At 45.5% G+C, this 551,199-nt stretch overlaps 12 protein-coding genes and 1 non-coding gene across 25 annotated transcripts; 7 read left to right on the top strand and 6 right to left on the bottom strand.

Annotated features, from left to right (window-relative positions):
* The first annotated feature begins 31,789 nt into the window (after positions 1-31,789).
* LOC119650826 (vitamin K-dependent protein C-like) lies at positions 31,790-51,319 on the top strand. Its single transcript, XM_038053962.1, has 6 exons — positions 31,790-32,254; positions 32,505-32,574; positions 45,416-45,581; positions 45,642-45,847; positions 45,909-46,105; positions 51,116-51,319. The coding sequence occupies exons 1-6, from the start codon at positions 32,168-32,170 to the stop codon at positions 51,317-51,319; spliced, it is 930 nt and encodes a 309-aa protein (XP_037909890.1). The 5' UTR covers positions 31,790-32,167.
* Positions 51,320-123,218: 71,899 nt separating this feature from the next.
* Positions 123,219-177,435, top strand: LOC119652780 (acyl-CoA desaturase 1-like). The gene is made up of 7 exons (XM_038057092.1): positions 123,219-123,545; positions 164,018-164,445; positions 164,794-164,924; positions 165,009-165,143; positions 176,148-176,218; positions 176,290-176,475; positions 176,651-177,435. Exons 2-7 carry the CDS (start codon positions 164,037-164,039, stop codon positions 177,147-177,149), a joined length of 1,431 nt encoding a protein of 476 aa, XP_037913020.1. The 5' UTR covers positions 123,219-123,545; positions 164,018-164,036; the 3' UTR covers positions 177,150-177,435.
* A 9,530-nt stretch (positions 177,436-186,965) lies between these two features.
* LOC119652581 (plasma kallikrein-like) lies at positions 186,966-188,253 on the top strand. Its single transcript, XM_038056797.1, has 6 exons — positions 186,966-187,088; positions 187,146-187,293; positions 187,348-187,547; positions 187,603-187,706; positions 187,856-187,951; positions 188,012-188,253. Exons 1-6 carry the CDS (start codon positions 186,980-186,982, stop codon positions 188,186-188,188), a joined length of 834 nt encoding a protein of 277 aa, XP_037912725.1. The 5' UTR covers positions 186,966-186,979; the 3' UTR covers positions 188,189-188,253.
* An 11,349-nt stretch (positions 188,254-199,602) lies between these two features.
* LOC119650823 (trypsin 3A1-like) lies at positions 199,603-200,849 on the bottom strand. Its single transcript, XM_038053959.1, has 6 exons — positions 200,652-200,849; positions 200,439-200,580; positions 200,183-200,370; positions 200,032-200,117; positions 199,858-199,971; positions 199,603-199,788 (listed from the first exon to the last, which is right to left on the bottom strand). The coding sequence occupies exons 1-6, from the start codon at positions 200,800-200,802 to the stop codon at positions 199,603-199,605; spliced, it is 867 nt and encodes a 288-aa protein (XP_037909887.1). The 5' UTR covers positions 200,803-200,849.
* Positions 200,850-213,145: 12,296 nt separating this feature from the next.
* On the bottom strand, positions 213,146-220,097 carry LOC119652507 (serine protease 48-like). Its single transcript, XM_038056695.1, has 6 exons — positions 219,987-220,097; positions 214,301-214,337; positions 214,075-214,243; positions 213,801-214,015; positions 213,535-213,728; positions 213,146-213,474 (listed from the first exon to the last, which is right to left on the bottom strand). The coding sequence occupies exons 1-6, from the start codon at positions 220,032-220,034 to the stop codon at positions 213,283-213,285; spliced, it is 855 nt and encodes a 284-aa protein (XP_037912623.1). The 5' UTR covers positions 220,035-220,097; the 3' UTR covers positions 213,146-213,282.
* A 6,158-nt stretch (positions 220,098-226,255) lies between these two features.
* Positions 226,256-234,668, bottom strand: LOC119652666 (transmembrane protease serine 11D-like). The gene is made up of 6 exons (XM_038056932.1): positions 234,560-234,668; positions 227,282-227,324; positions 227,059-227,227; positions 226,771-226,985; positions 226,508-226,701; positions 226,256-226,449 (listed from the first exon to the last, which is right to left on the bottom strand). Exons 1-6 carry the CDS (start codon positions 234,605-234,607, stop codon positions 226,261-226,263), a joined length of 858 nt encoding a protein of 285 aa, XP_037912860.1. The 5' UTR covers positions 234,608-234,668; the 3' UTR covers positions 226,256-226,260.
* An 8,191-nt stretch (positions 234,669-242,859) lies between these two features.
* On the bottom strand, positions 242,860-262,850 carry LOC119652451 (serine protease hepsin-like). The gene is made up of 6 exons (XM_038056596.1): positions 262,745-262,850; positions 243,976-244,018; positions 243,747-243,915; positions 243,464-243,681; positions 243,209-243,402; positions 242,860-243,150 (listed from the first exon to the last, which is right to left on the bottom strand). The coding sequence occupies exons 1-6, from the start codon at positions 262,790-262,792 to the stop codon at positions 242,965-242,967; spliced, it is 858 nt and encodes a 285-aa protein (XP_037912524.1). The 5' UTR covers positions 262,793-262,850; the 3' UTR covers positions 242,860-242,964.
* Positions 262,851-273,950: 11,100 nt separating this feature from the next.
* On the bottom strand, positions 273,951-275,320 carry LOC119652704 (serine protease 44-like). Of its 2 annotated transcripts, none has more exons than XM_038056984.1 (6): positions 275,243-275,320; positions 274,989-275,031; positions 274,755-274,923; positions 274,480-274,685; positions 274,230-274,423; positions 273,951-274,165 (listed from the first exon to the last, which is right to left on the bottom strand). In XM_038056984.1, the coding sequence occupies exons 1-6, from the start codon at positions 275,288-275,290 to the stop codon at positions 273,983-273,985; spliced, it is 843 nt and encodes a 280-aa protein (XP_037912912.1). In that variant the 5' UTR covers positions 275,291-275,320; the 3' UTR covers positions 273,951-273,982. The 2 variants fall into 2 exon arrangements, with proteins under 2 accessions (XP_037912912.1, XP_037912913.1); XM_038056985.1 differs by having other exon boundaries at positions 274,755-274,884.
* A 7,431-nt stretch (positions 275,321-282,751) lies between these two features.
* LOC119652875 (nuclear pore complex protein Nup98-Nup96-like) lies at positions 282,752-291,419 on the top strand. Its single transcript, XM_038057235.1, has 5 exons — positions 282,752-282,937; positions 283,022-283,250; positions 289,463-290,812; positions 290,877-290,977; positions 291,032-291,419. Exons 2-5 carry the CDS (start codon positions 283,052-283,054, stop codon positions 291,197-291,199), a joined length of 1,818 nt encoding a protein of 605 aa, XP_037913163.1. The 5' UTR covers positions 282,752-282,937; positions 283,022-283,051; the 3' UTR covers positions 291,200-291,419.
* Positions 291,420-297,256: 5,837 nt separating this feature from the next.
* Positions 297,257-330,658, top strand: LOC119652949 (nuclear pore complex protein Nup98-Nup96). The gene is made up of 15 exons (XM_038057340.1): positions 297,257-297,598; positions 297,663-298,041; positions 308,367-309,681; positions 309,756-310,017; positions 317,085-317,889; positions 317,948-318,048; positions 318,110-318,524; positions 318,818-319,045; positions 319,130-319,353; positions 326,491-326,734; positions 326,802-327,553; positions 327,611-327,870; positions 327,931-328,340; positions 329,657-329,769; positions 329,838-330,658. Exons 2-15 carry the CDS (start codon positions 297,783-297,785, stop codon positions 330,177-330,179), a joined length of 5,730 nt encoding a protein of 1,909 aa, XP_037913268.1. The 5' UTR covers positions 297,257-297,598; positions 297,663-297,782; the 3' UTR covers positions 330,180-330,658.
* A 12,809-nt stretch (positions 330,659-343,467) lies between these two features.
* On the top strand, positions 343,468-530,766 carry LOC119652234 (dedicator of cytokinesis protein 1). Of its 10 annotated transcripts, none has more exons than XM_038056199.1 (26): positions 343,468-343,874; positions 434,703-434,814; positions 456,222-456,378; positions 456,681-456,834; positions 456,896-457,011; positions 461,993-462,223; positions 462,341-462,627; positions 462,700-462,817; positions 462,890-463,195; positions 463,253-463,601; positions 463,666-463,802; positions 481,169-481,320; positions 481,401-481,627; positions 481,686-481,815; positions 481,890-482,064; positions 497,093-497,206; positions 509,308-511,191; positions 511,258-511,531; positions 511,598-511,710; positions 511,780-511,898; positions 511,974-512,069; positions 512,531-512,606; positions 518,777-518,938; positions 519,397-519,402; positions 529,756-529,912; positions 529,986-530,766. In XM_038056199.1, exons 1-26 carry the CDS (start codon positions 343,829-343,831, stop codon positions 530,327-530,329), a joined length of 6,042 nt encoding a protein of 2,013 aa, XP_037912127.1. In that variant the 5' UTR covers positions 343,468-343,828; the 3' UTR covers positions 530,330-530,766. The 10 variants fall into 10 exon arrangements, 8 of the variants coding, with proteins under 8 accessions (XP_037912127.1, XP_037912132.1, XP_037912131.1 ...); XR_005249521.1 differs by lacking the exon at positions 529,986-530,766 and adding an exon at positions 528,629-528,744 and having other exon boundaries at positions 343,469-343,874; positions 511,971-512,069; positions 529,756-529,881; XM_038056201.1 differs by having other exon boundaries at positions 343,469-343,874; positions 511,971-512,069; positions 529,998-530,766.
* Trnap-agg lies at positions 394,390-394,461 on the top strand. The gene has a single exon. It is a non-coding gene; the product is annotated as a tRNA-Pro (tRNA).
* LOC119652236 lies at positions 518,958-532,903 on the bottom strand. 3 transcript variants are annotated; one of them, XM_038056209.1, is made up of 2 exons: positions 532,590-532,903; positions 518,958-519,544 (listed from the first exon to the last, which is right to left on the bottom strand). In XM_038056209.1, the coding sequence occupies exons 1-2, from the start codon at positions 532,633-532,635 to the stop codon at positions 519,411-519,413; spliced, it is 180 nt and encodes a 59-aa protein (XP_037912137.1). In that variant the 5' UTR covers positions 532,636-532,903; the 3' UTR covers positions 518,958-519,410. The 3 variants fall into 3 exon arrangements, with proteins under 3 accessions (XP_037912137.1, XP_037912135.1, XP_037912136.1); XM_038056207.1 differs by lacking the exon at positions 532,590-532,903 and adding an exon at positions 526,771-527,574; XM_038056208.1 differs by lacking the exon at positions 532,590-532,903 and adding an exon at positions 526,771-527,574 and having other exon boundaries at positions 518,958-519,539.
* Between the last annotated feature and the right edge of the window lie 18,296 nt (positions 532,904-551,199).

Below are 551,199 nucleotides of genomic sequence, written 5' to 3'. Positions count from 1 at the left end.
CTGACGTACAACTCAGCCTTTCCCTACTTTGGATTGCATTACGAACCAACGCTTCTGATGGCTAATAGAGTCATTTTCCCAGAATCGCTACCTAGTACTGAAAATTGGAGCGTTTTTTTAAATTGCTGCCGTAAGTTGTCAAGGACAAATTCTTTTGTTTCTTCATATTGTTATGGCGCTGGGGAAGAAATTCAATATTTTCACCACCACCAGAAATAAATATTACCCTTTTTTCCAATAATTAGCATGAAAATGCTATGTACTTGCCCATGTCAGTTGGCAATTAAATGCACTTTTCTTCGTTTCGCATGATGATGGGAAACCAATAAAATGTAAAAAAAAAGGTCTTTTTGTTTTGCCTTTTGATTCAGGCAACCGGGCAATCACTTGATCGCTGTAGAAAGGGGATTGAGACCTTGCTATCGCCTGATGGTAAGAAAATCGTGCTTGGATTCCATTGACTTGGAGCTTTATTCTGACTTTGGTTAAGCTAGAAACGCCGGCAGAATCTGCAAATGTTTTCAAAGCTTATCAAAATAGCAGTCTGCAAAACCAATAACCATAATAACATAATAATACAAAGGCCGCACCTCATTGAAATTTGAGGCAAGAAAAACATCGGTTGAGGATGCAATCCGTCGTAGTCCTTTCCTCGCGTTTACGACACGCCGATCGAGAGTTTTCCTGATTCATATGCGCAGTCGAACCCGTATTTTTTCCCCCACTAGTTTAGCGTGCGTTTTTCGAAAAGAAAAGTCCTGGCCAGATGCTATCCTAAGTTCCTTGCTAAGCGGCTATCCTGAAGAAAATTAAGTCCAATCTCAAATTCATCATCAACAGCGCAACAACCGGTATCCGGTCTAGGCCTGCCTTAATAAGGAACTCCAGACATCCCGGTTTTGTGCCGAGGTCCACCAATTCGATATCCCTAAAAGCTGTCTGGCGTCCTGGCCTTCGCCATCGCTCCATCTTAGGCAGGGTCTGCCTCGTCTTCTTTTCCTGCCATAGATAGTGCCCTTATAGACTTTCCGGGTGGGACCATCCTCATCCATACGGATTAAGTGACCCACCCACCGTAACCTATTGAGCCGGATTTTATCCACAACCGGACGGTCATGGTATCGCTCATAGATTTCGTCATTGTGTAGGCTACGGAATTGTCCATCCTCACGTAGGGGGCCACAAATTCTTCGGAGGGTTCTTCTCTCGAACGCGCCCAAGAGTTCGCAATTTTTCTTGCTAAGAACCCAAGTCTCCGAGGAATACATGATAACTGAAAAGATCATAGTCTTGTACAGTAAGAGCTTTGATCCTTTGGTGAGACGTTTCGAGCGGAACAGTCTTTGTAAGCTGAAATAGGCTCTTTTGGCTGACAACAACCGTGCGCGGATTTCATCATCGTAGCTGTTATCGGTTGTGATTTTCGACCCTAGATAAGAGAAATTGTCCACGGTCTCAAAGTTGTATTCTCCTATCCTTATTCTTCCTGTTTGACCAGTGCGGTTTGATGTAGTTGGTTGATTCGTCTTCGGTGCTGACGTTGCCACCATATATCTCCCGCCGCCTGCTCGATCTGGATGAAGGCAGTTTGTACGTCTCGGCTGGTTCTTCCCATGATGTCGATATCGTTAGCATAGGCTAGTAGTTGGGTGAACTTAAAGAGGATCGTACCTCTTGCATTTACCTCAGCATCACGGATTACTTTCTCAAGGGCCAGGTTAAAGAGGATGCATGATAGGGCATTCCCTTGCCGTAGACCGTTGTTGATGTTAAATGGTCTTGAGAGTGATCCTGCTGCTTTTATCTGGCCTCGCACATTGATCAGGGTCAGCCTAGTCAGTCTTATTAACTTAGTCGGGATACCGAATTCTTTCATGGCCGTGTACAGTTTTACACTGGCTATGCTATCATAGGCGGCTTTAAAGTCGATGAACAGATGGTGCAACTGTTGTCCATATTCCAACAGTTTTTCCATCGCTTGCCGCAGAGAGAAAATCTGATCTGTTGCTGATTTGCCTGGAGTGAAGCCTCTTTGGTATGGGCTAATGATGTTCTGGGCGTATGGGGCTATCCGGCCTAGCAAGATAGTGGAGAATATCTTATAGAAGGTACTCAGCAACGTGATACCTCTATAATTGCTGCACTGTGTGATATCTCCCTTTTTATGTATGAGACAGATAATGCCTCGTTGCCAATCGTCAAGCATTGATTCGCTGTCCCATACTTTGAGCACAAGTTGATGAACCACTTGGTGTAACTGGTCGCCTCCATATTTAACCAATTCGGCTGTAATTCCATCGGCTCCTGGCGACTTATGATTTTTTTGGTCGATGAATTGCACGGACTGTTTCTCCTAAACTTGGTGGTGGCAGTATTTGTCCGTCGTCTTCAGTTGGCGGGACCTCCAACTCGCCGATGTTCTGGTTGTTCAGTAGCTCATCAAAGTACTCAACCCATCGCTCCAATATGCCCATTCTGTCGGAAATCAGATTTCCCTCTTTGTCTCGGCAGGATGAGCATCGAGGTGTATAAGGCTTCATCCTGCTGACTTGTTGGTAAAACTTGCGCGCCTGGTGCGGTTGCTCCCTGTACTTTTCTAGTTCACAGACTTGTTGGTTCTCCCAGGCTTACTTTTTCCGTCTGTGAAGTCGCTTCTCCGCTCGACGGAGTTCGTGATAAGTCTCTGCGTGTGCCCGCGTTCTTTGAGAATGCAACATTACTCGGTATGCGGTATTCTTCCGTTCCGTTGCTAGCTTACATTCATCGTCAAACCAACCGTTCCGACTCCTTTTGCGGCTTGGGCCAAGTATGTTTGTGGCCGTATCCATGATAACGTTCTTCAGGTGATTGTGAAGATCATTTGTTGATGCTTCATCTCCAGGTCCTCTGTTGACTGCGGTTATTGCGGCATCCATTTCCCTCTTATAGGTGTCGCGGAGGACTGTGTTGTGGATGGCTTCATTGTTCACTCTCACCTGATTGTCAGAGGGGATTCTAGGTGGTATTTTTATTCTGTTTTTGCTCCTTTGTGAAGGAACAGAAAAACTACAACACACTACTTTTTTGCCTTCTTACGGTATTAAAATATTTTTCCAACCGCTAACATTAGCCTTTTCCGTTCATTATAGTATACTTGAAGTGTCTTTGGCACACCCCTAATAAATACTATTAACTTTGTGCGAGTAATCCCTTCCACTTCCACTACACCCGAAAATCTGAAGCTCCAAGCCGGTAGTCTATTCGATTAACCATGGATAATCAGACATTCCAAAATGAAAAGAATACCATAAAATGTTGCGAAGGTCCTTTTTGAGTTGCCAGTATATTAAATACCATATAGGCTTAAGGGGCCAATCAGATACATGGAAAGGAATGGAAACAACATCAGTTTTTGAAGTCGTTAATTAGATATCCTTAATAATTCCGGTTTCGCTAGCTTGGCGACCCAGAATATTTTCGAGGATACTCAAAATTAAGGATGCAAAAGAGAAATATATAATAATTCGTTTCAGGGAAAAACAAGCAGCTAAACCTAAAATGACAATTTGAATCCCCCCCCCCCCAAATACACCATCGTCCACCTCTTATTTAATAATGATATCATCAAATACATTTCAAATCAGAACATTATTAAGCCCTTTTTTCTAACGCTATGTACATGCCTATGCCAGCGTGCAGTTGGGTGCGTTTTATTTAACGAATTGATGTTTTCTATGCAGAGACTTTTGAATATGTAGCATCCTGATGGAATGTGAGCGACCACTTTTTTCTTTGCTTTTTTACTTAAGTGACTAGTTATTAATTTCAGCGGAAAAAATTTATATCCGTCAGACCTCAAAGATTCTTGAATTACTCTCTTGGGTGAGAAAACGAACGAAGAAGTGAAAATCTCTTGCAAACAGCGCGTGTTCTCGTAATCTCAGGTCAGGCATACAAGATTTTAGTGTTTGGTTTTGACAATAATTATATTTTTCGCTAGGCGTAGCATAGTCTTCGCGAAAACTTTAGCACTCTGCAGGGTGTAATTCCATTAGAGGCGAATTTAAAGTGCGTTTAATGTCATCTGAAACCAAGGCGATCGAGGCGAAGTCAAAACTTTACCCCAAAACTCCAAGCAAAATTTTCCCGGACCGAACTTTGTCTCTCTGGACTAGTATCGATTTGAAGCCGTATATTGTGTCAATATTGTGCGTTTCTAAAAAGATAAAAAGACCTTGATTGTTTCGATTTGTTGTTGCCCTTGAAGAATCTTAACATCTTCATCAACGGCGCAACAACCGGTATCCGGTTTAGGCCTGCCTTAATAAGGAACTCCAGACATCCCAGTTTTGCGCCGAGGTCCACCAATTCAATATCCCTAAAAGCTGTCTGGCGTCCTGGCCTACTCCATTGTTTCATCACAGGCAGGGTCTGCTTCTTCTTTTTCTACCATAGATATTGCCCTTATTGACTTTTCGGGTTGGATCATCCTCATCCATATGGATTAAGTGACGCGCCCACTGCAACCTATTGAGCTGGTTTTTATCGATACCTGACGGTTATGTTGTCGCTCATAGATTTCATTGCTATGTAGTCTACGGAATCGTTCATCCCCATGTAGGGGGCCGAAAATTCTTCCAAGGATTCTTCTCTCGAACGCGGTCAAAGGTTCGCGATTTTTCTTGCTAAGAACCCAAGTCGCCGAGAAATACATGAGGACTGACACCTTGAGTATTATTTGATGAATCGCTTACTGTACTTGTTCGCCTCTATATTTATCCAATTCGGCTGTAATTCCATCGGCTCCTGGCGACTTATGGTTTTAGGCCGGTGAATTTCTGCGGATTGTTCCTTCTATGCTTGGGGGTGGCAGCGTTTGTTCGTTGTCTTTAGTTGGCGGGCTGACCATACACCATTTTTGCTGCAGTTGCGCCGAAATCCTCCTTCCAACCTGTACGAATGCCTAGTAGCACGATAGGCAATGCTTCCTTCCAGGGGTTATTGTGACATCTTATTACTACTTGGAGCTGATGGTAAAACATTGGACCATATCATTAGCTACCAGATGGTATGCTGTAGTTCTGATGTGGTTTGCACAGGTCAGGTTGCTGAGTTCTCGAAAGAACCTCCATTCAAACTTCCTTGATCTGTGGTGATCCGAAGTGATACCCCGAAGGTGGAGATTTATGTGCCAAGAAACGCTCTGGCAACTGTGATAGCTTCTTAATCGGGGATTGGTGCTACTTCCAGTCAACGCGAGAAACGGTATGCCATGATCAGGCAGTAGCGTTACCCCTCGCAATAAAGCATAACGATAGAATCCAGATAAACGTGATCGAATATAGATGATGGTTGCGCAGAGGTCCCACCTAATGCAGACACATGATGAGTCACTTTCACGACCAATTCCTGCAATCGATTTTGATAACTTCTGTGTTACCAGTTTAACGGTGGCGTTTGGGGTGGAGTACGTAGGTTAAACTGTCGAAAACAATTTTTTGGGTTGGGTAACTGATCCGACCTTACAGATGATACCAATGGATACATCACACCATAGCTTGCAGCTGACTCCCGGAAGCTGGAATTGCTTTAGTCGAAGCCTGTGTTTCCTTGTTGTAGCATTTTGAGCTTTTCGTCCCGAGATTGAGACACTGCAAGCTTTACATAATCCATAATTGATAGCAACTCCTCAATGAGCGATAATGCGTCCGCAACAACGTCGTGCGCTCCGTGCTTAGGTACTGCTGAGTCGAGCTTATTAAAGAAAGCCAATGGTTGCCAGCAACAATTAATCCGCTGTTGGAGAACTGCGCCAATCGCGACGTTAGATACATCGCAGAAAATGGGAAAAGGTGCGTCAGATTTTGGATGCACAAGCAACGTTGTTTGTTCCAGTGCAATTTAGGAAGCGTTAAAAGGTGTGGTAGATTCGCTGGACCAGTTGATTGGTAAATTTTCTTTAATTTTACCGTGATGAACCTCGTTGAGTGGTGCCTATACTGTTGCTGCTCTGGGTGTGAATCTTCTCTAGGAATTGAACATACCCAAGAGTGCTCTAAGCTGTTTCAGGTTGGTTGGTTGCGGCTATGATTGGTTCGCTTGACTTTGATGGGCAAGCGATATGTTCCCTTTTTTGAGACGAGGTATCCTGAGAAACTGACCTCGTGCTGACCAAAAACACGTTTGCTTGGATTGTCAGCTACTCCATATTGCTTCAACCTTTGGAACAGAGTTCTTAAGTGGCTGGCGTGTTTTTCACGAAAAGATGAAGCGACTAATATTTCCTCGATGTAGGCATAGCAGAAGCCCAAACCTCTTAAAGCCTCGTCCTTGAATTGTTAGAACGTATGGGTCGCATTCCGTAGGCCAAATGCCATAATCGGAAACTCGTAAAAGCCGAACGGTATTGTTATGCAGTCTTTGGTATGTCTTCTTCAGCTTCCGGGATCTGGTCAAATGCTCTTACCAGGTCTATTGTTGAAAAGACTTTTTTACCATAGCGGAATTTTGAATGTTCCGAGCAGGGTGCTTGTCGGCGGAAGGTCGGACGTTGAGTGCGCGATAATCTCCGCACAGTCACCACTCGCTATTCTTTTAAGGACCCATAGGCAAGAGTGCAGCCCATGGACTATTAGATAGACGCATCAATCCCAGCTGGATCACGGTATTGAATTCCCTTTTCGTGCAGTTCAGCTTGTCCGCCGCTAATCGTCTGGATTTTAAGGCAACTAGTGGTCCTGGCGTTGTGACTATATGATACCTACTTCGGCCGCATGCTATTTTTCCAGTTCCATCTGGACAAGCTATTTCCAGAAACCCATGTAAGATATCGTGATAAGGGGTTTCTTCAGCACTTGTTTTGATAGTCGGGATTGTACAGTCTGCTGTTTCTCCTTGCCAGGTAAGGTTAGTTGTTGAATTGCGAAGACAACCGTGCTGATGATGCTGCTCCAAGTGCGGGTTTAGAAATGTCCATGGGAAACCCCGTCGAAGGCCGAGGTTGAGTGTAAGGTTAGCAATCCCGTTTGTGGCAATTGGTGCTCCGTTGGCCGAAAACTCGAACCGTGCTTTTCTACATAGTCCTTGGAATTTTAAGCGCGAAAAAAACCCAGACCTGTATCTATGAATAACCGCCTTCTCGTGTTATTGTCGAACATAAACAGGCGGTATGAAGACGATGAAATAGGACCGTTTACCAACTTTAACGGTTCCTGATGGCATTTCCCGAAGTCCAATTACTCGGTTTCACGCATTCGATGGCTTCGGCATTAAATCTTCAGTGATACCAGCATATACCTTGGAGACGAAGACTTTTTGATCTGGGTTGTGGATCCGATCGAGAATGAGAGCGTCGACGTTTACGTCCGGAAGAATTCGCGGGTTTGGACTCCTGTTTGACCATTTGTATCTCCGTTCGCAGCTCTGCAAACTGACTGCTGGACTAGCTGCGTTAAACTGTGATCCGTTGCTGAAGGTAAGGATGTTGTTTCTGCGATACTTGACGGGAGTGTGGCGTGGACCTTATCAGCTATGCCGGTTGCAGTTTATAGTGACTCACTATCCATCATTGCCATAATCCGTTGAAGAGCAGAAGACCGGCGTCTTAACCATAGACTTCTCGTCAACGGCTCCGGAACTGTAGTACGGCCGAAGCACTGCAGGCGGGGGAGGAATTGGAAGGGTTTCTCGTCACGCATGTCCGTCATGAACTGTGTCATTTTCTCCTCCTGGCTGGCAGACAACTATTTTATGAATTCCTTGTGTAAGCGGTTATATGAGCTGTCTGCCACGTACTTCGCGGGCACGATTTTAAACCAAATCACAGGGCCGTGGGGATTGAAGTCTGGAAAACTTGGTAGCCAGTTTTCCGACCGCGGTATATTGGCACTCGGCAGGCCTGTTCCGTGTTCTCGGTATTCTCCTTGTCACTGCTTTTACGTTTACCTTGAACCCGGAAATGGGCCTTTCTTTAAATTCGGGGTCAAGGAGGGGGAAGGTGGTTGATAAGAAATGAAAATAATAGAGAACCCAGTTTGGAGAAAGGTCCCTGATGATTTACAATAGTAAAGTAGTTGTAGTTTTCTATAGTTATTGGCGAACACTCTCACAGGACACAGTTGCTCTCGCAGTTAGTATTAGCGCCACTCCGAATTAGGTAATTCAACGAGCCCCAAAATCAGCGCACACACAAGATTCCAAGATTCAACGTGAAGAAAAGTTGACTGACTTGTGGTTTTAATTTTAGGCCCCTCTTCAAGTAGATCATTTCGCAGAAGACAAAATAGCCAGAACAGTTCAGAACAATTAGAACTGAGGCTTCATTTATGGGTGCACACATTAGTATTTCACGGGCATTGAATTAGATAGTTGTAGACACGTTCGCATCTGACTTCATGCTTCTAACATCAAAAGTTTCGATTCGTAGATATTTATGGTATCTATTCTCGAATGTCTATTTGATCAATTAGTAATGCGATTAGAAAACAGAGATAATGATGGGAGATCTAACGTTCTTGAAATCGGATTGAATTGTAATGCCTCTTTGCATCTTACCCAGTACTTGAGCGAAAACAATGAATGTACTTCCGTTCCAAAACAAACATTACAAACAATATCTAATTAGACTGAACTGCTTAACTGAACCTATCCACCTAATATGTAGGCAATTTACTTAACAGTTCTCTCTTGAAAAAATGTTATCTATTTGACCGGAACAAGTATTTCAAACTGTGCGTTGCGTTGCTTTCAAAGAAACGTGGTCATGGCTGTTATCGAACGCATCCAGAGCCTCAACAACTTCTTCCCGACAGAACCAAGTGGCAGATACTATAACCGTAACTCCAAGATTGTTCTTCTTCGAATGATATTAGCTAAACACGCATGTCCACGGTTAGTCCAGCGGCCGGAGTCAGTCAGTCAGTCGATGACTTAACAATTAGCATACTGGTTATGGTCACTCTTCGGAGCAACTGGATTTCTGCTGGACGAGTTCCCGCTTGGGATATTGTTGTCATACCGCCAACAAGTACCTGTGACCAAGAGGAGCAAAAGAACCGACTCCAAGAACAACACCAGCCCAGTGGTAACGCGAATGTCTGCAAACAGTTCTTCCAGCACAAGCGTCCCACAAGGCTACCATCGTAGACCCTACACAATCGCGTCTGAGACCATCAGAGCTCCCAGTCATAACTAGACCAGCGTTTTCGTTTGCACCCAATGCCAATGCCTGTGGTGGGCCGATATCTTCTCGGTTTCCTCTTAAAACGTACTTTAGTTTGTTCAAATTGTATTCACAGTTATAATAGTAGCAAATGGTTTGTTGCCGCTTGGTACAATGGAACTGATACAAAGTGGGTCTGCGGAAGCATGGACAGCGAGAATTCCAGCTACAAAGCCTTCTTGCATTCATAATTTACTTAGGTACCGGGTGGAAATTCGCTTCTATGTTATGTTGGTCAGTAAGTGTCAATATGGCTGGAAAATGCGCTGCAACTAGTGCATGCATATTTCAGGTGCAATTTCTTCGTGATACACTCATTAGGAGGTAATTGACTTGAGTCTTCTTCGCCTCCTGATCCTTCTATCTTAGACTTTGAGGAATTTATATTATTTTTTAACGAAGCATATTTGTGAAGACGATGTTGGGTGGATATTGTGGGATGCAAATTAGTACATGGTACCGGGGCCACATTCATTCGGTACAGATATGCAAGTACCGTTGAGATAACCAACTATTAAGTGGCTAATTGAATGAGTAAAGTAGAAATGCGGTAGTTTACCAGCTCAAGGTTTGGTGCTTCATCTGAAACATTTTTTTTTTAAATTAAAAGAGGGACGAAGACGGCTACGGTTTCTTACCAGGGCAGAGGCAACTCTTCAGACGCTACCTCACCTCTGCCTTGGGAGCATCGTGACCGAAGCGGCTCGCAGCATAACATCTGCGGAGGCCTCACCACATTCATACTTCCCTATAGATAAATCTGTAGAAGGTATGCTTTCCAACTCAGTGGAAAGCTTGCATTTAATGCCTATGGCAAACTTAGCCAGAAAGGAAAGTATGGTAACTCTCAACCGGGGAGAAACTGGAAATCCAGCTAAGGCCGGCCCGTCCACAGTACTACAGCCCAAATCTACCCGCGAACGGAAGAGGAAAGCTCGGCGGAAAGGAACTTCGGCCACTAAGGAGGGAGAAGTATAGGTTGAATCCTACCTGTCAGAACTCTCTCCTCCACCCTTACCGGGAAGAGCGGAAGAAAGGGAAGCTGGTGACGTGGTTTAACGCTAGTATGTGGAAATTGATCCAAGTGGGCCAGACACCGAGAACCTGGAAAGGCCCCAAGCTGACCGCAGAAGAGGGCACTGCGAAGGAAGACGAAGCACCTTGGGAATGAGGTCATAGACATGCTGTACCACTAGGTACGGTAACGTGCAGAGAAATCGGACGCAAGGAAGTGGAATCTCCGGCGGAAGGTGAGAATAAACTGGAAACCTCGGTGAAATTCACACTGGACGCACTAGACTCTTCTGTCAGCGGTAATGCGCGCAAAAATTGTAAGACTAACACAACAACTTTGTGACCAACCCCGTATTGTGCTCTGCACCAGGGCTTACATCTACGAGTCCCGCGGGGATTAGGACCGGTATACCGGGAGGTGATCAAAGCAACGAAAAAGATCTCACTGAACCAGGTCCTCCCATAGGAATACGAACACGAAGGCGGGAAGGAAGAAGACGTATGCGCAAGCTGCAACTTCTGTTCTGACTGCTGCCGTGGGAGTTTCGTCCAAGGATGGCAAAATGTCAGAGGGTCAATTTACCATCCTCCGGGAATGCCTGTAGAAAAAAATCCTGGAGCCTGGAACGAAGCGACGATTTAACAATCAAGTCGCTGGCTTTTCTGCTTCTTTGCAGCTGGTTGCCGGTTACTCACTCCGCCCTTCCTGTACAATTCCAGTTGTGCCTTACTCCGGCTAACGTCTGCAATTAGCCCTACCATCACCTTCTGCATTCTCTCAATTTCCCAGAGAATTGTCGCCCTGGCAGTTTTGCTCATTTTGTGTCGCTCCTCCAGGCACACTTCGCTAATCTTTTTAATCGCATCGAACAAGATTTAAGCGGCATCTCCCTTCTCCTCCTTCTTTCGTTCCCCCATATTTTCCTTTCCTTTCTCCTTTTTCTCCTTCTCGACTTTGTCTTTACTTAGCGCCCACGCTGTTCCCTTGTTTGCCTCCCTCTCTGGCTCCCTGTCACTCCCACTTTTGGTGAAAATATCTATGATGGGTAGCGCTGGTGCAACGCTGCCGCCTCTTCCTCCCAATCCTCGCCTTGCTAAAAGGGCTGCGCTTCAGATTCCGCCTCAATGTCGATCAGCCTTGGTGACGACGGTGACACTTTTTCCTTCTTCAAGTCACTCTCCTCCGCATGTTCACGCATCGCTTCCCCAATCGTCTTCGCCCTTGGCCTAACTATTTTCTTCGTTTTCAAACGAAGCTAACGAATGAAGTCAATTTTAGCTGTCAATTCAATCCCCTTATATTTCCTGAGAATCAAGATCCAGATCAAGATTTTATATTGAAGGAAAGTAAAATGGTGATGGGCTTCTCCGTTTGGAGTGCACTGACGAGGCTGCCTTAAACTGGCTCCAGGAGGCAATCCCGGCTCTGAGTTCCGGCGGTTGGCCCAAGTTCATTGTTGTGAGCACTGAGCTACGCAGGGCAGAACATGTCGGTTGTTGGTTACCGGGCCCTCGAAGGAAGGCAGAGGACATCATCCGCATGCTGGGTTACCAGAACCTGGGCATGGACTTTGGACAATGGAAGGTAAAGTTCATGAATGTCAGGGAGAACAAATCTACAAACATGGAGGGTTTCAACTTGGTATTCGAACTGGTCCAAAAGAGTCTGAATGTACTCAGGGGAAGTTACGATATGGTGCTCCACTTTTTCCTAGATAGACTGAAATTCAGTCATATCAGGACTGGATTCAGTACACACCCTCCTGGAAGTATACCACCCGAGAGAACGGGTTAGAGAAGTGGCAGGGGGAGAGTTGACGGTTCTTTCAACCCCTTCAACACGCAAGTGATGCAAGGGGAACTAGAACACTGCGAAAGCGGTTGTCACCCATGAAAAGGTGAGAGCTGCCATACTATTCTTTGAACATTTCAAAGCACCTGGCCTGGATGGCACCTATCCAGCAATGCTAAAGGAGGATGGAGGACTTAGAGCAAGCTCTGAGAAATATTTTTCGGTTCGTGCCTTCCTCTTGGCAAGAGTTTAAAGTAGTCTTTATACCGAAACCTGGGAAAGGTGACTATTTTAATTCAAAGAACTTCAGACAGATTGGAGAGACTGGTGGACTCTGCCTGCCTGAGATGAGGAGTACTACCCTTCAACTCTCCGAAGAAGTGAAATATCTGGGAGTCACTCTCGATAAAAAACTTCTTTGGAACAAACGTGAAGAGGTAAAGATGAAACAACCTCTCACAGCTTATGGACTGTGCAGACAGACCTTTGCCTCGACATGGGGACTCAGGCCTCAGTCTGAATATACGTTGCTATCATTAGGGCAATGTTCGTTTATACATCCGTAGTGTGGTGGATTAAGGTGAGACAAAAAGGCTTTCACCGGAAACTACCCGCTTTGCAGAGAACTGTGTGTCTAGGTATCACTGGTGCCATGAGCACGACATCCCGCGCAGCTCTAAGTGAGCTTTTCCCTTAGGACAATACACAACGGTCTTTCAGGCTGAAGTGTATGAGATCCTAAGGGCGACAACCTGGATGATTGACAAACGAGTGAAGGGCAGGCGCATCGCAATCTGCAGCGATAGTCAAGCTGTATTGAGGGCATTGAGTAGTACTTTGATCACTTCAAAAATCATTCAGGAATGTAGAAACTCTGTTTCTAAATTCAATCTGCAGGAATTATTTGGGTATCTGTGGTGTAAAGGGATATGAAATCTCAGATACTTTAGCAAAAGAGGGTTCAATTTCAATTGGGGTGTCAGTAGCATTGGCCGATGCTCCTATCAAAAACTGGGAACAAGCTTCCCATAATGACAGGTGGCTGAGCCTTAATGCTGCTAAACACGCCAAACTTTTTCTGTCAGAACCAACCAAACGTACTGCAAAATTGATCCTGTCGAAAAGCAGGAAGACTAACAGAAGTATTGTGGGTAATCTGACAGGCCATAATCACTATGTGAGCATATGTTCAGAATACGAATTCTCTAAGATGATACGTGTCCATCCTGTAATGAGGAAGCGAAACGTTTTCTATGTGAGTCCCCGAAATTCTCGAAAACGTTTGTGTGATTGCTTGGCGTTTGCTTGATTCACTGCGTTGGGAAGAGATTTCTTGGCCTGGGCTGGTCAAATTCTGTGAAAGTTAAGTCACTGTTTGTTTGACAGGTTTTGGCAGCTTCCCGTCTGGCTACCATCTCTTTCTCGTGCAAAGCCTTCAGCTGTTTCTATCGCCATTGAATACAGCGGCAGAGGCGAATTCACAATGATGCTTTGGTTCGCCACCATAGTTTAGCGTTCAAACTGGGCACCTTAGTTTGGCTGCAGTTGCAGCAGTCTGGAACTTCCGACGTGGGGCTTGAGCATTCCCCACGTCAATGGATCTTTCCGCATTTAACGCATCCGTGCACTATCGATGAGTATTTCGGCGATCTACCCGAAGTTTTGACAGTTGTAGCACTGCACTTCCTCCGCTAGTTTGACCTTCTCAAAGGTAATCTTTTGATGAAGGATATAATTCACCTTGAAAACTTCACCTCTTGGAAGGGGTCAAAGTTGGGTCTTAGCACATTGAGATTTTATAGGGAGCGACGGATTCTCCCTGTGGCGGGCCTTATTTTGTTTGGTTACAAAATTTGCAACTGAGCGAACTCTCAGAAGTTTGGTACTCTGAAGTGAGTTCGACACAAATTTTTTCAAGGTCAGTTTCCCTGTGGAGACTACGGATGACTATGGACTGAGTTCTAAGGGATGGACGCGTTCTTGTGGTGGCTCTAAGCGCTTGCTATTTAATGAGCGAAAAAATGTCGGTATGTGTAATGAACCTAAGGCAAATAGGAGGATCAGATGATCATCCTAAGTGGCCGAAAACAACCTAGAGGAAAGAGCTATCCCAGAAGCCTAAAATGTCGAAATTGACCGTGGAGGTCCACCCGCAAAGACTGAAGCTCCATCAAAGTGCTCGGTTGATATGTTTTTGGACGCCTCTGTGCAAACCAGACGGGAATGAGAGGGGGTCCTTTCAGCGCCTTGATCCCTTACTTGTCATTAGTACAAAATTAGCGAGTCTATACCGACGCGTGCATCCTCACCGGATTTAAAAAAAAGAAATTCGCGACGGCCTAACGATAAAAACCAGAATGCAAGCTAGAAAATGAAAAAAACGGCTCGACCGTGCGCGTGGAACCGTAAGTCTCCGGACCCGAGTGCCGCGATCGAGAGGGAAGATCCATAACCAATCACAATCCCGATCGTGGTTTCTTCTGCCTCAGATCGTGATTGAGACGCGGCCCCTCAGGTTCCCTCCGATCCTTGACATCGTCAGGCCATTATTTACAGGATTTTCCTCGAGACACCAACACTCAACCGAATTTGCCCTCCAAAATCACTTTAAGAGCTAGTGGTTTCTTCTGGGGCTGGTTTTGGATGTGTCGCGTCACATACGGTTGTACAACGCCCTTGGTACCAACGAGAATTTTCGCTTTTGATTTCACTTTATGAAAATTTTCCCAACTTTTCTATTTTCGATTCTTCACAATCAAAAAAACGCTATTTTTCTGTCGAAATTTTCGCAATTAATTTTCCTTCTTTGAAAACTTTTTGATTTATTTTTATTGGCTTTTGGCAGACACACAGCACGACAAGAACCCTGCGAACTCGGGATTTTCAAATTTTTCTTGTTCCGAATCAAAGAGCGGACGAGGTTCACGTATTCACAACAATTTACTCAACAGAACTTTTGGAAACGTTTCAAAAAGAACAATTCATCTTCCCGGGATGCTTAGCATTTTTGGCTCAAGGGAAATTGGGAGATCGTTCTCCATAGTCTTGTTTTCACGGATGTTCGAGGTGCCACACAAAACCTTCCTCCCAATCCCACCGGCCGTTGATCTGCTGTCCACCCGCGAACCGGTTCCCATGCCGCTACGGTCGCTCTGAACTCAGTTGAACTCCGTTCATGTTGCAGCAACATACGCGTGCGCCTACAGATGCGGCAAATCATTCCCCTCTGTCAGGATCAATTCGCCCGAATGCATTCAATAATGTGCCATCTGCGGCGAACATTAGGGTGATCGCATGTTATGGAATGCATTATTTGAGCAAATTAATTCAGAAAGAGGCGAATGAGATTCCGAAGTTGCGGTCACTACACATGGTCCCCTGTGGACTCTTCAAAAATTAGGGATCTATCACTCCTCGTGTTTTTTAGGGTCGTCTTTAGGCCTTTGCCTTAATTGGTGGAATTTATCCTTTTTGGGCTTTAGGGCACTACCAGAGAAGGCACTGACATTTGGGACTTAGAGGGAGTACTTACAATTTTATTACTCAGCTGTTGCTTTTTGGGCTTTTTCCGCCAACAGACGAAATTAAAAGGGTTTTCTTGTTGCTTTTCTTCTTTGACCTCAAGGCACATCTGTTCTCCTTCGGATCCTTCCTTTGGCTCACTTGCAGGCTCCTTCTGCGTTGGACAGAATTATGAAGTCGCGGTTTGACATGGCTCTCGCAGTGGAGGATAGTCAGCTGGTACTTCCGTTGGCTTGGCCAGGGAAGAAGCAAGCTTTCCCACGTTCATAGCGGGGAAAATTGTCGCCAGCATAGATTGCAGGGATTTCACTGTGTTTCTAAGTTCGCTGATCGTTTTCATAAGCAGCTCGATTTGAGTACGCTAATACTCATTTTGCCGCAACATATCATCCTACATTTCGTAGGCATTTTTCTGCTGTTTTTCGAAGTCATTGTCATCGGACAACATGGGTAACTCCTCCCTCCTCGCAGGGTATCGTTGGTAGTTTTGCGGCCCTTAAGGCCACTTTTCTCCGTACTCATTACCGAGAATTGCTCAAATCTAGTTTTAGAAAAGGTTCTCTTAGTTCCTGAAAGAAAAATAAACTGAATTTTCAAAACTGATCGGCACAGAGGGCCTAAAACTTGGTTGACGGGTCACGACATCCGGTGGCTGGCAGTTGATAGCAGCAGTGAGAATTTTCCCTGGGTATTCATGGGTGGAGACTGGTAGCAATCCACTTTCTTTGAGCCTGCAAAAAAAGTGTCTCTTGTTCATGGCAATCAGATGCAGAGTCACTGAACCACTGAAAAATTTTTTTGAAAAGGAGGAGATCGATCTAAACTTTTCTTGGCAATAACAGATAAACTTACAGAGTCCCAGATATTCCGTGAAAAAGCAGGCCATTGCGAATTTCCCTTTCGATTCCCTAATGAGAGCAAGCACCGTAAATATGGACTCAAATATTCAGGCATTTATTACTTCATTTACCTACTAAGCGAGAGCCATCAATTTATCTGTCTTTCTACAAAACCGCTCCTAAATTGCATAGTCAGCTTAATGTGTTTTTAATTCCAATAAATTTCTCTTTGTGTGTTTTTATCCAAAATCTTCTACTGGACCATCCACAAAAACTAACACTATCCCCAGGTTTCCATAACACTTTTCAACCTCACCCTGAAAACAATCATAAATTGATAGAAATTAATTATGATCAGTTTCAGATCTGAAAGGCTCATTAGTCGCTGGTCATAAGATACATTAGCAGAGAAAGATAAAGGAGTTGAAAGCAAACAGAAACTCCCCAGATAATTTGCTCATTACCTTTATTGAGGCTAGGCTTCGACCAAATAACCGCTGAAAGTCAGCGGGAGCGCCGGAAGAAATGGGATTTGATGACTCTGTTAAAATTGATTCTTTCACTATTGTCGATTGTAATCTATCTTAAAATTGAATGAAGGTCAAACCGCTTCATTTGGAACTATTACTTAAAGCTCAATGACGAAAAAATCTGAAAATAGAAAGTGAACAATGCTCAGAACAATAGGCTATGGTAGAGTGTATTTGGCACAGTTTTTGACCCGATAACTGAGGCACATGTTGACAAAGAACGCCGCCTGATTATCTTAAGCAGATAAGATCAATCACAGAAGTCATTCCCCAGAGTTACGGGCTCAGACGTGGATCGACTCAACCGACTGATTCCGCAGATAATCCCAAAATTCCCCCTAAAAAGAAACCAATCTTGAGAGTCGATAATGACGGAGTGCTTCCATTTAATTTATACTTCGACTCCCCTAATGAGCTTGGAATGAACTGAACATTTTTGCTTAACATATTTGGAACATTTTAATGAAGTAGAGTTTCTGGAGTGAATGTAAATGGTATGGAAATTTGCAAGCTTCCAAACAGATATTTTTGTTTCCACTAATGTGGGTCACTAGTGCAAGAAAATCGGTTCCGTATTGCAATAAAAGGAACATTGATCGTCATCGCGAGGTTCCTTTCATTTGTCTTCTAAATACTCGAACATTCTCAATGGCCGTTTCTCTGGTTCACTATCTTTTTCCCACTGATCCTAACAATGGAAACACACTTCCGACTTCTATTCACCAACATCTTTTTGTCCCCCAAAGTGGTCCAAAGCAGCTACCACTCCACAACAAAGAACTGCTTTAAACGTCTCAAACCACAAGAAAATGATATCGAAAAGTAAACTATTATTAGCCAAAGACCCAACTGAAAAATACAACCACAGATTTGTTGATGACTCTCATAATTGGATTTTCTAACAAGTTAAGATCTATTTTGCCATTTCTTGGAGATATTCTTATCTATACTCGTGCACAGATACATGTATCTATCTCCATATGTGACATGTATTCACGTTGACTAGTAAGCCATTCAGAAATGAAAGAATCAGAAGAAAGCTCAACAACTGGTTTCCGTTATTAGCCCTCAACTGCTATTGCAAGGTCTTCGTGGTCAAACTAATTTCTCCGATAACAATTGTGCAAGTCTGAGCACCTCTTAACGGAGAATAAGATGGGCTCAGTGTCGCAGTTTACTAGGTCAGAACCAGTGGCTATAATTCTACTTTATCTGAAGATTGGATTCTTTGATCTGATCGGGATTTCACACTTTAATTATGGTATTGGTTACACGTTTAATATGTTTTGGAAAAGATCAAGAAGCGCGAAAAGAACACCAAATGAAGTGTGTCGCGATAGTCATAGGTGCGATTGCTGTGATAAATTTACAGATTGGTATCTATGGTATATGGTTAAAAATGTGCTTCTGAAGAGTATTTTTTTGTTGATGTTAGGTGTAGGGATGATCTCCATCTTTTCATTTGATGACCTGCTTAATATCTGCTTAATACCATCATGGTCAAGTTTGAGTTTTCAACCTAGCCTCGTGAAGGGGACAAATATCTAGAAGAAAGAGGAAGAGCGACAGTCGCACCTCTTGGCTCAAAATGGGGCTATTTTCATGTCTAAACGGCCGAGTTTAATTTTCAATTCTGTTTCCACAAGCGGATGGTCCTCTCTCTTAAATCCCGTTGAAAAATCGTGGTGGTTACCCTCTCCCTAAATATGTCGCTTCAAATGAGGAGTATTTTGATATCATCATGATAAAATTGGGTTTGTCACCGTCACCCTCATATGTGGAAAAGGTAGTTCTTTGGGGCGTCATAAACTCTCCACAGAAGAGAACTGTCACAATTTTTCCGCGGGGTTAGCAAGGGAGAACTTTCTTCTTCCCGCTACGTACCTGCATTTTCCCCTTCGTTCTCCGGGGAAGGACTCGTTAGTCAACCCTTGCCATAATGATATCAAAATACACAACTCTCCCCCCATTTGAAGCATTATGATTTTTTAAGGAGAAGTGACCGGCGAAGTATTCCGCTTCTCCCTTCGTATATGAAGGTGGGTTTCAAAGTCAAACTCTACGATTTCAACATGAAAATAGCTCCCTTTTTAGGCAATATTGTTTATTATTCTATTAAGGGGAAGTTTTACTGTGCCTTAAAGAACTATTGTGCCCCTTTTACTGGCAATAGTATCTCTAGAAAGCCTATAATCGTTAGAAATTCTATTATATTCCCTCCCCTCCCAAGTGCCTCTACCTATTTTGCACAAGTGCCGGACACTGTCCCAGAACGTCTATAGAGGTCTTTAACAAACTCCGCACTGAACCTTCTGACAGTGCCCGTAGATATCCCTAGCTTCCTTACGTGATAGCTTCGTCGGCAGTGATCAGTGAGAATTCCTTAGAATTCTCACTATGATTTGGAGGTTTTTAATGGTGTATCCCCCAAAAAGTATCCTGGACTGCTCCATTCCTGGCAGGCTTGCCCAGTGTAGTTCACTGAGCCGTTCCTCTTCGTTTTTTAATGTCATAGCCATGAACCCGTTTCCGCTTCCGCAGAAGGGTCCTGACCTTTCAGGGTTGCTTCCACTGGCTCTACACCCCTAATCCAGCGGCCCCCATGCGACGAGTTACGGTCCACAGAGCCTCCGATCCTGTCTCGCTCCATCGCGCCTACGAGGGGACAATATCCGCAGCCTCCTCAGCAAGTTTTGAATCGGAACACAACCGCCCCACTTTCTGACATCGTTCCAGTCGCCAACGAAGCTCTGCTTCCCGCTACCGCCATATATCCTGGCACTTCAACCAGCCATACCAGTGGCCCCAAGTTAAAGGTGGCGTCCCCACCTAAACAGCTCTTCATCTCCAGGCTAGCGTTCACAACGTTTACGGACGATGTTCTGGAGTATATAAGAAGCAAAGTTGGTTTACTTTCTCCTCTGTCCTGCATTAAACTCACAAAAGACGACAACACCGACCGGGTCATTGCATCTTTCAAGGTTACTTACCCACACGAAGTTGATGTCCTCGGCAACCCTTCTTTCTGGCCTGAAGGTGTATTCATAAAGCCGTATAAGCGCCCCAATTCGCGGGTAAATTTCAGGGCAACCCGCCTGCCTCGCCGAGCTATATAACTGGATCCATGTTCACTGCCCGTATGTTTTATCAGAACGTCAGGGGCTTAAGAACCAAGCTGGGGGCCTTCAATTTATCCGCGCTGGCTCAGCAACACCATGCCATCTGTATCTCCGAAACCTGGCTAGACGATGCCATATTATACTCCGAGCTCCCCGAAGGGTACTCCACTTTCCGTTGTGACAGGGACCGGGATGCTTCTCGTAAGTCCACTGGCGGTGGAGTCCTAATTGCTATAAAAGATTCACTCCCCGCTGAACTCGTCTTCTCCTCCTCAGGCTTTCCTTTTGATTGTGTTGCTCTTCGTGTCTCCCCGCCCAACTTCCTCCCGTTCATTGTTTCTTGTGTTTATGTCCCCTGTGCTAGCCCTTCTCACCTGTATGAAGAATTGTTTGACAGTTTGTCTGAACTCCTTACCGTCAGATTCCCTTCCCTCCCTTTCTTCCTTTTTGGAGATTTCAACCTCCCCATGCTCAACTGGCCTAATCATCCTAGTCTTCCAATTCCTTCCAACAACCTCTCCCATTCTTCCCTCCCACTTTCTTCCTTTATGTATACTTGCTCTGCCCTGAATTTCAACACCACCAAAAACTCCTTGGGCCGCACTCTCGATCTCGTCCTTTCCAACCTCCCCGAGCGCCACCTCTCTTTATTTCCTGGCACATCCCCGTATGTAAAAACCGACGCTCACCATCCCGCGGTTGAATTTGAAGCGGAGCTCCCTCGTTCAAAACCCAAAACCAAGCGTAAACCCACTAAGTTCAACTTCCGCAAAGCCAATTTTGACGGTCTGAACTCAGCTTTAGCGTCTTTCAACTGGGTTCATTTATTAAGTAATTCATCGTGTGATCAAGCTCTTAACACCTTCTCCAATATCCTCTCTGATCTCCTCTCCTGTTATGTCCCTTCTTCCCCTCCCTGCCTACGTTCTTTCCCAACTTGGTTCACAACGGAACTTCATATTAACATGCGCTTGAAACATACACTGAGGAAGAAGTTTCGGGCTTCTAAAAATGACGCCGACCTTGCTCACTTTAAAGCTATACGATCCACTGTGAAGTCAATGGTCAGAAAGGCGCGTAAAAGGTACCTATTGAGCGTCGAAGCCGCCCTTGCCCGCGGTAACTTAAAACTCTTTTGGTCTCACGCTCGCAACTCTCGTAATCCAACTCATTCTGTCCCTTCTTCTATTAGCTTCGCTGACTCCACTGCCAACTCCCCACAACAATCCTGCGACCTTTTCTGCACCTACTTCTCTTCAGTGTTTTCTCCCTCGAGCCCTTCACCCTCTACACCTTTCATAACCACAGACTCCTCCGAATCACTAGCCATTCCTCTCCTTACGCCTTCCTTGGTTGAGTTCCTCATTGGTAACCTTGACCCCAATGTCGGACCTGCCCCCGATGGGCTTCCTAATCTCTTCCTCCTTAACTGTAGAAAACACATTTCCCTCCCCCTGTGTATAATCTACAATAAAAGTCTGGACGAATGCTACTTTCCCCGTCTCTGGAAAGAGGCCTTTATCATTCCTATCCTCAAGAGCGGAGACCCTTCCCTTGCTGTGAACTACCGCCCCATTTCCCTTCTCTCCTCTTGCTCCAAAATCCTAGAAAGATACGTCAACGACTGGTTGACCGCGCACTTCGGTCACCTCATTGTCAAAGAGCAGCATGGTTTCGTGAAACATAGATCAACGGCTTCAAATCTTCTGGTCTTTACCAACTTTGTTGCTAAACGCTTGAATTCACGACAGGAGGTACATGCTGTTTATACTGATTTCTCCAAAGCCTTTGACACCGTTGACCATAACATTCTCCTCTCTAAACTTTCTTCGCTAGAGTTCCCTCCCTCAGTCATCTCCTGGCTTTCCTCCTATCTCTTATACCGTTCCTGCAAAGTTGCCTTTCATGGTCACTCATCTCGTTCCTTCTCTCCTTCCTCTGGTGTTCCCCAAGGCTCTATACTTGGCCCGCTACTCTTCCTGTTTTTTATCAATGACCCCGCCTCCATCCTCACCTGTCCGTATTTGCTTTACGCAGACGACCTTAAATTGTTTGCCTCTGTTTCCTCTCCATTGGACTGTGCTCTCTTGCAATCCAACCTTGATAATTTAGCCCGTTGGTGTTCGGTCAACAAGCTAACACTGAGTGTCAACAAATGCCACTGGATGCGCTATTCCCTGAAACCCTCCCCATCATCCTTTTCCTATTCTCTCAGTGGTCAACCCCTTTCACTACTGACCTCCTTCAAAGACCAGGGTGTAATATTCGACGATAAACTTCGTTTCAATTCCCACTTCGTTGACATCATCAATAGAGCTTCCAAAATGTCTGGTTTTATCTTACGTTCCTCGTCCGACTTTACCTCAATCCAGCCCTCCTTAACACTCTTCAATTCCCTTGTCAAAAACATCCTTGAATACTGCTCTGTAGTCTGGTCCCCCTACCACATCCCTGACGGCCGCGCTCTTGAAGCTGTACAACGCAAATTCACCCGGACCCTCTTTTACAAAAAGAACCTTCCACGGGTTGATTATCCGTCACGACTCCGCACCCTCAATCTCCCCTCCCTACAGCAACGCCGTATTTTCCTTGATATGTGTACTCTTTTCAAACTCTGCAATGGTCTGATGGACTGCTCCGCCAACTCGGATATTACTCTCCGTATCGCCTCGTCTCATGACACACGTAATGCGGACATTTTTGATGTGCCCTTCGCGGAGCTCGAGATTTACTTTCACTCTCCGATCCCGAGGTTTTGCCGGTCGTACAATGCCCTACAGCTTGGTTCATTTGACTCTATGTCCCTCTCTAGCTTTAAGCGCAAAATATGTCATTTACTTGCTCCTCCCTCTGAGGACAATATGTAATAAGAAATTTGCTTTCTGTGTATTGTCCTCATTAAATAAATAAATAAATAAATAAATAAGTTGTCCTTGCTCCCTTCTTGGCTCAATATGTTCTGGATCCCAAATCTTATTGAGCAATCCGAGCGTATTCGGTGTCTCAAGGGATTCCCATCTCAGTTTAGAGTTCACTTAGTTGGACCTAAGGGCCTTGAGCGTTGTTTGGCTGTCAGTCAGAATACCAATGTTCTGCTCCCTGTAGTTACTTTGGAGATTGAATGAGGCAGATTTGTCTATTGCGTGTATTTCCACATAGAATCTGCTAGTGTGCTTACCCGTTGGCACCCATATTTTGCTTGGGCCAATGACTCCGGCACCTGCTCCCTCTGTTGTGAGGGTTCGTCAGTGTACTAAGTTATCAGTTGTTGGTTTAAGCCGTATATCACAGTCATATTCTCCCAGTTAACCTTGTTACTCCAACATGTTTCAAATTTATCGTTGTCATGTCTTTCCTTGGTAATTCCGGGTACCGCCTAGAAAGAATATCAATCTTCCTTTGATTTAGATGGCTCTCTGCCTCAGTGATACGCGATCGTGAAGATTGCCCTCCTTACCTGCATCTGTATGTGCAGATGGAGAGGGGTTAATCCCAGAAGAACCTCCAGGTTGGGCATTTCCTCAACTCCCTGGCATGTGTATTGAGTTCAGTTCTCTTTGCCCACATTACTGCCTCTTAGGTAATCATTGGCCTTACTATTGCAGTGTATATCCAAAGCAGTATCTTCGGGCCGCAACCCCATTTTTTCCTGCTATGAACCTGCAAGTCATTAGAGCCCTTCTAGCTTTCCGACAAGTGTTTCTGACATGCGTCTTCCAGAATAATTTTTGGTCTAGCGTAATTCCCAAATATTTCATCTCTGTTTTTTGTTTCACCCCATTTTATGTTACCTTAAGGCTCTCAGGTGATTAAGCTTCCGTTTCCTAATGATATGCAGCCCCGCTTTGCTACACTAGGCTTTCGGAATAAAGACTAATTTTACCCGCCTCCATGCCCTTGGTATGTACCCCAAGGCTATGTTGCCCCTTGTCATCCTTTAAAGATACTCTAACATTACCTCTAGGCTTCTCTAGAGTACTTCTGTGAAGATGCCATCTACCCCCGGTGATTTCAGTGATTTAAGTACCTCTTGTCTAGTGAAGGTCACGAATGTTGGGGTGTTCCTCATGTTATATACTTCTTACTTATTGCTAAGAATAAATTCAAGAAGGTACTCATCTCTTCGATTGGTTTCGCTGCTTCCCCAGACTTCGGGACGAGTGTTGGCATTCCAACCGAAGAGAAGTGGTAACGTCCTCCTCTCACAATACTTCATCAGTTTAACGACTAGCTCCGGTGGGGTCTAGATGTCGTCTCCTGGGAAGTATCTCAATGTCACGACTCTAACGAGACTTGGATAGCCACAAGGTCCCTTATCTCTGTCCCTCTCTCTCTATTTATATTGCAAATTACGTTCAAGAATGATGTAAACTCTTGGTTTTATGCAAGAGGAGTCACAAATTACCTGCATGCTTCCTCCTTGCACCCACGGTTCTTGAGCCAGTATCCAATGTTATCCCTGGAACTTGATTTTGCATGGCGGAGGTTTTTCTGGGCTATCTTAGTGCTAGCCATTGGTTCCACTAGGGTTCAGAGTTCTCTTTCATTGCCGGAGTATCACCCTCCTTCTCGGACATGGCGCTTTCCTGCACGTCGCTGTCCGCCCTAAGCCCAAGAAGGTCTAGGTCGTCCAGCTTCTCCTCTTCACTGGGCAGTAGGTCTGCTTCCCTGCGTGGTCCAGTTCTTTCCGCCTCTATAGCCTCCAAAATTCCTTCAGGGGCCTCAGTACGTTTTCTACCCGATGCTTCCTCCAGAATGTCTTTCCCCGGTTTCCCCCCGTGCACTTGCACGGATATATTTCCAAATCTACAGGTGATATGACAACTTTGACATTTGATCGCTTCCAAAGATCGGTCATCCACCCCGGTCGTGAGGAGTCTACCTTGCTTTTGGAATCTATCCATAATCTTATATGGAGATAGTCATCCGAAGCAATTAGGAAATGCATGAAATCTTCCATATCTATTATTGCAGCTTTCGGAAGAAGCACTGTCACCATGTGTGCTCCTGGTATATCATCCCCAGCACATGTCGACAGTTCTGCTCCATCCAAGCCTATGATGGAACTATGGTTCTAAGCCACTCGGCAGTGTCTTCCGTTGCGCAGCCCACCAGTATGTGACCTGGTCGAAAGCGTATCTCGGTGAACACAAGTTTCTCAGTCCATCCCTTGAACAACAAGGTATTCGATAGTTTCCTGCTCCTCACGAGGGTGTGGAAAAGTTTTTGGCAGTATGAACAGTCGAATGCCCCTGACCGCAGTAGCATAGCCAATGGCGGGCTTCCTAATTCCTGCATTCACCCCTGACCTCTCCGGGTTTTATCCCCTCTTGGGTTCAGGTTTGGGTTTTTTTGCGAGCATTCCCCATATGTGGGCTAATATCAGCTGCTCCCCGCTCTTTTGGTTCCAATAAAAACAGCTTAGTTCTGTCCTGAGCCTTCTTAAGGGTCTCTTCTGGTTTCAGGCCTTCCTTTAGATAACGCAGGAACGATTTAGCACCTGCGACACTGAGACGTGTATCCTTCCTAGCGTCTAATATATTTATCTTAGACATGCTTTTGCTGGTCCCTGCTTTTTGAGCAGTGATCTTTGTTAATTGTTGTCCTCACAGTACACCAATGTTCACCGTAGATCTACTGCCTGGCTTCCCAAATTCTCCCTTTTCGGGTGTAATCAATATTTCGAAGATGTGCCTCCATGATGTGCGCGATCAACCAGTCGTTGACGTATCTTTCCAGGATTTTCGAACAAGAGGAGAGAAGAGAGAAGGGGCGGTAGTTCACAGCAAGAGAAGGGTCTCCGCTCTAGAAGATAGGGATTCTTCTAAACTTTTGTTGTAGGTCCTACATAGGGGAAGGGAAATGTGTTTTATACAGTTAAAAAGGAAAAGGTTAGGAAGCCCATCGGGACCAGTTTCGACATTGGGGTTAAGATTACCAATGAGGAACTCAACAAAGGAAGGCATAAGGAGAGGAATGGCCAGAGATTCGGAGATTCGGGATCTTTTAAATAAGCAGTCTGCAGTTACAAGAGGCGTAGAGGATGGAGTGGTCGAGATAGAAAACACGGAAGATAGGTAAGTGCAGAGAAGGTAGCAGGATTGTTGCGGAGAGTTGGCAGTAGAGTCAGCAAAACTGATAGAAGGAGGGACAATTTTGGTGGGATTCCGAAAATAGCGAGTGTGGAACCAAAAAAGGTTTCAAGTTAACGCGGGCAAGGACGCTCAGCAATTACCTTTCTTGCACTTTTCTAATCATCGACTTCACAACATAGTGCATAGTCTTAACTTGAGCAAGGTCAGCGTCACTCTTTGAAGTCCGAAACTTCTTCCGCAGTGCATCTTCCAGGCGAATGTTATTAAGCATTTCCGTTGTGGACCAAGTTGGGTACGAACACAGGCAAGCAGGGGATGAAAGCACATAACAGGAGAGGAGATCGGACAGAATATTGTGAAAGGTGCTTAGAGCTTGATCACACGTCACACAGTTGATAGACGCTAAAACTGAGTTGAGACCGTCAAAGTTGGCCTTGCAGAAATTGAACTTAGTAGATTAGTAGAAATTTTGGATTTTGAACGAGGAAGTTCGCCTCCAGATTCAAGTTGGGGTGATCCACGTCAGTTTTCACATACGGGGATGTGGAAGGAAATAAAAGGAGCTGGCGCTCGAGGATGTTGGAAAAGAAGAAATCGAAAGTGCGGTCCAAGAAATCCAGAGCAGAGCAAGTGTTCATAAAAGAAGAAAGTAGAAGGGAAGAATGGGAGAGATTGTTGGAAAGAATTGGAAAGCTAACATGAAGCATGAGGAGTTTAAAATCTCCGCAAAGGAAGAAAGGAAGCGAAGGGAATCTGACAGTAAGGAGTCCAGACAGACTGTTAAACAATTCTTCATACAGGAGAGAAGGGAAAACACAGGCTACATATACAATGAACGGGAGGGAGTTGGGCGGGACAAACGCAGAGCAACACAGTTAAAAAGAAAGCCAGAGGGGAGGACGAGTTCATCGGGGAGCATATATTTTATTGCAATTAGGTCCCCGTTGGTGGACTTACGAGATGCATGCCCGGTCCCTGGAGTAGCCTTCGGAGAGCTCGGAGTTTAATATAGTATCGTCCAGCTAACTTTCGAAGATACAGATGGCATAGTGTTGCTGAGTCAGCGCGGATAAATTGAAAGCCCCTAGCTTGGTTCTTAAATCCCTAGGACGGACTGTAAACACGGATCCAGTTACATTGCTCGGCGAGACAGGCTGGTTGTCCTGAAATATTCCACGAGTTGGTGCGCTTGTGTAGCTTGATGAATACACTTTCAGGCCAGAAAGAAGGGTTTCCGAGGATGTCGAATTCTTGAGGATAAGTGATCTTGAAAGACCGGCTCGGTTGGGTTTTTGTCTTTTGTCAGTTTGACATCGGACAGAGGAGAAAATAAACCAACTTTGCTCTTTATGTACCCCAGTACATTGTCCGTAAAAGTTGCGAACGCTAGCCTAGAGATAAATAGCTGTTTAGGTGAGAACCCTGATGTAGGAAGGTATTGCAGAGGAAAACAACTCAGATCGAGAGGCCTGGTGCGCAGACTCCTGAGAAGATGGTGAGGCTACACTGTTAGGAAGAGTAGGAATTGCATTTTCAGAAACCAGAGTATCATCAAACGATTTCCTAAGCCGCCGGGAACACATAGACAACTTAGTAGATCGTGGCATTTTTGGCACTACACCAGTGTTGTGATTCACGTTTGGCTCTATAACCTAATCCCCTCGAGGCACTTTTGAAAAACTTGCATCCTAGTGGTTTTACAAGAGTACCCGTCGTTTAGACCCATGATTTTTTTGAGGCAAGGATTGATTTTGTGATCGCAACCAAAGCCTACTTAACTCTCTATGGAACTAACGAGTACGAAACCCAAGTTGTAAATGTGACTCCACGTTTAAGGCCTGATGGTCTTTTGTTCACTTTACCCAACCACAGCCCCCATGAAACTTCCATTAGGGGAGCAACCGCAAATAATGGTGTTAAGAACAGATGCCCTAGGAATTCTCCCGATACATATGAACTCAGAAGGCTATCCCGGTTCTTGTGGTACCAGATAAATGTTGTTGAGCTTTCAAGGCTGAAGCCAGATGAGTCCCTGTGCAGAGTCGGGTCTGATCGCTCTAATTAGACCTTGGAAGATTCGCCTACTACATCACCATCAGCAAGCCAAAGTGAGTACAGCGTTTCCCGATGCCACCACGTGAAGCTTCACCTCGGTCGGTTTTGATTCGGCCGACAAAGTTGCCGCTCCTCCCCCACCTCAGAACATCGGGCTTTTGGAACAGTAGTAATACCTTGAGCTAAAATATTTTGATATTTATTCAATTTAACGGACAACAAACAGAGTAAATTCCAACTAATTATTATCCTCAGGAGGAGGAGAAAGCAAAAAACTTATCCTACGTTTAAAACTACTTAAAGTAGGGAAGTTAAAAGGACCAAGCTGTTTTGCATTATAATTCCGGCAAAGCCTAGGAATCGGGGAATGAAAGTAGACTTCGAGCTCGGGGAAGGGCACGTTGAAAATGTCTGCGGTACCTGTATTATAAGACGCAGGACGGCAGGTGATCTCGTCAGCGGTGGAGCAGTCTATCAGACCCGAGGAAAGTTTAAAGAATGTGCATAGATCCAGATAGGATCTACGCTGTTGTAGGAAGGGAAGGTTTAGAAAGCGGAGACGGGAGGGGTGATCCACGCGAGGGAAAGTTTTCATAAAGAAGAGGGAACGGGTGAATTTACGTGGCATATTTTCAAGGGCAAGACAATCACAGTTACGGGAGGGTGACCAAATCACGGAGCAATACTCGAGGGCATTCCTTACGAGGGAATTGAAGAGAGCTATGGAGGGTTGGATGGAGTCAAAATCAGAGGAGGAGCGAAGTATAAAGCCTGACAATTTTGCTGCTCGATTGATGACATCGACATGGGTGTCAAAGCGGAGCTAATTGTCGAAAGTGACTCCGAGGTCTTGAGTGGAATTTAAGCAGGATAAGGAATGTCCGTTAAGCGAGTAGGAGAAAGAAGTGTGACACTTTCAGACGTTTAGCGCTAAACCATTAGTCGAGCACCAACGAACCAGAGTGTCCAGGTTAGATTGAAGGGAAACACAGTCCATAGGCGACGATATAGCGGAAAACAGCTTAAGGTCGTCTGCGTCGAGCAAACAGGGACAAGTAAGGAGGGGAGGAAGGTCGTTAATAAAAAATAAAAATAACAAAGGACCCAGAATAGATCCCTGTGGACGCCAGAAGAGGGAGAGAAGGAGCGGGAAGTACAGTCGTCAAAAGAGACGCGGCAGGATCGGTTTGGAAGGTAAGAGGCAAGCCAAATACAAGTGGTATGAGAACGTTTAGGGACGAGAGTTTGGATAGAAATATCTTGTGATTTACAGTGTCGAAGGCTTTCGCGAAATCAGTATAAATGGTATGCACTTCTTGTGGTGAATTTAGGCATTTGGCGACAAAGTTGGTAAAGTTAAGCAGGTTGGAGGCAGTGGACCTACGTTTAACGAAGCCGTGTTGCTCTTTCACTATGTGTTGGCCAAAGTGGGCGGACAACCAGTCGCTGACATATCTTTCCAGGATTTTGGAACAAGAGGAGAGGAGGTAAATAGGACGGTAATTCTCGGCAAGCAAACGATCGCCACTTTTGTGAATGGGGATAATGAGAGCCTCTTTACACAAGCCGGGAAAATGATTCTCTTCGAGGCTTTTGTTGAAAATAAGAGATAAGGGAAGGGAGATGGGCTTACCAGTTTTGAACAAAAAGAGGTTTGGAAGACCATCGTAGCCAGGTCTAACATTGGCATCAAGTTTGCCAATGAGGTATTCGACAAGGATAAGGGTAAGAAGGGGAATGTTAGGCGATGCGGGGCAGGCTACATCCACTATCGAGAGGGATTCGGAGGAAAGAGGGGGAACATAGACTGACGAAAAGTAGCGGCAGAGTAAATCACAGGATAGTTGGGGGGAGTTAGCTGAGAAGCCAGAGAATTTAATGGACGGAGGGGATAACTGGGCAGGGCAGCGGGAGTTGCGAATGTGGGACCAGAAAGGTTTGAGGTTTCCACGCTTTAGTGAGTCTTCCACGCTGGACAAATATTCATTTCTAGACATACGTATTAAGGATTTGACCGATGAACGAAGGAATTTGAACAAAACTAAGTCAGCAACGTTTCTAGAAGACAGGAACTTCTTTCTCGCAGTCTGCTTTTGACGTAGTTTTTTGTGAATTTCAATGGTGAACCAGACGGGGTAAGAACGTAAGCACTTAGGAGAGGAGGGAACGTAACAAGGAAGAAGATCAAATAAAATGGTATAGAAAGTGTTGAGTGCTTGGTCATACGTAAATGGAGAGAGGAGGGGGACCCAGTTAATTGACGGGCTAAGTTCAGACTTTCGAAGTTCGCCTTACGAAAGTTGCACTTGGTAGGTTGGTTGCGAGCGACAGGAGAGTGGAGTCGGGATATCTGAACATTGAACTCGAGAGCAGGGCATGATGCGCGCCAGGGGCAACGTAAGACGGAGCATGAAGGGATTGGGAAAGGTAACGTACAGAAAGGTTAGAGAGGACAAGGTCAAGAGTGCGATCTAAGTGGTTTCTAGAAAGGTTAAATTGGAGGGCGCCACAGGTGTACATGAAAGTGGATGGAGGAAGGGAAGAGTGGGCCGAGTTATTAGGGAGGGAGGGAAGGCCAGGAGTAATGGGTCAGGAGAGCATAGGGAGATTAAAGTCGCCACAGAGGATGAAAGGAAGTTAGGGAAACAAAGCGATTAGGGCCTCTGATCTCTCTGATCTGTCGAAGAAATCCTCGTACAGAGAAGGCGGGCTTAGGCAGGGAAGGTATACACAGGATATGATAAAAGGACATACGTTTGGCGGAAGGACACGTATGGTGACAGAATCGTAGGAGGAGGAGGAGGAGGAGGAAAAGATGATTTCGGCACGAAGAGGGGACTTAACAGCTATCCTGTCATCCAGCCAAGTTTCAGAAATGCAGGTGACATGATGTTGGAATGCTGAGGCAGACAGTTTGAAATCCGACAGCTTGGTCCTTAGACCCCTTACATTTTGATAAAATAGCGTATAGTTATTGGAATCATTCAAGTTCGGCGAGGCAGGCGGGCGGGCCGGAAATTTTCACGAAGCTTAGACCTCTGATAAGGCTTGACGAAGACCCCCTGTGGCCAAAAGGAAAATTGGACGATAGTAGTCGGATATACCGACATGGTGCACTACAAATGCATAGGACAGTAGTAAGTGATATGGTGCCATCGCGATTTCTTAAAGAAGGGTTTCATCTCATTATGAGCCACCAAGAGCAAATGGCTTTCTTAGCTCTGGAATGGCATCTCAAAACATCAATAACTGCAAACCTCGAACTAGCCGATCTTCTCGATAGTGATAAGTATCGTATACGAAAGAAATAAAGATTGTATCTAACAATTTTTCAAAGCAACATGGGAAACAGTAGCAGGAACACATCAATGGGTGAGAGCCTCCACAATTGTAAAATTAACAAATTACAAACCCATAATGACAACTTCATGACTCTTTTGCGACATTTACCCGCATAATATATTTGATTTACACTTGACGGCACAGATTACATGGTACCTCGGTCAATTGACTCATTCAACACTACCGCCTTGCGGGACCCCAGCCATCTCAGTAAACTATTTAAACCTAAGCCTCATACTGAGAACTCTCCAGTAATGTAAACAGAAAGTTAGCACCAATGGGTTGTGTTCAATGTCAATAAAATCACATAAAAGACCCCAAATTCATAAATAAAAAATTTAATACGATAAAAGGAAGAAGCAAAAAAAGATCGTCATCGCCGCGAGGAAAAGATACAGATTCAATAAAAAAGATATTTAGTAATAAATGGATTTCGATCTTGGGTCTTGGGAATGTATCGAAGGTTAACCGAGAACGATATATCGAAAATAAATTGGATAGTTCTTGTGGTTGTGTTATTGTCGCGTGTGACTCATTTTCTCATATTATAAATCGGTTAATGATCCCCCGAGATTTTTACGAATCTGAAATCTTTTGCGCGTTCTTCAGGAATTTGATATCAAGACGAGATTTTTTGCTGCTCCTCGAGCCATTCGGCCAATGAAATCGTTTTTGTTTTTCATATTCCACGTCCAGCTCGCGATGGTGACTGGCGAGCCCGTTTTCAGGCAATTCACAGAGACAAAAGTAGGATATTGCGAAGAAAAAGCTTTTTATCTGGTCACGTTTTGTATCTCCAAAGCGGAATTTCAGATATTTTTATTTTATTTTATTTTTTCGGCTGTCATCCTGAATATCCAAAAATTCAAGAAAAATTTCCATTAAAATGTTGATGCAAGTCTGCTGTTTTGATATCTTCGGCGCTTTTTTTTTTGTCTCCGCTGCATTTCCTCCAAAGATTTCTTTTTCTTCAAGACCAACTTAATGAAATTTTCAGTTTAGCATCTTCAAGATTCTTTTTGGACTCGAAGCAGCCGCAAGCGACACGCCAAGGTGTCCCAATTGTTGTGAGTATGTCCCTCCACACATGTACGAATGTTACTTAAATCTTTTTTGCATTATCTGACTTTTTTTTTGAATCAAAGTTGGATGTAGGATGGAGTCTTGTCACGTCACGTAGAGAAAGTAACGTGTTGCATTTAAAAAGTTGTTTTCGGAGATAATAAAAATGTTTTTTAAGTGAATATCTTGAGTACTGGCGCAATGCGAATGAAAGTAAAATTATTTGGCAGAGCTGTTGGGTCTGCCTCTGGGTGATGCAGGGAGTGCAGAGGCTGAAGTGCAAATCCGAGAAAACATTGGCAAACACGGAGAAGAAAAGCACAAGGTGCAATAATAAAAGCTGTTAAATGTTCAAATGATGTTAGAGCAACATTTGAATGCACATTTTTTATCTTTTTTTTTTTTGTTGGCGCCGTCGTGTTTCTCGATTATAAAACAAAAGCCGGCCCCGTCACTTTTCATTAGAATGAGACATACGTGACTACGTAAAATGTTATGTAGCTGAAAAGAAAATGAAGTGCAAGTGCTTTCGTAACTTGAGAAATTATGTATGTCTCAGTGGTCGCTCGTTAAGTTCCAGTGGTCTGCAAACGCTTGTCTACATGATGTAGGCTGAAATCCAACTCAACAAGGTAATAGTTCATGGATGAGTTCCGATTAGTAGCTGACAGCAACACTTGTGAAGCCTGTTCAAGGGGACCTCACAAAAGTTTTGCAAACATAGACCTCAATTGCAAATCGACGAGCCACAATGCGTCCAAACAGGGCCTAATTTTAAGCTATGTTATATGAGGCGAATAGTGGTAGGTCCCCTCACACTGTAGTATTCGCAGCTTTTCAACAGGTGCATCATTTCGTCAATCCCATTTACTTATTACAAATGGCGCCCAATGTGGGGTCCTACCTGTGGAAGATAGCCATTTACAGACCCCAACTTCGTTTTGGTGTGTCAGGTGTGCCATGGAATCCCTGGAATCAAGTAAGCCTTATTTTCCCATCCCACCTTGTAGAACAGCATTTCGTATCCTTTCCTTGGTAGCATAACTAAAGAGCCTGTCTTTTCTTGTGGTTAGGACTTAACATCTCGTAGGTGATTGCCTTCCAGAAATCTCTGGATCTACGAGCCTTTGCGACCATATGTTGAAAGGCACTGCTGTCTGAACCTTTGGCGAATGTCTTTCCCTACCTTTATGTGAGATCAAGCTTTAATGGAACACGGAGACAATTGGGCAAAGCTGTGCCATTTCATCTTCAAAGCTTCATTCTCACTTTGCTCCTGGTTGCCGAAAGAGGGAAATCGAATTCTCCCTATTCCTTTTGTTTGATTTGTTATAAAATACTTAGCGACGAGGAGGTTGCCTTTCTGGATCTAGAGAAAGCATTTGACAGTGTGCCACACGAACTTATCTGGTATGCTTTTCGACAACACTTCGTGCCAGAAGAACTCGTGCGCTGGGTTCAATTGCTCTACCACGATCCGAAAAGTAAAGTCCGAAGCATGGCGGGTGTATCAAAACTGCTTCGTGTCTCTGTTGATGTTCATCAAGGAAGGGCCCTCTCACCACTCCTCTTTGCTCTTGTTGTGGACACCGTCACACGGGATATCCAACGTCCAGCGCCCTGTACACTGCTTTATGCAGATCTGATCAGATCTAGTATCTGATAGCAAAAATGATCTCGAGCAACTTGCTCAAAAATGGAATGATCCCCTCATGCAACACGGTCTCAGATTGAATGACTCACCAGGGTCTGACTTTTTTCTGTGAGGGTACCTCAAGAGGCGTATCTATAGCCACAGACCGCAAGATTTGGATGAGTTAAAAAACGCAATCCTTCAAGAAATCGTCCAAAAATGGAGTGATCTCAGATTGAATCTAAACAAAACTGAATTTTTGACGACCGATCCCCATGAAACAGGGACAATCACTGTCAGCGGCAGTGATCTGCTCAGAACTGAGCGATTTAAATACCTCGGCTCAACGCTATCAGCCAATGGAGAACTGCGATATGAAATTGCTTCACGCATTAACGCAAGCTGGATGAAGTGGCGTTCCACAACTGGTGTTCTTTGTGATCGACGTATCAACGAACGTCTCAAATCGAAAATTTACCGTAAAGTTGTCCGTTCTGTCGCTCTATATCGTTCTGAGTGTTGGCCAACTATAAAGGACAATGAACGGCGTCTTGCGGTAATGGAAACGAAGATGTTACGTTGAACTAGTGGCGTGGCACGTTTTGATCACATCCGAAATGAGGATATCCGCGATCTTTATGGGGTCGCACCATCAGGAGTATCAAATCACGTTTCACCCTGGGACCTATACTACCCTTTGACCGCCTCCAAAGGCCTATATCCTCTATAATATATCCTTTAAACGAACTGATTCGGGTCATTTGGCTTCGACCCAGTTAAGTGTGGTATTGTAATAAAAATTTAGTATGACTATCCTTCAATTGTAGCAGAGGTTGCAGATGAACCATGCGACCTCTGAAACTTTGAAACTCTGATTGAGAAAGGACAACACGACGGCTATGAGTGCCATAACATACCAAATTCACAATAGCTTTAACCGGGCCCACCTTTGACTACAGACAGTTTGGTAGCTCTAGATATTTCAATACACACCCGAATCAATTAATTGAATGAATTGCAAATTATCTGGTTACCCGACAGTCTTTCACAAAGTTTAGATGCAATCAGTTTAAACTTCAGAGAACGCAACCACCATGTTCAACTTATGTCTATCAGTGCTCTTTGCACAACATAAGGAACCTTAAGTCTTCAACTATTTATGATTCCCACTGACCCCTTCGTGGAATATGGCGCGTCAACCACATCTACGCACCAGCGTTCGCGCTTCAGCTCCTCCCACGATTTCCTGAGATCCCTATAATCCTTCTCTACTGTTCTGCGGCAAATACCCTTGGAGCGATCCACTCATCGGCCATCTTGGGAGAGTGGATTCTGCTACATGGCATAGCCCGCAATGCAATAGTCGTCTCTCGTTAGTGTATGACCTATCTGCTGCCACTTCCACTTTTCAGTCACGGTCCATATGAGTGCCAGGCAAGTTCATTGTTTGTAATTTCATCAGGCTAATGTAGCCCGATGATACAATGCACACAGGTGTTGACGAAGGCTTGGGGCTTTTGAGAAACTGTGGAGTTGACTTTCCAAATGTTTTTCCCATATAGCAACACACAAAAAGAGCACTACACTACACTACGCTCTGTAGCACAGGATAGTCTCAATTTGATTTTGTTGTCGAGGTACCCATATTTCTAAATTTAAGACAAGTCAACGAAAGCGGATCTAGCCCTGTAAATGTGTCAAACAACATCCAGTTTCGTGCCACCGTCAGCAGGAACTGCACTCCCTAAATATACAAATTGATCGACGCCTCCGATGCTCTACAGTAACTGCAGCGATTAATAACTCTGCGGGGAGACCATCAAACCCAGTGGCTCTATTCCGCTTGAATGCGTTAATAACCGAAGTTCCGGAGTAGCCTGTCCAAAACCATGTTTGAGAAAAGAAAAGAGAGGGATAACTGCAGCCTGAATGGCTGAGTTACACGTAAGTGTCTCACGTGAGTAAGGTATCACAAACCTCATAGCCAGTCCTGCTACATAGTTGTATGAACTCTGGCACGTTTCCAACCACCTGAACTAGCTATCACCAATGCCAACCCTGGATAAGGTTTTATGATGGGCCGACAACTCATCCATGTAAAAACTACTCCACGTCAAGAAACCTGGAACATTTTCCCCGGATTGGACGAATAAACGACGATGACCAAGCAAACGACTAGCGGACTATTCTTTCGTATCCTGGAATGTACCCTCTCTGAACAAACCAAGGGTCGTCAAGGCCCTCATTGAACAGGTCAAAATTTACAAATCGAGCATGATTTCAGTCCAGGAAACAAATTGGATTGGTAGCGGAACAAGCGATATGAATTCGTACACAATTTTCCAACTTGACCAACCATCGAGTCAGATCAAGGTTGGTTGCGGGCCATTCGCGTCAGGACTCGTTTTTCCGCCTCTGGCTCATCAACGTACACGCCTCGACAGAAGTCAAGGAAAATGTAGTGAAAGACAGGTTTTGATGAATACCTGAAGACGCTATTTGACTCACTCCCAACAAACGATGACAAAATACTGTGCGAAAATCGGGGAACCACTGAAGGACACGGCCTCCATGTGGAATGTTATCAAAACGGTCAATGGTTAATTGACTTCACCAGCAGTAAAAAGAAGCTCCACACGCTGCCCGGACCGGCGCATTCACCGTCAACCAAATTGACCACGTGCTCGTTGGTAAAAGTAGGCGTCCAGTGTATTGGATATACGACCCTATCGAGGAGCAAATTGCGATTCAGACCATCACTTGGTGACGGCAACATATCGGTACAAAATCTCCTCAGCACACTAGTGGGGTATCAGCTCTACCAGAAATTGAAGTGATAAAACTTGTTTTTCCTATTCGCTAGTGTTGACTTTTATTTTGCAAAAACCGACATTTCGGGAACCATTTGCTGCCTTTATCAGTGCTAACAAGTCTGTTTGTCAATGGGTTTATTAGCTATATTTATACTAATCTGAATCTATAATATCATTCTAATTTTTGCTAGGACGAAACCCACAGCAATCACCAAGCAATCTTGTTTGAACCATGGTTAGATAGAGCAAAGAACCGAAAAAGACTTTCCTGACCAACTTTGAATGAGCAGACCTTCATTAAGATGTGGCTAGACAGGGCCACTAAAGCAGACGAATCTATGGAAAGAGAGCTGCATGTTCCATCATCATCAAAGGATGCGACGCGTCCATGGCTGAAAGACATGCACATTCCAGAGTGGACGACCAAACTCTTCTTCTTTTTCTTCAGCCTTTGTCCCGTTCACAAGCGGGGTCGGCTCGTCGTGATTGGCTTCGCCATTTGGCTCTATCGAATGCCTGATCTGGGTGCAACCTCGAGGCTTTTAAATCCCCATCTAGCGTATCAAGCCACCGTTGCTTAGGTCTGCCTTTTGGTCGTTTACCATCGACTTCGATGTTCAGACCAATCTTGGCAAGTGAATTCTTGTTTGCACGAATTGCGTGACCATACCATCGAAGACGCCTCTCTCGCAACTTTTCCACGATCGGTGCAACCCCATAACGATCGCGGATATCCTCATTTCGGATGTGATCTAAACGTGTGACGCCACTAGTCCAACGTAGCATCTTCGTCTCCATTACCGCAAGACGCCGTTCATTGTCTTTTATGGTCGGCCAACACTCAGAACCATAGAGAGCGACTGGACGGACGACATTGCGGTAAATTTTAGATTTGAGACGTTCGTTGATACATCGATCACAAAGAACTCCAGTTGTGGAACGCCACTTCATCCAGGTTGCGTTAATGCCTGAAGCAATTTCATAACGCAGTTTTCCATTGGCTGATTGCGTTGACCCGAGGTATTTAAATCGCTCAGTTCTGGGCAGATCACTGCCGCTGACAGTGACTGTGCCTGTTTCATGGGGATCAGTCGTCAAAAATTCAGTTTGTTTAAATTCAATCTGAGACCGTGTTGCATGAGGCGATCATTCCATTTTTGAACAAGTTGCTCGAGATCATTTTTGCTATCAGATGCTAGGAAAACATCATCTGCATAAAGCAGTGTGTAGGGCGCTGGACGTTGGATATCCCGTGTGACGGTGTCCCTAACAAGAACAAAGAGGAGTGGTGAAAGGGCGCTTCCTTGATGAACACCAACGGAGACACGAAGCGGTTTTGATACACCCGCCATACTACTTTTCGGATCGTGGTAGAACAATTGAACCCAGCGAACGACTTCTTCTGGTACTAAGTGTTGTCGTAAAGCACACCAGATGAGTTCGTGTGGTACACGGTCAAACGCTTTCTCTAGATCGAGAAAGGCAATGTAAAGAGGGCGATGCTTCTCACGGTGTTTCTCCATGAGTAACCGCGCAGTATGTATTGCGTCAGTAGTTCCGCAGTTCTTGACAAATCCGGCTTGATTCACGGTTATTTCAACGATTTCGCGAATACGGTTGTGAAGAATGCGTTCAAAAATCTTCATGGTATGGGAAAGTAACCGGATCGGACGGTAATTTGAACATTCTGCTGGGCTACCTTTCTTTTTCCATATTGGAACAGTGGTACTTTCTTGCCAGTCAGATGGTGTTCTTCCTTCCTGAATAACCCGGTTAAAGAATTCACTGAGCCATAATGTTGGATCCCAGCTCTTCGCTTTCCAGAGCTCAGATGCGATGTCGTCAGGTTCTGTTGCTTTCCCCGATTTCATTTGTTTTATTGCCTCCTCGACTTCAGTTGCGCTGACTGGTGGAACTGCTCCAAATGTCGGCAATGATTGTGGAAGTGGAGGATGAGCAAATTCTTCAGTTGAAATCTGCTCGAAGTATTCTCGCCATCTATCCGTCGCGGCTCGACGGTTGGTAAGCAAAGTACCGTTCTTGTCATTAACACAACAAAAGTGTGCGGTCATCACGGCTTTTAGCAAATCGATACAGATCTCTCTCGCCATCCCGAGTGTCCAGTTTATCGTAAAGATTTTTGAGATGGTTCGCTCGGGTGACAACGACCGCTTTCTTTGCTTCACGGTTGCAATCTTATAAATTTGCCAGTTAGTAGGCGTTTTATCGTCGAGAAATTTGTGGTAGAGGCGTTTCTTTTCATGGACCTTCATTTCAACATCATCATTCCAAAGCCAAGTATCTCGGTTGATGTATAGCTTACCCGGCTTGGTGACCCCGAGGGTTGCAGAGGCCGCTTTGTGGATCATGTCTTTCATTTGGTTCCATGATTCTTCAACATTCGTAATGGTCGGCAATCGTATGAGTGAGACCGTTTCTTCTTTCTTCTCACCAAATCGCCACCATTTAATGCGCGGCGGGCCAGTGCGTTCCTCACGCTTTTTTATCGGTGGCTTAATTCGCAGGACGGCAATCAACGGTCGATGTTGAGGTGCGATGGTCTCATAGGGAACGACTTTGCAATCAGTGACAGTGGTAAAATGTTGGCGCCTTATGAGAATATAGTCGATTTGCGTTTTACTGTTCCCACTATAAAGTGTGGGAAGATGAGACAATCGTTTGATGAACCATGTATTCATAAGAACAAGGTCATGTGTGTCCGCAAAATCGATTATACGCTCGCCACCCTCATTGCGCGCTCCGAACCCCTTTCACCTACGGCACCTGTTACCGTCTGCCTTTTCACCCACATGACCATTAAGGTCGCCGGCAATGATTATATAGTCGTCAGCAGGCCCGTGACAAGTCTTTTCATCGAGAAGTTGCCAAAAGGCGTCTTTCTCGGCATCAGGTCGACCTGTCTGTGGTGCATACGCGGTGAAGAAGTGAATAGTGCGATCAGCTAATATAATGGTGATCTTCATCAGCCGATCGTTAAATCGTTCGACTTCTTTAATGGCATCACGGAAACCCTCTGAGATGGTAATGCCAACACCATATTGAATGTGTGGGTTACCACAATAGAGAAATTTATAGCCATTTTTACCGTGTTCGCGTTCAATGTCGCAGCTTTTGGCACCAGACCATCGGGTTTCTTGCAGAGCGCAGATATCAATGCGCCTTTTCCGAAGGGCTCTTGCGAGTTCCTCGGTGTTTCCAGTTAGGGTACCAACATTTAGCGTGCAGACACGTATTTGTTTTGTTCGTTGTGTTCGGACTAACTTGCTTACGTCCTGACGCCGTCCATGCGTCAAGAACCCTTGCCCATTTCTCGACAGGACCGGTGCCCGTCCTGCCGCGTCGACTGAGATGGACGCCCTAGCATTTCTCCGAGACTTGTGACTCAGTCCTTTGAGCACTTTGATCCCTCACGCTTCATTACTACAAAATTAACTTGTTTATTCCGATGCGTGGGTCTACACCGGATTCCAAAATAGACAACACAAGGGAATTCGCGACGGCCTAACGAGTAACGACCAGAACGCGAGCTAAAATTGAAAAATAAGAAAAAAACAGCTCGACTGCGCGCGTGGAGCCGTAAGCCTCCGGACCCGAGTGCCTCAATCAAGGAGGGGAAGATCCACGACCGATCACAGTCCGGATTTGTGCCTCTCCCGCCTTAGATCTTGAATGAGGCGCGGCCCCTGAGGCTCCCACCCTTCCTTGACATCCTTAGGCCAGTTTGTTCTTTTGAGGATGTCCCTGAACAGGCTCTGAGGGAGCAAGGAGGAAAAGAGAGGGAGGAAGTCCTCAAATTACTCAAGAGTTAATTAGAATTCATAATGTAATTATTCAAAAAAAATTAAATATATAAAAAAAAATAATCAAAAATCAGAAAAAAAATAAAACAAAATTAAATCAAATTAAAAATCAACAAAAAAAAAAAGAAATTTGAAAGAAAAAACTTTAGACTTACTTTTGCTATTAAACACTCCGAGCTCGGCGTGGTAGCTGCTTCTGTGGTGAGAAGAAATTAAGCACATTAGAAATTCCTAAACAAAATTTACAATTATTTATATATTTCTCTTTTTTTTCTATAATAAAACAGAAAACCTCTTTGGGTTCGGTGACTTGAACTGCTATACGCGAGAATTTTCCCGGCTAGATGAATGGCTTGTCGCGGGCAAGCCTCCCCGAAAATTTTACATCAATTGCAGCCGCCTCTTTGCCTTTCTTCCGCTGTTGTCTGTTATAACAATTTATTTCCACGAATGTTATAATTTTCTACTGTCAATATTAATCTAAACCACAACACGGCTAGTTTTCGAGGTAGTCCCGGAGGTTTGTTTTGTCTGGAACGGGGACCACAAAGGGTTCGCACTGTTAACGTCCCTTGACAATCCACTTCGATTTCTTTCACTAAACCACCTCCTCGTCACTAATTCGAGTTTTAAAAACAATCGTCATCATCATCAACGGCGCAATAATCGGTATCCGGTCTAGGCCTGTCTTAATAAGGAACTCCAGACATCCCGATTTTGCGCCGAGGTCCACCAATTCGATATCCCTAAAAGCTGTCTGGCGTCCTGACCTACGCCATCGCTCCATCTTAGGCAGGGTCTGCCTCGTCTTCTTTTTCTAACATAGATATTGCCCTTATAGACTTTCCGGGTGGGATCATCCTCATCCATACGGATTAAGTGACCCGCCCACCGTAACTTATTGAGCCGGATTTTATCCACAACCGGACGGTCATGGTATCGCTCATAGATTTCGTCGTTGTGTAGGCTACGGAATCGTCCATCCTCATGTATTCCAAGAGCCAAGAGTTCGCAATTTTTCTTGCTAAGAACCCAAGTTTCCGAGGATTACATGAGGACCGGCAAGATCATAGTCTTGTACAGTAAGAGCTTTGACCGTATGGTGAGACGTTTCGAGCGGGATAGTTTTTGTAAGCTGAAATAGGCTCTGTTGGCTGACAACAACCGTGCGCGGATTTCATCATCGTAGATGTTATCGGTTTTGATTTTCGACCCTAGATAGGAGAAATTGTCAACGGTCTCAAAGTTGTATTCTCCTATCCTTATTCTTCCTGTTTGACCAGTGCGGTTTGATGTTGTTGGTTGGTTCGTCTTCAGTGCTCACGTTGCCACCATATATTTTGTCTTGCCTTCATTGGTGCGCAGCCCAAGATCTCGCGCCAATCGCCGCCTGCTCGATCTGGATGAAGGCAGTTTGTACGTCTCGGGTGATTCTTCCCATGATGTCGATATCGTCAGGTGGACCTCTTGCATTTACCTCAGCATCGCGGATCACTTTCTCGAGGGCCAGGTTAAAGAGGACGCATGATAGCGCATCCCCTTGTCGTAGACCGTTGTTGATATCGAATGGTCTTGAGAGTGATCCTGCTGCTTTTATCTGGCCTCGCACATTGGTCAGGGTCAGCCTTGTCAGCCTCATTATTTCGTTGGGATACCGAATTCTCTCATGGCCATGTACAGTTTTACCCTGGCTATGCTATCATAGGCGGCTTTAAAGTCGATGAATAGATGGTGCAACTGTTGTCCTTATTCCAACAGTTTTTCCATCGCTTGCCGCAGAGAGAAAGTCTGATCTGTTGCTGATTTGCCTGGAGTGAAGCCTCTTTCTGGGCGTATGGGGCTATCCGGCCTAGCAAGATAGTGGAGAATATCTTATAGATGGTACTCAGCAATGTGATACCTCTATAATTGCTCCACTGTGTGATATCTCCCTTTTTATGTATGAGACAGATAATGCCTCTTATCCAGTCGTCAGACAGTGATTCGCTGTCCCATACCATGAGTACAAGTTGATGAGCCACTTGGTGTGATTGGTCGCCGGCTGTAATTCCATCGGTATCCTGGCAACTTATAGTTTTTAAACCGATGAATTACACGGACTGTTTTTTCTATGGTTGATGGTGGCAGCATTTGTCCGTCGTGATCAGTTGGTGTGACCTCCAACTCGCCGATATTTTGGTTTTTGAGCAGTTAATCAAAATACTCAACCCATCGCTCCAGTATGCCCATTCTGTCGGAAATCAGATTTCCCTCTTTGTCTCGGCAGGATGAGCATCGATGTGTGTAAGACTTCATCCTGCTGTTGATAAAACTTGCGCGTCTGGTGCGGTTGATTCCTGTGCCTTTCGAGTTCATAGATCTGTTGGTTCTACAGGCTGCCTTTTTCCATCTGTGAAGTCGCTTTTCCGCTCGCCGGAGTTCGTGATAAGTCTCTGCGCGTGCCCGCGTTCTTTGCGAATGCAGAATTACTTGGAATTCAGCATTCCTCCGTCCCGTTGTAAATTCATCGTCGAATCAGCTGTTCCGACTTTTCTTGTGGCTGGGGCCAAGTATGTTTCTGGCCGTATGAATAATAACGTTCTTCAGGTGGTCGTGAAGATCATTTCTTGATACTCCAGGACATCTGTTAGCTGCGGATATTGGATTGCGTTGTGAATGGCTTCAGTATTCACTCTCATCAGATTGCCAGAAAGGATTGTAGACGGTGTTTTAATTCGAGCCTGGAGCACTATGCCAACGTGATAGTGATCCAAGTCTATATATGCCTCTCCGTGTGTGGTTAGGCTCTGAGGTATTGATACTGATAAGGGGGTATCCCACCCTTCCATAACTGTCACCAGAAAATTTGTTAGTTTCGGATCAATGCGATACAGACGTAGGACATCGTTTAGCCAGGTATACGGGACGCTGTAAAAAGCGGATATAGCGACTAAAGAGGTTTTTTGCTTTTCCTGCAACTACCGAGTCAATAATAAGTCGCTCTTTGCAACCCCTTAACCCGACTCGGCAGCATTTCTGCTCCTCGAAGAGTGTGTCCTTTTTAGGGACAAAGTATGTAATTCCCGCAGTGAGAAAGAGTGAAAATTCCTCTGACCGACTGTGTATCCTGGGAATTTTTTATCCCAGTACTTCTCCCCCGATCAAGACGAAGACCCCTCTAGCTCTTCGAGCAGTTTATGGCTCATCCAATCTCTTTGATCCGCAAAATTCATGCCAGGCGTTTTGGCAAGGCGAGTGCCTTCGGCGGTGATCCACTTAGCATACTCAGCATGCTGGGTCAGTAACCCCCAAAGTCCACCCCAATACTCTTTCGCTTCCGTCACCGAGAACTGTATTGTCTGGGCGCTCTGTTGGGATCCGTTGAGTGATCTTAAAAAGCTTCCCTGGTTCTTCGCGTACGTTGCATTCGGGGCACGTCTGAAGCAACTACATTTCCTCATCTACTCCCTGAGACGCTGCAGTGGCGGATAGCCATTTCAATTCATGAAATTATAATAAGAAGTAGGTATAAATCTTTGATTTGGAGACTTTCACATCACTAACTGAAGATAATCTTCCATTTTGCGGCCTAAGGATAACAAAGCATGGTGGCTTCAAGGTCGACAATCACGAACATCTCAGGCAGGACAAGTATCGATTAAGGATATGCCCCGTCGTGGATCAAGCCATCTTTTCATATTCCAGTTTTAGCAAGCATGTTTTTCTTCCTTTAGTTTGGCGTGTTATTGCCAGATTAGAAGGAAACGTGGAATTCAGTATAATGACACGTAAGGACTGGAGTGTTCAAAAGAACCCCCCCCCCCCCCTTCCTCATCCTCGCTAACACAAAAGTATGCAAATCTCGTGCTGACAGGACACTTCAGTGGAGATTTAGTATTTGCAGGTAGGTCAATTTCGCCAAAGTTTAGGGTTTTGGGGTAGTTTTCCCTTCCTCTTCGTTTTTCAGTTTCGTAGCCATGGACTCCTTTCCGATTTCACTGAAGGGTTCCGGTCCATGTGGTAGCGACCTGCACCTTTCCTGGCCAGAACACGGGCTGTCTAGTTACCTTCAAACCCAATGTAGCTTTGAACCCAGAGTATCTAAATGTTATTGAGGAAGCCGTTTAGATTTCACCTGGCTGGACTAGTTTGGAGTTTACCCAGCTGTATTTAAGTGCCTTAGTAGCCAAGGCCAAGGCCAGCTAAGGCTGACTGCCTGTCAAAATAACAATATTCTGCTTCCTATAGTGTGCTTACCCATTTGTTCGAATTATGTAAGCCTTTCAGGGGCCAATGACTTCGCCGCCAACTCCCTCTTCTGCGATTGATAGGTCAGTACACCAGGTAATCAGTTGCAAGTTCACTTCTTTGGTCATTGTCACGCACTCCCAGTCTGTCCTGTTACTTCAACGCGTTTCAAACTTCTCGTCGAAATGAAACCTCATTGTCATGTTATCCCTTGGCATCAGCAAACCTAGACACCGCCGATAGAAAGAATGTCAATTTTCCTTCGAATTAGGTAGCTTTTCGCCTCGTTGATATTCCCATTTGAACTCAATGGATTATTCTGTAATATTTTTGAAATACCATTTAATTTCAGATTGCGGAATTTCAAATTATGGACGCAGCCCACGCTTAGACGATGGTGACTATGTACGCCCCGCTGAGTATCCTTGGATTGTTTTCATCAACACCAAAACACAGTTGAAAGCAGGAACTCTAATCAACGACCTTTATGTAATAACTTCAGCGAGTAATGTTTACCGGTGAAAAATTCATTACAACCTAATCCTTCCCACATTTTTAATTTATTCCTCAAATTTCAGGGAAATCCAATATAAAATAAAAATTTACCTCGGAAAATACCAAAAATGTGATTCGGAAAAAATCCAATTGATTTCTGGGGTTTCAAACGTGATCATCCACCCTGGCTTCATCCACCAGATCAACATTCAAGACATTGCTTTGCTTCAATTGACGACGCGCGTTGAATTCAACTCGCACATTTCGCCGATCTGCTTACCCAGCCCTGGTACCAATAATGCCTAAAATGGAAAGTGAACATATTCAACCAATTTTTTGCATACTTACAGGTGCTTCATATGTGGGTAAATTGGGTGTTGTTATTGGTTTCATCCAAGACCCGAGCGAAACGGTTACCGGAAAAATTAACACTTGCTTGCCGCGGAAGACAATTCTACCGATTGTGGGTCAGGCGGATTGCAATCGTCCAATTTACAGTTTCGAACTGTGTTTGGGTGTTGTTGGCGCGGATAACATCGTATGTGCGGTATGTAAAAAAATTGTAATTAATTTAATTTAATGCATAATAATATCAACTGATGCATTCCATATGAGCCATACCATGACCGTCCGGTTGTGGATAAAATCCGGCTCAATAGGTTACGGTGGGCGGGTCATTTAATCCGTATGGATGAGGCTGATCCCACCCGGAAAGTCTATAAGGGCAATATCTATGGTAGAAAAAGAAGACGAGGCAGACCCTGCCTAAGATGGAGCGATGGCGTAGGTCAGGACGCCAGACAGGTTTTGGGGATATCGAATTGGTGGACCTCATCGCAAAACCGGGATGTCTGGAGTTCCTTATTAAGGCAGGCCTAGACCGGATACCGGTTGTTGCGCCTTTGATGATGATGACGATGCATTCCATGATAATGATGGTGACTATAAACTGTTTGATGGCACTTGCTTCTAATTTGGTCAATCAAATTTTGCTGATGAATTGGAAGGCGATTGCCCATCTTTTTAGCTACTTATTATACATGCTCCTAAAAAGGAAGTAATTTTCTCCCCCTCTTCTGACCAGCTTTAACTATTGTTTCTTCTTTGCTTTTCATTGTGAAACGGAATCGGTCAGGAATTTATAGTTCACTAACCAATTGAATTTAATAAAACTTTTATTTTAATTATTAGGTAATGACATGTAGACAGTTATGCAGAAAATTGAACGGAAGTCCGACCGAAATGATGTATGGCAACTGAGTGATTCGAGCCCGGTTGCTACGCCAGCCTCTCGGCTCTCATCCTGATACCGACAAGCAGGCACTCAGGCGGGTGTGTTCCGAGCCGCTCATTCGTGGTGAGTTGTGTGCTAATCCGCCCATACTTCAACGCCTCCACACTTCCCCACTCCCAGCTGATACTAGGTTTCAGCTCCTGGCTCGCCAGTTTTAGGGGTGCAAATCGAAGCTCACGCGCCGTGCACCTCTTTTCCCCGAGATCTCAGCTCTGGGAACAAAAAGCTTTAGCCTGGTCACAGAGACATTCTAAAGAAGCTTGGCCACGGTGTTCCGGAGCAAACGCAAAAGACTAGTGGTTAAAAGGGCTGACCTAGTATCGAGCACGGGGTCGCTAGGAAGTCTCAAGTTCTCCCTGTATACCAGTTTGGCCGAGTTGGCCGCAAACTCTTCACAATGGGCTGTACGGAAACAAAGTAGAACGAAAGGCAGGGCTTGCGACCACGAAGAGCCATCATGTCCCATTATAGGTTGGAGAGTTCCGTCCCCACGTACTCGAGGAGGGCGATCAGACCCGAGTCTGCAAGGGACTCATCTGAAGTGGCTTTGCCACGAAGCTTCACCGGAGGTTATCTGGTACAATGGGAACCGGGACGGCCCTCTGAGAGCATATGCTCCAGGAGAATTCCTTAGTTGCGCATCCACTGGTATGAATGCTGAGCCTGTACTCAGTATAAACCAGGACCGCTGTGCTTGCATGGCGGGGCTCTGATTGTGGTCCCAAAATCAATCCGTGTCCGAAGAGGACCGTGGGATTATGCCTACATGGCAGGTACTCACGTTAAACCCCCAGGACTTTATAGGGACCTTCAGTGTCCAATCCCAGCGTTCCAGCATTCCATAGGATTGCGGGTACCACGCAGTCATACGATGGCGTTTAAACTCTAGAAGTTTGCCCAACTCCGAGAACAGAGTAAACTCGAAGGGCATTTCCTGATCAGTAATGACTTTGGCTAGAACTCCAAAGCGTGAGATCTATTCCAGACAAAGGGCCCCGACGCTCGATTATGTGGAAATGTCGGCCGGAGGTATTGCTTCAGGCCAACGCGTGACCCTATCGATGATTGTGGGGCAATACTTCAAGCCATGCGAATCTTGCAAGGCGCCTATGATGTCGATGTGGATCGTATGAAAACGCTTTGTAGACCGAAGGAATACGTGTACGTGCTTGGTGACTTTACACTTCTGACACGCGATGCACTGTCTGGCCGAGGAATTAACATCCTTATTCATTGAGGACCGAAAATATTTGCTAGTGACCAACCGATTCGTTGTCCGAATGCTTTGGTGTGGAAGATAGTATACTGCACGGAATACTTCCTTGCGAAAAGTGACCGAAATATGGCGTAGGTCCCTTAACCTGAAGGGAGGAAACTCCCGTAAGTTGTATATGGGGTTCTCTGAGGCTTTGAAACACTGCGTCATCCTTCTGTGCTTCGGCGATTGGCAGGGACTGTGACTTCTGAATTACATGATAAAGCATCTGAAACTACACAGTCTTTGCCGGACACGTGCTGGATGTCTGAAGTAAACTGGCTTATAAAGTTCAGGTGCCGAATTTGGCGAAGGGACGCTTTGTCGGGCTTCTGCTTAAAAGCGAAGGTTAGAGGCTTATGGTCTGTCAACACTGTAAACGGCCTGCCTTCTAAGGAATATCGAAAGTATTTAATTGCCATGTACGAGGCTAATAGCTCACGATCGTAGGTGCTGCATTTCCGTTGAGTTGTATTCAATTTTTTGAAAAAGAACCTCAACGGCTGTCAGATTTGGTTTACCTTTTGGGAAAGAGCAGCACCTACTGCGATGTCTGAAGCATCTGGTTGAGGAAATGCCAGGAGTGTAGCGTCCCTCAGCTGTCGTTTGGCTGGTTCAAATGCCTGGACGGCCTCTGTAGACCACGCAATCACACGCCAGTCTTTGGTCTTGGCGATGTGGGCAAGAAACGATGGTAACTGTTCAACATGCCCAAAAACCTTTGCAGATCCTTGACTGTTGACTGAAGTCTGCGAAGGTCTGAAGTTTACCTGGCTCCCGATGGATTGCCTCAGTAGAAATCGTGGGGCATAAAAACTTCACCTGCTGTTTGAGGAATTTGAATTTTCCAACGTTAAGTACAAGACCGGCCTCAAGGAGACACTGAGAAATGCATTCAAGATGTTCCAAATGCTCAGATTCGGAAGAAGAGGCGACCAACACATCACCCTAGTACACGAAACAAAAGTTAAGGTTTCGGAGGACAGAGTGGATGAACCTCTGAAAAGTTTACACCACATTGTACAGACCAAAAGTCATCCATTTGAACTCGAAAAGTCCGAAAGGTGTACATAGTGCCGTTTTCGGAATGTCTTCTGGAGCTGCAGGAATTTCATGATACCTCTTGGCCAAATCCCAAGCCAAGTAACACGGGAGTTAACGAGGTTTTACGGAAAGTCGTGGATGAGCGGTATGAGGTAGCGGTCTGGAATGGTCTAATCATTCAAACGTCTGTAATCGCCACATGGTCTCCATTTGCCGTTTTGCTTTGGGACTATGTATAAAGGAGAAGATCAGCAGCTATTTGATGGTCAGCAAATACCCTATTTTAAAAGAATGTAAGCAACGAGCTTCTGGTGTGGTTATGGACGAGAAGACTGGGGGGCCAACAGTGCGGATGTGGTGCTGAACATCATGTTTATCTGGCTGCAGGAGGCTAGTTATGTTGCTGTATTTTTGAAGGATCGCGCGAATGAGGCTACTTCTTCAAAAATGATATAAAGGATGAAGGTTAAGCAGGTGGCAAGTTTACCCGAAGACCTGAGCGAAGTTCTGGGATCTATAAGAGACTTGTTCTGCAGATCTACCAGCAATCCATAGTGGCCTAGGAAGTCTGCGCCTCATATGGAGCTGCTGATCTCCGCTATTATAAAACGCCATGAAAACGTTAGCCGTTGTCCTAGATTTATGTACGTTCACTTGCCTGTAACCATAAGTACGTATGGTAGAGGAGTTTGCTGTTACTAGTTTGAGTTGTTGCAGGATCAACTTGTAATTCCGGAATATCGGGAGGATCGAGACGTTTGCGCTTGTGTCGATTAGGTAACGAGTTTAATTTTTGGTGTTGTGAATGTGAACGGCTGGTACACTTCTTTGCCTTCTCAGCAAAGATGCGGTGGGACCAGCAAACTGCAAGACTCGTTGAGGTCCCCGACGCGTGGCTTTTCGATCGCCCATTTTGGTTGGCGGACCGCAAACGGGTTTTGGAACTACCTCCCGAACGCAGAGCTCTTACTATCGCTACTAGTTTAGAGACGGTAGGTGCAAGGATGGCCACTGTCTCGTGCAGCTCAGTAATTCGGCCCGTGGCCTCCCGCAACACTTCACTGACCACGGGGCCCGCATGCACTTCATGGATCTTATTAGCGGTAGTTGTCGAGCTGGTACTGTCTGCTAGTGTTTGAACTGTTATTGTGTTCCTAGCAGCAAGTATTGCCTTCGGATTTTCTTTGGAGACTGACTTGAGGACCTATATCTAACGATAAGGCGCTTCTGCAGAGTATCCCATTCAAAGAAGTGCCCGGTCTGGTAAATGATTCGTTCCATGAACAACAAAGTGGCCCACAATGTAAAGGCAAAGTAGGCAACCCTCTCCCTCAGTCCATCGGCAAAACCTTTCCGACCAATCCCGCAACAGAATTAAATTTGGCGAGTGTGATGCCAATATTTTGGAAGAGGTATGTAGATGATATCTGCACCACTTTCAGAAAAGACGACTGTGAAAATGCGCACAATTTTCTCAATGGATTACATGGAAATAACGAGTTTTACCTTTTGATGGAAAGAGAAAGGACAATAACAATTCTTTTATCTGTTATTGAGGAGGAAGCACAAGACATTACCCCTGAAGATTTGCAGGAAGTCGGTGAATACAAATTAAGCTAGGATCACGTCCATCAGCACAAGGTCTTCTCCTTCATATATTCACATATGAAATGGAGGCGAGCGAATTACGATGAATCAACCTTTCTTTAGGCAAACCCATCATAGAACTACTTTCACTCCCTTCCTCGCTTCCCATTACTAAGGGATGACGGTCTTTGAACATCGATAATTGGAAGCCCTTTTGCTCACTTTCAAAAACCGCCAGTACCAGGTTTCCGAAGCTGTGCCCAGTAACTTTTTCGCTCTTTTCTCCTACATATAAGACTATATTTTTGAGAATTCTTCTCATAGCCGGTTATTTTCCACCAACATTTTAATAAAAGTTTTCTTTTAATGTGTTTCAGCAAGATAACGGTGCTGGAGTCATACACAAATCGGAAACAGGATCGCATGAAATTGCCGGGGTCATTTCCGACAAGCAAAGTTGTCCCCCAAATGAGAACGTTTACTACTCCGTCAAGGACTTAGCCGTCATGACATCTTTAGAGCCTCATCTAAACTGGATTTTAGATAACACCAAGGACGCCTGTTATTGCACCAAATTCTGAAAATTGTATTTCGGTATCAGGATTGTACTTTCTTGCAAAATTATAAATGAATACTGGAAATGAAATTATTTTATTTCTGACAATATAAAGAGATAATCGTGAAAGGTTACTCAAGGAAACAGAGCTACACTAAATTCAAAAAATTGTCAAGCTTATTATATTTAGATATATGGTTGCCATTCACCCCTTGATGTGGTATAGCGCGACAACCACACCTACGCGCCATCGCTCGCGGTTATTCGAAATGCACTTCAGCTTTCTCCACGACTTCCCGAGACACTCGCACTTCCCCTCTACTGTCCTATGCCAGGTGCTCTTAGGGCGACCCACTCGTCGCCTGGATGAGGAGGCCATTGAGCTTGTCCCCAACGTCCTCGAGGACTGCTTTAAAAAAGCAGCTCATAAAACGCCTCTCAATGAGCGAGATGACTAAACTTAACCCTTGCTAACAGAGCTAACCCTGGATGACCGTGCGCCAAACCAGCTGCTGCGTGAAATGAAACAGTTGGGTGGTGACAAAGTCGGCACCGAGCTGCTACTGTCTTTGGGGCTCCAGACGATTCGAGGTCTCTGGATATGTTAGCCGTCATGGTGCACAACATTCATGAAGTCCACCTGCGACCCATGGTTGGTGAGGTGTCTGGTGACAACTTTGGTCAGGTTGCTCAGTTGCAGCAGATGACGGGAGCATTAACTGCCACCGTCTCTAACGCGTTCAGGGAGTGGACTAGATTAAAGTCTAGATCCGCCTCCCGAAATGGGCGATCGGTTAATAGGCCGTCCGGACCTTCGACAAGTACCGGGGCATGCTGGTACCATCGTAGGTTCACTGGAGAGACTCAAAAATGTACCAGCCCCTGCAATTTCTCACCAAACAAATTAAACTTGCCCCGAGTTCTGGCCACTGCTACCCGAAATGCTGCACCACCCTTGCCTCACAATCTACGACCCCTTGAGTCGGTGCAACTACCTGGTCGATACAGGCTCTGAAGTTTCGGTTCTTTCGTCTTCGTCGATCCACACGTATGGCTACAGACAGGTAGACTTGAGTTTCGGAATTCGAGGAGCGTTTTATCGGCACTTCATTACCGCGGACATAAGCATACCTATCTTAGGTACGGATTTCCTATGCCAATATGATCTGCTAGTGGATATTCATAATAGGTCCCTCATTGACTCCACAACTTCCCTTTACATCATCAAGAAAAATCTCACACTGCTCACCCAGCGCTCTTTTCATCGTTTTGAAGACGTTGCCGACGTGCGCATTGACGCACTTCTTGAAAAATATCACAACATCTCTACCGAGCGTAGTCTCTCTGAGCCCGTTAACCGTGATGTTCAGCACCACATCAAAACTACTGGCTCGCCATTTTTCGCTAAGGTGCGCCCATTACTACCGTAGAAGCTTGTAGTTGAGTGGAAATAGTTCGAAGAATTTCTTAAGAAGAAAAAATTAGGCAATGACGGCTTTACGGTTTCTTACCAGGGCAGAGGCAAATCGTCAGACGCTGCCTCACCTCTGCCCTGGGAGCAGCGTGATCGAAGCGACTCGCAGACGTGCTCCTTTATATAATTCGCAGAACACAACATCACTACGAATTATATTGAACGCAAATCCGCCTTATTGACCAGAGCTTGGCCAGAGCTGAAAATATTTTTTTTGAGAATTGTGGGGTCCTAAGACCGCATCAACTTAATGCTGGACCGTACCAAATGGGGACCTCCCGTTTAGGGGTTAGCATCCAAACTTTCTAAAAATTAGGCAATGACCGCTCTTAAGAAGAGTATTTGCAGACCTTCAGACAATTGTTGGTCTTCGCCACTTCACATAGTCCCTAAATCCAATGATGAATGAAGGCTTTGTGGCAACAACAGACGTCTAAGGTTCAGACGATTCAACACCGTTACCCTATCCGGCTCATCCACGATTTTGTGTACTCTATCGCAGACTGCTGTATTTTCTCGACCTTTGACTTAGTCAAGGCCTGGCATCAAATCCCTGTAGCTCCCGAAAACATTCAGAAAACTGCAATATGCACACCTTTCGGATTCTTCGAGTTCACTGGGTTGACTTTTGGACTGTGCAACACGGTGCAAACCCTTCAAATATTCATCAATTCTGTGCTGCGAAACCTCCACTTCTGTTTCGTGTATTTGGATGATGTTCTGCTCGCGTCTTCCTCTGAGTCTCCTTGAGACTGATATAGTACCTAACGTTGAACATTGCAAATTCCTACAATCGCTGGTGAGATTCCCCGCCACCTGATTACCCCCGAAAACATCCAACGGTACCCAGTCAAGATGCAAGCGATTTCCAACTTCCCACTACCAAAAACTGTGAAGGATTTGAGAAGGTTCTTGGGCATGTTATACTTCTATCGTCATTTCTTGCCCAAGGACGTCCACCATCAATCGATCCTTAATGCATTCTTGCCTGGGCCGAAAAACAAAGACTCCCGTCTGATTGTGTGGTTAAATTAAAATTAAAAAAAAATTCCCTTGAAGGCAGACCTTCCATGTTGTTCATGGACCATAAGCCACTCACATTTGCTTTAAAACAAAAGCCTGACAAAGCGTCCCCTCGCTAACGTCAGGACGTGTCTGGAAAAGATAACGTAATTGCTGACGCTTTATCACATGTTGAAGAGGTCAAGATCCCCGCTACCGTCGATTTTTCGTCAATCGCCGAGGCGCGGAAGGACAACGCCGTTCATCAGAGGTTGAAGACCAACTCCAAAAACACATTTAAGGAATTTCGTATCTTCGGCTCAGCATCCAGTATATAATCAAGAGCTCAAACAAGGAACCAAGGCCATATATTCCGACCATTCTCCGAAAGGAAGTATTTCATGCTGTTCATGATTTAGCGTACCCAGACGTTCAGACAACAAATCAGTTAGTCACCGCAAAGTATTTCTAGCCGTCCATGAACAAGGACATTAATTCCTGGGTCTGGCCCAGGTATCGCATGCCGGAAGTGGAAAACTACAAAGCATGTGAGGAAAGAGGTGGGAATGTTCCCTTGGTCCACCAAGCGTTTCCACATAATCCACCTCGACATCCCTTTTGCGAGACTCGCGCGGTTTCAGGTATTGTCTGACAATCATGAATAGGCTCACGCAGTGGCCTGAGGCAATACCTCTGAAAGACATTACTGCACGATGTTGAGCAGAGGCCCTCTGTCGAGAATGAATTCCACGCTTTGGTGTGCCGGCAATTATAATCACCGACCAGGGAATGCAGTTTTAGTCCGCGGTTTTCTCAGAGTTGCGTAAATTCCTCGGCTTTCAACGCCACCGAACAACCGCGTACCACTAGCAATCCAATGGGATGCTCGAAAGGTGGCGCTATGATGGCCCGAAGCTACCATTATTGGTCGGCCTTTGGCCAAACTGCCTTCCAGCAAACCACCTCCGGGCAAATCACAACCCAAAGGCTGTGCCACGGTTGAGAGGCAAGGATCGTTCGGGGCATCTGCGGTTAAGGGGAAACCGAAGCGGCAGCCATCCTCGGATGATCCTAACTCTTCGCCACAAAAGGCAGCAAAGAGGGCTCGGCCAGGAACGGCTAGGCTTTCGTTTACAGCCAAGACTATCGAAGCCGATGGATGGGTCTTGTGTAACGACTCTAATCCATCCGGTTACAATACTGAGCAGTGCGAACAGCTTAGGAGGAAACTCCTCCTAACTGTAAAGACTCCATCCTCGCAAGGCATTAAGCTTTGCTTTGAGTCGGAAGGTGTATACCGTAAAATGTTACGGCTAAATTTTGCCGACGAAGACACGAACAAGTGACTCAGGCTGTACTGCTCGTCCCTCAACGAACTGTGGGAGGGTGCGCGACTAATCCTGAAAAGGGTCTCTGAGCTGCCACTGTTATAAAAGTGCTTCCTCTGGCTTCCCGAAGAAGAACGGAATGGTGCTGCGGTTGTTCAACAATTTGGTGTGCAACAATACTTTCACTTGGATGCTGCTAGGCAGCAAAACAGGAAAGATAGCCGATAGGGCGGAAACTTTTCTCACTATCGGCATTCCCGAACCCGATGCTAAAAACGTTCGGGAAAATTCGGGCTGTCGGCTCTACTACGGCTTAGAGACCGTCACGTTACAAGTATCGGCTCCTAAAACCATTGAAGGAAGCTTGCAGTCTTCGGCATCTCCATCCATCCGCCATATTTCCCGAATAAATTTGCAGCATTGTAAAGCGGCGACTGCGTTTATCAGTCGTCGGATCAATAGCTGCAAGACATTTACATACCTCATACAAGAACCATGAGTTTTTGGTGGGGTAGTTAGGGGCCTAAAATTCCAACATGCTGACCTGTTGTATGTCAATGGAAATGATCTACCCCGCTCCTGCATGTTAATCCCAAAAGACTTCCAGGCTAATTTGGTTAAGGACCTATGTGATGGCGACACCACATCGGCTACTGGAACCCGGATTTGGCAAAACAGAGAAGAACGACAAGGATGCTCCTCAATCGTGCTATGAAGTGTGATTTAGCCGCTGGCTGGAATGGCTACAAAGACACACAGAAGGCTCTAAAGGCCAAAGTATCATCATGGGGACGCTTTCACGAAGAGGCTAACTCTCTTGAGGCATCCTCAAAGCTGAAGCGGATTCTTGTTAAATAGTTACACAGAAAGCGTTGAAGAAAAGACAAACCATTTGCTTGTAGTACACTTCCCAGGCAGCATCCAAAATCGAAATGTGCTTCGGCTCCCCCTAACTAACTTCTTGGTAGCAGGTCCTGCCAATGGTTCTTTTTGGCCTCCGAACAGACAATCGCGAAGAATTTGCTGCCAACCACCCAAAAACTGTGGCTGACGTGGCCAGGACTCTCGAATCCTGTACCCTGTCCTGATTAGGACGGACGCTCCTCGGAAGCCGCTGCAGCCACCTTATGAGGACCCTTTCGAAGTTCTCGAGTGAGGCTGGCATCATTATAGCCTACACGCCGAGGGCACTGTTGAACTAGTCTCCTTGGTTCCACTAAAGCCCTTCTTCCAGAAAGAAAACGCGACTATGGCGAGAGGCGCACGGCGCGTCCGTTTTGACTTGCGGCAGCCGAGTTGAGTGAGTCGTGCGTCTGATTCCTCGTTAAAACCCGCCTTTGGTTTCAGCTGGCGGTGGGGTGTTCTGGCGGAACGAACAACTTGCGTGCCGGAGTGTGAATCGTGGCCTCCATGATGTCGGAAGACAATTTTCGACAGCGAAAAAGTCTGCTATGCACGTGTTCAACAATGCGTCTTCTCTGGCATGTCGAGTCTTAACAGACTATCGTAAGAGGCATTCCAGAGGTCCGGCCCTAGGATGGATCCCTGTGCTACTCCTGACGGGATCTCCATCCTCCTCTGGCCCTCTAGCATCTCAACAGGGAGCGGTCTTTCAGATAATCCCTCAATATTCCTAAGAAAATTTAAAATTTAAACGAGTGGAGAAATGAGGATGATGTAACTGAGCTATTGCATCCTCATTTGGAATTCATAGTAATATGCATAAAATCGTTGAAAATATTCTGAACTTAACGCTGGGCATGAGCACCCACAAATTAAAATATGAATTCCCGGTGACAATAAAAGACACCAGCAATTTCGCTGGAATTTATGGTTTCTGCCTGCGTGTGGCACCTCCAAAGTCATTACGAAACTGTGCCACCGCTGATAACTATTTATTCACATGTTCATTTCTAAACCACTACAAAACCCATAATTTGCATGATGACAACAACATAAAATTGCAATTTTCCTGTGGACGCCATAAGAATTGCAGATCATCCATCCAACCCAGAGATTAGCGCAGTCGCACTCAAAAATCCACGGTGGAGTTGGGAAATCCGCGAGGAAGATCAATGGCATTCAGAGCGTTGGGTTTACGAGGAGTGCTCGGAACAATGCAAACAAATATTGCGTCCAAAAGCAATTACTATGAACCTTGTCGATATTTTGCAACAACAGATAGATACGTGTAAACTTCCTCTCCTGAGATATCAGCAATGGAGATAGACACTAAATGGATTGCTTTAAACAAAAACCCTCTTGAGGTGAAGTTTTATTTTACCACGTTTACTTAGAAGTGTGAATATCGGTTAACATTGAACTGTATTGACCGCAAGCATCATTGATGGTATCCGGCCAACTTAGTCCCACATTATACGACTTCACGGAAATCATTCTGAAAAGATATCGGAGGAAATCGGCTCTATATGGGCCTCTAGATACAAGTATCTAAATTTCTACAACAGATAGTAGTATCTCAATTTTACGACAAAATTTGGCACTGAAAATTCAGTTTCCCAATGGGCGCTACTGACCCACCAAGGTATCGCATGGTTTAGTGTATTTAATCCAAAAATGTGGAAAAGAATCTTCTAAAATCAACTTCTAGGCCCTACTACCAGTCGCCAAAAGGCTTCCGCAAGAGTATCTAATTAGATTTAGGCAGAACATCATCGAAACCGCTATAAATAGATAGAGACTATCACTGGCTTCGAGATTATCTTTATTACATCATTTTAGATGTATTTATTCAAATTTATGCGTGAAAAATTACAAAACTAGTTGAAAGCATGGTCACGAGCTGGCCATTTCAGAAATTCAGGTTTCAATTAAGATGATGTATGGCCAACATTTTTAAAGAAAAAGTTCTTTCAAGCCACGCGAATGGATATGTGTATCTCTATTTGGAAGAAACACTCAGAGTTGTCTTCTATTCTCGTATGAATAAAACAAGCGTTAGTCTGTAATATCCAAGGGACAGAATACTTGTTTTCCGTAAGGGTGAAATATTCTTTTGATTACATTTCAAAAATCTGGTGAAAACTTTCCCCAAACTCAAGACGAGATAATTCTTTAACCCAGATACACTAGTGTGTGGGATTTTTACCCACTAAATCCACCCCCGGCTTCCCCCTGCCCAGCGGAACCACCATAAGGTATTACATCACTAGGCGGAGTCAAGTGACTCTAGCATGGTCACGTGTCTTCTATACGCGGCTTGTGTAACCGCGCTTTTTTCTTCTCCCCTGCCTTTTCGAGTTTGTTTTGGAATTGACCGCATCCCAATCCTCGGTACCAGATTTTCTTGTATCAGCACTCTCCGAGAATCTCCTCTAGACTCCTCCTTTCTTTCACAAATATTGAACAGTGGAATCGCAAATTGGACGGTCGGGTGGTATGTCCAGTTTGTGCAGATACTGGGGATATCCTCCGTAACCCGTGAGAAACTGGGTGAGATTATAATTAGTATCACCGAGTTGTCTTTCTAATCACTCCTTCATGGCAGGTATGAGCCTTTGAGTCCACTGACCCTTTGCCGAGCGTTTCCACTGCTCTTGCCACATATTTACTGATTCCCCTCCCTCTTTGCTTTCGTCGTTTACGACAAGGGAATGATTGGCTTTGCATTGTATATGTTCACCATATCATCTGCCAAGATGTCATCCGACATCATTCTGGAGATGACGAGCGCTGGATCATCGGAGACAGTCTTGAAGACAAAGCATACCTTTAGGGCTGTGCTTCTGTAGACTGCACTCAGTTTGTTAGTGTTAACTGACAACCGCAACGCCTTCCTCCAAACTGGAGTTGCATAGACAATTATTGAAGTCACCACCTAAGCAACCTAGAGGTGCACCATGGTACTCCCACGTTCGGCATCATTTTTGACAAAACTATACCTGTGGTGGAAGAGTTGTCGCAAACATACTGCACGGGTTGCCTATAACTGAGCTCCCTGTCTATCACCACTCCCAGGTATTTAATGGTCGGCTTGGAAGTGACGATATGATTCCCGATTCTAATACAGGCGTAATTTCTCCGTGATGCTGGGGTAAATGCGAGAGCTACGACTCTCTTTAAGTCCACCCAACTACTGACCTATGCTGACGATATCGACTTCAAACCGTGCAGGCGGTGAAAGGAATTCCCTGACTTGAAGGCTCCCAAAGCCGGGAGAGCGGGAGGGCTAGCCCGAAGTAATGTGTCAAACGGTTCCAGGCTAGTTCTCTGATGACAGGGAGGTGTTTAGTTGGTAGTCCGCCAGCGTGCTGTTGCGGGAGTCCAACACTCTGTGCGTAAAAGCATTCACCTACCCTAATCCCCCAAAAAAAAACAAAAAAAAATCGTGCAGGCGAACTCTTGGCCGCGTTCGAGAGAAGAAACCTCCGAAGAATTTTTGGCCCCCTATGTGAGGATGGACGATTCCGTAGCCTACACAATGACGAAATCTATGAGCGATACCATGACCGTCCGGTTGTGGATACAATCCGGCTCAATAGGTTACGGTGGGCGGGTCACTTAATCCGTATGGATGAGGATGATCCTACCCGGAAAGTCTATAAGGGCAATACCTATGGTAGAAGAAGAAGACGAGGCAGACCCTGCCTAAGCTGAAGCGATGGCGTAGGTCAGGACGCCAGACAGCTTTTAGGGATATCGAATTGGTGGACCTCGGCGCAAAGCCGAGATGTCTGGAGTTCCTTATTAAGGCAGTCCTAGACCGGATACCGGTTGTTGCGCCGTTGATGATGATGATGATGAAGCTGGAGTATCCGAATTATGTCCCTAGCATTCTTTTCAAATCTTGCCAACATAAGCGTTTTGCTGTTGTTTTGCTGTTATAGATTTGTACCTACCTTTAATAAGGAGAAGCATCTGTCCTGGAGAGAATTAGTGACTCTTGAGTTCTTGACCCTCGAACGCAAACGGGATGTGGCTTTAGCGCAAATGATAACAACGATGAAAGATGGTTGCTTTTGAACACAACATGACGTTGGCTCCAACCTGCCAAAAGCGAATAAAAAAAAGGACTATCGTTGAGTAAGCCCAAGAAGACTAGACAGAAGGTACACTTCTCGATTCAAGGTTCTTTTTTTGTATCGGCCAAAAACCGTATAACACATCAGGTCATACGCAGAAAATATCTTCGCGGGTCGATGCTCACAGGGCACCTCCCCTCCTCCCATGAAATGTTTTGTCACCTACCCTTAATCTCGAATCAACTCCCCTGATTACACTCTTTTTCGGCAATCGAAATACACTACCAGAATACACCACAAAATAACATTAATTTAGGAATACATTTGACTCTAGCAACGGCCGTGTTCAACAGGCCACCTAAATAGCCGAGATGACCTCGACGAACAGGGGAGGCGTAAGTTCGGATAAGTAATGCAGGAAGGTAAGAAAAGCGTTTCACCTCCGACCATATTGCAAAGTTCGAAAACTAGATCTCAGCGGTTATATAACAAAAAGATTTCGTCCAGGGCAGAGGAATCAGCCGTTAAACCTAAGCCGACCGAAGTCAATCTAGATTTTGTTTAAGAATTGGGAGAGTCTTGAGTCCCCCGTCCACTTAATGGTAGACCAGACCAGTTGGTGAGTTGCTGTGGTCCAAGGATCCCTGTCCAAGATTAACATACAATTTGTAAAATATATGGCTTGCAGTTTCGTCCAGGGTGAAATGATTAACATTTTATATTCCGAATTATGATCAAAGCTACACCATGATGGCAACAGTCACGATCTACACCAGGTCTAAGCCCAGTCTTCCCAGTGGAAGCTCTAACTCCACTGCAAACCATAACCACTATGAAATGCCCACAAGAAGTGTCACCGCAAAGTCGAGTCCTTTTTAGAGCATAGGGCCTCTGTGGTATATCTCTATTACTAAATAATCCATTTTACACAACAGCTTCGTTGCGATCAATCCAGTGCAAAAGAAAGATAGAATACATTACTTAGAACGTCCTGAAAAATGCTAATATGAAGCGAATGAAAATGGTGACCATGTTCTCCGCCCATATCCTCGCGGGACCACCGCGAAGTATTGCTTCGCGAGGCTCTGCTTTACACCACCACAACTAAGTCACGCGTCCGTCGCGCTTTCCGAACTCGTTCCAGTTCCTTCAGCTTCTCCTGTTTCGCAGTTAATATTCCTTCTTTCATTCGCGAATCTCGGACAGGGGACATAACATGCTGCGGGTCCTCGGGTGTAGCGGCGCATTCGGGACAACCTGGAGACTCCTTCCTGTATCCACCGTGTCTCGCTTGCGCTCGACCCTTCTCTCAATACACGGGATCAGTGTATGGGTCCAACGCCCCTTTTCGGAATTATCCCACCGTTGCTGCCATCTCCTATACAGCTATTGGCCCTCCAATATTAGGAATAATCCTTTCTGGAGATAAAATAGCCTTTGCTTCCTTTTCATGAGCATAGTCTAGGTGTTCCTTAAAGCTCAACTTGGCATCGATCATTACCTCTAGTTATCTAATAATCGATTTTGAAACCACCTCGTTATTACCAACGCGGATTTTGACGTGTTGCTTTTCCTGCGATTGGTAACAAGGATCGCCTCCATCTTATCTTCCGCCAGGTTCAGTTTCACATTTGGGGTCATGCGTTGAAAGTATGAATGGTTTCACTTGCAGTTGGACACCACGTCCTGGTGGTCTTTCGCAACTGCTACCACTGCCAGATCGTCTGCAAAACGAATTAATGTTGCCTCCTTTGGCACGCAAAGTTTGAGCAGTCCGTTATACATTATGTTCCACAGCAGGTCCCCAGTACGGACACCTGATGTCACAACATATTCCTTCGGTCCGTCGTCCGTCTCGTGCCAAAGAAGTCTCTTCGAGAGGTAAATCTTGATTATCCGAACAAAGTAACCAGGGACACCCAGTTTGACCAGGTTGCTCTTAATCCAACCCCAGTTGGCCGAGTCAAAGGCATTCCAGACATCCAGCGTTACCACCGCGCAGCACTTACAAGCAGCCACTGCCTCCCGGGCCAGGCCCACTACCGTTGCAATCAACCGTGGACCGCGCTCTATGAAACCCATACTGTCGCCCCGATAGACCACCCGCTAGCTCGACGAACAGGAGCAGCCTGTTGTATATCAACCTCTCCAACATCTTCAATATAGTGTCTAAAAGACAGATATGGCGATACGAAGAGGGTGCGCCAGGTGGTTTTTGGGATTTCGGTAGCAGAACCAACCTCTGTCTCTTATACTGAGTGGGAAATACTCCTTCAACCATGCATGATTCAAATGTACTTATGAACCGGGCCTGATTTTAGCAGCCAACTTCAGGGCTTCCCAGGAATCCCGTCCAGTCCCGAAGCCTTATTGTCTCCAATTCGTCCACAGATCTCCGGTAGTTCCTCTTCGGTCACCCCGGGGATTGTGAAGATATCATGTTGAACCATTGGATGAGGTACGCTTTCTTCATGTTGTGTGGAAAGGATTGCGATTATTTTGAACAAGAGTCGCGGACACGTTATTCAGGTGATTTTTATCCATGAATCTTGTTCATTCGTATTTGCCTCAAGACACAACTGCCTGTAGCAATTCCGCTTTAGAGTGGCAGGCCTCAGTTATCCATTGACATAACTGGCCAGCGCTGTTCCCTTCGGATCGTAACGCCAGGAATGTCTTTTCCTCGAAAGCTCCAGTGGACCACCCAGCTATTCTGGTTTTTCCGCTTTTGATGCTCATTCTACTGTCGCCTCCCCCGTTTCTGATGCCGAGAAAGATGGCCTGTGGGTATAGTGCTCATTCACCCGCCAGACCATCGCTTTCGTCAACGAGGTACTGCAGTACGTTAGATCGATGATTGAGCTTAGTCCTCTGCCTCGGAAGATGGGCCTGCATCCAATGTTGGCGAGTACGATGCCCCGCTCCGCGAAACGTTCAAGCAAGATTTGGCCCTTGGTGCTCGTCACTCGCTTTTTGCCGCCCACCTTTGCCCATTCTGCTGCAGTGGAGTCACTGCAGTCGCTATCCAGCTTACGTTGTTGTGGCTGTATGTTCGACGTTGATTGGTTCGTTTGTTTACCACTTGGGGGAATTCTCTTTGTTACCTCCTTGGCAAGAGATCCACGCTGTTTTAACTTCGTCTCCTTTTATCAACTGTCGGCTCCCCATCTGGCGGGTTAGAGGCATTGAGTTTTATGCAACTGGAGACTGAGCGCGAAGAGATTTGCTCTTCCTTCAGTTCCTTATCGGGAACCTTCCAGGAATTTCGCTGGTGTGTAATAGTTCCTCCATCTCTATTATGCTATTTTTGATATCCGTACAAATGTTTCGCTGGAAAATGGTAAGCAGCTTTCTTTTTTAGATAAGGTCCCCTCTCTCTGATGAGATGGCTTGCACTTCTCCCTGGTTAGCAAGCTCATCAATCTCTTCTCCAGACAAGAAAGTTTCACGCAGCTTGGAGCCTATTTCCGACGAACTCGATGAACCACCAGAACTTGGATGGTATCCCCAACCGAGCTTTGAAACTGGCAGTGCAGGCTAGGCCCGACCTGTTCGCCGTAATATTCCCTGCCCAGTGGAAAAAGCAAAAGTTTGTCTTGCTTCCGAAACCTGGCGTACCACCTGCAAAACCAGCGTCGTATCGTCCTATCTGCCTGCTGGATACAATGGGGAAGATGATGGAGTGAGTCATCTACAACAGACTCCTGCCCATCGTCGAAGCCAGCAATGATTTGTCGGAACTCAAGTTTGGTTTTCGACGGACCTGCTCTACGGTGGACGCAATTAACATGGTGGTAAATCTGGCAAAATGTGCACTGATTTCTGGCGGCTGCTGTGCCGTGTTGGCGCTGGATGTCAAAAATGCATTCAACTCGGCTAACTGGAACAGAATTAAAGAAGCGTTGGCTGACATAGGTGTCCCCGGATACTTAGCGAATTTGGTGGAAAACAACCTCTCAGAGAGGACTTTCTGATACGGGACGGGTGAAAGCCCCAAAGAATACATTGTCACAGCCGGGATACCGCAGGGACCGGTACTTGGTCCCCTGTTATGGAATATCATGTATAATGGGGTGCTTGCTCTTTCCGTTCCAGAGAGGACTACGATTGTCCGCTTTGCTGATGACCTAGCTGTGGTTGTTGCAGCCAAACACCCAGAAGATGTGGAGGTCCACGCGACGGAAACGGTAAGAGCGGTAAAGGCCTGATTAGAAAGGGCCGGGCTTACCTTGGCGGACACGAAAACGGAAGCGGTCTTAATAATCAACCGCAGGAAGAATAACACTGTAAGTGAAAGCCGGTAATAAAGCCCGGAGGGGATATTTGACACCAAATTGAGATGTTGCCGGAATATTCATGGGCCGAAACACTGTCGGAGGTGTTAGCCGGAGTGGTGCGCTCCCTCCTGCTCTACTCGTATCCGTGTGGGCAGAGGTGCTTGCAAAGTCTCAGAGACGGAGGCAGGTGAACTCTGTTTACCGGCTGATGGCTTTGAGGGTATGCAGTTCTTTTAGAACCACATCAGATGAGACAGTATTGGTGGTGTCAGGCATGATTCCTGTCGACATTCTGGCTAAAGAAATGATTGTGCTGTACTATTCAAGATGTATGAAGGGACACACAGAGCATAGAAATGCGGCAAACATGGGGAGACCAACTACCACATTACCCAGCTCCTCACGGGACACGGTGTTTGCTACAGGCAGTATCTGCACCGCTTTGGGTTGGATGATTCTCTGAATTGTCCCAAATGTGATGACATACCGGAAGATCCAGAGCATATGATCTTTCACTGCCCAAGATTGACAATGGAGAGGACGAGCTTAAACTAGGTGCTGGGTAAGAGCATGACCCCGGAGAGCTTGGTTGGGGACATACTGAAGTCCGAGGAGAACTGGCTTACGGTTTTCTCCTGCAAATGCAAGGAACAGAGAAGGAGGAAAGCCGCAAATAGGAGAAGGATAAGTGCCTAAGAGCAAACCTACCCCGTGAAGTAACACCTAAATGGTGGTACCGCGGGGCTGGGGCTGGAGGGACCGGGGGTGATTTTTAGTTGGTGTGAATCCCACACGCGTGCTGTACCTCTGGCGTTTGGAGCTGGGGCAGACATGTCTGTCTAAGATTTTCCACCTCCATGCACGAACAAAAGAAAATATTTATTATGATGCCAAGATATTTCACCGCTAGCTTCGACAAGACCATGGTTTCATCAAACTAAATAAGGAGAAATGTGGAAATTTGCTCGTAGATCCAAAAATTAAAACAACAGATTGGAACTGCACTTCGCCTTCTCCTGCAATGAAGAAGTTGACTAGTTGTCTTCTCAGGGACCGTGACAGTGGCCAATTTTTCACCTTTCGAGTTGACTGATATAACTATCATCTTGAGGTTACTCACATCTGGATAGTCCCCTTTTATCGCTTCTTCTCTTACATGTCCGCGAAACAATATAGATGCCTTATTTTGAAGGTACTCATGGGTTGTGGGCTGGAAACTACTGATTACGTGCCTAGCACCTTGGTCCCACCAGTAGTCCGGAAAGAATGTCTACCTTGGCCAGGTTGACCACCAGGGTAAGGGTCTTATTTGAAACTGAAGGTGCCCAATGTATTCAGAGTTCGCATAGTAAAGACTAATCTCGCTATTGCGAACGCAGTCTTCGGCGTATGTGGTCCGTCTGTTAGCACCTTCTCCAGTGCAGGGAGGACTATCTCCGGGTTGTTGCTTCGGTTCATCACCTCACTAGATCCAAATGCCCCTAGCACATTATCAGCAGGCAAGCAAGTCCTCGTCAGTTGGATGAGCCCATTCATAGCCCGGGACTATACACTCATGGCCCGTCCGAAAACGGTTTCCAGCGGCTACCAGTAAGTGAGCACTTATCGAACTATGCAACCTTAGCCTGAAGCATAATCAGACCAGACCGCCCCTTTTATTGTGCTCCAGTACCACGTCCTTAGAATAACTGAACACTATTCTGGAGACAAACAGCTGATTTGATAGGGAGGTCACCTTCAACGCGGTGCCACTGCCACGGATGTATTACCAGGATATGAAGCAGTGGCGGATCGGCAGGATCGGAAATTTGGTAGACCGTAACTCGTTAGTTCGACACAAGCCACCTTGATGGTTACCGGGGCTACCAATTGGTTCGGAAATAAATAAGGATCATGGCCATTCAGCAACTTTGCCTCTGCCTTTCCATTCAGATTTTCAGATTTTCTGAGTTTTCAGCTCTTTTTGGGAATACCTGCTCCCTTAAAAATTCAAATCAAATACGTGTCCTGATTATCTGTACAGTATCTGCAGCCAGAATGTATCACTCAAAAATTCGAAGTCTTCGAGAAGTTTAACCTATTAAACCACCAATGTCAGACATTCAGATAATCAGTAAAATTCATTGCCACTGTCACTGCCATTTGCCTCGAAATAGCATCCTTTCTCGTTTACTAAAAATAAACCAAGTGTAACATTCTACTCCTTCCTGATGATATTTACATTGAAAATACCTCGTCCTTGATTGACTTTGGAATTGCAACCTTTTTACGGCATTAACTATTGCCCACGCTCACCACGAAACATTGATACTCTATTTGCCATTTTCCAGGGTCACCTTTTTATCGGAAACTCATACTTTTCACCACCTATTTCCGTAAGCGTCGCGGATATTGACAATAAAACATTTTCAAAGTCAAATTTTCAAAACCCGAATTATTCCCAAAGTATTGAATGACATGTTGCCAGTCGTTGGGATTTACTTCAATTCGCAATCAGAGTTTAAGGTTTCGTTATCCTTGTGTCTGTTTTAATCAGTCGTTTGGGGCTGATCAATCTTTTTCTATAGATCTAAATATCTTCTGTAGGTGTTTTTGTTGAATAAGCATTTTCGTGAGGTTTTTTCGGTTTTTTCCATCTGAAACACGTTTGTCAACAGTTGTTATAAGAATTGCATCGAAACCGGCATCTTAAGATATTACTAACCCAATTTTTTTAAATAAAGTTTGTTTCAGCTCAGAGAGCTATCGGGCAAAAACCGTGTGAATTCGCTCGGTATTTTGAATGAATCGGACATGCCATAATCGCAGTATAAACTATGCAAATTAGATAGACCACATGTCGGATCAGATAGGCGACATGCAAATGGCTATTTCGTCAACTTCTCCTTCTTTTTGCGAATTCTGTAGGAAACTAAACCGGAACGCTGCATTGACGAGTTCGTTCAACTTATCTGGCAGATCGGTCGTCAATAAAAACAGGAAGACCAGCTCTAATGACTTAGTGGCTAGAAGTGCTTTCGTGAGGTTTTGCCTTGATCGACGCATGACTCACCGTGCGGAAAAAAAGATACTTTTGATCTGGCCCAATGGTCATTTGGTGAGTAATTCATGTGTTTACGCAGCGCTTGGTCATACCATTGTTTATTGGTAAACACTAATCAAAGCAGGAAGAGTTCTTGGACCGAACCAAACATGTTTCGATTCGGTTAACCACCGATATTGCTAATCCAAGATCAGTCTGACTAAAAGATACTCGTATATCAGTGTTAGTAGAATAGTCGTGGTATCAACATTTTTGAACCAGACAGCATTGCTCGCATACTATCAACTTGCAAATTAGACGCCAGCAGGAAGGTGTTTTAATCAAAGGTCAAGATCCAATTAAGTTATCAACCTACTTGTCCGAACGATTGTTATCCGACAATCTCTGGTAAATCCAGTCTTTTCGCAGTCAAGGCCGCAATCACCGCCACACTGGAAGTTACACACAAAGCCCAACCGATGAAGTGCATCTTTCACTTTTTCATTATCATGTTCGATCAGATACTCGTATCGAACCTAGGCGCAGACATTTAATAGATACATTCATCATGAGGTGGCACTCTTAGCCAGGTCGACACTCATGATCTCGTGAAATCCAACGAGTAATTACTACTTGGAGCTTTCCAGCCTCAGTACCTTGGGGGTAAAAGCACACGACGTTGTAGGTACTCGCTCCGGCAGTTTGGAGCACATATGTACGTTTACCGTGGGATACCTTGACCTAGTACACTTGTGATGAGGTAAAGGTGATGAACTGAATTACAGCTTCATGGTATGCCCCGGAAATTAGATACGTAGCACTCACTCGGCTGTGAATGTCTGACGATGTTTTCAGACATTTGTTTATTTTCATTCGGGAGTGTGTCAAGTTCAGTACAAGCATTCATAAAATCTCGGATTAATCTTGGAAGGTACTAATAGGAAAAAAAATAGGGAAAAGGTTTCCCATGCGATGTTGATTGATCAGCGCACATATGGGAAATTAAGTACACTTCTGAACATTAGGCCTAATTGTATCACTGTTGGTGGGGTCAAGCAGTGCACTGCAGGATAGACTGATGCGGAACATAGCTCCCTGAGGCCAACCTATCTCTCTCTAGGGATGAGCTGTCTCTCCTCTGGGACGGTGTGTGCCTTTTCAGGGGCCAAGCCACTAGTCTTTTTTTTTTTTAATGGATGGAGGTGGAAATCTTAGAAAGACACTGCCGCGCCAGGTTGCAGCAGCGTGTGGCATTCTCACCCACTAAAACCACCCCCACTTTCTCATTTTTCCTTCCCCGCGGGACCGCCGCAAAGCATTACTTCGCGGGGTGGACTGCGCTTTACGCGACCACGCCTTCCGTTCTTCGCGTCCTCCTTGCGCGCTCCGCTCTTCCCAGTTCCTTTTGTATTCGTTTGATTGCGGTGTTCACCGCACACCAGTTTCCCTCCGATTTCAACATTTCCCCGACAATGTTCTGCGGGCTTAGAGTGGTTTTCAGCGAGTCTTCCAGACTTCTCCTTTCTGAGAGAAATCGTGGACTGTGGAACATAACATGCTCCGGGTCCTCAGGTGTGCAACCATATTCAGGACACAAGGGAGAATCATCCAGCCTGAATCGGTGCAGGTACTTCCTGTAACCGCCATGTCCTGACAGGAATTGCGTCAGATGGTAGTTAATCTCACCGTGTCGTCGCTGGATCCACTCCTCAATACGGGGAATCAAAGTGTGGGTCCGGCGACCCCTCTGCGAGTCATCCCACCGTTTCTGCCACTTCTCCAGCGACTCTCGCCTTGCCGCCTTTCGGCATTCTGCGTCCTTTTCAAGAGGATTCATTTTCCTTGTCTCGTACAGGCTGCGTGTCTCACTTGCCAGAATGTCTATCGGGATCATTCCCGCAATAAAACACGCTTCCTCGCCTGATATTGTTCTGAAGGCGCTGCACACCCTTAGCGCCGCTAAGCGGTAAGTCATATTCACTCTCCTACGATTACTCTCACACGCTAATGCTTCCTCCCAGACTGGTGCCGCGTATAATAGTGTGGAGCGAACCACTCCGGCCACAAGTAATCTGCGACTGTACCTTGGACCTCCAATGTTAGGCATCATCCGCGCTAATGATACGCTGGTATTTGCCGCTTTCTCACAGGCATAGTCCAGATGTCCTTTGAAATTGATTTTAGCGTCAATCATCACCCCTAGGCATTTGATAACCGGTTTCGAAGTGATGACGTGCCCACCAACGCGAATATTAACCGTATTCCTCTTCCTACGATTGGTAATCAAGACCGCCTCCGTCTTTTGTTCCGCAAGGTCAAGCTGAACCATCTCCAGCCACGCTTTTATGGCGCTAATGGTGTCATTTGCGTACATTTCAACGTCTTCAGGCTCTTTCGCGACGACAACCACAGCTAGATCATCTGCGAAACCGAGATTATCGTGGCCTCCTTTGGCACGGGAAGGACAAGGACCCCATTGTACATGACGTTCCACAGGACAGGACCCAACACTGAGCCCTGTGGTACTCCTGCGGTGACGGTGTACTGCTTGGATCCCTCATCCGTGTCGTACCAAAGTGTCCTCTCCGAAAGGTAACTGTTGAGGAGCTTAGTCAAGTAACTAGGGACACCCGTTTTAGCCAGTGAACTTTCTATCCACTCCCAGCTTGCGGAATTGAACGCATTTTTGATGTCCAATGCATTTTTTAGACGACATCGCGTCTCGAGCCAGCTTCAAAACAACGTCTACGGCGTCGATCGTTGAGTGGGCCTGACGAAATCCAAATTGTCGCTCCGATAGTCCATCCTTATATTTGATGATAGGGAGCAGTCTGTTGTAGATAACCCTTTCGAGCATCTTTCCTGCCGTGTCGATAAGGCAAATCGGTAGGTATGATGATGGGTGTCCTGGGTGTTTATTCGGCTTCGGGAGCAAAACTAGTTTTTGCCTCTTCCACCGATCGGGGAAAATTCCTTCTATCATGCATGTTTCAAACACGCTGATAAACCAGTCGGGTCTGGTCTTAACAGCGAGTTTAAGGGCTCTATTGGGAACAGCATCCAGACCGGGTGCTTTATTATCACCAATTCTCCGGCAAATTTGCATAAGTTCCTCCTCAGTTACCGCAGGTATGGTGTAGGCGTCCAGTGCTCGCTTGTGTTGTTTGCGCTCCCCTTTATCCAGGGGGGAGAGCGCTGTCACGATATCGAGCAGAAGATGCGGGCAGATCAATTGTGGTGTTCGCCCTCTCATCTTCTTCATAACTATCCTGTACGCTGTTCCCCAGGGGCTTTGGTCTGCCTCTGTGCAAAGCTCCTTGAAGCATTCTCGCTTGCTGGTCCGTATAGCCTGCTTAAGCCTACCTCGAAGGTTCATAAATGCTAGCCGTTTCCCGTCGAAGTCTGGTCTTGCTCTAGATCGTTGGCAGATCCTTCTAGCACGAAAACATGCATCGCGTAACACCGCGATCTTTTCATTCCACCAATAGTTTGAGCGCCTTTTTGCGAGAACTCGTCGCCTCGGCATAGCAGCGTCGCATGCTCTTGTTATGCGTCCCACCATTTGCTCTACCTTTTCCGTAGCCGCACCACCGGGACTTTGGCCTCCCAATAGCATCTCTATGAATGCATCCTCCTCAAGCCCTTTCACGGACCAACCCCGGTTTCCAGCCTCACGGGAACACGCATCGACGCGTGGCCCATATTCGATCTGGAGGAAAATCGCCTGGTGGTCGCTGTGAGTATAATGCTCACTGACAAGCCATGTCATTCTCCTCGCCAATGTGATACTCACATATGTCAGATCGACTATTGAGCCCGACCCTGTCCCACGAAAAGTGGAAACGTTTCCCGTGTTGGCAAGCACCAAATCTAGCTCCGCGAAAGCCTCGAGCAGGATGCGGCCCCTTGGTGTTCGTAGTGCGACTGCCCCAATCCACGGCCCACGCGTTGAAATCACCCGCTATGATCTTGGGGTTTCGACTTCTTGCATCCGAGACTAGCATACCGAGCATTCCTTCGAATTCTGTTATCGTCGCGCTTGATGGAGCATAGCAACTATATATATAGATACCAGCTATTTTGGCCCTGACGAATCCAACTTCTGGAAACTCCATCACTTCTTGAATGGCCTGATTTCCACACGCCCATATTGCCGCCTTGCCAATTTCATCTGCAGTCCAGGGACCGCTCTTATTGTTGCGATAAGGCTTGCTGATTATGGCAGCTTCGATTCCCTTCTCATAGATGGTCTGCGAGAGAAGGTCTTGCGCTGCTTCGCAGTGGTTGAGGTTGATTTGTATCAACCTCATTTTTTTACTGCATTCAAGGCTCGCCTAAACACTGGGCATCTACTGCTGCCTGCAACGTGCCGACAGTCGACGCCCTCTTTTTCCTTGCAGAGCATGCATTCAGGCTCAGCCTTGCACTCCCTGAACATATGGCCTTCTCCCCCACACTTTCTGCAACATTTTGACCTGTCACAGTCACCGGTGCATTTCGCCGCTATGTGGCCAAATTCCAGGCATCTAAAGCAGCGCTTAAGGGATACCTGCTCCCTGAGTCGGCAAACGACCCAACCTATTTTTACTTTCCCAGCCGCCAGCAGTTTGAACGCTGCTTCAGTTGGTAAGCTTATGGTTGCTTTTTGCGTGCCTCCGTATGCCTTCCTCAGTCCCCTGATTGCGGAATCTTGCAAGCCAAGTGGTCTGAACTGCTTTTCTAAGGCGTCACGGATATCCTCCTTGGTCGTGATTTCGTCAATGTCCTTACATTCTATGACAAGCTCCTGCTTTCTGGCCCGTACTTGAGCTTCTTCTCCTAAGGACTTCTCCACCTTGCCGAGGAAATTTTCCACCGTTTTGCCCGGAGACTTATTCAGCTCCAGCATCAAGTCTCCTTTCTGAGAGCGTCTGATTCGGCTGACGTTTTCTCCAAGGTCCATCAGCTCAGGATCGGATTTGACCTTCCTAAGGATATCGGCGTAAGTCATATCCCCTTTTTTGGAGATGATGATTATTTCGGGCCGTAATCTTCTTTTCTGTGTCGTATTTTTCCTTCCGCCAACCTTGGTCCATGCTTCCTTGGTCCCTTATTGAGGCTTTGCCTCCCTTGGGTCAATTGGAGCCGGCGCCGCAGTTTCCACGATGTTGGTAACTTTGTTTCAATTGCCTTTTGCCGGTGAGAGGCCTTTTTGCCTTTTCGCGTCCTGTGAGGATCCGAAAGAATCGTTCGCGCACTCTCTACTCCTCTTTTCAAGTTTACCGCCCTTTGGATTTTGAGGGGGTGCCACTTGTGTTGCCTGGGTGACGCTTGATTTCTTCGAGGCGTTTTTTTCTTCCTTGGCACCATTGTATAGTACCCGAATGGTATGGACCATGTTTTTGATGGCCTGGTGCACGTTGTGTTTGTCCTTAATAAATTCAGACAACTCTACTATTTTACCTCCGAGTAGGGCAAACGATGATTCTTCCGGACTCTGACATAGCTCCTCCGCTTGGTTTTCACATTGGGCGCTAATGTACTTATTAGCCTTCCGGGAGCATCCCTGATTTCTTTCCTTCATCAAGGTTGATTTCGGAGGAGATCGCACTATCGTCGAGCTTCTCTTAAATGGATCAACCACTAAGTCCTGCGACATGTTTCGACCAGCTGTAGTTACCCCGCTATGGGCTAATAACTGACCAGTTTGTGCCCCATCTTTTCTTGCGTTTTGAACAGGCGTTCTCGGGAGTGATGTACTCCTTTTAAATGCCTCTTTCTCCAGGCTACTTGTAGTATTTGATGCAACGGTGGCGAAGTAATCCACCACCGAGGCACTGCAGTCGAGGGATATCGACGGCCGGGAGCCTGCTTGCCCACTCCCAAAAGCCGCCGGTACTGGGTTTCCGAAGCCCTGCACCGTAACTTTATTCTCCTTCTGCTCCTCCATGTTTGGTTTTATTTCTGGATATCCTTCCCATAGCCAATTTTTATCCACGGGTGGGTGTTTACTTCCCACCTACCCGGCCTGCGCATAAGCATGCCCATGCACGCACACCTCCAAATGCGTATATGTGCATATTCCTACGCATCCGCCGAGCATTCCCTTATCCGCACGAAGGGACGCGCCTGATGGGAGATTTGGCAACTGCGCACAGGCAAGCCTCTCGTCTACCAAGACCGTTAGTGAGTGGTGGTAGCCACACCCTGTACGAGGTGACCCTACTATTAACAAAACGCTACGGATCTAGACTGGGGAGTCGAAAAACACCACCCCCAATCCAGGGTGTCATGCGAACCGTGCTCATTGGATAGTTTGCAGTCGGGGGTAGCTGACTGTGTTCGAACGGAGCCTCATTGATACCTGGTCGCCTCAGTGAGTAAGTTAGACCTTACCGTGCTACGGGGGGCTATGGCACGGCGTATCTCTTAACCCCCATACTCGTGGGAATCAAATGAGTACAAAACTAGAAAAGAAAACAAAAACCAAAAATGCGCGGCCCCGTACCGCACCAAAACTGGTTAATCAGGCGGAGGCACGTCTCCGAATTACTGAGAGCCAGGTGACTACACCCAAGAAGGGAGAAGTTGGGACGTCAAGCAATGGATCCAAGGTGAGTATCGGTATACTATGTGGACTACAGCCAACGAACACCACTGCTCAAAGAGCAGGGACCAGCAAAAGCACGTCTGAGATAAATATAACAGACGTCAGGAAGGAGACAGGTATCAGTAGCGCCGGAGTTAAATGGTACCTGCGTTATCTGAAGGAAGGCCTGAAACCAGAAGAGGCCCTTAAGAAGGCTCAGGACAGACCTAAGCCATCTCTACCGGAGCCGAGAAAGCGGGGAGCAGCAGAGATGGAGCCCGCATGAAGGCAATGCTCCCAAAAAATCCAAACCTGAACCCAAGGGAGGAGAAAACCCAGACAGGTCAGGAGTGAAGGCAGGACCCAGGAAGCCCGGCATTAGCTATGCTATTGCGATCAATTGCATTCGACTGGCCATACTGCCAAAAAGGTTTCCCGAGCAAATACTCACTCGGGAGGAGCAGGAAATCATTGAGGAACTTGTCGTCAAGCAAATGATCAAGGACTGGACGTCGAAACTGGTGTTCACCGGGATACGCTTTCGACCAGGCCTTATACTGGTGGACTGCGCGACGGAAGGCACCGCAGAATGGGTTAGAACCATAGTTTGCCTCCTAGATTGCCAGGCTGGGAAGGGGTAGAACTGTCAACATGTGCTGGGGATGATATACCAGGAGCCCACATGGTGACAGTTTTTCTGCCAAAGGCCGCGGCAATAGAAACGGAAGACCTTATGAGACTCCTAATTGCGCAGAATGAAGATCTCCATACTCGACTATGGAGAGTCTTCAGAAGCAAGGTGGAGGGCAAGGGTAAACTCCTCACGATCGGGGTAGATGACCGATCCCTGGAGGCAATTAAACGTCGGAGTTGTCATATCAACTACCGATTTGGCAACATCCTCGTGCATGTGCACAAGGAAAAGCTGAGGAAAGATACCACGGAGGAGGCATCGGGTGAAAAACTTACCGAGGTCCCTGAAGAAGTCGCGGAAGCCATAGAGGCGGAAAGAACTGGATCAACCAGGAAAATAGACCTGTTGCCCAGTGAAGAGCAGAAGCTGGACGACCTAGACCTAGGACTCCTAGGGCTCGGGGTGGACAGCGACGCGCAGGAAAGCGCCATGTCGGAGGAGGAGCGTGACACTCCGACAGTGGAGAAGAGCTCCAAACAATAACGGAGCCAATGGCCAGCACTAAGATAGTCCAGATAAACCTCCACCATGCGAGAGCTGCATCTGCAGTGATTGCAAGGGCAAATTCCAAGGAGAACATTGGAATGGTGCTGGCTCAGGAGCCCTGGGTGTACCGGGGGCAGATTCGCGGTCTGCAAGGAGGAGACATACAGGTAATTTGGGACTCCTCTTGTGAAAAACCAACAGCTTGCATAATTCTCAAACGTAATTTAAAATACATATGTCTTTCAGAGTTCTTAACCGGGGACCTTGTGGCTATCCAAGTCTCATTGGAAGCCGGGAGGAGCACTCGAGAGGCAGTTGTAGCATCGGGATACTTCCCAGGAGACGAGAGCCGGGCTCCACCGGAACAAGTCGCAAAGCTGACGAAATATTGCGAGGGGAAGGCGTTACCACTTATTCTCGGCTGCAATGCCAACGCCCACCACGAAGTGTGGGGAAGCAGCGACACTAATCGTAGAGGTGAGTACCTTCTCGAATTTATTCTTAGCAATAAGTTAGAAATATACAACGTAGGGAACACTCCAACATTTGTGACCAGCACCAGACAAGAGGTATTAGATATAACTCTAGGAAATACCCTAATTGGAGGGTGCCGGATGAATCCTCAATGTCTGATCACAGGATAATCAGATTCGACATTGAGGGTAACTCCGAAATAAAAAGAATAATAAGGAATCCCAAGAGAACGGATTGGGAATCCTACACAACACACTTGAGCAACAACATTGCCCACCTTCAAGGGGGTGGTGACATCAGGAGCGAACTGGAATTAGAAACGGTGGTGGAAAACCTCAACACAATCGTCATTGACGCATATGAGGCCAGCTGTCCGGCCAAGACAGTCAAGTCATCGAGGGATGCACCATGGTGGAACAGGAACCTAGCCAGAATGAGAACGGAGGTACGAAAACTCTTTAACCAAGCAAAACACACTGGGGACTGGCGGAGGTATAAAAATGCACTGACTGCGTATAGCAACGCGATCAGGGAAGCGAAACGGAACAGCTTTAGGGAATTCTGTGAAGGGATCGAACAGATCACAGAAGCAACCAGGCTGTACAAGGCTGTAGCCAAAGACGGGGGAATAGCCTCTGTCTGCTTGAAAAAGGAAGATGGGACATTCACCGAGAATGAGGAGGACAGGGTACACCTGCTTCTCAGAACTCATTTCCCGGGGTCCTACCCCTCGGCGGCAGGCGACAACAATCTGCCTGACACCCCAACAACGAATAAAAGGGGAAGGAAAGATAGCTGGAAACTAGCAAAAGAGGAATGCTCAGAAGCTAGGCTAAGATGGGCAGTGGGAACTTTTAAACCAATGAAATCTCCCGGAGTAGATGGCATTTTCCCAGCACTTATCCAGAGAGGCCTAGGAATTATCTTAGAGTCTCTTCTGAGGGTGGTAAGGGGGAGCATAGCACTGGGTTACATACCAAGGGCATGGAGACGGGCAAAAGTGGTCTTTATTCCGAAAGCGGGTAAAAAGGATCCTTTTCATCCTAAATCTTTCAGACAAATCTGCCCAACATCGTTCGTACTCAAAACGGTGGAGAAGGTCATAGACAACTATATCAGAACTAACGTTCTAAAGTGTAATCCCCTACATCACTGTCAACACGCTCACCGGGCAGGACGGTCAACTGAAACTGCTGTGTATCAGCTGACAGAGGTACTACGGGACGCCACAGAAACAAAAGAAATTGCACTGTGCGCGTTTTTGGATATCGAAGGAGCATTCGACAACACATCGCACATAGAGATACAGGATGCCCTGAGCCGCAAAGGAGTGGGAAACACCCTGGCACTCTGGATGGGCAAAATGCTAGAAAGCAGACAAATAGAGGTACAAACAGGTACAAATTCTATTATCATGAACACCACTCAAGGCTGTCCACAGGGTGGAGTACTATTGCCGCTGATGTGGAGTATGGTAGTGGATGAACTCCTGGACGTGTTAACTAATACTGGAATACAAGTCCAGGGCTACGCGGACGACATTGTTCTAATCTGAAAATGCCCTATGTGATAGAATCCAAACTGGATTAAGGGTTACTAGTGCCTGGTGCAGGAAGGTGGGACTGCGGATCAACCCAACCAAAACCACCATAGTACCATTCACTAGGAGGCGTAAGCTGGATCACCTGAAAACCATAACATTAGATGATATGGAGGTGAAACGAGAAACAGAGGTCAAATATTTGGGAATTACGCTAGACCAAAACGTACTCTGGAAGACACATGTCGGAAACACTTGTCGGAAAGCCACGAGGGCTCTGATGACTTGCAGATCCATAGCAGAAAAAAATGGGGTTGCAGCCCGAAGATACTACTTAGGATATATAGTGCAATAGTAAGACCAATGATTACCTATGGAGCGGTAATCTGGGCAGAAAGAACCCAACTCAGCACACAAGCCAGGGAATTACATAAGCTCCAAAGGCTGGCTTGCGTGTGTATCAGTGGGGCAATGAGGACATGCCCAACGGCATCCCTGTAGGTCCTTCTGGGATTAACCCCTCTCCATCTCCACATACAGATGCAGACAAGGAGATCAATATTCAGGATGGCTGGTAGTATGAGTGAGGCGGGGAGCTGCCTAAATCGAAGGAAGATTGATATCCTTTCTAGGCGGTTTCCCGAATTACTGATACCGAAGGACAACATGACAACGAGATTTCACTTCGATAAGAAGTTTGAAACGCGTTAGAGTAACAAGGCAAACTGGGAGAGCATGGTTGCGACATACGACTTAAACCAGCAACTGATTACTTGGTACACTGACGGATCCCTCACAGCAGAGGGAGCGGGTCATTGGTCCAAGGAAAATGTACTTTGAGCCAATGGCCAGGTACACTAGCATATTCCAGGCGGAAATTTACGCCATAGACAAATGTGCCTCCTTTAGTCTGCAAAGGAACTACAGGGGGCAGAACATAGCTATTCTCACCGATAGCCAAGCAGCGATCAAGGCACTTAGGTCCAACCAGGTGAACTCTAAACTGGTATGGGAATGCCTTGAGAGACTGAATACACTCGGCTCGTCCAACAAGCAATGAGGCAGCGGATGAACTAGCCAAGAAGGGGAGCAGGGATGCTTTTACACGGGTCAGGACCCCTCTGGGGAACCGGAAACGGTTTCATGGCTATGAATCTAAGAAACGAAGAGAAACGGTTGAGGGAACTATATTGGGCGAGCCTACCAGGGATGGAGCAGTCCAGGGTGCTTATTGGGGGATACGAACCCATGCGTACAAAGGATTGGATAGGGATAGGGAAGCTAGGGATATCTACGGACACTGCCTGCAGGTTTTGTGAGGAGGAGGACGAAACCTCTATACACGTCCTGGGACAGTGTGCGGCACTTGTGCAAAGTAGGTCGATACATCTGGGAGAACACTTAATACCAGATGCAAAGCTGAAACATCTGAAAGTGGGGAACATACTAAAGTTCCTAACGGTTACAGGCCTGCTTGAGATACTATGATCAACAGGTACACTATAACCTTAATAGAATAATAGTAATCACTGTGGGTACTCATAGCGTGGTTTTGGACAGAGATCCTAGTATTTAGCATAGGGGGGTTACCAGTCAATTGACCAATGGAAATGAAATTCACCTCAGCTCCATTTGATTTAAGGGCTAACTACCTTCAGCAATCAAGAGGTGGCTATCATAGTTACTCATATGAGCATCCATCGAGCGCCCACATGAGCTTTCCCAGCGTTTTTGTCATACGGCCCCTGGCTCTTTTGGATGCACATTCCTCCAATATGCAAGAATGCAAAAATCCCCACATTATCTCAATTCAAATGCAATCGCCAACGAGGAAGATCCCACGTACATCCACCATCTAAATCGACTCATGGGCCCATGAATAAATCAATTCGACTGACCAATGGTAGTGTCAAGGTGAAACGTTTCTGCATAGTTCACTCACAGTGGACGCATCCACCATAGCTTAGCCAGTCTTGACATTGGTTCACTTTCGATTTTATGGCAGCTGCGAGCTGTACATACATTCATATGTGAAATTATTGATGACGGTACGGATAAAGTTGGAGCAAAAACCAGAAGAAAGTCGGTGGACCTGATGGCTAACTGCTGCCAGAGTCAGTTGCTGGGGATTAGGTACACATTATCGAAGTTGCTTGCCTGAGCCGGCTAATAGGCTTGGCTTGCGTAACTTCTCCTGAACTACGCTTGGACCAGGTCAATGCCTCCATACTGGAACGATGTACAATCTATTCAGTTCCTTGAGTTACTGAGTTGACCAGTGGATCGATCAGCTGCGGATGGTTATTAAATGCTTCAGATTTGTTTGAGAAACGATAACTGGATGACCTTACGGAGACACTGAAGTTTAATGAATGAATGAACCAACGAGCTGAAGAGTATTGAACCACTTAACCTTTTTACTTGCTTATCGGCGCCTAATTTCCATATGAAATCTGAATTCTTGCATAATTAGAAGAGTTTTGTGATAGAATACCAAAGATGGCAATGAAAGTGAGATTGCAGCTAATGCACTTTTTTAAACGGTGGCAGTACCTAGGAAAAACGCAGTTTATCTGCACAATTTGATCACATTTACTGAAGTCTGAAGTTTTTGTACATCTTATGTTTGATTAGGAGATGGAGATACATAGCCGGAAAAATTATGTATGTTTTTATGAGCCTATAAGCATTTGAAGGTGACCTCAAAACTGCTCATAAACATGCGTCTGAAGTAAGCTTGATTTATTTGAAATCAAGATCAAGTTCAAGGTGTAGTTGTGGTAGTTCCTTAAGAGCCCAAAAAAATACTTGTATATCTCCAACTCAATGCTTTGTCGAGTATAAATCACTCATTGTTCTTCTCGTTGTTCCTTTGTTTTTTATTTGACAGTGCCATGGGCGAGTTTGTTCAACGTTCGCCTCCCAATCTCGTTACTTCGGACTCGAATTCCTCAAGGATGTTAACAACAAAATATCGCAGCACAGTCCCAAATCCGATTGTGAAAGGGAGGGGATGGATACGGGATGGATAGTAGTCCGAGTAGCTGAAGGACACAACAGCGTCTCTGAGGTGGGGGAGAAACAGGAATGACATTTACTGACTTTCAGGATACTCACTGATGAAGCTATCACCGCACCTGATTGTCAGGTATAAAATGCATCACCTACTAATGAAAGGAAGAAAAATTTAAGGTCGAGTAGGGACAACCGACAGGAGACGTTTAACTTGAACTGAAACTGAACTGAAACTTGAAACCTGATCAAGTCGCTCTTGTTGCGAAGGCTCCCGGAGGGCACCCAGGCGATCCTCGCTTGCGTCTCTGGTTCCTTGGAGGAACTGGCAGCGACGGCCGACCAGGTGCAGGAGGTGAACGTACGCCCAACCATAGCGGCCGTTCAACCACCGTGGGACGAGGTGAGCGACTTAAGGCGCGAAATAGCCGCCTTAACAGCCAGTGTGGCCGAGATGCGGGCGACGTTGGACGCTCAGCGTTCGGGCACCAGATCGCGAGCTCGCTCACGGTTTGCCACTCGAAAAGGGCGTTCGGGTAGCAGGTCGTTAAGACAGCCTGCGGACAAAAGCATTTGCTGGTACCATCGTAGATTCGGTGATAAATCGACCAGATGTACGCTTCCGTGTAAATTCGCACCGTGTAAATTCGCAAAAAACTAGGTCCGCGGGGGGTCTTGGCGACGGCCACCCAATGTGCAGCGCCACGTCGCCTAACTATTTTCGACCCCCTCAGCAGGCGCAACTACCTTGTCGATACTGGTGCGGAGGTTTCGGTTCCTCCCGTACCCCGGCACCATCGACTTTTTCCACAACTGCTCAAACTGGCGGCAGCAAATTCCCCCCGCATCAACACATACGGGTATATGCAAGTGGACGTGAGTCTTGGCTTGCGTAGGACGTTTTCGTGGCGTTTCATTCTGGCGGATGTCAGCTTCCCCATATTAGGCGCAGACTTCTTGTGTCACTATGGGTTGCTGGTGGGGTTGCAAAATAAGTCCCTTATAGACCCCATGACCAATCTTAATTCGTCGGGCCAAATGGTATCTCATACAGACAATAACCTTTCCGTGCTATTAGAAGACATCACCGATTCTCGTGTTCGGACACTTCTCCAAAAGTTCAGCCAGATTACTACCGAGTGTAGTCTCTCAAAACCAGTGAAGCACAATGTGGAGTACCACATTAACACTACTGGTTCCCCGATCTTCTCGAAGGTGCATCCTCTACCACCCCAGAAACTGGCTATTGCGCGGAAAGAATTCGAACAACTTGTTCAACAGGGTATCTGCAGGCCCTCAAACAGCTGTTGGTCTTCGCCACTGCATATGGTCCCTAAGCCAAATGGCGAATGGCGCCCCCGTGGGGATTACAGAAGGCTAAATGCACAGACTGTTCCTGACCGATATCCAATTCCACTCATTCACGATTTTGCGCATCACCTTGCCGCATCTTTTCGACCTTGGACTTAGCCAAGGCTTATCACCAAATCCCTGTAGCTCCTGAAGACATTCCAAAGACGGCAATATGTACACCCTTTGGACTCTTCGAGTTCACCCGAATGACTTTCGGATTGTGCAATGCGGCGCAAACCTTTCAAAGGTTCATTCACTCAGTCCTGCGAAACCTCGATTTCTGTTTCGTAAATCTGGATGATGTTTTGGTCGCTTCTTCCACTGAGTCTGAGCACTTAGCCCATTTCGAATGCATTTTTCAACGTCTCCTTGAGGCCGGTTTAATCCTAAACGTTGAGAAATGCAAGTTCCTTCAAGAACAGGTGAGATTCCTCGGCCACTCTATTTCCCCTAAAGGAATACAGCCCGACCCATACAAGGTGCAAGCGATAACAAGCTTTGCGCGTCCTAAGACAGTGAAGGAGTTGAAGAGGTTCTTGGGCATGTTAAACTTTTACCGTCGTTTCCTGCCCAAGGCCGCCCATCACCAGTCCGTTTTGAACGCGTACTTGTCTGGCCCCAAAACTAAGGACACACGAGAGATCGTGTGGTCTGAAGAGGCTATCCGCGCGTTTGACAAATCCCGTTAACAACTGGCCGACGCGACATTCTTGGCATTTCCTCTGCAAGATGCACCCCTAGCCGTTTTTGTTGATGCCTCTGACATCGCAGTAGGTGCTGGCCTTCACCAAAAGGTGGATCAAGTCTGGCAGCCGTTGAACTTCTTCTCGAAACAGTTGAATCCCGCTCAACGGAACTACAGTACTTACGATCACGAACTTCTCGCCGCGTACTTGAGCATCAAATACTTCCGTTTCTCCCTAGAAGGCAGGCCGTTCACAGTGTTCACGGAGCATAAGCCTCTCACGTATGCTTTGAAACAAAAGCCCGACAAAGCGTTCCCTCGTCGGCTTCGACACCTGAGCTTTATAAGCCAGTTTACGTTAGACATCCAGCACATGTCCGGCAAGGATAACATAGTCGCTGACGCTTTGTCTCGTGTCTCCGAGGTTAACATCGCCGCCTCACTCGATTTCTCGGCTATTGCCAAGGCGCAGGAGGATAACGCAGCACTTCAGAGCCTCAAATTCAACCCCAAATACAAATTTCGGGAGTTGGCCAACTTCGGCTCAAACCTCTCTCTCTGCTGCGAAGACTCGGAAAAGGGACCTCGGCCATACATTCCGGCCACCGTTCGCAAGGAAGTGTTCCACGCAGTTCACGACTTAACGCATCCAGGCATCAGGACGACAAATCAGCTAGTCACCGAGAAATACTTCTGGCCCTCCATGAACAAGGATGTCAATTCCTGGGCCAGAGGAAGGAAGTGGGCTCATTCCCCCGCACTACCAAGCGTTTCCACACAATACACCTCGACATAGTAGGGTCTTTGCGAGACTCGCACGGTTACAAGTATTGCCTCACAATCATCGACAGATTCACGCGGTGGCCTGAGGCAATACCTCTGAAAGACATTACGGCACAATCTTGTGCCGAAGCCCTCTGCCGAGAGTGGATTCCTCGCTTTGGCGTCCCTGCAGTGGTCATCACTGATCAGGGAATGCAATTTGAGTCCACCCTTTTCTCGGGGTTGGGCAAACTCCTGGGCTTAAACGCCAACGGACTACTGCATACCACCCGCAATCCAATGGGATGATAGAACGTTGGCACCGGACGCTGAAAGCCGCCATTATAGCACACGACGATCCGTCCTGGACTCAAGTTGTCCACAGTACAAAATTCGGCAGACACAGATATAATTACTTACTTTCAACCGTCTACAAATTCATAACGTCCATTATGAGTGGAAGGATTACTGCGCACCTCTCGACTAATAACACTCTGTCCGAAGGGCTCGGTAGTTTTAGAATCCTTCCTCCCTTAGAATCCTTCTGCATACGGAGAGGTGTTTTTCAGGGGGTGCATTAAGTCTCCTCCTCGTGCTAGTGCGTGACAAACGCAAACTTGATGCACTTATAATAGACTACATCAAGTTAAACAATCTTAGAAGGCTATGATGATGATAGTCATGCAGTAGGCGAATGCTCCAAAGGGCTAATCAGGAGGATCAGACCTGAGGCTGCACGGGAACTCATCTGAAGTGCCATTAGATCATGAAACCTTATCAGGTGTATACCCGTACGATGGGAATCGGGGAAGCCTCTGAATTCACATGTCTAAGAAGGATTTCAGTTTCATGGGCAATCAGCTCGATTATAGCGGTTGGCGTCCTAGTGGTAGTTTCATGGGGGTTCTGGTTACGATCTACCGAACAGAGGCCTTTGAGCCTCACATGTGGTGTTGCGTTTCAACACAGGTCATGTGCTCCAAAGTTCGGTTCGGTTCGGATTTAGAGTGGTCTTGCATCCACCAGTATAAATAAACTAAGCCATGCCTTTAATATGGAGAAGCGCTGTTGCGGTTGTTTCAGCGGGACTTTACCTGTGGTCACAAAATCAATCCGTGCCTCAAAAAGACCGTAGAGTTAAATCAACTGGACTGGTACTTACGTGAAACAACCAAGGAACTAACTGTTTTCATGCTCATGCTGGTACATACAGCATTATGCTTGTTCATTTATGACATCGGGGCCATGATAGTGCAGTCAGAAATCAGATGGTCCCACGTTTCTAACGCCGAACTTTACTGGTCGTTCTAAGCACGAGTGGAGGCCACTCTAACTTGGATCACACCTACAAACCAATCAGCCTCAGCAAACAGATCTCCAACACGTAACCATCTGTTCGAAAAATCCACATATAGATCCAATCCTGATCCGATTGCATCTCGCTCATAGGGCTGAAACATCGATCTTTCAATTTGTATATCAGAGCATTAAATCACCAAAACAGGCATGGGTTTACTGTAGAATTTCTAGGTGGTTATAAAGGTATGTTTCGATCATAGCTTGGATGAAGAGACCACCCATTATGGTACCTTTGTGGAAAACTTGAATTCGACTGTTCCTGAAACCAACGCCCCCAGTTGATTGACGAGTCCACTATGCGCAGTAGCCTTCTAAGATGGTTACAGCATTTATCGGGGTCACCACGTGGACAGGGTTGCTGCCCCGTCTTCCTCGCTACCACCTTAGATCATGGAAACATGTCCGATTTACCAATATGTTGGGATAGTATTGGGACTACCTCAGGCAGGCTGTGGCTATTACCAATGGTCCTGTTAGACGAGAAGCTTGGCCCCTCGCCCACCCGGCTCCCAGAGAATTATTTCCGCATCAGTCTACCTGCAGTTAATTGCTCAACCGTTAAAAAAATCAATATTTCTTTCTTGTCCTTTTTTCTTTTTGGGCTCCAATAAAACCTTAAGAACCGATGTTAACCTTCTTACAAATGCCTATCATTGTTCAACCCGGTACAAATTGGGTTTATTCTATCGATGGTATGGCCACGCAATTCGTGCAAACGAGAATTCACTTGCCAAGAATGGTCTGAACATCGAAGTCGATGGTAAACGACCAAAAGGCAGACCTAAGCAACGGTGGCTTGGTACGCTGGATGGTGATTTGAAAGCCTCGAGATTGCACCCAGATCAGGCCTTCGATAGAGCCAAATGGCGAAGCCGATCACGACGAGCCGACTCCGCTTGTGAACGGGACAAAGGCTGAAGAAAAAGAAGAAGATATATATATATATACCTGGCGTACCAGATTTATCCTCACCTGAGTTGCAAACGCAGAGCTGCATGCGACCAGGCACGTGTCATGGGTTGCGGATAATGACATGACCCACCGGGTCAGCTACGAATATCGCAAGTTAATCTTGTAAATAAGTAGCCGCGGACAAGCAGAACGTTTCCCTTTGTGTTCGTCCTCCCTTACCAATTCTTCCCGTTCAGGGGGAGTAAACCTCCTTACAAATCCGTAATCCGGGGTGAAGTGATCGACGCGCCTATCGGATGAATTGCAGTGACGTTACACTGTATTTCAGCGGCTCCCTTCCAAATACCTTCCCTACCTTTGGAGGTAACCATGGGGCAACATTGGGGCTCTGTTGCAGGGTTGACTGCCTCCCCAATACTCGTGGGAACAAAATTGGGGAAAACAATTCAAATTCTTTTAATGGGATCCCAGGGACACGAAGACAGTACCCAACACGGTAAAGGGTCGTTCAACAACATCAGAGCGGCTCTTCGCCCTTGGATGTTTTGGCGGTTATGCCGTCAACCACCAGGGACGGGAGACCTAGGCGTCGTATGGTTTGGACGAACCAACTCAATGAATTTATCGTCCGCGCCTATTACGTGTCACGGATTTGGAACGGAATCCATCAGGGTACAGACATCGACTAAATGACGCGTTCATAACCCGATTTCCGGAGCTAAGTCATGTTCCGGAACAGAACGTCGTCAAACAGTACCGGGTGGTCGTGAATAACAACCGAGTTGCCTTACCAACTAGGCAACAAATCTTCCAAGAGGTTTCACTTGAACTCGGGCTGGAGTCATCAAATTACCGGACTAGTCAAAAGAGTAACACATGTACTCCACCTGTAAGCCACTCCATGAATCCAGTAGTCAGGAGAAGCTTAGTAACTGGGGATGTCGACCCAATTTATAATGAGGCTTTGACCGCATTCCAGGCCGGATTCACAGAGTATGCTGAGATTCTCCCAGACGCTAGGCCAAAGATCCCAAAACTGAAGTTTACTTCGGCAACTACTAACATCATTGCTGCCGTTGACAGAATTTTGGCTGATCATTTGGCTAGCGAGATTACTGCTACAGAGGTTCACAGCCGGATCTACGTTGCAGCTACCACGGTTATTCGTCTCCATAACCAACATCTTAGAGCGAATAACAGAGGTATGCGCAGAAGGACTTTACCGTTCTGGCTGTTTCGACTTAACAAAAGAGTTGAAAAGTTGAGAAAGGAGATTGGTCGTGTAACGCAAGCACTTCTTGGAAATCCATCACCAAGAGTGCACAGATGCGTTGCGAACATCATTGGAAACTACCATCTGTCCAATGATATGCAATCGAAGAAATCCTCGAGGTGCTGAAGCAGAAACTTGCGGTATGCTCCAATCGCATCCGTAGGTATCAGAAAAGCTTTCAGCGAAGGACAGACAACACCTTGTTCTTCCAGAACCAACGGGGATTCTACGAAAATCTCACCAACTCAGATAGGGAAAGTAACCTCGATCTGGATCAGGCAGAAGACTTCTGGAGAAGTGTTTGGAGCGAATTCAGCCGTTGCAATTTAGAAGCAGCGTGGCTCCCACACCTTATGCGTTCATGCGAGACCCTCCCTGAAATGACCATGCCTGACGTAACTGAAGTCGACGTTGAAGCAGCCCTTGACAAGGCAGGTAACTGGAAGGCGCCAGGAGTTGACAAGATTGACAACTTCTGGCTGAACCGGTTCAAGAGCACTCACAGGATATATCATATATCACATTCGTGGTTACCACAAGTTTTACGCTTGTATAAAATCAACCCGAATGTCGTTCTTCTTCTGAGAACAGTAATGAAGAATTGGAGCACGAAGCTATCGGTATCCTCACAAACATCAGGAGAGATACCAATCAGGCGTGGCATTTTCCAAGGCGACTCTCTAAGCCCACTGTGGTTTTGTTTGGCTTTGAATTCGCTATCCCATCTTTTGCATGAAAGCAAATATGGATTCCAAGTCAAGCATGACATATTGTCGAAATGTACATTAAGTCATTTGATGTACATTGACGACATCAAATTGTATGCCAAAGACGAGAACCAACTTCGCTCCTTGCTGGACATCACCATCCAGTTTAGCAGGGATATCGGCATGCAGTTGGGTTTGGAGAAATGTCGCATAAAAACCATTGTTCGGGGAAAATACACCGACAACGAAGGATACAGCCAAAATAACATCCGAATTGAGGGTATGGATTCGGACGACGTCTACAGATACCTCGGCATATTGCAAGCAACAACACCTGCTGTGGCAATAATCAAATCTCAGTTGCTGGGGGAATTTGAACTGCGTCTGGATCTTGTCCTTAAAACTGAGCTGTACGGGAAAAATAAGATCATGGCAATCAACACCTTCGCCATTCCCGTCCTTCTATACACTTTCGGTGTGATACAGTGGAGTAATACTGATTTAGAAGCTGTCAATAGACGGGTAAGGGTAGTTCTTGCAAACAACAACATGCACAGTAGAGCTGCCGAAAAATTGAGGATCACTATCCCACGTCATCAGGGAGGAAGGGGGGTACTTGATTTAAAAACGTTGCACTACAATCAAGTGCATTCTCTTCGTGAGTTTTTCTATGAGAAACAATCCTCTAGCCAAATACATCAGGCTACCGTCATGGCAGATAATAAATTATCTCCTTTGAACTTGAGAAGCAGAGAATGGGATCCCATGTCGAATGTTACTTCAGTCCAACAGAAGATCAACATGTGGAAAGAGAAACCCATTCACGGAGGTCATATTAAAAATTTGTTGTTGTCAGGCATTGACATCGAAGCCTCCAACAAATGGTTGACAAATGGTGTACTTTTCTATGGGACCGAAGCATTCCTAACTTCAATTTAGGATGCTTCGCTCCAAACAAAAAATTATAAACGGTACATTCTTCACGACTCCTCAATCACCAACTCCAGTTGCAGGTTATGCAACTGTGAAGAGGAGACCATCCAACACATAACATCTGCGTGCAGGATGTTGAGCAGTACCGAGTACACCAATCGTCATAACTCCGTCTGCAAGATTCTCCATCAAAACCTTGCGTTGAAGTATAACTTAGTGGCAACCTACCATCCTTACTATAAGTATACTCCGCAGAGAATCTTGGAAAATGATCGGGTCAAACTACTGTGGGATCACACTATTGCCACCGACCACAGTGTTAATCATAACAGACCTGATCTAGTTCTGCTTCTGAAGGAAGAACGAGCGTGCTTTATAATCGATGTAGCCGTACCGTTGGACCGGAACACTGTTGAAAAACAGTACGAAAAAATCCGGAACTACGGCCCATTGGCAGACGATATGAAGCAGACTTGGAGACTACAAAAGATGGAAGTAGTCCCAGTAGTAATTTCAGCGACTGGATTAGTCCCGCAGAACTTACATAAAGCGCTGAAAACGCTCGATCTTAGGGCTGGACTATACATGGAGATGCAAAAAGCGGTTATCCTTGCAACCTGTGCTATAGTCCGAAGAGTCCTGTCCGGTGACAATCTGACCTAATGGGTTTCAATCTTGATCCGCACTGTCTTCAATATAACATCCATGTCTCTGTCGTGTAGAACCTCCGCGCCATTGGCTGAAGTGCTTGCGACAATCGGGATGTAGTAATACATTTTTGCATGGTCACACACACTTTGCGTTAAAACGCATCATCGCTGTGATGCGGGCCTTTGGATGTTGCTTTCAACCCATCCTTAGGTTGGTCGCCCCTCGGTCCGGTTGGGCGGGAAGAGGGTCCGTGGGCCTTTTTAACTATATATGTATTCTATTGTGCTATAATATATAAAAGTTGGTTGATTTATTTTCACAGATTTAATTATCTTAATTGATTGTTCTCAGTAGTTAATTACAGGAAAAGCGCTTAACAAACAAATTAATGGATTGTTTTTTATAGCACACTTATGGAAAATCGAGCTGTCTAGCTACACAAACAACGAGGCAAACAATTATATTGGATTTAAATCTTTTTTCTTACTTTTAGTACTTCCTAAAGATAAAAAAATTCAAAGGTGAATATTCTCAGTAAGACAAACGTTGAACAAAATGCTGACAGTATACATATGCAATAGATTTTTATTACCTTTATCTAGCGCATGATCGTATTGATGGAGATACAAAAAAAATGATGTTTCCCTTCGGAATACCATCAGACCGAGTACTCAGACCGTAATGGTCCAATTTACCAACTCGTCCAAAGGAATATCACAGATTCGTTTACTTGCCACAGAATTTTCGTTAGTACATGTGAAACATGAGGTTTTCCTAGTGTTTCAGAGCAAAGCTGATCTCGAGCAACTCGTCCAAAGATGAAATGATTTTTGTTTGAGATTTGATAGATCTTAAGTCCACATCCACTTGATTTTGGACCGGACCAAATGTAGTAACTTACTACCACTTACTGCCACTTACGACCCCTCGGTCGGGGAATAGCACCCAAGCATACAAAAAGAAAAAGACTAACGATTTCATCCAGGGCAGAGGCAACTCATCAGACGCTGTCTCACCTCCGCCCTAGGAGCGGATGTGGACTTAGGATTCCTCATATCCCAAACAAAAATTTACCTTTAGTCTAACTTGGAAATAATTCGCGCCCTTGCTCTGTTTTTGCGAGCGTTTTCAACCTGTTGCCACTTTCAGCCACGCTGCGGCAAGGGTAGAGATGAGGCAGCTTCTGATGAGTTACCTCTGCCCTGGACGAAATCGTTAGTCTTTTTCTTTATGAAATTGTTGTACTGAATAGCAATTAGAGAGAATAGACGGTGCAAACTGTATTGGGCACTATAATTCAAATAGAGAAACAGAGAAATTTCTTCTACACAATTCGGAAGTTTTCACACAACTTACTAGAAATTCATGTACTTTTGTCAATTCGAACCACAAAACAAAGGCAAGAGAAAAAAACGTCTGCATTCGGCGCAGCTTCCCGCTAGATCCAACGAACTTTTCCTCACCGTACCGGGCGCTTTGAGTGTGCGCCGATCTAGTACTCCTATGCAGTAGATTTTATTACAGTGGCGGTTTCCACAACACTCTACCCGCAGCTGAAACCAGGGGGTTTCACTGACAGTCCAAGGTGTAACTCCCTCAGCTAGGCAAGTCGATCCACTCGCGCTTTCCCCTAGAAGGATTTGTACTCCGGAAGAAAGGTTTCAGGCAAGCTATCGAGACCTTCTTGAGTGCGTCTCCGACGTCGAGGGTAAAGTGGTGTGGACCTCTCTCAAGGACTTCTTGAGATCTATCGTATGGTGGCTGCATCAGCCTCCGAAAGGCGACGGTCCTTACCAAGTCGTGTGCGCAGGACTCAAGATCCCTGAACACGCTGGCGAGGTTTTTGCATTGTTGGTCAGTGGCGAGCATACGCAACAAGTCGATTGGATTTATGTATGCCCACCCGTCGAGAACTAGGTCGCTGGGGAATCTCAGGTTCATCCCATATACAAGTTGCGCGGGGCTTACAGCAAACTCCTCGTTTGCCAATTAGGACTTGCGAACAGGAAGGGTCGTCTTGCACCATTATAGTGCCTTTGAGTACCCTGTGCCATCTTTCGAGCATCTCGTCTCACTGAGGGTGGTTGGCAGTTGTCCGGTGGTGTTTGAAACCTAGCCTAACTCCGAGGAAAGAGAGGATTCAAACTGCATTCCTTTGTCAATGATGATGATCACCGAAACACCAAAGTTTAGAATCTACTCACGATAGAGGGCCTCGACACATGATAGTGCCATAATGTCGTTTAGGGTAATCGCCTCAGGCCACTGCGTAAACCTATCGATGATTAAGGGGTTAGATATTGTCTTCTATTTGTAGTTAAGCCTAAAATTGATAGACCAGTAGCTTACTCCAAACTACAATTTTTATTTGACAGTGCATATATATTTCGGGAGCAACTTACCCCCTTCATCAGTACAAAGTTAACTTCTTTTCTCACATGCTTCAAAGTTTTACATTTCTGACGTGCGATACACTGTCTGGCCCAAGAATTGATGTCCTTGTTCGTTGATTTACAGTCAGAAATATTTTGCAGTGACTAATCGGTTCGTTGTCCGAATGCCTAGGTGCGCCAGCTCGTGAATGCCGTAAGATACTCGCTTGCGACTTGCGGCCTTTGCCCCTTTTCTGATGTCTGATAGTATAATGTAGAGGTCGAGCCGAAAATGGGGAATTCCCTAAAAGTGCACTTGGAGTTATACCTCAAGCCTTGGAGAACTGCATCGTCCTTCATAGTTATAATATTTTAATTCCGTTGGGTGAGGTTCAACTGTTTCGACAAAGCTCAACGGCTGCCAGCTTTTGTTCAACTTTTTGGTGAAGAGCAGCACCTATGGCGACGTCTGAGCCATCAACGAAAACGACTAGGTGCGCATCTTATTGAGGAAATGCCAAAAGCGTGGCGTCCACCAGCTATTGCATAGTTGACTCAAGTTCCTAGATAACCGCTGTGGACCACTCAATCAGTGGGGTGTCTTTGGTTTTCGGCCCGGACAGATAGCTGTTAATGATCGATTCATGTTGGGGGGCCCTGGCCAGGAAACGACGTTGAGAACAAGACCGGTCACAAGGAGCCAGTAAAAAATGCATTCAGGATGCGCTATATGATCAGAGTCTTGCAGAGAATGCGTCCAGAACATTATCGATGTAAACGAATCAAAAGTTTAGGTTTCGTAGAGCAGAATGAGTGAATCTCTGAATCAGTCCAAAAGTCATCCTAGTGAACTCGAAGGGTCCGAAAGGCGTGCATAGGGCTATTTTCGGAATGTCTTTAGGAGTTACAGGGACTTGGTGGTAGGCCTTGGCTAGATCTAAGGTAGAAAAAATGCAGCTACTAAGAAGAAAGCACGCAAAATCATGGATGAGCAGCTTGGGGTATCGGTCCAGAATGGTCTGAGCGTTTAGACGTCTATAGCCGTCATAAGGTCTTCATTCGCCGTTAGTTTTAAGGACCGCGCCGAGCGGCAATGACTAACAGCTATCCAGGGGTCTGGATATACTCTGTTTGAGGAGCTCTTTTTCTTCGGCGCAACAACGAGCTTCGATGGTGGCAGTGAGCACATCTTATAAAATAAAGGAGAGCCGGTGGTGTTGAGGTGGTGCTGACTACGTTTGGTAGCTATATTGCGATATTTTTGAGGAAGTGCACAAACGCGGGTGTCGACAACGTCTTCGAAAATGGTGGATAGAGTGTCGAATGAACAAGTGGAGATCGTCCCTTATGACGTAAAGTTGGTTGTGGGATCAATGAATCAATGAATCAATTTACAAACCACAATGGCAGGAAGTCTGCGTCCAAAATGGGAGTGCTAACGTCCGCTATAATGAAACACCACGAATAAGTGCGTCGAAGTCCCAAACTCAAGTCTCCTTACCTATAGCAATAAGTGCGGATTGACGATAAATTCGCTGCTGTCAAATTTAAAGTCTGAAACGTTAATCGATGGTACTTGGATAAAGGGAGAACCGAAACTTCAGAACCTGTATGCGTCTGCTCAGGGAGTCATTTTTAATAGGAAAAGCGACGCAGTGTTGTGATTCGGGTAGCTGTCACCGGGGCTACCAACAGGTTTAGTATATTGTTTCCAAGGCGCAAGGGCTGGTTCATTTTGTGGCCTTTCCCGTGAACGTTCAGTGATACCAGCATAGCCCGGTACCTGTCGAGGATGCTGACGACCCACTAAATGAGTGTCTATTTCGAGGAGTGGATGGAGAGCGAAAACGGTGTCGACTAGTTTTGCTACGGTGGTTGCCAATGCGGCCATTGAATGTTGTAGTTGCACGAGTTTATTCGGTGCGTTGCTCGGCATCTCACCAACCATGGCTGCCAGTGCACTCCATGGATTTTGGTCCTACCGTGTCCTCAGACCCCCAGCTACTTCATTTCACTAAGCAGCTGACCCAGTCCGATCGTCCAGCGTGAGTTCTGTCAGGAAGTGATTCAGCTTGGTTGCCTGTTGTTTCTGAACAACACATCAAATATATTGAACAATATGCCAAAATTAGGATACGTACCGCAATCCTGGAGGCGCACACGAGTGGTTTTCATACCGAAAGCGGGCAGGCGAGGTCATGAGCCCGCGAAGGACTTTCGGCCAATCAGCCTGACCTGTTTCATGCTAAAGACCCTAGAACGCGTCCTGGACATTCATTTAAGCACAATTATGGAGAGAACGCCTTTCTCGAAGTCCCAGCATGCCTACCTCAAAGGAAAATCCACAGAAACCGCCCTCCACGAGGTAATTGGCACGGTTGAGCGGTCGCTGCAATACAACCAGTATACTCTTGCTGCCTTCTTGGATATAGAAGGAGCTTTCAACAACGTCAGTACCAACGCCATCAAGGAAGCCTTGACCGGTATTGGGTTGGAGGGGTATCTCACGCATTGGATTATATCCATGCTGAGTACCAGGATAATCCAGTCGGATCTGGGAGGCAACCACTTGACCAGAGCTGTGAACAGAGGCACGCTCCAGGGTGGTGCCATCTCACCGGTGCTCTGGTTAATAGTAATGGACAAAATTTTACGTACATTGGACAGCAGGGAGGTGCAGGTGGTGGCGTATGCCGACGACTTGATGATATTAGTATCAGGGATGTTTCTGTCCATTATGAGCGACATCATGGAAGGAGCGTTGCGAAAGGTGTGCCTGTGGGCCGCCAGATACGGACTCAGCATAAACCCAACCAAAACGCAACTGATGCTATTCACCACCAAGACAAGGATACCTGAGTTCCATCTACCACGACTAAATGAACAAATATTGGTTCTTTCCTCTAATGTAAAGTATCTGGGTGTAATCCTGGATCCTAAGCTAAATTGGAGGTTGAACATAGAACTGAGGGTTAAGAAGGCCTGTATAGCCTTCTATGCCAGTAAGAGAACCTTTGCAAAGAAATAGGGTCTCCGGCCGAGGATGGTTCTCTGGATGTACACCGCTATAGTGCGTCCGATCCTGACGTACGGATCTATTGTATGGTGGCAGGCTTTGAAGAAGAAATACAATAGAACGAAGCTTAATAGGATTTAAAGAACCGCGTGTGCAGGTGCTACGGGGGCTCTGCAGTCCTGCCCGGTAGATGCTCTCAATGTACTCCTGCATCTCCTCCCCCTAGACCTCCACATCAAATATGTTGCAGCATGCAGTGCCGTCAGACTACGTGAGTCCGGATGCTGGGCAGCGAAGTCCTACGGCCACAGCAACATCCTAGATGAAATAACTCGAAAAATCTGGGCATCCCCCACGGACTATGTCACACGCAAGCTGAACTTCACGAGAAACTTTGCTGTGGACCTTCCAACCAGTGCAAAGTGGAAGACCGGCGGCGTGTTGCAAGACTATGACACGGTATTCTTTACGGACGGATCAAAGATGGCCTATGGAGTCGGCGCGGGGGTTTTCTCGAATACACACGGTGTATCCAAGTCGTATGGTCTCCCAGGTTTCACCAGTGTATTCCAGGCGGAAGTACTGGCGATATTGGAAGTCTGTCGATGGCTGGAGTGTGATTCGAGCCCCAAGCGCAACATAGCCATTCGGACCGACAGCCAAGCGGTCATCAAGGCCTTGTACTCAACGACGACATCTTCCCGGCTGGTGGGGCAGTGCAGAGACGCGCTCAACCATCTGGTCGGCAAGCTCAAGGTCACCCTCCTCTGGGTTCCCGGGCATAGGAACATAGAGGAGAATGAGCGGGCTGACGGATTGACCAGGCAAGGCTCAGCTCTTGGCAGTCCCTCGGCGAATACAGTCGGTGTTCCGCTGGCGGCTGTCGGGGGCTAAGTCTACTCGCACTACCTAGCAGCCGCGGCCCTGAGATGGCGATGGTTTACAAGCTGTGCCAGGAGAATTTGACCCGCTTATAACATAGCCCAATCACGAGAGCTCCTGTACCAGACGCGTGCAAATGCATTCAAGATTACGGCGGTCTGCACGGGGCACTGGCCCATACGGGACCATGCCGCTAGGCTCGGCTTACTCTACAATTCGCATTGCCGAAGCTGCGGAGAAGGAAGGGAAACCCTCAGTCACGCTGCGGACACTGGGTAAACCATTTTTTGGGAACCTCAGAGAGATTTCTAGCTGCAGGGTCGGAGAGCTGCTTTCCTTCGTGAATGCTACGGGCTGGCTCTGAAGATCCAAGCTGGCTGGACTCTGCCTCCCTGCTCCCATAACAACAGTCACGGACTTAGGAGTTTGTAGCATAAAACGACGCACCAAAGCGCTAATTGGGCTAATCGGAGCGGCCACTGATACTTACCTACCCTACCCATGCCAAAATTGATAATTGATGAGCTGGCCTCTGTCCACATATTCTCTCCTATTTCTTTAGAAGCAAAAGAAAATGTATATTAGAATTCAAATATGAAATATTCAAGTTCATCAAGACGCTAACTATGAAAGATATTCTCAAAATTCTCGATACTAACTCGCACCTCTTGACGTAAATATAGATACAAGACTAGAATATGTCTTTATCAAGGTTGCATAAAAAAAGATATATCAGGTAGTCTAGGAAAACCACCAAAAAGAGGGTCCAATCTGATTTTAATCAAGGACCCATGGGCTCGAAAAAAGTACTTTTCAGTCACGTACACCAGTACCTATGTTTTCATACCCATGATGGAAACTGATAAACTGCTTCCTTTAATATAACCAAGTCCAATAGTGAACTTTCGATTTTTCTAAATCTTCAAATTAGATTCATTACGCACCGTAATGATTTACCATAATTCAGATAGGAGAACTACACTAAAATTGGAGCCCATGAAAATAAAATTGGTTTACCTTCACCAATTAATTGAACAGAATTGAATCTATTTTATTGGCATAAATTAATTTCCATGGTAATTTTACGCCTTTCGAATGTGTAACCGTTATTTGGTAGTTAAAATTAACAATCTTTAAAATTAGCACTAAAAACAGTAAACTGCGGAAAGGTAAATCGTCGTCCTTATTCGTCATATGAATACCACCTGAAAAGTAAATTCTTCTAGTGTTAAAAGTATCGAATATCGATTTATTTAATATTAATTATAGATACACTGAAAAGTGAAGTCTTTGTACAGGTCTACTTGACAACGCTAAATTTTATCTAAAAGGTTTAGAAATTTTTGAGTAGATAGATGTGATGTGATTATACGAAGTTGGTCCCAAACTGCTGCTGCAACATAAATCTAACCCTACTTATGTTTCCTATTATACAAATGTATCTTATTGGTAAATTTATCTATCTACATTTACCATATACTCGTAGGATGGTTCGAGCATCTTTCTTTGTTCAAAGACTTTTTTTCAGATATAGTAACATCTCCGGCAAGCCCCGAATCATTTAAAACCAGAAAAAAGCAATTAATTAATTATTCTATTTCGCAAGCAATTAAGCCGTAACACTCCTCGACACGTCCTTAACTTTTACAGAAATCATTTCCGATCATTAACAAATTAATCGTGTACTACGTTTGCTACCGTCTCGACCCGGTGATGAAGGGAAGCCCTTAAAACTGACACTAACCCGCTTCGGATTGGGCAACTCATTTTCAATACTTGGTAAATTACTTAAAAGTGAGCCAAGGCAATTAGACTTTGTTTTTTAATTATCGGAAGACAGTTGACCGCTTGATTGGAATTTTTAATTTATTCAAGTTTCTATAAGAAACGATAAAAAGTATGATCTTCGGTTTCAGATATTCTCTACGGAAATCGTTGCTAGTGGTTAAGAAAACGAAGTGGAAAATTACCCATTTTCCTTTGGGTAACGGCATTCGACTTAGGAGCAGATAATCTTGTAATAATTATCTTCGGGGGCTCTATGGTCAGGTAAACATCAAGGCATATGTACATATGTTTGTGCTCGATTCTGGATTAGACGCAGGTTTCGTGACTTTGAAATGGACGTCTTCCATTATTTCGAAATAATTTTCTATGATTACATTGCCTGTTGTGAATAGTTGTTAAATTGGGCAATCAGTTAAGTTGTCTATTGCTGGGTTAAGTGGGCGTGCATGGGTGCAATCGGATGGGGGACACGGAAGCACTCTCAGACCTGGAAGTATAAACTTTCAATATATTTTGAGGATAAATTTGACTTCTATACAAGGACTTATATATGAAGTAGCAACGTTTACTTTTGCTATAATAGATATAAGACTCAGATGCCTCATCTGCTATTTAAGCAGATACAATAAGCTTTCAGTCATCTCTTTCCTGTTATGTTTCACTTTCAACTGTTGTATTGCTTGGCAAAAAACTCAGAACCCTTCTATGATTACCAGTCCTAGGACATTGGAAGAATAGGTGTCGCAATTTGGACAATTATGATAGTTGAGGTGCCCAATTTAAACCGGTACACGGTATCCTCCATGGCCGGTGAGAAACTGGATGAGATTACAATTGATCTCCAAATGGTTTCCCTCCACTCTCCGATGGAAGGGATCAACCTGTAATTCGAACGACCCTTTTCTGACTGATCCCATTGTTGTTGCCATCTGCTTATGGATCTCTTCCTTTCGACTTTTTTCATCTGCGATAAAGGAAAAATGAACCTGGTGCTATATATGTTCATCGCCTCGGTTGCTAGGCTGTCGATCGGTATCATTCCCGAGAAGAACAACGCTACATCATCTGAGACGGTCCTGAAAGCAGAGCATACCATTAACGAAACGAGGAGATAGTGGAAATGGAGAGTGAGCTGGCAGCGTTTATTCGCAGCACGAAAATGCGCCGTTCGCCCCAGCGCCCAGCGAAGGACGCAACAAGGGCTGAAATACCCGACGAGACATCGGGACGCGCAGACGGAGAGAAAGACTCGGAAAGTGATGCGGCACCTGCAACACAGATAGGAACCCAGACCATGCCGCACAGTGCTGTAATTGGGGAAAGAGGCACAGTGGAAACTGCTGAAACTAATAAAATGGTTTTGAATATAAGCCGAGTGGAAAGACTGTCGATTACTCTGGCGCAAGCGAAAGAGGAAAGACTTATTAAAAAATGCACGGCAGTTGTGAAGCACATGCGATCTTCGACGTTCCTTCAGAAAAACGTCGGTAAGGGGGTGAAAAACGGGCTAATGGAACTGGAAGAGCTCCTGGACAGGATTTCATACTATAGGCGAACATGGAAAGTAAGACAAAATCCGCAGGAAGCAGAAACAACCGCGCTTCCCGAGGAGAACACCACGAGTACCAAACGGACCGCTGACAGTCCATTGCAGAGCGAACTTGGTAAAAAACGAAAGGAGGAAGGAACATCTGAAGGAGACTTCACTCAGGTACTCTCCAGGGCTGAAAAGAAGAAGGCAAAGAGGGTCAAAAGACAACAACACGTCGCACCATCAGAAAAACCTCTGCCTAAAACTAAGGCGGACACGAAGGACAGAGTGCCAAAAGAAAAGGTGGGGAGACGAAGGAGGACTAGACCGCCAGCTTCGCTTATTAAGCTAACGGAAGGCAAGACTTTTGCGGAAGTCCTCAGCGAAATCCGTTACAAAGTCAAACCCGAAGACAACGGAGCGGAGGTGTCTTCCATACGTAAAACGAAGGGTGGTGGAGTCTTAGTCGAACTAGGCCCGAAGACTATAAATAAAGTCACGTTCTGTGAAGCAATCAAGAGGCTTCTAGGAGAAAAAGCTTTGGTTTCTAGCCTGGAACCCACGTGTGCTTTAGAAATCCGAGACCTTGACTGTCTCACGGAAAAGAACGAGGTAGAAGAGGCCATCAATCGCGAATGCCCGGAGGTGACCAATGTACGGATTGGTGTCACCTCCGCAAACTCCTGAGGCCAAAAACTCGCTGTGGCGAAAGTTGCCGAGCAATACGCGAGGAAGCTTCTAAACAGCGGGAAAATACGAATTGGTTGGGTAGTGTGTAGGATACGAATTCGGGCCACCCCAACCAAATGTTACAGATGTTTGGATTATGGGCACACATCTGCAAACTGTCGGGGACCTGACAGAAGGGCAACATGCCGTAAATGTGGTCAGGCAGGCCATAAACGAACAGCTGCAATGAAAAGGAAAGCTGCGTCCTATGCAGGGACCGTGGCGCGACTGATGAGAGCATTGCGCACACTGCGGGATCGGGGCGGTGTCCAGTTTTCAGAGCAGAACTGGAAAGAGCTAGGATACGGTCAACATGATTCGCATCCTACAAATCAATATGCACCGGAGTGCAACCGCTCACGAGTTGCTAGCGCAGTTCGCTGCGGAGACCAAAGCTGATTTAGTACTCATCAGTGAGCAGTACCGAAACAAGGGCGCAGTTTCATGGCACCCAGACATATCAGGTACCGCTGCCATCTGGGTTCGGGACAGTTCTTGCCCAAGGCCGAGGGGACGGCTTTGTCTGGATTCGGTGTTCAGGGATAACGTTTTTTAGTGTCTATCTTACGTCGAATGAGACGATGCCGGACTTTCGTCGGAGGCTTGAGGCTTTGGAGGACGCTATCTTAAGCACGGATGGGCGGATCCTGGTCGGGGATGACTTCAATGCTAGGGCACTTGAATGGGGCATGCCTCACACAGATTCCACAGGGAAACGAATTCTGGAAATGGCGGCGAGAACAGGACTGGTATTATAATTCTAAACAACGGATCGCCCCAACGTTCCGGCGCCCTGGCTGCGAAGAAAGCATTCCAGATGTAACCTTCGCATCGGAATCACTGGTGTCGCTGGTGGACGGGTGGCGAGTTCTCAAAGACTTTTCGGCAAGTGACCACTAATACATTGCTTTCGAAGTGGTGGACACAAACTCTCGATGTGCGCCACCCCAGCGAGCTTTCTGTGTATGGAACGTCGCGAAAGTGAACACCGGGAAGTTTGTCGAAACTCTGGGAACAGGTGGGGCCACGCTGAAGGGTACTCCTGGGGGCGGTGCCATGCCCAGGAAGACATCGAGGCGCGGCAAACCTTCCATGTATTGGTGGACAGTGGAAATCGCAGAGCTCCGGAAGGAGTGTCACAGGCTCCGCCGCTTAACACAACGTCTAGGCGACCGGGAGGAGGCATGTACCATCATGATGGAGTACAAATCAGCCAAAAGGAGACTCCGCAGCGCTATAAACAAGAGCAAAGCTCGCTGCTGGCAAGATCTGATCGACGAGGTGAATGGGGATCCGTGGGGACTCGGTTACAAACTTGTAACCCGAAAAATCGGGGCTCTGCGGAAACCCTGTTCACTCAAGGCCGAGCAGATGGACCGCATTGTGAGGGCACTCTTCCCTGCACACCCCGTATGGGATGGTGACGTCGGCGCGGAGAGCGCAGAGGACTGTCCACTTTTCTCTGTAAAAGAGTTGGAACAGGCAGTCCTCTCTATGAAAAACAAGAAGGCGCCAGGACCCGATGGTATTCCAGCAGAGGTGTACAAACTGGTATTCCAACACCGGCCAGACCTACTGCTCGGCGCATTCAACGCTTGCCTGAAAGAGGGCATTTTCCCTGCTCGTTGGAAAGTTGCGAAGCTTCCGCTGATCCATAAAGGGAAAGGCGACCCAGAATTGCCGCCCTCATACCGCCCACTATGTATGCTTGATACTGCTGGGAAAGTGCTCGAAAAGCTCATCAGAAGTAGACTCGCTGAAGCGATACGCGCTGCCGGAGATTTATCTGGTCGGCTACGCAGATGATGTCGCAGCGCTTGTTGCTGGACGCACTGTCGAACAGGCGCAAAGCAGACTCGGCATATTGATGCGACGGGTAAGCGGATGGATGACTACTCAAAAAACCAAAGTAGTCATCCTGACTAAGAAGAGAATTCCGACTCTGCGTCCCATATCGTTCGGCGAGTCGATAATCGAGTCAAAATCAGTGGAAAAGTACCTCGGGTTGACTCTTGACTCAAAGATGAGCTTTTCTGAGCAAATCCAAGCAGCAGCGAACAAGGCTGCGGTTGGAGTTTCGGCGTTAAGTAGGCTAATGGCAAACATTGGGGGTCCTACGTCTAGTAGGCGACGTCTCCTGATGAGCTCAACGCAGTCTGCCCTGCTCTACGGCGCAGAGGTATGGGCTGGCGCTCTTAACAAGGAGGTATATCGTAGATGCCTCGCGCAAGTACAGAGACGGGGAGCTTTACGGGTGGCGTCTGCGTACCGCACAGTCTCTGAACCGGCCGTGATGGTGATCACGGGAGTTATCCCCGTTGCCCTTCTTGCTAGGGAGCGTCAGGCCATATACAAGCGCAAGGGAGATGAGCCAAGGGAGGTGGTTGCTCGTGAAGAACGGCAACACACTCTAGACGAGTGGCAGCTCTCTTGACAAAATGAAACTAGAGGCAGATGGACTGCGCGGCTCATCGGCAACTTAGGTGCGTGGCTGAATCGGAAGCATGGTGAGACTGACTATTTCCTTACCCAATTTTTTAGTGGGCATGGAAATTTTCAGTCTTACCTGCACAAGATTGGAAAGGCGCGTTCTCCGGATTGTGTGTTTTGCAATGGAGTTGTGGACGATGCCCACCACACTTTTTTTTCTTGTGGAAGGCGGGATGGGGTTCGTCAGCAGCTCTATTTAAACACAGGGGATCTCTCTCCAGACAACATTGTGGAAGAGATGCTGAGGACTGCTGACAGCTGGAACCGTGTTGCTCATTACGTTCGGGCCCTTCTCGTTGCTAAGAAGATAGAACTCGACCGGTGGAGGAGCCAGATGGCAGGGGGTTCCTTGAACTGACAGTTCCCTTCCTCCTCTCCCCTCCCGTTGGTGAAAGATTTGAAGGCTCCGCAAGGCGGGAAAGTTCGGGGACTAGCCCGAAGTAATATGACAAACGGTTCCAGGCGACGATGGGGAGGTGTTTAGTTGGTAGTCCGACGACGTACCGAATCGGGAGTCCAACACTGGGTGCGTAAATACATTCACCTACCCTACCCCCCCAAAAAAAAAAAAAAGGCTGTTCTTCTGTAGACCGCCCTCAGTTTGTGTGCATTGCCTAAAACATGCAGCGTTTTTCCCCAAACTGGGAATGAATACACCAAGGCAGAACTCACCACCCTGACTATGAGCCGTCAGCAAGTTTGCCGTGGTCCTCCTACGTTTGGCATCATCCTTGCCAGAGCCATACTCATGGTGATTGTTTTTCGCAAGTATGCTGTGCTGTTTAAAATTGAGTTGTCTGTCTATCATCACTCCCAAGTATTAGATGGCTGGCTTGGAAGTGATGATACGATTGCCAGTTCTAATGCACGTGTAATTTCTCTTGCGGCGCCTAGTGATGAGGACCGCTTCCGTCAATCCAGCACTCTCGTACTAAGTCTTAACAACACTGATTGCTTCACTTGAGTACAACTCAGCATCTTCAAGATGCTTGGCGACTACAACCAGTGCTATATCGTCGGCTATAATCCACCACCGTGGCTTCTTCCGGAACCGGAAGGTTAAATACATCATTACACATGATGTTCCACAGTACTGAACAGTACCACAGTACAGAACCCTGTGGGACACCCGGACATCATCCGTATTATACCAGAGCGTTCGCTCTTGCAAGTAGCTATCAACAATAGCAGCGAAGTAGGTGGGAGCAACAATCATCGTCAGAGACTTTCGCATAAGGTTGAATGCATTGGCCGAGTTGAATGCATTTCTCACATCCAGAGTCACCAGGTTGCAAGATTTGCTGGTACAACCCCTTCCGTGAAATGCATTTTCGGCCAAACCAGTAACCATTTTGATGGCATCAACGGTTGATCTAGCTTTACGGAACCTATACTGTTGATCTGAAAGGCCCCCTTGGCTCTCAAAAACCGGGAGTAATTTATTATAAATAGTATGTAGAAGACATATGGGTCTACAGGACGACTTCTCCCCTGGAGGTTTGCCAGCCTTAGGCAGCAGCACCAGCTTCAACCGCTTCCATGGCGCAGAAAAGATATCCTCGAAGATACACGTTTCGAATAAGTTCGCGAACAAATCCGGTCTACATTTGACGGGAAAGTTTGAAGGCGTTATTCGGTATACCGTCCAGACTCGGGGCTTTGCTGTCGCCTATTCGACTGCAGATCTCCAGCAGCTTGTCCCTGGTGGCTGATGCAATCGGCGTGCGTCACAGTCTCACAGTCAGGGTGCGCTGGAAGGTGTCGGTGCCCCCCTCTTGCTAGGGAAATTACACCTGGATTATTTTCAACAAGAGCATAGGGGATGTGATCTCTGGGGATGAAAGGTCTCGGAGTCGTTCTGTCACTATTTTATAGGCACTACCCCACGGATTTATGTCCGCTTCCGAACAGAGCTCCTTAAAACATTCTCTCTGACCCTGCTAGTTGGCGAACTTTTTGGTTCTGGCGGACTTGCCTGTAGTCATACTCATGCTCTCCTGGGCATCGACGCGTTACATGGCGTGCTTTGCTAAGCAGGTTTAAGCACACTTCTATGAATGTTTGCTCATCCCATATTCAAAAAGGGGGTGTGCATTTTTTTCATCAAATATAGTCATGTGGGGTATCAAATGAAAGATCTTGGCTAGTACTTTCCGAAACCGGCCTTAGTTTTGATAATTGCTGGAGGTGGAGAGTTCAGTGGGTTGAAAGTGATCATTTCTTTCATATACCCATTCTCAGAAACTACCCAACCGAAAAATCGAACAAAAAGTCAGGAAACTGCCACTATATGGTGCCTAGGTTCCGAAATATCCTCCATACCGATATCTTTGAAATAATGACAAATAATGAACCAAAGAATTTTAGAATTTTACAGCAATGTAAGCTAATATACAGCATCATCCTACCAAGTTTGATGGAAATCACACTATTATTAACCAAGTTATAATAGACCAAAGTTGTCGCATCTGTGGAAATTCCAGAGTTTGAATGTCAGCATCAAGCGAAAGTGGATATTCTCAATACACAAAACCTTTCAAAGCGCCCAACTTCCGGTTTCCCGACTTGTTTCATATGGCTACCACCAAGCCTACAAATTAACATACACCAGAGTGCAACCACTCACAATCGATCTAGTGGTAATCTGCGAACAGTACCAGAACAATACTCAGCTTCATGACATCTCGACTAATAGGGTACCACTGCTATCTTGATTCGGGTCAGCATCAGGCTTCAGGCCATTGCTCGACACCGAAGGGATGGCTTCGTCTGGATTCGTTATTTAAGGATAGCTGTTTCTAATACTTATCTAACGCAGAATGAGACGATGTCGGAATTTTGGTGCCGACTTGATGCCCTGAAGGAGGCCATTTTGGACACGGAGGGACGAACCCTAGTAGAAAGTGACTTCAATCCCATGGCCCTTGCCTAACATCAAATCGAGACGGAAGCAAATCCTGGAAATGGCAGCGAGAACCGGGCTCGTAGTCTTAAACACCGTATCCATTGCAATGTCCCGGCGACCAAGCTACGAAGGAAGCATACCTAACATAACCTTTGCACCTGAATCACTGTCGATCTCGGTGGACGGAAGGCCTATCAGCAAGTGATACCCATACATTGAGTTCGAAGTGGTTAACGCTATTTGGCAGTGCGCACCAGCCTTGCGCTTGGTACGTGGAACCACAAACCACACGCAAACGCCTTTAAACCACCATGAGTAGGGTTTGTAAATTAGGACTGGGAGTAATTACCAGTATAAAAGGTTACTCTCCCTTGGGGGTGGAAGAAGCAGTGTTTTGATTTTAGAAATAAGAGGAGTTGAAGGGTGACAAGGGGATTAGAGTGTGTTTGATATTTGGTTAGGAAGTTAATTGTGTGACGGACAAGGACAGCACAGATGCAGGGAGTTTGGCAACAATAATCTAGATTTGTGGGGAATAGGTTTCATCCTTGTAGATCTTAAAGCACTCGCGGAGGATCATCCGTTCTCTCAAGTGGAGTTATTGGAATTATTAGATCAGCAGATGAAGCCAAAATTGGAAAGAGGTCTGATAAGCATACATGGTTTACCCAAAACACAGGAGCTTAACTTTCTGAAGTGGTGGGGCGCTATATTTTAGGATGAGATACGGGGATTTGAGAGGGACCCTTTGCATATCTCAATGTCCGCGGAATGGCGCAACAACCCAATTGGATCAGGGCCTTAAAGTGTATTAGAGCACTTTATTCAAGTCTGTAATGGTACACTACAGGATTATAGTACCCTATAAGAGGCAATGTGGTCAGCATTCCGCTCGCCTGAAATGATTACCCTGATTTGACTCAGGTATTACTAAAGAATAATTTAAAACGGATAAAGTATCGGTAAAGCTCGTGCAAATAGATATTCAGATGGGCTCCGCCGAGGGAGAATCTTTATTGAAAGTGTAAAAGATGGGGTCATCCGCATATTGGAGAATTTCGATGGGAGTAGGGCTAGGACTTGGTTTAAGAAGATCAGCAACAGAGAGGGAAAACAAGGCAGGTGGCAGGATTGAACCTTGAGGACTGCCTGCTAAACATATGCATTTCGACGGAAGGTTTCGTTATATATTAATTTAGGATTCCCTCCAAGCGTACCAGAGTTTAACTCCATATTAGAGAAGCGTTTGTGAAGGTAATCTGTGGAGTCTATGGTAGTATATAGGGTTGAAATTCGTTGGTGAGTTGATTTACAAACCCAGAGAATATTTATTCCTAAATAGTCTCCTTGGGAAGGTCTTCATCATCGAGGATATCATTGGGGAGACAAATGAGGTTATGGTAGTTACGAAGACGGGCTGTAATTTGTTCGTTGCATATTTACTGAATTACCTCAGTGTATAGACGAACTATCCGTTCAATAATGTCGTTGATATCATGCTGTCGGAAGGGAGCAGGAATGGATAACTTTCGGACTTAATAATCTGGTTAATGAGTATTCTGTCTCCCTTCTAGACATCCGGAATTGAGGAAAGTGAGAACGCATTGATTCTTCAGGAAGTTCACTATCGCGGATTACAGCATCATTTTCATTAATGCCAGGGATGGTTTCGAGGATTTTGGTTCGACCTCCACCATTCTTAGCTGCGAGAAAAAATGAACCTGAGTCAAGGATATCGAAACTGGTCGAAAAAGTTAATGGCGGCAACGAAAACTCAGAACGATTAGGTTTCAAAGAAAATGAAAGTAACTTTGAGTGGCTTCGAATGGATTTTGGGAGGTCAGTATGGGAGTGGCCGGAATTGTAAAAGCAGAGTTTATACTTATATATAGTCTGATCATTTTTCGCACAGAAGCACTGTGTGTCGCTTGTATTCGTCAAGGGATGAATCGATCTCGTACTTGCAAGCTCAGTCGATTATGGTGATGATCCGTACGCCCACTGGTGCAAGTCAATATACCAGCCGTGTCGTTGGACATGTGCAGGAATTCTTCCGATTTTTTCCGAATTCTAGGAAATCAGGATTGGATACGTTGATAGCGTTTGCTGGATGGAACTGAGCGGATGGTGTAGGGCCGTTTCGTATGGCGTCCGTCAATGACAGCGACGAAATTATGAAAGCCGCATATGATGACGCCGCCCGAGGGGTTTAGATTGGAGTAGGATGAGTAGTGGAGTAGTGCTCACTTTTGAGTATTTCTCCTCCCCACGACCCTAACAAAAGTTTGGCAGTTTCGGTAGTTTGCAAGACAGTTGTTCTGTGGACCATGAACCTGGTCACACCTAATGCATTGCAACACCTGCTTGTTTCAAAGATGTTGAAAGCAGCAATGTATATTCTCGTCGAGTCAAATCTGAGCAACTAAATTAACACTAATGATGCTTGACGTTCCCTGCACCTTTAGTTTTTCAGCGATTGACTGAGCGGAGAAAGGGAAACCAAAATATCAGAGGATAAAACTAATTATTTTTTTCACAGGGAAGATTGTAGGTGTGGAGTGGAGTGGTTTCCGGGGGAGTGGAGTGGTTTCCGGGGGTTTTACTGAATGAGGTGAAATAGTGTATTACACATCGGTATATATATGTGCTGTCATCCATAAAAAAAAAGATTCAAAAGCTTCGGCGGGCAGGTTATATAGAACGTTTGGACAACAGGGGAAATGCCAGGCGCCTAACCAAATTCAGAAGGAAAGGTATATTACCACCTGGCAAACCCCAAAAACAAATGGGAGGACTCAGTGGACAATGCAAATTACAGGTTGTTCCATTTCTAAAAGTGGAGGAAACAGTCGCCCGACCGAAAAGAATGAAGACGCAGAATTCGGTACGACAAGGACCGACATCGGGTTGTAATGCCATAGAAGAAGAAGGAGTAATTCGAAGCGTCCATTAGAAATCTGCTACCTTAAAGAGGAAATTTGTAGCCATTCCAACTACAAATTTAATTTTCAAACTCCTCGCCTTTTGATAATTATAAAATGTCTCTACTTTAGAATGAGAGTTCCAAAACTAGTCGCACTCTAGAAAGACAGCACAGCCCCCACATATTCTAATCAAACATCCTCGCAGACACAAATTGCATTCCGTACCGGTACGTCACCGAGGTTTCTCACAAAGGCAAGGATTCTCAAACGATCTGTTGGTCCTGGGGAACCTTTAATACATTAAACATTACTTTGGCTTTCTAATTGAAAATTGCTGAAAGATAGCAGGGATCAACCTGAATTATTTTTTTTTTTTTTAGGAGTAGGGTAGGTGAATGCGTTTACGCACAGAGTGTTGGACTCCCGCAACAGCACGCTGGCGGACTACCAACTAAACACCTCCCTGTCATCAGAAAACTAGCCTGGAACCGTTTGACACATTACTTCGGGCTAGCCCTCCCGCTCTCCCGACTTTGGGAGCCTTCAAGTCAGGGAATTCCTTTCACCAACGGGAGGGGAGGGGAGGAAGGGAGTTGTTGTTAGTTCAGGGAACCTCTTACTGTCCGATCCCTCTGCCGGTCGAGTTTAATCTTCTTCGTAGTAAGAAGAGCCCGAACATAATGCGCAATACGATTCCAGCTGCCAGCGCTCTTCAGCATCTCTCTGACAATGTTGTCTGGAGAGACCTCCCCTGTGTCTGCATAAAACTGCTGGCGGAGGCCGTCCCACCTCTCGCAAGAGAAAAAGGTGTGTTCAGCGTCGTCCGCCACTCTATTGCAGAACACACAATCAGGAGATCGCGCCTTCCCAACCCTGTGCAGGCAAGACTGAAAACCTTAATGCCCACTTAGAAGTTGGGTAAGGAAGTAATCAATCTCACCGTGCTTTCTGTTCAACCATGGGTCCAATTTGTCGATGAGTCGCGCAGTCCACCTGCCCCTTGGCTCATTTTGCCAAGAAAGTTGCCACTCGCTAAGGGTGCGTTCCTTCACGGGCAACCACTTCTCTTAAGTTTTCGCCCTTAGGGCGATAGATAGCTTTGCGCTTCTTGGCAAGGAGGGCAACGGGGATCACTCCCGCAACCACCATCACAGCCGGTTCGGAGAAGGTGCGATAAGCAGACGCCACTCGCAAAGCTCCCCGCCTCTGCACTTGAGCGAGGCGTTTACGATGCACCTCCTTGTCAAGGGCATCAGCCCATACGTCCGCACCATAGAGAAGGACGGACTGCGTTGCTCCCATGAGGAGACGTCTCCTAGTTGATATAGGGCCGCTGACATTCGCCATTAGCCGACTCAAGCCCGCGACTCCTGCTGCAGCCCTGTCCACGGCTGCTTTGATTTGCTCGAAGAAGCTCATCTTCGAGGTGAGCATTAAACCTGGCGGTCAAAGGGTAGTATAGGTCCCGGGGCGAAACGTGGATTGGTACCCACGATGGAGCATAAAACCTGGGAAATGCCTGCTGAACCAACACCAACAGGTCTACTACCAAACCCTATCTCCACCTCCACGTGGTGACCGCTGGGAGCTCTTTCTTGACGAAAAGCTGCAGACGGAGAAGGATGAAGGCGAGTCTCCCGCGCCTAAAAACGGGACAAATTGTACCAACTGGTCCTCCAGGTTGGGGGTTGGGTAGGGCTGACAACCCTACACGAAAAACAACCGTTACGAAGCCACAACAGGAGCCTCGGATAGGACGGATATTAAAACGACGGACCCGGCAACGACAAAGGAACAACGATTTGCGCATTTTCTCATGGAACGTGCGCTCCCTGTACAGAGATGAAGCTGATAAGCAGCTAGCCGATACCCTGTCCCAATATAGGGCTGATGTAACTGCGTTGCAAGAGATGCGATGGACAGGGACCGGTTTCCTGGAGAAGAGCCACTACACCATATATTATAGCGGCCATCCAGTAAACCATGTGCTCGGAGTAGGTTTCTTAGTCAGCCAAAAAATGAAACCTGCTGTTATCGGCTTTGAAAGTATAAGCGAACGGCTATGCACTCTGCGCTTGCGAGGCAAGTTTAGAAATATAAGCCTCATAAACGTTCACGCCCCTACAGAGGAGACTGCAGAGTCGGAGAAGGATACCTTCTACGAGGCAGTAGAAAGAACCCTCGAAGCCTGTCCCAGATATGATATCAAAATCATACTTGGGGATTTTAACAGCCAAGTAGGGAAGGAGCCCGTATTCAGGCGATACGTTGGCTCCCATAGCTTACACGAAAAAACAAATGATAACGGACTGCGGACTATTCAATTAGCAGGGTCACACGAAATGGTTGTTGGAAGTACCTGGTTTGCGCGGAAAGCGGTCCACAAACATACGTGGGCCTCTCCAGACGGGACCACTTTCAACCAAATTGACCACGTGTTGATCGAACGCCGCCACCTCTCAGCCTTGATGAATGTCAGAACATATAGGGGGGCCAATATAGACTCGGATCACTATCTCGTTGGCATGGTGCTCCGAGCTCGAATAACAATACCACCTAGAATCCCCTCTGACAATCAGGTGAGAGTGAACACTGAAGCCATCCACAACACAACCCTCCGCGACACCTATAAGAGGGAAATGGATGCCGCAATAACCGCAGTCAATAGAGGACCTGGAGATGAAGCATCAACTAATGATCTTCACAACCACCTGAAGAACGTTATCATGGATACGGCCACAAATATACTTGGCCCCAGCCGCAAAATGAGTCGGAACGGCTGGTTTGACGATGAATGTAAGCTAGCAACGGAACGGAAGAATGCCGCATACCGAGTAATGTTGCATTCTCAAAGAACGCGGGCACGCGCAGAGACTTATCACGAACTCCGTCGAGCGGAGAAGCGACTTCACAGACGGAAAAAGGAAGCCTGGGAGAACCAACAAGTCTGTGAACTAGAAAAGTACAGGGACCAACCGCACCAGGCGCGCAAGTTTTACCAACAAGTCAGCAGGATGAAGCCTTATACACCTCGATGCTCATCCTGCCGAGACAAAGAGGGAAATCTGATTTCCGACAGAATGGGCATATTAGAGCGATGGGTTGAGTACTTTGATGAGCTATTGAACAACCAGAACATCGGCGAGTTCGAGGTCCCGCCAACTGAAGACGACGGACAAATACTGCCACCACCAAGTTTAGGAGAAACAGTCCGTGCAATTCATCGGCTAAAAAATCATAAGTCGCCAGGAGCCGATGGAATTACAGCCGAATTGGTTAAATATGGAGGCGACCAGTTACACCAAGTGGTTCATCAACTTGTGCTCAAGGTATGGGACAGCGAATCAATGCCTGACGATTGGCAGCGAGGCATAATCTGTCTCATACATAAAAAGGGAGATATCACACAGTGCAGCAATTATAGAGGTATCACGTTGCTGAGTACCATCTATAAGATATTCTCCACTATCTTGCTAGCCCGGATAGCCCCATACGCCCAGAACATCATTGGCCCATACCAAAGAGGCTTCACTGCAGGCAAATCAGCAACAGATCAGATTTTCTCTCTGCGGCAGGCGATGGAAAAACTGTTGGAATATGGACAACAGTTGCACCATCTGTTCATCGACTTTAAAGCCGCCTATGATAGCATAGCCAGGGTAAAACTGTACACGGCCATGAGGGAATTCGGTATCCCGACGAAATTAATAAGACTGACTAGGCTGACCCTGACCAATGTGCGAGGCCAGATAAAAGCAGCAGGATCACTCTCAAGACCATTCGACATCAACAACGGTCTACGACAAGGGGATGCGCTATCATGCGTCCTCTTTAACCTGGCCCTCGAGAAGGTGATCCGTGATGCTGAGGTGAATGCAAGAGGTACGATCCTCTTCAAGTCCACCCAACTACTGGCCTATGCTGACGATATCGACATCATGGGAAGAACCACCCGAGACGTTCAAACTGCCTTCATCCAGATCGAGCAGGCGGCAATGGGCGCGAGATCTTGGGCTGCACATCAATGAAGGCAAGACAAAATACATGGTGGCAACGTCAGCACCGAAGACGAATCAACCAACAACATCAAACCGCACTGGTCAAACACAAACACGAACAAGAATAAGGATAGGGGAATACAACTTTGAGACCGTTGACAATTTCTCCTATCTAGGGTCGAAAATCACAACCGATAACAACTACGATGATGAAATCCGCGCACGGTTGTTGTCAGCCAACAGAGCCTACTTCAGCTTACAAAGACTGTTCCGCTCGAAACGTCTCACCATAGGGTCAAAGCTCTTACTGTACAAGACTATGATCTTGCCAGTCCTCATGTATTCCTCGGAAACTTGGGTTCTTAGCAAGAAAAATTGCGAACTCTTGGCCGCGTTCGAGAGAAGAATCCTCCGAAGAATTTTTGGCCCCCTACATGAGGATGGACGATTCCGTAGCCTACACAATGATGAAATCTATGAGCGATACCATGACCGTCCGGCTGTGGATAAAATCCGGCTCAATAGGTTACGGTGGGCGGGTCACTTAATCCGTATGGATGAAGATGATATCACCCGGAAAGTCTATAAGGGCAATATCTATGGTAGGAAAAGAAGACGAGGCAGACCCTGCCTAAGATGGAGCGATGGCGTGGGCCAGGACGCCAGACAGCTTTTAGGGATATCGAATTGGTGGACCTCGGCACAAAACCGGGATGTCTGGAGTTCCTTATTAAGGCAGGCCTAGACCGGATACCGGTTGTTGCGCCGTTGATGATGATGATGATGATTTAATCGCTGGTTTTGACTCTATAGTCAACTCGCCGATCAATATGGGACACAAGGTCGGGATTCTCCTTCTGGTCAGGATGACTACTTCGGTTTTTTCCAGAGCAAGGTTGAAACCGTGAGCAGTCATCCATCCGCTTACCCGTCGCATCAATATGCCAATTCTGCTTTGCGCCTGTTCAACAGTGCGTCCGGCAACAAGTGCCGCAACGTCGTCTGCATAACCGACCAGGCGCGACTCTTCGGGCATATCGAGTCTCAGCAGACTATCGTAGGAAGCGTTCCATATGTCCGGCCCTAGGATGGATCCCTGCGCTACTCACGACGTGATTTCCATCCTCCTCTGGCCCTCTAGCGTCTCATAGAGCAGGGAGCGGTCTTTCAGATAATCCCTCAATATCCGCAAGAGATCGCTTGGCACGTAAAAGGAGTTCCCTAATGTGCCTAGCATATCTGTCCATCTTACGGAATTGAAGGCATTTCTGACATCAAGCGTTATGAGGAGCGTGTGTGTGTGTGTGTGTGTGTGGTGGGGAGAAGCTACAGCTTCTGAGCACTCAGGCCGTGTTGGCCCATTGTACTCGCGTCCCCCGTCTAACGGAATATTCCGGATTCGTTAACGTATCGTAGGATTTCCGTTAGTGGATGTGATGCTACCCGTCGTAATTGGAGAACATCGGCACCAAAGATTTGATGCCTGATACGTCCATAGGCGGGGCATTCACATAGGAAATGCTCCGTGGATTCCGCTTCCTCATTACAGGAGGGACACGTATCATCTTCGGTAATTCCTATTCTGAACATATGCCCAGCTAGTGAATTATGGCCTGTCAGAATGCCCACAATACACCTGCAAGTCCTCCTGCTTTTCGACAGGATAAACTTTGCGGTACGTATGTTGGGTTCTGGCAGGAAAAGTTTGGTGTGTCGAGCAGCATTAAGGCTCTGCCACCTGTCATTATGGGAAACCTGTTCCCAGTTTTTGAAAGCAGATTTAGCCAATGCTACTGATACCCCAATTGCTGGCTCCGGTCCCGGCATAGGGGAGATTGACCCCTCTTTCGCTAAAGCGTCCGAGATTTCATTTCCTTCTATGCCACAGTGACCAGGTACCCAGAGTAGTTCCACCGTATTGAATCTAGACATAGAATTCAAACGGTTTCTGCATTCCTGAACGATTTTCGAGGTGATCAAAGGACTGCTCAATGCCCTCAGTGCAGCTTGACTGTCACTGCAGATTGCGATGCGCCTGCCCTTCAACCGCTCGTCAATCACCCAGTTTGCCACCCTTAGGATCGCATAAACTTCGGCTTGAAAAACCGTTGCATATTGCCCCAAAGGAAAAGCCCACTTCTCGTTTTTATTCGAGAGGTAGACTCCGGCTCCAGAACCCTCTTCTGTTTTTGAGCCATCCGTGTAGAAGACTTCCGTATATCCCGCCACGCATTCCTCTGGGTCTTCCCAGTCCTCTCTACGCTTCAGGGTAACTACATATCTTCTACCAAACAGATGTATGGGGACACGAGAATCGGAAGGCATTGTAAGAACTGGATTCAGTCCTCCCAGTAACTCTTCCAATGCTCTGTGCCCCCCACATCCGTTGTTTTCCCATAGATCTAATCGAATTAGCCTATGGGCTGCTCTCATTGCAGTGCTTTGAATAAATATATCCAGGGGCTGCAAATTGAGTAGTGCATTCAGAGCTGCGCCGGATGTCGTGCTCATGGCACCAGTGATACCCAGACAAACAGTTCTTTGCAGTGCAGCTAGTTTACGGTGAAAACCTTTTTGTCTCACTTTAACCCACCACACTACGGATGCATATACGAACATCGGCCTAATGATGGCAACGTATATCCACATTACCACATGAGGTCTGAGTCCCCATGTCGAGGCAAAGGTCCGTCTGCACAGCCCATAAGCTGTGAGAGCTCGTTTCATCTTTACCTCTACATGTTTGTTCCAAAGAAGTTTTTTATCTAGAGTAACCCCCAGGTATTTCACTTCTTCGGAGAGTTGAAGGGTAGTACCCCTCATCTCAGGGAGGCAAAGTCCATCCAGTTTTCTCCTTTTTGTGAATAAAACCATTGTGGTTTTATTTGGATTAACTGACAAACCATGTCTAAGGCACCAGCTGTCTATCAAATCAACGGCACGCTGTATATTCCTACACACCGTTCCAAGATCCCGATCAACAGCAAGTACAGCCACGTCATCAGCATAAGCTTGAGCGTGTATTGGCAAATTTTGCAGTTCGCATAGCAGTGAGTCGATCAGCATACTCCACAGAAGCGGCGAAAGCACACCTCCTTGGGGGCAGCCCTTCGTTGCCTCCGTAGTCAGGTAGCGATCGACCCCTACCTCAGCGCACAGCAATCTTTGCGTTAGCATAGCATGGATCCACTTAATTAAAGCATCATCAACACCATGCGCTCTGGCGGCATCACAAAGTTTTTGAAAAGGCGCACAGTCAAAAGCCCCTTCAATGTCCACAAACACCCCCATCGCGTACTCACCATTCAAAGTTGCATCCTCTATCTTTGTGACCAAAGAATGAAGAGCAGACTCACAGGACTTTCCACGTTGGTAAGCATGTTGGTTTTCACTAAGTGGGTGTGACCTAAGTGCCTTTCCACGAATGTGACGCTCCACCAGTCTCTCCAAACCTTTCAGCAAGAATGAAGTCAAGCTGATCTGTCTGAAGTTCTTTGGATTAGAATAGTTATCTTTCCCAGGTTTTGGTATGAAAACTACCTTAACCTGTTGCCAAGAAGAAGGCACGTAGCCCAGAGCAAGACATCCTCGAAAAATATTTGTTAGAGGTCGCTCTAAATGCTCCATACCCTCCTTTAGCATTGCCGGATAGATGCCATCCATGCCAGGTGCTTTGAAATGTTCAAAGGACAGTATCGCAGCTCTCACCTTTTCAAGGGTAACAACCGCTTTCGCAGTGTTCCAGTTCCTCTTGCAACACTTGCGTGTTGAAGGGGTTGCAAGAACCGTCAACTCTTCCCCTACCACTTCTCTCACCCGTTCCCCCGGGTGGTGTACTTCCAGGAGGGTCTGTACTGAGTCCAGTCTGGAGTTCGTGAAAGTACCGTCGGGTTTTCTAAGAGAATCCAACTTGGCCGACTCATCCGTTTTGAGGACTCTGCACAGCCTTGAAGTCTCCCTTTCGCCTTCCAGTTCCTCACAGTACGCTCTAAAGGAGTCTCGTTTCGAGCACCTCACGAGCCTCTTATATTCACGTTGTGAGTTCCTGAAATTTAACCAGTCTTCGTTCTTGTTACTTTTGCAAGCACGATTTAGAAGTCGCCTGGTTGATTTCCTGAGTTTTTGCAGTTCTCGGTTCCACCAAGGAACTGTTTTACCGCTTTGGCCTCGGGAAATAGGACAAGCCTCTTCATAACACTCTAAAAGTGTGTAGTTCAGAGTTTTCAATTCATCTTCCAGCACCAAAGGAGTCCTTAGTCGCCTAGGGAACTGTACTTTATTGCCAAGAAGTTCATTGAACTTTGCCCAATCCGTTTTCCTAGGGTTCCGCCTTTGTACTGCAGACTGTTCGCCCGCAATAGTCAGATTGAATTCTAGATATCGGTGATCTGACAGTGAGACCTCGTCTAGCACTCGCCAGTGTGTAATCAACTCTAACAATTTTGGGGTACAGATTGTTAGGTCAATTACTTCGCTTCTTCTCGGTCCCACGAACGTAGGGGCGCACCCCACGTTTGCAGTCATAAGACCAGCTGAAGTGATGAAATCAAATAGCTTCTCTCCTCTTGGATTGCATTTGCTACTGCCCCAACAAATATGTTGAGCATTCGCATCGCAACCTATTAAGAGTTCGAGACCACTTGATTCTGCATACGCCACCAGATCCCTAAGTTCTTGCGTCGGTGGAGGATACAAAGAATCATAGGGTAAATAAGCGGAGGCAACTATGATGTTTTTCCTCTCGCCATTTATCTGGTATTGTATGATGACCGTAGCTAAGTCCTGGGAACAATATTGTCTCAGCATAGTTGCCTCTAACCGTCTTGACATCAGGACGCAAGCTCTCGGTCTTATGGATCTTTCGTCGTAGAAGATCCTAGCCCCTTTTACTGATCCAATACCACAGATTCTGTTAAATCGAACCCACGGTTCTTGCACCAGAAAGATATAGGGGAAATCCTGTAGCTTTGTCATTCTCGCTGCCAACAGGTAGGAGGGAGCTTTGGCATGCTGCAGGTTGATTTGACCAATCTTTATGTTTTTCGACATAAACTTAGTCTATTGTCTTATAGAAAACAGTTAGAAGCGTATGCGGCAGTCCGCGTATGACGGGGTTTCCCCCACACCGTACCGCCAGAGACTCGATCCCCTCGTGATTGATTTCTCTGAGAAAAGCCGTACTTGGGAGTACCGCAATTCCCATGTTCTCATCCACGAAAGATCTCACCTCATCCCGCAGAGCATTCGTCTGTTTTCTACTTAGCACCTTACTTGGTTTGCGGTGTCCGGGTTGCATAGATTCGATCACTCGAACTGGCATCAAGTCAGTTTCGTTCACGTCTCTGGCTACCCTTCCTTCCGCCTGTTCCTTGGAAGGTGTAGGAGAAGTTACTAGCAGGTAGGATTCACTCTGTAGTCCCTTCCCCAGTGCGAGCCCCCATACGGGGGTTCCGCCCCTGTATGCACTATCCTCCGCGCACGTCTCCATTGTGGGAGAGCGCACCGAAGATGCTGCAATTTGCTCTATGTTGTGTAAGTCGAAGACCATCATTGTTCTTCGCTCTCAAAAATGGAGATGATGCCCTACAGTCTCCTGATATGACTGAATTTCAGTCTATATAGGAAAAAGTGGAGCACCATATGGTGACTTCCCCTGAGCACATTTAGACTCTGTTGGTCCAGTTCGAATACCAAGTTGAAGCCCTCCACGTTTGTAGATTGGTCCTTCCTGGCATTCATGAACTTCACCCTCCAGTGCCCAAAGTCCATGCCCGGGTTCTGTTCACCCAGCAAGCGGATGATGTCCTCTGCCTTCCTTCGAGGGCCCGGTAGCCAACATCCGACATGTTCTGTCCTGCGTAGCTCAGTGTTCACAATAGTGAACTTGGGCCGACCGCCGGAACTCAAAGTTGGGATTACCTGCTGGAGCCACTTTAAGGCAGCCTCGTCAGCGCACTCTAAATGTAGAAGCCCATCACGAAAACCTTGATCGTTAAATCGTGGCTTCGTTCCAGGCTCCATCATTTTCTTCCACAGGCATTCCTGGAGGATGGTAAATTGTCCCTCTGACATTTTGCCATCCTTGGAGGAAACTCCCACGGCAGCAGTCAGAACAGAGGCCGCAGCTTGCGCATACGTCCTCTTCCTTCCCGCCTTCGTGTTCGTATTCCTGTGGGAGGGACCAGCTTCATTGAGATCTCTCTCGCTGATTTGATCACCTCCCGGCACACCGGTCCTAATCCCCGCGAGACGCGTGGATGTAAGCCCTGGTGCGGAGCACAATAAAGCGTCGGCCACAGCAGATGTGTTGGTCTTACGCTTCTTGCACGCATTACCGCTGACTGAAGAGTCTGGTGCGTCCAGTGTGGATCTTACCGGGGTTTCCAGTTTATCCCCACCTTCCGCCGGAGATTCCGCTACCTTGCGTCCGATTTCTCTGGGCGTTACCGCGCCTAGTGGTACAGCCACGTCCATGTCCTCATTCCCAAGGTGCTTCATCTTCCTTCGCAGTGCTCTCTTCTGCCGTCGGCTTAGGGCCTTTCCAGGTTCACGGTGTTCGGACCGCTTGGATCCATTTCCACATACTGGCGTTGAACCAGTAGCGTCCACGTCACCAGCTTCCCGTTCTTCCGCTCTTCCCAGTAAGGATGGCGGAGAAGGTTCTGACAGGCAGGATTCAGCCTGTAGTCCCCCCTCCTTAGTGGCCGAAGTTCCCTTCTGCCAGGCCTTTCTCTTCCGCTTGCGGGTAGATTTGGGCTGTAGTACCGCGGACGGGCCGGCCGTAGTCGGATTTCCAGTTTCTCCCAATTTGAGAGTTTCCGTACTTTCCTTTCTGGCTAACTTCGCCGTAGGCACTAAATGCAAACTTTCCACTGAGTCGGAAAGCATGCCTTCTACAGATTGCTCTATAGGCAAATATGAACGTGGTGAGGCCTCCAAAATCCGCGCCTCGGCCGCGACATGATTGCTCATGGTCGCGGGTGGATTCGAAGTCTGTGACTTCTTACCACTTGGAGAGTTTATATCCATTGTTTCCATATTCATATTTTGGACACCCTTAGTGTAGCAGTAAACTACTACAGGCTCCCCCACCACGACAAGGTGGTGTCCGAGGGGGAGGTTATGAGGAGCACTATCCGTCGAGATCGGCTGGTCGGTGCTCAATATGCAGGGCTTCCGCAGAGCCCCGATTTTCCGATTGGCACGGGTCATCATTCACCTCATTAACAAGATTTTGCCAGCCGCGAGCTTTGCTTTTATTTATAGCACTGCGGAGTCTCCTTTTTACTGATCTATATTGTGCCTTTATGGCACATGCCTCCTCGTTGGTGTACACTCCTTCCGTAGGTCGGCAATTTCTGCCGTCCACCAGTACATAGAAGGCTTGTTGCGCCTGGGGCCTCTCCGGGACATGGAAGCCTCACACGCCGTCGTTATCAGATTCATCACTGAATTTACGACGGTGTCAGCTGCGACACCACCACCCCACGAAGTGCCCCCCAGCGCGGCCCTACCTGCTCCAAGAGCTTCGACGAACTTTCCGATGTTCACCCTCGCGACATTCCACACGCAAGGGGAACGTCGTGTTGGTGGTCGCCGGCAAGTAGCGTCAAACACTTCGAACGCAATGTACTGATGATCACTTGCCGAGAAGTCTTCTAGGACTCGCCACCCTTCCACCGATGATGCCAGAGATTCCGACGCAAAAGTGATGTCAGGAATGCTTCCTTCACAACCTGGGCGCCGAAACGTTGGCGTGGATCCGGTGTTTAAAATTACGAGCCCGGTTCTCGCCGCCATTTCCAGAATCCGTTTCCCTCTGGTGTCTGATTGAGGCATGCCCCATTCAAGAGCCCTGGCATTAAAATCACCGCCAACCAGAATTCGTCCCTCCGTGCTCGAAACGGCGTCCTCCAGAGCATCAAGCCGGCGCCGAAAGTCCGGAATCGACTCATTCGGCGTCAGGTAAACGCTAAAAAACGTTATCCCCAAAACACCGGATCCAGGCAAATCCGTTCCCCCGACCTTCGGCAAGAACACGAAGTCGAACGTCGTCCCGAACCCAGATGGCAGCGGTGCCCGTTAAGTCAAGATACCATGAGGACGGATTCTTGTTTCGGTATTGCTCGCTAATCAGCACTAGGTCAGCATTTACTTCCGCAGCGAACTGTGCTAGCAGCAGGTGAGCGGTTGCACTCTGGTGCATGTTAATTTGCAAAATGTGGATTATGGCGTTCGCACCCTAGCCCTCTCCAATTCCGCCCTGAAGATCGGACACCGTCCCGAGCCCGCAGTATGTGCGTCTTCGCTTGATAACCCACTTAGCCGCATCTCCAGCATACTGTCCTCCTGTCCGGATACTTGCAAGCTGCTGACGTGTGTCCATAGTCCAGACACCTGTAACACTTGGTGGGGACTATCCGCATTCGTACCCTGCATACTACTCATCCGATTTTGATTCTCCCGCTGTTAAGGAGTTTCCTCGCATATTGCTCGGGGACTTCCACCACGGCGGGCTTTTGGCCTCGAGCATTTACAGAGGTAATACCTACCCGGGCATTGGTTACCTCTGGACATTCACGCTTTAGCGCCTCCTCTACTTCGGCCTTTTCTGTGAGGCAGTGAAGATCCCGTATTTCTAGAGAGCACATGGGTTCTAGGCTGGAAACAAGAACCTTCTCCCCCAATAGCCCCTTGACTGCTTCGCAGAACGTGCTCTTGTTGGTCGTCTTTGTGCCCAGTTCGACGAGAACTCCGCCACTCCTCGTTTTCCGTATCGAAGACACCTCTGCTTCGTTCTCCTCGGGTTTCATCCTGTAGCGGATTTCACTAAGGACTTCCGCAAATGTCTTGCCTTCCGTCGGCTTAATGAGCAGAGCCGACGGTCTAGTCCTTCTTCGTTTCCTCGTTTTTTTTCCGCTACTGGCTTTTGGTTGGCAGCTTCCTTGTTTTTGGACACACGTGTCTCTGGCGACGGAATCCGTTGTTTCTTTTTATCCTTTTTCGCCTTCCTTTTTTGGGCCTTGGAGACTACTTCCATAAAGTCTCCTTCAGGCACGTCGTCCTCTTTCCGCTTTTTCCCCAGTTCACTTTGCAGAGGGCTGTCTGCGGTCCGTTTGACGCAAGCAGCATTCTCAGCAGGGAGTGTGACTGTTTCTGCTCTACAATCGTCTTCCGCTGCTCTCCACGTGCGTCTATAAAAGGAACGGCGGTCCAGTAGTTCCTCCAGTTCCATCAGCCCGTTTTTGACGCCTTTGCTGACGTTCCTCGGAAGGAACGTTGCCGACCGCATACGTTTCACCACTGCTGCGCACTTTCTGATGAGCCTTTCCTCTTCGGCTCTAGCGAGGACGGTCGAATGATGCACTTCCACTCGATTTGTGTCCAAATCCATCTGCTCAGGACTAGCGTTTCTCACTGAGCTTACTTCTAGAACAGGAGCACTGCAAGGTAATGATGTTGCCATCTCAGCACGGTCAGTCGCGCCACTTGATGAGGCTTCCTCTTTATTTGGGCGCCCCGGTATCTCATCGGGTATGTCAGCCCTCGTTGCCTCTTTCACTGATCGCTGCGGTGAAAGACACATTTTTGTGCTCCGCCCAAACGCACCCAGCTCTTCCTCCTTGTCTGTTGTTTCGTCGTTTTTTTTTATAAGTTTCTGAATATTCTCCATGAAAAGTAACCAGCGCATCGTGTGCAAGGGAGCGGGCCGCAATAGTCAAGAACGGGTATACCCTCGGGGACACAGCCCCTACCCCAGTTCCCTGAGGCCTGACCTACGCTTAGCTGATCCCAGAATTCACGGACGGATCAGCGCTCGCTCGGGGCAACGCGATCTACTAACACCGGTTCAATGCACACTTCCCGACCAGGGTCCCGAAGGGACTGGCTCTTGATACACGTCGCAACTACCACCTTGGCAGAGCTACGCTCACATCACCCCGTCGACGCCGACAGAGAGTTTGCGAAGGCTCCGGAGACTTCCAGTGTGTCCCGACGTGTACCGGTCATTCGCGGTTCGCTCTTCACCGAGAAGCTTTCTCGAGGTTACTACCTAGGACGCAGGTATGCTGCCAGCTAGGGGGCAGAACTACTTACTCGGGCACCTCGGGGACATCACACCACGTATCGTAAGCGACCCGTTAAAAGTCGCCAACGACCCCAGGGATCAACCTGAATAACCGGCCCTAAACGGGTATGTCTCTCTAGTCTACCTCGTATTCGGGGAGATCACGCCTGGCTAGTACTGTTTTGAACTAGCTAACTGCTTTACCACCTTATTTGATTTTCCTTTTAAAATGGTAATAGTGTCTATAGATTAACGATCTTTTGGCATCAATTTTGCGGGCAATGCTTGACCATGGTGACGTCATCCTTTCGAAGTGACCTTCGGCCCATCGTTTGGTTGATTTGACCTATAAGGATGCACTGAAAACATAGATTGATCGTTTCACCTACAACTGTGTAGCCGGCATCCACGAATTGGGTTTTTATTTCTAGGTTGAAGCGTGTCAACTTCTTTTCGATGGTTCACGTAATACTTAGAATTATTCTCTAATTGGATATTTCCCTGAATATACAATAAAGATAAAGCACATACAATTTAACCAATTTGGGGGATGTATTAAAAATTATAAATTGTATGATTGCATCTGAGCCGACAATTTATTAACAATTCATTATAAACAAGTTTCATTTTCTTAATTGAAATATGCGACACAAAATTACAAGAAAATCATTTTATTATAAAAAAAAAATATAAATAACTGCACAAAATCACCAAACAAAATTGCACTTCAATCTTATCTAACTTAAATGACAAAAATGAAAAAAGCGCGACCCAAGCAATTTCAAATCACAAAACAACTAAGCGCGGTTAACTCACGCAAATGCCAACCGTTTTATTAATTAAAAAAAGAAAAAAAAACAATAATTGCAATAGCTCCACTGATTGAACCGAAGAAAATGTTAGACTTGGCTCACAATAGTCTAAGCTTTGGTCCAGCACTACTCACCTGGTTGCTAGCACGTATGCTCACCGGCTTAGATAGTGAGAAAAATTTCAGATGGCGGGGGTCAAATTTCCACTCATCTTCCACAAGTTGAACGGGTGGAAATGGAAGTTGCTGTAAACGACTCAATGGCTATCTTTATCGGAAGAACATAAAAAACTGTTAAACTACTCGACGAAGATAGGACAAAAAAAGAAACCTCTCAACAATGCCGCTCGATCGTAGTACGTTTTAGATATGATTATCTGCATTGAGTGTTTGAGATTTTTTGTTTTTTGTTGGGGGCTCTCGTTCGAAAAGAAATGTCGGTTGAGGTCTCAACTCATTTTTTGGCGGGCAGTTTAAGATTTTTAGTAATATTATGTATGAATGAAGGTAAAATCAGAGTATTGATAGGTTGGATGCTAGATCGTGCCGGATTGTAACTACCAATAGACTTTAGGGTCATAAATTTGCGATAGTATTCATAGTAATGGGGATATATGGTATGCTTAGGACTAGCAGATTGGTAGACATGCTGGTGTGCAATCGTGTTCCGCTGTGCTCTTCATTTACTATTCATGTTCGTGCAATAGTTCGGAAGTAGTCACTAAATGGGGGAGATGGGGTCTATTAGCAATATAAGTTAGACAATGAGTACTAATACTATTCAAAAAATTTTAAAATAATAGTAAATGTTCCCTATGAGTATCCAATACAGATAAATATCTTTCAAATAGTAAAGATGTGTGTGGAAACTTCAACATGATTCTTGTTACATTTTCAAGGAGTTAAAAACAAATAACGTAGTTGAACTAACTTGAGTATTCCGTCAACAGTCAAACAGTTCGGATCTTCGAATTCAATCTACTAGTGATAATCCACAAACAAAAACAAAAAAAGGACATTTATCCCGTCGTGAAATATCCCGCAATTGAGGAATTAATCGGAATTTTAATAATCAACTAAAGTGCATTATAATTTTTTAAAAAAATGTGCATAAGTGACTCAAACTGAAAAAAATAATTAAATTTATTTAAGAAATAAGTGTGCAATATTTAGATATTTCTAAATATTTTGTGTGCATTATATTTGAAAAGGATTTTTTGTAAAAGGATAACATAAAGAATTGTAAGTATTAATTCTTTCATGGAATAAGAATTGTAAATTTGTGTTAATAGTGATATTAAATAAGAAAATTAAAACAATTTTGGATTTCCTTTGAAATCCCATAAAATGCCACCTGATTTAATTAACTAAATAATTAATATTCCAATAAATAAAATAATTTATGAAATTTAAATAGCAATAAATTTATAGATATAACTTTTTTTTCGTATTTAATTTAGTTAATTCACTCTAAAACTGAAGTCAAATGTGAAACAAAGCCGGAAATCCAAAGATACAAACCAACCTATTGAACTATTTCTTATACATATACAATCTGCAACCATATACAAATTTTAGATACAATTATAGGTATCCTCCCAGGAACGAATTAGTATTCTGAATATAAAATGGTTGAAATTATCATTCATTTAACATTCAGACGCGTGGCAACTAAAGATACTCATATACAATACTTTTCTCAAACTGCCCATCTAATAACAAGTATTTGCTCTCGTAGATTTCCTTTTAAATAAATAAAAACTTTCGAATATATTTAAAAAGAGATTCTCAAGCAAGAAACAATTAAAGATAATATACATTCTCAAGAGATATATACTTGGAAACACTAAAATAGATAGACTCTCCGAAAAAATGTTCATTTTAAGATTGAATTGGTCTCATATCACTACGAATACTTCTTCTCTCATAATTAAGTTTTCTGTTTCCCTTCACAAATATATATTTCAAATTAAAATTATCTACTCACCAATCTTCCGCAATTTAAAGATATTTCTATGAAGATATTGTCAATGTTCCATGTATTGCTCGTGTAATACAGGTTTCTAAGCCCACCCAATTCAAGATTTACAGCAGCCTCTCTCAACAGAATAGTTGTCCCTTGCCTTAGCAACACTATCTGCCAGATATTGCGAAATCTTTAAAGGGTTCTAATCTTCAGATGGATTGTTAGCGACGAGTTATGTATTACTAGCTGCATATATTATACTATTGACAGCACAGTGACCAGATCTTTTCATGAGAACTTTTGATGTAAAAATCACAAATTTACAAATAAAAAGCATTATAGGTGCCCTTCCGGGACAGCAAAATCACAAATTCAGTATCTTTTAAAAGAATTAATTCTCCAAAGACATAAACATTATGCAAAATGGATGTTATTGTCAATTCAAAATTTCAATCGAGTTACTCGCTTAAGTCTTTTGTTTTTCATTATTACATTTATGTCTGCTGTAATAACTTTGATGGTGTGTAGAATTGAATTTAGATAAAATATTATTTGATTTATTTAGAAGTAAAGGTTGTTTATGGCATTTTTTCAAAATAAAAATAAAAAACTCTTTCAAAGTAGTCACTTTGAAGGCTGAATTCTTGATTTTTTTTATAACACTCTCAGTGCAATTTTACTCAACTACTAACGAATCTAAATCTTGATATTCATATAATCATGGATTTCCGCTCTACTTAATTGAACAAAATCAAAATGCAAAATGGATTTTTTATATTAAATTTGTTTCAAGTTGATCGTGTCTGCTTAAATAAACTTTGGAAACATTCGATGAATTTGGTTAAGATCACGCTTAAGTTCGACATTTTTAATATAATTTTCAGATAAAACTTACTTTTATCACTTCTTGATGCATGACGTGATTGGCATTTCAATGCATTCAGATTATATTGTCATGTCCAAAGATGTAAATTTAAACCTTATTGAAACTGTTAATTCTCTAAAACATGATTTGCATCCAAACTTAACTGAAGGACTTGAAAATTTTTCTTAATTCATTAAAACTTGTTCAACACAAGACATTTAATTTTTTGAATGAAATGCATTCCACTATTTAGCGAATCTGATTAAAACGCTCATGCGATCTTCTATTCTTCACAGTAGGCAATATTTCAGGGATTTAAAATGCCAAGTTCAAATCGATAAAGTACAAAAAAAAACTCAAACTCGATCTCGAAAAAGCCTTCGAAACCTTCTATAGTTTTTCCTTAGCTATTAATTTTGCACAAGGTTTCTACATGGTTGAACACCAGTTAATTTCTATACCGTCTCTATCTAAGATACTACCATGTACGATTTTAATATATAATTTCAATTAGTTTGATTTAACCCTGATCGATAGTGTACTATCGACTGACCGTACTTCAAGTACATTTTTAGATACTTAACAAAAAATTGGTTGAGTTAAGAAAAAAAAAATGATAGTTTTCAGGGATTTAAAATGAAGGGTGAATATTTAAATTTAATTCAGAACAAATTAATCTAAAACCATTCATTGTACTACTTCAAAAATGACAAAAAGATTGAAACTATAATCAACAGATACGTTTCTTCATCCAAAGTACCAGTGTCCTACCCGGAAGCATTTTCAAACTAAAAATAGAATTTTCTATTCAACAGAAGGTTCAAATGATTCTAAAGATACTACAAACCTTAAGTCAATAAAAAAAAGATATATCGGAAGTTAAAAATTGCAAAGAAGGTTATCATTTGAAATTTCATGGTTGATTTTGTGTTAAGTTACGATTTATCATTGAATACAATTTGTTATAGGTCGTATATTTGAGACATTGATCCGACAACTTAAACAAAAAAAGATAATCGATTCGGTATTTCCCAAAAATAAAACCTTTCGAAAATCTGGCCTGAAGGTGTTCGCTGCCAGTATATTTATTTATGGGTTGAATTCTGGTTGATAGTATTGACAAAGACATTTTGATAGAAGTAAAAGAATTTGCATAATATTTTTTTTCTATAATAGATATTTCATATCAAAGTTTTGTAGTATAGATTCTTGTATCTTATTGGCAATTTGACTGTAATTTAGGCTTTTTTCTTATGCAAAACGCTCATTGAAATCTAAAAATTGTTTGAGACGTTGTTGTCTGTTTCAAAATGATCGAAATTCATTCTCACTCACTCACATCAATCTAAACAGACGCATTAATAAAAATTGGTGCAACAAGGGACGGTAAGATGTTGTACCTGCCCCCGCTGTTATTTCGTAAAAGAGCGGATGATAAAGAGGTCCATTTCCTCAGTCCACTTCATCCGCTGCTTACGCAAATCCGCTGAAGTGGTCGCCACAGGTTGTGGCGAAACCCCTGCAACAGGTGGAGCAATGCTCCTGGCCATCGTGGCGCCGTGCTGTCCATTACGGGACCCCAACCCCGTCAATAAGTCAGACGACTCCCTCCGGTTATCCGTACCAGACTTCAACTTTCTGGTTCTTCTAATTAGATGGATTTGCATTTTATCCCTAACTGCGAGGTGTGATGATAGCTTCCTCAGTGAGTAATCTGCACGACTGAAAAGTTCCTGCACTTTCCTCACCTACCCCTTGAGAGGCTGCGGTGGTGTACAGCCATTCAAACTGAAGCCATCCATCCCTCCTCCTTTCACAACCGAGCTTGCGACCGACTATGGCTATTTTTATTTCCGAGTTGTAACAATCTCGGCAGATGCCGGATTTTACCTAATACTAGCACTAAGTGCCGAAAATTTAGGCTCGGACGATTCTACCTACTTAAAACCTAAGGGGGCGCTGTTGGTGGTGGCCAGTGGAAGGTCAATGAGACAATCCGTCAGGAACTCCTGGCAACATCGAGCACGTATGCAGAATGGTGTACTTCTGCAGGGTTTGAACCAGACTCTGCGAAACTCTCAGGTCATCAAGGGAAGCCTTGAGGGATTTAGGTACAATACCTGTAGCTGACAATGTTATGGGAACTACAACCACCCACTCGAGATGCCAAATTTCATTAATTCCCCGAGTCAGTGGCTCATAGTTCACCTTCTCCGCCACGTATTTTCGTTCGATGTTGCTGTTATGGGGACAGCAACATCAATTATATAAGCGGAGCGTCTCGTCAACTAACAGTACGTCAGGGTTGTTATGTGGAGTATGGCGATCAGTCAGAATTTGCCGCTCCCAATACATGCTCTAAGCAGAACTATCAAGTATTGCTTGCGGCTCGTATTGGTAAACCGGACTTGTTCCCGTGATCAACCCATGCTTGAATGCAAGGTTTTGATGGATAACCTTACATGCACCATTATGCCTGGTGATGTATTGCATCGGTGTCATAACAGTCCAGCCAGAAATGAGATGGTCCAGAGTCTCTAACGCCGAACCACACATTCTGCACTGGTCGTTCTCCATCCGTTTTCTTCTCTTTCATGATGAGTTTTTTATAAGCTCGGGTAGCGATCACGTCATCCTGAATGGCACACATGAATCCCTTTCTCTCAGCAGAGAGCTATCCAGTACACAACCATCTGTTCGACGAATGCAAATGGACAAATGGCTGCCAAAGACGATTGACGTGTTTACTGTGCATTGCCTTCGACTCCCATTCATCAATCCGCTCTTGGTCCGACTTCACCCCACTCAGAGGATTGAAATATCGATCCTTCAAGTTGAGTGGAATCTGTCCACAGTCTGCCTTACAGACAGCCACATGCAAGGGACTCGCCTGTTCCTTGCTATAAAAATAAGCGCGCAGCGAGTCGGCTTAGCGATTATGTTGTGGCATCACGTCAACCACGCCCCTACCTCCCATGTCACGAGGCAGGTTCATCCGCTCCACGGCAGAGTTTGGATGATATATTCGGAATTTCGACATAGTAGTCCGTATCCGCCGTTGGACGTTTTCCAGATCGGCCTTCGTCCACGGCAATATTCCGAATGCATAAGCCAGTGAAAGAATAGCGAATACATTCAACGCGCTTACCTTATTCTTCCCCGAGAGATGTGATTTAAGTGCCAGCTTTACACGAGCATGGGTTCCTTGCAGAATTCCAGAATTCTTTATAGATGACCTTTGCGAAAGGCTCGGATTCGCCACTTGTCTAATCCAAACTCCATCCGAATATCACAGCTGAACATGTCTACCATTCGCAATAGACTTCTAAGGTCGTCGTCAGTACCAGCACACAGCTTGATGTCATCTAAGTACATCAAGTGTGTCAGTTCGCACTTAGCACGTAGGCTATACTTTATTGCAAAACCATGCCCTCTAGCATCATTCAGTAGCCATGAAAGGGGGTTCAGTGCCATACAAAACCAAATGGGACTCAACGAATCCCCCTGTAAGATGTCCCTCCGTATACGGATGGGCTCTGAGGTATTAGTACCCTCACTGATAAGGTGATATGCCACTCTTCCATCACTGTCGCCAAAAACTTTACTAGTTTCGGATCAATGCGATGCAGATGTAGGACATCGATTAGCTAGGTATGTGGAACGCTATTGAAAACCTTGACATAATCGAAATAGCTACTAAAGAAGTTTCTTTGGCCTCTAATTACTTGTCCTACAACTACCGAGTCGATAATGAGTTACTCTTTGCAACTCCTTGACCCAACTCGGCAGCCCTTTTCCTCCTCAGACAGAATATTGTTGGTCTCGAGGTGCGCATTGACCCTTCCACTAATAGTGGACGTTATGAATTTGTAGAGGGTTGGTAAGCAAGTAATCGGTCTTGTGTCTGCGGGGTCCGGCACCATGTCCTTCTTAGGGATGAGGTAGGTAATCCCCGCAGTGAGGAAAGGTGGAAATTCCTCCGGCCGACTCATGGCCTCATTTATACTGCGTGCCAATCGACTGTGTACGCTGGTAAATTTCTTATACCAGAAATTCTGCTCCCTAACCAGACCTGAGCCCTTCCAGTTCTTCGAGCTGTTTATGGCTCGTCGAACTTCCTCTTCGGTAACATCCGCAAAATTCATGTCAGGCGTATTGGTATGGCGGGTGCCTTCGGCGGTGATCCACTCAGCATGCTGGGCAAGTAATCCCCAAAGTCCACCCCAAAACTCTTTCGCTTCCATCACCGAAAGTTGCACTGTGTGGGCGCTCTGTTGGGATTCGTTGAGAGATCTGAAAAAGCTTCGGTGGTTCCTCGCGTATGTTGCATTCTGGACACGTCTGGAATGACTTTCGCCATATCATCGTAACCGACTGCATATGACGGAAAGTTTCTGCTTTAGTGTATCCAGAATTGCAACTACGGGTGTTTCATTGGGGATGGCATAGTTCCTGTAAACCCTCTGCACTTTATTCTTCACCCATCTGTCTGTCTCCAGTGCTGATTTGAATCAGTCTGGCAATGTCGTGCCTTAGTGAGTCCCGCCAACGTTCCAGACGAATTTTCCACGGTGGATCTCTTTGATCACTCAAACCAATACCGCGAAAGTGAATCTCCTGACCGTGCAACCTGACCGCCGTAACTGCACCACAATGCACAATTGATTGTATGATAGTTGCAGAAGCGACATATATACTCGAGATGCAGTCTCATCATTGATTTGAGATAGAATTCTCGAAGTTGCTGGAGATGCATAGAACCTGGGAATACTTGGTCTATGCAAAGGATCTATTTCCGAGAATTCTATACACGCTCTTTGGAATTCGTCCCGAACCTCAGCAGGACGGTGGAGAAGAGTGCTTTGGCGAGTACTGAAGCTGTTGCCTGCAGTGCGGCGTGGTGTTATGATGCCGCCGCTTGTGCCCCCAGCGACTTTTGGTCACCAGTTTTCGCGATGACAGCAGGTCGAACACGCTCCCTGATAATGGCCGGGATTGTGTCGCTGCGAGTAATAAAGCGGTACTGGTCTACAACTCGCTACATAGTCGCGTGCGCGAATTGCGGGAAACGCTCGACGAATCTCTGGTGCAACAAGAGGCGGTAAGATATTGTACCTTCGCCCGCTGTTATTCCGTAAAAGGGCGGATGATAAAGAGGTCCACTTTCTCAATCCACTTCATCCACTGCTTACGTAAACCAGCTGAAGTGGCCGCCACAGATTGTGGCCATAATTTTCCTTGCTTTCTCGTCCGTATAGCTCAAGTGTTCCTTGGAGGTCAATCGATGATCCAACATAACGCCGAGGTATTTGATGAAAAGCTTGGACTCTATCACATGCTGTCCCACACAAAACCATAGAACTTCTTTCAGTGTGGGACTGCTGACCAATACAGTCTCAGCTTTGTGCCAAAGCAGGCATTAACAGTGGAAATGAACCACCCCGGTCTTGCTTTTATCGTCGCCTTGAACACCATGTTCGGTATTCCGTTCAGTCCGGGTGCTTTTTTATACCCTATCTTTTCGTAAGCAAATGCTATACTTTGAACATCCTTTAGGGGATGCTCACCCGCAATAGTGAATTTTCTTTGCTGTGGATATAGAGTGGTCAGTATTCTTTGCAATAAAACTGAGCACTTGATCTGCGGGGTACTGTTACCTTTCAACTTAGCCATTACATTTCTCTACGCTTCTCCCCACGGGATGATGTCGGCCTCTTCGCAGGAGAGTTCTTTCAAGGAGTTCCGTTTTCTTTCACCGATCGGCTTCCGCAGCTCGCTCCGACTAATTTTGCACCTTGCCTTTCTCTGTACAATCTCCGGCTCATCATTCGTGCCTTGGTAATTTCTCCATGCCTGCAGGCATATGGCATGCAGTCACCTAATTTCGTCATTCCACCACGATGTCGGTAATCTGTGCGTGTTATTTATGCGCCTTGCCATAGGTGCATCATAGGCTGCGACCACGTTTCTGGCAATTTGCTCAGATTTCTCTCTCTATACCTGTTGGTGTGGAACTATCCTTAAATATTTCAGCGAACATTTCTGCGTCAAACATCTTTGAACTCTACTGCTTCATCTGGCAAGACCTTATGTCTATCGGATGCCTCATCCTTCTGCTCTCCATTACAGTAAACAGGATAGCTTGTTAAGGATGCTGGGAGTCCTGAGTTCGGACCCACTTGATGACGGACCAAACCACTTAGGAACCAACTTACGGAACGGACTCCTCTTTTCTGGGTTGGGTTGGACGAAACCGTCCGTCAACTTTTTTGGAAAACTTGAGTGTTCAACCCAAAAAAGAGAAGTCCGTAAACCACAAGAGAGGAAGTAAGTGGCTTCTCAAGTGGTCCGGTCCGCCATCAAGTAGTCATCAACTGCTGACTCAGGTCTTCCAGTATCCTCAACAAAAAATTTCGAAATATATTTATGCACCATTATTAACTTTATTTGAGCAGACACAGAGGGGGACTATTTTGAGGTTTAGATGTCATGTGGATATGTTAGGGTGATCTTTCCCAGATTTTTTTTTTGGAGTTTCTTAGAGTTTGCAGTGATCGGTGAATATAATAACAGGATACGCTGCAAAAATATTCAGTATTTTAGAAATTTATTCACTTAGTTAGTTGGTTAGTATATCAAAACCATGACGTATCTCCATCGGTGTTCACCTATTCATCCAAGAAATGACCGTCCTCACGCATTTCGCATTTCGCTCTCAGTATTGTGGAAATAATAAAGACCAGGAACGCAGCCTCTACATATGAAGACGAAGACATTGTACTGGATCGAAGACATAACTTGCTATGTTCACTTCCTGTTCTTCTGCTTCCTTGAACTGTAGCGGGGTCGATTTCTCCAGATCTTGCTCGCCAGTTTTCTCGGTCAAAGGCTTAGTCCGGGTGAGTTCCGGAGGTTCTTACATCGCCTCTCTACATTTGGCCGTTAATGAACCCACCTAAACGCTGCCAATTTTTTTCACTTTCAGTCTTATAACTTATATATGTGATAATGCACCCCGCCCACCATATTTGATGAAAATGATTCAGTAGTTCTGAATATTGAGTCCGCTGATTTCAAAGAATTAGCTAAGAAGAAGGGGGGGGGGAGGGTAATCAGCCAAAAATAAACCAATTTTTAGGTTTTTTTTTCTATTTAAAAAGCTTTATATTTTAAGGGCCACAACTAGTGTGTAATTTTTTTTAAAATCGGATCTTTTTCTTTTACATTTTTTGGCCGTTTTTACCATTGGAAATAACATAAAATTTTCAAGATCCAACCTCAAAGAGTTTTTCAGTTACAGCCTTCTAAGAGTAGCTGCTCGACGATTATAAATGTGCATTTTCTTTTTTTTTAATTGGCAAAAACTACCTGATTTTAGGTAAAACACACAAGTTGACCCCCTTAAATATTTAAAATAATACAACAAAATTGATTTTTTCAAGGTCCTTTCGGTGATTATAACAAAAACCCCTCCAAAAAGATTGCAGATAATGACCAACATTTGAAATGAAAACAAAAAATCTAATTTGTTCGAACTAATTACAGGCATCCCCCCTTAATGGTGTTCGTTGTTGACTTCTTCCCAGGGATTTAGAAAGAAAAGGGACCCGACAATGTCCCCGGTTTCTATAAGAATCAGATACGCTTGCATAGTTTCAAATTGAAGTTACAGTAAGGCCAATGTCTTTTGAGTTATGAAAACCAAGGGGAATCGATTCACCTGGAAACTTTCTATAAGGGTAGCACTGACCTCATTCAATTAAATGCTCGGATAATATATTGCTTAAACCACAATTGAACTATTGTAATAACATTTTTCAATTTATCCTTGAGCACCCTAGAATGAGCAATTACAAGGACCATAACATAATCATAACTTAGAAAACATCTGGCGAAGCAAGTGTGATTTTATATTACTAAATAGCAGTTGCGGTAGAATAAAACCATTACAGAATAGCAACAGTGTCATCTCTGAAAAACCGCAAATAAAAAACTTTCAAAATTGACAACAGTATATTCTGGACTAAGAAACCTAAACAGTCAACGTGCACAAGGGAGAAATTACACAACCTCATTGTCTGCATTCAAACAAATGTCATGGCTCACATGCAAAGCCACATACATAGATGTCTCCTAATTCAATTTAACTGGCAATAACTCATCAGTTGCTTGCTGAAAATTACGCGCCCGCACTTAATGTCTTGCGGTCACTGGTAATACCTATTTAGTTCCACCATTAGAAAACTGCCACTGCTTCTTCACCTTGAAATTCTTAGAAATTGTTGGCCGTAATTTAAAATGAAATTTACTATCTATAGTGAATCGTTCACAGAGAAAATTACTAACAATAAATTTATAGTTATTTTCCCCATTCTATTTTCAGTTAAGTTCCGAGTCAAAGTACGTCTTAGTTGCAGGAAGTTACGCTGATGGTTTACTAATGAAAATATCTTTAAATATTGCAAAATGCATCTATCTATCTATAACCTTTGTATTGTTGTGGTTATTGTGCACCCTTTTGTACTTAGTTAAATCTCAATTACTATAGAAAGTGACCCAACTGCTTATTCAGATACTCGTTAAGATAATTTGTTCCTGGAAACGCAATCTTTAAAAAAAAATAGAAACTATCTTGCAAACTATTCATTTCCGGGAGTATGTGCAGTATTCGTTCATGGTTTGGATCATGTGTACTGCATTTAATTGACCAGAATCGAATATTCTGAGCTGCCACCATTAATATCAATTTTAATGATAGAAATATAAGGAAATGTGCATTTAGTATCTAACCATCTTTAACTCTTCAGATTTAAAAAAAATATATTTAAAAAGTAAAGATAAGATTTTGAATTGTCATCTAAATATGTGTTATCTTATGCCACATTTGAAGTATGCATGTGATTGCAAGCTGTTTTCGACACTAGCATAGCCATTGTGTGCCCCTAACACATGATCAATACGGTTAACCCAAAGCCCACCTCATCTCGAGAAAACACACCTTGTCAGACTATACATTCGGCATAATGATTACTTGGTTCGGTTCGGTGGGATATGTCAAACTCAGAATCATCTAACCATTTCGAATCTGCTGAAATAATCATTTTAGTCCGCTGTGGGTTTCACGTTTGGTGCAATTTTTTTTTAATTTTTAGGTTGTTTAGCAAAAGACCCATCCAAGAATCGGGCAAGCCCATTTTTATATGGAGAATTAGTTATAAGCTTCTGATGTCCTTCAACTACTCTCTCTAATAGTTGGTGCTGGTAAACTCTCCAATAGATTGATTTGATAAGTGCACTCAATTTATGTAAACTTAAAAGAAATATTTATTTTGTGCATATGTTAGTCATCTTTCAACGTAGTCGCCATCCATTTCGATGCTGATGGTGAGACGGAAGATCAATAAGGCTGACAACCTGCAAATCTCGAATCTTCTTTATGCTTCAGAAACGGCTATTATGACTCGGAAGTGGAAGGATTTTTTGACTACGAACTTTTGCTTTCATCAACAGTTTATTATCGGATTCTGGAATATACGAACGCTCCTCAACGAGAGTATTGGGTTGCCCGGTTTCTTCAACTGCAAAGGAAATTCCAGGGGCAAGGGGTGGCAATTGTCTCGCATTAATGCTTACTGACATCCCCAATGTCTTCATGCCCTGAAAATCGGTAACAGACAAAACATTGACAGCGAGACTCCCGTCCAAAATGAGGAGCATCTCAAAAGAGTGTTATGTACGAAAGATACACAGCAGCATGAGGCCTCCTATGAGCAGCTGATTATTACTTGAAGATTGCTAGCGTTTACTTGAATATTGCAAGAACGGAAAACTTTAACCTCTAAACTGCTCACCGCTTTTCCCTTCCTAATGCAACTATCATTCACTATTGGGAGAGCTACCCTCTGACCAAACAACACAGAGTTATTTTGAACAGCCGAAGAATACTGATCAGCATTGAATCGTCAGAAATGTTCTTTTCTCTGGCCCAAAAAGGAGTCATAAGATCTAGTTGGAAGCGGATTGACATAGGTCGTTAATATAAACGCGAAATAAAGAGTCAACAAAATTGCGAATTCGCTCAGAGACAATTGTTGTCTTCACTAAGGGCAATTTGTCGATGGTGTATGGGTCACTCACTCGGAGCAGCGATATGACTACCCGGTTGCCAAGATATGCTCCCTGACTCAGCCGGTGAGAATTTAGGAAATTAGGGAACAAAACAGCTTTCCACATCATAATGTACTGCTCTGCCCTCTTCCGGTGGAAATATATTTTATGGGGTACGACAAATTCTGAAGAAAGAGCTGGATCGAGCCACCCTAGTAGATCATTATCAGGACTAATACCTTAAGTGGCGCAGAATGTGTCTGTAACTGTGAAGGGGGTGGTCTCAATATTTGATTTCACTTAAAACCTTTACCTTGACAGCTAGGCTAACCAGGAAGGACTTTTCGCCTGTAAAACTCTTGTAACCGCATGTGGAATCTCTTCTTGGAACAAAAATGGTTTTAGGTGCAGAGAAAGTAGTCCCTGGTGGATCACTCGAAGGCGAGTTGCTTGCCTTCAATTAGTAGACATGCACGCACCCCTGAACTGAAACTAATTGTGTGAATGGGAATGAAATAAGGACTATCGGTTTTTAGAGACTTGTGCTGCCAAAATGGCTGTAGCTGTAGTAAACCTATTCTGGAACTTTTGGTATTGGATTTCCTAGATTACGAACAAGGAAAAGGAAGGAAAGTTATCGCGATCAAAAACCGCAGAAGAGATGGAACTTCTTCCTTTTGCAAGGTAGCCAGGAATTACTTACAGGTAGTGCTGGTAGTTGCTTGCATGACTAGTGACAAACTGCAGCCGAACATATGGAATAGTGAAATGGAAATGGTCATAGAGTACTTCTTTGACAACGTGTACCACTTTTTAGTATGAGCGGGTTCGTTCTTTTGGAGACTTATCGCTTGGGTTTGGTTGCGGAAGCGCCATGTTTGACAAGGATAATGACAGTGCTTTCGCATCCTCCGAACCTTATGGAGAATTGGTTCGGTTTAAAGGGGGAAGAACTTAAAAAAATAGCTGACTGTTTCTACTCTTCAGCGGTCTTACAGTGGTTAATCTGGAATGTGGGGCATTAGAAGATTTGTATCTTTGCTCGTCTTACATGATTCATGACCGATTGGCACTAAACTACGTAAAGCACATGCATGAGCAATGTCGAAACAGAGATTTCTCTTGAATTGCAGCTAGATGTCCTTCAATTTGAATTTCATGGTAGAGGTTCCTAAATCGCACAGAAATTCTGGTTTGAGCAGGTTCGTAAAACTACACTTTCTAGTGTTTCGAATGTTGCCATTCACACCCCAGATGAACTAGAGTCAAATGTTCAGGCTTGGGAAAGAGGAATGAAAGTTTCCTTTAGATTTCTCTGCCCAAAGTAAAAAGATCCCACTATGGGAATGGTAGAATGAATATCTGTCTAGTTTCAAGAAGAGGACTAGGGAGGTCTTCAACATCTACTGTAAGCATAAATATTGATAGTTGTATAAAGGCTGCCTAAATATGTACTGGTTGAAATCCCGCCAAGATATTGAGAGCATCAGTAACTCAAAAAAATTGTCTTTCTTTAAGCGTTCCTGGATCGATTTTTCTTGGCTGTTTCTGGAAATGGTAGCTAGAAGGACTGTAAGCTAGAACCCTATTCACTCCGTGAATGACGGGGGCCTATCTGAGGTGTATTTCGTTTAGCTAAGTACCAAATACGTCTAAGGGTTGTTTTTATACCAAAGTTGAACATGTGTGGCCGTGAATCCGTGAAGAATCTTAGGTCAACCAGTCTTGCCTCCTATGTATTGAAACCACTGTTCGTCTCTATCCGAATCTCAACAACTAAAACCTCTTATGGAAATCTTCGGAAATTCCTTTCTGAGGTAAATAGTGTGTGAAAATTGTACCACAAGCACTACACCCTAGTTGTCCTTCTCGACATAAAAGGATCATCCACTAATGTTAGAGTCAAAGCCTGAAGGAGGAGGAATAGGATATCCATCTAGAAGCCAGGAGAATTTAATCAGATCTGGCGGGCAGCCCCGAGGAAAACTGAAGAGAGGCGGGACGAAAATCCTGGTGTATGCCGGTGATGATGTATTGGCATCAAGCATGTACCCATTATTACCATCAATATTTTTGAGGGTGAGTTTCAAAAAGGATGCTTCTGGGCGTAGGATGGACCCTCAGCATGAATTCTACCAAAGTGATTCGTTGTTATTCACCACGAAGAAAAGTTACCTGGCTTCTATTTCCCGCGGTTGAACGTACATAGTCAAAGGGGTAGCTTTCTATACTTGCAAAAAGACCAAAGAAAAAATGGCAGGGGTCCGGGGCGGAAAACTTTAATTACCCCGTTCCTATCTCAAATCCACGGTATGTTACGAATCGGATAGATAAATTTCCCCACAACTAAGATTCTCAGTTAGAGGTTCATTGCACTCTTCATGTCAACGTTTCTGCTGATGGTCACGCCGAACTCGATATCACTCGACGAATTTACAGCACTAGATCCGCCTCCGCTGCTTTGCCCAAGGTTTGAAAATGTAGATACTTCAATACCAATAGCAAATTGATACTACTCTGCACGCCGTACACGTAGACATGCTGGTTAAAAGGTGAAAGTAACAGTAGTCGCACACTTTAAGAAAGGTTAACAAATCCACTGCTGGCTATGCCACGTCCCAAGTGAGACACCTTAGGAACGCGTGCCAGAAAACAACAAAGAAAGAGTGTAGGCTTTTCAGGGAGACCTAGCAGTAGCTAGGTATGGAATTATTCCAAAGAAGAAACAGAGACCTGCATCACATTTTCGGCATTGAAGATTTTCATTCCTCTCCAGCACGCCGTCTTCTTTTCTTTCCTCCATTGAATACTATTAAGTGTTCATTGCAGTAGAATCTTATCCCATCAATCACTCTTAATGAGAGTGACGACCTAGAAACCGATAAGCCTTATCCCATCAAGCACTCTTGATAAAAGTGACGCCCTAGAACCCGATAATCCTTATCCCATGAAGCACTCCTGATAAAAGTGGCGCCCTAGAACCCGATAAGCCTCCAGGAGACTTCGCCAGCACTCCATACTTCGTTAAATAAACTTGAACTGTGTGTCTCCTAAATTCAAGTTTTGTGATAAGCCACGACCATTTTTTCCACACATTCCCACACGAAGTGCAGAAATGTCTTCATTCATCCGGTCAGTATCCCCCATATCTTGTTTTATAATTTCGGGATTCTGCCAATTTTTAAAAGCGGCGTATTTTCCTGATTCCTCGATATTCGTCATCAAAAAAAAAAAAAAAACTTAAAGTTCATATTTTCAGATGAAATGGCTCAAAATTTGTCGTAATTTATGTTTTTAAATTGCTCGATCCTTGGATAGACCAAGTCCCCGCAATTCAATCCCTGTTACGAGAACTCTCCAATAACTCACGTCCAGGATCAACTCCTGATATTCTGATTTGAACAGTAGCTGTCAGCTGACGTCCACATAAACTATCGGCTAAACCACCGGTATCCTCGTCTGCACTGTTCTCATCAGTGAGGGCACTCGGCTCAGGTTGTGCTATGTACACGGATGGCCTAATAATTGGAATATCTTCATCATGAACTGTTTCCTGTAGCTGAATGGCTTCTTCAACAGTCAAATTATTTAATTCGAATTGCGCAATATCTTTCATTATTGTGTCAAATTATTTAATTTGACAATATTCCTGAAATAATTAAGGTTTCCTCCTGTGAAACTACCATCTACGAAAATAAATGGTCCTTTGAGGGCTTTAATCTCTCATGTGTTATTTGTACAAAATTAACGAGTCATACTGATACCTAGACCGCACCGAATCTAAGAATGAGACAAGAACAAAGGAATTTGCGACGACCTAACGCAATAAACCAGAACGCGAACTAAACCTGGCAAATAAAAAAAAATGTCTCCGGACCTAAGTGCCACTATCGAGAGGGAAGATCCATGACGGATCACAGTCTCGATCCTTACTTCTACCTTCTACTTGCCTCAGATGGTTATTAAGGCGCGGCGCCTGAGGTCCCTCCCATCCTTGAGATCTTCAGGCCGTTATTTGGAGGATGCCTCTAAATTTTCACTTCTTTAATCAACTGTCGCGAAACTCTCAGATGGCAAAAATACCATCCCAACCTCAGCAGATGTGTTGTATGTGTATAGAAAAATTTCCGCACACGGTACTTGTTAACGCAGAAACAACCATCGAGTTGCTCCCCGTCGCAAAGTATTAAAGAAAAAAAAACAAACAAAAGGGAGCGCGAGAATTCAATCTTCCTCGTCTGAAGTCAGAGAACAAACTGAAAATGAGTCATTGAGGACGAAACGGCGCAGCATATAGCCCACCACCTCCGTATTCCATGATGGATTCATCTCATCCGTCACTTCATCCCTACGAAGAAAGAATATTTAGTTTTTCAAATTCTGAAACGAAGAGATAGCAATTTCACATAAATGTAAGGAAGGACACTCATCAGAAGCTCGGACAACAATACCTTTCAGCACATAGCCGCAAAGGCCCATGGAAGCAGAGACTGCTGGAAGGCAATCAGCTACGAGACGTTAAGTCTCAAAGATAAACACAACAAACGACTAGCTCTTGTGGTATCCTACTAAGGATAGGGCAGGAAATTCTACGTTACAAGGTGGTAAACGAAATTGAAGCTTAGGAACACTTGCTTCCGGGGAAAAAGGTGGAAAACCTAAAGCTAGAAATGTGGAGGCAGGTGTACATGGGGACTAGCCGAGAACAATGTTGAGAATCTATTGATTCTCTATCCGACGCCACCAAACGAAGTTATGAGCAGGAATAAGCTATCTTCCTCTGATTCAGAAAAGCTGTAAATAAGAAATTAGGCCTGAATCCAGGAAATATTGGGCCCAACGTTGGACGCCATTTATAATAATTCCATTAGAGACATCATCCAAATAATGGCCTGAAGATATCAAGAATGGGAGGTAGCCTCAGAGGCCTCGCCTCAATAACCATCTGAGGCAGGAGAAGTAAAGATCGAGATGTGTGAAAAAGGGTCCTCAACAGGCACAGATTAATTCGGGGTCCATAATCAGAACCCCACCTTGAATAGTATAGCAGTATTTGTCTATACTGAGTACAGGCTTATCTGATATCTCTGCTGTAATTAAGGGGTATGACTCTCGAATTGTAAAAGAACTCCGCCTGTGAGATTGGTTTAACACCAGACACTGTGTAACCCCGAACATTGAGACTAACCGCAAATAAGCCAGCCTAGACACCTCTTTCAGAAATTCGCCTGGAGCCTACGTTCTCAGAGACGACCTCCCCCCACCCTCGCCCCCCGGGTTCCCATGATTCCACATAAATTTCAGTGAGGTTTCTTGGTAAGTGCCATTTTGGATGAGTACTTGTGGATGATGCTACATATCACAAAGAAATCTATTAAATGATTACAAGCAATCAATACTCTGTGACTCAGTGCGATCACATATGCTAAATGTTGTCGGCCTACAGTGCAAAATGTTATAAAATGCAATGGTGCAGAATTTGTCATCTGAAATTAATTAACATTTAATTTTTGACTAAATCACTCAATCAAATGATATAAAAACTAAAAATATAAAATGAACAAAAACGTTAATATCCGCAAGATTCTAATTAGTTTGCAGCGCAACCAAGGATCACGGGATCCTTCAACAAACCTAGTCTGAACTGAGGTCACTAACGCACATACCTTGAATATCAAATACGAGCGAACTAACTTGTCCAAAAATAGATCTAATATCAACAAATTAAAAGCAAGTGCCATTCATTAAAACACCTTCCTTCCAATGATAATTAATCAAGCTCCTTAGTATCTCGAATCTAAAACCTTGAATCAAATCAAATCAAAGTCCAATGTATCTAAATGCATTGCCAAAAAACGTACCAAAATTCATCTAACTCACTTCCACTTCAGATAAACCCGGTCTCCTAAAAAAAAACCTATAAAATCTTCATTAAACATTGCATAATTCATTTCCACAAAACATGTTACCGGAACACACAATCGGTTGCATTACAGGTTTTTAATCTGCATCAATGAAACTCTTGAGCTAAATCTATAAATTTCCTACATAGATAGATAGATTCAAGTCTAAATCACTCAGTTCCCTCGATGAGTAACCGCATTTCACTCTCACCCAAGATACAATTGTATCTGTGTTTCGAACTCAAGAGCTCCAAGATTAGCACCTTGACAAACCTCAAGGTTGCTTCAAGACCCATGTGCGGAAAGAGACCCTAATACTCGGTACCAAAATTTCATGTAGTACCAGAAATAATATGTATCTCGTCCGTCTTGATCAATTGCATTCGAAAAGAGAGGAAAAAAGATTGGGAAGGTTGACTGAGTTTATTAATGGTTTGTATCTGATGAACTCGTTCGTAACAACTGCATTTGATGCAGGTAAGCTTCAAGTTACATATGTTTTACTTTCAAGTTCACAATCAATCGATTTGGGGGTCAATCAAATGATTCGCGGTCAATCGTGCGAGGCTGGAAGACCTATGGATATCGAAAATTTAAAGATTCGACCCGACCATGGCACCATGAACACGCGGAAGATTAAATTTAATGGGCTCTCTTTGCTTGTTTTTTCCTTTCAACGCTATCTAAGATATTATTTATGTAAATAAATTAGTGATATCAATGTATCTTTTATTGACCAAAATGGTAATGAGAAAACCATATCATGTGGTCTATGTGAAAAGGGAAATCTGAGAGAGACAGTAAGAAAGGGTCCTTGGGACTCAGTTTAATCTGACTATCTTATAGAACCTCCCTTTGAATGAATACTACGAAGACAGGCCTACATGGAAACAAACTTGTTTGCTTATTTACTGTTCAAGATACACGTGCCGATTTAGTCATAATTATTCAGATTATCGGAAGTAAATGAAAAGATTAGTCTCCACGATTCTGAAGAAACCACGAGTTTTCTGAAAGCGAAAACCCCTGCTATTTTGGCCTAAGTATTTACATATCTTCGTCTCAGTGGAACCCCCGTAAACACGTTGTAAGATATAGATAGTATAAATGAAAGATAGACCTTACACGTGAGAAGATATTTCATCTCTAGTCTGTATAGAGCAACCTCGGCGATTTAAAAGGAATCCATAAATTTTCAGTTAGCGTTTTCAATCATACTTTCAAAGGATTTTTCAATTTTAGATAACAGATACAAGGATTATAGCGGTTTTGCAATTTTTCGATATCATTTTTATAGTACGATTTATCTTATGCCTCAAAATAGGCCTCTTGCCTCTTCATCGGCGTTAAATTTGTTTCCAGCGAACACTCCCTTGAGGTCTAAAAACAGGAAAAAGTCACTGGAAGACCAAATCTGGAGAATACAATGGATGCGGAAGCAATTCCAGGACAAATTCATACAACTTTGCCATCGTTTTCATTGATTTGTGATACGGTGCATTGTCTTGATGAAAGAGGACTTTCTTTTTCCGCAAAAGAAGAAGAAGAATTGTCAACTCGTTGTTATTTTCAGTCAATAGTCGATTTTTGTTGCATCCTCTTAGAACAAAGCTTTCGCATACCCAAAAATTCATGTACGATATGTCCAACCTTTGATATCTATAGTCCCTCCACTATCTTTTCGACGGTAATGACTTCCTTGGGGCATCCACTGCATGCATCATCCTTGGTGCCTCATCTAAACTTAGCAAACCACTTCAGAACGGTTGATTTTCTTGGTACAAAGTCCGAATAGTGTTTATTAAGCCAAGCCTTGACTTCAATAGTATTTTTTTCGCCAAAAAGCAATGCTTTATTAACACACGAAATACTTTTTTTTATCCATTTTCTTCAAACTAACAAAAGCTGCTTTACTCAAAATGCTCTATCCCAGTTTGACAGCTGTCAAATTTATACACGTGTCTTTTGAAGTTCAGGGTTAACTAAAAATCATATGGATTTAACACTAGTACCGCCATCTGTATCCTAGTCTAAATGATGGAGCATATAAGAGGGCGACCCCTCCCCTCCCCCCGGATTAGAAATTCTCAAATTTTAATTCAACTCAAATTTTTTTTTTTTATTTTTGAACGTAATCCACTTCTCTCAATTTCCCTGCCATTTTTTGAACCCCTCAGAAAAATATGATTTGTTAAACGCTCCAAAATATGCCTCTGTTGTGGCGGTGACTTCCTCACCTTTTTTCCCGCGAGCCATTTCCTCTTATTATGTCGCAGGGAGCTAGATCGGGTGAATACAGGGGGTGCGGTAGCAATTCATAACCCATTATTGTGGTAAAACAGTAGCTTCTTTTTCGACAAATGCGGCGGTGTTTCCTTCAATTTTTCATCGAAGCGTTCCAATAGTTCACTGTAATATTGTCCAGAGATCGTTGTTCATTTTTCTGACGAATCCACGAGGATGACGCCATTGGCATCCCGAAAAAGTCGTCGTTATGACCTTTCTCGCCGATGGGACCGTCTTCGCCTTCTTTAGAGTAGATTCAGCGGGACAAAATCCATTGATTTGATTGTTCCTTAGCTTCTAGTGTATAATGATGATTATCGACGGTGACAGCTCGATGAGAAGACTCCATCAGATGTCACATTGCTTCAAAGTAAACAGCCCCATCCACTTGTCGACCACCGTGAGCAATCGCGGCACCCATCGGGTCGACAATTTTTTCATCGCCAACTTACCATGTAAAATTTTAATTGCCGTTCCTGTCGACACCCCTACGGCCTCTTCTACTTCACATACTTTCGTTCGTCGAACAGCGAGAATCATGTCATGGACTTGAAACCCTGATTTCCACGTGTATATGGCCAACACGAACCACAAAAACTCCTCCCCGTTGGTTGCGAAGACGGATTTTGAAACGTTCATGGCCAGTCCGTAATCCGTCAGACGTTGGAAAATCGTTCGCAAATGTTCAATGTGTTGTTCCGGAGACGTGGCCAGGACATCGTCGATGTAACAGACACAGGAATTCAGACCTCGCAGTCCATGAAACGCTGGAAGGCCTGCGGAGCATTCCAGGGGCCGAACGTCATTACAGCGAACTCGTACAAACTGAACGGTGTCGTAACAGCAGTTTTAGGAAAGTCTTATTCCGCAATCGGCATTTGACAGAACGCTCTGTGAAGGTCTATCTTCGAGAGTCGGCAGCGATAACCCATCCCCCCCCCCCTGTTTCTAACCGATCAGGTTTGAGTTGGCGGGGTCTCGTTGTAACGAACGGTCCTTGAGTAATAAGGTGGTGCTGGATGCTATGTAGGCAGCCAGTTTGGGCGGAGAGGTTTGTTAAGCTTGGGAACTCTTTGAGTAGTTGGTGATATGCCAAGTCGACTGTCACGATAAAAACGGATCCGTAATCCATGCAGGACAAAAACCCGGGTGATGACAGCTTGATGTATGGACCCACAATTCGCCGATTCCTTATGTCAATTACCAAGCCATACTGCTCGTTAAAGTCAGCGCCGATGATTGGTCGCTGGACGTCCGCTACACAGCCCAGGGGAATTGCCTACGCAGGCCGAGGTTCACCTTCAAAACCTGCTGTCCATACGTGTTGATATACCATCCGTTGGCATCAAAAAGTTTGTCGTCATCGAGTTTTTGTTTGCGGCCGTATCTATTAGGATCTTGTATCTCGTGTGTCCGTCGGATATGTGGAGATGGTTTTGTCTGGCAGCGCTTTCATCCGCCGAATCTGAAACTAGTTTTCTAACTGCTGGCCTCTAGAAACCCAGCCGCATTTTTTCTTGCATTTCCGTGCATGTTGCTGAAATTTCCTGTGAAAGTAGCACACCTGGTCGGATTCCGATTCCCAGCACTTCCTGGACCATGCGTGCTTACCCCTGCTGGGGTCGAGATGCTTCAGGGATTGAGTCATATCAATCCGTTCGAGGTAACTGCGGATGATTCTATGAGTCGGAATCTCACTGCAGTCCACCTGCAATTCTGAAAATTAGGTTAAAATACCTATAGACGACTAAATTCCAAATGCCAGGGCACTCCAACATCACTGTTAATGAGGAAGCTGACAGGCTAGCTCGTCAAGGATCTGGATCTACAATGGTGAGGTCAGAACCAGCTTTTGGCATCTGGCCATTTGGATATCTGACTTCCTGCAGTCATATCACTTGACGTTGCTTCTTTTTCTTTTTCTATCGTCTGTTTTGTATCATCTCCTGTCCACCAGGATTATATTATATTATAAACTGTAGCTGAAGAAGCACATAGTATTCGGATTCCTCATAGTAGAGACCGAGCTCCCTCTTTACCCACCCCTTGTCCTGTACTATTCCACCTTTGCTTGGACTACTATTAGCACTTTTTGCAGCTTAAAGAGGACAGCCCAAAAACTCTACAATGCTATTTACATAGCATGGTGGTCCCAAGCCCATGGTGGTCCCAAGCCCAGGTAAAGTAGGAGTGTTTGAGGCAACGTACTTTGGACGATCCTCAGTAAAACAAAAATAAAATGCTAATATCAGGAAAAGATATAAATAAAGTATACTCGGAATTATTCCACTATACTAAATTTTAACTAATTTCTCTAGGTGACAATGTCCTAAGCCTCGGAAGTATGCTAGGGAGTTCACCTCAATTGAGGCGACAGCACGTGCCTTGATTCTGTCGAGATATGGTCAAGGGATCTTGTTGCATGGACGGTACCCTCACGAGAAAAACTGGCAAACAGCAGCCCTGTAATGACAGAAATGTGATTTTCGATCGTCTAAAAAACCGTCCTAAGTAGCCGATGACGACCAAAACGAGAGGAGTATCCCAAAAACCTAAAAATATGGCGAAATTGTCAAGCTCTGCCAGTAAATATTGAAGCTCCATCAAAGTGCTCCGACGATACGTACTTACATGCCTCTGTGCTAACCAAGCTCGGGAATGTGGGGTCGTTCGAAAATTTCGATCCCTCAAGTGTCATTGTACAAAAACCCACGGGTCCTTTGCGATGAGTGGGTCCTGAATCCTGGAAAAAAACAAACAGGGTGATTCGCGCGAACCTATGGACAGATCATCACACGAGCTAAAATGGAAAGATGAAAGTAAGCTTGGCATTTGCATAGAAATTTTCTCTTAGTTCCTCCCTCTTGTGGCTCTGATGACCGAGACCTTTTCCGGGCTTTCTAGCAGATTTGAGCCAAATACCCTACGACACTAACAGAGAGCAACTCAATTTCTTCAGAGCCAACGTAACGTTTTTTAAGAATATCTGCTCCCCACCCTATAACCAGAGGTTTCTTTGATATCCCTTAAATATTTATTTACCAAGTTTTCGCAGCCTGGCGGTCTCTCACTCCCCTCCGCAACTTCGGAAATACGAATCGTATTATATGCCCAGATTGGCTTTATGGTCCCCTAAAGAAGAATGTCCGTCTAAACCTCCGAAATTCTGTACTTATTTCCGCATATTTGACCCAAAAGTTCTCATGATCGGGTTTTGTTTGTAGAAGGGGCAGACCTCCCTCGATTTAGCGCCTTCACCAACTGGAGTCAGGGACTATCAAGTAGTGAGAGTAGAATCCATTCTTCACAGTCACAAGTGGGGCGGAGACTCCATCCACTGAGGGACTGTCAACAGCCCGACCTATCCAATCCATCGACCTGTTCATTCCGCAGACCATCTTTGATACGTCGGTAAAAAATATTGTGTCATAACCTCGCAAATATTTTTCTTCAGAGCATTGAACGGTCCTAAGTCTGCAACCTCTTGATGTCATACCGGACTAGATGGAGAGCAGCTTTCTCCTACTTTTTTCGTCCATCGGGCACCTCTTTTCAGGTTTAATACCAAGGTATCAAAAATCATCAGGCGACAAATGCTGCCTCACAAAAAATTTGTACCTCGGAGCTGGCCCGAAATATAAACGGATTTACATCATCATCAACGGCGAAACAACCAGTAGGCCTGGCTTAGTAAGGAGCTTCACACACCCCGGTATTGTGAGCGGCGGATTTACGCTCAATATAATTCGAAACTCACATCGTTTTGGTCACGCTACTTCCAAGGTAAAAGTGAGGTAGCGTCTGATAAGTCGCCTCTGTCCTGGTACAAAACCCTAAGCTATTTTCGTCGCCTCTTGATTCCCTAAATAGAGAACCACGAAACTGGTCAATTCAAAAGGAAAATTTATCAGGCAAAGTTCGTCTGATGATTCAAAGACGTCTCTCAAAGACACCAGGGTGGAGTTTTCCTGTTCAAGAAGATCTTTTTGCAGAGCCTTCATCTGAAGTCTTAGAAAGTATATCAGGTGCATATGAAATACAAAGTGTCGGACTCCTGTCTCAAACAGAATAATGGTTACAACATCTTCCAGTTGCGTCGAGTACTCTACCCCGGAACCATTTAATACATTACTTTAGGCCAAACCTATTCAGTGTAGGAGCAGAACCCCTATCTATCTCCCTCATTTTCGGGGTAAAAATGCCTTGAATGTAGCGTACCACTCTGTTCCATCTCCCCTCGCCCTGCAGCTTAACCTTAATTATAGTGTCCGTCAGACGATAGCAATCGCCATCCCACCTTCTGTAGAAGGAAAAGGTGTGGCATGGATTCACCGCATCCTTGCAATAAATGCAGTTGGGTAACCGTGATTTGCTGATCGTCAGCAGGTAAAACTGGAAATACCGAGTCAACTGAGCAGCAGTATTCCTCGGTACTCTCTCCAGCGATCGCTGTCATGCGGTGAGAGTGCGAGCTATTTTTTCACAAACGAGGGTTTCCTTACTTCCGCTCTCTTTTTCTGAAATATATGGACCTTCGCTCAGCAGTATGGAGAGCAATCGAAATAAGTCCTGCTGTCACCACTACTGCTGACTCCGAGACGGTATGATAGGCGGAGGCAATTCGCCATGCCCCCATCTCTTTACCAAGGGCATCAGCCGATATCTCCAAACCGTAAAGAAGAACGTCCTAAAGAGTAGTCATCAGCAAACTACCCCTACTGGATAAGGAACCTCCACCAGAATCAGCCAGAAACTCGCAATTATTCCAACTGCAGCCTTTTCTGCGGTGTTATGAATGTGTTCGAAGAAGCTCATCTCCTTGCCTATCACAATGTTGAGGCGTTTCACTACCGACTTCCCCTTTGAGATATTATGAGGATTATGAGGATATTTGGGTCTATATGATTCCCAACATTTCTTTTGGGTTGTACATAAACAAATGAAAATAAATCAGCATAAACTTAAGGGGGGTCTCCAAAAAATCCAAACTATAATACTATACTTTCATGGCCTTTTTATGAGCAGATATCGAAATAGAGAGCAACCTCAGGCGTTGGAATTATCATCATTTTTTCAGTTTTTTGGGCGAGGGTATGTTTTGAAAATACCCCCTTAATTTAAGTAACCTTTTTCTGACTTTTGGCAGAATTTCGTAACTGTTGCCAAAACTAAAACTTTCTCTCGAAAGTACTATTCGAATCCTTTCTCCCCCATACCAATATTTGATCCCCCACATACCAATATTTGATGAAGAAAAATGTACAACCCCCTTCAGGGGAAAATCAAATCTGCAACTTTCCAAAACAACTTTTTGAGCTCTAATAAATATGGAAAATTTGGTGTCTCACTGATGAAATTCATTATAAACAACGTCCAAATTTAATGATTACAGGGTCTGATTTTTGCATCATGGGTCTTTTTCTCCCACCATTAGATGGTGCACGCGGTATCGCCTTTGAATAAGGACGAATTGATTCAAGGGTCCATTCAAAGTCAGTTTCTTCTTCTTCAGTGATTGAGAATCGGTTGAAACTGTCAAAATCCTTGTTGGACCTGGTGTCTCCTCTTCCTCGTTTGTTCAATCGCTTTTCTTCAGATGGTCCTTGCTGGTTCCTCCAAGCCGTAGATGAGGTTTCTTCAACAGGATGCACATCAAGGAGGGTCGAGGCCGGGGCCGGCTGGTCAATTACTTCAGAAGGCATGAAGTCAGTGTCGCCAAAAATATAGTGTTTGATCGAGCGGTTGATGCCGATGGCTGCAGTGAGCTGGGAGAGAGAGGACCAGAATGCCAATGTCAATGCAAAATTTAAAATTGGCAATGGAAAAGTGCGATTCGTGGCTGTCGAGTATGAGTAGAACTGGGTTGTCTTTGGTTGATCCTGAATGTCTTGAAAATGTTTCGAAAATTCCAAAAAGTATTCAGCATTCAAGTACTCATAAATTTCAGGACGAACAATATCTGCGAAACAAATGTTAGACTTAATTGTTTCAATTTTCCAGAAGGATTTGTAGCTCCTGTGGAACCTTGGGGACTACCGTTCAAAAAATGAGCCTTGAATTGGACCCGTGGAAAAATGGTGGTGCTTGCACTTATTGCCAGTGTCCTCGTGACCAGAGTGCCACACCCACTTGATGTGATCCGTTCAACTTGCCTCTGCCGTTTAGGACTTATGACTCGGTTAGGGTTTTGGACAGCCGAAACACCGGTCTCGTCAACATTCCAAATTTTTGCAGGTTCAAAGTGATGGCTCTCATACAGTGTTTTCAAATGATTGAAAAACTTTCCAACATTAGTTCGGTTGAACGCTGTCACTCGTTGAAGGCTCGTTGCTTCCGGTTTCCGTATGGTGAGCAAAGGATGACGCTTCATAAAGTACCGGAACCCGGAAAAGCCAGCCACCTCACATCCCTCGAAGCAAGTCGACAATAAAGATCGGAAGGTCTAAGCAAGGATACCATTGAAGCCAGGTCCTGTCCTTGGAAAATATCGTTATGCCCGCAGCGGACATCAACGTGACTGGGGTACCAGTGGAAGGAATGGGTGAAGTGGAATTTGTATCTTCTTCCGGGGCTATAACGCTCTGATAATACTTCCTCACAGTCATATGAGGAAGGTCGAACTTTTTTGCACCTTTGAACATCAACTGAACTTCTTCTGAACTGCGTGAATAGGTCGGCCAAGTTTTTCACGGTCTATGGAGCCCCTCCCTTTTTTGCTTATATTCACGGAACATTTGCTTGAAAAATATTGAAAAAAATTTAATTTTTGACAAATTTAAGATTTTTTAATAAGTTGAATGACTGAAGTCTCAAAAAAGCCATCAATATTTTCACTCCTCCTGGTCGCTCGAGCCTAAGGTTGTACTCGATTATCGCTCAGTTCTAGGTCCATTTAACCTAGAGGAACGCGAATTTCGCTTCGAAATTTCTACAGCGTATTTTGGGGTAGTTAACGATTTATCCAATAAAAAAAATTGGTTTCCCCCCTTAAGTTCAACCGTGTCACTTGTTGCATGTGCGTGCGTGCGCGGTTTTTCTAGTAAATTTGTTTCAGCAGATATGCTTGGCTATGAGAAAAGTGCTTGTGACAGACAGACAGATATAGAACCGAATTAAATAGGGTTTTGTTTCACGCAAAACTGTGACTACGACACATTGTATATTAGTACTAACCTAAAAGTAAGCAGCTTGGGATAGGTTAAGTGTAATTTGATAGTGGATTTATAGAAGCTTCCCAGCAATGATAAGTCAAAAACTGGGGACTCACCACTTCAAGTATAAAAGGTTTTGTGTGTTTCTCATATGAGAATATTTGAACGAGCAACTGTACCATTTGTAGATAGCTCGTAATGTATATGCAGTTAGCATTTCAGACTAATCACTGTGGTGTGATAGTGATATTTATAATTTAATTACTTTGATCAATTATAAAATTACTAATTTGACTGAAGTAAATTGATAAGCATGAATTAGTCGTGCCTTTTTAGAAAATTTAAAAGATGCGTCTATACCTTTTGAATTCTATAATAAGACACGACTAATTCATGCTTATCAATTTACTCCAGTCTAATTAGTCGCTTCATGATTGATCAAAATAATTATAGAATAGCGACCCAAAAATTACTAGACGACTCAAAGCAACCCTGAAGAAAAAGATGATCTCACTAATCCCATGAAGTTTGTATGAATTCAAATGCAAAAAAAAGACCATAAAAATATTCAACAGAATAATATAAATTTGATGTCAAGGTGCACAAAGGTGAAATACTATCAATAGTCATAGAATAAGCACATCATAGACATGAGATAATTTTATCCAAGAAGACAAACCAGAAAAGAAGAAAGAAACAAAGTAAAAAAGACATAATTTTACATGGAGTCCACTCCAAAGTATCTCCACATACAATGACGGTCATGTAGACCTTCAAAACATACACAATCTACTAACAATATCTTAATTGATACTCCAAGATGTTTCCCTCCAACTATGCAGATAATAATAATAGATGGGCACGCTCGCAACGATCCGATCTTGTACTCTATTATTTGTACTATCATAACCTTCCTAGTTATCTTTTTTTGCTAATCTTAACCTGTAAGAAATCACACATACTCGTATATCACTTGTAAGATTTTTTATTAAAGATAAAGTTTTTTTCTGCACTATCCATTCCATTGATAAAACCACAATGAGTGACTCACTCAACACAGATACTATTCAAAATGAATCTGAATGCATGATTGAAATGCACTTAACATTAATTTTCATTAACATTCTTCATAAATTAGATGCAATTGCAATGGTTTGCACCATGAGGGTCAATACCACTTCGTATCTATAGAAAAATTATAAATTGCACGTGGGTATATTGCGTGGTATGTGCTTTATGAATCGGAATAAAAAAAAATGAATTAAAGATTCATATTTAACGGTTTTGTTATTGAACTTTTTCGATGGTTACTGAATTAGCAAATTGAATTTTGCCAATAATTATAATTTTTCGGGGTAAAGATATGTTGTTTCCGGGTATAGTATGATTTATTGCAAATTATAGTTTACTATTATCTTTAAGGTTGCTTCCAATGTTAGTATCTTTTTTGCTATATTCTTTCTATTTTTGATGGAAAGAAATTGAATAATGATGAAACTTTCCTTTCTATATTTTCATTATTGAAGCAAGTTTAGATCATATTTGACCTTAAAATTTTTTTTGTTAATTATTCTTTGAAATGAAGAATCAATTTTTCGCAAGGATACCATTCACAATATTTTTTTGAAGGTCATTGAAGTTTGATTGTAAGTGAAGGTCTCTTTGAAGAAAGATCCATTCATTTTCCTCTTGTTTTTGTGAATGATTTATAATTATCTAATTCATTGAGCTTCAAATATAGGCTTAAAATTTAGGGAGATATGAGTATGACTCACAGCCAAATTAGTATTGTAATTGTCTTTTGATTATTTAAAATCATGTCATTTTTCTGAGATCCTGACCTTATCTGTCACTTCTTAGTTAGTTAAGTGAAGACCAACCATTTTGGGAATCTAATCTAACCCGAAACAATCATTATTGTGTAAGGATATTGATCAATTTCTTTTTTTTTATTTTTTCGCTATTTATTTAATTGTTATATTTTTCATCTAATTTAATTTTATTTATTTATTTTTTTTTTAATTTAATAATTTATTCATTTTGAAGTGAATAGTAAACTGTGGAAAGCTTTAATAGAATTTATGATTTTTATGCAAAAAAACATTCCCTTTTTCTATTTTCTTTTATTTTTACAATTCACAACTAGTTTAAAAGGAAACCATTTTAAGAAAATTAAATTTCTATTTTTGCATAACAAAGAAAAACCAATTCCCAAATTTTAAGCTGCTTTTTAAAATTCAAACTATTTTTACTCATTTATTTTTTAAAAGACATTTTCCAGTTGAAATGTACTAAAATATTAGTTTTATCATTCAAAAAGAATTGTTACTATTTCTTATAATTTGTGAAGAAAAAAACTATATTTAGCTTTGAGAAAAAATAAGTTAATATGGGCCGGGGTTTCTAAATATTTATAATTTACCCTTATTCCTCCAGTTTTTTCAATACTTACTAGAGGCATGATTTACTCATTTGTTACATTCTTATCAGGTCTGCCTTTTATAACCATAGAACTACCTGACTAACACTTTTCACTTTTTCCTATTCCCTACTTCGGGAACCATATTGGACCATAAGTTGCCAATTAAAAACAAAACTCATCGGAACAATCGAAACGAAATAATATTACTAAAAGTATAAATAATACTTGCCTAAAATAGTAATAGTATTATAAATAATAAAAATAAAAGGAAAAAAATGTTATTTACATTTCTAAATATAATTAAATAAAGGATAGTCGAGATAATAGAAAAAGTGGTGATACAAAGGAATAATAGATCTATTAATAATGGTAAACTAAAGACCATAAAAACAAAGATAAATAGAATAGAAAATAATAGTATAAAAGAACGCTAAAGGACGAATCCAAAAATTAACATAAATAGAAATTAAGAATATACAATAATAGTACAACAGAACATTACAACCCAAAAAAACAGTAAAACTAATAAAATAAAGAAATAAAAATCGAGTTATTATTCTCAGCGGAGATGGTTTCCATTTAAAAAAAGTTCTATTCTTGATTTTTATCCAAAAAAAAACGATTTCTTAAGTTATTGATCATTTTGACATTCCAAAGAGCAGAAGTGGTCTAGTTTTTTTCAATTACACCTTAATTAGTAATAATAAGTTGCTCAGAACTGTCTGACAAAAGGGAAAACCATAATAATAATAATACACTCACCTTAGAAGTCTGTTGTGAATAGTAGACATATTCAGCCGTGATATTCAGATGGAATTTGTTGTCGAATCCAAGCCATCCGCAAAGTTCAGCTTGAGAATATTTCGAGTAGATTTCAACGGAAGAATTTCTTCTTCCTCCACTACCACAATCATTTTAGGCATTTGGAGTAGTTCCACCTGTCAGCGCAACTCAAGGGGGTGTAACGGGGTGGAATATGTTGCTCGTATGGAAGCTTGCTAACTATCCGGCGCTCTCCCCTCACTGTGTTTGTGCTCTTGTCTATGGATTAAAACTAAAATATTGAATGAGTGGATGTGTAGCGTCAATAATAGCATGCTTACGAAGCCCGAACGGAGGGCTCGAAAACGTGTCACTTGGTTGACAAATGCTCTTCGTATTAAGCGGAGGGAAGTTTGTCGCCTGGAGAAAAGATTCCAAAGGACGCGCCATCTAAGTGTTGTCAATCCTTATGTTGATGTTGACCAACTTAGGCTCACCTATAGGCAAGGTGTCTCGTCTCATAAAGATCTGTTGCGACAGCCTACAGAAGAAGATTGGTTGATGACCCTTGGCTTAGGGTCTACCGGATATGAAGAGGGAAACGTAGTCGCAATATAACTGTCATCAAGGTGAACGATGAACCTATGCTGACTTGGCGTGATAGTGTTTGTGCTATGCTGGATGAACTACTTCCGATATCTGAGCCTTCGGTGTCTCCTGGCGATCGCACTGAAGGAGGGAAAGAAATTTCTCCCCTGAGGTATTGTGAGATCGAGGAGAGTCTGGCGAGGCTCAGGTTTCGGAATTCTGGCTGGGATGGGATGACAGGCGAGATGTGCAAAGCCATCTCATGTTTAGTGTCTATTTGAATGTTGCTTATGGGAGGGTTATTTCCATACATTCTGGAAGACCGCCAGGGTGGTTGTGCTCCTGAAATCACCAGAGAGTAATCCTCGGTCGCACAGGGCCATATCTCTTCTCTCGGCCCTTGGCAAGGTCCTAGAGAGGATTATGATTCAGCGACATCTCGTGTCTGAGAGACAGTATAGCTTCTGTACTGGCACTTGTTTTCCGTTGCCATAGCAAGTACGTCCTAGAAATCTTTGTAGGTTTCAAAGGCGCATTTGATTACCTAAATTGATCGTCCGTGTTGTTGAAACTTTTCGAGTGTAACCACCAGGAATTAGCTCTACGGAAGAGCTATTTCCATAGTGAGAAAGCATTCGTCCAGGGTGTCAACGAGCGTGTGTAGGTGAATATAAAGCGCAGCTGCCCACAGGGATCTATCGCAGGTCCATTTATATGGAACCTGTTGATGGACGAACTGTTCGGTGAGCTTTCTACTGTTCCCGAATGTGTTGCCTACCCAGAAGATCTCATCATTTTTGTCGAGGGAAATAGTCGACTTGAGCTCGAGCAACGGAATACAAGTACATGTGCATCGTTAACAAGTGGTCTCTTAAAGCCAGTGTCGCGGTCTCAACGAATAAAATCCTCATGAAGATGCTGAAAGGCTGCGTCCACCCTTGGTTAAATCGAATGGAGTTTCTTTGAAATCCTTGGGTCCGCACCTGCATGAGTTCAAGCGACGGTTGATTAAATCGGTGTATATGTTGAGGCGTTTGGTGAGGTATGAGTGGGGTCTAATCAAGAGAGCTGCTAGATCCATATATGTGGGACTCTTCCTTCATATTCTACGTACGGGTCCCCTATGTTGTATAACCTTGCCATGACGGCACAGGGCAGGAAACTGTTCTACCCTTATCAGCAAGTGGCGTTGGTAGCGTGTCTTCCTACTACTATTAGCTTTTCACCTGGGTGCTAATATTGTAGGTTTCTATTTCGAACCTAATACCTTGCTATGGGCTTCGCAAAAATGTGTTCCGAGATGTCATTGTTTGACAATATTCGGAGAGTTTCGGCTTTTCACACTAAACAAATCTACCTTCTACCATAGGCCGCATGTCGGGTATCAATCGACTCAGTTTTGAATCAGTGCCTGAGACATACTAAAGTAATAACCCCAGAGAAGCGCAGTACAGACCACATTGACCCCAAGGGTACGGTTATTTCCTCGGAATGAAGTGCTTTACCACGCTTCAAAACAGGAGGCAATTAGATAATTACAGGAATTTCTGTTTGTAGGATAACACCTTAAAGGCTTACCAAACAACTGTAGTTGACTTAGGCAAACTGATGACACTTTCACTCGTAGACGTAATCCTGACAAGAGTATAATAATAATCGTTGGCGCAAGAATTCATATTGGATCAGGGCCTTGAAGCCTCCATAGCACACTGTGAGGGCAATGTGATCAGCATTGCGCTCGCCCGAGATTAGTACCCTGATTTGACTCAGGTGCTCATTCACGGCTGTGTCAACTGGTATCCGACATCTGTCACGGTAACAGATTCCTCTACCCCAGGGAGATTTGGACCGCGACCTTCCCCTACGACAGCCCAGCGCTCTAACCACTTGAGCCATCCGGACAAGAGTATGGGCTTCAAAAAATGCTTCTTCTAACGTCGTTAAATTTTTCTGTCCAAGTGTGATAAGGATTATGGATTCTACTACGCCGACTGCGGCACTTGAAGTTATCCTAAATTTACCCCCCATCCACTTGGAGGTGAAACGGAAAGCAACCAATGACGCATATAGGCTCGATACCATTGGGGCGTGGAAAGGCGGCCAATCAAACGGGCATGCGTCTATATGGAAATTCCTTGAAAAACATCCGGTAGCCCCGATGCCGACCGATCATATGGTTTCCAGATTCGTCTTTGAAAAGACATACACTGTCGTAATCACCGAAAGAGAAGAATGGTCGACAAGTGGCCATGAGTCTTTTCAGATTACAGACCTAATAATCTTCACCGACGGGTCAGTCACGGAGGATGGATCGGGTGCAGGCGTGTTCTCGGAGAATCCGATTATAGAACTGGTCCGACCCCTCGCAAAAATGACGACCATATTCCAGGCGGAGATATATGCCATTTCATTGGCAGCAGAAGAATGTCTGCGACAAAAATGAAGGGTCGCACCATTCGAATCTGTTCCGACAGTCGGGCGGCATTATCAGCACTAGATGGCAACAACATATCAAGCCAGTTGGTGTGGAGTTGTCATCAGGTGCTGCTGAAACTTGGCCGACTAAACGAAACATTCCTGATGTGGGTGCCGGGGCACTCTAACATCGCCGGTAATGAGGGGGCTGGCTCGCCGAGGGTCTGGATCCACAATGGTGGGACCAGAACCAGCTCTTGGAATCCGACCATCTACTGTCAAGTCTACTCTGAAGGGCGAAATTGCAAGGATTCACGCAACCGAGTGGAGAAATTTGGACTCTTGCCGGCAAGCAAATCCTTGTGAAGGAGCTTAGGGCCACTAGAGCGGCATTTTTGTTGTCCCTTAAGAAGTGGGACATGAAAACCCTAGTAGGGCTTTTGACGGGACACTGCTCCTTAAACTACCATATGGAAAAGATTGGGGTAGTGGTTTCGGCTGTGTGCAGCCAATGTGAGAAGGAGGAGGAGACAGCCCTGCACTTTTTATGCAGCTGCCCGGCATCCTCAGATCTCAGACGAAGACACCTTGGCAATGTTTTCTTCAATGAAGAATCTGCACACTCTCTGCCTCTGGAGAATGTTCTCAGATTCGCTAAAGCCTCCGAACACCGTAGGTGGGAAGCCATTGAATAGGCAACTTACGGGGATAGTACAATGGGCCTAATAATGGCCTGAGTGCTCGGAGCTGCGGCTCCCCCCATTTAACTAAACTAACTAAAACTAACTAAGCCACCCTGCTTTGGTTCTCTCCACATCGAACTGTGTGTTTCCTAACGAAACTATTCTCACACTGATGGTGGACTCAAAGAGTATTGCCCGCACAAGTATCCCCTTTTTTGGCACGTCATGGACAATGATGTACTTGACGTTCAACAATTGGATAACGCCAAAAACAGCGTTAGTTGCGGTGACAAAACATCTTGAGGATGTCGAGTTGTGCTCAAGTAAAGATGAAGAAATACGCGGGACAAAAATTTTAAATATCGAATAGCAGACGCAGGCGATTTGCAGAATACTTGCAAGTAGATTCCTCAGACAGGAAAGGGGAAGAAAGGAAAGTGGTTATCATCGGCCCCGGAATAGAGACACAAAAAGAAGGAACGAACACTGAAAGGATAATGATAATAATTTCTGGTATAAGAAATTTACCAGCGTGCACAGTCGGTTGGCACGCAGTATAGATGAGGTCATGAGTCGGCCGGAGGAATTTCCACCTTTCCTCACTGCGGGGATTACCTACCTTATCCCTAAGAAGGACACAGTGCAGGACCCCGCAGACACAAGACCGATCACTTGCTTACCAACCCTCTACAAATTCATCACGTCCATTATTAGTGGAAGGATCAATGCGCACCTCGAGACCAACAACATTCTGTCCGAGGAGCAGAAGGGCTGCCGAGTTGGGTCAAGGGGTTGCAAAGAGCAACTCATTATCGACTCAGTAGTTGTAGGACAAGCAACTAGAGGCCAAAGAAACATCTTCAGTTGCTATATCGATTATGCCAAGGCTTTTGATAACGTTCCGCATACCTGGCTAATCGACATCCTATATCTGTATCGCATTGATCCGAAACTAATAAAGTTTTTGGCGACAGTCATGGAAGGGTGGCATACCACCTTATCGGTGCGTACATCTGAGGGTGCTAATACCTCAGAGCCCATCCGTATACGGAGGTGCATCTTCCAGGGGGATTCATTGAGTCCTCTTTGGTTTTGTATGGCACTGAACCCCCTTTCATGGCTACTGAATGATGCTAGAGGGCATGGTTTTGCAATAAAATATGGCTTACGTGCTAAGTGCGAACTGACACACTTGATGTACCTAGATGACATCAAGCTGTATGCTGGTACTGACAACCATCTTAGAAGTCTGTTACGAATAATAGACATGTTCAGCCGTGATATTCGGATGGAGTTTGGATTAGACAAGTGTCGAATCCAAGCCATCCGCAAAGGTCATCACGAGCCACATGCCGGACATAGCATTGGTGACCTCCACATCGAAGCTATGACCGAGACAGACTTCTACAAGTACCTAGGAATTCTGCAAGGAACCCATGCTCGAGTTGGTGATCTGAAGGATGCTCTGCTGTCCGAATTCCTGCGACGTGTTAAGCTGGTGCTGAAATCGCATCTCTCGGGGAAGAATAAAATAAGCGCGTTGAATGTATTCGCTATCCCTTCACTGGCTTATGCATTCGGAATATTGCTGTGGACGAAGACCGATCTGGAAAACGTCCAGCGGCGGATACGGACAACTATGTCCAAATTCCGAATGCATCACCCAAAGTCTGCCGTGGAGCGGATGAACCTGCCTCGTGACATCGAAAGTAGGGGCGTGGTTGACGTGGCGGCACAACATCATCGCCAAGTCGACTCGCTGCGCGCTTATTTTTACAGCAAAGAGCAGGCGAGTCCCTTGCATGCGGCTGTCTGTAAGGCAGACTGTGGACTGACTCCACTTAACTTGAAGGATCGATCTTTCAATCCTCTGAGTGGGGTGAAGTCGGACCAAGAGCGGATCGATGAATGGAAGTCGAAGGCAATGCACGGTAAACACGTGAGTTGTCTTTGGCAGCCATTTGTCGATTTGCATTTGTCGAACAGATGGCTGTGTGCTGGGGAGCTCTTTGCTGAGACGGAGGGGTTCATGTGTGCCATTCAGGATGGCGTGGTCGCCACCCGAGCTTATAAAAAGCTCATCCTGAAAGAACGGGTGGAGAACGACCAGTGCAGAATGTGTGGTTTGGCGTTAGAGACGTTGGACCATCTCATTTCTGGCTCTACTGTTATGGCACCGGTGCAATACATCACCAGGCATAATGCTGTATGTAAGGTTATCCATCAAAACGTTGCATATAAGCATGGGCTGATCACGGGAACATGTCCGGTTTACCGATATGAGCCGCAAGCGGTACTTGATAGTTCTGCTTACAGCATGTATTAGGACCGGCAAGTTCTGACTGATCGCCATACCGCAAACAATAAGCCTGACGTACTGTTAGTTGACAAGACGGGTCGCTCCGCGTATATTATTGATGTTGCTATCCCCCATAATAGCAACATTGAACGGAAATACGTGGAGAAGAAGGTGAACTATGAGCCATTGGCTCGGGAAATCAAAGAAATTTGGCGTCTCGAGCGGGTGGTTGTAGTTCCCATAATATTGTCAGCTATAGGTATTGTACCTGAATCCCTGACGGCTTCCCTTGATGTCCTGGGACTTTCGCACAGTCTGGTTCAAACCATGCAGAAGTACACCATTCTGCATACGTGCTCGATGTTGCGGGGAGTACTCTCTCTCACTAACCTACCACCGGCCACCACCACCAGCGCCCCTTTAGTTTTTAAGTAGGTAGGATCGTCCGAGCCTAAATGCTTGGCACTTAGTGCTAGTATTAGGTAAAATCCGGTATCTGCCGAGATTGTGATAACTCGGAAATAATATACTCACCTTAGAAGTCTATTGTGAATAGTAGACATGTTCAGCCGTGATATTCAGATGGGGTTTAGATTAGACAAGTGTCGAATCCAAGCCTTCCGCAAAGTTCATCACGAGAATATTTCAAGTAGATTTCAACTGAAGAATTTCTTCTTCCTCCACTACCACAATCATTTCTGGCATTTGGAGCAACTCCACCCGTCAGCGCAACTCGGGGGTGTAACTGAGTGGAATATGTTATTCGGATGGAACCTGGCGCCCCCCTCTCTGAGTTTGTGGTCTTGTCTATGGTTCCAATGGGCGCTCCGCCTAAGTGTTGTCAATCCTTATGTTCATGTTGACCAACTTAGGCTCACCTATAGGCGAGGAGTCTCGTCTCATAAAGATCTGTTGAGGCAGTCTAAAGAAGAAAATTGGGAGCGATTCGTTGTTAAGCGTAGTAATGACCCTTGGGGTGGGCTCTATCGGATATGTAGAGGGAAACGTAGTCGCGATATAGCCGACATCAAGGTGAACGATGAACCTATTCTGACTTGACATGATAGTGTTTGTGCTATGCTGGATGAACAATTTCCGAGATCTGAGCCTTCGGTGTCTCCTGACGGTCGTGCTGAATTCCTCCCCTGAGGTATTGTGAGATCGAAGAGAGAATGGCGAGGCTCAAGTTTTGGAAGTCTGGCTGGGATAGGATGCCTGGCGAGATGTGCAAAGCCATCTCATGTCTAGTGTCTGTTTGAATGTTACTTATGGCAGGGTTATTTCCCTGCATTCTGGAAGACTGCCAGGGTCGTTGTGCTCTTGAAGTCACCAGAGGGTAATCTCCGGTCGTACAGGACCATATCTCTTCTCTCGGTCCTTGGCAAGGTCATGGAGAAGATTATAGTTCAGCGACTGGGGGTGAAAACATCCCATCCGGTACTGGCAGATCCACCGACGACGCTTTAATGTATATGAAGAACTTTGTTTTCCGTTGTCATAGCTAGTACGTCTTTGGAATCTTTGTAAGTTTCAAAGGCGCATTTGATTACTTAATTTGATCGTCCGTGTTGTCGAAACTTTTTGAGTGTGATTCCCAGGAATTGGATCTGTGGAAGAGCTACTTCTATGGTAAAAAAGCATTCATCCAAGGTGTCAACGAGCGTGTGTGGTTGAGTGTGGAGCGCGCCTGCCCACAGGGTCAGATAACAGATCCAGTGACGTCGTTAGCCTGTCTTCCTGTATGTCGTACGGTCTCGACCTACCCCATGCAGGTCTTGTTGGGTGTTCCTCTTCTTGATCTAGAGGTAGTCCGGCGTGGAATCAGTTACACCTGTTCCATCGACTACCAGTAGCGAAGAAGGAACATGACTCCCTGCGATGCTACTCATGCCCAGTGAAAGAGCCAGTGAAGCTAATCCAGCAAGGCCAACCATAAAGACTCTAGTAGTCAAAGGGAGCCCATACTATGGACCGATGCTGTTACACAACCAAAGTTAAGGTAAATAACGTATCCTCGGGATTAACGGCACTTAGAGCACTTGTCGATTTTGATTTACAACGGCCTTTACAGGCCCTACATTTCCGCATACTTTCATATCATAAAATTACTTCGTATATCAGTGTAACCAGGATGAAGGCATATCGAGAAGTTGGGATAAGGTTAAGCCAATAGAACTGATCATAACATCTGCTGGTCACTACTATCTGGTATCTATTGTCCCCCCGTACCGCTTACTCTCGTTAGGATCATGTTTGCAAAGGCATTAAGGAGGCCCTCATTGGCCTAACTAAGTTTCTACGCTCTCTTCGGAATGAGCGAGTAATTGGAATTGAAAAAGTATGAAGGTGACACTGACGCTAACTCCCCAATCCTTAAACAGAAGATGACACTGGTTTCTTCGTTACAAAACTCAGTTTGAGAAGATATGCTTGATCTCTTTTATTTGGTGAACCCTATACAGGTTTTGTATTTAGCTACTCATTCGATTTACTTTTCTTGTACCTTCTGTCGCCTATACTCACCATTGCTGATAGCTCCGGATACTAACGTTCCTAAAGCCACTATTATTCCGAACTAGCGTTTCATCTACGTATGAATAACATAGTAGTTATTTGAAGTCTTGTGGTACAAGGATTACAGGGAATATCTTTTCCCAGGAGCTAACTTAAGAAAAAGAAAGTTATCTTAGCCAAGGCGACGAAAACTTAAGTCGTGATTCTAATCCTACTAGCCTTTCACCTGGGTGCTAATATTGTAAATTTCTATTCCTAACGTCAATACCTTGCTATGGGTCTCGCCAAAAATGTGTCCCGAGATCGTTTGGCAATATTCAGAGAGCAAATCGCGGCCCAAACTTCATTTCTGGCAAAACGATTTCTACCATAGGCCGGATGTCGGATATCAAACGACTCAGTTTTGAATGAATGCCTGAGTCAAACTGAAGTAATAATCCCAGACAAGCGCAGTACAGACCACATTGGCCCCAAGGGTACGGTGATTTCCTCAAAATGAAGCGCTTTAACACGCTTCAAGGCAGTAGGCAATTTGATAATTTCAGGAATTTCCGTTTGTAGGATAACACCTTAAAGGCTTATCAAACGACTATAGTAGACTTAGGTAAACTTAGGTAGACACTTTCACTCGTATGCGTAATCCTGACAACAGTATGGGCTTCAAAAAATGCTTCCCCTAACATCGTTAAAGATTTCAGTCCATTGACACCTGTAAACTCTAATAAGGATTATGGACTCTAAGGCACCTTGCTTTGGTTCTCTCCACATCGAACTATGTGTTTCCGAACGACGGTTGATATTTCCGTCTCTCTTTAGTTTTCTCGGCAGCCACCCAGAGGTAACACGGCTTTGGTATGACAAAGATGGTGGACTCAAAGATTATTGCCACCACAAGTATCTCTCTGTTTTGGAAAATGATGTACTTGACGTTCAACTAGTGGATAACGCCAAAAACAGCGTAAGCTGCGGTGACAAAACATCTTGAGGATGTCGAGTTGTGCTTAAGTGAAGATGAGGGAATACGCGGGACAAGAATTATAAATACCGAATAGCAAACGCAGGCAATATGCAGAATACTTGCAAGTAGATTCTCCAGGCCTGGTGAAAGGGGGAGAAAGGAAAATGGTTATCATCGGCCCCAGAATAGAGACACAAAAAAAAGGAACGAACACTGAAAGGATAATGATGATAATAATTTTCACCCCAGGCCCGAATTTTCTCCCCAGACCGGGGACTACATCGACCTTTGTAAAACAAAATCATAATGTATTCTTTCACTTTATGAGGCTAACTCGGTCACTTATTCAGGTTCATTCTTACCCAATGTGTGTTCACTGAAGGCACTTTTCAATTTTCATTATCACGGAATAAAAAATTTAATTATTTAATTAATTAATTTAATTTTTTAATTAAATAATTTAATTTAATTTTTAAGCACATAAACTGGAGAAAAATTCTATATCTAAAAAGTGCAACTGCAAAGTATACAGGCTAACAATTTAGAAAAGAAAAAATGCTATTCCGTCGGAGGAACAACTGGATGTACATTCTCAGCAATACGAGCATAGGCCGAAGCTGGCTATAGGCTTTGGAGACGCCGGCAATGCCATTTGTTTCAGTTTTCTGCCCTTCCATTCTACAATACCCTTTAGATATAGTCATAAAATATTTAGATTTATTTTAAAAATCAAAAATCTCAATCGATTATTTCAATGAACAAATTTTTAATAAAATTAATTTTTATCTTTTCCAGAAATTTCAAAACATCCAAAATGGGAGCCGAAGCAGAATCTCTATTAGTCAATCGACATCGTACAAAACTCGATACAGATGTCATAATCAAGAAGAATTTCTCTGATGAGGAAACTGATCACAAAAAACATTCATCTGTTGATTATCTTCAAGAACGGATAGCAATTGAACGTGTTCCAGATACAGATAATAATGGCAATGATGACAATGGAAACCATTCGAATAATTCAACAAATGATACGACAAACAAAACAAAAGTTATCCTTGATAAAAGCAATCTATTACCCGCTGATATAGGAACAGATTTCAATTTCAAAAGAAAGATAGTCTGGAAAAATGCTATTGGATTTCTTTTTTTACATTTACTAGCTGTGTATGGTTTGATAATACAACTTTTAGGATATGCTGATTTTCGAACTATTTTGTATAGTAAGTGGTTTTTTTTTAAATTTGTATCTGTATCTAAAAATATTTAGACTTATTAATTCATTTTTAAGACAATATTTGTCCAGAATATTCACTTTTCAAAGGTTATTTTTAAACAAAAACCATTAAAAGATTTTTCCTTTTTTTGCGAATTTTGTTTTCCTCTGATATAGATACGATACCTCGGGAACCATTCCCCGAAAAAAAAAACAGAAAATTTTGCCAAAAAATGGATTAATCTTAATCTCCACCCCAATTGCCCCCCTTAACATTTTTTTTAATTTTTTCTCTCTCCATAACAAATAATTAAAAAAATAAATAAAATTTTTTTCTTTTCTATTTTATCTTTAGCTACTTTTTTGATTATTGCAAGCGGTATGGGTGTTACAATGGGAGCGCATAGATTATTTACACATCGGTCATTCAAAGCAAAGACCTGGGTTCGAGTTCTTCTATTGTGGATGCATACTATGGCCGGCCAGGTAATTTGCATATTCATTTGTATCTTAATTTGCCTTTACTGATTTCATTTTCTTATCTATCTTTTCTTTTTCGCCACTATGAAGAACTGCATGTACGTTTGGGTACGTGACCATAGACAACATCATAAATATTCAGACACTGATGCCGATCCACATAATGCTTCGCGTGGATTCTTCTTTTCTCATGTTGGGTGGTTGATGTCCAAGAAACATCCATTGGTAAGTTTTTTAGAAAATTTCGTTATTAATATTTATAGTGAAAGATTTGAAAAGGACCTATCCAATGATCTACGTCAACTTCAGTTAAAATGTCCCATCAAATCATAGCTAGGCTCGTTGGCGAAAAAAGGGGGCGGGGGGACTAAAGAGCTTTCTCATATAATAGATACTGTATCTCGGGAACCAGTTGTGCCCTTATCAATACTGAAATGGGAGGAGAACTCGCGCACTACTAACAGTACGGTGCAAGGGATTTCTCGGATGCAAGCATCGAAGCCATTCTAATGGACAGTAACGCGGCCATTAGGACTTTGTACTCAATGGCGATATTCTCCAGACTAATGAACCAACACAGGGGTACATTGAACAGTCTGGGCGGAACGCTTGAAGTCCTTCTTTGAGTTCCCGCTTCTAGGAACATAGAGGGGAGTGAACGAGTTGGCGAACAGACCAAGCGTGAGATGTGATTGCAGGAGGCATATACAAATGCGTTAACACGGACCCTGACCTATAGGGGGTTGACAAAGCTGCAAAGAGGAGGGTATTCCCTCTGCAAAGAGGAGGGTGTTCCCTCGCTCCCGCCTTCAGAGACCTCCTCTTCCATTGCTCAGCACTAGCTTGAACCAGGCTGCAGACACTAGTTAAACGGATCTCAAACCGACCTCTAGTTGCAGAGTGGGAGAACCTAGTCGGCTGGCTCTATTCCCCTTGCTCTTATCACAGCAGTCATGGTCTTAGGAGTTTCTGGTAGTGCTAATATTGTCTGCAGAAGCCTCCTTTCTCCTGTAAGATACTACATCATATCGTACTTAGCTTTCTCGTGTCTTTACTCAAGTCGTTCCCTGATATTAGAGATGAGTTTGTGCTTGCATCAGCTCTTCGGATTGTTGTCTGATTCATTCTCTTTGATACAATAATTACGTTTACATCGATTGTCATCAAGTACCGTCTAATTAACATTAAGTAATAGACCGAGTCTATCTTCTTCCGACTTCGCGAACTTTTCCGCGTTTCTGCTTACACCGCTTCAACTGGGAACCGTGGAACCACCAAAAGGTATTACTTCAGGACGGAGTCAGCTCACTCTAGTTTAGTCACCTTTCTTCTCTACGCGGCGTAGGTAACCGCGCTTTTCTTCTCTCTTCTGGCTTTCGCAGTTTATTTTGAATAGAGGTGATCATGGAATTGACCACAACTCAATCCTCTTCACGTGCTACCATCCTTAGTACCAGATTTTCTGGTACCAGCACCTCTCCTAGTTTCATCTAGATTCCTCCTTTCTTCCACAAATCTTGGACAGTGGAAGAATACATGCTCTGGGTCCTCTGGGACTCCCTCGCAATTTGGACAGTCGGGTGAGGTCTCCAATTTAAACCTGTGAAGGTATTGGAGATATCCTCCATGTCTCTCCATGGGTGAGATTATAATTAATCTCACCGTGTCGTCTCTCCAACCACTCAATTTAGACAGTCGGGTGACGTCTTCGATCAGCTTGCCACCGAGCCAGAAGAGCGGCTCAGAGGGCGGTAGGTAAAGTCGATCAGGGGCAGAAAAAGTGCGACTATAAGGCAGCCCGCAAAATCCTCAAGCTCGCCATCCAGCGTAGCAAGAGGAAATGCTTTAAGGACCCTGCTCAGAAGCGGACGTAAACCAGTGGGGAAGAGCTTATGGAATCGTGATGGGACGATTCAGAGGCCGTTCATCTCCGCAGATCACGTGTCCCACCCTCTTGCTAAAAATCATCCAGGGGTTATTCCCGCAGCAAGAGGAGAGCACTGACACATTCCAACCATCTCTGAATGTGACGGTAATCCCGCCAGTCACCAGAGACGAACTACTGGAGATCTACAGCAGAATAGGAGACAATAAAGCGTCAGGCCTAGACGGAGTACCGAATAAGGCCCTTAAGCTTGCCGTGAAATCCAGGCCGGACATGTTCGCTGAGTTGTTCGAAGCGTGCATATCCGAAGGAATATTTCCAGCGGCTTGGAAACGACAGAAGTTGGTACTTCTACCTAAGCCTGGTAAACCTCCAGGTGAACCATCGTCATACCGATCCATATGTCTTTTGGACACGGTGGGGAAAATGTTAGAGCGGATAATCTATAATAGATTATTCCCGGTTGTTGTATGGGTTCCGAAAAGCCAGATCAACCATTGATGCCATCAAATTGGTTACTGGCTTGGCCGAAGATGCAATTCATGGAAAGGGTAGTACCAGCAAATATTGCGTGGTAGTAACCCTGGACGTGAAAAATGCATTCAATTCGGCCAATTGGAATCTAATACGCAAATCCCTATCGAAGGTAGGTATTCCCGCCTATCTCGCTGCTATCGTCAATAGTTACTTAACTGAAAGGAGGCTCTGGTATGACACTGATGACGGACCGCAGGAGTATGTTGTTTCCGTGGGTGTCCCACAGGGCTCCGTATTGGGCCCACTATTGTGGAACATCATGTACAATGATGTACTTAATCTTCCCCTTCCGGAGGGAGCCACAGTGGTGGGTTACGCTGACGACATAGCGCTGGTTGTTGTCGCAAAGCATCTCGAAGATGCTGAGTTATACTCAAGCGAGGCAATCAGTGCTGTCAAATGCTGGTTGGAGAGCTCTGGTCTGACGCTTGCGGAGGAAAAAACAGAAGCGGTCCTCACCACGAAGCGCCGGCAGAGAAATTACGCCTGTGTTAGAATCGGGAATAATATCATCACTTCCACGCCGACCATCAAATACTTGGGGGTGGTGATAGACAGGAAGCTCAGCTATAAGCAACACGTACAGTATGTGTGTGATAAATCATCCACTGCCAGTATGGCCCTGGCGAGGATGATGCCGAACGTGGGAGGGCCACGGCATACCTCTAGGTTGCTTATAGCCAGGGTGGTGACCTCAATGATGCTCTATGCGACACCAATTTGGAGCGAGGCATTACGGATGTCAGTTAATAATAGCAAATTGAATGCAGTCTACAGGAGGACAGCTCTGAGGGTATGCTCTACCTTCAGGACTGTCTCAGATAACGCAGCATTCGTCATCTCTGGAATGATGCCGATTGACATCTTGGCAGATGAGATGGCGAATATATACAATGCGAAGCCAATCTCTCCCTTATTGCAGACGAAGAACACTGAGAGGGAGAGATCCATAAATAGATGACAAGAGAGGTGGGAACGCTCGGGAAAGGGTCGGTGGACTTACAGGCTCATTCCTGCCATCAAGGAGTGGTTGGAGAGACGACACGGCGAGATTAATTATAATCTCACCCAGTTTCTCACGGGACATGGAGGATATCTCCAATACCTTCACAGGTTTAAATTGGAGACCTTACCCGACTGTCCAAATTGCGATGGAGTCCCAGAGAACCCAGAGCATGTATTCTTCCACTGTCCGCGATTTTTGGAAGAAAGGAGGAATCTAGAGGAGACTCTAGAAGAGGTGCTGGTACCAGAAAATCTGGTGCCGAAAATGCTAGCACATCAAGAGAATTGGGATGCGGTCAACTGCATGATCGCATCTATTCAAGATAAATTGCAAAAGGCAGAGGAAAGGAGAAAAGCGCGGTCACGTGCGGGGGGGATTAAGCTAGAGTGAGCTAACTCCGCCCCGTGATGTAGTACCTTATGGTGGTTCCGCGGGGCAGGGAGGGAGTCGGGGGTGGTTTTAGTGGGTAAAAATCCCACACGCTGGTGTGTCCAGACCAGTGTCTTTTGAAGATTTCCACCTCCTCAAAAAAAAAGACAGTCGGGTGAGGTGTTCAGTTTAAATCTGTGCCCCGTGAGAGATTGGATGAGATTATAACTAATCCTACCTTTCGCCTCTACAAACGCTTCTTGTTGGCAGTGGTAAGCCTGTGAGTGAAGCACTCAGATGGCTCTCATCATGTTCTTAATTGCTTTGTGCACACTGCATAAAAGGTAGTTCTTATGGGTTAGGGCTATGTTCTTGGGGAGTCAATTGCTAAGCAACCATGAGTTTTCTCTTTTGCCGGCTTTGGTATTAGAGGAGATCGTAAAATTGATGAGCTTCTCCTGAATGGATCTATTTCCTGCAGCTGAAGTACCTACCTCTCGAGCGGATGCGATGGGTGCCGAAACCGCGTTAGTCGGACAGCGATCACTTTTCAACCCGTCATTTTTTGCCTTCGTATTTGATGTTCTTGGCAAAGTCTTACTTCGCTTGAACACCTCCTTCTCCGACTCTAAATCACTTGTAGCATTAGATGCCACGGTGGCCAAGTCGTGCACCACCGAAGCACTGGGGGGGTTTGCTCACTCCCAAAAGCCATGTATGTGGGTTTTACTTTCTAGGTATCCTTCTCATAGCCTTGGTCCATGCACCAAAACCGGGGTCACATCTGATGGGAGATCTGGCCACTCCTCAACAGCTCGGTCTGTCCATCTGTCTTTTTTTTTGTGTCGTTGAAAGGGGTGAAGAGTGGCTCCTGCCAAACGGTCATGTGATGCTTTTACTCACTAAAACTACTTCCTTCTCCTTACGAGACTGCCATTTCGGCAGTATAGGAAATTGTCTCGCCAAAGCGGTAAAGGTATGCGCGATACCCTCCATGTCTTATGAAGTGGATTACGTCGTAGCGTCGTAGTTAACCTCTCCATAGCGCCGGTTTAATCCTCCTTGCGACATCTGGGATAATTCTGTTAGTGCAGCGTCCTTTAAAAAAACCATCCCTTCTCTTTTGCCACTCCAGTATTGCCTCAGTTCATGCCAGTCGCCGATGGGTATAGGATTTGACGATTGCGTATGTTGGGTCATCGAGGTGTCGATCCTCCTTCGCCAAAATGTTGATCGGAACCATGTCTACTATCAGAAGTGCTGTTTCGTCAGAGGTTGTACTGTAGTCGGACGAGCTCCACAGTGTGCTTCTTGCTTCAACGCTAAGGTCCAGACGGTAAGGTCAAGACAAGAAGCCAAGAAATTTTGCTTGGGTCATCTTACATTCAGTAATATTTTCGGAAACAATGTAGGAATCTCGGAAGCCTTTTCTGTGAACTCTTAGGAGTTGGCTTAAAGTTTAATTTTTAGTCAGTCATGACTCGTTTGGTCTTTCATGACTTTTAGGTCAATCATGGCTCTTAAGTATTTGAGCGCTGGTTGCGAATGGACGGTTTGTTCGCCAATCCTAAACTTTATCAATGCTTGCCTTCTTCGCTTGGTAATCAGAACTACCTTGTTTTTTATGATCTCCGAGCGCCAGACCAGCGTCTTCTGGCCAAGATCTGATTTCCTAAATTATGTTGTTTGTCAGAATCTCAACCACTACCTTGTGCCACAATAGTCACTCCGATGTCATCTCCAAGGCCGATAGCAATCACGCCTTTGGGGTGCTGTTACGGCAAAATTTCGTCGTATATTATTATCCAAAGATGGGGTCGGAGGAGTGATCCTTATGGAACCCCACAGGTTGTCCAATGTGTCTTAGGTCCATCGTCCGAATCGTAACACAATTGCCCGTTCCGGAGGAATTATTTGACGATGGGCACCGGGTGTTTGGAAGTGCCTAATTTGGCTACAATCGCAATTATTTTGCCCCATCTCGCAGAGTAAGGCTTTCATTGCTGGCTCAGCAATTTTCACTACCATACTGATCGCACTGACAGTAGATTTCGCCTTTCGGAGTCCGAACTCTCCATTTGAGAAACCGACCCCCCCCCCTTCCCTTTTCTATGATCGGAATAAGGCTATTGGAGACGACCCGGTCGAATAGTTTGCTGGGGATGCTGTCTAAGCCTGGAGCTTTATTTTCAGCAATCTCCTTCGCGACCTCAAGGACCTTTTCTGTTTTTACCTCGGGAAGATCAACGGAGGATCTATCTGAGCAGTGGGTGGGTTCGATTCACTCGCGACTTATGGGAAATGGATACCAATTGTACCCCACAGCAAATCAAAGTTGGTGACCGACGGTGATGACATGGCGCCTCATATGTACATTCCCATGGCTTGGAATTCACTTCCTTGCATAACTTCCTAAAGTGTTCCCTTTTACTTATCGAAATGGCTGATTATTGTTACTTCTTCACCTGCACAACTTTTCAAACTCGAATCGATTCCTGCTTGCCTTTGAACCAAAAGGAGGAACGTCGCCGAATACGATACGGTTACGAACCATGGTGAAGTGAACATCTCTTCAGCTACTCGTCATCGTGGTTAACATCCCTCTCAGGACTATGGAAATATTTGTGACCACATGCAAGTCCTTTGGTAATGCGGTATACACTTCAGAAATCATTGCTTTCTGTGGCTTCGTTGACCAGCGCAAAAAAAAAAATTCCCTTTCATCGCGACGCTCACTACATTGAACTTCTGGGGATTTCGCTCAGTATCGAAGTTCGAGCACGTCACTCTCGCCTTCAACAGCAGGCACTAGAGAGCCTTTTATTCCTTCCGTTCATTGATCCGCTTCCATGATTCCGCAGTCAGCCAGATTTTACGATGTCCCTTCGGTAGGTTGCCAACGATGTGCGTAGCACTCGAGAAAAGATCATTTTTAATGGCAACCAAATCGATATTCTCAGCAGATTCGTTCAGGGTATCTGCCGCCCGATCTGCAAAATAACTATTCCACCGTTGAACGACAGCTGGATCATACTAGCGATCGTTATTGAACTCCAACCCTGCGGAGGCAACGCCCAACCGAACTTAGCAACCATCAGATGGTGTTGCCTTTTCGAGGCTGATGACAGTGCTTTTATTGAGAGAGACAAAGAGAGAGATGAGACAACTCCTAAATTTACTACTGATCGCGAAGTGGTCGATCTAGTTGGACATACCGTATCGGTCAGTTGAAACCCAACTGACCTCATGACAGGCTCTTTGCTTGAAAGAAGTGCTACCAATGACAAGAGACCTAAAAACCTCCCACCATTATCGTTACGAGCACCAAGACCATGCTTCCGCATCACATGTCCGAGCAAGGTGTTTTCAGAGCCCATTTTGGCATTCACATCACCTGGCAAGATCACAATTTCACCTCTAAGAAGGCTTAGCGCAGCATTGCAACTGAATATTTAAATGCTGCTTACTAAAGCTCGTGTGAATTCGTCTTCTGGGCTATTGACCGTGTTTTTGATTGCTCGGTTTCCTCGGACCTACATTGCTGTTCGTTTTGAGGATCGCTCTGTGTCTGTCTGTCAGATTGTCACACACAGTTGCCTTACAAACATTTATACCAGTTGATACCAAATTTGGTACAGTCAGTAACATCGTTCTACATTGAGTTTAAGGGGGGTGGCACGTGGGATACCATGGATGAATACTACATTAAGTAGAACGGGAAGCTGGTGACGTGGACGCTACTGGTTTAACGCCGGTGTGTGGAAATGGATCCAAGCGGTCCGGACACCGTGAACTTGGAAAGGCCCGAAGCCGATGGCAGAAGAGAGCACTCCGAAGGAAGATGAAGCACCTTGGGAATGAGGACATGGACGTGGCTGTATCACTAGGGGCGGTTACGCCCAGAGAAATCGGACACAAGGAAGCGGAATCTCCGGCGGAAGGTGGGGATAAACTGGAAACCCCGGTAAGATCCACACTGGACGCACCAGACTCTTCTGTCAGCGACAATAGACTAAGTTTATGTCGAAAAACATAAAGATTGGTCAAATCAACCTGCAGCATGCCAAAGCTCCCTCCTACCTGTTGGCAGCGAGAGTGACAAAGCTGCAGGATTTCCCCTATATCTTTCTGGTGCAAGAACCGTGGCTTCGATTTAACAGAATCGGTGGCATTGGATCAGTAAGGGGGGCTAGGATCTTCTACGACGAAAGATCCATAAGACCGAGAGCTTGCGTCCTGATGTCAAGACGGACTATGCTGAGCCAATATTGTTCCCAGGACTTAGCTACGGTCATCATATAATACCAAATAAATGGCGAGAGGAAAAACATCATAGTTGCCTCCGCTTATTTACCCTATGATTCTTTGTATCCTCCACCGACGCAGGAACTTAGGGATCTGGTGGCGTATGCAGAATCAAGTGGTCTCGAACTCTTAATAGGTTGCGATGCGAATGCTCAACATATTTGTTGGGGCAGTAGCAAATGCAATCCAAGAGGAGAGAAGCTATTTGATTTCAGCTGGTCTTATGACTGCAAACATAGGGTACGCCCCTACGTTCCTGGGACCGAGAAGAAGCAAAGTAATTGACCTAACAATCTGTACCCCAAAATTGTTAGAGTTGATTACACACTGGCGAGTGCTAGACGAGGTCTTACTGTCAGATCACCGATATCTTGAATTCTAGATTCTAGATCTGACTACTGCGGGCGAACAGTCTGCAGTACAAAGACGGAACCCTAGGAAAACGGATTGAGCAAAGTTCAATGAACTTCTTGGCAATAAAGTACAGTTCCCTAGGCGACTAAGGACTCCTTTGATGCTGGAAGATGGAACTCACAACGTGAATATAAGAGGCTCGTTAGGTGGTCGAAATGAGACTCCTTTAGAGCGTACTGTGAGGAACTGGAAGGCGAAAGGGAGACTTCAAGGCTGTGCAGAGTCCTCAAAAGGGATGAGTCGGCCAAGTTGGATTCTCTTAGAAAACCCGACGGTACTTTCACGAGCTCCAGACTGGACTCAGTACAGACCCTCCTGGAAGTACACCACCCGGGAGAACGGGTGAGAGAAGTGGTAGGGAGAGAGTTGACGGTTCTTGCAACCCCTTCAACACGCGAGCGTTGCAAGAGGAACTGGAACACTGCGAAAACGGTTGTTACCCATGAAAAGGTGAGAGCTGCCATACTGTCCTTTGAACATTTCAAAGCACCTGACATGGATGGCATCTATCCGGCAATGCTAAAGGAGGGTATGGAGCATTTAGAGCGATCTCTAAGAAATATTTTTCGAGGATGTCTTGCTCTGGGCTACGTGCCTTCTTCTTGGCAACAGGTTAAGGTAGTTTTCATACTGAAACCTGGGAAAGATGACTATTTTAATCCAAAGAACCTCAGACAGATCAGTTTGACTTCATTCTTGCTGAAAGGTTTGGAGAGACTGGTGGAGCGTCACATTTGTGGAAACGCACTTAGGTCACACCCACTTAGTGAAAACCAACATGCTTACCAGCGTGGAAAGTCCTGTGAGTCTGCTCTTCATTCTTTGGTCACAAAGATAGAGGATGCAACTTTGAATGGTGAGTACGCGATGGGGGTGTTCGTGGACATTGAAGGGGCTTTTGACTGTGCGCATTTTCAAAAACTTTGTGATGCCGCCAGAGCGCATGGTGTTGATGATGCTTTAATTAAGTGGATCCATGCTATGCTAACGCAAAGATTGTTGTGCGCTGAGGTAGGGGTCGATCGCTACCTGACTACAGAAGCGACGAAGGGCTGCCCCCAAGGAGGTGCGCTTTCGCCGCTTCTGTAGAGTATGCTGATCGACTCACTGCTATGCGAACTGCAAAATTTGCCAATACACGCTCAAGCTTATGCTGATGACGTGGCTGTACTTGCTGTTGATCAGGATCTTGGAACGGTGTGTAGGAATATACAACGTGTCGTTGATTTGATAGACAGCAGGTGCCTTAGACATGGTTTGTCGGTTAATCCAAATAAAACCACAATGGTTTTATTCACAAAAAGGAGAAAACTGGATGGACTTTGTCTCTCTGAGATGAGGGTACTACCCTACAACTCTCCGAAGAAGTGAAATATCTGGGGGTCACTCTAGATAAAAAACTTCTTTGGAACATGTAGAGGTGAAGATGAAACGAGCTCTCACAGCTTATGGGCTGTGCAGACGGACCTTTGCCTCGGCATGGGGACTCAGGCCTCATGTGGTAATGTGGATATACGTTGCCATCATTAGGCCGATGTTCGTATATGCATCCGTAGTGTGGTGGGTTAAGGTGAGACAAAAAGGTTTTCACCGTAAACTAGACGCACTGCAAAGAACTGTTTGTCTGGGTATCACTGGTGCCATGAGCACGACATCCGGCGCAGCTGTGAATGCACTACTCAATTTTCAGCCCCTGGATATACTTATTCAAAGCACTGCATTGAGAGCAGCTCATAGACTAATTCGATTAGATCTATGGGAAAACAACGGATGTGGGGGGCACAGAGCATTGGAAGAGTTACTGGGAGGACTGAATCCAGTTCTTACAGTGCCTTTCGATTCTCGTGTCCCCATACATCTGTTTGGTAGAAGATATGTAGTTACCCTGAAGCGTAAAGAGGACTGGGAAGACCCAGAGGAATGCGTGGCGGGATATACGGAAGTCTTCTACACCGATGGCTCAAAAACAGAAGAGGGTTCTGGAGCCAGAGTCTACCTCTCGAATAAAAACGAGAAGTGGGCTTTTCCTTTGGGACAATATGCAACCAAGTTTATGCGATCCTAAGGGTGGCAAACTGGGTGATTGACGAGCGGTTGAAGGGCAGGCGCATCGCAATCTGCAGTGACAGTCAAGCTGCACTGAGGGCATTTAGCAGTCCTTTGATCACCTCGAAAATCGTTCAGGAATGCAGAAACCGTTTGAACTCTATGTCTAGATTCAATACGGTGGAACTACTCTGGGTACCTGGTCACTGCGGCATAGAGGGAAATGAAATCTCGGACGCTTTAGCGAAAGAGAGGGTCAAACTCCCCTATGCCGGGACCGGAGCCAGCAATTGGGGTATCAGTAGCATTGGCTAAATCTGTTTTCAAAAACTGGGAACAAGTTTCCCATAATGACAGGTGGCAGAGCTTAAGTGCTGCTCGACACACCAAATTTTTCCTGTCAGAACCCAACATACGTATCCTGTCGAAAAGCAGGAGGACTTCCAGGCACTTCAATGAAATGCCAATTTTTCACCTTTTGAGAAAACTCCGTCAACGGATTCATGGCGTCAGTTTTCTCCAGAGCAATGCCCACTTTCCCAGGCACTCCTCTAAGCCTAAAAGGGATGTCAATCAATCAACCATAACTCTCTTTAGTCGCAACGTTAAAGAAGATTGCCTCAGCATAGTCATAGTCCTTCTAACCATTTATTTTTATCAATTACAGGTTATTGAGTACGGAAAGAAAATCGATATGTCAGACATGGAAGCTGATCCCTGGATTATGTTCCAAAAAAAGTTAGTATTATAATTTGACACTATCATGAACTTCCGCATTTATTCTCACCATTATGCAACCCTTCTTCCAGATACTACAAAACCATGTATTTGATTTTCACCGTTCTCATCCCGACCTCGATTCCGATTATATTCTGGAATGAAAGCTACCTCGTGTCCCTATTCACAACTTACTTCTACCGAACTGTTGTCCAATTGAACTTCACCTGGTGCGTCAACAGCGTTGCCCATATTTTCGGGAATAAGCCATATGATAAGTAAGTATCTGAAAATGCACTAGTTCTTACTTTGGGATTTCAGTTTAGAGGACAAGGAGCAACAAGTTAGCTGCTCCATGTTGACTGTTCAGAGCTAAAGTAAGACTTCAGAGTTAAAATTGATAAATATCTGGAAAAATGTTTATTAAATTTAATTATAATTTCCCCCCACCAGAAACATGCTTCCAGTTGAATCCCGAGCTGTAGCCATTATGGCAGCTGGCGAAGGATGGCACAACTTCCATCACTCCTTCCCATGGGACTACCGTGCAGCTGAATTGGGAATGCCCCACAATTTGACCACGACCCTTATCGATCTGCTTGCCAAATATGGACAAATCTACGACCGTAAATTCGTGAGTGATGAAGTCATCCGTAAACGTTGCCTGCGAACTGGCGATGGATCTCATCATAAACACGGTAGAATGCCAGAGGAGATTCCCGAAGGAGAGCTGATCCTGCGCAAGTACATTGTTGAGAAGCAAAAGCTCGATCAGTTCCGTAATCATTTGGAGAACTACGCGAAGGAAGATGATCTCAATAATAACAATAATAATAATGGCAAGGATAAGCTACAGGTGAAGCAACCTTGCGCCGATAGTAACAATAGTTGTAATAAGGACTTAGTGTGTAAGTTGAAGGATAAACAGGCGCTGAATGCCTGCAGTGCCTAAGTCACACGCGTACCTGTACTGAACGATGGGGTTTGTTCTGCTGTAGTTCCATTGTCTCATTTTGTACAATATTTAGGGATTAATATTATTATTGTAGTTTTATTCCAAGTGATTGTTTAATAGTAGGCCTAGAAAACTATTATTATTATTAATATAATTAAATTGTTTGTGGTTGTTGATTGCGCTTTATATCACTATGTAGATATGGCTAGTGTTCGTATTTACGAGCATATTTTATAAAAATCATATAAAATAAACAAAAATAATATTTGAATGGTATGGAAAACTTTTCAATTTTTAACTATCTGTATCTGAATTCCAACAGGTGAAAGGGACGAAAATTAGTTAATCTTCTTGAGACGTCTTACGACTTGACAATGAATCCAACCGCTTCCTACTATCATCTATATTTTTTGCGACTCTAGGATAAACTTAAGGGCGGTTTCTAGTCAATTTCCTCAAAAACATAGTATACTACTATTAGCTTAATTTTACAGAAGTTATCAGTGTGAAGAGTATTTAGAGGTCTGAACACCGTTTCATAACTTTTTTCAGATTTTTCTGAGAATGGCTCCCTTAAAGAAATCGTCTCTCTTGACCCCCGCACTCCCCGCCTTTCCAACATATGTCAAAACTAAGACTGACTTCAGAAAGTACTAATCGAGACCTTTCATTTGATATCCAACACGGCTATATTCGGTAGGAAAAAAAATTGTCACCCCCTTTTTACATGTATGAGCCCCCCCCCCCCCCCTCCTTAAATTTAACGTAGAAAGGTGTAATTTACATGTGTGGGCGTTCACAGTTCCCATCATCTCACCAAATTTTGTGTCAATTAATATGGCCCCCTCGGACACCACCTTGTCATGGTGGGGGAGCTTGTGGTAATTTATTACTACACTAAGGGTTCCAAAAACACATGAAGATGGAAACAAAGGATTGTAACTCTCCAAGTGGTCACAGACTTCGAATCCACTCGCGACTATGAAAAATCAGGCCGTGGCCGAGGCACGGATTTTGGAGACCTCACCTAATTCATGTTCCCCCACTGGAAAATCTGTGGAAGACAGGCTCTCCACTTCAGTGGAAAACCCACACCCGGTGTCTACGGCGCGGTCAGCCAGAAAGGATAGTACAGCAACTCCTTTAATGAGAGGAACTGGAAATCTGACTACGGCCGTCCTGTCGGTGACACTGTTGCCTAACTGTTCTAAAATACGGGGAAGGAAGGCTCAGCAGAAAGAAACTTTAACCACAAAGCAGAAAGGACTACAGGCTTGCCTGTCAGAACCTTCTCCTCCGCCTGTACCCAGAAAAACGGAAGAAAGGGAATCTGTTAATGTAGACCCAACTGGTCTAATGCGAGTATGTGTATCCATGCAGCCCGGACTCCTGGTAACCCCGGTGAGATCCACAATGAACGCAGCAGACTTTTCAATTAGCAGCGGTTTTCACATTATACTGCACTTATAGCTACAAACATAAGAGTCAGTGAAATCAACCTGAAGCATGTCAATGCTTCTTCCTATCTACTAGCGGTAAAGCTGGCAAAATATGCAGGACTGTCCTTATATATTTCTGGTTCAAGAGCCATGGGTTCCTTTGAAAAGAATCTGTAGTATTGGATCAGTCAAGTAGTCCCCTTGATCTTCTTCGATGAAAGATCCGCGAGACCAAGGGATCCTGATGTCAAAATTATTAGAGGCAACCATGCTGAGACAATTCTGTGAAAATAAGCAGAGCACCATAGTATCTCTTTATCTCCATGTTGAGTTTTTATGGTAAATTTAGACGATATAGTGTCGCCATCACATAGGACATTAACCAAATCAGTCTAGAAGTCTTTTGACACTACCATTCTAGAGCGGGTCGACCACTTACAGGTCAGTATGTTGGAAGTTTAGGCCACTGACTATCCCACCAACAACCCACGGTTCTTGTATGAGGTATATAAATGTCTTGCAGCTATTGATCCGACGACTGATAAGTGTAGTTACCACTTTACAATGCTGGAAATTTATTTGGGAAATATGGCACCCCATCTACGCTTCAGACAAAGATGCCGAATGCCGTTTTAGGAGCCGACACTTTTAATGTGAGGGTCTCAAGCCCGTAGTAGAGCCGGCACCCCAATTGTTCCCGAACCTTCCTAACATCGGGTTCGGGAACCCCGATAATAGGGAAAGTTCCCGGCCTATCGGCTCTCTCTCTCCTGTTTTGCTGCCTAGCAACATCCAGGTGCAGGTATTGAGGTTATTCTGGACACCAAGTTGTTCCAGAACCGCAGCACCATTACGTCCTTCTTCTGGATGCCAGATGTACCACTTTTTGAACGATAGCAGCTCAAAGACCCTTTTCGGGGTTAGTCACGAACCATCCCACAAATCATTAAGGGAGAAGCAATACTGCCTGAGCCATTCGTTCGTGTCTTGGTCCGGAAAGTTTCGCCGTAAAATTTTACGATTTACACCTACCGATTCAAAGCGAAGCCTTGTGAAGATGCAGTCCTTACAGGTAAGTGGAGTTTCTCCTAAGCTGTTTGCACAGCAATATCGATAGCCTTGCCGACCGGGCCCTCTTAGCTGCCTTTTGTGTCGAAGAGTTGAGATCGTCCGAGGACCGCTGCCGCTTCGATTTCCCCTTAGCCGTAGATGCTTCGAACGATCTTTTCCCCTTAACCTTAGCACAACCCGTAGGTTGTGATTTGCCCGAAGGCGGTTTGCCCGGAGGCAGCTCGCATCGATTGGAGCCTGGGATCCGAAGTTCTGACATAAGGGTCCTGCTTCGGCTCGTCCTTTAAGGACTGGATCCCAATTAGATTGGTTCGCACTTGAGTAAGTGCAGAAAGAATCTCGGCAGAGCTCCTTTTTTCCGAGATAAGGCTAGTTAAAACTGGGGGTCGCCTGGTACCCAGAGTTCACGGTTTACGGCCACATCACACCATGTGACCATTCAGCCCCCGAAATGATAGTCACACCTGGGCTTAGGGTTTTGATTACCGCTTGACTTCAGGTGTCACCTATCGTTTCCTAGAGGATTTTCCTTACTGAGCTCCCTCACCACGCAAAGGTAGGTAATCGTCGAGGGAGAAGGCGCGTATCCCTTCGTGCGGATAAGGGAATTCTATTCCATTTACGCATTCGGAAGTGTACGTACATAGACACGTTTATGCACAAATCGGGTAGGGGGGGGGGGGGGGGGGGGCGAAACGCCCACCCATGGACAAAATTGGCTATAGGAACGATACTCAGCACAAAAAACCAAAAGTATTTGGCATATGGAGACTTGTTGGCAGACTCTGCGTCACAGGCACATACCCACGCACCAGTTGCTGGCGCAAGCTGTAAGCGGACTTCCCACTCGCACGTGTCAGTGGAGCGCCAATGTTCCTGCAGATACGGCGACCCGGGTAGAGTTGTGTCTGGTCAGTTGAGTTGAACATCTACTGCGGATTTTGGAATCCAACACGCCACTTTGTCACAATCCCAAGATGAGTGAACCGTCTACCTAACGAAGGAGATGTGCGGGGGGAACTATTACTGAAAGCCTACGAAACTTTCGCCGACTGTCTACCGTTTGGTACGTGGGCAGTTCAAAGAGGGGAAAGTACGGCTAGATGAATAGGATCCCCTATGAAGCACAGGGGTAGTGGGAGGCGAGAAGCTGGCGACTACCACGGCTGTGTTCCGCGAACGTGAGCCTGCGCCTGAATTTAGGGCAAATAACTGAACCAAAATATAGACGAAACGAGCACAGTACCATTGATATTGAAGGAAAAAGAGGATATTAACGACGCCATTATGGGACCATCGAAATTGATACTGCAACAACTGATAAGGAAGTGGTAATGGACCTGGATCCCTTTAATCCAAGTGGTAAAATGCTACGCTCTCCACCCAAGTCGGATGAACGTCCAGGTATTGATTGTGGCAAAGGCTGTACCGTGCCCAACAAAGAAGAAGCGGTGCATGTCAACAACGAGGGAATTGATGCAATTCTAGCAAAAATACTCCGAGTGGAAAGTTGCCTGAAGGAGATGGGTAAAACCCGAAATACGCTCTACGAATTTGTCGGGTCGAAACATAATATTCATCGCTATATTAAGGTGGTTGTTCGAAACCTTAAAGACACTTGCGAAAAGGCGTGCGTAAGTTAGGTTCGACGAACCAATATTCAGCGAATATAGGACAGTTACAAACTCTTACGTTCGTCCCCATTGCGACAGATACCTGTTGCTACTAAAAGGATGGAACAGAAAGTTGTAGAGGGCATAAAGAGGAGCAGAGAAAGAATGGAATATACTTGTGTAAAGCTTCCAACCCCAAAAAAACCAGTAACGAAAGTAGTCCAAATTTTGGACCCCAAATCAGCTCCTCAAATGAAATCCCAGGAAATATAATAGAAGCCAATGTTTGGACAACCGTGACTCCAGGAAGCATGAAAACAAATGAGGCCCTACCCAGAAAGCAGAGATGACCCCTCTTGCTCTGAAATTCTACAGAAGGTCAAGTGAGATCGGACGCTAAGCGGTCTGGGAGCCTAAGTCACACAGATCACAAGAACGCAGAAGGGAGAGCTACTCCTGGAGCTCCGGAAGATTCGGGACGAAAAGACACTCAATTACCAGAACTTGGTTGGTAGAGGTGAGGAAGTTACAGTGAAGCAGTTAACCCAAAATATAAATGTAGAGTGTGGGAACCTTGACAAGATCACGACGAAGAAGGACATATGAAGAAAAGCACACGATGGCACGCAAACGGCAATCATTAGTTTGCCAGCTGATTGGGCAAACAAGTTGCTAAAGGCTGGCAAAGTCAAATCAAAGGGGAGCAGCATGCGATAAATTCCAAGCCTTTCATTAAATACCTTGGCATTATGCTGGATCATCGATGCAGCAATCGTTTGCACAAAAGCCCTTAATGTTCAGGTGTATAGGAGAAAACTATCTTCAGTATATCATCCAAGTGCGTTAAGATTCGCTAGCGCATTCCGTTGTTCGGACGAAGCAGGAATGGTGCCCATTGATACTTTGGATGAGGAGATCCGAACACTATACAATTGGAAAGCACGTAGTGACCATAATGCCGAAGATTGACGAAGAGAAAAAAAGCGCACACAATCAGGGTGTGGCAGGAACTCTCTATTTGGAGAGAGTCAGAAACAGGAAGGAAGGACCTCAAATGAGCTTTTCAACAACGCCTGATTATTATTATTCTGTTAAGGGAAAGCCGCACCGCGTCCTTGAAGAACTATTGTGCTCCTTTTACTAGTTATAGTATACCTGTTGATCATAGTATCTCAAGCAGGCCTGTAACCGTTAGAAACTTTGGTATGTTCCCCACTTCCAGAAGTTTCAGCTTTGCATCTGGTATTAAGTGTTCTCCCAGATGTATCGACCTACTTTGCACAAGTGCCGGACACTGTCCCAGGACGTGCATAGAGGTTTCGTCCTTCTCCTCACAGAACCTGCAGGCAGTGTCCGTAGATATCCCTAGCTTCCCTAGGTGATAGTTCAGCCGACAATGACCAGTGAGAATTCCCACTATGATTCGGAGGTTCTTTTTGGTGAGGTTTAAGCAATCCTTTGTACGCATGGGTTCGTATCCCCCAATAAACACCCTGGACTGTTCCATCCCCGGTAGGCCCGCCCAATTTAGTTCCCTCAACCGTTTCTCTTCGTTTCTTAGATTCATAGCCATGAAACCGTTTCCGATTCCACAGAAGGGTTCTAGCCCATGTAGAGGCATCCCTGCTCCCTTCTTGGCTAGTTCATCCGTTGCCTCATTGCCTTCCAACCCAGCATGGCCTGGAACCCAAAGTATCCAGACCTTGTTGGACGAGCCGAGTGTATTCAGTCTCTCAAGGCATTCCCATACTAGTTTAGAGTTCACCTGGTTGGACCTAAGTGCCTTGATCGCTGCTTGGCTATCGGTGAGAATAGCTATTTTCTGCCCCCTGTAGTTCCTTTGCAGATTAAAGGAGGCACATTTGTCTATGGCGTAAATTTTCGCCTGGAATATGCTAGTGTACCTGCCCATTGGCTCAAAGTACATTTTCCTTGGACCAATGACATCGACACCGCTCCCTCTGCTGTGAGGGATCCGTCAGTGTACCAAGTAATCAGTTGCTGGTTGAAGCCGTATGTCGTAGCCACGCTCTCCCAGTTTGCCTTGTTACTCCAACGTGTTTCAAACTTCTTATCGAAGTGAAACCTCGTTGTCATGTTGTCTCTCGGTATCAGTAATTCGGGATACCACCTAGAAAGGATATCAATCTTCCTTCGATTTAGGCAGCACCGTGCCTCACTCATACTACCGGCCATCCTGAATATTGATCTCCTTGCCTGCATCTGTATGTGCAAATGGAGAGGGGTTAATCCCAGAAGGACCTCCAGGGACGCCGTTGGGCATGTCCTCATTGCGCCATTGATACACACGCAAGCCAGCCTTTAGAGCTTATGTAATTCCCTGGCTTGTGTGCTGAGTTCGGTTCTTTCTGCCCAGATTACCGCTCCATAGGCAATCATTGGCCTTACTATTGCAATATATATCCAAAGTAGTATCTTCGGGCTGCAACCCCATTTTTTTCCTGCTATGGATCTGCAAGTCATCAGAGCCCTCGTGGCTTTCCGACAAGTGTTTCCAACATGTGTCTTCCAGAATAATTTTTGGTCTAGCGTGATTCCCAAATATTTGACCTCTGTTTCTCGTTTCACCTCCATATCATGTAATGTTATGGCTTTCAGGTGATCCAGCTTACGCCTCCTAGTGAATGGTACTATGGTGGTTTTGGTTGGGTTGATCCGCAGTCCCACCTTCCTGCACCAGGCACTAGTAACCCTTAATCCAGTTTGGATTCTATCACATAGGGTATCTTCATATTTGCCCCTACAGATTAGAACAATGTCGTCCGCGTAGCCCTGGACTTGTATTCCAGTATTAGTTAGCACGTCTAGGAGTTCACCCACTACCATACTCCACATCAGCGGCGATAGTACTCCACCCTGTGGACAGCCTTGAGTGGTGTTCATGATAATAAAATTTGTCCCTGTTTGTACCTCTATTTGTCTGCTTTCTAGCATTTTGCCCATCCAGAGTGCCAGGGTGTTTCCCACTCCTTTGCGGCTTAGGGCGTCCTGTATCTCTGTGTGCAATGTGTTGTCGAATGCTCCTTTTGTTTCTATGGCGTCCCGTAGTACCTCTGTCAGCTGATACAGAGCAGTTTCAGTTGACCGTCCTGCCCTGTAGGCGTGTTGAAAGTGATGTAGGGGATTACGCTTTAGAACGTCGGTTCTAATATAGTTGTCTATGACCTTCTCCACCGTTTTGAGTACGAACGATGTAAGGCAGATTGGTCTGAAAGATTTAGGGTCAAAGGGTCCCTTTTTACCCGCTTTCGGAATAAAAACCACTTTTGCCCGTCTCCATGCCCTTGGTATGTAACCCAGTGCTATGCTCTCCCTTACCACCCTCAGAAGAGACTCTAAGATAATTCCTAGGCCTCTCTGTATAAGTGCTGGGAAAATGCCATCTACTCCGGGAGATTTCATTGGTTTAAAGGTTCCTACTGCCCATCTTAGCGTAGCTTCTGAGCATACCTCTTTTGTTAGTTTCCAGCTCTCTTTCCTTCCCCTTTTATTCGTTGTTGGGGTGTCAGGCACATTGTTGTCGCCTGCCGCCGAGGGGTAGGACCCCGGGAAATGAGTTCTGAGAAGCAGGTGTACTCTGTCCTCCTCATTCTCGGTGAATGTCCCAACTTCCTTTTTCAAGCAGACAGAGAATATTCCTCCGTCTTTGGCTACAGACTTGTACAGCGTGGTTGCTTCTGTGATCTGTTCAATCCCTTCACAGAATTCCCTAAAGCTGTTCCGTTTCGCTTCCCTGATCGCGTTGCTATACGCAGTCAGTGCATTTTTATACCTCCGCCAGTCCCCGGTTTGTTTTGCGGTTAAAGAGTTTTCATACCTCTGTTCTCATTCTGGCTAGGTTCTTGTTCCACCATGGTACATCCCTTGATGACTTGACTGTCCTGGCCGGACAGCTGACCTCATATGCGTCAATGACGATTGTGTTGAGGTTTTCCACCACCGTTTCTAATTCCAGTTCGCTCCTGATACCACCGCCCCCTTGAAGGTGGGCAATGTTGTTGCTCAGGTGCGTTGTGTAGGATTCCCAATCCGTTCGCTTGGGATTCCTTATTATTCTTTTTATTTCGGAGTTACCCTCAATGTCGAATCTGATTATCCTGTGATCAGACATTGAGGGTTCATCCGACACCCTCCAATTCCTGACCATCCCGTTCATTAGGGTATTTCCTAGAGTTATATCTAGTACCTCTTGTCTGGTGCTGGTCACAAATGTTGGAGTGTTTCCTACGTTGTATATTTCTAACTTATTACTAAGAATAAATTCGAGAAGGTACTCACCTCTACGATTAGTGTCGCTGCTTCTCCGGACTTCATGGTGGGCGTTGGCATCGCAGCCGAGAAGAAGTGGTAACGCCCTCGCCTCGCAATACTTCGTCAGCTTTGCGACTTGTTCCGGTGGAGCCCGGCTCTCGTCTCCTGGGAAGTATCCCGATACTACAACTTCCTCTCGAGTGCTCCTCCGGGCTTCCAATGAGACTTGGATAGCCACAAGGTCCCCGGTTATGAACTCTGAAAGGCAAATGTATTTTAAATTACGTTTGAGAATTATGCAAGCTCTTGGTTTTTCACAAGAGGAGTCTCAAATTACCTGCATGTCTCCTCCTTGCAGACCGCGAATCTGCCCCCGGTACACCCAGGGCTCCAGAGCCAGCACTATTCCAATGTTCTCCTTGGAATTTGCCCTTGCAATCACTGCAATGATCTGGGCTATCTTAGTGCTGGCCATTGGCTCCGTTATTGTTTGGAGCTCTTCTCCACTGTCCGAGTGTCACCGTCCTCCTCCGACATGGCCCTTTCCTGCGTGTCGCTGTCCACCCCGAGCCCTAGGAGTCCTAGGTCTAGGTCGTCCAGCTTCTGCTCTTCACTGGGCAGTAGGTCTATTTCCCTGGTTGATCCAGTTCTTTCCGCCTCTATGGCTTCCGCGACTTCTTCAGGGACCTGGGTAAGTTTTTCACCCGTTGCCTCCTCCGAGGTCTCTTTCCTTCGCTTTTCCTTGTGCACCTGCACGGGTATGTTGCCAAATCGGTAGTTGATATCACAACTCCGACGTTTAATTGCCTCCAGGGATCGGTCATCTATCCCGATCGTGAGGAGTTTACCCTTGCCCTCCACCTTGCTTCTGAAGACTCTCCATAGTCGAGTATGGAGATCCTCATTCTCAGCAATTAGGAGTCTCATTAGGTCTTCCGTTTCTATTGCCGCGGCCTTTGGCAGAAAAACTGTCACCATGTGGGCTCCTGGTATATCATCCCCAGCACATGTTGACAGTTCTACCCCTTCCTAGCCTGGCAATCTAGGAACGCCTGATACTCTCACCTTGCTTTCTATTGTATTGGCTTCCCCGAGCATAACAAATTCCATTTTACGGTAGGTGTGGCTATTATATAATATAAGGGAACGCCATTTCCTTCCTTGACATATTCATGCTTCAGTCGATGTAAAACTAAAAGAAGATCTAACTATCTCAAAACGAACGTATCTAAGGCACGTTATGGTATATTAGATACCTACTCAATTCCGTGTGATACTTTATTTTAAATGAGGTGCAACTATGTAACCTCAATGAATTACTCCAATTTCCAGACATAACCATGGAAGTTATCTGATTTATTACGAAAACATTTAGTAGTATCTACCCAATATGATGTTTCAGTAGTACGCAGATAACAGTCACACCTAAACTATGGTTCAGTTAAGAGTTCTATACAATTCTGTCCTACTTCTCACAACAGTCGTATCTTGTAGGAAACAATGCGGTAAAATAGAAAAAAGATTACATCGAATCTACGGCGGTTGGTATCACGGGGGTTTGACATATAGGTTCAGTATTATTCCCAGTTCCATTTCAGGAAGAAACGTTCAAGTGTTCTACCCTTGGTTTATGGCGTTCGTGGCAATTCCTGTAAATAGATTACAGCCAACTATAACCAGTGTATCTTGTGGAGGATCTCTAATAACTCGACGAGATGTCCTGACAGCTGCTCATTGTTTAGACTTGTAAAAAGTATATTATTCGTTTAAAAGTTCGCAATTTATAGTATTTATTTTCAGCCCTTGTACCAAGGATAAATTTGTTGTATTCAGTGGTTTAGAAAATCTTTGTCAACCATCATCAAGTAGGATTTATCACAGAATTCTAAGGACAGTCATTCACCAAAAGTACAATAGAAGAACTGGTGGATTCGATATAGCAATTGCAACATTGATAGACAATGTTAATAAGGTTCCAATTTGTCTACCTTCGCCAAAAGGTATCTTCTTTGGAATAGAAATTAATAAAAAATTTTAAGGCCAAACAATTTTCAGGGAAAGTGCCGAAAAGAGCAGAGGTGATTGGATTTGGATATATAAACGATTTTTACGAAGTAGCCTGCAAACTTCAAACTATTTATTTAAAAATTCACCATCAGGTAATTTGGATTTAAATAAATAAAAAGATAAATTTATTAAATATAATAAATATAAATATAAATAAATAAATTAAACTCGGCACTAATTTCTTAGGGTTGTCTATGCCTTATAAGATATAAGATAAAATCCATCCTTTTCCCATATATAGCAGGTTTGTAAAAGAATTTTGACAGATTATGGGTATCCTGTCCTAGAAAACGTGATCTGTGCTGGGGATCTAGATGGTGGGTTGGATTCATGTCAGGTACGTACATACCATATATGCATGTAATCATTTCCAAAGGCTTCACAATTTTTATTTCAGGGTGATAGTGGTGGACCTCTTCAGGCATCTAAAAATGACATATACACTATTTATGGTATTGTTTCGTTCGGATTTGGATGCGCATTGCCTGACACATTAGGGTTTTATGTAGATGTTTCCAAGTTTATAAGTTGGATTGAAAAGTTTGCCTATGATAGAGTCGTGTATCCGGGATAGGAAAGTATAAATGCATGTGAAATCATGGAAAGATATAATATAAAAAAATATATAAATGTAGTTCAGGTGCTGGTCTACACTTTCCTATTCCTTTCCTTCTAAGATCCTGGCAGAACTATAAAAATCAAACAACCTGCCTGCAGCTGAAAACAAGAAAGTAACAAAGGATATTGTAACGAGGTCAACGACCCAACGACTAGAACCTGGAACCTGGTTCCTTCCGATTTCAGCATCTCCTCCACAAAATTATAGGGTCCGATAACTCCGTTGAGGGCATCATTCAAGCTTCCTCTTTCATTCCCGAATCTCGGACAACTCAACATAACATGCTCCGGGTGCTCGGGTGTAGCGACGCATTCGGAACACGCTGGGGGCGCATCCAATCGGAAGCGATGCAGGTACATTCTGAAAGTGTGTTAGGTTATAATTCAATTCTCCATGCTGCCGCTCGACCCATCCCTCACGGTATCAGCGTATAGGTCCAACGGCGGTTTTCGGAATTATCCCACCGTTGCTGTCATTTCCTGTATATCATCGACACCCGTCACCGCTGAACCGCAGGCCCTTCCGACCTCATGTCGTCCGAGCGGCCCCCAATTGAACGTCGCCTCGCCACCGAAACAGCTGTTCGTGTCAAGGCTAGCGTACTCCACTACGCCCGACAAAATTCTGGCCTATATCAGAAGCAAAAGCAACTCAACTTTGTCACCTCTTTCCTGTGTGAAGCTGACGAAGGATGGCTCTCCTGACTGAGTGATAGCTTCCTTCAAAGTGACATATCCCCATGACTTCGATGCTATCGTCCAATCCTCCTTTTGGCCACAGGAGGTCTTCGTTAAGCCTTATCAGAGGTCTAAGATTCGCGAAAATTTCCGGCCCGCCCGCCTGCCTCGCCGAACTTGAATGATTCCAATAACTATACGCTATTTTATCAAAATGTAAGGGGTCTAAGGACCAAGCTGTCGGATTTCAAACTGTCTGCCTTAGCATTCCAACATTATGTCATCTGCATTTCTGAAACCTGGCTGGATGACAGGATTTTAGATTCTGAGCTCCTCGAAGGTTACTCTGTCTTTCGTTGTGACAGAGACTGCGTTGCGCTTGGCAAGACAACTGGCGGAGGTGCCCTAATAGCTGTTAAGTCCCCTCTCCGTGCCGAAATCATCTTTTCCTCCTCCTCCTCCTCCTACGATTCTGTTACCATACGTGTCCTTCCGGCAAACGTATGTCCGTTTATCATATCGTGTGTATATTTTCCCTGCCTAAGCCCGCCTTCTCTGTACGAGGATTTCTTCGACAGATTATCAGAGGCCCTAACCATTTTGTTTCCCTCACTTCCTTTCATCCTCTGTGGTGACTTTAATCTTCCTATGCTCTCCTGGCCCGTTACTCCTGGCCTTCCCTCCCTCCCTAATAACTCGACCCACCCTTCCCTTCCTCTATCCACTTTCATGTACACCTGTGGGGCCCTCCAATTTAACCTTTCTAGAAATCACTTAGATCGCACTCTTGATCTTGTCCTCTCTAACCTTCCTGTACGTTATCCTTCCCAATCCCTTCATGCTCCGTCTTACGTTGCCCCTGACGCCCATCATCCTGCTCTCGAGTTCGATGTTCAGATATCCCGACTCCACTCTCCTGTCGCTTGCAAGCCTACCAAGTTCAACTTTCGTAAGGCGAACTTCGAAGGTCTGAACTCAGCCCTGGCGTCAATCAACTGGGTCCCCCTGCTCTCTCCGCGTCTTTCAACTGGGTTCATATATTAAGTAATTCATCGTGTGATCAAGCGCTTAACACCTTCAACAATATCCTCTCTGATCTCCTCTCCTGTTATGTCCCTTCTTCCCCTCCCTGCCTACGTTCTTACCCAACTTGGTTCACAACGGAACTTCATATTAACATGCGCTTGAAACATACACTGAGGAAGAAATTTCGGGCTTCTAAAAATGACGCCGACCTTGCTCACTTTAAAGCTATACGATCTACTGTGAAGTCAATGGTCAGAAAGGCGCGTAAAAGGTACCTATTGAGCGTCGAAGCCGCCCTTGCCCGCGGTAACTTAAAACTCTTTTGGTCTCACGCTCGCAACTCTCGTAATCCTACTCATTCTGTCCCTTCTTCTATCAGCTTCGCTGACTCCACTGCCAACTCCCCACAACAATCCTGCGACCTTCTCTGCACCTACTTCTCTTCAGTGTTTTCTCCCTCGAGCCCTTCACCCTCTACACCTTTCATAACCACAGACTCCTCCGAATCACTAGCCATTCCTCTCCTTACGCCTTCCTTGGTTGAGTTCCTCATTGGTAACCTTGACCCCAATGTCGGACCTGGCTCCGATGGGCTTCCTAATCTCTTCCTCCTTAACTGTAGAAAACACATTTCTCTCCCCCTGTGTATAATCTACAACAAAAGTCTAGACGAATGCTACTTTCCCCGTCTCTGGAAAGAGGCCCTTATCATTCCTATCCTCAAGAGCGGAGACCCTTCCCTTGCTGTGAACTACCGCGCCATTTCCCTTCTCTCCTCTTGCTCCAAAATCCTAGAAAGATACGTCAACGACTGGTTGACCGCGCACTTCGGTCACCTCATTGTCAAAGAGCAGCATGGTTTCGTGTAACATAGATCAACGGCTTCAAATTTTCTGGTCTTTACCAACTTTGTTGCTAAACGCTTGAATTCATGACAGGAGATACATGCTGTTTATACTGATTTCTCCAAAGCCTTTGACACCGTTGACCATAACATTCTCCTCTCTAAACTTTCTTCGCTAGAGTTCCCTCCCTCAGTCATCTCCTGGCTTTCCTCCTATCTCTCATACCGTTCCTGCAAAGTTTCTTTTCATGGTCACTCATCTCGTTCCTTCTCTCCTTCCTCTGGTGTTCCCCAAGGCTCTATACTTGGCCCGCTACTCTTCCTATTTTTTATCAATGACCTCGCCTCCATCCTCACCTGTCCGTATTTGCTTTACGCAGACGACCTTAAATTGTTTGCCTCTGTTTCCTCTCCATTGGACTGTGCTCTCTTACAATCCAACCTTGATAATTTAGCCCGTTGGTGTTCGATCAACAAGCTAACACTGAATGTCAACAAATGCCACTGGATGCGCTATTCCCTGAAACCCTCCCCATCATCCTTTTCCTATTCTCTCAGTGGTCAACCCCTTTCACTACTGACCTCCTTCAAAGACCTGGGTGTAATATTCGACGATAAACTTCGTTTCAATTCCCACTTCGTTGACATCATCAATAGAGCTTCCAAAATGTCTGGTTTTATCCTACGTTCCTCGTCCGACTTTACCTCAATCCAGCCCTCCTTAACACTCTTCAATTCCCTTGTCAAAAACATCCTTGAATACTGCTCTGTAGTCTGGTCCCCCTACCGCATCCGTGACGGCCGCGCTCTTGAAGCTGTACAACGCAAATTCACCCGGACCCTCTTTTACAAAAAGAACCTTCCACAGGTTGATTATCCGTCACGACTCCGCACCCTCAATCTCCCCTCCCTACAGCAACGCCGTATTTTCCTTGATATGTGTACTCTTTTCAAACTCTGCAATGGTCTGATGGACTGCTCCGTCAACTCGGATATTACTCTCCGTATCGCCTCGTCTCATGACACACGTAATGCGGACATTTTTGATGTGCCCTTCGCCGAGCTCGAGATTTACTTTCTCTCTCCGATCCCGAGGTTTTGCCGGTCCTACAATGCCCTACAGCTTGGTTCATTTGACTCTATGTCCCTCTCTAGCTTTAAGCGCAAAATATGCCATTTGCTTGCTCCTCCCTCTGAGGACAATATGTAATAAGAAATTTGCTTTCTGTGTATTGTCCTCATTAAATAAATAAATAACTAAATAAATAAATTTACATGTGACCAAGCACTCCACACTTTCTATACCATTTTATCTGATCTTCTTCCTTGTTACGTTCCCTCCTCTCCTAAGTGCTTGCGCTCTTACCCCGTCTGGTTCACCACTGAAATTCACAAAAAACTACGTCAAAAACAGACTGCGAGAAAGACGTTCCTGTCTTCTAGAAACGTTGCTGACTTAGTTTTTTTCAAATCCCTTCGTTCCTCGGTCAAATCTTTAATACGTAAGTCCAGACGCGAATATTTGTCCAGCGTGGAAGACTCATTAAAGCGCGGAAATGTGAAACCTTCCTGGTCCCACATTCGCAACTCCCGCTGCCCCGCCCAGTTATCCCCTCCGTCCATTAAATTCTCTGGCTTCTCAGCTAACTCCCCCCAATGATCTTGTGATTTACTCTGCCGCTACTTTTCGTCCGTCTATGTTCCTCCCCCTTCCTCCGAATCCCTCCCGATAGTAGATGTAGCCTGCCCCGCATCGCCTACCATTCCCCTACTTACCCCTATCCTTGTTGAATACCTCATTGGCGAACTTGATGCCAAGGTCGGACCTGGCCACAATGGTCTTCCAAACCTCTTTTTGCTTAAAACTGGTAAGTCCATCTCCCTTCCCCTATCTCTTATTTTCAACAAAAGCCTTGAAGAGAATCATTTTCCCAGCTTGTGGAAAGAGGCTCTCATTATCCCCATTCACAAAAGTGGCGATCGTTCGCTTGCCGAGAATTATCGTCCCATTTCCCTCCTCTCCTCCTGTTCCAAAATCCTGGAAAGATATGTCAGCGACTGGTTATCCGCCCACTTTGGCCATCACATAGTGAAAGAACAGCACGGCTTCGTTAAACGTAGGTCCACTGCCTCCAACCTGCTTGACTTTACCAACTTTGTCGCCAAATGTCTAAATTCACGGCAAGAAGAGCATACCATTTACACTGACTTCGCGAAAGCCTTCGACACTGTAAATTACAAGATACTTCTATCCAGACTCTCGTCCCTAAACGTTCCCATACCACTTGTTTTATGGCTTGCCTCTTACCTTTCCAACCGATCCTGCCGCGTCTCTTTTGACGGCTGTACTTCCCGCTCCTTCTCCCCTTCTTCTGGCGTCCCACAGGAGTCTATTCTGGGTCCCTTGCTATTTTTATTTTTTATTAACGACCTTCCTCCCCTCCTTACTTGTCCCTGTTTGCTCTATGCAGACGACCTTAAGCTGTTTTCCGCTATATCGTCGCCTATAGACTGTATTTCCCTTCAGAATAACCTGGACACTCTGGTTCGTTGGTGCTCGACTAATGGTTTAGCGCTAAACGTCAGAAAGTGTCACTCTATGTGCTACTCCCTAAAATCCTCACCCACTTCTTTCTCCTACTCGCTTGACGGACATTCCTTATCCTGCTTAAATTCCACTCAAGACCTCGGAGTCACTTTCGACAATAAGCAATAAGCCAACCCTCCTCAACTCTCTTCAATTCCCTCGTGAGGAATACCCTCGAGTATTGCTCCGTGATCTGGTCACCCACTCGTAACTGTGATTGTCTTGCCCTTGAAAATGTGCAACGTAAATTCACCCGTTCTCTCTTCTTTAAGAAAAGCTTCCCTCGTGTGGATTATCCCTCCCGCCTCCGCTTTCTGAACCTTCCCTTCCTACAACAGCGTAGATCCTATCTGGATCTATGCACATTCTTTAAACTTTCCTCGGGCCTGATGGACTGCTCCGCCGCTGACGAGATCACCTGCCGTCCTGCGTCTTATGACACACGTAACGCAGATATTTTCAACATGCCCTTCGCGGAGCTCGAAGTCTATTTTCATTCCCCGATTCCCAGGCTTTTCCGAAATTATAATGCAAAACAGCTTGGTCCTTTTAACTTCCCTACTTTACGTAATTTTAAACGTAGGATAAGTTCTTTGCTTTCCCCTCCTCCTCCTGAGGACAATAATTAATTGGAATTCTATCTATAACAATTCCTCTTTAGTGGCTTTCTGGAAGCTCGCAATCACTTCGCCCGGATTCACCTTCCTTCTCCGGTGAAGACAGTCTGCCTCATTCGGTAAAAGATCCAAGGGAATTATCCCTGCGATGACACACCCTGGTTTACTTGATACCGTCCCATATGCACTGCACATCCGCGCCGCGATTGGCCGTTATGCCGAACTTACCCTTCCTTGGTTCACTGTGTTATCCAGTGCGCACATCCTAACAGGAACCGCGTGTGGCAGGATGCATTTCGCCACTCTTACGATAAGCAGCCGGCGATTAGATTTTGGCCCTCTAATATTAGGCATCATCCTTGCTGAAGATGAGCTAGCCTTTGCTGTCTTTTCACGCGCATAACCCAGGTTCCCTTGAAGCTCAACTTGGCATCCATCATTACCCCCAAGTATCTAATGATCGATTTTGAAACGACCCCGTGATTAGCAATCCGGACTTTGACAATATTGTTTTTTCTGCGATTCGTAATAAGGATCGCCTCCGTCTTATCTTCCGCCACTATTTGGGGTCATGCTTTCATGGTATGAATGGTTTCACTTCCATACAGTTCCACGTTCCGAGATCCTTTCACAATTACTACTACCACCAGGTCGTCTGCAAAACCAATAAATGTTGCCTCCTTTGGCACGCGAAGTCCGAGCACTCTGTCATACATTATGTCCCACAGCACGAGGCCCAGTACGGAGCTTTAGAGAACACCTGCTGTCACAACATATTCCTTTGGCCCGTCTTCCCTTCGCACCAAAGAAGCCTCTCCGAGAGGCAACTCTCGATTACCTGCGGTAAGTAAAAAGGGACACCAAGTTTGGCCAGGGTGCCCTTAATCCAACCCCAGTTGGCCGAGTTAAAGGCATTCCTGACATTTAGCGCCACCACCGCGCAGCACTTACCAGCGGTCAATGCCTCCCGAGCCAGGTCCATGATCGTTGCCATTACATCAACAGTGGACCGCCTGCCGCTCTGATAGACTAGACAGATAGACAGACGGAGGCAACCTGTTGTATATCGGCCTCTGCAAAATGTTCCCCATAGTGTCTAAAAGACAGAGAAGGCGATATGAAGAGAGTTCGCCACGCTTCCAGCAATTCCGCTTACTTTCCCATATAGCCTTCTTAAAACTACTTCGAAGATCACGGTATTCTTTCTCCAACTACCAATGTTCTGGCATCCATCTTGTCCTTTGACAAAACCTACTCGCTCGCAAAAAAGATTCTCTCAACAGCGCGATTTCTTCGTTCCACCAGTAGTTTGGTTTCCTACTTTGGTGGAACTTCCGTCGCGGCATTATACAGTCGCATCCCTAAGTTACCTTCAGGTATAGCTGGTCACTTTTTCCAGCACCATTCCCTTCGAGCCATGACCTCCTTCCACCAGGAAAGTTTTTTCCTCGAAAGCTCTAATGGACCACCCAGCTATCATGGTTTTTTCACTTCTGTTGCTCATTCGAACGTCGCCACCCCCGTTTCTGATTTCGAGAAAGATGGCCTAGTGGTCAGTGTGGGTGTAGTGTTCACTCACCCAACAGACAAACCTCCATACCTGGAGGCATGTGTGATCAGCTGACAACAACGCAGATTGTGCAACGCGAAGTCTGAGCCCTGCTGACCTTGCTTCCCATCGCATTTAGTGGCATGGACCAGATTGATTGACGGAACCAGAAATCGATTGGTCATCCTCAACGCCTGGAGGGCGTGCACTCCGTTGCTACCTTGGAGGGGAGAACAGACGGACCCTCAACGCCGTCTACATGCAATTGCTTGCCAAAGCTGCAGAGGTTTTCAAAATTTGACCTATTGAACCCGTTGGAGACTTCACAGTGTTGAAATATGAACGCATAGAGCCTCATTGAGCCTCGCTCGTGTATTCTGTTTCAGAGCAGTTGAATTTCAACATTTCAAAAACGAACGTCAGTGACTCATCGCTGGCGAGTCAGTATCGATCGTCCCATTGGCCAGACTAAGCCTTTTCTTTTCTCAGCAAGAACTGATTCTAGTAGGTGGACACCAACACTACTCACCGCTTCCATTCAACCCATCGTGCCTCTAGGCGGGTGACGTCTCATTGAGGACGCACACCAACTGATATTGCATGACGGCGTTCAACTCCTGCTGTCACATCTCTCCCACTCGCTCTGGATAACGAGATGTTCAACATTCGCCACCGGAGTACTTCGTCGATGGGTTCGCTACACTCGATTCGGCAACAAAAGACCTGTGCAACAAATGGGTACGTTAACCGTCGAGCGCGTCATCCCATCACAAATCTTAGCCATCACAGGCTTGGATTAGGCTGGACCAGTGCCCATGCTGTTCTCCAGAAGCAGAGGAGACTACATAGCTATTTTTTTCTGTTTTGTAAATCGAGCAGTGCGCATCGACATTATTTAAGACATTCCTTCGAATGCATTTCTTGCATCTTACCCCGATTCTGCGTTCGCTGAGATATCTGCAAGAAGCTCTAGTCCGATAATGCTACAACTTTCCAAGGCTCCGACAAGGAGTTACAAGCTCTTTTCATCTTTTTCAGGGCTTTGGCTTTCCGAGGCACCGAAGCAGTTTGGCGGCCTCTTGAAAGCAGCGATGCGCAACTTCAAGCACCACTTTCGCAGAACTATCAGGTATCTCACTCTTACCTTTAAAAACCTGTCTACGCTAGCTGCAAAAATCGAAGTATGTCTCAACTTGCGAGCCCCTCTTCCCACTCAGTTCAAACGCCAGCGACGTTGCGACCCTAACGTCGGCCCATTTCCTAGTTGGATCATCCTTGCTATGCCCTCCCGAACAATGCAGCGACTCAGACCAGCGTACGTCCATCAACAAGCGATATAGGCTGCTCAGCAACCAGCGTAATTCCTACTGGACTCGATGAAAGAAGGAGGTCTGACATCATATGTAACCCCGAAATAAATGACTGAATCCGCAACCCAATCTATAAGAAGAAGATATCGTCCGCCAATTGGAGACGCATTTTGCCCTGGCTGCCATCACAATGGACATCACGCGTTTCAACAAAGCCCTCATTGGTCTCAACAAGAAGACCATCAGGCTAGTTTAGGACGTCTAAAAGAGCAACCGGTACGCCGCCTTTCAGTAAGGGAGGAAGTGAAGCTTAATCACTTGCTGAATGAGCTGACGCCAGGTGACCTTACCCCCAGCCAGTTGCTTTGAGAAATGAGGCAGCTGGATGGAAATAAGGTCGGCTCTGCGTTGCTAAAGTTCCTGTGGCTGCCGCGGCTCCCGGAGATCACTCGCCCCATCTTGGCCTGCATGGACTCGAGGTCGCTGGAGGTGTTGCCACCACGGCCGACAAAGTGCACGAAGTGTACGCACGCCCAGTGTTCGAGGAGGTTTCGCGAATCGCGGCTGAGGAAGTCGACGAACTCGTAGCAATGGTGACGAATCTTGCGGACGCGGTCACCAAAGTCACACCAACGATTGGTACGTTGCGTTCGGGGGGTATATATCAATCGCAACCACGGTTGAGGTCTGTTTCACGAAAAGGGCGTTTGGATAGTCGCACGCCAGCTCTTTCATTGGCCCCAACGACCAAATGTACAACGGGATACAATTAAAACGCGACAAAAATCTACGTTCGCAGGATGCCTTCGCAACGGTTACCCTAGGCGCAGTACCATGTCGCCTTACAATTTTCGACCCCCTGGACAGGCGTTGCTTCCTGGTCAAGACGGGTGCTGAAATGTCGGTTCTCCCGGTGTCCCGTCCAAACTCATTGATATCGCAGAACCTACGACTGGCTGCGCGAACTCCTCTCCCGTCAGCACCTATGGCTATAGGCAGGTGGACGTGAGTCTCAGATTGCGTCTAGCGTTTTCAAGGCGATTCGTTTTGGTGGACATTAGCACGATGTGCAGCATCGCCTCAACACTACTGGCTCCCCAATCTTCTCAAAGGTGCGTACTCTTTCACCCCAGACAACTTTGCAAAGACAGTGCTCGATAATTTAATGAAACAGGGTATCTGCATACTTTCCAATAACTGTTGGTCCTCTCCACTTCATTTGGCTCCTACGCCAAACGGCGAATGATGGCCATGCGAAGATTATAGGCGCTTGAATGCTCAGACATGCTCCCGTCCGATACCCCATTCCACTCATCCATGATTTTGCGCACTGGCTTACGAACTGCCAGATTTTTACGACCTTAGACCTATCCCTGCCTTTCCCGATGACATTTCAAAAACGGGTCTTCGAGTTTACCAAGATGACTTCCGGCTTGTGCAACCCTGCGCAGACTTTGTAGAAATTCATCCACTCTGTCCTACGAAACTTAAACTTTTGTTTCATATACATGCATGATGTTTTGGTCGCTTCTTCGTCGGGATCTGAGGACTTGGACCATCATGGATTTTCAACGTCTCGTTGAGGCCTGGACTTGTTCTAAACGTTGGAAAATACAGATTTCTACAAAAGCAGGCGACATTTTTCGGCCACATGATTACCCCTGTCGGAATTCAACCAGACCCAGATCAAGTTGAAGCAATAAGGAAACCCCCCCACCCTAAACACGGTGATGGATTTGCGAAGATTCTTAGGCACGTTAAACTTCTATCGTGGTTTCTTGCCCAAGGCCATTCATCATCAGACGATCCTTTACGCCTACTTGGTTGTGCCCAAAACCAAAAACTTGCGCGAGGTTGCGTGGTCTACTAAAGCGGTCCAGGCGTCCGAGGCCCATCAAACAACAGCTTGTCTAGCAAGCGTTGAGCTTCTTGTGGAAGCAATTCAATCCAACTCAATGCAACACAACGCCTACAATCGTGAACTACTCGCCGCGTACCTTTCCATAAAATCTTTCCCTTTCTCCCTTGAGGGCAGGCAGTTCAGCGTGTTCACGGACCACAAGCCCCTTACTTTCACGCCTAACCAAAAGCCGGACAAAGCGTCCAGTCGCCAATTTCAGCATTTGATTTTTATCAGCCAGTTCACGTCTGATACCCAACGCGTGTCTGGAAAAGACAATTTTGTTGCAGGCACTTCGTCTCGAATCTCGGAGATCACAGTCCCCACCGTGGTCGATGATACGGCAATCACCGAGGCACAGAAAGACGACGCAGAGCTTCAGCCTTCCGTCGAGGGCGAGGCCGAGGACTTCGAACAGACCACCGAGAGGAGTTCACAGCCAGCCCCGCGAAGATGTGTACGGAGAGAATCTGCGCCTCCCCGCGGACCCTGTGCTTGACATCAGAACAGGGTTAAGCGACTCCAGTATGCTGCGTCTGCTCAGAAGGCAGTTTCGAAGCTTCGGCCGACTCCACTCTCCTGACACACGACAATGAAGTTCGACACCCCCAGGAATCTCGAAACGTGCTCAGAGGGTCCCATACACCAGACGGAGGCTCCTTTAGAGTTCTAGAGCGAGGTGAGCACCCGCACGGTATCAGCTGAGGGCGGAGTGCTGGAGTGGTGGTGGTGGAATCTGCCGTTCAACCCCTTATAAATGACGCAATTTCACTGGCTTACAAGTTAAAAGAGATAGAGTGCGGAGACATAGGGTTACAAGTTCCTGACCAGCAAAATTATTTTTTTATTAAACCAAAGTTTATTCTCCCCGAACAAAAGTTTTTGCTGTCGCTACTTTTCGTATCCACCAAACGACATCCCTAACATCTCCATAGACTCCTAGTGTGTTTTCCAAACGACATCCGAACCCAAATGATGTTACTCCGAGAATGGTATATCGATGAGTTTTCACTGTCGGAGCTTGGAATGGTCCCCCACTGTCACCCTAGATGAATTCAATATTTTTTTTTTAAAACTGTCCAACGAGGGTAGGCATCACTTTGGTAAAGATCACCTGACAAGTATCTTCTGGTCCATGTAGGTAACCAGCGCAGAACCCTGCTTCTAACGTTCGAACTGTCTGTTCAAAAAAATAGGCATTCCGGGTCAGCATTCGGATGCACTCCAACTGGAATAAAAGGGAGTAATTAGGGTGTCCTTGCTGAAATCTTTTTCGTGCTTCGCATACTGTCTTAAAAGTTGGCATCACGATGTCCTGTTGGCTACAGGTTGTCTTGTTGAAAACTGTCGCGATACCATACTTTGTGAGTGGGTCTATGATGGGAGTTGACAAACATCCGATGTTTTTTTGGACATAGGGTTATCAAGAGAAGACTCACCATTTGATGACGGCAGGCAAACAGGCATGATGTCAACTTGTTTAGTCAATCTTAAGACTGCAAAATCGTACCAGGGTTTCTTCGATAGGTACATCGGATGGGTGAAGCTTTCGGAAACTTCTAACTCATCGTTACTGTCGCAAAATAATTTGTCCATATCTTTGACAACGCTCACAGGCCACAATTTCCTGGGAAGAATGAAGAAATTACGACCCAGACATAAAACCGCTTAGGCATTCTCGCAAGTCAAAATTACTTTGTTACACAATGGGCGGCAGTTAACACATCTCTTCTCGAAATTACCGACCCCAGGCACATAACAGTGTGGGCGGTTTTCGAAGTCCACGGTGCCTGAATTATACCCACAAGCCAGGGATAGGGATGCGCCACGGTAACGCCTAAAAATTTAAACATCCAGTTAAAATCCTTTTTTGAATTATGTACCCTTCTCTAATAATCAGTATCTTTCCTTTAATTTTCCGCATATTTCTCCTCTTGGCTATTCCACAATTCAATCCAGGCGTGGCTCCATGAGCACTGATTCCGCAAAACAATACAATAAGAACGATAACAAGGTGAACGTTGTTCATACTGAGCACCTCCCTCTTGCCTAGATGCATGGCAGATTACAGATTGTTTTCTAAACCATATGGAACAAATTCCAGCGCTTGAGGTAGATTCAAATACACATGGGTGTAACAGCCCAAGCATTTCAACCCCACAATATATATTTGATTTTACGATGCACTTACGATTCGTTCCACCCTATGCGCAACAGTTGTGAAATCTAATGGAAATTCCAAGCTTTAATGGGGACTTCAAAACTTCATTTGAATATTACTTACCAAAAGATAGGTAGCCCCACCTTGAGAGTAAGGAAGAGCCATCTGACTTTGCCCCAAAAAGTTCTGAATGATTATTTAGTAAACCTCCAAGGGAGAGTAATAGTTGGATGTATTCATCAAGTGACCAAAGCGGCAGTGAATAGGTCACATGATAAGAAAGGGCGACAACTCCACAGTGGTCTATATGCTGCTGAGGATCCACTGTGTCATGGCGACCAGCTAATATTCAACCCTTAAACCCTTCCTTGTTCCGTTTCCTCTTTTGTCGCAGAACGTGTCGACAGGTGTATCACTGGTTTATGCCCACCGGATAGTTTTGACATCTGTCGCAAAGTTTTTGACGTTAACGCTAACCGCTTCCTCCCAAAGACTTCCGCAAACTACTACCTCCCACCACCCAGCTGGATGAAAAGTATCTCTGACCATGTTTGTCCCTTCACTTTTTCTTTGATGCCACAATTGACTTAAATTTTACCATGGTGAGGTCATTGCCGTTGTTGTACAACTTACGCTGTCGTTGCTACATTTTAATTTTTTTCGACACTGCTTGACCTGTTTAGTTACCCCCTAACGAAAGTTCCCTTTCTACATCAGTAGCAGCAGACCATCGTCTTCCCTCTTCCGCCGCCGTTGTCTTTAGAATGAAGTCCATACAGTTGCATCGCAAACTAGTAGTTCCCCTACCCCTTGTCCCTTTTCCGAAGAGGCTTGGATAGGGGACCACCATGTCCTCCCACTTTTTGCGAAAAAAAGCTATGGTAGCATCCATCATACACCATTAAGGATGAAAAAAAGCCAACCCTCATACTTAAGGAAATCTCCCATCACAACTTTAGCGTTGACAGCATGGCAGCGGAAACCAGGAATTGACGCCAGGTTACACCGATCCGCATCTCGAGGCTCTCCGCCCTAGGTCACGCACTAACGTTTCCAACCTTAGCCTCTTTCGTGCAACTCTCAATTCCGAATCAGATGCCACCAAAATCTCCATACTAAAAATCCATCCGCAACAGCGAATTAGCTAAGAGAAACCCAAGAAAAGGGACATCACCCAGTGCTTCAGCTGCCAACAATTTAGCCACATATCTGCAAATTGCAATTACAATAACCGATGTGTGAAATACACAAGCTCACATGCCTCTAGGGAATGCCCTTGCTCGACTATTCAAGAGAAAGCCAATAAGGAGTCGGGGGTGCACCCGAAATGCGTGAAATATGGCTAGCTTGGTCACCTACACCAATTTCGCAAAAGGTCCCCGTAGAATCAAATGAATTGAACGTAGAGAGAGGGCTAAAAGCAACGCTCCTTCCCCGTTCTTTTGCCCCCTAGATAGACACTTCCGAGTTCGGGACAATCAGCCAGGGATCCTGCCTTATTCCAGTTGGAGTACCCCTACCGCATAGACTCCTTCTTACTCTGCAGTTGCCAGACCGCGAGTAAAACAAAAAATCCACAGCTCTCCCATTCATTGAAACTAAGGTTCCGTTTCAACATATCATTTTCCTCCCTCTAAACCACAATCTCTCTCAATCATTTCTTTCAACCTCTCATTTCAAATGACAAACATGTCCACTTGCCCTCTTAAACGAAATCAGGGTTGGAGAGGTCCCAGTGCCAAACTACGGATACACGGGGACATTCCATTCCGCAATTACGCGGGCAGAGGCATGCATAATCATCCAAACCAAATCGGGGCTAAGAGAAAATCTCATTCCAATGGATTTACTTGCTTCAAACTCTTCGTTAGTAGTCGTTTTACTACCTATCAGGGGTGATGGCATCCCTCAAGTCCTAACCGGCTCTATCTAATTCTCAGGTAGCTCAGGCCGCCCCCTCTCCCCAGTCCTGCCCGAAATCCGAGAAATCGCAACCAGTTTTGACACTTTGATCCTCGGAGACGACCTCAATACCAGTCATATAACTTGGAGCGATTCAGTCAACAACGACAATGGCAAAGCTCTCTTTGATTGGTTCCAATCAAACCCATTCCTCAGTGTGGATATTATTAATGGAGGATTCCCAACCTCTCCCTTGGTGAGCGGCCTGGTCTGATTATGCTTCAGGTTAAAGTTGCATAATTAGGCAAGTCCTCACACGACCTCCGCGTCGTGGCCGCTGGAAACCGTCTTCGGGCGGGCCAAGAGTGTGTAGGGCCGGGCTGGGAGTAGGCTCATCCAACTGACAAGGATCTGCTTGTCTGCTGGTCATGTGTTAGGGGCAAGTAGATCTGGCGGGGGGATGGACTGAAGCAACAGCCCGGGGATCGTCCTCCCTGCACCGGAGAAGGTGCTAATAGGACCCCAAGCCAAGGTGGAACAGCATACTCCGAGGGCTGCGTGGCCAATATGGAGCTTGGTCTTTAGTATGCGAACTCTGAATACCTTGGGTACCTTCAGTTTCAAATAAGACCCTTACCCTGGTGGCCGGGCCAGCCCGGGTGGACATTCTTCCCGGACTACTCGTGGGACCAAGACATGGACTCAATTAATAAAAAAACCAAAACGACGATAGAAGAGGAGGCGATGATGCCAGGCGCATCATCGGAGGACGAGCTGCTGGCCTCCAGCCAGGAGACAGTGGCCGTCGAGAGCAGTACACTCGGTGCCAGCCGTAGCACCGTTATGCTGAAACCAACCGCAGGGACCTCCCGGAGCGAGGTGTCAGACGGACTAGTGGCTTCTAGCCTGGAACCCACTGCCGTCAGGCTGGGTGTAGCGAGTACCAGACATAGTACTCCTGACCCGAAGCCCTCAGCGTCGGGGGATCCCTCGAAAGCGAAAACCGACAAGAATCGCCGGAAACCGGCTAAGAAGCGAAGGTCCATGCATATTCTCGGCAAGATTGCCAAGAATAAGGAGGCCGGTACTGTCGACGAGCGGGATGAAAAAGACCTCGCTAAATACCAGGCGATTGTTGATGAATACAACAGCAAACGCCGGGCTGACGAGCAGAAGGCGAAGCCCATCGCTCTAAAACGCAACCGATCTCAAGACGAGGTCGAACAAGATAAAAAGCGGAGTAGAATGGGCAAGAGCGCAGACGCCAAGCAACATACGAAGGAAATTGTACAGCAACCGTCACCCGGCGGGCCACGTACTGCGAAGACCTTCAGCGATGTGGCCAGGAGTCACTTATGGGGGGCGCTGGCGGATGGCAATTCTGCTAGCGGCAAACTAACGCTGGAGGTGTGGACCAGTGTTGAGGCTAGGCTGTCGGGCATGGTCTATGAACATCTCGTGGAAACCGGAGGCAAACACCCGGGACTCACTCCCCACTTTGATTCATCTCATGTGGTCCGTGGGTTCCACGTAATAGCTTGCATGGACCAGTTCTCTAAGGACTTTCTCGGCTCGTGCGTCGCTAAGATCAGCGACGCTTGGGAGGGCGTTAAGCTCAAGACTATCCCTTACGACGAGATTCCCAGGAGACCGGTCGCTCGCATTTGGTTGCCGAAGATCCGCATGGAGAAGGACAAGCTGGTCCATTTCCTGCGCCTTCACAACCCCGGGATTCCCATGGACGACTGGGTTGTTATAAAGGAGGAGGAACCTCAGATAAACAGCCAGCCCGTACTACTCCGCATAAACGAGGAGTGCCTGGAGGCACTGAAAAAGGTCGATTACAAAGTGTGGTTCGGAGTCAGGAATGCCAAAGTAAAAGTGTTCCGCTCTGCAAAACCGGACGACGACCTTGACCCAATCGACGCCGCCAACGAGCTGTTGGAGGAGATGACGATCGACGGTCCGACGGGGACTGACGAACCCCCCATGCAAGCAGATCATGCTGAGGGTAACGCAGATAAATCTGCAGCACTCGAAGTGTGCCTCGGCTAATCTGCTCGTCTTCCTCTTAGAGGAAGACATCGACATCGCATTAATACAGGAGCCCTGGGTCGGAAGCGACCGAACCATCAAAGGGCTCCAAAGCAAATATTTTAATTTATTCCACAGCACAGGAGACGCTGATCAGGCTAAACCTAGAGCATGTATTCTTGCGAGGAAGAGTCTGCACGCTTTTCTGTGCCCGGACCTGAGTTCCAGTGACCTAGTTGTGGTCAAGCAGGAGCAGGTGGGGGCAGAGAACGTGTATATTTCCTCGGCGTACATGGCTCACGACCGATCAGCTCCGCCACAAGAACTACAACATCTGACGAACACCATAACACCAAAGAAAGCCAACCTGCTGATAGGCTGCGACGCAAATGCAAGGCATACGCTTTGGGGCAGCTCTGAAATCAACGAAAGAGATGAGTCATTCTTTGATTTTATTATTACTTCAAATCTATCGGTGTGTAACAGGGGCAGTACACCAACCTTTCATTTCCCCTGCTCGGAGAATTGTGACGGTTGGGAGGAGGTCCTTGATATCACCCTAATAACCGACAACGGGATTCTTAGGGTGGAGGACTGGAGAGTGTCTGACCAGAGATCCTTCTCTGGCCACAGTTGGATACTCTTCAGTCTAGATCTCGGCGCAGAGGTCTCCAAGCCCTTTAGAGACCCCAGGAGGATCGACTGGAGAAGGTTTGGTCAGGTAATTAAGAACAAACTCTCCGGTGCGCAAATTGGTAAGATTGGCACGACAGACGGGGCTCTGGAGAAGGCTTTTGGTACCGCCTTCAAAGTCTCGTGCCCTGCTAAGTACAGCAAAAAGACCCTGCCACCGTGGTGGAACGAAGATCTCTCTAGTCTCAGGAAGTTGACCAGAGAAATCTTCAAAATTTGCTACAGGCAAAAATACTGGCAGCCATACAAGGACTGCCTAAAGAAGTACAAGTCGGCCATCAGGACCGCCAAGAGGCGGTCTTGGCTAGACTATTGTCAGAACATTGAAAGCACTAGTGAATCCGCGAGACTCAATAAGATTCTGTCCAAGGAACATAAGAGTCCATCCTTCCTTAAAAAGTCAGAAGGCTCCTGGACGGAATCTTCTAGTGAAACCTTGGAGCTGCTGGTGCAAACGCACTTTCCCTCCAGCGAGGAGGACTGTGAGTCAGAACCTCGCTTGGAGGGTTTGCGGCAACCCCAGCTGTGCGAGACTATCAAATCGGTAATTACCGGGGATAGGATCGGCTGGGCTATAAACAGCTTCTCCGACATAATGCCAGTCATGCTACAGAAGCAGCAGGAGAGGGTTGTGCCGTGGCTTGTTGAGATTTACCGGAGCTGCATCACTTTAGGATACGTACCGCAGTACTGGAGGCGCGCACGGGTGGTTTTCATACCGAAAGCCGGCAGGCGCGGTCATGACTCCGCGAAGGACTTTCGGCCAATCAGCCTCACCTCTTTCGTGCTGAAGACCCTAGAACGCGTCCTGGACATTCACTTAAGGACGATTATAGAGAGAACGCCTTTCTCTAAGTCCCAGCATGCCTACCTCAAAGGAAAATCCACAGAAACCGCCCTCCACGAGGTAACTGGCACGGTTGAGCGGTCGCTGCAGTACAAGCAGTATACCCTTGCTGCCTTCTTGGATATAGAAGGAGCCTTCAACAACGTCAGTACCAACGCCATCAAGGAAGCCTTGACCGGTATTGGATTGGAGGGGTATCTCACGCATTGGATTATATCCATGCTGAGTACCAGGATAATCCAATCCGATCTGAGAGGCAACCACTTGACCAGAGCTGTGAACAGAGGCACGCCGCAGGGTGGTGCTATCTCACCGGTGCTCTGGTTAGTAATAATGGACAAAATTTTACGTACATTAGACAGCAGCGGGGTGAAGGGGGTGGCGTATGCCGACGACTTGGTGATATTAGTATCAGGGATGTTTCTGTCCATTATGAGCGACATCATGGAAGGAGCGTTGCGAAAGGTGTGCCTGTAGGCCGCAAGATGCGGACTCAGCATAAACCCAACCAAAACGCAACTGATGCTATTCACCACCAAGACAAGGATACCTGAATTTCATCTACCACGGCTGAATGAACAAAGACTGGTTCTTTCCTCTAATGTGAAGTATCTGGATGTAATCCTGGATCCTAAGCTAAATTGGACGTTGAACATAGAACTGAGGGTTAAGAAGGCCTGTATAGCCTTCTATGCCTGTAAGAGAACCTTTGCCAAGAAATGGGGTCTCCGGCCGAGGATGGTTCTCTGGATGTACACCGCTGTAGTGCGTCCGATTCTGACGTACGGATCTATTGTATGGTGGCAGGCTTTGAAGAAGAAATACAATAGAACGAACCTTAATAGGATTCAAAGAACCGCGTGTGCAGGTGCTACGGGGGCTCTGCAGTCTTGCCCGGCAGATGCTGTCAATGTACTCCTGCATCTCCTCCCCCTTGACCTCCACATCAAATATGTTGCAGCGTGCAGTGCCGTCAGACTACGTGAGTCCGGATGCTGGGCAGCGAAGTCCTACGGCCACAGCAACATTCTAGATGAAATACCTCGAGAAATCTGGGCATCCCCCACGGACTATGTCACACGTAAGCTGAACTTCACGAGAAACTTTGCTGTGGACCTTTCAACCAGGGCAAAGTGGAAAACCGGCGGCGTGTTGCGAGACTATGACACGGTATTCTTTACGGACGGATCAAAGATGGCCTATGGTGTCGGCGCGGGGGTTTTCTCGAATACACACGGTGTATCCAAGTCGTATGGTCTCCCAGGTTTCACCAGTGTATTCCAGGCGGAAGTACTGGCGATATTGGAAGTCTGTCGATGGCTGGAGTGTGATTCGAGCCCCAAGCGTAACATAGCCATTCTGACCGACAGTCAAGCGGCCATCAAGGCCTTGTACTCAACGACGACATCTTCCCGGTTGGTGGGGCAGTGCAGAGACACGCTCAAGATCACTCTCCTCTGGGTTCCCGGGCATAGGAACATAGAGGGGAATGAGCGGGCTGACGGATTAGCCAGGCAAGGCTCTGCTCTTGGCAGTCCCTCGGGGAACACAGTCGGTGTTCCGCTGGCGGCTGTCGGGGACCGAGTCTACTCACTACCTAGCAGCCGCGGGCCTGAGATGGCGAAGGCTTACAAGCTGTGCCAAATCAAGGAGAATTTGGCCCGCTTATAACATAGCCCGATCACGAGAGCTCCTGTGCCAGATGCACGCAAATGCATTCAAGATTACGGCGGTCTGCACAGGGCACTGGCCCATAGGGGACCATGCCGCTAGGCTCGGCTTACCCTACAACTCGCATTGCCGAAGCTGCGGAGAAGGAAGGGAAACCCTCATGCACTTTCTCTGCAATTGCCCAGCTCTGGCTCGAGTCAGGCTGCGGACACTGGGAAAACCATTCTTTGGGGACCTCAGTGAGATTTCTAGTTACAGGGTCGGAGAGCTGCTTTCCTTCGTGAATGCTACGGGCTGGCTCTGAAGATCCGAGCCAGCTGGACTCCGCTTCCCTGTCCCTATAACAACAGTCACGGTCTTAGGAGTTTGTGGCATCAAAACGGCGCACCAAAGCGCTAATTGGGCTCCTCGGAGCGGCCACTGATACCTACCTACCTCCCTTGGTGTCAGCCTTCCTTGTGTCAATAGCTATTTGTCAGTGGTAGCCTACTATGACCATCATGTCTCTTCTCCCCTTTCCCCCCAGCCGTTCAAATCTAGATCCTTTTAACTTATAAACTGGGGCGTTTTCCAACGCGACTTATTCAGTGTCCTGTGCCTTCCTTAGACAAAACACGCATCCATAACAGTGAAGAGCTAACCGCTTACATGAGCAAATTCAACTCTGACTTTCACCACCTAATCGACAAATATGCTCCCAAAAACGGTTATAGCTACTACAAAAACGGATGCATTTCCAATGCAAACTTCCTCTTAATGCTCAATAGAAGCAGACTCATGCAGCGAAGGATTATTTCACTGACAACGTTCCAAATATAATGCTACCATCTCCTCCTGGAGATCATTAACAACCCGTCCAGCAAAATTAATAGCACTATTAGATCCGAACTAAATGGTTCCAACAAGAAACTTCTTAACTCCCTTAAACTGGGCCCGTCAGTTTTTTCAAAAAAAATAGTCGAACGTCTTGAAGGAAAAAACCCTCTCTCAACGTCAATTACTGTCCGATATAAATATTCAACCTCCGCTCTCCTGAGGAAAAAATATCTGTCTTCGTAGCCTCCTATTCAAACTCAAAAGTTGGCACTACTATCAGCGAAAAAAAGCGGGTGTGGAAGGATCTTTCCTATGTCCTTTTTCCCCAGCCACCTGGCCGATAATGTCAGAATCGATCCATTTGTAAGCTTCTTTAGCTTCCAACAAGAAGTTGAACTTGCAATCACCCGGTCTAACAACAAAAAATCATCGGCCCAGACGGTATCTCCAAATTCATCCTACGGAAGTGGGGGTTCGTCATCAGGGAGCGCCTTGCTTGAATATAATATTCAATAACTGCCTGAATAACGGGCACGTCCCTGTAATTTAGAAAACTGCTCTCCTGATACCTGTTCCTAAGAAGGTTTGTTCTGGTGACCTCAAAGTATGACCCCCATTTCTCTTCTATCCAATATTGGGACAATCGTCGAAGGCATTTTGCTGGTCCACCTAGACAGTCACTACTCCTTTGTAATTCCTCTGTCTGCAAGACCAGGTCCTCATTCAAAAAAGGGATTCAATTCAATCCAAAACATCATCAACCACATCTTCCTCCACAATATACTCTTGCCTCATGTAAATCTCTTCCCGCCAATGGTAGGCTAGGTTGTCAACGCACGCAAAGAGATCCTCTTCGCGGTCGCAGCATTATGTACGTGAACGAGTCCAGGTCCGCCTTAGCCATTCGTTCTCTCGAATCTTCCACCAATATGGTCATAACATATTTCAGCCGGCGGACCGTCACCATTAATTCTCATAAGTCTCAGGTTATTTGCTTCAGAAACCCCAGCAAGAAGTGCCGAAAAGTAAAAACTGACAGCTGTCAATTTCCAATTATACCCTCACACCAAAATCAAACATTAAAAACCTTGGAATCTTTCTCAACAACAACCTTATGTTAAATGCAACTCTCACGTCAAATCTAAGGCTTCAACTGCCATAAAAAGCTACTTTTTTTTTATGGATGGAGGTGGAAATCTTAGAAAGACGCTGCTGCGCCAGGTTGCAGTAATGTGTGGGATTCACACCCACTAAAACCACCCCCACTCTTCCGCCCCTCCCCGCGGGACCACCGTGAAGTATTACTTCGCGTGGGAGGCTCTGGTTCGCTATACCAGCTCGTCCATGTCACGTCTCCGTCGCGCCGCCTTCCGAGCTCGATCCAACTCCAGGAGTTTTGTCTGCACCACGGCTACTGCCTCATTTACTGCCATCCAGTTTTCCTCCGACTTCAATATCTCTTCCACTAGGTTGGAGGGCTCGATGTCCTCCCCTAAGATGCTGTTCAACCTCCTTTTCTGCTGCAGAAATCTGGGACAATGGAACATAACGTGCTCCGGGTCCTCGAGTGTAGCACCGCATTCAGAACAGTTGGGAGACTCGTCCAACTCGAAGCGATGCAAGTACTTCCTATAGCCACCGTGTCCCGTAAGGAACTGTGTCAGGTGGTAATTCAATTCTCCGTGCTTTCGGTTGACCCATTTCTCGATACACGGGATCAATGTATGGGTCCACCTGCCCTTGTCAGAGTTATCCCATCGTTGTTGCCACTTGCCACACAACTCTCTCCTGAAGGCTTTTCGGAAATCCGCATTCACCTCGGCTGGATTTTCCTTCCGTTTTTCGTAGAGCCAGTGTGCCTCGCTCGCTAGAAGATCTATAGGGATCATTCCTGCGATAACACACACTGCCTCCGTCGACGTCGTCCTAAATGCGCTGCACACCCTTAGCGCAATTGGCCGGTATGCCGAACATATCTTCCTCCGGTTGACAGCGTGGTTCAACGCTCCCGCCCAGACAGGGGCCGCGTATAGCAGGATCGACCTCACCACTCCCGCGATGAGTAGCCTGCGACTATACTTCGGCCCTCCCACGTTAGGCATCATCCTTGCAAGGGATGAGCTGGCATTTGCTACCTTCTCTCGCGCATAATCCAAGTGTCCCTTGAAACTCAGCTTGGCATCGATCATCACCCCCAGGTATTTGACAACCGATTTTGAGACGACCTCACGATTACCAACCTGGATGGTAACCGTGTTGTTCTTCCTACGGTTGGTAATGAGGACCGCCTCCGTCTTTTCGTCCGCCACGTCCAGCTTGGCCATTCGTAACCATGACTTGATGATATGAATGGCTTCATTTGCATAAAACTCCACGTCCTCGGGATGCTTTGCAATTGCAACTACCGCCAAGTCGTCCGCAAAACCAATCAGCGTTGTCTCCTCCGGCACGCGAAGGCCAAGCACTCCGTCGTACATTATGTTCCACAGCAGCGGTCCCAATACAGAACCTTGAGGCACACCTGCTGTCACAATGTACTCCTTCGGCCCGTCGTCCGTTTCGTACCAGAGAAGTCTGTCCGAAAAGTAACTCTCGATGAGCCGAGCCAAGTAGCTAGGAACACCCAGTTTGGCGAAAGCGCCCTTAATCCAGCCCCAGTTGGTTGAGTTAAAAGCATTTTTGATGTCCAGCGTCACCGGAGCACAGCATTTGCCCATGGCCATTGCATTTCGAGCCAATTCCACGACCTTTGCTACTGCATCGACCGTAGAACGGGCTCACCGAAACCCATATTGCCGCTCTGAAAGACCACCCGCAAGCTCGATGAACGGGAGCAGCCTGTTGTATATCAACATCTTCCCCATGGTGTCTAAGTGACAAATAGGGCGATATGAAGAGGGCACGCCGGGTGGTTTTCGGGGCTTCGGTTGCAAGACCAGCTTCTACCTCTTCCACTGGGCGGGAAACACTCCTTCCGCCATGCACGATTCGAATGTGCTTGCGAACCACCTTGGTCTGGCCTTGACCGCCACCTTCAGAGCCCTGTTCGGAATTCCGTCCAATCCCGGAGCCTTGCTCTCCCCAATACGTCTGCAAATTTCCCAAAGTTCCTCTTCGGTAACATCAGGGATCGAGAAGACGTCCTGCTGAGCTGCCAGTTGGGGTTCTCTTTCGTCCTGCTCCTGCTGCGGGAAAAGAGTTGTAATTATTTGCAACAAGAGCCGTGGGCATGTCATCTGAGGTGATTTTTGCCCGCGCCCGCGCCTTCTTCATTACAATTTGGTAGGCTGTACCCCACGGATTCGTATTAGCCTCCATGCAGAGCTTCTGGTAGCATTCCCGCTTGCTTCTCCGAATGGCCTTTTTAAGGTTGCTTCGCAGATCCCTGTATTCCTCCTCATGCTCCTGGTGCTCCGGCCTTCCTCTTGTTCTGTGGGAGGATCTCAAGGCAGCGATCTCCGTGTTCCACCAGTAGTTTGGCCTCTTGCCGTGGTGCGAACGTCGTCGTGGCATCGTAGCGTCGCATGCTTCGGTTACACGCTGAGGCAGCTGTGTGACCCTTTCCACCGCTGTTCCATCCGGATCATGGGCTCCCTCCAATGCGGCCAGGAATGTCTCCTCGTCGAAAGCTCCGATAGACCAGCCAACCGCCTTAGTCTTTCCACCTCCAGAGCGTCGTTGACTGCTTCCCTGGTTCCCAATGCGGAGGAAGATGACCTGGGCTACTAAAATCCCCTTATTTAAAACCCTGATTTGACCAATTCTGACCTATGGTTTCCCAGGATGGACAACCATGTCCTCCAACGTAGCTGAAGCCCTCCGAAAGGACCATTCTCAGAAAGTGCGTGGAATAAAATCTTGTCACACATATCGCCTCGTTGGAGGAGTACGTGTCACGGTTGACCCTCCTCTCGGACAGTAATTCACATCAGGACCTCTGGTAAAGGCAAGGGATAAAAGAGGGTGGGGAATCCTTTATCCTTTCCCTTTATCAAAGGTCCTCATCAAACTTTCACCATTCCAAGGCTTAGCTAGTTGTTTGAGATCACTCTTGTTAACCTCCTCCTTGAATTAAGGCCACTCCTCTCAGTATCCAGGCTGTCTAGTTTACGTATACTCAATCCTTCAATCTTCTCCCTCCCCTCCCGCTTTTGCCCTTTGGGCATGTTCAAATTGACTAACTGACGCTTTCTATTCACTATGTCAACCGGGTTCCCATCCCTCCCGAACTGCGACCTACGGACCCAGGTTCCAACTTCCTCAAATAATATAGGATAATTCCATATTTAATGATCCTATATTCAATCTTCTAGACAGTAACGATAGCAGGAACGGTGAACAAAGGAAACTGATTAGGTATGTCATTCCAAAGGACAAATTCGGCATGAATAGAGGATCCCTTAGCGTAAATTGTCCTAAGCAAACTGTGGGGGTTGACATTTTTTAGCATCTGCGGTAACGCTCTCAATCCATTTATGAAAAACTGAAACTTTGGTATAAGTGACTACTCCAGTGGATTCCGCGCAATCCTCTACATAAGAAATGATACCAATCAGCATCATGTAGGTCTCATCAACCTCTAGCATAAGCGAACCACCTTCATCACCCTGCAAAGAATAAATACTGAATTAAATAGATATGAATTCAACGGTGTATTAATGTCATACCGGACAAGGTCCCTTAGGATAGGAAGAAGTGCATAGCATTAATTCGGGCCTGAAAACCGAACCTATTGTGCTCTTTGAGCACCTCCAATCCGAAGAAACTGGAACGGAAGCTTCACGCAATCGACGAACTAATGGCCCCTCGGATTCCTCCATTCCCCATCCAATTGCAATAGCTCTTCTGTTTGTCAAATCAACTAAAAAAAAAGGATTTTGAAATCCAATTTAAGCTTCACTAGTTGACGCTGTGGTATCCGCAACATACTCACTTCTGCCATTATTATTCAAACAAATCGGTTGAATCAGTTCCCCAAACGTAATCTTCCGATTGAGTTTGCCAATGACTATATCGCTTATAGGAGTATCTGTAAGGGCATGGTATTTCGGATGAACAAACCATTCGGTTACGTCAAATAACTCTCCCTTGTTTGACAGCCTATCCACGGTACCCAGACGAACCTTCCATCCTTTCACCCACCATAGCCTAGTTGATGATTCAATTCATTATATTCAGAAATGATACAGAACTTCAAAGCTTGATACCCTCTAATGCAGTAGCCAGACGAAAGGATATGCCAGTCAGTGATGACTGATCCACCACAAGCAAAACCTTTACGAGGACTAAATATCGCCGCTTGCCAAGGATGAGAGCCTTCCTTCGCCACTTTTCCACCTGCTATACGGAAACTAAACGTGCTGCGCTGTCCACATACTAGGCAGAGACAGTAGGAATATATTTTTCAAAAACAAGTGAACTCAGAATACTCACCGCAGGACTCATCTTCTGCGCTAGTCAATACACCAAGCTGTCAAATAAAAAGGAAGGATTATTTGCATAAGGATAATATTACCAAAATAAACATGGTCCAAAGTTGGTACCTAACAGCAACCCCCAACCAAATGTGGAGAATATTTGGGGCTCACTGAAATCAAAAAAAGGATACTCAACTCCCAAAAGACTAGTGCCAGGAAGACCTTAAACCTTCAGTTTCAGAGAATACAACAGACAGAGCTACCAAAGGTGTATTCAGCCATAGGGATCATCTGCGATCTTTGGTAGCATGCTCACGATACGGGGTATGACGTCCCGCAAGTGCTCGATTAAATAGTTCTGACTCCCTAACTAATAAGCCTGCATTGAAGGGTATAGCCTTAAAAAAAGTCTCTCGGTAAATAATGAACCGCGAGTGACCAGTACACCTAATCTGAACCTAGCTCTGCCAAAATGGCAGTTGTAGTCGGGGAGCGTGGATTGAAGTGCAAAACTAGTATATCAGGCCTTAAAGATCTGGGGTAAGAGCTTTGTCCCCGAAGGTACACCCGTTCCTGACTACTGCTGCCAGGTCACTTGGACACAATGTGCTAGCAAGATTCCTATGCAGAACAAAAATTATCATCATCATCATCAACGGCGCAACAACCGGTATCCGGTCTAGGCCTGCCTTAATAAGGAACTCCAGACATCCCGGTTTTGCGCCGAGGTCCACCAATTCGATATCCCTAAAAACTGTCTGGCGTCCTGGCCCACGCCATCGCTCCATCTTAGGCAGGGTCTGCCTCGTCTTCTTTTCCTACCATAGATATTGCCCTTATAGACTTTCCGGGTGGGATCATCTTCATCCATACGGATTAAGTGACCCGCCCACCGTAACTTATTGAGCCGGATTTTATCCACAACCGGACGGTCATGGTATCGCTCATAGATTTCGTCATTGTGTAGGCTACGGAATCGTCCATCCTCATGTAGGGGGCCAAAAATTCTTCGGAGGATTCTTCTCTCGAACGCGGCCAAGAGTTCGCAATTTTTCTTGCTAAGAACCCAAGTTTCCGAGGAATACATGAGGACTGGCAAGATCATAGTCTTGTACAGTAAGAGCTTTGAACATCCGTCCTATCCGAGGCTCCTGTTGTGGCTTCGTAACAGGTTGTTTTCCGTGTAGGGTTGTCAGCCCTACCCAACCCCCAACCTGGAGGACCAGTTGGTACAATTTGTCCCGTTTTTAGGCGCGGGAGACTCGCCTTCATCCTTCTCCGTCTGCAGCTTTTCGTCAAGAAAGAGCTCCCAGCGGTCACCACGTGGAGGTGGAGATAGGGTTTGGTAGTAGAGCTGTTGGTGTTGGCTCAGCAGGCATTTCCCAGGTTTTATGCTCCATCGTGGGTACCAATCCACGTTTCGCCCCGGGACCTATACTACCCTTTGACCCTTGAAATTATCAAATGGACAATATCCACGAAAAAGTAAGGAATGAAGAAAACAACGTTCAGCGAAAGAGGCAACAAGGGTTGAGACACCCAGCGGGACACCGCACGCCCAAATAAAGAGGAAGTCTGGCAAAGTAATGCTGCTGCTGCTGCCCTGAAGTGTTCCTAGTCTGGAGAAAAACCTAGAGAAAACCGTTGAAGCTGAGAAGGTAGATTCGAACATAACATTGATAAGACTTATCAAAAAATGCGCGTAAGTGGCGAGCCGCATACGGTCTGCAAGGTTACTCCAGAAAAAAGTCAGCAAAGGCGACCAAAAATTGGCCTATGGAACTGGAAGAGCTTCTGGACTGCATTCCTTTCCGGAGAAATGGGCAGCAACGGGAGACACCCGAAAATCAGAAACAATCGCAAAGCTGCCAAATACTCAGATGAAAATTCTCGATTCGTCTAAGTTACCGAATAATACCCGAGGAACTCCTTAACAGGGAGAAAATTAAAATTGGTTGAGTAGTATGCAGGGTACAAATTTAGGTAGCCCCCCCCCCCCCCATCCCACGTCTGCAATCTGCTGGTAATTTGACAGGACGACAGCATGCCGTAGATGCGGGCAGATATGTCACGGAACGAACACTTGTAACGAAAAACAGAGTTACGTTCTCCCCAGAGATCGTAGCGCGTCTGGTGAGAGCGTTGCATCCACTGCGGGTTCGAGGCGGAGTCTAGTCTTCATCCACATTCTACAAATTAACATGCACCGCTCGCGAGCGGTTAAGGCAGTTCGCAGTTCGATGGGAAAAACTGATCTAATGCTAATCAGCGAACAGTATCGGAACAAGGACTTAGCCCCATTGCATACCGAACACTGCTGCTATCCAGGTTTGGGGCGACGCCCGACTTCGGATTCTTGTCTAATGCCGAGAGGATGACATTGAGTAGATACGGTGTTGAACGATAGCGTTGTTTTAGCGTTTATCTGACAAGTCTGGAGACGGCCTATTTAGCCGTGTAGGGGCGGATACTAGTAAGGGGTGACTTCAAAGAAGCTGGCCTCACCCAGACTGCTGAGGGAGGCGGATCCTGGAAACGAAGGCGAGTAGGTGGACACCCTGGCTACGAATTAGTAGGCAGGTAGCGAATTCTGGACGACTTCTCGGCAAGTGACAAACAATGCATCACGTTAAAAGTGGTTGACGTTGTTTCTCGACGCTATTTCTCAGCCCGGGGTTCTCCCTCGGAGTGAAAAGTAGCGAAACTGAACATCCGGAGATTCATTTCTGCTCTTAGACCAAACGGAGCCACGCCAGGGGACACTTCGTGGGTGGTGGCGTTGCAGCTGCTACTGTAACACGAATGATGAGCATGATAACGATAGCTTGTGAACCTTCCTTGCCTCAAGGCAACAAGCTGGAAGAAGCCTTCTATGTATTGAACAACGGCGAATATTACTGACCTGCAGAAGGAGTCTCATAAACATCGCCGTTGGACACAGCATGCCCCACAAGAGTATAGATCACTTAAAAGGACCCTCCGCAAGCCATAAATAGAAGCAAAGCTCGCTGCTGACAGGATCTAATCGACGAGGTAAATGGGAATCCGTGGCATATCGCTTGTAAACTTGTTACGCGGAGTAGAGTTAAGTTAGTACTCTTCCTGAAACCCTGCGTACTTAATCTCGACCAGATGGTCCTGCTTTTCACAAGGATTCATCCTACCGCTGGGCCTCTAGAACGTTTTCGATTAAAATCTGCTAAGACTCGACATGCTAGAAGAGTCGCGCCTGTTTAGTTATGTAGATGGCGTTGCAGTGATTATTGTCAAACGCCCTGTTGAACAAGTGCAAAACAAATTTGACATATTAGTGCGACGGATTAGTGGATTGATGACTACTTATGGTTTTAGTTTTGCAGTGAAGAAAAATTCAAGTAGTTATCTTGACTAGAAAGAGAATCTCGACCCCGCGTCCCATATCGATCGGCGAGTCGATAATCGAGTCAAAACCAACGGTATTGGATTGACGTTCGACTCGAAGGTGTGCTTTTTCGAGTAAATCAAAGCAGCTATATCTACCAGGATATTTTGCTCTACGCTGCGAAGGTATGGGCTGATGCTTTTGGCAGGGAGGTGTATCGTAAGCGGCTTCATCAAGTGCAGAGATGGGAATTTTTCGGGTGGCGTCTGCCTATTGCACTTCCTTAGAACGCGTTCACCGTTCCCAGCTTTTCACCAAATTGACTGTCAATCGCTATAACCGTTTCTGAGAAAAATCTGTGTGACAGACAGGCAGATAGACGAACACCATATTACGATTTGGACGATAAACCTAAGATATATAGAACAACCTGCGGGCACCGCAAGGATCAGTCCACGATCCTCTCCTGTGGATAATAACGTATGATGGAACTTTAAAATTGCGACTGCCCAAAGGAGTGACAATCATTGGCTTCGTAGACGACATCGGAGTGATTATCGTGGCACAAGATATTGAGGAGATCAAGGTCCTCACAAACGAGGCAATTTTTGAAATAAGGTCTTGGCTAAAAGACGCTGGTCTGACGCTCGGAGAGCATAAAAGAAAATGAGTTTTGATCAATAAGCGAAGCAAATGTCGATAAAGGTCAGAATTGGCGAACGTATCATGCATTCGCAACCAACGCTTAGGAGTCATGGTTGATCAAAGACTAAAATTCAAGCCCCAACTTGAGAGGTTAGCAACAAAGGCTTCCAAGGTTGCTTTATTGTTGACAGGAATGTAAATGTAGATGGTCCTAGGCAAAGCCTTCGACTCCTTTTCTCGAGGATTGTCAGCTCATCTTGCTTTATACAACTCCAGGTCAGGCATCGCATTGCGAACGTCGTGCGCTTACCATACAACATCAGATGAAGCAACATGTGTGATAACAGGCATGATCCCCATCGTCGGCAATTAGCACGACATGAAGCGATATTGGAGTGGCAAAAAGGATGGGATGATTCATATCTTACTACCAACATTTAGTATTTATCCCTCAACTCTCTAACAGTAATTATTATTCGTCTCTATCTAAGGGAATAAACACTCAATTACTTTAGGTTGGAAACTAGTGCACACAATGCTTGCGAATGCCTGGCAGAGTCCTTTCAACCATCTCCCCAACACACTAAACTTGAGATTTCTCTAGGCTTCCTTTAAGGTTTGCACTTTCCTTCCTAACCCTAATCCTAAACCTTCCTCTGAGCAACGGTTTGGCTCTATAGCAATCCGAGCAAAGATTGGTTACCTATTACTCCGCGGATACCATAGTTAGGGGTTAACCAAACAAAGTTTATCATATTCGGTATTAAATCGCAATTTATTCTGCGAAAATTTCTCTCTGTGCGCATACCTAATTAAACCATACCCCGCCCCTCCTAAAGTTTCTTCATCTACCGCTTTTATTAGCCCGCGGAATTCTCATTTTTGAGCTTACAAGTTTCCTACAAGCTCCCTATCTAGTTGAAATAAAATTGTATGCTAATAACTGGGAGAGGATTATCTTAAGCTAAGCTAAAACATGTTACGTGCTAGCTGAGTCCACATGGTCATCAGCCTCAAAACTGAGCCAGACTCTTTCAATGTAAAGATGGATTAGACTTTATTTTTTTCATGCAGTTAACACCTGCCTCTGGTTGGTGACGTGCCCTTTATTCCCATACCCTCTGTAACGAACAAACACAGATATAACCTTTTTTATAATTTCGCCAAATATTCGGAACAAGAGAGAAAAAATCCTGGCTCATGGTCAATACGGACCCTGTATTTTATCAAAACAATTAATTTTAATAAGGTCTGACACCGAGAAAAGTTCGGACCTTGGGAGAAAACGCTGCCCATCCCCGAAACTCCAAAACAATAAGAAAAAAAACACAATATAAACCACAACAGAAATTTGAACACATCTTATGCTTTTAAATCAATTTATCAATCATTACCGCCAACACCCTGAACCCTATATGGTATGGCCGAAAAGTGAGAAGTCTGGTACAGTTCGTATACTTGTTACTAATTTTTTTCGAATATACGATTTTTATAGTTAAACGTATTTCATCAAGGTATTGTGCTCATTGTATTGTATTGTTCTGTTCAGAACGGAAAAAGATATCTGTTGGCATGATTAATGCTCACAAGGATTCAAATTTACAGCTTGAATTACCAAGTGAAGTAAAAGATGGACACTGATTCTAGATAATCTTCCACTGAATTTAGATCCAGATAATTTCAGTGAAATACTCACATCTGATACTCCAATCAGCATTAATGTCCACAAAACAATTTCAAACATTTTATTGTAAAACACTTTTCACCTTTCGAGAAACTCAACAAGAGAGTGATTACGGTCCCTCCGTAATCACACTGAAAAAGATACGGTAATAAAGTTGAAATCGATTATTGTTACTATAAAATGATAAAAACCGTGAAAAAATTGAAAATAATACACGTGTTTCATGGTTACTTTTATATTATCGCCATATGGTCAATCCTGTTAGTCTGGTGTACAGAGAGCTTCTCTACAGTGCCACTCCCCCTTTAATTTAGACATCACCACTCTGTAGGCTGTGCCCCAACGGTTTAGGGTAGTTTCCTTGCAGAGGTTTCTGACTTAGGAGTCCGGCCTTTCTTTCGATCGTTAATTCTTTGAATATGCAAACACTTAGCGCTGAGTTAATTGATTCCTTCGTGTCACCAGCAGCAAGTCGAGCCTCTCCTGTTGAGTACTTTTCTTGGCATTACTGAATCGCAGTATCCGTTATTCACACTAGCGAAATTCATCGTCAAGTCAAACGCACTTTTGGACGAAGGAGCTATCCTTCCATTTTGAACCTGTCAGTTTTAGGTTCTGCTCCTTCCTGTACTTTGAACGTTACCGTCCGATGATCCCTGCATGTAAATTCTTAGCTAACCCACCACCAGGTTGATGGATTTACGCACAGAGTGTTGGACTCCCGCAACGGAACGTCGAGGGACTATCAGCTAAACACCTCCCCATCGTCAAAGCGCTAGCCCGGAACCGTTTGTCACATTACTTCGGGCTAGTCTCCGAACTCTCCCGCCTTGCGGAGCCTTCAAATTAGGGAGTTTCTTCGAACAATGGGGGGAAGAGGAAGGAAGAGGAGGAAGCGAACTGTCAGTCCAAGGAACCCCCTGTCATCCGGCTCCTCCACCGGACGAGCTCTATCTTCTTTCCAACAAGAAGGACCCGAACGTAATGAGCTCCACCAGTCAGCACTCCTCAGCATCTCTTCGACAATGTTCTCTGGAGAGTGATCCCCTGTGTTTAAATGGAGCTGCTGACGAATCCCATCCACCTTCCACAAAAAAAAAAAAGTGAGATGGGCGTGGTCCACAACTCCATTGCAAAACACACAATCAGGAGATCGTGCCTTTCCTATCTTGTGCAGATAAAACTGAAAACCTCTATGCACACTTAAGAACTAGGTAAGGGAATAGTTAGTCTCACTATCCTTCCGATACAGCCACGTACCTAAGTTGCCAATGAGCTGCGCAATCCATTTGCTCCTAGTTTTATTTTGCCAAAAGAGTTGCCAGTCGTCTAGGGTGTGTTGGGGTTCTTCACGAGCAACCACCTCCCTCGGCTTTTCTCCCTTGTGCTCGTATGTGGATTGACGCTTCTTAGCAAGAAGGGCAACGGGGATCACTCCTGCAATTACCTTCACGGCAAGTTCAAAGTCAGTGCGGTACGCAGAGGCCAGCCACAAAGCTCCCCGTCCCTGTACTTGTACGAGACGCTTACGATAAACCTCCTTGCCAAGAGCGTCTGCCCATAACTCTGTGACGTTGAGCAGAACAGACTGGGTTGAACTCATCAGGAAGCGTCGCCTGCTAGACATAGGGCCCCCAATATTTGCCATTAGCCTACTTAAGACCGAATCTCTAGCTGCAGCGTTGCTCACTACTGCTTTGATTTGCTCAAAAAAGCTTACCTTCTTCAGATAGTCCCTCAATATCCGTAAATGATAGTTCGACACGTGAAAAGTATTGTCTAGTGTGCATCTGTGCGCTATCCCCGACGTAACCTCCATTCTCCTCTGACCCTCCAGCGTTTTATAGAGCAGGAAGGGGTTCCACAGATACAATGCGGAGCTTTGATTTTTCGGGTTACCAGTTTGTAACCGAGTCCCCATGGATGCCCATTCACCTTGTCGACAAGATCCTCCCAGTAACGAACTTTGCTGCTATTTATTGTGCTGCGGAGTCTCCTTTTGAGTGATCTGTACTCTTTCATTATGGTACATGCCCCTCCCGGTCGTTTGGACGTTGTGTCTGCGACACTCCTTCCGGAGCTCTGCATTTCCGCCGTCTACCAATACATAGAAGGTTTCCCATGTCTCGCTGCCCTTCTGATCATGGAAGCTCCGCAGGCCATCGTTATCAGGTTCATAACTGCATTAATGAAAGTGTCAGCCGCGCCGCCACCCTCGCCAGCACCGAGATGGCGCACACCAAGAATTTGTTTCAACCACTTGGAAGGCAATATATTGATGGTCATTTGCCGAGAAGTCTTCCAGAACTTGCCACCAGCGACACCAGTGACTCTGACGCGAAGGTTACGTCTAGAATGCGTCCCTCGCAGCCTAGACGCCGGAATGTTGGGGCGAATGTTTGAAACTACCAATCCTGTCCTCGCCGCTATTTCGAGAATTCGTTTCCCTCTGGACTCTCGATAAGGCTTTGAAGTCACACCTCTATGCCCATCCAGACCCCCAATCTGTTTTCAGGTTTCCAGGTGATTAGAAAAACAGTTGAGTCTGGCTTCCCCTTGCCTTTTGGTAGGCGTATGGGAATTCTCCGATTGCCCATTCGCGCTTCATGGCCTACCAGTTGGAGCCTCCGCATCTTGATGTGAATGATAGTTTCTGGTTCGTTCTGGGTAGGTAGGTAGGTATCAGTGGCCGCTCCGAAGAGCCCAATTAGCGCATTGGTGCGCCGTTTTGATGCCACAAACTCCTAAGACCGTGACTGTTGTTATAGGAACAGGGAAGCAGAGTCCACCTGGCTCGGATCTTCAGAGCCAGCCCGTAGCATTCACGAAAGAAAGCAGCTCTCCGACCCTGCAGCTAGAAATCTCTCTGAGGTCCCCAAAGAATGATTTACCCAGTGTCCGCAGCCTGACTCGAGCCAGAGCTGGGCAATCGCAGAGAAAGTGCATGAGAGTTTCCCTTCCTTCTCCGCAGCTTCGGCAATGCGAGTTGTGGGGTAAGCCGAGCCTAGCGGCATGGTCCCCTATGGGCCAGTGCCCCGTGTAGACCGCCGTAATCTTGAATGCATTTGCACGCGTCTGGCACAGGAGCTCTCGTGATCGGGCTATGTTATAAGCGGGCCAAATTCTCCTTGATTTGGCACAGCTTGGAAGCCTTCGCCATCTCAGGCCCGCGGCTGCTAGGCAGTGCGAGTAGACTCGGCCCCCGACAGCCGCCAGCGGAACACCGACTGTATTCCCCGAGGGGCTGCCAAGAGCAGAGCCTTGCCTGGCCAATCCGTCAGCCCGCTCATTCCCCTCTATGTTCCTACGCCCGGGAACCCAGAGGAGAGTGATCTTGAGCGTGTCGCCCAGATGGTTGAGCGTGTCTCTGCACCGCCCCACCAACCGGGAAGATGTCGTCGTTGAGTACAAGGACTTGATGGCCGCTTGGCTGTCGGTCAGAATGGCTATGTTACGCTTGGGGCTCGAATCACGCTCCAGTCATCGATAGACTTCCAATATAGCCAATATTTCCGCCTGGAATACACTAGTGAAACCTGGGAGACCATACGACTTGAATACACCGTGTGTATTCGAGAAAACCCCCGCGCCGACTCCATAGGCCATCTTTGATCCGTCCGTAAAGAATACCGTGTCATAGTCTTGCAACACGCCGCCGGTTTTCCACTTTGCCCTGGTTGGAAGGTCCACAGCAAAGTTTCTCGTGAAGTTCAGCTTGCGTGTGACATAGTCCGTGGGGGATGCCCAGATTTCTCGAGGTATTTCATCTAGAATGTTGCTGTGGCCGTAGGACTTCGCTGCCCAGCATCCGGACTCACGTAGTCTGACGGCACTGCACGCTGCAACATATTTGATGTGGAGGTCTAGGGGGAGAAGATGCAGGAGTACATTGAGAGCATCTGCCAGGCAGGACTGCAGAGCCCCCGTAGCACCTGCACACGCGGTTCTCTGAATCCTATTAAGCTTCGTTCTATTGTATTTCTTCTTCAAAGCCTGCCACCATACAATAGATCTGTCCGTGAGGATCGGACGCACTACAGCGGTGTACATCCAGAGAACCATCCTCGGCCGGAAACCCCATTTCTTGGCAAAGGTTCTCCTACAGGCATAGAAGGCTATACAGGCCTTCTTAACCCTCAGTTCTATGTTCAACCTCCAATTTAGCTTAGGATCCAGGATTACACCCAGATACTTTACATTAGAGGAAAGAACCAATCTTTGTTCATTCATCCGTGATAGTTGGAATTCAGGTATCCTTGTCTTGGTAGTGAATAGCATCAGTTGCGTTTTGGTTGGGTTTAAGCTGAGTCCGCATCTTGCGGCTCACAGGCACACCTTTCGCAACGCTTCTTCCATGATGTCGCTCATAATGGACAGAAACATCCCTGATACTAATATCACCAAGTCGTCGGCATACGCCACCACCTTCACCCCGCTGCTGTCCAATGTACGTAAAATTTTGTCCATTACTATTAGCCAGAGCACCGGTGAGATAGCACCACCCTGGGGCGTGCCTCTGTTCACAGCTCTGGTCAAGTGGTTGCCTCCCAGATCGGACTGGATTATCCTGGTACTCAGCATGGATATAATCCAATGCGTGAGATACCCCTCCAATTCAATACCGGTCAAGGCTTCCTTGATGGCGTTGGTACTGACGTTGTTGAAAGCTCCTTCTACATCCAAGAAGGCAGCAAGAGTATACTGCTTGTACTGCAGCGACCGCTCAACCGTGCCAATTACCTCGTGGAGGGCGGTTTCTGTGGATTTTCCTTTGAGGTAGGCATGCTGGGACTTAGAGAAAGGCGTTCTCTCCATAATCGTCCTTAAGTGAATGTCCAGGACGCGTTCTAGGGTCTTCAGCACGAAAGAGGTCAGGCTGATTGGCCGAAAGTCCTTCGCGGACTCATGACCTCGCCTGCCGGCTTTCGGTATGAAAACCACCTGTGCGCGCCTCCAGTACTGCGGTACGTATCCTAAAGTGATGCAGCTCCGGTAAATCTCAACAAGCCACGGCACAACCCTTTCCTGCTGCTTCTGTAGCATGACTGGCATTATGCCATCTGGGCCTGGAGATTTGTATGCGGAGAAGCTGGTTCGTTCTATTTGCTTCGTTATTGACCATGCTTCCAATTAAATTCGCCTACACATGCTCGTTTAACACCTTTGACGAATGCCTTTCTACCATGGAAGTAGCTTTCCACAGAGGTAATTCATGGCAATGAACGGACGACGCACCATATAGAATTTTTTTCCTAGACAACAGACTTTTTTGCCGCTAACTGAGAAGAGCATTATTCCACCCCGTGACATGAGTCGGAGCCTTCTTCCAGGTTTCCTCAGCATATCATTAGTCACGGTCTACATTCCACAGTTCCACTTACTCATCTACAGACAAAATTACAAACTCAGGAACTAGAGTCCTTTGTCCAGACATCATATGTGCACGTTCGTATTAAACAGTACGACCTCAAAATGGGTGTGATCACCTACGAGACCCAAGAAGGACAACAGAATTAGAGTCACATCGAGGGCGGTTCAGAGATATATCCTTATTCTAAATCTTTGGAACGTTTCATATGATAGCCTTCTACGATTCTAGATCCTCATGTAATTGCACCTAGTAGGACTCCCAGATGATGTTGCCACCTAGCTACCACAGTAGCTGTTCAGTTGAACAGACCCGATAGATACTGAGAATAGCAATGTAGTGAGTCAGAAGATGAATCACTAACAACGATTTCGCCCTTGCCATGGAGAAACTTGCAATGGTCGTCTTGACTAAGGACATGTTCTGCAGTCCATCCTATATAAGATAGTTAGTGGTGGTCGAGTCCAATCCTGCCGTGAGACTTGGAAAAAAGATTCTTCTAGCAGGCTCGGACCACCGTAGGCGGTTTCGCCATTTTCTTCTATCAGAGGCCTGATCTGGATGCAATCGCGAGGCTTTTAATTCCCCATCCAACGTATCAAGCCACCGTTGTTTCAGCCTGCCTTTCGGTCGGTTACCATCGACCTCGATGTTCAGACCAATCTTGGCAAGTGAATTCTCATTAGCACGAATTACATGACTTTACTATCGAAGACGCCTCTCTCGCAGTTTTTTCAGATATCTTAATTTCAGATGTGATCAAAACGTGTCACGCCACTAGTTCAACACAACATCTTTGTCTCCATTACCGCAAGACGTCGTTCATTGCCTTTTATAGTCGGCCAACACTCAGAACCATATAGAGGGACACAAAATTAAATAATAAGTTTCAATCTTTTTGCATAGTATGTTTGCTACTCAAAAATCTGGTGTTTGACAAACTGTTGCGTCTGCGGTCATGTTATTAATCCAATCATAAAATGTTGCAACTCTTGTGTACATTCCCGCTGAGTTTGGTTCGCCACATTTATACCCAAAAGAAACAATTCCTACTTGCATCATATACTCCGAATCCACATCAACGACTAGAGGACCACCGCTGTCACCCTACGGGAAAAATCACTTAGTAAGCATTTCAAATATTGCGTTCACATGAAAGCCTTACCGAACAAGAATCTACCGGGTAGGACGAAGCACATACCATCACTTGCTTATAGTAGTGGAAGCCGACTAAACTTTTCTTGCACTCATCATGAGAGTAAATTACAACCGCTCCTTCATAGAGACTCCGAGGACCTTTCCCTCCAAATCGCACCGAACCCCATCCTGTAGTCACGCCCACCATACCCGTCAGCACAACTTTAAGGAAAGGACAGGTAACAGTGGACATATAGGTACTGGGAATACCACTCTTGACATCTTACATACATCTGTTCGTACTGATCAAACAAACCGGCTGAATTGAAGGCGTGTAGATGATCCTGTGGTCTACTTTCACTATCGCTATATCATTTATGCTTGCAGTATGCCGGAGATGATAGAAGGGATGAACGACCCAGTCGGCTACGTCATAATGAACTCCCTGAGGATTCCTTATGTCTAGAACTCCCAACAGGACATACCACCTCCGAAAGACTTCCGCCCTGTTCAATGGAAGGACAAAAAAAATTTTACCAATAACTTCACGACAACAATATTTAATCCAGCATTTGATACCCATGGAAACAATGACCAGCAGTTAGAATATGGTAGTCCGTAATAATTGAGCCTCCACAATTAAATGTATCCGGGTATTCAAATATAGCTGCTTGCCAAGGATACGCCCCAATTTCAGCTTTTCTACCATTGACGATCCGAGAACCAAGGGTAGCCTGTTTACCGCATTCTAAAAAAATCACAAAGTTTCAGATGGACAAAATAGAGGGCAATTTCTACTTACGGCATGTATCAGTCACGATGAATCCCTCACTCAGTTTTGGAAGCTGCAAAAAGATAGTAAAACGGACAGTAAGAAAGAAGGATGCTGCACCAAAATACAACCTGAAAATATCTACCAAATCATCTGAATCTGACTACCGCGCAATATTTTATCTTAAATTCAAATCATGGAGTGGAGACCCACGAATGGAAGGGGGACACTTACACCGAAATTGTTATTGGCATCTACAAATAGCTAGAAAAATAGGACAACCCAGAAAAAGCCTGACAGACATAAACCCTCGAGGAAGACAATCAAAAGCCCGTCATTAGTAGTACAATGGTTACAATGGTTATACCGAACACAAACTCAGCATTTATACCACTGGATTTGAGGCCTACCTGAAACTTCTACCACAATGAAAGCGCACAGCTCTCTAGTTGTAAGCTCTGCCCGTGATCTTGGCATAACCAAAACCTTCATGAAACTTCCACAAGGAGACCAGCTGCACACCTTCGGGCCAAAATCAAGTTCTCTACCAATTCGTCAGCAGCAGAAAACAATCCCGATCCCCATTAGTGTTTCCTGTTCAATCCTTGGCAAGGCGGTCATAGACACCCACGACGAATGGGATTCGAACCCAGAGCAGCGAGATTGGGAAGCTGATGCTCTACCCCCTCAACCATTGCGCCGTCAATTTCCGTGGTACCAGATAACTTCCTGAGAAGTCTCGAAATAACACCCACTTTAGATGATCGCCCTCCTGAAGTGCGTGAATATAACACTTCCACCGGCTTAGCTGAAATCAACTCAGGCTAAATCGCAACCAAACATTTTAATCATTTATTAAAATGCAAAACCCTTCATGACTGCCTAGTTCAGTCCCTGCAGCTATTCGTCCATCATAATGCAAACGAAACAGCACCGCAAACTCCCTGCATGACGAGAAGCAAGGAACTGGTTACATGAACGCCAATGTTGCCAAAAACTGACGATATCAGAGAACGCCGAACTGATATAGAGGATACCTTCCCAGTCCTCAAAGTCTGCCCTACACAAAACTCAGCCCAGACTAAAAGCAATGTTTAGCAGCAAAAAACTCACATAGCCTACCATGTCCAGTGAGGAGAAAGCCTATCTCAAGCCCAAAGTCCAAGAAAACGCTGCCTCTGGCAGAATCAAATTTTACGTCTTCATATATGACCTGTCCTTTACTACTTCCGTCCCATCTAACCTGCTATTTAGATAGAATACTTTCATCTAACCACCTTTTAACGACAAGTGATCCCAGTTTACCATCTCCACTCCTCACATTATCATTTTACCACAAAGGTGCATGCCTCCTGATCCTGTAGGCTCTGTTAAGTTGTATTACCTCTAGATCAAGAAGAGGAACACCCAAGAGTCCTTCCACGACGTCGTTAGAAACCATACGACATACCGGAAAAAAGTTTGCAAGGCAACTCGCTGGGAAGTATCAAACTGACACTCACTCAGTAGAGGAAACTCATAAGTAGTCCATGCGAGAGAGAGAGAGCAAAAGGTATCAATCTAACAACCCTTTTCCTTCGTTCTTGGGCGAATGGCTTTTTACCAAGGAAGTATCTCGTCCCAGAGGTAATTCTAGCAGAGCCTTTCCAAAAACCTGGAGAAGAAATATTGGCCTGCAGGTCCGTGAATTACTTCCACCATACTCTGGAAACTTCAGGAGCACAAGAACTCTGGTAGTCTTCTAGAATGCGGGGAAATATCCCTTCTGCAGAAGACACTAATACAAACACTCAACATGAAATGGGATGGCCACCAGATGGCTTTGCTCATCTCCGCTATTATATCATCCCAACCAGATGACTTCTGAAACCTGCAGAGCACCATGTTCTCCTCGATCTCACTACACTGTAAAAGATGGATTTCTTCCACCACTTCACCGCAATCACCTGAGGACAAGGAAAGCCCGGATCTCGGAAACAAGTCACTCACCAGAGCACAAACAAGCATATCTTCATAAGACGAGACAACTCCCCCATAAACGAGCCTAAATTGACCAACATCAACAAGGTGATTGCTAAAATTCTGACGATGCACCCTTTAGAACCTTTCTCGTTAGGTGACACCTTTTTTTGATCGTTGAGAAGAGCATTCGTCTACCACGTGACAGGCATCAGATCCCTCCTTTCGGATTTTCTCCGCCCATATACGCTCATTGAACACTTACGAGATTCAGGCAGGGTAATAAGGAGAACAAACCGAAACCAAACAATAATACAAGTCGTACTACGTTCGAAACAATGGGAATTTCAAAATGGACAAAACAAACTGCGACCTACTCCCAACTTTGCACCTAAACGTCATCCATATTTTCATTTACCATACTTTTACTATGCGGACAGCCGTAATACGCAGAAGAGCTCATAATTATATGACGTTAAGGCTGCCAAGATACGAACCTGTAAGGACCTCTATTTTCTGACAATTATAACCTTGTTTAACCTGTCAAAAAAAAGTGTTAGACGACATTGTCAAAGTTAGACCCAGCATTTAAGGAAACGTTTGAAAACTCAAATTGGCAAAATAACTTCTCAAAAACGTAATTCCTAAGCAGACGATGTCTTCCTAGTGTCTTGCTACAAAGTTGATCTAAAGAAATTTGTCCAATAGCGAAGCCACTGTCAGGACCCTTAGGCCAAACCAGGTTAACTCTAAACTGGTATGGGGATAACTGAATAAATTTGATAGCCTTGGCTAGCAAACGCCTGGATACCATGGATTCTGAACCACATTGGTTTAGATCGCAATAAAATAGCGCTGGCCAGCAATGGAGGGCAAACGCCACTTCATGGACAAGAATCCTTCTGCGGAATCGGAAAGGGTTTCTCAGTCATAACAATAAGAAAGAAAAAGTAAGAATTGAAGAAATCTTTTAAACTTCCAGAAAAATTCATGTAAATTTTCAAATATTTCAAAACTGATCATTAACCTATTTTTGCTGTTGTTTTTACATAGACCTGATTATACTGAGTGTTATTTAATGCATTTCTAGCGTTTGTTTCTGGCTTAGGCGAAATGTTATGTGTGGTAATGCTGGGATATTGAAAGATTTGTGTTGTAGGGTAGGTGCCGGTTTGATAAAGGACGGCTGAGCCGGTTCTTTGTTCAAGGAATTTGAGGGTGCAGTTTTAGATGGTTGAACGACGTAGTTGATGACGGATGGGGGTCTTCGCGATGTCGTATTGTCTTTTGGCGTTTCTTTCTTCCTCAACTTTTGTGAGTTATTATTTTGGTTCAAAACTTAGTTCGTGTCTGTTGCTGAAATGGATGGTTTTTTGTGATTTTTGAGTTTGGAAATCTGAAACTAAAGTGAATCAAGGGTGTCAATCTTGAATTGGCTCTCAACTAAACGACACTGTTGTACGGAAGGTCGTGGTTCAAATCTCACGGGGGGCAGTGGGAATTGTATTGTGATTTGAGGTCGGGTACCAGTCGACTCAGCTGTAAATGAGTACTTTAGTCAAATCGAACTTACCACATTATGATTTTGAACCGTTCCTCGTGTCATTATCCAAAAAACTAACAGTGCGCTACCATTGTTGGGACCACAACCTTCTCATTAGCCTATTAAAGAGTCTAGGACCCACCAGTATCTTAATGCTACATTTTGAACTTAGAGTCATTACTGAAATTTGGTACAACCAACCATTAATACCTATTCAAACCCCTAATCCATCCAAGTCCCCAACAGTACCCGTCTCCTCACTAACCTCAATCCCATGCTATAATGGGAAAGTCTTCTTTACCAATCATGGCGTAGACAGTGTTAAAAAAACAAAGGGATGTTATGAAAGATGTAAAAAATCTCAAAAAGGAGGCCGAAAGAACGAAGTAGGACGCAGAACGGTGTAATGCCTCTAAGGAAAGCTCGAAGTATTTTCGAAGCCAGCGGGAAGATATTATACAGTCCATCAGGAATTGACGCGTTTGCCTGAGGCAAAGGAAGGAATCGGAAGCCAAATTAGGGCTAAAAGAGCCTTATTCATGAAAAATCGAGGAGACTTTACTACACGCACAACAATTGGTGCAGCAGGCCACAAAAAACGAAAAATCGAAACATGTTGTCCAGACCCCCGGTTACCAGTTACAACCAAGGAGATAGCTCACAGTTTTACATACCTCCGGAGCATGGTCCCTTAAAGTCGGTGTCGCGATCTCAACGGATAAGACCGTTGTGATGATGCTAAAAGGCATCCTACGTCGTCCGCCTTACGTCAAGTTGAACGGAATGTCTTTGAAAAACCGGCAGGAAGTAACCAACTTGGGAGTCACGATCGCGGAACGCATGTCCTTGATCGCGTACCTGCGCGAGCTCAGGCTGCGTCTTACTATGTGAGTGGGGTCTAAGCAGGAGAGCTGGTAGATCCATTTATGTGGGACTCTTCCTTGCGTGTTCTACGTATGGGTCCCCTATGTTGTGTGATTTGGCACTGACAGTGAAGGGCAGGCAGCTGCTCTACGCTTGTCAGCGAGTGGCTTTGTTAGCGGGTCTTCCTGTGTGTCGTACGGTCTCAACCGACGCCCTGCAGGTCTTGTTGGGTGTTCCTCCTCTTGATCTGGAGGTAGTCCGGCGTGCCACGGCCTACAGGATCAGGCGGGGCGTACCTTTGCTGCAAACCGATTTAGTAAGTGTTGATCAGGTGGAGGGTTAGGACCGTTTGCGGTCAAAAGGCCGTTAACTGAGAGTGTAACATCTAAGTGGCAACTTAGACGGGATGAATGTGGGAAAGGTCGGGTCACGTATGAGTACATTAGAAACTTGTCTGCTTCGGACTTGGGACTCGAGATAGGCTTCCTCCTGACGGGACATGGTAACTTGAATGAGTTCCTCTTCAAGCGCAACCTTGCCTGCAGTCAGGGCTGTGTTTTATGTGGGACTGACTCAGAGGACTGGTTACATATTCTCTGTGTCTGTCCAGCGTACCGTGACATTCGCAAACTAGACGACATGGGCGTTCACGTATTGAACGTATCTTCGTATTTTCGATGTTAACCTGTGCCTTGCTAGCAGTGGGACACTTAAATGCGCTAATGAGTTCGTCCGTGCTGCCTTCCGACGAAGGAGGGAGCTTCTCGACGCTGCTTCGCTTGCAGCTAATGGGCGAATGGCCTAGTGGCCGTGGTGGTTAGCCACCAATCTTATGTGTTTGGTGTTAGTGTTGTCTTGTGATGTCCTTTGTGTTGTATTGTACGCAGAGCGGTAGTTAGCTGGGGACAGGTTCCGTTGCGGTTCTCCGCCTCGAGCTGATTCCAGTTAACCCGTTGGGGAGTTCCGTCCCCACGTACTCGAGGAAGGCGATGAGACCCGAGTCTACAAGGGACTCATCTGAAGTGGCTCTGCCACGAAGCCTCACCGGAGGTTATCTGGTACCATGGGAACCGGGATGGCCCTCTGAGAGCATATGCTCCAGGAGAATTCCTGGAGGATGTGTTCTCGGCCCGGTTATTTGCGTTTGGCCCCCTAGTGGGAGTTTCATGGTGGTTATGGTTTTACCTACATCGCGGGCAGAGCTCCTCGGAGGTCAAGCGTGGAGTTGCGCTGTACAACTCGGGTGCCGTACCCCTTAGTTGCGGCAGAGGTGTTAGATAGGCCTCGCATTCACTGGTATGAATACTGAGCCTGTACTCAGTATAAACCAGACGGGGCTCTGATTGTGGTCCCAAAATCAATCCGTGTCCGAAGAGGACCATGGGATTATGCCTACACGGCAGGTACTCACGTTAAACCCCCCCCCCCCCCAGGACTTTCATACCTCCGGAGCAAGCAGGACTACCACCTAATCAGATTCCAGTATTTACAGAACTGAGCACTGGTGCCAATTCACGGGCTGTCACCGTCTGTCTAGGATCCGATTATTATACGCATAACTATGGGTAAATTCAACAAAAAACCTGTTCCCGTCTTTAAAGGGACGAATAACCGGGTATCTTCCTCGTATATTATTTCACACTCATTTGAGTATGCCGCATCCTCGTCCCGATTATCTGTATTGAAGAATCGCTGAAGGATGTTGTGAAAGTCAGCAGTCGATATGTTAGATGAGACCGACCTAACCTCAATTGATTTAAGTAGCACCTTGGCTGAGAGTATGGATACTCGTTTCCTAGGCTGCCCTGGAATATGATGACTTTTGCGGAAGGTTGAGATTCGTCACATGTCAAATAGCGTCACTCAGTAACCATGACAGAGTGTTGAGTGCCATAGAAAACCAAAGAGGACTCAATAAATCCCCTTGGAAATGTCACCCCATATGCGGATGGGCTCTGAGGTATTGGTGCCCTCTGGTGAGTGCAATGACAAGGTATGGTATGCCACCTTCCATAACTGTCGCCAAAAGCAAAACATTGATTAGCCAAGTATACGAGACGCTGTCAAAACTTCGGGGTAACGCAATGACAGCATCAATAGGGATTTTTTTGGCCTCTAGATATCTGTCCTTCAACTGCTCAGAAGACAATGAGTTGCTTTTTGGAACCCCTTCATCCAACCCAGCAGTCCTGGTCATCGGGGAGAAAATTGACGGTCTCGAGATCTACATTGACTTTTCCACTAATAATGGTCTTTATGAGTTTGTAGAGAGTTGGTAAGCAAGTAATCGGTCTTGCGTCTGCAAGGTCCTGCATCGCTTCCTATTTAAGGAAAAGGTTCTCCGCAATGAGGAAAGTTGATTGTCTGGTTTATATAATGCGCCAGTCAACAATATATACTAGTGAACTTCGGTATAAGAAATTCAGCACCCGATTCGGACCAGGGTCCCTACAGTTCTTTGAGCTATTTATGGGCCTTCGGTGGCTCCGCGAAATTCACACCCGGAATAGTGACATACCGATTCGTTCAACATGCCGGACAGGTAACCCCGAAAGTTCACACCAATAATCTTTTACCGAAAATTCCACTATCCGCATATCAGAACTGGTCACTTTAAGTACCTCAGGTCGGTATTCTCAAACAATGAGGGTTGTACGGTAAAATTACTTCGCGTACAAGCGCAACCGCAAAGAAAAAAAAGACACCTAAGGCAAAATAGGCAAGGCCCCACAACTCAATACCTTACCCGAAGGAAAGTGCCTTTACTAGGTTTGGCGAACCTTTCTCCCGTCATGCACTAATCTAAAAATGGCAAATATTCTTTTATTGATTGTAAAAACAATTTTTCTAGTACACCACAGCCTGCACCTGATTAAAAGGATTTCTCACTTTTTCTTATTTTCTAGTTCCACCAAATTCAATATATCTTTCCTTTTACTTACTTGTAAGACCAAAAAACCCAAGAATATACACCAAAGTGATGGGAACATGGCCCCAAAAACCTAAGCTGTAGCCAATCAAATCAAATACTAACAGACAAATGGTATAAAATATTTTATTGGGATCCAACACTTAATTGGAGCTTGGGTAACAACCATGAAATGAGTTTATTATAAATATGTGGTATATACAAGGCGTACCTAATTGTCAGTAAGTCATATTATATACTCTCTTGATTGTAGGCATTACGTCATATAAAAGCTGTAAATATTTCATCGTGAATGGACCTTTATTTCGTCATACATTGCATCGCGATAAGTAGCACTTATATCGCTTCCCATTCAAGGTCATTACCAGGCCGGAAAATGTGATAATAAATGACCAAATAGGCTACGTACCATCGCAGCCAGTTTCCATCAATGGATGTCAACTCTCCCTAGCAATTCTGAGAAACTTATATTCGCCCTCGATTATCTTAACGGAACCCCATATCGCCGGTAAACTGGTCTATCAGCCAGGGGCACATCTTCACAATACTGAGAACCAGGTGACCATACCCAAAAAGGGCAAAATTGGAGACTTAAGCAGTAGAGTCCAGCTCAAAATTGAGTTATATAAGACCGCAACCAACTGAGGTCCTGATCAGAAAGCAGAGACCAGCAAATGTACGTCAGAGTCCAAGATATCAGACGTTAGGAATCCTGGAACCGAAAAAGACCCTTAAGGAGGCTCAGAATAGATCTAAGCCTTCAACAGCAGAACCAAAGAAGAAAGGAACAGCTGAGATTCGCTCACAAAAGTGGAGCACTCCCAAAAACCCCTAACCCGGGCCAGGAGACGTTAGTTTCATTAGTGCCGTGAAAGGCATCCAGGAGATCATCGAAGACTTTGTCTTTATGCAGATGTTCAGGGGATGGAGTGCCGAAATCGTGTTCATCGGCATACGCTTTCGACTAGGTCATATACTGGTAGACTTCATTCGGCAGACCTAAGTGCCAAAGCAGCCGTAGCTAGTAACATCAGTGAAGGAGTGTTAAACTGACTCCATGCATCTAAGAAGCGCAATTTTGGGAATTTCCGAATACAACCTGCAGACCTTTAAATGCTTTAAGGGAAAAGGGCTGAAACCCTTGTTTAAGAACGCGAGGGCTAAACGTACCCTCAAATTTGCCGAATTCATAGTGGATCATAGTCATTTTTTCCATCTAATAAATGTAAAAGGTTTTCGTGCCACCACCAGCACTCCTGCTACACTTCGCTACCAAACTCTACTACTAAAAAGGCCACAAAGAGAAGAGGAACTGGTAGGGCTGCCAAGAATATTATCCAAAATTCGACTTAAGTGGTAGAGTAACTACATCATCGTTTTGTGCCAAGACCAGGATGAGACCATTGAGAGCTGTTGTCACTCTGGGGAAATCAGGGTTGAACGGTTCCTGCAGAAATCTTTTAACGTCAACAATGCAACTAATAAATCCACTGTTTACTGCTGGTCCGACTCCACCCATTAGTGTGAGTAGAAAAAACTACCGCAGCTTGAGGGCTACGTCACTCAAGTAGAAAATGAACACCACCAGAAATATTAATAACAACCAGCGTTGCCACCTGTGAACTCAGTGTTGTGGAATCGAAAGAACGAAATTTCAAATGGCTGAAGATAAATGCGCTTGAGCCGGAGAACACCTTCACCGTGATTTCGCGGAAGAAACGATGCAAGACCGGACCCAACCCCCCTATTGGCTCCCATGGTACTACCAAGCCCGAATCGCACATTTCTTTAGAGAATAAATTCAACACAGCTTGCGGCTCCAAAGATACAGCGAAGGGCATCCCAATCATGGTGCAGAAGATAACAAGATTCGGTTACAACCAAAAAACGGAACAAGCGCCTCCTCAAAACGCTCGATGAAGTGCTCGCCAAAAATAAGTCGGAGGAGGGCCTCATCCAGGGACCCCAAACGGCCATCATGCCACTCGAAGCGACTATTGAAAGAGCATTCGGTGGAAAAAAAAACCCCAGCCAGTCGCGGCGCCCACACCAGCAGTTGAGGAGATGGACCTCTCGTAGGAGGGAGACTTCCACCTAGATGCAACCACCATCATTATCACATCTTGGTTCCCAACGATAGCAGAAAAGAGAGCCATGGGCTTACACCAATCAAATCAAATCATGATACCGCATCAACCTGCCACTAAAGCTTCAGAAAAGTAAAAGGGGGTAATTCGATAATTTCCACCTTTCTTTGTAGTAGACAACAACGAGACTTTCAAGGCAGCCAAATCCAAGATATCCCATGCCCTTCCTGACAGTTGCCTGATCAAAAAATCAGGTGACGCACAATATATTCTGACTTATTCCGCAAAAGGCTAATCGACAGCCAAAAAATCTTGATGGAGAACCAAAACAATACCCACACACTTCCCTCTCGGAAAATTAGAAAGATTATCCTCCGAAGCGTTCACTCAACTTTCTTCCCTTAGGAAATTGTCGATGAACTGAAGCTCAAGGGGCCTCGAGCACCACGAGCGCCAAACCCTCCGTCATGATATAAATTAAACCTCGACCTGTGGCTGGACGCATTCAACCCCTTGATCACTGGCGATCAAATTAGCTGCATAAAATCGATACAGCATACCATCGTCCGCTCCAAGCAAATTAAAACCAAATAGGTATTGCAATCCAGAAACTGAGATACAGGCGATACGGCAACAAACTGCCACCGAAACTACTCCCTATGTTAACGGCGACCTGCTACATGGTCCGGGCAAATGTCCGCAGCTTCCAGAACTTTAGAACGTTATCAAGTTTGAGCTATTCCTATTCGAACATAGTTGGCAACTACATAAACACCCGCTCTGGTTCGCTCATACATTGGTGGTTGCTCCATCGATTCGTCACCAATTCACATTACACCATGAACTTGGCCCATTACACCCCAGCTCTTCCCACCTTCAACAAAGGATACTCTCACTCCAAACTCGACCTCATCAGCAGAAATATTATTGTCATCCCAAATCTCAAAACTTTCCTCACGTCGAAACCTTCTCTGCTATCGGCCATCACGATACCATAATCACCATCAGTTCGTGACTTCCAGAAAACCTCCTATCTCCTACTCCGCTCCAATAGCCAAGTCTCCAACGATACCAATGTTCATCACTGAAGCAATTCAGCAAATATGCGACGAACTGATCCCGACCCGTTCCCTCAACTACCGCAATATAATCTCTCTCGCCGGTGATATCTTTCAGGATATCAAATGTAAGAAGTCCCTCCAGCGGAGATTAGGCTCCTAGATAAAATCCAATTGTTAATAGGGCAATCAATGAGAGGGTACTGACCCTTTACATCATCCACCTCCACAACCACCTTGCTAACATCAAACTAAACCCTGCGATATACAAGAAGCTTAGAAAAACCTGTCCATCTCTGAACTGCTCTCACGCGCATCCTTCCTACCTCGACAAGCCAACACGAACCCTTATTCCCAGCCAACCCGAAACTCGGAGAAAACATCCCACCTATCCACTTCGTCAGTCCAAACACCGTTGCGGCCTCAATAGCCGCATTCAAAATTAAAAAATCGGTCGGAATCGACAAAATATCCTCCAAGAAATGCACCCCTAGCATTTCCGTAGTAACCTGACTGAATTTTCCTTCGCCAAAGTCTTTTGACGGATCATAAAACTCCACATTGACGAGCATTGTGATGCCAACAACTCACTTTCTGACATCTAATTCGCCAACCGACCTAAATAATCAGTTGAGCACGCCCTCCTCATTTCGAAATTGGAGGTTCTTCTGGGTCTAAACGGGAAAACCCCGACCATCGCTTATCTCCTCGTTCTAAGGAAGACTTTTGGTAGTGCGGACTTACCTTTAAGCATTCTGAGGTCATAAAGTTCCATCTGTACCTCTACAAGCTAATCTTTAGCTTCAAAGATGAACAGAAATCGCAAATCCATATGTATTTACGTCCTGGTGGCCTTAGGTGAGTACCCGCCACGTCAGTGTAACCTAAGACACGAATTGATTTGGTGACCATAATCATAGCCCGCTGCAATAAGCCCAACGTCACCGGTATATACTGTGTGTAGGCTTTCATACTGGTGGATGCAAGATCTACCTAAAGTCTCTACCAAACTAAGGAGTACACCACCCGAGTTGTACAGCGCTACTCCACACTAGAGCCAGGAAGGACTCTGTCCGCGATATGGACGTAACAACAATCCCCATAAAACTCCAACAAGGGGGCCAACCACAAACAGCTCCCCCCCCCCCCCCAGACATATGAACTGGGAAGACTATTCCCATAGTACCAGATAACCTTTGGTAAAGCTTCGAGACTGAAGCCATTTTAAAAAAGTCCCCGTTCAGACTGGGGTCTGATCGCCCAAGACATTGGAGCATGCGCCTACTACGTCATACCCTACAAATCAAGGTTTTCTTGGGCCCCTTTTGTACCGATTTGGTCGAGAGGGTCGCTCCTCCATCTCCTGCCTTGCCACCTCTGAACACTAAGTTCATATCTCTCGGCACCGTGTCCTGCTGGCATCCCACGAGTATCAATCCTTTCTGCCACCCTCTTTTTTTTTTTGTTCACCACCACCACATCCAGAGCCCATACGCAGACCAATTGATCCCCTATACTTCCATCAATAGCAGCTCGGTGGGTGAGCTTCGCCTGGTAAATTCTTATTTAGACGAGCTTTACCACTACTTCCTTTCCCTTTCCCCGAAAGGAAACGACTCCCAAATCCTCGAAGTTGAAAAATCATCCTGTTTCACGGAACCTCGGCAGGCTCCAGCAGTGTGTGGGATCCTCATCCATTAAAACCACCTCCACTTTCTCCTCCTTCCTTCCTTGCAGAACGGCCATTACGCATTACTTCGTGGGAAGGGCTAAGTCTTCCGCAATTCGCGGCCTCCTCATGCGTTCCGCTGTTCCACCTGAATCCTTTCCATTACGGAGTTTACCGCACACCAGTTTGCCTCTGATTTCAGGGCTTTCCAGACGACGTTCTGAGCACTTATGCTCACTTTCAAAGGGGCTTCCAGACTCCTTTTCTCTGAGTAGCAGCAGAACATAACATGCCCCAGCTCCTCAGATCTGTAACCACATTCAGGGCAAAAGGAAGAATCATCCAACCTGAATTGGTACAGGTATATCCTGTAGCTACCACACCTTGACAGGAATTGAACTGGTTACGAATATTGACGTGTCCCCTACATTATATATTTCTAACAAATTACTGCGAATAAATTCCAGGAGGTACACACCTCTTCGATTAATGTCGCGACTTCCCCAAACCTTATAGTGGGCATTGCCATCACAGCCGAGACGAAGTGGTAGCACCTTCCTCTCGCAGAACTTCGCAAGACTAATGACTAATTCCGGTGGAATGCTATTGTCGTCCTGGGAATTATCACGACTGCCTTTTGAGTTTCTCCCCTGGCTACCAGTGAGACTTCGACAGCCAGGAGGTCTCCAGTTTGAAACCATCGCAGGAGGCCTCCAGTTTGAAGCAATCGATTCAGAGGGCAACCCAACCAAACATAATACTAATGCTATCGTCGTCAGCAAACCGCGTTTAGTCATTTTCCCTGCTCGTGTTCTGGGCCGACATGGAGAATCTTCTGAATGGTCATCGGCACTCCCCACAGCCAACAAAGCAGTGCACACTATCACTTATAGCCGTTTTGAGTCTAATTTGTCCCACAACACCATCGGGGCCGGGGACGTCTATTTCTCCCGCGGCTTTCCAGTTTATTAGAGAATGATCCTTTTCCTTAATAAAAATGGAATTTCCCTGACCAATCTGGCGTGCTGGATTCTTCCATCAATAGCGTTTTTGTAAGTGGCCTAACCCTTCTCAAATTACACCCCAAATTGACGTTGCAATTGCCGAATCTGAAACCTCCGTTTCGTTGCAGGAAGGTCCTCCCGAAGCCCCGTCCCACCAGCGGTGTGAGAGCGTTAGATTGAGAAGTATACTGGCTTCAGCACCTAAAGATCATGTTGGTTATCTGTCAGAGGATACAATGTTTTGCTATTCAGGATTCCTTCCCAAGAAGTCCTGATACTTCAATCTCGGCACGGACGGTATTCTCTTGACGTATCGTTTCAAACAACCCTCCATAGTGAGACTTGGCTTTGGCACATTATGAAACCAAATACATAATACGTTCCTGGATCAGTTACTCTTTAATTTTAGAGAATATTTTCTGCCAGGCTTCCTTTACAATTCTGACTGTTCCGACCAAATTAATACCTTTATCTAAACGTACTGATTTTGGTGGTCCTCTTCAACTCGTAAACCTCCGAAAGGTACGCATTGGTACTAAGGCCCGAGCAAGTCCCTAGATGCAGAAACCAACGCGACCACATAAACTTTTACTGGTTTCGCATTCAAAACTGCCCCGTTTTGATCTGGAAGGGACCAGATAAGTCAGTGCCCACGTTATCATTCACGAGGTCAGACGATACCCGCTTTACAGGAAAATCAACCATCCTGGAGGCGGCTACCAGCTCTCCAAATCTGATGCATCTAATGCATTCTCTGATACACTTCTTTATTCGTTGTTGCAACGCCGGAATATAAAATACTTGGCGAATCAATAGGTCTGGCAGATGGCACTTACCTAAGTTGATAAGGTGCCTTTAATCATAAGGATTTAGAACCTGAGTCAATCTTCCGCCACCTGCATCTGTCCTCTGTGATCTTCGATAAAATGAGATGAGGGATTCCATCCAATGAGACTTTTCCACCAGGTAGCCCTTCTGAATTTTTCTTACCTGACTTCCAAACATGGTCCTCTGTTGGTTCCTAATTGTCAAGTGCTCTGACTGCTGCAGTTCCAGAATTGTTAAGGGTACTGAAAGTCTAGTTTTCCACCTTAGACGCCTGACAATTGTATTCACCAAACACTTCCATGACGAGAATCGTGTAATGAACTCCGCTGGCTCCAGCTTTTCTATGGCCACATACCCTTATGTGGCTTCGACTACAGTGAAAAGTGTCGTTGGGAGTTCTCCCTTTAGAAAAGCCACCTAAACTATTTTTGTACATTGCCATTGCCCCCGTTAGTGCTTGGAGCTCTTCTCCATTGTCTGAGTATTGTCCTCCTCCTCATTCAGCTTCTCCTCTTCTGTGGGCAGCGGGGTCATTTCCCTGCTCGGACCTGCCCTTTCGACCTCTTCGATCTCCGCGATTACTTCAAGAACCTTGGTGTATCCTCTCAAGTATCCTGCTCTTGCTCCCAAGTATCCTGCTCTTGGTTTCTCCCTAGGCGGGTGTACAGGTATGCTCTCAAATCTGTATTTGATGGGACAGTTAGGACATTGATGGCCCTCAGGGAACGGTCGTCTACCCCAATTCGCCCTCCTACTTGCTTCTAAATACTCTCCATAATCGTGTGTGGAGATTCATGTTTTGAATGAAGAGAAAGCGTAGAAGCTTCCCCGTCTCAATCGCTGCGACTTCGGAAAGGTAAACCCTCACCAAGTGTGCCCCTGATATATCATCCCCAGCACGTGTCGATAGTTAAGTCCCCTTCCATCCTGGCCGTTTAAAGCCTATAGTACAAAACTTGTCCGAAAGGGGATGCCGGTAAGTGTGAGCTCCTTGTTCCACAACTCACACATCTTCATGACGAACAGATCCTCAATTATTTCCTGCTTCTCACGAGTGAGTATTTACTCCGGCAGTTTCCAAGCTCTTTTCTTCATTCATCATTGCCCCGAGATTTTCTCTTTCTTGGGCTCGAGTTCAGGTTCCTAATGAGCATTTCCCTTTTTCAGGCTTTCTTGGCTCCGATGCTAAAAGTTAAGATCTGTCCTGAACCTTTTTTAGGGCCTCCTCTGGCTTCAGGCCTTCCTTTAGATAGCGCTGATACATCCTTCCTAAGTCTGATATGGTTACTTCAGACATATTCTTGCTCGTCGTTGCCTTTTGAGTGGGGTCCTTTGTTGATCTCCTTGATCCTTCAATTCCTCCCTTCTTGAATGTAGCCACCTGGATCTCAATGTTTTGTGGAGAAGTGCCGCCGCCTGATGGGCCGATTTTTGAGCTCCGTTTTCAAGGAGTATGCGCACAGTCCTGAAACCATTTGGGAACCATTTCCAATAGCCAAAGGGTCGACCCCTATTCGAGGCATTGTTAGTTTTCGACTGAAATAGATTTTCAGGATTTAGCACGTTGCTAGCCCACAAATGTCCATCTCTTGCGACAAGAAAGGAATACATTGAGCGTCTGTGACAACTTATGTAAACTTACATATATAATGAAACGTCCTCTAGTCTCCTGCATGAAAGCAAACTATATTCTATGAAAGGTAACAAAACAAAGATTTCACCATTGTTGAATCTGGAGTATGATTGTTAGCCATCTTTTAAATTCAAATAATTCATACTGGCTCCGCACAAGTTACTGCTTCCTTCGTGATACTTTTAATCCACTCGATATATGTTGATACTCTTGTATAAACCCCGGCCGAATTGGGGACAGCACATCTGAAACCGAAGGACACAATTCCAATTTGCATAAAGTACGATGAATCCACTTCCACCAAAAGCGGTCCGCCACTATCACCCTTTAAAAAAGCAAAAGTTATTTTCAGTGGACGGAATTTCACATTATCATAATTATACCCCACATGAGTCTTCAGGATACGAGGATGTGCACATCATCATTCGTGAGACGTAATATCCACGCATTGCCCCATTCTTACATTTCCAATCGGAATAAACGGTAACTGATCCTTCTCGCAGATTATCAGGATAACCCCCGTCAAACTCCACTCTACCCCAACCAAGGATGTAAGCTGTTTTTCCGGCAAAATCAGCTTTCAATGGGAAAGATTAATGGAGAAGTGACTATAGATGATGCACAAAAGTGGTACTCACTGGGGGGATCACTTTCTACCAGACAAATTGGTTCGATGTGACCATTGAAAGGAATTTCTCCATTTACTGTGATAACAGATATATCATTCCAGCTGACGCCCTTATTCATTTCATACTCGGGGTGGATATCAAGGTCGTCGAAATCGAGCAGCAAACCACTTGGTTCTCTAAAATCTACTACACCCAAAAGGACTTTCCAGTCATTCATCTCACCTCCCCTAGAAAACATAGTGTTCAAAAATTTGATATAGCCACCCTCTCGCTTCTAACATTTCACCCTTACATTGTGAAGCAATGTGCGGCAGAGAGAATGTGCTTATGAGTAATTACGGATCCTCCGCACATAACGTAACCTGTATAATCGACAATTCCTGCCTGCCAAGGATATGCATCGGGTGATGCCAATCTGCCATTCACGATGCGCTCTTGGAAAAGTGGTCGCTGGCCGCATTCTGATGAGTAAAAATTTGAATTAAATTCCCTGGAAGACCACAAGAGTATCTTTAACTCACGGCACGTGTCATTCTGTACAAAAGCTTGGTTGAAATCTGAAAACTAAAAAATAAAAAAATTAGTTAAAAGATTGTAATAAACAAAAGATAAAATTAGAATGCACAGATAAATAAATAAAAAACCCTTGTCCCTCCTAATTCAGAACGCAATCCAACTCTCCCTCTACCTCCGGAGATAGGAGGCCTTATCATGATGGAAACGAGGGGACTGCCTTTAGACTGGCAGGAGACCCGAAATAGAAACCTCAACGAAAAAAGGGGGTAATTAGGGAGCCCCCACAACTTTCACTCCGGAGTCAGTTTTTCCGCATAACTCTCACCCCAGGCCCGGATTTTCTCTCTACGGCCCTGACGATTGCAGCACTGACCAAATCAAAATACTGGAGTTCTCGGAATGCTCGCTTTCTCCAATGCCTGTGGGAATTCCAACGATATAAGCTGAACATTCTAGGCCTAAGCGAAGGAAGATTGTGGCACTCTGGAGAGTACTCCTTTCCCACTTGCCATTCTAGAAAGCTTGGCTGTAGTAGACGCGAATCTGGTGTCAGGTTATTTTTGGCAGCTACCGCAAAGTACACTCCCGCAGACCTTCCAGCAGCAGTTGGCCATCGCACCTCCATTTGGTCTCCTAGGCCGATGCCAAATGGCGACCTTTATAGACACCCCAATGATCATTCCTATTCAACTCATACAAGACTTTGCCCATTTTTTTTTTTGTTTTATTTTCCCAACCCTGAATCTCGAAAAGGCTTACCACCAAATCCCAGTAGCAGGCGAAATTTCTAAGCCATCCTATCACCTCAGGCGGCGTATAACCCGACCCAGGCACCTTGCAAGGTGCCCACCGCCAAAGACAGTCAAAGGCCTTTGAAGGTTCTTAGGTATGGTAGACTGCTTCCGTCGTTTCCTGCCCGAAGCCATTCACTACCAGGCATCACTTAACCCCTTCCTGTCTGGCCCTAAGACCAAAGATTCATGGCAGGTTGTGCTGTCTCTAAAACCTGTCCAAGTATTTGAAACCACCAAGCAACACTTTTGGCATTCCCTTAACCGAATGCATCCCTAGCCGTGATCGTCGTTAGCTCAGACAGTCGCAATAGGCGCTACTCTTTACCAGATGTTGAATCAAAGCTAGCAACTGTTCGGATTCTTCTCAAAACAGTTGAATTCCGCTCAACATGATTACAACGCCTATGACCCAATGCACTTTATGCCAATGAAAGGAGGAACAGGATAACCGACATATTAGCGGAAACGGTAGATGTCAAGAATTGAGAATTCAAATAAACCTCAATCATTGCAGGACCGCAGCTCCAACCACTCAAACGTTACCGAGGTATCTTCATCTGATAGCTGAGGAGGCCGTTTGCTGGCCCTACACCCAGTTGCTTCGGAAAATGGGGCATCTGGGTGGGGACAAATTTTCCTCGCGAACCCACCAAGTTGAAAAGGCAATTGACCACGCTTACGGCCAATGTGGTCACACTAACGGTCGCGAACTCCTTCAACGGTCACTTAAAAAAATAGACGTTCGGGTAACCACACACCACGGTCCGTATCGAACTCCGGCGTGTAATGGTACCAACGTAGGTTTCCAGATCAGGCCACGGAATGTCCCAGCCAATACACTTTTCTCGCGACCTCGAAAGAAACTAAGTTCGCTGAAGACACTACCACGTCTAATCAAATTGCAGAAGCATGTTGCCTTGCAGTCTACGACCCTCTCCAGACCGAACAAGCTCTTTCCTCAGCAGTTAAAATTAGCGGCAGCAAACTCCACGCCCATCGCAATTTGCAGCTACAAGCAAGTAGTCGTGAGTCTTGGCTTGCATCGGACCTTTTCGTGGCACTTAATTTTGGCTGACATCAGTGTCCTTATATTAGGTGCAGACTTCTTGTGTCACTATGGGCTGCTGGTACATATACAGCATAGGTCCCTCATAGACCCCACAACCGCTCTCCTCGGTCCTCAAGGAAAATTTCAATTTACTTGAATTACAACACTCTTCCCATCATTTTTGAGGAAGTTGCCGACCCACATATTTGCGCACTTTTCCAAAATTATCGCAACATTCTTCTCGAAGGTGCGTCCTCTACCACTCCAGAAGCTCGCTGTTGCGCATAAGGAATTCAAGAACAAATCAGGCCTTCCAGCTCCAGTTGGTCATCACCATTTCATTTGGTCCCCAAGCCCAATGGCGACCTTACGAAGACGATAAATGCCTGAATGCTCAGACGATTCTGGACCGGTACCTCATTCACTCATAGCAAACTGTCGTCTTTTCTCGTCCTTACGCCTCGCTAAGGCCGACCACCAAATCCCTGCCGCTCTCGAAGATATTCCAAAGATAATATTTTGCACATCTTTTGGACTCTTTGAACTGGCGCACTGAACTACGAAACTTGCACTTCTGTTTCGTCTAATTAAATGAGATTCTGGTCGCATCTTCCATTGAGCCTAAGCACTTGGTGCAAGTCTCAAGTGCATTTTTCAAGGCCTCCTAGATAATGGTCTAATTCTCAACATTGACAAATGCAAATTTCTCCAGCAATAGATGAAATATTTAGACCATTCTATTACCCCTGATGGCATTCAACCTGATCCAGATAAGGTACAAGCGATCATGTGCTTTCCCCTGTCAAAGACGGTCAAACACCTTAGAAGGTTCTTGGGCATAGTAAACTTCTTCTTCTTCTTCCGTCGTTTCTTGCCCAAAGGTTTTACTTAACGCCTTCCTGTCTGGCGCTAAGACCAAAGATTCGCGGGAGGTTGTGTGGTCTCCAGAAACCATTCAAGTGTTTGAAATCACCAAGCAACAACTGGTAGGCGCTACACTTTTGGTATTACCCAGAGGAGAATGCATCCCTAGCCGTGTTTTTTGATGCCATAGACATCGCAGTAGGCACTACTCTTCACCGGATAGTGAATCAAAGCTGGCAATCGTTGGGCTTCTTCTCACAACAGTTGAACCCCGCTCTATAACATTACAGAGCCTATGATTATGCCGCGTATCTGCGGATCAAGTGCTTCCTTTAAAAATAGGCCATTCACATCGGATACTCAACATGTCTCCGGTAAAGAGAACCTATTCGCTAACGCTTTTTCCCGGATCCCCGAGAAGCCATATTTTCTCGCTGATTTTCGTATGGCAATGTTTCGCTCGGTGTATGATCTTGCTAACCACGGTATTTGGGCAAGGAATCAACAAGTCTCCAGTAAATACTTCTGGCCGTCCATAAACAAGGACATTAATTCTTGGGCCAAACAGTGCCATCGCATGCCAAAAGTGTTAGGTCGCTAAACCAACAAAGCACTTCCACACCATACACCGTGACATTGTTGGCCCTTTGCGAGACTCGATTTATGTGGTGACCTGAAACAATATCTCTAAAGGACATTGCAGCATAGTCATGTCCTGAGGCCCTATGTCGAGAATGTTCCCGCCGTAATAATCACAGGCCAATGAATGTAATTCGGATCTTCTCTCTTCTCGGAGCTCTAAAAACTCTCGGGATTCAAACGCCAGCGGACAACCACATACCATCTGCGGTCCAATGGGATGCTAGATTATTGGCATCGGACGCTAAAATAGCATTTTAGCCCACAACGAGCCATCCTGGTCGCAGGTCTTGCTTTCCATTCTGCTTGGGCTCCATATAGCCGACTGCGAGAAGTTTACGGCCAGCCTTGCCAAGCTGGTGAACGGGAAGAACCTACAACTCCCCGGCGACCTGAACCTCGACAAGAGAGACCGGATTGTTGCGCCTACAACGGGAGACCGTTCCTAAATAAAAGTTACCTCCAACATCTCGTCAAGCACAGCCAGCGCAGCGGTCCACACCCCTCGAAGTTTCCACCCACGTTCTGGTGAGGACTAATGCCACTCGGCGTCCACCGCAGCCACCATAAGGTCCTCGAGCGTGGAGCGTTTGCTTTCAGTCTGAACGTCGGTGGCAAGCCAAAGACAATCTCCTTTGACAGGTTGAAGATTTTCTTCCTGAAGGCAGATGACACTTTTTTCAAATTTTTCTTTCTAACCTCACCATTTGCCCGTTTCGCAACTGATCTCAGAACCACGACCCGATCCAAAAAGTATTAACCGAGACCTTCCATTTGATACCCCGCATGCCTATATTCAGTGAGCGTAAGGAAGGGAGTCGATTGGCTACGAACGGAAAAGAAAAACTGAGGAGGCAATTATCATTTCTAACACTGGCAGTATATTGTATGCAACGTACTGATAGCACCAGGATTGGGAGGATCCAGAAAAGGGGATCTCATGCTTAAGCAAAGGCGAAGGATTCCAACGTCAAGTCCAAAATTTACTTGGTGAGAGTGCTGCGAATCGTTCTGAAGTCTTTATCCATCGCAAGGTCCTAAACAAGGTTACTTTTAGGGCAGACATTCCCTTTGCCTTACAGAGCAATTTAAGCTTTACGATTTACAGGAGGCATCTATTGTAAGCTCCAGAAAGACTATGGAGGTATGCAGACGGCAACTATCCGACTGCCAGCAGATGCAGCGCATAAGCTGCTGGGAACGTCCATATTTAATGAGTATTTGAAAGCCTCACAACAGCATCCAGATCACGACGAACCGACCCCGTTTGTGAACGGGACAAAGGCTAAAGAAAAAGAAGGAGAAGAATTAATCGGTCGCCTTGAGCAAATTAATTTGATGGGCTGATTCACGCGCCTCTTGCATGGTCGATCTAACCCAATGGAAATAGTGCGAGGAAAAAGCTCACATTGCCCCCAATGAATGCTGCACCATGGAAAGGAGGTCCTAGATAGTAGGCATACTACCAAAAGCGGCAAGTGTCCTGAGCCTCCAACTGGGTTCTTATGTGGAAAAATCGACAGCATCTGTCGAACAGGTCCTCGAACTCAGCCAATGTCAAAGTTCGAGGACATGCTGAATAAATTGGCCATGGACGCGAAAGACGAACACCAAAAAAGTTGGAAGTTCGCTGGACAATCAAAGAGGGCGTTGTCGTTTGATCAAGTTGATAAACACCGGAAAATAGGATCCAATTCAGTTGTGGACCTCATTTTTGTTAGTCCTTCACTAGTTCGCAAAGTGTCCTGGAACGTCAGTGAACAAACCACCCAAAGCAATCACCAGGTAATTGTCTTTGACCTGAAGGACAGGCAAAGCAGTTGGGAACCTACACATCCAAGAACACGTCAAGTTGGTCGGCGAAACTAATTGACGAAGAAACATATACAGACGTTCAGAATACTATACCATGGACGCAGAGAGAATCAGGTATATCAGGGAGTACATGGCAACGGCATGTCACTCAACGAGACATTATACTTTCCCCAGGAAAAGGGCTAACTGCGGGTGAAACAGTGAAGTGTCTGATCTTTGAATTGTGCGTCATCGGGCCAGACGAAAGGTCCAGAGACCAAAGGGGATGACTAACCGCGAGATGGAGTGGCGTGCCTACAAAGAGCAGAGGTGGATATGCCTAGGCAGTACAGGGTAGTATTTGGAAAATAGAAAGGTCAAGCCGCTCTGCATATCACATGTCCCGACCTCCTAAAATTCGCTCATAAATTTCGTCATTATGTAGGCTACGGAATCGTCCATCCTCATGTAGGGGGCCAAAGATTCTATGAGCGATACCATAACCGTCCGGTTGTGGATAAAATAGGGTTCAATAGGTTACGGTGGGCGGGTCACTTAACCCGTATGGATGAGAATGATCCCACCCGGAAAGTCTGTAAGGGCAATATCTATGGTAGAAAAAGAAGACGAGGCAGACCCTACCTAAGATGGACCGATGACGTAGGCCAGGACGCCAGACAGCTTTTAGGGATATGGAATTGGTGGACCTCGACGCAAAACCGGAATGTCTGGAGTTCCTTATTAAAGCAGGCCTAAACCGGATACCGGTTGTTGCGCCATTGATGATGATGATGACCTTCTCTGGCTTCACGAGAAATGCAATACACGGGAAGATAGAACTAGCAGGTATTGCGCAGTGGTTGCCATTGATATCCAAAATGTATTCAGTTCAACCAATTGGAACCTAATAAGGTCTCTGACGATTGCCCAGTTAGTTAGCTGCGCTTGTCGATAGCTATCTAACAGGTGTAAGACATGAATGATGGGCCCAGGGAGTACACTGCCTCCACGTGTGTTCCACAAGGCTCTGTGTTGGGAATTTTATTGTAGAACATGATATATACCGATGTCCCCAGCGTTACAGTTTCCAAGGAGTCCACGATAGTGGGTTACGAAGATGATATAGCGGTGATTACAGTTGCAAAACGTGTCGCCAACGTGGAGTTGCATTCATCGGAAGCAATCACTGCTGCAAAGGAGTGGCTGGAGAATGCAGGTATTGCACTTTCAGAGGACAAAGCAGAGGCGATGCTTATCACGTAAAGGAATAACTTGAAAACCGCATTATGGTGTCCAATGACCCTGATAAGGATGGCGGCCAGTTGTCATGGCCCGTAATGTCCAGGTACACTAGCATATTCCAGGCGGAAATTTACGCCATAGACACATGTGTTTCCTTTAATCTGCAAAGGAACTACAGGGGGCAGAACATAGCTATTCTCACCGATAGCCAAGCAGCGATCAAGGCACTTAGATCCAACCAGGTGAACTCTAGACTGGTATGGGAATGCCTTGAGGGACTGAATACACTCGGCTCGTCCAACAAGGTCTGGATACTTTGGATTCCAGGCCATGCTGGGTTAGAAGGCAATGAGGTAGCGGATGAACTAGCCAAGAAGGGAGCAGGGATGCCTTGACACGGGCCATAACCCTTCTGTGGAATCGGAAACGGTTTCATGGCTATGAATCTAAGAAACGAAGAGAAACGGTTGAGGAAACTATATTGGGCGGGCCTACCAGGGTCCAGGGTGCTTATTGGGGGACACAAACCCATGCGTACAAAGGATTGCTTAAACCTCACCAAAGAAAACTCCGAATCATAGTGGGAATTCTCACTGGTCATTGTCGGCTGAACTATCACCTAGGGAAGCTAGGGATCTCTACGGACACTGCCTGCAGGTTCTGTGAGGAGGAGGACGAAACCTCTATACACGTCCTGGGACAGTGTGCGGCACTTGTGCAATGTAGGTGGATACATCTGAGAGAACACTTAATACCAGATGCAAAGCTGAAACATCTGGAAGTGGGGAACATACTAAAGTTCCTAACGGTTACAGGCCTGCTTGAGATACTATGATCAACAGGTACACTATAACCAGTAAAAGGGGCACAATAGTTCTTCAAGGACGCGGTGCGACTTTCCCTTAACAGAATAATAATAATAGCCCAATGCCAAATGGAGACCTTGTGGCGATTATAGACACCTGAATGCTCAAACGATTCCTGCCTAATACCCCATTCCACTCATAGAAGAATTTTCCCTCTTTTTTTGTTGCGTTTTCCCAACCCTGAATCTCTACAAGGATTACCACCAAATCCCAGTAGCAGGTGAAATTTCTAAGCCCTTCTATTACCTCTGACGGCGTACAACCCGACCCAGGCACGATGCAAGCGATCGCAAGCTCCCCTTAGAAGGTTCTTAGGTATGGAAAACTTCCACCGTCGTTTTCTGGTTGAAGCCACTCACTACCAGGCATTACTTAATCCCTTCCTGTCTGGCCCTAAGACCAAAGATTCATGGCAGGTTGTGCTGTCTCTAAAACCTGTCCAAGTGTTTGAAACCACTAAGCAACACTTTTGGCATTCCTTTAACCGAATGCATCCCTAGCCGTGATCGTCGTTAGCTCAGACAGTCGCAATAGGCGCTACTCTTTCCCACATGTTGAATCAAAGCTGGTAACCATTCGGATTCTTCTCAAAACAGTTGATTCCCGCTCAACATAATTACAACGCCTACAATCGTGAAGGTGCGGAGAGAAAGGACATGTGACCGGGAACCCAGTGCATTTTATGCGAATGAAAGGAGGACGGGATAACCGGCATATTAGCGGAAACGATAAATACCCAGAATTGAGAATTCAAATAAACCTCAATCATTACAGGATCGCAACTCCAACCACTCAGTCGTTTGTTAGGCCCATTGTACTATCCCCAGAAATTGCCCATTCATTGGTCTCCCGTCCGCGTTTGCAGGTTTTTGTGAATCTGAGAACATTCTCCAGAGTCAGGAAGTGAGCAGATTCTTCGTTAAAGAAAGCCTTACAGAGATGCCTTGATATAATAGCTGAGGAGGCCGCTTGGTGACCCCACACCCAGCCAGTTGCTTCGGTAAATGAAGTAGCTGGGTGACGACAAATTTGCCTCGCGATTCCGCCGAATTGAGGTGGTAATTGACCGCGCTTATGGCCTGACGGTGGCTGTGAATGCTTTGCGTTCGAGAGAGCAGTTGCGAACTCGTTCAACGACCAACACGAAAAATAGGCGTTCGGGTAGCCTCACACCGCGGCCCGTATCGAACTCCGGCGTGTAATGGTACCAACGCAGGTTTGCAGATCACCAGGAAATGTTCCAGCCCATACACTTTTCTCGTGACCGCAAAAAAACGGAGTTCGCTGGGGGCACTAGGACGTCTAACCGAATTGCACCAGCATGTTGCTTTGCGGTTTTCGAATCTCTTAGTGGGTGCGATTTCCTGATAGACACAGGCACGGAAGTCTCGCTCCTCCCCGTCTCCAGACCCAACAAACTCTTTTCTCAGAGACTTCTTGTGTCTGTATGGGCTGCTGCTACATATGCAGACCCCAACAACCTCTCATCGGTCGTCAGGGGAAATTTCAACATGCTCGAATAACAACACTCTTTCCATCATTTTCGAAGAAGTTGCCGACCCACGCATTCGCGCACTCTTCCAAAATTACCGCAACATTACTGCCGAATGTATAATAATATTTCTCTGCTAGTTGACCATGATGTTCGGCACCACATCAACACTACTGATTCCCCAATCTTCTCGAAGGTGCGGCCTCTACCACACCAGAACCTCGTCGGTGCGCGGAATGAATTCAAGAACTTGTCAGGCCAGGTATATGTAGACCTTCCAATAGCAGTTGGTCATCCCGAATGGCGAATGGCGACCTTACGGAGATGATAGGTGCCTGAATGCTCAGACGATTTCGGATCGTTCCATTTATCCAACACTTTGCGCAGTACTTAGTAAACTGTCGTGTTTTCTTGACCTTGCGCCTCGCTAAAGCCGACGACCAAATCCCTGTCGCTCCCGAAGACATTCCAAAGACGGTGATTTGCACACTTAATTGAGTTCACCCACTGCATTACGAAACTTTAACTTCTGTTTCGTCTAATTGGGCATTACAGCACAGTCATGTGCTAAGTCACCCCCCCCCCCCCCAACGCCAGTTGATAACCACAACCACCCGCGGTCCAATGGGATGCTAGAACATTGGCACCGGATGCTGGTCTTGCCTTTAGTTCTAGTTGAGCTCCGTACAGCCGTCCGCGAAAAGTTTGCTGCCAGCCCTGCTGAACTGGTGTACGGGAAGAACCTTCGACTCCTTAGCGACCTGGACTTTGACAAGGGAGACCGAATTGGAACGACTAAAACGGGAGCCATTTCCAAATTAAAGCTGCCTCCGCCATCTCGTCGCACGGGCCACACCCCTAGGGAGCTCGAACGAATTTTCCACCAACGTTCTGGTAAGAACTAATGCCACCCGGCATCCACTGCCGCCATCATCGGGACGTTGGTGGCAATCCAAAGACAATCTTCTTTGACAGGTTATTCTGCGACCGCGATGCGTTGGTGTAGGACAGCTTAGCCACCGTGGCCTCTAATACAACTTAGAAATGGGGGTTATTAGCACCACTAACTGGACTCAAGGAGGGCCGGTTCCGTTCCTGAGAAGTTCGACGATTATGGGATCTCCTCTAATATGACCCAAATAAACTCTCAAAACATCCGGGGCGATGAGAAAGGATCAAAGAAGACCCCAAAAATTAGTCATTAAACGGGAACGCAATCGACGCAGGTGAGGCCAAACCATATACTTCCAGATGGTGTGGCGAAACAGAAAGGCTCGAGAAAAGAGGGAGGAAAACCGAAAAACAAAGATCGTGTCCCCAGTTTGAGGAAGGGCTCTAAAATCTCGATAGGTAGGAAGTAATGCCTAAATCGCTAGTGTCAGCAATGGGCCCATCTCCAAATGAGAAGAACCTATCAGTTGAGCTACATGGAGCCGAAAAATAGGCTAAAAAAAGGAAAAATGCTTCGGATCCGCCCCGAAGCAACTATCACTGGAAGTAGGTCGCACGCAACGTAATATGCAAGGTGGAAACTAGCCCCGATCTTAAAGACTTTCGAGAAAATGAGAACAGGATCCGGAGGATTCAAAACAAGATCTCAAACTTGAGCTGGAAAGATTAGGCGAAATCAAAGCCGAAAGTTTCCACAGCCAATCCAAAATTTACTTGGTGAGAGTGCTGCGAATCGTTCTCAAAAACATGAAGTCTCTATCCATCGCAAGGTCCTAAACGGGGCTACTTTTAAAGCAGACATCTCCTTTGCCTTACAGGGCGATTTAAGCTGCACGAGTTACAGGAGGCATCTATTGTGAGCCTCAGAAAGACATATAGAGGCATATAGACGGCAACCATCCGACTACCAGCAGATCCAGCACACAAACTTCTGGACATTGGGACCGTCCATATTGAATGAGGCTTTGAAATCCTCGCGACTACATCCAGATCAGGCGTTTGATAGATAAAATGGCGCCACCAATCACGACTAACCGGCCCCGTTTGTGAATGGGACAAAGGCTAAAAAAAGAAAAATAGAAAGATGTCTGTCGCCTTAGAGAGCAGATCAATTTGACGGGCTGATTCAAATACCTCTTATATGGTTGATCTGGCCACCGGAAATAGTGCGAGGGAAAGACTCAAATTGCCTCCAGTGAATTCTGCACAATAAAAAGAGGTCCTTGATAGTAAACATATTACCAGAAATCCATATGTGGAAGAATCGGCGGTATATATGTCTATGTTTGCTGTGCTTCTTCAATCTGTCCAGCATATCCTTGAACTTAACCAATGTCAAAGTTCGAGGACATGCTGAACAGAAGGAAAGAGGGTGTTGTCGTTTGGTCGCTATTATATTGGCGATAGTCAGGTTGATAAACATCGGAAAATAGGGTCCGAGGATCTTGCCAGTCAGAATAAGGAGCACGTCAAGTTGATCTGCGAAAGCAATTGACGAAAGAACATGTACATATATGAAGGTCCAAAACAATATACCATCTACACCCTCGGAGACAACCTTGTATATCAGGGAATGCATCGCGAGGCATACGACTCATCGAGACTTTATACTCCCAATTGTTGTGGCCAATTACTTACCTGCGATTGTCGATAGCTACCTAACAGGGAAAAGGTTTTGGTATGACATGAAGGATGAGCCCAGTGAGTACACTGTCTCCGCGTCTGTTCTACAAGGCTGTATTCTGGGAACTCTATTGTAGAACATGATGTTTACCGATATCCTCAGCGTTCCAGTTTCTAGGGACTCCACCAAAGTGGATTACGAAGATGATATAGCGGTGATTATAGTTGCATAACATGCCGCGAATGTGGAGTTGTATTCATCAGAAGCAACCACTGTTACAAAGGAGCGGCTGGAGATCTGGAGGTCTTGCACTCTTGGAGGGCAAAACAAATGCGATGCTTATCGGGCAAACGTCGTAAAGAAATGGCTTGAAAACCAGGAATCAGATACTTTGTGGTGATGAGAGATATTAGGCTGAACTTCAAGCAACATTTGCAATATGCTCGCATTATGGTTTTCAATGACCCTGATAAGGATGGCGGCAACTGTTGATGGCCCGCAATCTCCAGTAGACTGCTTAAAGCTAAACTTGTAAGCTCAGTACTGCTGTACAGAGCGTCATCCTGGAAAATTGCACTGCGTACATGCAATGCCCATAAGATAAATGCAGGAATACCACTTTCAGAGCATAGTATAGTAGCTCTAGTAAACACGACTCTGACGGTGGTTCAGTTTCCTTGCGACCCTTTCATATTGAAAGGTTTGCTGAAACCGATAATTCTGTCCTTTCTATCACCTATTCTCCCGAATGGTGTATTTTTAAAAAGGGGTCTGTACTGACCCAAATATGTCGTTTGGGAAACTATCACCCGGTTTTCTATGAAAGTTGAACTTGTCAGGCTCATTCCGTTTAAGGACTTTGCACAGCCTCTTATATTCACACTGGACGTTTCTGAAGGTTAACCAGTCTTCATTCTTACTACTCCGCTGAACTTTTTCCAATCCGTTTCCCTAGGATTCCTTCTGTCTAACTGGGTGGGACTTCCTCCAGCATCCGCCAGTCTCTGATCAACTCTAACATCTTCAAAATGCAAATTTTTAGGTCAATTTAATTCACCTCTTCTTGGGCCACTGCATGTAGGCGGACACTCACATTCGCAATCATAGGACCAGCTGAAGTGATGGAATGAAATAGCTTCTTCCCTCGAGGATCAGATTTGCTACTACCCCAAAAATATGTCGACCTTCCGCATCACAATCTATTTGGGGTTCAAGACCACTTGATTCCGCATACGCCACCAGATCCCTTGGCTCTTCCATCGGTAAAGGACTCAAGAAATATAAGAGTAAATATATGGAGGTAAATATAGTGCATCCCCTCTTTCCATTAACCTGGTATTGTAAGATGACCACAACTACGAACTGGGTACTGAATAGGCTCTTGGTATTGCGCATTCTTCATCGCAAAAATCCAAGCCTCCTTTACTGATCCAATACCACCGATCTTGTCGGTTTGAACCCAAGGCTATCAGAAAGATATGAAGGCAATCCTATAGCTTTCTCAACGTTCCTAACAACATTCCTGTGTGGAGTTGCCAAATCTCCCATCAGGCGCGTCCCTTCGTGCAGATAAGGGAATGCTCGGCGAATGTGTCATGGCCATGCACATGCACGCATCCGGAGATGTACGTGTATGGGCATGTTTATGCGCAGGCCGGGTAGGTGGGAAGTAAACGCCCACCCGTGGATAAAAATTGGCTATGGGAAGGATACCCAGAAATAAAACTAAACATGGAGGAGCAGAAGAAGAATGAAGTTACGGTGCAGGGCTTCGGAAACCCAGTACCAGCGGTTTTTGGGAGTGAGCAAGCGGGTTCCCGGCCGTCGACATCCAACGACCGCAGTGCCTCAGTAGTGGGAACCTTGGCTACTGTGGCATCTAATGTTACAAGCGTACGGGAGGAACTTGAACTGGCTCCAGTGATGGACCCGTTCAGAAGGAGCTCGATTTTTCGCAGATCCCCTTCCGCACGGGCACAAGCCCCCACGATCGCCACCCCCAGTGGGAAGCGTATAGCGGAGTCTTCGATGAGGAAGAATCACTGACGCCGAATCACTCGAGCGATGTTTTGGGCAATGATCAGTCTGGAGCTGCCTTTACTGCCCTCGGTAAAAAGATCATGGAGCTGTGTGAGTTTATAAAGGAGCGCAGGAACATTCACCAAAATATAAGGGCCATGATAAGAGGCATCCGTTTGACGTACGGCAAGGCCCAGGATGAACGAGTAGGGAAGTCGCCGATTGGAAAAGTGAACCAGGCAACTCAAGTAACGCCGGTTCAAAACACAAAAGGGGAGAAACCGGGGAAGAGGCTACGCGAGAAGCTGAATGACTCAACAGGCCAGCAAACCCCGAAAAGAAAAAGGACTCAACTCCCAAAAAGGCGAAGTTCATGAAAAGTACGTCTGAAGCTGCCAATGAAAATACTGCAGTGGCTACCCCGAGAAAAGGGATTGAACCTTCAAAGGCGGATGCGGAAACTTGGAGGAAGGTAGAACCGCGGAAAAGAAATTATCGGAGGAAGATTAGACCGGAGGTGATTTTCATTTCCAAACAGGGCGAAGGGTCATACGCCGACATTCTCAGGAAAGTGAAGGCAGACCCCGAACTCACCAATTTGGGAGACAATGTCAGCCGCATTAGACGGTCCCGGAAGGGAGATCTTATGTTGGAACTTAAGAAATCCAAGGATGTAACCGCGGACAAATGCTTAAGCCAAATCGGGAAGACATTAGGGCAGGAAGCCGACATAAGAGCTAACAGGCCGGAGATCACTATAATCTGCAAAGATATAGATGAAATCACGACGAAGGAGGAGGTTCGCGAAGCGTTGGAGAAACAGTTCGATCTTCGACTACAAGAGTCAGCGGTGAAAACGCTAAGGAAAGCCTATAGGGGAACACAAACCGCCATCATCAGCCTACCAGTAGAGAACGCACTCAAACTGTTAGCAGCAGGGAGAGTGAGAATAGGCTGGGTTATGTGTCGCCTTAGGAAACAGGTGGCGTTAAAACGGTGCTTTAGATGCCTTGGCTTTGGTCACATTGCGAAGTCATGCACTAACCCAAATTACAGATCAAAGCAATGCAGGAGATGCGGAGTGGAAGGCCATATCAGCAAGGACTGCGGAGCTGACCCAAATTGTCTACTGTGCAAAGAAAAGCAGGGTGTGGACCATCGGCACATTGCGGGTAGCAGCAGGTGCCCGGAATACAGAAGAGCCCTTAGCACAAATCGCAGATGAGGTTGATACAAATCAACCTCAACCACTGCGAGGCGGCGCAGGATCTATTCGCGCAAACCATCCGCGAGAAAAACATCGATGTGGCCATACTAAGTGAACCATACCGAAATCGCGGTGGTAACGTTTGGGTCAAAAACCAAACGCGCCAAGCAGCGCTGTGGACTTGTGGAGAACAAGCCTTCCAGGAAATAATGGAGCACCCAGGGAGGGCTTCATCAGAGCGAAGGTGAAGGGCATCCACATCTACAGCTGCTATGCTCCACCCAGCGCTACACTCGTCGAGTATGAGCGGATGCTTGCTGCTGTTGTTTTGAATGCAAGAGGACATTGGCCGATCATAATAGGAGGCGATTTCAATGCGTGGGCTCTTGAATGGGGCAGCCGGATAACTAATGTCAGGGGACGTGTTCTCCTCGAGGCATTCGTTGAGCTGGGCGTGGTACTGGCGAATGTTGGGTCTTCGTACACTTTCCGGGGAAGGGGCCTGGGGTCTATAGTGGACCTGACATGAGTGCCACTTTAGCCAGTAGAATCGCTTGGCATGTCAGTGAGGACTATACTCACAGCGACCACCAGGCAATCTGCATAGAGATCAAGGGCGGATCGAGCTCGAAAAGGAGTTTTCGCAGAATGCCGGGTGGTATACTTGGCTGGACAGTGAAAGCTTTCGAGGGGGACACGTTTTCCGTGCCGCTCAAACCCAACATATCCCTGAATGGTACGGCTAGAGAAAATGTCACCCAAATCATACGACGGGTGACGGAAGCATGCGATGCCATGCCCAGAAGGCGGTTGCTCGCCAGTAAGCAACCCAACTACTGGTGGAACAACGAAATCGCAGGCTTGCGAGCCGCATGCTTCCGAGTAAGGAGGCTTTAGCAGAGGCACAGGGGAAAACCCAAGGGCGCCGGTCGAGAGGAGGCATACAGGCAATTGCGTGGCCGCCTAAAAGAAGCCATTCGAAGGAGCAAAAAGGACTGCTTCAAACAGCTGTGTGACCATGCCGACATAAGCCCTTGGAGCGAGACCTACAGAGTGGTAATGAAAAGGCTGCGGAGATTACCCCAGGTGACCAGTCCGTGCCGCCTGAAACAGATTATTACCACTCACCACGAAAATAGGAGAAGACAAATGGTTGTCCAGCTTAAAGAGGGCATAATACCTCCAGTAACTGTCGAGGAGCTGCGGGAAATATATGGTAGGATTGGTGACAACAAGGCCCCAGGTTTGGATGGCATCCCCAACCGAGCTTTGAAACTGGCAGTGAAGACTAGGCCCGATCTTTTCGCCAACACCTTCGAGGCGTGCCTAAAAGAAGGAATATTCCCTGCCCAGTGGAAAAAGCAAAAGTTGGTGTTGCTTCCGAAGCCTGGCAAGACACCTGGAAACCTAGCGTCGTATCATCCTATCTGCTTGTTGGATACAATGGGGAAGATGATGGAGAGAGTCATCTACAACAGACTCCTGCCCATCGTCGAAGCCAGCAATGGTTTGTCGGAACGCCAGTTTCGTTTCCGACGCGCCCACTCTACGGTGGACGCAATTGGCATGGTGGTAAACCTGGCAAAAGGTGCACTGATTTCTGGCGGCTGCTGTGCCGTGGCGGCGTTGGATGTCAAAAACGCATTCAACTCGGCCAACTGGAATAGAATTAAAGGGGCGTTGGCTGACATAGGTGTCCCCGGATACTTAGCAAATTTGGTGGAAAACTAACTCTCAGAGAGGACTCTCTGGTACGGGACGGATGAGGTCCCCAAAGAGTACATTGTCACAGCCGGGGTACCACAGGGATCGGTACTTCGTCCCCTGTTGTGGAATATCATGTATAATGGGGTGCTTGCTCTTCCCGTCCCAGAGGGGACTACGATTGTCGGCTTTGCTGATGACCTAGCTGTGGTTGTTGCAGCAAAACACCCAGAAGATGTGGAGGTTTACGCAACGGAAACAGTGAGAGCGGTAAAGTCCTGGCTAGAAAAGGCCGAGCTGACCTTGGCGGACGCGAAAAGGTAAGCGGCCTTGATAACGAAACGCAGGAAAAATAACACTGTAAAAGTGGAGGTCGGTGGACATACGGTCGTATCAAAGCCGGCTATCAAATACCTGGGGGTAATAATTGACACCAAATTGAGTTTTAGGGAACACCTAGAGTATGCATGCCAAAAGGCAGCCAGTGCCACCACGGCACTTGCAAAAATGTTGCCAAATATTGGTGGACCGAAACATTGCCGGAGGTTGGTGCTAGCCGAAGTGGTGCGCTCTATCCTGCTCTACTCGTCGCCTGTGTGGGCAGAGGCGCTTGCAAACTCTCAGAGACGGAAGCAGGTGAACTCGGTTTACCGGCGGATGGCTTTGAGGGTTTGCAGTGCTTTTAAAACCACATCAGATGAGGCAGTATTGGTGGTGACAGGCATGATCCCGGTTGACATTCTGGCCAAAGAAATGAGTGTCCGGTACAATGCAAGACATATGGAGGGACATGCACAGCGTAGAAATGCGGCAAGGTCAGAGTCGCTTGATCTCTGGCAACGCAGATGGGACGAGTCTACGAAAGGTCGGTGGACGCACAGGTTCATTCCCAACATTAAGGTGTGGCTTGAGCGAAAACATGGGGAGACCAACTACCACATTACCCAGTTCCTCACAGGACACGGTGGTTGCTACAGGCAGTATCTGCACCGCTTTGGGTTGGATGATTCTCCGAACTGTCCCAGATGCGATGGCATACCGGAGGATCCAGAGCATGTGATGTTTCACTGCCCACGATTTGCGATGGAGAGAAGGAGCTTAAACCAGGTGCTGGGCAGGAGCGGGACCCCGGAGAGCTTGGTTACTGAGATGCTGGAGTCCGAGGAGAAGTGGCTTGCGGTTAGCTCCGCAATCATCCAAATGCAGGAGGAGTTGCTGAAGGAACAAAGAAGGAGGTAAGCTGCAAATAGGTGAAGGATGAGTGCCTAAGAGCAAACCTACCCCGCGAAGTAATACCTGAATGGTGGTCCCGCGGGGCTGGGGCTGGAGAGACCGGGGGTGGTTTTCAGTGGGTGTGAATCCCACACGCGCCCGCTGTAGTTCCGCCGTTCGGGCGGCGGAGCTGCGGCGGACGTGTCTTTCTAAGATTTTCCACCTCCGTGTAGGCACAAAAAAAAACAGCAGAAAGGAAGAGCTTTGTCTGATGAGTAAAGTTAATCCTATATGTAAATAGCTAGAAGCATATGTCACGCAAGGTTTGAACCTCGTTGATATCACCAGATTTTCCTTAAACTCTTCTGCCTAAAACTCGGTCCCCTCACGATCGATTTCTCTCTCTCTCCTGCAAAGCAATGTTCTGTTTTCGATTTAGCGCCTTCAGTATCGAACCAGTTCCATTTATGTCACTAACTTCCTATTCTTCCACTTCTTCAGTTGAAGTTGTAGAAAAAGGTTCTTACAGGTAAGACCTAAACTGTAGTTCCTTTGCCAGTACAAGCTCCCATACGGGGATTCTACCAATGTATGCCCTATACTCCGGGTGCAAATTCATTGAAGATAAGCTATAATGACTTGGACGATGCTCAATAGACCATTCGAATTGGCCTAAGTCGACCAGGAGGGCGGAACTATCCCAAAAAAAACTCAAAAGATCGTTAAATCAACTGTTAAGGACCGCGCGCAGAAGCTTCACTGAAATCCTAGAGGCGCGGACTTTGAGGTTCCCACCAGTTCTTGGCTTCTTCAAGCCACAAAATTCGAGGTTGAAAGAAACTTCCGCATGTGTCATTCTGCTGGTCGCCAGAACTAATGGCTGAGATTGCTTGCTAGAGTCACTTTAAGGTAACTTTATCAGTGCACTCCAAGTGGAGGAGCCCAGCTCCTGGTTCCAGTATTTTTTTCACAGGTACTGGTACTCTCCCGCTGACCTTCTGCCACCAAGTGAAGGCTCTCAACTGAAGTGGAGAGTGAGCTTTTCATAGTTTTTTGCAGGGGAAGCCTTCAAAATCCGCATCTCGGCATGGGGAGTTTCGAAGTCTATGACTTTTCAGTATTAGAAGATTCCATGTTTGGTCACTGTTAGTTTAGTAGCCAAGAAACTCCACAGCTACAAAGTTGGGTTCTTAGATTCAAGCCTCAAACAGTTTCTTAAAAAGAGGATATATGCCAACGAGGGGCTTCCTAATGTTTGATTAATCCCATGAGCTCTTACTGGAATAACGAGTCCCTTTTAATATTAATATCTACTTACATAAAAAATTAGAACTACTGCGTAGATACTCGAAAATCTTTTCAACATAACTCCACGATCAGATAGTCCTCGACACCGAATAGAAACTAAAAAATAGAAAAGCAGAAATTGAAAAATTATGGAATGCGGATGCGATGATTGCAAATCTGATTCGGAGAGAATCCAATCATAGCGTGACAAACTAATTTCTTGGTTTAATTCCTCAATCGATCGTAGGCTACATTAAGTTTGATGTTCATTATTTTCATCTTAAAAAAAAATATGTTGATATTAAAGCATATTAAACCCTCGAAAATTTAATGCATACAAAACGTAAGAAACATTAAAACGTGTGCGAAAAAAAGTCACCCCACGTCGGAGATCGATTTTCAAAGATTGATCGATTGTTTTGCTACCAGTTGGGACCTTCCTTGTTATTCTATTTGAGTAAACCTTTCTGAAGAAGTCAGCCCGTACTCTAAGCAGGGCTTCTTGGATAATTTACGCTCCTTAGCTCTAAATGTGCTAGTCAATTCCTCCAGCGGTATCCAACACGAGGATCAACTTAGGGCTTCATTTTGGATAGGAGGGCAATGATGAATTGCACTATGGAATTGCTTCATGCATCAGCCCAACCAATATGTAATCGACGTATCAACGAACATCTCAGATCCAACACCTATCACAGGTCATCTGTCCTAATGCCCTCTACAATTACTAGCCAACTTCCAAACACAATGAACGCTGCCTCGCGGTAATGGGGACAAAAATGTTGTACTCTAGCAATGGCATAGCATACTATGATCATATCCAAAATTAAGACATCCGCGATCAATGTGGGGTTGCATCCCTCGAGAAGAATTGCAAGAAAGACTGATGAAAACTCGCTAACTAAAATTGGCCCGAACATTCAAGTCAGTCCACTGGTGACAGTATTCAATTCCTCCGACGTATCCGATACGAATACCAACTTAGTTTTCATTATGGAGAGGGTAGTTGGGACATTCGTTTCTTTTGAACGAACACTTGGGTAGAAAAGAAAGGAACTTAAATTAATTCAGGCAGTTCCCAACTTTCTTACTCCTGGTAAGTGTCTGTACGTTATTTGCGCTGCCACAGCACTCCCCTGCCAATGATTGAGTGCAAGGAAGTTACGATGATTCAGGTGGCAGTTCCATGTCAATACGCCAGCTGTGAATCTCTGCTTTTGTTATAATTAAACTATTGAAGGCCTACCTGATAACGGTCAGGAAATCCAACCCGTCTGCCAGATTGTGTTGAGTTTGCCACTTCAGATTTTTGAAGGGTCCCAGATCGGGTTCTCCTCGATATCACTGTCCATCGCTGAATACTGTTATTATAGGTGCCGTAACTTCATCTTTAAAAACTTATCCTTTCTGCTGTTCACCCGATATGAACCCTGGTACGGATGTTGGAGTACTACCGATACGGATGAAGGCGTGGCTTGTTGTCCCCAGGTCTTTGAATTTATATTCTTTTGGTGATTTCCATTGACTGCATGTAACATTTGGAAACGCTGTCTTAACTCGTTGACGAAATCAAAGGTGTGCACCTGCTCGTTGTTGAACTGTGACTCAGAAAATTCGCCTGAGAAGCGTAATTACTGGCCATACATCATTTCCGCTGCAGTTACCCCGAGGTCGTCCTTCCGACCTGTGTGAATGTCGAGTTGAACGAGAAGTAATGCTTCCGCCATTAGCTATTGTGAGATCGTATTGGTGTTTTGAGATGACGGTGAAAACGCTCGATCATACCGGATGGTGCACTGTAGTTTTGTTATTGGTTTCGCCGGTCAGGTAACTGAGTCCTTAAAATAAACTTCGATTTAAACTGTCTTCCTTGATCTATGCTGATCCAAAGTGGTATGCCGAACTTTTTTTTTTTTTTTTGAGGAGGTGGAAATCTTCAAAAGACTCTGGCCTGGGCACACCAGAGTGTGGGATTTTTACCCACTAAAACCTTTCCTTTCTTCCACGAACCTAGGACACTGGAAGAAAACGTGCGCCGGGTCCTCTGGGACCCCGCAGTTTGGACAATTAGGCGAGGTGTCCAATTTAAACCTGTACAGGTATTGACGGTATCCTCCATGGCCGGTGAGAAACTGGGTGAGATTTTAATGGATCTCCCCATGCTTTCTCTCCAGCCACTCCCCGATGGAAGGGATCAACCTGTAAGTCCAACGACCCTTTTCTGACTGGTCCCATCGCTGTTGCCACCTGCTTATGGATCTCTCCCTTTCGGCTTTTTTGACCTGAGATAAGAGGGAGATGGACCTGGTGTTATAAATGTTCATCATTTCGGTTGCCAGGATGTCAATCGGCATCATTCCCGAGATGACGAACGCTGCATCGTCTGAGACGGTCCTGAAGGCAGAACACACCCTTAGGGATGTTCTTCTGTAGACCGCACTCAGTTTATGTGTATTGCCTAAAACCTGCAGTGCTTTTCCCCAAACTGGGACTGCATACAGCATGATAGAGCTCACCACCATGATTATGAGCAGCCTGCAAGTATGCCGCGGGCCTCCTACGTTCGGCATCATCCTTGCCAGAGAAATACTCGTGGTGGATGCTCGTTTACAAGTATGCTCTATGTGTTGCTTAAAATTAAGTCCTCCGTCTATCATCACCCCCAAGTATTTGATGGCCGGCTTGGAAGTGATGATACAATTCCCGATTCTAATGCAGGCGTAATTTCTTTTGCGGCGCTTAGTGATGAGGACCGCTTCCGTCTTTTCCTCCGCGAGTGCCAGTCCAGCACTCTCTAACCAAACCTTAATAACACTGATTGCTTCGCTTGAGTACAACTCAACATCATCGAGATGCTTTGCAACCACAACCAGTGCTATATCATCGACGTAACCCACCACCGTAGCCTCCTCCGGAACCGGAAGGTTGAGCACATCATTATACATGATGTTCCACAGTAGTGGGCCCAGTACAGAGCGCTGGGGGACACCCGCGGAGACAACGTACTCTTTGGATCCGTCATCGGTATCATACCAGAGTGTCCGCTCTTTCAAGTAGCTATCGATAATAGCGGCGAGGTAGGTGGGAACACCAATCGTCGCCAGAAACTTTCGTATAAGGTTCCAATTGGCCGAGTTAAAAGCATTCCTCACATCCAGGGTCACCACCACGCAATATTTGCTGGTACAACCCCTTCCGTGAATTGCATTTTCGGCCAAGCCAGTAACCATTTTGATGGCATCAATGGTTGATCTGGCTTTACGGAACCCATACTGCCTATCTGAAAGGCCCTCTTGGCTCTCGACGACTGGAAGTAATCTATTATAAATGGCCCGCTCCAACATTTTCCCCATAGTGTCTAGAAGACATATGGGTCTATAGGAGGACGGTTCACCTGGAGGTTTGCCAGCCTTAGGCAACAGTACCAGCTTCTGCCGCTTCCATGGTACAGGAAAAATACCCTCCGACATGCACGTTTCAAACAACTCCGCGAACATATCCGGTCTACTTTTGACGGCAAGTTTGAGAGCCTTATTCGGTATGCCGTCAAGATCCGGGGCTTTACTGTCGCCTATTCGACTGCAGATCTCTAGCAGCTCGTCCCTGGTGACTGGTGGAATCGGCGTCACATTCAGGGGGCGCTGGAAGGTGTCAGCACCCCCCTCTTGCTGGGGAAATAACCCCTGGATTATTTTCAACAAGAGCATAGGGCACGTGATCTGCGGAGACGATCGGCCTCTGAATCGTCCTGTCACGATTTTATAGGCGCTACCCCACGGATTTATGTCCGCTTCCGAACAGAGCCCCTTAAAACATTCCCTCTTACTCCGCTGGATGGCGAGCTAGAGGTTCTTGCGAGCTTCCCTATAGGCATGCTCCTTTTGCCCTTGATCGATCCTACCTAATGAGCCGTTCGTCTAGCTCTGTGGCAAATCGATCGAAGATTGGCAAGTTCACTATTCCACCAATAATTGGGTCTTCTAGTGGGGAATGAACATCTCCTAGGCATCGACGCGTCACATGCTTTAGAGATGCTCTGTGTGACATGGAGAGCTCTATCCGTGGAGGTGCCTGCTTTGCTAGGCAAGTCTAGCCACACCTCCATGAACGTCTGCTCATCCATCGCTTTGGCAGACCATCCTGGTGTTCCTCTGGATTTCGGCTTCCGGGGTGCGGGTCTCCTGCCTTGTGGCTCCATCCTTAGCTCAAAGGTGATTGCCTGGTGGTCGCTGTACGTGAAGTCCTCACTAACTTGCCAGGACATATAACGTGCTAACGCAGGGCTGATAAAAGTCAGATCCACAATTGACCCAGTTCCCCCTTTCCGATAAGTGTTTATATCGCCTTCGTTGGCCAGAACCACATCCAACTGGGCGAATGCTTCTAATAAGCACCGCCCCTTTGCGTAAGTCTCTTTGCTGCCCCACTCGATAGCCCACGCATTAAAGTCACCGGCTATTACCTTTGGACTCCGTCCCTTTGCATCGTGAACAAGATCGTCTAACAGTTCTTCAAACTCGGGCAGTGTGAGGCTCGGTGGGGCGTAACAGCTATATATGAATATACCGCTTATTTTTGCCCACACAAAGCCTCTAACCGCCTGACCCATGCTATATTGTATGGCTTGACGACCGCATGCCCATATTGCCGCTCCACCAGTCGAATCTGTGACCCATACAGCACCGTCAAGATTTCTGTACGGTTCACTAATGATAGCAATCTCCATTGCGGATTCGTAAGTGGTCTGCGCAACCAAATCTTGTGCGACCCTGCAATGATTAAGGTTTATTTGTATTAACCTCATTTTTTCGATCGGACCGATCGATGCCGCTAGTGCATGCCTTCGCGAAGTGTCGAAACATTAGGCATTTGAAGCACCTTTTTAAGGAGATCTGTTCCCTTAGTCGGCAAACAACCCATCCAATCCGAACCTTCCCCACGGCACACACAACTTCTGCGCTGACTCCATTGGCAGTCGCATTGTGGCCGTTTGAGTACCGCCATAAGCCTTTCTTAGGCTCACGATGGATTCTTCCCTGAAATCCTCCAACTTGAATTGTTCCTTCAAGGCAGTGCAGATCTCTTCTCTGGATGTATGCCGACCCTAGAGATCCATGTGTCAAGGAATGCTCTGGCAACTGTAATGCCTTCTTGATCGGAGATTTGTCCTACTTCCGGCCAACGTGAGAAACGATCTACCTTGGTCAGGCATTAGGTAGTTTGCCCCTCGCTATAAGGCATAACGATAAAATTCAGATGAACGTGCTGGAATCTAGATGATGGTGGACCAAACATCCCGACTGGTTCAGTCACATGACAAGTCACTTTAGATCTCTAACAATTATTGCAACTTCGCGTTCAATTCCTGTACCCGGTTTTGACAGATCCCCAGACATATCTCCGTGTTACCAATCTAATGGTGACGTTTCTTCCTTGGTGAGATAGGTAGTGTAAGCTGTTGAAAACAGTTTTTTTGGAATGAGATGGGATGATACCGGTGGACACATCACACCATACCTTGCAGTTGGCCCTCGGAACATGGAATTGTTTTTAGGCGAGACCCTGTGTTTCCTTGTTGCAGCATTTTGAGCTCTTCGTCTGCGGACTGAGATGCTACAAACTTTGCGTAATCGATAATTAATTGCAACTCATCAACGTGCGATAATACATCCGTCGCAACGTTGTCGCAACTGGATGCGTGCTGGTGGTAAACCACCCGATGTAATCTAGATGACAAAATTGACATTGTCTACACTCGTCCTTTTTATGGAAGGCGAAGGTTATCGGTAGAGCCCATCTTCTTCTCCCCTGGGTGTTCTTATGATTGTGTTCCCCTACGTGTTTCCCGCCCAACCCCCTCCCGTTTATTTCATCTTTCATATATGTCTACTGTACTTGCCCGTCTCTTCAGTATAAAGAATTGTTTGACAATTTGTTGGAACCCCTAACTTTCAAGTACTCTTCCCTCCCTTTGTTCTCCTTGGGGGAATTTAACCGCCCCATGCTTAACTAGCCCAATTATCCTAACCCTCCCCCTACTTTCCACTTTCATTAACACTTGTTCTGCCATGCAATTCAACACCACCAGAAACTTCCTAGACAGCACTCTCGGTCTCTCGGCTTCTCGGTCTCTCCCTACTTGAATTTAAAGCGGAGCTCTTTCGTTCAGATTCCAAAACCGCGCATAAATCAGCTAAGTTCATCTTCCGCAAAGCCAACTATGACGCTCTCAACTCAGCCTTAGTTTTAGACAACAAGAATTATGTATTATCTAATCCTTCCCTTCCTTCCTTCTTCAATCAATTTTGCTGATTCCACTGTCAACTTCCCACAACAATCATGCGACCTAGCCTGTTCTTACTTCTTTTCCGTGTTTACTTCCTCGACCACTGCCATCTCTACGTCTCTTGTAAGTGATGACTACTCCGAATCTCTCACTATCCCCTCTTAATGCCTTCCTTAGTTGAGTACCTCATTGATAATCTTGACACCAGTGACGGACCTGGTCCACATGGGCTTCTTAATCTCTCCCTTGTTAACTGTAAACAATACGTTTTCCTCCCTCTGTGTATAATCTTCAAAAAAAGTCTTGAAGAATGCTACTTTCCGCATCTTTGGAAAGAGACCCTTGTTATCCCTATCCTCAGGGTAGATCCTGCTCTAGTTATACACTACTGTCGCACCTCCCTTCGCCTCTTGCTCCAAAATCCTCTTGGGATACCTCAAGTGAAAGGTGGTTTAGTGGCTTTTTAGTGGTTTCGTGAAACAACGATTCACTGCGGCAAACCTTCCGATTTTTACCAATTTCCTTGCTATATGCGTTAATTCATATAATGTTCTCTTTTCAACTTCCCCTCCTCAATTATCAGATGGCTCCTCCTCCTATCTATCAAATCTTTCCTTCTCTCCTTCCTCTAGTGTTCCCCAAGACTCTATACTTAGCCTGCTACTTTTCCTACTTTCTTCTATTAATGACCCTTCTTCCCATGCTCATCTGCCTTACACGGACGACCTCAAATTATTTGCCTCTGTTTCGTCTCCCCTGGTTTGTGCTCTCTTGCGGTCTAACGTGAATACTCTAGTCCGTTGGTGCTCGGTTAATAAGCTGACACTAAATGTCAGCAAATGCCACTGGATGTGCTATTCGCTTAAACCCTTCCCAACATCCTTTTCTTACTCTCTTGGACAAACGCTATCACTACTAGCCCTCCCTCTAGACCTGGGTGTAACCTCCGATGACAAACTTCGTTTCAATTTTCACTTCGTTGACGTTATCAATGGTGCTTTCAAAATGTCTGGTTTTACTCTACGTTTCTCGTCCGACTTTACTTCAATCCAACCCTCCTTAACATTTTTCAACTCCGTTATTAGAAACATCGGGAAAGCCTGCATCATATAGTCCGATTTGCATGTTTTTTTTTTGGGTAGGGTAGGTGAATGCATTTACGCACACAGTGTTGGACTCCCGATTCGGTACGTCGTCGGACTACCAACTAAACACCTCCCCATCGTCAGAGAGCTAGCCTGGAACCGTTTGTCACATTACTTCGAGCCAGCCCCCGAACTCTCCCGCCTTGCGGAGTCTTCAAATCTGGGAATTCCTTTCACCAACGAGAGGGGAGAGGAGGAAGGGAACTGTCAGTTCAAGGAGCCCCCTACCATCCGGCTCCCCCACCGGTCAAGTTCTATCTTCTTAGCAACGAGAAGGGCCCGAACGTAATGGGCAACACGGTTCCACCTCTCAGCAGTCCTCAGCATCTCTTCCACAATATTGTCTGGAGAGAGATCCCCCGTGTTTAAATAGAGCTGCTGACGAACCCCATCCCACCTTCCACAAGAAAAAAAAGTGTGGTGGGCATCGTCCACAACTCCATTGCAAAACACACAATCCGGAGAACGCGCCTTTCCAATCTTGTGCAGATAAGACTGAAAACCCCCCCACTTAAAAGTTGGGTAAGGAAATAGTCAGTCTCACCATGCTTCCGATTCAGCCACGCACCTAAGTTGCCGATGAGCCTCGCAGTCCATCTGCCTCTAGTTTCATTTTGCCAAGAGAGCTGCCACTCGTCTAGAGTGTGTTGCCGTTCTTCGCGAGCAACCATCTCCCTTGCGCTTGTATATGGCCTGACGCTCCCTAGCAAGAAGAGCAACGGGGATAACTCCCGCGATCACCATCACGGCCGGTTCAGAGACTGTGCGGTACGCAGACGCCACCCGTAAAGCTCCCCGTCTCTGTAGTTGCGCGAGGCGTCTACAATATACCTCCTTGTTAAGAGCGCCAGCCCATACCTTTGCGCCGTAGAGCAGGACAGACTGCGTTGAGCTCATCAGGACACGTCGCCTTCTAGACGTAGGACCCCCAATGTTTGTCATTAGTCTACTTAACGCCGAAACTCCAGCCGCAGCCTTGCTCGCTGCTGCTTGAATTTGCTCAGAAAAGCTCATCTTTGAGTCAAGAGTCAACTCGAGGTACTTTACCGCTGATTTTGACTCGATTATCGACTCGCCGAACGATATGGGAGTTTAGTTGAGAATTCGGAGGTTGAATCGGGCGTAGGGGTGTTCTCGGAGAATCCGATTATAGAACTGGCCCGACCCCTCGGAAAAATGACGACCATATTCCAGGCGGAGATATATGCCATTTCATTGGCAGCAGAAGAATGTCTGCGACAAAAATGGAGGGGTCGTACCATTCGAATCTGTTCCGACAGTCGGGCGGCATTATCAGCACTAAATGGCAACAACATATTAAGCCAGTTGGGGTGGAGTTGTCATCAGGTGCTGCTGAAACTTGGCCGACTGAACGAAACATTCCTGATGTGGGTGCCGGGGCACTCTAACATCGCCGGTAATGAGGAGGCTGACAGACTGGCTCGCCGAGGGTCTGGATCCACAATGGTGAGGCCAGAACCAGCTCTTGGAACCCGACCATCTACTGTCAAGTCTACTCTGAAGGGTGAAATTGCAAGGATTCAGGCAACCGAGTGGAGAAATTTGGACTCTTGCCGGCAAGCGAAAATCCTTGTGAAAGAGCCTAGGGCCACTAGAGCGGCATTTTTGTTGTCCCTTAAGAAGTGGGACATGAAAACCCTAGTAGGGCTTTTGACGGGACACTGCCCCTTAAACTACCATATGGAAAACATTGGGGTAGTGGTTTCTGCTATGTGCAGCCAATGTGAGGAGAAGACGGCCCTGCATTTTTTATGCAGCTGCCCGGCCTCCTCAGATCTCAGACGAAGACACCTTGGCAAGGTTTTCTTCAATGAAGAATCTGCACACTCTCTGCCTCTGGAAAATGTTCTCACTTTCGCTAAAGCCTGCGAACATCGTAGGCGGGAAGCCATTGAATAGGCAACTTACGGGGATAGTACACTGGGCCTAACAATGGCCTGAGTGCTCGGAGCTGCGGCTCCCCCAAGTTAAACTAACTAACTTAGTCGAGAATTAAATGCTTCGAGAGAATAAAATTACATCCCCGAAAGAACTCTCTGATACTGGACTAATGAGGGCCCCAGAGAACGCATTGTCTCAGTGGGGGTAACAAGAGACTTGGTACAAGTGTGGCATAGCATGTATAGTGGAACCCTCGGACATGGCTATAAATTTTCTGGTGGTGGTGACTGACGTCATACTAGGCTTTATCGAGCTTGTTCAGAAAATGACTTAGCTTACATATGCCACAAGTTCCATGATCCTCAGCAAGATGAAGAGGGTAAATCCTCGGAAGTTCGGTGGACCAATAAGCTCCATCATCATATTAGGGATACTACTTTTTTTTTTTTATGGATGGAGGTGGAAATCTTAGAAAGACGCTGCTGCGCCAGGTTGCAGCAGTGTGTGGGATTTACACCCACTAAAACCACCCCCACTCTTCCGCCCCTCCCCGCGTGACCACCGTGAAGTATTACTTCGCGGAGGAGGCTCTGGTTCGCTATACCAGCTCGTCCATGTCACGTCTCCGTCGCGCCGCCTTCCGAGCTCGATCCAACTCCAGGAGTTTTGTCTGCACCACGGCTACTGCCTCATTTACCACCATCCAGTTTTCCTCCGACTTCAACATCTCTTCCACCAGCTTGGAGGGCTCGATGTCCGCCCCTAAGATGCTGTTCAACCTCCTTTTCTGCTGCAGAAATCTGGGACAATGGAACATAACGTGCTCCGGGTCCTCGAGTGTAACACCACATTCAGGACAGTTGGGAGACTCGTCCAACTCGAAGCGATGCAAGTACTTCCTATAGCCACCGTGCCCCGTAAGGAACTGTGTCAGGTGGTAATTCAATTCTCCGTGCTTTCGGTTGACCCATTTCTCGATACACGGGATCAATGTATGGGTCCACCTGCCCTTGTCGGAGTTATCCCATCGTTGTTGCCACTTGCCACACAACTCTCTCCTGACGGCTTTTCGGAAATCCGCATTCACCTTGGCTGGATTTGCCTTCCATTTTTCGTAGAGCCAGTGTGCCTCGCTCGCTAGAAGATCTACAGGAATCATTCCTGCGATAACACACACTGCCTCCGTCAACGCCGTCCTAAATGCGCTGCACACCCTTAGCGCAATTGGCCGGTATGCCGAACATATCTTCCTCCGGTTGACAGCGTGGTTCAACGCTCCCGCCCAGACAGGGGCCGCGTATAGCAGGATCGACCTCACCACTCCCGCGATGAGTAGCCTGCGACTATACTTCGGTCCTCCCACGTTAGGCATCATCCTTGCAAGGGATGAGCTGGCATTTGCTGCCTTCTCTCGCGCATAATCCAAGTGTCCCTTGAAACTCAGCTCGGCATCAATCATCACCCCCAGGTATTTGACAACCGATTTTGAGACGACCTCATGATTACCAACCTGGATGGTAACCGTGTTGTTCTTCCTACAGTTGGTAATGAGGACCGCCTCCGTCTTTTCGTCCGCCAGGTCCAGCTTGGCCATTCGTAACCATGACTTGATGGTATGAATGGCTTCATTTGCATAAAGCTCCACGTCCTCGGGATGCTTTGCAATTGCAACTACCGCCAGGTCGTCCGCAAAACCAATCAGCGTTTCCGCAAAACGCCTCATGCTCTACCGCCGTCTGTAAGTAATAGCTGCGCCGAAATCCACCCCCCCCCCCCCCCCCAATTAAAATGTTCTGATTTTTCACCACTATCTAGACCATCGTGACTCTCTCAAAGGGGCCGGAGAAGTACTTGCTAAGATTCATAGATCTGGTTACAGCAAAATGAAAGATTACTAGGAAACATCCGGTATCCTACTAGCAAGCCTTTATTAAACTCATGGGGTTGAACACGTCTTCACATTTTTTGTAACTTCCTGGATCCAATCGTAATATGTCGATACTCTTGCATAAGCTCCAGCAGAACCACGTAAACCACATCCTATACCGAAGGACACTATACCGACTTGGAACATGTAACCCCATCCGGAGTCCAAAACAAGAGGACCTCCACTGTCACCCTGAAAGCAAATTTGTAAATGTAACCACCAACCATCGTCCTTTTTGTAGGTGTCGCTGCTTTACCGAACAAGAGTCCATGGGATACGACGAAGCGCACATCATTATCTCTGGACGATAGTAGTAACCTAGCTTACTTTTTTTACATCTTCTGTCAGAATAGATTTCTACTTCGGCCTCCTGTAAATAGTCAGGGTACAGTCCACGTTGTTTCAACGAACCCCATCCAGATATCTTTGCGATTTTACTATCCAATATCACTTGAAAGACAAAGTCATTCTTAGAAGGCTTACTATGATACATCAAACAAACTTACGATCTGGATTATCATTCAAGCAAACGGGCTGAATATGATAATCAAACTTTATTTCAGGTGTCAGATACCCAATGGCTATATCATTCCAACTAGCCGACTCTCGAAGATGGAATCCTGGATGAATAATCCAACTAAGCAACTCGAAACGAACTCCATCTTTAGCTCTCATGTCTGTCATCCCCAGCTGAATATACCACCCAGTTTCCCTGTGAATGTATTCTTTTAACGACATCCAAACAATAGGATTAAAATTAGGATGCAACAGGGTTGGCTACCCTTCGGCACAGTGCGCTGCTGTCAGGATATGAAACGTTGTTATGACTGATCCCCCGCACGCAAATTTATCCTCGTTGTCATAAATGGCCGCTTGCCAAGGATACGTGTAATTTTGCGCTGTCCTCCCACCTACGATATTGGAAATAAAATACCCTTGTTGGCCGCATCCTTGAAACCCAATCAGCTTTTTATCAATTTCAAGTTTATGAAAGACCAGAGTTGATCGCACTTACTGCATGACGGGTCTTCTATGAAGGACTCGCTGAGCCTTAAAATCTGAAAGTTGAATAAGAGTCAGGAGGGATTGAAATTTGGATGCGAATTCCTCGCGCTCTTTTTAAAATCTTAAAAAAATTTTGTCAATCTTTTCCACATCAATGCATCGTTATTTATTTTTTGACACGAAACTTTTTAAAAAGAGCGGAGTTGCACCAAACTTCTCAAATTCAAGTTATCTTCCAGATAATTTTTAAGACTGGAAACTTACCTGTAAAATGAAAAGCAAAACATTTTCACACCAAACTATCTTCGACATGACTTCACGGAAAATGACTTCCGATTTATAGAGAACTATACAAAGTATAGGAAGTGCAAACCTCAAGATATATATCAGTAAATCAAAATGGATGGATATTTACTGCAAATCGACCATGAAATGAACAAATATTAATGTGAAGCTTGTCTCACTCTTTATAAACCTCGCCATATGCAGTTTTCAAAACTGAGCAAGCGAGACAACGATGGGAAAAGTGGGAATAAATGCAGCATCTCTATGGTCACGGTCAGCATTCCTCTAGAGACGAAGAGTGCCGAGCAAATACCTAATAATCTGTTGAAGTAGTACAAAATGTTTTTTTCCGAAAGGAAACCTGCTAGGATATAAATATTGATTCGCCAATATTTAAGCTACTCAGCGGCCGTCAACGATCCTGAAAGAGTCGCTTACAATACAGGGAGTGGCATCCCCGAGGTGCCTAAGCAAGTAATTCTGACCCCCAAGCTGGTATCATACCTGCGTCCTAGGTAGTAGCCTCGAGAAAGTTTCTCGGTGAAGAGCGAACTGCTAATGATCGATACACGCCGGGACACACTGGTAGTCCCCAGAACCATCGAACCCTTGTCGACGTCGATGGGGTAATATGAGCCTAGCTCTGCCAAAGTGGTAGTTGTGGCTCGCATTGGGAGCCAACCCCTCCGGGAACCGGTATTAGTAGACCGCGTTGCCTAGAGCGAGCGCTGATTTGTCCGTAACTTCCGGGATCAGCTAATCCTAGGTCAGGCCTCAGAGAACTGGAGTAGGAGCTTTATCCCCGAAAGTACACCCGTAACTGACTATTGCGGCCCGCCCTCTTGCATAGGATGCGCTGGTAAAAACTTAAATGGCGAATACAAACAATACTTACGAGGAGATAGTGGGAATGGAAATGGAGCTAGCTGCGTTTATATCCAGTACGAAAATGCGTCACTCGCCCCAGCCCCCAGCGAAGGACGTAGCAAAGGCTGAAATACCCGACGAGACATCGGAATGCGCAACCAGCAAAGGGGAGAAAAACGGGCTGACGAAGCAGGAGGAGCTCCTGAACAGAATTTCGTATTATAGGCGGACATGAAGAGTAAAAGAAAATCCGCGGGAAGAGGGCACCAAAAGAAAAGGTGAGAAAACGAAGGAAGACTAGATCGCCAGCTCTGCTTATTAAGCCGACGGAAGGCAAGGCTTTTATGGAAGTTCTCAGTGAAATCCCTTACGTTCCGAAGATGGCAGAGCAGAAGTGTCTTCTATTCGAAAAACGAAAGGATGGTGGAGCCCTAGTCGAATTAGGCCCGGGGGCAACAAATAAAGTTACGTTCTCTAAGATTCCTGCCCAAAGCCGAGGGGCCGGCTTATTCTGGATTCGGTGTTTAGGGATAACGTTGTTCAGTGTCTACCTTCCGCCGAATGAGACGACGATCGAGGAAATTTTCAATTTTCTTGCGTTTCTTGAAGACCTCTCAGGCGGGGCACTATCCATGATATCTCTGCTCCCCGGCCTCGTACTAGCGAAATTCTTACATTTCCTGAATCTCATCCGCCTACCTTTCGAATGAGTTATGGCCAGCAGCAATCCGACGACTTTCCATTTTTGGCCGTTTCTTTCCCCCGCGATTGAAGTAATTTTCAATTTTATTGGGTTTTCTGGAGGCCCCCCATGCGGGTCATTATCCACGATATCTCGGCTCCCCGACCACGTAGGGTTGACATTCTGGCATTTCCTTAATCTGAGCTGCTTCCCCTACCAAACGAGGTATTGCTCACTTCCTAGCCAAGGGTCGCGAAAATCTTCAATTTTCATGAATTTTCTGTGAGCCTCCCAGGCAGGTCATTATCCACTATATCTCGGCTCCCCGGCCTCGTAGGGTTCAAATTCTTGCATTTCCTAAATCTGGGCCGCTTCCCCTCTCGGACGAGATTTGCCCGCAGCAATCTGACAACTTTGCGTTTTTGGCCATTTTTCCTAGCCAGGGGTCGTGGAAATTTCCAATTTTCTCGGGTTTTCAGAAGGCCTCCCAGGCGGGGCATTATCCACGATATCACAGTTCCCCGGCCTTGTATGGTTGAAATTTTTGCATTTCCTGAATCTAAGCCACTTCCCCTCTCGAACGAGGTATTGTCCACAGCAATCCGACGACTTTGCGTTTTTGGCCATTTTTCCCAGCCGGGGGTCGTGGAAATTTGCAATTTCTCGGGTTTTCAGAAAGCCTCCAGCCGGGGCATTATCCACGATATCTCGACTCCCAGGCCTCGTAGGATTGAAATTCTCACATTTCCGTAATCTGGGTCGCTTCCCCTTTCAAACGAGGTATTGCCCGCAGCAATCCGACGACTTTGAGTTTTTGGCCATTTTTCCGAGCCGGGGGTCGTGGAACTTTTCAATTTTCTTGGGATTTCTGAAGGCTTCCAGGCGGGGCATTGTCCACGATATCGCGACTCCCAGGCCTCGTAGGGTTGAAATTCTTGCATTTCCAGAATCTGGGCCGTTTCCGCTTTCAAACGAGGTACTGCCCACAGCAATCCGATGATTTTGCGTTTTTGGTCATTTTCCCTACTCTGGGGCGGTGGCCATTTTCAATTTTCTTGGATTTTCTGTGCCCCTTCCAGATGGGGCACGATATCTCGACTTCCAAGCCTCGTAGGGTTGAAATTCTTGCATTTCCTGAATCTGGGCCACTTCCCCTTTCGAACGATGTATTGCCCGCGGCAATCGGACGACTTTGCGTTTTTGGTCATTTTTCCTAGCCGGGGATCGTGGAAATTTTCAATTTTCTCGGGTTTTCAGAACGCCTCAAACGCGGATCATTATCCACGGCATCTCGGCTCCCCGGCCTCGTAGGGTTCAAATCCTTGCATTTCCTGAATCTGGGCCGCTTCCCCTTTCGAACGAGGTATTGCCCGCAGCAATCTGACGACTTTGCATTTTTGGCCACTTTTCCTAGCCAGGGTCGTGGAAATTTTCAATTTTCTCGGGTTTTCAGAAGGCCTCCCAGACGGATCATTATCCACGACATCTCGGCTCTCCGGCCTCGTAAGGTTGAAATTCTTGCATTTCCTGAATCTGGGCCGCTTTTCCTATCGAACGAGGTATTGTCCGCAGCAATCCAACGACTTTGGGTTTTTTTGTCCATTTTCCCTACTCTGGGGCGGTGGACATTTCCAATTTTCTTGGATTTTCTGGGCCCCTTCCAGACGGGGCACGATATCTCGCTCCCCCCCCCCCCCCCCCCGCGGACTTCGTATGGTTCCAATTCTTGCATTTCCTGAATCTGGGCCGCTTCCCCTTTCAAACGAGGTATTGCCAGCACCAATCCGACGACTTTGCGTTTTTGGCCATTTTTCCTAGCCGGGGGTCGTGGAAACTTTCAATTTTCTCGGGCTTTCAGAAGGCCTCCCAGGCAGGGCATTTTCCACGATATTTCGGCTCCCCGGACTCGTAGGGTTGAAATTCTTGCATTTGCTGAATCTGGGCCGCTTCAGGCGGGGCATTGTCCACGATATCGCGACTCCCAGGCCTCGTAGGGTTGAAATTCTTGCATTTCCAGAATCTGGGCCGTTTCCGCTTTCAAACGAGGTACTGCCCACAACAATCCGATGATTTTGCGTTTTTGGTCATTTTCCCTACTCTGGGGCGGTGGCCATTTTCAATTTTCTTGGATTTTCTGTGCCCCTTCCAGATGGGGCACGATGTCTCGACTTCCAAGCCTCGTAGGGTTGAAATTCTTGCATTTCCCGAATGTGGGCCGCTTCCCCTTTCGAACGAGGTATTGCCCGCAGCAATCCGACGACTTTGCGTTTTTGGTCATTTTTCCTAGCCGGGGATCGTGGAAGCTTTCAATTTTCTCGGGTTTTCAGAAGGCCTCCCAGGCGGATCATTATCCACGATATCTCGGCTCTCCGGCCTCGTAAGGTTGAAATTCTTGCATTTCCTGAATCTGGGCCGCTTCCTCTTTCGAACGAGGCATTGCGCACAGTAATCCGACGGCTCTCCATTTTTGGCCATTTTTCCTACCCGGGGGTCGTACAAATTTTGAATTTTCTAGGATTTTCCGAAGGCTTTCCAAGCGAAGCATTTTCCCCGATATCTCGACTCCCCGGCCTCGTATGGTTGAAATTCTTGCATCTCCTGAATATGGGCCGCTTCCTCTTTCGAACGATTTTGACTTTTTGTCCATTTTTCCTACCCGGGGGTCGTGGAAATTTTCAATTTTCTCGAGTTTTCAGAAGGCCCCTCAGGCGGGTCATTATTCACCATATCTCGGGTTCAAATTCTTGCAATTTCCTGAATCTAGGCCACCTTCCCTTTCGAACGAGGTATTGCCCGCAACAATCCGACGACTTTACGTTTTTGGCCATTTTCCTTAGCCGGGGGTCGTGGAAATTTTCAATTTTCTCGGGTTTTCAGAAGGCCTCTCAGGCGGGTCATTATCCACGATATCTCGGCTCCCGGCCTCGTAGGGTTGAAACTCTTGTATTTCCTGAATCTGGGCCGCTTCCCCTTTCGAACGAGGTATTGCCCGCGGCAATCTGACGACTTCGCGTTTTTGACTATTTTTCCTAGCCGGGTGTCGTGGAGATTTTCTATTTTCTCGGGTTTTCTGAGAGCCTCCCAGGCGGGTCATTATCCACGATATCTCGGCTCCCCGGCATGGTAGGGCCCAAATTCGTGCATTTCCTGAATCTGGGCCGCTTCCCCTTTCGAACAAGGGATTGCCCGATGACTTTCCGTTTTTGCCCATTTTTCCTAACCGGAAGTCGTGAAAATTTTCAATTTTCTTGGATTTTCTGTGAGCTTCCCAGGCAGGGCACTATCAATTTTTTTAGGTTTTCTGAATGCCTACTCGGAGGAGCACTGTCCGGAGTATCACGGCTCCCCATATCATGGTTGATTACCTTTCAGTCTAGATCTCGCCGCAGAGGTCTGCAAACCTTTCTGAGACCCCAGGAGGATAGACTAAAAGAAGTTGAGTCAGGTTATTAAGAACAAACTCTTCGGTGCGCAAATGGCAAGATTGTCAGACAGACGAACTGGAGTCAAAGGGCGAGGCTCTGAAAAAGGCATTCGAAACCGCCTATGAAGTTTCGTGCCCTGCCACCATGGTGGAATGAAGATCTCTCCTGCCTCAGGAAGATGACCAGGGAGATCGTCAACATCTGTTGTAGGCATAAATATTGACAGCCATGCAAGGACTGCCTGAAAAAGTGCAAGTCGGCCATCAAGACCCCCAAGAGGTGGTCTTAGTCGGACTACTGTGACAACATTTAAAGCACCATCGAATCTGCAAAACTCAGTAAGATTCTATCCAAGAAACATAGGAGCGCATCCTTTCTTAAAAAGTCGAAAGGCTGCTAGAAAGAATCTTCTGGTGAAACCTTGGAGCTTCTGATTCAGATGCACTTTCCCGCTAACGAGGAGGACTGGAAGTCCGAGCCTTGCTTGGAGGGTATGCAACGACCCCAGCCATACGAGACTATCAAATCGGTAATTACCGAGGATAAGATCAGCTGCGTCATAAACAGCTTTCCCGAATATAAATCTCCGGGTCCACATGACATAATGCCAATGACGCTACAGAAGCAACAGGAAAGGACTATGCCGTAGCCTGTCGAGATTTACCGGAGCTGTATTTCCTTGGGATACGTACCATAGCATTGGAGACGGGTACGAGTGGTTTTAGTTAGTTAGTTACATTCTAGACGAAGTAACTTGGGAAATCTGGGCATCCTCCATGGACTATGCCACACGTAAGCTGAACTTCAAAAGAAAATAGCTGTGGGCTTCCCAACCAGGGCATGTTGCAAGGCTATGACGCAATATTCTTCACAACGGATCAAAGATGATCTGTGGACTCGGTGTGGGGATTTTCTCGATATCCGAGCCGTACGATCTCACTAGTTTCGCCACTGTATTCCAAGCGGAAGTATCAACGATACTAGAAGACTTCCGATGACTGGGGCATGATCCGAGCCCCAAGCGTAGCGTAGCCATTCTGACCGACAGACAAGCGGCCATTAAGGTCTTATACTTAGCGACGGCATCCTCCAGGCTGGTGGGGTAGTACAGGAACGCACTGAACCTTCTGGGCTAGATTCCCGGTCATAGGAACATAGAGGTGAATGAGCAGACGCTTGGGCCAGGCAGGGCTCAACTCTTGGCAGTCCTTCAGCGAGTACAGTCGGTGTCATGCACTACTTAGCAGCCGCGGACGTCAGACAGCGAAGGCTCACCATCTGTGCCAAGTCAAAGAAGATTTGGCCCGCTTATAACAAAACCCAATCACGAGAGCTCCTGTGCCGAACGCGTGCAATTGCATACAAGATTACAGCGGTACTGGCCCATTTGGAACCATGCGTTAATTAGGCTCCTCGAGGCGACAACTGATGCCTGCCTACCTACTCTTGACTTTTTCAATATCTCGATGCATATGTAATAGATTGCCCTTATCGAAGATGAAAATCGTGTCTGGGTAAATTCTTACCCCATTTCACCTCACTCACTTTTTTCCTTGCCTTTTTGTTCGTAACCCCATTCCATTCTTCATTATCGTTCTCCTTAGGCTTGGTTTTCCTTCTCGACACTCGCACTTGCTTTCCTCTTTCCGGACTCCTGACTCAAGTTTTGGACACTGGCAATATGCCTTTTTCTCCTTTAGGTGTCCGCTGCTTCCTTAAAAAATTCCCGTGTTTGCCGGCAGTTTTACGGCTATTCGTTTAGGTGTCACTGGGGTCGTCTGTAACACTGTTGAGGCCGCAAATTTCGATTTTTTTATTAAGAATTCTTTCTTCCTCTAATGCCTTCCATTAAGTTTTGTATAGCTTAATGCATTAAGCCATGGGGCAACTCGCCTATTTTGTCAGCAAACTGCATAAAGCATAGTTTCTTCGGACTGAGGATTTGTTCTCTATGAGCGTAGGGCGGGTTACTCTCCTTAGACACCACCTCTTCTTTCAAAGCGTTCAACGAGCTTTTCTGAACTTCACATTTGTCGCCTTCGGCATTTTAGAGTTCTTAAAATTGACGAGCTTCATCTGAATGGATCCACGTGCTGTGCTGTGCAGTGTCTATGCGAATACGCTATGTACGCTTAATAATAATAATAATAATCGTTGGCGCAACAATCCATGTTGGATCAGGGCCTTGAAGTGTGTTAGAGCACTTCATTCAAGACTTACTGCTTGTAAATGGGAACACTCGAATAGTGAACGCATATACGAAAAAATGGTTTTGTGTCTCATAAGTCCACTTGATGCCGGATCGGACCAGTTGGGAAGAAACTTTCTCCCACTGTTTGTGGTCCAGGGACCCTAATACACAAGATGTGCGACTTGAAGCACAACCGGTAATAGTTTCTTGCAAAGTAACGTTATTCTGCTATTCATGTCATCTGGAACTTCAAGCGCCAGCGCCATCTACAAGACTATAGCGATAATAGTATCTGTCCCAGAACAGTACTCATCTCGTTGAAGAAACCTCACATAAAAGTATTTCGCAGTGACGAGTAAACACCAAACTCGATGGGATTGTTTATTAAACGCTCAAACTGTTCGGACCTGACGCCTCTTCTTTAGTTCGCTTTCAGTGTCTTGAGTTTAGGTGCTACCGACTAACTCTTGTCGTTGGCAAGGGACCCTTCTTTGTTTACGTAGAATTGGGTATGATAATTTTGACTAGTTTCCCTCATCTCCTTTGTAAACATTATATTCATAATGTACTGATCTGAATCCCATGTATTGCAGGCGCAAGAACTTAGCTTTCTGGCCACTATTATGGACGATAGTATCAGGAAGAGCGACAAACAAAAACCCGCCTTCGGGGCTGGGACACCGATCGACAGCAATATCTCCACATATGTGTCCAGGGCATCTAAGGTTGCATTGCCTCCTAAGGAGAGAAATAACGCTTTCACCCCAAAGAGTACTCCCAACACAGGTGGATGGTCTCCCTCGACACAAACAGCATTCAATGGTGAGGTGAACAATAATTTCATAAAATGCGAAATACTATGCTTCGACACTACTGAGAAGTGCAATCTTCATCGCGGTCAATTCTATTCTCTTTTCCGGCGATACTAGAGAGAATAGTTCCCAAGTGAGAGCATGTCAGAGAATGTCTCACTGCATCAGTAATTTCGGCGTTACTTGGTTGTGATAACGAATTTTGCTGATTTGACTATTTCAGCTAACTTGACCGACATAATGAGCTAGCATATGACTAACGCGCTGTTTGCTTACTAAGGTCAAAGCCAACATGCGTCGGATCAGCAGATTTGTATTTAGCTCATTAACTAGTCCCTACGAATACCTCACTATCTACAATGAATCTGCCCTTTTCGGAGATCAACTCAAGGCGATGGGAACAGGAAACCTTGGCATTTGAACTGACGTCGTTAGGGGAAAACTCCTTTTCGACTCCGTTCCCTTTTTGTAACCCTGAAGTGACAACAACTATCAAACTGATTTCATGCTTTTGGGCTCGAACTATGACGAGTTCTTCACTTGGTTGCGAAAGCCTTCGGTTCTGCTCAAGCTGGATTTTTTCAGCTCAAACACGAGATCGCCTTTCTGGGTCCTTCGGATCTTGCTGACATTTCCACCCAGATCTTTTAGGTCAGGATCAGATTTCACCTTTTTTTAGAACCTCCGCGTACGACAAATTGCCCTTAGTTAGTTTAATTTACTGTGAGAGCCGCAGCTCCGAGCACTAAGGCCATTGTTAGGCCCAGTGTACTATCCCCATAAGTCGCCTATTCAATGGCTTCCCGCCTACGATGTTCGCAGGCTTTAGCGAAACTGAGAACATTCTCCAGAGGCAGAGAGTGTGCAGATTCTTCATTGAAGAAAACCTTGCCAAGGTGTCTTCGTCTGGGATCTGAGGATGCCGGGCAACCGCATATAAAGTGCGGGGCCGTCTCCTCCTCCTCCTCACATTGGCTGCACATAGCCGAAACCACTACCCCAATCTTTTCCATATGGTAGTTTAAGGAGCAGCGTCCCGTTAAAAGCCCTACTAAGGTTTTCATGTCCCACTTCTTAAGGGACAACAAAAATGCCGCTCTAGTGGCCCTAAGCTTGCCGACAACAGTCCAAATTTTTCCACTCCTTTGCGTAAATCCTTGCAATTTCACCCTTCAGAGTAGACTTAACAGTAGATGGTCGGATTCCAAGTGCTGGTTCTGGCCCCACCATTGTGGATCCAGACCCTCTGCAAGCCAGTCTGTCAGCCTCCTCATTACCAGCGATGTTAGAATGCCCCGGCACCCACATCAGGAATGTTTCGTTCAGCCGGCCAAGTTTTAGCAGCACCCGATGGCAACTCCACACCAACTAGCTTGATATGTCGTTACTATTTAGTGCTAATAAAGCCGCCCGACTCTCGGAGCAGATTCGAATGGTGCGAACCCTCCATTTTTTCGCAGACATTCTTCTGCTGCCAATGAAATGGCATATATCTCCGCCTAGAATATGGTCGTCATTTTCCGAGCGATCGGGCCAGTTCTATAATCGAATTCTCCGAGAACACCCCTATCCCGATCCACCCTCCATGATTGACCCGTCGGTGAAGATTATTAAGTCTGTAATTTGAATAGACTCATGGCCATTTGTCGACCATTCTTCTTTTTCGGTGATTACGACAGTGTATGTCTTTTCAAAGACGAATCTGGAAACCATATGATCGGTTAGCATCAGGGCTACCGGATGTTTTTCAAGCAATTTCCAGATAGACCCATGCCCGTTGGATTGGCCACCTTTCCACGCCCCAATGGTATCGAGCCTATATGCGTCATTGGCTGCTTTCCGTTTCACCTCCAAGTGAATGGGGGGTAAATTTAGGACAGCTTCAAGTGCCGTAGTCGGCGTAGTACTCGTTGCTCCAGTAATACTTAGGCAACGAAGTCTCTGAATCTGCGTTAGCAGCTTCCTGCCCGTCACTCGGGCGCTCAATTCTATTTTGTACATCACCCAATCTGTCTTCCACGGATTCCGAAATGGAGTGGGTGGAGGTAGATCCATGCGCATTACGAAATCAATACGTCTGTGATCCGAGAGTGTGATATCGGTTGATATTCTCCACTCGCGATGTCAGGAGATGCCACCGTGATGTCGATGACCTCTTGCCTGACCACGCTGTAAAAAGTGGGTTCATTACCCAATTTAAGGATCTGCAGGTCGGTTCCTACTAGATACTCCAGTAGTCTCGATCCTCTTGACCACTTTTTGAACGATGGAAGCTCAGAGACCCTTTTCAAGGTTAGTCGCGCACCCTCCCAGACATAGTTGAAGGAGGGGCAGTACTGTCTAAGCCATTCGTTCGAGTCTTCGTTGGCAAAGTTTAGCCGTAACATTTTACAGTATACATTACGGTATACCTCCATGCAGTCCTTACAACTAGGAGGAGTTTCCTCTTAAGCTGTTCGCACTGCTCAGTATCGTAACCAGATGGATTAGAGTCGTCATACAGGACCCATCCATCGGCTTCGATAGACTTGGCTGCAATTAAAGGCCTAGCCGTTGTCGGCCGAGCCCTCTTTGCTGCCTTTTGTGTCGAAGAGTTAGGATCGTCCGAGGACCGCTGCCGCTTCGGTGTCCCCTTAGCCACAGGTGCCCCGAGCACTCCTTTCCCCTCAACCTTAACATAGTTCCTGCCCGAAAGCGGTTTGCCCAAAGGCAAGACTTTAGCCTCAGCAGGTGGCGTTGATTAGAGCTTGGGGTTAGGGGCGCTGACAGAAGGGGCCTGCTTCGACTCGTCCGTTAAGGACGGGGTCCAAATTGGATTGGTTCCCACCTAAGTTAATGGAGAATCTGAGTCTAGACTCAGGTTAACGTTTCCTGTTCTTTATTTTTTGCCGTCTTCGGCATTGATGAAGAATAGGGGAGCCTCCTGGCCTCGGAATACCTCCTGTGGTCATCTTTCTTGTGAAATGGCAATGGATAGGTCACAGGTTAAGAAAAGCTGCAAAGGAATATATTACTTCAACCAACGAATAGAACTGTGGAGGAGCAGGGCAAGTTTTCTGGAAAGTGAAAAGCCTCACCCTAATTGCGAGACCATGTAGAAAATTCACTAGATAATCTGATCGAGGTCTTCTGTAGGTTCGGTATTCACCAGATGGTATGTTGTTCGAACACGAGGACACAGAATAGTCCAATAAAATGTGTGAGGCTACTTCATCCTCTTCATTTCAAAGCTTGAGTCTTTAATATATGCTGTGCTCTAATGACAAATAGAAATTGCGATAATCCCAAGACCATCCTAAGTGACCGGAGACGACAAACAGAGAAAACCTATCCCTAAAACATAAAAAAAAAAATGGCGAAATTAACCTTGCAAATTTTGAAGTTCCATCAAAGTGCTCCATCAACACGTGCTTCCACGCCTGGATCCTGAAAAATATTGATCCCTGGGTGCACAAGATCATGAATCGCCTGGAATGCTTCCCTGCAAAAATCGGCCGGAATGAATGGCCTGGGTCCCTTATTTGAGGTATTGCAGGGTAAGTAAGAGTTTGAGCCGAAAATAGGAAACTCCTTCAATTTATATTTGGAATTTGCCTTCAAGCTCTGTCGCTCCACGTCGCAATCCCATTTTTTTTTCATTACAGACTCTCTTCCGTGCTGATCCCCTGGTGGCCACTGGCTGTTTTCACGTAAGTGCTTATCATAACGGAAATTTTATCTACGAAGCAGACCATGCTTGTAAAAGGCTTTGTCTGCGGAATGTATAAAGCGATCGCAGAGGAGGCCAGAATATGCAGAATTCCCATCCCCATCGCGAGTACCAGCATAACTGGGTAATTAATGGGTTCAAAATGTGCAATTTTCAAGCCCTTACCAACGACCGAGCACTGCATAAATCTTAATTCCACCAGCAAATCGAAGCGTTACTTCATAAAAAAAACACAACACTGAGCTTGGGCTCTAATTTCCCCTTGCGTTCCGACTTCAAGTCCGCCGCAGTTACAGGGAGGGGAAGCCGATTACTTAGTAATACTCAAGCGTTCTTCGAGCGAGGAACTTGAAGGGCGTCAAAATCAGAAGAGATGCCCAATATGAAGCCAGACATTTGGGAAGTGCAATTGCTAACATCAAGCTACGCCTGTTGAAACGAAGCACATCTTCGAAATTTGTCCCGAAGCCTTAGAAGTGGTTCCCGAAATATCGACTGACTGATTAAAAGGCTCTACGGTGACATCGCGAGGCACGGGGAGTTCTTTAAAGCCTTTCATACTTACATAGATATTCCAAAGGAACTCAGGCGTTGCTTTGATTTCGGCATTATTAACTCAAGACTGGATGGAACCCAATATTCCAGGGTGGCCGTCGAGTATATGCCTTCGCAGAACGTACTCTTGCTAGTCGTCTTCAGGCCCAGTTCGACGAGGACTCCGCCACCCTTCGTTTTTCTGCTCCGTTCTTCGAATTTCATTCTGTAGCAGATTTCACTAAGGACTTCTACAAATGTCCTGCCTTCCGTCGGCTTAATGAATAAAGCCGACGATCTAGTCCTTCTTCGTTTCCTCGTCTTTTCTGATACTGGCTTTTGATTTGTAGCCCCTTTGTCTTTGGACAGACGGATCTCTCGAGGCGTAGACAGTTGTTTCCTTTTATCCCTCTTCGCCTTCTTTTTTGGGACCTGAAAACTACTTTGATAAAGTCTCCTTCAGACACATCGTCCTCTTTCCGGTTTTTCATCAGTTCGCTTTGCAGTGGGCTATCTGCGGTCCGGCGCTAGCAGTGTTTTCAACTGGAAGTGCGGCTGTTCCTGCTTTCCAATCGTCTTCCGCTGCTCTCCACATTCGCCTGCAGAAGGAGATGCAATCCAGTAGTTCCTCCAGTTCTATCAGCCCGTTTTTTACGCCTTCACTGACGTTTCTCTGGAGAAGCGATGCCGACCGCATACGTTTCACCATTGCCACGCATTTCTTGATGAGCCTTTCTTCTTCGGTTCTAGCTAGGACGGTCGACTACGCTTGTACTCGGTTCGTATCCGAATCCAGCTGCTCGGGACTAGTGCTTTTTTTCGGAAGAGAGGTACTACAGGATATTGGAGTTGCCGTCCTCGCACTGTCAGTCGCCTCGTCTTTATTTGGGTGTCCCGGTATCACATAGGATATTTCAGCGCTCGCTGCCTTTTTCACTGGTCGCTGCGATGAACGATGCATTTTTGTGCTGCGCCCAGACGCAATCAACTCATCCTCCTTCAATGTTATTTCGTCGATTTTTGTTTGTTTGTTTAGATTTATTCTCCATGGAAAATTCACCAGTGCATCATGTGCCAGGGATCGGGCCACAAGGAATAGGTCTACCTTTGGGGACACAAACCCTACCCCAGTCTCCTCGGGGCAACGCGGTCTATTAACACCGGTTCAATGCACACTACCCCACCAGGGTCCCGAAGGGGCTGGCTTCTGATAGACATCTCTACTATCACCTTGGCAGAGCTAGATTAACATCACCCCATCTACGCCGACAGAGAAATGTCGACGGCTCCGAGGACTCCCAGAAAGAGGCTTTCTTAAGGCTACTACCTGGGACGCAGATATACTGTCAGCCAGTTTCCTAATCTTTCCTCCACTACCTTCAGCAAGGTTTTAAACAAATAATGTTTGAATTCCTGGTCTCATTAGTTTACAACGAATAAGTAGTTGTTTAGGATCTGCGGGATCCTAAGTCCCCATCCACTTGATGGTGGACCGGACTAAATGAGGAGCAATTTACTCCCTCGTTTTTTAGTCCATGGATCCCTAGTATTGGAGCGTAGCACCCCAAGCATTAAGAATTGAAAAAATCAAAAATTTGACTGACGGTTTCGTCCAGGGCAGAGACAACTCATCAGACGCTGCCTCACCTCTGCCCTGGGAGCAGCGTGACCGAAAGTGCCAACAGATGGAAAGACGTGTCGTGTTTTTGCGATGATAAAAGGGAGCGTCTTTCCATCTGTTGGCACTTTCGGTCACGCTGCTCCCAGGGCAGAGGTGAGGCAGCGTCTGATGAGTTGCCTCTGCCCTGGACAAAACCGTCAGTCAAATTTTTGATTTTTTCAACGAATAAGTACTTTTGAGCGTCCTTTGACTAGAGTGCCAAAACTAGCGCTTGACAACGCCACTACCCGTAAATCCAAGCATAGAACTTTTCAATTAACCAAATCATACGCAACCAATATGGAATCATTTGTTTCAGTTCCGCTTAATGCTCCTGGTTCCGGAGGTGGCACTTCAATTGCTAAATATCTAGTTACCTACAGGAACGAAATATTATCTCAAAGGGATGCTAGAGCGGTCCTCGTTAACTGCATATGCATTACTCACATGCTTGAATATTGTAACAAATCTCTGGAAGAGCTGCGTTGGGAAGATTACTTAAGAGACCCCGTCAAATCAAGGCACAATAAAAGGTCGACAGAATCATTCGGTGTTAGCTGCAGTCAAATTCTGGTAACCAACCAAATCACCAATACTAATTCGGGTACATTAAATACAAAATATCATGAAGTTTTCGACACGGACGTATCGATGTTATATGGCCGTTTGATGGACGTGGACACCAAATTACACTGCATTACAGGCATGTGGGAATACAAGGGAAAATCTTTGGAAGAACTCCGTTACGAAGACTATTTGGTAAATCGGAAAGGAGCGATACGGAATGTATTTGACTTCAGCTTTGAATATCCGTATCCAATCGCAAGTCGATTCTTCAAAAACCCCTTCACATCAGGCATACCGGCGGTGGAATTCCCAACTTCTAATTTTGACACATCGGAACCAAGGATCCAACAAATAGAGACAAAAGCTGCATCTAGCACATCTCCAACTTCAAACCTCTTTGAAAACGCAAATTTACCAAATGGTCAGACCATTTTTGACTTCAATTCACTAGCAGCGATCAAAGCTTTTCCTAGTCTACTGACCAAAACCGAAACATCTGACACTAGACGACCCAGGAATAAGTCATTGACCCCAATCAAATTAAGAACACCTTCAACCCATGAAAAACATTCGACTCGTAGACATTCGGAAAGTCCAGCAACATTAAAGCAAAACTCGCCCGAAAAAACAGCTCCGTTTTACTTCAAACCGCCAGAACTATTGTTTGTCAGCCCGGAATCGGAGACCAAAAACAAACCTCAGGAAGAGCCTAATTTGGAGGGGACGCTTTCCAAACTAGTGTCCTTAAAAATATCTCCTGAAAATTACGAGAAAATGGAACATAAAACGTTTACTAATAACACATTCAGGGATGTGGATATGAACTCCCAAAAGTCCCGCAAGTTTGCCATTTCGAAAACACGCTTGAAGCCGCGCAACACCAACAAAGTATCTTCTGAGGGTGGGGGAAAACCCCAAACGACAGGTATCGTTCTGAAGCAAGAAAAATGCTATACTATCCCCTCACTAGACGACCTGGCATACTATCTCACCGAGGATGGTAGATGTGTTGTCCCAGAATTCGTAGTCGAGCACAGTGATTATGGCAGTGTATCCTTTCCCGGACCGATAGATGTTGCAGGACTAAACTTGGATGAAATCGGTTGGTATCATATCAATAAGCCGTAATTGGAAGCCAGTCCTTCAATTGCAATCAATCTTTTCAGTGGTTTTCCGTTACAAGGAAGTGATAGTTTATCCGGATGATAAGAAAAAGCCTCCGCTTGGCTTTGGGTTGAATAGAAGAGCTAAAGTTACTATAAACAAGGTTTATCGTTGATTTCAACATCTCGGCTGTATTGCACGAACTTTTCTTCTTCAGATCTGGCCCCATGACAAAACCACGCACGAACCAATCACGGATACTCAGCGTTTAGTAGAGCTGAACTACGTTGGCAAGTTGCACAGCCTCTGTGACAAGCATGGCACACGGTTTATTGACTACCAACCTGAAACCGGAAGCTGGACCTTCGAGGTCGAACATTTTTGATTTGGTATGGATGAGTGTCGAACAAGGAGTGGAAGTTCAGTTTGCCCGTGAAAGCTGATCTCGAGGGAGAGCTGAATAATGACCAAAGGCCACAGCAAAGAGGTGGTTGATTGGTAATCATGTTTCGTTATTTTTGTTTCATATTCTATGTAATAACTCGTGAAATAATGTTAATTTTTTATAAATATTTTTTAAGACAATAAAAACCGCTTTGCCTTTATATACGGAGTGTTGGACTCTCGTACCCTGTTGCACCTCCCTGTCATCAGAGAACTAGCCTGGAACCGTTTGACACATTACTTCGGGCTAGCACTCCGGCTCTCTCGCTTTGGGAGCCTTCAAGTCAGGGAATTCCTCCTACCAACGGGAGGGGAGGTGTGGAAGGGAGTTGTTAGTTCAGGGAACCCCTTACCGTCCGATCCCTCCGCCGGTCGAGTTCAATCTTCTTCGCAGTAAGAAGAGCTCGAACACAATGCGCAATGCGATTCCAGCTGCCAGCGCTCTTCAGCATCTCGTGTCTGCATAAAGCTGCTTACGGAAGCCGTCCCACCTCTCGCAAGAGAAAAAGGTGTGTTCAGCGTCGTCCGCCACTCCATTGCAGAACACACAATCAGAACAACACAATCTCTGACAATGTCGTTTGAAGAGAGCTCCCCTGTGTCTGCACAAAGCTGCTTACGAATGCCGTCCCACCTCTCGCAAGAGAAAAAAGGGTGTTCTGCGTCGTCCACCACTCCATTGCAGAACACTCAATCAGGAGATCGCGCCTTCCCGATCCTGTGCAGGTAAGACTGAAAACCTACATGCCCACTTAGAAGTTAGGTAATGAAGTAATCACCGTGCGTTCTGCGCAACCACGGGTCTAATTTGTCGATGAGCCGCTCAGTCCATCTGCCCCTCATTTTGCCAAGAAAGTTGCCACTCGGTAAGGGTGCGCTGACGTTCTTCACGGGCAACTATCTCTCTTAAGTTCTCGCCCTTACGGCGGTAGATAACTTTGCGATCCTTGGCAAGGAAGGTAACGGGGATCACTCCCGCGATCACCATTGCAGCCGGTTCGGAAACGGTGCGATGACACCACTCGCAAAGCTCCCGCCTCTGCACTTGAGCAAAGCGTTTACAATGCACCTCCTTGTCAAGGGAAACGACTGCGTTGCTCACATAAGGAGACGTCTCCTAGCTAATATAGGGCGAATGTCGGGGGACATATCAAGTTTCAGCAGATTATCGTAGGAAGCGTCCCAGAGGTCCGGCCCTAGGATGGATCCCTGTGTTACTCTCGACATGATTTCCATCCATCCATAGCATATCTGTCCATCTTACGACCTCCATAACAGCATCCACTGTAAATCTCCCTGTTCTGAACCCGAACTGCCTTGCGGATAAGTCCCCGAGCACTTTTCCGGCCGTGTCAAGCATACACAGCGGTCGGTATGCAGACGGGAGCTCCGGGTCTCCTTTACCCTTACTGAACAACGCGAGTCTGGCCACTTTCCAGCGACAAGGAAAAATGCCCTGCTTGAAGCAAGCGTTGAACACTTCAAGAAGCAATTCTGGCCGTTGGCGAAACCACCATGCCATCAGAGCGTGGCTCCTTCTTGTTTTTTATAGTGAGAACCGCTTCTTCGAGCTCTCTCATTGTGAAAAGGGGGCAATCTTCGATGCTTTCCGCGCTATTTATATCAACCCGTACAGGGTGTCTGGGGAGCAATACCCGCACAATGCGATCCATCTGGTCGGTACTTAGTATGCAGGGTCTCCGCAGAGCCCTGATTTTCCAGGTGACAACCTTATAGCCAAGTCCTCACGGGTCCTTATTCACCTCATTAACACGGTTCTGTCGGCCACAAGCTTTGCTTCTATTTATAACGCTGCGGAGTCTTCTTTTTGCTGATCTAAACTGTGCCTTTATGCCACATGCCTCCTCGTTAGCGTGCAAACGTTATGCCAAGCGGCGGAGCTTATGACACTCCCTCCCTAGGTCGGCAATTTCTGCCGTCCACTAGTACATAGAAGGCTTGCCGCTCCTGGGGCCCCTCCGGGACATGGAAGCCTCACACGCCGTTTTTATCAAGTTCATCACTGAATTTACGACGGTATCAGCTGTGACATTACCACCCCCCGGAACGCCCTCCAGTGCGGACCTGCCTGCTCCAAGAGCTTCGACGAACTTCCCGATGTTCACCCTCGCGATATTCCACAGGCAGTGGAAGGGCCGCGTTGGTGCTCGCCGAAAAGTATCGTCAACCAATTCGAACGCGATGTAATGGTGATCACTTGCCGAGAAGTCTTCTAGGACTCGCCACCCGTCCACCGAGGATGCCAGAGATTCCCACGCAAAAGTGATGCCAGGAATGCTTCCTTCACAGCCTGGGCACTGAAACATTGGCGTGGATCCGGTATTTAAAACTATGAGCCCGGTTCTCGCTGCCATTTCCAGAATCCGTTTCCCTCTGGAGTCTGATTGAGGCATGCCCCTTTCAAGAGCCCTGGCATTAAAATCACCGCCTACCAGGATTCGTTCCTCCGTGCTCGACAGGGCGTCCTCCAGAGCAATAAGCCGGCGCCGAAAGTCTGGGATCGTGTCACTCGGCATCAGGTAAACGCTAAAAAACGTTATCCCTAAACACCGGATTCAGACAAACCCGTTCCCCCGGCCTTCGGCAAGAACACGAAGTCGAACGTCGTCCTGAACACAGGTGGCAGCGGTGCCCGATAAGTCGAGATGCCATGAGGAAGAGTCCTTGTTTCGGTATTGCTCACTAATCAGCACTTCAGACTTCCACCACGGCGAGCTTTTGGCCTCGAGCATTTAGAGAGGTAATACCTACCCGGGCATTGGTTACCTCTGGACATTCACGCTTTAGCGCCTCCTCTACTTCGACCTTTTCTGTGAGGCAGTCAAGATCCCGGATTTCTAGAGAGCACATGGGCTCTAGGCTGGAAACAAGAGCCTTCTCCCCCAATAACCCCTTGACCGCTTCACAGAACGTACTCTTGTTAGTCGTCTTTGGGCCCAGTTCGACGAAAACTCCGCCACTCCTCGTTTTCCGTATGAAAGACACCTCTGCTCCGTTATCTTCGAGTTTCATCCTGTAGCGGATTTCACTAAGGACTTGCTTAATGAGCAAAGCCGACGGTCTAGTCCTTTCTCGTTTCCTCGTCTTTTCTGTTCCTGGCTTTTGGTTCACAGCCCCCTCTTTGTTTTTGGACAGACATGTTTCTGGCGGCGGAGCCAGTTGGTTCTTTTTTTCCTTCTTTGCCTTCTTTTTTTGGGCCCAGGAAACTACTTCGATAAAGTCTCCTTCAGGCACCTCGTCCTCTTTCCGCTTTTTCTCCAGCTCGTTCGGCAACTCTGGGATCGGACCCCAGCACAGAATATTGTTAATACCACAGCAAACATGGCATACGCCCTGTAGTTTTCCTGCGCGAAACTCTCCCTATTCCCAGGGAAACTAGAACGGTGGTCGCAGCGTGTTTCGCCGACGAAACATCCGAGAAACAGCGCTACGTATCCGAAAATACGGTTCCTAGTCAACTCCCCCTGCTCTTTCCATCGTCCCGAAGCGGTACGCGGCTAAACCCCTTGAGAAACAGAGCCTGACATTGCAAGCCTCCAACGAGATACCCATTTCGACCTTCGGCACCCAGCAACTCATCCTCGATCTTGGGCTACGCCGGCCCTTCCATGACCAGTTCACTATCCCCGATATACAGACGACCATTTTGGGAGCTGATGCTCTCTGTCATCACGGGTTTCTCATTGACCTACGCCACGGACGTCTCCTGGACGAGATTACTAGTCTCTTCACGGCCTGAACTATCGGCCCGCTTCCGGACGTGCACACCATCAGCGCCGTGCCCACACCATTGCTTCCCGATGGCCACCTTGGCGACGCATATTCCGATATTATCACTAAGTTTATCAAGGCCACCTATCTGGGGAGCTGGCTTCGATCGCTGACCTGCCAATCCATCAACAAATTGTCACTACGGGACCACCGGCATTTTCGCGACCACGTCGCCTTGTTGGAAAACGCCTTAAAGTCGCAAAGAACGAGTTTGACCTCCTTCTTGAGCGCGGCGTCATCCGACCATCGTCAAGCCCATAGGCTAGCCTTCTTCACCAAGAACCGAAAGTCTCCGGCAAGTGGTGGATCATAAGCGACTACCACCAACTTAACGCACGTACTCGACCAGATCGTTACCCGGCGCCCATTATTGAAGACTTTCTACAGGAAGTCAGTAATTCGGTTTTTCCAGTTATCGACCTAGAGATGCCCCGGATGACATCGTCAAGATCGTGGTAACTACGGCCTTCGATGTTTTTGAGTTTCTTGGCATGCCGCTGGATCTGAAGAACGCCACGCAAAGTACGCAGAGCATCTTGAACCACCTCCTCAGAAAGCTCCCTTTCGTTGGGGCGTACCAGAACGTCACCTTAGTCTTTCCGTGGGTCACGACTAGCATGAACGTCATCTGCACCAACTTTTCGAAACGCTACTCCAAACCAAGCTCCGGATGAACTGGGGCAAGGGCTATGTTGGTCTCCCAAAGGTCCTCTTCGCCGGATTCCCAGTTAACAGCGAATGCTTCCGACCACCATTACCGAAGGCGCGTGCTATCATCAAGTTCCCGAGACTGATCGACTCATGGCAGCTTAGGCGCTTCATCGGAATGATCAATTATTACCGGCGTTGCATGCTACACACCGCCCAGTGCCAGGCGTCCCTCTTTGAGCTGCTAAAAGGGTGAAAAACCAAACGGTCCAGGGTAAAACGAACAGCAGACGCCAACACCGCTTTCGAACAATACAAAAAAAAGCATAGCATCTGGAGCAATCACGGCCTTTCTCAGGCCTTCCCAACCAATGGCTCTTCGGGCCGATGCCTCGAACACAGCTCTCGGCGCAGTACTCGATCAGCACCGACCTAACGGCATCTGGGTCCCCATGTGCCTCTTTTCGAGGAAATTATCGGACACCGAGCATTGATACTTAACCCACGACGACGAGGTGCACAGCCATCAAGTACCAGCGCAACGCTCTGACAAAGCTTCGCCCAGGCAGAGCAGGCAACTGGACTTTATCAGCCAATTTGACGTCCATCTGCAACACACACCAGGCGTGAACAACGTGGACACCGATGCTCTCTCACGGGTTGACTCTGCCTCTATGGCCACCGCATTATCTGCGAGGAACATCAGCGAGACTCAGGCAAAGCGCATTCAGCTTCCTCACCTCCTGGCCAGTCCTCGTCTCAAATTGCACGGCCTCAATCTCGACGGCCACGAAGCCTACTATGCGGAGCTCATCATCAAATCAATCAATTTCGATAAAATGAGCGAAATTCGTGATCACAAGTGTCGGGGGAGGGTCTGAGCTTCAAAAGGATGTATAAGTCGGGGATCTGGGGGCCAGGAAATTTGCTGAAATTTGTGGGAATCTTGGGGAAAAAGTTTGCATCTCCGTTAATATTGAGAATTTCGAGAAAAGGAGTGAAATTCGGTACATCACGCCGTACCTGCCGCTTTCCCTTCGTCGCCAAACCTTCAATACGGCACATCAGCTCTCCCACCCGAGCGGATGCGCCAACTTGAAGATGATTGCGCTTAAGTTCTTCTGGCCCAGTCTCCGTAAGGACGTCCTTCGTTGGACGAAGCAACACGTTCCGTGTCAGCTCTCGAAGGTTTATCGCCACAATCTCGTCGAGCTGGGCAATTTTCGTATTCCGGCCGGGAGCTTTGATCACATCCATCTAGATCTGGTCAAGACGTCGTGAGGGCTTAGAAAACTGCCTCATTGACCTAAGGAGTTTGTTAATAATATTTTGAGACGCTGCGTTCGTTTTCAGAAGGAATTATCCTGATAAGCATCTTTACATTAAATTAGCGGCAGCTTAGCCTGTCCAGTAAAAATATCTACAGCTGATTTGATTGACGCGCCACATAGTGGTCTCTAGCCCCATTTCATTTATCCCAACAAACTCTCAGAGACTTTGTCCGAAAATGCTCCCATTCAAACCGAAATCTCCTACAGTCAAGACCTGTCAAATATTTCAAAAGCGAATTGAATCCGCCATTTAAATCTCAAGTTGAAAGTCGCGCGGTCCATTGTTGTGTTTTTAGCGGTAAATTTAGCTGCTTGCATTGCAGAAACTCCGCAAAGAAGTGCCCACGGACACGCGACACAAGTGAAGAATGTTTTAAGTGAACTACGTATAACAACAGATTGGAAAAGTCCAAATTTTGCGGAATATAACGAGTGAGTTTCCGGAAAATTTGGTTCTCAATTGTGGACGTCTAGGATCGAAGCAGGAGAAATTTGGCGCAGAGGCAGGAGGGGTTCCCCCACGAGCGTGAAATCTGCGAAGCCAGATTATTTGTTTATTTACGTTTCGCGTGAGTATTGCGGATTTTCAGAGGAATTCCCATCAGGGATAACGATTTCCCTCCCTCTTTGCAGGTTATGTTATTTCACCAACGTCCCAGCTTTTGGTCACAACAATTAACTCGGATTTGCTTCGAATAAAAAGGACATCGAGGATTTGCCAACGACAACAGTTAATAATTTCACGTGAACAGCATGTTTGGAGGCGCTAAGCAGACTTTCGGGACAACCTCGACGGGAACAGGTTTTGGATTCAACAGCTCGGCCACGGCCAGTCCGTTCTCCACGACGTTTGGCAAACCAGCCACCACGGGGTTTGCACAGGCCCCAGCGTTCGGGCAACCGAACACCTCGCTGTTCGCTTCCACGCAGCCCACCACAGGCACCGGACTCTTTGGATCCAGCACGACCCCCGCATTTGGGGCCAACACCACCACCCAGCCTGCATTCGGAGGTGAGTCAACTTGGACTTTGTATTTGGGGCTGTTTCGCAATTGCATCGTGTGACGCAATTGATTTACAACTGCGCATTTCGGTCTTTGTTTACAAACAAACGCCTCGAGAGGTGAAGAGTTGGGAGTTAAGATATTCGAGGCGGTAGCGGCGGGTGTTAAGTGAAAAATAGAATTTGTGTGCGGAAATGGACGGGATATTTTGATCCCACAGCGGAGATGCGCGTAAAGTGGCAAATTTCTAGGCAATTCAGTGCCTAACAACTAGCATGGTTCGGGCGAATGCGCTTTCCGCTCCTAGTGCTAACTCCAGCCGAAAGAAATCCAAAGTAATTGCCTGAAATTCGTGGCCGGAAATCTGTAAATCGGAATTTGCTTTGGCGTCTAATGTACTGAATTCTCAGGCGCACAAATACTCTGCGTTCTGGATTAGCAAAAAATCTTCGACTGATATATGTGTGTCTGTGTTGTTTCACGGAACCCCACCAAGCTAATGATGCTGCAACGAAACTGCTCATATTGACTCTCGTGTCCTTATTAAAACCGAGGTCGCTGCAGCACCTTAAGAGGGCCCCTTCGAGTTCCTTAAGCAATGCCCACACCATTTTAGCGTCGATATTGAAGACACGATCAAGAGGGTCACCATGACCCGGCCCCCATCAACATTACTGCTTGCCCTATCTTTTCTAAGGCGGGTCCTTTATCACCGGAGAAGCTCGCAGTTGCGCGGGAAGAGTTCGCAGGATCTCGTAAGCACAGCATTTGCAGATCTTCACCACTTTACATGGACCTTAAAGCCAATGGCGAACAGAGACGTTGCGGTGGCTGCAGACATCTAAATGTCTTGACCATCGCAGACTGATACCCCTAACAGTCAGGAAAATAAAATGTTTGTCAAAGCCTTAGTCGATTTTTTTTCGGAGGGTTCACAATTGTATGAGTTCATCTAGCAAATTCCCTGCCCCGTGATAGGGACTGATCTCGCGGCAACAATCTTTGGCTATAGAAAGCGGACTATTGGTTTTTGAATTGTGCGCACGTTCCTCGACAATGGTGTCGAGAGTCCTCAAATGCTCGCTTTCTCCAACTCGAGCGGGAATTCTTCTTCAGCCTTTGTACCGTTCACAAGCGGAGTCGGCTCGTCGTGATCGGCTTCGCAATTTGGCTCTATCGAATGCCTGATCTGGGTGCAATCTCGAGGCTTTCAAATCCCCATCCAGCGTATCAAGCCACCGTTGTTTAGGTCTGCCTTTTGGTCGTTTACCATCGACTTCGATGCTCAGACCAATCTTGGCAAGTGAATTCTCTTTTGCACGAATTGCGTGACCATACCATCGAAGACGCCTCTCTCGCAACTTTTCCACGATCGGTGCAACCCCATAACGATCGCGGATATCCTCATTTCGGATGTGATCTAAACGTGTGACGCCACTAGTCCAACGTCTCCATTACCGCAAGACGCCGTTCATTGTCTTTTATGGTCGGCCAACACTCAGAACCATAGAGAGCGACTGGACGGACGACATTGCGGTAAATTTTAGACTTGAGACGCTCGTTGATACGTCGATCACAAAGAACTCCAGTTGTGGAACGCCACTTCATCCAGGTTGCGTTAATGCGTGAAGCAATTTCATAACGCAGTTCTCCATTGGCTGATAGCGTTGACCCGAGGTATTTAAATCGCTCAGTTCTGGGCAGATTACTGCCGCTGACAGTGATTGTGCCTGTTTCATGGGCATCGGTCGTCGAAAATTCAGTTTTGTTTAAATTCAATCTGAGACCGTGTTGCATGAGGCGATCATTCCATTTTTGAACAAGTTGCTCGAGGTCATTTTGGCTATCAGATGCTAGGAAAACATCATCTGCATAAAGAAGTGTGTAGGGCACTGGACGTTGGATATCCCGTGTGACGATGTCCATAACAAGAACAAAAAGGAGTGGTGAGAGGGCACTTTCTTGATGAACACCAACAGAGACACGAAGCGGTTTTGATACACCCGCCATATTTCGAACTTTACTTTTCGGATCGTGGTAGAGCAATTGAACCCAGCGCACGAGTTCTTCTGGCACGAAGTGTTGTCGTAAAGCATACCAGATGAGTTCGTGTGGTACACGGTCAAACGCTTTCTCTAGATCCAGAAAGGCAATGTAAAGGGGGCGATGCTTCTCACGGTGTTTTTCCATGAGTAACCGCGCAGCGTGTGTTGCGTCAGTAGTTCCGCAGTTCTTGACAAATCCGGCTTGATTCACGGTTATTTCAACGATTTCGCGAATACGGTTGTCAAGAATGCGTTCAAAAATCTTCATGGTATGGGAAAGTAACCGGATCGGACGGTAATTTGAACATTCTGCTGGACTACCTTTGTTTTTCCATATTGGAACAGTGGTAACACATCGTTCAATAAGTCCCGGGACTAACTATGAAAACAACATTTAATCGGCAAAATTCTTTATTATTCATCAACATAATCTCCTTCAAGTGTAATACAATCATTCCAACGCTTCTCTAACTTTTCATTGCCATGTTTGTAGAACGATTTGTCTTTTGACTCAAAATGAGCCTCAGTAGCAGCGATCACCTCCTCATTTGAGCCAAATCTTTTCCTCTGATGTATCTTTTTGAGATCCGCAAAGAGCCAGTAGTCGCTGGGGGCTAGATCCGGCGAGTACGGAGGATGAGGAAGCAGTTGGAAGCCTAATTCGTTGAATTTGGTCGACTTGTGGCACGGTGCGTTCTCTTGATGAAAGATGACTTTCTTCTTCTTCATGTGTGGGTGTTTTTTCGCTATTTCGACCTTCAAACGATCCAATAACACCATGTAGTAGTCGCTATTGATGGTTTTTCCTTTTTCGAGGTAGTCAATAAAAATTATACCATTCGCATCCCAGAATACGGACGCCATCACTTTGTCGGCCGACTGTTGTGTTTTTGGACGCTTCGGCCGGCTTTCACCGGTCGTACGCCATTCAGCTGACTGCCGACTTGACTCCGGAGTGAAATGGTGAATCCATGTTTCGTCCACTGTCACATATCGACGCAAAAAATCCTGTTTATTGCGAGTAAACAGTGCCAACAGCTCTCCGAATCATTGATACGTTGTTGCTTTTGTTCCATTGTAAACAAACGCGGCACCCATTTGGAAAAAACCTTTTTCATAGCCAATTTTTGGTGCAAAATAGTAAATGCACTACCAGTTGATATGTTCACCATCTTAGCTATCTCGCGCACATCATTTTGCGGTCACTCATCACGATTTTCAATACTTGCTTGGTGTTTTCGGAAGTTACTGCCTCATTTGGCCGACCCGAACGTTCCGCATCATTTGTATCAGCACGACCGAGTTTTAAGTCAGCATACCACCAACAAATGGTTGTTTTCGACGGAGTAGAGTCCGGATAACGTTTTTCAAGCCATTACTGAGCTTGAACAGTGTTTTCCCCCATTAGAAAACAATATTTGATCAACACACGAAACTCGTTTTGGTCCATTTTTTCACGATTGCAAAGGTAGCGTCACTTTAACCACTATAGCTTTCTTGTTTATGTTTCGAATTACATCAAATTTTGACACATCTATCTGAAGGTTGGTAGTTCTGAATCTTGGTATATAAATGGCATTATTAGCGCCATCTCTATGCTAGTCCCGGGACTTATTGAACGATGTGTTACTTTCTTGCCAGCCAGATGGTGTTCTTCCTTCCTGAATAATCCGGTTAAAGAATTCACTGAGCCACAGTGCTGGGTCCCAGCTCTTCGCTTTCCAGAGTTCAGATGCGATGTCGTCAGGTCCTGTTGCTTTCCCCGATTTCATTTGTTTTATTGCCTCCTCGACTTCAGTTGCGCTGACTGGTGGAACTGCTCCAAATGTCGGCAATGATTGTGGAAGTGGAGGATGAGCAAATTTTTCAGTTGAAATCTGCTCGAAGTATTCTCGCCATCTATCCGTCGCGGCTCGACGATCAGTAAGCAAAGTACCGTTCTTGTCATTAACGCAACAGAAGTGTTCGATATCCTGTGTGCGTTCATCACGGCTTTTAACAAGTCGATACAGATCTCTCTCGCCATCCCGAGTGTCCAGTTTATCATAAAGATTTTTGAAATGGTTCGCTCGGGTGACAGCGACCGCTTTCTTTGCTTCCCGGTTGGCATTCTTATAAATTTGCCAATTAGCAGGCGTTTTATCGTCGAGAAATTTGTGGTAGAGGCGTCTCTTTTCATGGACCTTCATTTCAACATCATCATTCCAAAGGCAAGTGTCTCGGTTGATGTACCGCTTACCCGGCTTGGTGACCCCGAGGGTTGCAGAGGCCGCTTTGTGTATCATGTCTTTCATTTGGTTCCATGATTCTTCTACATTCGTAATGGTTGGCAATCGTATGAGTGAGATCGTTTCTTCTTTCTTCTCACCAAATCGCCACCATTTAATGCGCGGCAGGCCAGTGCGTTCCTTACGCTGTTTTATCGGTGGCTTAATTCGCAGGACGGCAATCAACGGCCGATGTTGAGGTGCGATGGTCTCATAGGGAACGACTTTGCAATCAGTGACAGTGGTAAAATGTTGGCGTCTTATGAGCGAGCGGGAATTCCGGCGATATAAACTGCACATTTTGGGCCTAAGCCCAAGGCGGGCTCTCTTGACCTGGGAGTCATTTCCTGACAGACTTCTAACTGGTAGATTTCGATCTAAGTTAAGGAGCATCACAATTGTACGCACAATTATACGCACCAACGGAGTGGAGAAATATGTTTTCTATGAACAATTAAACGCGGTTCAGGGGAAGCTTTTTAAAGGTGACATTATGATCGCAATGGGTGATCTGAATTCCAAAGTGGGATCTGACAACACCTTGCTCGAACATGCAGGATCTTGGCGACCGTAACGGATTCGTAGGTTCGTGGATTTTTTTCAATTTCCACCGCCTCGTCATCAGAGTACAGAGCCTGCCTGTTGGGTTTCAACTGACCCGACGCCTTACGAGCAATCAGATCGTCCACTTCGCGATCAGCAGTAGATTTCGGAGTTATCTTCTGGATGTGCGTAACAAGAGAAGCGCTGACTTCGGCCGATCACCATTTGATGGTCACTTGAATTCGCTTGCGTGTTGCAATCGCTATTTATTGCAGTTCGACATCGACCGCTTATAGGACTGTTGCTCGGCAGTGGGAGTTCTATCTTGCTGATCGAACGGCAGATCTTCTAAGTAACGCGCCCGACAATATTGATAAGCATTGGATTGCCATCAAAAATGTTTTTTTCTCGGGTGCTGCACAGGTTATCGGTCACGACGCGAAAGGCGTCATAAAACCTGGCTGACTGCGTACTCTTGGAAGCGGATTGACGGAAAAGGTTAAGGGCTCTACTGACCGTTGTGAGTGATGGCGGGCGTGACGCGTTCGAACTCCCGATACCAAGGGAAATCCCGAGAAGCTCAGCATAGTGTACGCCGTGACAAGAGAGGATTTGTTATTGCGCTAGTCAGGGAAGCGGAAAATGCCGCAGATCGCAATGATTTCAGAACTGTATATCGCATCACGAAAGAGCTCGCATGTGATCGTAAATCTTTCGATGGTTTTGTGAAGAATCTTAACCGTTGACTTTTCATCCACGATGATGAACAACTGAAGAGATGGAAAGAACACTTCATCAGGGTCCTTAACAGTATTACAATCGATGAAGTTCCTCCTCTTGTGGATGAAATGACTAGTCACCCCAACATGCGGATTTGGACTGAATTCCTTGGAGTGTTTGGAGTTTTCATGTGAGAGGTCCAAATGTCATTTTTCATGTGTTCGATGGAATCGGGGTTTCTACGAATCGCGAGGCCATAAAATTTTGTGAACGGTCCAATAAGCCGGACCAGTCAACTTACCCTTTCCATCGACACCTTTATTTTCTTTTTTCATAGTCGCGACCACATACGCTTCTCGGCTTGACCGACGCACTCTTTTTTTTACAATTACCTCGTCCCCATACGGCCGCGAATCGAGAATCCCTTTGAAAGTCTTACAGTACCCATCGGGGATGTATCGAACGTACCTGAGACCTGTGCTGAGGCGCTTTAAACATGCTTACGATCGCTTCAATTCCCATCTTTCCCGGACTTCCTTTATGATTAGTGGAATAATCTTCCTCGTAATTTGCGACCTACTCTTCAAATTAGTCGGAATTTTCTCTGCACGAATGACAAAAACTGGATTTGGCAAGGGTGTTAAGTACTTTTCCGCGGTAACTCTCAACAATCAAAGCGACGCCAAACAACGATGTAAAACCTCGTTTTTTCCAAGAGCCATCCGCCTCGGCCACGATAAGTTGAGCTCTTGCTCGTCATTTACAGCCGTCCGTAACACGCCGTCGTAAACGGCACGTGCAGCTATCTCGATGTTCTCAAGGCACGCTCCGGATCCTCCTGCATCGACTATATCAACACCCTACGGATCATTCTGGAATAGTGCGCGGAGTCGAGAAAGCTTTCGATAGTGTGTATCTAGAGTGCTCAACGTAGGAGGGGCAATCCGGAGAAACTAATAGTTATTATCAGAGCGACATGGTGCAAAATGTCACGCGCTGCTCTGAGGTAAAATCTAAGAGAATTTTGGGGTTCAAAGCGGAGTCCACCAGGTTGCATCCTCTCACCGATATTATGTCTTGTTACCTATGAAGTGTTTCATGCTTCCCTGTCCGGAGGACATAGAGGAATTCAATGGACGATGACATCTTTCCTCAAACACTTCGACTACACTAATATCTAATTGTTCTCTCACCGGATCATGGACCTTTTCCAAATGGCTTGAATTTGAAAAGAGAGGCGAGTTGAGGCTGAAGATAAATTCCAACAAAATCAACGCCATCAGTTTGACGGGCCATCACACTCTCGCTGTCTGCATTAGTGAGCAAAGCATCGAAAACAATTTGTATATTTAGGAGGCGTGGTTTCTGCCGACGGAGAACCCCGAACTGGTCTGACCTGACGCATCAATAGCGCTAGATTCGTTTTCGCTGTCCTATCTAAAATTTGGAAATCAACTCATCACCCTAGCCAACTTCCAAGTCTAATAATATGCAACTTCAAAAAGCCACTTCATTCTTCGCAATGATTGCTAAGAACTGGGATAATGAGTACAGGGCGTGATCGTAGCGTTCCAGAAAGGGATCCACTTTCAAAAAATGAAATTTCAAACGCTTTTTTTACATTATCGCTCAAGGTAAAGGGGGTAGGTATCATTGGCCACTCTGAGCTTCGCTGTGCAGCATCCGGAGTCACGTAATATAACAGCACTGTACGCTCCAACGTATTTAATGTGAAGGTGAAGGGGGAGGTACGGTTTTTGAATCCTATTAAGCTAAGAATCAATCTTTGCTCATTCAGCCGTGGGAGGTAGAAGTCGTGTACTGTCCCTCACCACCAAGTTAAATTTCCTCCATCACTATCAACCAGATCACCGACGAGGTAGCCCGACCCTGGGGCGTGCCTCTGCTCACAGCTTTGGCCAAGTGACTTCCTCCCAGATCGTACTAGATTATCGTAGTTCTTAGCATGAATATTATCCAATGCGTAAGATACCTCTCCAATCCAATACTGGTCAAGGCTTCTTTGATGGCGTTAGTCTTAACATTGTTAAATTCTCTACAGTGACCGCTCAACCCTGCCAATTACCTCGTGGAGTGCGGTTTCTGTGGATTTGCCTTTGAGATAGGCCTGCTGGGACTTAGAGAAAGGCGTTCTCTCCATAATCGTCCTTAAGTGTCCAGGACGTGTTCGAGGTCTTCAACACGAAAGAGGTGAAGCGGATTGGTCGAAAATCCTTCACGGACTCAAGACACGCTTTCCGTATGAAAACCACTCGTACGCATCTCCAATACTGTGGTGCGTATCCTAAAGAGATACAGCTCCGGTAAATATCGACAAGCCAGGGCACAACCCTTTCATGCTGCTTCTTCAGTATGAGTGTCATTATGCCATCTGGACCCGGAGAAGCTGTTTGTAACCCAGCCGATCTTATCCTCGGTAATTACCGTTTTGATAGTGCCGCACAGCTGGGGTGGCTGCAAACCCTCCAAGCCAAGGCTCTGACTCACAGTCGCTGGCGGAATCAAATCAAGTTACAACCGTTCTGTGCCAATGTTCTTGCTATATGGGAAGTGCACTTCACTCAAAAGCCTTGATGAAAACTAACCAAACCCAGACAAATTGAATAAATTGGAAGAGTAATTGGCAAAAACGTGAAGTTGTAACTGAAGTTTCAGTGTCAACCTGTGACCCTCGCCATATCTGAATGTTAATTTACGAAAAATAATTTTCCGTGATGTTCCTGTTCAATCAGGGAAAGTACGTAAGTGAAAACAATTGGACGCTCGTGGTTTTCCTGTTCGAATGCTGGAAATTTTGAGCGCTGATTTCTTCGTTGCCAAAAGGGTGACTTCGATTTGGAAGGAGAAAGGGTGGTCAGGTCGAACGAAAAAGTTAAGAACAACTAGTGAACATACTCAGGGTCGTTCAGCAGACCATCTCCGATTGCGTTCGTGCCATGGAAAAGATCTTTAAGGCAGGGGACTGTGGTTCAATAACTGAACGAAAAGAAACCAGCTGGAGAGATAATAAAACGATCGCCCACGAGAGGTGGTTCCACTTCAATAACCCGAAGTTGCTGGAACCTGCTGAGCGTTCCCGATAGCAATTCGTCAACCTGAACCATGCGCTCTTCAAAAAAGGAAACACTGCAAATAATTTTGCCACAGTTCATTTAACGATTTTGGAGGGGAACACCATCCCCGCCCTTAGATGGTCTCCAAATAAGGACCCTTTCTAGAAAGGCATCTCTGTACCCTGTGCCTTCGATGATGTAAGGATGAATGGGTCCGAAATAGGCGGGGCCGTCGAGAGAGGAGTGGAAAATTCCCCTTATAATCCGGTAGTACGTACCTAAGAGGGATATGGAGAGGGAAACGGGTGTCCTCTCCCCAACTTGGTCAACAAACACCAGCAATCATACCACTCGCGGGAGGGGTAAGGGGAATTACCTATAAGCTTACTAAGAATGTGAAAATAGCCCTTTGGGGCACCGTAACTGTTTGCGGAGGAGTGGCTGAGTGGAAATTTCAACGAAGCTGAGGATAAGGAATCTTCCTCAAGCATACCTTTTTTGGCAAATCCAAATTTATCCTAATGGCATCAAAATCCACACCTTAAGGTTGCGATTTGCTAACAGGGCTGAAAAGATATGACCCTTTCGATTGTTAGCGGATTTTAGTACTTGCTTGATATCAACGGATTTTAGGACTTGCTTGATATCAACTACGATAGAGCCAAGGAAAGATCTTGCGGATTGAGTTGATCCTTCTACGCAGGATATAAGGGTGACGGAGAGTTTTATCGCTTCAAAAGTTAGAGATCGGGCATAAGTAAGAGATTAGACGAACATTGTGTCTTCTGCCACGGCTACAGGCTTTCGGAAACACACAAGTCACAATGTCCGGAATGTCGCATTTCGCGGTTTCATGACAAGTCTGTTTTCTTTATTGTCTTTTGTCGAGTCGCCGAAAAAATTCGTCAAATTGCATGCATTTGTTTCCTCTCTTCTAAACATTTTTTTTTCATTTCCTTATCTCATTCCAATTCCTTTTATTTTATTTAAAATGTTCAAATTAGTTTCATTTTGAAATTTTTATCAAAAACTCTAACTAACCCTAAAATCCCATCCCTATAAACTTCAAATTAAAATGGACATTGACTGTCTATTTTTCTTCTAATCGCATGTCATCGGATAACTTTTGCCTAGCGGCTCGATACAACCAACAGAGAAATTTTTGCATATGACGCTAAAGAATCAGTTGATCAAGGGAAGAAGTCTTTTTGGACTTTTAGAGGCATCAAGTGAGCGATCACCTAACCGGTGGGAGCGACTGCCAGACACAAACGAGCCTCCACGGTCCACTTTGCCATTTCCTTCAGGTTGTTGGTATAGCTCATCCTCATGGTTGATCCTGGTCATGGAACTGTGAGAAAACCGAACAAATTGAGATATCGGCACGCTCGTGTTCCTTTGCGCAAAGTTTCATGGATTTAATCGGGCAGACAAAGGACAAACTGTTTGAAAAACAACGACACCAACTTACAAATCAATAAACCGCGCTCAATACCGTTGGAAGCATTATTTTGCCTGAAAATTCAATTTCAATATGTGGGTGTGGAAAATTTGGTTTCCAAATTTCACTTCAGGACTACTCTGATCTCGCTTGCACAATATATTATTTAGCAATGAATGAAGCAAATATGGGGACGCTTTTCAGTTCATTTTCGTTGTCAATAAAAAACTTCTACATTTACAGGTTTCTCCCAAACACCGCAAAATGCCTCACTTTTTGGCACTGCACAGCAACAAAATGCCGGAAGCACATCATTATTCGGTCAAGGCTTCGGTTCGCAGCCTAAAACTACTGGGTTCGCTTTTCCGCAACAATCAACGTCACTTTTTGGACAAGCAACCACTTCAAATGCCGCTGCCCCTTCATTTGGAGGATTTGGCCAGACTGCAACCAGTGGCGGAATGTTTGGTTCGACCCCATCAGCATTTGGCCAGACACAAAGCGCTAACGCAGGTACATCGATCGTAAAGTATCAAGAAACCATTGGAACGGACACACTAATGAAAAATGGCCAAGCGAACAATGTAAGTACGAAGCAACATTGCATCACGGCCATGAAGGAGTACGAGGGAAAATCTTTAGAGGAACTTCGCATGGAAGATTATTTAGCCAACCGGAAGGGACCACAACAAGGCGTTGGATTGTTTGGACAAACACAGCCTGCAGCAGGTGGATTATTTGGGTCGTCAGCTCCACAGCAAACAACGGGCTTATTCGGGCAACAAACGGAAAATAAAGGATTGTTCGGAACAAATACAATGGGAACAACTGGCGCGTTCGGACAGACTGCGGGCTTTGGCCCAACCAGCCAAGCATCGACCGGATTATTTGCAAAACCATTCTCTACCCCAGCAACATCAAACACAGGATTCTCATTTGGCGGAACTGATGCTAACAAATCATTTGGAGCTAATCCATTCGGCCAGACCGGATCGACCAGTCTATTCAACCGTCCAGCCACGACTTCAGCCTTTGGCCAAACCACAACCGGATTTGGAACGTTTGGACAGGCAAATGCCCAACAAACCAACCTATTCGGTACAACTTCAACAGCTAGTCAACCAGCTTTCGGCCTTAGCTCATCAACAGGAACTACTGCATTTGCAGGTTTCGGAACAAATACAAGCACAGCAGGTGGTGGACTTTTCGGAAACAAACCGGCAACTGGATTCGGAACAACACCTGGTTTTGGAGCACCTACGTCGACAGCTAGTAGTGGGTTTGGCGGTTTCGGGACAGCGAATCAAGGCTCACTGTTCAATACATCCCTGAATAAGACAGCAACCCCTGCTTTTGGTGGATTTGGAACGCAAACTTCAACGGGTCAACTTGGAACTGGTCTGAATTTCGGCAGCGGAAATCTATTCAATAGCAACGCCAACAAACCGGGCGGTTTGTTCGGCAACACAGGGCAGACTGGCTCGTTATTGGGTGGCACTACGGGTCTCGGAACAACAAACGCGTTTGGTGGCTTCGGTGGTACTTCATTATTGGGAGGGTAAGTAGAGACACTCCGTTAAGAAATTTCACAAATAATTTATTGGTTTGAACTTCTCTTATTTCATTGTCTAGAACTAATACCCTCGGTGGGACACAACAACCTCCTGCGTTACCTATTCATCAGCAAATCATGACGCTAGCATCATCCCCATACGGCGAAAATCCCCTTTTCAAAGATCTGAAGAAAACAGGAGCTGATGAGACAGATGCTTTGAAACCGACCAATCCTGCAGCTCAGAAGGCGATTTTGGAAACAACATCGAATCGATTCAAAGTGTCGCCGAAAACTAGTAACGGTGTCAAAGTAAAGCCAGTTGGAAATGTCTTGACAAAGGTGAGTGTTTGATTGTAGTTCGTAAGGATGATAGGGGAGACATTTTGCTACGGGGTTAGAGTCAGAGAGGGGGGAGGAGGAGATCGGGAAATCAAGCACTACAGTTTTTAGTTTCACTAGAATTTATTAATAGTAAAGTACAGCGAATGTTGCGCGATGCTTACGAAGAGCGCCTTGGCATGTCTGGTGGCCCATGGCGACATCTAGAGCGTGCGTGTGTTAATATTCTCCGCTCGTTCTGAAACATTTCCCCGGATTTCGGCGCGAATTTTGCCAATATTAATGAGTAGTGAGCAATCTCAACACTCGCGCAAGATCATCCTCCCTAGGCAAGACCTCGGTGACACGGACCAGGGGTAACTTGCACTGTAGGACGCAGGCTTAGATCTTTGATCTTCACAATAATATTTCGCGTACGCCGCTTTGATCGCGACTGTAGTACCTGTATATATTCTGCGCTCCAGCGGCGCCAAAAGTGTTCTTTCATTGAGCGCAGCAGCACCAAAGGTTCTGGAATTTTGCACGTAGCCGAAACGCACAAAAAATGAGCCGTCGTTAACACACCAAGAGCAGTGGGGTCGTCAGATATAGGCTGCAAAGGTCAAGAATTGAGACAGGCATTGATATGCGCTAATAAGGTAGACATCTCGAAGGTGAGTGAAGCAAAGCGCGATCTCTCGTAGTACATCGAAATGAGGACCACCACGAGGGTTGAACCGCCGCTCAGTCCCATCATTAGCAAGGGCTTGAATGATTGAGCACAGGTTGAGCCTACGAAAATAGCTCCCGTAGTTCCTTATCGGCTCCAAGAAAAACGGTACCGCAATCACTCGAGTGAGTAACACATTTACAACGACAAGTCACAGGTAAATGAAAAGCCACCAAAAAATCAGCCATGAAATAGCGCGAAGAGTCCTCCAGGTGAACGGCACGGATGGCGAAGCAAACCAAGACTTTTATGTAGCCTTTATATGTGCGCACTCCTCTTCCTCGAAAGACTCGTAGATGAACAACGCCTGCAAAGTCTAAGACCGAGTTTAGAACACAAAAACTACTACACAGCCTTTAAATGTGCGCATTCGTCCTCGGGAGGCTCGTAGATGGACAAGACTGCCAAAATTTACGTAGAACACATAAATCCGCCAGCTCGGCCATCAATTGACAGGCGGGTGCAGCCCAAACAACAAAATATCTCGGTTCATACCAGCTTTCGGCAGCGAAAGCTACCGCGCAGATACCTTATCGATGTTCCTCCATGCAAAGTGCAATGATACGCATCTAGCGCTAGCAGCTTCGAAATGAATGAATCATAAAACAAAATGTATGAGTACTTCTTGTCCGGCTGAAATAGGGAGCGTCCAAACCAGCCCACCCACGCACAATAGGGACCGATCCGAGCGGTAACGTCAGAGGTACGAGACCTTGCCGCTGGGACGCCGATTGCTACTAAAATGTAAGCATTGTACGTAGCTTACCCAATGCTTAAATGCTGAATCTATGCGAGCGATGAAAGCTCAGTAATTTGGCAATGAGAGTAGTTGACATCTTCCTGTCCGTCGACCGGAGAATGGTTGAGGTACATCAGTCGATAAATTCCAAGCATCTTGTTCTGATCTTCAATAATGTGGTAGACTTTGAATAACGGAGTAGCAATCCGAAGTTCGTGCTAGTGGGCGCGCTGTTCAAACTACTGGAGGTGGGACGCTGCTTGGGAACAGACTTGAGCGACTCAAAATCGTCCGTACCATGGCTCCGGCGAGAAAGGAAGCTTGGGACTGAAAACCGCTTCGAGTTGATTAGGACAAGCGCGCGCATAAGGCCGTATGTGATTGATTATAAGCATGGATAAGGTGATGCCAGCAAGCGTGGGACACGGAGGGTTGTATGTCGGCCACATACGTCTACCATTGCGTAGGTTATCCACGGATCCATTAGAGCGTCACCGTAGAGTCTGACCAGAGATAACAAACTGCCTCATTCATCGAAAGATCGTCCTGCACCTCCCGAACTAGGCGAGCGAGTAGCTTCACAGTTCTCAGCTCGAGGCATGACAACGATACCTTCTTAAGCGGTGCGATCCTGGTCTGGGCAATGAGAAGAATACAGCGAGATACTCCTTTTACGAGGAAGGTCCATAGTTACACAACAGTGCCATAAGCGAGTTCCGATGAGACGCAAAAGCCGCGGATCTCGGTTCGCAGAAGATTTTGCTTAGAACATGTACCCGTGAACGGTCAGAAAGACAGAGAAGTAACACATTCCAGCGGTCCCGCGAGGCGGCTGATAGCAAGTGATCCCACGGCATTTACAGGGTCACAAGGCTCCACGAAAAGATTTTAAAGCCAATCGTTACGGGCGAAATCCAACCTAGAACATTGTAAAGATGACGACGACACCATCGGGATTCGGCGATGTTACTTTGAAACGAAATGGACCGTCCGATAACTACCATAAGATCCCGAAACTATGTAGAAAGCCGTTCGGACGCCAGATTCGGCAGCCTACAATGCCACGTCGATCGATTGGGTTGCACGATTGGACCTCGTGGCGAGCGACGCTGTTAATTCAGGAGCAGAGCGAGGGTATCAACAATTGCAGATCGTCTACGTAAGAATTCTTTTAGATACCTCGGCTGGCAGCTGGGGAATTGCCATTCTCATCTTCGACTATCTGCCGGAGAATTCGCAGAGCTTGGTATCCCGAGTTGACCCCACCATATGTGATCGTGTTCTGCTTATAAGCCCGTAGAGAATCGGGCGCGATGACGATTTGCCGACACATTTTTTCGATGTCAGTGGCGAAGACGACATCGCAATAGCACATTAGCTATATCGTTTGAAGCTACAGTCCAACGTGCAGACATTCGTTGAGTGAAAACCAATCTCGAAGGTGGACAGAACCATTGAACACCACATGCAATTCGATCACCTTCAACGCACCATAATGTAAAATAAAGGATTTCCTGTCATTCAAATTTGACAAGGACCCCAAGTCGATGTATTCCTTCATGAATTTACTATAGAGTAACCGAGTAACCGACCGAAGCCGAACAGGCCGACGTCGTGGAATCGGCAAGGAGGGCTTCGTATGACACGAGGAAATAGATGGTTGCGATGATAAGGTCGACTAGGTCATCCAAATCAAAGCAAGGGTCCCCAAGTTGCAGTTCGTCGGCAAAGGAAAGCGAAGGCAGCAGGTAGGCGTTGCACGACAACGTAGTCCGTCAGATGCGGCAAACTGAATGTTCACTTGCCAGCGCTTTAAATAATCAAAATATGCGGAGATAGGCAGTGGCGAGCAAAAGCGTACAGTTTAACAGCGAGCGCCCGTGTAGATCTCCCGGGGAGGAATATCCGAAATTACGAGAACACGAGTGATAGTGGGACGAATTTCCATACGTTGCCGAGCTTACAACATGAGTTGAGGTAGGAGGCTGCATCAGGGCGCTAAGAGCGCAATCAACTAGCACAGAGTGAGTGGCCTCGAAGTTGACGGACGCAAAGTCAGCTAGGCTACTTAAGACATACAACTGGGAGTGCAAATCCGACAAGCTTTCCTGGCTCGACAGGCGTTCATCATATTCATGCCCATAAAATTATAAGAACTGAGGTGAACAGTTTGCGTAATTGCGTATTGCGTAATTCAAGCGATATAGTGCTCTTGCTTGTTCTTGGAACATTTGACGGGATCGCGGGATCCTTTGTATACGGATGCTCAACAAACTCCAATGCCTCAGTTAGAGTCTTCAGAAGCACGTTCAGCGGCATGTCAAAAGGCACTTGACACTACTAATCCCGGGTAATGCGCCCGTCCTGCCGTTGCATCGTCATATTAACGATAAGATCGCTCCAATGCTTGATCAAGCGTGCGAGAACGTCAGGCGCATCATGTGCTTCATTTGTACTGCCGTGAAATCGGCGCCGCCGGCTCATGGGCTACCCTGAAGTTCGAATAAAACTCAGAAACACTAGAGTCGAAAAGAACACGTTCATTGGTGTAGTGTTTGACGAGTCCATCTCACGCCAGCTTATACTTTTCCACGGTGACAGGTATATTCTTTGTGAGTGTGGCGGCGTCATCACAGAGCCTGGGTAGTAACCCACGATTTGTACAGGAGATTCAATTCTCAACGCTTTGTTCGAAATTTTATGGTGGAGAAAAATCATTGTGCATTTTCTACCGCGACGGTATTTGCGGGAGAAAATTCCGCGCATAAGGTCCGGTGTTAGCGCGGTGTATGTAACGCAGTGCATTTATGGTTGCGGGCATGTGGCATTGCACAGCTGTGTATGGCTTCATGGGGTCTTATGGGATGGGGGAACGCACAAGAAAATCATCTAATCATTGACACGCCGATACATCAATATATAAACCACGCCCCTACCCCAAAGATACACAATGACATTGCGTGCCCCTCAGCCACTTGATTTGTTCCTCTTGTATACAGTCTTCTTGGTCCCGAAATGATTGCCAATCCGCAGATTTTACGGCGAAAGTTGGTAGGTCTATCGGTGGGAGCTTGCGGGGATTCGAATGCGATCGCACTGATGAACTTGCCAAGTTGGTCGAATTAGATCTCCTCGGCAGAACCATAGCAATCACCAACAAAAAAATCCACTTTTCCGACCCCGGTGTTTTCAGCGCCAGCTTGTCGCTATTTCGCTGCTGAATTTCTGGCCATCTTGCGGTCAGATGTGAGCGATGAGACTCAATGTTCTCTTTAAATAAATAAACACTCATGTCATTAAATCTATACCAGCTGACTGACAACCAATGAGTTCGCTGAGACTCATGTTCTGAATGAAGGAGACCAAATGACAAAAAGGCACAGACAATAAAAAATTTCATCAAAAGATTCCGTCTAGAAGCCTTCTGACTTTAGGAAAAGGATAGGGGATGGGCATCTTTGTTCCTTGGCGAAAACGTCACTGAGCCTCCCAGATTCGCTGGTGCTTTCAATATTCTGACAATAGTCCAACGAGGACTGCTTCTTAGAAGTCTTGATGGCTGAATCGTACTTCTTCAGGCAGTCCTTGTATAACTGTCAATATTTGTGCCTGTAATGGATGTTGCAAATCTCCCTGGTCAGTTTCTCTGAAAGGTTTGGAAATCTCTGCGGCGAGATCTAGACTGAAAAGGATCCAACTGTGATCTGAAAAGAATCTCTGATCAGACACTCTCCAGTTCTCCACCCTAGGAATGCTATTGTCAGTTATTAGGCTAATATGAAGGACCTCCTCTCAACCGTTACAGTTCTCTGAGCTGAGAAAATAGAAGTTTGGTGTATTGCGTCAAGTGTTGCCGTTCTTCTGGCAGAGCTGATTGGCCATGAACCATGCAAGCCGAGGAAGTTTGACCACGACTAGGCCGATAGAACTCCCAGATCTGTACACAGAAAACCGTACAGATTCTTCCTCGCGCACTTCGAGTGCTGCAAATTTAACTGCGCTACCCTCAGCGTGATCTACTTGGGTAGGGGGTCGTCAGTTCCCGTCATATAGTCGATCCTCATCTCCTCCAACAGCTCGTTGGTGATGTCGAGTGGATCCAGGTCATCGTCCGTTTTCTCGGAGCGGAACATTTTCACCTTTGCGTGCCTAACTCCGAACCGCATTTTGTAGCCTGCATTTTCCAGTGCCTCCAGGCACTTTCCATTTACACGAAGCAGAAAACGTTGGCTGTTCGCCTCGGATTATTCCTTCTTGATAACCACCCAGTCGTCCATGGGAATCTTGCGGTTTTGCAGGCGCAGAGATTAGATGAGCTTGTCCTTATCAGTGCGGATCTTCGGCAATCAGATCCGAGCGACCGGTCTCCTAGGGATTTCGTCGTAGGAGATGACTTTGAGCTTTATGCCCTCCCAGACGTCGTTGATCTTAGTGACGCACACATCGAGAAAGTCCCTAGAGAATCGGTCCTCGCATGCGCATGAGAGAAATCGAAGCAGCAAGTGAATCCCGTGTGATCATCTTTGTCGTCCAAGAGATGCTCGATGATCATTTCCGACAGCTTAGCTTCAACATTGGTCCGCACCTCCGGCGCTAGTTTGTCGGTAGCGGAATCGCCACCCGCAGCGCTACACATAAGTGAATCCTGACTGCGTCACTGAAGGGGTTCGCAATTCGTCGTTTGGTTGTTGTTGCTTGTCTGTTTAAAGAGGTTGCTTAGCGTCCGAGGCCTTGTACACTCTCCTTGTGTATTTGGTCAACTTCGTCTGCCAGGCGTTTGCTGCTATATTCTTCAACAATTGTTTGGTATTTAACGAGGTCCTTGTCATCCCGCTCGTTGACAGTACCGGAATCCTTATTCTTCGCAATCTTGCTCAGAAAATGTATGGCCTTCTGGCACTGGCTCTTTAGCAGGACTTCGGTAGACCTTCGCTTCTCAGCCGGTTTCCAGTAAGCGAAAATCTCGTCAGCCCTTGCTTTTGAAGGGGAGGGGGGCGATGTCGACGGTTTCGGGTTAGGAGTACTATGGCTGATACTCGCTACACCCAGCTTGAAGGTAGTGGATTCCAAGGCAACCACTAATCCGTCTGCCGTTTCGCTTCGGTAGGTCCCTGCGGTTGGTTTCATTACAGCAGTGCTACGATTGGCACTGACTGTATTGCCCTCCATGGCTACTGTCTCCTGGCTGGATCCAAGCAGCTTATCCCCCGATAATGTGTCTGGCATCACCCCTTCTATCGTGTTTTTTTTTTTTTTTTTTGACTTGGTCCCACGAGTATCCTGGCCACCAGGGGAACTTAAGTGGCCGAAGTTATTCAGAGTTCGGATACTAAAGCCCAAGCTCCCCGTAACCCCCGGCGTATGCTGTTACACCTTGACATGGGGTCCCGTTAGCATCTTCTCCAGTGCAGGGAGGACGATCCCCGAGTCAGTTGGATGAGACTACTCCCAACCCACCCGAAGACGGTCCGCAGCGGCCACCGCGAGGAGGTCGTGTGAGGGCTTGCCAAATTATGCCATCTTAACCTGAAGAATAATTAGACCATTCCGCCGCGGGCGTTAACAGTCTCCGTCGGTTTTCAAATAATTATTTTATTCTTTTTTCTCCTTTCTTTACAGAAGTCGCTGTTTGAAGGTCTTGAGGAATATGACAGCACCGTGGAGCAGTGTTTCAACTTGAAACCGAATGCTAAGCGCCTTATCCTTAAGCCGAAGAGCAGCAACTCTTCATTGAATGGATCGCTGACCGCATCAGGCAACAAAACGGCCTCAAATACCACCGGCAATGCCTTTGGTATTTCCAAAATTATAACCACTAACCGACCTGGATCTGCTGAGGCAAGTCGCAGCGGTACACCGAAGGAAACTGTTGACAGCAACGAGCAGTTCAATAACGAAATTCCAACTTCAATGCCACAAGCAGAAACGGACGGTAGTCGCCGTGAGTCCTGGCTGCATCCCAATGCTCTTGATAAGGTCAAAGAGCGAAACAAGTTCTCTTCGGATTCTGTCATGAACAATACATTGTCCGAGTTAGTATCAAGGAAAAGCGATGCAGCTGGGACCAGTGATTCCGCTGGACTAAAAAGTGCAGCTCTTAGTGAGGTGACCAACACTCAAGGCAGATCATATACCACCGCCAGCTTCATAAGTCAGACATCCAACGACAGTTTGACTTCTTCGCAATCGTATCTAGATGAGACAGCGGGTGAAGTGTCTTTGCTGAATTTAGAACCTCATCCAACAGGCATAGTATTGCGACGGAAAGGATACTACACGATCCCTTCTTTGGACGAACTGAATTCTTATCTAGCGGAGGATGGATCGTGTGTCGTTCCGAACTTCACAATTGGGCGTCAGGGATACGGCAACGTGTTCTTCAGTGACTCCTTTGACGTGGCCGGAATAAATCTGGATGACATTGGTAAGTTGAAATGATCCTTCTCAGCAGCAAATACTTATTCAAGTGTCTTGTTCTTCAGTTCACTTCCGGCACAAGGAGGTCATCATTTATCCAGATGACGAAAACAAACCGCCGCTTGGATCAGGGTTGAATCGGAAGGCTCAAATCACATTAGATCAGGTTTGTTTGCTTGCTCTAAACTCTTAGCATTTTTGAAAATAATGTAAATGTTCACATTCAGGTCTGGCCCCACGATAAAACTCTTCATGAACCAATTAAAGATCCAGATCGTCTTGCCGCCATGGATTACGAGGGTAAATTGCGCCGGATCTGCGACAAGCACGATACCCGATTCATTGAATATCGACCGGAAACTGGCAGTTGGGTTTTCAAAGTCGAGCACTTTTCGAAGTATGGAGTGAGTGACAGTGATGAGGAAGATGCCGCCCCGACAGATCCTAAAAAACAAAAGATGGGTGTGAAATTGGACCCCAAAAAGAAGCCGGACGGAACGGAGAAACAACCAGCCGAAAAGGCTGCTGCCCAACCACCCAAGGACAGAGGAGCAGCTGCGATCGGCGCTATGGATTCTGCTGACAGCAACAGAATGCTTCTGCAGAAAGGAGTCGGTGATTTGTCGCCGCTTATGGATCAACGTAATATTCCCTATTTTTAATTTTCCCTCTAAAGTGGTAGATAATGTACTAATCTTGGATAGTAGTAACGTAAATATCAGATATTTCCATTGTTTTACTGTTAATGTTGTGATAAGCTCCATTGTATGACGGTGTTGATTTTATGGGCAAATACATCAATATTGTTTACATAAAATCAATATGATTTTAGTTGTGAGAGAAAAGCAGTTTCCTCCTTGACGCCACTTACCATTAAGACTCCTTGTTCAAATTTTAACATTGCCATTTCGGTTGCATCCTTCTTTCGATTGCAGAGTTCGCCCACCACGATGATTTCGGCGCCGAAGTAGGTCACCGTTTAGGAAGCGCACAGCAACACATCACCGTTGCCACTGCGACAACTTTCACTGCTCCTGGTGCCATTGCCAAAATTCCAACTAGCCCCACAGCAGCTCTGGCCTTTGGTTCCGGCACTGACGCTCATAAGCTTCAATTGATGAAAGCCTCGTTTTTCAATGAAGACGATTTTGACGGCAAATCAGGTATAAACTGAGGTTACTGCAGATGCAGACGAAACAAAAAATGGAAATTGATTTTTATCGATACTTTGTTTTGCATAAATTTAGTGATTTCGGAGAATTTGGAAGGTCGTGATAGCCCTGATCAGATTGTGCCAACGAACAAAGCCATTTTTCGAAATATGTCGGCATATCCATCGGCTCATTCGCTCAGTAAGGATGCGTTCAGCTTGTCCAGTTCGAGTGTGATGGATACACCAGTGGCTAGTCCAACGTTCCCGTCGATGCGCAAAATTGAAGAGACAACAATCGTTGACGAACAAGAACATGAAGTAAGTGTTTTGATTTCAATAATACAAAAGAGTGTAGGTACCAACTTTTTGGAGTGATTGAAAAGCCAAAAGCTGACGGTTTTGTCTAGCTGCATCATCGCGGTCTCTCTATCTGCATTAATAGGCAGAGCATCGAAGGCTTTGATCAATTTGTATATCTAGAAATCGTCGTTTCTGCTGATAGTCCCGGGATGTCTCTGGACCAATCAACAGCGTTATATCCGCCTCAGCTGCTTTGTCAAAAATCTGGAACTGCAGCTACCCCAAAATCAAGTTGAGGTTGTTCCGTGCCAATATACTTTCTGTGTTGCTATATGGGTGCAGCACGTAGAAGGTAGGTAGGTATCAGCGGCCTTTGATGTAATGCGTCGTTTTGGTGCCACAAACTCCTAAGACCGTGACTGCTGTTGTGAGAGCAAAGAAGCGGAGTCCAACCGGCTCAAATCTGCAGAACCAGCCCGTAGCACTCATGGAGGAAAGCAGCTCTCTCATCCTGCAACCAGAAGTCTTTCTGAGGACCCCGAAGAATGGTTTACCCAATGTCCATAGGCTGCCTCTAGGTAGAGCTGGGCAATCGCTGCAGTTTCGGCAATGCGAATTGTCAGATAAGCCGAGCCTGACTCCTCTATGAGCCAGTGCCCCGTACAGACCCACCGTAATCTTGTATGCATTTGAACGCGTCTGGCATTGGAGCTCTCGTGATCTGGTTTTGTTATAGGCGGGCCAAATCCTCTTTGAATTGGCACAGGTGATAAGCCTTCGCCATCTAAGACCCGCGGATGCTAAGTAGTGCGTAGGTTCCGTCCTTGATGCCGAATAAATGCCAAGAGCAGAGTCACACCTGGCCAATCCGTGAACCTACACATTCCCTTCTATGTTCCTATGACCGGGAACCCAGAGGAGGGTGACCTTCAGTGTGTCGCCCAGACTGTTCAGCGCGTTTCTGCTTCGTCTCACCAGCTTGGAGGGTGTGGTCGCTGAGTACAAGGGCTTAATAGCCGCTTGGCTATGGGTGAGAATGGTTAAGTTACGCTTGGGGATCGGATTATGCTCCAACCGTCGACAGAGTTCCAGTATCGCCAGTACTTCCGCTTGGAATGCACTGGCGAACCCTAGGAGATCATACGACTCAAATAGACAGTGTGTAGTCGAGAAAACCCCCGCACCGACTCCACAGACCATCTTTGATTCATCGGTGAAGAATACTGTATCATAACTTTGCAACACGCCGCCGGTCTTCCACTCTGCCCTGGTTGGAAAATCCACAAGTTTCTCGTGAAGTTCAGCTTGCGTGTGGCATGGTCCGTGGGGAATGCCCAGATTCTGATGGAGAATCTGGACTGAAGAGGAAGATTTTCCGAGACCAGGGAAGGTTTTGTGTTAGTTCCCGGAAAGTGTGCCCTTTGGAACAGTACTCGATAATCTCGAGTTGGTATTGCCTAGATACAGAGTGCGGATTCTAGCTCTAATGGAGATCGTATATTTTGGCTTTTACTGTGGGGAACTGTGCCGAGAATCTATTCCTAAAACGTCCTAAAACGATGAGGGAGGGGAGTGAGATAAAGCTTCTGTAGTCAAGGCAAGGCTGAGATTAGCTCATCGCACCGTCGATTGCAACATTGGAAGCTTGGTAGGAGTTGGGGAGATGTATATTATCTAGTTGTCTGCTTAGGTGCAAATTGATGAGTGTCCAGTTTGCTCTACTGAAGTCGGAGACAGAGCGAGGAAGGGATGCTTGGCCCTTTCTGGCAATTTGTAGTCGAGAATGTCTGAATCATGGGATGATGTTAGAGGAGACTAGGAAGTGATATAGATAGGAATGGTGTTAGTTGGCGTAGCAAAAGTTGGTTGTGCGCGACTGAAGTGGGACATGTGTCTAGTTGAGGAAGGAGATGTGAGCCACCTTTGAAGGTTGGTGACCTTTGAAGTTGAGATTTTGGTCGAGCCGTAAAGGACCAACGCCAACAACGAGAGTCCAAGACTTGGCTACCTCATGTGGTTGGAATGAGACTGAAGAGGTCGAAGGAATCGAAGATTTGATTCGGGCAGTAAATATCAGCGATATACACATATACCGTGGTAAATACAGTATCTATGGAGACGAAGCCGGCTTGATTTGAAGAAGTCCACTACAAGTTAGTGTTGCGTAGGCAGAATTGATCGGAGATGAGCACTACTGTTCTGCCAGCGATAGTGGAGTTGCTGGAAGCTGTCTATTCGGAACGGCGTGTAGGTCGTCCGTGCGCTCGAGGTCGCGGCTGATCAGACTGGTGGTCCTCTCGGATGGGGAGAGGGTGGAAGTGTAAGACTTGATCTTGCTTTCGACCAGGAACTTTTTGGGGTAGGCAAAATCCTTTTCGTTTTGACGAGGATTTCGTGCGATTCAGGGCAAGACTTTTTTATGAGACAGTCGAAACGCAAGGTTTAAATCATGGGAAAAAGGAGAGAGGACGACAACAAGAGGAGGTATTTTACTGACTTTGGCGGATCGATTGGTGGCTGCGTTGCTGCAGGGTGGGGTGTGGGCGGCTGTCCTCTGGCGGACAGTGGTTCTCTGCACAGTGGAGGAAGATGTCCTGATTGGAGCTGAATAGTTGATTGGGTGTGTTGGTGCCCTAGGCTTCCAGGGCACTAAGGCGTTGCTGCAGGTTTCGAATTATGGTGCGGAGAAATTCCACTTCCATTTCTTTCGCTCGCAGTTTGAATGCGCCGGTCTTGGATTTCAGCTTTTGTGACCCTGGCGTCGGATCGGAGTCGCTCGTTGAATCGGGTTCGTGTTCAGATGTCATGGCTGACTCCATTGACATGTCATCCTTTGGCGGTACTTCGTTAGGGAGAGCGCCTTCAGTGGAACTCCCTGAGTGAAAGTTCCTGAAATGATTTTCTATGTTGCCACGGAGTGGGGGACTTTCGCGCATCGTCGAACAATCAAATTTTATGTGAAATTTAGTAAAAACCGGTCGAAGATGCTCGAAATATTTTGGGAAACCTACAGTGTTGATGAACAGAGTCAAACTTTCATGTAACACAAGAGGTTTTGAGAAGGTCAGAAGTCTATCAACAACGACAACCGATTGGGATTTATTAAGAAAGGATGGGCCAGAATCATGCTGAAACTCACAGGCTCGCTGGTATTTTCAGTGTTTTGACAATTGTCCAGCCAGGATTGGTTCCTGGTAGTCTTGATGGACTTGTACCTCTTCAGGAAATTCCTGTATGCCTGTTTGCTTCGTATTTGCGTCGCCTATCAGATGAAAGGTTAACGTTCTTCGCTGCAAAGATGGACGTCAGATATTCTAGTTCTTCTGGTGGAGTTGATCTTTCGCTCGATTGCCGCTCTATTCCTTCAACCATTTGGCTGAGAAGATGTATGCTCATTAGATATACACATTCTCCGTTCCCACTTGCTCCAATTTGATGATGGTTAGGTCGCTGGAGCTCAGATCCGGATACGTGCAGGCTCTTTCTGGCATACATATTTTGAGTCTGTCTCGATCAGTGTCCTTTGTGCTATGGAATAAATTGTAATATTTACTTAAAGGCTCTATGATGAGAAGGTGCCTTATCAAAGACTTCTGGAGATCCACTGAGGAGCCACGTGACAGTTGCCCGGTATATAGGGGGCAGTTGAATCGTAAGGCTAAATAAGGATGATACAAATCAACCTCAACAATTGAGAGGCAGCTCAAGACTTGCTCTCGCACATCATTCGAGAGCCGAATGTGGACGTGGCCGTAATATGGGAGCCCTACCGAAATTACGTTAGTGTTACATGGACGAAAGATTCATAGGGGAACGCGGCGATATGGGCATATGGACGGCAAGCCATTCAACAATTCAAACATTGCGGCAGGTTAAACGCCGCCCTCAACACAGTTAAGGACCCCATAATTTCGTGGAGATGATGAGATCCGCAGCAAATTGGAGTGCGATAAACGCAACAGTGTCTGCGATGCAGGAATTGGAACGAATCCGGAAAATGCAGCGGACACGACGCCTAGTTGTGCTGATGTAAGCCAGAGCCATCCTCGCGAAGTAATACCTCACGATGGTCCCGCAGGGATATGGACGGAGAAGTGGAAGTGGTTTTAGTGGGCGAGAATCCCACACATTCCTATAGTAGGGTCTTTTTAAGATTTCCGCCTCCACCCATAAAAAAAAGGACTCGTATACACCTTCATAATGACGTGCTTGCATAGGTGGATCATTAGTCCCCATCAAACGTTCGGTCTTCAGCTACTCCAACAGGTCGTCGGCGGCGTCGACTAGACCCAGGTCGACGTCCAAGTTCGCGGAGCGGAATACTTTGACCTTTCCGTTACTGATTTTGAACCGCACCTTGTAGTTCGCTTTTTCTAGTGCATCTAGGCACTCTCCATTCATGCGATGTAGAAAAAAATTGGCTTCTCACCTAAGATTCCTCTTCCTTGACCTCTACCTAGTCGTTCATGGTGATCCTGGGGTTCTTAAGCACAAGGGTTGGATGAGTTTCTTCTTTCCCATTCAAATTTTCGGCAACCAGACGTGGAAATCTTGTTGTATGAGACAATCTTGAGTTTATCATGCTCCCAGGCGGTGTTGATCTTAACGACGCATGAATCAAGAAAGTCGCTGGGGAACTCGTCCTCGCATGCTATGGCATGGTATCCATAGACCGCCTGGAAGGAGTCAGACCACTCTTGCGGTCCAGGAGATATTCGATGACCACATTCGAACAGTTTAACCCAATTGCTGCTGCTACACGTCCAGCGTCAATTAGCTGCTTCCGGAATCCACCAACGTCAGGCTCCTGGCCACGTCGCTAAAGGGTTTCGCAGTGTGTACTTAGTCGTCTAAGCCGTTGCTGCTTCGCTATTTGCTTGGCATCCGAGCCATTTCACACTCTGGTTCTCTTGTTTCCTTATTCCGACTCATCCTGAAATCGATTACGCTAGAAGGTGGTAGGTTTCGCATTTTGCTGGTTTCCCAGGCGCCCGTTATTGTATTCCTCGAATATTGCCTGGTATTTAGCAAAGTCGTTTTCGTCCTGCTCATCGACAGTGTCGGCCTCCTTTTTCTTCCCAACTTTGTTCAGAATATGGATGACCTCCTGTCTCTTGAGCTTCTTTTCTGGCTTCCGGTAGTCGACATTCTTGTCGTCCCTTGTTCCCTAAGGGATCTTCGACGTCGACGGTTTTGGAGAAGGAGTTCTGTGGCTGGTACTCGTTATGTCCGTCTTGATGACAGTGGTTTCCAAGCTGAAAATCGAAGGTCTCTGCTGCTTTTACCCGCAGAGCGTTGTTACGGCTGGTGGCGTCTGTACTGCCCTCAACGACCACTGCCTCCTAGCTGGATGCCAGCAGCTTATTCTCCAATGATGCACCTAAAATTGGAATCTATCCCACGAGTAATCGGGGAAAGGTCCTAGCTGAAACTGAAAGTGCAATGTATTCGGTTGGGGAAAAAGTATTGTCGTATGATCAAATTTTAACGCTTTATTTAACATACTTAGAATTATCCGATTTAAGTCAAATATGCGCCGTTTTGTTCGCAAACTTGTTGCCATTGAGAAGGCAACTGGATTATCCCCCCTCCTTATTTGCAAAAAAAACTCAGACAGCCACTTTTCGCGAGCCTCTTTTGAGGCCAACTTAATAGCATCAAGAGCGTTTTGCATGGACCGGAAGAGATGGTAATCACTTAGTGCCATGTCCGGACTATACGGTGGGTTCGATAGGACATCCCATCCGAGCTCCCGTAGCTTCTGGCGGATCATCAAAGATGTGTGAGGCCGAGCGTTGTCCTGGTGGAACAGAACATCATTCCTATTGACCAATCCTGGCCGCTTCTGGTCAATCGCCTGCTTCAAACGGTCGAGTTACTCACAGTAGAGGACCGAATTGAGGATCTGGCCATAGTTGAGCAGCTCATAGTGGATGACTCCCTTCCAATCCCAACAACAAACAGCAAAACCTTCCTGGCCGTCAATCCAGGCTTGGCGATAGTTTGGGCCGGCTCGCCGCGCTTCGACCACGATCTTTTTCGCTTGAGATTTTCGTACGTGATCCACTTTTCATCACCAGTCACCATCCGCTTCAAAAATGGGTCGAATTCGTTCCGTTTTAGCAATGCATCGCAGGCGTTGATTCGGTTCAAGAGATTTTTTTCCGTCAAATCGTGTGGCACCCAAACATCCAGTTTTTTTTGGAATCCAATCTTCTGCAAATGGTTCCAAACGGTTTTATGGTCCTTACCCAGTTCCTGGCCAATCGAGCTGCCACATGCCGGTCTACTTGGATGATTTCGACGATTTTATCGGTTTCTACGACGATTGGCCTACCAATACGGGGTGTATCTTCGACATCCACTACTCCAGAACGAAATCGATCGAACCAACGTTGTGCTGTGCGAATCGTTACAGTATCGGACCCATAAACTTCACAAATTTTTTTGGCCGCCTTCGTTGAATTTTTACCTTTCAAGTAGTAAAAACGTGAAATATGACGAATTTCTTCCTTGGTGGAGTCCATTTTTGACGCTCTATAACTTGAGACTGAAAAGTACGATCATAAAACTGTCAAAGAGACGCCTGTAGCCCAGATTGTCGTCGTCAAATCGCCGTATAGTATGACCCGATGCGATAAATACAACACAAGATATATTTAAGTGTCGCCATCTATTGACAAAATACGACATTACTTTTTCCCCAACCGAATATTAAGTCCGAATACTAAAGACTAAGTTGCCCCATGGTTACGCAGCCTTGGGCATACGCTGTTCGATTTGGGCTTGTTTCGAGGACAGTCCCCGGGTTATTGCTTCAGTTCATCCCTCGTCTGAACCGCTTACCCATAAGACATGACCAACAGGCAAAGAAATTCTCGGCATTTGAATGAACCTACCCCCAGCCATGCTCTACACGCACTTAGTCTGTCGGAAGACAATTTCCACCGGCCACCGAGGAGAGATCATCCGAGGACTTGCTAGATTATGCAACCTCAACCTGAACTAAAGCAGACCAGGCCAACTTTGGTGTGCTCTGCGCTTGCAGTCACCTACCATCCATCTGCAAGTGTGATGCAGCTTTAGCTCCAATTTCCTTTCCATCTTTTATTTATAATTCAATAATTTTAGCCGACATTTCTTGAATTTCCGCAGAAAGACATCACCGCCCACGAAGCTACCCTCAAATCGGCACCTCTAATTATTAAACCGAAAGTGGCGACCGTCAAAATCGCTGATATTGCCATCCCATTTGAAGAGTCAATTTCGTATCAGCTACGCGGTAAATGTGTGGCCGACTTGGCCTTGTATAATTGTCGACGCTTCAAAGTTGGATTCGGGCCCCAGAATAATTTGATCGTTCTAAACACGGCAAATAATGCAGCCGATCTGCAAGAAGGTAAGGCACTTGATGGCTCTTTTTTTTTCTAAGACAGGTATTGATGCTCGATTTACTTTCTTAACAGAGAACAGTCTCGACAAACTCGCAAAATTCTTTAGCGGTCGATTGAAATTCGACCGTTCACCGCAAATATTACAAGCTCTGAAAATATCCACAACTTATCCAATCGAGTCTTTTGAGAAATCTGTTCTGGACCATCTTCGTGTTCAGTTGAAGCATTCGCGACGCGATGAAGTCATAGGCAGTGATTGTCCTCACATTATATCTGGGGGCGGAACAGAGTTGCTCTTGGATCATTTCGAGCTTTCCAAAAAACTGGCACATCTCGACTCTTTCGAAGAGTATGCAGTGTCTGTCTGGTCACTGTGTCAATCACTGTGGGGCGATCGAGAGGAACTGGAAGGCCAAGAAGCAACAAGCCACTTGTCAGTAATGGTTAGACGAAATCTGTTCTCAAATTGGCTGGAAGACACCGTTACTGAAAAGGATATCTTGAATAAACCTGTTACGAAAACTGGGTATTTGGATCACTTGCTGAGTCTTTTAATGTGCCATAAAGTGGCGGAGGCTTGCGAGTTGGCATTCACAAACGATGATGCCAATTTGTCGATGCTTTTGGCACAAATTTCCGGAGGTCCTACTGTCAGGCAATTGATTCAACATCAGTTGTCGCAATGGCAAGACATTGAAGCTGATAAATTCATAAGTGTGGAAAGGTTGAAGATGTTCATGCTAATAGCTGGGGTTTCATTACTGTCTTCAGCGCACGGGCCCATCAACGTTCTAGAGGAGATCGACTGGTTGAAGGCTTTAGCGGTTAGTGGATCAAAAATTTAATTTTTTAGACTTATCTAATTGAAGCATATAATATAGGTTCACCTGTGGTATCTAAGCTCACCAACATCGTCGATAACAGACGCGCTACTGGCCTATGAGTCTTCGTTCCAAGCACAGGAGTTCTATGCAATGCCACCATCCCCATCCTATGTTGAAAAGTTCCAAACGAAAAGTTCAAGACCCATCCACGACCTGCGCTATCACATCTTGAAATTGTATTCCAAACGAAGCCACCCTATGGAGAGTCTGCTAAATCCCGCCACTCATACTCCTGATTCCATGGATTTCAGATTAAGGTAAGCTGGAGACCACACCCCCTCCAAATCTCTTTCTTAATTTGTTGATCTTAACTTCAGCTGGCTCCTCCTGCAAACTTTTGAAACTCTCGGCTATCATCACTGTTCCGAGTTGGCCGAGACTCAAATTAACGTAGCGTTCGCCAATCAACTGGAAAATCATGATATGTGGCATTGGGCCGTGTTCGTGTTGCTTCACATAAAAGATAAGAATCGTCGCGAGGCATGCATCCAAGAAATGCTTTATCGGTACGTGGAGTTGTCACAAGACGAAAACTATTTAGCACGAGAGAAATTCATTGTTAACGGTCTGGGAATCCCGGAGAAATGGATATTCTGGGCAAGAGCTGTGAAGGCTGGCGCTCAGAGGAATTATCACGAACAGGCCAAGTTCCTATTGAAGGCGAAACAATGGTCTCTGGCTCATGAAGTCATCATGCAACATATAGCGCCTGATGCGATAATCAATGGTATGAGGTTTTGTCATAACACATCGTTCAATAAGTCCCGGGACTAACTATGAAAACAACATTTTATCGGCAAAATTCTTTATTATTCATCAACATAATCTCCTTCAAGTGTAATACAATCATTCCAATGCTTCTCTAATTTTTGACTCAAAATGAGCCTCAGTAGCAGCGATCACCTCCTCATTTGAGCCAAATCTTTTCCCCTGGAGCATCTTTTTGAGATGCGCAAAGAGCCAGTAGTCGCTGGGGGCCAGATCCGGCGAGTACGGAGATGAGGAAGCAGTTGGAAGCCTAATTCGTTGAATTTGGTCATCGTTTTGATTGACTTGTGGCACGGTGCGATGTCTTGATGAAAGATGATTTTCTTCTTCTTCATGTGTGGGCGTTTTTTCGCTATTTCGGCCTTCAAACGATCCAATAACACCATGTAGTAGTCGCTATTGATGTTTTTTCCTTTTTCGAGGTAGTCAATAAAAATTATACCATTCGCATCCCAGAATACGGACGCCATCACTTTGCCGGTCGACTGTTGTGTTTTTGGACGCTTCAGGCGACTTTCACCGGTCGTACGCCATTCAGCTGACTGCCGACTTGACTCCGGAGTGAAATGATGAATCCACTGTCACATATCGACACAAAAAATCCTGTTTATTGCGAGTAAACAGTGCCAAACAGCTCTCCGAATCATTGATACGTTGTTGCTTTTGTTCCATTGTGAGCAAACGCGGCACCCATTTGGAAAAAACCTTTTTCATAGCCAATTTTTGGTGCAAAATAGTAAATGCACTACCAGTTGATATGTTCACCTATCTCGCGCTATCTCGCGCACTTTCATTTTGCGGTCACCCATCACGTTTTCAATACTTGCTTGGTGTTTTCGGGAGTTACTGCCTCATTTGGCCGACCCGAAAGTTCCGCATCATTTGTATCAGCACGACCGCGTTTCAAGTCAGCATACCACCGACAAATGGTTGTTTTCGACGGAGTAGAGTCCGGATAACGTTTTTCAAGCCATTGCTGAGCTTGAACAGTGTTTTTTCCCATTGGATAACAATGTTTTATCAACACACAAAACTCGTTTTGGTCCATTTTTTCACGATTGCAAAGGCAGCGTCACTTTAACCACTATAGCTTTCATGGTTATGTTTCGAATTACATCAAATTTTGACACATCTTATCTGAAGGTTGGTACTTTTGACCCTCGGTATATAAATGACATTATTAGCGCCATCTCTACGCTAGTCCCGAGACTTACTGAACGATGTGTTATATTGTAGTGGAACCGTGTTGAGTGTAAATGTTTGTTTCTTGTTTAGACAACGTCCCATACCTACACGATCTTTTACGACAATTTGAAGATCCCCGACAAGTGTCCAATTGGTCGAATCAAGGACAAATCCTTTTGGATTTCATTGAGATGAACGAAAAGGTAAGATATTCCACCATTAAAAATCCCCTGAAAAATCTTAATTTTCCACCCCGCTCCACTTCCAACAGTTCGAAAACCTGAAAACAGTCCACGAGGGCGACATTGAAACCCGCTGGGAAAGTCTTCGCCCGCAATTGGCTGATCTATGTTCGCGGATCAATCTCTTACCATGTCCCACATCCAAGCATAGACTATGCCAAAGTGAAATCGCCCAGAAGCTTGCATGTCTTGTGCGCGGTGTTCTGGTCACAACAACCGTTCAGAACCCGTGTCTTCTGATCAAAATCACTCTTGAGAAGCTTCCGCTCCCGCAGGAATACGCTCAGCAGGAACTACGAGTCCTGCTCGACACCTACGTAGCGGAAATGCTGAAAACAGCCGACGGCGAAGCAGAGGAAGCAAAGGGATGAGAGTATCCGAGCAAGCGTCGAAGGAAAACTATTCATAAACTAATTTAAAATTAATTAAAGATGGATCTAGATAAGATATTTTTTTATGTTTTAAGACATTGAAGAAAGGAAGTGTGCAAGCAGCAGCGGAAAAGTAGACCTAGTGAAAGTAATGTTAAAGTGTGTGATGGTGGGAGTGAAAGTGCCATTTTCTCGTTGCGGTCAAACACGTTGCATATATTCTAAATCATTGAGTTATCAGCGTCTGGTTTCTTACGTAGAAATTCGAGAACAGGGTGTAGATATTATTTTCGGTTGATTTATTTCGTTCGTTTTGTTATTTGTTTATTGTTAGTCCAGCACAACTGGAAGTTCGGTGTATGTATTGTGATTATAACGGTGGACGCTTGTAAGAGAAAATCGCATTTTCTTTCCTATAATTTTTGTAAAATAATTGATATATTTCATAAATCAATAAAAGATAAATTGTTAAGAACAAACATTTTATTGACTTTAAATTCCTCTTTTGACTAAACTCCTGAAGATTGACGAGCTACAAACTTTTCTGAAAAAGATGCATTCAAGCAGCCAACAATGCTTTTCTGGGTTGAATTGTAAACGAGAAACATCTTTAATATCAAAATTCCCAGCGTAGAATTTCTTAAACCAGTTTTGGCACAAGATTTTTGTGGAGCTTTGTCACCGCAAACTTCATATTATTTTTCGCGGACTTCGCTCGGATTCTTCCCTTTACTCTTTCTTTCTCCTCCTGTGGTGACATTTGTGCTTTTGCCTGACATCTGTCAAGTGAGGCAGTTCATGTCGCCGGTTGGCTAGCCTGAGGCTGTATTGCCAGCTGAGTGTAGGTAGCTAGAGTTTTAGCTGTTTGGTGTTTATTTTTCCGTTAGCGTACTATCTAGAATGTGATCGTGTGTGGAATATTTTGCTTTCTAATTGTGTGAATTTTAAAAATTTATTAAAATAATTGTTTTGTGTACTAAGTTAGATGTCAATGTTATAGGTAGTGATTAGTTTGGCTAAGTGTAGCCATTGGTCCGGGTGGCTATTTTCAAGGGCGATGTTGAGGTCTGCTTGGTTTATAAGCAAGTTTGAACGAATTCTGAGCGAGTAGTATCTTGGACAGTTGATAAGGATGTGCTGGTTGTCTTCTGGGACGAGGCAGTGTGGACATAGTCCGTCAGGGTGTCTTCCTATTTTGTGGAGATATTTTTTGTTGAAGGCGTGGTTGGTAACGATCCTGTTTGCGATTTTGATTTGTTTTGCCTGGGTATCGATGCTTCTGAACCAGTTTGCCTTTTCCGGGGAGGGGAATATATTATAGAAGAATTTACCCTTAGTTGTGGAGATGGTGTGGTATTTGGAGTGCCAGTCCGCTACTAGCCGTGAGTAGGCTATTTGGAGCACGTCGTTGCTTGATATGCAAGTTTCGTTAACTGTAGTTAGAGCGTGGGCTCTCTTGGCTTCCTCATCGACTTTGGAGTTTTGGTGAATTCCTCTGTGCCCGGGGACCCAGAAAATTAGGCATTCAGATTTTAGGGTTTTGATATTGTGGAATATGTCTTGGACTATCGTGTCTGTGGTGCATGGGCTGTTCAGTTTGCAGCACGCCGCCTTGCAATCTGTAAAGATTGCAGTTTTTGGCGACTGGGTGTTTTTGATAGCCAGATTTATGGCTGTGAGCTCGGCTGTTTGGATAGAAGCGTTTGGATTTATTTTTATAATGTGAGTGCCGTTTGAGTTTAGGTGTAGGGTCGCATAAGTGGTACTTTGAGGGGTTTTAGACGCATCTGTAAATAGGACTGCATAGCGTCGTGAGAGAAGCTTTTGAACTAGGGATGCGAAATGGCTTTTGAGGCCCTCCGATTGCTCCGATTTCAGTAGCGCGGGATCTATGTTCGGATGAACGAAAAGGTTTTCTGGTTTTCTTGATAAGCTGGGTGACTGAATTTGTGCTATTAGGCCATTGTATTCAGCTAGGATTTTGGCATGTGGGGAAGTAGGTTGCGGTCCAGGACATCTGTTCTGGGAATGGTAGAGATGGGTGTTTATTAGGGATTTCAGAGATTGAAGTGTCTGCCGATACTCAAGTGGGAGTTCTTTGGCAAGAACGTATACAACGTGGTTTGGCGTTGAGTTTGAGAGACCCAGGATGCGCTTTATTTGGGTTCTGTGTTGGGACTCCACTTTTGACAGTGTGTATTTGGGGATGTTTAGATTGAGTGGCGTTGCGTAGTCGGCTCTAGACCTAAGAAGGGATCTGAAGATGTTGAGACCTTTCTGGGGGTGTAGGTTTGAGTTGAAATTTGTTGGGGAGTTGATAACCTCCTTTGGTAGGGAATTTTCCAATATTTTAGCGGAGAAATGTGGTCTGGTGATGAGGTTGTTTGTGAGGAGAATACCCAGGTATTTGATACGATGAGCGTTTCGTATTGCATTTTGGTTAATTTCCAGTTGTACCGAGTTTTCTTTGGTCCTGTTGAAGAGGATGAGTTTTGATTTAACGTGGTTAATTTTCAATCTGAGGTCATTTGATAGCCGACTGAATTTCTCTGTAAGGGTTTTGGCGTTTTTAAGCGCCCCTTCTGTAGTGGGTCCACTAGTTAGTAGCAGGCAGTCATCGGCAAACTGGAATATTTGGTTGTGGGCATCGGAGATTTTATGGGGGACGGGGGACTCAGGCAACTTCCCTGTGGAAGTCCATTGTTGACAACTGTCTGCATGGTGTTTAGTGCCAGGGTTCTGTTCGAAAGGAAATTGATGATCCAGGAGTGGAGCTCGATTGGTGTGCGGATGTTAGTAAGAATTTCGCTCAGGCAGTTGATATCTACTAACTCAAAAGCGTTCGTAAAGTCAACGATGACGGCAATAGGAACCAGCTTTTTAGATTTAAGGTGTTGGATGCTATTTATAACCGAGTTGATGCAGTCGGTGGTGGATTTATGTTTCTGGAATGCAAAGGAATGTGGAGGGATAGCTTGCTCTCTGTCTATATGTTGTTGGAGTCTTCCCAGAACCGTTTGATTGATTAGTTTAATAGGGACATTTAGTAAGGCAATCGGTCTAAAATTTTTGGGATCATCTGGTTGTTTATGTGGCTTTAGAATGGGCACTATTTTGGATTTTCGCCATTCCGGAGGGATAAAATTGCGGGTCCAACATTGGTTCAGGATTGCTAGAAACTTGCCTTTCTGTACCGGGTCAAGGGAACTGATCATCCGGTAGGTAATTTGGTTTGTACCAGGGGCAGTGGCCTTTGTCTTCCCTTTTAATATAAAATCCAGCTCTTCCATGGTGATATGTGGTGTGATTATGGGATGCGGCAATATAGGTGGGTAGCTGGGTTGGTTTGTTTGGTTTTTCAGGAACGAGAGGAAGTTTGTTGTTTGTAGACTGGTCCACGTCTCAGTCGGTCTTTGCGGTTGAAGTCGAGTTTTTAGCGCCTTTCCTAAGTTCCATACTTCTCTCCCATCTGCTCTGTTCAGTTTCTCGGTTGTCTTTTCCCAGGTATTTTTTTTTACCAGGTTTACTTCTTTACGCCAGGTGAGTACTATTTCCTCGAGTGCTCGAAAGTTTTGGAATGTTCTGCACCTCCGATAGGCTTTGAGCCGCCGGATTTTTTCTGCGTATATTTCGCTAAGTTTTTCGTTCCACCACTGTTTGGGCTGGTATGCGTTTGCGTTTTGTTTGAAGGTGGCTACCTTCGGGGCACTTTGGAATGCGCTTTCCATCTCTGTGGGCGTGGAGCCAACATTTATAGAGAGGAGTTTTTCCAGCAAGATGTTTTGGTGTATAAGGTGATTTGTATGCACCGTTGTTTCCTCGATGTCGTAGGTGATCGGAAGGTGGAAGGATTTGGAGAGGTGGTAGTCTGAAGTTTCCCAGTTTGATAGGGTTGAGGGGTTGTTTGTGACTGTTAGGTCAATGGCAGTTTTTCTATTTCTGTTGTTGACAAAGGTTGGACTCCCAAGGTTGACTACGCGAAAGCAGTATTTTTGGGTCACTTCCTCAATTGTTTTGCCCTTTGCACCATCGAAGGTGTTTCCCCAAGCTCTTCCGTGGGCATTGAAATCTCCTGCAAGTACAGTGAGTGTGTGGCGTTGGTGGGCATCAAAAATGTGTGTCAGGTCGCGTTTTAACGTATTTTTGGGAGTTTTTGGTGGGCAATATACGTTCGTCAGGTAGATCTTTATGTATTTTGTGGAGATTTCAAAGGATTGGGATTCTATTTCCGTGTTTATCTGTAGGGTCCTGAATTTATACCTTTTGTGAATGAATGTGGCGAGGCCACCATAACCGTCTGGTCTATGTAGAAGGGAGATATGATAATTGGATGAGGAGTAGACATCCGTGCTATGGGTAAACGTTTCCTGAAGCAGTGCAACATCGATTTTGTTTTGTTGGAGAAAGACTTCTAGTTCATTGAAGTTTCTCCTGAGGCTTTGTATATTGAGTTGTAATATTTTCATGTGGATGAGAGGTTCGTTAACAGTTTGATTTGTGCCAAGTCTTTGGTATTGTTCGTTCTGTTGTAAGTAGACCTAAGGTCGTTAATCGTTTTCCTTTCATCGTCTGAGACTATGTTGTAGGTAGACTTGTTTATTATTTGGAAAAGTTGTTTTATTATGTTTTCGTAGGTGTCATTGATGTTTGATAGGTCCGTTACTGTGGATGGTGGTCCACGCTGATTTGGTGTCGAATGTGGTTGAGTCTGTTTGTTTGTAGGCGTTTGGGTGTTTTTTCCTGGCTTTTGGGGGGTGTGTTGATGGCGAGTAATGTCATCGGTGGTTTTGTTATTTGGAGGCGTGGTGGTTTGTTGGTATTGAGGGGAGGCATGTGTTGTGACTTTAGCATAGGAGTATGACTTACTCAGTACTTTGTTTGCTAATTCTTGCGCGTTGTGGTGGCTGCTTGGCGCCTTGTTTTTTGGTTATAGGGCCGGGAAGTTAGCCTCATCGTCAGCAAGAGAGTCTAAAATTGCGAATCTATTTGTGGTTTGTGAAATAGATTTGCTTGCTTGTCTTTTGGTGGTGTTGGTGAGGGTCATGATTTTTATGAGGTCTTTTTCCTCATTTTTTTTTGGGCAGGCGCCGGATACTGCCGTATGGCCTTCTCCATTGCAAAGAATGCATTTATTGTGGCTGTTACAGACAGGGTTACAGGGGGGAGATGCTCCGCAAGCGAGGCATCGTTGTGCTGATTTGCACCATTTTTTGGTGTGTCCTAGTCGCGCACAGTTTTGGCATTGCTTGACCTTAGGAAAGTAGAAGTCTACATTCCTAATGCAATATCCAAGTTTGATCTGCTTCGGTAAGGTCGTACCGTGAAAGGTTACCTTTAGGGTTTTTGTCGGTATGGCGCTTTTTGGATCCTCTGGGTTGTATCTGGCTAGTCGTTCCACATTGAGAACTGGCAGGTCTCAGTTTATAATTTCGAGGACTTCCTCGTTGCTCAAATTGGTTGGGACATCCTTTATGATGCCTATTCTCGCCGCAGTGTTTAGCGGGATGTAGGCTTCTAGGTTGTTGCCTAGGGGAGAGGTTTCTCTCATGAAGGAGTTTGCTTCTGTAGCTGTTTTAAACAGGATTTTCGCTCTGGCCTTCCCGATTTTTATAATTTCGGTTACCCCTTTGGTTTTGCTGATCTGCAGTTTCCTGAAGACGCTAACGTCGTCCAGGTACACACCATTTTTTTCTTGTATGATCACTGCATATTGAGGATAGGCAATCTCCTCATTGTAGGTGGCATGCATTTTTGACGTTATATATTTGTGTGTTAGGTTGTTGGGGGGATGTTCCCGGGAGTGCTTTGTTGGCGGTGTCTACTAATGCTAGGAACTGTGTCTGTTCCGCATTTGAAGGGAGAGAGAAGGGTAAGATATTGTCAAGCCCCTTTAGCTCTGTTTTTGATTTCACTTCACCACGTTGCTTCTTGCACATCGGAAGAGGATTGTTTGGGAGGCTCTTGAAGTTGAGTCGTTTTGATGCTTTGAGGGTGCTCTTTGGGGGGTTTGGGGATTCTAAGCATGATATATCTGGGGGTTTCGGGTCTGGGGGATCAAAGTCCTCCATCATGGTGCGGGTCCGGACCAATGCTACCTGCTCAGCTTACGTACTAATCACTTACCTGGTAGATTAGAATTTTCCGTTTCGGTATTAATTTCCTTTCGTTGATTTCTTCTTTTTTTTTTATATTTTATTTTTTAATTAATATTTATTAGTTTTAATGCGCTTTTGTTTTTTATTTTTTTATTAAATGATGCCAGAACGCTGCACGGCGTCCTTTCAGTTGTTCCCTTTACTGGAATAAAAGAGTAAGAGCTGTCAAATGACATATGACAAACGTATATACGATGCTCCCCAATTGTGCCAAAACTGTACCAACACCATCTGTTGGGAAAGCAACGCAATCGCTTTTCACTCAATCCAAGATAATTGAAAGCTACGATATAAGAAAAATGTTATAATATTTTCCGCGTCTGAAGCCAATGCATATTAGAATGCAAGGATATTATGTTCGACATGCAAGTTACTCGCTCCGCCGCAACACTCCATCCCCAGCTGAAATCAAAAGGGGTTCCAGTGAGGAACCAAACGCACGGCTGCCGCAGGTCAAATCTCGCCCTGATTGCGTTTTCTTGCTGGACGAAGGATTTTAGTCGATCCAAAGAGACCCATTTAACCGTGTCCGCGACGTTGAAATTATAGTGATGCCGACCTCACCCGAGGACTTCAAAAGGTGGCTGCAGCAGCTTCCGAGAGGTGTCCGTCCTAATTAGGACAGGGTTCGAGATCCCTGGGCACGTCAGCCACGATTTTCGCGTGGTAAACGGGCAAATTTAGCTTTGGCATTGCGTCCTTGAGCAAACGCCCAGGTTCTCCCCGTGTATCAGCTCCGCAGGACTTGCAGCAAATGCTTCTCAATTGGCTGTTCGAAAGTCAAGTAGAATGAGTGGCAGGACCTGCTACCAAGAAGGGTAATCTTGGGCTATGATAGCGGCCTTCAACGTGCTGTGCCCGCTTCCAGCATCCCATTAGACTGCATTATCGAAAACCACAGCACAATGCAAGGAATGTCCTACACTGTTGAATACCGAGCCCTACGCCTCTTACCAACAGGAAGATTTCACAATGCACAACCTTAATGATATTCTGGACAAATACAAATCACCAACAGCTCTTGGGGCTGATAGAATTCTGTCCAATTATGTGAAGTTGTTAAATGACAACAATGGAGGTGGTCAAAGGGTAGTATAAGTCCCACGGCGAAACATGGATTGGTACCCACGATGGAGCATAAAACCGGGGAAACGCCTGCTGAGCCAAGACCAACAACTCTACTACCAAACCCTATCTCCACCTCCACGTGGTGACTGCATGAAAGCTGCTGTTATCGGCTTTGAAAATATAAGCGAAAGGTTATGTACTTTGCGTTCGCGAGGTAAATTTAGAAATATAAGCCTCATAAACGTTCACGCCCCTACAGAGGAGACTGCAGAGTCGGAGAAGGATACCTTCTACAAGGCAGTTGATCGCACCCTTGAAGCTTGTTTCAAGTATGATATCAAAATCATACTTGGAGATTTCAACAATCAAGTAGGGACGGAACAGGGAGTAACAAGGCAAACTGGGAGAGCGTGGCTGCGACATACGGCTTAAACCAGCAACTGATTAATTCGTACACTGACGGATCCCTCAGAGCAGATAGGCAGGTACGCTAGCATATTCCAGGTGGAAATTTACGCCATAGACAAATGTGCCTCCTTTAATCTGCAAAGGAACTACAGGGGGTACACTAGGGTACACTATAACCAGTAAAAGGGGCACAATAGTTCTTCAAGGACGCGGTGCGACTTTCCCTTAACAGAATAATAATAGGGACGGATTCATTCAGCATTCAGGCGATACATCGGCTCCCATAGCTTACATAGAGATACCGACGATAACGGACTGCGGATTATTCAGTCAGCAGTATCGCACGGAATGGTTGTTGGAAGTATCTGGTTTGCGCGGAAAGCGGTCCACAAACATACGTGGGCTTCTCCAGACGGGACCACTTTCAACCAAATTGACCACATGATGATCGAACGCGGCCACCTATAAGCGGAGCAACCGCACCAGGTGCGCAAGTTTTACCAACAAGTCAGCAGGATGCAACCTTACACACTTCGATGCTCATCTTGCCAAGACAAAGAGAGAGAGAGCAATGGGTTGATTACTTTGATAAACTGCTGACTAAAAAGACAGCGCCAGTGTTGTCGGCGTTCCGGATAATATTATACCCAGTGAATTGCACGTTACGCCTGCTATTGAGATGAATTTCCGAAACGCAGTAGAAGTCTGCTTTCAGACTGTCAATCAACACTTCGACAGTGGCATATTGGGCGTGTGAGATCAGGGGCGCGGAGTTAAAGATGATAATATTTAACTCCATAAATTCATGATTAATTTAATTGCAGCGAATTGCCGCTGCTTGTTAGTGTCGGCCAATGCGAGGGATTGCACCAATTCGCGGAAGGCGTTTGGTATGAAGATGGGAGCAGGTTGTGCTGCTACCCTTGGTAATGATTTTTTGGCAGCTTATGCGTACGATACGCCAGGATTAGCCAAGCTTTGTGACAGATACGTCACTGCGTACTTGGCTCGCGAGCTTTCGTTAGCTCTTTTCGTTTTGGCAACTTCCTTCCTAGCTACCATTTCTTTGTAAGGTAGGCACCCGCGATTGCTCGCTGAGTGACCAGCTTGGCCCTAGTTGCAGTAAAGAGGCCCTTCGGCTGACGGTCTTGTCCATTCTCCGCGAGGAATGGTTTTTGTGCACAATTGTACAATTTTGGGGAATGTGCCCAAAATTTTGGCAGTTAAAACACTGCATCTCTTCCAAACTTTTAACCTTTTCCAAGATTACCTTTTAGTGAAGGATATATTTTACCTTCATCACCTCGCTGAGCTCTTGAGAGAGCTTGAAAGTCCTAATGAATAATCCCGATTGCGATTTCATCGGGAGGGTTGGAGTTTCACTATGCAGAGCCTTGTCTCTGCGCGTGATGAGATTCACGACAGTTTTCAATTGGAATTCGGGGTGGTCGAGTTTTAACTGTTCAAGGATATCCGCAGGGTCCGTTTCCATGTGGAGCCTTTATTAAAAATGTTCAAACCATACCCAGTTATGGCAGGGATCTTATTTTTTGGGTTTTTCGGGTTAGGGAGCATGGGATGGACTGGGGGTTGCCTGTTTGGGGGCGTTAAAAGTTCTAACATTGACTTTAGGTTTAAGCTGCTTCCTCCTTCGGACGAAGTTGACAGGGTCACCTTCGTCGATGATGACCTCAGAATATGTTGCTGGTGGTTCCACGCTATCCATATCACATGTCTCTGCTTCTTGCTGTTGCACAGAGAGTTTCTCATGTTGCGTCGCCGCTGACCCAGGTGGCACCGTCTCCTGCAATGCAGCTAGCTGCTGCTGGAGCTGTCTGATCAGTTGTTGTCAGCACTCTAGTTGCTGTGCCATGGCTGCTTTTTCACCTCTGAGTTCCTCTAACTCTTTCCTCAAGTCCGGATGAGCTTTCACTTCTGGGAGGGCCGTGATCCCCTCCTCCTCTGATGACATCTCTTGGCGGAGATTTCATTTACTTGTAATATATATTTTCTTCTTTTTCTTCAGCCTTTGTGCCGTTTACAAGCGGGATCGGTTCGTCGTGCGCGGTTTCGCCATTTGTCTGATCTGGATGCAATCTCGAAGCTTTTAAATCCACCATATCAAGCCACCGTGGTTTCGGTCTGCCTTTAGGTCGTTTCCCAACGATGATCAGACCAATCTTGGCGTTGGCGCGAATTGCGTGACCATACCATCGAAGACGACTCCCTCGCAATTTTTCCACGATCTTGGATAGAAAGCGACAGTACGGACGACATTACGGAAAATTTTAGATTTGAGACGTTCATTGATGCGTCGATAACAAATAACACCAGTTGTGGAACGCCACTTAATCCAGGTTGCATTAATGCGTGAAGTAATTTCTCAACGCAATTCTCCATTGGCTGATAGCGTTGACCCGAGTTATTTAAATCGCTCAGTTCTGGGCAGGTCACTGCCGCTGACAGTGATTGTGCCTGTTTCATGGGAATCGGTCGTCAAAAATTCAATTTTATTCAGATTCAATCTGAGACCGTGTTGCATGAGGCGATCATTCCATTTTTGGACAAATTGGACGTTGGATGTCCCGTGTGATGGTGTCCATAACAAGAACAAAGAGGAGTGGTGGGAGAGTGCTTCCTTGATGAATACCAACAGAGGCATGAAACGGTTTTGACATACCCGCTACACTTCGAACTTTACTTTTCGGATCCTGGTAGAGCAATTGAACCCAGCGCACGAGTTCTTCTCGTACTAGGTGTTGCCGCAGAGCATATCAGATAAGTTTGTGTGGCACATGGTCAAACAGCTTTGCTAGATCCAGAAATGTAATGTAAAGAGGGCGATGCTTTTCACAGTGTCTTGCATTAGTAAAGGTGCAGCGTGTATTGCGTCAGTAGTGCCGCAGTTTTTGACAAATCCGGCTTGATTCACGATTATTTCAACGATTTCGCGAATACGGTTGTTAAAAATGCGTTCAAAAATCTTCATGGTAGGGATAGTATCCGGATCGGATGGTAATTTGAACATTCCACTGGGCTACCTTTTGTTGTCAGTACTGGAACTGTGGTACTTTCTTGCCAGTCAGATGATGTTCTTCCTTCCTGAATAACCCGATTAAAGAATTCACTGAACCATAGTATTTGGTCCCAGCTTTTCCAGAGCTCAGATGCGATGCCATCAGGTCCTGTGGCATTCCCTGAATTCATTCGTTTTATTGCCTTTTCGACTTCAGTTGCACTGACAGTTAAGTTCTTGAGGGTTTTACGTGAGCACTTGTCTGAAAGACCTAATCCCACGGTTTTCTTAGGGCACGGATTGATTTTGTGACGACAATCAAAGCCTCGCTGAGACAAGCAAGAACGGTACCAATCTATACCAAGTGCATGGCTTAGCATTCATACTGGTGGATGCAAGAATGACCTAAATCGCTACCGAACTATGGAGTACGGCACCCGTGTTGATACGCAACACCACGTCGAGGCCCGAAGGTCTCTTCTCGCTTGAGCACAACCACAACCACCATGAAACTCCCACTAGGGGGGCCAACCGCAAATAACCGAGCTGTCCTCACATACAACAGGAGTTCACCCGAAGTATGTGAGTCCAGGGGCTATCCCGGTTCCCATGGTACCAGTATACCCCTGGTAAGATTTTGTGACCAATTTGCCACTTCAGATGAGTGCCCGTGCAGACTCGGGTCTGATCGCCCTAATTAGGCCTTTGGAGCATTCGCCTACTGCATCATGGCCAGCAAACCAAAGTGATTACAGCGTCTCCCGGTGCCACCACTATGGAGGTTCTCCTCGGCCACTTGGTTTTGGTTTTCCTCACCGCCACCTCTGAGCACCAGTTGCGCTGACAGGTGGAACTGGTCCGAATGTCGGCAATGATTGTGGAAGTGGAGGATGAGCAAGTTCTTCAGTTGAAATCTGCTCGAAATATTTTCGCCATCTATTAGTCGCGGCTCGACGGTTGGTAAGCAAAGTACCGTTCTTGTCATTAACGCAATAGAAGTGTTCGATATCCTGTATACGTTCGTTACGGCTTTTAGCAAGTCGATACAGATCTCTCTCGCCATCCCGAGTGTCCAGGTTATCGTAAAGATTTTTGAAATGGTTCGCTCGGGTGACAGCGACCGCTTTCTTTGCTTCCCGGTTGGCATTCTTATAAATTTGCCAATTAGCAGGCGTTTTATCGTTGAGAAATTTGTGGTAGAGGTGTTTCTTTTCACGGACCTTCATTTCAACATCATCATTCCAAAGCCAAGTATCTCGGTTAATGTACCGCTTATCCGGCTTGGTGACCCCGAGTGTTGTAGAGGCCGCTTTGTGGATCGTGTCTTTCGTTTGGTTCCGCGATTCTTCCACATTCGTAATGGTTGGCAATCATATGAGTGAGATCGTTTCTTCTTTCTTCTCACCAAATCGCCACCATTTAATGCGCGGCGGGCCAGTGCGTTCCTCACGCCGTTTTATCGGTGGCTTAATTCGCAGGACGGCAATCAACGGCCGATGTTGAGGTGCGATGGTCTCATAGGGAACGACTTTGCAATCAGTGACAGTGGTAAAATGTCGGCATCTTATGAGAATATAGTCGATTTGCGTTTTACTGTTCCCACTATAAAATGTAGGAAGATGAGACAATCGTTTGATGAACCATGTATTCATAAGTACAAGATCATGGGCGTCCGCAAAATCGATTATACGCTCGCCACCATCATTGCGCGCTCCGAGCCCCTTTCTCCCATGGCACCTGTTACCGTCTGCCTTTTCACCCACATGACCACTAAGGTCGCCGGCAATGATTATATAATCGTCAGCAGGCACGTGGCAAGTCTTTTCATCGAGAAGTTGCCAGAAGAAATCTTTCTTGGCATCAGGTTGACCTGTCTGTGGTGCGTACGCAGTGGAGAAGTGAATAGTGCGATCAGCTGATATAATGGTGAGCTTCATCAGCCGATCATCAAATCGTTCGACTTCTTTAATGGCATCACGGAAACCCTCTGAGATGGCAATGCCAACACCATATTGAGTGTGTGGGCTACCAAAATAGAGAAGTTTGTAGCCACTTTTACCGCGTTCGCGTTCAATGTCGCAGTTTTTGACACCATACCATCGGGTTTCTTGCAAAGCGCAGATATCAATGCAACGAAGGGTTCTTGCGAGTTCCTCCGTCTTTCCAGTTAGGGTACCAACATTTAGCGTGCAGACACGTATTTGTTTTGTTTGTTTTGTTCGGACCAACTTGCTTACGTCCTGACGCCGTCCATGAGTCAAGAACCCTTGCCCATTTCTCGACAAGACCGGGACCCTTCCTGCCGCGTCGACTGAGGTGGACGCCCTAGCATTTCTCTGAGGCTTGTGACTCAATCCGATCATCATGTTTGTAACGACATTGTATGCATTTTCTTGGTCGGCCTGTCGCGGGACCTGTCACTAAGAAAGATCAGGTAGGATTTAGCATTTAGCATCTCAACCATTTCCAGTAAACTCACCCCCATTCGTCCATAACGTCTTCAGTTTGAAGAGCATTTCAAATCCACCGTCCAGCAGATGTCACCCGCGTGTTCGCATATTACTGCTCCGAATTTTCGAAGCATCGTTCCCCGCCCCAGTCCGACAGTTTTGAGTGAAGCGAGCGAGCGCTCCCATGCGTCATTTCTGCTCATTCGCATCGCTGCCGTTCCGTCCGCCTGTCGTTTACCTGAAACTCTGTGTCGTTGTGGCGTATTTTCGTGGTCGTTCAGTGTTTCAGTGAATTCTGTGTTTATTGCGTGCAGCCTCCGAGAGCGAGGGCCGAACATGACGCACAACAACTCGTGAGGAGTCCACCGAAATGTCGATTACGGGCGCGATCCGTTCGTGAAAGTTTCCTGGCGTTGTGCAGATCGTTCGCCGCGACCAATGGTGTGTTGTGAAAGAAGAGTCGATGTGAAGTCAATGGTAATTGTGTGGCGCGTTGTGCTTGCGAATTGTGCGAACGAATATTGTGACGAGCAGTGAAAAGGAGCAGCCCAGATGGCGGTGTGGAAGGACGTAGGCGAGCCGTATCTGTACGGAATCGGTACGTAGTCTTGGCATTGACGTTTCTGTGGCACGGCCCTGCCCTAGTCTCTGGTCTCCGCTGTGTTTACACTCCCCAGCGTCGCTACGTTGTTGTGTCGTGCAGGGGGCTGTGGGGAGCTCCTCCCCTTCACCCGGTGCAATACTTGTTGCTCGGTCGGCGTCCTGGGACAGACAACCCGGCAGTTCCGTGCACGCGCACCTGTCAGGTGTCCTTGACGTTGACAGGCCGGTGCCGTCCTTTCTCCTCAGACGACGAAGACCCGGAAATCAGTTCTCGGCGAGGCCGCCCGCGGAGTTTTGAACGAAGTCGATCGAGAGGTGATGAATAAGCGCCTGGCGTAGTAAATCGGGCGCAATTCATGCGATTCGGAGCTGGGGCACCTCCACCAGGCTGAAGTCAGGGGGCAAGAAGCCCACGGTCGTTCGGGAACTCATCATAGGAAACTGAATCAGCAGCGCAGCCCACGAGCTTGTTGGGTGCATAGAAAGTCAGTTGGATGCTTCGGGCGGAAGCGGGCAAGTGACAGTGCAGGGACACATCCAAGACTGCGCGGCTCTCGCAAGCCATACGACTGTCGCCTGACCGCGTTCGATGCTACTTGCGGGCATGAAATTCCAATTTTATTGTTTCACAATGAAATTCCGAGTTGGTGGCTGCGATGTGACATGCATTGTTGATCGCTGCTTTCGGGTCGAGTGCGTGTTGCCTCTACTTTTGCCCGGAACGCCTTCAATTGCTCTCCTCCGAGGCACTGCTCCAGGTTCTTGTCATCTTGCTCGACTCCGCGACATAATTTTACAATAATTTCTTCGAAACCCATTGTCTGTGCTCTTCCGCCTTTTCCTTTATTCGAGCATTATGTGGGCAGTCACCGCTACGACAATGCCGTCACCAGCGGCTCGTAACTTGACTTTCGCCGAAATTCCCAGAGCCGGCGCCAACGGCTTGACTCTGTACACAATTGGCTAATGCGCGGCTCTTGAGACAATGCGCCAAATGGGGCGCGAATTCCACTCGACAATAAGCCATCAAACACGCCAGATAAATCCGATTTGATATCTCCCAGCGGTTTGACGCGACTCTTATCTGTTTGCCAGTGGCAAGCCGTTAGCCGCCCGTTTCTTGTTGTCTCCCGCCTGCTGGCATCTTCCCGGCCCCAAAGACTCGGACTCTAATCAGATGCGACAAAGTCAGACTAATTGTCCGGGAATGTGAGATGATTGGAACGGGCTTGCGCTAGATAAAATGAACTCTAAGTGGTAGCCGGGCTGCGAACAAACAAAAGAGTTTAATTGTCGAGCGGAAGACGGGAAGTTAAGTAACGTTTCAAGCGGTCAAGTTGATATGCTTAATTGGGAAAAATTGAGGGTGTTGTCCCAGTGAGGGCAACCTTTTGCGGCTTTCAATCCACCCAAGTATCACATCTTCCAATTCTGACTGAATTTCCGGAGAAAAATTCCGCAATAAGTGGCTGGTCTGGGTCCATATCAGAACTCAACAAAAAGTCCAGCTGCGAGTGGAAATCCCAAACTGAATGCCTCACAGAAAAGCTAAAAAGATATTTGTGGGTAAGTCACAGACTGGAAACCGCAGACAGAATAAGGTCGGTAGGACCAACTTTGAACCAAATCGACCGCCACATCAGACTAAAACTTGGGGGAACAATGATGCATTACCATTGCCGAAGTTCGCCCTCTTTTGAAGATTGAAAGGAAGCAAACAAGGCGAGATCTAGTACAGGGAACAGTGCGGAGGAGGTTTTCATCTACGCATTTGATCCCTATTCTCTGAGAGCAACGGGGTAAGATCGCTGATATGGAGGACTTGGAAATATATTTCAGCCAATTAGGTTTGACGGAAGACCCAGGCCAGAAAGCCTATAAGGGCAATATCTATGGCAGGAAAAGAAGATGTGGCAAACCCTGCCTCAAATGGAGGGTTTGGATAGGCCAGGACACCAGACAGCTTTTGGGGATATCGCCTTAGTGGAACTCGGCGCAAAACCGAGATGCCTGGAGCTCCTTATTAAGGCAGGCCTATACCGGATACCAGTTGATGCACCGTTGATGATGAATCCAGGGATTTGAAGAGACAAAAATAGCGATTTAAGGTCCCCGACTTTTTACGTCTGATAAGGATAAGAAGGACCACGAGTGCTGGCAGATGATAAATAGGAAATTATAAGAGTCTTGATGGGGTGGTTGTCCTAAAACAGGTTAACTTTGTGGTATCGTTCTTATTTTGACAATAGTTTTTAGTCGTCAGTGGATAGGTAGCAGTTAGTCGTCACCTCGATGTACTCGTATGTGTTACGTTAAGCGAGGCAGATATGGAGCAAAAAGTTTTTTTGTTAGATAGGAAGGTGAAATCCATTTACGCACAAAGCGCCGGACTTCTATTTCAGACTACCGACTAAAATATTCCTTTGGAGCGTCCAGGACTCTGACCCGGAACCGTTTGACACATTAATTCAGGCCACGCCTATTCAGTATAGGAGCAAAACCCCGTGGATTCATGGAGCCTCAGCTACTCTGGCATCCCTTCTATCTTTCTCCTTCTTTTTCGCCTTAAGAATGCCCGTGTCATTCGGCTCCACGTATCCTCTCTGCAGCATGGCCTCAATTTTAGTGTCCGGAGACGCAATACACCCTTCCATCGCAAGGTGATGCCGATGACGCTACCATTTTCTGCAGTAGAAAAAGGTGTGACAGGCATCATTCATCACGTCTTTCCAATAAATGCAGTCGGGCGATCGTGATTTTCCGATTGTGTGCAGGTACGATTGAAAATACACATTTCGACTGAGCAGCTGGTTTAGGTAATAGTCAACCTCACTATGCTTTCGATTGAACCACGGTTGCACGTCTTTTATGAGATGCGCGGTCCATCTACCTCTTTATTCTTTTCCCAAGATTGCTGCCATTTGTGGAAACTACGAGCTCTCTTTCACAAGCGACAGCTTTCTTATTTCAATTGCCTTTTCTGGGATACCAGCCAAGCTTCGGTTTGGCAGCATGAAGGGCAATCAGAATAACTGCCGCGATCACAATTATAGCTTGTTCCGAGACGGTACGATAGGCAGACAAAATTCGCAGAGCCCCACGTCTATGTATTTGCGCTAGACGCTTACGGTTTATTTCCTTACTGAGGCAGACCGCCCAAACTTCGGAACCGTAAAGGAGGATGGACTGAACCGCACTTATCAGCAAGCGACGCTTGCTGGATAAGGCACCTCCGACATTGGACATCAACCGGCAAATCGCAGCTTTGTCCGCGGTGTTGCAAATCTTCTCGAAGATGCCCATCTTCGTGCCTTTCATGATCATGATCCCGGTCAGCACAACAACTTTGGTTTTCTATAGAAATAGGGAAAATCGATGCTCAGCCATCCACTTTCTTACTCGCCGTACGTGCGGTAACCACTGCCACAATATCATCAGCGTACCCGACAAGATGCGATTCATCAGACATCTCGAATCGTAGAAGACTATCGTATAAGGCGTTTCCAAGGTCCGGGCCTGCGTTGCTCCTAATGTCACCTTCATTTTGCGCTGTCCTTCCCCGTTCTCGTGGAGTAGGGCACGCACCTTTAAATAGTCTCTCGACATCCGCAATATGTACGCTGGAGTATGGAAACAATTTTCCAGGGACTCGAGCATGTCGCACCCCCTCGCAGAATTGAAGGCATTTCTTACGTCGAAGGTCACAAGGACCACCACTCGTCGACTCTGGTAACTATGTGCCTCGGCCAGTTTTACCACTTGGACCACCTCCTCAACGTCATCGCGCTCTAAAACCATACTGTGTTGGTGAGTAGTCTCTCGCAGCACACATTGCGTCAGCTACTCGAGGTTTGATGAGCTTCTCAAGCAGCTTCCCCCGCTGTGTCCGACATACTGAGCAGACGATATGCTGACAGCGTCTCGGGGTCGGTTTTAGTTCCTTTGCAGTGAAGAGTGGGCATTCTTCACGATTTCTTCCATCTCCGCTGCTTCCATAGAACAGGGTAATCAATGGGCCTCGGGATTTTTGGTAACCAGCTTATACCCACGGTCACATGGCTCTCTGTTTACGTCGTTGATTAGCTCCTGTCAGCAGCGTGAACCTGTTGATTTTATGACGAAGTTCCTTTTTCCGACTTAAGAGTATAAGTACCCTGCGGGTCTAAGCGTTACCTCGTCTTGGCCTCTTGTGAACTGAGCAATCCCCCGAAGTCTTAGGCAGTTCCAGTGGTAGGGTTCATCGTTGAATGAACTAGTGAATCTCTTGAGAGAGCTTCGACAAATTTTCCGGTTTTCCGATGTTCCATTTTAGGTGGAAGAATCGTTTGTCACATCGAAGGCAATGATGATCACTGGCCGTCTTCCAGTATCTCCCATCGTTGGATCGCTGATATTTACGACTCCGTAGCAAAAGTTAAGTCAGGGATAGTACCCTCGCTACCAGGGCGTCGTAATGTCGGAGTGCTTCCGGCATTTAGGGCAATGAGTCCTGTCCTGGAGGCCATCTCCAAAATGTGTCTCGCGATTGTGGTTGAGACATGGCCCAAGCTTGCGTAGATTCGCTCGGTGTGAGGTAAACGCTGAAAAACGTCACTCCCGCCAACGAACCCAGACGAAGCCGTCTTCTCGACAATGGGCCCGCATTTTCAGGTCAATCGTTCCGGACGGAGGCAGCTGTAACATTAATTTGAAAGCCGTTAACACGAGATATCACCCCCGTGCGCTAAGACAACAGAATGCCACAGCTCATGTGCAACCTACACCGAATCGTTTGCCAAATTATAAATCAATGCCATGTCAGGTCGAACCCGTTTATTAAAGCTATGAATTGTAAGTTCGATTTTAGGCCTATTTTAGAAAGCTTTTGACAGGTTATAGAATACCCTGAATTGAAGGTTAATGCAGAAATGCGTGCCGGTAAGAATACAAACGCAGTGGAGGTTTCGAGAAACAGTAAAGCGCGCTAGTAACGTTTTTTAAGGGGCGTGGATGGCGGTACAAACTGGGCCAAATACAACTCAGTCAAGTCTAGGTGATTAAGCAAAGGAATTGTCAGGCTGCTGTTGTGACCTCAGACTTCCTCGTCAATGAATTCGTTCCAGTTGGTATGAGCGAAAAATGTAATTCTTTTGTGTATTTGTGTTTGTAGTTGTGAAGAGAAAAACAGTTTGAGTTGAACTGCAAAGTTGTCAGACATGTCTGGCATTGTTTTACATAACTGCACCTGAAAAGATCGTCTGGTTTCCTCAGACAGCAGGAAATAGTCAAGGATGGACTGACTAGTGGGTTTTGTGGGTGTATCGGGTAGGACCACCTTAAGCTGGCTGCGTATCCATTTGAACAGGGTTACCCCATTTCGTCTATTTGCCGTATCGCCCCAGGAAACGTGCCTTGAAGTCGCCACCGAAAATAAGGTACTACTGCAAATCGGCCATGATGTTTAAGTCATGATCCAGTTGTTCAGTTGCATTTTATGTAGATAGAGACTATCAATATGGGTTTATCGGTAGTTTTAACTAGTGCTGTTGCAGCGGAAGAAGTTAACAGGTTGCCGATGACGACTTCCTCAAATTCATAGGCTTTTCTGATTAATAGGGCGGCGCCTATGTTGGTGTAATTTCGGATAATGTTATATTCGGTGAATTTCACATTATGCCTACGCTTTAGGTATGTCTCCGAAACGCAAAAGAATTCTGCTTTCACAGGGTTAACCAACACTTAGGCTGAGAGCAGCGATGAAGAATTGAATGTTACGACATTTAACTCCATAAATTCAAGATGAGTTTAATAGCAACGAATTGCCGCTGTTCATTTGTTTGGGCTGAAGCAAGGGCTTCAACTACCTGTTTGAAAGCTTGAAGTTTGAATAGGGATATATTGGGTTGTGGTTGTGAGAACTGCTCCCTTAGCGGTTTGACGGAGTGACAGCTGTGCCACAGTTTGCACAGTTCTTTGGTCTTCCCGGTTTCGGCTGCTTCTTTTCTAGCTATAAGTTTTAAGGTTTTGTCTAAACACAAAACCTTATTAAAATCGGTTTACTGTCTGTCCGTCTGTTTATCTGCCTGTCTTTCTGTCTGTCTGTCTGTCCGTCACACGCATTTTTCTTGGAGATGGTTACAGCGATTTTGGTAGAAAGCTGGGAACTGTGAACGCTCACGCATACAGTGAGTTACATCCTTTTACGACGAATTTAAGGGGGGGGGGGGTCTCCATACATGCAAAAGGTGGGTGTACATTTTTTTTTCATCAAATATAGTCATGTGGGGTATCAAATTAAAGGTCGCGGTTAGTACTTTTCGAAGCCGGTCTTAGTTTTGACATTTGTTGTAAAGGTGGGTAGTGCGGGGGGTTGAAATTGATAATTCCTTTAAGGGGGCCATTCTTAGAAACTGCCCAACCGAAAAATCTGTAAAAAATCAGGAGACTACCACTATATGGTGCCTGGGTTCCGAAATACCTTCCATACTGATATCTATACAAATAAAGTTAATGATATTTTACTATAATTTTTAGTAATTGACCACAAAACCCTCCTTAAGTTCATGCTAGCACTACGAAATAGGGTATAATATAGAGCATGATCTCACCAAGTTTGGTGGAAATCGCACTATTACTAACAAAGTTATAATACGTCAAAGTTGTCGCTTCTTTGCAAATTCAAGACTATGAATGTCAATATCATCCGAAAGTGGATATTCTCACATAATATATGGATATATTGGGTGCTACGTACTAAGAAATACACAAAACCTTTCGTACCTGAAGCGTTGAGCTTCCGGTTTCCCGACTTGTTTTTATAGGACAAGCCTCGGCGATAATTAGTTAGATGTCCGGTTTGACCACAGTTGCAACAATGCGATACCTCTGTCGTGGATCTTGGGCATTCCCCACGCGAATCTGTGCACTAATGAGCAATTTTAGGCATGTCCCCGAAATTTTGGCAGTTGTAACACTGCACTTCTTCATAACTCCTTGAAGGAAGGAAGGTTACTTTTTGGTGAAGAATGTCTTTCACTTCCGCAACTTCATTAACTTATTGGGAGGGCTCAAAAGTGACTAGGAAAAGTCCGGAGTTTTATCCAACTTGATCAAAAACTTTGCCACTGAACGTAGTTTTAATTGTGGGTGCTTTGCGTTTAATTCAGACATGATATCTTCAGGGTCTGTTACCCTGTGAGACCTCTGATAATCATTGGTAATATACTCAGAGTTGGAAGGGCTCGAGAGGTGAGCCCTTATTTTCTAATCAGCGTGAATATTTTCGCGTGATCATCAACTGACTCTGAAAAAAATACCCCTTATGTTTTTTAAGGACGCTTTAAGACCTTTTTCTGGAGAATTTTCAAAAATTTGAATACGCTGATATTATACCCTGCGATTGCAGGAACTTCTCCCTTTTTAGGCTTAATTGGACTAGGTGGGAAGGGCGATTTGATATTGCCTGTGGGACACTCACAATTTTTGCACTAATCTGATTCTTCTTTGGGTCCCGACGTTGAACGAAACTGAGTGGATCACCATCTTCTTCGAAAACATCTATTACTACTGGAGTGGTGCGGCCAGATGCTGTTGACACCGATGAGCCTGGTGTGGTCAGTTGTGCTGCAGGGACTTGGACAGGGGGTTCAGTTAGTATTTGATAAATATAAGAGAATTTTTGAGTCAAACAGGAGTAAGAGAGGCAGCTTGGCATTTTTTTGAGAGGTTTTCAGAGAGATATGACATAAGGGTGGGAGGGATAGTCTTCCTCAAACGATGTAGGCATGTATACTTAAAGACCGAAGAGCATGCCTACTTTTTCGGAAGCTGATGCAAAAAGTGGCTAGCCACACGGTGTAGATGGACTAAAGGAGGAAGGCTTTCTCGGAAAATTTTTGCAGGCCTTATTTTTAGTACGAGTCATGTTCTGCCTTGGTTGACGCCAAATCTACCGAGAAGGTGCCAAGGAATTTTGACTTTATCGTGAAACATAGGCATCCAAAATGTTTATTCAAGGCACGGGTCGCTCTTATAATTTCATAATCTTTGTTCACAATTTATTTATAAAATTTGTGGCTTGTTTTCATGGAAGCAAAAAATGACTAAAGTAAATGTTATGAAAGAGAAGAGAGCATCGCTGGAAAACAAGTTCCATCTGTTAAGTCATCTTAGATGAATTCATTTCTCTGTAGATTATATGCATCAATTTACATAGACATGAATATTTTTCTATTAATCGGGGAGCTTATGACGACTTTCCACCTTTTATTACATAAACTCATTCATCCATCACGGTTATTCTGTCCACGGAAGCCAGCCTTCACCAGAAATATTAATACTACCGCCCCCTACTATTCTATATTCTAGTGATCCACCATCTGCCTAGTACGGTGGTTGCGAAAAAAAAAATTAACTTTGCCAAAATATCTCGCAAATAACTTCATCATTTTAAGATCGGAAATGATTTGAGCAAATAGTCCGATATCCACTTTCCATGTTTGTAAATTTATGTACATATTTAATTGTGAGTGGAGTGTGTATGGGGCTGGGGAATTTGTTATCCATAAAGAAACCAATAAAGTATCAATGATTTCTACGCATTTAGCGTAACGTGTTTTGCATTGGCGGATCTCGGTACAAGATCAGATTCAGCAAAAACTTGAATGGAGAGTGGCCTACCAAGAGGCGCTTCGTCGCCATCTATGGCAATTTAAGTTTATAGTCAAGAGTTGAGAAGATTCAGATATCTGGGTAAACGAGTCTTTTATTAAATGGAAGATTTATTGGATTGGATTTTTTATCAAAAAAACAGTTGGATTGAGATATAAAGAGAATATCTTTAGTTATCAAACTTGAAAAGTTTATCTTTTGGGTCCAATTCGCATTGCTTATCCATCCACAAAGAGAAATCTCTTCTAAAAAACAAAACCCGCAATACTCCCTGCCCTATCCGGCCTGTGCAATCCATTTTAACATTGCAACATGTTTTTCCATACGTACATGTGAACTTTATACCCTTTTGATTGTTAAATTGAAATTTTATTAGAATGGAATTGAATTTGCCCGGGAAAATCTCCGAATGTTAGGCAACGCAAAGAATAAATGAAGAAATGAATGAATACTCGCCGACATGCATGCAAGGCATCAATTAGCTGTTTTGTAGTAAAATTTGTATCTATCGTCTTCTATGCGGGCCTATTGAACTGTAATTTGTTGCAGCCACGGATGCAAGTATGGCAAATGGGACACTTAGATTTGAAAAGATCGTGACAATCAGTGAGTGCGTTTGTTGATGTGTGATGATGTATTCTCGCAGGAATTGGGCTTTTGACAAAGTAATGAGGCAATAGGTCCTTAGTTTTCCAATCTTTCACTGAATACTAAGTACTGCAAAGTGTTGAAGTATATCTGTATTGCATAGTGATGCGCATTTGACAGATACCTGCGGTAATCTCGATTATTTCCAAGATTGATGTTAGTCGCAGGTAGTTATCGGCATCCTGTGTAAATGATAGCTGCACCTGATAGGAAATGAATTAACATCTTAATTATAGTCCAAAGGCTAGCACTCAGATAGAACCAAGTTGTAAGCATAGACGAAATTACGCATTTGTAGGCGGTTCGAGGGTTTGCCCAGTGAATTTTATACAATCTGCCCCTTGTCGAATTCGCAGCCTAGCGCTATTATGAAAAAGGATGACATATCTAATGGAGATACCTCCTCTTTTGCTTCGATAGGCGGCTTTCGTTGACTTAGTTAGTCAGTTAGTTTGGTTAACTGGGGGGAGCCGCAGCCCCGAGCACTCAGGCCATTGTTAGGCCCATTGTACTATCCCCGTAGTTGCCTATTCAATGGCTTCCCGCCTACGACGTTCGCAGGCTTTAGCGAATCTGAGAACATTCTCCAGAGGCAGAGAGTGTGCAGATTCTTCATTGAAGAAAACCTTGCCAAGGTGTCTTCGTCTGAGATCTGAGGATGCCGGACAGCTGCATAAAAAGTGCAGGGCCGTCTCCGAAACCACTACCCCAATCTTTTCCATATTAGTAGTAGTTTAAGGGGCAGTGTCCCGTCAAAAGCCCTACTAGGGTTTTCATGCCCGACTTCTTAAGAGACAACAAAAATGCCGCTCTAGTGGCCCTAGGCTCCTTCACAAGGATTTTCGCTTGCCGACAAGAGTCCAAATTTCTCCACTCGGTTGCGTGAATCCTTGCAATTTCACTCTTCAGAGTAGACTTGACAGTAGATGGTCGGATTCCAAGAGCTGGTTCTGGCCCCACCATTGTGGATCCAGATCCTTGGCGAGCTAGTCTGTCAACCTCCTCATTGCCGGCGATGTTAGAGTGCCCCGGCACCCACATCAGGAATGTTTCGTTCAGTCGGCCAAGTTTCAGCAGCACCTGATGACAACTCCACACCAACTGGCTTGATATGTTGTTGCCATTTAGCGCTGATAATGCCGCCCGACTGTTGGAATAGATTCGAATGGTGCGACCCCTCCATTTCTGTCGCAGACATTCTTCTGCTGCCAATGAAATGGCATATATCTCCGCCTGGAATATGGTCGTCACTTTTCCCTGCACCTGATCCATCCTCCATGACTGACCCGTCGGTGAAGATTATTAGGTCTGTAATCTGAAAAGACTCATGGCCACTTGTCGACCATTCTTCTCTTTCGGTGATTACGACAGTATATGTCTTTTCAAAGACGAATCTGGAAACCATATGATCGGTCGGCATTAGGGCTACCGGATGTTTTTCAAGGAATTTCCAGATAGACGCATGCCCGTTGGATTGGCCGCCTTTCCACGCCCCAATGGTATCGAGCCTATATGCGTCGTTGGCCGCTTTCCGTTTCACCTCCAAGTGAATTGGGGGTGAATTTAGGATAGCTTCAAGTGCCCCAGTCGGCGTAGTACTCATTGCTCCAGTAATACTTAGGCAACCAAGTCTTTGAATCTGCGTTAGCAGCTCCCTGCTGTTAGCAAAGTTCAGTCTTGGCCACCAGACGATGCATGCATACATCAAAATGGGTTTTATTATGGATGTACACATCCAGTATATCCGTTTAGGTGAAAGTCCCCAGGTCTTACCTATCGCATTCCTACAGCACCAGAGCAATCTGCAGGATTTCTGATATTGTTCCTGGATATGGTGCTTTCACGTTAACTTGGACTCGAAATGTGCTCCTAAGTACTTGACTGTTTGTGCCAGCTGGATTTCCGCCCCTGCTAAGGTGGGTAGCGTATAGCTACCCCACCTGACGTTCCTAGTGAACATAACTAGTCCAGTCTTCCTAGCGTTCACCGTGAGTCCATTGCGGAGGCACCAACTGTGGATTACTTGCAGAGTTGCATTCAAGCGGTCACATACTGTGTCCGCAAACTTGCCGGTAATTATTACGGCTAGGTCGTCCGCAAATGCTTGCGCGAAGACTTTTTTGTCCTCCAGGAGCCACAGCAGGGTATCCATCACCAAGAGCCATAACAGTGGAGAGAGAACCCCTCCCTGTGGGCAGTCCCTGAGACATCCTGCTTCAATAGACTTCTGGCCGACCGATATGTGGATTTTTCTCCACTCTAGCATGTGAAGGATCCAACTGATTAGCAGCGGTTCGATTCCATGCTGTCTTGCCGCATCACAAATTGCCGCGAATGAGGCATAATTGAAGGCACCTTCGATGTCCATGAATGCGCCTAAGGCGTATTCTTTTTCGGACATCGCCTTTCCAATTTTTGCCGTAAGTTCATGGAGTACTGTCTCTGTGGATTTGCCTTTCTGGTAGGCGTGTTGCCTATGGTGAAGTGGCCACTTAGGAATGTGTGTATCCCTTATGAACCGATCTACTAGTCTTTCTAGTCCTTTTAGCAGAAAGGACGTTAGGCTGATCGGTCGAAAACTTTTTGCGTCTGTGTAGGTGGGTTTTCCTGGTTTGGGAATGAACAACACCTTCACATCCCGCCATTTAATTGGAATATAAGCGTGTGCTAGGCATGCACGATATATATTCCGAATGTGTAGACCCATGGCATCCATTCCCTCTATTACTAACGCATGGATGATGCCATCCGGACCTGCAGACTTGTATCTATGGAACGAGTTAAATGCCCATTTCACTCGCTCCAGTGATACTACTTTGCATGCCAGATTCCAGTCTCTCGGTTGAGGGCTGTATGCACCTGTTGGCCCCGAGATTAGATTTTGGATGCTGCCTGGGAAGTGTACTTCAAGCAAATGATTTGCCGTTTCTTCATCGCTTTCTGTGCACTTCCCATTCTGTAAACGTAAATAACCCAGTTTCTGGCTACGTTCTTTGACCAGAATCCGCTTCAGCTTTGAGGTTGCCTCAAGAGAGTTAGTCTCTTCGCAAAAGCGTCTCCAAGATGATCGTTTGGCCGATCTTATGCTCCTCTTTAGAGCCTTCTGTGCCTCTTTATAGCGATTGCAGCTAGTGCTTGATTCACCCTTCAGTGCACGATTGAGGAGCATCCTTGTCGTTCTCCTCTGTTTTGCCAAATCCGAGTTCCACCATGGTGTTTTACCCTTCTTTGGCATCTTGAGTGGACAGCTTTCTTCGAAAGCTTCTCTCATGCTAGTTGTGATCATCTGGGTTGTCTTCTCAATTCCAGTAAGGGATTTGATGCGCTTCCCAGGGATCGTGATTCGGGCGCTCAATTCTGTTTGATACATTACCCAATCTGTCTTCCTCGGATTCCGAAATGGAGTGGGTGGAGGTGGATCCATGCCCATAACGAAATCAATGCGTCTGTGATCCGAGAGTGTGATATCGGTTGATACTCTCCACTCTCCGATCAGAGCCGCGATGTCAGGAGATGCCAACGTGATGTCGATGACCTCTCGCCTGACCATGTTGGAGAAAGTGGGTTCATTATCCACATTTAGGATCTGTAAATCGGTTCCTAATAGATACTGCAGTAGTCTCGATCCTCTTGCATTGATGTTCAAACTTCCCCAGCATATGTGGTGAGCGTTGACATCACATCCTGCTATTACCCCCATGCCTCTACTTTTGGCATATTGGATAGCTCTGATGAATGTTCCACTGGGAACTTCTTCTGCGTCGTAGGGGAAATATGCAGAGCACCATAGTATCTCTTTATCTCCCTGTTGACTTTTTACGGTTAGCTTAGCCGATGTGGTGTCGTCATCACATAGGTCGTTAACCAGGTTAGCCTGGAAGTCTTTGGAGGCAGGTGCGGGGTCGATCGCTTCTATTGGCATACAATAGGTCAGCATGTTGGAAGTTTAGGCCCCTGATTGCCCCACCAACAACCCACGGTTCTTGTATGAGGTATATAAATGTCTTGTAGCTATTGATCCGACGACTGATAAGTGCAGTCACCGCTTTACAGTTTCCTCCTAAGCTGTTCGCACTGCTCAGTATCGTAGCCGGATGGATTAGAGTCGTCATACAGGACCCATCCATCGGCTTCGATAACCTTGATTGCAAATGAAGGCCTAGCCGTTGCCGGCCGAGCCCTCTTTGCTGCCTTTTGTGTCGAAGAGTTAGGATCATCCGAGGATCGCTGCCGCTTCGGTTTCCTCTTAGCCGCAGGTGCCCCGAATGCTCCTTTCTCCTCAACCTTGGCACAGCTCTTTGGTTGTGCGTTGCCAGGAGGCGGTTTGCTCGAAGGCGGTTTGCCCGGAGGCGGTTTGCCCGAGGGCGGTTTGCCTGGAGGCTGTTTGCCCGAAGGCGGTTTGCCCGGAGGCTGTTTGCCCGAAGGCAGTTTGCTGTCCGTGGACAAGTGCTTACCCATCGGCAAGACTTTAGCTTCAGCAGGTGGCGCCGATTGGAGCCTGGGGTCAGGAGTACTGACAGAAGGGGCCTGCTTCGGTTCCTCCGTTAAGGACTGGGTCCCAATTGAATTGGTTCCCACTTGAATAAGTGGGGAATCTGAGTCTAGACTCAGGTTCTCCATCGGGGTTGGATCGTCGCGATCGAAGTTTAATAGTGTTTGCTTTATAGGTTTATGTTTTTGTTTTTTTGTTTTTTCATAGTTGGCTGCCATGGCCACAATTTTTCCGGGGAAAGTAAGTCGATCTCGGCAGAGCCCCTTTTTGCCGAGACAAGGCTAGTTGAAACTGGGGGTCGCCTGGTACCCAGAGTTCACCGTTTACGGCCACATCTTAACCCCTGTGACCATTCAGCCCTCGGCACGGTAGTCACATCTTGGCTTGGGGTTTTGATTACCGCTTGGCTTCAAGTGTCACCTCCCATTTCCTGGACGATCTTCCTTACTGAGCTCCCTCACCACGACAAGGTAGGTAATCGTCGAGGGAATTGACTTACAACAACTGGTAATAGCAAGTCAATTCGTCATACGCCGATCATGAAGAAAATCAATAAGCAACACTCTGTAGTACTAAAAAACGTCCCCAGAACTTTTTCGGCTGAGAGATTAGTGTTGCCTTTGCTGAGCAGGCTTCATCCTTTCTTCGTTACTACTTTCCTACTTCCAAGGATTTCAGCCTGACATGTGATATTAGGTATTCTCCCAGGTGCCTTAACTTACTTTGCACAAGTGCAGCAGAAAAACACCTTTTTTGGGAGATGGGTGTATAAGTTGTTCTGTTTTTTAATAATGAACTATGCTATCGAAAAAAGAGACAAAAAGATGACAGATGGTTTCGTCCAGGGCAGAGGCAATTCATCAGACGCTGCCTCACCTCTGCCCTGAGATGATTGATATGTGTACTCTTTTTAAACTCTGCAATAATTGATGGATCGCTCTGTCAGTTCGGATATTACTTTCCGCACCGCCTCTCATAACACACGTAGTACGGACATTTTTGAAGTATCCTTCGCGGAGCTCGAGATTTATCTTCACTCCCCGTAGGTCCTTTGACTCTGTCTCTTTCTCTAGTTTTAAGGGTAAGGTAAGCCATTTACTTGCTCCTCTCTCTGAGGACAATATGTAATAAGGAGTTTGTTTTCTGTATATTGACTTCATTGAATAAATAAATAAAAAAGACCACTTTTCACGACGTCAGCTTCCTCCAGTTTTCTAACTGGGTCACTGGAGCTCTTCTGAATATGACTATTCGGTATATAGCGATGATTAACGGTGGCACGAAGCCAAGAAAAAGAATCCTGCAGGTCGGCATGGTCCTTCAAACCAGCATGCAAAGGTAACAAGGCGAAGGGTTTTGGTTGGAGCCAGGTTTTTTTTTCAGTCTTCGAATTCCAAGACGCTTCTTGTCCATCTAGCAACACAATAACTACCTGCCTCATGCGGTGCATTTACTGGACAGACATGACAATAGATATGATTTTCATAACTTTTAGGGACTTAACGATAGACAACTTTTACGAATATCCAGAGCAGGACCAGCCGTTCCGAGAATGCATACATACAATGTTAGCGTGTCCTGGGAGCTGGTTTTTCATGGCATGTCTACATCTTTGTCCATTAACTAATTCCACTTTCGCTTTGAAGCATTGACCTACTCAACTCTAAGGGGAATTTCAGGCTGCTGTGTAGTGTATACTGACGCACATTCCCTCTTGAGTAGAGAGTAGCAGATTGTAACAGCGATTACCACCAGTCTCCTTCAGACCTCCTTTTGGGAAGACAATGAATATGTCATTCTAAGAATCCATTTGATGTCTGGGATATTCTTGAATTGGTACGAGTGACCCCACACCGAATGCCCATGGAAGAATTTTGACCAAGAAGTTTAACGAAGACATTTTGATATAATTGCTACATCGTGAACTCGATGTACAGAATAAACTGTGTCTAAGTTATTCAAGAAGGGCGACATTTTAGACAAGCATCTTGTAAGCAGGCAGTCTAATCAATCGCACAGTGAGAACCTTAGGAAATCCTCAGCCTGAGGATCAAACCTTTAGCTTGAATTCGGTCAGTAGTCCACCCTCAGTCACGTGACTACGTGAATATTTCGATCATATCTCCTATACTAACTTCAGAAGCTGCCGTATTGAGGCGGTTCGACTTTCTAACTGTGGATAACAAAAAAACATCGCCGATCATTTCATATGTGATGGGTTGTGGCTTAGCTTTTTTGGGTGGCAAATGTCAGTTCGAAACGTCTCACCATAGGGTCAAAGCTCTTACTGTACAAGACTATGATCTTGCCAGTCCTCATGTATTCCTCGGAAACTTGGGTTCTTAGCAAGAAAAATTGCGAACTCTTGGCCGCGTTCGAGAGAAGAATCCTCCGAAGAATTTTTGGCCCCCTACATGAGGATGGACGATTCCGTAGCCTGCACAATGACGAAATCTATGAGCGATACCATGACCGTCCGGTTGTGGATAAAATCCGGCTCAATAGGTTACGGTGGGCGGGTCACTTAATCCGTATGGATGAAGATGATCCCACCCGGAAAGTCTATAAGGGCAATATCTATGGTAGAAAAAGAAGACGAGGCAGACCCTGCCTAAGATGGAGCGATGGCGTGGGTCACGACGCCAGACAGCTTTTAGGGATATCGAATTGGTGGACCTTGGCGCAAAACCGGGATGTCTGGAGTTCCTTATTAAGTCAGGCCTAGACCGGATACCGGTTGTTGCGCCGTTGATGATGATGATGACCAAGCTCTGTAAATGTCGATATTTCGGGAACAACTTGTATCCTTTTTCAGTGGTCGTTTTGAAAAGCGTCGGTCACACTTAGTTGCGTAAAATTTGTAGTAGGGGTTCTCCAAGGCCTTCCAGCGCATAGTTTTCTCGCTCACACCATTAACTGACAATTTGCTGATTGACTGCCGTGGTACCTCAGAAATTCAGAGGGTGTAACCAAATCTTCTTTTCACTTCTAAAATTCAGGGAATTTCGTGGTGACATTATATGGTAAATCTACCTCGAATCGAATAACTTCTGTTGTCGAGTATTCAGCGCGAACCCATTCGATAATCACTATACTCGTAGATTAATTAACACGCTAGCTAAATCTGGAAAGAGAAATTAAAAAAATACGGCGCACATGTTTTACTGTAAAATTCCCGATCCGATTGCCGCGATCGAGAGGATAGATCCACGCTGGATCGCATCCTCAATCAATGCTTCTCCTGCCTCATATGTATTTTAAGGCGCGCCCTTTGAGGTACTCTCCCTCCCTTGGCATGCCCATGCCGTTATAGTGAAGAATGAGCCTTTGGGTTATGTGTGCTTTGCGCGGTTAGAAATGAGAAGGGAAGCGGAGGTCCTCAAACAGCTGCAATTCAGTGTAATACATTTTACTATAATTTCATACAGATCACCCATGGATACCCATAAATTTAAAAGAATAGTAAAAGAAAAATGAAATTAAAAGGCCATCTCCCTCTGGAGCTCTAAGGGTTAGGTTTACAGGGACAATTTCTAGAAAACTTAATAGCCTTGAAGCACCATTTCGCGCAGAGCTTTTCGAATGATCAGATAACTTATGACGAATGGAGGCGAGGCTCATGTCTTCCTTAAGGAAGTGATGACTACTTTTGTCTAGGGGCTTCTGACACTCTGATTGGGAACCTAATGAAGTCTACAAATCAATCAGTGTCAGTTACATATTTAGTAGGTTTCTGCTGCTCAATTTCCCCGCTTTTCTCACTAATTGCTTTGACGGTGTCGGTTACCAGGAAATTTACCTTTTAGTTCTTTAGATAAACTCGGCGTTTAATTTGAATGGATAATTATACTCAATAGTTTAGTGTCACTTAAAGAAAATTTTTCATTCAATGAGGGCACCAGTCATTGCTTTGAACTTTTAGGAGAATATCTGATAGTTTGAAGCTCCGGAGAGGGATCGCAGGGAAGCTTCTCCCTATAAGCGAACAGAAAACCGAAGTTGACTTCTGTCTGAGGTAACCACTAATTAGTAGCCGTTAGCAGCGTGCTCCTGTGGCGCGGCAGGATTCGCAGCATTCGAAATTTATTTCGAATGTTGCGAGTGCGAGTAAATAGATGGCGCGGATCTATCCACTTTGCGTGGCACGCCAAGGGAGTGGAAGATCTCAAAAAGTGTGCGATGAATAATTTTGTTTTAGGAGACCTGTCACAAATTAAATATATCAAGTTGGGAATTGAACACCGAAGTCTTTTTGAGTTCGTTGAATTAAATAGTAATGTTAATTGTACATTAATGAAAATAACATATGAATTGTTAATTTAAAAATATCTTAAATATTTATAAGAATTAAACTTAGAATTTCAAAAATACATATATGTGAAGAATTACTTAATTGGTGACCCCGGAACTCGCACCAAAACATCAACTACGTAGAAAAGAACCTCGAAGACTCCAAAGACTACTTCAAACGGAAAGTGGATTACGTTCAAGAACAAATCGAGAAGATCGATATGCTCCAAATGCAGAAGTCTCAATTCCTCATTGCTGTGCACGAGGTGTCATATAATTGAAAAACTCAAGCACATCATCATCCCCATCAACAAACCTTCTCTACACAGTGTACTGCGCGACACACGTCGGACCATCACCAGAAGTGGATTTTCACGCGACTTCCCGTACGCACGTCCTCCGGCACAACACCCTTTTCTAATTTCGCTACCATTAAAACGGCAGCCCCACCGCTTGCGGGGAGCGCCCGTCGCAAGATCTAGACTCATCACCATCAGATTACTCGGCTATCGGAATAAGAAGACCCCACGACGAAATACATACCAAGTGTAACCGCTGCAACTTAACGACCTGAGGAAATTCTCTTTAGTTTTACTTTAAAATGCTCGCGTGGCACGCATGTATTTTTCACTCTTCTTTAAGCGTAATGAGTTTGTCCCAACTTTTTGTATAAATAATAATAAAAAAATTGAAATCGCTGCAAGAGACGGCGTGCAAGTGTTTAACATTGCGACCCCTCCATTCTCATTGGTGGTGTTTTTGGTCTGCGCTGGATAGCGTCCGCTTCGTTTTTTCTCGTTTCGTGCGTGCATTTGTGGGTGCGGCCTGCCGTGTCGGTGTAAAGTTCACCGCGTTTCAGAATAAACTCACCGCGTTTGCATTTCAATCTCGTACTTTTCGTGAAACAAGATGTCTTTTGACAATAGGGACGCGGCGGGCCCATCGAACCCGCAAGTGACCGCCCTCGCCGTACGCGTTCCTCCGTTTTGGCGGCGGAACCCCGAACTGTGGTTCGTGCATTTGGAAGCACAATTCCAAATGTCCGGCATCACATCGGACGCGACCCGCTTCAACTACGCGGTGGTCGGCCTGGACGAAGAGTCCATACTTCTGGTGTCCGACGTGGTGAAGTCGACATCGTATGTGCAGCTCAAGAGCGAGTTGATCAGGCGCCTGTCGGCAAGCGAGTCGGCAAAATTAGACCACTTGCTGGCAGGTTTAACCTTAGGTGATCGAACTCCCAGCCAATTGCTTCGTGAAATGAGGCAATTGGGTGGGAGTAAGATCGGCGAAGACCTGATCAAGTCGCTCTGGCTGCGTCGGCTCCCGGAGGGCACCCAGGCGATCCTCGCTTGCGTCTCCGGTTCCTTGGAGGAACTGGCAGCGACGGCCGACCAGGTTCAGGAGGTGTACGTACGCCCAACCTTGGCGGCCGTTCAACCACCGTCGGATGAGGTGGGTGAATTGAGGCGCGAGATTGCTGCATTAACAGCCAGTATGGCCGAGATGAGGGCGACGTTGGACGCTCAGCGTTCGGGCGCCAGATCGCGAGCACGCTCGCGGTCTGCCATCCGAAAAGGGCGATCAGGTAGCAGGTCGTCAAGACAGTCCACGGACCCAGGGATTTGCTGGTACCACCGCAGATTCGGGGATAAAGCGACAAGATGTACGCTACCGTGTAGATTCTCTACTACCGCAAAAAACTAGGTCCGCGGGGGGTTTTGGCGGCGGCCACCCAGAACGCAGCACCACGTCGCCTAACTATTTTTGACCCCCTCAGCAGGCGCAACTACCTCGTCGACACGGGTGCGGAGGTTTCGGTTCTTCCCGTACCCCAGCATCATCAACTTTTCCCTCAACCGCTCAAACTTGCGGCAGCAAATTCCTCCCGCATAAACACGTACGGGTATAGGCAAGTGGACGTGAGTCTTGGCTTGCGTAGGACGTTTTCGTGGCGTTTCATCCTGGCGGATGTCAGCTTCCCCATACTAGGCGCAGACTTCCTGTGTCACTATGGATTGCTGGTGGACTTGCAAAACAAGTCTCTTATAGATTCCACGACCAAACTTAATTCGTCGGGACATATGGTATCTCACCCAGGCAATAATCTTTCCGTTCTTTTAGAAGACATTACCGACTCTCGTGTTCGGGCACTTCTCCAAAAGTTCAGCCAGATTACTACCAACTGTAGTCTCTCCAAACCAGTGAAGCACAATGTGCAGCACCACATTATCACTACTGGTTCCCCGATCTTCTCGAAGGTGCGTCCTCTACCATCTCAGAAACTGGCAATTGCACGGAAAGAGTTTGAACAACTCGTTCAACAGGGTATCTGCAGGCCCTCAAACAGCTGTTGGTCTTCCCCACTGCATATGGTCCCTAAGCCAAACGGCGAATGGCGCCCATGTGGGGATTACAGAAGACTAAATGCACAGACTGTTCCTGACCGATATCCAATTCCACTCATCCATGACTTTGCGCATCACCTCGCGAATTGCCGCATCTTTTCGACCTTGGACTTAACCAAGGCTTATCACCAAATTCCAGTAGCTCCTGAAGACATTCCAAAGACGGCAATATGCACACCCTTTGGACTCTTCGAGTTCACCCGAATGACTTTCGGATTGTGCAATGCGGCGCAAACCTTTCAAAGGTTCATTCACTCAGTCCTGCGAAACCTCGAATTCTGTTTCGTATATTTGGATGATGTTTTGGTCGCTTCTACCACTGAGTCTGAGCACTTAGCCCATCTCGAGTGCATTTTTCAACGTCTCCTTGAGGCCGGTTTAGTCCTAAACGTTGAGAAATGCAAATTCCTTCAACAACAGGTGAGATTCCTCGGCCATTTCATTTCCCCTGAAGGAATACAGCCCGACCCAGACAAGGTGCAAGCGATAACAAGCTTCCCGCGTCCAAAGACAGTGAGGGAGTTGAGGAGGTTCTTGGGCATGCTGAACTTCTACCGTCGTTTCCTGCCCAAGGCCGCCCATCTCCAGTCCATTTTGAACGCGTACTTGTCTGGCCCCAAAACTAAGGACACACGAGAGATCGTGTGGTCTGAAGAGGCTATCTGCGCGTTTGACAAATCTCGTCAACAACTGGCTGACGCTACGCTCTTGGCATTCCCTCTGCAAGATGCACCCCTAGCCGTTTTTGTTGATGCCTCTGACAACGCAGTAGGTGCTGCCCTTCACCAAAAGGTGGACCAAGTTTGGCAGCCGTTGAGCTTCTTCTCGAAGCAGTTGAATCCCGCTCAACGGAACTACAGCACCTACGATCGCGAACTGCTCGCCGCATACCTGTCCATCAAATACTTCCGTTTCTCCCTAGAAGGCAGGCCGTTCACAGTGTTCACGGACCATAAGCCTCTCACGTTCGCTTTGAAACAGAAGCCCGACAAAGCGTCCCCTCGTCAGCTTCGACACCTGAGCTTCATAAGCCAGTTTACGTCGGACATCCAGCACGTGTCCGGGAAGGACAACATTGTTGCTGACGCTTTGTCTCGTGTCTCCGAAGTTAACATCCCCGCCTCACTCGATTTCTCGGCTATTGCCAAGGCGCAAGTGGATGACGCAGCACTTCAGAGCCTCAAGTCCAACCCCAAATACAAATTTCGGGAGTTGCCCATCTTCGGCTCAAACCTCTCGCTCTGCTGCGAAGACTCGGAAAAGGGACCTCGGCCATACATTCCGGCCACATTTCGCAAGGAAGTGTTCCACGCAGTTCACGACTTGGCGCACCCCGGCATCAGGACAACAAACCGGTTAGTCACCGGAAAATACTTCTGGCCCTCCATGAATAAGGATATTAATTCCTGGGCCAGAGAGTGCATCGCATGCCAAAAATGTAAGGTCTCCAGGCATGTTAGGAAAGAAGTGGGCTCATTCCCCCGCACTACCAAGCGTTTCCACACCATACACCTCGACATAATAGGGCCTTTGCGAGACTCGCACGGTTATAAGTATTGCCTCACAATCATCGACAGGTTCACGCGGTGGCCTGAGGCAATACCTCTGAAAGACATCACGGCGCAATCATGTGCTGAAGCCCTCTGTCGAGAGTGGATGCCTCGCTTTGGCGTCCCTGCAGTGGTCATCACTGACCAGGGAATGCAATTTGAGTCCACCCTTTTCTCCGAGTTAGGCAAACTCCTTGGTTTTAAACGCCAGCGGACTACGGCATACCACCCACAATCCAATGGGATGTTGGAACGTTGGCACCGGACGCTGAAAGCCGCCATTATGGCACGCGACGACCCGTCCTGGACGCAAGTCTTGCCTCTCGTCCTACTCGGCCTTCGAACAACCCGCCGAGAGGAGTTTGCTGCCAGCCCCGCGGAGCTGGTTTACGGGGAGAACCCGAGACTCCCAAGCGATCCGGTCTTCGACAAGAGATCGGGTCTCACGGAGTCGGGGTTGGTGCGTCTGCTGAGAGACAATCTCCGACGCATCAAAGCGCCACCACCCACTCGACACTCGTCCATACCTGCCTGTTCGCCCAAGGAGCTGGACACTTGCACGCACGTGCTGATCAGGACGGATGCCGTCCGGAAGCCGCTGCAGCCTCCATATGAGGGCCCGTACCGCGTTCTCGAGCGGGGAGAACATTTCTTCCAGCTCGAGATCGGTGGTCACAAAAAGGCGGTCTCTTTGTCCAGACTGAAACCCGCGTGCGCCCCGAAGCAACGTCGTGTCCGCTTTGTGGATTAACGGCGAACGAAGTTCGGGGATCAGTCGCTGAAACCCCTAGGTTTCATCTGGGGGCGGAGTGATGTGGCGCGGCAGGATTCGCAGCATTCGAAATTTATTTCGAATGTTGCGAGTGCGAGTAAATAGATGGCGCGGATCTATCCACTTTGCGTGGCACGCCAAGGGAGTGGAAGATCTCAAAAAGTGTGCGATGAATAATTTTGTTTTAGGAGACCTGTCACAAATTAAATATATCAAGTTGGGAATTGAACACCGAAGTCTTTTTGAGTTCGTTGAATTAAATAGTAATGTTAATTGTACATTAATGAAAATAACATATGAATTGTTAATTTAAAAATATCTTAAATATTTATAAGAATTAAACTTAGAATTTCAAAAATACATATATGTGAAGAATTACTTAACTCCATCAAAAAAACTGATCCAGAAATCCCGTAGTCTCCTCATTTTTTCTACCTTGAAAAAATAAAATCCTTCGGGATTAACTTTTACAGTCCTTTAATTTTCCTGGTTAGTCACCTGAATTTCATCACGATTCACTTTTACAATCATCTGACTTCCTTCTATCATCGAACAGGGAAAACTCATTTCTCACATCTTTTGTCTCGTAACTGCGTTCACCTAAAATACATCGCACTCACAGTGGCAGTTGCCCTCAAGACAAGTTTATCCAGTCGACGGTCCAGCTGGATCGTGGTAAAGCAAGAGTAATATCTCACCTTTCTAAGCCGGTCCAAGTCCCGATAATTTTTACTCTTGCTGACTCCGACCTTAAACTTCAAATTCAATAATCTGTTCTCATTACAAAATACATACAAGGAAATCAACCCAGCCAGAAGCAAAATATTACGTATCCAATAATATGCAGCCTGGACAAACTTATGTGCAAGCAAAAAGGTCTACGTTTCTTTTTGCCCGGGCATCATTTAAAAAAATATTTTGAAAATAAAATGGAATTTACAGTTTTAAGAGAAGGTACCTGGTGGTAGGTTTTGATAAAGAAAATGAGACATTTGGAGGGTGCTAAAAACTTGAGAAAAAGAGTAAATGCTGCATATTACTAAATGCACTCCCTCGTCAGATTGTCATTGGACGGGGTGAATGAAATTTTGCGCAAGTCATAAGGCCGCGGACGACGCACTTATTCTTGGCTCGACAACCGCAACTTTTCCTCCATTCTTAAGAGTTCTATGGCTATGCGAAAATCTGAACGGCGGCGGGGTGATATTAATGTCAGAGATGTTTCCCTCCATTATGAGTGACACCACGGAAGGATCGTTGCGAAAAGTGTGCCTGTGGGCCGCAAGATCCAAACTCGGTATAAACCCAACCAAAACGCTCCAAGACAATTAAATTTCACCTACCATGGCTGAATGAACAAAGATTGGTTGAAGTAATAAAAACTTGTTGTTTCTTTTCCGTTGGTGTGGGTATTTATTCTTGCAAATACCGATATTTCGGGAACCACTTGTTCCCTTCATCAGTGCAAACAAGGAGAGGTACTAGAAGGGCGAGATTATTCAAGCTGGCTCGCGAGGGGATGTACTCCAGAAAATGTAGCGCTGCGGAACAGTCAAGAGGAGGTATTTACAAAAGAGAAACCTAACTTGTATGGTTGATTTCCCTAAGTTACAAATAAATATTTAAACTTTCAGTCGCAATTTGATGTGGTCTCTCAATTCTAAATGGAAATTTAATCTTCATGTGATGGTTTGAGTGCGGTAGGTAGGCATAAGCGGCCGCTGCGAGAAGCAAAATTAGTGCTGAGGTGGACCGTTTTGGTGCCGCCAACTTTTAAGACCATGGCGGCTGTGGGAAGGACAAGGTGAGTAGAAACTGGTCGTAGTACCCACGAATGATAGGAGCTCAGCCACCTTACAACCAGAGATCTCTTTGAGGTCTCAAGAAATTCTTTTTTTACTCTCCGGAGCTTGCCTCTGGTTACAGTTGGACAACCAAAAAGGAAGTACTTGAGGGTCTCCTCTTCCTTTCAGTGACTACGACAATGTGAATTGTAGGGTATACCAAACTCCCCGTCATTGTCTCATAAAGGCCGATTCTTCTGTCCAAATTAATCCATAATCCTCCACGCGTTTAGGTCCCATTTGTTGGGTGGTTCAACATTAAACAATTTGACAGCTTGGTCATTCAACTTTATTCAACTTATTTTTATGAATTTTAATCTAGGATTGGTCAAGATATCAGTAATCGTTTTAAAAGATTGTAATGAACTTAGAGGAAATAGAAGGGGAATAGGAGGACGATCACCCTAAGTGGCCGAAAACGACCTAGAGGGAAGAGCTATCCCAGAAATGTAAAAAGTTCCCTAAATTGTCGACTCCTTATTCACAACTCCTGCAAAACTCTCGGATGGCCAAAATGCCATCCCAACCTCAAAAATTGTTCCACCTGTGGGGAGAAAAACTTCCACACATGGTGCTTGTTAAGAAAGAAACAACAATCGAGTTGCTCCCCGTCGCAGAATATTAAATAAAAAAAACAAACGAAAGGGATCGCGAGAATTCAATCTTCCTCGTCTGAAGTCAGAGAAGAAAGTGAAGATGAATCATTGAGGACAGAACGGCACAGCATATAGCCAATTACCTCTGTATTCCATCAAGGATTCATCCCACCCGTCACTTCATCCCTACGAAGAAGAAAGAATATTTAGTTTTTTCAAATTCTAAAACAAAGAGATAGCCGTTTCACATAAAGCCAGGAAAAGAGACTCCTCAGAAGCTCGGGCGGCAATACTTTTCAGCAAATAGCCGCAAAGGCCCGTAGATCCAGAGGTTTCTGGATGGCAATAACCTACGAGACGTTAAGTCCCGAAGACAAACACAACAAACGACTAGCTCTTATGGTATTTTACCAAGGATAGGGCAGGAAACTCTACGTTACAAGGTGGGAAAGGAAATTCAGGCTTAGGAACACTTGTTTCCGGGGAAAAAGGCGTGCAACCTAAAACTAGAAATGTGAAGACAAATGTACGTGGAGCCTAGCCGGGAACAATGCTGAAAATTTATTGATTCTCTATCCGACACCACCAAATGAAATTGTGAGCCGGAATAGGTTATTTTCCACTGATTCAGAAAACCTGCAGATAAGAAATTTGGACTGAATCCAGGAGATGTTGAGCCCCACGTTGGGCGCCATTTATAATAAATCTAAAGGAAATAGGAGGATCAGACGATCATCCTAAGTGGCCGAGAACGACCTAGAGGGTAGAACTATCTCAGAAACCTAAAAAGCTGGCGAAATTGAAGGTCCGCTCGTAAAGACTGAAGCGCGAATCTGTCTATTCTAGTCTGTCTGTCGATTCTCTATCTGACACCACCAAACGAAGTTGTGAGCCGGAATAGTAAAATTAGAAATATTTTTTTTTGTTTTATTTGAGGACTTCCTCCCTCTCTCTTCCTCCTTCACCTCGCAAAAGTTTATTAGGGACATGGTCTAAATAATGGCCTAAGGATGTCAAGGAAGGGAGGAATCCTCAGGGGCCGCGCCTCAATAATGATCTGAGGCAGAAAAAACCATGATCGGGATTGTGATCCGTCGTGGATCTTCCCTCTCGATCGCGGCACTCGGGTTCGGAAACTTACGGCTCCACGGGCCCGATCGAGCTGTTTTTTTTATTTTTTTCCAGTTTAGCTCGCGTTCTGGTTTTCATCGTTAGACCGTCGCGAATTTCTTTGTTTGTGGTATATTTTTAGATTCGGTGCGGACCCACGCATCGGTATAGACACGTTAATTTTGTACTAATGACACGCTCAAAGGACCTCCCCCAGATTCTCGAGCCTGGCTAGCACAAAGGCGTGCAAGAACGTGTCAACCGAGCATTTTGATGGAGCTCCAGTCTTCGCGGGCGGACCTTCACGGTGAATTTCGCGAACTGTTTAGGTTTCTGGGATAGCCCTTCCCTCTAGGTCGTTCTCGGCCACTTAGGATGATCGTCTGATCGTCCTATTTTCTTTAGGTTCATTACAAGATACTTCAGAGAACTCTTTCATAATGTCGAAACTTGTTTGCACTGATGAAGGGAACAAGTGGTTCCCGAAATATCGGTATTTGCAAGAATAAATACCCACACCAACGGAAAAGAAACAACAAGTTTTTATTACTTCAATTAATTAATCGTTGGAAACACCGCGTAATTTCACTCTGAAAGATTGGTTGCTTCCTCCAATGTAAAGTATTCGAGTGTAATCCTGGATCCAAAGCTAAATTGGAGATTGAACATAGAACTAACCCTCAGTTCAGAAGGTTTTTATGCCTACAAGAGAACCTTTGCAAAGAAACGGGGTCTCCGGCCGAGGATGGTTCTCTGGATGTACACAGCTGTGGTGGGTCCCAACCTAATGTACGGCTCTATTATATGGTGGCAAGCTTTGAGCAAAAAGTACAATAGAAGGAAGTTTAATAAGGTTCAAAGAACCGCGTGTGCAGGTGCTACCGGGGCTCTGCAGAGGCAGATGCTCTCAAAGTACTCATGCATTTCCTCCCCCTAGACCTCTATATTAAATACGTTGTAGCGTGCAGTGCCGTCAGATTTCCTGAGTTCGGATGCTGGACGAAGTACCTCGGAATATCTGGGCATCCACCACGGACTATACCACATGCACTTTGCTGTAGACTTTCCAACCAGGGCAAATTGGAAGACAAGCTTATGATACATTATTCTTCACCGACGGATCAAAGATGGTCTGTGGAGTCCGCGCGGGGGTTTTCTCGAATACATATAGTGTTATCCGTGTTTTATGGTCTCCCTGGTTTCGCCAGTGTATTCCAAGTAAAGTGCTAACAATTCTGGAAGCCTGTCGATAGCTGTGGCTCAATCACCAAGTGTACAGCTCGAAGTTGAATCTTGAAGGAACATAAAATAAAATGCATGTTGGGTCCAATAAGTTGAAAAATTTGCAAACGTTGCTCTGCTGTGAGTCTACTCATGATGCATTGCCAAGCATATTAACCTCAAAATAATCGAGAATTGTCAAAATGATTCTCACAGGAAACAGTGAACTAGGAGCGAAAAAATATCTAAGGTTTATCTACTCAGAAGTGAATGCATATTTCACTGTACTCTGCATCTGTTCTCCCTTGCGTAGCTTATAAACATACTAAACCCAAGGTCCAAGAAAAGATTTCAAACTAAATAAATTTGGACAAACAAAATATGCATTTTCCTTTAATTTCCAATTCTCGAAAAAGGAAGCACAGATAAAATGCAAATAAACAGAACCCTAACGAAAACAATACACCAAAAACATTTTTTACTGTTTATTTACAAAATTTTAATTCACTCCAATCGGCCGAACACACTAATCCATTACTTCCAAAAACAGTAACTTGCCCTCCCATGGTTTATATAACTTCAGGAAAACAGATCGTAGCAATCCAAAACGCAAGTTTCCATTTTAGTTCAATTTTGTGTAAATTCTTCCGTCTCATCATTAACATTTTTTGTTTGTAAACAATGCCCAAAACATTTGTTGGGAATTCATTGCTGGAATTGATATTGAACGTGGTATGGATACGGCTCATCATATGGCGTTGGTTAGTCGTTACAAAGAACAGAATGTGGAACAGGTAATGGGGATCAGTCATTGTAATGGAAGCCGCCTGTTGTGTAAGACGATACTGGAGAAAAGTGCTCGCGAGCTAGCCATTATGGGATTATTGAGTGTGCGTTATTGGAAACCATTCTATGTAAAATTGAGCTATTTGCTCTGATTAAGTTATGAGAAATGACCTATTTTGATTTCTATTAATAAATAAATAGACTGATCCGTTGACAAAAGCGTAGGTTGTTTTGTGTTCAATGGGTACACATTAAACTATTTGTTTATCCATAGTAATTATACTTGTACTTCACCCCTGGGTGGGATATAGCGCGTCAACCACATCTACGCCCCATCGCTCGCGGTTATCTGAAATACGCTTCAGCTGCCCTCACGACTTCCCGAGACACTCGCACTCGTCCTCTATTGTTCTACGCCATGTGCCCTTGGGGTGACCCACTCGTCGGCCATCTTGGGAGAGTTGATTCCACTGCATGGTATAGTTCGCAATGCAATTGTCGCTCCCCTTCAATGTGTGACCTATCCAATGCCACTTACGTCCTCCTATCACATCACGTACGAGTGCGGAGCCTTATGTGGAAACCTCGGCCCATAAAACCAAAGGATGTTGTTTTTTAATGTAGTAGGTGAGATTCCACATGAAACTAAGTCTGCTGGATTCTCCTTGGAGAGCACATATTGCCATTGCTTGATGGAGGTGAGCTCCTGCATTGCTGCTACTCGGTTCGCAACGAAGGTGACGTACGACGACGATGGGCTTCTCAGCCAGGCAAGAACTGACCAAAACGTATATGGTAGATAATTCCACCGTAGTCCCCGCTTAACTCGAGTGGCGTTTTTGGTAGTAACTGCAGTGGTTTGAAGTTCCAATCATGGTATCGATGTAGCTTTTAGTGGCACTACCTTGGACTTAGCGCATAGAAGTCTGCCAATCCTACGTATAAGGTTGCTCCGTAAGCCTTCTCTAATGCATCGCTGAAGGCATATAATTCGATGTTCTGTGGTGTGTTTCAAGAAAACACATGTCTGGGAAATTTGATGTCTTCTAAACATTGCAGTTCCTCACGAAACCTGATCCAAAAGGAGTGCATCTCCATTGGCACTGCTGCGTCCCAATATATTTTTAGATTCCAGAGTGCCTGAAGGAATATCTTTGCTTTGGTCACCACCGGGCTCATTATTCCTGATAATGTGATGTTGAATTTTGCCATTATGTCATCGACGTAAATATTGTTTTTTATTGCCTGTGATCACAATGGTTCTGACGTTTTCTATCGTCCTCCTTTATCTTTATTTGGCGGTACATTTTCTCGATGTCCGCCGTGAACACAAATTTAGGAAGCCAGAAACGCAAAAGAGCGGTGAAGATGTCGTCTTGCAAGAACTGTTCAATGTGTAGAATTTCATTCAACGAGAGATTCGTGGACATCTTAGGCGATGCGTCAAAAATGACTCGTAACTTGGTTGTGGTGCTGTCTGGTCTGAAGATGTAGTGATGTGGTAGGAAGTAATGGGGTGTAGGAATCTGCTGGACATGGATCTCTTCCATATGTCCCAACTCGCGGTACTCTCTTATGAAATCAGTGTATTGCCGTTTTATCGATTCGTCTCAGGACAATTTACCTTTCAAAGCCAGAAAGTGTTTGGAGTCGCCCAACAACTTAGGATCTTTCACGAATGGCAATCTTATCACAAATCGTCCATCCTGCTCTCTTACAGTATTAGCAAGGAAGTGCTCTTCACACTTTCTTTCCTATTGAGTAAGGCTGGAGCCTGCCACCAACTCATTCAGTCTCCAGAAGTCCTGCACCTTCTCCTGAAGTTCTCCGTAATCATGACTGCAAACGGCGCAGCTATATGTGGCGGTATCATACTTCGCTATTCGACCGGAGACGATCCACCCAAACACAGTATTCTGTAGTATCGGAAATTTCTTCCCCAATCGTATTTGACCCACAGACATTACCGGCAAATAGTTTTCAGGAGAATATCAATCTGATTAGGCTGATTGAATCCAGGATCCGCACATTCTGTTGAATGGGCCATGATACGATGTCGATGAATTCTGACGGTTGGGGTGTGGTTATCTGCGGTAGAACAAAAGTTTCGATCCTGGATGAGAACCCAGTTGTCCTAGACTGGATTGAAAAATTTACTTTAAATTGAGTTATTTGAGTTCCTTGGCCGATTCCTTGTATGAACAATGCATCGAGAATTTCCTCCTCCTTCAAGCCGAGTCGTTAAACGAAGGTCGGCAGAACAATTTTTTGCAATTGAACTTGTGTGTCACTTGATCGGGGCAGTAAATCGTCGCCTCCGGATGTAGTGTTTCTCAGTTGCTCAGCTGCAGTAGAGAAAATATTGCGTCTTGCTTCCAACAGTGCAGTTCTTGACAGAGTTCAGGTTGGTATTGACATCAGGTTCCTTCAATGGTATGTTCCCATATTGTCTGGTCATTCTCTGCCAACTCGTCGATGTATTTTTGAATCAAGTTGATTTTCAGTTCGTAGTATTTCTTGGAATGTTCGTCGCTAGCCTTCTTCTCAATGTCCTGAATAAACTGCGTCAGGGTCATCATTAGCGCTGTCTGCTTTCTAATTATCCTCTGAAACACCAATCTTGGTTGAGATACTTCTTCATAATCACCTGTGAGCTCGAAATCTGCGTGACTTTCAGAGCCTTTCGTCCCGACTGTATTTTTAAACTTCTCCTTAGACGATGTTGCCATGGTGTCAGCATTATAAGTCGTTCCTTCCAATTTGCCCTTCCCGTCCTTCAATACGAGAATCAGCTTCTCGTAAATCTTGCGGACCTATTCGTAGTAGCAGTTTGCGAAGCATGGATGTTCGGAGGCAGTTTCTTCGAATGGTCTTAACTAGTCGTGGGTTCTATCAAACTCAGACAAGTATACTTCCGCCTTGTAAAGCCTGGTTCCTTCTGCGATCTGTTCGATCCCTTCACAGCATTCCCGGAAGCTGTTCCGTTTTGCTTCCCTGATCGCGTTGCTATACACAGTCACTGCATTTTTGTACCTCTGCCAATCCCCGGTTTGTTTTGCCCGGTTGAAGAGTTTTCGTGTCCCTGTTCTCATTGTGGCCAGGTTCCTGTTCCACCATGGTACATCTTTGATGATTTAACTGCCTTAGCCGGACAGCTGGCCTCATATGCGTCAATGACGACTGTGTTGGGGTTTTCCACCACTGTTTCTAGTTCCAGTTCGCTGCTGATGTCACCGCCCCCTTGAAGGTGGACAATGTTGTTGCTCAAGTGCGTTGCGTAGGATTCCCAATCCGTTCTCCTCGGATTCCTTATTATTCTTTCTATTTCGGAATTATCCTCAATGTCGAATCTGATTATCCTGTGATCAGACATAGAGGGTTCATCTGACACCCTCCAATTTCTGACCATTCCGTTCATTAGAGTATTTTCTAGAGGTATGTCTAGTACGGCCTGTCTAGTGCTGGTCACAAATGTTGGAGTGTTCCCTAAGTTATATATTCCTAACTTATTGCTAAGAATAAATTCAAGAAGGTACTCACCTCTACGATTGGTGTCGCTGCTTCCCCAGACTTCGTGGTGGGCGTTGGCATCGCAGCCGAGGAGAAATGGTAACGCCCTCTTCTCACAATACTTCGCTTACTACTTGTTCCGGTGGAGCCCAGATTTCGTCTTCTGGAAAATATCCCGATGCCACACCTGTCTCACGAGTGCTCCTCCCGGCTTCCAATGAGAATTGGATAGCCACAAGGTCTCCGGTTAAGAACTCTGAAAGACAAATGTATTTTAAATTACGTTTAAGAATTATGCAAGCTCTTGGTTTTTCACAAGAGGAGTCTCAAATTACCTGCATGCTTCCTCCTTGCAGGGGACCTCTGTATGCTTTTCACCCGGTGTCTCCTCCGAGGTATCTTTCCTCGGCTTTTCCCTGTGCACATGCACGGGTATGTTACCAAATCAGTAGCTGATATGGCAACTTCGACCTTTAATTGCCTCCAGGGATCGGTCATCTATCCCGATCGTAAGGAAATTACTCTTGCCCTCCGCCTTGCTTCTGAAGACTCTCCATAGTCGGGTATGGAGATCCTCATTCTGGGCGATTAGGAGGCCCATAAGGTCTTCCGTTTCTATTGTCGCGGCTTTTGGTAGTAAAACTGTCACCACGTGGGCTCCTGGTATATCATCCAAGAAACATGTTGACAGTTTCACCCCTTCTCAGCTTGGCAATCTAGGAACTGTGGTTCTAATCCATTATGCAGTGTCCTCCGTCGCGCATTCCACCAGTATAAGGCCTGGTCGAAAGCGTACCCCGGTGAACACAAGTTTCGAAGTCCATTCCTTGCACATCTGCCTGACGACAAGATCCTCAATGGAGTGAGTATTTGCTCGGGAAACATTTTTGGCAGTGTGGCCAGTCGAAGGCCCTTGACCGCACTAGCATAGCTAATGGTGGACTTCCTGAGTCCTGCCTTCCCTCCTGACCTGCTCAGGGTTTTCTCCCCCCTTGGGTTCAGGTTTGGATTTTTTGGGAGTATTCCCTTCATGCGGGCAGATCTCTGCTGCTCCCTGCTTTCTCGGCTCCGGTAGAGATGGCTTAGGTCTGTTCTGAGCGCAACTTCTCCCTTCTTGGGTTTAACCACCTGGCTCTCAGTATTTCGTAGATGTGCCTCCATCTGATTAACCAGTTTTTGTGCGGTACGGGGCCCCGCTTTGTTGGTTTTCGTTTTCTTTTCTTTGTTGTTTGTACTCATTTGATTCCCACGAGTATGGGAGTTAGGAGGTCTGCCGTGCCATAGCCTCCATAACATGGTAAGGTCTAATTTACTCACTTAGGCGACCAGTTATCAGTGAAGCTCCGTTCGAATACAGAGTCAGTTATCCCCGACTGCAAACTATCCAATGGGCATGGTTCGCATAACACCCTGGATTGGGGGAGGTGTTTTCTAGATCCGTAGCGTTTTGTTGATAGTAGGTTCACCTCGTACAGGGTGTGACTATCATCACTCACTAACGGTCTTGGTAGACGAGATGCTTGACCTCTGAAAAGCCACGCACCGCCTCAGGGGAGAGACAGCTCATCCTCAGAGAGAGATTGGTTGGCCTCAGGGAGCTATGTTCCGCGTCAGTCTATCCTGCAGTGCACTCACCAGAGGAAAGGAAACACATGTTTGGGTCACTGAAAACAACTCATTTATCCTTTTTCCTACTTCTAAGTCAGTTTGGTAGGGACATGTTCATATCGGATTTTAATCGATTCAGAGACAATTTCAGGGGAAGGCAGTCATTACTTGACATCAATTGAGTTCATGCTAGTTAAAAAGATACATTCATCTGCAGACATCATTGCTACAATAAAAGTATCTTTAGTTCGTTTATTAGTTCAGTGACTTTTTCTAGACCAAAGCTATATTAGACACATTCCTTCAATCATTGAAATCATAAAAAGTCAACCACGCAAATACCTACCTCCAAATGAGACGATAGCCCGCCCGGGCCCCATTTTTCTTCATGACTTCATTTTTCAACAAATTGCTCGTCTGTCAGGTGTGTTCTCACACAATTCTATTCATCTATTCTTCTGCTAACAAGGACAAAGTTCAAAAGTATTGAAGTAATTAGTAATTGTAGTCTTCGGTTTACTGAAGTCTATCTGAATCTGTTCTATCTCGGCTAAAACTAGATGAAAGATGCAGAAATACACGAGCCGGAAATTTTCATGCAAATTAATAATTACGAAAATTACATCTGGCTATGCGCGCAAGATACTCGACGCCATAGATACATAGATTTGAGAAAGCTGCTAACAAAAACTGGTGACTCCTACGCATACGGAAAACAAGCACATTCTCTAATATGAATAGATTGTAGGAGTGATGTGACAAATTTTTAATGGTACATCACTTTCCACACAGGCTAAGTGTGAGGCTGTAATTTGCTAGGCTCCAGTTTCGTAAGAATCTTTTAGGTTTATCTTCTGACTGGAAGATTGTTTCAATTTTCATACTAAGTGGAGCTTACGAAATGAAAGCGGAAGAATTCATCTGAGACTGAGCATTGTAGGGGGGCCAATGAGTATTTTTGGCCACAGAATTTTTTCCAAGTCGGACGATATCGTATCTTTTGGGTTTTGTAATTTCTTTTTGATAAAAATGTTTTGGGGAAATTTAGTCGAGTCGAGATAAAGTGGGTTTTCATGGACTGAAATTTTCAGATGTGTTTTTGTGTAATTCCCAGCATTTGGGTTTTCATCTATGTTTCTGGCTTTTATCTTCGTCTATAAACATTCTGTTAGCGAAAAGATAAACAATTTACAAATAAGCAATTGAAAAATATGTTTCCATTGCTCTTTGGTGCGAATTTGTTGTGAATTTCGTGCTGAACCGCTATCAGTTACCTAAGTTTCATTGGATTTACTTAGTAATCCATGTCAGAAGTTTTTCACCCACCACTTATCGATATTATTTGGATTTCACATGAAAGCAGAAAATAATGCAAACATAAACAAATGATTGAGATAAAAAAACGGTCTACAGCTCAATTTTCCAGTCATTGGTTCTTCGAGTAGGGAACGTGAAGAAAGAGTACGAAAACTGTAGATAAGATAACATAACGAAAAGATATAAAAATATTCTAGATAATGTGCGCCACCTATTTCAAAAAGACATTGGAATACGGACTTTTGCATTGAGGGAGTATAGTGTTAGGGTTTTGTAGTCTATACCATAAAATTGCCTGTTTAGACATGGCTCTGACGATATGGCTTTGGAGGGAGCCTTTGTGCCGTCAAAAAACTAGTGAAACTTTTTTGTCAAATTCTCCTGAATTAACAAATAAGATATTTCCCTAGGTAAGTATACAAACAGATACGAAATCATATTTTTCACCTAAATGGCCCGGTTGTGGGGTAAGGAACATGTTAGGTGCCAACTAATGTCTTTTTATATAGAGCAAAGCCAAGGCTTCAATGAGTTATTTGAGCAACAACTATTTATTTGTACTTGAATTCAACAGTAGTAATGAACTTGTTTAGTTGAAGGTCATAAGACTTTCCGAAGTTGACGTTTGTCAATCATGAGACCGACCCTCTTTATTGGTTGGTGCAAGATACTTCTCAATTCAGGATAGTAACTTTGATCCCACCTCAAATGCCATTTGTAGGGACTCAAGTTTATTCCACACTTCAGTATCTCCTGAAAATGCAATGTTACCACGTTTTTTAATAAGGTTTTCATAGCTTTATCTTTGATACACATAATCGATGACATTTAGGTACATCGGGAAGAAAACATTTGTCATTCTCCTCACAGAATCTTCAAACATTCCTTATTTCCTCAGGTGATAATTTAGCCTTCAATAACCAGTGAGTATTCCTATTATGATCCTGAGGCTCTTTTTGATACCGTTTAAAGAATCCTTCGAGCGCATGGATTCTTTTTCCCCTATGAGCGTCCTGGACTGTTCCATTACTGGTAAGTTCACTGACTACAGTCCCCTCTGTCATTCCTCTTTATTTTTCAGTATCGTATCCATGAAACCCTTTCCGATTCCACAGAAGTGTTCTGATTCCTATAGCGGTGTCCTTGCTCCTTTCCTGGCCATCTCATTCGCGAGCTAATCCAATGTATACTAAAACCTCGAGCATCCAGACCCTATTGAGGGAATCGAGCGTATTCAGTCTATTAAGGTATTCTGATACCAGTTTAGAGTTCACCTGGTTCGACCTAAATGCCTTAGTAGCCGCTTGGCTGTCGTCAAAATTGCAATGTTGTGCCCCCTGTAGTTCCTTTGGAGGTTAAAACAGGTATATCTATCTATGGTGTATATTTCCACTTGGAATATGCTAGTGTGCTTAGCCATTGTCATCCTCTCTCAATTTGCCCTGTTGCCCTACCTTTAGCTATAGCTTGTTTGTTCAGTCCCTTCACGGAATTCCCTAAAGTTATTTCGTTTTGCTTCCCTGATTATACTACAGGATGGACGGAAAGAAGGGTGGGACTATTTTTAAGGTTGGTACATATGTCACGCTGGAAAGTGAAGGCAGACCCCGAACTCACCAATTTGGGAGACAACGTTCCCTGAAGGGAGATCTTATGTTGGAACTTAAGAAATCCAAGGATGTAACCGCGGACAAATTCTTAAGCCAAATCGGGAAGACTTTAGGACAGGAAGCCGACATAAGAGCTAGCAGGCCGGAGATCACTATAATCTGCAAAGATATAGATGAAATCACGACGAAGGAGGAGGTTCGCGAAGCGTTGGAGAAACAGTCCGATCTTGCCGGACTACAAGAGTCAGTGGTGAAAACGCTAAGGAAAGCCTATGGGGGAACACAAACCGCCATCATCAGCCTACCAGTGGAGAACGCACTCAAACTGTTAGCAGCAGGGAGAGTGAGAATAGGCTGGGTAATGTGTCGCCTTAGGGAACAGGTGGCATTAAAACGATGCTTTAGATGCCTTGGCTTTGGTCACATTGCGAAGTCGTGCACTAACCCAAATGATAGGTCAAAGCAATGCAGGAGATGCGGAGTGGAAGGCCACATCAGCAAGGACTGCGGAGCTGACCCAAATTGTCTACTGTGCAAAGGAAAGGAGGGTGTGGACCATCGGCACATTGCAGGCAGCAGCAGGTGCCCGGAGTACAGGAGAGCCCTTAGCACAAATCGCAGATGAGGTTAATACAAATCAATCTCAACCACTGCGAGGCGGCGCAGGATCTACTCGCGCAAACCATCCGCGAGAAAAACGTCGATGTGGCCATACTAAGTGAACCATACCGAAACCGCGGTGGTAGCGTTTGGGTCAAAGACCAAACGGGCCAAGCAGCGCTGTGGACTTGTGGAGAACAAGCCTTCCAGGAAATAATGGAGCTCCCGGAGGAGGGCTTCATCAGAGCGAAGGTGAAGGGCATCCACATCTACAGCTGCTATGCTCCACCCAGCGCTACACTCGTCGAGTATGAGCGGATGCTTGCTGCTCTTGTTTTGGATGCAAGAGGACGTTGGCCGATCATAATAGGAGACGAGTTCAATGCGTGGGCTCTTGAATGGGGCAGCCGGATAACTAATGTCAGGGGACGTGTTCTCCTCGAAGCATTCGCGGAGCTGGACGTGGTACTGGCGAATGTTGGGTCTTCGTACACTTTCCGGGGAAGGGGCCTGGGGTCTATAGTGGACCTGACATACGTGAGTGCCACTTTAGCCAGTAGAATCGCTTGGCATGTCAATGAGGACTATACTCACAGCGACCACCAGGCAATCTGCATACAGATCAAGGGCGGATCGAGCTCGAAAAAGAGTTTTCCCAGAATGTCGGGTGGTATGCTTGGCTGGACAGTGAAAGCTTTCGAGGGGACACGTTTTCCGCGGTGCTCAAATCCGACATATCCCTGAATGGTACGGCTGGAGAGAAAGCCACCCAGATCACTCGATGGGTGACGGAAGCATGCGATGCTACTATGCCCAGAAGGCGATTGCTCCCCAGTAGGCAACCCAACTACTGGTGGAACAATGAAATCGCAAGTTTGCGAGCCGCATGTTTTCGGGCAAGGAGGCTTTGCCAGAGGCTCAGAGGAAAACCCGGTGGCGACGGTCGAGAGGAGGCACACAAGCAATTGCGTGGCCGCCTAAAGGAAGCCATTCGGAGGAGCAAAAAGAACTGCTTCAAACAGTTGTGCGACCATGCCGACATAAACCCTTGGGGCGAGGCTCACAGAGTGGTGATGAAAAGGCTGCGGAAATCACTCCAGGTGACCTGTCCGCGCCTCCTGAAACAGATTGTTACCACTCTGTTCCCTCACCACGAAAATAGGGGAAGGCAAGTTTTTGTCCAGCCAAATGACGGCATAATACCGCCTGTAACTGTGGAGGAGCTGCGGGAAATATGTGGTAGGTTCGGTGACAACAAGGCCCCAGGTTTGGATGGCATCCCCAACCGAGCTTTGAAACTGGCAGTGAAGACTAGGCCCGACCTTTTCGCCAACACCTTCGAGGCGTGCCTAAAAGAAGGAATATTCCCTGCCCAGTGGAAAAAGCAAAAGTTGGTGTTGCTTCCGAAGCCTGGCAAGCAACCTGGAAACCCAGCGTCGTATCGTCCTATCTGCCTGTTGGATACAATGGGGAAGATGATGGAGAGAGTCATCTACAACAGACTCCTGCCCATCGTCGAAGCCAGCAATGGTTTGTCGGAACGCCAGTTTGGTTTCCGACGCGCCCACTCTACGGTGGACGCAATTGGCATGGTGGTAAACCTGGCAAAAGGTACACTGATTTCTGGCGGCTGCTGTGCCGTGGTGGCGTTGGATGTGAAAAACGCATTCAACTCGGCCAACTGGAACAGAATTAAAGGGGCGTTGGCTGACATAGGTGTCCCCAGATACTTAGCGAATTTGGTGGAAAACTACCTCTCAGAGAGGACTCTCTGGTACGGGACGGATGAGGGCCCCAAAGAGTACATTGTCACAGCCGGGGTACCACAGGGATCGGTACTTGGTCCCCTGTTGTGAAATATCATGTATAATGGGGTGCTTGCTCTTCCCGTCCCAGAGGGGACTACGATTATCGGCTTTGCTGATGACCTAGCTGTGGTTGTTGCAGCAAAACACCCAGAAGATGTGAAGGTTTACGCAACAGAAACGGTGAGAGCGGTAAAGTCCTGGCTAGAAAAGGCCGGGCTGACTTTAGCGGATGCGAAAACGGAAGCGGTCTTAATAACGAAACGCAGGAAAAATAACACTGTAAAAGTGGAGGTCGGTGGACATACGGTCGTATCAAAGCCGGCTATCAAATACCTGGGGGTAATAATTGACACCAAATTGAGTTTTAGGGAACACCTAGAGTATGCATGCCAAAAGGCAGCCAGTGCCACCACGGCACTTGCAAAAATGTTGCCAAATATTCGTGGACCGAAACATTGCCGGAGGTTGGTGCTAGCCGGAGTGGTGCGCTCCATCCTGCTCTACTCGTCGCCTGTGTGGGCAGAGGCGCTTGCAAGCTCTCAGAGACGGAAGCAGGTGAACTCGGTTTACCGGCGTATGGGTTTGAGGGTTTCCAGTGCTTTTAGAACCACATCAGATGAGGCAGTATTGGTGGTGGCAGGCATGATCTCGGTTGACATTCTGGCCAAAGAAATGAGTGTCCTGTACAATGCAAGACATATGGAGGGGCATGTACAGCGTAGAAATGCGGCAAGGTCAGAATCGCTTGATCTCTGGCAACGCAGATGGGACGAGTCTGCGAAAGGTCGGTAGACGCACAGGCTCATTCCCAACATTGGGGTGTGGCTTGAGCGAAAACATGGGGAGACCAACTACCACATTACCCAGTTCCTCACGGGACACGGTGGTTGCTACAGGCAGTATCTGCACCACTTTGGGTTGGATGATTCTCCGAACTGTCCCAGATGCGATGGCATACCGGAGGATCCAGAGCATGTGATGTTTCACTGCCCACGATTTGCGATGGAGAGAAGGAGCTTAAACCAGCTGCTGGGCAGGAGCGGGACCCCTCTCTTTCGATCACTGAAAAGCAAGCTAGAAATGCTAGGTGCACATTTTTAAGACTACTGAGGGGATTTTATTGAGAACTACCGACAGCTAGCTTTTAAACGTCAAAATTTACGTCAGGACGATGTTCTTTGGGACAAAATGGATGGGTGGAATGTTTCCCCGATGAACCGGGTGATTGAGTGGATGAATAAAAAAGGTTGGGAACGATAGAAGGATGAGATCGACTATAGTCGCTGATGCGCTGATTTTGTATTGGAAACTTGAGAGACCATCACTACATCTTACAGTAGTGATGGTCTTGGAGGAAGTACTAAGATATTCGTCTTTTGTGTCAGGACAGTTTGAAGCGCGCAATTTTAAAATATACAAGTACAAAAGGATTTTTCTCTGAAAATTTGTAAAAGAAGGTAGAGGTGTATTGCTTACTTCAGATGACGGTAAGATTAGGATGATCACCAGGGCCTGACAATGTGTCAGGTCATCGGTAAGCTAAAGGTTCTGTGGAGTCCTAAGGTGGAGAGAGTACTGGCATATTGACATTTTGAAAAGGAACCACCTTAGGATTTTCAATTTTTCGTTGTTAATTCTAACTAAATATTTTCTGTAGGACGTTGCAAGTTTCTGCCGAAGAGCTGACGAAGTTTATAATGATCCACGTCTGCGGAAGCCTGTCTCGGTGTATTTTCTAACCGGAATTGGACTTCGTCTATGAAAAGGATGGCTCAACTCCGGTATCGTGGTATCGACTTGGGAATGACTATTAATCATTCAAGATTGCACGTAGAGTATTGCTAATGTATTTTAGGTTTCCAAAGATATGACTCCTGTTAGTAGAAGATGAACTCAGAATGAACCCTCAAAGATTGGCTCTTCGGAAATTGGCCTTCGCGTTAGAGAGAGGGTATGAGTTCTAGCGATTAATGCCATTAATGTTCCTCCAAAAGGATCAGAAAGGCTGGAGAGAATGTGGTGAAGGATGTAATCGAGTTTGCTTTGCATAGTATTGATTTATAAATCAGAGTGCGAACTCATGAAGGAAGAGGAAAGAAAATTGGATTGAGTTTGTGAAAGAATACGCAGCCTACCTAAGTAAAATGTAAGAAATTAAAAAGGAGACGAAAACGGCCTGTTTGGGGCAGAAGCAACTCATCAGACGCTGCCTCACCTCTACCCTGGGGCAGAGCGGTTGACAGGTGTTTTACGGAGCTAGAAAATTTTATGTTGGGGGATCGCACCCACTTGATGTTCGACCGGACCAACCTACTTCTACTTTTTTTGGTCCATGGACTTACCACTCTAGTGTCAAAAATTAAAAAGGGGAGGATAACAACTTATGGTTTCGTACCAGAGCAGCGACGGACATACGTTTGATATAATTCGCGCTGTTGTGTTTGATATAATTCGCGCTGTTGTGTTTCGATTCGATGACTCTGCATCCAGAGTAGAGGTGAGACAGCGTTTGATGAGTTGCTTCTTCCCTGGTATGAGACCCTAAGTCGTTTTGACACTTGGGTGTTTAGCCCGAAAAGAGGAGTCCATGGACTAGAAAAAGTGGAAGTAGGTTGTTCCCCATTTGCCTCGGTCCAAGATCAAATGGATGCGAACTTAGGACTTGATCTTGCTTTAATTTTTCTTTATTGAAAGATCCGCAAAACCCTTCCAAATTTGCAAAGTGAAGCTCCCGGTTGGTAGGCAGGTTGGTATCTTCTTGGTAATCACAAGAGCCCGCTGATACGCGCAGAAGTGGTCGTTACGTAAAAATTATTGCCGCCATAAACAAATTGATACAAATTGAACGATAAAAGGTAGGTGATGATAACAAGGAGAGTTGATAACGGCTGTCGATAATATTCAATTGAAATGAAGATACTGAAGTTCCAAAGAAACGTTTTTTAGGTTGCGTCTGTTTCCAGCTTAAAATGACGGCGATTTTCTCGGTAATATTTAAACGATTTCTGGGGTAAATTTGCTTTTAGATACTTGAACTATGTTTCATTTTTCCAACATGGCTTTTCACCAAATTTAACTCTCCTCACCCAATTCGTCTGGATAAAATATTTCCAGACTCTTGAATCCCATTCGTTTCCCATATCTCATGTCTGCAGCGTCCTAAAAAAAAATTCACGCTTATCTGCTCCAATGATGTGACGATATATTCTGATCTTTGTGGGTTATAAATAGGCTAAATGCACTTGTGGCCCCCTCAAACATGACGACAGACAACATATGACACCCAACAACATCTTTTCCGATATTGCAACATCAGATTATCTGTGCGGCTATTTTATGGTTTCGAGGAATTTTCTCACAAGCTCCAGAACAGAATTTAACACATTGATGGCTTAGTGTGCGATTATTCGGACCGAATACAGTCTGAAAAGGTGGGGCCAGTCAATTGGCGACGAAAATCGAGGTCCCAACATTACATGACAATGACTAAGTGAATGATGGGCGATGAGCGTCATGAAACAATGCCTGCAGATCAAATGGCTTGAGAAAGGCCGAACATGGGACGATGGGGAGATGGGGAGAGTCAAGCGCCAGGTACGGTGACGAATTTGAATGGAGGCTACAGTCAAAAGCGGTTACTAAAAGCCAAACCATTAGCAAAACAACTCAGAGCGGGTGCCTGGCTTTTGTTAATAATATTTACAAACATTTCTCACGTGTCGCCGATTTTCTGAAAACTTGATTTCTCTCCAAGTCTGGCCACAGATCACGTAAGGTGTGAAATTATTTCCCAACAATAATTATTATTATTCCCCACATCCACCGTAGTTCACATCAAATGTTTCGTCGTGTTACACATACGAGACTTCATTGGTCTATATTCGTTTGTAGGAACTTTGCGTGATGCATTTCTGATTCAATCAATCGTGACGATGACTACGGCAGAAAACGTGAAATTCCACGAAGGCGTTTTCTCATACATAAAGTCGCTTTTATGAATGCCTCCATTGGAAGCTGTGAAATCTAGTTACTACGGAGAGATTGCCAGCGAGTAATTAAAAGCTGGTTTTTTTTTGTCACAGTTTGCGAAGTACGATCTTTGCTACTTGCTTTGAAGCCTTGGCTTAACTAGAGATTATCGGTTGGATATAGTCGTTGCATTCGATGAGATGGACTTTCTCATGGAGCACTACTTACGTCACCTGATATAGATTGCGTTTTTGCAGAAACTAAACATATTTTTCATGCATTGCAGAATTGTCGTTACGAGATCTTATGCATTTTAACGATTTTTACAATGTAATCAACTTGGTTTTCATGTTTGGACAATGGTGGCCAAAAAGATATATATACTCTTCCTGTTAACTCCTTTAGAAGCCACATGAGAATCTAACCCTTCACAGTACCCTGTTTCGCAACGTACACACTTACCCCAACGATTTTCATTTGACAAAACAGTCCTGGTACGTTTTTTTGTAATGTCTAACAGCTTCTCCTTTTCAGTCTCAGGAATCAGTTCCAATCTTCCTCCCTTCTTCTATTTCTTCAGCCCTTGTCCCCTTCACAAGCGGGGACGGCTCGTCGTGATCGGTTTCCTCATTGGGTTCTATCAAATGCCTGATCTGGATACAATCGCGAGGCTTTCAAACGCCATCCAGCGTATCAAGCCATCGTTGTCTCGGCCGGGCCTTTTAATCGCTTACCATCGACTTCGATGTTCAGACCAATCTTGGCAAGTGAATTGTCGTTAGCGAGAAAACCAACTAAACACCTCTCTGTTATCAGAGAACTAGCCTGGAACCGTTTGATACATTACTTCGGACTAGACCTCCCGCTATCCCGGCTTGGCGAGTCTTCAAGTCAGGGAATCCCTTTTACCAACGAGAGGGGAGGGGAGGAAGGAGGTTATTAGTTTGGGGAACCCCTTGCCATCCGGTCCTTCCGCCGGTCGAGCTCAATCTTCTTCGCAATAGGAAGAGTTCGGACATAATACGCAACACGACCTTATCTGCCAGCGCTCCTTAGCATCTCTAATAATATTATCTGGAGAAAGCTCCCTTGTGTCTGCATAAAGCTCCTGGCGAAAGCCGTCCCACCTTTCACAAGAGAAAAAGGTGTGTTCAGCGTCGTCCACCACTCCATTGCAGAACACGTAATCAGGAGATTCCGCCTTCCAATCTTGTGCAGGTAAGACTAAAGACATCCATGCTCACTTAAAAGTTGGGTAAGGAAGTGGACTTAATCCCAGGGTCTTCTTAAGACACCGATTGATTTTGTGACCACAATCAGAACCCCGCCGCCGAGTGCATTGCTCAGCGTTCTTACTGCTGGATGCAAGACCTTCCTAAATCTCTACCGAACTAAGGAGTACGGCATCCGTCTTGAAACGCAACACCGCGCTGAGGTCCGGAGGTCTCTGTCCGTTTGAACGTAACCACAACCCCCATGAAGCTCCCACTAGGGAGTCAACCGCTACAACCGAATTGAACACACATACAACAGGAATTCTCCTGAAGTGTGTGAATTCAGGGGCTATCCCGGTTCCAATAGTACCAGTATACCCCTGGCAAGGTTTCGTCACTATTGTCACTTCAGATGAGTTCCCGTGCAGACCTTAACAAGAAGGGGAACTGGGGATCACTCCCGCCATCACGCTCGGTTCTGAGACAGTGCGATAAGCAAACGCCACTCGCAAATCTCCTTGTCTCTGCACTTGAGCAAGCCGTTTACGGATCAGCGCATACCCCCGCGTCATAGAGCAGAACCGACTGAGTTGCTCCCGTAAGAAGATGTCTCCTAGTAGATATAAGGGCTCCCAACATTCGCCATTAGCCGTGAGTCGGGACTCCAGCTGCAGCCCTGTCTGCTGTTGCTTTGATTTGCTCGAAGAAGGCGCGACTCTTCTGGCATATCGAGTCTCAGCAGACTATCATAGGAAACGTTCCAGAGGTCTGGCCCAAGGATGGATCCCTGTCCTATACCTGATGTGATTTTCATCATCCTCTGACCCTCTAGCGTCTTATAGAGCAGGGAGCGGTCTTTCAAATAATCCCTCAATATCCGCAAGAAATAGCTTGACACATGTAATGAGTTTTCTAATATACCTAGCATATCTGTCCATCTTACGGAATTGAAGGCATTTTGGACATCAAGCGTTATGAGGAGCATTATCCGTCGTGATCGGTGGCTGTGCGTCTCGGCTCGATAACCCGCATCCACGATCTCCATAACAGCATCCACTGTGGATCTTCATGTTCTGAATCCGAACTGCTTTGGGGATAAGCCCCCGGCAGCGCGGATCGCTTCATCGATTCTACTCCTGATGAGCTTGTCGAACACTTTCCCGGCCGTGTCAAGCATACACAGCAGTCGGTATGCAGACGGGAGCTCCGGGTCTCCTTTTCCCTTGCTGATCAGTGCGAGTCTGACCACCTTCCAGCGACAAGAAAAAATGTCCTCCTTCAAGCAAGCGTTGAACGCCCTAAGCAGCAAGTCTGGCCGTTCGCGGAGCACCAGTCTGTAAACTTCCGTCGGGATACCATCAGGACCTTGTTTTTCATGTGAGAATCGCTTCTTCGAGCTCTCTGATTGTAAAAAAGGGGCAATTTTCAACACTTTCCGCGCTATTGGCATCAACCCGTACAAGATGTCTGGGGAAAAATGCCCGTACAATGCGCAGAGCCCCGATTTTCCGGGTGACAAGCTTATAGCCAAGTCCCCACGGGTTCTTATTCACCTCGTTGACGAGGTTCTGTCAGCCGCGAGCTTTGTTTTTATTTATCGCTCTGCGGAGTCTTATTTTTGCTGATCTATATTTTGCCTTTATGGTGCATGCCTCCTCGTTGACGTGTAAACGAGAAAACGGCGGAGCTTATGACACTCCCTCCGTAAGTCGGCAATTTCTGCCGTCCATCAGTAAATATAAGGCCGGTCGCGGCTGGGGCCCTTCTGGAGCATGGAAGCCTCACATACTATCGTTACGAGGTTTATCGTGTCAGTGTCAGCTGTAACGCTACCAGCCCCCGGAGTGCCCTCCAGCGCAATTCTCCCCGTTCCAAGAGGTTCGACGAACTTCCCGACGTTCACCCTGTACTGGTGATCGCTTGCCCAGAAGTCTTCCAGGACTTGCCACCCATACACCGATGATGCCAGAGATTCTGACGTAAAAGTGATCTCAGTGAGGCTTCTCTCGCAGCCTGAGTGCCGAAATGTTGGCGTGCATCCGGTGTTTAAAACTATGAACCCGGTTTTTGCTGCCATTTCCAAGATGGCCTGGAGTCTGGCTGAGGCATGCGTCATTCAAGAGCCCTAGCATTAAAATCATCACCTACCAGGATTCCTCCCTCCGTGCCCGAAGCGGCATTGCCCAGATGCAATGTTAATTTACATCAAATGCGGATCATACCATTCGCGCCCTAGCCCTTTCCAATTCCGTCCTAAAGATTGGACACCGTTGCGAACCCGCAGTGTGTGCGACGCTGTCTTTAAACGCGTCTCGATCCCTGCAGCGACCGTAACTTTCACTTTAATTGCAGGTCTTCGCTTGGTGACCTATCTCATTGCATCACCGGCATGTTGGCCTCCTGTTCCTTGTAAGTTGCTGACCTGCGTCAATGTTGCAGACACCTGTAGCACTCGATGGAAGCTATCCGCATTCGTATCCATCTAATATTGATTTTCCCGCTGCTAAGCAGTTTCCTCGCATATTGGGGGAGGGGGGACTTTCACCACGGCGAGTTTTTGGTCTTGAGTATTTACAGATATCCGGGCACTGGTGACCTCCGGACATTCACCCTTTATGGCCTCCTCCACTTTTCTATAAAATCTTGGATTTCTAGAACGCACATAGGTTCTAGACTAGAAACAAGAGCCTTCTCTCCCAATAACCCCTTGGACCCCTTTGGACGACGTACTCTTGCTAGTTGTTTTCGACTCGTTCATTCGTTCAACAAGGACTCAGTCACTCTTCATTTTTCGTATGGAAGACGGTTCTACTCCGTTGTCTTCGGGTTCATTCCTGTAGCGGATTTCAACAAATGGCTTGCCTTCTGGCGGCTTAATGAACCGAGCTGACGGACTAGCTCTTCCTCCTTTCCTCGCCTTTTCCGTTATTGGCTTTTGGTTTGTACCCTCCTTGTCTTTGGACAGACGGGTCTCTGGCGGCGTAGTCAGTTGTTTTCTTTTATCCTTCTTCGCCTTCTTTGTTTGGACCCTTGAAACTATGGTAATAAGGTCTCCTCCAGGTACCTCGGGTTTCGGCATCGGTTTCTGCTTTCCAATCGTCTTCTGCTGCTCTCCACGTTCGCCTGTAGAAGGAGATTTGGTCCAGAAGTTCCTCCAGTTCCACCAGCCCGTTTTTGACGCATTTGCTGACGTTCCTCTGGAGGAACGTTGCCGACCGCATACGCTTCACCACTGCCGCGCATTTCCTGAGTAGCCTTTCTTCTTCGGGTCCAACTAGGGTGATCGTACTCATTTCGTGTCCGAAACCACCTGCTCAGGACTAGTAATTCTGTGGGCTTTTTTTTGGAACCGGAGCAGGATATTGGATAAGGTAAGGCTTCCCCTTTATTTGGGCGCTCTGGTGTCACATCGGATATTTCAGCTCTCGACGCACTCAGCTCTTCCTCCTTCCCTGCTATTTCGTCAGATTTTTTGTTTGCTTAGATTTATTTTCCATGGAAAATTAGCCAGAGCCTCGTGTGCAAGGGAGCAGACTACAATAGTCAGGAATGGGTGTACCCTCGGGGACACAGCTGATCCCGGAATTCACGGACAGATCGGCACTCGTTTGTAGCAACGTGGTCTACTACAACCCGAATGGGCTGCCTCCTGATACACGTCACAACTACCATCTTGGCGGAGCTAGGGTCACATAAGTTGGTGGCTTTCTTTGGGACTTGCAGATGTTTCAACCACTCACTCGGAGAATTGGGCGGGATCCTGGATGTCCTGGGATGGATGTCCGTCATCAGGCGTGAAATAAATTTCATTGCGAGGCGGTAGATTTTTATTTTTCGGTTAAAATCTTGTCACAGGATCCAATTGATATTGCGCACTCTTCAACAAGCTCTCTTATGGTCAGATATTAATTTGTTGTGGAAGAAAGTCCAAAACGTCCATCGTCTTGAATCGACCATTTGAAAGAAGTCGTACGTCCGAAAGTGAAAGATTCGCTAACAATAGAGTAGCAGACTCTACGCTTATTTCCGGCGACTTCTAGCATGTTAACACGATAATTTCACACTGTAGGACTCGAGCGTCTCCGACGGAAAAACTGTCATCCTACCATTAAGCTCTGCGTAGGGTTCAGTTATTGGGGGCGGATATGGCCAAACTCTTATTCTAGACCGCTGATTTTCGTCTCCCAATTGATGACTATAAAGTTAATTTAGGATCCTGTACTCTCGCCGTACTCGCCGTGTTGACTTAACTCCCTCTTTAAGACGGTGCGACTAGCGCAACGATACCAGTTTATACTGAGTGCAGACGTAGCAATTATATTGGTGGATGCAAGACCTACCTAAAGTCTCTATTGAAATAAGGGGCCCACAAGGCGCTCTGTCCGCGATATGGACATAACCACAGCCCCCATATAGCTCCCACTCGGAGGCCAACCTACTTAACCGAGCCGAGAACACATGTCCTAGGAATTGTTCTGAGGCATATGAACTTGGACGGCCGTCCCGGTTTTCACGGCTTTGTGACCAAAACCACTTCAGATGAGTCCCCGTACAGATTCGGGTCTGATCGCCTAAGGCCTTGGAGCATTGGTCTACTGCATCACTGACAGGAAGTCAATGTGAATACCTGATGCCACCATGTGGTGGTTCTTCTTGGTCACTTGTGCCATCTTGTGCTTCGATTCTGTGCTAAAATCGGTTTTTATAGTCATTTTATCCTTGATGACGGCTCACGTGTTGAAGATTTTTTCGTTCCGTTTTTGGTTTACTTCGTGAGTTCTAAGTCTTTGTGGGAAATCTTCATGGGGTTGCTAGCTTTGTGCCCACTAATTCTCGAGTTGTTCGACGACCATCTTCTTTTAAAAGAGTCTACAGAAGACCTTATTCGAACTCGCAAGGTTGATGGACACTTTGAGGTCAAAGTTTCCGCTACTGCGGTTTTCATTGTTTGTCCATTTTCGTTTTATAATTTTTATGATTCAGTTGCCTTTTGACCTCGATTGATGGTGAATAGTAGTAAGCGCGGAAAAGGTGAGCAGAAAAGGTGTCGTCATCGATTCTAGATAGAGCCGAGGGCGGATTGTCCTGGGCACGAAACAGCGGAGCAACCACAAGCAGGCAACACACAAGTTTTCCCCCTGTACACTCTCGAGTGTGGAGAACTAGGAAACTCGGTACTTACGTTCTGCTAAATTCTATCCGCAGAGCCCTTTTCGTCACCGAAAAATCAGAAAAAAGGACGTCAATACTGACCCATCAATTCGTAGCGGCCGTAATCCCTTTTAATGGTCTGCCTCGGGTCACGTTTGTTGTTCACCAATCACTGGTACTCAAATCCTGTGTCCTAAGGAGCTTCGTTATTGATTTGGTACGTCTCGCCTGTGTTCTCGACCAATTGATGTACAGACAATATGGGATTGTATGGTTCTATAACGGTGGTTGATGCTTTTGGCTGAACCGATACCACCTCCCAATGTTAGGCTAAGTTGGAATCCTTGGAAATAATCTCAAGATCCTGGTTCGTACAGCATCCAATACTAAATCAACCAATATGGCATATGTAGCACGTATTTATTGCCGGAACTTTGGCTCTAATTTGTTTCTCAACATTGACCGTTCATGGTTTTATTTTCAAAAAAAATTACAAGTTTTTAATTGCCGCACGCACTTTTTCTTCGAAAACACACTTCACTGTCTGAGACTTGCCTATAACTAGAATGAAGTTCATCAGCTGTAAATCCATTAGCCGGTCTCCCGTTCCGGTAGTTTCTGCAACAAAAATGCATCCTCCCTAGCCTCAACCAGACCAACCGTTAGGTCTGCATTTCGAAATATATGAAAATTCGGATTCAAAATGCCCACTTAGCTCACTAAAAGCGATAAAATTTGCAACATGAGTGAAAACTGTCTATTCAAATTTTTCCTTCCATTTAGGCATTCTTTTAAGGAAAAACTAATTATTTCGTTTCTCTTTCTATAATATTTTTTATCTATTTCAAGCAACGAACAAGTGGTTCCGATTTTAGTAAATTGATGAATAATCGCATTCACTTTTGTGTAGGAAAGTTAACAAAGTTTTGAACTACGTACAATCTCTCAATAATATGAAGATACTTAACTGTGTGCCTTAGAGATTTCGTAAAGTACATTTAGATATTTCAATCTGGAAGAGGAGAAATTTGATTTTTTCCAAAAGTCATGCATCTAATTCAATATTGGGAAAGATTGGAAGTAAGACATCAGAGACAATATAGGAGAAAAGAAGTATCTTTTCAACAAATTGAAGGTTTTGTTAATCAATAATTGATGAATCTTTCGCTTGATAAAAAAAGATTTCATCTTGCGGAATCTAAAGCTTGCGATTGATAAGAGAAAAGATTCTTAATTGTATCTGAAATTATTTTTAAATGATTCTGATTTTAGTGGGATGACTAAATGCACTGAAAGAATGTGTTCACTTTATGCAGTAACTAAGAAGTGATCTCTTCAAAGCCGCTATTGCCCAACTGGCTCGTTGGTCTAGGGGTATGATTTCCGCTTAGGGTGCGGGAGGTCCCGGGTTCAAATCCCGGACGAGCCCAATAGAAGTGTTCTTTTTGTATATTTTTACAACTTTTTCTAATTTATTAAATTCAACGAGAAGAACGAGTCGTTCTTCATAATTATTGCTGATAACGATAACATCATTAAGATATGACCCAATTGTTTTTGTAAATTTTTTTTTCTTCATTCATATGCTTCGAGTACAAGATAAAGATACGTGGATGAGACTATGGGACTTAATTGTATTCTATAAAACAACCAAAGAATTATATGCAATTAAAATTCAAGCTGCGTTAGTGAACGGTGTTTGATAAGATACTCATCAGCGCATAATTATTCTTCTTGTTGGCACTTCTTTGAACCTTCCCTAACTCGAATTCCATACGAGGTGTCAATGCGTACTTGAATTCATTTAGTCAAACAAAGACGTTACAGTAACACCGCGCGGATATGATTGCGATTTATTGAATTGTTCAATTAATTTTATTCAAGTCACATTTACACTCTTTCTATTTTTGGCGAATTATAATGACGTCCAAGGAGATGCGGCAAAAAATTCCGTTCTACATATTTGGAATTGTACAAATTTATTTGATGCCGAAAAGTTTACAAAATTACTTGGTTTTGTATAGATTGGCGTCAAACTCCTTGGGATGGATAAGATATGAAGCTACATATGTCGATGTCAGGCGATGATGGCTTTACGGTTTCTTGCCAGGGCAGAGGCAAATCGTCAGATGCTGCCTCACCTCTGCCTTGGGAGTAGCGTGACCGAAGCGGCTCGCAGATGTTATGTGCTGTACATGAGGTGAGGCAGCGTTTGACGAGTTGCCTCTGCCCTAGTAAGAACCCGTAAAGCCGTCATCGCCTGACATTTTTTTAAAGTTTGGGTGTTAAGCCCTAAACGAGGGGTCCGTGGACCAAAAAAAGAGGGAGTAAGTTGCTCTCCATTTGGTCCGGTCCAGCATTAAGTTGATGCGGACCCCACAATTACCAAAAAAAAAATATGTCGATGGTTTTTGAGTGGAGATAGTTACAACGTAATTTGCAGAATTTAAATTAGTTTTGATAATGGAGTTAATTTCTGTAATATTAAATCTATAGATTGATTGGAATAATGCAGAACAGAAGCAGAAATCAGTACCTCCTAGCTCATTTGCAATTCACAATTTATTGGTAAACGTTTGGTTAAGCTTGAATTTTCAATTTCATCTACGGAAAGGGTGGAGTGTACATCAAGGGAGAACCCCAATGTATACTCATGCCGCTGCCCTCATTAAAAAGTAATGACGCCCCAAGACGGGTTTTTTTTCGATATCAGGTTGAATTTTGAAGAGAGAGGTGATGGGGCGAATTCCCTCGCACTAACTCCGTCAAAGAATTGTGTTGATCTCCTAACTTAAAACATTGTGACGTCTCAAAATCAGGCTATTTTGGTTGCAAACTCCTCCCAGGTAAGTAGCGCAGGCAGGGAGAAGCGGGAGTCCTTTTTATTATGCCGAGATGGGGTGAGGTGGTTTTGATATCATCATTCATCACTCGCAACGCCGGAAAAGTATACAATAGAAAAAAAATGGCTAAAAACTTGAGTTATACTCCCTCCCCCTCAAAAAGTTGGTCGACCCACTTACCCTTCAGAGTGGAGTTAGTAAATCATATTTTACTATGGTGATACAACGGAGCTAGAAAAGAAGTATCTTCCTATTCCTCCTACGAGTCCTACACACTCTCTGCCTTTGGGAGTAGGACTGAAAATCCCCCTTTCGCTCTGTTAACTCCCCACCATTTTCGAAGATGATGAACCTTGACCAAAAGTTTTATTGAAGAATAGGCTGATTTTGAGCTGAGTATTTTCTACAGGATAACTGAAAAGGGCAACTTCAGCTTTCACATCTTAGATAGTATTAAAAGCAATGGACCAAGTTCTATGAGGGATATTTTAATGACTTGGCCATAAGAAGTGATTTTTATTATTACTATTTTCTTATCAATTCTTTCAGTTGAAGTATTCTGGTCCGCAGAGGCCACCGGCCCATCAACAATCATTGAAAAACGTCAAAGTCCGCAATTAATGATAGTTTGGGGTGGAATTTGAGCTAGCGATAAGAAACCTTCTGGTTTTCATGCATCGGGAGTGGGACCTAATGTCGCCCTTCCATGCATTTATACACAGAGTGTTGAGCTCCTGCAACGGTACATCTTCGGACTACCAAATAAACACCTCTCCACCTGGACGAAACCGTCAGTCAAATTTTTGATTTTTTCGATTCTTAATGCTTGGGGTGCTACGCTCCAAACTAGGGATCCATGGACTAAAAAACGAGGGAGTAAGTTGCTCCTCATTTAGTCCGGTCCACCATTAAGTGGATGGGGACTTAGGATCCCGCAGATCCTAAACAACAACCTCTCCATCGTCAGAAAGCTAGCCTGGAACCGTTTGTCACATTACTTCGGTTAGTCACCGAGCACTCCCGCCTTGCAGAGCCTTCAAATCAATGTCGAGTTTAAGTAGTAGGAAGCGTTCCAGAGGTCCGGCCTTAGGATAGATCCCGCCGCTAGTCCCGACTTAACCTGCATCCTCCTCTGACCCTCTAGCGTTTCGTAGAGCAGGGAGCGGTTCCTCAGATAGTCCCTCAATATCCGAAAGAGATAGTTCGGCAGGAAAGTATTATCTAATGTGCCTAGAATGTCTTTCCGCTCCCTCGCGGCCACGCGCATAGCAAACGACATCATCAGGACCAAATGACTGCATTTTCTACCGCAGCAAAATCACTCAATACTGCTCCTCATCAAAAACCAATCGCTGCACCAACTCGCAGACGTTGCCTGGGCAAAACTCTTCCTATTCTCAGGGAAACTAGAGTTGCCGGCGATGTATGCTGCGGCCATGGCTTCTGAAACATTCGAAAATTGGCTCTACGTCTCCGGCCGCAGCACGAAGCTACGCTTCCCAGTCGACTTAGGCTCTGCTCTCTCCAATGTCCCGAGGCGCTACGCAGCTAAATAACTCCAGAAGCATAGCGTGACATTTTAAGCCGCCAACGGGACACCCATTTCGATCTTCGGCACCCAGTAGCTCATCTAGCATCTCAGGCTACGCCGACTCTTCACCATCGCCAACGTGCTGACAGCCATTTTGGGAACTGATGCTCTCTGTCACCATGAGCTTTTCATCGACCTGCGCTATGGACGCCTCCTGGACGGACTTACCAGTTTCTCCACGGCTTGTACTATCGGCCCGCTTCCGGACGTGCACCTCATCAGCGCCGTATTCACACCATTGCTTCCCGACGGCTTCCTCACCGACGCATATTCCGATAATCTCACCAAGTTCATCTAGGCCACCGTCCCATCTGAGGAGTTGGTCTCGATCGCTATCCTGACGTTTCACAGGCGGCTACCCCCCCGCAGAGTTCCACCGTGCCTACTCCACATGATGCCATCTGTCCAGTACCCCCGGCTAGACACATATCACATCATCCCTTCGTTTTGAAGGACTTGGCCACTAGCGAATACGTCTTCTGCCGAATCGATGCTGTTAAGAAGCCGCTGGAGCAACCTTATACAGGACCGCATCGGACGACTGAACCCTTTTCTTGGATGTTAACGGTGTCGAGAAAACACTGTCGAGAGACCACCTCAAGCCAGCTTAAATCGAACATCAGTAACCATGCTCATCCTCGGGTCAGCCGCCTTCTGGAACGCAAGGACTATCCACTACGCCGAACTGGGAACCTCCGACGACCATGACGTCTTCTACATCGCCGGGCTCGTCAGCCTTTCATCACAACTGAAAAGAACTCTTTTCGCCCAACGTGAAGGTCATTGGAGAAGGAGTGACTGTGACGCGTCGATTGCTTCGGCATTCCTTCTAGCGCACGAAGTGCTTCTCTCGCGCAAGCAAGTGCTGGTTCAGCGCGAGCTTTTCTTCCTGAGTCGATCTCTTTCTCTTCCGTCCTGCCCGTCAGCGCAGTCACACGTGTACTCGAACCTCGTTTAGTAAATTCATTCCGTGGAATTATTTGTTTTATTTGCAATAAAGGTACTGGTTTAATTTCAAATCTGCGTTCTTTCTCATTCGGGCCTCCTTTCTTGTGATGTCGTTAGCGGCAGAGCAGTCCATCAGACCCGAGGAACGTTTAAAAAATGTGCATAGATCCAGATAGGATAGGAAGGGAAGGTTCGGAAAACGGATGGGGGAAGGGTAGTCCACACAAGGGAAGCTTTTCTTGAAGAAGAGGGATCGGGTGAATTTACGTTGCACATTTTCAAGGGCAAGACAATCACAGTTACGGGAGGGTGACCAGATCACAGAGCAGTACTCGAGGGTATACCTCCCGAGGGAATTAAAGAGAGGAGGCCTAAAACTTGACAATTTTGCTGCTCGATTGGTGATTTCGAGGCAATGGGTGTCAAAGCGGAGTTTATTGTCGAAAGTGACTCCCAGGTCTTGAGTGGAATTTTAAGCATGATAAGGAATGTCCGTTAAAAGAGTAGGAGAAAGAAGTGGATTAGGATTTTACTGAGTGGCATATAGAGTGACACTTTCTGACGTTTAGCGCTAAATCATTAGTCGAGCACCAAAGAATCAGAGTGTGTTAGATTGAAGGGATATCCAGTCCATAGACGACGATATAGCGGAAAACAGCATAAGGTCGTCGGCATAGAGCAAACAGGGACAAGTAAGAAGGGGGAAGGTCGTTGATAAAAAATAAAAATAGCAAAGGACCCAGAATAGACCCCTGTGGGACGCCAGAAGAGGGGGAGAAAGAGCGGGAAGTACAGCCGTCAAAAGAGACGCGGCAGGATCGGTTGGAAAGGTAAGAGGCAAGCCATAGAACAAGTGGTATGAGAGCGCTTAGAGACGAGAGATGAAATAGAAGTATCTTGTGATTTACAGTGTTGAAGGCTTTAGCGAAATCAGTGTAGATGGTATGTACTTCTTGCCGTGAATTTAGACACTTGGCGACAAAATTGGTAAAGCCAAGCAGTGGACCTACGCTTAACAGAGCCGTGCTGATTTTTCACTATGTGGTGGCCGAAGTAGGCGGATAACCAGTCGCTGACATATCTTTCCAGGATTTTGGAACAGGAGGAGAAGAGGGAAATGGGACGGTAATCCTCGGCAAGCGTACGATCGCCCCTTTTGTGTGTGGGGATGATGCGAGCTTCTTTCCACAAGCCGGGAAAATGATTCTCTTCAAGGTTTTTGTTGAAAATAAGAGATAGGGGATGGGAGATGGACTTACCAATTTTGAGCAAAAAGAAGTTTGGAAAACCATCGTAGCCAGGTCCGACATTGGCATCAAATTTGTCAATGAGGTACTCGTCAAGGAGAGAGGTAGGAAGGGGAATGGTAGGCGATGCGGGGCAGGCTACATCAACTATCGGGAGAGATTCGGAGGAAGGAGGGGGAACATAGACTGAGGAAAAGTAGCGGCAGAGTAAATCACAAGACAGTTGGGGGGAATTAGCTGAGGAGCTGACGGAGGGAATAGCCGGGCAGGACAGCGGGAGTTGCGAATGTGGGACCAGAAAGGTCTGAGGTTTCCGCGCTTTAGTGAGTCTTCAACAATGGTCAAATACTCGTTTCTGGACTTACGTATTAAGGATTTGACCGAAGAACGTAGAGATTTTAGAAAAACTAAGTCAGCATAGGTTCTAGAGGACAGGAACTTCTTCCTCGCAGTCTGTCTGTTTTGACGTACTTTTTAAGGTTTTGTGTAAACACAAAACCTTATTAAAATCGGTTTACCGCTTGTCTGTCTGTCTGTCTGTCCGTCACACGCATTTTTCTCGGAGACGGTTATAACGATTGACACCAAATTTGGTAGAAGGGTGGGAACTGTGAACGCTCACGCATATAGTGAATTACATCCTTTTACGACGAATTTAAGGGGGGGTGGGTCCCCATACATGCAAAAGGGGAGTATACATTTTTTTTTCATCAAATATAGTCATGTGGGGTATCAAATTAAAGGTTTCGGTTAGTACTTTTCGAGGCCAGTCGTAGTTTTGACTTTTGTTGAAAAGGTGGGAAGTGCGGGGGGATGAAAGTGGTCATTTTTTAATGAACCCATTCTCAGAAACTACCCAACCGAAAAAACTGAAAATCAGGGGGCTGCCACCCTCCATACCGATACCTGTTCAAATGAAGTTAATAATAGTACATTACTATAATTTGTAGTGATTGACAGTAAAACCCCCCTTAAGTTCACTCTAGAATCACAAAATTGCAGCAATGTAGGCTACAGCATAGAGCATGATCCTGCCAAATTTGGTGAAAATCACACTATTACTAACAAAGTTATACTAGGTCAAAACTGTCGCTCCTCTGCAAATTCAAGACTATGAATGTAAATATTACTTGAAAGTGGAAATTTTCACATAGTATATGCGTATTTTACGTGCTACATGCTAATGGGACAAATGTACACTCAAATCTTTTTATGAAGGAAATACACAAAACCTTTCATACCTGAAGCGCTGAGCTTCCGGTTTCCCGACTTGTTGATGATATGAATGAAATATGCGAAATAGTTGAAGTATAGTTGGAAAATTGAAGGATTTGTTTGTTTCATACAGAAATAGGAATTACGCACAAAGTGCCAAACTCCTGTCTCAGACAGACTATCGGCTAAAATACCACTCTTGAGCGTCTAGAACTTTGGCCTGGAACCGTTTGACACATTACCTCAGACCAGGGCTATTCAGTATAAGAGGAAAATCCTGTGGATTCAGAGAACCTCAGCTACTCTTGCATTTCTCATATCCATCTCCCTCTTTTTCGTCTTAGGAACGCCCTGAGTATAACGTGCTAGTCGGGTCCACGTGCCTTCGCTCGGCAGCATGGCCTTAATTATAGTGTCCGGGGACCCAAGACACCCTTCCATGGAAAGGTGATGGCGATGGCCTTCCCACTTTCTCCAGAAGAAAAGGGTGTGGCAGGCATCAACCACCTTGCAATAAATGCAGTCGGGCGACCGTGATTTTCCAATTGTGTGCAAGTAAGATTGAAAATACTCGTGTCTCTGAATATTTCCCGCCTTTCCTGAGATACATATGCCTCCGCTCGGCATCATGGAGAGCGATCGGAATTATTCCCACTATCACCATTACTGGGCTCCGAGGCGGTATGATAATCGGCCGCAACTCGTAGAGTAGAGCGTATGTACTTGAATTAGGCGCTTACGGTAAATTTCCTTACTGAGGAAGTTAGCTCATATTTCAGAACTGCAAAAGAGGATGCCCTGAACCGCACTCATCAGTAAGCGACGCCTCCTGGATAAGGGAGGGCCTTGTCTGCGGTGTTGCAAATCTGTTCGAAGAAGCTTATCTTTCGACTTTGACGTTTTCACCAACCTGAATAGGGAGGATTGTAGGAACCCTCTCCTTGGTCAGCACAACGACTTTCTCCAGAACTAAGAACAATTCATGTTCAGCCATCCATCTGGTTACTCGCCATATCACCATTCCCTGTGGTGCTGGCTGTAAAGAATGTGGATTTCTTATGCGACCCCATGAAATTTTGACAGGGAGATTTTCCTGATGTTCCATCGGATGGAAGTTTGCAGGACGACAGAAGAGCCGTTTTTCACCTCGAAGGAAATCTGCTGATGATCACTGGCCGTGAAATCTTCCAGTATCTTCTATCGTTGGACCGTTGACACTAAGGACTGCGTAGCAAAAGTTACACGGGGATAGTGCCCCCGCAACGAGGGCGTTGGGATATCGGAGTGCTACCAGTATTTAAGACAATGAATCCTGTCATGGCGGTCATCTCCAATATCTGTGTGCTTCGAGAATCTGGCTGAGGCATGCCCCATTCGAAGGATCTGGTGTTAAAGTCTCGTCCGACTAGAATTCTTCTATCTGTGTTTCTAATCTCGTCCTTCCGAAAAGCTTCGTTCAGTGTGAAGTAAATGCTAGAACATGTCACTTCCGCACGACGAACCCAAACGAAGCCATCTCCTCGACCATGGGTCTGCACACGCAAGTTAATCGTGTCTCTAACTCAGATGGCAGCAGTGCCAGAGATATTGGCATATCGCCATGATGAGTTACTATCTGGGTACTGTTCGCTGAGGAGCAACAAGTCAACTCTTCTTTCTTGCAGCTTTTGCCCCATCAGGTCATGAGCAGTTGCACTCATATGCCTGTTTGCTTGCAGGAAGTGGATCATGGTGCTTGACTTTTCACTTTCGGTAACTCTTCTTTGAAGACCTTTTTGCAGACCGCAGTTCTTGCAAGGGATACAGCACTTGAATTACAAGTATTCGCTTTGTGTGTGTGTGGAATTTGCCATCTTTTCTCATGGCTCCTTTTCTGAACTTAATTTCTGTGGCGTCTCCTTTTTGGTTAATAGGATTCTTAGCCTCTACGATGTTACCCATTTTTTCCCTTCCAGTCACCTTCTTCATTAGGACAGTGGGCGTCTTTACTTTTTCAATAGGTGACCGTCTTAACTGCGGGCTTCTTGCAAAGTGATTTAGTAGGATCTCCCATTTTAGCTGCCAGAAGGTATGAGCGTGGTATATTACTGCTCCTTTAAAAATGTTGGCTATTGTCGGTTGTGTCATTCTGTTTGTTCTTGCTGTTGTTTCATTTTAATTTGGGTCCCAGCTGCAAGTCACTATCTCCGCTAGAAAGTGCTGCCTCTTTAAATGATCCCCGTGATTATCTATGCGAGCAGGGAGGTCATGCGTGGGTTGACACAAATCCTTATGGGAGTTTGTTTTCAGAGCCGAGATCATGCGCTAGTCAGGAGCCCACCTCAACTAAGCATGCACTGCTAACTTAATGGTGTCATAGCTTTGAACGTACTTGCAGCCCTGCTAAGGTTATTATCGTGCGCCCCCCAGCTGCAACATTAACCTAGTAGCCGTTTCCACGAGATGTCACTCTCGTGTACTAAGGTAGCAGAATGCCACAACTGTCAGCTCATGTGCAACCTATTCCCAATCGTTTGCCTAATCATAAATTAATGTCATGCCAGGTCGTCGTCATCGTCGTTCACTTTGACTAGTGGTTGTCTGGGGCTACCAATTGGGAGGTGTGTTCGGAAATAACAAGAATCGTAGCCATCCAGCAACTTTGCCCTGTCTGTCGGAATTCGTTTATCCCTTGAGCTCATTGCTAATTTTAGATTCAAGAGTCCTAGTGCAGATTTGTTTCCTGTAATGGGCTAACAGTCCTTTATGACCGTTTGCACCTGTTTTGTAGAATCCTTTTTGTGCATTGCAATCTGCAGTGATAGCCAGGCTGCATTGAGGGCGTTGAGTAGTCCTTTGATTAACCCGAAAATTGTTCAGGAAGTCATTTAAACTCTATCTCTAGATTCAATACGGTGGAACTACTCTGGGTGTCTGGTCACTGTGGTGTAGAGGGAAATGAAATCTTAGCAAAAGAGAGTTCAATCTCCTCCATGCCAGGACCGGAACCAACAATTGGAGAATCAACAGCATTGGCTAAGGTTGCCTTCAAAAACCGGGAACAAGTTTCCCACAATGACAGGTCAGCTGCTAGACACACCAAACTTTTCCTGTCAGGACCGAACATGCGTACCGCAAAGTTTATCCTGCCGAGAAGCAGGGGGACTTGCAAGAGTAGTTTAGGCATTCTGACAGGCCATAATTCACTAGCTGGACATATGGTCAGAATAGGAATCATTCAAGATGATACGTGTCACTTCTATAATAAGGAAGCAGAATGCACGGGGCATTTCCTATGTGAATGCCCCGCCTATGAATGCATTAGGCATTGGATCTACGGTGTCGATATTCTCCAGTTGCGACGGGTAGCATGACATCTATTAACGGAAATCCTGCGATACTTTAACGAATCCGGGATATTCCGTTAGATGGGGATCAAGTTTCATCCATATGGTGAGGATGATCCAGCCCGGAAAGTCTGTAAGGGCAATATCTATGGTAGAAAAAAGACGGGAAGATGGCGTAGGTCAGACGGCTTTTAGGGATATGGAATTGGTTGACCTCGGTGCAAAACCAGGGTGTCTGGAGTTCCTTACTAAGGGAGGTCTAGACCGGATACCGACTGTTGCGTCGTTGATGATGACTACCCCTCTTTACACACATTTACTCTCCTCAATAAACTGAAAAGAAGATGTCTCATGTCATTATTAAGTGAGACACGATCGTGAAAACATGGTTAAAATCTCCACAAAGGAAGAAAGGGAGGGAAGGGAATCTGACAGGAAGGAGTTCAGACAAACTGTCAAACAATTCTTCATACAGGTGAGAAGGGCAAGGATAGGGGACGTATACACAAGATAACATGGGCGGGGAGACACGAAAAGCAACACGGTCAAAAAGAAAGCCCGAGGAGGAGAAGACGAATTCGGCAGGGAGTGTATCTTTTATTGCAGTCAGGACCCCTCCGTCTGTGCACTTACGAAATGCATCCCGGTCCCTGTCACAGCGGAAAGTGGAGTACCCTTGGGGGGGCTCGGAGTTTTATATGGAACCCTGCGGCAGACATTATGTTTTGTACGCTACTGATAACTCCTAGTATCAAACCCCAATAATTACATCATCTTATTAGCAAAACATCGCAAAAGATTGTACAATTCACTGATATAAACGACTCAAGTATCAATTCAATATCTTATCAGAAATTTGATAAGACTTCCAGGTATGCGCGAATTATTGTTATCAAGAAATAACAGACAACACTTTTCGTGGTGCCAATTCAATTCTTACATTGAATTATGATTTTAAGAAGAATTTTTGAAGAAAGTTCAAGCATTTCGGACAATTAAATGCAACAATGTTTTCACAAAGGTTACACACTGTGAAACCAGATCCATAAAAATTTAAAGAAGTCACGCACAGATATGTGACGACAAAACAATGTTTATAGAAGAAATAATTATCAAGTTGGAAAAAACATACGCGAGATATAAGTATGTATGTAAACATAATGTGTAATGTGTGAATCATCACCGCAAAATCCGCGTAGGGTATGGTTTTCTGAGCATATCGACATTATGATTCAAAGAAAGTTTGACACAATGAAATTACTCATCGTGTGGAATGAGAAATGCAGATATACTATGGCCACGTTCGGGGACATATTTCTAACAACGGGTTGAGAGTCGCAAAGTTATGCAGTTTCTTTAAGTGAGAAACGAGTCTTTCAGGTGCAGAGTTTATGGTTTTTATTTCACAACTATTAGAGTAAGTCGTAAAACTGTCCATTTTAAATAAGACCCTCCAAATAAGCACGTTTCCCCCAACTCCATGGCAAGAAAGTCAGTAGAGCCCTTTTTTCCAGAGACAATTACTCTTGATAACTCATTTGACCCTATCAAACTCGACTAAGTACTGAACACTCTGTTTTTCTTTTGGATTCCTACGGAGATAGTGCACAAGGCGCTTGGAACCCATCCATAACTCGTTTGATTATCTCCATTTTGATAATTCATTTTGATAGACGTTCTGAAATCATGCGCACTCAGTAACTTTGCAAGGTCGGCTTTAATAATGCGCGTTGAATAAATAAAGAAAGAGAACTTCTTACATTCCACATTTTGTTATTGTCTTCATAACTACAATGCAATAACTTACGGACGGCCTTCACCTATTCCTTGTATGGAGCTTAGTTGCAGTTTTTGCTTTCCATGGTGCTCATATTCACCTCAGTTCAGGTGTAATAAATTACAACATAATTTATCGGTGAAAATGAAAATTGAAGTGCTTACATTTGAGGTCATATGAAACATTTATGGGTAAGCGATTTGTTGAATTTCAGATTGCAGGTGCCAATTGCTATTGGAGTAATAGAGAAAATAGGAATAAGATATAAAAATAAAATCTAAGTTTAATACCTTGCAATCGGTGTCATCTTGCTTGATTGTTGCAGCTACTAATGGATGAAGCTTAGGACGCTAATGACCCCTACTTGCCACCATTGTTTTAATTGTTAGTAGGACTTCTTCAAAAGCTCAAACTTTAAGTGCGCTGGGGTATGTATTATAGTTCCTACCCCGCCCCATTCGTATAGTATATCCAATCCTTCCCAATGCTGGAAAGGGCTGACCTGGTATCGAACACAGAATCTCAAATTCTCCCCGTATACTAGCTTGGCGGAGCTCATACGTAGGCCAAGTAGAACAAAAGGCAGGACTTGCGATCACGAAGAGTCACCGTGTGCTACTATATCGGCCTTCAGTGTCCTATGCCAGCGTTCTAGCATCCCATTGGATTGCGGGTGGTACGCAGTCGTCCAATGGCGTTTGAAGCCTAGGAGTTTGCCTAACTCCGCAAACAGGGTACACCCGAACAGTAGTGACTTCGGCTGGAACTCCAAAGCCTGGCATCCATTCCCAACAAAGGGCCTCGGCACACGATTGTGCGGAAATGTCGGCCAGAGGTATTGCCTCAGGCCACCGTGTGAACCTGTCGATGATTGCGAGGCAATACTTGAATCCATGCGAATTTCGCAAAGAGCCAATGATGTCGATGTGGATCGTGTGAAAACGCTTTGTAGAGTGAGGGAATGTACGTGTTTGGTGACTTTACACTTCTGACACGCGATGCAGTGTCTGGCCCAGGAGTTAACATCCTTCTTCATTGAGGGCCCGAAATATTTGCTAGTGACCAGTCGATTCGTTGTCCGAATGCCTGAATGCGCAAGATCGTGTATTGGATGGAATACTTCCTTGCGAAAAGTAGCTAGAATATATGGCGTAAGTCGAGGTCTCGCAGAATATTTCGGAGTTTGAGCCGAAAAGGGGAATTTCCCGAAACTTGTATTTTAGGTTGTGCCTGAAGCTCGGAAGCACTGTGTCATCCGTCTATGCCTCGGCGGTAGCCGAAAAATCGATCGTGGTAGAAATGCGTGACAAATCGTCTGCAACTACATTGTCCTTGCCAGACACGTGCTGGATGTCCGAAGTAAACTGGCTTATGCAGTTCAGGTGTCAAATTTGGCGAGAGAATGCTTTGTCGGACTTTTGCTTAAAGCGAAGGTAAGAGGCTTGTGGTCCGTGAACACTGTGAATGACTTGCCTTCTAGGGAATATGGGAAGTATTTGATTGGCATGTATGCGGTTAGTAGCTCACCGTCGTAGGTGCTGTTGAACTGTATTAAATTTCTTGGAAAAGATTTGGTTCACCTTTTGGTGAAGGGCAGCACTTATTGCGATGTCTGAGGCATCTACGAATACGGCTGCAGGTGCATCTGATTGAGGGAATGCAAGGAGTGTAGCGTCCGCCAGCTATCGTTTCACTAGCTCAAATCCATGAACGGCCTCTGCAGACCACGCAATTACGCGTGAGTCTTTGGTCTTGGTCCCAAACAAAGTAGGCGTTGAGGATCGCTTGATGTTGCCTTGGGCAAGAAACGACGATAGAAGTTTAACATGCTCAAAACCCATCGCAAGTCCTTGACTGTTTTAGGTTGTGGGAAGTCTGTGATGGCCTGAACCTTGTCTGGATCCGGGTGGATTCCCTCAGTGGAAATCATGTGGTCTAAAAACTTCACCTGGTGTAGAAGAAATGTGCATTTTTCAACGTTGAGTATAATACCGTCCTCAAAGAGACGTTGAAAATGCACTCGAGATTTTCCAAATGCTCAGATTCAAAGAAAGAGGCGACTAAAACATCATCCAAGTACACGAAACAAAAATTAAGGTTTCGCAGGAAAGAGTGGAGTGTAGAGACCAAAAGGTATCCATCTGAACTCGAAGGGTATGCATACTGCCATTTTCGGAATATCTTCTGCAGCTACAGGGATTTGATGGTACGCTTTGGCGATGAGTTTGCCGCCGCTAGTTTGATTTGTTGTGGAATCAGTTAATGATTCCGCGATACCGGAAAAAAATGACATGTCTGCGCCTGTGTCGACTAGAAAATGACACTTGCTGAAAGGATCATAGATTGTTAAGCCGCATGGAGCTGCGTTCTGCGTAGCGGCCGGAGCTCCTAACGAATTCAGTTTTTTGATGCCGTGAACGTGCATGATCTGGTACACTTCCTTGCCTTGTCCTGCAAATTGCAGGATCCGTTGAGGTCCCTGCCGCGCGACTATCCAATCGCCTATTTTAGTTGGCGGACCGTGAACGAATTGTGGACCTACCTCCGGAACGCAAAGCTCCCATTGTTGCCGCTAGTTTAGAGACGATAGTCGCGAGGGTGGCCACCGTCTGCTGAAGCTCGGTAATTTGACCGGTGGCCTCCCGCGACACTTCACTGGTCACGGGTCGCGCATGCACCTGGTGGATTTTGTCAGCGGTGTTCGCTAACACTTCCAAAGATCCGGAGTTCGCACTGGCCAAGATGGCTTGGGTGCTCTTCGGGAGTCGCTATAACTACAGCGACTTCAGAAGCTCAATCCCAATCTTATCCCCACCCAGCTGCTTCATTTCATGCAGCAATTAGCTAGTGCTGTGGTACCACGTTATCTTTTGCAATTCAACTGCTGCATCAACACGCAGCTACTTAAACGTCGATTCAACATGCGTTTTCAAAGTTACCATCGAATGTGCTTCCTCAACTTGTTGTATCATTGGTCGTCGGCGTAGTCTTCATTTTTTGAGATGCCTCTGCCTGGCTCTACATATAGCCTGCCGACGACTATTTCTAACAATTCTGGCCCCATGTCTAAGTCGCCCCGACCAACTAATCTCCCGCCATTATCTGCCATGCGCTATTCCATTGCAACTCTAAAAGATCGCACCAGCCCAACTGTGTCCGCGAGCCAAATTGTCTCTAACAATCGCCTTCCATTCGAGAGACACGTTCTCTACTCGGCCTCGGTTGCGCTATGCAACTTCGACGTTCGTCCTACTGTCATTACAATGGCACCTCATCAACGTTCACCATCGCTGAACTGCAGGACACATCTCCTGTCATCCCGATCTCATGTCGTTCCCGTCACCCTTGCTAAACGTTGCTTTGCCGCCGAAACAACTATTCGTGTCGAGAATATCTTACTCCACCACTTCCGATGATATTCTGACCTACATCAGAAGAAAGGCCAACTCAACTCTGTCACCTCCCTCTTGTGTGAAGCTGAAGAAAGATGGCTCTCGAGACCGAATGATAGCTTCCTTCAAGGTTACATATTCGCACGATTTCGATACTATCGCCCAATTTTTTTTTTTTTTTTTTTGCCCCAAGAGGTTTTCATCAAGCTTGATCAGAAGACCAAGCTTCGAGAAAATTCCCAGCCCGCTCGCGTGGACCAAGCCGTCGATTTCAAGTTATCTACCTTGGCATTCCAACATCACGTCATCTGTATTGCTGAAACCTGATTGTATGACAGGTTTTTAGATTCCGAGCTCCTCGAAGGTTATTCTATCTTTCGTTGTGACAGAGACTGCCATGCACTTGGCAAGTCAACCGATGGAGGTACTCTAATAGCCGTTAAATCTCCTCTCCGTGTTGAAACCATCTTTCACTTCTCTTTTACTTACAATTCGGTCATCGTACAAGTCATTTCGTCAAATGTACTCTCCTTTATGATATCCTACCCAAATGCTGCTGATAATGAATGATGAGTCGTTCACGCTGTCACGAGTCATTTAAATGGTTTAAGGAAGACAAAACATCAACGGAAGATGACCCTGGTTCGGGAAGGCTTCCAATCTAAATTCATGTGGCCAAAGTATCATACATGCTCTTGTGCGTTCCAATTGTCGTTTGACGATTCGAGAAATGGCGAGCAATTTGATATCTCATTTGAATCATCTCGGCAGATTTTGACCCAATGATTAGAGATGAGAAGGGTTGCAGTCAAGTTCATTCCACGACTGATGACGGAGGATCGGAGGAAGCGCATCGCCTGGAGGGTTTTCAGGAGTTTTTGGAAATGGCCAATGCTAATGGAAACTTCTTGAAAACCATCATTACACGTCATGAGTCTGTGGCTTATGGCTACGACGTGGAAACCAAGGTGCAGTCGTTCCAGAGGAGGTCAAAAAATTTACCATGACCAAAAAAGGTCGCCAGGTGACATTAATCGCCAAAGATTCGAACGGTGTCATCCATCATGAATTCCTCCCGTAAGGTGAGACAATCAATCGTTATCGATACCTCCAAATCCTGAGAATTTTACGCCAAAAGATTCGTCGGAAGAGGCCAGAAATGCGGCAACAGACGAGTGGTTCTTCCACCACCACAGTTCGCCTTGTCACAGCGTGCTTCTCATTCGCGAGGTATTTCACAAAAACTCGATGACAGCCCTTCCCCCCATCCCCTATTCTCTCGGCCTGGCTTCGTGTGACTTCGGCTGTTCCTAAAATTCAAGTAGCCAATGAAAGGACAGCCTATAGAGGAGACCAAGAAAGAAACGCTTCAAAAGCTGAACAACATCCATGAAACGAGAGTTTTCCAGTTGCATGGAACAGTGGAAACACTGGTGGGAGAAGTGTATTCTCTCCCAATTGGAGTATTTTGAAGGGGATAAATTAGAACAATTGTAAATATTTGTAATAAAGAGTTATTGAGAAAGTCCGGAAATTTTTGATCACACCTCGTATATGCGCTGCACACTCTCAGGGCGATTACCAACCCGGATTTTGACAGTATTGTTTTTGCTGTGATTGGTAATAAGGAGCGTTTCCATTTTCATCCGCAAGGTCTAGTTTAACCATTGGCTTTGATGGTATGAATGATTTGATTTGCATAAAGTTCCACGGTCTCGATGTGCTACGTAACTACCGCTATGCGGAGGTTAAGCACTCCCATCATACAAGAGTCTTGGGGAACACCTGCCCTTACAACGTATTTTCTCGCCTCATCATCTGTCTCGTACTAAAGAAGTCTCTCTCTGCGAGATGTTTGGAATGGATGGAGTCCTGAATCCGCTATCCACTTGACGGTGGACCGTACCAGAGAAGCAGCCTCTTGTTTTTCTAGTCCATGGGCTCCTCGGCAAAGTCAACTCATCAAAGGCTGCCTCTGTTCTGGGAGCAGCGTGACCGAAGTGGTTAGCAGATGTGGTTCATTTTTATTAATTCGAAAATTTGCCATGGCTACGAACTATATCCAGGGGAAAAGCCCCCTAGTATTTCTCGTCAAAAGCCCGTCGAAGCTGAAATATGTTTTATTTGGAATGGAGGAACCTTTGAATCCGTCATCCACTTAATCCAGTTTAGCCAAAGTGTCCTTAATCCAAACCTAATTTGTCAAATTAAAGGTATTCCTGACTTCTTTGTCACCACCGCGCAGAACTTACCAACGGCTGATGCCTCTCGAATCCGATTCAAGATCGTTGCATTTGCATCGACCTTAGAACGGGCTCGACGAAACTCATATTCCTGCTCCGATAGACCATCCGCTAGCTCGACGAACGGAAGCAGTCTGTTATATATCATTCTCTCTAACACCTTCCTTTAGGACACTATGTTCTAAAGGACAGATAGGGCGATATGAGGAGGATGCGCCAGGTGGTGTTTCAGGCTTCGCTAGCAGAACCAACTTCTGCCTTTTTCACTGGGCAGGGAACACTTTGTAGCGACCCAACATGGCAACGAAGCAAATATGTCAGTGCCTTGCTTTTGATGTCAACCACAGAAATGTCATAATCGGATCTACTCAACGTACGCATTATTCAAATGTCAGCTTGCTAATACGCTTTATTCAGCCTCTCTTCATATTCCCTGCAATTCTCAATATCTTCTTCCACCATGCACGATTCAAATATGCTTCGGAACCATGTGGGCCTGATTCTACCAGCCAACATCAGAGCTTCATTCGGAATCCCGTCCAATCCCGGAGCCTTATTATCACCAGTTCTATTTTAATTCCTCTCTGGTTAACCCGAGGATTAAGAATACATCCTTTTGTGCCGTTGGCTAAGGTCCACGTTCTTTTGTTATGGGGAAAGAATTGTTTCATCATCATCATCAACGGCGCAACAACCGGTATTCGGTAACAAAGAACTCCAGACATCCCGGTTTTGCGCCGAGGTCCACCAATTCGATATCCCTAAAAGCTGTCTGGCGTCCTGGCCCATGCCATCGCTCCATCTTAGGCAGGGTCTGCCTCGTCTTCTTTTTCTACCATAGATATTGCCCTTATAGACTTTCCGGGTGGGATCATCCTCATCCATACGGATTAAATGACCCGCCCACCGTAACCTATTGAGCCGGATTTTATCCACAACCGGACGGTCATGGTATCGCTCATAGATTTCGTCATTGTGTAGGTTACGGAATCGTCCATCCTCATGTAGGGGGCCAAAAATTCTCCGGAGGAGTAGTTGTTATCGGTTGTGATTTTCGACCCTAGATAGGAGAAATTGTCAACGGTCTCAAAGTTGTATTCTCCTATCCTTATTCTTGTTCGTGTTTGTGTTTGACCAGTGCGGTTTGATGTTGTTGGTTGATTCGTCTTCGATGCCGACGTTGCCACCATATATTTTGTCTTGCCTTCATTGATGTGCAGCCCAAGATCTCGCCCCAATTGCCGCCTGCACGATCTGGATGAAGGCAGTTTGTACATCTCGGGTCGTTCTTCACATGATGTCGATATCGTCAGCATAGTCCAGTAGGTTGGTGGACTTGAAGAGGATCGTACCTCTTGCATTTACCTCAGCATCACGAATCACTTTCTCGAGGGCTAGGTTAAAGAGGACGCATGATAGCGCATCCCCTTGTCGTAGACCGTTGTTGATGTCGAATGGTCTTGCTGCTTTTATCTGGCCTCGCACATTGGTCAGGATCAGCCTAGTCAGTCTTATTAATTTCGTCGGGATACTGAATTCTCTCATGGCCATGTACAGTTTTACCCTGGCTATGCTATCATAGGCGGCTTTAAAGTCGATGAAAAGATGGTGCAACTGTTGTCCATATTCCAATAGTTTTTCCATCGCTTGCCGCAGAGAGAAAATCTGATCTGTTGCTGATTTGCCTGGAGTGAAGCCTCTTTGGTATGGGCCAATGATGTTCTGGGCGTATAGGGCTATCCGGCCTAACAAGATAGTGGAGAATATCTTATAGATGGTACTCAGCAACGTGATACCTCTATAATTGCTGCAACGGTGTGATATCTCCCTTTTTATGTATGAGACAGATAATGCCTCGTTGCCAATCGTCAGGCATTGATTCGCTGTCCCATACCTTGAGCACAAGTTGATGAACCCCTTGGTGTAACTGGTCGCCTCCATATTTAACCAATTCGGCTGTAATTCCATCGGCTCCTGTATATAGTCGCCATTTTTTTCTACGCTTTTTTTCTCACCAGTAATCCACGTTTGCATTCTCGCCTCAAAGAAGTCCGCCGCGAACTCGTTAAGAAACCTGGACTCTCAGACTCGGTGTATTTCCATTGGCAAAATTGTTGTTTTTTTTTTCCGAAGTAACGAAATGGCACCACGTTTCATCCCCACTAACAATGGAGTCTAAGAAGTCTTCGGTATTCTCGTCGCATTCACTAAAAAACTCCTGAGCATAGTTGATGCGCTGCTGTTTGTGGATTTCTGAAAGCATGTGCGGCATGTCAATTGAACCTTCAGAAACTTTCTGAATTTCAGCAGTCAATTGCCGGACCATGATTCGCCAGTCTGCGAGCACGATTTGCTCAGTTTTTGCTACAACTTCGCCGCAGGTCGTCGGTCTCCCGCTCCGTTGTTCATCGTGGATGTTCGTGCGGCCGTCAGTTAACTCCCTACATCATTTGCGGACAGGTTGAATGCTTATACACGTTTCCTCATACACCGACCACGACCGCACGAATTTCGCACCTGACGGTGACGGCGATGACGGGCTCCACCGCGGATAGCTGTCAGGCCAGTACTGACCGCCGCAGACGGGCGATTGTTGTTGGGATCGGCGGTGGGGGAACCAGCGACGAAGGTGGTGTTGCCAGATTATGTCTAGCCTCACGCGTGGCAAAGTTACAGCGCTAGGAACTTTATTTTTGAAACAACCCTCGTATGTTGCAATTTCGACGATTTTATGGCTGGAATTCAGATGTTTCGGACTTAGGCGCTACACAATCGAATTGATTGATTTGTTGGAATTTTGTGTGTGGCTCCCTAAGCACTGCATCATTGAATCATCATTAGAGAGCTCTTCGTAAATTCGACGAATGTGCTTCTCCACAGTTTCATCGATTAATCTCGTCGGCTGTTTATAGGATGCAAGACTATTCGTCCCTTGAGCCCTGCACCTTTTACACTAACTCTCAGTGCCTTCTGAACAATTGTCATTCTGGGGACCATGCAGGTCTAGATCAAATATCGGTTGTTGTCCTGCTGATGATGATGATGAAAAGGCATCCGTGTGAACTCGAAGAGTCCAAAGGGTCTGCATGTTGCCGTTTCCGGAATATCTTCTGGAGCTACAAGGATATGATGGTCCGAAGTCTAAGGTCGTGTAGACACGGTAGTTAGCGAGGTCGTGCCCAATGTGGGTATGGGAGAGCAGTCTGAAATGGTTTGAGGATTCAGGCTTCAGTAATCACCACATGGTCTCCATTCGCCGTTGGACTTTGGGACCATGTGTAGTGGAGAAGACCAGCAGCTGTTTGATGGTCTGCAAATACCTTCTTTCTTAGCAACACCGAGCTTCTGGGGTGGTAATGGACGCGCCTTCGAGAAGACATGGGAGCCAGGGATATGAATGCGGTGTTGTACATAATACTTAGCTGGCTGCGAGAGATTACTTTCGGTAGTTATGTTGCTACGTTTTTGAAGGAGTGCGCGAATGCGTGGAGCGGCTACTTCGTCAAAAATGATAGAAAGACTGACAGTAGAGCAGGTGACAAGTTTTCCTGAAGAACTAAAGGAGGTTATGGGGTTTATAAGAAACCTATTCTGTAGATCCAGTGGCGATTCATAGTGACCTAGAAAGTCTGCGCCTAATATGACTTACGTCCACTTGCCTGTAGGCGTGTATGTTAGAGGAATTTGTCACCGTTAGTTTGATTATTGCAGAACCAGTTTGTGACTTCGCTATACCGGGAGAACTGAGATGTCCGCACCTATGGCGAGTAGATAGTGGCGCTTGCTAAAAGGGTTATAGATTGTTAGGCGACTTGGAGCTGTGTTCTGGGTAACCGCCGCCGGAGCTTTCAACGAGTTCGCATACACCTTGAAAGATCCGAAGAGATGGCTTAGATGCCTTTCGACAGTCGCTGCAATCACAATGACTTTAGAAGATCAACCTCGGCTTTTTCTCCGCCCAACCGCTTCATCTCACGCAGTTGGCTCGTGGAGCGGTTGTCTAAGGTGAGCACCATCGCTTGATGAGGGTGCCCTTTAATTTTCAGTAGGAACACTACTCGAAAACGTCGGCGACTCTAACATCTTCCCCATAAATACACATAGGGTGATATGAGGAAGCTGCGCCAGGTGGTGTTTCGGGCTTCGGTAGTAGAACCAACTTCTGCCTCTTTCACCGGGCAGGGAACACTTCTTCTCCCATGCACGATTCAAATATGCTTGTGAACCATGTGGGCCTAATTTTATCAGCCAACTTCAGAGCTTCATTCGGAATTCCGTTCACAGATATCTTGTAGTTCCTCCTTGGTTAACCCGAGGATTTAGAATATATATGTTTTTGAACCGTTGGCTAAGGTCCACCTTCTTCCTGTTGTGGGAAAACAATTGTTTATTTGGAAAAAAAGTCGTGAGCATGTCAGGCGGGATGTTATTTCGAAGTATTCCTTCTTCATCCACCGATGATGTGGCTTCCCTCATATCCTTTGGTAAAGCCTCCTCCCTCGCAGACATGATGATCTCTCTTGGTTCCATCAGTAGTTTGGTTTCGTTCTGTGGTGGGAACCCCATCGCGGCATTATAGACTCGCATGCTTCAGCTACCCCCTGACAGCCAGCTATCCGGGTTGTCCCGTTTCTGTTGCATGTTCGACTGTGTCCTCCTTGTTTGTAATGTAATGTGTACAAGATCATACCGAAAAGCATCTATAAAAAGTATTTTGAATGCTGAAACATCTAACATATGTGTTCCATGAAGTTGAGAGTATTTTGAGGGCAAGAAATAAACAAAGGAGAACGGCCCGTTTTATTTAAGAATTTCGAGTATATTTTGGAGAAACTGTATTTTAAATATGAGTATAAGGCCGCGTCTTTAGACATAGCAACTCATTGGCGGCGACTTGAGATTCAATTGTAACATACAAGTTGGCAACAGGTCGGCAACACAAGTGTCGTTAAATTTAATGTCGGCTTTATGTCTAATGGAGGAAAGCGGGAGCTAAGTAGATGCAATCACCAGTGCAGTCGAGGCAAGGGTTAGATGAAAGTAGTTTAATGTATGTGGGTGGTATGCGATGTAATATTTTGTGGAAATTATGCGAGCAAAAGAACAGAGCGGGAGATGGGCTTGGTGAAAACGGGGTCGTAAAGAAAAGAGCCTATCCTGGCATCCATATTTCCTAGTTATGATGGCTTTATTGGAATGCGTTCATTTCTTCTGTATGGAAAGATGTCCGTTGGTGAATAGTAGTGCATTGTTTTAAGGTTTTGTGCGAAACAATATCTTAGACTTGGAATTCTATTAAGGACCGGCCCCTGGGTGATTTGTAAATATCCCGAGTATCTGTAATGATTTTTAGAGCTGATATGTCCAGCCTGTGATATTAAGATTCTCATTCATTCATCTATCTATGAGCGTTTATTTCGTGGGGTAAGATACAATCTTTTATGTATGCTTCGTCTGCATGTTCCAAGTTATAAATTTGGTTGACAATTTCCAAAGAATTTTCAAAAGTCAATTTATTTGACCTTGAAATACAGCATTTCCCACATAGATTATCTCAATGATATCTTAATCGGCGATAAATTTTTTTCATATTTGACTTTCTACCATTTGTTCAAGTGTCCCTTCTGTTTATTTTTAGTAGCGATGTCATTCCTTATAAAGCACCACCATCCAGCAACAAAGAGGAATCAACAAACCATTAAATAGTAACCCAGCCGCAGCCACTCCATTATAGTACGTGATCATATAGGCGAATGTAAAACACTGCATGCAACCTTGTCTGCTGCAATTTACATATCATACTCTAAGCGCTTTTGTGTTTATCTTTAGGGTGGCATTACAAGCGCATTGTCGGATAACAACATTACACTGACTTTCTTAAAGAAGCGTGACTCTCTCGCAAGTCTCTATTTGCTTCCAGTTGACCCAGGGGTCTGTCAGGCCGGGATCCCATCGTGTTGAAGTGATACCGGCAATTTGTTCCTTTTTCTTTAGAAAAACCATCATGGAGATGACGATCATGATAATAATATTTAATGGCTTGATGAAGTAGTTGTAAAGTATGTATGCGCTCCCAATTGCAATGGCAGAGGGTATCATACCGCCAGGCACATGCCTAAGTATAAATATGTCGCACGTGCGGGCATGTTAGAAGTTCATGGATCGTTGCAAGGGGGAAATGAGAAGTGAATTTTCCTCCTGCAGTTAAGTGCATATCAAAGTGGAGAGGTTGAAAGAAAATTATGTTTATGATGCAGGAAAAGTCATATAGTGTAGTGGAAAATAGGACACAATCTGGAGTGTTTGCATTTTGGTATCTGTGTTTGTGCGGAATGGATACCATAGTCTGTCTTTTGGAGTACTTTAATTCACCCCTCTGGGGAGACTATGGTAATTACTAATAGGATAATTGCCTTGGCACGTTTAATCATTTCAAAATTGAATTGAAGCTTTTCTCATGGTCCTGAATTCGCAGGAACTGTCACATGGCAAGTGGATGCCTGTGACTTATATTACGTTTGATCATTGTATACCTGGTGACTGGTAGCATGACCGAGCCTCAAGAGTATAAGAAAAGTAACATGGATAAGCATATCTCAGTATATGGCGGCTGAGATATCACCGCAAATTGCCTTTGGTTCTACTGATGGAGTCCTTCCTGAGAGATATAGTCATCATTCGGGTGGGGCATTGCATTCTTTCAAATTTTTCATTCAAAAAGCTCGATTCCACAAAAAATTGCTTGAGATTTTTTAACTATTTTACCCGTAGTTCATCTTTAATCTCTAGGAACGCTGAATCTTCATTTGATTAGCTGTTTAGTCCTTTTTAAGGTTTTGTGTAAAACAAAAACTTATTAAAATCGATTTATTATCCTTTTTTCGGCATTGGAAGGTGGAAAACTTCAAAAACTACTATTGGCGTGAGACTTCTACTCACCAAAACCACCTCCTTCTCTTTCCACTCTCCCCACGGAACTCCTATAAAGTATTGCGCCGCGGGGTTGGATAAGCTTTTAATAACGGCTCAATGTGGTTCTTCCCCTTTCTTGTTTTCATCGTAGTTCTTCCTGTCTAAGTTGTTGATGAATAGCTTTCAGTTCCTTAGCAACCTGGTTCCAAGCATCCGTTGACTTCTGCATGAACTCTACAGTATTTTCGGGTGTTAAGCGCCTGCCTGCGAGCGCTTCCATTCTTTTTCGGTGCGGTGTAAACCTGGGGCAATCAAATAAGACATGATCCTCATTCTCGACCACTCGTCGTGACCAAATCGATGTAAATAAGCACGATAACCTCTATGTTCACTTAAGAATTGCGTTAATTCGTAGTTTAATTTCTCGTGGCTTCGTTCAAACCATCCCCGAATGTTAGGAATGATGTGGTATGTCCAGCGACCGGTTTGTGATTCGTCCCATCTCTTTTGTTACTCTGTGATAGGTTCCCACCGTGGCAGCTGCCGGCCGGCCTTCATTCGCCAAGGTGTCTATGGGGAGCATCCCTGCTAGTATATATGCTGTTTCTCCTGATGTTGTCCGATACGCACTACATACCCGGAGTGCAGTTGGCCGATACGCCATTCCCAATTTTCCGCAGTTTACTTTGTTACACAGAACAGTTGCCCAAACTGGACCTACGCAGAGTAGCACGGTCGAATTTGTCTTGGACCACCAATGTTCGGTAGTATCCTCAAGATCGTTACAGGGATGGAAGACGCTTTAGTTGCAGCGCATTCAATGTGCTTTTTGAAGTTGAGCCTTTTACCAATCATTACTCCCAAGTATTTGAGCGATGGTTGGGGGTACATTGTTTGTCCGCCAACTTTGATTTTCACGATTGTGTTCTTCTCTTGCTGAGGAGAACTACTTCTCTTTTATGTTCAGCAAGTGATAGGCCGGAATTTTTCAACCAGGAATTGATCTCCCAGATCCCTTCATTGTGTCTGTGTGTGTGTGATCTCGTCTTCATGTTTTGCAATTATTCCGATATTATCGACGAAGCAAATGGTCGTCACATTGTCTGAAAAGTGTAGCATCAACACTCCATCAGACATAGCTAGTCACAGTTAGGGTCGTAGGACAGAACCGTATGGCACCCCACAAGTTGTCGGAAATATTTTTAGATCTTCGTCTGAGTCGCAGTAAAGTCTTCTCCAAAGGAGAAACTCAACAACAATGCCTACAATCTATTTAGAGGTCTGTAGCTTGACGAGTACCTCGGATCATTTTTTTCCATTTTGCAGTATTGAACGCATTTTCTCCATTCTCTATTGCTGCGCAACATTTGCCTTCTTGTATTGCAGCCTGATCCAAACCAGTCACCATGTTGATTGCGTGAACGGTTTATTTCGACTTACGAAATCCGAATTGTTTGCCGAGCAGACCTCCTTTCTTGTCCACAACAGCGAGCAGTCTGGCGCTCTCCTGGCGGCTACTTTCAGGGCAATATTAGGGATTCCATCCGGTCCTGAAGTCTTTTCTTCAGTGTGGTTTCGCTGCGTCTTGAACCTCCTAATTTACTACTACCAGAACTTCGTCGCAGTTTACATGTACTGTAGGAAGACTCGTACAGTTCACATCAGCTGGGAACCGAGTGTTCACTATATTCTGCAAAAAACTCTGGACAAGTAATTGGTGCCTTTTAGTGATGACATCACCGACCTGTCAGTACATATCCGCTTGAAATATTCGGATTTGGTCTTCGTGATAGCTACTTGCAATTTTTTCCGCCCATTTTTGTATTGTTTCTCCTGCACTGAGAGCGTCTCTTAGCTTTGAGACGCTTTTTGCGGTATTCCTCGCTTTCTGAATTGCATCAAATTTCTTGGTTATACAGCTCTTCTTTTTAATGGCTTCATAATATTTCTTTGCGAGGTTTGGAAGATGATCACTGTGTGTGTACTCCTTCCTCACTGCAAATTTTTGATTAGAGTATCACTGGACGAAGGTGATACTATCATCGATTGAAGTTTTCCCTTACGAAGTGTGTTGGCTCCCCCAGAGTTGACAAGTACCACGTTAATGCGCGAGAACGTCTCCAGCAGTATTCATCGTTTTCGGTTGGTGTGTCTGCTTCTTGCATTGAAGGATAGTTCCTCCAGCAATGACGTGAATTCCTCTAATGCGAGGCTCGGTGCTGCGTAACAGTTATATATATATATATCCCTCCTATCTGGGAACATGTGAGCTCGTCCTCTGAAGACTTGTTAACACTGATGAAGGGAACAAGTGGTTTCCGTTTAGGATCTGCGGGATCCTAAGTCCCCATCCACTTGATGGTGGACCGGACTAAATGAGGAGCAACTTACTCCCTAGTTTGGAGCGTAGCACCCCAAGCATTAACAATCGAAAAAATCAAAAATTTGACTGACGGTTTCGTCCAGGGCAGAGGTAACTCATCAGACGCTGCTTCACCTCTGCCCTGGGAATAGCGTGACCGAAAGTGCCAACAGGTGGAAAGACCGAAATATCGGTATTTGCAGAATGAAAATATCAACCCTAGCGAAAAAGAAAAAAACAAGTTTTTTTATTATTTCAAGTCCACTGAAGGTTTTTCGCATCTTATATAGCTCCATATCGTCGCCTTACTGTTTTTGGCTGCTATCTATACTCCGCTATGCAGATTCTCGTATTGTTCGGATATAATAGCAACATCCATATTATTTTCGAATAGGCTTTGGGAAAGTAGGTCTTTGTCCGCTCGACAGTGATTCAGATTGAGTTGATAAACTTAATTCGACCTTATTTATGAACGACTGCTTCCTGCAATGTGGGCGCTACCGCTATTTTCCAGGCAGAATACGCACTTGGACATTCCCTTGTAGTCCTTTGCAAAATGGCCCTGTTCTCCACATTTGCGGTATAAATGTAATCTGTCTTGCGAGCTAGTGCAAGCTTTCGCTATGTCTTCAAACTGCCAGCACTTATAGCATTATGCATTGGACTCTGTTCCCGTATCTGGCAGACCAACTATCCAATTCGTATTTTGCCTATTCCAATCGCCTTTTTCACTGCTTCGATAGGAAGACTTATCGACGCTATCTGCGTGTCATCGTACACCTTCCTAAGTTGTAGCACATTAGCCTCACCCACCGACTAATTGAGTCTGCAAGGTTTTACAGATGTGAGACTTTGTGATGATTTCATCCAAGTCCTTGCATTCCATCGCCACCGAATCCTTACTCATTTTGACCGTCGCAGCTTCGCCTAGTGACATTTCAATTTTTTTCCGTTGGTCTTCATCTCCATCGTCACCAACTTTAAGTTCTGGCAACAGGTCGCCTTTCTGTGTTCGTCTTATCCGCATGACATTTGCACTCAGATCGTTCAAGGAGCTTTGACCTGGCTCTTCTTTGCAGCTTTTTATTAGGTTCTACCTTATGTCTGTCTGTCTGTCACACACATTTTCTCGGAAATGGTTGACACCAAATTTGCGGGAAAGGTGGGAACTGTGAACGTACAGTCATAGTGGCTAGTCGTATGGTTTTTCAAAAATGCGCTGTCTCTGCTGTCTTCCGTGAGTGAAAAAGGATTTTACATTATCGTTATATTGAGTCTATGCCATCGATGACCTTTGACAATGGAACTTTTGTCCCGGGATCGTTTTCACTCCAGGATGGACTATGTGGATTTCATTGGCTATTTCTTCGGTAACGTCGCCTGGATCAGCATTCTCGAGCTTAGCCTTTTATTTGATAAACGGTTTCAGCACAGCATTTTCTGTTCCTATCTTCTCTTTTTAAGGTTTTGTGTAAACACAGAATCTTATTATTAGGTCGTTGCAAATGAAATGTCGGATATTTGAGTAAAATTTCAAAAAACTATAACTTTTATGAAAATTAATTTTATTAGTCAAAATAAGAACCAGCAGCTTCAATGCACTTCTCCCAACGAGATACAAGGGCATTTATTCCAGTTTCGTAAAAGTCTGGGTTTCTAGAGCTAAGAAATTCTTCAAAGGCACTTTTGACAGCTACTTCATTGCTGAATTGTTTCCCCGCCAAAAAATGATCCAAATGCTTAAAAAAGTGGTAGTCGGTTGGCGAGAGGTCGAGTGAATATGGTGGATGAGGAAGAGTCTCATATCGTAATTCATTTAATTTTTGGACCGTCATTCTGGAAACATGAGGTCGGGCGTTATCATGGAGCAGTATCACTCCATCTCTGTTGACCAATCTAGGCCGCTGAACACGTAATTTCTCGTGCATTTCATCAAGTTGGGCACAATATTTCTCTGCATTAATTGTTTCACCACGCTCCAAAAACGAATAATGAATAATTCCAGATGCAGACCACCAAACAGTTACCGTTACCTTCTTCGGGTGAAGGCTCGGTTTTGGCATGTGTTGTGGAGGCTGATCGGCATCTAGCCATTGCGCTGATCTGCGACGGTTGTCGTACAATATCCACTTTTCATCACATGTCACTATTCTGCCCAAAAAGGGATTGTTCCTGTTGCGGTTGAGTAGAGAACTGGATATTTTCATTCGCAGCGCCATGTTTTGCTCGTTGAGTTCATGCGGAACCCACTTATCAAGCTTCTTCACCTTTCCAAGCTGTTGTAAGTGCCGAGATACTGTCGAATAGTGTACGCCTATTTTCTCTGCAATGTCACGAATCGATGATCGGGGATCAGATTCCACTATCAAACGCAACTCGTCGTTGTCGATCGATGGTCCTGGGTGTCCACGAGGTTCATTTTGGAGGGTCATGTCGCCTGATCGGAATTTTTCGAACCACCGTTGTGTCGTTCGTTCGTTTGCTGCGTCAGCTCCAAATGCTCTGCAAATGTTTCTGGTTGCCTCCGCTGCGTTGTGACTGTTTAAATTCATATAGAAAAAGTAGACGTTTTTGACTCCCTTCCATGCTTTTTTCTTTGAGTTTTACTTGGAACTTCAATGACGATTGAAACTGAAATGACTCCTTGATCGAACGAACGACTATTTATACTCAATTATCCCATACCACCAGAGTCACCGTGCGGCAGTTTTAAACATTAAAATCATAACTAACTTCACTTCATTGAAAAATCCGACATTTCATTTGCAACAACCTAATAAAATCGGTTTACTGTCTGTCCGTCACACGCATTTTTCTCGGAGACGGTTATAGCGATTGACACCAAATTTGGTAGAAATGTGGGAACTGTGAACGCTCACGCATACAGTTATTTACATCCTTTTACGTTGAATTTAAGGAGGGGTCCCCATACATGCAAAAGGGAGGTGTACATTTTTTTTTCACCAAATATAGTCATGTGGGGTATCAAATGAAAGGTCTCGGTCAGTACTTTCCGAAGCTGTTCTTAGTTTTGACATTTGTTGGAAAGGCGGAGAGTACGGGGTTGAAACTGGCCATTTATTTAATGGGGCCATTCTCAGAAACTACCCAACCGAAAAATCTGAAAAGAATCAAGATGCTGTCACTATATGGTGGCTAGGCTCCGAAATACCTTCCATAATAATATCCCTTTAAATAAAGTTAATAATGGTATATTACCATAATTTTCAGTAATTGGCTGCAAAACCCCCCTTAAGTTCATCCTAGCACCATGAAATGTAGGCTATAATCTAGAGCTTGTTCCTACCAAGCTTGGTAGAAATCGCACCATTGCTAACAAAATTATAATAGGTCAAAGTCATTTTGAAAATTCAAGATTTTAAAGGTCAATATCACCCGAAAGTGGATATTCTCACATAGTATGTGCGTATATTACGTGTTACGTCGAAACGTCTCACCGTAGGGTCAAAGCTCTTACTGTACAAGACTATGATCTTGCCAGTCCTCATGTATTCCTCGGAAACTTGGGTTCTTAGCAAGAAAAATTGCGAACTCTTGGCCGCGTTCGAGAGAAGAATCCTCCGAAGAATTTTTGGCCCCCTACATGAAGATGGACGATTCCGTAACCTACACAATGACGAAATCTATGAGCGATACCATGACCGTCAGGTTGTGGATAAAATCCGGCTCAATAGGTTACGGTGGGCGGATCACTTAATTCGTATGGATGAGGATGATCCCACCCGGAAAGTCTATAAGGGCAATATCTCTGGTAGAAAAAGAAGACGAGGCAGACCCTGTCTAAGATGGAGCGATGGCGTAGTCCAGGAAGCCAGACAGCTTTTAGGGATATCGAATTGGTGGACCTCGGCGAAAAACCGGGATGTCTGGAGTTCCTTATTAAGGCAGGCCTAGACCGGATATCGGTTGTTGCCGTTGATGATGATATCTTCCTTCAAATGTCTTCCTCAAAGCCTCTCTCATCGTTTCATGGACCTTGGCCAAATGGCTCTGGATAGAATAGATTTGGACTGAAGGAAAACATCAACAAAATCAAGGTTCTCATTCTGACGGGTCATCGCCGTTTCCCTATTTGCATTAATGCATTAATGGACAGAATACCGAAGGGGGCACCGAACTGAATGTCGCTCAACTCATTAACAGGGCTAAATCCTGCTTTGTTTACACAAAGATCTAATTGAGACTGTTCTGTTCTGTGCTTTTTCCATGCTACTACATAGAAAGTGACCCCCACGTTCATTCAAAAGCTGCGAGCCTTAGTGAACACCTATCTATGATGTATTATCGGAGTACGCTGGCCTTATTCTATACCAAACAAAGAACTTGGTCAGCGCATAGGTCCGTCACCCGATTGTGATTGGAAGGCGGAAGTGACAGTGGATAGGTCACACATTAGGGAGGAATGACAATTCCACTGCTGGCTATGCCATGCAGTGCAACCCACTTTCCTAAGATAGCCAACGATGGGGTCTCCCCAAGAGCAATTAGCACAGAACAAGAGGGGGTGAGTGTGGTCTTCTCAGGGAGACCTGGGGGGAGTTGAAGCGAATTTCAGCGAACCGCTGGTGTGGTTGATGCACTGTACCCCACCAAAGGGTGGATAGTAATCAAATATATAACTTCTGTTTGTATTGCCTTTGGTCATTCATTTTCCTTGAATTTCAACGTTTTTTTTAAGAATGATATCTGATTAGTTGCCTTCGCTATACTATCACCGGGAGATCAGTCATTGTCTCACCTTGAATCGTCGTTATTTCATCCGTTCTGGTTTGGACTTTAGATTTTGGCAACAATCGGTTTCTGGAAAATGGTTCTCTTCGCCGTTTGGTGTTTGATTACAAGAACGTTGTCCAACCTACAGGGCAAAAACCTAAAAATTTGGCCAAATTGACCATGAAGGTCCATCCGTAAATACTGAAGTTCCACTGAAATGTCCCGTCAACATGTGCTTGTACGCCCTTGTGATAGCCAGGCTCGGGAATGTGAGGGGTCCTTTTGGACACTTAGTCCGTCGCATGTCATTTACTAAAACTTCGTATCTTCAAACTGATTCGTGAGACCGCATGCCATGGAAAGTCTGATTGGCATAGTATACTTGCGGTAAAGTATCCACCGCGAAAACGACTCAACAAGGATGACCCACCTATAGGAAGGCCATTCGATCAACCACCCTAGTTGATCTCAAGGCTGCTCGATGGCTTCTGATTGTCATTGAATCCAAGTGAAAATCCGGCCGATGTTATCTACCAATGACACTTATTTGACTTTCCTCGAAATCCATGAATAGCAATAGCGCTCCTACTCTGATATCGTCTTTCATTTTTCAATCCGACGCCTCGGATACCAATTGAATCAATCCCAAAAGATTTCCATGCAGATGACGCAACTTTAATCAATTCTCAATGCTACAACCTTGCAAACTCCACACGAATCAAAAGAAAGTATCAAACTCCAACTACCGTTTGCTTTCTCCTCCCATAAATTGCACTCCAAGAAGTAAAGGGTTGCTCCCTCCAAGCACCAACAAAAGTCCCTCAACTTCTCGAAAAAAGAAAACAATGCGTCCAGGCATCAGCCATGCTAGAGAATTACTATACCTTGTCTGTCGAAAAGATGGTTGCACTTCTGTATTTGTAGGAGTTGGTTGGAGGAGCGGAAACGGTAGGTTCAGGTGACGTGTGGTGGCGGCTGATTTATTGGTGAACCTCTCTGCATGTGTCCCGAGCAATGTTCCAGTTGCGACTCAGTCTGGCAACTCAATATCGAAGCTGACTGGAGAACCGGCATCACTGTAGGTTTGGAACCGAAGGGCATCGGCTCTAACCGTCTGGCGGGCTGTTACCTTGGGTTGGTGAAGCGAAACAGGCCCATATGTTGTTGCCTATTGAGAAGTTCGGTGGATACGCTGATATGCCTAACCTCGGCCTTTAACGACTGGTGATACCATTCCACGAGGCTATTCGAAGCTACGGAATAGACCTAGCCCTTTCACAGCCCAACAAGGATGTGAGTAACTTGGAAAAGATTGACTCGAATTAAGTGCTCTGGTCCATAGTAATCAACTGAGGTGAGCCAAAATGCGAAATCTAGTGATTATAAAATGCTTTAGCGACCGATTGAGCCAATTGGTTTCGCAAAGGGACAGCTTCGGGCCACCTGGAGAACCTGTCTATTATCGTCAGACATTACTTGTATCCCTGTGACTTGATTGGTGATTGATTGATTGATGGGTCCCACTCTATCCACGTGAACATGTTTAAATCTAGCGTCTCGAACCAGGATAGCATGAATTGGGTTTTTGTTGTTACGGCCGACCTTCGAGCGCTGCCACAGGATGCAGGTACGTGTAGCTTCAGCGACATTGTATTCGACTGAAGCAGTTGCCTAAGCTCGAGGTCGTTATGTTGTTCACGGGAACAAATCCGATATTTCAATACTTTGGGGCATGCCGATGGTTTCGATGCGTGACAGAGCATATTTGACACTAGCGAAAATTGGCAAGAGTTCTCTGTCACACGCGTTATAGCGGTTTTCCGCGTTTGATAGCTTCCGCTGAAAGTACGCCTACGCTATTCACCTGCCACTTCAAAACTGCTGCAAGACCGTACCGACTGCGATATCTGGCGCATCGGTGTTTAAACTTAAAAGTAATCTAGGTTGGAAAGAACCAGAAGTTTGGTGTCTGCATGATAATCTTTGCATGCCTGGAAAGCTCTATTGAATCCGAGTTCCAGTGGATTAGGGTTTTCTCGCCCTTCTTTGAGTTTTGAAAGTAATGGGTCAATGGTGCTTGTAGTTGAGCCGCTTCTTTTAAAAACCATCGGCAAAAGTTTAGTGTTTTCAATAACCTCCGCAAGTCCTTGACGGTTTTCGGTTTTTGAAATTTTTTACACTGCATAAACTCGAGGTTGGGGAGGCTAGATACCGGCTAGATGCGTTCTCCAAATACGCATTTCTCTACGTTGATGACGATTGAGTGTTCAGAGAGGCATTGCAGCACCATCCTCAAATGATGTTCATGCTCCTTTGGATCTCGCCATGCGATGAGAATGTCATCCATACAACACGTACAAAAATCTAATCCTCGGAGGACCTCATTCATAAACCGCTGGAAAGTTTGGTCGCGCTTTTCAACCCGAAAGTCATCACCGTAAATTCGTATTAGCCAAACGTCGCGAAGATTCCCATCTTCAGAATGTCATCTTCTGCTCCGCAAATCTGGTGAAAAGCCTGAACGAGGTCGAGTTTAGAAAATATTTTCTTGTCGTGCAATCCATCGACGATGTTCTGACTGTGACGAAGCAGGGAGCGGTCATTAAGGTTGAGGTTGTTAAGGCGTCGGTAATCCACACAGGGGCGCCAGATAAAGCGCGCATGTCCAGGGGTTGGACGACTGGCGACAGTATCCTTTTTCCAGTAAAAACTCAAATATTCGATGAGCCGCGTTTAGCGGGACCTGTGGTTATTATATGGTGTTCAACACCGTGACTAATGATCAACCAGAAGGCCGCGATGTCGACCTAGTATCGGTCGCGGCACCTTGGCTATTACAAACTCCCATTCAAACGTCCGCTTTAGTTCGAAGCTAATCTTAAGCCGCTTCCTCCCAAAAGTGTACATGAGAGAATTGACACGTCCACGCTGGTGTCGATGAGAAAACTTAACTTGGTTGAATCATCAAAAATGTGTAGGCGGCTTTTCAAGCAATCGCTGACAGACGACTCTATCAGCGACCGAGCTCGTTTTCCGCTCTCTAAAAAAAAACATGCACGGCGGCACCCATCCTTTCGCTGCTGCGCCAAAACGGTGGTGGAATCAACACATCGACTTCTTATTGGCCTTTTTTTCACGGGGTTGGTGATAACTCTGATACGAAGCACCTTCGTGCGTCAGAGAGTCTGTATGATTTTCACGTTTTTCAGGTGATGATTGCCAGAAATTTTACTGCCACGCTGTCGGTCTAATTGATCCAGGGTTTGTGCTTGTGTTTTTGGCAGAATTGCCTGCGTATTTGTCGGGAGGAGTTGAGCCAGTGTCAGACGCTTTTTTTCTCGCTGCGGTTTTCATTCGTCGCAGGAATTAAGATGGTTTTTGATCGCCTAGGTCGAGGCCATGGAGTAAGTCCCTGATGTACTCTTCTTCTGTACGTCAAAAAGCCGTGAGGATTCTGGTTTTCACTGCACGGTACTTGTCACATTCCGGTGGTCCCTCCAAAATGTCGGTGAATTGGCTTAACAGCGGTACGTCGTACTCGCTCTCTAGCTTGTCAAACTTGACTTGATCACTTGTAATTCTGTGCAACCGGGATTGGGCTTCAATTCTTGAAAACCACAACTCCGGACTAGTTTCCCAGAATGGTGGGGTCGTCACGACGTTTTCATGATCCTGGTATGTTGTGACGTCTGGGGTCACCAGTAGAGTAGCGCAAAACATTACCTTTGTAGGTAATGTGATATCATATCACTTTTCGTAATATCACAAACATCACCTTTCAGCACCTTAACCGTACATATGTCGTCAAAATTAAGTATTAACGTTCAGCAGCCCATAGTACCAAATATTATTTATTACTATAATAGGATAATTTGACATGCATTTATGTACCAAAGAAGTATCATTGATGAAGACATGAACCTTTCACGCAACAGAAAAAAAAGAAAAGATTTCATAAGGATATGAGATGATAGATAGTACAATATTTTCACATTTACAGAACAGGGAATCGTGATTTTTGCGAACGAGCATTACTTGTCTTTGCTTGGCATAATTAAAATTTGCCTATCACACCCAAAATCACCTTTTCACATCAGGGAACAGATTCGAAACTGATTGTCGATATCAGCACTCGATAGTCGCCTCGGCCACTTGTACTTGGAAATATTACGTAGACCATACCGCCATACAGAAGCCAACATTTATTCTAATCCATAACACTACAATCTATAACTAAAAGCCAAGAATCTGCATTCCCATATGGTCGTGCACCCGAAATCATTTTCTGGTCCAAAGTTAGCCCGAAACTGGTCCAAAAGCCAGTCCGAAGCCAACCTAAAGCCAACCCGATAACGGTCCTAAAGCCAGCCCCAGGCCAACTTAAAGCAAGCCCAAAGCCAATCCGAAAGCAATCCAAAATCCAGCCCGAAGTAAACCTAAAGCAAGCCCAAAGCCAACCCTAAAACAGTCTAAAAGTCAGACCGAAGCGTGCCTAAAACTAAGTCAATCTAAAGCAAATTCAAAGCCAGTCCAAAAGTCAGTACGGTGTCAACCCGTAGTCAACCTAAAGTAGCCAAAAGTAGCGAATCCGATACTCGGCGTCGGCATCGACAACTGCCATTGAAGCCTGCTCTCTTGCGCACGACGTCTTGGAACAATTTTCATGGAGAAAACAAAATATAAAAGTGAGGAGATAATAGCGACGGAGAAAGAGTTGGCTGCGTTTGGTCACAGCGTCCAGCAAAGGAAGTAGGAAGGGCTAAAATATCTGATGACCCATCGGGATGCGCGTGACCAAAGAAAAAGGAAGACTAGTAAAGTAATATGGTATCTGGGACGCGGACAGGAACTACAATACCCTACAGTGCTGAAGCACAAAAGAAATCACTGAAGCTGGGAAAATAGCTTACTAGGAAATGGGTAGCAGTGTGTGAGCACACGCGGTCCAACTTTCCTCCAGAAAAACGTCAATAAAGGTGTGGAAAACAGCCGGAGGAACTCGGGATTTGAAAGCCTCACGATTACATCCAGATCAGGTATTTGATAGAGCCAAATGCCGAAATAGATCACGACGAGCTAACCCCACTTGTGAACGGGACAAAGGCTGAAGAAAAAGAAGAAGAAAAAAGAGGGACGCGAATGCTTATTAAGCCGATGGAAGGTAAGAATTGGTGTACCTCGGCGCAAAACCGGGATGTTTGGGGTTCTTTACAAATTCAGGCCTAGCCCGGATATCGGTTGTTACGCCGGTGATGAAGAAGGTAAGACCTTTGCCGAAGTTCTTAGCGAGATTCGCTATAAGATCAAGGCCGAAGACAGTGGAGTAGAAGTGCCTTCCATACGGAAAACGAAGAGTGTAGTTCTCGTCGAATTAGACAATAACAAAATTACGTTCTCTGAAGGGATCAAGAGGTTGCTAAGAGAACGCTCTAATTTTTATCATATGAGGGGCGGCTGATAGGTTTGCCGCTAAAGGTAGTTAGCAATGACTCGTCATGTTGTTACTGATAACACTAATTACATTACTCATTGTTAGTATACACCACTCTTTTTCCTTTATGTGGTTTATTGGTAATTTTTCCTTGTACAAACAAAGACACGATGTCAACGGAAATTCGGGATTCTCGCAATTTGAGCATCGCGCTGTAATCAAATTTTTTTGGTAAAAAGGTAAATACGCCGAAACAAATTTTGGAAGAAATGTCATCGGTTCTTGGGAATTCTGCACCTTCATATACAATGGTTAAAAAACGGGCTCGACAATTTCAACAAAAGTGAGTTCTGTGAAGACAATCCCCGACTAGGTAGCCTAGTGGCAGTAGTGACCGAAAAAAATGCTAAAAAATTCAAGAAATTAGTACTGACCGATCATCATCATCATAAACAACAGCGCAACAACCGGTATGCGGTCTAGGCCTGGATTATGCCTTAATAAGGAACTCCAGACATCTTGGTTTTGAGTCGAGGTCCACCAATTCGATATCCCTAAAAATTGTCTGGCGTACTGGTTTATGCCATCTCAGACAGGGTCTGCCTCGTTTTCTTTTTCTGCCATAGATATTGCTCTTATAGACTTTTCGGGCCGGATCATGATGATGATGTATCCTACGGAATTATCCATCCTCATGTAGGAGTTCAATTTCTCTCGTTGTTTCTTCTAATCCTTAGCGCCTACTTGTCTTGGCCCAAAACCAAAGACTCCCGCGAGGTTAGGTGGTCTGTTGAGGCCGTCTATGCTTAACTACAGTGCCTACGATCATGAGCTATTCGCTGCGTACCTCGCTATAAAATACTTCCGATTCTCCGTGGAGGGTAGGCTGTTCACCGTGTTCAAGGAACACAAGCTCTTTACTTTGGCGCTTAGACAAAAGCCCGACAAAGCGTCCCCTCGCCAACTTTGGCACTTAAGTTATATCAGCCAGTTTACTTCTATCCAACATATGTCTGGACAATGTTCTTGCAGATACTTTGTCTCCAATCTCGGAGGTACCAGTCCCCGCCGCAGTGGATTATACGGCAATCGCCAAGGTACAAAAAGCCGACGCAGAGCTTCAGAACCTGAAGGCAAACTCCAAATACAAGTTTAAGAAGTTTCCTATTTGCGGCTTAACCTCATATTTACTCTGCGAGACGTCAGATAAGGAACCCAGGCCATTCATTCCGGCCGGAATGCAATTCCAGTCTACTCTTTTCGCGGAGTTATGTGAGCTCCTTGGCTTCAAACTGCATAGGACTACTGCATAGCTTCCACAGTCCAATGGTATGATAAAGGCCGTCTTAATGGCTCACGACGATCCGTCGTCCGCCTCCGCACAGCCTACCGAGAGAAGTTCACGCCTTCCCCACGGAGATGGTATACGGAGCGAATCTGCGCCTCTCCGCTGATCCTGTGCTGAACATCAGGGCAGTGTTAGGCGACTCCGGCATGCTGTGTCTGCTCAGAAACGCAGTTCAAAGCTGCGGCCAACTCCACCTTCCCAACACGCGACAACGGAGGTCAACACCTCCAGAGGCCTCGAGACGTGCTCACAGGTCCTCAGTCAGGCGGACCATACGAGGGCCCGTTTAGAGTTCTGGAGCGAGGCGAACACTCGCTCAAGCTGAACGTTCAACGGTGCCGCGACTCGTACTGATTTGTAATGAGATGACGCTTGGTAATGGGATGATGCTAGGTAATGGGATGGTGCTTGATAAAGGGATGATGCTAGATAATGGGATGATGCTAAGTAATGTGATGATGCTAGGTAATGGGATGATGCTTGGTAATGGGATGATCTTGACAATGGGATGGTGCTTGGTAAAGGGATGATGCAAGATAATGGGACGATGCTAAGTAATGGGATGATGCTTGGTAACGCGGTGATGCTTAGTAATACGGTGATGCTTCGTGGTGCGGTAATGTTAGGTGATGTTGAAATGTTTGGATCGCTCTTGATGATGGTAATGTAATATACTTTATGGTGATATCACTTTTGTATTATTACATACATCACCTATCCATCTCTAGTCACCAGTATGTGGGTGCAAAGGTGCTAATGTAGACGAACTTGGCCACGTATTACGTACTCTTTGTGGATGTAACCGATGAAGTTATTTGCATATCACTAGATCTTGATAGAATTAGGTGCGAGAGCGGATTTCGGGATATTCGTGGTAAAAAGAGGGCTGTCAAAAGAACAGCGTCTTATGGGTCTCTAGTGACTTAGTGCAATTGGAGGAGAGTTGTTACTGATCTTGTGCCTGGGATTACCGGCTTTCTGCAGAACTATGGTTTAACTTGTAGAATTATGGGTGGAAGTGGAGTAAGTTGTTTAGATTATGAGCGTCGGATCGCTGTACCTTCTGTCCGTATTGAGTATAGATGTTGATAGGAGTTGGACTAGTAGCTATGTATCCGCGAAGAGAGGATTTTCGTTTTTCTTTTGGGTGGACGTTCAGGAAATCATGTTTAAATTCTAAGGACAGGAGGGGATTGATACAGAGACATTGTATTTACGGATTATCAAAGGAGGGTTGGTATTCTCTCGTTGCACGATTGGAAATTGAAATTGCGAGTAAAGGGTATGATTGAATTTCCAGCAAACTAGGGCTTCCCTTGGAACTGGGAGTGCAGCTTGCATGATTACGAGATTGCATTCCCACTAATCCTCTGCAAATGAATAATCTTTTCAAAAGTGCCGCCTGATTCAGTTCATCTTTAATTACAAGATAATAAATAATTGATTTTCTCGTCTTTTCCGAAAGTTCATTGGATCGACACTTTCCCATAGAAATAATTCAACCCTGCTGGCGTCTCTTATCACTTTTATTAGACTCAGCCACATTTAAAGTGCATAAACTTCTAACGCCTTCTAAAAGTGAATCGTGCCCTGAGATGTCTCCCAGCTTTCCTCCGCCTAAGTAGTGCACATTTGGAGCGCGACACTATCGGGTGCAAAATAATTTATTTGATTTCTTCCTTTCCGAGAATAGATACAATCGCATCTACACAAATCATTCAGTGTTTGTGACCATAATTCACAAAAATTCTCTACCACTTTGGTTTCTTTATTGAACTTAATAAAATAACAATCGGACGCACAGTGAAAGGCAGGAAGGAAATATTCAATATAAACGTTGAGCGAAATCCGACCCCGTACTAAGTTGTATCTAAAAAAAAAGTCCCATTTAAATTTCGCTCATGGACATGACTCTGTGTGGGGGTGTTACGTTCAACCCGCGACAAGAACAATAAAAACGTTGGTAACCATAATCATTTTTACGTAATGCAGTGGCACAATTGTGGTCTGGCAATTACAATCAGTACCTTCATGAAGCAGGAGGAGTGGTTTATGCGAAAATGGTTTCTGTTTGGCAGTAATTCAGTTAAAGCGTATCAAGTGATAACAACAATTTTGCTCTGTTTCAAGTTACTTGTTCTCTGGACGTTAGATTGCTGGCTCGTTTCGGTCAGATTTTGACAAAAAATCAGCTTTTCTGAGTTAGTTTGTTGCAGCCTTTCTTCCCTGACTCGCTCAAGTCTAAGTACAATGACTAATTGGGTAATTTTAATTGAAATTTCTTTCTTATCTTTTTTGCAGCTAAAAATAACTTCTATCAAGAGGACAAACCACATCGATTGTGTCTGGATGTTGGCGATGCAGTGATTATAATCAAAGAGACTGATGAGTGGTATTTTGGGTACAACAAAAGGTAAGTCCTCCCGATTATGGTGTACTCTTAAGTTCTGTAGATAGTGAGCATAGTGTTTTGGGTGTGCCAGCACAGTGTTGAATACTTAATTGTTCGGTGATCCCATCGGAATCTCTCTGATAGTCGAAGGTATTGTTTTGTGTCTTAAAAGTGATTCAATTGCGTAAAAAAACGATTGGACCCACTAAGTACCAACTACGATGTCTTCATCAATTTGCTCTGCGCAGTCTGTGTTTTTTACTTCGGCGAATATTAACAATTACTCCGGTCCTGGATATGGTACAATCAAATTCCCTGGTTTATGAAGAAAAAGCCCTTACTATTATGCATGACAAATCCTTTATCTAAAATTCAATCGTGAATACTGAAAATAAACTTATCTTCGACTAAAACATGGAACGATCGGATTTCCCGCAGTTTCATATTTTTCTCCGTATGGCATAATAGTTGCGATAGCAAAGAATCTTTCCAACGTTCGATACAGGGTTCGATATGGGCGTTGCATTGGTTTGTCCAGATGAACACTTGTGCTTGAGAGTGTAGAAGTTCGTGTATCTAAACTTTTCGACTATCGCGGCTGTTAACGCACAGGGTCTTGGTCTCCCTCAACAGTTCGCCGTCGGACTACCAACTAATTACCTCCCATTCATCAGAGAACTATTCTGGAAGCGTTGACCACATAACCTCGTGCTACTCCTACCGCTCTACTGGCTTTGGGATCCTTCAAGTCAGGGAATTCCTTTCACCAACGGAAGGAGATGGGAGGAAGAGAGTTGTTAGTTCAGAGAACCCCTTGCTATCAGGACCCTCCGCCGGTCGAGCTCAATTTTCTTTGCAATAAGAAGAGCTCGAACATAATGCCTAACACGACTCCATCTGCCAACGCTCCTTAGCATCTCTCTGACAATGTTGTCTGGAGAGAGCTCTAGGTCTGCAGAAAGCCGTCCCACCATTCGCAAGAGAGAAAGGTATGTTCGGTGTCGTCCGCCACTTCACTGCAGAACACACAATCGGGAGATCGCGCCTTCCCAATATTGTGTAGGTAAGAGTGAAAACCTCCATGCCCACTTAGAAGTTGGGTAAGAAGGTGAGTCCTTGAGTGTTTTACGTGGGTACCTGTTGTGGAGACTTAATACCCACGATCTTTTTAAGACACGGATTGATTTTGCTACCCCGGTTCCCATGGTACCAGTATATTCCTGGTGAGGTTTCGTGACCAAATTTCCACTTCAGATAAGTCCCCGTGCAGACTCGGATCTGATCGCCCTGATTAGGCCGTTGTAGCATTCGCCTACTGCATCACGACCGGCAAGCCAAAGTGAATACAGCGTCTCCCTATAGAGGTTCTCCTCGGCCACTTGGTTTTGGTTCACCGCCACTTCTGAGCTTCCAGGTAAGAAACTCAGTTCAGCCACGATTCTAAATCGTTGATGAGCCACGCAGCCCATCTGCCTCTTGGCTCATTTTGCGAAGAGAATTGCCACTCGATAATTGTACGTTGAGGTTCTTGACGAGCAACAAGTTCTCTTAAATTTTCACCCTGACGACGGTAGATCGTGCGCGATCACCATCATGGCTGGTTCTGAGACAGTGCGATAAGCATAGCTCCCCATCTCTTACGATGCACCTCCTTATCAGGACATCAGCTCTTACCTCCGTGCCATAGAGCACAACCGACTGCGTTGCTCTCATAAGAAGACGTCTTCTGGTAGATAAAGGGCCTTAACATTCGCCATTAGCCGACTCATGTCCGCTGCTGCTTTGCTTTGCTCGAAGATGCTCATCTTCGTGTCGATCATTAAACTAAGGAATTTAACCGCTGGTTTTGACTCTATAGTCAACTCGCTGATCAATATGGAATGCCGCGCCGGGATTCTCTTTCTAGCCAAGGTGACTACTTCAGTTTTTTTCCAGCGCAAGGCTGAAACTATGATCCGCCCATCTGCTTACCCGTCGCATCAATATAGCGAGTCTGTTTTGCGCGTTCGATAGTGCGTCCGGCAACAAATATCGCAACGTTGTCTGCATAACCGACCCGGGGAGACTCTTCGGGCATATCAAGTCTTAGCAGACTACCGTAGGAAGAGTCCTACTCCCGATGTGATTTCCGTTCTCCTCTGACCCTCTAGCGTCTCATAGAGAAGGGAGCGGTCTTTCAGATAATCTCTGAATATTCACAAGAGGCACGAGGAATGAGTTTTCTAATGTTTCTAGCATATATGTCCATCTTACGGAATTGAAGGCATTTCTGACATCAAGCGCTATGAGGAGCACTATCCGTCGAGATTGGCGGCTGTGTGCCTCGGCTCGTTGAATTGTATCCACGACCTCCACAACAGCATCCACCATAGATCTCCTTGTTCTGATCCCGAACTGCCTTGGGGATAAGTTCCCGGCATGTTCTGGTTATACAATAGTTCATCAAAAAAATCAACCCATCGCTCCAATATGCCCATTCTGTCGGAAATCAGATTTACCTCTTTGTCTCGGCAGGATCAGCATCGTCTGGAGAAGCCCACGTTTGTTTGTGGACCGCTTTCCGCGCAAACCAAGTACACCCTACTTGGGTGTTAAAATCCCCAAGTATGATCATATCATATCTGGGACAGGCTTCGAGGGTTCGTTCTACTGCCTCGTAGAAGGTAGAAGGCTGTCTTCTCTGTAGGGGCGTGAACGCTAATGAGGCTTATGTTTCTAAATTTGTCTCGCAAACGCAGAGTGCGTAGCCTTTCGCTTTTGTTTTCAAAGCCGATAACAGCAGGTTTCATTTTTTGGCTGACTAAGAACTGAATGGCCACTATAATATATGGTGTAGCGACTCTTCTCCAGAAAGCCGGTCCCTGTCCAACGCATCTTCTGCAATGCTGTTACACCAGCCCTATATTGGGACAGGGTATCGACTAGCTGCTTGACAGCTCTGTACAGGGGGCGCACGTTCCATGAGAAAATGCGCAAATTGTTATTCCTTTTTCGTTGCCGGGTTTGTCGTTGTAAAATCCATCCAGTCCGAGGCTCCTGTTGTGGCTTCGTAACAAGTTTTTTTGCCGTGTAGGGTTGTCAGCCCTACCCAACCCCCAACCTGGAGGACCAGTTGGTACAATTTGTCCCATTTTTAGGCTTGGAAGACTCGCCTTCATCCTTCTCCGTCTGCAGCTTTTCGTTAAAGAAGAGCGCCCAGTGGTCACCACGTGGAGGTGGAGATAGGGTTTGGTAGTAGAGCTGTTGGTGTTGGTTCAGCAGACGTTTCCCAGGTTTTACGCTCCATCGTGGGTACCAATCCTCGTTTTGCCGTGGGACCTATACTACCCTTTCGCCTATACTACCCTTTGCTCTTACTCTACCCATATATCTCTCTATACAAATTTTTAGATTTAGAGACCCTTCGCTTACAGTAAAAATTTCTCGGGAAACCCACATTTAATGTCATATGCTAGTTCGTGTACGATTTTAGTAGAATTATTGTGAAAGGTTCACCTATTCTCTCGCACATGATTGTCCCTTTCACAGATCATTCTACCGGTGGTATAAAATGGTAGACCATGGTTCTCAGCGAGTATAACTCAATCAGAAGCGTCCTTTGACACGCTCGGTCAAATAAATTTTCCTTGGTTTGTTTCCTTCACAGCTAGGTTATAAATAAGGAATGATTCATACGTTATGCCGGAAATTTGGCTCGTCAACCTTCCGGGTCGTTAATCTAGTGTTAGATTCAAGCATACTAGTTGCTCTCGTTCATTGTTCTACTGTACAAATAGTTAAGACTTTACCCGTGTCATCCATATCCGATGTTACTGGAATTTCCAGTAAATACTTTCATGCCTAAGAATATTCTCTTGTCCGTATTAGGGGAAGTCACACCGCGTCCTTAAAGAACTGGTTCTTGGTAGGCTCACCCATTCTAGTTCCCTCGGCCGTTTCTCTTCATTTTGTAATGCCATAGCCATGAACCCGTTTCCGATTCCACAAGAGGGTTCAGGCCCCTGCAAACTCGTCCCTGCTCCCTTCTTGGCTAGTTCGTCCGCTGGATCATTGCCTTCCAACCCAACATGGCCTGGCAGCCAAAGAATCCAGACCTTATTATGCGAGCGTATTCAGTCTCTCGATGCATTCCCATACCAGTTTAGAGTTCACCTGGTTGGATGTAAGTGCCTTACTCGCCCCTTGGCGGTCAGTCAGAATAGCTATGTTCTGTCCCCTGTAGCTCCAATGTTGAATCTGATTATTCTGTGATCAGACATAGAGGGCTCATCCGACACCCTCCAATTCTTGATCATTTCCTAGAGTTATGTCTAGTGCTGACCACGAATGTTGGAGTGTTCCTTATATATTTCTAACTTCAAGAAGGAACTCACCTCTTCGATTGGTGTCGCTGCTTTCCTAAACTTCGCGATAGCGACTAGCTCCGGTGGAACCCGGATGTCGTCTCCTGGAAAGTAGCCCGATGACACGACTGCCACTCGAGTGCAACCCCCCGGTTTCCAGTGAGACAAAGTCAGGAACTCCGACATATATTTTAAATTATGTTTAAAAATTATGCAAGCTCTTGGTTTTTCACAAAAAGTGTCCCAAATTAGCTGCATGCTTTCTCCTTGCAGACCGCGAATCTGCCATCATTACACCCAGTTCTCCTTGGAACTTTCCCTTGCAATTAATTCAGCTTTCGCATGATGGAAGTTTATCTGGGCTATCTTAGTGCTGGCCATTGGCTCCATTATTGTTTGGAGCTCTTCTCCACTGTCTGTCGGAGTATTACCCGTCTCCTCCGACATGGCGTTTTGCTTCGAATCCTAGCTACTGCTCTTGACTGGCAGCAGGTCCATTTTCCTGACAGATACAATCCTTCCCGCCTCTATGAATTCCGAGATTTCTTCGGGGACCTCAGTATGCTTACGACCTGGTGTCTCCTCCAAAGTGTCTTTACTCGGCTTCTCCCTGGAACCTCCCTCACAGGAATGTGTAGTTGATATGGCAATGCAACTCGGAGTTTAATTGCCTCCGGGAATCGGCCGTCTACCGCGATCATGAGGAGTCTACCCTTGCCCTTCACCTTGCTTTGCTTCTGAAGACTCTCCATAATCATCATCATCAACGGCGTAACAACCGGTATCCGGTCTAAGCCTGCCTTAATAAGGAACTCCAGACATCCCGATTTCAAGCCCAGGTCCACCAATTCGATATCCCTAAAAGCTGTCTGACGTCCTGACCTACGCCATCGCTCCATCTTGGGCAGAGTCTACCTCGTCTTCTTTTTCTGCCATAGATATTGCCCTTATAGACTTTCCGAGTGGGATCATCCTCATCCATACGGATTAAATGACCCGCCCATCGTAACCTATTGAGCCGGATTTTATCCACAACCGGACGGTCATGGTATCGCTCATAGATTTCGTCATTGTGTAGGTTACGGAATCGTCCATCATCATATAGGGGGCCAAAAATTCTTCGGAGGATTCTTCTCTCGAACGCGGCCAAGAGTTTGCAATTCTTCTTGCTAAGAACCCAAGTTTCCGAGGTATACATGAGGACTTGCAAGATCATCGTCTTGTAGAGTAAGAGCTTTGACCCTATGGTGAGACGTTTCGAGGGAACAGTCTTTGTAAGCTGAAATAGGCTCTGTTGGCTGACAACAACCGTGCGCGGATTTCATCATCGTAGCTGATATCGGTTTTGATTTTCGACCCTAGATAGGAGAAATTGTCAACGGTCTCAATGTTATATTCTCCTCTCCTTGTTCTTCTTCGTGGTTGACCAGTGCGGTTTGTTGTTGTTGGTTGATTCGACTTCGGTGCTGATGTTGCCACCATATATTTTGTCTTGCCTTCATTGATGTGCAGCCCAAGATCTCGCCCCGATTGCCGCCTGCTCGATCTGGATGAAGGCAGTTTGTACGTCTCGGGTGGTTCTTCCCATGATGTCGATATCGTCAGCATAGGCCAGTAGTTGGGTGGACTTGAAGAGGATCGTACCTCTTGCATTTACCTCAGCATCACGGATCACTTTCTCGAGGGCCAGGTTAAAGAGGACGCATGATAGCGCATCCCCTTGTCGTAGACCGTTGTTGATGTCGAATGGTCTTGAGAGTGATCCTGCTGCTTTTATCTGGCCTCGCACATTGGTCAGGGTCAGCCTAGTCAGTTTTATTAATTTCGTCGGGATACCGAATTCTCTCATGGCCGTGTACAGTTTTACCCTGGCTATGCTATCATAGGCGGCTTTAAAGTCGATGAACAGATGGTGCAATTGTTGTCCATATTCCAACAGTTTTTACATCGCTTGCCGTGAATACTGCAAATAAACTTCTCTACAAAACGGAACAATCGGATTTCCCGGATTTTCATATTTTTTCCGTACATTTCATCTAGGGTTCGTTGTGGCCATGCAGTGGTTTGTCCGATGAGTACTTACTTCATGGATCTAAATTTTTCGCCTATCGTGGTTCTTCGGAATTGCCCTTACTCTACCCATATATCTCTCTATAAAAAATTTTGTAGATTTGGAGACCTTTCGCTGACAGTGAAAAATTCCCTGGAAACCCACATTTAATCTCATATGTTGTTCGTTTCTAGTAAAATTATTGGGAAATGTTCACCTATTCTCTATGATTTTGGCACATGATTGCCCCTTTAAGGGACATTCTACCGGTGCTGTAAGGTGATAGACCATGATCCTCAGCGAATATAACATAATCAGAAATGCCATTTGACACGCTGGATCAAATCAATTTTCCGTGGATCGTTTCCTTTACAGCTAGACTAAATAAGGAATAATCTATACGTTATGCCGGAAATTCGCTTCATCAACGTTACGGGTCGTAAATCGTAATACTGGACTGATTATCGATCATGCCAGATGCTGCAGTTCACTGTTCCACCTTTTTGCATATCGGATTGGTTGATGGTCAGTTCGTTTGCAATCAATCATGGGCCGCGGTATTACTAGAATTTCCAGTAAAAATTTGTCTGCATAAGGATATTCTCGGTAATTCTAGTGGGTGTTCTGAAATCTAGAGTTGGTTGTTATTCTATTTTCATCTCTTACATGTTGGTAACTTCGTTTTGCTTGCTGACATTTAGGCCGCCGTTGCTAAATTTTGTCATACCACCAGGGTACTCTGTAGGTGGACTTTCTACGCTTTGGCAACTAGGCATAAAAGCAAAAATCACCTTGTTCACAATCCGCTCACCATAAACAAGAACCCCATTGATTTTGGCTACTGCAAATCCGTCATCAGGTCGCTTCGAAAGGGTACCTACCAGTCGTCCCAATTACACATATTCACTTTTGTTGGTGACCCATATCGCATTGTATTTTCCTTTATAAAACTCCTCGATAATCATTGCAAGGTTTTCATGAAGTTTCTATTCTAACTGCCTGAATTCGCCACATTTGTTCCTTGTTTTCGAATCTCTCTTAAATAGCGGGTATTTCTGGTTTCTACGGCGGTCCCTGTTACCAAAGCCTGCATCGTTGCACTAAAGGTATTCAGGGTGTCTTTCGCGATGTCTCACTAGGTGCCTTTCTCCTCTGTACTTGTGCAAGAATAGGCTAAATGACCATATTCTAGGCATCTAAAGCAAAAAGTGGGAGACATTTTCTCTCGGATCCTATATATCATATCCGATCTTAATTTTGACAGTTTCCAGCAACTGGTTTGTCCAGACAGCTGGCAAATTGATAATTGCTCTTTGCGTATTGCGTACATATTTTTAAAGTTTTTTTTAGTGCTTTATCGACACTTTCGTCAAGGTCCCTGCATTTCAAAGCTGCCTGGTTGATCAGTTGCCTCATTAAGGACCTATCTATCAATTTTTTTATAGTCAAGCATCTTTCCATCCTTTCCATTTTGTTCCAAGAGAATTTCTCCTTTCTGCGTTTCCCAAATTCTTGTGATACTATCATCCACTCCGCAGAAGGCTTGGTCGTCACTTAGTTGCAATTGTCATCTAGCCGCCCTGTTGTACGGATCATGGGGTTGGTTTTTCTTTATTTTGCTTGTGTTGGAATACCACATTTAACGGGGTCGGTCAAAACGTGGTATTTTGACGTGAATTATCAACCTCGATTTTGATGCTACCTAAGTTTCTCAACGTTGAATACTACACCGGCCTGAAGGAAGCATTGAGTAATGCACTCGATGTGCTCTAAAGGCTCGAAATCTTGCTGATTTCGAGGCGACCAGAACATCGTCCAAAAAAACGAAACAAAAGTGGTGGTTTCGCAGCATAGAATGGATGAATCTCTGAAAAGTTTTCGTCCCATTGCATAGTCCTTAAGTCATTGCATGAACTCGTAAATTCCGAAAGGTGTGCAAGGTTGAGAGAATATGGCAGTTTGCGATATAATACGCAAAATCGTGTAAGAGTGGAATGGAGTATCGGTCTGCAATCGTTTCGCCATTTGGACGTGTGTAATCGTCACAAGGTATCCACTCGTCATTGGGTTTAGAGACCATTAGAACTGGGGACGATCAACAACTTTCCGAAGATCTGAAAATACCCTACCTAAGAAGTTCTTTTTCCGCGCAACTTCGAGGTTCTGCGGGGGTAATGGATGTACCTTAGAAAATATAGGGGAATCAGTAGTGTTGATGTAGCGCTGAACAGTATGCTTAACGGGCTCAGAGGGACTACGCTCGGTACTGATGTTGCGATATTTTGAAGAAGTGGGACGGCTACGTCTTCAAAAACGATTGAAAGAGTGCTGAGTGAGCAAGGCGAGATCTTAGCTGACGACTTAAGGGAAGTTGTGAGGTCAATGTGGGACAGGAAGACTGTGCCTTAGATGGGAACACTGATATCGTCCATAAAAATGCTCGTCGAAATTCTAGACTCGTGTCTATCTGCCTGTAACCATGCGTGCGGATGTATGAGGAATTCGCGGTGCCGAGTCTCGACGAATCCGAGGGCATATTACGATTTCGGGATACAGGAAGAACCGAGACTTCAGCGCCTGTATAAACTAGGTAGTTGTGCCGGCTCAAGGAGTCGTAAATTATGTAGCGTCGTGATGCTGTATTTTGGTAAGCCATTGGTGAGGCTCTCTTTAAGTCTAGTTTTTTTTATAAAAGGGTATAGGGGCTGGTAAATTTCGTGTCCTTTTCGGCAAATCTACGATGGTACAAGCATGACGGTGTTATTCGATTGTCCTTTTCGGGAGGCGCATCTAGACCAATTTTGCGATTCTCGCAGGATTATGCACTTCTCCTCCCCAATTTTACTGCAGATTTCATCGTAGTAAAATTTGGTTTTTCATCCCTCCTCTATCAAGAAGAGAGGAGGGAGAGGGTATACAAGAGAAAGGGGATGGCCCTCTTCTTCAATCTCGTTAAAAAATTGCCGGGGTTGCCCCCGAAAAGCGGCTATTTTCGTATTGTTAACAGAGGGAAACGCCCCCTCAGTAACACCCTTTGCACCTCGCGACGATGGTTGCCGTTGTATTAGCATAGACAAATGTCGACTCAGCTGTGAATGAGTACCTGAGTCAAATCAGGGACGGATACCCACCTATTCAATTCCGAAGAAAACTCATGTAGATCACTCCCCCTCCTGAGCTTTTACAATAGGTATTTTTATATCATTATGGTGGTAAAGTTTGATTTTTCAGTCCTACTTTGTTATAAAGAACCCCCACCTCTAACCCTGTTAATAAACTATGGGGACCATCCCCCTTAAAAAGTCATGGCACCCAAAAGTGAGGCTATTCCTATTGCTAAAATGGTAGGGTTTAACTTTGAATCACGTTCTCGTAGGCGGAAAGTGTTGTATAAAAAAAGCGGACGATCCTTTCTCTCAAACCTCGTTGAACAATCGCAATTTGATATTGTCATGGTAATGTTTGATTTGCCAGCTTCACCGCCGGCGAGGGGTGATAAAGATGGTATGCAGGAGGAAGAAGAAAGTCTCACCTGTCTTCTTCACGGTTGAAAGGTTATGTTGATCCAAAAAGGGGCCATTTTCGTATCGCCAGCAGAGATGGAGCACCCCTCTGTAATCCCCTTGCATCTAGCAACGATGATTGCCCTGCCAATGAGCTTATTAATTATATGAAAATAGCCCCTTTTTGTGGTGCAGTAACTTTTTAAGAAGTAGTAGCCGATATGGATTTTTAGTGGAGGTAGAAAGGTGAGAGCTTTTTCTTCTATCAACTTACCTTCTTTATTTTCTTCTCCCGGGGGCTGGGATTGGCAAATTTTCCACAATGATATTAAAATTCTCCTATTTTGCAGCGCAATATATTTTTAAGGGGGGAAGTGATCGCCGGGGGTTTTCGATATTTTAACATGCTCCACCATGCTTCATACCCTCCTTTATCCTTACGGAAATAGGACTCAAAATTAAACATTATCGGTATGACACGAAAATAGCCCCGCTTTCAGATGTCATGGCTTTTTAAGGGGGGGGGAGCATTTTTTTATCGGGAATAGAAAGACGGGAGCTATTTCTTCTACATTCTAACAATCAAACACTTCAACACTTTGAGAAGCCATAACTTTTTAGGGGAGTGATCACTACAAATTTTCATGGAGTTTGAAGAGGGACCACCTCCCGCTTCTCACGCCCTAATTTTTCTATTTTTTAAATCCGATAAATGGCATTTCTGTTTAGCCTTTCGTGGTAGTCCCAATTCCCAATGTAACGCCAAGTTATAGGAAAATCGCCCCATGCTCCGGCCTTAAATTATAGCTTCAGCATTCAACGTTTTCACTAGACTCGATCCAACATTTCCAGCTAAATTACTATAACGAGCATGAAAATCATTTCATAGCAGAAACCATTTCTGATTATACCTAACGCCAGGTATCATAGCTTAATTTTCATTTATTTTTATGAACTTTAACTCTTAATCGTTAACTAAGTTTCAGAGTGACTTTCACTTGGGCTCGTAGAAGTGCATTTGAAACAAAATCACGGATTACGTGCATCAAATTGCTCGCTTTTGGTGATTAATGCAATTTTCGCTTTTTTTCTATTAATTTAGTTGTGAGAAATTTCTTTTTCGAGATAGTTCAAGGCTACTCGTAATGACGTTGAAAGTATATTTTGTTAAAGTTTAGGACTTAACTAAAAAAGGCTTTAAAAGAAAAAGTGCGAGCAGGGAGTTTTACAATATTCCATTATTTGCATTGTTTGGCCATATGCAAAGCCCCAGGCTCGAGAGAAAGTAATTGATTTCTACTATGAATGCTTCCTCAATTTTGACTCATCAAAGTGCTTTGATCTTGTACATTCGATTTATCCGATGAAGATTTCAGCGATAATTTTGCCGCTAAATCTAGATGAACGTCATATTAATTAGATACACAGTTTGATTTATGGAGCAGATTTGATAAATTTATGAACAATAGATTGCTGGGGACAAAAAAGAGTTATTTGTTAAAACAAAGTTGCTTTTCCAAAAAATTTGGCAGTAAATGAACGGTGAACCATTCTTTTATTGAAATTAGTATGGTTTTCAAAATAGCCGAACTTCCCGGTATCATGTTTAGGCATTTGTTGCATAATTATTGTGTACATTGCAAATTTTTGAAAGGGAGTGTGGCGGCACATCGGATGCGTGAACCTGAACGCCATCGTGAATTCGCCTCTGCCGCATTGAATGGCCGTGGAAACAGCTGACGGCCTGACAGGAGACTGGGATGGCAAATGTCAGAAATGACATTTTGTCAAAAAGTCATTCTAATCGTGTCCGCCGGCCAGCGAAGAGTCATTTCTTTCAAAAGGTCCAAAAAGGGGAACGAATTGTAATGAATTTAATATTTTGGTAATCTTAGAGGCATCTGCGGAGAATATGGAGAATTGGCTCCAGGAGGCTCCGTTAAAGGTAGCTCCTGGCCTCCTCTACAAATCACGGAGGCCTACTATATTTTCCTACAAGTTAACTGGAGTGCAAGAGACATTCCACGACCGGTCCGAACTGTCCGTATTTTTCTTGATTTCTATGCGGGAGTGCATTTTACGTAACACAAAAAGAATGTTCTACATATTTGGGGGGGGGGGCAATGGTCATTATTAAGTAACTGACATAACTCACATTCGTATAAGTCGTTATGCACTGTCCCAATCGCGGCAAGTTGATCATATTACCAACGAGATCCTGCAACAATCTGGACATTGCAAAAGAATCTCGCAATTGTTAGTTCTTCTAACACCAATTCATTTTGAACAGGACCCAGCAAATCGTATCCCATCTAGTACACGTTGTTCCCATATTATCGCGTGCTGATATACTGCCGAGTAGCATCCAATTCCTCCGGTAGTAGCCGTAGTGGTTAGGGTGCCTTCCTTATGGCGGCGCCATCCGGGGATGTGATTCCGCCAACTGAAGGCGCAATTTGCGTTGGTTGGCTTCACGACGGACGCCAACCTTTTCAACCTCGCCCTCATCGGTTTCGACGAAAAAACCATCGGACTTCTTTCGGACGTGCTTAAGGATTGCTCGTATGTCCGCTTAAAGGAGCAGCTAATTCGGCGAATTTCGGTAAGTGAGGAAGCAAAGCTTAATCATTTACTGAATGAGCTGACGCTAGGCCATTGTACCTCTCTCGAAGCAACTGGCTAGGGATAAGGTTGGCTCAGAGCTGCTAAAGTCTCTCTGACTGCAGCGATTGCCCGGAGAGCACAAGCGACATCTTGGCTTGCGTGGACTCGGGATCGCTGGAGGTATTGTCCCCCACGGCCGAAAAGGTACACGAGGAGTACGTGCGTGGTGTGGTCGCGGAAGTCTCTCGAGATACGACTCAGAAAGTGGATGAGTTCATGTTCATGGTAACGAAACTGGCCGATGCGGTCACAAAGTTCACAGCGACGGTTGGCACTTTGCTTACGGGAGGTAGATCTCGATCGCAATCACGGTCGAGGGCTGCTTCCCGAAAAGGGCGTTCGGGTGAATACGGAACACGAGCGACTAAATGTACCATCCGATGTATGTTTAACGCAACAAAAAACTAGGCTCGCTGGGTGCCTCGGCGACGGCTACCACAAACGCAGTACCACGTCTCTTTACAATCTTCGACCCTCTGAACAGACGCTGCTTCCTGGTCGACACGGGCGCTGAGGTGTCGATTCTACCTGTACCCCGTGCGAACACCCTAATCCCGCAAATTTACGACTGGCTGCCGCGAACTCTTCTCCCATCGGGTATATTGGTTCACAAAGGATGCGTACTGAGCTTTGAGTTCAGGCGACTTGTTTAGCTTCCTTTCCAGAGAAGTAAATCTCTTAAGGGTTCTCCTAGTTTTAATGCTTGATCAATGAACCGTCCTGCATTATCTCGTGCCATAGTGCGTAAGAAATGCTCCTCGCAGTGATGCTCAGCGGCCGTGAAGGGACGTGACTGATGGTCGAACCTCTCGAGTTCCTAGAATTTTGTTAGTTGCTCGCTTAAGGGGGTCTCCCTCCCTTTTTTTTCGCTTTTTTAGAATTTTTTTGTGAAGAAATACATAAAGATACAAATACGATTTTTTCACCATTTATTTAGTAAAATTTTGAGCATTCGTAGTAATTTTTCTAGCTCGATAGCATAGTTTATTATTGAAATACAGAGAAACCGATACACCCATCTCCAAAAAAAGTGCTTTTCTGTTGTCACGGTAGAGGGGGCTGTGATCATCTTAAAGAGAAAATGTAAAACGGCATTTTAACGTGCGGACTTAACCACAGTCCGCAAACTAGGATTATTAAAAAATATTGAAAACCGAATTTTTGGTGCTTTGTTAAACTCTTTTTTTTTGTAAATTTTGATGTTTTTTCAAGGCTTCTTTAATGAATAAAAGAAAAACTACCGAATGAATCGTGGCATCAGATTTTCAACTTGCAGTTTCGTGAAAAATGCATTTAAAAAGTAGAATGCGATTTTTAACCACAAAATCTTAACTGACCATTAATCTGCTATACTTAGTCCATAAACCTTAGGTTTCTTGAAAAAATACATGCAAAGCCTTGGCTTCAATTCTTATGATTTTAGCAAAGTCATTCGAACGTTATTCGGATCGATAAATACGCGCTTTATAACGGCGATCGACAGAAACGCGGTATGTGACATTTTACATGTTCAACACTGTAATTTTCGAACGACTCCGAATATAAAAAAATCACTTTGCGCATATATTCTACACTATATTTAGATACAACTGATGGCAAAAAAAATTGATTCCTCGGATCCGACACGTGATGACCCCCTTAAGTTTCTTTTTCCCCGAAAAATTTTGTCAAAAAAATCCCTTTTTTTGTGATTTGTCAGTTGCTTGACGGGAATGAGCGGCGAGTCGTCCACGGGTGGCGAGCTAGACCGGCCCTAGAGGCACTCGGATCGGCCATGGAGCCCGTAACGAGGAGGATCCATATCTAAAAGCCAAAGTAAGGACAACCAACTTTAAAAGAAGAAATGGCGAGCCGGCGAAGACACTCGAAGATCTGAAAAATCAAATGTCAATATTAATAGAGAAAGACGAAAAGCTGCATGGCTGGGGAGGCGGGCCCACCATCTCCGAAGGTAGCCAGGAAAAAGGTGAAACTTTCTTCAAATACTTCTGCAGCCATGGAGGAGCCTAGTTGCCTTGAGGGCGACCAAGTTTTCGGTGATGAATCTGTTCGTATGGAGGACATAGGAAACCATCAAGCTGACAGTACGAGAGATGGTGGAAATGTCCCAGACGAAGGTGCTAATTAGGCTGATTGCAGCAGTGAAGTGCGGCAATGACAGATGGAAACTGGGTGAATTTTTGCTTTATGTATCCAAAAAAATTAAAAAAGAAAAACAAAAATGAAGAAAAAACTGATGAAGAGAAAAACATAAGTAGAACTGAACCTTTAAAGAATGGTCCGACTGGGGCCACAAGTAGCACCCGAAATGGTTGTCCCCCATTAATGTATATTGGATGTATAACTTAATTCGTGCTGTTTTTTTCAAAATTTGAACGTTTATTTAAGAAAGATATGTACAATATTATTATTCAAAGTATTTTCCATCTGAATCTATGACTTTTTCCTATTTTTCTGGCAAATTGTGAATTCCATCCCAAAAGAACTGCGCCGGCTTGGCGGCCAAGAATAAATCAAGCCAATTTTTAATATCCTGTTCTGACGTGAACCGTGTTCCAATGGGTGCGTCCTGCATCGATCGGAATAAATGGTTGTCGAACGGGGAAAGGCCTGGGCTATAAGGCGGGTGAGCCAAAACTCCCAAGCCGTTGTTTTCCAAATAGCCTTTGACCAGTCTTGCCACATGAGGTCGAACGTTGTCATCATGGAAAATTATGGACTCATGTCTGGGCGGTTTTCGGCTCTTTCTCTTTTCAGACGGATTAATTGTGTTCGGTAGCGTTCTCCATTGATGGTTTTACCCGGTTTTAGTAGCTGATAATACAGCACACCCTTCAGATCCCATCAAATATAGAGCACTACCTTCGCGTCACGAATATTCGGCTTTGCGATTGATTTGGCTGGTTGGCCGGGTTTCTCACATCATTTTTTACGCTCAGGCTTGTCGTAATGAATCCATTTTTCATCGTCAGTAACAATCCGATGCAAAAATGACTTACTTTTGTGGCGTTCCACAGCATTTCGGACATGCGAAATCACCATTCAACGTCTCTCGGCTTCAGTTCATGTGGCACCCAATTTCCTTGCTTTTGAATGTATCTGGCTGCTTTTGAACGTTTTGAAATGGCTGCTTGAGGGGCTTTCAAAAATCCTGCGAGCTCTTCTTGTGTTTGGCAACAATTTCCATCGAGTAATGCCCCCACTTCTTCATCTTCAAACTTTTCTGGCTGCCTAAGATATTCTTCGTCTTCCAAATCAAAATCACCACTTTTAAATCTTGCAAATCACTTTCGGCACGTTCGCTCAGCTAGCGCATGTTCATCATAAACTTCCACCAAAATACGATGGCTTTCGGCACCAGTTTTCTTCATATTAAAGTAATGACGAAGAACTCCCCGCAAAAACACTTTTCCACGCTCAAGATTCGACATATTTAAGTGGAAAAAAAATGATTGTTGTTGACACTTCAAACGAATGACATAGACGTACAATGACAGTGGCTTTCCAACGCAATATTGGAACCTTGGAATAATAATCAAGTTACGCCATCTTTTAGCAAGCGGCACAAATTAAGATAATGAATAAGGTGATAGATCTGAGTGTAATTATGCGGTGTTTTCGGCGATTAATTATATGAAATAATAAAAAAAATTGTTTTTTCTTATTTTTCTTTCTGCAAAAATCCGATATTTCGAGAACCACTTGTTCCCTTCATCAGTGCTAACAAGAGTTGAGAAGTGGTTCTCGAAATATCGGTATTTGCAAAAATAAAAATATCAACACCAGCGAATAAGAAAAAAGAAGTTTTTTTTTATTATTTCAAAAAAAGGTGATAGAGATTTAGCCATTCTACTTAATAGGAGCGCGGCGTTCTCGAATTTTATTACCAAAAAGACCGGAGCCGAGAGAGTCCAAATCAAATGTAAACAAATAACGGATTACAAAAAAGCAAGGGAGGTCCTCGAACGATTGAAGGCTCCTCACTTCACCTACATCCCAAAAGAAGAGAAGGTGAAAACCTTCCTTTTGAAAGGCTTGGATGCGGAGGAAAAGCCCGATGAGGTGCTCAAAATGCTCCGGGAGACGGAAACTGAGGTAAAGTTCCTCTGCGTGTCGCGTTTTAGTATGAGGAGATCCGTTTTGGAAAAACAAATTCTGCCGCACTTCCCCGTGCAGATAAGCCCGGAGAGCCGCGGAAGCCGTCTGATCGGCATCAGGTGCTTAATTACCAGGCAATTCGTTTGAGCGAGCCCACTGCCAAGGTGCCGGCGCTATGGTCGCTTAGCAGTGAACTGCCAAATGACCTTACGATGTGTAAAGTGGCAGCCGAATTTTCGCTGACTGAAGCAGAGGGCAAGGAAAAAACTTTATATGTCAACTGCGGAAACGGAGGGCATCCGGTGTGAGCTAAGAAGCCCCAACAAGATGCAAGTAGTGGGATGAACCTTATCCTCAACAAAATACTAACCATACGCTATACGTAAACAACACAAAAATAAATAGTATAACAGAATATTTACACAAACGGCATGTCCGCCGCTAGGTCTGTAGTCACAACGGTGCCGCTGCATGGTCTATGGATCATTGCGATTAATGTCAATTCCATCGTAGCAATCCACCGAGGATGGAATTCGCAACAGCCTGACATTGTCTTGATTTCAGAAACCCACCTCAGTCCGAGGCATTGGATAACAATCAAAGATTTTTAATTCGTGGGGAACGATAGACGAAATTGTGATGAGGGAGGTGGTACCGGAATACTTGTGGGTCGCCATTATCGTTTCAGGCATATTGTGTCTCTTGTGTTCTGTTTTCACTGCTTACAGGAGGGAATTTATACATTCTGTCAGTCTATACAGTGGGAAACAATCGAGCCAAGTTCAAGGAGGAATTCCATTCTCTGTTTACGATACTCAAACTGAACAGGCTGCATAATTATTACATTATAGCCGGCGATTTGAATGTTAAGCATACCTCGTAGCTAAACGCCACAAACAATCCCAGAGGGGTATTCCTCAAATCTTGGATAGACCAATACCAGGTAGAGTATAAATGCGAATTATAGGGTCAGATAGTCCAACCTGGCCCAGGGCAAATTCCTATCTGGTGCACGGGCCCCTTTAGAGTTCTGGAATGATGCGAGCACTCGTTCAAGTTCGACGTCCGAGGCGGGTACAAGTGGTGGCCGTGGAAACAGCCCAGGAGGCTGGGGTGACAAATGTCAAGAATGAAATTTTTTCTCAAAGACACTCTAATCTTGTCCACCGGTCAGCGAACAGCTATTTCTTTCAAAAGGTCCAAAAAGGGGAACGAATTGTAATGAATTTAATATTTTGGTAATCTTAGAGGCATCTGCGGAGAATTGGCTCCAGTAGGCTCCGTTAAAGGTAGCTCCTGGCCTCCTCTACTACTATATTTTCCTACAAGTTAACTGGAGTGCAAGAGACATTCCACGACCGGTCCGAACTGTCCGTATTTTTCTTGATATCTATGCGGGAGTGCATTTTACATAACACAAGTAGAATGTTGTACATATTTGGGGGGGGGGGGGGGGGTAATGGCCATTATTAAATAACTGACATAACTCACACTCGTATAAGTCGTTATGCACTGTCCCAATCGCGGCAAGTTGATCATGTTACCAACGAGATTCTGCAACAATGTAGATACTGCAAAAAAATCTCGCAATTGTTAGTTGTTCTAACACCAATTCATTTTAAACGGGACCCAGCAAATCGTATCCCATCTAGTGCACGTTGTTCCCATATTATCGCGTGTTGATATACTGCCGAGTAGCATCCTGAAGAACATGGTCCGAGAGCACAGCTGCAACTCTTGGACCATCTTCTCCTGGATGGAATTTCCGGAGTGCTGTACAGCCTGACTCCGGAGTCACCGAAACTCCAATATATCATGCGAACATTCACTAAAAGCAACGCCAGACGTCAGGCAATGCCGTTGTTTTTTCTAAATTGCAACATTCATTTCCATTAATTTTTTTCTTATTAATGGGGGATGCGACTCCCCCGGTAGTAGCCGTCGCGGTTAGGGTGCCTTCCTTATCGCGGCGTGGTTCCGCCAACTAGAGGCGCAATTTGCCCTGGCTGGTGTTACGATGGATGCCACTCGATTCAACTACGCCCTCATCGGTCTCGAGGAAGAGGTCATCGGACTTTCGGTAAGTGAGAAAGCAAAGCTTAATTACTTACTGAATAAACTGACGCTAGGCGATCGTACCGCCAGCCAGTTACTTCGGGAGATGAGGCAGCTGGGTGGGTATAAAATTGGCTCAGAGCTGCTAAGGTCTCTCTGGCTGCAGCGACTCCCGGCGAGCACCCACGTCATTTTTGCTTGCGCGGACTTGGGATCGCTGGACGTGTTGTCCGCCGTGGTCGGCAAGGTATACGAGTTGCATGCGCGCCCCTTGGTCGCGGAGACACGACTCAGGAGGTGGCTGAGCTCAAGTCCATAGTGACGACGGGAAGTAGATCTCGATCGCAATTACGGTTGTGGTCTGCTTCCCGAAAAGGGCGCTCGGGTAGTTGCACGCCGGGACTCTTATCAGCCTCGATGATTTGCTGGTACCATCGTAAATACCCGATGCACGTGTAACACAACAAAAAACTAGGCTGGCTGGGTGCCCCGGCAACGGCTACTCGAAGCGGAGCACCACGTCCCCTTACAATTTTCGACCTCCTGCGCAGACGTTGCTTTCTGGTCGATACGGGCGCTGAGGTGTCGGTTCTCTCTGTACTCGGTCCGAACACCCTAACCTCGCAAAATTACGACTGACTTCAGCGAACTCTTCTCCCATCCGCACCTATGGCTATATGCAGGTGAACGTGAGTCTGGGACTGCGCCGAACGTTTTCTGGTGGACATTAGCATCTCCATATTAGACGCACACTTCCTGTGTCACTATGGGTTGTCGGTGGGCTTACAGAACAAGTCCTTGATAGATCCCGCAACCTCATTACAGACGTCAGGGAAAGTTTCTTCCTGCAAAGGCGACACACTTTCAATTATTTTCGAGGATGTTGCTGACTACCGCATTCGTGCATTCCTCAGAAAGTACCGCGACATTACTACGGAAAGTAGTTTCTCCCAGCCGGTTAACCACGACGTGCAGCTCCACATCAATACTTACCGAATCTCCGATCTTCTCAAAGGTGCATCAACTTTCACCCCGGAAGCTTGCTCTGTTGCGAAGAAAGAGTTTGATGGCTTATTGAAACAGAGTATCTGCAGACCTTCCGATAGCTGTTGGTTCTCTCCACTTCATTTGGCGCTTAAGCCAAACGCCGAATGACAGCCGAAAACGACTGTTTGTATACCTTTTGGACTATTCGAGTTCAGCGGGTGACTTTCGCCTTGTTCAACGCTTCATTCACTCTGTCTTGCGAAAGTTTAACTTTTGTTTTTTTTATATGGATGATGTTTTGGTCGCTTTTGCGTCCGAACCCGAGCACTTGGACCATCTCGTGTGCATTTTTCAAAGTCTCCTTCAGGCCAGACTTGTCCTAAAAGTTGAAAAATGCAGATTGCTCCAGAGTCAAGTAGAGTTTCTCGGCCACTTAATAGCCCGTGACATTATCCAACTTAACCAGGACAGGGTTGGGGCGATTAAGAGCTTTCCTCTGTGAAGGTTCCTGGGTATGTTAAATTTCTATCGTTATTTCTTGCCCAAAGCCGCTCATGACCATGCGATCGTTAACGCCTATTTGCCTGGGTCCAAAACCAAAGACTCCTGCGAGGTTGCGTGGTCTGCTGAGCGTCTTCTCGCCAACTTCGACACTGAAGTTATATCAGCCACTTTACTTCCGATATCCAACACGTAACTGGAAAAGACAATGTCATTGCGGACGCTTTGTCTCGAATCTCGAAGGTCACAGTCGCCGCCGCAGTTGATTATATGGCAATCACCGAAGCACAAAAAGACGACGCAGAGCTTCAAAGCCTGAAGCCAAGGAGTTTCTTATTTTCGGTTTAAAACTCTATTTACTTTGCGAGACCTCAGATAAGGGACCCAGGCCATTCATTCAGGCCGATTTTCGCAGGGAAGCATTTCACACAATACACGACCTTGTGCGCCCTGGCATCAGGATAACGAACCGGTTAGTCACTGGGAACTTTTTCTGGCCGTCTATGAACAAGGATGTAAACTCTTGGGCCAGACAGTACATCACGTGTCAGAAGTGCAAAGTTAACAAGCGTATTTGGTTGGTAGGTTGACCTAGGGAACCAAGCGCTTCTATACCATCCGTCTCGACATTACCGGCCCTTTCGAGACTCGCACGGATACAAGTATTGCCTCACAATCATCGATAGGTTTACGCGGTGGCCTGAAGCAATACCTCTGTCTGACATTACGGCACAATCATGTGCCCGCACTTTGGTTTATCAGCCGTAATCATCACGGGCCAGGGAATGCAATTCGAGTCTACTCTTTTCGCGGAGTTAGGAAAGCTCCTTGGCTTTAAACGGCATCGGACTACTGCATATCATTCACAGTCCAATGGTATGCTGGAACGTTGGCACCAGATGTTGAAGGCCGCCTTAATGGCTCGCGACGATCCGTCGTGGTTTCGTTCTCTTCGGCCTCCGCACAACCCATCGAGAGGAGTTCACGGCCAGCCCCGCGGAGATGGTGTACGGGGAGAATTTGCATCTCCCCTCTCCCCGGTTCACCAAAGAGGTTTGGCTGAAAATTGTTTTGGTAGAACTAAGCAGGGCAGTCTCAAACACTACGAATTTGTTCATTGATTTTTTTACCGGCCGTACTCATATTTGATCGCATCAGACTAACATCTATTTCATAAATTAAATTGGATCTGCTCGGCACTGATTGTATCTTTCTTTCTTTTTTCAGAGACAAAAATCAGCTTGGCATCTTCCCGAAGTCATATGTTCAACTAATTGAAGCCGTTAATGTTAAAGATGAATACGTTATCAAACGAACAGAAATCGTCGATGAAATAACGACCGTACTTAAAGAATGGGGTACAATCTTCAAGAATTTCTATCTGGTAAGTCGTGAGACGGTCGGAATCTCTCTCTCATCTCGGGATCGACTTTCATTAGTTTTAAATATTTGACCCTTGGCATCGCTCGTTTGCACCAGGCCAAAAAAAATAAGAAGAAATGGAAAAGCAAGTCGATGGGAGAAATATTTCGCGATGCAAGAAAAACAAACCCCAGGCGCCACATACTTCTCCCTCTATCTGCAATGGATTTTATTACAAACGCATTTTTATTTTGCTAGTCTAGATTAGTTCAACGCTTTCTTTTTACTATTCCAAATGAATTATCATGGTTTCTTTTTCCTCAGAGCAATAATCAGAAATTTCAACCGATAAGACAGAAAATGTTGGAGTTAATTCGTTTAAGATCACAGATGCTGTCTGGTAATCTACCAGTTGATGAGATGCGTGAAGTGAAATTACAAGCAACAGCTGAAGTTGATACAGGGAATAGTATATTGGGTGAGTAGTGAAGGCTCAGCAGCGCGATAGTTATCATCATCGACACCCTTTATAATTGCAGGTCTTGACATGGTAGTCCGGGACGATACTGGAAATGTACTGGATATTAATTCGACTTGTACGACTGAACTGTACGAACATCATGTCCATGCCGTCGATAGGATACGCAGGGCAACGGTAATTCGATTAGCATTCATTAGTCCTGAGTGAAAATAATTTAAGAGTGTTTGGTAAAATGATGTACAAGGAAGAGATACAAAATGGTGAACAATAATCTAATTTCTTGAAAGTTGAGGAGTGCTGAGATCCGTAAAAATGCTAGCTCTCAAGTTATTTGGACTTTAGAGAGACATTTCGAAGTGGGGTCTAATGAGATTCCGTAAATAACGAGAGTAACACTTCTGATCAAAGGAATATGGGGCACAAAATAGAATCATATTGTTGCCAATTTGAGTACTCAATTGTCGTAAATTATCTCTTGATACTTTCTAGCTGAAATATTTAAGACTTGCTTTTCAAGGTTTTGTGTCGAAAGTGATCATTTATTTAACGGGCCCAATCGAAAAATCTGAAAAAAAATCAAGAGGCTGCCATTATATGATGCCTAAGCTCTTAGAAAGACACGTCCGTTCCAGCTCCGTCGCCCAAACGCCGGAACTACAGCGAGCGCGTGTGGGATTCACACCCACTAAAAACTACCCCCGGTCTCTCCAGCCCCGCGGGACCACCATTTAGGCATTACTTCGCGGGGTAGGTTTGACCTTAGGCAATCGTTTTTCTCCTATTTGGGGCTTTCCTCCTTCTTTGTTCCTTCAGCAACTTCTGCATTTGCATGATTGCGGAGCAAACCAAACCGTATGCCACTTCTCCTCGGATTTCAGCATCTCCGCAACCAAGCTCTCCGGGGTCACGCTCCTGCCCAGTACCTGGTTTAAGCTCCTTCTCTCCATTGCAAATCTTGGGCAGTGAAACATCACATGCTCTGGATCTTCCGGTGTGCAATTGAATCTGGGACAATTCGGAAAATCATCCAACTCAAAGCGGTACAGATACTGCCTGTAGCAATCACCGTGTCCCGTAAGGAACTTTGTAATGTGGTAGTTGGTCAAGCCACACCCTAATGTTGGGAATCAGCCTGTACGTCTACCGACCTTTCGTACACTCGTCCCATCTGCATTGCCAGAGATCATGCGACTCTGACCTTGCGGCATTTCTACGTTCTGCCTGCCCCTCCATACGTCTTCCATGATACAGCGCACTCATTTCTTTAGCCAGAAAGCCGACAGGAATCATGCCTGCCACCACCAATAGTGCCTCATCTGATGTGGTTCTAAAACCACTGCAAATCCTCAAAGCCATCAGCTGGTAAACCGTCTCTGAGAGTTTGCAAGCGCCTCTGCTCACACAGGTGACGAGTAAAAAAGGATGGATGGATGGTCATCAGCAAAGCCGACAATTGTAGTTCCCTCTAGGACCTCTAGGACGGGAATAGTAAGCACCCATTATACATGATCTTCCACAACAGGGGACAAAGTACCGATCCCTCTAGTACCCCAGTTGTAACAATGTACTCTTTGGGGACCTCACCCGTCCCGTACCAGAGAGTCCTCTCTGAGAGGTAGTTTTCCACCAAATTCGCTAAATATCCGGTTACACTTATATCAGCCAAGGCCCCTTTAATTATATTCCAGTTGGCCGAGTTTAATGCGTTTTTGACGTCCAGCGCCAATACGACACAGCAGCTACCAGAAATCAGTGTACCTTTTGTCTGGTTTACTACGGTCCACCGTATAGCGGGCACGTCAGAAACCAAACTGTTGTTCCGAAAAACCATTGCTGGCTTCGACGATTGGTAGGAGTCTGTTGTAGATGACATCTTCCCCATGGTATCCAGCAGGCAGATAGGACGATCCGATGCTAGGTTTCCAGGTGGCTTGCCAGGTTTCGGAAGCAACACCAACTTTTGCCTTTTCCATTGGACAGGGGATATTCCTTCTTTTAGGTACGCCTCGAAGGTGTTGGCGAAAAGGTCGGGCCCAGTTTTCATTGCCAGTTTCAAAGCTCGATTGGGGAGATCATCCAAACCTGGGGCCTTGTTGTCACCGAACCGACCACATATTTCCCGCAGCTCCTCGACAGTCACTGGAGATATTATGCCTTCATTAGGCTGGACAACCATTTGCCTTCTCCTATTTTCGTGGTGAGTGGTAATAATCTGTTTCAGGCGGCACGGACAGGTCACCTGGGGTGATCTCCGCAGCCTTTTCATTACCACTCTGTAGGTCTCGCTCCAAGGGCTTATGTCGGCATGGTCACACAGCTGTTTGAAGCAGTCCTTTTTGCTCCTTCAAATGGCTTCTTTTAGGCGGCCACGCAATTGCCTGTCCGCCTCCTCTCGACCGGCACCATCGGGTTTTCCCCTGTGCCTCTGCCAAAGCCTCCTTACCCGGAAGCATGCGGCTCGCAAGCCTGCGATTTCATTGTTCCACCAGTAGTTGGGTTGCTTACTGGGGAGCAATCGCCTTCTGGGCATAGTAGCATCGCATGCTTCCGCCACCCACCGGGTGATTTGGCCGACTTTTTCTCTAGCCGTACCATTCAGGGATATGTTGGGTTTGGGCGGCACGGAAAACGTGTCCTCCGTGAAAGCTTTCGCCGTCCAGCCGAGCATATCACCCGGCATTCTGCGAGAACTCTTTTTCGAACTCAATTCGCCTTTGATTTTTATGTAGATTGCCTGGTGGTCGCTGTGAGTATAGTCCTCACTGACATGCCAAGCGACTCTACTGGCTAAAGTGGCACTCACGTATGTCAGGTCCACTATAGACCCAGGCCCCTTCTCCGGAAAGTCTACGAGGCCCCAACACTCGCCAGTACCACGTCTAGCTCCGTGAATGCTTTGAGGAGAATACGTCTTCTCACATTATTTATCCGGCGGTCCCATTCAAGAGCCCATGCATTAAAATCGCGTGCTATTATGGTCGACCAACGTCCTCTTGCATCCATACTCGGAAAGTATAGTGCTGGGTGAAGCATAGCAGCTGTAGATGTGGACGCCTTTCACCTTCAGTCTGGTGAAGCTCTCCTCCGGGTATTCCATTATTTCCTCAAAGGCTTGTTTTCCACAAGCCCGTGGCGCTGCTTGGCTCCTTTGGTCTTTGACTCAAATGCTACCACCGATATTATGGTCACATCGATGTTTTTCTCGCGGATGGTTTGCGAATTGTGTCAACCTCATCTGCGATTTGTGTTAAGGATTCTCCTGTATTCCGGGCACCTGCTGCTGCCTGCAATGTGGCGATAAACCTAACCCTCCTTCTCTTTGCACAGTAGGCAATTTGGGTCAGCTCCGCAGTTCTTGCTGATATGGCCTTCCATTCCGCATCTCCTGCATTGCTTCGACCTGTCATTTGGACTAGTGCATGCCTTCGCAATGTGACTGAAGTCAAGGTGTCTCAAGTACCGCTTTAACGCCACCTGTTTCTAAAGCGACACATAACCCAGCCTTTTCTTACTCTCCTTGCTGCTAACAGTTTGAATGCGTTCTCTACTGTTAGGCCGATGATGCCGGTTTGTATTCCTCCGTAAACTTTCCTCAGCGTTTTCATCGCTGACTCTTGTAGTCCGGCAAGATCGAATTGCTTCTCCAACGCTTCGTGAATTTCCTCCTTCGTCGTGATTTCATCTATATCTTTGCAGGTTATAGTGATCTCCGGGCTGCTAGCCCTTATGTCGGCTTCCTGTCCTAACAACTTTCCAATTTGGCTCAAGGATTTGTCCGTGGTTACATCCTGGGATTTCTTAAGCTCCAACATAAGGTCTCCCTTCCGGGACCGTCGGATGCGGCTGCCATTGTCTCCTAAGTTGGTGAGTTCTGGGGATCTGGTGGGATCTGCCTTCACTCTCCTGAGAATGTCGGCGTATGAGCCTTCGTCTCGTTTGGAAATTATATTCACCTCCGGTCTTATTTTCTTCCGAACATTTTTTTTCCGCGGTCCTACTTTCCTCCAAGCTTTCGCATCCGCCTTCGAGAGTCCGGTCCCTTTTCTCGAGGTCGCAGCTGTAATAGATTCACTGGCAGCTTCAGTCGTAGTTCTCATGAGTTTCGCCTTTTTGGGAGTTGAATCCTTTTTTTCTTTTTGGGGTTTGCTGGCCTGTTGAATGGTTCAGCTTTTCGCGCAGCCTCCTCTTTTGTATTTTGAACAGGCGTTACTTGAGTCGTCTGGTCCATTTTTTTTCAATCGACGGCTTGCTCCTTCGTTCTTCCTGGACCTTGTCATACGCAAAATGGATGCCTCTTATCATGGCCCTTATATTCTGGTGGATGTTTTTGCGCTCCTTTAAGAATTCACACAGCTCCATGATCTCATCTTATCTTACCCAGGGCAGCAAAGGCAGCTCCAGACTGGTCGTTGCCTAAAGCATGGCTCGGGTGATTCGGCGTCAAGGATTCTTCCTCGTCGAAGACTCCCGCTACGCACTTCTCATTGGGGGTAGCGATCGCGGGGGTTTGTGCCCGTATGGGAGGGGATCTGCGAGGAATCGAGCTTCTTCTGAACGGGTCCGTCAATGGAGCCAGTACCAGTCCCTCCCATACGCTTGTAACATTAGATGCAACAATAGCCAAGGTTCCCACTACTAAGGCATTGTGGTCGTTGGATATCGACGGCCTCGAGCCCGCTTGCCCACTCCCAAAAACTGACGGTACTGGGTTTCCGAAGCCCTGCATCGTAACTTTATTCTCCTTCTACTCCTCCATGTTTGGCTTCATTTCTAGGTATCCTTCCCATAGCCAATTTTTATCCCGGCTTGTTTCTATTGATTAGTGTTAATTATTGGTCTTGCAAATTCCGATATTTCGGGAACCAGTTGTTCCCTTCATCAGTGCTAACAAGTCTGCTCCCTGATTTTATTGATTCTATGGCGGTGCAAAGTTCGCCGGTTGTTTTTGTTGTGGTACGGTTGACAAGGTGTAACTTGTTAGCACTGGTGAAGGGAGCAACTGGTTCCCGAAATATCGGTTTTTGCAAGACAAGCCAATAGAAGAAGTCTTAATTATTTCATATAATTTAATCTTTAGGAACATCGTGAAATTACATTTAGACTTTTTAGCTGTTCCTCTTCCACAAATATAATCTGTCATTTTCTCCTTATCCAGAATACATATCACAAAAATCGAATATCGAAAACAATGAACAAACATTCACATAGCGTTCTGCTTGCCGTCCATGCATTTGTGTGTAAATTTCAAGAAGACTCCGACCTTCTATTCACACTCTACGATGGAGACGAACATAAAGCGATTACAGAAAACTACGTTGTCAAGTGGGGTCGACAAGGCATCGCTCGAGATCTAGATCAATTCGATAATACTCGTGTCCTTTTCACAGTAAGTGCTCTTTCCATTCATACTTTGAAGATTGAAAATTGATTTAGTTGCTGTAAATTGTGTGTGTGTATTGAATTAACTTTTCGTGTGCCTGCTTCTGTCATGTTTTCCTTTCAGGATTTAGGAAGCAATGACTTGAATAGAAATAAAATCTATTTAATATGCTACGCGATACGAATAGGGTCGATGGAAATGAAGGAGTCGGAGTCGAAACGTGCAAGTATGGCGAACGCGGTTCTGAATACTGGACAGAAAAAACTATCGCAGCTGTCCATGAATTCAATGGGATCATATAATTTGACCGAACAAATGCGTCGACCGTTTGGAGTGGCGGCAATTGATTTAACGCCAATCATCAAGAAACCAGAGGATTTCAAAAATAATCTGGATTTACCTTTTATTCTGTGAGTTTTTTTTGTTATTGTCAGGCAAAGGAAACATTGAATTAGACTCTCTCCCTCTCTGATGGTTCGCAGATGTGAAAAGGAGAATTTAGACAGTACACTTAAGAAGTTAATACTTAATAAGGATATTGGAAAGATAGATTCGAAACTAGCAGTTAGTGTTGAGGTGTTGCATGGTGATATTAAACAGGTATGGAGCCGCCCTTACTAAAGTTGGGAAGCAATACTCAAACTCCTTCTTTCTCTTCATTATCATCCCCAGATCAAAGAGGAATATCCACATTTGGTGCATGGAAATGTTCCATTTGCGCGTAAAATGGGTTTCCCCGAAGTGATATTTCCAGGTGATGTCCGCAACGATCTATATTTAACTCTTGCAAGCGGTGAGTTCTCAAAAGGGACTCGTGGTGGCGAGAAAAATATTGAAGTGTCCGTTGTTGTTTGCAACGAAACTGGTCAAGTTGTTCCTGGTGTAATTACACTTGGAGCTGGGGCACAGATGTTAAATGAATACAAATCCGTTGTTTATTATCACGAAGACAAACCGAAATGGAATGAGACATTCAAAGTAATTTTAATTTTCATGAATAATAACTTATGATTGTGGTTGTTTTCCAATTCATAGATACAAGTGCCAATTGAAGAATTCAAACAGTGCCATCTAAGATTCACTTTCAAACATCGCAGTTCAAATGAACAAAAGGATCGTACGGAAAAGCCTTTTGCTCTCTCCTATGTGAAATTGATGCAAACAAATGGTACAACATTACAACACAAAGCCCACCAGCTACTCGTGTACAAAATTGATCATAAAAAATACGAAAAGGAAAGTGAATTCAACTATTTGAGTTTACCATCCCAACCAGGAGAATTGACTGGAAATACAAAGCCATCGGTTGCTGGATTTACTCTCGCTCCAAAGGACCTATTCACGATAGAGACGAATTTATGCAGCACAAAATTAACACAAAATGGTAATGAAAACTGGTGGATTGCGGGTTGAAATTTGTTACAAGGTTGAATCTTTTCTCTTCTCAGTCGATTTATTGGGACTATTGAATTGGTCCGCACATACGGAAACACTTGAAATGTCATTAGAAGCCTTGATGAACGTTGATGCTGGGGAAATAGTTAAATTTTTGCAGGATATACTTGATGCATTGTTTAATATTTTGGTAAGTAATAATCCTTTCTTTCTGAACTATTAAAACTTATACAATTCATGCAATTATTGGCGCTCAAACACACCCACATGTAATTCCCCCCAATAACATAGAATAAAGCTCATCAAATGATTTGTTTACGTATGCGGTAGACCACCCGAACTATTTATATACTTAATCGAATCTGATTTGTTTAGAATGGAATGAACTCAAATCAGATTTGCTATTTTAATGAACACAGTTCAGCACTGATGGACTGTTTTACGCAGAATTTCACGTAAATGTAGTGACTAATAGGAATCTTCAAGAGATTTGATTGTTTACTTTAGGCTTTTTCAGCGAAGGATGGAATCTTTCTTGCGGACTCATGCTAATAATCATCTACAGTAAATTTCACGTTTTCAGTACAAATTGCTTAATTTATTAGTAATGGAATAGAGGGAAGCTACTTTAAAATTTCTCGGTTTATTTCTGGAAACTTTTCGGAATTTTTTTTAGGGAAGATGATCGTCGTCGGGGTTCGGACAAAATGTTCATAAACTTGCCTAGTATTAAGTCTAAGTTGCTCTGCTTCTTCCGCAGTCTTTGTTCCGTTCAGAAGCGTGGCAGGCTCGTCAAAGTTGTTCATTGTCACATAAGACCTAGTCAAAAACTGTTTCAATTTTCTTTTCATTTAACCATATGTAGTGACCGCGGCTGCGCGACGGGAGCGGAATTTCATTCGGCTCTTTCTTAATTAATTTGCTTAAACAATGCATTTAATAGTGTGCAATTGCCTTAAAGTTCGCCGCAGATTGCACATTATTCAATGTATTCAAGCGAATTGATCTTGACAGGAGGGGAATGATTTGCCGCATCTGCAGGCGCATGCGCATGTTGCCGCAACATTGCCGAGTGAGAAAGGCTATGTAGCGGGAATAGAAGCGGTGCACGAACAAAGACAGCGAGGATGTTGCTGGGGAGAAGAGTTTTGGCGGCAAAAGGAGTTTGGTTTTGGATCTGGAGGACGGTGGTTGGAGCTTCTTGGTAAGGAACAGGAGAAAGATCGAGAGATGGTGGCTCATCGGGCTGTGTCTAGAAGTTTTGGTTGTGGCGGAGAATTCTTAGATGTTTCGGGAGGAGTTTTCGGAAAATGACAAGTTTGGGAGAAGAAGAAAAGGGGAACGGGAGTGAGATTTGATCTGAGTGGAAAGATTGAAGGAGCAACGGAGGAACGGGATTGAATTTGGATGAAGAAAAAAGAGACTAGAGGAAAAAAAGGAATTGGACAAGTCTGGGAGAAGAAGAAAAAGGAACGGAAGTGTTTGTTGAACGAGGGTTCGAGAGCGCAAGTGATGTTCCAGCAGATGTGCCGTGAATAAATTCAATCGTTAGCAGATAATGAAGGCAGTGATTTGAAACTAAAACATAGAAAACAATTGAAAGAACGGATAATTGAATTTTCAAATGAGTTAAAGTTAATCTTTGGCGACGAAGTAGAGTTCTGAATTCCCGCGCTGTGTGATTATATATCTTGAAATAATTAATACTTTGAATTTTAAAAACAAAAAAATAGGTACACCAGCCGCCAACCGAGCTCGGCGTGACGACCTGAGTGAGTTATTGTTTGGACTTTCTTTTATTTTATTTTCTTTTTTTTTATTTTTATTTATTTTTCATTTGCTTTATTATTTTCTTTTTGTATTTGAATAATTGTTTATTTTTATTTTCATTTTTGTGTTTATGGCTAATATCATAGAATTTTTATAAACAATGAATTTTGAATAATCTGAAGTAGTTTGAGGACTTCCTCCCCTTAGTTCCTCCTTACTCCCGCGGAATTTTTATGAAAGGGACATCCTCTAATCGAATAACTGGCCGGAGGATGTCGAGGAAGGGCGGGAACCTCACAGGCCGCGCCTCGTACAAGATCTGAGGCGGAAGAGACGGCAATCGAGACGGTGATCCGTCGTGGATCTTCCCCTCCTTGATCGCGGCACTTGGGTCCGGAGACTTACGGCTCCACGCGCGCGGTCGAGCCGGTTTTTTTTTTATTTTCCAATTTAGCTCGCGTTCTGGTTTTCATTCGATAGGCCGTCGCGAAATCCCTTGTAAAGTCAAATTTAAAATCCGGTGCGGACCCACGCATCGGAAAAGACACGTTGTTTTAAGTAATGAAGCGTGAGGGATCAAAGCGCTCAAAGGGCCCCCCCCCACATTCCCGAGCCTGGCTAGCACAGAGGCGTGCAAGAACGTGTCGGCCGAGCACTTTGATAGAGCTGCAATTTTTGTGGGCGGACCTTCACGGTCAAATTTTGCCAATTTGCTTAGCTTTTTGGGATAGCTCTGCCCTCTAGGTCGTTATCGGCCACTCAGGATGGTCGACTTGATCTCCTATCTCCACTCATATCATTACAAATGGCGCCCAACGTGGGGCCAAACAATTCCTGGATTCAAGCCTAATTAATTATTTGCAGGTTTCCTGAATCATGTGGAAGATAGCCTATTCCGGCTCACAACTTCGTTTGGTGGTGTCGGATAGAGAATCAATAGATTCTCAATATTGTTCCCGGCTAGGCTCCACGTACACTTGTCTTCAGATTTCTAGTTTAGGTTTCACGCCTTTTTTCCCCAGAAGCAAGTGTTCCTAAGCCTCAATTTCCTTTCCCACCTTGTAACGTAGAGTTTCCTGCCCTATCCTTGGTAGAATACCATAAGAGCTAGTCGTTTGTTGTGTTCGTCTTGAGATACGTCTCGTAGGTGATTGCCTCCCAGAAGCCTCTGGATCTACGGGCCTTTGCGGCTATTAGCTAAAAGGTATTGCCGTCCGAGCTTCTGAGGAGTGTCCTTCCCTACCTTTATCTGAAATGGCTATCTCTTCGTTTCGGAATTTTGAAGAAAATTAAATATTCTTTCTTCTTCGTAGGGATGAAGTGACGGGTGAGATGGATCCTTGATGGAATACGGAGGTAGTCGGCTATATGCTGTGCCGTTCCGTCCTCAATGATTCATCTTCACTTTGTTCTCTGACTCCAGACGAGGAAGATTGAATTCTCGCGTTCCCTTTTTGCTTGTTCTTTTTATCTAATATTCTGCGACGGGGAGCAGCTCGATTGTTGTCTCTTCATGAAAAACACTGTGTGTGGAAGTTTTCTGCACACAGATGAAAAAAAAATTGGGATGGCATTTTGGTCATCCGAGAGTTTTGCGGGGGTTTGAATATGGAGTGAACATTTAGAGAGAGAGGAGTCCTCGTAATACATTTTTTTTTCTTTCTTCTTTTTCATTGTTTCCTTTCTTTTGCCTTGTTTTTTTTCGCTTTTCTTTTTCTTTTCGATTGATTAAATTATTTTAACTTTTCCTTTTTTTTAACTTCTTTTATATACTTCGTTTTTTTTTTCTTTTCGCTTCTTTTTCCTTTTTCTTTTTTCTTGGACTTCCTTTTGGTCGTTTCCAATTTTATTTTATTTTTTTTTAAATTTTATTAACCAACATGTCCCATCAACGAAATCACGGGTCTCGCGACCTTTATCGTCTCCCTTCCACGCTACCTCCAGGTCAATGGAGCTCAGCTGAGCTTGACCTGCCAGCACGCCGTGACGACTGACGGTGGCATGAGGCGGCGAGGAGAGATCCTGTGGGTTGGGTTGATCCTTCCACGCGGGATGCTAGGGCGACGGACGCTTCACGAGTTGAAGGATTGGTTCGAGAGCAATTTGCTGCGCTTCGAGACTCGAACCCGAACACGCACTCAGTGCAACAGGCAGCTCAACATCAACCTGCTTCAACTCGTGCAGTGCATTTTGAAGACAGACGTGACTATGGACAGAATAAAGACAATTTTTGCGTACATGATCATAGACGTGACATTGGTTTTTACGGACTTGACGACAGGTCCGGATCCGAGAACTTTCAACAACGTGACGACAGATCCGGACTCGACTATATGTACGATTTTACCGACTCTGACGAGGACGATTCGCCGTATGGATGCCAGTCACGACCGCTTAATACAAAATCAGCGGATCGTGTTTATTCCATTTTGGCATCCTGGAACTTGGGTTTTGATGGCACATCGAAAACTTTGCCAATCAACCAATTCCTGTTCCGCGTGGAGGCTTTGACCAACACAACCTTACAGGGGGATTTCGGTCTGCTGTGTACTTATGTACACACCCTTCTCAGAGACAGAGCAGCAGATTGGTACTGGGACTACCACCAGTCTGTCGGACGAATCGAGTGGACCTCTTTTCGTGAGGCTCTTCGCCATGAGTTTAAGGATTCTCTAGATGACTGGGATATCCTTGAACTGATGAGGGAGCGCATGCAAGGCCCATCCGAAGATTTCGACAGTTACTATAAAGCTGTGCGTTCGCTAGCCAATAGGCTAGAAAATTCCTTAACGGAAGACAAGTTGGTAGAATTGCTACGTCGTGGGTTGAGACCCGACGTTCAGAGGCAACTTCTCTATTTTCCGGTTAGTACGGTTCGCGAGCTGCGTAAGTTAGTGCAGCAGAGCGAAATTTTAGAGGAGCGTCTCTCAAGCAGGCTCTCTCACCAATTACACAGCTATTCTGCTGAATCTGAAGAGGGTGTTGACATAAAGAGCATCTCAGGAAATCCTCAGTCTGAGATTCAGAATCGTGATTTGGACTTGGTCTGCTGGAATTGTCGGCAGATTGGACATTTATTTGAAGACTGTTGGGAAGATCCCAAAGTCTTATGTTTCGGTTGCGGGCGCCCGAACACTCGTAAGCCCGTATGTCCAAATTGTCGAGTTCCGGAGCCCAGCCCCAGTCATCAGGGCGTTCCTGCATTGGAACCACGTGACTGCGCAGGCGTTGCGACAACGTCTTCCACAGTAACTCCGAAAGTTACCGTGTTGAAGCGGTCCGACAAAATAGATATGACCTACCCGGATTTGACCCCACCACCAATTATTTCAAGGAAACCGATGCTTTCGATTCTGAGGCCGTTGCACGTAAGACTGCAACAATATCAAGCGGCCAGAGAACGGATCTTCGGAGTAGCAGAGATGGCGACGAAAAAAACGAAGCGTTCAACTCTTCGCTTACGCCACTATTGGATGCGAATAATCCGCAACCGTCGTCTTTACTACTCTGCCATTCTCACGAGTCGGGCCAATAATGATATTCGCCCGTATGCGGATGTCACAGTCTTGGGTGAGCGTGTTTCAGGACTGATTGATACCGGAGCCACTGTAAGTTGCTTAGCTTCGGATTTCGCCCGGAAAATTATTAACGACGGTCGGTACAAGTGGGAGAGATTACGCATCGATCTCAGGACAGCTGACGGGACTAGCCACTCGACAGTAGGCAGAGTGTCAGCTGACATCACGTTTCGTGATCGGACGGAATCGATGTCGTTCCTCCTTATCCCGTCGTTAACGCAAAATCTTTACCTTGGAGCTGATTTTGTGCGCAAGTTCGATCTCGCACAGGACTTATTTGTACCTTCCGTTTGTTCTATCGAAAATGTTGAGAACGTCAATCAACACCAGTTGACGACACACCAGCGAGCTCGAGGCTGTCATTGGCAGTTTTCCATCTTTCGAGTCGGAGGGCTTAGGACGTACAAGTCTCACGACACACGTCATCGATGTCGGCGGTAACAAACCGATTAAACAGAGACACTTCTCAGTCTCTCCCGCCATCGAAAAGCTCCTCTACGAAGAGATTGATAGGATGCTGGCTTTGGGAGTCATCGAAGAATCGCAAAGCGCCTGGTCTTCACCAGTTACCCTTGTGGTGAAACCTGGTAAAGTGCGACTTTGCCTTGATGCACGTAAAGTGAATAGTGTAACAGTGAAGGACGCTTATCCTTTACCTCTCATCGAGGGGATTTTCAGTCGTCTCCCGAAGGCTAGATTCATTACGAGTTTAGATCTCAAGGATGCGTTCTGGCAAATTCCTCTGGATGAGGCGTCCAAGGATAAGACTGCCTTCACCGTCCCAGGTCGGCCACTCTATCAGTTTGTGACCATGCCGTTTGGGCTCTGCAATGCACCTCAAACCATGCAGTGACTGATGGATAAGGTCATCCCTGCTCACTTACGTCATCAAGTCTTTGTATATTTAGATGATTTGCTGCTTATTACAGAGACCTTCGACCAGCACCTGCTGCTCTTAAGCGAAGTGGCTCTTTGTATGAGACGCGCTGGCTTGACGTTGAACATCCGGAAGAGCAAGTTTGTCATGAAGGAAGTTCGATACTTGGGGCACATCATCGGTAACGGGACGATTTGTACCGATCCCGACAAGGTACACGCCATTAAAGATTTTCCGCGGCCGAAAACCGTCAGGCAACTGCGGCGGTTTCTTGGGATGTGTGGGTGGTATCAGCGATTTGTGCCAAATTACGCTTCGCTGATTGCACCGTTGACAGACATGCTTCAGAAGAAGCGTCAGTTTTGCTGGTCTGCGGAAGCTATCTCGGCCTTCGACGCTCTGAAAACGAGTCTCTCCTCGGCTCCAGTTCTGCACAGCCCCGACTTCTCCAAGCCTTTCGCCATACATTGTGACGCAAGTCAACATGGCATAGGAGCGGTGCTGATGCAGAAGACAGAGGAGGGACATGAAGTTCCTATAGCGTATATGTCGAAGAAGCTTACACAGCCTCAGCGAAACTACACTGTCACTGAGCAAGAATGTCTGGCAGCGGTGGAGGCAGTGCGCAAATTCCGAGCGTATGTTGAAGGCACCACATTCGAAGTGGTAACTGACCACGCTTCGCTCAAATGGCTGATGAACCAGTCCGACCTTCACGGCAGACTGGCCAGATGGGCATTGAAGCTTCAAGGATTCTCGTTCATCATTAAACACAGAAAGGGATCACAACATCTGCTCCCGGATTCTCTATCTCGAATGTATTCACCAGCGGAGGTGGATGCTTTGGAGAGAAGTGGGAACAACGCAGACGTGGATTTTAATTCACCACATTTTCGGTCTGCGAACTATTTGCAATTAATAGAGCGTATTAGGGAGAATTCCAACAAACTCCCTGATCTGCAGGTATGCGACGGATTGGTATACAAACGAACCAATCATGCTTCAGGAGATGAGATGCAGGAACAACAGGCCTGGAAGCTTTGGATTCCGGAGGAGCTGACGATGGAGGTGATCACCCGTGCCCATGATCATCCTTTGAGTGCACATGGGGGGGTTGGTAAAACCTTGGGTAGACTGCGGTTGTGGTTTTATTGGCCTAAAATGGTTTCACAGGTCAAGGACTATATCCGCAATTGTGAAACGTGCAAGACGTCAAAAGCTCCCAACCAAACGCTCCAACCTCTAATGGGAAAAGCGCTCATCTCCGATCGGGTATTTCAACGTTTGTATATCGATTTGATCGGCCCATACCCCAGATCTCGCGCCGGAAATATCGGAGCAATAGTCGTTCTCGATTCTCTCTCAAAGTTTTCATTTGTGGAACCGATTAAACGGTTTACCGCAAACGTGCTGACCGAATACTTGGAGAAGAGAATCTTTCATGTGTTTGGAATCCCTGAGTCGATCACATCTGATAATGGGGTACAGTTCAAATCCGTGGCTTTCAACGATCTTCTGAACCAGTATGGCATTCAACACATTTACACCGCTTTATACTCCCCGCAGGCAAACGCCTCGGAGCGAGTAAATCGCTCACTGTTGGCTGCTATACGCGCGTATATCGGTCCTGATCAAAGAGATTGGGATAACAAGTTGTCATCCATCAACTGTGCCTTGCGTTCAGCGAAACACGTCTCGATAGGGACATCACCCTATCACGTCGTTTTTGGGCAAAGCATGGTCACCCATGGGAGTACCTACGCCCTTTTACGACGCCTGAACGCCTTACCTGATGCGACCTTGGAGATCGGTTCTCAGGATAAACTTGCTATTCTGAGAGCAGAGGTTCAAGGGCGAATCCTCCAGGCAAGAGAGACACAGGAAAGGGGTTACAACTTGCGATCTCGAGCTCGTGAATTTCAGGTCGGAGATATCGTGTATAAGCGGCTCTTTAACTTAAGCAGTGCAGTAAAACGATATAATGCCAAATTGGATCGGAAGTTCGTGAAGGCGAAGGTCATCGGTCGAGTCGGAACGGTTCAATACGAGCTGGAGGACATGGAGGGTCGTAACCTGGGCATAGCTCACGCTAAGGACCTCAAGGCCTAATGTGGGTTTGGATCTCGGTCTACCTTTCCTCGTAAGCGCCAACACCCAGCCGCTATCAGCAGTGAGGCCCTCACTGGTCTTCAGCTTTCTTTCCTCGAGCAATTTAGCTCGCGTTCTGGTTTTCATTCGATAGGCCGTCGCGAAATCCCTTGTAAAGTCAAATTTAAAATCCGGTGCGGACCCACGCATCGGAAAAGACACGTTGTTTTAAGTAATGAAGCGTGAGGGATCAAAGCGCTCAAAGGACCCCACCCCCCCCCACATTCCCGAGCCTGGCCAGCACAGAGGCGTGCAAGAACGTGTCGGCCGAGCACTTTGATAGAGCTGCAATTTTTGTGGGCGGACCTTCACGGTCAAATTTTGCCAATTTGTTTAGCTTTTTGGGATAGTTCTGCCCTCTAGGTCGTTATCGGCCACTCAGGATGATCGACTTGATCTCCTATCTCCACTCATATCATTACATACCTGAGCGAGAGCAACAGTTACTATATTCAAATCTGCATTTTTGAGTTGCAGTACTCATCCTCTGCCAAAATTGATTTGCTGAATCAGTTGGCTTGAGCCTGATTATTGTCCTTGAATTGTGAAGTAGATTTGTCATTCTTGGTCATGAGAAGCATTTTTTGCTGGTGCAAGTCAATGGCTTTACTGACAAAAGGAAAGTGGAAATTCTTTTGTTATTGTTTGTGATCGTGACGGTAATCTTGTATTGCAGCCGACTTAGTAGCTTGAGCCACTAAACTTATTGCAAATGGGTGAAACTTGTTGTTGTTTGATAGGAAATTCCAAACATCACACAATCGCTCCCGTTGGTGATATGGAGGAAGGGGATTCTGATATCCTCAGTGGTTGTAGAGGAATATCGGATTTTGGGGAAAAAGTAGGAACTGAGAGGTAATTATCAAAGCACACGGTTACTGATTGACTGCAATATTTATTTGAAATATCATCACTTAAATAATACCAAATTGTTCACGAATCATTAACGCATCATATTCTTCTCCTATAACTGTGGCTGTGTCCGGATAGCTGAGTGGTTAGAGCACAACGCGGTAGCGGTTCGAATCTCTGGGTAGAGTACGATAATGAGTCCTATCTCACTTTAAGTGTGTACATTTTGACTCCCCACTCGCGCACTTTACTATTCACGTCAAAACTAATATCAGTTTCGTAAAGTACTAACTGAAATCTTTCATTTGATATCACACGACTATATCCGGTGAAATTTTTTTTAATTCCCCCGGGTCCGCGGTCTGGAACTCTGAAAGACATATATATTTGGGGGGCCAGCACTATTTCAATTTTCTCTTTAGAAATTGCCCTTGTAATTACCACAGATGCAGCTTTCGAATGGTGGAGGTTTATCTGATATGTCTTAGTGCTGGCCATTGGCTCCGTTATTGTTTGGAGCTCTTCTCCACTGTCGGAGTATCGCCCTCCTTCTCCGACATGGCGCTTTGCTGCACGTCGCTGTTCACCCTGAGCCCTAGAAGTCCTAGGTCTAGGTCGTCCAGCTTCTGCTCTTCACTGGGCAGTAGGTCTACTTTCCTGGTTGATTGAATCCTTTCCGCCTTTGTGGCTTTCGAGATTTCTTCGAAAACTTCGGTATGCTTTTTACCCGTTGTCTTCTCCGAGGTGTCTTTCCTCAGCTTTTCCCTGTGCACATGCACATATATGTTGGCAAGTCGATAGTTGTAATGGGAACTCTGACATCTGATTGCCTCCTCCATCTACCCCGATCGTGGGGAGTTCACCCTTTTCCTCCATCTTGCTTCTGAAGACTCTCCATAATCGCGTATGGAGATCCTCATTCTGAGCGATTAGGAGGCCCATGAGATTTTTCGTCTGTATTGTCGCGGCTTTTGGCAGAAAAACTGTCATCATATGTGCTCCTGGTATATCATCCCCAGCACATGTTCACAGTTCTGCCCCTTTCCAGCCTGGCAATTTAGGAACTATAATCCTAATCCAGTCTGCAGTGTCTTCTGTCGCACAGTCCATCAGTATAAGACCTGGTCGAAAGCGTATCCCGGTGAACATAAGTTTCGAAGTCCAATCCTTGCACATCTGCCTTACGACAAGGTTTTCGATGGTGTCCTGCTCCTCCCGAGTGAGTATTTGTTCAGGAAACATTTTTGGGAGTATGGCCAGTCGAATGCCCTCGACCGCACTAGCATAGCTAATGGCGGGCTTCTAGAGCCCTACCTTCACTCCTGACCTGATCGGGTTTTCTCCCAACTTGGGTTCAGGTTTGGATTTTTTCGGAGCATTCCCTTCATGCGGGCTAATCTCTGCTGCTCCCCGCTTTCTCGGCTCCGGTAGAGATGGCTTAGGTCTGTCCTGAGCCTCCGCCTGTGATTAACTAGCTTGTGTGCAGTACGGGGTCCCGCTTTATTGGTTCATTGCTTCATGCATTAACGCAACCTGGATGAAGTGGCGTTCCACAACTGGTGTTCTTTGTGATTGACGTATCAATGAACGTCTCAAATCGAAAATTTACCGCAATGTCGTCCGTGCTGTCGCCCTCTATGGATCTGAGTGGAGAGGAAGATGTTGCGTTGGACTAGTGGCGCGAAACGTTTTGATTACATCCGAAATGAGGCTATCCGCGATCGTTATGGGGTTTCACCGATCGTGGAAAAATTGCGAGAAAGGCGTCTTCGATGGTATAAGGGTATGGGTCACGCAATCCGCGCTAAGATTGGTCTGAACATCGAAGTCGATGACAAACAATCAAAAGACCGACCGAAACAACGGTGGTTTGATACGCTGGATGAGGGTTTAAAAACCCAAATGGCGAAACTGATCACAACGAGCCGACCTCGCTTGTAAACGGGACAAAGGCTGAAGAAAAAGAAGAAGATCCTCCATCGTATACTAACCTTTGAGCGTCTGTTGTAAAGATTTAGGCCGTTTTGTAATTCTATCGTTAATAATCAAATCAATCAGTCATCAATAATCGATCAGTGGATAAGTTGGAGTGCGATGCCGTTGATTGTCGCCCACCCTGATAACTGAATTGGGGAGAGAGACATTGTTAGTAAGGTTATGAAATTCAGGGGCTATTGAACGGCTCCCATAGAACGACGCACACGATGAACAGGTTTGGTGATTGGTTTAAGATATAGTTGCACATTTTTTTTGTATAGACGCGAAGATCTCGTTCAAAGATCTCCTGATACCTTGCTTCGGAAAGCATTGTGTTAATATCGCTGTTGGTTCCTGCGTTGCCGGGAACTGCCATTTAACGATGCCACTGTAATAATCGACTACAAAGAAGATTTTATAGGATCGCAAAAGTTCGTTGATTTGTCGGGAAACGCAAACTTGGGGGTGAAGCTTCTTTTGAGTGGAATTGGTCGACTATCGACATATACTATACTTGCGAAGGCAGTTTTGCAATCTGCATGAAATTTAGCGGTATATTGCTGATATTAACGAACTTGGGAATCTTGGCATTTAGATAAAGCTTGCTTTGTTTAGCTGGCTGTACATCATCCGGCAATCCTGTCAGTTACGCCTGAACAGTCCATCGGTAATCCGACCGCCTATTGGCGGTAAGCCGGACGGCATCATCAGTTCAACTCTGACCGTGAAAGGCGTTGATACGCAAATTTGATATTTTTTTGCGTTAAATACAGGCTGTTCGGGTGTAACTGAGAGGCCGGCCTAATTGTGTATGGCAAGCATTTGACAGTCATGCGCTCACGATATGGTCCACGTTTTTCCAGTTGTGATAGGTTGATGTGAGGGACTTATACCTTCACTTAGTTAGTTAGTTTAGTTAACTGGGGGGAGCCGCAGCTCCGAGTACTCAGGCCATTATTAGGCCCATTGTACTATCCCCGTAAGTTGCCTATTCAATGGCTTCCCGCCTACGGTGTTCGCAGGCTTTAGCGAATCTGAGAACATTCTCAAGAGGCAGAAAGTGTGCAGATTCTTCATTGAAGAAAACCGTGCCAAGGTGTCTTCGTCTGAGATCTGAGGAGGCCGGGCAGCTGCATAAAAAGTGCAGGGCTGTCTCCTCCTCCTCCTCACATTGGTTGTACACAGCCGAAACCACTACCTCAATCTTTTCCATAAGGTAGTTTAAGGAGCAGTGTCCCGTCAAAAGCCCTACTAGGGTTTTCATGTCCCACTTCTTAAGGGATCACAAAAATGCCGCTCTAGTGGCCCTAGGCTCCTTCACAAGAATTTTCGCTTGCCGGCAAGAGTCCAAATTTCTCCATTCGGTTGCGTGAATCCTTGCAATTTCACCCTTCAGAGTAGACTTGACAGTAGATGGTCGGATTCCAAGAGCGACCCCTCCATTTTTGCCGCAGACATTCTTCTGCTGCCAATGAAATGGCATATATCTCCGCCTGGAATATGGTCGTCATTTTTCCGAGGGGTCGGGCCAGTTCTATAATAGGATTCTCCGAGAACACCCCTGCACCCGATTCGTCCTCCGTGACTGACCCGTCGGTGAAGATTATTAGGTCTGTAATCTGAAAAGATTCATGGCCACTTGTCGATCATTCTTCTCTTTCGGTGATTACGACAGTGTATGTCTTTTCAAAAACGAATCTGGAAACCATATGATCGGTCGGCATCAGGGCTACCGGATGTTTTTCAAGGAATTTCCAGATAGACGCATGCCCGTTGGATTGGCCGCCTTTCCACGCCCCAATGGTATCGAGCCTATATGCGTTATTGGCCGCTTTCCGTTTCACCTCCAAGTGAATGGGGGGTAAATTTAGGATAGCTTCAAGTGTCGCAGTCGGCGTAGTATTCATTGCTCCAGTAATACTTATGCAACCAAGTCTCTGAATTTGCGTTAGCAGCTTCCTGCTGTTAGCAAAGTTCAATCTTGGCCACCAGACGATGCATGCATACATCAAAATGGGTTTTATTATGGATGTATACATCCAGTATATCCGTTTAGGTGAAAGTCCCCAGGTCTTACCTATCGCATTCCTACAGCACCAGAGCAATCTGCAGGATTTCTGATATTGTTCCTGGATATGATGCTTCCACGTTAACTTGGAGTCGAAATGTACTCCTAAGTACTTGACTGTTTGTGGCAGCTGGATTTCCGCCCCTGCTAAGATGGGTAGCGTATAGCTGCCCCGCCTGACGTTCCTAGTGAACATAACTAGTCCAGTCTTCCTAGCGTTCACCGTGAGTCCATTGCGGAGGCACCAGCTGTGGATTACATGCAGAGTTGCATTCAAGCGGTCACATACTGTGTCCGCAAACTTGCCGGTAATTATTATGGCTAGGTCGTCCGCAAATGCTTGCGCGAAGACTTTTTTGTCCTCCAGGAACCACAGCAGGGTATCCATCACCAAGAGCCATAACAGTGGAGATAGAATCCCTCCCTGTGGGCAGCCCCTGAGACATCCTGCTTCAATAGACTTCTGGCCGACCGATATGTGGATTTTTCTCCACTCTAGCATGTGAAGGATCCAACTGATTAGCAGCGATTCGATTCCATGCTGTCTTGCCGCATCAGAAATTGCCGCGAATAAGGCATAATTGAAGGCACCTTCGATGTCCATGAATGCGCCTAAGGCGTATTCTTTTTCGTACATCGCCTTTTCAATTTTTGCCGTAAGTTCATGGAGTGCTGTCTCCATGGATTTGCCTTTCTGGTAGGCGTGTTGCCTATGGTGAAGTGGCCACTTAGGAATGTGTGTATCCCTTAAGAACCGATCTACTAGTCTTTCTAGTCCTTTTAGCAGAAAGGACGTTAGGCTGGTCGATCGAAAGCTTTTTGCGTCTGTGTAGGTGGGTTTTCCTGGTTTGCGAATGAACAACACCTTCACATCCCGTCATTTAATTGGAATATAAGCGTGTGCTGGGCATGCACGATATATATTCCGAATATGTAGACCTTGGTCATCCATTCCCTCTATTACTAGCGCAGGAATGATGCCATCCTGATCTGCAGACTTGTATGTATGGAACGAGTTAGATGCCCATTTTACTCGCTCCAGTGATACCACTTTGCATGCCAGATTCCAGTCTCTCGGTTGAGGGCTGTATGCACCTGTCGGCTCCAAGATTAGATTTTGGATGCTGCCTATAAATTGCATTTCAAGCAAATGGTTTGTCGTTTCTTCATCGCTTTCTGTGTACCTGCCGTTCTGTATACGTAAATTACGCAGTTTCTGGCTACGTTCTCTAACAAGGATCCGCTTCAGCTTTAAGATTGCCTCAAAAGAGTTGCGTCTCTCCGCAAAAGCGTCTACATTATGATCGTTTAGCCGATCTCATGCTGATGATCTCTAGAGCCTTCTGCGTTTCTTTATAGTGATTCCAGCCAGCAGCTGAATCACACTTCAGATTACGATTGAGGAGCATCCCTGTCGTTCTCCTCTGTTTTGCCAAATCCTTCTTTGGCGTCTTAGGGTGGACAGCGTTCTTTCTAGTTGTGATCATCTGGGTTGTTTCTCAATTCCAGCAATGGATTTGATGTGCTTCCCCAGGGATCGTGACTCGGGTGCTCAATTCTATTTTATACGCCGCCCAATTTATCTTCCGCGGATTCCGAAATGGAGTGGATAGAGATGGATCCATGCAAATTACGAAATCAACGCGTCTGTGATCTGAGAGTGTGTTATCGTCTGATACTCTCCACTCTCCAACCAGAGCCGCAATTTCAGGGGATGTCACCGTGATGTCGATGACCTCTCGCCTGACCACGTTGAAGAAAGTGGGTTCCCTACTCAAATTAAGAATATGCAGATCGGTTCCTACTAGATACTCCAGTAGTCTCGATCCTCTTGCATTGATGTTGGAACTTCCCCAGTATATCACATCCTGCTATTACCTTTACTTTTGGCATATTGGATAGCTCTGATCAATGTACCACTGGGAACTTCTTCTGCGTCATAGGGGAAATATGCAGAGCACCATAGTATGCCTTTATCGCTCTGTTGACTTTTTATGGTTAGTTTAGCCGATGTCGTGTCGCCATCACATAGATTTTTAACCAAATTAGCCTGGAAGTCTTTTGAGAGTACCGTGCAGGAGCGGGGTCGATCACTTCCATTGGCATACAACAAGTCAGCATGTTGGGAGTTTAGGCCCTTGACTATCCCACCAATAACCCACGGTTCTTGTATGGGGTATATAAATGTCTTGCAGCTATTGATCCGACGACTGATAAGTGCAGTCGTCGCTTTACAATTTTTTTACAAATTTATCTGGGAAATATGGCACCTCATCTACGCTTCAGATAAAGATGCCGAGGGCTGCATGTCCCATTACATGGTTTTAGGAACCAACACTTGTAACGTGACGGTCCCTAGCCCATAGTAGAGCCGACAGCCCGATTGTTCCTCATCCTTCTTAACATCGTTCGAGAACGCCGTTAGCAAGGAAAGTTCCCGGCCTATCGACTCTCTCTCCTGTTTTGCTGCCTAGCAGCATCCGGGAGAAGGAGTTGCGGTTATTCTGAACACCAAGTTGTTCCAGAACCTCAGCACCATTACGCTCTTTTTCTGGAACGCTGAGGAAGCACTTTTTGAACAATGGCAGCTCAGAGACCCTTTTCAGGGTTAGTCTGCACCCTCCCACACATTGTTGAGGGAGGAGCAGTACTGCCTAAGTCACTCGTTCGTGTTTTCGTCGGGAAAGTTTAGCCGTAGTATTTTACGGTATTCACCTACCGACTCAAAGCAAAGTTTAATACCTTGCGAGGATGCAGTCTTTGCAGCTAGGAGGAGTTTCCTCCTAAGCTGTTCGCAGTAGTCAGTATCGTAACCGGATGGAATAGAATCGTCACACAAGACCCATCCATCGGTTTCGATAGCCTTGACTGCAAATTAAGGCCTAGCCGTTGTCGGCCGAGCCCTCTTTGCTGCCTTTTGTGTCGAAGAATTGGGATCGTCCGAGGACCGCTGCCGCTTCGGTTTTCCCTTAGCCACAGATGCCCCGAACGTCTTTTTCCTCTCAATCTTAACACAGCCTGTTGGTTGTAATTTGCTCGTAGCCGGTTTTCCCGAAAGCTGTTTGCTGTCCTCGGACAGGTGCTTACCCATGGGCAAGAGTTTAGCCTCAGCAGGTGATGCCGATTGGAGCCTGGGGTCAAAGGTGCTGACAGAGGTGGCTTGCCTCGGCTTGTCCGTAAAGGATTGGTTGCCGTTTGAGTAAGTGGAGAATCAAGTTCTCCATCGATAAACTTAAGGTTGCCCCTTCACTCGGGGAGATTTAATTTTTTTTTGCCATGGCCTCTGCTTTTTTTCGGGGAAAGTAAGTCGATCTCGACAGAGTCCCTTTTTGGCGAGACAATGCTAGTTGAAACTGGGGGTCGCCTGGTATCCAGAGTTGACCGTTTACGACCACATTTTAACACCGGTGTACATTCAGCTCTCGGCACGGTATACACACCTTGGCTTGCTTTCCTAGGGGATCTTCCTTACTGCGCTCCTTCACCATGACAAGGTGGACAATCGTCGAGGGAGAAATCTAATCAACACTATAAAACAAGTAATGACGACTAAAATATTGTAGCTTTACACAAGAAGAAGTCTTGATTTGATTAGCTAAATGGAAACGCCAACTTCAGATATTTTACGGAGAGAGATTCGATCGTTAGATAATCAAATCAAGACTCCTTCTTGTGAAGATCTACAATATTTTAGTGGGTATTAACACCTGTTCCAGCTATTTCGAAATACATTTAGTTAAATCATCCCCAATGGAGCTGGTGCTTTAACCAAAGTGCGGCGCCTACCCTCCATAACATCCCAAAGGGTCGTGCGTTAAAGCATAATATCTGAGGATATGATTATCATTAAGGAAAAGTTGGCAACAGACTATCCTGCTTATACGTTCACGCTTGATTCATTTTTACGCATCGTTTATCTCCCAAACAATTGTTCGTCTCTTAGTTTGCCTTTGACCCTTTCTCGGAACACATCCTGAACTATGTTAAAGATAAGCTTTTTTTTCCGGATATGTGGATGGGGGTCGCTTGCGCATTTTTTCTATAGATCTGTACTGACTTCTCCAAAGCTTTCGATTCCATTGACAACTCCTTGCTTCTCATCGTATCAGTGGTGCGTTCGTAACAAGTTGACAGTGAATGTGAAGAAATGCTACTCTTTATGGTATTGACTAAAAACTTCTCCCCCGACACCCGTTTATTATCTTAATGATCAACCCTTAGCCGTGATTGGCTCTTACCCGCTTATTGTTAATCAAATAAATAAAAAATATTAACATAATTTTCAGGCCGATGATGATACCCCAGATAAATACGACTACTTAGTATTCAACTGCCTAATTCGACTTATCGAAATTCTATCAGACTTGAAATATCAACACTTTCAATCAGTATTGGACTTATACATAAACGAAAGCTTTTCAGCGACATTAGCATACTCGTGAGTACTCCAAACCTTTGTTTAGTCTCCAACCCTTGTGATAGATGGATGCAGATTTTTAACCTTTACTTTCTTTCCAGTAAATTATTGAACGTACTTCAAAACCACATCAAAAACGCAACCCGAATAGAAGTCAATCATGACTGTATCTCTCTGCATACGGATACCGATCGATACTCTGAAGAGTCATTGTACAAAACAACCAAAAATCTTCAATACATCATTAAATTCATCATACAATCGCGAATATTATTTTCAAAGTTGAATAATGACAAGGATCGAGATAAATTTGAGTATAGGCTTGAAGGTTTGTAACATTTTTAGATAGATATAGACATTTGGAGTAATTATGAATGTGATTTCAGAGCTCCTTTCTCTATTCACTGAACTTGTCGAGAGCTCCAACGAAAGATTGAGATCCCAAGGAGCAATTTTGAAGTATTTACATGTGATAGCGACTGATTTGATGCAAGTTTATGATCCAGTTAAGTTGAGGTAAGATGAAATAAGGATGAACATTGTAGAACCAATAATGGTTGACTTTATCTTTTTTGGAATTGCAATTACAGTCATAGCATTGTGGATATTTTAACGCATGTACCCTCGGGACGATTGACTCAATCACGAATGACCTGCATCAAGGATTTAGTTGATTCGAAACTGTTTCGATTGCCATCTTGTCGAGCGGTCCTTCTTCCTGTTTTCTGTAAGCAAATTAAAGATAAATTGGAAAGCAAAGAAGAGGTAAGTGATTTATCTTTTTTCGGGACTATTATTTTTGCATGGATGGTGTCTTTGTCGATTTGTTTTCAAGATGATCGCATTATCCGGTGATCGCGCTTAGTCGTTCGGCTGTTTCATTTGAGTTTAGATTCCACTTTAGCACGGAGTTTCTGTGTAAATCAAAAACTTCGAAGCTTTGAAACTCTTATAAGGCCTACAAATAAGTTCTGTCGGTTTTTTCTTTAAATTTGAAATTTTATTGTGGAAAATTGGTTATACACTCTTTGTTCAAAGTATTGCCCATCGCTAGCCACAACTTTCTTCCATCTTTCAGACAATTCATAGATACCATCGCGGCAAAAATTGGCCTGCTTGGCCGCTATCCACTCATCGAGCCATTTTTTGAGTTCGTCGTAATTGGAGAAGTGCTGGTCAGCCAAGCCATGCTGCATCGACCGGAACAAATGGTAATCAGAAGGAGCAATGTCTGGAGAGTACAGCGGGTGGGGTAGGACTTCCCATTTCAACGTTTCTAGATATGTTTTAACGGGCTGTGCAACATGCGGACGAGCATTGTCATGTTGCAAAATAACTTTATCCTGTCTTTGCTGGTATTGCGGCCGTTTTTTCTTGAGTTTGCGGCTCAAACGCATCATTTGACGTCGGTAGAGTTTGCCCGTGACCGTTTCGTTCGGTTTTAACAGCTCATAGTATACCACACCCAGCTGGTCCCACCATATACACAGCATGATCTTCTCATCATGAATATTCACTTTGGCCGTCGATAATGAGGCATGGCTAGGTTATCCCCACGTTGCCCGACGCTTGGGATTATCGCAATGGATCCACTTTTCATCGCCAGTAACTATTCGGTGCAGAAAACCCTTCCTTTCTTGTCGTTGGAGCAGATGTTCGCACGTGAAAAAAACGGCGTTCGACGTCTATTGGCTTCAGTTCATACGGAACCCAATTTCCGATCTTTCGGATCATTCCCATTGCTTTTAAACGGTGGGAAATGGCTTGCTGGGTGACTCCAAGTGTTTTTCCAAGTTCTTCTTCCGTTTGCGATGGATCTTGGTCGAGCAATGCCTCTAATTCTTCATCTTCAAAAATTGTTGGCCGTCCGGCGCGCTCTTCGTCTTCCAAGTCAAAATTGCCACTTTTAAACCATCCAAACCACCTCTGACACGTTCGTTCAACAAGACAGAATGTTGTTTGCCATTCGTTTGTCAATAATCGAGATGATCGAGGTCATTGAGCGATTGTGACTTTCTTGCTTTTCGCTCCAGAATTTGTTCGCAATGGTCGATTTGTTAATTGTGATTCGCTTCGATGTTGGATGATAGCTGGTTCGATGAAGTCGTCGTCCTCTCGGATTGTGTACGCTGGTTTGAGTCGTTCGGTGGATACGACAACAGTTTTGTCGTTGCATCGTATCGTAAACACTCGATCGCTATTTCGCTTTACTACCTCGTAAGGTCCCATGTAAGGACACTGTAGCGGCTTCCGTGAGGTATCGTCTCGAAGGAAGACATGCGTACAGGAGTACAGATCTTTGAAGACGAACATGCTGTCTGCTCTATGATGTTCGATCGGTGTGGCGCGAAGTTGCTGCATATCTCGCCTGAATTTTTCGACGAATATCTGCGGATCGTTTTGCATTTCGGTGTCGAGAAATAGTTCGCCAGGCAAGCGAAGTGTTGTGCCGTATACGAGTTCGGCTGGTGAGCACTTCAAGTCGGATTTTACTGATGTCCGTAAGCCGAGTAGTACTGTTGGTAGAGTCTCAACCCAGCGGTGATTCTCGTGACACATAAGCGCGGTTTTTAAAGATCGATGTCAGCGTTCTACCATGCCGTTGGCCGCTGGGTGATACGGAGAACTACGTGTTCGCTTGCATCCAGTCAACTGAGTGAGAGCTCGAAAGAGGGAAGATTCGAACTGCGAACCCTGGTCTGTAGTGACGGTGCGTGGGGATCCGAATCTTGATATCCAATGCGAATAGAATGCTGTTGCGACAGTGTCTGCAGTTATATCGGATATTGGGACAGCCTCTGGCCATCTGCTGAACCGGTCGACCATTGTCAGTAGGTAGCGATGTCCTTGGCATGGTGGCAACGAGCCAACTATGTCCAAGTGGACGTGCTTGAATCGGCTGCTCGATTGTGCGTACTGCAGTGGTATGTTTCGGACGTGGCGATGTATTTTTGCCCTTTGGCATTGAATACAGTTTTTGGCCCAGGTGGTGGAATCTTTGGCGATTCCGGGCCAGACATATTTCTTCCGCATTGCTTTGCTGGTTGCTCGGCCACTGGGATGTAATGGGCCATGAAAGACGTTGAATACTCTCCGCCTGAGAGAGCGCGGTACGTATGGTCGTATGACTTGCGCGGATGTGTCACAGTAGACTGGCTTGTCGCTGTTGCTGAAGGTGAATTGCTGCAGAACAAGCGACGATGTGGATTTTAGCAATTCTTGAAGTTCTTGGTCGTCTGCCTGTGCGTCGGCGATTTCAGTGATCGTGACCGCGGCCGGCATTGCGATGGCTTCGATTTCGATTCTAGACAGTGCATCCGCGACACAATTCTCCTGACCGGAGACATGGACGATGTCGGTAGTGAACTGTGAGATGTACTGAAGCTGTCGGCACTGTCTCGATGATGCTTTCTCCAATTTTTGTTGAAAAGCATATATCAGCGTTTGATGGTCGGTGCGTATCGTGAACTCACGTCCTTCTAGCACATGTCGAAAGAATTTCACGCCATTGTATATTGCGAGTAATTCCCGGTCGTATGTGCTATATCGGGCTTGGGTTTCGGATAGCTTCTTGGAATAAAACCCAAGTGGTTGGCGAATTCCATTGTGGAATTGCTCGAGAACGGCACCAGTTGCGACGTCGGATGCATCGGTGGTAATTGAAAGTTTGGCGCCGGCAACTGGGTGTGCCAACATCGTCGCGTTAGCGATTAGTCGTTTTGATTCTTCGAAAGCATGCTCGGATGCGGGATTCCAAACGATCAGACGTTTGTCGTTCTTTCGGCTTTCTCGCAGATAGCTGTTGAGGGGTGCGAGAATTGTAGCTGCTCCCGGCAGAAACCTTCGGTAAAAGTTGATTACACCGAGATATCTTCATAACTCGATGATGTTCGTAGGTTTCGGATACTGTCTGATCGCTTTGACCTTGGCCGGAGATGGTTCGATTCCGTCGCTCGCGATCTGGTGAGCCAAGAATTCTATCTTGTTAACACCAAATACGCATTTGACTGGGTTGATCTTTAGTCCGTACATACGAAGTCGTTCGAAAACGATTTTGAGATGTTCCTCGTGTTGTTCTTCCGAATCGGACGCGATAAACATGTCGTCGAGGTATGCCCAAACGAAATCGAGACCACGAAGTGCATTATCGATATGTCGTTGAAACGTCTGTGCAGCATTACGGAGTCCGAATGTCATTACCAGGAATTCGAATAACCCGAAAGGGGTTATCACAGCTGTCTTTGGAATGTCTTCGGGCGCGACTGGGATTTGGTGGAAAGCTCGTATAAGATCAATCACCGAAAAAATCTTTTTGCCAGCGAGATGTTGTGTGATGTCGTGGATGTGCGGTACCGGATAGCTGTCGGGCACGGTGATATTGTTGAGACCGCGATAATCACCGCACGCACGCCATTCGCCAGATTTTTTTGCTTTTAGCAACAATGGACTTGCCCACGGACTGTTCCATGGCCTGCAGATGCCTTTTTCCATCATATATTCGAATTCGGCCTTAGCTGCTTTATATTTATCGGGAGGCAGTCGTCGGGGTTTTTCCGAAACCGGTGGTCCGGTTGTAATGATATGATGACATACCTGCGGGCTGATCGTCGTAGGCTGCAAGACAGTCGTTGTTATTTCGGGAAACTGTGCTAGAAGTCGATGGTAAGAGTTGTTCGGATCGATCGTTGATATTGTCGGATCGGCGCCTCTGAATCGGTATGCTGTTGAACTGAGGGATGTGTTAGAGTCTAACAGTCGTTTGTTCTTGATGTCGACAAGTAATCCGAAATGTCGCAAGAAATCTGCCCCAAGGATCGGTCGGTTGACTCGGGCGATGCAAAATTTCCAATTAAAGGCACGTCGAAGTTCGAAATCGAGATTCAGAAGCTTTTCTCCGAATGTATCGATGGGAGATCCGTTTGCAGCGAACAGTTTCACATCTGACGGGCTAGTGTTTTTCGAAAACATCCTCATCGGAACCACTGAGACGTCGGCTCCACTATCGACAAAAAAACGCAATCCATGACGGTGATCTCTTACGAGTAGGCGGTTTGATGGAGTCTCGTCGTCCTCAACCGCAGAAAGTGACGACGAGGTGATTAGTTTTCCGGCTGGCGAAAGGTGCATGGCGCACGACAATTCCTTGCGCGGTTGCCGAAGCGGCGATGATAGTAACAAATATCGTTGGTGCCGGGTGACGATGGCAACGATGTGCTGGTTGTTCGTCGCCGTCCCGTAGAGCGAGATCGAGATCGTTGTCTCTGTCGGTTGTTTCGTAGTTCAGCCGTTAGTTGCTCGAATTTCTTGTTGATGACCGCAAGCTCTTGTTCGAACCGGTTTTCATTAGACTCGGACGAGCTGATGGCGGCCACGTGTGAATCGTTCACGCGCATGATCTTGTCGGCCATTTCGGTCAGGGCGTCTACGTCGATGTTGGTCGCTACCATTAAGATTTCACGCGCTCTGCTTGGCAGCTTTTTTAGCCAGAACGTTTTTAGCGTATCGTCGCTAAGCTGACCGTCGACCATACTCCGCATCTGACGCCACAGGCTAGACGGCTTCAGATCGCCCAGTTCTAACTCCGATAGAGCCCTACTTAGCAGATTTTCTGGTGAATCACTGAACCTGATGACGAGTTTCCGCTTGATTTCGTCGTATTTTTTCACTTCAGGCGGCTTCTCCACTATGTCGGCTACCTCCTCCATGACGGTGGCATCGAGCGCCGCGACAACCGCGTGGAATTTGTTGTTGTCGCTTAAAATGCGGTTCACAACGAACTGCGATTCAATATGAGCGAACCATAATTGTGGTCGTTGTCTCCAAAAATTCGGAAGCTTTAAGTTATGTATGGCTTCGACGAACTGAGACACGGGTTGACGAGCTATAAATGGATTGGGGCTAGCGCAGTTTTCTGCCAGCGTCTCGTCCAGGTCTTCGGTATGCCCGTTGGTGTAGGTAGCCATCTTGACCAAACTCGCACGATTCGAATCAGATATTATGACGCGGTTTTCACAATTCAGAACTTCCGAAACAAGGGTCGCACCGGCTTCCGAAAATCACGTCGGGGTCACCAATTGTAGTAGCGCGATAATGAAACACAAATATTCGTTCGCTAACTACAGCGTAAAATATAAATTTATTGAGACGCGATAAAGTGCACGGACAGAAACAACGTGAACAACTTCAATCGTGGAGACGGACGGAACGACTTTTTTCAAAATGATGACGGCGGTTGACCACTTGCGATGTGCAGCACTCCAAGCGGTGAAATTGAGAACGGGAAATGTCAGTTTTGGTTGCCACAAATAAAAAACAAGCTACGCCATCTATTGTGAAAACCGACAGAACTTATTTGTAGACCTTATAATTTGAATTGAACGTAATGGAAATGCGATCATTAGTGTGTTATTCGTACAATTTCTTATTCAGTACATGTCTCCTCTTATTATTCCTACGCGAAATGTTAGATATTTCAATTTTCGAGAATTATCTTTTCATTACTTAGTGGAAAGTAATCGAGAAACAAAAAAGATACGGAAATATTAAAAATGAAACCGAAATTTATCTGTATAAAGGCATGAATTGATTTAAATTTTAAATGCATTTAAACGATAGATTGCTGCAAGTTATCATTGTTTGTTGACTCCTAAAAACTGAAATCTTTTAATAAGTGTTCGTCTAAAACTTTTGATGTGTTGTTGTTTTATGTTAAACTAAATTAATAATTAGATTTATCGTTTTTTCTACACTTCACATGATATGAACTCTGCATTATATTTTCATTTTTGCAACTTTTTTATTATTTTTATATCATTTTATTTTTCAAAACATTCAAAACCTTCATCATCGATTGAAAATGCACTCTTTAGATTCTTTTCTCATTGTCATTGAAATGTTCGTTTCTTCCTCTTCGTCGAATAATCGGCTTTTGATTAAAGGTAAGTTACACTACTCTTGTCACGCTCACTCACATTCACATTGCAAGCAAAGGAAAAAAAAAAGTCTATCATGTTGTGCCAGTTGTGCGTTTTTATTATGTATTCAATGTTGCATGTGTGTTTGTTTCTGTTGTGTGTTTTTTTTTTGTTTGTTAAATAATTCAATTTGCATTGTTGGTATCTGTTCGTTTCGATTTTTGGAACTCATCGGAAACTTAAGCTTCAATAAAAATGGGGTAACTTTGCAAGGAAAAGGGTGAGTTGTAAGCAACAATGATACCACATCGATGAAGTCATTCCTTGGGTTGTGGTTCTATTCACTCAAATGAAAAATAATTTTATTTAATTTCCCTTAATAATGTCCTCGAAAGCCATTGTACTGGAGTTTCTGCATCGGTTTTTTTAGGAACATTTTCATAACATACGAGGGCGGTCCGATAAGTTGCAATGATCCTAGGGGAATAGGATGATCAAACGATCATCCTCAGTGGCTGAAGACGACCTAGAGGAAAGAGCTATCCCAGAAACCTAAAAAAAAATTAGCGAAATTGACCGTGACTGTCCGCCTGCAAAGACTGAAGCTCCATCAAAGTGCCCAGTTGACACGTTCTTGTACACCACTGTGCTAGCCAGGCTCGGGAATGTGGGAGGGTCCTTTGAGCGATTTGATCCCTCACTTGCCATTGGTACAAAATTAACGTGTCTATACCGATGCGTGAGTCCGTATCGGATCTAAAAATAGACAACAAGCAAAAGAATTCGCGACGGCCTAACGAAAAAAAAACAGAACGCGAGCTAAACCTGAAAAAAAAAAACGGTTCGACCGCGCGCGTGGAGTCGTAAGTTTCCGGACCCGAGTCCCGCGAACGAGGAGGAAGATCCACGACGGATCACAGTCCCGATCATTGTTTATTCTGCCTCAGATAGATATTGAGGCGCGACTCCTCAAATCAAGGAAAAAAATCAGCTCAAATTCATGGTGCATTCATGGGATGATTGCATTTCCCATGAATACAATATAAAAGAAAAATGAGATCAAATCAAAGCAAAAAAAAAAAATATATAAAAGGAAAATGTAATCAAAGCAAAAAAAACTTACACGTTGATTACACTCTGAGCTCGGCGTGGCGTGTATCTGTTGTGTTTTGTTTCATTCCATTTTTGGACAAATGATCTGGAGCAATTTGTCCAAAAATGGAGTGATCGCCTCATGCAACACGTTCTCAGATTGAATCTAAACAAAACTGAATTTTTGACGACCGATCCCCATGAAACAGGCACAATCACTGTCAGCGGCAGTGATAACTGAGCGATTTAAATACCTCGAGTCAACGCTATCAGCCAATGCCGAACTGCGTTATGAAATCGCTTCACGCATTAACGCAACCTGGATGAAGTGGCGTTCCACAACTGGTGTTCTTTGTGATCGACGTATCAACGAACATCTTAAATCTAAAATTTACCCCAATGTCGTCCGTCCTGCCGCTCTCTATGGTTCTGAGTGTTGGCCAACTATAAAAGGCAATGAGCGACGTCTTGCGGTAATGGACACGAAGATGTTACATTGGAGGATATCCGCGATCGTTATGGGGTTGCACCGATCGTGTTGCGAAAGAGGCGTCTTCGATGGAATGGTCATGTAATTCGTGCTAACGAGAATTCACTTGCCAAGATTGGTCTGAACATCGAAGTTGATGATAAACGACCAAAAGGCCGTCCGAAACAACGGTGGCTTGATACGCTGGATGGGAATTTAAAAGCCTCAAGATTGCACCCAGATCAGGCATTTGATAGAGCTAAATGGCGAAACCGATCACAACGAGCCAACCCCGCTTGTGAAAGGGAAAAGGCTGAAGAAAAAGAAAAATACTAAAATTACTTGACTTAAAAGAGGAAGAAAAAAAAAAGATGTATACGGAAATACTACTGAATTTAATGCCAACAAAAAATATATCGAAAGTCTTTTGGTTTTTCTTTTCCTAATTTTCTTTCCACGGGTCCTCCCAGCGACGCACACGCAAGAGGAAAATGTCTAGCACACACACTCAGACCAGAAATTCTTAGAGGCCACAAATGCAATCTTCTATGGATGTCGCATACTCAATGGGGAAGATCTCCCACAGCTCGAAATTGAAATTTCACCACAAAATCACTACACGATTGTCCCCGCGAGAAACTGAGGAAATTCACATTAGCGGCAGCAAAACAAGCTTCTCTTTGACAACCGTTTTGCCGTTAATTATGTCCTCTTGGCAGACTATGTTTTCTGTGGCTTTTTATCCTGCGGCCTCACACCTAGGCACAATTTTACCAAAACTTAACGTCATTTTAACATCCAAAACTTTGCACCGCTATCTCAGCAAACCAATGACCTTCCGACTACGCTTCCACGACAATCATTCCTTTTTTCGCTAACTTCCTTTCCGATTCCCAGCGTTATCCAATTTTCGTCTTATATAAATTACCTATTACGAGGATGGAATCAGTCCTCAACGCAATATATTATTTCTTTGAATTTTAAAAAAGGAAACTTACCTTCCTTAATCCCCAAAGCTGAAATTTGGGAGACCACTCAATTACCGCTAACTTCACTCTATATGGCTCCGGCACAAACAAGGAAATTTTGAAATCCCACCGGCCGTTGATTAGCTGTCCACCCTCGAACCGGTCCCCATGCTGCTACGCACGCTTTGAACTCGGTTGAACTCCGAGGGTAGGTGTGCGCCTACGGATGCGGCAAATCATTCCCCTCTGTCAAGATCAATTTGCCCGAATGTGCACTCTGCGGCGAACACTAGGGTAATTGTACATTATGGAATGCATTGAACAAATTAATTCAGAAAAGACGAATGACATTCCGCTCCTGTCGGTGAGCCGCGGTCACTACAAAGCACCTAGCCTCACTGCCCGATGGCCTCATTATCGCAACAGAAATTACTGTCGTGTGGTACATTTTCACAAACGACTGTTTTCAAAATTTCAGCCGAATTGGATTCCTACTTTTGTTTTGACCGCGTGTGGAAGTGGGTGTGTCCGGGAGTTTTAGAAAAATGGGAAAAGAATAAAATCGTGGATCCGTTGGAAAGAGAGTCGTGAAGTAGGTACATCGGTGAGTGTAGGCTCAAGAATGGTGTTGAGGGGAGCACCTCTGATGAAGTGTCCAGGCGTAAGGGCAAGGAGATCATCTGGATCCTTAGTGAGAGCATTGGGCGGTCGTGAGTTGAGAACGGCTTGAACTTGTGCGAGGAACGTCGAGAAGTCTTCGTAGGTGAGAAACCTGTCGGCAATCGTTCGTCGCACATGGTATTTTACTGATTTTACCGCTGTTTCCCATTTTTCTCCCATATGTGGTGCTCCTGGTGAATTGAATTTCCACTGGGTCCCGTCATTTGCGAGAATTTTGCAAAAACGCTGCGATTTTTGCACACTGCTGTTGAGAAGTTGCTGAAGAGTGACGTCAGTACCCTTCAATTAGTACCACAATCACTAATGGGTGATTTGCGAATTCCGCGGCGACTAGTAAAGCGGCGAAGTGCTTTGAGAAATCCCTGGGTGGTTTAATCAGTGATGTGATATGTGGTAGAATCCAAACTGGATTAAGGGTTACTAGTGTCTGGTGCAGGAAGGTGGGACTGCGGATCAACCCAACCAAAACCACCATAGTACCATTCACTAGGAGGCGTAAGCTGGATCACCTGAAAGCCATAACATTACATGATATGGAGGTGAAACGAGAAACAGAGGTCAAATACTTGGGAATCACGCTAGACCAAAAATTACTCTGGAAGACACATGTCGGAAACACTTGTCGGAAAGCCACGAGGGCTCTGATGACTTGCAGATCCATAGCAGGAAAAAAATGGGGTTGTAGCCCGAAGATACTACTTTGGATATATACTGCAATAGTAAGACCAATTATTACCTATGGAGCGGTAATCTGGGCAGAGAGAACCCAACTCAGCACACAAGCCAGGGAATTACATAAGCTCCAAAGGCTGGCTTGCGTGTGTATCAGTGGGGCAATGAGGACATGCCCAACGGCATCCCTGGAGGTCCTTCTGGGATTAACCCCTCTCCATCTGCACATACAGATGCAGGCAAGGAGATCAATATTCAGGATGGCCGGTAGCATGAGTGAGGCGGGAAGCTGCCTAAATCGAAGGAAGATTGATATCCTTTCTAGGCGGTATCCCGAATTACTGATACCGAGGGACAACATGACAACGAGGTTTCACTTCGATAAGAAGTTTGAAACACGTTGGAGTAACAAGACAAACTGGGAAAGCGTGGCTGCGACATACGGCTTAAACCAGGAACTGATTACTTGGTACACTGACGGATCCCTAACAGCAGAGGGAGCGGGTGCCGGTGTCATTGGTCCAAGGAAAATGTACTTTAAGCCAATGGGCAGGTACACTAGCATATTCCAGGCGGAAATTTACGCCATAGACAAATGTGCCTCCTTTAATCTGCAAAGGAACTACAGGGGGCAGAACATAGCTATTCTCACCGATAGCCAAGCAGCGATCAAGGCACTTAGGTCCAACCAGGTGAACTCTAAACTGGTATGGGAATGCCTTGAGAGACTGAATACACTCGGCTCGTCCAACAAGGTCTGGATACTTTGGGTTCCAGGCCATGCTGGGCTGGAAGGCAATGAGGCAGCGGATGAACTAGCCAAGAAGGGAGCAGGGATGCCTTTATACGGGCCAGAACCCTTCTGTGGAATCGGAAACGGTTTCATGGCTATGAATCTAAGAAACGAAGAAAAACGGTTGAGGGAACTATATTGGGCGGGCCTACCAGGGATGGAGCAGTCCAGGGTGTTTATTGGGGGATACGAACCCATGCGCACAAAGGATTGCTTAAACCTCACCAAAAAGAACCTCCGACTCATAGTGGGAATTCTCACTGGTCATTGTCGGCTGAACTACCACCTAGGGAAGCTAGGGATATCTACGGACACTGCCTGCAGGTTCTGTGAGGAGGAGGACGAAACCTCTATGCACGTCCTGGGACAGTGTTCAGCACTTGTGCAAAGTAGGTCGGCCAGTAAAAGGGCCACAATAGTTCTTCAAGGACGCGGTGCGACTTCCCCTTAACAGAATAATAAATTTAATCAGTGATTGCCTCGAGGTGGACAGCAGATGTTGAGAGACATTTGAAGGCGACGATCCAGGCCTTGTAAGTTCGAGCTCCCCGTCCTTGATAATACTTTAGAGACACTGGTCCCGAGTAGTCACCTCCTGTATGCTCGAACACTAAAGAAGGTTGTACTCGTTTCGCAGGAAATTGGCCCATTAACTGCTGAACACGTATTTCTCGTATACGTGTGCAGGTGATGCATTTTTGGATGAATAATTTTATCGGAGCTCTGCTTCCGATGATCCAACAATATCTACGAATGCAGTTGAGAGTGAGCTGTGTTCCTCCATGTGGAGTACGAGAATGAGCTTTGGCGATAATGAGATGTGACAATACGCAGTCTTTCGGAAGTATAGGCGGGTGTTTTCTATCTTCGTCAAGCTGAGAGTTTTGAAGTCGACCACCGACCGTAAGAGTCCGGTTTGGTCAATGCGAGCGGCGAGACCTGATAGAACATGAGACTTGGGGAGAGGCTTGCCTTGGGAAAGTATGCGAATTTATGATGGGAAGTAGCCTTATTGTGCAGTACGAATCCAGTGGGTGAAAGCCGCTTGTAAGTTCGCTGGAGTGAGAGCCGAGATGCTGAGTTTGGAGTCTGGTGTCCGTTTGAAGACTGCTATGGCACGTAGTAAAGTAGCAGTACCTCTGACAAGTTTTGTGAGGGTGCTGCATCGAATTAAGAGAGGATCCAATGGCATAGAGGCAGCTGATGAGACGACATGCTTTCGGGAGAGACGTCAAATGGTGAGAATGAAGGCCACTGATGAGACGGTTTGGTTTGCCAATCTGAACATGAGCTCCATAGAGAGTGCTTGAGTTGAGAGGGGTTTAAACTCCGTGATCCGCAATCAGCTCGATTCTGCTTGGTGATAATGAATTTCCACACTGCTGACGTTAAGATTTCATGAATGTCACGTACTCGATTCTTAACAAGCTCCTTCCAACGCGTGGGATCACTGTTAACTCATACGAGCGTCACTGATGAATCTGTCCACAAGGTAACTGGCATATTGATCAAGTTGAGAGTTTTTTGCATGCGTGAGGTGAATTTCGCGAGGAGTAATGCGGCAAATAATTCGAATCGTGGAATTGTGACATGTTTGAGGGGAGCAACTTCAGTTTCTGCACAAGCAAGAGTTACTTTTGACTGCTGATTTGGATGAGAAACTCAGATGTACATTGCTGCGGCCATTTCAGTTTGTGATGCGTCTGAAAATCCGTGTATCTCGACATATGAGAGGTCAGATGTGAAATTTAGTCAGCGTGGAATTTTTGGAACTTGCGAAAACCTGTTCCAACGATGAGTTATCTAAGGAGTTAGTGGGTGATCTCAGCCAATCTTTTCTAGCCATACGTCCTACATCAGAATTGCCTCAGACAATTACTGGTGACATTAATCTGAGAGGATCAAACAACTGCGCTGTTTCCGACAGTTTTTGGTGCATTTCTTGATGGCCGAAGGTCAAGATGTATGGCCTGTAAAAGTCAAAATGTCCGGAGAACATTTCCAGGACATTCTGAGAATTTCTCAGTATTGATTTTGCCTGTCTGAGTCTTCTCTTAGTCTTTCTGACTTAGCCTATCTCCCATGGTTTCTAGTTAGTTAGTTAGTAGAGTTGAACGCCTCATTTGTAATGGGAATGTTGGTGGTGAGAGATGCAGAATTTTCGTGAACACTGGTTGTGAGGTAGTGTATTTTGTCAATCTCGGTGACACCATGTTTCGAAACGAAAGATTAATTTTGTACAAATTTATTGACCGTACAACGCACAATGTTATTGTCCTGACAAAAATAGGCACACTACTTGACACACGAAAAAGTAAACAAAGATAAACAAGCGGTGCGTGCGTCAAAATGATAATGCTGGATGTCAAGTGGCGATGGATACTGTATACGGTGAGTGTGTTCTTGCGATGGTGACCTTTAAAAATAGATTTAACGTGGAGTGAAATTATGCGGTGTTTCCAACGATTAATTAAATGAAGTAATACAAACTTGTTGTTTCTTTTTCGTTGGTGTGGGTAATTTATTCTTGCAAATACCGATATTTCGGGAACCACTTGTTCCCTTCATCAGTGCTAACAAGTGCTAACTATTTGCAAGAATAAATTACCCACACCAACGAAAAAGAAACAACAAGTTTGTATTACTTTATTTAGATTTAACGTGTTTCAACGTCGTCGCACATCGTTTTTTGATGAGCCACGCTCAGGTGCCTGGAAAACAGATACTACGGAGGATAACATGATAAAAATCTACGATTTCGTATTCGCAGACCCCCGATTTAAGGTGCGCGAGATAGCTGAGACAGCAGGCATCTCAAAAGACCGCGTGGGTCATTTTGGGCATGAGAAGGTTGTCGGCGCGATGGGTGATGCGTTTGCTCATTTTCAGAGCACTGTTTGACGCTGTTTTATCGCAATCCGAAGGTGTTTTTTAGTCGTTTCATGACCGTGGACGAAACATGATTCCACTGGTACACACTGGAGACCAAGGAATAGTCGAAACCATGGACTTTACCCGGCAAACGTGCTCCGAAGAAGGTGAAGGCTGTCCTATCGGTCGAAATGGTCATGGCCACCGTTTTCTGGGATTCACAAGGTGTAATCTGCATCGACTATCTAGAGGAAGGCAAAACTGTCACAGGGCTCTACTATGCCAAATTCTTGGGCGGATTCGACGACGAATTGCTGAAAGAAGGCCCCATTTGGCGGAGAAAAAACTGCTCTTCCACCATGGCAAAGCATAGGCTCACAACTCCGCCATCACCACGGCAAATTGGTACAATTGGGCTATGAGCTGCTTCTCCTTCCACCGTATTCTCTAAAAAAGTCATTCCCCGGACAGAAATTTAGGTCGAATGAGGAGGTTATCGCCGCCACGGAGGCTTACTTTGCAGACCTCGTAAACACTTATTTTTCAGACGGGTTAAAGAAGTTGGAGCATCGTATTGAGCAAAAAGGAGAGTTGAGTTGAGAGTTGAGAAATAAATAGCTTTTTTTCCAAAATTTTAGTTTTTCTTTTGGTGGCTAAGTACTTATCGGACCGCCCTCGTAAATTATCGATCTTCGTATGCGGTCAGTTTCCGACAAAGTAAATTCCATCGTCTTTATCCAAAAAAAAAAATCCTGAAAGCCAATTTGTCTCTTCATATTTTTAGCTTATATTTATTCTGGAGAAACAAGGTTGGTATTGTCAACTTCCGATGAGTTCCAAAAATCGAATGTAAATCAATTGGCTGCGCATGGTTTTGTTGCAAAAATTCTAGTTGTTTTTCGTTTATGAAAAATTGTTCGTTATACATTTGGACAATGAGTATCTTCGCTGGCATTTTATAATATGATTTTCGGTATCTGTTAGATAAATTGAATATCAAAGCGTAGCTCAGAAAAAGGACTCTAACAATCCAATTTTATTTTATTAATTATTAATTTCTTGAAAAATTAAGATATTCAGTTTATCTGAAAGAATTTCATTTTTATATTTGCTTTTGATGGAATACTTTATAAGGTGACTATGAAGAAAAGGTATCTAATTATAAGACAATAATTCTTCATAGAACCTCAAATTATCATATTTAAAATCTTTTCCTGTGTTTTCTCAAAATATTGTACGCATTAGCGAAATCAAATCTACAAAAAATAAATAGTAATATCATTTGAAAACATGATTATATAAGAAAAAACTACACAAAATACGATACGAATAGGGTGACGTAAAATCAGGTATTTGGCAACATGAAAAGAATCTAACGAAGGCAGCTAAGGTTTTGGGTGAATCAAAATCCCACCTACACACGCGTGAAACAACAGCAAAATCAAAGGTAAAAGTTAAGAAATTATTCTTTTTTTTTTGTTTATTCTCTTTTTTTTAGTATTCTCTATTCTGTTTTCTTTTATTTTGCGATCGACTCTATATTTTCTATTAGCTTTTTTACTGAAAAATTATATATTGTGTGTGTGTGTATTGCGTTGCGAGCGTGTGTGCAAAGCTTTAATTGTTAAGTAAATAATTCTAAACTATCTAGATTTAAGTAAATGAGTGATTATCTGATTTGCATGCTACCGATTCAGATAATCTTTCAATTCCTATATCTTTCATTCAAGTGATGATGAAAGAAGAAATATCTACTTCAGATAGAATAAGAATTCAGTTCCTAGCTCTTTTAAAAAACAAAAGGTTGACTGACGGTTTCGTCCAGGTCAGAGGCAACTCGTCAGACGCTGCCTCACCTCTGCCCTGGGAGCAGCTTGACCGAAAGTGGCGACAGGTGGTAATCGCACCATTTATATATAATATAATCGCAAAAACGACATGAGTCTGTATTATATTGAACTGAAATCCGTCGTATGTTCAGACCTAAACTAGGCCGAAGCTAATTTTTTGTTGAGGATGCATTGATTCCTGAGTCTGCATCCACTTGATGACGGATCGGACCACTTGGAAAGCAACTTACTTCCTCTTTTGTGGTCCATGGACCCATTGTTTTGAGCTCAACATCCATTTTTTTAAGGTTTTGTGTAGCCGAAGGTGACTTCACGCATATAGTTTCCAGGGTTCAAAAGGCAAAGAAAGACAAGAGAAAACAACATGCCGCGCGTGTGGAAAACCATCTACATAAAGTCAAGATGAATGGGAACGGTAGAGCATTAAAGTGAGAGATGAGGAAACCAAGGATCGCCGGGTATGCTAAGTAAACTGATGGAAGACAAGGCATTTGCGGAAGCCCTCAGCGAAATTCGGTATTAGATCAAGCCAGATAGTGGGAGCAGCAGTGTCTTTCATACCAAAACAAAGGGTAGTGGAATCCTTGTTCGACTACACGGGTTCGAAGATAACAAAAGAGGGTATGTTTTGTGAGGCGGTCAAAGAGGTACTGGGGGAGAAGGCAGAAGTAATCAATGCCTGGTTAGGTATGACCTCTGCGAATTCTTAAAGCCAGAAACTCGCTATGGTTTAAGTTGCTAGGCAATACGCTAGGAAACTTGTTAACAGTTAACAGTGGATACGATATGTAGGATACGAATTTGGGTAGCCCCACCAGGCGTTACAGATGCTTAGATTATTGGTACGCCTTCACAACCTGCTGGGAAACTTAAAGGAAGGCAGCATGCTATAAATGCGTCCAGATAAGTCACAAGGTGGAAGTGTTGCACATATTGTCGCCTAAGGGCAGTGCCCAGTCTTCAGGGCGGGACTGGAAAGAACTAGGACGTCGCTAATATGGTCCGCACCCAAAAGTTCACCATGCACTGGAGGGCAACTGCTCATAAGTTTCTAGTTCAGTTCATTGTGAAGGCAAAAACTGATCAGTGAACAGTACTGGAACAAGGATCATTGCCTTTCAACTTATTCTTGCTTTCAGGGTTCGGAACAGCACTCAACTTCGGTCTTTAGGGAGAACTTTTTTCAGTGCCCATCTAGCATCGAAGGAGATGATGCTAGACTTTTGGCGCAGACTTGATGCGCTCAAGGAGAGCGTCACATAGGAACACAGAGGGGCGGATACTAATTGGAAGTGAATTCAATTCTAGGGTACTTGGATAGGGCATGCTTCACCCAGGTTGCAACGGTAAACCGAGTCTTGAAATTGCGGCGAGAACAGAGCTCATAGTTTTAAACACTGGATCCCCGCTAACATTCCGATGTTCAGTTTGGGAAGGAAGCTTTCCTGATGTAATCCTTACGTACAAATTATTGGTATCGTTGATGGATAGGTGGCGTGTCCTGGAAGACCTTTCGGCAAGTGAACATCAATATATAGTGTTCGAAGCGGTTGACGCTATCTCTTGGTGTGCACCAGCCCGGCGCTTTCCCTGTTTCTGGGACATCGCAAAGGCGAACATCGGGATAATCGTCGAAGCTCTTCTCTGCAGTTGACACTGTCTAAATTCAGTTATGAAACTGATAACGACAGCTTTTCCAGGAGGGCACCCAAGCGCGACAAATATTGGGTATATTGGTGGACGGCGGAGCTTGCTGATCTGCGGAAGGAGTGACATAACTCCACCTTTGCGAAACGTTGAAACGATCGAAGGAGGGCATGTACCAGAAAGACAGAGTACAGAACAGCCAAAACGCGACTCGGCAGCCCCATGATCAGTAGCAAAGTTCACTCCTGGCAGTACCTAGTTGATGAGGTGAATGGGGAGAATTCGTTTATAAAGTGGTTACCCAAAAATCGGCGCTCAGCCAGAACCGTATTAACTTAATGCTGAATCGAATTGTGCGTAAATTATTTCCTACACATTCTTCAACGAATACACCTTGATGCCAACAACATAGAAGACGCCAAAAGAGAAGCATAACGAGGTTGTCTTCTCTATTAAAAAGGAGAAGGGGACGATGGCTTGACCTACTTCCCGGCACATTTAACTCTTAGTTAAAAGAGGGCAGTTTTCTTTCACTCAAAAAAGTAGCAAGACTTGCATTGATCAGCAAAGGTTGTGAACGGCGCTATTCACAATTTGTTTTTCTTGTGGAAAGTGAGGTGAAATTCGCCCTCAATTTGTAGACGCTTGAAGTTCTCTTTAGACAACGGTTTGTTATTATTGCAAAAAAGGTAGCAAGGAGTTCCTCTGAACAAGCAATTCGGTTCCTCTCTTTTATTCCTGTTGATGAAAGGAATTGACTTAAAGGCTCCCTAAAGCGGAAAGCAGGATGACTTGCCCGAAGTAATGTAGCAAACGACCTTCATTCATCTTGCAACTCCATTACCTTATTGATTTGTCCTTCAACTTGGTGATACTCGAGGTTTGTTACGTTAAGCGTTAAAGCAGTAATCTTTACCTGATTCGTTGTCTCTAAGTTGTTGAGAATGGCAATGTCTCGATAACTCAGGTACCTTATCGTTGTTGTGGCCAGACCCGCGAAATATTTGGTACACAGCTTCAGAAGGCCCCTAGCCAGCACGCCCAGCACTAATGGAGTCATTCAACGCCTCTTAACTTAATATAATGCTGTCAGCTTCCTAATGCTTTTAGCAGCTTGTATATCAACTGGCGTTTTTAAACTATCCCAATAATTTCGGATATCTTCTTTTGACTGGTATATACAAATTTTTGTAAACCTTTCCAACTGTTCCGTAATAAGTCCTAGATCGAGAGTGAAATTTACCGAAGTGTAAATGGTGTATGGGAGATCAAAGGACGTAACCAGTCTCGATTACCTTTGGTTCGTGTATTGGTTTCCCAGACCCAGCACTAACCTTGGGGGCAAGTAGAGATATATACAATAGCACGGCAACATGTGCCAGCGACCAGCCGCATTTTGACTCTATCCCGTGAACTTTATTAAAATCGGTTTACTGTCTGTCTGTCAATCTCAATCGGGACCATTCCTTTTATCACGCAAGCTGCTTCATTGGAAATTGTTCTGTAAGTGCAACATGTTCGGAGTACACTTATGCGATACGCAGCTCCAATCTTTCTCTTATTTATTATATTTTTCAGTGCATCTGCCCATACTGGGGCTGCATACAGTAGGATCGAACTGACCACCCTTGAAATAAGGAGTCGACGGCTCGGCCTTGGGCCACCTATATTTGGTAGCATTCTCGCAACCAGCGCTCCGATGTTATATGCCTTGGTTGCGGCACCCTCTACATGCAATCTGAAATTCAACCTCTGGTCAATCATTACACCTAAGTACTTAAGTGCAGGCTTGGAATAAATTGTTTGCGTTCTAACTTTGATCTTCATGGAAGTGCACTTTCTCCGCTTGGTAATAAGTACTATTTCCGGTCTTATGCTCTGCGAGCTGTAGACCAGCATTCTCTAACCAGGATTTAATCGCATAGACTGCTTCATTTGCATAGAGCTCGACTTCTTCGAGAAGGCGTGCAACAACCGTCACACCAATATCGTCCGCGAAATCAATGGAGGCCACACCAGTAGGAAGGTCTAGGGTCAGTACCTCGTTATACATAATAATCCACAAGAGTGGCCCTAGGACAGACCCTTGTGGAACTCCGCATGTCGTTTGGTATGATTTCATTCCTTCATCTGATTCACAGCACAGAATCCTATCGATTAAGAAGTCGGCAACGGTACGCACCAGGTACTTGGCCACGCCTAAGTTAATTAGGGACTCAAGTATCTTGCTCCATCTAGCGGAATTGAAGGCATTCTGCACATCAAGTGTAATCACTGCACAACATTTGCCCTCGTCAAGTGCGGTCTTAGCTGTGTTTGCTACTAGGACAAGGGCATCCGTTGTAGACCTCCCCTTTCGAAAACCGAACTGATTTTCGGAGAGACCGCCATCCTTTTCGGCAATTCCAGTTAATCTGTTATAGATTACTCGTTCGAATAGTTTGTCAGTATTATTTAGGAGGCATATCGGCCTGTAGGACGAAGCTTCACCCAAAGGTTTGTTTGGCTTGGGGACTAGAATTAATTTCTGCTTCTTCCATTGTGTAGGAAATACTCATTCTTTAAGGAAGGCAAACATATTTGGAGCTATTTTGACTGCTGCCTTCAGAGCTTTATTGGGGATGCTATCCAAGCCAGGTGCTTTATTTCCAACAATTTTATCCGCAGCTTCGAGGACCTTCGTTTCACTTACCATGCGAACTTCGGCGGTGTCTATCTCGACAGTGGGAAGGTTAGCGGTACTCACATTCTATGGGAAAAGATCCGTTACTATTTCATCAAGCAGAGTAGGGGAAGAGATCGGTGGGGAGCGTTTGCCTTTAACTTTCGATATTACGGTTTTGTAGGCGCCACCCCTGGGGTTCGTGTCAGCTTCATTACACAGTTCGCTTTTACTTTTCATGATGGCCACATGTAGTTTCTTCCGAGCGTTTTTATATTCTTCATGTAATTGCTCGTATCCAGATCGGTTTCTATTTCGCTGACTGCTCCTTCTGGCCTTGAGGCAGGCCTTGCGGCATTCTCCGATTTCAGAATTCCACCAAAAGTTCGGAACTCGCTTCTGTGATACAACATACCTTGGCATGAATGCGTCACATGCTCGTCGCAACTTCGCGCCAATTTGCAAAGCTTTATTTTCTGCGCTTCCTTCAAGCGCTGTATTTTGCTGCAGAACTTCTCCGAAAATCTCCTCGTCAAACTTATTAGCTGCCCACCTTTGAGCTCTCGTCCGAGACCGTTTCATTCGTTTACCATGTCTGACTGTCTGTCTGTCTGTCCGTCACACGCATTTTTCTCGAAGACGGTTGTAGCGATTGGCATCGAATTTGGTTGAAAGGTGGGAACTGCGAACGCTCACGCATATAGTGAGTTACATCCTTTTACGCCAAATTTAAAGAGGGGTCTCTCTATATGCAAAAGGGGGGTATACATTTTTTTTTCATCAAATATAGTTATGTGGGGTATCAAATTAAAGGTCTCGGTTAGTACTTTTTCAAGCCGGTCTTAGTTTTGATTTTTGTTGAAAAGGTGGGGAGTGCGGGGGTTGAAATTGGTCATTTTTTTAACGAACCCATTCTCAGAAACTACTCAACCGAAAAATCTGAAAAAAATCAGGGGACTGCCACTATATGGTGCCTAGGCTCTGAAATACTCTCCATACCGATACCTGTTAAAATAAAGTTAATAATAGTACATTACGAGAATTTCCAGTAATTGACAGGAAAACCCCCCTTAAGTTCACTCACAAAATTATACAGCAATGTAGGCTATAGCATAGAGCATGATCCTGCCATTTGGTGAAAATCACACTATTACTAACAAAGTTATACTAGGTCAAAACTGTCGCTTTTCTGCAAATTCAAGATTATGACTGTAAATGTTACTTGAAAGTGGAAATTTTCACATAATACAGGGTGCGGCAGCATAACTTCCTTTTTTCAAAACTCAATAAAAACTATTGTATGCATCGGAAAATATTTATTTATTTTTTATAATGCAGGTACATGTCTAAAGTTTTTATTTACATTGTTTTGAAGATCAAATCTGTTAGGTAACGTCCCCCATTCTCCATACATTGCGTAAACCGATTTCTGGCGTTTGTCATGACTCTTGTTAGCATAGCAGGTGTTATGTTGGCAATTTCTTCTTGGATGTTGGTCTTCAAATCTTGTAGGCTTCTTGGACAGTTCACATAAACACGGGATTTCAAAAAACCCCATAGAAAAAAATCACAAGGGGACAGATCGTTAGAGCGTGCCGGCCATTCCAAATCGCCTCTAATTGAGATAGCACCCTCGGGAACGACATCAAGAAGAAGCTCACACGCGTTCATCCGAGAATTGAAGTCACGTTCTGAAAGTTCCTGCACTATCGCCATCTTATAGGGATGAAAATGAAGATCATCACGAAAAATTCTTCTCACAGAACGATCGGATAGTCCAAGGGCAGATGCGTGTTTGCGCGCAGAACGCCGTGGCGATCGCAACATTGACGCTCTCACTGTTTCAATGTTCTCAGGTGATCTAACGGGCCGAGGGACTCCAGTTCTTCCTTTTGTCGGACTTGCAGTTTGTCTGAATATAGTGACCCATGTAACAATTGATTTGCGGTCTGGGACGGGAGCCAACGGGGCTAAATTAAAGCGATTTCGAAATGCACGCTGTGTTGCAATAACCGAACATCCGCTTGAAAAGTAAACCTCAACGGCAAAGGCACGCTCCTCACTATTCCAACGCATGATGGCGACTGAACCGTGTCGGGACAAAACTTTACAGTATCCCCTCTTGAACGAGACCACTAGCGCTCCGTTATGACATCAACTAACTGAGTGGCGCGCATTTTAAAAAAGGAAGTTATGCTGCCGCACCCTGAATATTTTATTCAAGTGAGATTGAAAGAAGAAATATCTTCTTCAGATAGAATAAAAATTCAGTTCCTGGTTCGAATTAAAAAGAGACTTTCATACAATGCCGGCATTTAGCACTTTATATGGTTATCATCCAAGTCCAGGTCAAGGAAGAGAGTTTACGGTCCTCAGTAAAGTAAAATTGTTGAGATTAGTATAAGAAATAAATAAAATTGGAGCAGGGTCCTCCACCAATCCAAACTTTCCTATATGATTTCTCTTGGCGACAGGTTTTATGATAGGCCGGGCAGGAAAATGCATTGAATTCCGAGGTCTTATTATTCCGATGTCGCTAGCAACTGCTTGGCAGTCTTGTTTATGCCATCGCTCCATCAGAGATGGGATCTGCTACATTTTGTTTTGTGTGAAACAAAACCTTACAGAAGTCGATTCAATGTCTGTTTGTCCGTCTGCCTGTCTGTCACACCCGATTTACTTGGAAACGACTGAACCGATTGTCACGAAATTTGATGAGAACATGTGGTCTGTGTGTCCCTTTACATGCTGCAAGTGGCGTCTTTTTGTGTATAGTTTGAAGAAGGGCTCCCCATATAGGCGAAAGGGGGGTGTAAATTTTTTTCTTCATAGCATACGGTTATGTGGGGTATCAAGGTGAAGCATAGGGGAGATAGGGCTCAAAATATGTGCCGCAAAAAGTAAAACAGGTCTCGTTAACAGAATTTATCCACCTCTTGAAACACGATGACAATGGCGGTTAAAAAATCGCAGCGATCACCCCTTTAGAAAGTTAAGGCGCTAGAAATGGAGAATATTTTGACATCATCCTCCTCCCTTGCACATCGCGACGATTAATGCTTATTCGTAAGACAATCTTATTAATGTTACGGAAATAGCCCTTTTTCAAGGCGCCATAACCTTGTAACATGGGATGACCGCCACAATTCTTCGACGATGTTAAGAAAAGGGGTCTTCTTCTTTCTGCGGGCACCCTCTTTATCTCTTTTGTCTCCAGGGTGGCGTTGACAAATCAAATTTTATCATGATGATATAAAAATACCCCACATTATTTTGTAAATGAAGGTGATCGCTGCGATTCTTCAATGGGTTTTGAGAGAGAAGATCTCCCGTTTCCTCCGCATGGGGGAATGGGGTTCAAAGTTAAACACTGGCGTTTTGACATGAAAATAGCCCTAATTCGAGGCGCCATAGCAGCAGAGAAAATGATCCGTGATGCTGATGTAAATGCAAGAGGTACGATCCTCTTAAAGTCCACCCAACTCTGGCTTATGCTGACGATATCGACATCATGGGAAGAACCGCCCGAGACGTACAAACTGCCTTCATCCAGATCGAGCAGGCGGCGAGTAGCACGAGATCTTGGGCTGCACATCAATGAAGGCAAGACAAAATATATGGTGGCAACGTCAGCACCGAAGACGAACCAATCGACAACATCAAACCGCACTAGTCAAACAGGAAGAATAAAGATAGGAGCATACAACTTTGAGTTCGTTGGCAATTTCTCCTATCTAGGGTCGAAAATCGCAATCGATAACAGCTACGATGATGAAATCCACGCACGGTTGTTGTCAGCCAACAGAGCCTATTTCAGCTTACAAAAACTGTTCCGCTCGAAACGTCTCACCATAGGGTCAAAGCTCTTACTGTACAAGACTATGATCTTGCCAGTCCTCATGTATTCCTCGGAGACTTGGGTTCTTAGCAAAAAAAATTGCGAATTCTTGGCCGCGTTCGAGAGAAGAATCCTGGAAGAATTTTTCACCCTCTACATGAGGATGGACAATTCCGTAGCCTACATAACGACGAAATCTATGACCGATACCATGACCGTTCGGTTGTGGATAATATCCGGCTCAATAGGTTACGATGGGCGGATCACTTAATCCGTATGGATGAGGATGATCCCACCCGGAAAGTCTATAAGGGCAATATCTATGGTAGAAAAAGAAGACGAGGCAGACCCTGCCTAAGATGGGGCGATGGCGTAGGTCAGGACGCCAGACAGTTTTTAGGGATTTAGGGAGTTCCTTATTAAGGCAGGCCTAGACCGGATACCGGTTGTTGTGCCGTTGATGATGATAGCATTTTAAGCGGGTATGGTCGCCCAATTTTTTTAACGGGGTTAGAGAGGGGGATTATTTTTCATTTTCATTCTTTCATCTTTTCAACATTTTTTTTTTGATTCTCTTGATCCGGCACCACTCGAACACTGAAGTTCCCGTCTCGTCCGGGTACAGGGCTCCCAGTGTCACCGATATCGGAGCAATCACACCATCCACGATGAAAAGGAGAGCATCTTCTGGGCAGAAATGAATACGTTTACGAATTAAAAAATAGAACTGTCCTACCATCAAATCAGAGGGCACTACATAGTTTTTCTTACCTAACTCATCTCTATCTGGATAGTGTTTTCAATTCAACCTGCCCCACACTTTTCAAAGGGGGCGCTTTTCGTTTTATAAATTTCCTTTAAAATCGGTTTACTATCTGTCCGTCCGTCTGTATTACGATCTGCAGCTCGTGTCATTTGCTACTTTCCTTTGAAGCTCCTCCTTCTTCAGCAGATTGGGGATCGCCTCTATGAATTTTTCCACCACTCTCCCAAGTTTTTTTAGAGGCTAACATTTCATAAACGATATTCTCGGGTGACAACCGCCCCCCGGCTTCAATTTCCGCTTCCGCTCTATGTGCGGCGGACTTCGGGCAATAAAAAACAACATGCTCCGCATCCCCCGGAACCATCTCGCATGTCGGGCAATATTATGAGTCTTCACGCCCGAATCGATAAAGGTATGCACGGTACCCTCCGTGTCTATGATCCATTTTGAGACATCTGGAATAATCCTATGAGTCCAGCGTCCTTTAGTTAAAACATTCCATCTTTTTTGCCACTCCAAAATAGCGTCATTTCGTGCCAATTGCCGACGACGTCATAGAGGCGTCGACCCTCGTTCATCAAGATGTCGATGAGGACTATGCCTGCTATCACACATGCTGCTTTGTCTGCTGTTTTACGGTAAACGCACGACGTTCGCAATGCACTCGATCGATATGGGGCTGCGATTTACCTTCTATTTGCTTCCAACTTCAAAGACGGTGCCCAGACTGGAGCTGCATAAAGCAAGATGGAGCTGACAACTCTCGAGAGAAGGAGCCGACGGCTTTCCTTTGCACCATCCACGTTTCGTAACATTCTTGCCAACATTGTAGCAACCCCGGAAGCCTTGGTTGCTAATTCTCAAGATGAGGCTTGAATTTCAACCTTTGATCAACAATGACTCCTAGATATTTGAACGTTGGTTGCGAATATATTATGTGGTAACCACTGGTGGTCGATGTTACTCTCCTGTCTTTCTCTGCATAGTAGGCATTTAGAATTCGCATTGCACTTTTTGGCAATATGTCCTTCCTCTCCGCATCGACGGCACAACTTAGACTTATCGTACTTGCTCATACAGTTTTTTTAAATGTGTCCAAATTCCAGGCATTTGAAACATCTCCTTGGCGATATCTGCTCTTGCAGTCGACAGCTAATCCAGCCAACGCGGATTTTACGAACAGTAATAGCTTTTTTCGCCGATTCGAATGGAAAGGCTATTGTGGCGTCTGAGTACCATCATATGCATTACGTAGCCTGATCACATTGGACTCAAGGATAGAATCCAGCCCAAGTTGAGTCTTCAAGGCCTCGCAGATCTCCGCTTTTGTGGTGATCTCATTCAGGTCCTTGCACTAAGTCAGCATTGAGTCCTGGTTCACCTTTATTTCCGCTGCTTTGCCTAATGATGATTCATCTTTTTATGGAGATCGTAAGATTTAGTCTCCGCAGGTCTAAGTTCAAGGAGTAAATCAGCTTTCAGCGTGCGTCTTATCCTGTTCACGTGTTCACCAAGGACCAGGATGGAATTGCCTCTCTTCACTTTCCACAAGATTTCCGCATATGTCAGCTCGCTTGTTGTTTTTATAATCAACGCACCTGGTCGCGATCTCTTTTGCGGTCTTCCTTTTTTCTCTACTTTAGTCCAACTGTTGATTGCGTCGGTTGTGTTTTCCCCTTCTTTCGCCTTGGAGTTCGTTCTGTGAATTCTCTATTAGTATCCCTATGCCGTTTGCGGGGCTCTGGTATTTCTTTTCCGTCTTCAAGGCGATCCATTGCTGTGTTATCACCTCTAGTCCGGGTTCATACCGGGGGGTATTGACTTTGAGGGCGTTTATGTCGCTATTTCTACCTCGTACATCAAAATACATAGATCGTACAGCACACATTTACCTTTTTATTTCACCGTGCACGTTATGTCGGGGACCTACGTACTCCATCAGCCCCCTAGCTTTGAGAACGCGTCCGTTAGTCTGTCTGACACATGCATTTTTCTCGGAGACGATTATAGCGATTGACATCAAATTTGGTGGAAAGGTGGAAACTGTGAACGCTACTTAGAATATGATTACTAAGACGTCACACTTTTCACTTTTTCTTCCCGTCATCTGTAAATTCTCGCTGGCGCATTCGGCACTTATCTTATCTCGACTGTCTCAACTCTCCGGTCCAGCTGTTCCGTTGTCCATCGATCAGCCGGTTCCGGTCTCGCTAATTTTCGTTTTCGGTCCATGGCCTTGAACTTAAAAGTGCATGCCGAGCTCAACGTCAACAGCAAACACTGTTGCTGAAGTGTGCGATCAGGTCACTCCCCTCAGCTTCGAACAATAATCCCTGCCTGCCCCCAATAATGGGCAGTATGAGCAAGTTTATAAAAAAATTTAATGTAAAATGGTTTAATTGAAATTGGACTATGGAATTTAGGGGAAAGGGATCAGTTGTTGGATTGTTTTTAGAAAATAAGAAAGAAGAAAAAAGAGGGGAAAAAACTAAAGAAGTAGACAAAAGTGTGAGGGCAAAGGGGCTATTACGCATTATTGAGGGCATTATTTGGCCAAATTGACCCCCCTAAGCTATGAATCTATAATGTACGTTGAGGTCAATTTAAAGAAATGAAGTGGTCTTTAATAAATATATTTCCATTTTTCAGCTGAATCGGTTTAAGGAACATTTTAAACAGAATTTAAGATAAAATTTTCCACGAAATCATTGTACATAGCACGTACTACTTCCGATATAAATAACCTAGAAGACTAATCGAACCCTTTATTAACTTCTTCCAACAGATCTCTGAATGCGTAAATATCATGAGCAACATACTAAAACTCCTCTTCCAAGAGGACATTGGTCCCACCGACAGTGATGTTCGTGACATCATGTTAATTCTCCTTCGGACTGTAATTCAAACTTCAATTGCTATGGATCGTGACAACCCTCACGTGGGACACTTGGTGGCGATCATGCTTGGCATTATACGCAGCATGAAGACAATCCACTACGATATTTACGTGAAACATTTCAACACTCGTTACGATCTTCAAGATTTTCTCACTGAAATCCTGCTTGTGTACAAAGATCTAGTTTCAAAGCCAGTTTTTCCAACCGATTGGATGGACATGATTATGCATCAGAATACTGTGATACTGGAAAGTTTAAGGCAATTTTCCATTATAATCATTGATTACTTCTTTTGTCCGTTCGAGAAGCAAGTTTGGTCGAACTTCTTTCAGTGTTCGATTGCGTTCCTGATACAGACGCCTTTGCAATTGGATCAATTCAGTAGAAGTAAGCAGTCGGCGATTCTATCAAGGTACAAGGATATAAGACATGAAACGGCCACTGAAATCAGGAAAATGTGGTTCCAGTTGGGAGAGCATAAAGTGCAGTTCGTGCCTCAACTGGTGGAGCCTATTTTAGAAATGAGCATGATCCCTGAAGTCGAGCTCAGAAGGGCAACAATTCCGATATTTTTTGACATGATGCAGTGCGAATACTACAGTTCACGATATATTGTTGATAGCTATGGAGATACGAAAAGAAACGCTTCACATTGTAAGGCGAATTTCAATGAGTTTGAGACAGAGATGATTGAAAAACTGGATGTATTGGTGGAAGGTGGACGCGGTGATCATGAGTATAAAGTCCTTTTTGAAGAGATAATGATGGAGAACTGTGAGGGTCACAATACACTTAATGTGGATGGTATACGATTTGTGCGAATTGTTACCGAACTCATGGAGAAGCTGCTGGAGTATCGTTTGATCATAATGAATGATGAAAGCAAGGAGAACCGGATGGCGTGTACTGTCAGCCTTTTGCAGTTTTATGATTCCGTGAATAGAAAGGAAATGTACATTCGTTACGTATACAAACTCTTCGACCTTCATATGGAATTCGACAACTATATCGAAGCTGCATTTACTTTGAAGTTACACAGTGATCTCTTGTTCTGGGATGAAACCGAATTGTCTCCATTGTTACGATCTCATCGACATCCAAGCTGCCGATCACACCGACAACTGAAGGAGGCACTTTACAATGAAATCATTGAATATTTCGACAAAGGCAAGATGTGGGAATGTGCAATTGAAATGTGCAAGGAGCTCGCAATGCAATACGAAAATGAAGTTTTTGATTACCTTAGCCTGAGTACAATCCATACAAAGATGGCGTTATTCTATGAGAAGATTCTAAAAGAGATGCGTCATGAATCGGAGTATTTCCGGGTGGCATTCTTTGGTCTTCGATTTCCTGATTTCTTGAGGAATAAGGTATTCATCTATCGTGGCAAGGAGTATGAAAGACTGAGCGATTTCTGTGCACGAATTTTAACTCAACATCCTGCTGCGGAGTTGATGCAAACATTGACAACACCTGGGTCAGAAATTACACAGTCCGATGGACAGTATATTCAAATTAACAGTGTGGAGCCAATAATGGATGATCAGCACAGCAAGCTGAAGAATAAGATCATTGCGAGGGACATTATCAAGTACTATCAAACGAATAATGTCCAGAAATTCAAGTTTTCACGACCGTTTAAGGATAATAATGATGGAGACGGAAATCAAGTGAGCAATTTGTGGTTGGAGAGGACAGTGATGATCACAAAATATCCACTGCCTGGAATCTTGAGATGGTTCCCGGTCATCGAGTCGGAGACTTACAAGGTTAAATAATTTTCTTGAATAAGTTTCTGAATAAATTCAAACGAGATTAAACATTTTTATATCCAGATTTCACCAATCGAATATGCTGTTGAGACAATGGAACTCACAAATAACATGATTCGTGACCTAATCATCGCACATAAGAGTGATGAGAATTTACCAATTAATCCGATGAGTATGAAAATCAATGGAATCGTTGATCCGGCTGTGATGGGCGGTTTTAGTAAGTACGAAGAAGCATTCCTGACCCCTGAGTATTTGGAAGCTAATCCCGAAAATGCCATAATAGTTGAAAAGTTGAAGAACTTAATTGCATCACAAATTCCACTGTTGGAGATAGGTAAGCGAAATATTGCATCCAGATTCAGTTTGATTTGTACTAAAATCGGTTAAAAATTCCTCCTAGCTCTTGCTGTACACAAGGTGAAAATACCACCGAGCCTTTCACTTTTCCATGAGCATCTGGAAAAGTGTTTCGGGGAGATGCAATGCAGCGTGGAAGCAAAATATGGAAAGAGAGTGAGTGATTTTCTTTCTTGCATGGAGTCAAATAAAACTAACGTGTACAATGTCAATTTGAAATTTCAGACCTGTGATCTTAAATTTGACCGTGATAGCTTTGTAACGATGCGTCGAAACGGTTTTATTGCACAAACTAGTCTAGACTGTAACAACAGGCTGTCAGAAACAAGTATGGGATCATCTGAGTAAGTATTGAAATCTTAATGTCGCTTTATACGGGGACGTGCTCATTTCAAATAAATTCAATGTCTCAACAGTAGCGGTTTGTCAAAGTCAACGCAGAGCAGTCGGCCACAGACTAACTCGATTAAATCAACTTTAGCTAGCTTTAATTTCAACACAGCGAATTTAACACGGTAATTCCTCTTTTATTTTGTGCTTAAGCATGGTTAGGCTGAATTCAAGCTCTGTTCACTGAAAATAATGACAGATTTTGAAGCATTGAATTCAGTCTAGCATTGAAAACTATTCAATCCGGATACGAGAGTAAGAAACAACAACCTTCTCCTTAAATTCGATATTTTTACAGAGCTGACATATCCTCACCTCTGTTTAATGGAAACGGGAAAACATTGTTTTCCTTTCTTCAGCACTAATCCGTCCACAATTAAAATAGTCACAGATTTTGTTGTTGTTATTTGTTGTTGTCTTTGATTGTTTCATATCATCTGACCCCCTTCTCATGACTATATTAAAAGTCGTTTTGTTATGTTCCCTAATTACGCTTTTAAATTCAATTAAATTTTGTTGGATGTTGTTTTTCTGTTAATTTTGAGTTTTATTTTCATTTTTGTTTTGTGATATGCCCGTTATGCAGAACATCTTTGGGTCATTCGTCAACAACAAAGTCGAAAGGTAAAGACAAGAATCCAAAGAGACGATCGAGTAAAAAGGTAAGTGAAGAGATTTTTTTTTTTGTTTTCTGGAGTCCAGTCCTTTGAAATTAGAAATTTTGAATTCTTCGTAAAACGTAAGTGCAGTTTCCATCTTCAAAGTACAATCAAAACATCACGTCGAGATAGTTCGTTCTCATGGCAGTTCACACCATTCGGAATTCGACCGCACTTTTGTTTACCGCTTGTTCACTCCTTTTGAGTAAATGACATCCACACAGCCAAGCCTCGGGTGTAGCGGCGCATTCGGGACAGTCTGAGGACTCATCCAATCCGAAGCGATGCAAATGCTTCCTATACCCACCGTGTTCCGTAAGGAACTGCGACAGGTGGTAGTTCAATTCTCCATACTTGCGCTCGACCCATCTCTCAATACCCCCGGGTATCAGCAGCCTTTTTCGGAATTATCCCACCGTTGCTGCCACCTTCCTATATACACTGCACACTCTCAGCGTGATTGGCCGGTATGCCGAACTTACCCTTCCCTAGTTCAGTATGTTATCCAGTTCTCCGTCTCCTATCAAAGAAGTCTTTCCGAAAGATAACTCTAGATTATTCGAGTTAAGTAACTAGGGACACCCAGTTTCGCCAGGGTGCCCTTAATCCAACCCCAGTTGGCTGAGTTAAAAGGCATTCCAGACATCCAGCGTCACCATCGCGCAGCACTTACCAGCGGCCGTTGCAATGGCATCGACTGTGGACCGCGTTCTACGAATCCCGTACTGCTGCTCCGATAGACCACCCTAGATAGACCAGCAGCCTTCATTGTCCTATACCAGCGCTCCAGCATCCCATTGGATTGCGGTGGCATTTGAAGCCCAGGATTTTGCCCAACTCGAGAACAGGATAGACTCAAACTGCATTCCCTGGTCAGTAATGACTTCGGCTGCAACTCCAAAGCCTGGGATCCATTCACGACAAAGAGCCTCCGCGCACGATTGTACGGAAATGTCAGCCAGAGGTATTGCTTCAGGCCACCGCGTGAACTTATGATGAAGGCAATACTTGAAGCCATGCGAATCTCGCAAGGGGCCAATAATGTCGATGCGCATCGTGTAAAAACGTTTTGTATACCGAGGAAGTGAGCCTACCTCTTTCTGTACGTGCTTGGTGACTTTACACTTCTGGCACGCGATGCACTGGCTGACCCGGGAGTTAACATCCTTGTTCATTGATGACCAAAAATATCTACTAGTGACAAGCCGTTTCGTTGTCCGAATGCCTGGATGCGCAAGATCGTGTATTGCGTGGAATACTTCCTTGCGAAAAGCGGCCGGAATATATGGCCTAGGTCCCCTTTCAGAGCCGAAAAGCGGAAACTCTTGAAATTTGTATTTGAGGTTCTTCCTAAGCCTCTGAAGCCCTGCGCCATCCATCTGTGTCTTGGGGATATCCGAAAAATCGACCGTGGCAGGGATTTTAACCTCTGAAACGCGTAACAAAGCATCTGTGCAACTACAGTGTCCGTTTGGCTGATTTGTAGTCCGTCATTATGGTACGTACCTCCCCCCGGTCGCTTAGACGTTGTGTTAAGCGGTGGAGCCTGTGACATTCCGGAGCTCTGCGATTTCCACTGTCCACCAATACATAGAAGGTTTTCCACGGCTCAATGCCCGCCTGGGCATGAAGGCTCCGCATCAGGTTCATAACTGAATTTACGACAGTATCGACTGCAGCGCCACCGCCACTAGGAGTACCCTCCAGTGCAGCCCCATCTGTTCCAAGAGTTTCGACAAACATCCCGGTGTTCACTTTCGCGACGTTCCATGCACAGAAAGAGCGCCGGGGTGAAGCACACCGAGAGTTTGTGTCCACCACTTCGAAGGCAATGTATTGACGGTCGCTTGACGGGAAGTTTTGCAGAACTTGCCAATCGTCTACCAGCGACACTAGTGATTCCGACGCAAAGGTTACGTCTGGAATGCTTCCCTCGTAGCCCGGCGCCGGAACGTTCCATTTCCAGGATTCGTTTTCCTCTGGAGTCTGTGTAAAGTATGCCCCATTCAACTGCCCGAGCTTTGAAGTCGCCCCCAACCAGGATGAGCCCATCTGTGCCTAAGATAGCGTCCTCCAAAGTATCAAGCCAGCGTCGAAAGTCCGATATCGTCTCATTCGGCGTAAGATAGACACTGAAAAACGTTATCCCTGAACAGCGAATCCAGACAAAGCCGTCCCCTCGACCTTGGGTAAGAACCCTAAGGACGGTGCCGTCCCGAACCCAGATGGCAGCAGTATCTGATATGTAAGGGTGCCATGAAACTGGATCCTTGTTTTGGTACTGCTCTCTGATCAGTACTAAATCAGTTTTGGTCTCCGCAGCAAACTGCGCTAGCAACTCGAGAGCGGTTGCACTTCGGTGCATATTGATTTGTAGGATGCGAATCATGTTGGCCGCGTCCTAGCTCTTTCCAATTCTGCTTTGAAGACTGGACACCGCTCGAGCCCTCAGTGTGCGCAACGTTCTCGTCAGTCGCGCCACGGTTCCTGCATAGGATGCAGCTTTCCTTTTCATTGCAGGTGTTCGCTGTATGGCCTGTCTGACCGCATTTACGGCATGTTGCCCTTCTGTCAGTTCACCGAAAGATTGCAGATGTGTGCCCGTTATTTAAACATTTGTAACATTTCGTTTGGGCGGCCCAAATTCGTATCCTACACACTACCCAATCAATTCTTATTTTCTCGCTGTTTAGAAGCTTCGTCGCGTATTTCTTGGCAACTTTCGCCACAGCGAGTTTTTGGCATTGGGAGTTCGCAATCCGGGCATTGGTTACCTCCGAACATTCGCGTTTGATTGCCTCTTCTACCCCGTTCTTTTCTGTGAGGCAGTGAAGGTCTTGGATTTCCAGAGAACACGTGGCTTCCAGGATGAAAACCAAAGATTTTTCTCCCAGAAGTCCCTTGACTGCTTCACAGAACGTAACTTTATTTATTGTCTTTGGGCCTAGTTCGACTAGGACTCCTCCACTCTTCCTTTTACGAATGGAAGACACTTCTGCTCTGTTATCTTAGGGTTTAATCTTGTAACGGATTTCACTGAGGATTTCCGCAAAAGCGGTCTAGTCCTCCTTTGTCTCCTCACTTTTTCTTTTGGTGCTCTGTTCTTCGTGTCCGCATTAATTTTAGCAGAGGTTTCTCTGATGGCGCGACATGTTGTCTCTTGTTCCTCTTTGCCTTCTTATTTTGAGCCCTGGAGAGCAGCTGAATGAAGTCTCTTTCAGATGTCCAGTTCGCTCTGCAATGGGCTGTCTGGAATCCGTTTGGTATTCGTAGTGTTCTCCACCAGGTCAGCATCCTATCATCGGTGACGTTCTTCATGCTGCCTTGTCCGGAGGACGTAGATGAATTCAGTGGACTATGACATCTTTCTTTAAACACATCGACTACGTTGATGACATTTGTTTGTTCTTTTACCGAGTGGACATTGTCCAAATGGCTCTGGATTTGGAAAAAGTGGCAAGTAGAGTTGGGCTGAAGATAAATGCCAACAAAACCAAGATTCTCAGTCTAACGGGTCGCTGTTCTATGCTAATATTCCTGGCATATGGAAGTAGCACATGGAAAGTGACCAACACTGTCACTCGAAATTTCCAAAACTTCGTGAACACTTATCTGGGTCGTATCATTGGAGCACGATGGCCTGATACTATTTCAAACGGAGAACTTGGCCGGCACACACGCCTGTCATCCGTTGATGATGTGATCGGAAGGCGGAAATGGCAGTGGATAGATTACAAATTAACTAGGGGCGACAATTGCATTGCTTACTACGCCATGCAGTGGAAACCACTGTCCTAAGATGGCCGACGAGTGGATCGTCCCAAGAGTACTTGGCGCAGAACAGTAGAGGAGGAATGTAGTGATCTGAAAAAGTCGTAGGGGAAACTGAAGCGCATTCCAGTGAACCATAGGCAATGTCACGTAGGTGTGGCTTTCTCATCAAGGGGTGAATAGCAAGGGTATATATTGTAGGTAGGGTTGTTTCTGTCGACGATGGGATTGAATTTGTCGTCGCCGTTTTGTCCAAAATAAAGTTCAGCTTTAAATTTTCCTGTGACAATGTTTTCTCTTTGCTGCTACATTGGAGCAGTTCGGTAAAGACACGACCACTGTTATTCAAAAGCTGTCATTGGGGAACTGTGCCATGTAGTGGAATTTATGGGGTAGCCACGATGGAGCGGTGAGTAGGTCGCCTTAGAAACACGTAGCGCAACACAACAGTTCAAATCTCTTGGTAAGTCTTGGAGCTGAAACATTTTAATTAACCGCCACTGGTAGCGCGTGTTATACTCCTGAAGTAAGCTCGCATTCGCAACATTCGAAATAAATTTCGAATGCCACGAATCCTGCCGCGCCACATCACTCCGCCCCAAGATGAAACCGAGGGGTTTCAGCTTCACCTTGGACAGGGAGACCGTCTTTTCGTGTCCACCGATTTCGAGTTGGAAGAAATGTTCTCCCCGCTCGAGAAGGCGTTACGGGCCTTCATTAGGAGGCTGCAGCGGCTTCCGGATGGCATCTGTCCTCACCAGGACGTGCGCACACGTGTCCAGTTCCCTGCGCGCACAGACAGGTGCGGACGAGTGTTGGGTGGGTGGGAGGTGTAGCCTTGATGCGCTGGAGATTGTCTCTCAGCAGACGCACCAACCCCGACTCTGAGACCTGATCTCTTGTCGAAGACCGGATCACTTGGGAGTCTCGGGTTCTCCCCGTATACCAGCTCCGTGGGGCTGGCAGCAAATTCCTCTCGGCGGGTTGTACGTAGGCCGAGTAGGACGAGAGGCAAAACTTGGGTCAAGGACGGACGACAAGGACCCGGTACTGTGAGTGGGCGGAACCATGTTTTGGAGTAACAGCTGTTGGAGTTTCGTGGATATCTCAGAACGAGAATACTTAATAAGAGAATGGTCACAGGCGGATAGTCGCGGGTCAAGCCAGCTTGCAATGTAGAATGCAAGTTGTCGCCCATACAAGCCATTAGATGCCCATTAGGAGTGACCAACCCCTCACTGGCTTTAAAGTATAAAGCACATCAGGGAAAGTCTCGCTCAATCAGGAGCATTCTCATTTCTCTTTCATACTAATCCTATTCTCACCTTTTGTTTCTGATCTATTAGATCAGTATTCGTCATCCAGCCAAAGGTTTGCCTGAGGTAGTTCTTGGCTGACCCGACGAATACAAGGATGCCGTCTTAGAACGACCTGCCCTCCCTGTATTTTGGAGTGTAAGTACATCAGGGAAGGTCTTGCTCCATCAGTAGCATTCTCATTTCATACTCTTACTATACTCCTTTTCTTCTCTCTTACCTCTGTGTTGATATTGAAGTAAGAGGTCGGAGGACATGGAGCTGCCTTAAGTAAAATGTAGCTGCACCTCCATATTGGATGCTCATACTATATCCAAATGAGAGGGGTACCTGCTTCCATACGAGTATGCACATCTGGTAGTAATATGGAAAACCAGATACGCATTAAAGATTGCTACACCAGCCTTGCGGCAGATTGTAATAGCAACATATAATAGGATGAGCTTGTAGCCAGAACACAACAGAAAAGTGCTTGCTTGACGACAAGGACCCGGTACTGTGAGTGGGCGTGACCATGTTTTAGAGTAACAGCTGTTGGAGTTTCGTGGATATCTCAGAACGAGAATACTTAATAAGAGAACGGTCACAGGCGGATAGTCGCGGATCAAGCCAGCTTGCAATGTAGAATGCAAGTTGTCGCCCATCCAAGCCTAAAAGTCCCTTTTCCGAGTCTTCGCAGCAGAGAGAGAAGTTCGAGTCGAAGATGGGCATCTCCCGAAATTTGTACTTGGGGTGGATTTGAGGCTCTGAAGTACTGCGTCATCCTCCTGCGCCTTGGCAATAGCCGAGAAGTCGAGTGAGGCGGGGATGTTAACCTCAGAGACACGAGACAAAGCGTCAGCAACTATGTTGGCCTTGCCGGACACGTACTGGATATTTGGATATTTTTAGTTTCAAATTCAATGCTTCGAAAGTTAAAGTCATGGAACTTATTATTATGCTTAATCATAACCGAAATTCATTGGCGTATATTCAAACTAGATTCAAAGGACTGCAAAGCTTATACTAAAACGATATTAATTAAGACTATTAACACCATAAGTGTTGTCATGCGTTCACCTTAAAAAATTCAAACTAACATTTCAGCTGGATCGAGAACATCTAAGTCTTCCGGTGGCCAACTGTCAATGGTACACATCCTCCAACCTGGCATCGATAACGCCGACACCAAGCGAAAAAGATACACTGGATTCAAGTTCGGCACCGATTGTGACCAACAACGTTCCAGTTTTCGAATTAACGGAAGAAGTAAGTGACACCCGTTCCATTGTTACAACGTTTCTCTGAAATAATCTCATTTTTTTTTTGTTTGAAATATTTTTTCTTAATTTAAAAGAAACCAACAGAAATGAAAATTGTTAATATATGCACTTTTTGAAAATATAGTGATATCTTTTTTAGTTAATATATCTAAGTATCCCCTCAAATTGCCAATACTAGTTAGTCATAACAGTTTTTAAAGATGTAGAAATATTAGATTTAACCCTCCTGTAAAGCGGTAATGCAACTATTTTGGTTTTGAGTCCGAAAACGGTTTTGAAAGCACTTTTTCGAAAGTGGTATTGACTTTTTTGCTAAAATTCTTCTGTATGGGAGCACAAAATTGAACAAATAACACTAACGCTGATCTTTTTTTTTTAATTTTATTTACTCCTTCACACCTCGGTACAAAACACACTTTATTTGAATTGGTTTGAAATCACAAGAATAAGGTAATAATTCAGTAGCAACTACTAGGATTGAATTCTCTCTGTCTTTCTCTTGGCTTGTTGTGGCAAACCGTCTTGAATGGAAGTGAGAAAGCATGGTCCGCTTCTGCAGTACGTGTTTGCTGGTGTCCTTGTTGATTCTGTGCTGGAAAGATGTGGAATTTGTGTTATAGTCTTTTAATAAAAGCATGCAATTAGTTTTTAAGCACTCATCATAATGATGCCAGCTGTTTTGTGAAACGTGGAGTTGTATAGTATGCATAGCATCGGCTGGAAATTTATGTATTTTTAACGTAAAAAAAAAAATTATTCTTCCATGACTCGTTCAGTGTTTTTAGGTCAGATACATGTTTTCTGCGACGCGATCATTACGTGCTTTACATGTAAATTCCACTCTAAGATGATCGATCTCCGATGTACTTTGTTATAAATCTATTGGTCACTGGTCTGATGATACATTGTGAAGTTTCTTTGTAATAAGCAATGAATTGTATCTAAAATTTCAAATAAGAAAGAAGGAACGTCGAAATCATCAAATTAAAGAAAGCGAAAAAACGGATTCAAAGCAGTCGCTGAGAAAAGGGGCTACATCTCGACATATTGGGAATAATGATTTTTTTTATTTCGGCTTATTTTAAACATTGATAAGAGCTGACTACTTGAAAATTTACATGAATCGTTGCACGAAAAATTTTACCTCGAAATGGTTGAATAGTTGTCAGTCAAGCAACAGCCGGACAGTCAGAAGGCTCACCGGAAGGCTAAAAGAGCGCACCCACTGGGATCGACACAACACGACAGTGTTACTAACGCCCACTGGGAACGACACGATCCGACAGATTGACTAACGCCCACTGAGAACGACACGATCCGACAGATTAGCTAACACCCACTAGGAACGACACGACACGACAGCATTGCTAACGCCCACTGAGAACGACACGACACGACAGAATATTGCTTAGTGTATTTGCAAGGTAAACACTATTATTGACTTATGTTTGGCGTAGGAAAAATGTCTCCGGCTGCTTCAAATAACAAACGGACAAATGTCTGTGCATCTTTCGAACACCAGACAGACAAATGTCTGCGTCAAACAAATGTCTGTTTCAGACAAACCCCTCTGTGTCTGGCTAACACATCAGAGAGATAAATATCTGAGCCTTGCGTCAGACACCAGACATTGTTCTAAAATAGAAATAGACCGCCTGCAGCAGACATTTGACTGAGGCAGACACAGACATTTGTGAGATGCAGGAAAAGATTTTCTCTGAAACTGACACTTGTCTGACGCAGACCTTTGTCTGTCTGATCTCTGATGCGGACTTAGACATTTGCCTGACTGATGTGTAATTCAGATACAGATATTTATTGGATGCAGTAAAAGGTTTTGTCTGAAACAGACATCTGTCTGTCTGATGTTTAATGTGGACTCTGTCTGTTGTCTAAGGAAGCCAGAGATAATAAATTAATAAAAGTGTATTCACAGTGGGCGTTAGCCAATCTGTCATGTCATGTCGTTTCCAGTGGGCGTTAGCAAAACTGTCATGCCGGTCCCAGTGGAAGCATTTCTTAAGGCGTAGGTGAGCTGTCAAACCTGTCAAATTTTCGTCAAAAACAAACTGACTCTTGCACGGCTGAATTTTTGCATAAATATCCAGAAAAGACTCATAAATATTGTCAGAAGGCTTAAAGTTAAGGGGGTCATACCGTGTGAAGGTAGTTTTTTTTCGCTTTTTTTAGAATTTTTTTTGTGACGAACTGGATGAAGGTACAAATAAGAAGTTTTCACCATACATTTACTAATGTCTTGAGCATGCGTTGTATTTTTCCAGCACGATAACATCGGTCGTTATTGAAATACATAGAAACTTATACATCTCCAAAAAAAGGTGTTTTTCTGCTGCCATGTTAGAGGATGCTGTGATTATCTTAAAGAAAAAATGTAAACGGCATTTTAACGTGGAGACTTAACCACAGTCCGCAAACTAGATTGTTAAAGAATATTGAAAGCTAAATTTTTGGTGCCTTGTTAAACTTTTTTTTTTGTGAATTTTGGTGTTTTTTCAAGGCTTCTTTAATGAATAAAAAAAAATAGTTTGCGGACCGTGGAAAGATCGTGAAAATTTAAAAAAATTTCGTTGGATAGATTTTGGATTATGATGGCAGCCGATTTTCCACATGTAGTTTCGAGAAAAACGCATTTAAAAAGTAGAGTGCGATTTTCAATCATAAATCTTAGCTGATCGTCAATCTGCTATATCTTCTTTTTCTTCAGCCTTTGTCCCGTTCACAAGCGGGGTTGGCTCGTCGTGATCGGCTTTGCCATTTGGCTCTATCGAATGCCTGATCTGGGTGCAATCTCGAGGCTCTCAAATCCCCATCCAGCGTATCAAGCCACCGTTGCTTAGGACTGCCTTTTGGTCGTTTACCATCGACGTCGATGTTCAGACCAATCTTGGCAAGTGAATTCTCGTTTGCACGAATTGCGTGACCATACCATCGAAGACGCCTCTCTCGCAACTTTTCCACGATCGGTGCAAACCCCATAACGATCGCGGATATCCTCATTTCGGATGTGATCTAAACGTGTGACGCCACTAGTCCAACGTAGCATCTTCGTCTCCATTACCGCAAGACGCCGTTCATTGTCTTTTATGGTCGGCCAACACTCAGAACCATAGAGAGCGACTGGACGGACGACATTGCGGTAAATTTTAGATTTAAGACGTTCGTTGATACGTCGATCACAAAGAACACCAGTTGTGGAACGCCACTTCATCCAGGTTGCGTTAATGCGTGAAGCAATTTCATAACGCAGCTCTCCATTTGCTGATAGCGTTGACCCGAGGTATTTAAATCGCTCAGTTCTGGGCAGATCATTTCCACTGACAGTGATTGTGCCTGTTTCATGGGGATCGGTCGTCAAAAATTCAGTTTTGTTTAAATTCAATCTGAGACCGTGTTGCATGAGGCGATCATTCCATTTTTGAACAAGTTACTCGAGATCATTTTTGCTATCAGATGCTAGGAAGACATCATCTGCATATAGCAGTGTGTAGGGCGCTGGACGTTGGATATCCCGTGTGACGGTGTCCATAACAAGGACAAAGAGCAGTGGTGAGAAGGCACTTCCTTGATGAACTCCAACAGAGACACGAAGCGGTTTTGATACACCCGCCATACTTCGAACTTTACTTTTCGGATCGTGGTAGAGCAATTGAACCCAGCGCACGAGGTCTTCTGGCACGAAGTGTTGTCGTAAAGCAAACCAGATGAGTTGGTGTGGTATACGATCGAACGCTTTCTCTAGATCCAGAAAGGCAATGTAAAGAGGGCGATGCTTCTCACGGTGTTTCTCCATGAGTAACCGCGCAGCGTGTATTGCGTCAGTAGTTCCGCAGTTCTTGACAAATCCGGCTTGATTCACGGTTATTTCAACGATTTCGCGAATACGGTTGTGAAGAATGCGTTCAAAAATCTTCATGGTATGGGAAAGTAACCGGATCGGACGGTAATTTGAACATTCTGCTGGGCTACCTTTCTTTTTCCATATTGGAACAGTGGTACTTTCTTGCCCGGTTAAAGAGTTCACTGAGCCACAGTGTTGGATCCCAGCTCTTCGCTTTCCAGAGCCCAGATGCGATGTCGTCAGGTCCTGTTGCTTTCCCCGATTTCATTTGTTTTATTGCCTCCTCGACTTCAGTTGCGCTGACTGGTGGAACTGCTCCAAATGTCGGCAATGATTGTGGAAGTGGAGGATGAATTCTTCAGTTGAGATCTGCTCGAAGTATTCTCGCCATCTATCCGTCGTAGCAAGTCGATACAGATCTCTCTCGCCATCCCGAGTGTCCAGTTTATCGTAAAGATTTTTGAAATGGTTCGCTCGGGTGACAGCGACCGCTTTCTTTGCTTCCCGGTTGGCATTCTTATAAATTTGCCAATTAGCAGGCGTTTTATTGTCGAGAAATTTGTGGTAGAGGCGTTTCTTTTCACGGAAAAGAAATACCTGTATCTATCTAACACATCAGCCAGACAAATGTTTGAGCTTGCGTCAGACATCAGACAGACATTCGTCTGAAACAGGAATATACCCTCTGAAGCAGAGTTGCCTAAGGAAATCGGAGACATCTTCCTACGCCACACATAAATTAATAAAACTATTTTCAATAAATTTACCTTGCAAATACATTAGGCAGCAATCTGTCGTGTCGTTCTCAGTGGGCGTTAGCAAAACGGTCGTGTTGGTCCCAGTGGGAGCCCTCCTTAACGTGTGGGCGGGTTGTCAAATCTGTCAAATTTTCGTCAAAAACTAACTGACTCTTGCACGGCTGAACTTTTGCATAGCCATCCAGAAAAGACCCATAGATATTGTCAGAAGTGTTAAAGTTAAATATTAAAAAGTGGAGACATTTTAATTTTTAACAAAATCGTTGTCTTTGGACCACTAAAATCATAATAAGTCAAAATCTACGATAGGTATTCCATCGGTTTTGATAATATGCTTCACGGTTAAATTCAGCGATGACTATTGTGGTAATTAAAAGTAGGTTCTTGGATAAAGATACCTTCGTTGATAAATAAAAAATTTTTAATGAAGTAACGAGTTTTCCTAATTCGTTCCGCGAAGACTTATTCCACTTTGGCTTAAAATCGTTTGAATAAATTTTCTTATGTTTTATTGTTGAGTTTGCTTGCAAGTTATGCTTGTTTAAGGTTACGATGATTTTAGTAAGTGACAGGAACACTTGAATAGCAGAATATCAACTTCCTTCGCGTGCCGACGAAGCTCCACTGCTCGCTGCTGCTCTAAATCCTCCTACTTGATTCAATCATGCCAGCAGCCCTGAGTTAAAGGTAGCGGCCCCCACCAAAACAGCTGTTTGTTTCCAGGTTTGCGTTCGGCACTTCTACGGATGAGGTACTGGATTACATAAAAAACAAGGTCAATGCACTTCCACCGTTGCCTTGTGTCAAACTGACAAAAGACAGCAATCTCGACCTAGTGGTAGCTTCTTTTAAAGTCACTTATCCGTCCGAATGTGACACAATCGGCAATCCTTCTTTCTGGTCTGAAGTTGTGTTTATTAAGCCGTACAAGCGGAGCAACTCGTGAGAAGATTTCAAGGTGTCCTGGCTGCCTCTTTAACTTATCCGCGCTGACTCAGCAGTATCATGTAATTTGTATTTCTGAAACCTGGCTTGATGAAAATATACTAAACTCTTGAGCTCCCCGAAGTGTATTTCATTTTCCGCTGCGACAGAAACCGCGCTGCGTCGTGTAAATCTACTGGTGGTGGAGTCATAATTGCAATTAAAAATCAACTCATCTTTGTCTCGTCTGGCGCACCATATGATATGTTGCCCTATGTTTCTCCCCGCCTAGCTCCCACCTGTTTATTGTATCTTGTATTTACGTCCCCTGTGCTAGCCTTTCCCACCTGTACCAAAAATAGTTTGACAGCTTGTCGGAATTCCTTATAACCAAGTTCCACTGCAAACCCTCCCAAAACAATCCTGCGACCTTCTTTGTTCTTACTTCTCTTCCGTAAATCACTGCGCTGCTAAATGCCTTAATTCACAACAGCGTTTGATACCGTTGAACACAATGATCTCCTCTCCAAATTTTCCCGCCACACATTCCTCTGGGACTTCCCAATTCTCTCTCTATGTTTCCGGGTAACTTCATATCTTTCTGCGTACGCTACCAGATGCCTTAGTTCATGCGTTGGTGGAGGATATAAAGAATCATAGGGTAAATAAGCGGAGGCAACTATGTTTTTCCTCTCGCCATTTATCTAGTATTGTACGAGGACCATAACTAAGTCCTGGGAACAGAACTGTCTCAGCATGGTTGCCTCTAACCGTCTTGACATCAGGGCAGAAGCTCTCGGTCTTATGGATCCTTCATCGGAGAAGATCCTAGCCCCTTTTACTGATCCAATGCCACAGATTCTATTAAATTGGACCCATGGCTCTTGCACCAGGAAAATGTAGGTGCAGTCCTGCGGCTTTGTCAGCCTCGCTGCCAGTAGATTGGAGGTGGCTTTGGTATGCTGAACTTAGTCTAATGTGTAATGTGGAAAACTGTTAGAAATATATGCCGCGGCCCGCGGGACGAGGTTTCCCCCACACCGTACCGCCAGAGACTCGATCCTCTCGTGTTTGATTTCTCTGAGAAAAAACGCACTTGGCGGTGGAACTGGAGGTGTTCTTATCCATCTCCAGCCATCGACCGACTTCCAATATCGCCAGTACTTCCGCTTGGAATACACTTGCGAAACCTGGGAGACCGTACAACTTGGATACACTGTGTATTCGAGAAAACCCCCGCGGCGACTCCACAGGCCACGAAAGAGGTCAGGCTGATTGGTCGAAAGTCCTTCGCGAACTCATGATCGCGCCTGCCCGCTTTCGGTATGAAAACCACTGATACGCATCTCCTGGACTGTGCAGTTTCGGTAAATCTCAACAAGCCACGGCACAACCTTTTCCTGCTGCTTCTGTAGCATGACTGGCATTATCCCGGCCGATCTTATCCTCGGTAATTATCGATTTGATAGTCTCGATCAGCTAGGGTGGCCGCAAACCCTCCAAGCAAGGTTCTGTCTCACAGTCCTCCTCGCTGGCAGGAAAGTGCATTTGAACCAGCAGTTCCAAGGTTTCACTAGATGATTCCGTCCAGGAGCCTTCCTACTTTTTAAGAAAGAATGGGCTCTTTTGTTTCTTGGACACAATCTGACTGAGCCTCGTGGCGCGGATTCACTAGTGCTTTCGATGTTTTGACAATAGTCCAACCAAGACCGGCTCTTGACGGTCTTGATGGCAAACTTGTACTTCTTCAGGCAGTCGTTGTATGGCTGCCAATATTTATGCCTGTAGGAGATGTCGAAGATTTCTCTGGTCAGTCTCCTGAGGCTGGAGAGATCTTCATTCCACCACGGTGGCAGTGTCTTTTTGCTGTACTTAGTGCGCCACGAGACTTTAAAGGCGGTATCGAATGCCTTTTCTAGAGTCCCGACCTTTGACTCCAATTCGTCTGTCGTGCCAATCTTAAAAATTTGCGCACCGGAGAGTTTGTTTTTAATTACTTGCCCAAACTTTCTCCAGTCGGTCCTCCTGGGTTCTCTGAAGGGTTTGGAGACCTCTGCGGCGAGATCTAGATGGAGAAGTATCCAACTGTGATTCGAAAAGGATCTCTGGTCAGACACTCTCCAGTCCTCCATCCTAAGAATCCCGGTTATTAGGGTGATATCAAGGACCTCCTCCCAATCATCACAGTTCTCCGAGCTGGGGAAATGGAAGGTTGTGTATTGCCCCTATTACACACGGATAGATTTGAAATAATAATAAAATCAAAGAATGACTTACCTCTCTCGTTGATTTCCGAGCTGCCCCAAATTGTATGCCTTGCATTTGCGTCGCAGCCTATCAACAGGTTGTTGTTTGTTGCTGTGATGTTCGTCAGATGAAAGTCATGTAAGCCGAGGAAATATACACGTTCTCTGCCCGCATCTACTCCAAATTGACTACAATTAAGTCGCTGGAGTTCAGGTCCAGACACAGAAAAGCGTGCAGTCTCTTCCTCGCGAGAATACATGCTCTTGGTTTGTCCTGATCAGTGTCTCCCGTGCTGTGGAATAAATTAAAATATTTGCTTTGGAGCCCTTTGATGGTTCGGTCGCCTCCGACCCAGGGCTCCTGTATTAGTGCAATGGCGATGTCTTCCTCTAGGAGGAAGACAAGCAGATTAGCGGATTCGCACTTCGAGTCTTGCAGATTAATCTGCGTTACCCACAGCATGATCTGCTTGCGTGGGGGTTCGTCAGTCTCCATCGCATCGTCGATCGTCATCTCCTCCAAGAGCTCGTTGGCGGTGTCGATTGGATCTAGGTCATCGTCCGGTTTTGCAGAGTGGATTACTTTTACCTTTTGCGTTCCTGACTCCGAACCGCACTTTATAGTCGACCTTTTCCAATGCCTCCAAGCATTCTTCGTTTATACGGAATAGAAAAGGCTGGCTGTTTGTCTGGGGTTCCTCCTCGTTGATAACAAACCAGTCGTCCATGGGAAGGGAAGGGGGAAGGCGCAGGGATTGGACGAGCTTGTCTTTATCCATACGGATCCTTGGCAATCAGATGCGAACGACCGGTCTCCTGGGAATCTCGTCGGAAGAGATGACCTTGAGCTTTAGCCCCTTTCAGATCTTAGCGACGCACGAACCGAGAAAGCCCCTAGAGAACTGGTCTTCGCAAGCTATAACGTGGAACCAACGGACTACTTGAGAGGAATCAAGGCAAAGGATGAGTTTCGTGTGTTTGCTTTTCGTTGTCCGACAGCCTGGCCTTGACGCTGGTCCACATCCCCGGCGCTAGTTTGCCGCTAGCGGAATTACCATCTGCCAGCGCCACACGTAAGTCGATTCTGGCTACGTCGCTGAAGGATTTCGCAATTCGTGGCTAGTTGGCTGATGGTTGTTGCGTACTTTCCTTCTGATGTTGTTTAGCGTTTGAGCTCTTGCCCACTCTGCTCCGCTTGTTATCTTGCTCGACCTCGTCTTGAGATCGATTGCGTTTCAGAGCGGTGGACTTCGCCTTCTGCTTGTCTGCCAGACGTTTGCTATTGTATTCCTCAACAATCGCGTGCTATTTAGCAAGGTCTTTTTCATCCCACTCGTCGACAGTACCGGCCTCCTTATACTTAGCAATCTTGCTGAGTCTTCTTTTCAGTTTGTTTTTGACGAAAATTTGACAATTTTGGCAGGTCGCACACGCGGGGCTTCTGACTGTTCGACTGTTGCTTCATCAACAACAATCCAATCCTTTCTAGATAAATTTTTTCGTGCAAAGAGTCATGTACATTTTTATGTAGCCAGCTCTTGGTCTAATTCGTTGTCTTTGTTAAAAACGAGTCTTCTAAGATTCTTTGAGGATTTTATCCGAAGATTCGATCCGACATAAAACCGAACCAAATTGAAATCTTCTCTAAATGTAATTATCGTTTGTATATAGCTCACATCAATACACGGTTACAGACAAATTATACAAATAAATATTGTTTTTCATGCACAAATCTCAATTGTGTTTGCCCCGACACCCAATTAACATGGATTTGAAAGGAATATATTGTAGTGAACCCATTCGTTTGAGAGGAAACCAGACTTATAATCAAAATTTACCTTAGGCAACTGAATTTTACTTGGATATATTTAATATTGGTCTACTTTTAGGTACTGTTGATGAGGAGGTCAATATTTAAGCGCTAATACCTTATACGAAAATAAATTTTCATGCTTCACATTGAGAACAAAGAAAACGGAGAGCCGATTGCATATTACTACTATGAGTGGGTGAAATTTTTCATATTCATGTGGGTCAACTTGTATGTTTGAATTGAATACGGATATGGGTCTATATTCCCCGTGGCGGTACGTGAAATTAGAAAATGAATCGCTGCATTGAAAACTTTTGAAGGTGATGGTTTGCTTTGTGAAGCTACGCGATCATAACAGTCGGCAATCAATACAAACATCCAAGTTGCCATGTAAGCGTTTTACAATGGTTATTTAGTCAATTATTAGTAACATTATCAATTTGGAGCAAAAACATAAATTCAAGGAAAATCATATTGTCTTTGGTGTGGGGTCGTAATTATGCTTTTTGAAGATGTTGACGAAGCTCATTCTCAATATTCATGGATGAGCCATCATTTGGAAGAAACCGTTCCGGTTATAGTGAAATTTTGGGTCCAACAGCGTTTTATGTAGCGGTCATTGTGCTTGTGATAGAGACCTCAGAAATGTATCATTCTCAACTGCATCCGCTTTATACGTTTTTTGCTTTATTTCCATCTCATCGCCGCAAGAGGAAAATAGTCAACTTTGCTACGAAGGACTAAAGAATTACTCACCATCGTGCAGAGCGTTTGGTAGTAAGCGTATGAGATTTGTAATGCAGAAGAACTGACTTTGTAGGAATCGACTGGAAGACCATTTTTTGAAAAATTGCATGATAATCCGCTAATTAATAATGTAAAGATTCGCTTTCCAACTTTTGCATCCGGATGAACAACTAATTGCTTCCATCCATAAGATTTAAGTGCATGAAATGTCTTGCAAGCTTGTAACAATCGCGTGCTAAGTTTGATCACGACGATTGATTTTTAGTTTTGATTGTTCTGTTTCTGGGTCGTTTTAACACAAGAAATTGTAGCCAAGCAATGAAATGTTTTCAGTAGTGATCTAATAATTTGGATATTATATATTTTGCCTTGTCAATGTCTCTTTTCCTGTGTGCATCTAAAATCGTTATGGTGTTCATATAAAGTGCAAAACCTCCCTTTGTTATTACTTTACAGCTAACCACACAGCGTCCCCTCCGATCGGAGATTGAACGCGAACGACGATTATCGCGGCCAGCTAGCATGGCTACTCCTACTTCGAGCATGAAAACTCTTGTATCCGGTGATACACACTCGTTATCGGGTGGCGATAGTAGTAATCGAAATTCCATGGGTAAGTGTAGTAGTGAAACGATTACAAGTTTGAATCATCTTTGGGAGTCACAATATCCGAAAACTCTATACAGATTCTTATTCAGCAACACCAGATTCGGCGTCCGAAGAAGATCTCATTCCACCCCCGTTACCAGCTAAAACCCGGGACTCTATCGATTACAGTAGTCTATCACCTAATGATTTCCTGCGCTCTCCGAACTACATACATAATCAAAATTTAACGACGCAACAAACCACGACAATGACGTGGGCAACAAGCAATTTCACGACAATATCACAATCCGGAAAAGGACAAACATCCGTTTATGAATATGTTGAAGCGAAAAATTTTAATATTTGCGTAGATGATAAGCCTAGACCACCAACACCACCACCAAAGCCATCCAGAAATAGTAAATATGTTCCTGCTACGTAGGAGAAAAGAGAGTTCTTAGTAGTTAAGGATATATGTAAGCGCTTAGAATAGGTGTCGCAGTATAGATCATCTAGTTCAAAAAAATAATGCTTTAAATGTTTCTACATACAAATCCTAACGTTAGCTCTTAGTGAATGTGAATTAATCCTACATGAAATCTTAAACACTACAATCTTCCGTTGTTCCTTGAAGCATATCTGAAATATAGGGTTGGGGAAAAGGAAATGTCGTATTTGTGATCGAAATTTGATGCCTTACTTAACATACTTAGAATTATTCGATTTGAGTCAAATATAGGCCGTTTTGTTCTCAAACTTGTTGCCATTTAGAAGGCAACTCCCTTATCCCCTCTAATTACCCCCCATCCCCCCCCCCCCCTCCTTATTTGCAAAAAACTCAGACATCCAATTTTCGCAAGCCTCTTTTGAGGCTAACTTAGTAGCACCAAGGGCGTTTTGCATGGGCCCGAAGAGATGGTAATCACTTGGTTCCAGGTCCCGACTTTACGGTGGGTGCGATAGGACATCCCATCTGAGCTCCCGTAGCTTCTGGCGGGTCATCAAAGATGTGTGAAGCCGAGCGTTGTCCTGGTGGAACACAACACCATTCCTAGTGACCAATTCTGGTCAATCGTCTGCTTCAAATGGTCGAGCTGTTCACAGCAGAGGAACGAATTGAAGGTCTGGCCATAGTGGCCGTCCGGACTATCCGGTGGGTGCGATAGGACATCCCATCTGAGCTCCCGTAGCTTCTGGCGGGTCATCAAAGATGTGTGAAGCCGAGCGTTGTCCTGGTGGAACACAACACCATTCCTAGTGACCAATTCTGGTCAATCGCCTGCTTCAAATGGTCGAGTTGCTCACAGCAGAGGAACGAATTGAGGGTCTGGCCATAGTTGAGCAGCTGATAGTGGATGATTCCCTTCCAATCCCACCAAACACACAACAAAACCTTCCTGGCCGTTAATCCGAGCTTGGTGATGGTTTGGGCCGCTTTGCCGCGCTTTGACCATGATCTTTTTCACTTGAGGTTGTCGTACGTGATCCACTTTTCATCACCAGTCACCATCCGCTTGAAAAATGGGTCCAATTCGTTCCGTTTCAGCAGTGCATCGCAGGCGTTGATTTGGTCCAAGAGATTTTTTTCCGTCAACTCGTGTGGCACCCAAACATCCAGCTTTTTTTTGGAATCCAATCTTCTGCAAATGGTTCCAGATGATTTTATGGTCTACACCCAGTTCCTGACCAATCGAGCGAATGCTCACATGCCGGTCTACTTGGATGATTTCGACGATTTTATCGGTTTCTACGACGATTGGTCTACCAGTACGGGGTGTATCTTCGACATCCACTACACCAGAACGAAATCGATCGAACCAACGCTGTGCTGTGCGAATCGTTACAGTATCGGGCTCATAAACTTCAGAAATTTTTTCGGCCGCCTGCGTTGCATTTCTACCTCTCAGGTAGGTAAATATGACGAATTTCTTCCTTGGTGGACTCCATCTTTGACGCGCTATAACTTGAGACTGAAACGTACGATCATAAAACTGTCAAAGAGACACCTGTAGCCCAGATTCGCCGTATAGTATGACCCGATGCGACAAGTACAACACAAGATATGTTTAAGTGTCGCCATCTATTAACAAAATACGACATTACTTTTTCCCTAATCTAATATTTCAATCGCACAGATACTACTTATCAAACGAATCTAGCGAACCTCAAAAATATCCACCTGATTTATCCTGCGTCACTTTATGCACGAAAGAAATTCAAACGACCAAAACTAGACTAAAAAAAAATTATTATAATTCTAAGTCTGACGACGCACAATAATATTCTATTTAGATATTCAACGACAAAGTACTATACAATATTTATGTGTTAAATGTATTAAAAGTGTACATTTGGAAGTAGATAGGACAATACACTATGGACCTATAGCTCGTAGCATAGTCGAGACCCGACCATTTTGTAAGCGAACAAAACTCCTTTATGCATTTTGAACATTTCGCTTTTCATTTGCCCAAAATGAGGGACTACACAACCCATCAAAAAGGTGCTGCTCTTTCACACTGTTCACCATCACAGTGCAGATGAACACATCAACGACACATCGACACCGGGCAAATGATAACAATGACAATGCACACGAAACAAACAAAAAAAACTGAGCACTTAAAAATTAAATTAAAATATATTTAAGAAGAGGCCTTTATTTATATTATACACGATATTTTATACAACACAATACTTACTTGATATGATGATGTCAATTAATTCTAGCTTGAATGGTCTGTACATGTAGGTATGTAGCAATTTAACGAGAAACTAACTTAATGTGTAATGATATGCTTTAACTGGAAAAAGAATAATGTATAATTTGCAATATTTTATCGTTTAGTTTTAGAAGTGGTCATTGCTATTTATTAGCAATGTCTGCTCGTAATCATGTGGAAAAATGTACCAAATTATTTACGTATGATGTTCGTATACTTTTTATTTTTTGTTTTTATATAAGAAGAATGATGTTGGCATGGAAAATAAATATTCATATAATATACAAAATGTGTTTCGTTCTCTCAGATAAAAGGTCTCCCTATCTCCACACTCATATATAGAGCACGGTTTCCACCAAGGGCGACAGTGTGACGAGTTGAACTTATAAAATTCTTTTAATTCCTCGCTCATTTCTATCCAATTTTGTTACATAAGACTGATAAGCAAAATTGAAACGCTTACCCATAAACGTTCGCGCAATTCGAAGATAGAAGCAATGGAAACGAGACCCAGCGAGCAAATGCACGACTGATTTGTTGAACTAATTTTAACCTCTCATGATGGACATTTCACTTTTAATGACTTCAAACTGAAATTTTATGTTGAAAACCGAACAGGAGTTAATTTCTCAAAGAGTAATTGTTTCAAGTGTGTCCAGTCCAGAACAGACGTGCGGAAAAAGAACTTGACCACAAGAACAAGGAGGTATCGCATCTTTAACATAAATATAGTTTACATCAGTAAGGACAGGAGACAGGATATCCGCCAAGAGATCCAAGGTGATACTCTTTGGGAAAATATCATCGGATGAAGACGGAACCACGGGTCCTTCGGAGCCAAGAAAAGTGAACGCGTCGTCTCCTCGAAAGAACCGAGGAGTCGAATCAAGATCAAGCATCACTCGAAGGGAGAAGGCCAAAGACTACAATGGAGCCGCAGCAACAACAACAACAACAACATCATCAACATCAAGAACACCATCAAAAACAACAACAACCCCAAGGAGAAAGTGCATCTCCCACCGAGTCCAGCACATCTCGGGTGCATTTTTTAACGTCTCCTTGAAAATACCCTAATTCTCAACGTTGACAAATTCAAATTTCCCCAGCGGCAGGTGAAATTTCTGGGCCATTCTATCACCCCTGACGGCATTCTACCTTGCTTAGGTTCTTGGGCATGGTAAACTTCGATCGTTCCCTGCCCAAAGCCGCTCACCACCTGGCATTTCTTAACGCCTTCCTGTCTGCTCTTAAGACCAACTATTCACGGGAGCTTGTATGGTTTCCAGAAACTGTCCAAGCATTTGAAAGCAGCAAGCAACAACTGGTAGATGCTGCTCTTCATTGGGTTTCTTCGCAAAACAATTGGATCCCGCTTAACGGAATTACAGCGCCCATGATCATGAAAGTGATCAAAGGGTAGTATAGGTCCCAGGGCGAAACATGGATAGGTACCCACAATGGAGCATAAAACCTGGCAACAGCTCTATTACCAAACCCTATCTTCACCTCCACGTGGTGGAGCTCTTTCTTAACGAAAAGTTGCAGACGGAGAAGGATGAAGGCGAGTCTACCGCGCCTAAAAATGGGACAAATTGGGTTGGATAGGGCTGACAACCTTACACGGCCAAGAACTTATTACGAAGCCACAACAGGAGCCTCGGATTAGACTGATAACACAACGACGAACTCGGCAACGGCAACGGAATAGCGATTTGCGCATTTTCTCATGGAACGTGCGCTCTCTGTACAGAGATGAAACTGATGAGCAGCTAGCTGATACCCTGTCCCAATATAGGGCTGATGTAACAGCGTTTCAGGAAATGCGTTGGTCCTGGAGAAGAACCACTACACCATATATTATAGTGGCCATCTAGTAAACCATGTGCTCGGAGTAGGTTTCTTAGTCAGCCAAAAAATGAAACCTGCTGTTATCCGCTTTCAAAGCCGATAACAGCAAAAGCTAACAGCTATGCACTCTGCGCTTGCGAGGCAAGTTTAGAAATATAAGCCTCATAAACGTTCACGCCCCTACAGAGGAGACTGCAGAGTCAGAGAAGGATACCTTCTACGAGGCAGTAGAACGAACCCTCGAAGCCTGTCTCAGATATGATACCAAAATCATGCTTGGGGATTTTAACAGCCAAGTAGGGAAGGGGCCCGTATTCAGGCGATACGTTGGCTCCAATAGCTTACATCAAAATACAAATGATAACGAACTGCGGATTATGCAATTAGCAGGGTCACACGAAATGGTTGTTGGAAGTGCCTGGTTTGCGCGGAATGCGGTCCACAAACATACGTGGGCCTCTCCAGACGGGACCACTTTCAACCAAATTGACCACGTGTTGATCGAACGCCGCAGCCTCTCAGCCTTGATGAATGTCAGAAAATATAGGGGGGCCAATATAGACTCGGATCGCTATCTCGTTGGCATGGTGCTCCGAGCTCGAATGACAATACCACCTAGAATCCCCTCTGACAATCAGGTGAGAGTGAACACTGAAGCCATCCACAACACAACCCTCCGCGACACCTATAAGAGGGAAATGGATGCCGCAATAACCGCAGTCAACAGAGGACCTGGAGATGAAGCATCAACAAACGATCTTCACAATCACCTGAAGAACGTTATCATGGATACGGCCACAAACATACTTGGCCCCAGCCGCAAAAGGAGTCGGAACGGCTGGTTTGACGATGAATGTAAGCTAGCAATGGAACGGAAGAATGCCGCATACCGAGTAATGTTGCATTCTCAAAGAACGCGGGCACGCGCAGAGACTTATCACGAACTCCGTCGAGCGGAGAAACGACTTCACAGACGGAAAAAGGAAGCCTGGGAGAACCAACAAGTCTGTGAACTAGAAAAGTACAGGGAGCAACCGCACCAGGCATAGAAGGCGGAAGTTTTACCAACAAGTCAGCAGGATGAAACCTTATACACCTCGATTCTCATTCTGCCGAGACAAAGAGGGAAATCTGATTTCCGACAGAATGGGCATATTAGAGCGATGGATTGAGTACTTTGATGAGCTACTGAACAACCAGAACATCGGCGAGTTGGAGGTCCCGCCAACTGAAGACGACGGCCACATACTGCCACCACCAAGTTTAGGAGAAACAGTCCGTGCAATTCATCGGCTAAAAAATCATAAGTCGCCAGGAGCCGATGGAATTACAGCCGAATTGGTTAAATATGGAGGCGACCAGTTACACAAAGTGGTTCATCAACTTGTGCTCAAGGTATGGGACAGCGAATCAATGCCTGACGATTGGCAACGAGGCATTATCTGTCTCATACATAAAAAGGGAGATATCACACAGTGCAGCAATTATAGAGGTATCACGTTGCTGAGTACCATCTATAAGATATTCTCCACTATCTTGCTAGGCCGGATAGCCCCATACGCTCAGAACATCATTGGCCCATACCAAAGAGGCTTCACTCCAGGCAAATCAGCAACAGATCAGATTTTCTCTGTGCGGCAAGCGATGGAAAAACTGTTGGAATGTGGACAACAGTTGCACTATCTGTTCATCGACTTTAAAGCCACCTATGATAGCATAGCCAGGGTAAAACTGTACACGACCATGAGATAATTGGGTATCCCGACGAAATTAATAAGACTGACTAGGCTGACCCTGACCAATGTGCGAGGCCAGATAAAAGCAACAGGATCACTCTCAAGACCATTCGACATCAACAACGGTTTACGACAAGGGGATGCCCTATCATGCGTCCTCTTTAACCTGGCCCTCGAGAAAGTGATCCGTGACGCTGAGGTAAATGCAAGAGGTACGATCCTCTTCAAGTCCACCCAACTACTGGCCTATGCTGACGATATCGACATCATGGGAAGAACCACCCAAGATGTACAAACTGCCTTCATCCAGATCGAGCAGGCGGTAATCGGCGCGAGATCTTGGGCTGCACATCAATGAAGGCAAGGCAAAATATATGGTGGCAACGTCAGCACCGAAGACGAATCAACCAACAACATCAAACCGCACTGGTCAAACACAAACACGAACAAGAATAAGGATAGGAGAATACAACTTTGAGACCGTTGACAATTTCTCCTATCTAGGGTCGAAAATCATAACCGATAACAACTACGATGATGAAATCCGCGCACGGTTGTTGTCAGCCAACAGAGCCTATTTCAACTTACAAAGACTGTTCCGCTCGAAACGTCTCACCATAGGGTCAAAGCTCTTACTGTACAAGACTATGATCTTGCCAGTCCTCATGTATTCCTCGGAAAATTGGGTTCTTAGCAAGAAAAATTGCGAACTCTTGGCCGCGTTCGAGAGAAGAATCCTCCGAAGAATTTTTGGCCCCCTACATGAGGATGGACGATTTCCGTAGCCTACACAATGACGAAATCTATGAACGATACCATGACCGTCCGGTTGTGGATAAAATCCGGCTCAATAGGTTACGGTGGGCGGATCACTTAATCCGTATGGATGAGGATGATCCCACCCGGAAAGTCTATAAGGGCAATATCTATGGTAGAAAAAGAAAACGGGGCAGACCCTGCCTAAGGTGGACCGATGGTGTATGTCAGGACCCCAGACAGCTTTTAAGGATATCGAATTGGTGGACCTCGGCGCAAAACCGGGATGTCTGGAGTTCCTTATTAAGGCAGGCCTAGACCAGATACCGGTTGTTGCGGCGTTGATGATGATAATGTTTGTTTTTACTTAAAATGCCCATAAATCATGGGTTCTAACTGCCAGACAATTTACTGACAACCGATCCCTCGCGAAAAACTATTCCTTTATTCCACAAGGACGGAAAATCACTCGTCACCAGTAATTAATCTTGTGCATCGTGGTATGCCTTCGCCGAGCCACCATTAGCGTTGAAACTGAATTATTGGGAAGATGCCACTCGATTCTCGCCTTTTCTCGCCATAGTTCTTATTAATTCTCAGTCTGGGCACACAAAAAAATTACCGGCTGATTCTTCTTTTTCTCAGCCTTTGTGCCGTTCACAAGCGGGATTGGATGTTTTAAATTTGCTCAAGTATTTGGCGGTTAGATATGTTCATATTGTAGGAAGATGCCGAACGACAAAAAACCTAACATGAAACGCTCACCTGAATTTCACTTCCGGTAGCGAGCCACTGTCTCTGCGAGCCCGTTCACCAGAAACGGCGCTCTTACCTTCTAAATGTCCGCTTCACATGTTCCGCGCTGACGAAACGACGGTAGCAGTGAACCAATAGCACCTTTTCCATATCCGAAATTGCAATTCTACCGTTGCTATTGTTCCGCTTTCGTCGGACCGGTTGCTACTTTTTCTTTGTCTTCCGGAAAGTCTTCCTCATCTGAACTTTCATTTCTTATCCAAAAATCAGCTGGAGCCTCTCACCCCTGGCTCGCCCCTCGCAGGCACCTTTTCACTGCTCTCCTTTTTATTCGTCTATTGCCTCACGACCCCTCGAATAAGAAACACTCCCACACCAGGCTGGCATATTGCTTAAATTCTTCTCTCAACAACGGATACTAACTTAACACCAGAATTCAGAAGTTCCTCAGCTATTCCAAATCCTCAGCTTTCTCCCGGATAACAATTTTCATGACCCTTTTCACAAACCTGCGACACTCCGAAAAATTACTGTCACCATCCACTCTTCGCTCGTGAAGTTGACAGTTCACCGGCCGTTAATAAGCTGTCCACCATGAACAGGGCCTGATGCCGCTTTGATCGGCTTTGCACTTCTAGAGTAATGCGTCGAAATTTAAGGTAATTGCACATTATAGAATGCATTATTTGATCAAATTAATGCCGAAAAAGGCGAATGAAATCCCGCTCCCGTCGCAGAGACATGGCCACTACAATGTCCAAGACGAAACGAAATGGTCTGTAAGTAGAAAAAGCATATATAATGCACATGGTCGTAAGATTCACTGTTACGGTGGTACAATGGCTTTCAATAAGTTTTGGGTGGTGGTTACGTCCTGTGTTAGGATCGAGGTCCGTTTGACTTATCTACGCATCTTCCCTTGTCGATTATTAATCTTCCTGAAATTGGTGGGGTTTAGCAGGGAATCTCTTCCATGGAACTCCCAGGAGCCAAGATATTGTTATTATGTCGACAGCTGAGTAGTGACATGGGTGAAGATGTAGCCCCAAACGGCGCATTTTTAATCCACGCCAGCCCCCTGTGTGGAGTTGCCAAATCTCCCATCAGGCGCGTCCCTTCGTGCGGATAAGGGAATGCTCGGCGAATGTGTCATGGGCATGCACATGCACGTATCCGGAGATGTGTGTGTATGGGCATGCTTATGCGCAGGCCGGGTAGGTGGGAAGTAAACGCCCACCTGTGGATAAAAATTGGCTATGGGAAGGACACCCAGAAATTAAACCAAATATGGAAGAGGAGAAAAGTAGTTTTTTTTACGGTGCAGGGCTTCGGAAACCCAGTGCCGGCGGTTTTTGGGAGTGAGCAAGCGGGCTCCCGGCCGTCGATATCCAACGACCGCAGTGTCAGTAGTGGGAAACTTGGCTACTGTGGCATCTAATGCTACAAGAGATAATGGTGGAGTGGAAATTAGGTCCACACCGGATCCCTTTAGGAGGAGTTCGAAGCTTGGGAGATCACCACCGAGAACAATGGTTCTTTTTGGTAGTCGAGATTCGTCGCGGGACTCTGAAAGAAATACGAATAGTCCCTTAATCGAGATCATTCCTTATGGCGCAAGGCGCGAAAGCAAACGGGAACATACCGGAATGGCGTTCGTTACACTTGGGGAACGAATAAATGAATTGTGCGAGTTCATCAAGGAGAGGCGGAATATCCACCAAAATATTCGAGCCTTGATAAGAGGCATTAAATTGTCTTACCTCAAGGCACTCAAAGAAAAGGATTCCCAAGCGTCAGGTGGCAAGGTCACAAGGGAAACGCAGGTGATGCCTCCCCATGATAAGGCAGGCGGGAAGACAGGAAAACGGGCTAGAGACGGTACCAGCAAGCCTCTAGGACCACAGCAAGTCCCGAAGAAGAAAAAAACCTCTTCACCAAAGAAGGCGGAGCCGGCGAGAGTACCCGCGAAAGTCGGTAATCTTACGATTGCAGCCACAACACCTACAAAAATGGAAGAAACCAACGCCCGGAGGCCCGAACAATGGACTAAGGTGAGCAACAAGAGAAAAAAGGACAAAAAGAAGCTCCGCCCGGAAATAATAATTATTTCCAAGAAGGGAAATATGTCCTATGCCGACATCCTCCGAAAGGTGAAGTCAGACCCGGAATTGAAGGATTTGGGGGATAGTGTGAGCCGGATCAGGCGAACACAGAGAGGGGATCTGATGCTGGAGTTAAGTAAATCCGCCGACAAGTCGGCTGATAACTTCCGCGGGAAGGTGGAAAGTGTACTTGGAGAGGAAGCTGAGGTAAGAGCTCGGAAACAAGAGATAATGGTTGAATGCAAGGACCTAGATGAAGTCACCTCACGGGAGGACATCTGTGCTGCGCCAAAGCAGCAGTTCAACCTTGGCGATATAGACCAGAGTGCCATAAAAAGGATGAAGAAGGCATATGGTGGCACACAGACCGCTATTATTAGTTTGCCGGCGGAATCAGCTATTAAGTTAATTACCGCGGGCAAGGTAAGAGTAGGTTGGGTCGTGTGCAGGCTCAGGGAGTAAATATCTCTAAAGAGATGCTTCAGATGCCTCGATTTCGGCCATTTTGCGGCTGTTCTGTTGGATTCATTTGCGGAGCTGGACATCGTGCTGGCCAACGTTGGATGCGTGCCCACCTTTCGAGGAAGAGGGTCGGGTTCGATTGTTGACCTGACGTTTGTTAGCACTTCACTGGTGAGGGAGATGGCTTGGCAAATGAGTGAGCACTACACCCACAGTGACCACCAGGCCATCTTCTTCCGCATTGGGAACCGGGGAAGCAGTCAACGACGCTCTGGAGGTGGAAAGGCTAAGGCGGTTGGCTGGTCTATCGGAGCTTTCGACGAGGAGACATTCCTGGCCGCATTGGAGGGAGCCCATGATCCGGATGGAACAGAGGTGGAAAGGGTCACACAGCTGTCTCAGCGTGTAACCGAAGCATGCGACGCTACGATGCCACGACGGCGTTTGCACCACGGCAAGAGGCCAAACTACTGGTGGAACACGGAGATCGCTGCCTTGAGATCCTCTTGTCTCCGAGCGAGGAGACTTTCCCACAGGACAAGGGGAAGGCCGGAGCACCAGTAGCGTGAGGAGGAATACAGGGATCTGCGAAGCAACCTTAAGAAGGCCATTCGGAGAAGCAAGCGGGAATGCTACCAGAAGCTCAGCATGGAGGCTAATACGAAGCCGTGGGGTACAGCCTACCAAGTTGTAATGAAGAAGATCCGCGGGCGAAAATCACCTCAGGTGACATGCCCACGGCTCTTGTTGCAAATAATTACAACTCTTTTCCCGCAGCAGAAGCAGGACGAAAGAGGACCCCAACTGGCAGCTCAGCAGGACGTCTTCTCGATCCCTGATGTTACCGAAGAGGAACTTTAGGAAATCTGCAGACGTATTGGGGATAGCAAGGCTCCGGGATTGGACGGAATTCCGAACAGGGCTCTGAAGGTGGCGGTCAAGGCCAGACCAAGGTGGTTCGCAAGCACATTCGAATCGTGCATGGCGGAAGGAGTGTTTCCCGCCCAGTGGAAGAGGCAGAAGTTGGTCTTGCTACCGAAGCCCCGAAAACCACCCGGCGTGCCCTCTTCATATCGCCCTATTTGTCTTTTAGACACCATGGGGAAGATGTTGGAGAGGGTGATATACAACAGGCTGCTCCCATTCATCGAGCTTGCGGGTGGTCTTTCAGAGCGGCAATATGGGTTTCGCCGAGCCCGTTCTACGGTCGATGCAGTAGCAAAGGTCGTGGAATTGGCTCGAAATGCAATGGCCATGGGCAAATGCTGTGCTCTGGTGACGCTGGACGTCAAAAATGCTTTTAACTCAACCAACTGGGGCTGGATTAAAGGCGTTTTGGCCAAACTGGGTGTTCCTAGCTACTTGGCTCGGCTCATCGAGAGTTACTTTTCGGACAGGCTTCTCTGGTACGAGACGGACGACGGGCCGAAGGAGTACATTGTGACAGCAGGTGTGCCTTAAGGTTCTGTATTGGGACCGCTGCTGTGGAACATAATGTACGACGGAGTGCTTGGCCTTCGCGTGCCGGGGGAGACAACGCTGATTGGTTTTGCGGACGACTTGGCGGTAGTTGCAATTGCAAAGCATCCCGAGGACGTGGAGCTTTATGCAAATGAAGCCATTCATACCATCAAGTCATGGTTACGAATGGTCAAGCTGGACCTGGCGGACGAAAAGACGGAGGCGGTCTTCATTACCAACCGTAGGAAGAACAACACGGTTACCATCCAGGTTGGTAATCGTGAGGTCGTCTCAAAATCGGTTGTCAAATACCTGGGGGTGATGATCGATGCCAAGCTGAGTTTCAAGGGAGACTTGGATTATGCGCGAGAGAAGGCAGCAAATGCCAGCTCATCCCTTGCAAGGATGATGCCTAACGTGGGAGGACCGAAGTATAGTCGCAGGCTACTCATCGCGGGAGTGGTGAGGTCGATCCTGCTATACGCGGCCCCTGTCTGGGCGGGAGCGTTGAACCACGCTGTCAGCCGGAGGAAGATATGTTCGGCATACCGGCCAATATCGCTAAGGGTGTGTAGCGCATTTAGGACGGCGTCGACGGAGGCAGTGTGTGTTATCGCAGGAATGATCCCTATAGATCTTCTAGCGAGCGAGGCACACTGGCTCTACGAAAAACGGAAGGCAAATCCAGTCGAGGTGAATGCGGATTTCCGAAAAGCCATCAGGAGAGAGTTGTGTGGCAAGTGGCAACAACGATGGGATAACTCCGACAAGGGCAGGTGGACCCATACATTGATCCCGTGTATCGAGAAATGGGTCAACCGAAAGCACGGAGAATTGAATTACCACCTGACACAGTTCCTTACGGGACACGGTGGCTATAGGAAGTACTTGCATCGCTTCAAGTTGGACGAGTCTCCCAACTGTCCTGAATGCGGTGCTACACCCGAGGACCCGGAGCACGTTATGTTCCGTTGTCCCAGATTTCTGCAGCAGAAAAGGAGGTTGAACAGCATCTTAGGGGCGTACATCGAGCCCTCGAACCTGGTGGAAGAGATGCTGAAGTCGGAGGAAAACTGGATGGCGGTAAATGAGGCAGTAGCCGTAGTGCAGACAAAACTCGTGGAGTTGGATCGAGATCGGAAGGCGGCGCGACGGAGACGTGACATGGACGAGCTGGTATAGCGAACCAGAGCCTCCCCCGCGAAGTAATACTTCACGGTGGTCCCGCGGGGAGCGGCGGAAGAGTGGGGGTGGTTTTAGTGGGTGTGAATCCCACACACTGCTGCAACCTGGCGCAGCAGCGTCTTTCTAAGATTTCCACCTCCATCCATAAAAAAAAAAAAAAAAAAAATCCACGCCAGCCCCAACTGACTATACCAGGAGAACCATAGGTGTGATTTCTGGTTGTATTATATATTATTTCATTTCATAATTTTAAACTGACTTCAAAATGCAATTCATGAGGAATGAATTTCAATATGTGACCATAGAAACTCCCATGAAAGAGACCGCTTCCATCTTTTTGGTTTCTTCTGGTTTTCTTGAATCCAGAGAGGACCTACTGACACTAAAACTTTTCCAGGCAACTTCTCAACTTTAAAAGAGTTGAACTTGCACATTGGACGTACACTTTATACGTATGTCCATAAAGAAACGTGCAAGTTAGTGGAACACTTGTTGCTTACTACCCGATGAGCACTTGTTCACAAATGGAGAATAAATTCACCCCCAAAGGCCGAGATTCACCCTGATATGCTAAGCAACGTCTCCTACACCTACAATATAGTGCCATAAAGTTAACAGCAATCCCGAACAATTCTCCCAACTTGTCGTAGAAATTCCTAACATTCCCAACCCATTGGAATTCCTGAGGCTACAAATTTGCTGAAGAGTAAGTTGTTAAGTGTTGTTGGTTGTGACAACTACGAACTTCCCTGGTCGCTGGATCCAGAATGGATGATTCTCGTCTGGGGTTAACTTTATGAGTTGTTCTTGAAGGCTATGAAAAACTCATAAAGACCAAACTCACTTTTCATTCTGCTGTGGTGGAGGGAGGGATGGAATGGACTCACTCCTCTTCTGGTGCTAGAATGAATGGTATACGGTTTTCGCACATACGGAAAATTCAAGAGGATGTTGGAATGTAGGAAATTTTCAAGTAATTCCCTAATTGTTTCTCGGCATGGATATTACTTGGGAAGTCAGAGATTATGAAATGGATCTTTGAATGGTGGCGTCCGTAGATATTAGAAATGTAGTTAAGTCTAGTTTATGGGGATGTTTTGGGTTGAACGTGTAACTTGTGGAATGCAGGCGCTTCGGATGATTGACATGGTTTCTGCTCTGGGGTTCAGGAACTGGTTAATGCGACCACGCTCACCCCAACAAACCCACCATAAAAACCCTTCCAACATTACCAAAATTGACATTGAAATCATTTCACTTTCAAACAGGATACATCCATCACTCATGGACAGAAAATCAGTCTTCATAAAAAAGCATGACATACATTTATGAAAATGTCCTTCGCATCCATTTTATAGCCCATATCAAATCATCACATCATTAAAACTTACAGCGTGCGCCGAACCCTCATCCTCCCGTCCACCCCATCTGGCTACCAACTACATTGATGTCGAGGACATATCATAATCGAATCCGTATTCATGAGTTTCCCAACACAAAAACTGAGTGTCTGAGAGTGCCACACTGACAATGGGACGAACGAGAGGAGAATCTGCAAGGGGGTTGGGTGCTGACACCTCGGAAGGATGAAGAGAATGAAAGGAGATACGATGAAGGGGTGAGAACAACAGAAACACCAACAATTTCACGCATTAACTCTTGCAATCCTTCTCATTGTGTTGGCCGTGTAATAGATGACATTCTTCATCCATCCTTAGTGCTTCTCCTCCCACCCCCATCCACTTGCGTCGTCCTTCACCACGGCAACCACTTGGAGCTTATTGACTAAATAGACTGAACAGTTGGGAAGTTCTTATGCTTGATTTTATCTTGGCAATGAACTGGATGCATTTGTGGGCCACAGGAATTTATTTTCGGGGAAAATGCTTTGGTCCAATTATTTGGATAAATTTCATTTAAAGGCGGAGCCTTCTTCGATATTTCAAAGTGAATTTCAAAAGTTAAAGCTGTGCTGAAGCGCATCTTTAAATCATGGATATTTGAACTTGTGGGTCTAGCCTTTGGGGGCTTAAAAAGATCAATGATCAAAGGAATACTATGACGTCACTACCTTGTCGATTGAGAAACAATCAAATCAAGCGGAGGAACTGAATCTCAATATTTGGGATATCTGGATCGCTAGAAGCAGTACGATTTGCCCTCATAGTCAGAGTGGTAAGAAATTACAGACTTCGAATTCACCCGCGATCATGGGTGGATCATGTCGTGGTTCAGGCGCGGATTTCGGAGGTCTTACCACATGCATGTCCCCCACGAAGAAATCTGTAGAAGGCATGCTTTTCAACTCAATGGAAAGCTTGCACTTAGTGCCTACGGCGAAGACAGTCAGAAGGGAGAAACTGGAAATCCGACTATGGCCGGCTCGTCCGCGGTACTACACCCTAAATGTGTCCGCAAAGGGAAACCACTAAGGAGGTGATACTACAGGCGAATCTTGCCTGTCAGAATCTTCACCTTCAGTTTTACTGGGATGAGCGGAAAAAAGGGTAGGTGGTGGGATGGACGTCATTGGTTTAACACCGGTCTGTGGAAATGGACCCAAGTGGCTCGGACACGGTGAACTTGGGAAGGTTCCAAGCCGGCGGCAAAAAAAGGCACTGCGAAGGAAGATGAAGCACCTGGGGAGTGAGAACATGCACGTGGCAATACTACTAGGTTCGGTAATGTCCAGAGAAGTCTGACGTAAGGAGCGGAATCTTTAGCGGAAGATGGGGATAAACTAGTAATTCCGGTGAGACCCACACTGGAAGCACCAGACTCTTTTCTCAGCGGTAATGTGCAGGGCTCTCCTCGCATTCCATGGGGATTAGGACCTGTGTGCCGAGAGGTGATCAAATCAACGAGAGAAATCTCAACGAAGTTGGTCCCTCCCATGACACTAAGGCGGGAATGAAAAGGACGTATGCGCAAGCTTCAACCTCAGTTCTGACTGCAGTCGTGGAAGTTTCCTCCAAGGATGGCAAAATGTCAGAGGGACAATTGACCAACCTCCGAGAATGCTTGTGGAAAAAAATGCTGCAGCCTGGAACGAAGCTATGATTAACAATCAAGGGTTTTGCAATGAGCTTCTCTATTTGGAGTACACTGATGAGGCTGCGTTAAAGGGGCCCCAGCAGGTAATCCCGGCTTGGAGTTGTGGCGGTCGGCCCAAGTTCACTATTGTGAACATTGAGCTTCGCAGGACTGAATATGTCAGATGTTGAGTGAACAGAATCCGGGCATGGACTTCGAACACTGAAGGAAAAAGTTCATGAATGCTAGGAAGGACCAATCTTCAAAAACGGGAGGGTTTCAGCTTGGTATTCGAACTGGACCAAAAGAATCTGAATGTGCTTAGGGAAAATTACCATATGGTGCTCCACTTTTTTCTAGATCGATTGAAATTCGATCATATCTGGAAACTGTAGTGCTCCCGACTCCATTCTCCTGTTGCGCGCAAGCTTACCAAGTTCAACTTTTGTAAGAGGAACTTGGAAGGTATAAACTTAGCCGGCAACCAGCTGGGTTCCGCTCCTTTCTCCATTAAGGTATGACCAAGCACTCAACACCAGCGTAGGTCCACTGCCTCCAACCTGCATGATTTACCAACTTGATCGCCAAATGTCTAAATTCCCGGCAAGAAATACATACCATTTACACTGATTTCGCTGAAACCATCGGCACTGTAAATTACAAGATACTTTTATCTAAACTCTCGCGTCTAAGCGTTCCCATACCACTTGTTCTATGGCTTGCCTCTTACCGCTCCAACCGATCCTGCCGCGTCTCTTTTGTCGGATGCACTTCCCGCTCTTTCTCCCCTCTCCTCTGGTGTTCCACAGGGATCTATGCTGGCCCTTTGTTATTTTTATTTTTTATAAACGACCTAAGAACGAAACTCACAGCGTATATATAAGAAGATCGCTTAATGTTCGAAACGAGACTCCTCTAGAACATATTGTGAGGAAAAGGAAGGCGAAAGAGAGACTTCAAGGCTGTGCAGAGTCATTAAAAAGGGAAGAGTTGGCCGAATTGGTCTCTATTGGGAAACCTGATGGTACTTTCACGAGCTCCAGACTGGAATCAGTACAGACCCCCTTGGAAGTACACCATCCGGCAGAACGGGTGGCAGAAGTGAAAAGGGGCACAGTTCACGATTCTTGCAACCTCTTCAGACAGATCAGCTTGACTTCATTCTTGCTGAACGGTTTGGAGGGACTGTTTGAGCATCACATTCGTGGGAAGGCACTTAGGACGCACTCAATTGATGAAAACCAACATGCTTACCAGCGTTGAAAGTCATATGAGGCTGCTCTTCTTTCTTTGATTTCAAAGGGAGAGGATGCATTTCTGCATCTCAGGGTACATGACCGATCCCTGGAGGCAATCAAACGTTGGAATTGCCATATCAACTACAAATTTGACCACATACCATACCTATATACGTGCACAGGGAAAAGCCGAGGAAAGACACTTCGTGGATGACATCGGGTGGAAAACTTGCCAAGGTCTCCGAAGGCATCTTGGAGGCCTTAGAAGCGGAAAGGACTGGATCAGCTGAAACTGGACCTAGACCTATGTCTTCCAGAGTTCTTTGTGGTTGTGGACCGGAGCTAGCCGCTAGACTAGTGAAGTACTGTGAGAGGAGGGTGTTACTACTTCTCCTCGGCTGCGATGCCAACTCCCTTCACAAAGTCTGGGGTACCTTCAAAGGAGCGGTGACATCAGGAGTGAACTGGAACTAGAAACAGTGGTGGAAAACTTCGGCAAAGTCGTCATTGACGCATATGAGGTCAGCTGAACGGCTGCTGGAATAGGAATTTAGCCTAAGTAGAATAGGAACAGAGGTGCGAAAATGTTCAACCGGGGGACTGGCCGAGGTACAAAAATTCACTAACTGCGTATTGCAATGCGATTAGGGAAGCAAGACGGAATAACTTTAGGGAATTCAGCTATCCAAAGCTATAGCTGACGGATGTATTACTGGCTGCCATAGAAACAAATGAAAAAGCGCCGTGCGCGTTTTTGGCTATTGAAGGATTATTCGATAACACATCGTACATAGAGATAGGATGCCCTGAACCCCAAGCGGGGAAACCCCCTGACTTTCTGGATGGACAAATAGAAGTACCGAGTGGTACAAATTCTATTGTCATGAACACTACTCAAGGCTGTCCGTAGGGCGGGGTACTACCACCGCTTATATGGAGTATGGTAGTGGACGAACTTCTGGACGAGCTAACAAATACTGGAATATCAGTCTACGGTTATGCTGACGAAATTGTTTTAATCTATAAGGGCAAATATGTGTGGCATATGGCTATGTGATAGTATCCAAACAGGGTTAAGGGTTATTAGGTCCTGGTGCAGGAAGGCGGGGCTGCGTATCAATCCAGCAAAAACCACTATTCTTCCATTTACTAGAAAGCGTAGGCTTAATCACCTGAGAGCCATAAGGATACATGGCATGGAGGTGAAACGAGAAACAGAGGTTAAATATTTGGCAATTTTGTTTGGGCAGAAAGAACTGAACTCAGCATACAAGCCAGGGAATTGCACAAACTCCAAAGACTGGCTTGCCTGAGTGTTTGGGGCAACTATACTGGGGGAGCCTTCCAGGAATGGAATGGTCCAATGTTCTTATTGGGGGTTACGAACCCAAGCGCATAAAGGATTGTTTAAATCTCACCAAGAAGAACCTCCGAATCATAGTGGGAATTCTCATTGGTTACTGCCGACTAAATTATCACCTAGGAAGCTACGTTTTATAGCGAATAGTACCTCTGCAATGAGAAGAGATACTCTACCAGATATAGAGTGGCCGAGCGTGAGAACGGCGGATCCCAAAAAACATCAGCTTGGCGGATCCTGACTGCAATCTTCGACAAACCGTGCAATTTTACAGTCAGCTATTAGTTGTCTGGAATTTCTTATTAAGGTAGGCCTAGATCGGATACCGGTTGTTGCGCCGTTGATGATGATTAGTGGTTGCGAATGACCTGCCGACAGAAAACGCCGGATCATTCCTGGTGGAATAAAGGATCATGCAATCGATGAAGCAGTTTGCGGGGCATTTATTACGTGTTACCCAATGAAATTCAGTCACAACCACATTACACCTAGGGTGCTGCCTTTAGTCCATCAGACGTTAAAAGGATCAACGATCAAAAGAATACTATGACGTCACATTGTCGATTGAGAAACATTGAAATCAGGTGGAGAAACTGAATCTCAATATTTGGGAGCTATCAGACAACCCGCATTTACAAGGATATGATTTAAAAGTTATCTGGATCTACTAGAAACAGGGCGGTCCGGTCTGATTATGCTTCAGGTTAAAGTTGCATAATTCGGCTAGTCCTCACACGACCTCCGTGTGGTGGCCGCTGGAAACCGTTTTCGGGCGGGCCAAGAGTGTTTAGGCCGGGCTCATCCAACTGACGAGGATCTGCTTGTCTGCTGGTCATGTGTTAGGAATCTGGCGAGGGGATGGACTGAAGCAACAGCCCGGGGATCGTCCTCCCTCCACCGGAGAAGGTGCTAATAGGACCCCAAGCCAAGGTAGAACAGCATACGCCGAGGGCTGCGTGACCAATGGGGATCCAGGTCTTTAGTATGCGAACTCTGAATACCTTGGGCACCTTCAGTTTCAAATAAAACCCTTACCCTGGTGGCCGGGCCAGCCAGGGTGGACATTCTTCCCGGACTACTCGTGGGACCAAGACATGGGCTCAATTATCAAAAAAAACAAAAACGGCGATAGAAGAGGAGGCGATGATGCCAGGCGCATCATCGGAGGACGAGCTGCTGGCCTCCAGCCAGGAGACAGTGGCGGTCGAGAGCAATACACTCGGTGCCAGCCGTAGCACCGTTGTGCTGAAACCAACTGCAGGGACCTACCGGAGCGAGGCGTTAGACGGACTAGTGGCTTTCATCCTGGAACCCACTGCCGTCAAGCTGAGTGTAGCGAGAACCAGACATAGTACTCCTGACCCGAAGCCCTCAGCGTCGGGAGATCCCTTGAAAGCGAAAACCGACAAGAATGTCGGTCGCCGGAAACGGTAAGAAGCGGAGGTCCACGGGTGTCCTGCTCAAGAGCCTGTACCAGAAGGCCATGCATATTCTCAGCAAGATTGCTAAGAATAAGGAGGCCGGTACTGTCGACGAGCAGGATGAAAAAGACCTCGCTAAATACCAGGCGATTGTTGATGAATACAATAGCAAACGCCTGGCGAAGCCCATCGCTCTAAAGCGCAATCGATCTCAAGACGAGGTCGAACAAGATAAGAAGCGGAGCAGAGTGGGCAAGAGCGCACACACTAAACAACATCTGAAGGAAATTGTACAGCAACCGTCACGCGCGGGCCACGTACTGCGAAGCCCCCTTCAGCGATGTGACCAGGAGTCACTTACGTGTGGCGCTGGCGGATGGCAATTCTGCTAGCGGCAAACTAACGCTGGAGGTGTGGACCAGTGTTGAGGCTAGGCCGTCGGGCATGCTCTATGAGCATCTCCTGGAGAACGGAGGCAAACACCCGGGACTCACCCCCCACTTTGATTCATCTCAGTTGGTCCGTGGGTTCCACGTAATAGCTTGCATGGACCAGTTCTCTAAGGACTTTCTCGGTTCGTGTGTCGCTAAGATCAGCGACGCCTGGGAGGGCGTTAAGCTCAAGATCATCCCTTACGACGAGATTTCCAAGAGACCGGTCACTCGAATCTGGTTGCCGAAGATCCGCATGGAGAAGGACAAGCTCGTTCATTCATAACCCCGGGATTCCCATGGACGACTGGGTTTTTATCAAGGAGGAGGAACCTCGCATAAACAGCCACTCCTGGAGGCACTGAAAAAGACCGATTATAAAGTGTGGTTCGGAGTCAGGAATGCCAAAGTAAAAGTGTTCCCCTCTGCAAAACCGGACGACGACCTAGACCCAATCGATGCCGCCAACGAGCTGTTGGAGGAGATGACGATCGACGGTCCGACGGGGGCTGACAAACCCCCCCACGCAAGCAGATCATGCTGAGTGCAACGCAGATAAATCTGCAGCACTCGAAGTGCGCCTCGGCTAATCTTTGAGGAAGATATCGACATCGCATTAATACAGGAACTCTGGGTCGGAAGCGACCGAACCATCAAAGAGCTCCAAAGCAAATATTTTAATTTATTTCACAGCACAGGAGACGCTGATCAGGATAGACCTAGAGCATGTATTCTTGCGAGGAAGAGTCTGCACGCTTTCCTGTGCCCGGACCTGAGTTCCAGTGACCTAGTTGTGG

This window comes from Hermetia illucens, chromosome 3, assembly GCF_905115235.1.
Source record: "Hermetia illucens chromosome 3, iHerIll2.2.curated.20191125, whole genome shotgun sequence".
In the NCBI taxonomy this organism is placed as follows: domain Eukaryota; kingdom Metazoa; phylum Arthropoda; class Insecta; order Diptera; family Stratiomyidae; genus Hermetia; species Hermetia illucens.
This window is presented reverse-complemented; position numbering and strand designations above follow the sequence as displayed.

Coding starts and splice junctions, on each gene's coding strand:
- LOC119650826 (XM_038053962.1), top strand. CDS start 32,168: ATGAAATCGTTTTTGTTTTTCATATTCCACGTCCAGCTCGCGATGGTG. Junction 32,255..32,504: donor GGCAATTCACAGAGACAAAA/GTAGGATATTGC, acceptor TGAAATTTTCAG/TTTAGCATCTTCAAGATTCT. Junction 45,848..45,908: donor GATCTGCTTACCCAGCCCTG/GTACCAATAATG, acceptor GCATACTTACAG/GTGCTTCATATGTGGGTAAA.
- LOC119652780 (XM_038057092.1), top strand. CDS start 164,037: ATGGGAGCCGAAGCAGAATCTCTATTAGTCAATCGACATCGTACAAAA. Junction 165,144..176,147: donor TGTCCAAGAAACATCCATTG/GTAAGTTTTTTA, acceptor TATCAATTACAG/GTTATTGAGTACGGAAAGAA. Junction 176,219..176,289: donor TGGATTATGTTCCAAAAAAA/GTTAGTATTATA, acceptor CCCTTCTTCCAG/ATACTACAAAACCATGTATT.
- LOC119652581 (XM_038056797.1), top strand. CDS start 186,980: ATGGTTCAGTTAAGAGTTCTATACAATTCTGTCCTACTTCTCACAACA. Junction 187,548..187,602: donor TTGTCTACCTTCGCCAAAAG/GTATCTTCTTTG, acceptor AACAATTTTCAG/GGAAAGTGCCGAAAAGAGCA. Junction 187,707..187,855: donor ATTTAAAAATTCACCATCAG/GTAATTTGGATT, acceptor TCCCATATATAG/CAGGTTTGTAAAAGAATTTT.
- LOC119650823 (XM_038053959.1), bottom strand. CDS start 200,802: ATGCATCTAGGCAAGAGGGAGGTGCTCAGTATGAACAACGTTCACCTT. Junction 200,581..200,651: donor AAATATGCGGAAAATTAAAG/GAAAGATACTGA, acceptor TTAAATTTTTAG/GCGTTACCGTGGCGCATCCC. Junction 200,371..200,438: donor GCCGCCCATTGTGTAACAAA/GTAATTTTGACT, acceptor CATTCTTCCCAG/GAAATTGTGGCCTGTGAGCG.
- LOC119652507 (XM_038056695.1), bottom strand. CDS start 220,034: ATGTTTGAAATTGTTTTGTGGACATTAATGCTGATTGGAGTATCAGAT. Junction 214,016..214,074: donor TCTGGCTACTGCATTAGAGG/GTATCAAGCTTT, acceptor ATCATCAACTAG/GCTATGGTGGGTGAAAGGAT. Junction 213,729..213,800: donor TTTGAATAATAATGGCAGAA/GTGAGTATGTTG, acceptor CTTTTTTTTTAG/TTGATTTGACAAACAGAAGA.
- LOC119652666 (XM_038056932.1), bottom strand. CDS start 234,607: ATGTTCCCATCACTTTGGTGTATATTCTTGGGTTTTTTGGTCTTACAA. Junction 227,325..234,559: donor TGGGTTTTTTGGTCTTACAA/GTAAGTAAAAGG, acceptor ATCTTTTTGCAG/CTTCCAAAACTGAGTGAGGG. Junction 226,986..227,058: donor GCTGGTCATTGTTTCCATGG/GTATCAAATGCT, acceptor TCCATTGAACAG/GGCGGAAGTCTTTCGGAGGT.
- LOC119652451 (XM_038056596.1), bottom strand. CDS start 262,792: ATGTTGAAAAGATTTTCGAGTATCTACGCAGTAGTTCTAATTTTTTAT. Junction 244,019..262,744: donor CAGTAGTTCTAATTTTTTAT/GTAAGTAGATAT, acceptor TTTATTTTTTAG/TTTTCAGATTTCAACCAAGC. Junction 243,682..243,746: donor GCCGCACATTGCTTCACAAT/GTAAGGGTGAAA, acceptor TATGTTTTCTAG/GGGAGGTGAGATGAATGACT.
- LOC119652704 (XM_038056984.1), bottom strand. CDS start 275,290: ATGTCGAAGATAGTTTGGTGTGAAAATGTTTTGCTTTTCATTTTACAG. Junction 275,032..275,242: donor TTTTGCTTTTCATTTTACAG/GTAAGTTTCCAG, acceptor TTCAACTTTCAG/ATTTTAAGGCTCAGCGAGTC. Junction 274,166..274,229: donor ATCCCATGGACTCTTGTTCG/GTAAAGCAGCGA, acceptor ATTTGCTTTCAG/GGTGACAGTGGAGGTCCTCT.
- LOC119652875 (XM_038057235.1), top strand. CDS start 283,052: ATGGACGATAGTATCAGGAAGAGCGACAAACAAAAACCCGCCTTCGGG. Junction 283,251..289,462: donor GACACAAACAGCATTCAATG/GTGAGGTGAACA, acceptor CATTTGTTTCAG/TTCCGCTTAATGCTCCTGGT. Junction 290,813..290,876: donor ACTAAACTTGGATGAAATCG/GTTGGTATCATA, acceptor CAATCTTTTCAG/TGGTTTTCCGTTACAAGGAA.
- LOC119652949 (XM_038057340.1), top strand. CDS start 297,783: ATGTTTGGAGGCGCTAAGCAGACTTTCGGGACAACCTCGACGGGAACA. Junction 309,682..309,755: donor GGTACTTCATTATTGGGAGG/GTAAGTAGAGAC, acceptor TTCATTGTCTAG/AACTAATACCCTCGGTGGGA. Junction 318,049..318,109: donor CTCAAATCACATTAGATCAG/GTTTGTTTGCTT, acceptor GTTCACATTCAG/GTCTGGCCCCACGATAAAAC.
- LOC119652234 (XM_038056198.1), top strand. CDS start 343,829: ATGGCGGTGTGGAAGGACGTAGGCGAGCCGTATCTGTACGGAATCG. Junction 481,816..481,889: donor TATGATCCAGTTAAGTTGAG/GTAAGATGAAAT, acceptor TTGCAATTACAG/TCATAGCATTGTGGATATTT. Junction 511,711..511,779: donor AAGCAAAATATGGAAAGAGA/GTGAGTGATTTT, acceptor TTGAAATTTCAG/ACCTGTGATCTTAAATTTGA.
- LOC119652236 (XM_038056207.1), bottom strand. CDS start 526,999: ATGTATTCTCGCGAGGAAGAGACTGCACGCTTTTCTGTGTCTGGACCT. Junction 519,545..526,770: donor CTCGGAAATCAACGAGAGAG/GTAAGTCATTCT, acceptor ACATCTTTCCAG/CACAGAATCAACAAGGACAC.